General features: G+C 46.6%; 3 protein-coding genes, 1 long non-coding RNA gene and 1 other non-coding gene across 18 annotated transcripts; 2 read left to right on the plus strand and 3 right to left on the minus strand.

Moving 5' to 3' along the window:
• Window positions 1-1025: 1025 nt before the first annotated feature.
• Window positions 1026-83122, minus strand: BEND7 (BEN domain containing 7). Of its 2 annotated transcripts, XM_047067015.1 has the most exons (10): window positions 83058-83122; window positions 80648-80731; window positions 56698-57000; window positions 53297-53419; window positions 49496-49758; window positions 38374-38599; window positions 15606-15725; window positions 6966-7019; window positions 4578-5363; window positions 1026-2064 (listed from the first exon to the last, which is right to left on the minus strand). In XM_047067015.1, exons 1-9 carry the CDS (start codon window positions 83116-83118, stop codon window positions 5350-5352), a joined length of 1248 nt encoding a protein of 415 aa, XP_046922971.1. In that variant the 5' UTR covers window positions 83119-83122; the 3' UTR covers window positions 1026-2064; window positions 4578-5349. The 2 variants fall into 2 exon arrangements, with proteins under 2 accessions (XP_046922971.1, XP_046922970.1); XM_047067014.1 differs by lacking the exons at window positions 1026-2064; window positions 4578-5363 and having other exon boundaries at window positions 5383-7019.
• Window positions 83123-84601: 1479 nt separating this feature from the next.
• LOC124501039 (uncharacterized) lies at window positions 84602-107472 on the plus strand. Its single transcript, XR_006959689.1, has 3 exons — window positions 84602-84750; window positions 104522-104664; window positions 107324-107472. It is a non-coding gene; the product is annotated as an uncharacterized LOC124501039 (long non-coding RNA).
• Window positions 107473-137554: 30082 nt separating this feature from the next.
• PRPF18 (pre-mRNA processing factor 18) lies at window positions 137555-214533 on the plus strand. Of its 13 annotated transcripts, none has more exons than XM_047066804.1 (19): window positions 137555-137740; window positions 154241-154318; window positions 157027-157131; window positions 159475-159588; window positions 165855-166001; window positions 167513-167581; window positions 169496-169636; window positions 169762-169833; window positions 170355-170495; window positions 172117-172272; window positions 185561-186627; window positions 194448-194553; window positions 195456-198250; window positions 199340-199506; window positions 204770-204886; window positions 206801-206892; window positions 210126-210283; window positions 212688-212919; window positions 213946-214533. In XM_047066804.1, the coding sequence occupies exons 1-11, from the start codon at window positions 137675-137677 to the stop codon at window positions 185639-185641; spliced, it is 1170 nt and encodes a 389-aa protein (XP_046922760.1). In that variant the 5' UTR covers window positions 137555-137674; the 3' UTR covers window positions 185642-186627; window positions 194448-194553; window positions 195456-198250; window positions 199340-199506; window positions 204770-204886; window positions 206801-206892; window positions 210126-210283; window positions 212688-212919; window positions 213946-214533. The 13 variants fall into 13 exon arrangements, with proteins under 13 accessions (XP_046922760.1, XP_046922750.1, XP_046922751.1 ...); XM_047066794.1 differs by lacking the exon at window positions 170355-170495 and having other exon boundaries at window positions 137556-137740; window positions 195456-196614; window positions 197958-198250; XM_047066795.1 differs by lacking the exon at window positions 170355-170495 and having other exon boundaries at window positions 137556-137740; window positions 195456-195849; window positions 196063-198250.
• FRMD4A (FERM domain containing 4A) lies at window positions 201257-418335 on the minus strand. The gene is made up of 23 exons (XM_047066791.1): window positions 418274-418335; window positions 389547-389612; window positions 347440-347534; window positions 335058-335150; window positions 323977-324061; window positions 311339-311395; window positions 310403-310425; window positions 298616-298699; window positions 293599-293664; window positions 293272-293329; window positions 288931-289017; window positions 265301-265377; window positions 260030-260168; window positions 253593-253734; window positions 236540-236673; window positions 232679-232801; window positions 229210-229438; window positions 226612-226668; window positions 223944-224181; window positions 222811-222978; window positions 220047-220909; window positions 218264-218360; window positions 201257-201841 (listed from the first exon to the last, which is right to left on the minus strand). The coding sequence occupies exons 2-23, from the start codon at window positions 389610-389612 to the stop codon at window positions 201739-201741; spliced, it is 3084 nt and encodes a 1027-aa protein (XP_046922747.1). The 5' UTR covers window positions 418274-418335; the 3' UTR covers window positions 201257-201738.
• TRNAQ-UUG (transfer RNA glutamine (anticodon UUG)) lies at window positions 290078-290162 on the minus strand. The gene has a single exon. It is a non-coding gene; the product is annotated as a tRNA-Gln (tRNA).
• Window positions 418336-576716: the final 158381 nt, after the last annotated feature.

Raw genomic sequence — 576716 nt, forward strand, 5'->3', positions numbered from 1 at the left:
TCATCATACGATGATGATCATATGATGAATCATTCATATGATGACCATTCAGAGATCAAGACCTCTGAGGGTGCCTCAGTGGTCCCCCAACCCCCGGTCCTCCCAGTTTCTTGGGATGGTCTACACAACCTCTTCCTCTCTTCCCTGCCAGACTGACCCGACACGGCACCTGCCGCCGTGGGTGTTCAGGAAACGGCTGAGGCTGGGCCTGCGGGAGGGGACACGGCTGTGGTCTCCGGGGACAGGACAGCCCCCTTCTGGTGCAGCCTCCTGTGGTACCCCGGGCCCCCTCACGCTGCACTGGAGGGAGCCCTTTAGGGCTGTCAGTTGGATGACGCCCGAACGTGTGGGATCGAGGGCGTCCTGGCCTTTTGGGAGCACCTCACCGCGTGGCCTCCTCACCAGCCGTCCAGTGGCTTTCTCCTGAAGCGGGAACAGCTCAGCCCTTCCCAAGCGAGGCCCCCAGAGAACCGGCAGACCAGCCGAAGGTGTTCCAGGCCAGGGGTGCTCCAGGCAGCGGGGGGGGGGGGGGGGGGGGGCGGCGGCGGGGGGAGGCAGGGAGGGGGGGCGGGCGCCCAGTGAGGAGCAGCGCCCTCCCGTGTTCAGAGAGGGGACTAAAGCAATTACGTTTTACCAGCCACTTTGCATTAAAGAAGATTGATTTGTCCTTCTGATGTGTTGTTTCCATAGAAGCAGGGCTTAACCTTTTAAGTGAAGATTATAAAGCTACCTAATTCATTTAAAATTAGGCTTCAATTCTATCAGCGCTTAATGCTCAAGTGTTACTGTGGGACTTGAGGCAGACAGTGATCTGACTCCCAGGCGGCGCCTGCGACTTTCTCGATTTGAAGCCGCTCTTCCTGATGGCTATCTAGTTTGTTTCTTTATTTTTAAAAAATTAACTTCCTAAGGAGATACAACTTTCTGCGTAAGACCACCGGAGTATTAATAAATACCTTTTAATCAGTGGTTAGCACTGACTCCATAAACACAGGACTGGCACACAGGCACGGAACACAGGCATGTTCAATTAAAGTAATTTATTGTATTCTTCTGGAACGGACATAAAGAGCATCTTGGGAATTGATATCACAACACAACATTATACACCATTTTCACAACTAGCCTTGTGTTGAATTTTTTTTTTAAAGAACATAGTAATTTTAAAAAATCTAAATATTTACATATTAATAAAACATATATACAGAAGATTGAGACATTATCCGTAGATATGGAATTTTTCTTTTTACTAAGAAAGCCTATAAAAAGGATTTCTGAATAAAGTCTGAACAGTAGTCACAGTAAGTAAACACAAACACAATTCGAGTGCACAAAATGGGATTTCACTGGTGCGGTTTTGTGAGTACGTGGCTCCCATCTGTGGACGCACTGCACGTATTTGTGAGCTGAACAATCCCTACTCCTCCTCAAGTATCGAAACCTCCAAGCTGTCGCCCCGTCTTGGAAGGAAGGGCTTTGGAAGGTTCACGATGTATAATTAACAGATCCCACAGTTGTAAGGTAAATGTTTCTACCTGCATTAGCAATGCACTCATCTAACTGTAATAGAGTGGAAAGGTCACTAATTAATCTTTCCAGTTCCCTTGAGCAGTATTTCCTTCCGAGGGGCAGAGGACAAATTCCCAAACCTAAGCTGCAGGAAAACAAGAGCCCTGGTGTGCAGTGTTCCGTTAGGACCGGTCTCAGGGAAGGGGCTGCTCACCGGCCTAAAACGTAAAAGGCTAAAAACCCTGGGATGTGGTGGCAACGGTTTCTCGGGACCTTCCTCCCCGCCTCAGGAATAAGACAGGAGACGCACAGACGGGAGAGGGAGCTGTCTAGCGGTTGGGCTGAGTCCACAAGCCGCACCGAGAAGCAGTGTCGTCACATTTCAGGGACGCCTCCAACCGTCTCCCTCCGGTTGATGAGCTGGTCATCAGTGGACCACCGACTCGGCCCGGGGCCCCCTCCTGGCTCAGGTTCAGTGCGATGGGGGCGCAAATGCCTCGGACAGGGCGCCTCTACAGTAACTCTGAGCTCTCGCCCTCTGACTTGGTTCCAGTGCTAGGCAAAGGTAGGTAACGGTCAGCACAATTTCTCCCCCTCTGCTTTGGCATTTCTACCATCCAAGTTTCTTTCCAGCCAACTATTTGGCCTCTGGGTCAAGTGCTAAAGATTTCACGGGAGTTGGCTTTATACAGTGAATGAGGTCTACACGCAGTGTTTGTGAGGAAAACGGCTTAGAGTCACCATCTTTTTGGAGAAGGGAACCTGGAGGTAAATATTTCTGTACCACAGATACCCACACGGCAAGATAGCGCTTTAGTATAAACCCATATTTTCGTATGTTGATTTCACATGAAGCGGAAGGCAGGTGTACCGGGAAAATGAAGTATGTAATTTTAAGGACATTTGTGGCTGGCTGCCACACCGTGCCAAGACACTGATGGCTCAGTTTAGGCCATCTGTGAAAACAGTTGTTACGTATCATGTTGGTCACTGGTTACTTTGAGTTTCTTGCCTTTTCATTTTTTTTCTAATGTTTATTTTTGAGAGACAGAGCACGAGCAGGGGAGGGGCAGAGAGAGAGAGAGACAGAGAGAGGGAGACCCAGAATCCAAAGCAGGTTCCGGGCTCCGAGCTGTCAGCCCAGAGCCCGACGCGGGGCTCGAACTCACGAACCGTGAGATCATGACCTGAGCCCAAGTCGGACACTTAACCGACTGGGCCACTCAGGTGCCCCGAGCGTCTCGCCTTTTAACTAGTCATTTTGTCACTGTGTTGATACGACCCACACGAAAGGTTTTTCTTCCCTAGGAACTCATAGCTCATTTGCGCTTATTCAGTTACAAGTGGCTATTTTTGGAGGAACTGATGTCACAGATGATTTTGTCTAATAGGGCAGAGCTAGCTTATCTCCCCAATCAACGGTTTCATCTTCCGGGCCGCTGAAGGCCTAATTGACGTTGGCCTTCCCAACTGCTCCCTCAGTGCCGAGAAGAGCTCTTCTCCTGTAGGCTGCGTCTACGCAGTGCACATTAAAATAAATATGCGTCAGAACTCTATATATTCACCTTGAGCTTATGAGGAAAAGAACAGAGAAGAGAGGACTGCCTTTTAGTGAACAATGAACTGACTGGATCATACGCTGGACTTCTGAGAGGGAATGCATGAGTCAACTCTTAAAAACGATTTCTAAAACTCTTAGGGCAAATTGGAGGCTTGATGATCACATACTACAAAGAAAGTAGGTGACAACTTTTCAGGTATGACGGGAAAGATTCACAGAACACCCACACTTGGCAGGAAGTAACCTGAAATGCTACGTGGATCTTTGAGGGAATTCAAACGGGAGAGTCACGTGTGCTCATGGACACTGTCACTAAAAGGGAAGTCTGGGCAGTGACATCTGGCTCTGTGTCTTCCGTGTTTTCTCTCCTGGTGTCAAATACACTACCTACGACACAGACAAGACAACGAAGGTGGGGGGCACTTCTCCAAAGAAGAGCTGCACAGTTTTCTGTGACAGGGCTAGAGGTGAGGGCGCCAGGTGGGGAGAGAACCTGGCCGAGGAAGCCTCCGTTTCTTTTTCTGTTTTTAATGTTTAGTCGCTTTTTGAGAGACAGAGACAGAGCGCGAGCAGGGAAGAGGCAGAGAGAGAGGGAGACACAGCATCCGAAGCAGGCTCCAGGCTCCAGGCTCGGAGCGGTCAGCACAGAGCCCGACGCGGGGCTGGAACTCGGGAACCGTGAGATCGTGACCTGAGCCGAAGTCGGAGGCTTAACTGACGGGGCCACCCAGGCGCCCCGAGGAAGCCTCTGTTTCATATTTAAATCCCTAAGTTCTCAGCCAAGGCTTTAGTTGGTTGTGCTACGCGAGCCGTTTTAGAAATTTGTAATGATGACTTTTACAGGGAAGTCTGTGAATGTGTGTTACTACTGGAGTGTGTCCACATATTGTCCAGGAAGAGACAATGGCTACACAAAATACAGTTTACCTGTAACAGAGACCATGATGCAGCTATTAAGGTAACGTGTATGAAGATGTGTGAAAAATGGAAAATGCTCATTAGGTTAAAAAAAAGAAAAAAAAACCACCCAGAAAAGAAAATTTTATCTGTTTCATCTCCAACTGTGTAAATAAATAAATTTAGAGAAAAGTCTGGGGGAAAACACCCAGTAATGGTCGTCTCTGAGTGGTAAAGTTAATTTCTGTTTTCTTCCTTGTACTTTTGTTACTTCTTTGAAAGTATGTAAAAGACTGCCAATTCGTGACAAACACCGCTGGGCTCGGCCTGGGGGGTGGGGGGCTTGCTCTACCCTATTTCCAAATGAGAAGCCCCCTTTGTAAATTTTAGAAAGCACTGCTTCGATTTCACTTGCTCTTTACTGATTTTTTTTTTTTTTTTTTTTTTTCCCCAACACAAAGTGTTCACCCGTCCCGGGCGCTTTCTCGCGGTTGCCAGAGTGCCCTCCAACACCCGGCCTGCCGCCCGGGACGGGGGGCTCCCCGAGGGCGGGCGTTTGTGCCCAGGACCCAACAGTGCGGGTTCCTGCGAGCTGCTCACACGCACTTACCGGCAGGGGCGTGAGGGCAAAGAAACGAAGAAACTACGTTTTTCCGCTGCAAAAGCCGTAGGCGCTCTTGTAGAAGCTAGACAGACGGAAGGCCGCTTGCCTGTAATGGATGGACGCGAATGTCCCTGGACTGCCTGACTGTCCCCCCTGACCTGCTCAATCCCGGTTCTTGCAAACGCTTAAGGATTTACGCCCCTCTCCCCGCCCCTCCCCAACACACGTGGGTTTGGGAAGAGGAAAAAGACCTTAAAAAGGTAATAAAGGCGTTGTTAGACCTTTAGAAACAGGACCGACCGCTGCCAGCTCAGATCGAGCAGATCAGGAAAGTCTGGCCGGGGAGTCTCACACGTGCAAGAAGGGTGGACTTCACCTCTGGGGCAGCCTCGTTAGGGCACACGCGAGGGAAGGGTCCGAAGTGGCGCTGTGTTCAAAGACGCTGCCCAGACCCGGGGTTTTACTTTAGGGCCCATCAAGACACGCTAGTCTCATCACTGACTCCGGTCATTCATTGAGTTTAAACTGCAGGAGGATTTCGGGCAGACTTAACGACGGACATTCTAACGGTGGAGACAGACACTGGAATGGAATCCTAAAGGGATTAGTACATCCATCAGCTCTTAGGATCTTTAAGAAACATGCGGAGAAAAGCTGGCTTTGGCTTAGGTATGAGAAAGCTATGCGGTGTAATGGCTGGAAGTCGAGAGGCCTGGGCTCCGGCCCAGCCACCAACCAGCTGTGAGACCTTGAGAAAGTCATTTAGTGTTTCGGGGCCTCAGGCTTTTTTACCTGTAAAATAAAAGGACTGGATAAAAAGAAGGGATGGGACTAGATGATCTCTAACGTTCCTTCTTTCTCAGATTCCTTGACATTCTTTTCAGTTCCATGAGGTGGTTCTACCATCCCGTGTTCAATTTCCTCATCTGAAACATCTCTCTGCCTCCATCTTCGGACAGGAAAATGCAAAGGTATTATTTCAAGGGGAATGGTTTTCAAGTGATTATAGTAGTACTTTCAATAACAGCAAAAGTCCAGGGTGTCAGAAGACAGTGAGGACGGGCAGCCCAAATGCCCCGGGGCCAGCGGGGCTGGGGCAGCCAGGGGAGGAAGTCTGCCTCCCGAAATGCACAATTTCGTTACTGGTAGTAATATTTCCTGCATCTGCTGGGAGGGGGCCAGGTGTGATAAGAACAAGGCTAACCCGAGTTGTCCTGACAGACGAGGACACGATGGGAAGGAACAATAGAGATCATGCATTTCAATTATCTTAATTCATAAATGTGGAAACAGAGCCCAACAAGGAGACGGCCGTATATGGGAAGAACTTGATATAAGCAGGTCCTTTTTGCACCAGGCGGCTCATTTCATTTGTTTGTCCATCGATCTGTTGCTTAGCTACGCGGTGACCGAGAAGGTTCTGCATCGTTTGCACGGTTGAGCTTTCTCATCGTTCTGAGGCTCGCTCACCCGGTCTGTCCTACCTGCGAGCTCTGCTTTCCTTGCCATCCCGGGACAAGTGCCATCAAGGAACAGGTGACCTAGCCGAGTTCCTACACAGACTGGCTACTGTACTGAGATTTGCCGAATTTTATTTAAAACTTGCCACCCCAAATCTGGAATTGAGCATTTTCACTTAGAGGGTTTTTTGGGGGTGTCTGGGTTTGGTGGGCAGAGAATCTCCAGGTAGTCTCGTGAGGGCAGTCAATAAAGAGCCCCCACAACTACTGAGGGAATAAATTATCATCTGGCAAACTGATCAGATCCCGTCTCTTGGGCTCTCGGGGAGGAACCAACACAGAGGCAGGAGGCCAAGGTCACAAAGGATACGAACCTGGAATTATGTCTATGGCTTACCATGTTCTATGGCTGATCTGGTTCGGGTTCTAGGAATGTGCACCCGTGCTAGACGGACTGGCTGCTTCAGTCACTCGCTTAAAACACCCGTATTCGTCAGGTGCCCGTTGTAAGGAGAGCAATGACTGACTGCCTCTCAAAACCCTTTTGGGGTGGGGGCAGTGGACGGGGACAGAACGGACATGAATTTCACCACAGAACTGGTGATCCTTGTTCTAAAAAGAAGTATCATTTCCTGTTAAAGTACTTTCAACGGCGGCAGGTTTGGGGAGGCACATGTTGTGACACCAAGGTCTTAGGGCTTGCTGTTCTGAGGTTTTTGAGACTAGGAGACAGGGCGTGAGGCAAAAGGAGCTTTTCATACTCAATGTAAAAATATCTCTGAGCACAAGGCACTGAGAAGCTCTGATTCCTAGGGCCGGGGCCAGGAGCAGTCTGCTCAAGCCTCTGCACCTCTGACGTTACGCACATTTTCAATGCCAGTGTTTTCAGGGGCTGTATTTTCCAGCGGGTGTTGGAAATGGAAATGTGTTTTACCTGTTGGCGGTAGAGAGATGCCGTCCAGTCTCTCATCACCGTCCGCTGCCTCTGCTGGTGGCAAACAGAAAACACAAATCTTGTCAGTTTCGGGGAGCACGTTGATTTTACGGAATACAGTAATACAATTTAAAAATTCCAGTATGCATACGCTCAACTTTCTTTCCCCTTTTCGGCGTCTGTTGGTTCGCGTTACAGATTTTAGTACCATTATTTAAATCAAACATTTTTTTAAGATAATGATAGGAGGTTTGCTCCTGCATTTTTTTTTTTTTTTTTTTTTTTTTTTTTTTTGCTATCTTGTGACCTTATTCTATCAATCATTGACGATTTCAGTTCATTTTCACTTGTTTGCATGGACTTAAAATCTTCGCTCAGAATCCGGGGTGAATTGTTCAAACATGATCATCAAAGGCACAGAGGTCGGTGAATCGCTGTGGCAGAATTTTCCCCGGTCATCCCCAGAACCACCCTAACCATCCCCGCGAGCGAGGCTCAGGAAATCCTGAGAATCAGCCCTTCTTCGGAGATGACTGGAAATTGGCATCAATTTAGTCATAGAGAAAGTCAGAAGGAATAAGTGTATCTTCAAAAGCTTTGTCACGTCTCCGTTTCAAAATGCAAACCTTTGCTCACGTCTGCTGTGTTTTAATCTCCTTAAGGGTTTTCCAAAGGCAGATCCTCAGTCAGAGAAAACCTTCCGCTACATGTAAAAAAGAAAGCGCTCGTTTGTCTCCTGATAACCGATGGGGCCCGTCAGTCTCTCTGGGCAGATGCTGTGGACAGGTCAGAACGTTTCGTTACGGCCAAGTGGAGAATTTCGGCGACTGCTCCCTCCATCCCGGGGCTGGCTTCCTCTCCCGGCCACCTTCCCGCCGCGGCACACGCGCGTGTGGGGCCAGCCACGTGGGGCTGCCCTGTGCCACCGGGCTGTAATGCCGAGTTGGTGGGAAGCGAATACCATGCCCCCGTTTTTATCGCTGTGGCTTTGAACACAATCAGGGGGTCAGAGACGTTCAAAGATTTTGACTCCAGTTCGTTCTCTAACACCTTGTCCTCAGATTGCCGCCCACCATTGTCTGCTGACCTGCTACGTCCACCGCAAAGAAAATGCCCAGCGGAGACACCACAGTCGAGACCAGCTTGGGCTGGAGAAGCGTGTCTACTCTTCCCCTCTAAAATGGTGTTGTAGGTGAATATTTAATAACATAAGACATTCGACTCAAGCGCTAGGACAGATGGAAAAGATTCAACACTTTAAAATAGGCTTATCGATGAAGTACGGGACATACTAAAATGTTAACAGCGTTCCTCTCTGGATGAGTTGTCTAGGATTTTAAAAAGTCTTCAGTAATAATAATAGCAACGACTGCCACCACCGTTTATTAGATGTTTACCGTTTACTGAGCAATTTACGTACATCGCGTCATTTAACTCTTAGAAAACCCTACAAAGGGGTGGGGGGGGGGTTGTTTTTATGCCCATTTGAGCAAATGGAACTGGGACAGAGAGAGGCTAAGAGGCTAAGGTAATCTGGAGCGCCCGGCTGGCTTGGTGGGGCGTGCAACTCTGCTTCTCGGGGTTGTAGGTTCGAGCCCCACGCTGGGTATAGAGATTATGAAAAACAATAAATAAACTTAAAAAAAAAAAAAAGAGAGAGAGAGACTAAGGGAATACAGCCAGTGAGTGACGCCGTCCCGGCTGTGAGTCAGGTCCATGCCTGGGCTCTTAATCTCCCTCTTTGCTGTTAATAATCCAAATGTACGTCCCTATGCATCCCTATGAGCTTTTTTTTTTTTTTTTTAAATCTTCAACTTCTAGTTCATTTTCTACTTCAGTAACTTTCTCTACTTTACACGTAAAATGACTTTCTATGTAGTTATAACAAAGCCCTTCCCTTTGTAACTCCGTTATCCCCACTTTCATAACCCAGGCCTATGCAATTCTGGGCTTTAGCAAAAACAGAACATATGCATCCGAAAAACAGACAAATTATTATATGTAAATTAGTGTATGTTAGCTGCACGCACGGGGCCAAGTGTCACGGATGAAGAACGTGGCTGTGTTACTGAAATTTAATTATAACATCTGTCTGTAACCACAAGCTCACGGTCTTTCTTCCCCGGTGACAGTCAAGTTGTGAAATTTAGAAAAGATTGAGCAAGTCCAATAAAAATTTAATAGCAGTGACAGTTTTACTCTTAGATCTAACACAAATAAAAAATTGTGATTTCAGCTCTGAGGAAATAATGTAATGAAAATGATAAAAATCCACACCGGGAAAGGAATCATTCCAGTTACAGAAAAAAATTATTACATGTGATGGGAGCCCCAAATGAATTTCTCTTTGGGTTTGCACAACAACCTCTCAAATCTGTATGGAGCACTTCTTCCTAGAGGCAGTTTGGGCTTCCTCGAGCACTGAGTTGATTAGCTTGCCCAGTTAGCTTGTCCCTAATTCCAGGAATTGAGCCAAATATGATAAATAAGGTTGAAGCTGTGGGAACATCTATGAGACACTGTTTGTTGTTATCGTTTGGACTGAGTAATCAAGACAAAAAACACGAGAGGGAGCAACGTCATTGATGTCGGCCTCTCCGTTCCTATCAGCCTCAGGAAGGAAAGGCGAGTGGCTCTAGTCTCAATCTGCAAGGGTCCCACTTTGAAGCTGCTTGAGGAGACTTTAGTGTAATAGAATTTGACAAAATCAGGCAATAGAGCCTATGTGGCCGGTCACTGCTGATAGGCTGACATCTGGTCTACCTGGGTCTGTACTTCAGGGCTATTTTTGTCCTCTGGCCACCTCCACCTTCTCAGATGCACAAGGAACCTGCCGAAAAGGCAGAGGAGAAGTGCCAAGGCACCAATCACAAATATCTAGGCAGATCAGTGGTCAGACATGAAAATGTCCCGAATCGAATACGATGATGACCAAAGACCAGGGTGCTCCCGCAGGAAGGGAAGGGTCTACGGTTGGGATCCCGCTGGGCACAGACAGGCACGTGTGTGTGAGATGTGTGTGTCATGTGAATTACTAATATAAATGCTGGATGGTTAAGAAATGTGTTCAGTGGCCAGTCGGTGGGAAAGAGAACCAGGAATGTGGAGGGACGTCCCCACTGTGCGCACGTGTGTTCACTGGGGGGAAGCATGGAAGGGAATGGATTCCAGAGCTCACAGTAATTGGTCTCTGCATCTAGCAGTAGGAAAAACAAAAAAAGGTGTGGTTATGTATAAAAGATAGAGTATGAGGAAACACAGTTGTTTTTAATTTATCAAACACAAATTTATATCAGGATTAACTTTTTTTCCAACCAGCTTTTATACATGGATCTTTCACTCTCTTTGTTAAAAAATGAATGGTATAGTCCGTTAAGAATCCAACTCCTGACTTTGGCTCAGGTCACGACCTCACGGTTCATGAGTTCAAGCCTCGTATCGGGCTCTCTGCTCTCAGCACAGAGCCCGCTTCAGATCCTCTGTCCCCCTCTCTCTGCCCTCCCTTGCTTGTTCTCATTCTCTCTCTCTCAAAATAAATAAACTTTAAAAAAAAAAAAAGTATGGTATAGAAACTATACGTCAAAGAGGTTTCCAGAATACCTCACAAAGAGGAAACAAAATTTAAGCCAAACTTCCCATTTTAGTCATGTGGCCCATTTCCAGCGTTAAAAACAATTCAACTGGGTAAATGTGAAGATCGAGTTAGCTTTACCAAGTGATTCATGAATCAGGCAGCGTCCCCTCCGGCAGGCAGAAGGGAGCTCCAGCAGACTGAAAGGTTTTAGAAGATGGGACAAGGAAGTCATCAAGAGAAAACACGATTATTTCGGGTAAGGCCACCTTCCTCTGGGACAAACAGAAGATTCCTCAATGACCAGTTCAAACTACATTTCTGGAGGAGGTTGAAAGTGCAGTCTGGTGATGTGACCTAGCACAAGAGACTCCATTTTGGGCCTCTCGTTTTCCTTTTAACACCAGGAAGGCTGTTTCTGAGTGTCTGAGACCAGCCTTCCGCGGTGCACTCCATATATACTCAGTATTCTCTCTACTTTCCATGTCTTCTCCCTTCAGAGGTTTCTCTTCAAACTTAGACTTTTCAGGTCCCCTAGGGACTTGTAATCATCTCCTCAGCAAGAGGCACGTGTTCTGGAGCCCAAAGCCCTCTTCCTTTCTCCGAGCTGACCCTGTGGTACCTAACCAGTAGACTCCGTACTCTGGATTTGTACACTTCTTTTCCCTCAAGCTCCCAAGTTGTTCCAGGCATGTTTCACATTCCACCCTGTGGAGCAGGCCGACACCAGGCAGCTTCTGTGGACCCTAGGCAGGGGTGCAGGAATTTGCGAGCCGACCTCCGGCTACAAGTTTGCGGTATCACTGGGACCGGTGTGTGGAAGAACCCAAAGGAAGTCGAGTGGCTGGTTCTTGGGGTACTTTGGCCCTTTTCCTCTCTTTTGGGCTCACGGAGTATTAAATTCAGGTCTCATCACTATGGCAAATTTTTGATTTCTTTCAGGCCTGCCTATTTAGTGTCTTTGTGTCTTAGGCTTCAACCACTTCCCCTGGCAAATCAACAGGTAAACAAAGTTCTTCCGTACCCAAACAGGCAAGATTGCCAAGGCAGATTTTAGGCAACACAAGACCAACTTAATACTTACTAGCAAAGACACCATTCAGGCTTAACAAATGACATTTGATTTGGGATATAAAACTGAGGAGAACACAGCACCCAACATGGCATCAGGGCTCAGTAAGGGGTTAGTTGCTGTGTATCTACTGGGCAGTTATCTTTGTAACACCTGTCATTCAACTGTAAAACAAGGCTTTCACCCCCCCACCCTTTCCTGGAGACTGAAGTCTAAGGAGGCTTACATAATAAAAGGGGGCCTTTGTAAGGCAAGTAAGGCTGAGGCAGCAGACACCTGGAATATGAAGGGAGGAGGGACCCACTAGCAGGAAGTTACTCTTCCTACGTGTTATTCAGTTAATCTACCCTGAGTGAGGTCAGGCCGCCATGACACACGGCTCTGAACCTTTGGGAGAAGAAGGGGGAAGAGAGGAAAGTGGGAGGGGACTAAGGAGGTGGGGTGTGCACAAGGAAATGAGAAAACGGGCTTGAGAAGGGGGAAGGAAGGGACGCCAAGGACTAAGGGACAACATGTAAGTGGTCACAGGCATCCCCAGGAGTCCTAGGGACCATGTCCCTGGGGAAAGAGCTCGGGGATGTTGCCACACTGTGGAATAAATATTTGAATACTTGAATGTCAGGTAAGGTACATATAGAATATTATCCAGGATCTCATGCAACCAGATTGAGCTAAACGTTAAGACCTTTTTGTTGTGGATTATCGTCTCTTCTTTTTCATTGACTGATTCGTTGGCTCATTCAACAAACACTCTTGTGTGTCTGCAATGTGCCACACGCTGTTCTAGACATTTGGGATAGAAACACGACCCCGATGCAGACTCTGCTCCTGAGGGTCTCGTGGTCACTGGAGGAGCCCGGAGTGTCACCCTGGCAGAAGACCAAAGCGCTGTGGCCACCAATGAAGGCTCCAGGAGGAAGTCGCCTTTAAGATCTGTGACAAGAGGAGGTGTTGTTTTCTGGACAGAGGGAAAGCATGAGTGTGAGAGCCCAGCATTTCTCAGAGTAAGGAGGCGCTGGTGAGGTGGGCAGGCACAGGCCTCTGGCAAGAGAAGTGGGGGAGGAGGGTGGGGCTAGCCTGTCAAGGACCCCGCATGCCGTGCTGGAGGGGTTTGTAGAAGGGGTTGTGTTTGGGGAAGACAGGAAGCTAGAAGTGTCTAATCAGGGTTGGGGCACGAAACAGATGTAATTCTCAAAGAATGAAGTCTAGGGTCTTGGGACATGGCCACATCTAGAGCTACACACTGTTGAGTCAGCGATGGTGGGACGGTTCAAGTCCTGGATGAGGCTTTAGAATGAGAACAGCACCAGGAATGGAAAGCGAACCACGTGGTTTAGACCGTGGATTAGACTGAAGGAGAGGGAGGCCGTGGATTAGACGGAAGGCAGTGCAGGAGAACCAGGAGGAGAGGCAAAGACAGGGAAACCCCAGAACCCAAGGGAAGAGACTTTAAGAAGGATGAGATCCGACGGAGTCAAAATCAACATGCAGGTCAAACAGAGTGTTGGTGTAACAGAAGGGGAATCTGATCTCCGTGGTGACTGTAGGAAGAGCATCTGTAGAGGTGCGGGGCCAGAGGACAAAATGCATTGGGTTCTAAACAGGTCGGGGAAGCCAACTCAGGGAATGCAAACCCTTTGGGAGGAAATTTGACCAACACCTTCCGGAGAAAGAGACGGTAGCGGTTTTAAGAAATGGCAGGGATAGGGGCTCCTGGGTGGCTCAGTTGGTTAAGACACTGACCCTTGATTTCGGCTCAGGTCATGATCTCACGGTTTGTGGGGTGGAGCCCCACATCAGGGCCTGAGCTGACAGCAAGGAGCCTGCCTGGGATTCTCTGTCTGCCTCTCTCTCTCTACCCCTCCCACACACGTGCTGTCTCTTAAATAAATAAACATTTAAAACATATTTTAAAAAAAGAAATGGTAGGGTTGAAGGAATAGTTCTGCTTTGTTTTGGGCGGCAGAGGGAAGGAGGGGAGGGCATGAACACTTTTTGAGCATTCCGCGTCAGCTCTGTATTAGTGGCAAAACTTACATTGTCTGATTCTGACACTGAAAACACCCAAGAGGGTAGGTATTAGCCTTGTTATATATATGGAAAGCCTGAGGCTCAGAGAAGGTCCCAGGAATTTGTAAATGGCAGATGGGAGCTGGGAATTCAGACCTGTTCTCCCCAGTGTACCTCGCTGCATTTATTTGCGATGATTTGTAGATTACAAAAAAGAAGGCAGAGAAACGGAGAGAGCTGGGGGAAGGGTGAGGGGATGATTTATCACCCAAGCCCCAAAACCTCTGTGGGTGAAGAGGGCATCAGTAGCAGTTATGCTGGGACAACAGGAGCAGAGGGGGGCCCCCGCCGGGCACAGAGGGGGCACTTGGCCCTCTGACCTGGGACACGAGGAGTCTCCTGGTGCCGCCGAGCACCAATACAGACGTTTTCAGAGGGCACGCTCGTTTTGTTTATGAAGACATTCCTGTATGACAGATCTGGAACCTCATGACAAGTGTGAAGCAGACTTTATTTTTCTGTCTGCGTCGTGAGAGAGACACAGAGGACTGGATGGGTGGAGTGACTTGCCTGAGGTCCGGGGCTGGTAAAGAGCAGAGAGACCGCAGAGCCAGGTCTCTGGACTCCGCTTCACCTTGCTGCCCGCAGGCTACCCAATACGTTTCCACCAATGACAAGAAGCAGTAGTCCACTGCTCTTTATAAAGAGCATCAATTAGTGCAAAAGGAAGCAAACGGTTAAAAAAAAAAAAAGAGGAAGGGAAGATTTTAATTAAAAAAAAAAATCCTCTACAGCTAAATATGTGAAGTCCTGATGGCTACTTTACAGAAGCGAGCTGTAAGGTTTTTCACAGTGAAGATGCACTTGGTCCCTTACGGCCAAGTCTTGCAGCCTCGAGGGCGCTCCCAGCCCGTGCCGGGAGCTCTCCCCCGGGGCGCTCGCTGACTCAGGCCACTCACTGCTCTAGTACATTGTGAGTTCACATAAAGGATCTGGTAGAGACACAGGCCCACGCATCTGTGCTGCTGTTCTCCGGGCCTCTGTACCAGCCAGATGTATGACAGTCCCTGTCTGGAGCCCGTCTCCGAAACTGGGCGTTCTCCAGCTATAGAAACACGGAGGCTCTTAGCAGGCCAGGTGTCCTGAGGTTTGATCAGAATTGTTTGCTGTATTTATTTTTTATTCTGAGAGAAGTATTTTCAGACAGGGGAGGGGGGGAGTGCAGAGAGAGGCAGAGAGAGAATCTCAAGCCGACTCCACACTCGAACTCACGAACTGTGATAATGACCTGAGCTGAAATCAAGAGTCAGACGCTTAACGGACTGAGCCACCCAGGTGCCCCTGATTGCTTATTTTAAAAATAGTATCTAGAGGTTTGTGGCCTCCTAGAGATGATTATTCTTACATGATGGCAAAAAACTGGCCTCGAGGGGATTCTTCACTGGTACATTGGCTGTCATTTGAGGCCTCAAATGACCAAATCCAAATAGTCATAATTCAACTAAAATAATCTCAGAATCCCCAAAGCCAGATTTGAAAAATACACACTTGACTTAATCTGTTTCATGTGGTGTTTCTGATAGGAGGGTTATTGTTATTTTTGTTACCTTAAGCAACTGGTATTTTTTATGAAAGTCATGCAGATCCAAACAAACAAAAGTCAATAGCAAACAGAAGGAAGTCACACAAGAGAGACCCAGCTTCACAGATAAGACACATAAAGCCACAACATAAGATTAGCCATCTTCTTCGTTTATACTGTTAAAATTAAATGGTCTGACAGAATTTTTACTATTTAATCTTCAGGTGAATTTCCAAATTCATTTGCCTAAGACTTTAAAATAGAAACCACAGCACATTAGGTAGAGCTTTTCCTTCAAAAGACAAAAAGACAGTGAAAATACCCTGGAGCAAAGAATCGTATTTTACAACGTCCAAGATTTCAATTGAGGGCTTTGGCAATTATTTTCTCACAGCTTATTCATACCTGAGCCTCTTTTTAACCTTCTTCTGGCCAGTTTAATTTGATCCTGTAGAATCTGTACCCAGTCTCTCGGGCCAGGAAGTTTATCCACATGATTAGCGGTACAGTATTTTTCTGTGAAGACTGAAAGAAAATGTGAAATAGTGTTAAATACTTCAGCAAATAAAAAAACATGCAGATCTGAAATGGGAATATATCCCAAGAATAAAAAAAAAAAAAAAAAAGGGCGTATTTCTAGAAGATGTCAGTTCCGTAGTGCGTGGCTTCAATCCCCACATTACATTCCTTTGGTAAAGACGGAGGTTGGCAGGGGCCCTGCTCATATACAGTGAACTGTGCTTCGGAACGAAACCGGCTATAAAATAGAAGCAGTTCTATGGTACTGCTCTTTCCACCTGCGTATGTGTGTCTTATGGGCAGAGAAGAAAACGCTTCCTATGGGTCCACTGGCCCCATGAAAAAATTCAGCAAATGTATTATTACTGTTGTTAAATCTAATCTCATGCAAGATTACACAGAAAGATGGTGTTCTCGTGGTGATTCCTACTAAATCAGTACTCAATAATAATGCAGTTGTGTCTTTATTTATTTTGAGACAGAGAGAGAGAGAGGGAGGGAGAATCCCAAGCAGGTGCAGAGCCCGGCACGGGGCTTGAACTCACAGTGAGATCATGACCTGAGCCCAAACCAGGAGTCGGGAGTTTAACCGACTGAGCCACCCAGATGCCCCTGTGCAGTGCGTCTTAATGAAAGTCCCCATTTGTACTTTGAGTCAGCCTCTTGCGTGCTGTGCCAGCACCTAGGAGAGCTACCTGGTAAGCACAGGGGGAACTATGGAGAGAATCGTGTGACAGGACGAGAGGGAGACAGGACAATGGCTTTATGAAAGCTACACCGTGTATGGCTGCCCATCTCAGAGCTGCTGTGGACCTTTCTGACTCCCTCTACCCCCGAGCGCCTTCACACCCCATCTTTGCTACCTGCTCTCTGTAAGGACAAGACCTACACTCACATTGCCTTCTTGGTATTTAAAGTACTGGTGGTTTTAAAGCTTTAAAGGTTTCTTTTTAAAAAAGAAATGACCAAGGAAAATGTTGACAGATTCAATTATATAAAGCTAATTTTTTTTAAGTTTATTTATTTTTGAGAGAGAGAGAGAGAGAGAGAGAGAGAGAGAGCAAGCAGGGGAGGGGCAGAGAGAGGGAGACATAAAATCCGAGGCAGGCTCCAGGCTCTGAGCTGTCAGCACAGAGCCCGACGCGGGGCTCAAACTCATGAACTATGAGATCATGGCCTGAGCCCAAGTCAGATGCTCAACTGACTGAGCCACCCAGGTGCCCCAAAACTGTAACATTTCTATTGAATGAAAAAGAAACATTTCCTTGGAACGAGAAAAGCTCGTTGTGCTAAATACGACCAAAAAGGTTCAATATCTACCCCCCGCCCCAAAAGAGTTTGTTCAAATAAAAGAGCAACTTCAAAAGTCTCTACAGATGAACAAAGCGTATCTAGGAAAGATGTTCAGAAAACATATAAACCAAAGAACTGCAAAACACACTTTGTCTCTACTAAATTAGGCTAATAACACTGCTAAAATGGTGGGGACCCGGCACATTCAAACATTGCCGTTGGCATAAATGGCAGAACCCTTCTGGGAAATGAGGTGGTCAATACAGAACGAGGGGCTCGATACCTGAGAATCTTGCTCCTAGGAACTTAGCATCAGGAAATCATTTGAAAGAGGAAGAAGCCCATACACAAGGGTAGCCCATCCAGTCATGGAGGACGTGGTGAAGAGGGGCAGTGGGGGGTCTAGGTCTGGGAGTGGAAGCAGGCAGGGGCTCCCTGCAGGAAGCCACTGCTGTCCTTTGTGTAAGGGCAGTGAGAGTGAAGGCGGCAGGTGACTGGAATGGTATCTAGAACTGGCATTTCTGGGGAATCCTATGACCTGGTAAATATGGGAGCAAGGGAATGTCTGAGGGGCAAGGCAGGCTGGACTGGGTTTGGTTTGGGCCATGCTGATTTGGGGTGTTGGTGGAGAACCCATGGGGGGGGACAGGATTCGGGGAAGGGGTCCAGACAGAAGATACGGGCCTGGGAGGCACATGATTCTTTTTCTTGTTTAATTTTTTTATTCATTTTGAGACTGAGGCAGAGACAGAGCATGAGCTGGGGAGGGGCAGAGAGAGAGGGAGACACAGAATCCAAAGCAGGCTCCAGGCTCCGAGCTGTCAGCACAGAGCCCGACATGGGGCTTGAACCCACAGACCATGAGATCATGACCTGAGCTGAAGTCGGACACTCAGCTGACTGAGCCACCCAGGCGCCCCGGGAGGCACATATTTCTATGTGGTGATTGAGGCAACAAGAACGTCAGCTAGCGAGAACACAGCGACAGAACAGCACTGGGTGGGCCGAGTACAGGGCCAGAGGGAACCCCAGCTGAAAGGAGATGAACGCACAAGCTTGGCTTCTGAGGGCCAAGTCGGGGGAACCGGAAGTGAGGTCTCGTAAAGAAGGGCGAGTGGTGCTAAAGAGGACAACAGACAACCGTCTGAAGTGCAAGAGAGGGTCGGGCAGGGCGGTTCTCGCAGTGTCACGGGAGGCCCTCGAGGGAGCGGCAGGGTGGCCACAGATGGCATTCCAGAAAAACCCGGGTTCCGTGGGGGAAGGAAGAGATGAGGGGTTGGAGGGGAAGCTGGGGGAGGGCTGCAGGCTGGGGAGACACGGGCCTGGTTTACAGGCTGAGGGAAGCAGCCAGGATTCTGGGGAAGGCAGGAGGCAGTCACGGGAACCACGGCTGAGGTGGTGGGGTCCAGAAGTGGAGGCTGTCCTTGAACAGGAAGAAGATGCCCCCTCTGAGCCCGGACGGGATGGGGAATGGGGTAGATTTAGAAGTGGCACAGGCTGGGCCAATCACTCCCGAGACTCAGTGGCTCCACAGTGAGGGGTACGGAGAGCATGGGGAAGGTCCGGAATTGCCTCTGATAAGAAGAAGAATAGGAAGGCAGCCGACTGAGGATGTCAGGACGCCAAGCACAAGAGCAGGCCACGATCCCGTGGCACCTTGCAGCTCCGAGCTGGGTGTGGTACCACCGGATGGCAGGACCGGCCCAGGGTAGGACTCTGCTGGACAGTTCTGGCAGAAGGACAAGGATACAAAGCACTGGAAGAGGTCGGCTGCAATTAATTGCCTCTGCTTTCTTCGCTCCCTGCCTCCCTACACGAATCTGGGAAGGAAGTAAAGCCGGAAAGAGGCTCACACACTTGGAGAAACCTCTGGGGATCGGGGAATGGCCTAGCAGTGGGGTTGGCAAGGAGGTGACAGAGTAAGGGCAGTTGAGAGTGTCAGGCTGGAGTAGAAAGCATCAGCAGCGGAGCTCTGTAGGAGAGCGCTGAGGTGTGGTCACTGTGGACGAGGGCCGGGCATGATGTGGCTGGAAGGCCAGGCGGATCTTTCATGGGCACAGTGAAGCCACTCAAGGTGCCAGCAGGACTTGAGAGCGAGAGGAAGGCGCGTAGCTGTGATAAGAGCCTTGATGGACAGGGTCCACCCCAGCCCCAGCTGTGCGGAGGGAGGGTGATGACTGCGAAGTAGAACTAAGGGTCAGGGGTCGGGGGGAGTATCCCCCAGGCTCCCCAGTACATGGCATGTGATCGTGGGCGAGCAGGTGGTCTCCCCTCGGGAGGGATGCAGGGGACGCGATATCCCCGAGGTAGGTGTGATCTTGAATCTCCTCTGCCAGACTGTAGACCACTTCAAAGGTCTTCATTAATCTGGTCTCCCTCAGAGCACTGACCACAGTGTCCCGTACTGAGCAAGAAGTCAATAAATATTTGATGAACAAGCATATTTTCCAGTTTGGTTTCTAATGGCAGCGATTACAAGAGCTCATGAATTTAGACTAATTGGGGAAGAAACGCCTATCTGCATTAGTAGGAAGTTTTAAATTCATAGAATACAGTTAAAGAAACAAGGTCGTATCACATCCAGATGCCCACAGTAACATTTCCTAACCAGAGAGTTGCCAAAAGGTTCTCGAAGTCCTATTTTAACAAACAGAAGAAAATAATTAATTGCATTTAGCATGCTATTAGTTTATATAAAAATGTGTACCACAAAAATGGTCTTACATATCATCTTACCAGGTAAACATCTCCCTCCCGGTAATATTATTTGTATAATTCATTTCCATAGTAACCCCTCTTTTCTTAGATTGCGAGATCCATGCATCCAAATTAGCACACACTAGAAAGTAGTGGTTCCAAATTGCAAAGTTGATGTGGATTATGCAGAATGACTCCCAGCAACCACATATGTCAATGTCAACAACCAAGTTTAGGAGAACCAAAGGGAAGGCTCTGGAATGTTTTCTCCCATTCCGTGAGGGGCTTCTCAGCAGATCTTTCCAATCTAATCTTGGGCCCAAATACCGTCACCCACTAAAATGGCAACAATTTCTGGCTATTTTTTTTTCTTTTTTCAGTTAAAATTTATCCAGGTACAGGGGTGCCTGGGTGGCTCAGTCGGTTAGGTGTCCGACTTTGGCTCAGGTTGTGATCTCGCGGTTCATGGGTTCAAGCCCCGTGTTGGGCTCTGTGCTGATAGCTCAGAGCCCGGAGCCTGCTTCGGATTCTGTGTGTCCCTCTTTCTCTGTCCCTCCCCCACTAGAGCTCTGTCTGTCTGTCTGTCTCTCTCTCTCAAAAATAATTAAACATTAAAAAATCAAAATTTATCTGGGTACAATAAAAAGAAGCCAGAGAGATCTCTGTCTCCCGGGTCTGTGTCTAAGACCTTTGAAGGCACAGCACTAGGCTTCTCGAAAAATACCTATATAAACAAATATTTCCACTGTGAGCATTACTGACATTCTGTTTTATGGATTACATTCAAACTTAAAAGAGACTTTTAACTTGAATCTGTCTACTGAAGACACAATCCTATACTGTGTAACTTGTGCAGATGAGACCTTAGAACAAGGCCAAAAGATTGTCATTGTATTGATCCGAAAATGCTCAATATGCTATGTGAATAGAGGTATCGAGTAAGCAGAATATATTTTGCTGTCTGAATCTGTAGCGAAAGGTCAAGCTATTATCCTGGTAACAGTTCCATTAGGAGTAATGATGTGAAAAGAGGCATTGCATTAATGCACTGGATTTCCTACTATGTTAATAGTGGGTCATTAAGAATCATAGAACAATTTGCATTCATCCTTAGAATGCAATAGGTACTAAAAAGAAATTTCCCTCTTCTTCCATTCTAATATATTAAGGAGAAGCAAGGGCTAATTTTAAACAAGTCCAAATAATCCCAACAAGCGGACTAAGGCCAACAATTAAACTAAATAAAAGAGTTAAAGCATCTCCGGTGCTTAATATAATTTGAGGTCCCAAGGTACAGAGAGTACGTTAAGTCACTAGGGAAATGACAAATGTTCAATCTGATGTGTACATGAAGAATGGCTTTTCTCATACGCTCGTGTTCATTCGAAGCGTGCCCTTTAATTGTATATAAATAATGAATAAGCTAGTGGTGGCTGAGCAGATCCTTCCCTGGGAACGCGGCATTTAATGTAATCATCAATGAACAGGCGGTATATAGTGTGTCTGAATGTGACATGCTGAGAACAGAGGGGATTGGCCGCGTTCCCCAAACAGCTATCTGTTCACACAATGGTTCCTAGAGGACCCTTAATTTGGATTCTTCTGGCTCCCTTTGCCGGGAGAAACAGAATATGGTTTGGCTTTTTGAAGGAAGTCACTGGATCGCACACTTTGAGAAGCAAGAGGGGACCTACGGAGTTTTAATGTCGCTATGGAGCCTCCTACCTAGGCTACACCTGGCCGGCAGTGAGAGCCCAACCTCTGCTCTGATGACGCAGTTCTAAGTTACGGTCAAACGGACGAGTGGAAATCAAGGTGGACGTCAAGCAAAACTGAAGGCCGGGGCCTCGCAGGCGCCGCCAATCTCCCAGAGCGTGAGAGGGGCCGGGGACAAGGGTGAGAATGAGAGCTCCCTGCAGGAGGGTCCTGGGGCTGGGCCAAGGAGTGGGAGCGCTCGGACCAGCCCTCAGGCGGAGGAGACTAGCTTTCCCTGCAGGCTGTGCACATTCCCCCTGCTCACCTGGGAGCCGCTGGAAGGCCACCGGCACCTTCCGGCACATTCCTCTTTCCTTTACTCTTTATTCTGTGAAGCTTCCCACGAGCTAAGCACTTTACACATCTATCTCATTTAATATTTGCTGTAACCTGATGGTGCAGGTATTTTCAATCCTGCATTATAGACACAATCAAGGTACAGGCAGGTTAAAAAACCGGCCCCAGACCGCACGGCTCATAGGGATTGTTTTGTGCGTAAATTAAAATTTTGTTTTTGCTCTTTCCTTTTTTTTTAAAAATTTTTTAAATGTTTATTCATTTTTGAGAGAGAGAGAGAGACACACACAGAGCATGAGCAGGGGAGGGGCAGAGAGAGAGGGGGAGACACAGAACTCGAAGCAGGCTCCAGGCTCTGGGTTGTCGGCACAGAGCCTGATGTGGGGCTCGAACCCACGACCCGTGAGATCATGGCCTGAGCAGAAGTTGGATGCTTAACCGACTGAGCCACCCAGGCACCCTAAATTATTTAATTTTTACTTTAAAGTTATATATGAGCACACAGATCTTGTAAGAGAGTAACGACTGAATTCTAAATATAAGCAAATCAATAGCTAAGTTCAGGCTTCCCTGCGAATGCTCTGAACGCTGGTCTCGCTTTCATTTGCCCAAAACAGAAGCACAGTGGACAGCAGGGCAGAGGGCCAGGTGGGTTGTGAGATCACCTCCCTTCTAGACCAAAGGGGCCGGCTGGCCTGAAGCAAGGAAGGGAGAAGGAGACTGGGCCTTGGGTAGGATGGGTCTACAGGTATTTTTGGCTTGGAGACTGATGACTCTGGCCCACTAGGACTCTAATAGAGTATCTTTCCTTTGATGATATTATGGTGCTTCATTTACCAAATTCATGGGGACAGCTGAAATCCACAAGTCATGGGCTTGCTACCCGTTCCAAACCCATTGTGATTTATTGAAGTCACAAGAAGTGTAGAAGTTCAGGTACTAGGAGGGAAAGGGAAAGAGCTAGAAGAAGGGCTGGCTGATGGTGTGGGGTGGGCCGATGCTCCATATCTTGGGGCAGGTGTTCCTGGCCTAGGGACTGGCTCTCCGCCGTGCAGGTACAAACTCTGATTTGACCAGACCACCCAGGGGTTCACGCCCGAGAAACCAGCTCACGATAACCAGACCTACAAGGGCCTGATGGATAAGCTATGATGCAGCTAATTAATGTGTAAAGGGGGGAGGGGTTGTCTTTCCAGTATCTGAAGCATTTGATGTCAAAACCCAGTGTTCTCACTTCTTGGAATCAAGATGTTGGAACGAAAAACTATGCAGAAGGTCTGAGTTGAACCAAAGGCAGCTGGATGGTGTGGGGCTGGCCAAGCTCAAGGACGCCTGTGGGAAATGGCCCACCCCAGCCCCCGCTGCCGAACTGGGCAGGGATGTTTCTTTTTTTTTTTAATTTTTTTTTCAACGTTTTTTATTTATTTTTGGGACAGAGAGAGACAGAGCATGAACGGGGGAGGGGCAGAGAGAGAGGGAGACACAGAATCGGAAACAGGCTCCAGGCTCTGAGCCATCAGCCCAGAGCCCGACGCGGGGCTCGAACTCACGGACTGCGAGATCGTGACCTGGCTGAAGTCGGACGCGTAACCAACTGCGCCACCCAGGCGCCCCTGGGCAGGGATGTTTCGTACCTGTGCCCTCCGCAGCACAGCCTGACCACAGCAGCGATGGGCACCTGACCTAAGGCTAAGCTGCAGACTGCACAAAAGGCTGAGCTCCTCAGAACAGCAAACAATGAGAGGATGAGGGCTTTAGCAATAGTAGGCAAAGCCGAGACTCCTGGTGTTGAGTGGCCCCGACACACCTTGCAAACCGGAATTGTGGCAGGGGGGAGGCGACAGAAACCGGGCAGAGGACGCCGGTAAGGAGGAGGACGAAGCCGACTGCAGAGAGAAAGGAGCCAGAGAGAATGAGTGTCACCTGGGAGGAAGGCAGGCAGCGTGCAGGCAGGGTGTTTCTATCCTGCAGGATCACAAAACAGCTTCTTCCTAAGGCAGCGATAGTAACACTGTGTTTTGAGACCAAAAGAGCCTTCCCAAAGAGATCATTTTTTACCCCCTGGAGTAGAGCCTGATTCTTAGCCCACCGTCGATTACACGTGAATGACCACCGAACCCTGCTCTTACGATGACAAATTAGACAACCCAGCAAATTAGTAAAAATATACAGCTAGAAAGAAAACAGAGAATACGGAAAGCAAAGAGGTCTTGAAAGCAGCCAGACAGATAGGACGGTTTATCTATAAAAGAACAACGGACTCGGAGCAGACCCACAACAGCATCAAAATCTGGAAGACGGTGGCAGGTTTTTAAGTTGCCCTGCAGAAACAACCCTCAGTCCAGAACAGATTATCCCCCTAGACTCCACGTCCTTCGATACTGAGGGTGCCACAAAGAAACATCCAGAACAGAAACTGAAATGATACACCACAGAGACCCTCATTCAAAGAATTGCTACAGGCTCTAGCCAAGGAGGAAGAGCTCCAAACACCCACCGGAAGCAGAGGGGAAGGGCGGGAGGGGACACAGGGAGGGAGGACAGGAGCTGTAAGATACTAAGAGCTCACGCAGTGCTAGACGAATGAAAGCTGAGTAGCGCAGGCTCAGAGGCAGACAAAAGACCAAGTGCAAACAGGTAAAGCGTGAGCTCGGTGTACGACTGAGAGGGGTTGACAATTCGTGTGAACAAAGAGGATGAGGTTAAAATGACTGACTGCCCAGGGAGGAAAGCAAATTAAATCCTTCCCTCACGTTTCAGGCAAAAGTAAATTCCAAGTGGATGAAAAAGATCTGAATATAAAAGATAAAACTTGGGCTGGGACAAAGAAGCAGAGAACACCATTCTATTATGGTCGGGAGAGTTTCTTAAAACGGGCACAGAAGAAACCACAAAGCACAGAGTAGTCCATCTGGCTGTTAAATCGAAACTTTGGTGTGACTGAAGAGGTCACACGCAAAGTTTTCACAGGCTAGAAAGTAAGAGAAAACAAACATCTGTAACACAGGCAACCAACAAAAGAATTCATAGAAGTCAATAAGAATACAACAGCCTAATGGAAAAAACAGGCAAAGGACGGACATTCGCAGAGGCAAATAACCAAACGGTAATAAATATGAAATGATGGTCAACCTTATTAATAATCAGGGAATCCACCACTGAGGCGCCATTTGAGACTGGGACAAATTCAAGTTTGTTAACACCACATGTGGGCAAGAACGAGGAAAAATAGCATCTCTTTTACGTTGCTGGTGGATATATAAATGATATGTCACGTCAGAGAGCCATCTGACAACGCTTAATGAGGCTGAAGTTGCTCATACGCTGTGACTCCATTCCGCTCCCTGCGTGTCCCCTGGAGAAACTCCTACATGAGCCACAGGAAACACAAAGGTGACTGTTGCCATAGGCAACTGTGCACAAGAACCACCCTAACTGTCCCTTAGTAGAAAACTGGAGAAAAAAATTGCTTTCTTTGTATGGTTTCGCAGTTAAGATGAAAAAATGAGATTTATAATATACCGAGATGGATAAATCTTGGGGAAAAAAAGGACACAAATTTGCAAAAGTACAGTATGAGGCTGTGTATGTAGGTTCATAAATTCGTAAGACCATAGTCAATGGGATTTCCAGACACACACCTAGGCAATAACGTAGAAAAACATAAATGGGAGAGATTCGCACCAACTTCAGGTTACTTGGAGTGGGAGGAAGACAGACAGGATATAGAAGGCAGAACGTTTTGATTTTTAAAAAAAATAAAGAAGGTGGGTACGAACTAAATATAACATCTGTTTTTAATCTCGGTGGGAAGGTGGAGAGAAAATGAATCTTGGAAAATGTCTTCAACACATTCACGATAAAGAGGAATACTATTATTCCCACTTCTGCTAACGGGGACAAATGCCAGCCTATGAAGGAATCAGAAAGTTTCTCCTAGGACAATGCCGTGACATCAATCCTGACCGGATCTCAATCCACTGCTTCCATCCGCTCTCCCTCACGGTCAGCCGGGAGAAGGCTTCGGCTTGCCTGCCTAAAAGCGTCAGTCCATCACCCCCCAGGTCTCGGCTGAGATGTGACCTTCCCAGGCAAGTCCCCCCCCCCCCCCCCGCCCCGAGTTCGTTAACCCGTGGTTTTCAAAATAACAACGCTTAGCGATCACCGAGACGCCGTGCTCGGCAGGGGCAGAGATCACGGCTGTCTCGTGTGTGGCCGGCACAGGTCAGGCAGCAGTTGGTGACAGAATAAACCTGAGAATCATTTTGCTCTGGTCTGTGACTTAACTTGAAAGAAGTCAAGAATTCCTTCGGTAAACGGCCACAGGTCTTGAGATGACCCTGAGCCCTCGAAGTTCATTTCGGATTTCATTTAACAATGAGATTTAGCACAGTCCGTCAACTAAAGTGCCTAAAAACGAAATCTTTAACTCACACGTGAATAAAGTACAGTGAGGCCAACAATAACGTGTTTATTGATGAAATGAGAATATCCTACTGAATTATCTACGCCAGAGACTGTAGGGCAGTCAGCTGGTCGAGGAGAGCGAAACCTGACCATGCTGACCGTCAAATTGTTGGTCCCCTAGTGCCGATCCCTGTGCGGGGCCGTGATTTTCGGTTGGTTGTTGTAATGGAAAGGGCCCTAGCTATCCAGAAAATTGATTCCCAGTTATATTTATTTAATTCTCTAGGTTTGCTTCTGAGAATCTGGACTAACATGATGGAAGCATAGAATTTCTGAATTTCTGAACTGGGAGAGACTTTAAAAATTAGCCAATCCCCACCTTTTTTTTTTTTTTTTTTCCCCGAGGTCATGTTTCAAGACCTTCACGGCAGAATCAGGAGTAAATCTACACCCACGAGGCTCCTTTTCAGTACCCCCCAACTGGTGGGACTTTGAGGTCTGAGCAATCTTGTTTAATCACAGCGGTTCTCAAAGATTTGAGGCCACGGCAGTCTGGCGGAAAAGAACAATACTCTTGTCTTCCTTTTGCTACAATGGCATCTCTGTCTACAAGAAAGTGCCTTTAGTGGTTTCTCAAATTAAACAAAGTTAATTTTAAATTTACTTCGACTTAAGAGAGCCCTCAGCAGGGCTCATTTATAATACGGCTTGGTGGGAAATATGATTAACACTTTCCCCTGGCTTGCTGCTACAACACATGTTTGTTTAACATGTTTGCTATATTTCAACGGAATAAATTATATCTGCGAGATATTAAGGTCTGGATAATAACAAGTTCTGATGTCATGGTGTTTTACTATTTACTCCCTTTTCTGGGCAAAGAAGAATGTTTCAGAATCACAGATTTATAGAAATGCTACTTGGAAGGCATCTTGGAAATATAGAAGTCACTTATTTTACAGATCAGAGCCGAGAGGATCATCCGTTCAAAGAGTCAGGCAAGTGGCAGAAGGGCCACACGGACACCAGTGCTCCCTCTGCCTGAGCTCGGCCGCTCACAGCGCTTCTGTGTCTGTCCGCTCTGTACAGACACGATGAGGAGAAAGTACGGAGTTCGCCTCTCCGTTTTTAAAGCTTGGGTTCCCTGCAGTAGGAACTTTCAAAGTCACTCCGTGAAGTCCAGAGTTCACGCCCTGAGCAGTAAGGCTGGAAGCTGTACTCACAGTCCTAGAGTCCGTTAGGGCACGTTCCAGAAGTTCAGGTACCATTCTGTCCCTCACTACCACTCAGGGACGGCTGAGGTATGAAGACAAGAGCAAGGAGCTAGGAGGGCAGTGGCAGCGACAGGGTCTCGCCTATGAGGATTCGGTCACCAGATCAACCCACTTGCCACCATCCCTGCCCTCCCCCCCGTGGCTGTCGTGTGGCGGTGTGACCTCAGGGTGACCACACTGGGCGTCAGGACTGGCCCGATGCCTCAGAGCAAGGCTTTTGTTCTCTGTTGTGTTTTAATGGTGACAACTCCCTCCTCATTGAGGTCAGTTATAGGAGAGTTGGGAGCTCATATTTTGAGGCTGTCGAAATAAAAGTTCTCAGAGTTCTCTCTGATACTGTCCTTGAGGCGCCACGGTGCCATGATGCTGAGGGCCAAAAAACCACATGGATGGATAAGCATCCTTAGGTATCAAGAAGTCCTGAGATGGCCAAAGCAGGAAATGGCTTACCAGGCCTGCTTATGGCTTCCATTATTGGGTTTATTCAAATCATGGTCCCGTAATACCATTATTATACTTAACGTTTGGAAGAGAATTACTCTCTGGTGTGAATGGAAGCCTGACCCACTAGTCTCTCCACATTACCTACCGTGGAGGCTGCTCTAGGACATTCAGCAACAATCAAGAGTTTTCAGAGCCTCCCCTGTCCAAACTGGGTTTAATATCCGGGATCACCTTGATGCAATCTGGCCGACTGCTGGGTACCACTCGATTTGTCTGTTGGTGTTTCTTCGCACCTTCAGACTTATATTCTGCCTTCTTTGATTTCAGCTGCCCTCCTCCGAGTCGTCATGGAGAAGCTGTGTCGTTATCCCATCATTCGTGCCCTGTGTCCATCCGATGTAGTGGAGTTATATTTACATTTTTAAGAAGCCACGTTTTTCAGTGAAGAGAAATTGACCGCCTCATTCCTTCTGTCTCTCTTTCCTTTCTTCCTATATTCATTCATCATTAATTATGTGAGTGGCACTGTTTCATGTGACAAGGCATATGCAGAGCAAATACAGAACATGGTCTCTGCCCCACAGGGGCTTACGGTCTTGTTGAGGAGACAAGATGCCCAAACATAAATAGGATGACCGCGTATCCTGATTTGTTCAGGACGGTTCAAAATGCCTGTTTTCCCGGTGAAATGGTTAAGAGGACCATTTTCACTCTCCAAAGTGTCATGGTTTGGGAAACAAATGACCCTGTCATCTTCCACATAAGCCATGAGTAGCAAAGTGAAGGGTTAAGCCTTGGTAACGTGTGCTCTAGGAATGCAGGGAAAACAGAAATCAGTGCAGGCTGGGACCTGGAGAAAATCTCGCGGTAAAGGTCATGCGAGGTGGCTAGACCGTGAAGAGCTGGATTCGTTCAGAGAGAAGGAGCAGAGCATCGCAGACCTGGGAACACAGCGTAACTCACGGTCCACAAGGAGGACGGGATGCGTGAGAAACAGCGCCAGCACTGCGCTGGTCACCTGGTGGGAGGGAGCACTCAGACATGTAGTTGAAAGGAGAGAGAAACCCAGTGATGGCGAGTCTGGAAATGGCCGGAGTTTGCACTTGACGTCATGGGCAAAGAGGGGCTGGGTGGGGAAACGTCAGGAAATTTTGTTTTACAAGGTGTTACTTGGTCACATCCTAATACAGCATGCACTCGAGGGGGAAACGCAGGGCGGGAAGGATATTTACAGAGGTTTTTGCAGAGCGTCAAGGATGAGGTGATGCCCAGCTGGATTAGGAGGGCGTCAGAGAAGCGGAAGACCAGGGGCGAGGGAGCAAGGACAAAAAGAACCGGCAGGGCTGGGTTAGGAGGGGGATTAGCGGCAAAGGCAAAAAGGCACTGATGAGGATTCCGAGCTTTCAGAGGTAGCAAGCAGAATGTAGGCACCTCCGGGGAGTTCTGTTAGAAGCCCTGTGCCACCGTTCAGGCTGTGGGGGTAGGAGGGGCACACGTGACTCTTTCAAAAAAAGGCCAGGCTGGGCCCCAAGCTCTGCGATTGAGCTGGAATGTTTTGCGTGTCTTAGTCCCCACCGTCTCCGGCCTCACTCGCTCCTGACTTCTGTGCACATTTCTAATTAGGAGCGGCCCTCACTGAGCTGCACATGGCTAGGCTAATGGTGTGGGTGGTGAGGAAGAGGTGCGGTGGGAGGTACTTAAGGAATACTGGATTTACTCGGTGATCAAAGGAAGGGGTTGAGGAGGGGAGGCTAAGGTTCTGAGAGATACCAGGAGCCGGCCATAGAGAAGCGTCAGAATCGAACCAAGAGCCAGATGTAGGAAAGACAGAGCCTGGAAACACAGTGTAACGGGAGACCTGAGTGTAGGGGTGCAGCCCCTGGGAAGACTGGGCTGCTTCCAAGAGGCAACACCTCTCTCTTCTAAGGGCGCTTTTAATGGGATAGACACAGCCACGCTTGCTTTTATACAAAGATGTCTTAAAGGCAGGCAAAATCGATGACAGCGCTCGGTTCAATTTTAAGTGAAGGTCGATGGATTTTCAAGGGGTTTTCTTAATGGAAGCTGACTTATTCTTAGTTTTTTTCTTTTCCTTTGTTGGTTTGTTTGTTTTTTGGGTGGGCTTACCATCAGTCCACAATACTGCAGGGACTGTATGCATTCCATGATCATTCGCATATGCACTTCTAGGGCAGAAATTCAAGTGAGTATCAATTCCTGCGTCTCTCAGATTTTTGAGGCACACCTCATATGAGATCGTCAATGACCATTCATGCAACTGAACTGAAACATTTGCCAGATTATGGGCACCAACTATAGGCCCAGGAGAAAAGTGATGAGGACCATAATTTCACCAATTCTGGACTTCTTATGCAATTCTGCCTCCCCACGATGGGAAAGAAAACAGAGATGTGGCATTACATTGTGACGCTGGCGGGAGGGGTGGGGAGGCGTCTGAGATCAGCCAATCTGTTGTGGGATCCACGGAAAAAGGAGATGGGCTCTACAGAAAACACTGCTTTCTATTTCCGGGGCCCTGGCTGGCCCGTACGGTGCCACTGTGCAAACCGGGAAGGCACCCCTTCCTTGCGACATTCTTACTTGAATCTGCCAGAAAACTGTCATAATAAGTACGCAAGTCGACAATGTCAACAACGGGAAGGGGGTCCCCGTAACCCTGTGCAACCCACAATGACACTGGAGTGGCCCTGTTTGTGCTACAGAAACTGATCTCTCTTGACAGGAGGCTGTCTTTGTCAACCCCAGCAGGGGTGTTAAAACACAGGTTTTGTAAGAATTCGGTGACTGGGAGTCAGAGCTGAATCCTTGCAAGTTAACCTACAACTGGTTCCTGCCCATTACGTGAGAGGCTGGATAAAGACCCCAAAAGCCGTGACCTTCTTAACAGATCTCCCCACACCTCTATTTGTGCCTTACGTGGCAAGCAAAAGGATGTGTAATTTTGAGGAGGGTGAGATTCCTTTTTGAGCTTATGGAAGACCAGGGACAAAGCAGGAACAGACTTTTGACTTGCTGTGGCCCCAATCCCCCAAATTCTGCTTCATCAGGTCCGGGATGTTGCCTTCGGAAGCTCAGGAAGAAGCTTCTGCTTGAAACCCCCCTCCCCCCCCCCCACCGGGGGGTAAACTGGCGTTTATCCGGGGCCCATTTCACTGGCGTTTATATTTATATTCACGGAGTTAAATGCTTCCAGGTAAACAGACAGGTTGGTGAGGACTCCAGGCCCATCAACTTGAACAGACTTCAAAGAGTTCTGGAGGCGGAAGGCTTTCACCCATGTTTTATTTAACGTAAACTTCATTAAACCTATTCTGCAGTCAACTTTTTCATCCCTTTGCACGGGACACACTTCCCATCTTGTAAAGTCTGGTTCAGAGTCACCTATTGTGTGAGGCCTTCTCTTCCATGGCTGTCCGTCCTCTGTGCTTTCTCCCTCCATTCAGGAACAGGCACTTTGACGCTCATTTTATTCTGCCTTGGGGGACAGTTCTGTGTGCGTGGCTCACTGTTGACTCGTCTGAAGGTCAGAGGCCATGCCTTACTCAGCCGTAAATCACACGTTCCTGGCTCACAGCGGGTGGGCACCAAGGTGGGGGCCCGTTAACAGAGCTTTCACGCCTGCTGATGATTTCTGCGTTTGCGAGGTCAATGATACTGAGAAGGTTTTAGTTGTTCTCATGACTTATCCAGGCGTGGAGAAGCAGCAAGGACGATGTTTTTTGGTGTCACAATGTTTGGTGAAGAAGCTGGCGAAGTAAGTGCTCTAAACTTGCGGCCCAGGAGACTGGCCGGGAACTTGCCCACAAGGGAGGCCACGCTTTCTTCCAGCCTTTAATAGGGAAAACTATACAGCATTTGTTCTGGGACCCAGATGTTCGAGTCGTGCTGAAGTCTGGAAAGGCCTTTCGCCCGCCTTGGTAAACTAGGCAGTTTTTCAGGGAAGTCCTGGTGAAGTACCACAGGCATGTCTGAAACGAGGACCTTGCACAACACAGCCGGCACGAATAACGTCGAACCCCAGAGGTTTAAAAGGATGAGAGGCATCGACACGCGCTATCGTCTCGCTTGTTCCAGGAGACGAGCGGGGCAGCCTTCAGAAAAAGGGCTGTTCTTAAGGAACAGAGGAAGGAGACGGTTTCCCAGGAGGGCTGTCGTATGTTAGAATCGGCCATCAGCATCAGGAGCTCGATGGTTCAGATTCTCCAAGGGTCGTGTCAAACCATCTGCCTTGTTCAAAGGCAGATTCCTGGGACTACCCTACACCTACTGAATCAGTCTCCGAGGATGGGACCCAGAAATCTGAATTTTGAACCGACACTTCAGGTAATCCTGATGCACACTAAAATACGAGACCCGCCATGGAAGGGGTTGAACGTACAGAGCTCTACACATAGAATGGCTAAGATTCAATACCACCTACTTGTCACGGGGCCTCCATAAAGAGTGGGGAAAAATAATCAACAACTGTGTAAGAGTCACAAAGCTGAGAGACGGGCTGTGTGTGTGAGAGAATTATAGACTTGTTACGTATTATTTTGCTGTTCTACATTATGCAGCGTATCCTGTTTTAAGCTGATCTGATATGTCAAAATACGAACAGATAAATTAACAAACGATGATTTATCTTCCAAAAGGATTCCTGAATTAAAGCATTCATCAGTTGGTTTCAACTGCCAAACAGTGCAGCTAAAATTTAATTTACAGGCAACTTTGAAAAATTACTTACGTGCAGCGTGACTTTCAAGCTCTTTCTTTGTGGTCCTGTATGCTGCAAGAGTCTGAGCTGTGACTCTTTTCCTTGGGGAAGGGATCACACTTCTGTTCTCCTCCCTAGCACGATGGGACCGACGATCACTAGCTTCCGGGGAAGACCTGCCTAGAAGCTGGAGAGTAAATTGAGGTAAAGCTACCCTTTTACCTAGAAATTCACTCTGAATGTGCTTTGCGTACACAGTGACTGACTGAGTCGTTTTAGATGATTAGTATGGTGAGTTTCCTAGGGGAATTTATAAAGAATCCAAAATTCTGCATTTTGAGATGGAAATTTAAAGTTGGGATACCTTTTCTTTTTTCCTCCCAGATACTCTGAAGCAATGGGCTGTGCTAAACAGTGGCTTTGGAGCCAGACGGGCCTGGGGTTAAATCTCGGCCCTATCACTTCCTGTGTATCTTTAAGTTAAGGAAGCTGACTTGACTTCCCACAGCCTCAGTTTCCTCTCGTGTAAATGAAGAGCACATCACCAGCGCTGTTAGGATTCAAGCCCAAGCCGACGTTCCCTCCCTGGTCTTACAGAAAGTTCTCAGGATACACACAACTTACTGTCAAGAAATGAATGATAGAGTGGACATAAATTCTACCCCAACCATATTAATTTACATCCCTGTGAGGTCAAACTGAAAACAGAATGGTGACAACGTACAATAAAAACGGAAGGTGAAAGCATTGTGACAGGACTCACACAGACCCCACAGGTCCCCAGAGTTGCTGGAATAAGACGCGAGCTTTTGGTGGTCGGCTGGGCAGAGCCTCTGAAGGGGTGATGCTGACTGTGGTCGGGCTCTCTAACCCTGTTAGAGGCACAGTTCAGTTTCTGGAGGAGCACCAACCAAGAGCTCCCTTCCTTCGCAGGGAGGTTCTGACCCCTGCGGACCATCGGCGCTGACCACCCTCCAGGGGAGACACAGTTTGGGCTGCACATGGGGGTTGCACGGAGTAAACAAAGTAAACTAAGTAAGCAGTCGACCAGGTCTTTCACTTGACAGGTGCACATAATTTCCTTTGAATGCAAGAAGATTCAAGAATCTAGCAGAGTTGGATAGTAATAAAACTTTCTCAACTAATCACTATGAAGCTGAATTAAAAACCCTAACCCGGGTTCTAAAAACCGCTCCACTGCGGGGCGCCTAGGTGGCTCAGTCAGTTAAGCGTCCAACTTGGGCCTGGGTCATAATCTCGTGGTTCATGGGTTCGAGCTCCACGTCGGGCTCTGGGATGACAACTCGGAGCCTGGAGCCTGCTTGGGATTCTGTGTCTCCCTCTCTTTTTGCGTCCCCCCACCCCCCGCTTTCACTATGTCTCTCTCTCTTTCAAAAATAAGTAAACATTTAAAAAATTATTACAAATTGCTTCACTGCAACTATGTCTTCTGAAAAGCACCAGATCCGAGGATTGTATCAGTGTTCAAATAACTCTAAGGCACACCGCATGGTTTGCTGGCATCTGATATCAAGAATTGGCTGGTCTTGAGCAGGTGTAGCACGAAGTGAGGACAGCATACCTGGGTACTGACCTCCATTCTACATCCTGGTCATGAAATCACTTCTGAATTAAATTCAAGATACTAAACCACCCCTGGCACTAAAATCTAAGACTCCACTTAATAAGATCGTAAGATGCTTCTTTCCAGAGTTAGACTCAAAGTGCTCAGGTGATTGTTTCTCATTAAAGACCCTTTCATCATCAATACCTTGCATCATATTTATAAATGAATTTCTAATGAATTACCAGAAAGTGTTAACTACCATAAAACAGAGGAAAATATGTCAAAAATGTGATCTCTACAAGAGGCTTATGTTTTATTTTCAAGATACTGTCAGGGGGAATATTAATTATCACTACAAAGAGCTTCATTAATAATCCCACAATAAATTCTTCTTCAGCCCATTTCTGTTCTTATTATAAGCGTTTTACAGATTTTCGTTTGTCTCCCCCCCGCCCCCATTGCTGCTTTAACCAACACAGTGACTTCATTTGAAACAAAGTCAGCATCTGCTGTTATTTTTAGTTCTAATATTTTATAAAATTGTCCAGTCTTGTATATTCCGAGTTTCAGGACTTTTGAAACTAATACAGTATTGGTGCACTATCCCCTAAAGGATAGAGGAAGAAAAACAATACTTCATATCTATAAAATTTTGTTAAAGTATGTGGTAGGGGCACCTGGGTGGCTCAGTCGGTTGGGTGTCTGACTCAGGTCGTGATCTCATGGTTCGTGAGCTCGAGTCCCTCATCAGGCTCTGTGCTGACGGCTCAGAGCCTGGAGCCTGCTTCGGATTCTGTGTCTCCCTCTCTCTCTGCCCCTCCCCTGCTCACGCTCTGACTCTCTCTCTAAAACATAAACATTAAAAAAAAATTTTTTTTAAAGTAAGTGGCAGACACCAACGGTAACATGAGTAGCTTTGCTGCTATTGTGTACAAAGAAACCATTTTATCACTTTCCCAGATTACTCAGATTCAAAAGACTTGGGCTGGGGGAAGTAAATTTCCCCTTTCATCTCTACCAATAAGTAGCAAGAAAAACCGGGTAGAGTAACCTTCAATTACTAGCTGCTTTCAAAAACCACTTTATATCGTAATATGTGGGTTAATAAACTTGCAGCTAAAGGAAAAAAATATCAAAGGAATTAAGGAAATTAAGGAAGAAAGTAGCAAAGAATTAAGAGAGTTGTACCCAAATTTATACTGAACTTTGGTTCCCCCCCCCTTTTTTTTTTGCTTTCATTGGCATTTTATTAAAACTGGGAGAAATTTATAACATTTTTGATATCTATCATTTCAGACTGGTTGGGAGAAGACATAAGGATGGGTATTTAGTACCAGAACTATTAGGTCAATGAATTAGGACCAAAGTCAAGATAAAAAATAAAAACGCACCCAACATGTACTGATGGAAACCCTACTATATGTAAAGCTCTCAGTGAAGCACAAAAGGTAATAAAACATATTTAAGATTACAGCTTGTCCTCAAGATGCTTACAAGAAATCATCAGAATAAATCAGGTAAAGATGTTGGCTGACCAGTATAAACAGAATGTCCTTGTTAAGAAAGACAAATCGGATACTATACCCATATTGTGAATAAAGATTTTAGGAAAAAAAAAAAAAAAGAGTGTAGGAATGTATGCAATAAGTTCTGAAGAGTGGGACTATGGAGGCCTTTTAGCTTTCTATACGTTTTTATGGTTTGGATTTTTTACAAGCAAGTACTATTTTTTTACCCAGGGGGAAAGTCTAGATCAAAATATATGTTTATGAGTAAATCCTGCAAGGAAACAAGTGAATATACAATATTTGTTGACTTAAGTTGGTGGCTTATGGCTGGGTTTCTGTCCATTTTAAAGTGTTTTTGTTGTTTCAATAGAATTTTAATGCCAGATTTAATTCAACAAAACAGTGTATGGAAAACTTAAGGTCTTTGATTTGAATAATCTGCTTTATTGAGTATGAGGAGCAGAAGCCTTATTATCCTTTTTTAAAAATGCTTATTTATTTTTGAGAGAAAGAGAAAAAGAGAGAGGGGAGGAATGAGCATGAGCAGGGAAGGGGCAGAGAGAGGGAGGCACAGAATCCAAAGCAGGCTCCAGGCTCTGAGCTGTCAGCACGGAGCCCGATGCAGGTCTCGAACTCACGAACCTCGAGATCATGACCCGAGCCAAAGTCGGTCGCTTAACCGACTGAGCCACCCAGATGGCCCACCTTGTTACCATTTTTATTTCTAGCTAAAGAGTAGGGCTGTGAAGGAAATTAAGGCATGTTCTCTATTTCTCTGTGCAATACACTTTTTCAAACTATTGTATGATGTCCAGTCTCAACTGAAAATGGCAGAAGCAACCCCTATCACTCTACTTGTAATGACATGTTTCATTACCATCTAGTATTAAGGTAACTCCTCTACTGTCATTTCAAATGGGGCACGGTCATTTACAGTTCCCTCATTTCCAAATACTTGCACACTGTTAATACACTGTCCTGAAAAGAAGGAAATTAAAACAATTCCTAGCTACATTTCAATGTGTTTAAAAGCTTCGGCCTAAAAAGCGTCATCAGCCTGACCCTCGTGTTTCTAGAAGGCTCCAAACATATTAAATGGAAATGAGACCCTTCTCAACTTTAGCTGGTCTCAGTTACATCACTGACCATTCTTCAAATTCTGTAATCTTGTTTTTAGTGTCACTTCAGGCTGAATCATCCTTTTCAGAAATGACAGGGATTGTAATGTCTCTGTAGCTTTTCTTATTTCATACAACTCAACTGTCACTTTAAGTGAGAAAACTCTGTTGGAGGATGATAAATTTTCTGTTACTGAAGGCTTACGTCCTTCCGGCCACCAACAAAGGCTGTTTGGTACTTGCTAACTCTGTTTAGAAAAAAATCACAATATTTTGTAAAGTTAATTGTGGGTTTCCAAGTATCCTTAAAGCGCTATTAAATTCATTTACTCATTTTGCAAGATAACAGGAAGCAGAAGTGAGGCAGGAAGGCTCTCTGGGTCCAGTCCCAGCCCACAAGCCACGTGAGGCCGGGACTGAGCAGTAAAGAATCCTTATCAGTGATTCCAGTGTAAATTAAGGCCTGATCCTCAAATTCCACTTTCATGGTAGCTGTGTTCATATTTGAGAATTCATTTACATTAAAAAAAATAACATTTAAATATTTCTATTACCTGAAATTACATTTATCAGAGTCCTATCCACGGACATTTTAAAGTTAAGAAATAGGTCTATGATGTGGAACTGGATGTAAATGAACTCGTACTTGCACCTGCCTGGCTGCTGTGACGCAGTGGAATTCAGGCACCTGTTCATGAGCGCTAAGGGGGGGCGGGGAGACTCATGGTTTTCTCTGCATGTAGCTGGCATGACTGCATACACAACCAGAGGGAGCAGAGCAGGCCAGGGATGTGTGGAGGGACACGGGATCTGCCTTCAGAGTGGGGTCATTGACATTTAAAGTATCTTTAGAAGGGCGCCTCGGTGGCCTAGTCGGTTGAGCATCCAGCTTCAACTCAGGTCATGGTCTTGCGGTTCGTGAGTTCGAGCCCAACATCGGCTCGCTCCTGTCCATGCAGAGTCCGCTTCGGATCCTCTGTCCGCCCCTCCTTCCCTCCCCTGCTCATGCTCTGTCTCTCAAAAATAAATAAAACATTAAAAAAATGTTAATGTTTGTTAAAACTTCCTCACTGAGCCTTATTGGAAAAAAAAAAAATGAAATAAATAAATAAATAAATAAATAGTCTTTACAAGCAATGACCTCATAAAGCAACTTCCAAACTTGGGAGAGAACTGTTTTCAAAAAAGCATCAGAGCCTTATTCTTATTTATAACTAACAATTTAGGTCAAAATCATATTCTGGTGAAGTTCTTAGTTAGAAACTACTACGAAGAAAGATACTTTCATGTTAAGAGACAATGAAGAAAAACACTTCTTTTTGGTTCTGCAGCAGATCAAACTGGCTCTGAAATGATGATTTTTAACAAGCCAACATCACCCTTGAAATACCAAATTCTAGTGATACTTGGGGTGGTGAGTGTCAGAGGTCATACCGGAAAGCCACACCAGTGGGTGAAAACTGCCAAGGGCAAATTCAATTCGCTTCCAGTTAGCTGAGTACAATTTCAGCTGCGTCTTTATGAAAAGAAGGCAAAGCTCAACCAAGAACCCATAAAATGAAATGATGCAGACCAACCTTTTATTGCACCCACAATATTTTGGTCTAGTCCTTTCCGGTTGTCGTTGAGTCCTCTTTTCCTCTTCCCGTTGGGTAAGGAGTTAGCCAAAGTCTTGTCGTCGAAAAACGCACACACCAGCTTTCTAAACAGAAGGCTTCCTGAGCGAGTGTAGTTTGACAATATAGAGTCCAGCTGTGATTTAGGCATGAACACATCAAAGCCTTCAGCAAGTTGCACTTCTGGCTACCAAAAAGAACATAAATATTTCATTAAAAGCAACATTTGAAGCGTGTGCCTTTGGGCATATGTGCAACAGAAGAACATCACTAGCTACTGAAGTGTCCATACCCTGCATACGATATGGTTTTGGCTTTTGTGTGCCAGTATTTGCGACTTATAAAACCAGTGACTAGTTATTACAAAATACGATGCTCTAATTCCAGCATTAAGTCTCTTGGAAAGCAACGGAGAGGAGCACGCTGAAAATGCATTCTTGTCTCCGAAAACAGTCAAGAGAAAGAGGATCATCACAAACTCCTGTAATTGTAGAGCTACACGGGATGGGAGATTTCTGGGTGGAACACCCTCATTTTTTAAGTGAAGGCACTACGGTCCCAAGAGATGGTAACAAATGACTTAAAAATAATTTAAACATGCTCAGTGCATTACACTTTCCAGATTACTTTCCCCAACATTAAATCATTTCATTTGCCTACGGACACAAACATTGGACTGCCCCACAGGCCCATGCCAGTGGTTTCCAGCTGTGGAACTGTATTTTTTTTTTTCCTCCAGTGAAACCTTATGTAAACTAACCCATAAAATAAATAAAAACAATGAGCAGGTGCCCAAGGTAATTCATTTCCACCTCTCACCGCTACTTTTGGGGGGAGAATCTGAAGCTATGTCTCAGAGCGCCACTGGAAAACCGATGCTCTGGTCACACTGCTTCCCCATCAGGGATTTTCCGATTGGGATGTTGAAGCAGAAGACCTGGAAGGCGCCTTTCAACTTGGACTTTAAGTAGTGTGAAATATGCTCAGACAGTAATAATATCTTGTCTGTCAGCACCCGTGGACGCGGATAGCTTGTCTTTTCATTCGGCAGCCCAGCAAACATTTAGAATAAATGCCTTCCCGTGGAGGTGGCCATCCACTCTTTGTCACTGCTATTTATGGGTGTATTTATTATACCGTATAATTAGTTATCAGACTGTGGCCCTTCCTGATGCCTGTAAGTCAGACTCTGTATCGCTCAGGCCTGGCACATCGTAAATACTCGATAAGTTCTTGTCGAATGGGCAGAAGTTCATTAGTCATAATCTAAGCTATTAAGTCATCTGCTGTTGATTATAATGATAACTCTAAAACAGTAACGTGATGAGATGCACTTGGTAAACACTGATTAGGAAAAAAGTCAGAAGAACACCTCATTTGTTCTAAGATGTGTTACAAAAGCTTGTTCTTGGATAACCATACTTAATCACTTTGCAAGCCCGGCACTCCTTTGGATTTTTAAAACCATATTACAAACACGAGGATCCGGGATTAGTTTTTCTCCTGGAGAATAGGAATTATCACTTTTGTTTGGCCTCGTGCTTCCCAGAATGCCTAACACACTACAGTCGGAGTAAAGAGGGTCCAGAGGAGGCTGCAAATGATTCTGATGACGTGGGAGTTTGGGTCCTGCCTTTTCCAAATGCAATTCTCGACTGGATTATCCACCAGGTCGTCTCATTTCTCTGCCTCACTTTGCCTTTCAACTTTTAGTCCCTGGATGCTTGATAAATATCACCGTAAGGGCAGTGGCGTCAGACTGATTGCTGAGTTTTGGGTCTTGGCAGCTGGTAAAAGTGTGTGTGTGTGTGGGGGGGGGGTGTGGCTGGGAGCCAGAGGCTGCACCGCCAACTCCTGGAAAAGAAGCTGTCACACACCTGAGGCTCAATGCAGGTTTGTTGAATGATTCAATGTGGAAATATCACATTGAGAGACTTTTATCATCATAATCTAAGGGGAAGTTTTTATTCATAACCAGAGTTTTGCTCTGCATATCCTATGGCTGGCTGCATTTAGACCTTATTCTAAATGAATTGATCTCAGATTTTTCCTCCGTGCTCCTATGTATCATTTACAAGCCATTTAAAAAAAAAAAAAGAGTCCCAATTTCCTTTACAGAAGCAACTATCTGAGGGGCTAGGGTGGTATTGAAGCTTTCAAATTTTCAGGAGTCCAAAGGGGGAAACACCAACTGAACTTGTTCATCTATCTCTGTTGAACTTGGGAAACCATTCAACAGGTGTTTAAAGCTCAGCCACCTGACCTGAGACTCCCAGAACTTGCCCTTGGGACTCACCCTGGAGGACGTGACCCCGGGTTGAGGAATAGTGACCTGAACTAGCCATCAGGCGAAATGAGCCCTCCTTCTTTCACATACTCAGCCTTGTCTATGAACTGTGTTTCTGGCACTTTCCACACTGCATTTATTTGCTTGGCAGTTTGTGCTTTTCATCAGAATGTGTGCTTGTTTGTATTCACGGTGCCAAATGCCCAGTCACTGCCCAATAGCTATTTGTCAGAATACAGAGTAAACAAAACACTGTGTAAGAATTCACTCAAAATTCATCCATTTGAAAATAATACTGATTTAGAGACCTTTTATCCCAAAACACAGGAAGTGTGGGTGAACGTATGCCTCGGGGTGAGGGGTGGGCATCATCGAGGAGGGGACGGGATAGCATTTTATGAGATGCAGTTACTGTTTCTAGCATTTGCTGCGACTCCTAAAACTAAGTATCTGGAGGTTTCTGTGGAGCCCAGGGATTCACTAACGGATAATAGTATCTTGATTTCTGAGAGGCTGTCCTAATGCAGAAGCTGTCAGCGTGTCCTGGTCCGCTTTCTACTGACGGACAAACATTGTTATTTTGAAGTGTTCTCTCCAGATCAAGGAACGTGAGCTCACCCAGTTATGAGCCTCTTACAAAGGAGTCAGTTTTACCAGTTGAGGCGGTAAGAGCAGCGGCAGGAGCAGAGGTGACTAACCTTTGCCCCCTTCCTGCCTGTCCGGTCCTTTCTCATATGCCACCCAGGTGTCCCTGTTCTGTCCTTTCTCATATGCAGATTTCGTAGCAACAGGTGCTAATGCTGTGTCTTACAAGGTGCCGCAAAGCAGCAAACTAATTGCTTAAAAAGAGAGGGTAGCTTTATTTTCTGAGACATGAAGAAAACTAATCTCAAACTTTCACTATGAAATTTTTTGATCTCCATTTTATAAATACAGTGACAGTGCCTTACTACCACGTAACGATCGACAATGTTGTGCATATATTTTTAAAAACAGGTTAAAACTCCATTGTATCATCGAACCCCTTCTTTTTGTTGACTGGCACTACTTTAAACGAGACCTCTCTGCTTACTAATGATGGCTATGCTAGGAGCCACACTCTTCCAAATGAATTATCATTTTACAAACTAGGCATCCTCTGACAGAATCGCTATTTGACTCCGGCGAAGACAGATGGCTAATACGCTAATTTACGGATTCTGTTGATTCCTGAAGTCATATGATCTTTAAATGATGACATCCAAAGGATGGGGCAGAATTTATGACACTTGGAGGCATCACTTTAAGAGTTAGGAGTCTGAATTCACACTGTAAATTTGGATTTTCGTGGACGTCTTGCTTATTTTCAGGACTGCAGCTACTTAGCATAATAGCCTATCAAATGTTGCATTTTCCTTATCTAGTGGCATCATATCTTGCACTGGGTAAAGTTCTGAAGGCAAAAACTACATGTAGTCATAATGACTCTTGAAAATGTTCACGGACCCGGGCCTGTGGACGTTAACTCTCTTGTTTCTCTTTGCATTTCAGTTGTGGCCTCCCTTTGCTTAGTAGAAGTTGGGGTCAAGCTCTAGTTTGAGTGGGGGAATCCCCTAACCAGGTAAATCAAAAGATTTCCCCCTCAGTCCCTATGAACATATCATGTGATTCCCCTGTCTAATCTAAAGGAAAATATGTAAAACAATTTTAAAAAGATCATGTCAAGTAATCACAGAGGCAACATTTCTGATATAGGCTATTTTACATCAGGTATTAACAATGCCGAATGACAGTAAAACATGTTTATAGCTACATGTGGTCATTGGTTAAAGAAGTAAAAAGAACTGTATGAGTATTCATATTGGACATTAGTCTCAGGTTTTCAACTGAAAAGTAATAAATTACATACAGTAGTTTGTATACTCAACTGGCTAACTAGTTAAGTTTAAGACTGGCTCAAGGGAAAAAAAAAACGTGGATGAAGAGTCAGGATTCTGTGGAATCCTAACTGATTTGGGGCTCAATGCACATAACAGAATTTATAAGACGGCTGAAAGATCATGAGGTTAAGTCTTTCTGCTCGTAATACTTCCGTGTACAATGATCCTTTATTATTGTTTACTATTTACTTTGCAGCACGTCAGATGTATTTCTAGGAAAATGAGCTTTAGTTCACGAGACGAAATTTAAAAAAGCCACCAAAACCCCCTCCTAACTGATTTTATTGTGTTCACAAACACGATCTGCTTCTATTTGAGAAAAACTGAAATCATTTCCTAGAACACAGGTCTGCTCCAGGTAGATTTGGCAGGAAGCACTGTTACTATTTATTAAACGCAATGCCCAGAGCACGGCCAGTGAGCTGGGAACCCATGAGAATACCCTGGATGGGAGGGCAGGCTTGGTCTAGCTGGTCTACCTGGAGCTGAGAATCCGTGTTGATGAGGCTCTACATTGGATGTACTATGAACAGAACTGTACTGTAAGGTAGATGCTCTGTATGAAGTAAAAAATGCTCGGGCAGAAGTTCTATCACAAAGTATGTGTAAGCTACATACTGGCACATATTTAAGGGTGAATCAGATAAAAATTATAGGAAGTCATTAAAGGGCCAATCCTTTGTAGATTTTTTATTTGATAAAATTTTCGTAGAACTAAGTGTTTAATTTTAAAAGACTTTTTTTTTCATGTTTATTTATTTTTGTGAGAAAGAGAGACAGAACAGTAGCAGGGGAGAGGCAGAGAGAGAGGCAGACACAGAATCGGAAGCAGGCTCCAGGCTCTGAACTGTTAGCACAGATCCCGATGTGGGGTTCGAACTCACGAACCATGAGATCATGACCTGAGCCAGAGTCGGACGCTTAGCCAACTGAGCCACCCAGGCGCCCCTCTCTCTCTCTATTTTTAATGTTTATTTCTGAAAGAGAGAGAGAGCAGGGGAGGGGCAGAGAGAGAGGGGGACAGAGGATCTGAAGTGGGTTCTGTGCTGTCAGCACAGAGCCTGACATGGGGCTCAAATTCACGAACCGTGAGATCATGACCAGAGCCGAAGTCAGATGCTTAACTGACCGAGCCACTCAGGCACCCCTAAGCGTTTAATTTTAGAAAATACAACACGATTTGGACCCTCAAAATTTCTCCATGCTCTTGCATAATAAGATAGTGCAAAGTGTTTCAGAGATGTCTTTAAGCTTCTCCTTCCTCGGGCAGTGAATTAACAACTCAGAGCACTACGGCCTGATTTATGCTCAAGATATTTGAGCCCAAATGCGTAAGATGGAAGATCGCGGCCACTACTGTCTGGATTCTTCCACCCAACTCCAGTGAGACTGCTGCTCCGAGAAGATGTCCACCTCTGAGAGCCTGTCCTTGACCCTCCAGGCCGCGGGCAGCTCCTGCTGTTCCCGGCTCCCCTGTGGTCTTCTGACAGCCACTCCTAGAGCCCGTGTCCCAGTACAGTGTCCTCACTGCGTACACGTCTCCCTCCCTAAGCTCCTTGCAGGGCGATGACTCCTGCATTCATCTCGGTGCACCCCGGAAAATGGGGATAACAAGGAACATTTGTTCGCTACTTACCATGTGCCAGGCCCTGGGCTAACATGCATGAAGTGCTTTTTCTCATTTCGTCCTCACCCTATGGAGTGACTATTTTATTATCCCTATTGAGGAGGGGATAGGAGAGTCCCCCTATGACTATTATTATTATTTGCAGATGCAAAAACCAACGCTTGGAGAGGTTAGGTAACTTGTTTAAGGTTATCCAGCCAACTAGTGATGAAGCAAGGATCTGACCCCAAGCAGTCTGTACCGGAACCTACACTCTGAAGCACATGCTGCTTGAAGTTCAATGAGTCAATGAAGGAATAAACAGGTGCTTGCTCGACTGATAGCCTGCTTTACTGTTTCCCAGTGGATTACGTATTTATTGGGCTAAGAAGGTGTTAAGAGAACAGGTTCTGATTTCAGAAGCTACTTCTGTGGAAAGCAACAGTACATTTAATATTAGTTATTTTAAGAAGAATGACATACTCGGGAACCTGGGTGGCTCAGTGGGTTGAGCGTCCAACTTTAGTTCAGGTCATAATCTCCCAGTTCGTGAGTTCGAGCCCCGCATTGGGCTGGCTGCTGTCAGCACAGCGTCTGCTTCAGATCCTCTATCCCCTCTCTCTCTGCCCTCCCTGCCTCTGCTCGTCCTCTCTCAAAAATAAATAAACATTGAAAAAGAAAAAGGAAGAAAAATGACATACTACAAACATCAGTGAACTAATCTTCAGTTGATGGGTCACCATAGATTTATCTTCTGATAACTTCTAAATTTGTGTCATCTAGGATTACTGGGAAATATTCACAGTAATCCTAACAAAGAGAAAAAGGTTTTCTACTCTCAAAAATTGTCATAAATCTGTTTTTAAAAACTGATCAGAGTGTTTCACTAAAGCCAAGAAACAAGCCAAACAAAAAGCAATGACAATGAGACAAGCGTGGGCCGGGTGTATCTACCCAGAAAAAACCAAATCACTATTTCCAACCAAGTCGGAAAGAACAGTGATGGCAAAAACTCCCCAGCCGCCTCGTCCGAGTGCCGGTAGACTACTCGGGTTGTGAACATATGGAGAAAGAAGGGAATACTGGATTTAAATGTGAAATATGGTTCTGGGTTTGGGTTCCCACTTTTGCTTCCGTGTCACTGAGGCCTGGGTTTTTTTTAATGTGCTAGTTTTAAATGGGTCAAACAATCCTGCCCAAAGTGGAAACATTTCTGGCCACTCTCTTTTTTATACTCACTAGTTACCCATGGGTATTTGTTCATTCATATGTACACTTAAGTTTTATTTAACATTATGTTTGTCCCTATAAGGTACTTAGCTAGGACTGCTGAAGTTTAAAAAAAGAACCAATATTTATTGAGGGTTTACGTGGACCAGGACCTATTCTAACTGCTTCACACAGATTACTTCAGTTAACTCCTCCAGCAGACCAGTTCTAGGAGGTTCTTTCTTTCTTTATTATTATTCTCATTTTACGGAGAGAAAAACTGAGGTGAGGGGTTACATGGCTAAGCTTCTGGCTCAGGCAGCCTGACGTCAGAGTTTGCATTCTTCACCATTAACTTCTCCTCCAGAACCTTCCAAGTAAACAGAGTAAACTGCCATGCTCCAACCTTTCAGTTCTCCTCATACAGCCATCATCCTGTGACTGGTTCCTGAGCGTTGGTCACGTGCAGGAACTGAGCTAGACTGGGCGCCCGAGTCTGTCATGCGGTGGATAAGGGCAACTACACGCGCAGGTGTGAGGACCAGCTCACCTTTCTGGCTGTGACCCTGAGCAGGCTACGCAAGCACTTTAGGCCATGGGGTCCTCGTTGACAGCACGAGGACAGTAACGCTGCCTCAGAGGCACATTATTTAGCACAGGGTGACACAGAAATACTATTATCATACGGTCCCTGCCCTGGAGAGACCGGGGTAGACGGAGGGGGAATCACGTGAATAGTTACAAACTAGTTTAGAAGGTTCTACGAAAGAGAACTGCCCAAATTATGTTAGGGCCTGGGGGCTGTGGGAGAGGAAACAGGGGTTAAACTGAAGGGAAGCTTCTGACGAAAGCAGAGTCCTAGGCCTAAAGTTCTGAAAGTTTATTGTGAATATTGTGCTCAAAGCAAATGAAGACGTTTTGTCAGTGGCGGACTAGCTCTCGTGTATTGAGTCCCCGCTACGTGCCAGGCTCTGCGGGAGGGGTTTCTCGCGTGCCCTCCATTGTCTAGTGTGAACGCTTCGCAGGCGATGGTGCAGCTGGTTGTGATAGGAGCTCAGTGTTTTTCCACATCTGAGTAGGGGCGGCCATTATGGCTCGGGTGGTGGGTGGTCTGCCCGCAAGGCCCTGCACGGGCCCTACGTGAATTTGTGTGGCAGCGACACTAAAAGTCACAGTGCAAGGCAGTTAACTTACTACACCGTGAATTAGAATTAATGTGAATGTTTACACATTACAAAGCAACGGGAGCCTAGGTTTTACGTGTCCTTTTCTCGGTGCTTCTAGCTCTAATCTTTCTCCTGTGCTCCAAACATCTAGTGACCGCTTTGCGGTAGCAAACTTGTACTTCCCATCCAGAACTGAAGGCTGCTTCCGCCCTGCCTCAGTTAAAGAAGCTGCCGCCACCCAGCAACGCACCTGGTTTTCCAAGAGAGAAATGTGGGGGGTGTTTTCTGAGCCACCACGTCCTCTGTGTGGGGACTTCCTCAGTGGCCCATTTCTCTTTCTTCAGGCTCACGGCTCATGTAGACCCTCCCATGCCTGACTGACGGTACTTGTCTTCCTTCTGGTCTCTCTGTCTCTACTACCTTCTCTCCATCTATCTATCACCCACAAGGCAGTTCCCCTTTCCACTCTTTAAAGACACAAGTGTGATTAGTCCTCTACCTGAAACTTGCCGTGGCTCCCTAGCACCCACAAGATGAAGGTAGGTCAAGGGCACTGGCATGGCATATTTAGGGCTTTCACTACCTGGCCCCATCCTACCTTTTTATCATCATCGTTGGCAACCGATGCTGGCCAGACAGCTGTTCTAGCAGCACTGGACCACTTGCCCAGTCCTACAGTTTTGGACCTAATCTTCCCACTCCCAATGCTGGGTGTTTCCCAGGGCCCATCTTCAAATACACAAATACAGAGTTTCCATCTGCTCATATATATCCTGTGGTATTACATTTTCTCAAGTCCATTTTAGACAGTAATTCCTACAAGATTATTATATATTTTCTGTTTTCTCCTCTGGACTTCTGCCAAAATTTAAAAGGACCATGGCTAAGAAATAATAAAACACTAGAAGGGCACCTAAATTTGGAGGTCTTTAAATCGATGGTTCCATCACCTGAGGGAGTCGATCCACACACCCTTAACCCCCACAACCCCCCTGGCCTGGCCTGGCCTGGCCTGGCCTGCCCTGCCCTGCCCTGCCCTGCCCAGGGACTTCAGAAGCTAGACTCACTAATGCTGGTGAACACAATCTGTGGACAAAACTTCCTTATCCAATGATGGGATTCACTGCACGGTCCTCTAGGTGTGGTTACACTTTCCATTGAACAGATGAATCAAATGGCCTATCAGTTGGATAATGCAAAGATAATTATCTCTCTGTAGTTTTTGCTTTTAGAAGCATGTTATTCTTCAATCAAAGATAATCAGCACCTAACTGAGTTTTCAGGGACAATTCCAAATGTGCTTTGTTAAACTGAACAGCTCTTGTTAGCAAAAATAATCATGAATGAAAAGCGAATTATTTTTATGGGGCATGAAAACAAAATTATGCTGATATTGGTAAAGATAAGAACAATTCTATTCTACTTCATTAATGTACATATGGCCTTAATCAGATCTTCTTAAACTTATCTCTGAAGTGTATTTGGAGCTTAAAAATAAAGGAGAAAGTTTGGTTATTAGCATTAAATTGACCCATTTAGGAGATGATTTATACAACCCAAATGATTGCTCCTGATATATTAATGTCTATCTGAAAAGAATGCTTACAAAATACAAAAAAATATATATAAGTATTATGAACACTGCTTAAGGTTCAATGTACTTTGTGTTTTAGAATAATTTACCTGTTTCCAAATATGTGATTTACCTGGGTTCTGATACCAGGGCCTTCGCGGCAATAATCATTTGATATAAACAAGTCAGCTGACTGGCCTGGGGTAGAACGTTATCATCATTAATGACTTTTTTAAAGCTAAGTTTCGACTCTAGAAGAACATTTTAACGTGTGTTCAAAGATAAAAAGTTAAAACCCCTTTAACACCAAGGATTGGATAAGTTCAAATGGTTTTCTAGTCTAAAAAAGTCTCCTCCATTTATTAAAGACCCGGTGTGGAAACGTGCTACCAAACTGTCTTTCTGCGATTTGAAAGGGAGGGCTTTTTAAAAAAGAAAATAGCAGTTATTTTTTATTTAAAGTTTAAAAGGTAGGGCCAAACTCCAATCCCATATAGGCCTGTGGGTGTTCTCGGCAGGATTCTCATCCTATGCAATCTGATAATAATAGATCACTCCCTCTCGTTTATTTTAAGAACTCCCCCAACAAGATGGGGTTCGCATCAACGTACGTAGATAAAGATACTGTGAGGAGAGTTTGAGTTTGCAAAGACGGCACGTTCTTAAAGAAATTCGTTTATGGTCACGTGGATACGAAATGGCAAGCCACAGCAAGATGGGTATCTTAGATGTCATCCAACATCTGGGACCGCAACAACTTTCTGGCTAGGATATTAAAATAGAAAAACCTTTGCAGAGCGTTAACCTATCATTACACGGAGTAAATGGCATGGCGGTTACCACCTAATTAGCAGTGTGGTTTGCCTCTATAAAATAGAATTAGCACTCCTGCTCTTTTTTTTATTATTAGTTTGTGTTTCTAGAAAGGTGTGACCTTATCTGTAAGGTTCTGTTCATGTATGCCCATTTACAAAGGATTTAATTATGTTCTTGTAGCTCTCTGCACTGAGGAAATTGAAAACGGCCACTTCAGAATTAAAACTGGTAAAGAAATTAGTGAGCAGGTTATTTACTCCATCACCCTCCTTCTCTCAGCGACAAAGAACGGAAACCCGTTCAAATAAATAAGGTAGAAGATTTTCGGGAGAGGAAATTCTAGGCGAGGAAATGATTAACAGTTGTCCTTTCCTCTTTCCCACGCGTCTTTTTGCAAGTTTCTCTAGTTTTCTGGGCCCGGATGAGTTCAGGGGAAAGTGTATTCATACGGCAAAATCCTGAAAGTTATGTCACATTCGTGTCAGCAGCCAGAAAACATCGACTTACATCTGAGGCCGGCGATTCCAGGACAATGCCGAATCCGAGGACGCGGCTGTCCCCGGGGGACGGGTGCTCGGCCGCCGGGGGACCAGACTGCTCAGAGGCCACGGCTGGCTTCTCGGTTCCCAACACGCCGGCCTTCTGTTTCACGGGCAGAGGCTCGACAGTCTTCGGGGGCACTTTTTTCTTTTTATTTCTCTTGCGCGAGGCAGCGGTTCGCTGGGAGCACATGAGGGAAATGGGGGGTTGTTGTCTGTTTTGGGCTCCAGCTGTGAAGAACAAACAAGAAATGGGCTTCAGACACCTGAGTCTCACTGAGGAAAAGTGATCACCCCTCTGTCTACACGGCCCAGAACACTGAGACCGAAATGGAGTTCAGTCCAGAAGGCAGACCAAAGTCCATCCCCCGTGGGGCCTGTAGGTCACCAAATGATGTCTCTGGAGCACTTTGAAGTTCGACACGCGGAAAAGCAGCTCAGATAAAACTGTGTCCTTGCCGCTGGTGGGCCACACTGACTGCTGCCCCTGTTTCCGTGGAAGAAAGGGCATTCTGAGCTGTAGCAAAACACCTGAGCGTGATTTGACCGGTCGCAGGACATTTTTATATAAGCGGGAATTCAGAACTTGAGGTAAGCCCAACTCAGGAATATTCCGATCGTCCTCCGAGGGAAAGCTCCTCAGCTGTGAGCAGTCTACAGGCACCGCAACTGACCAGGGCTGAGAGATGATGATCATTTATCAAAGAATCAGTCTGGGATGACTAGGAAGCACGTGGGCAAAGGCCCGCTGGTCATTTAGCGGGGCCAGTTGCCCCTTCCTCACGAACCAGTGCCGTCCGCACGCAGCTACCTCCACGGCACCACACTACTGGCTTCTGACCGGGCTCCACGCCATACCTGGGTTTCAGGTAGCTACAAAATAGGAATGATACAATTCTGTGCAAGTCAAAAAGACTAGTAAGATCCAGAAAATCCAGGTGGAGTTCTGGAGATGAAGAGCACTGAGCAAGGACCAAGTACTAGTACTGAACATACACTTAAGGAAACCAAGGATGATAATTCCAGTTTTCACAGATGTACTTTGGCAAGTAGCGTTCGTGAACCACTTAAGAATATTCTGATGGGAAGTGTAATAGAAAAATACGGCATCATTATTTAAATCTTCATGTATCAATATGGCTTACTAAATATGATCATAGGATACGCCTGCCTTTTTACAGAAATAAGCTGAATGGAAACTAAAGATCTTTAAATGCGCATAAATATGGATCATCTCCTATCAGTTTGCAAATAAAGGATATTTATACTTTGAACTTGGTATTTGCATTTCCCAGACTGGCAAGAAATTTATTAGCATCAGAAACTAACTACTTGGGGTGCCTGGCTGGCTGAGTCGGTGGAGGGTGCCACTTCTAAACCCGGGGTTGTAAATTCAAGCCCCACGTTGGGTGTAGAGATTACTTAAAGAAATAAAATAACAAGAAACAAAATACTTGCCTTGCATAGGAGCACTGAAAAGGCTTTTAACCACCTGTACAGTAATTAGTCTAATTCATTGGCGCTTGACCTTGGCTGCATGTTAGAGTCAGCCGGGAGCTTTTAAAAAAAGGCAGTGCCTCGCAGCCTCACCCCAGACTAAGTGAATTGGAATTTGCAGGGGTGGTTCCCCGGCACTGAGTTGTTGTTTTTTTTTTTTTTTTTTTTTTTGAGCTTCTCAAGTGATCCACTGTGCAAGCCTGAGTAGAGAACTTTTCTCTGTTCTCCAGATTTTCACCCAAGGCCAGGCCTCCATGCCCAAGGTTAAATGGACAATGGAAGCAAAATAATAATAATAGTAAGAAGAAGACTCACTATTCTACATTAAAAGTGAAAGTGCTTTTGGTTTAACCCAGGCACTATCTGAGTTTTTCTTCTCCGTTTGCAAGTCTAGACACAGTCTCTTGTATCCAGATCGTATCGCTTCATCTTATTCCTTGCCCTTTCTCCCTAAAGTAAAGGCAAAACTTCCTAAATATAATTTAAGTCTAAGTTTTATAGGCAATAAGTCTTAAGTAAATCTACCCACACTACACAAATTCTTAAGTTTACGGAAATTAAAGAGTAATAGTTTATCCTTTCTGCTATCCTACAGCTCTGGCATTGCTTACCGCCCTCACCTACAGACGTTCAGAAAGGGAAACACAGTGACAAAGTGGCATTTACCTAATAGATTCCAAAAGGGCTTCCGTCGAGGATTTAGATGGTTGCAATTTGCAGTTTGCCATCTCAGTAGTAAGGAGCTTAAGTAACAAAATAAATCATTACGGTTTCATATGCATATTTTCTTAAGTGCTAACACACTCTTCCTCTGAGAAAAGAACCTGTCCATCATGAAGGAACCTTTCTTTCTGAGCTCCTTACTTGGGAGATGGTACCTTCTGCCGGGTCAAGGAGAAGACGGGTTACCGTGGAAGAACAGGGGGAGTTGCATGCTCACTGGCCTGACCAAAATGCTTATTCTTTCCTTGGGCTAAAACCAAATTCAGCACATGAAATTAGATGTTGCTTTTCAGACGGCCTTTTGCAAACCTTACTTTCATGTGCTCTTGGGTGATGGGTGTGCTTAAGTATTAAGCTTTTTATATCAAAACCACATCAATGAATATTCAAATTTTACTAGAATTCACTAAATGGCACCAGGTACGATTTCTGAGCGATGACCTTCCTGAATCTCTTTACAGGGGAGGGGTGGGGATGCTGGTCACATACGACTGTGCTATTACCTGCTCAAGGAGTTTTCCCTCACCAGAGGAGGCCTTCGTGAAATGATTTATTATTTTCCGTACCTGTGACAAAAAAGTTCCGTGCCCCCCGCCCCCATGTGTGGAGATTAGAAACGGCAGCTGCTGTCATGATGCCCCAGCCTTCAAGATGAACGGCTCCTGGTCTCTAGAACAACACCAGAGCCTGGATGGTCCCTTACAGAGCTCATTGCATTTACCAACCCCTTCTATTTTGAAAACAGTCCTGCGAGTTAGGTATTAATGCTCCAGCTACACATGAGAAATCAGAGCGCAGAGAGGTTACACAGCTTCCCGAGGAGAGCTGGGACTCTGACCCCACCCTGCGGACTCACTGTGACAACAAGAGAGGCGTCACGTAAATAAAGAAGACGAGACGTGAGGGGTCCCTGAGCTTCCTCATCCTGAATATTTATCCAGGAGACAAGCCACAGGCGGGAGCTCGGAGTGCTCATGCTCCTAAATGTCTCCGCCAGGAGAGCCCACGCTCCCGAGAGGCCCCCCCCACCCCGCCCCGGCCCTTAGACAACAGTGCGTGGCTTCCCTACTGTCACACAGCAGCCCCAGAAGGGGCGGGACGGGCGTGGGGGTTGCCGACCAGCACACAGCCCCCACACAGAGCACTTCAGGAGGTGAAGGTGAGTCAGCCTCACTTTCTTTCCTGATGTGAACTTCCTTGTCGACTCACAGTAGGGAAGGGACCTGGAGAATGATGCCCACCTTCAAGTACGACTGTTTGAAAATTCAAGTAACTGACACTTGTGAAGTCCTAGGAGACGAGGGCGTGAACGATGTGGAGCACACGTACACCGGCACGTGAGTAGCACGGTTAGCAGTAACAAATCAGCTAGATTTGATAAAGGAAAAATGCGTTGTAGAAAAAGCTGAGAAGACGGACACTTGGAAAAGCATGGCGAGACAGCGAGGCGGGAAGAGCTGACCACCAAAAACAAAACAAACATCCTGACGGAAGATGTCAGATACGCATGACAAATCAGGGGGTTCCACCCGAGGCCCGGTCTCCGTACCTGCTTGAATTTGCATTAATTTCCGCATGGTCCTGAGTTCTTGGAGGATGGCCTGCAACGTTGACTGGCAGTTACAAGTACAGCAGTTTGATCCACCTGACGAATTCACTGCTGGAAGTTCTCCTGAGCATCAAAGAAAAGAATGGCATACTCCGAATGTCAACACCAAAATTATAAAGAGGAAAAAATACTGAGAACATACTGAGGGTTGATGGGGGGGGTGGGAGGGAGGGGAAAGTGGGTGATGGGCACGGAGGAGGGCACCTGCTGGGATGAGCACTGGGTGTTGTATGGAAACCAATTTGAAGATAAATTATTAAAAAAAAAAGAAAAAAAGAAGGCATATTGACAGCATTTTGAAGCATGTAAGGAAAACGTATCCAATAACTGTTACCACCTAAATGCTGGGGTCTGACTTTACCTAAATTATCCAGGCTTCTGCACTGTAAGGTGCCTGGCGGCTCATGGGGCGGGAGGTGGAGTCTGCCTGACCGTGCGCCCACGATGCGCCGTGGGCAGGCCTCCCTAGTGCCAAACCAGTGCATCTCAGGTCACACCCCCATAAAAATTCACTAGAAACACACACTATGTTGCACAGAAACACCAGCTCTGAGAACAAGCCTTCCAAAAAAACACCTGGTCGCTGCATGTTATAAACATTCACCTTAAAAATTAAATGTATCTATGGGGTGCCTGGGATTGAGCAGCCAACTTAAGCTCATTTCATGATCTCATGGTTCACGGGTTCGAGCCCTGCGTCGGGCTCTGTGCTGACAGCTGGGAGCCTGGAGCCTGCTTCTGATTCTGTCTCCCCCTCTCTCTGCCCCTCCCCGCTCGTGCTCTCTCTCTCTCTCAAAAATGAATAAACATTAAAAAAAAAATTAAATGTGTCAAACTATTAAAAATAGTTTTGAAATTTTTTTTTCAACGTTTTTTATTTATTTTTGGGACAGAGAGAGACAGAGCATGAACGGGGGAGGGGCAGAGAGAGAGGGAGACACAGAATCGGAAGCAGGCTCCAGGCTCCGAGCCATCAGCCCAGAGCCTGACGCGGGGCTCGAACTCACGGACCGCGAGATCGTGACCTGGCTGATGTTGGATGCTTAACCGACTGCGCCACCCAGGCGCCCCTAAAAATAGTTTTGTAGTATTAAGCACATTTTCCCAAGTTAGGAACTGTCACCACATTAAAACTGTGAGAGTACTCTCTGGGGGTGGTATGCGTGGGGCAGGGAAAAGCCAGGGGAGCAGGGTGTCTATGGGAGGACGTATTTGAACTTGGTGGGTTATAGGGTGTTGGGCTGCTGGCTGTTCTCCAGCTCAATCTTCATGCACCTTTTTTTCCATTCCCCTATCCTACATTTCCCTCACTTTACTCTCTTTATCTCTGTTTAAATTTAGTTATCTTTTCCTTAATAAAACGATCCTATTTAGGTAAACACAGATTGTCCCATTGTCCTTGGAACACGATGGAACATTTGGAAAGTTGCTCTTTCCGCAGCGTGCCCTCCAGCATCTGTGTCCAATCCGACCACTGTGACTGCTGTCGGAGGTGCAGGGGGAAAGTTCTAAGGCACTGATCCAATTATACCTGTTATCATACACTACAGATAATTTTAATCCCACTGTATGCATTATTTGTGGATGCTGTAAAAAAAAATTCATGGCAAAACCATGGCATACATACGGATAACTTAATGCCTGGAGGAATGCAATTATTTACATCCAAAGTTGTAGCAAACTGAGATGTTACAGCTTTAAAACTGCAAATAATTTCAATGGAATTCTAAGTAGTCACAGTTCTATGTGATGGGTTTCTACTGGAAATAATGCCAACGACAAACGCAAAAATCTATTTTCAAACCAACCTGGGGGAACTTAGGTTTGTAACTTTTAACGTTAATAACATTTTCCAGAGTGAATCCACCATGCCTGCTGTGGACTGGAAAACAGAACGCTGTTCACCCACAACTTACTGATGTGGCGTTTATTTAGCCTCATACACACCTAGGGCTGTTCTGTTTCTCTTACTGTTTCTTCCACGGCAGTCAAATTAGGAGGGCCTTAGAGAATATTCCTAGTCACTATTCTCAGTGCTGTCTTTATCATTTTTAGAGGACAAAACCAACCGTTTCCAGCTTGTTATAAATCATTTTCTAATTTTAAGGAGAACTGACTTTTCATTTTCATGGAGGAGTCTTTCAAGAGCCATGTCCCCTAACCTGGAAGCGTGCCAGCAGGTGAACCTGATCCTGGCTTATGCAATATTGAGAGAAAGAGAAGACGCCATACATCTCTTGGGGTCCCTCATCGGCAGTGTCTCGGGATGGCTTTTTATGCCTGAACTGGTTACTGCAAATTGTGTTAAAAAAAATCAAAACAATTCTCTTCTTCTTGAAGGAATAGCGAACGTGGGAGAAAAATCCTTAACTTTTCAAGGAAACTGAAAATGCGGTCTTGCTTTTTCCTTGTTCTCTTTGCAAAGACGACGGATCTGCGCATCCATACGTTAATTTATGGAGCAAGTAACCAGATGGTAAGTTAACACGTCCAGAAAAATATCAATTCTTTTCCCTTAAGGGAAAAATTGCCATTTTTTCCCCCTGAACAATTAGGAACTTAAATTAAGGAAATGTAACTCTAAAAGGGTAATTTTCAGCCCTAATTGAAGCAAGTCTTACGACATGGATCATCCGGTTCAGTTACTGGGATGTGAGGTTAAAGCAAAGGTATCACTAGTCACTAGGATGCTGGGACAGGTGTCTCCCACCCCCTTCTTCCGACAATGCAGAAAAGCGAATAAAGCAAGAGGATGTATTAATGACATACCGTACGACCAGAAGCTTCTTTTGATGACAAAGTGAGCTCCTTCTGCCCTAATGTTTGTCTTTCATGGCAATAATATCTGTATGTTGGCAAATGGTAGCTTTCACCTCTCAAGGAGCTAAAATCTCTACAAAGAAACCGTCACTTCTAATATAAAGCCTCAGTCTCTCTTATTTCTCAATTCCAGTTTTTACTCTCTTAGTGTAACTCAGCTAAGGCAGGTGACTAGGGGAGGCTTTAATGTACTGAACTCAAAAACCATGCTGAATATTTTGGGACACCTGGGTGGCTCAGTTGGTTAAGCATCTTACTCTTGATTTTGGCTCAGGTCAAGATCCCATGGTTCATGAGATCAAGCCCTGTGTCCAGCTAGCTCTGTGCTGACAGCATGGAGCCTGCTTGGGATTCTCTCTATTCCTCTTCTGCTTCTGCACGCATGCGTGCGTGCTCTCTCTCAAAATAAATACACTTAAATTAAAAAAAAAAACCCACGATGAATATTTAGAAATATAAAACATTTGGACAGCCCTCTCCCCCCACGGCCCCGAGCATTCTCAATGTCTGATAAACCATACCGTTGGAGCTCCCAGTGGTGTGGGGCTGACTCTGGAAGGTTCTAGAGCGGGTGCCATACTGCCCTGAGAACTGCCCGCTGGAGGGTGGTAACTCATTCCACGCTCCACGTGAAGAAGGGTGGAGGCTCTGGGGGGCCTCAGCAGTGGAGTTCAAGCGCGGAGGCCAGACTGAATCCAAATCCTGGGGTTCTTCTTTTAATTTTTCTCCTTCCTTGCCGACACGCTGATAGATCCTCCCAGTGCTGTCATTCAGTAATCTTCTCATTCCTGTAATTTGTTTTTTAATTTCCATGCTTTCGTTTCCTAATGGAAACAGGGCCAAAGAGATCACTGTGCATGAGCAGAAAAAATAATCCACTACTAAAAAAAACCACGCCCCTTCTTTGGAAATGGGAATGATTACTGAGTCCAGATGCAAGCTTCTAGAAACTTAATCTATAAAAATTAAAGGCAAGAAAATGCCTAGCACCATTGGCAGAGGTCACACTCCAGTAAGACACTGTCAGTGGGGGCATCACCTTCAGGCATGACAATGTAGGAGCACAGACACATCCAAGACATGGGAGGAGGGCTTTGTCTTTCTCTGGCCCCGACTCACGGTGGGGAGACACCCCTGGAACTACGTCTCCCTGGACGGACCTGCCCAGACCACTGCCACCTCCACTTTGTAACTACAGGCACAAGAGAACCCCACCTCACCTTTGTTGTTGTTGTTTTTTTCACTGTGGTTAAAAAACACGTAACATAAAATTTACCATCTTAACTGTTTTTAAGGGCACCATTCAGTTAATGCTATTTGCACTGTTGTGCAACAGACCTCCAGAACCTTTACATTAAGTAAGATTCCTTTTCCATAAGGGGATTTTTTTTTTTTTGAACTAAGGTATCTCTGTACTGCACTAGGGGTACTTAATAAATATTATTTAAAGATAACTCTCAAATTATACAGACGTAAAATATTTACTGTAAATAATGACATTACAGGATGTTATTAGGAGCTTTTTTGAACATCTTATCTTACTAAACTGTGCATCAGCTGGTATCTTCACAAAGACCGAGAAAAGGGGATTTTTTTTTTACCTCTAATCTGGGTGTTAAAATAAAAGTCTTATACCGGGATTTTTTTCCCCCTCTAATCTGGGTGTTAAAAGCCTCTCACAGTCACTCTATTAAATGCCTGAAATTTAAACTATGATAAAAAGAAAAGGCTTTTTCTACATTGCTCCTGCAAATAAATACAGCACATTTAATATAAATGATGTTTTAATGCACTCAGCATCGTATAAGCCAGGTTTCTCTGTAGAATTAGTAACTACACAATGAATCTAGGTATTTTTGTGTTGCCTGGTTAGGTATTTAGCTAATTAATGTATGGATACATTACTGACTATAAAGAAACTTTTATATACTGTTTTGAAATAAGTATCCCCAATTTTCAAAAAGGTAATAAAAATATTAATTCTGCCTTTGATATCCAACATGGGTGAACACAGAAATGACACAGATTTCCAAATTTACAGTATTGTTATGTGTTGGTATATGCTTGAGGAGAGGAGAGGAGAAATATTTTCATTTGTAATAAGACTCTTTTCATATCAAACACCTGTGAAAATTACAATACAGAAACACTAAGTGATACTCCAGATTTTATGGGAATGGATGACTAAGCACAATTTAAATAATGCAGAGCCAGCAAAACTTGTGACCTCCTCAGGATGTGCAGGGAGCAGGGTGTGTCTGAAGGGCTCCCAGAGGAATTCGGAAGGAAACGCACAGGCAAACTGGTGTCAGTTTCAGCACCCAAACACGTAACTTTCCTGGCTAGTGAACAGCACCATCTGGGCAAGAAGCTTCTTTCCTGTGGGGTTTTTATCCTCCATTTTCTAGAGCAGGGAAGTCGTGCACGCATCACAGGCTGCAGCACACTGATCGTAGCTGGCAATGCTGGTGGCTGCCACTCCCCTCCCTCCTGGCGCCCGGGCAAGAGCCGCGCCGACTCGGCCGCGTTCTGCCTGGGTCTTGAGTCGGTGCCAGCTTACTTCTCCACACAGACCCTGACACTTGAAGCAAAAGGGATGCTGTCTTTTCAAAGCTTCCACCTCTGCTCTGGAGACGGAGCTCTATGACGATCAAGTGCTGTCTTTAGGGGGAGAAAGAAAGTCACAGGATTCTGGAAGTTTCTAAAAGCAAATCTGCTTTGTTGCAACCTTAGTTTCTCGGTTCTGAAAATTACCAGAAAGAACATACGATTTTGAGTTTCACATACGTTCTATGCTTGTGTGGAGGACCAGAAGCTTATGCCGCAGGGTGAGTCCAGGGGAAGAGGTGAGACTTTAAAGGGTGCCTCTGGGTGTGGGCTGTCCCAGCAAACGTTTAGAAACATGTCTTCCAAAGTCAAAACAAAACCCGACCAAATGACAAATCAGGAGCTGGCAGGGCCCAAGGAGGAAATCACGGTGCTGCGAAGGAGGCCAAGGCAGACCCGACTGACCTCACTCAGGACACGGTGCACGGTGTCCTTCTAAAGCACAGAAGACAGTCAGGTGCAGAAGTCAGAGCTGTAAAAGTCAACGAGAGGACAGTGGAGAGACTGGGGAAGGTGGAGGAAGGGGTGACCTAAGAGGCTTTCAGAGGAGACGGGCTGGGCATCCCTAGAGGACAACCTGACGTGTACAAATGGTCTCAGGGTAACCACTGGGAACTGTCCCTCCTTTGGCCAATGAAGCAGGGAGCAGCCCTGACCATCCCCCCTGGGGAAGAGTCCTGAAGCCTCATTGCACCTGCAGGCGACGATGGGCTTCGGCAGAGAGAGGGGAAACGCTGCCTTGCACGTTGGGGGCGGATGGAGCAGAGGGTCAGAAATGAGACCTGAAGGCCAAACGCAGGGATGGCCTAAGAAGCGGGGTGAGCGCGCATACACTGGGAGGGAGCGGGTGCCCAACACAGGCAAGCGGACGAGCCGGCGGAGGCTCGAGCAGCGGATGCTGCTGTGGTCCAGCGGACAGGCCCGGGCTGGACTCCCCTCAGCTGGACTGACCTGCTGCTTAACAGGAGACAAGTCACCCACGGGCCCCCCGACTTTGGCCTCCTGAATCACAAAAGGAAGGTCTGAAGGGGGACGCACAGCAGCGCCGGGGGGCGATGTGGGATGTTCACAGAGTACCTGATGCCTCTAAGGTCACAAGAACCCTTCTCAGAACCGGCGGGCTTCTTCTGTCCTCACATGGGGCCCACTGTTTTTTGTTCTTTTTTTTTAATTGAGGGGGTGCATGCAGTTCTTTGACTTGAAATGGTGGGAAGTGTATAAGATTGAGATTGGAAGTGTTAGTTGACGTCTACTTGTCCTTCCAGTTGGAATCAGTCAGCATCTTTTCCATGTATAAGGCCGGGAAAAGGAAGCTCCCAGGAGCCACAGGCTAGTTCCAGAGCATGATTCTATAAGGAAATGTGTGCCATTTCCTGATTTCTTTCCAAATCTCTGTCTTTACTTACACTCAACTCCAAGAGGCTGAACGTTTTTAGGAAAGACAAACAAAAAGAAATCTTACTAAAAGGTAAAACAGCCTTAACTGAAATTCTTTTGAGTCTGGACAGGCTGAATTCTATCTTTGGCTAAATTTCAAGACTCTACCAGATCATGTGTCTTTACATAACACATACAGATACATGCACAATATGCACAATAATACATACAGAATAAGTCCTCATACATGAACTCTCTTAACTTGGCCAGAACTCTCTTAACTTGTATATCCTCTTAACTAAGGATATACAACACAGACCATCACGGTCTGGGATGATAAAAGAAAAAGATGGTGATATATAAACATATAGCAAGAGACTGTATGTGAACATGTCAGGTCTATCTAGAAACGTCTTACTACGAAGATTCATGAAACAATCATATCTTTGCCCTACAAATGTACTGGTGTCGATGTAGAGTAGGTATTCCATAAAACTTTTTTTTTTAAGTTTATTTATTTTGAAAGAGTAAGTGCACTGCAGAGGGGCAGAGAGGGAGAGAGAGAGCAGGAGAGAGAGAATCCCAAGCAGGCTCCATGCTGTCAGTGCAGAACCTGGTGTGGGGCTTGATCTCACAAACCATGAGATCATGCATGACCTGAGCCAAGATCAAGAGTAGGACACTCAACTGACTGAGCCACCCCGGCCGGCGCCCCTCCATAAAACTTTAAGTGAATGCAAGAAATGGCTTATCCAAACCAGAATGAATCCGGTAGAATTAAATGTAATATTAAGGTTATAAGCAAACAGCATGTTAATAGAGCGGAGTGAAAAAGTAGAATAAAATTGCTCAACAAGCATTTAGCAAACACCTTATGGGCTCAAGAGGTATAAAGATCATCCGGTACAAATTCAAAGGTAGCCCCTGTCCAAATGTGTCAACGTTTTTTACCCAAATCCCTTTAGATCGATTGGCTGTACTGAAAAATGATCCTGATTTTTCTTGGACTGTTGGCTGACTCCAAACTGTTAACTGTGCACCCCGGGATGCCAGGGCGCAAAGTGCCCTACTATTCGATGACCCTGCTTCCTCCTACAGCTGAAGGCCTTCCCTGAGGGTCCTGCTTTCCCTGTAGCCCCCGGGTGAAAGCTGGTCATTCCCCATTCCCTTGGGGCTGGGGATGGTGGCTCCCCAAAATGTCACGCTTCCGGCCCCAGGAGTAAGCTCACTGTTGTTTGAGTTGATGTCACAGAGCCCTGGCATCTTCCCCCTTCTTCCTGAACAGCAGTTCTGTGTGCCAGGAGTTCAAGCTCTCTGTGGGGAAGGACAGGTGATGGAGCTGAAATGGACACTGAGGTCATCCCATTATGGGCCACACATGCCAGGCGAAGGAAGAATAATTTTACACTGGAGATACTGGGCTATTACTCTGGGCAATTTTAGATTCATTATCTCTTTCAACACAGAGCTATCTATTAGAAAAACAATTCTGGCAAAACTGTGGTGAGCTTTGGTGTGGGGAGAGAAAACCAGTTACGGTGTCGTTGCTAAAGGCTGGGGGAAGGACTGAGGGGGTGCGGCTGGAGAGAGACACTTAAGGAACTTCACCAGACGGACCTGGTGAGGGACTGGATGTGGGGCCAGGGGCGAGGGTGGTGAACAAGAAGGGTGCGTGAAAGACAAAGCCACGGTTTCTGGCTTGGGTGACTGATGGATACTAACACCGGGCAGAGTTAGAGAAAAAGGTTGCTGCGGAGTCAGGTTATAATGAGCCTAGTTCTGACAAAGAAGATCCAGATAATAAGCAGGCAAGCGGGGCTGCAGCCCCGTGGTACATGAAGCTGACCCCAGAACTGTTCTACTACCGGCAGGAGTTGGTCCTCTGGACTGGGTAAGCCCCTGGGGATCACTAACAAGTCAGGGGCTAGAAGGACACCCTATACAGAGATGCCACATTTCCTATCAACCTAGTGTGCAAAGGGTGCAACCCCCCCCCGCCCCCTTTCAACATTAAAAGAACCCTGAGCTCATTTGTTTCCGAGCCAGCAAAGTGGGTCACCCCATCCCTCCTGGGCTCCCTACCACGGGGCAAGCGGCAGTCGCCTTGGTCAGAACTGAGTCACCTCCAACCCACCCTGCCACCCCCCCCCCCCAACATCCAGTCCACCGCCAAGGTGCCACACCCGGTCACGTGCCGCAACAGGGCAGAATCTTCACGAACCGAACCGAGGGGCACTTTTCCCACCGTATTCAGTACCGGTCGACTTTCATTACAGTATCGTGTCCAGTTCTGTACTGTTTTAAAGAGGCCGTCGAGAATCTTTAGGAGATCATGAAAAGTCAACAGGGAAGATTCAAGGGACGAGGACAGGCTACACAAGTTGGGTGTTTCACCGAGAAATAAGTTTATGGTTACTGGGTGACTGGTCTTCACTACTATGGGTTGGTGTGGAGGAGGGACACAGTTCTTCATCCCAGGAGACTGGGCAACCCATGGTCTTAAAGGACCCCCGCAGTCAGTCCGTAAACACCAACAACACAGCAGAGCAGCGTCCGAGAACACGTGCCCCGGCAGTGACAAGAATACTTTTCTCTCTGGGATGACGAAAAAGTTCTGGAAACAGTGGTGGTGGTTGCACGGCATTGAATATACTTACAAAGAAGAATGCTTTCAAGCAATGCTTTGCGTTTTTCAGGTAACGACATGTTAAAGTAGGAAAAAGTTGAGGGCATCGGTTGAGAAATACTAAGGGGCTCAGGCTTTGTACCAGACAGTCTAAACATCTCCTCTCAAATCCTAGTAGAAGCAGCGCGCAGCCATGTCGTAGAAAAGACGCGCCTACCGCCGGCAAGATGACAGCGGTGACAGGAAGAGCAGGAAGGGGGGACAGGGTCCTTCCCGCCAGCGCTACAGCTCTCGACGAACGGGGCTCAGAGTGAAGGAATGTGAAGCAGACTCTGTGCTCTGAAGCCTGAGGTTGGCACCCTCCTCCCAAGGCCATACTGACGTGCAGATGCTATCAAGGTCCCACCTGGCCACCCTCAGGGACAAGAGCCATGTTTACAAGGGACACGCAAGGCTGAGATTCTAACTCAGCAAAAATGGTCTGAAAATGCATTAGTTTATAGAACAGAGCACTGGTTTCCAAGGGCGTCCTTTTCTCTAATGCAACCTTCAGCGAAACCCCAATAAATAAAGCAGGGCAAAGCGTGTGGAGGAGAGTGTGCCAGAACCCACATTCCTGAGCCAGTCCCTGGAGTGCATTCAGGAACTCCAAGGGCAGCACACAACATATTCTAAATGCCACAGAGATGGAAAGAGGCAAAGAGTGGCTACGGAATCATGTAACTGGTTGAATCAAATACTATGATAAGAAGTATCTCAACTGTGTACATGTTGGCACAGGTTCGAGGACCCTGTTAAACTGGAAGTTATAGGTGGAAAATAATTTAGCAGCTCAGTGTATACACGGCATTCTCATTTAAAGGGCAACTGAGTTCCTTTCAAGTCTGTTTAGATAACATCAGGTTCATTCATCCATTCAATAAATATTTATTGTACTACTGAATATGAGACACTGTGTGCGTAAAAAGAGGAAGAGAAGTATAAGCTACAGTCTCTCCCCTTGAGGAGTGCACAGTCCAGCAGTGGAGACATAGGACTGTACAGGCAGTTCTAAGGGTATGATGTCCCTCTGCTGATGAATGGCAGGCTTACCCAGTGCGAACACCTGCTGCCAGGGTGGGAGGCTGGAGCTCTTTCTGTCCAAGGCTGAGCATGTGAGGCCAGGACAAGCACCAAGAGAGAATGCCATGGATCTGAGCTGGAAAATAGGCCTTCAAAGCAAAAAGAGCTTGAGACGCCTATTAAAGGCCAAACGAGCAAAGATACACCAGGAAATGAATCAAGGACTCGAGAGTCAAAATGGGCCATAAAAAAGAATGAGATCGTGCTGTTGGCATCAACACGGATGGACCCAGAGGGTATCATGTTAAGTGAAAGAAGTCAGAGAAAGATAGATAGCATGTGATTTCACTTCTATGTGGAACATATATAACACAAACAAAACTGAAACATACTCTTAAATACATAGAACTGGTGGTTGCCAGAGAGGAGGGGAGTTGGGAGACACAGGCAAAGGGGATTATGAGGTACACACATCCAGGGGCACCTGGGTGGCTCAGTCAGTTAAGCGTCTGGACTTTGGCTCAGGTCATGATCCCTCCGCTGGCGAGTTCGAGCCCTGCATCGCAGAGCCCGCTTTGGATCCTCCTCTCTCTGCCCCTCCCCCACTCTCTCTGTCTTTGTCTCTCTCTCAAAAATAAATCAACATAACGAAAGAGGTACAAACGTCCGGTCATGAAAGTACAGCCTAGGGAACAGAGTCAATAATACTGTCGGGTGACAGATGGGGACTACGCTTACCAGGGTGAACCCTGAGTCACGTACCCAGTTGTCAGCTCGCTATGGTGGTACACCTGAAACTAGCATAATGTTGTATGTCAACCATACTTCAAAAAAATAGAATCCACTGGAAAGCTGTAAAAAATGGGCTGTCAAGCTGCTTCTCAAAGGTGTCCTCAAAGAACACCTACAAGGAGAATAAACACCTACAAGCAGTTCGAGGGCAAAGTCCCCAAGGGAACAATCTTCTTTGATGTCTTCATGTTTTACCTTAAAAAATAAATGCCAGTATTATACTTTGCTCTCCACCCACCAAGATGTGCAGATTCCCGCAGCCCGTGGAACACCACCGGGTCCCAGTTACAGTCTGCAGTTGAAAATGCACTGGCCAGCGGGAGGAGCGGCTGGCCCATTACAGAAGGCAAAGGGCTTAGCTTTTTCAGTCAGGCTTTTGAATGGCCCCAGCTACACTTTCTAGGAGTACATCTATAGTGTCTGTGACTGAACTGACAAAACAGACAAAATCAAGAGGATGTGTGATAAATGCCTTGGACGTTGTGTAAATGACAAGTGTTCAGGAATTGGGAGGAAGAGATTTTTTTAATGTTTATTTCTTTCAGAGAGAGAGAGAGAGAGAATATGAATCTCAAGCAGGTTCCACAACATCATCCCAGAGCCCTATGTGGGGCTTGAACTCACAGACTGCAAAATCATGACGTGAGCCAAAATCAAGAGTCAGACACTTAGCTGACTGAGCCACCCAGGTGCCCTGAAAGGAAGAGATCATTTTAAACTGAGAGGATTATGGCCAGTTTCACGAAGACGGTGAGATGTGAGGTGGTCAGTTAAAGATGACCAGCATTTCCACGGGCACTTTTGGGAAGAGAAAAGAGTTGGAAAAGCATTGAATCAAGTCTAAAGGCAGAGAAAAACACGATGGGCAATGGTAAATAAGCTAACTTGGAGTTAAGGCACTGAGTGGGTAGAGTGAACAACAGAAGGGCCTTGGATGCTTTTACTTTATCCTGCAAATGACAGGAAGTCAACAAAGGTTTTCCATGAAACAGTGATATGTAACAAAGCTGAAGTTCCTCGACCAATTCAAAGAGTGGGCCTGCTTCTTTCTCCCCGAATGTTCTTATATCACGGAAAATAAAATTTTATAATAAATATAACGTGGCTGCCCAACTGAATATTCCTTGGATAAGTAATTGTAGCCATCATGAAGTGAGTAGGTCAGAAGCCACCACTCTAAGCAATGTTCAAGAGTAACTGAGCCAAAGAGTTAAAATCCCAAATACAAGGGAGAGGTCTTGTGAATCAACGAGGAAGACAAATACTAAGAATAAAAAACAAGGCAAAGGACACGAACATGTAATTCACAAGAGAAATAGTTTAAATTCCTTTATCTCCATAATTATTAGTATAATGGAAATTAAATACTGCGAAATTCTTTGTTAATTTGGCAAAGGCTATAGATTCATAAAACCCATTTTTTTGGTGAAGGGATAGAGTTACAGTCACTCTCATATGCTGTTGGTAGGGACCTTTTTCTGGAGGGAAGTTCAGCGATTCAGCTTCCAGGAATTTATCCTACAGAGACATCCCAACAAGTACCAAGGACACAAGTACAAGGCTATTCCCTGCAGCAGCATCCTACTGGTGAAACGCTGGGAACAGTCCAAACATTTATCAATGGAGCACTAGATAAATGAATCATGGCATGTCGGTATAACGAAATTATGGTGTATGTTTACGTATCTGTAAAGAATGAAATGACCCTTTTATAGTCATTTAGAGGTTACATGCCAGACAAACTGTAAACTCATGATGGCTGACATCACGGTGACTGCCTTCACTACTTTACAACTAGGGTCTACTGCCTGCCTCAAACTAGCCACTCGATTCTTGTGGAATAAATGGGGACTCAGTTATGTAAAAAAGTTACAAAGCCTTATATTACATAGCACGATCCCATATTTCTTTCATTGTAATACACACACACACACACACACACACACACCCCTCTATTGTTAACAATGGTTGTTACTGGAGAGTATGAAAGGGACAGGATGCTTTCCTTTTTACTTTATACCTCATTTGCACCTTTATAAATTTTAACTTTAAGAGTGGTTCTGAGGGGCAACGGGGCGGTGCAGTCCGTTAAGCGTCTGCCTCTTGATTTCAGCTCAGGACACGGTCTCACGATTGTGAGATGGAGCCCCTCGCTGGGTTCTGTGCTGGGGGTGGAGCCTGCTTGGAATTCTCTCTCTCTCTCTCTCTCTCTCTCTCTCTCCCTCTCTCTCTGCCCCTCCCCTGCTTTCGCTCGTGCTCTCTCACTCTCTCAAAAAATAAATAAATAAAACTTAAAAAAAAACAAAAAAAATTATTTTTTTTTTGGAAGAAAAAGATGACCTAAAAGAATTATGTACAATCTTCTCCCTGTGGCACTGGACGCAAAAACATCTTCTGTAATGTCACCCAGGAAAGATGAAGTTGGACGGGAACGAGTGATAGATAGGTGGCTAGGGAGAGCAGTGAAAGCAAGTCAAAGGAAAGAGGGTGCTGGGTGTGGTCTGTTTTGCAACCCTTGGTGTACAGGCCTAAGATTACTTTCTGTTGAAGCTCATAGAAGCCGTGCATTTTTTGTTTTTATTTATTTATTTATTTATTTATTTATTTATTTATTTATTTTTTATGTTTTTATTCTTTAAGTTTATTTATTTATTTAAGTAATCTCTATACCTGACGCGGGGTTCCAGCTCATGAGCCCCGAGATCAACAGTCCCGTGCTCTTCCGACTGAGCCGGCCAGGCACCCCAAGCCGTGTGTTTTTTTTAAAAAGTAATTTGGCAGCAGGCAGGGGTAAAAGTGTTACAGCCACCATTTACAGAGCACTCACTATGTACCAGGCCCTCTGGCAAAAGCTCTGCCAATTTTTAATCCTGATAACAAACTAAGAGGTTCAAATGCTGCTGAACACATTCCACCCAGGAGAAAACAGGGACTTTGAGACTGGAGAGTTACACCAGGTGGGTCAGGCTCCAAGGTCCTCGAGCTACTCTCCGGAGGCGCTCAAGGAACGGGCTGACGGGCAGGACGGAGGCCATTCACACACCAGTCCAGCTGCGTGGTATCCAGGAAGTGGTCAGGACACACACTCCGTGCTGTCTGAACCAGCTGGCATCTTAACCACCCAGCTATGTGAACACACGTGGTAGAAACAGTGAAATCACGGCCCCAAACGATCCGCGGATTCCAACTTAGTTGCGCTGTTTCGAACTAATAAGGCTCAGATATTTCTTTTTACTCTGGCAGCATGGTTCACGTGAATCCTGTTAGTTCTACCAAAGCCATATATTAACACTTAGAAGACACGAAGTAAGAATTTATTTACGTTCATGATTCTGTGAAACATATAGCAAAAGTCTTCGAATGCCGGTAATTCACATAGGTAAAACACAAGACTGTAGGTTAAGAGCAGCTCCCATATGCCTCTGGTAGTATAACCAACGTCTTGCCTTCATTCAGCAAGAGAGAGAATGTTCATAACTCACTGCCTGGAAAGAGACGATCCTTCTCGTTATAACTTGAAATGCTGACCCTCTGCTCTCCTGCACAGAAAACTTCTAGAAGAATGCTATACAGAGGTGCAAATCTCCCCTAACCGAGCTGTTAATTTGCATATCTACATCTTGGATCAGCTAAGTATGAACTTGATTAAGTACTCGCTGTATTACATTTCTTCAGCCATTTAAAATTTTTAAATATTCCAAGTTAAGGGTGCCTGGGTGGCTCAGGCGGTTGAGCGTCCGACTCTTGATTTCGGCTCAGGTCATGATCTCATGGTTCGTGGGATTGAGCCCCATGTCAGGGACTGGGATTCTCTCTCTCTCTCTCTCTCTCTCTCTCTCTCTCTGCCCCTCCCCTACTCGTGCTCTCTCTCTCAAAATAAATACATTTAAAAATATATTCCAAGTTAAATATACATGCCATTGTACGGTTTCATCTTCAATGTAAATAGTGTTACTGACAATGAAGAATGGGTCACATTCACAGCACCTTTTTCTTCCAAGGATTTCAGGGAACTCCGATAACTCTGGGTCCAAAAGCACTTAGAGACTGGCAGTCTTTCCTGAGTCAGACTAAAGACAACTCTCTAGGGGTAAGACAAACGCAGCTTAGGTCAATGGGTTCCAAACTTTTTTGACCATAGTTCACAGCAAGAAATATATTTTTCATGACGATTTCACACGCACACACACACACACACATACGTGTACACGTATACTCCATATATAACTAAAAAGTTTCACGAATTTATCCTTCCTGCATGCAATGCACTCTGACATTTTCTTTTCCACTCTGTCTTTGTTATTATTATTATTACCACTATTGCTCATGTGGGTGACAATCTGCTAAATTGATCTCCTGACCCATTTACAGGTCACAACCACTGGTGTGAAAAGCACTGCCTTAAATGTCGAACGTTTTCAGGATGCTGCCCGAACAGCCTTCTCACTCCCCGCACACCTTCTGGGTCCCCCGATCCTCTCTCCTGGCCCCAGTGACCATCTGTATGTGAGGACTCCAGCCCTGATCCCACTTCAGGGCTCCAGACCCGCATACCCAATAGCCCCACTTGCGCATTTCAAAGGCAACCTTAGTATCATGTCCCCAGACTGTATTTAATGATGACCATCCCTGAGCCTTACTAACAGCATCCACCCTGCCGTACAAGCCAGAAAGTTGGGGCTCCTCTCTCTCCTCGCCCTCCCAAAGCCAGTTAATCATAGAGTCCTGATTACTGTGACTTCCAAATCACTTCTGAACCCTCTCATTTCTCTCCACACCCACCGCCTGCCCCCCGCTTCCGTTATCACTTGATGGGGCTACTGCCAAAAGCCTCCAGTGTTGCGCCCCTCCCTCCAAACCCCCTTCACCCCCCAAGCCAGGGCGATCTCCAAACACACAAACCTCATCACGTGACACAGCTCAGTGGAATGCCAACCACCTCCGATGCAGCCCGGCTCTGCATCTGGCCTTCCTTGCCCATTTCTCCACCTTAGCCCTTGCCATGTTCCCTACCCCCCCACCCCCCTTATTCTAAACTGGTGGCTCTTGGGTGTGACTGCATGCACATTAGACAACTTTCTCAAAGGACCAGTGCCCAGGCCTCACTTCAGGACAATTAAATACCAACCCAGCTGGTGGGTGTAATGGAAAGCCAGAGGCCCTCTGCTTTAGCTGGAAGGAAAGTCTGGAAGCACTCACTTCCTGGCCTTCATACCTCCTCAGCCCCATCTCCTACTGAAATGTCATCTCCTCAAGGATCATAGTCCCTAACCCCCCCGGGCCTGGTGAGGCCCCTCTTTATGTTCCCATAGAACCCTTCATCCCCCTGGTCGCTACCTCCTGAGCTTTAAAATCTCTTAGCCTGGCCCTAATGGCTACTCGATAAAGACCTACAAAACAAATACAAGAATTCAGTAAATTCTAAGCATCAGTTATGCCAAGAAGTTGGGATAGGCTGAAAAAACACTACTGACGATGGGTAAGACGTAAACCAAATCTGTGACATCCTGGAAAGAGATTCTCGTTTCCATGGTGTAGGCCTGGCAAACAGAGGCAAACACTTGGTGCCTAAATTCAATCGTGCCTTCTTCTGAAAGCTTTCCCAAAGGCACATATCTCATCCTCGTCGTCTTCCTAGCTCATCAGAGATGATAGGCAGCGACTCATTTCCCCCATTTAGCAAAGAATGAGAGTAAGTTGCTTGCCCACATGACCAAAGTAGACCAGAGGAAGACGAATCAGCTCTGGGCCCATCTGTGTTGCTCAAGGCACCAGGCTCTCTCCTGTAGAGTGGTTAAGGCAAACACACCTGCAACAACTCCTTTCCAACCGTATTTCACACAAGGCTTATTAAGGGACCCATTAAAGTCTTGCTAGTAATTGAAAAAATTATATATGTGCAATGAGAATGAGTTAACGTTAACAGAAGAACCTTAACTTTTGCATCTCCTGACTTTTTAACTTTTAGCTTGTACCTTAACCTTGCATTTTTGTGGGGTTCTTTACATTTTCTCTGGAGGTGTAAAGTCATATTTGAGATATAATTCCATTAGCCATACAAGCAACTTCAGAGGCTATTATGTGGCATCAACTTTTTCTGTAAAAATAAATTGTTAAGGATATTATTCCTGGAACAGAATAAATTCTTGGAATTACTGAGTAACTTATGTACCGTACCACTGTTCCAAGAACACATTACTTATTTTATCATGACAAAGTAAAGTTATTAATCTTCCGGCTTCCATTTCAACAATGAGAAATGCCGTGAGATGTACAGACACCTGCATTACATTTCAGTTCAACTTTATATCATCCATAAACATCTCTGTGTTGGACACCTCATCCAAACAAATGCTCACAGAACACTCCATGTACCATTCGATTTTATGAAACTATAAAAGTTCCTTGCTGTTAATTACAGAGACAAATGTCTCATCACACATTTGGTTACCAGATCGCATAATTAGTTTTCTCCATTAACCTTTCAGATATAAAATTTGATTTCTGAGTAAAAAAACATTGTAAAACCCTTGCAGTTCAAATGGTATAGTATATTTGTACGTGCTTGAAAAAAAATGCAAAACTAAGAAAACAATTTTATGGATTCTTATTTACAAGGATACTCATTGTCTGCAATGCTGAAAGGAAATCTGTCTAAACTTCTTAATGATTTTAAAATATATGATCGAGTATGCATGTAAGAAGCTGTCCTTTGCATAGAAAGGAGGCTCAGAAACCTGGCCGTGAATGGATGTGCTCGCTCTGGGTATGGCGATGTGGCTGGCTGGGTCCACCCCAGCCCCTTGTTTCTGCCCCCCTTCACAAGGGCATCTGGGAGACAGCTGGGGAGGGAAGGGCGTCCAGCCTATAGCAATGCAATCGTTTTTCTCGGCTCAAAGCTAACTGACCCCACAACTGTGGACTGCAGAAGACGATGCTCTAACTCACATGTGTAGGGGGCATTTCTGATGGTCACAATGGCTTGGGGGGGGGGGTTGCTCCTGACATCCATGTACATTTGTGCCGCCCACACTCAGACCTCTTGTAACATGTGGGACAGTCCTGCACAAGAAGACGGTCTCCCCTCAACAGACTGTCCCGCTCACATCAGATGATAACTACACTTTTAACATGTTCCAAGCATGGGACTCCTTCATTTATTCAGAAATAGTTGTTGTGAAATCTACTCCGTGTCAGGTACCGGGCACCAGGAACACGGTAAATGGAGCCTTGCCTGCAGGAATTCAAGATGAGACTTGGGCAATGAAGGCTCAAACAGCCCGGGTGGCAGACACTGTTCCCGGCAGAGCCCAGCAGGGCAGACGCCAGGCCCACGTGCGGCCGTATCCAGAGGTGCCCGCACAGCGCGTTGTTATATGCAAGGCCCTGGAGGCCAGGGGCTAGAATACACACAAAGGCACAGTGGTGCATCCTCTTTCGGGGTTAAACTTGAAGAGAGGGACCTGCCATTAACCTAATAAAAAAGAAAAAAAAAAAACAAATGAAAAATATAGCTTCGATAGCCAGTGCTGACAAATTTTACGCCTGGTATGGGAGGTCCAGTTAGGTACGAAGAAGGATGTGTAAATTTTCACCCTTTGAAGCCAGGGCAGGACTTAGAGGTAAAAGAGTTGGGTAATAAAGTTTCAAAATGGCTGATTCCACCACTTTATTTATTTCTTTAAAAATTTTTTTTAGTGTTTATTTTTGAGAGAGAGAGAGACAGAGCATGAGTGGGAGAGGGGCACAGAGAGAGGGAGACACAGAATCCGAAGCAGGCTCCAGGCTCTGAGCTGTCAGCACAGAGCCCGACGTGGGGCTAAACTCAGAGACTGCAAGATCACGGACACTCAACCGAGTGAGCCACCCAGGCGCCCCCACTTTATTTTGAATTTAAAGTGGACATCTTATTCACTCCCTGAGCATGTACTTATGTGACCATCGTGGGGCTGGGCAGTGGGGACACGGAAATGATTCTCAGGGAGTTTACACCCCAGTGCGGGGAGAGAGAGAGAGAGAGAGAGAGAGAGAGAGAGAGAGAGAGAGAGACACAAGCAAACTGGCTTTGCTGTGATAGCACCCAGCCCTTGATGCTGTGGAAGGAGAGGTGAGGGGAATCAGGGAAGGCTGCCTGGAGGAAGCTGCATCAACTTGGGAGTCTTCAGGGATAAGAGAGAGCCACGGACAGAAGAGGGAGGATGGTCCAAGTGTGAAATTCCAAGCAGAGGAGGTGGTATGTGCAGCCACCCGGGTGACAAAGTGCCTGGCCTCAAAGGCAAGGACAGAATCCTGCTGCACGAACGAAAGTGGTGTGGCATGGCCGAAGCCTGGGAGGTGGAAGGAAAGCCTCAGCTGCGAGCCCAAGGAGGCAGGTGGCAGTTCGTGCAAAGTCTCATCCGTCAGGCCTAGGAGTCTCAGTCCTAACTAGGAAGCCACAGACGGTGAAGAGGTTCAGGCAGGCAGGCCCTGGAGCCGCACGGGGCCCCTGGGCGAATCCCTGCCGGCGTGGGCGTCTGCTCCCTCCTGGCCCACCACCCCCTGCTTCTGCACGCACATTCCAGTCTAGGTGGCGTTCTCTCCAGTAATCTGTGACTTGTAAGAATAACAGAGTTGCTTTGTAAATGTCCTAGGTCTATTTTTAACTTGGAGATGCAAAACACACTGTTCCAAAATCTTTATTTTATCTTATAGATAGCCATGTTATTCTCTTCCAAAAGTAAAAATCCATATTCCCATGGGAACCAGAGAGGCTAAATTGTTAATACGTCTCCTTAGAGTCTGTCCTTCGTGGAGGGTTTTTTGTTTTGTGTTTTTCTTTTTTTTTTTTTAATGATTTGGTCACGATCAGAGTAGGAACAGCAAACCATCAAAACGTATCACGCATTTCGCTCACTCCTGAACCACACCAAGTCTTGATGGGAAACGGAAAGAGGCAACTTTTTCTCAAGACACGGGCCTAGGGGAGCAGGCCCGGCTTGAGTGTTCCCTCATAGCGGGACAAGCCTGTTGCTGAATGCACAGCTTGCTATTTTTCTGAAACTTAGGTCGGTAAACTTGCTTCCCACGGAGCTGGACAACCAGACCTGCCAAAGCCAGTTGATAAACAGGTCAATACTATCTCAAGTGCCTCTAGAAAGCTGTGCCCACGTTAAAGCACAATACCGAGCCAACAGAGCATATACTATTTTTCAGTTATGGTTTTTAACATGTCGCTGGCTTTCCTAGGTGAGGTCCTCTCCTTTTTGGTCTTTTCTAGATGTGAAGGAAAACAAAAAGATTTCAAGTTCTATCTCACACATCAATATCAGAAGTCCCAAGTTTCTGTGCTGCTTTAATGTATGATAAAAGATTCTTCTGGTTAAATGAGGAATATTTTAGTTTGGCACGCTAAATGTCTCCAAAATCTCAACAATGTGGTGTGTGTATATATATTTTAAAGTTTACTTATTTCTTTTGAATAAATAAGAGAGAGAAAGAGAGCATGAGCAAACATGAGCGGAGGAGGGGCAGAGAGAGGGAAAGAGAGAATCCCAAGCAGGATCCCTGCTGTCAGCACAGAGCTCGACTCGGGGCTCGATCTCACAAACCATGAGATCACGACCTGAGCCGATATCAAGAGTCGGATGCTTAACCGACTCTTGGCGCCCCCACAGTGATATATCTTAAAGCAAGTCTTCAGAGTTCTCTACGACATTGTCCAACATACTCACACGTTTAGATACTTGAGTACCTGTCATCTGGGTTCCTATTATGAACACAACACCGTGCTGGGTGCTTCAAAGGATACAAAAAAGAATCCAGGTCACCCTTGCTCTGTCATCTTACAATTTACATGAGGAGAGACAGTGCGAATAAACAACCACAATTCAGTGTGGTAACTGTTCAGGTTTGGGGGCGACAGGGGTGTCTGCAGGTTGACCTGGAGCGCCATAAAGCTGTGTACAAAACAAGTATTAGGCAGTATGTGGCAAATGCTGGATGACGTTATTATTTAGTGCTAAGGTGTTCAGAAGAACAGAACTTCTATTTCAGGAGAAGGGGATAATAAAAATAAGAATACAGCATTTTCTACTCTGAAAAAGTGTTTTATCATATAGGATTTCCAAGACGCTGAAGGGGAGCCTGCTGGGGAAGTCAGGGCCAACATTCCTATTCAACTATGGAAGATAAAGCCTCTCAAGAGTTTCGTGCAAGGTGCTATTAACCGTTAGCCTGAGATTCAAACCAAGGTTTTCTGACTTCAAACCTGACTTCTCTCTATTGTGCTATACGAACTGAGAAGGCCTCCAGGCCTAGGTAATATTGGAATTGGGCTTCAGAAACCGATAGGTGATAGGCTGGTGATAGATGGGGTCTGGAAACGGGCTAACACGTGGGAGGGCCTGGAAGGGAAGGGATGGTGAAGAGCCCACACACAGACAGGGAAAGGCGCCCCAGGAAGTTAATGCTAAGAGACCAGTCTGACGCAGGCCAATGTTTTCAGTAGGAAGAAGAGGGAGAAAAGACTGGAAAGGTGAGCTAGAAGCTAGAAGCAGAGAGCGAACAGCAGAGGGAGGAGGCGAGGGGCCCCGGCTTTCTCAGAGACCACACCGCAGAGCAGAAATACCGCGGGAGCCGGGTCCACGGCCAAGCTCTCGTCTGCGAACTCTCTGACCTTGAGCAAACTGACATTTCCAAAGGCCTGTATTTTTCATTTAAAAATGGAAATAACAATACTTCTCCAGTTTGGGAAAGTGCCCAGCGTACAGCAGATGTTCAACCAACTTTACTTCCTTTCTTCCCAAGCGGGTCCCAGGCTCTGCCCACCCCTCCCTTCTACCGACGGTGCCCCCTCTCATGTCTTGAGCCCCACTCTGTCGGTGGGGGGGGGCGGCGGGGAGAGGATGAGCAGTCACACACTAAGATGAGCCTGTGTGGGCAGAACGGCACAGGTAGGCAGGACCGCAGGCAGCCCCCACGTGGTGAGAGAGGGCAGAGCTGGACATCAGGAACCCGGGTTTTAAAGCACGCTCAACTACTAACTACGGTATAACCTCGCGTGAGTCACTTTCACCCCCGAGCTCGGCTTCCTGTCTGAATGACGGATGGAACACCTGCCTCACACTGTGGTTGTGATGTTGGCTAAATGACCAATCCAAGAGTGTGACGGGCCTGACTGCAGACGCCTCCCGAACTTTAGGCAGCGAGTAGCATCGAAGCGGTCTACCGCTGCGCCTACGGGTACAGAAATACACTCACACGTGCGCTCATATTCAAGGGAGCCGTCGGTGGTCAAGAGCCTCAGAGGCTCTCTCGGCTTTGACTTTGCTTGGATTTGTGAAGCCGTTTGTGCACCTACAGGATAAGGATAAGCAGATATACTTTCAGTGCTGTAGGAAGCCTCAGAAACCACTTTTACGTGGTGGCAAGGGCACCCTAAAAGCTGTGCGGAGTCCCGCAGACGTGGGGCATGTTGCATGGCGCCCTGCGATTACACGCCAAGTTCTTAGCATAGTGCCCTGCGCGCAGCAGCCTCTCCAAAAGTGACACCTGCTGTTATCGGCTCTATTTCTAACCCCAAGAAACACTCAGGTCCGCTGGGCCCTTCATTTTATTTGAGGTTGTTTCTCACTCATGCAACTCTAGCCACAGGTGAGGTGAAACATCGGGGCCCCCCTCCCTGTTGGAAAGAAACAGGACCCGGGTGGGACCCAGGCTGCCCCCCCCCCCCCCGCCATTTCACACATGCACCTGCTCACTTCTCCAGGGAGGAGACTTCCATTGTCGTTAGAGGCTAACTCCCTAACCTGGAAAAGTGGGTAGGGATTGTTGGAGTGTGTCACCTTTGAAAAGACTGGGGACCCTGGTGGGGGCAGCTGTCATCAACAAAGTCACTGAAAAAAGATTTAAAAATTCAGAGATCTCAGGGGCACCTGGGTGGCTCGGTCGGTTAAGTGTCTGACTTGATTTTGGCTCAGGTCATGATCTCACAGTTCATGAGTTTGAGCCCCGTGTCGGGCTCTGTGCTGTGAGCTTGGAATTCTGTCCCTCTCTCTCTGCCCCTCCCCTGCTTGCTCACTCTCTCTCTCTCAAAATAAATAAAATAAACATTTAAAAAATTCAGAGATCTTGAACGTGCTCATCTGGCATGGCTACTATACCCTCTGGTTCATCTTCTGAAAACTGTACGACTTAGTGTCAAAAGGAACAAGAACAACAACAACAACAAAAACAAAAAAACAAAAAAAAAAAACAAAAAAAAACAAAACAAAGAAAGGAACCAGAAGAGGACCAAGAGGGACGGGGCCTGACCCCATAATTGGAGCTCAATAAATATCTGTTGAATGAATAAATGAAAGAGAGTGAACACCTGAAAAACAGACATGTTTCAAATTTATATATTATAATGGTAAATCCAAAAGAAAATCCAATGTAGAAAAAGAGATTTCATTAAATGTTTCCTTTAAAGCTATGAGTAACAAACTCACTGTCTCATTAAAATACTTGCTGAAAGTGCTTTGCTACCAGCTAAGGTCTCCTGATAATCCTTGAATTGTCTGGCCCAACACGACAGAGGGAAAAGATCTTTGGACAGAAGACGTGGGTTTCTGCCAGGTTCCACTATTTATGAGCAAGTCACTTCACTCTGAGCCTCAGTTCCCTCCTCTAGGTAATGGGAGTAAGAACATGTGCCCCAGTGACCTCACAGGACTACTGTAAAAACCACAGGATGACAGATGTGAAAACACTTTTCAAACTACATGTGTGACCTTCACTTAACGTCTGGGTCTTGTGACACTTAGCCCCTTCTTCACCTCCCCTCTGCCTATCCAAATCTTCCCCAAGTTCAAGGTCCAGCCCTTCCAGAGCTCTCCACTTGACCTTGCGTTTGATCCATCCCTTCCAACGGCGCTTTTGCTCATTGCCCTAACGGATCACATCTGCCAATGAATCATCGTTCACACAGAGAGGCATGCGGTGGGGTGTTTCCAGCACATGGAGATGTGCACTGGGATCCCGGCTATGGCACTTGCTACTTGAGAGGCCTCTGGTAGGCTATCAAACACCTAAGTCTCGTGTACAAAACGGATGATAACGACTCTGGCAGATTTGCTGTGAGAAGTAAATGAGAAAATTCATGTGAGGTACTCAACACAATACTGGTGCACGCACAAAGTGTCCAAACTGTTATTATTATTGAATACTGCTCCCTGATGGTGTTCTCCCCAAATGTCTTGGTCCTATCCATTTCCCACCCTGTTCCAGAAAAGTGCTGAGTGCACAGTATTTTCTTAAAAAAGACATCTGTTGGACTGATTAAAACGAGATGCTGTTCCTCTCCAAACAGGTGCTCAAATTTTTATTGTAGGCCCACCGCAGCCAGCTGGGCCACATCAATGTCCACAGGGCAAAATACCCTCGTCTGGCCCTATTATCACATTGATACTGTGTGTGTGAGTCGCAAAGCACTCAGCCAAGCCATTCACACCAGTGAGCTACCCTGCCTCACTCGCGGGCTTCCTTAGTCAACAGCCGGAATATATTCCAAGGAAATAGATTTCATGTGGGAACTCTGCCAAAACTTGGAGCGCTCCCCTTCCCGGAGATATGAACTTTAATCTTGTAGGTGCAGATAGCCCTAGGGATTATACCTACGTCTGAACACAGAAAATCCTACACAGCATCTCGGGGCCACGTTTTAGGACTGCATTATAGGTGAAACAGTTCTTCTGGTGTCCTGCTAACAAACTCCCTTGGGCGTCAGAAACTTCACACAGAAATCTGCACCCTAGCGAGTAGTGTTATGGATAGACTCTAGCAATTTACAAAAACAAACATGATGTAAAGCTATGTTTTGAGAAGAGTACCCACAAACTCCTAATGCCTATGTCTTATAACATCATCAACAACCAAATTCTTAAGTTCATAAGCTGTCGGTAACTATTTCCAATTGCTCTCATTTGCTTTTCCACTTTTTTAAAAAAAATGGATCCAGAGATCACAAAATAAAATTGGTCTTTGGGAGCCATATCACACTTTTCCCAGGATGAGTGAAAGATTGAGAAGTCACCCAGGTACACGTTTCCACTGTTCAAACTTTTGTCTCTTGATGTCTGAGGCCTTCTTGCCCGGTAACTTGGAAAGCTGATCCCCACCCTGGTCTTTCACTGATGTTCTCTTATCTTCCTGGACTCGAGCTGGGAAAAATGAAAGCAGCGATGTCTGCCCCCTTCAAGAGTGTACAGTTTACCGAATTCTGACCACTCGCATCTTCCTCTTCTTCATCCCCCACTTTCTCACACCTAGAATTACTGTTTTCCAAATACACAGCACAAAGGCGGAAAAAGGCCTGTTTTGTTGGACGTTAACTGAACCAAGGACATGATGTTACATTTTGACGATAAATGTAAATTTTCTACTAATAGGCAAATTCCTCATTTCAAATGGCTAAGTCGAGAGGTACTTAGATACAGAATTCCAACCAATAAGGTTAGGGAATGGAAAGTACAGAATTCCAACTCATTAAGTTTAAGGAACTAAAGACAGTACAATCCAAGAATATTCTCCTTCTGGGTCATAGCATTTCACTTGACTATTAACTTTTTGGTTTTTAGTCCTCTTAACAGTGAACAGGTGGTGAGTGTAGTTGCTGGCCTCAGTAATATTCTCCCCTAGGATGGAAAGATCTATGCGCCTTCAGTGGTTGCATATGTAAGACGTGCTGATACTCCCCTCCTATTTTACCTCCATCAAGTATCCATTTGATTTCTCAGTCCTTTGGCAACCCACCCTTTCTCTTCCTCAAAGCAAAAAAAGAGAGATCTCAGTGACAGAATACTACGCCATCTGGCTTTCACGTTGTTCGGCTTTTCAGTACCCCTCACACTGGGTCTGAACAGCAATCCTACTTCCTTCTGCTCTCAATTCTCACCAGAGGTCTGGCAAGTCTGGCCTCGGCTTTTCATCACTCTCGCCCCAACGGTCTCCCATTTTCTGCTCCCTTCTTGTGCAGCACCCGCTCTCAACCTACTTCTGGGGTGGTGAAGGTGTTCGCGATGGGCAAGGCTGAAGCCACAAGCCACCATTTGCTCTCCGCTCTTACTTAAGGGGGACTGCAACTCTTAGTGGCAAAATCTGAAGTTGTTTAATTTTTGGTTCGTGGTCTGCAACTGACAAGCTGCACATGCCAGGTCCTTCACGTAGGGTATCTGTAGCAAACGCTGCACTTGGAAAGATTGGCAATGTTTTGGACTACCTGCTCATTCACCAGGCAGCTACCCTCGTCCGATGGGTCTCACAGGCGCTGCTTTGGCTCCGTTTGACCCTGAGGTGAGCTGGCAATGAGGATGGTAAAGACAAAGCACGGCTAGTCTCTCTGACCAAAAACATTGGTGTGAAATGCCCACAAATCCAGGAAGGGGAGAGCTGGAGCTATCAAGAGGTGGTTGGGCGGACAATCGCACTTTGATGTTCCTTACGCTTTTTTGACTGTAGATTTAATTTAATTTTGTCATGGCAGGATTAGCAACCAGGCCACAGAGGTGAAGGGACATTATAATAAGACAGCATATTAATCCTCTATCCCACCCAAGGCAGAAGCAAAACCAAACAAATAGCGGCTTCCTGGAAATTGAATTTCTGTTATCCAGATGTCAAAGATGTAATACCCCAATTACACAAACTATTGCCAGTGAAGCATGCCCGCGAATATGCAATGGAAATGGGGTGAGCACAGAGCGACAAAACTGCTCAGTCAGCATCTGGCTCTGGGAGTGAGCGATAATTAGCACTGTGTGTAGACACTAATAAACATTTATGTCTGAAATTACAACTTTTAGCAATGTTAATAAGGGATATATTGGCAATCTGTAAAATAAAAGGTCTTGAAAAGAATGTCATACATTAAGCAATGGCAGACATTTCCCGTTCTGGCACAATCTTTTTTTTTTTTTTTTTTTTTTTCCCTTCCCCCTAATTGCAAATGGCCACACTGTTTTGCTGAGAAATTAATTGACATAGGAACCTACCTAAATAAATGGGTTGTGTCTCTTTGGCCTCCCCATTAACATCGTTGCTGAATTCTGAGATCTTATATACCTCATGGTGATAATCTGGGATGAGAAAACAACCAAAAATTATAATTCTAATGGCGAGCAAGATATGAATAAGCAATAAAGACTAGACTCTCGTTATAGAGAAGATGTATAATCTATACTTTAATTTATAAACATAATTTCCAAGAACTCGGTTAGTCACGGAATTCATAGTCTTTAGTAATCCCTAAAACTTTGCTTACTCTGAAAAAGTACGCAAACTTGACCTATTACTTTGACTTTAGAAAACGGCTTTGCTGATCACATAGTCTTCCCAGTAAATTTGGCCCACAGATGCCAATTACCAGGCCTCTTTTCTTTCAAACGACAAGCATGTTTATAAGGAAAAGAAAAACCTTGCCCAATCATAGGCCGGGAGGGCGGGGGTGATTCCAAAATTATCTCCACAACCCATTTTCATGAGTACAGTATATCAACAGCATGCTTTAGGGTAACTCGACACTCTGTTTTCTCAGTTTACCCAGAAAAATACCAGCCTTTAAGCAGCTTACAGGAAAGCACACACGAAAAAACTGATTTGTTATTTCAAACATAGTATAGCTTAGATAAGAAAGCAAGATTCTCATCTTTCACACAAGTGAATCTTTTGCATTCAGCTATGGCACTTTAATATGCAATAGTTTATTTTCTAAAAATGCACCTGCAGAGCAGAGAGAAGAATCAGACCCGTAATTTAAAGAAAGAAAAAAAAAAAAAGGAAAAAGAAAAACTTGCTTCGTCAGGCAAACTTTAAAATACAGTACTTTAAGAGCTTCTTTCTTTTCTACAGAGGCTCCTGTACTTGCCAATGGTCTATTTCTGAAAAGTAGGATCGTCTACGTAAGAAAATAGAGGTTCCTTCTTAAAAGCTATTCCTTTTTTGTTTTGTTTTCTTTGGTGGCCTGAGACCTGACAGGACAAGGTCTACAAAACCACTCTCACTTTTCAGATAGACTAGTTAAGTTCCCTGAGGTCATAAATAAGGAAAGCAGCCTACCTTCCCGAATGAATCAATAGACCAACAGGTCGGTCACATATGGAGATTTTTAAAGTACAAATGACTGAGTAATCAACACGGAAACAGAGGGAAGAGCCAAATATTTTGAATACGTAAAACTATGTCAGGCCTCTTTCATGCAGCAGTATCCAAACTAAATCAGGGAAAACAGGTATGAGGGGATCTTCAAAATGTCTACAATCAAACCATTTTCAGGCTTGCCGAAAACAGGCTTTATTGAATCTACATCATAGGTAGCTCAGCTTAGCTTGAAAAGCTCTGTTACTTGGAATTGCCCTCTAATGTTCATCAGCTCACATGTGACTTCCCCAGGTTGGTCGCCTTGCTCTCTCTACTCTGATGCCAGTGCTCTCTCTACTCTGATGCCAGTGCTAGATAAAACAACAGAGGAAAAAGGGGACAGGTTCTGTGGTTTGCTTTTGACCTCAAGTTGATTCAAAGAAGATTATTTAAGCAAGGTGGTTCTCAACTCAATATCGGGACCCGGGACATTAGGACGAAAAAAGTCACCTGCCTCTAATTTAAGGTGACACAATGCATTTGGATAGACATATTTTTATGTCCGCTCTTAAGTTCTCAGCGTTTTTTAAAAAGTCCTATCAGGAAAATGAAGGCTCTGACAAGTAAATGAACACACACAAGACGACTCAACTTTCCCCTTCCCCCATAAAACATTCCTAAGCCCGAAGACCGCGATGTACACCTGTTAAATCGCCAGGAACCGGCTGGATTTTTTTTTTTTTTAAGGATACTTTTCTGACCGATAAGTGATCTATTCCAAAACACCTTTCCAACCCAAATAACGTCTCTAGAAAAGACGCCGGAGGTCAGCAATTCTCATTTTGGGCTCGTGCACCTCATGAGCTTCTTTCTGGTTCTTAACAGAACCACCACCTTTTTTGCTTCTGTTTGGGGGGAAAAAAAGCAAACCCACAACCATTGGTCGGGATTCGTGTGTGCACGGCCTGACGGAGCGGCAGCTCCCCCACCCCCCAACCTAGCCACAGGAGTGGAATACCAAAGAAGGCTCTCGGCTCCCCAAGTGTCATTGTTTGCTAATTTCCTGATGTGCCCTCCGACTTGTTTACGCTGAATAGCATCCTGCCTCCCCCCGCACAACTTTGCCCGCCGCGCGGCGTGTGCGGCCGCGGCCCCCCCTCCACCGCGGGAGGGGACTCGGGGGTCCCGGAAGCCCGGACCCCCGGAGTGGGACGCGCGGCCGCGGCGCGGGGCGGCGGGCCGGGCGCGGGGCTGTTTACGCGGCGCCAAGTCCTCCCTCCGCCGCCCGCACGCCCCCCGCCCGGCCCGGCGCGGCCCGCCGCTTACCTCGGCTCACCAGTTTGAAGCTCTGGGATTTCCTGCTCCTCTTCCTCTCAGAGAACTCCATGGTGCTGGCAGGAGGCAGGAGGCAGGGGCTGCGGCCGGGGGGCGGCCGGCGGGCGGAGGGAGCGGCGGCCGAGGCGGCGGCGGCGGCGGCGGCGCTGGCTCTTGTCACCCGGCAGCGGGAGCGCCAGGACCAAGGTCCGCGTCTTGAATCCGCAGGGGGAGGCAGAGGCAAGGGAAAAACCACCTCGAGCCCACTCGGGGGCTGCGGCTCGCGGGGTCGGCAGGAGGCGCTTTCCCGGGAGAAGTTGCCCCCGCCTGGCCGCCGCCGCCGCCCGGTCCCCTCAGCACGCCCCCCGACCCCTTCTCATTCCCGGGCTCTGTGCCTCGCGCAGCCGGAGCCGAACTTTCCGTTGGGGAGCGAGTTGGGGGCGGGGAGGGCGCGGCGCGGCGGGCCGGGTGCTGCCGGCGTCCTGCGCGCTGGCCGCGGGCCGGCCTGGGCGCTGCTCCGGACGCGGCGGCGGCGGCGGCGGCGGCGGCGGCGGCGAGCGCGGCCCCGGGGACGCGGCGGGCGGGCCGAGGGCGGCGGCGGCGGCGGCGGCGGGGTGCGAGCCGGGTCGGGGCGCTGACCGCCCCCGCGGGAGGAGGGGCGCCGGGGAGGAGGCGGCGCCGCCGGGACCCCGGGGCCACCTGCTGGTGGAGCGCGGCCGCCGCCATCCCCGGGGGCCCCGGCCGCCGCCACCCACCGGCCTGGCCGCGCGGCGCCCCGAGGAGGAGCCGGAGGCCGCGGCGCAGCGCCCTCGGCCCGGCCGGCCGGCCTTCCCGCGGGGACGGCGGGCCCTGCCTGGCACGGGGGGTCGGGGGGTCGGGGCGCCGCTGTTCGGGGCCCGGCTCTCGGCCCCGAGCTCGTCTGCCTCTCGCCGCCCTCCCCGGGGCCGAGCTTGCTGTACGTGGTGCGGGGTGTCGGGGACCCTCCGGCGAGCCCACTCCTTGCCTTGAGATCCAGGAGGTCGGAGAGCCACACTCATGGGCTCTATGCAAGTTTTAGGAAACACACACACACACACACACACACACACACACACACGGGCACGCACACACACACACACACGCACACACGCACACACAACTTACCCCTCTGCGCTCTGCAAGGAAACGAAGAGATCTGAGAATTTACCGGTGAGAAGAGTACAGGAGAGAGTGAGCTTCAATTCTTTACATCAGTACAAAGGGGTTTGTAGGAAGATCCGGAGTTATATTCAAGGAGACAACTTGGAATGTGGGGCTTGGAGAGGGTGGACGGAGTGAGGGGCGCAACGTCAGTGGGTGCTTGTGTCTCTGCTGACTCTTAGGCAAGGAATGGTCAAGGCAGGTGCAGGGGACTCTGCGACTTGGTGTAATCGTGCCAAAATAATCGACAGCAACAGAATGCTTTTATTACTTTTATATAATCTTCTCTGGGGAGCTAAGAGCACGCCATTTCTTTCTCACAACATCCTTAGGGTGGGAATGCAAGAGAATTTTACACCACGTGGGAATGGCGGTACAGGACTGCGAGCTGATGTCCTTGAAGGTGCCTCACCAAACTGATGGTTCCTAGACCTAAATAAAAAGAGAATAGAGAAATGGACGACCCATCCAGCACCGTGGCAAATTCAGATGGCCCCAAAAGAGTGGAGAGGAGTATGAGAAAAGGGTATGTTGGTAAATATGACAAGTTTCACCCTGGGGTCTCTCTCAGATAAGGAGACAGCCATCTGGGTCCACTCTTATTTAGCTGGGATACACAGAATAGGACAACTTGGAGGAAGGGAGAAGTTGGAGGCAGCTAGCATACACACACCAGGAAACAAAACCAAGGCACAAGGTCATTAATTAAATAGTGGAAGCAGGGCCTGGTACACATTCTGAGGTCTTAGGTGGTATGCATCAAGTGAGGCGGCTGGTTATACCTGGCCAGGTTCAAGGAGAAATGTTCATGCAGTTCACCAAAGTAAACTCTTAAACAGAAGTTCTTAACCTATTTTGGTCACTGCCTCCTTGGAGATTATGTTCAAAGCTCAGGGTCCTTTTCCCAGAGAATATGTGTAGGACAAACAAAATTTTGTGGAGTTTTCTTGGAGTACTTGGACCCATTGGAGCTCCAAAAGGTGGCAAAAGAGGTTAAAGTGATAACAGGGATTAAATCAACTGTGCTATTTGGTTCTCTTCCATTTCCCCCCTCCTCTTTCTTTCTTTACAACAGGCAGTAGGAGCACCTGGGTGCCTGAGTCTGTTAAGTGTCTGACTTTGACTCAGGTCATGATCTCATGGGCTGTGGGTTCAAGCCCCACAGCAGGCTCTGTGCTAACAGCTAGGAGCCTGGAGCCTGCTTCCGATTCTATGTCTCCCTCTCTCTCTGCCCCTCCCCCACTCACACTTTGTCTCTCTCACTCTCAAAGATAGATAAACATTAAAAAAAAGTTAAAAGAAAACAGGCAGTAAACATCTGAAGATGTTTTGAATGTTTCTAAGGAAACAAGCACACCATTTGTTTCCTTTCTTTTTTGTGATGTCTATTATTATTTATAAATTATTAAAAAAATGTTTATGTTCATTTATTTTTGAGAGAAAGAGAACCAGAGTGCAAGCACAGAGTGAAGGAGACAGAGGATCTGAAGCAGGCTCCATGCTGTCAGTGCAGAGCCCGATGAGGGGCTTGAGCCCGCAAACTGTGAGATCATGACCTGAGCTAAAGTCGAACACTTAAACAACTGAGCCACACAGGCGCCCCTGTGAAGTCTAAATGTTAGTCCAAAAGCCACAAGGTTGTGTACTACACTGGTTGAGGAGCTTTTAGGATGCTTCCTGCCTGGGAGCATAAAATGAGATTTTATTATGCTCAAACTGTGGTGAGACCATTGAAAGTGCCACCAAGAAGCAAATCCCTAGGGGAGAGATGAACAACTTTGCATTTTCGGTTAGAACGGAAATATAAATTCCGTTTACTGAAGAACATATTTTTAATCAAGGATGAAATTTTTTAAAGTAATAATGTTTTTAAATAACAATCATTTTCCTTGACCCCTTTCTCCTGGCTCAACAAAGATGGTCTGTGAGTGAGTGGTCTACAGAGGCCAGAGGTCAGACCTGTCCTGTTAACGTCTAGAGAAAATCAATACTTTTTTATTCTTATTCATCACAGGGTGCAAATCACCGTGCTTTACATAGCAAAATGTATATAGGTAAAGATTAACGATGACATTTAATAAAAAAGATTGCTTTAAGCAGTAGGTCGCTGTGTTAGTTTGCTTGAGCTTCAATAACAAAATACAGTTGACTGTGAATCACTATTTATTTTCTCACTGTTCTGAAGATTACAAGTCCCAGATGAAGGTCTGGCAGGCTCGGTTCCTGGTGGGAGCTCTCTTCCTGGCTTGTACACGGCTGCTTTCTCACAGTGTCCTCCCTGTTGCAGAGAGAGAGAGAGAGAGAGAGAGAGAGAATTCTGATCTCTTCCTCTTCTTCTTTTTTTTTTATGTTTATTTTTTTTGAGAGGAAGAGAGAGAGTACAAGCAGGGGAGAGGCAGAGAGAGAGGGAGACAGAGAATCCCAGGCAGGCTCCACGCCACCAGCATGGAGCCAGACTCTGCCTCCAGCTCATGAACTGTGAGATCACGACCTGAGCCGAAATCCAGAGTTGATCACCCAACCAACTGAGCCGCCTGGGCGCCCCTCTTCTTCTTCTTATAAGGACTCTAATCCCATCATTGGTACCCTGTCCTCATGACCTCATCTAAACCTAATTACCTCCCAAAGTCCTGCCCTCTAAGTACCATCATATTGGGGGGTAGGGCTTCGGCCTGTGAATTTGGGAGAACACAATTCAATTCATAGCAGTATCATTTTTGCTTGATTGAATATAGCTTTTGGGTTAGGGTATCCTGGAAAGTCATGTTGGAGATCTGTTAAGGTCCTTTCTCTGCCTCAACGGTACAAAGCCCCCAAACGTTTTAGAACTGCAGGTTTACGTATTATTTAAGGTTCACGGAAAACCAGTAAATGTTCTGTGACTTCATGGAGGCCAAACCTCATATAACCATCCTAAAACTCAGTTGATTATAAAGATTAAACATAGATTATAATCTTTGACAAAGACAGTTTGGCCGGAAAACATTTAAGCAATCTTAATCCTAATTCTTTTTTTTTTTTTTACGTTTTTTTTTTGTTTTTTTGTTTTTGAGACAGAGAGAGACAGAGCATGAATGGGGGAGGGGCAGAGAGAGAGGGAGACACAGAATTGGAAGCAGGCTCCAGGCTCTGAGCCATCAGCCCAGAGCCCGACGCGGGGCTCGAACTCACAGACCGTGAGATCGTGACCTGAGCCGAAGTCGGACGCTTAACTGACTGAGCCACCCAGGCGCCCCCTTAATCCTAATTCTTAAAACCCTTTCGAAAACTCTGTCTTGAGATGAAGATTTCCATCTTTCTTTAGATCCCTGCTGTCCAATAGAAATATAATGCAAGCCTTACATAGAATTTAAAGTTTTCTATTAGCTATATTAAAAATACTAAAACAGGTTAAATTCATTGTAATATATTTTCTTTAACCCAGTGCATTAAAAATAATACCATTTTGACATGTAATCAATATAAACATTAATGAGATATTTTACGTTCTTTTTTTGGTACAAAATTTTGAAAACGGTGTGTATATTATACTTGAAGGGCAGATCAATTCAAATTAGCCAAATTTCAAGTGCTCAATAGCCACATGTGGCTAGTGGCTACCTCACTGGACAGCTCTGATTTAGAGGAACTATGATTTGAACCATGCTATTTATATCCATACAGATGATTGCAACATTGTTTGTTTTATTAATAACTTTCAAAAAAGGAGATAAGCAGGATGGTATTATTGGATTTAAAACTTTATAAATCTTTGCTTGGAGTGTCTGGAATTGAAAATCCTGTCCTAGGTAGATTCTAGAATCTTTCAGGAAGCTTTAATAAAGATAAATATTGACTTTTCAGTTTAATGACAATTCCCCATCAGAAAGGTCATGGAAAGAATGGGCAACCCTGCTTTGGTCCTAATTTATCAATTTGTTTTTGGCCTAACTCATAGTTCCTCTTTCATTTATTTTATGGGTTTTAGTTATTACATTTTATTTTATTCTTTTACTTACTTACTTACTTACTTATTTAATTATTTATTTATTTATTTATTTAGTGCTTTATTTTTGAGAGAGAGAGAGAGACAGAGAGACAGAGAGACAGAGAATCCAATGCAGGCTCCAGACTCTGAGCTGTCAGCACCGAGCCCGATGTGGGGCTTGAACTCGTGAACCGCGAGATCATGACCTGAAGTCAGACGCTTAACCGCCTGAGCCATCCAGGCACCCCTAGTTATTGTATTTTAAAGGAAAGGAAGAAGTATCTCTAAGAGATTACTTAAGTGAAAATGAGATCTTAGAACACTCCACAAATACTACCTTATATTTTTATAGGACTTCTCTTATAGGAGTGCAAAGATATTTATACATTGTCTAATTCTCTGAATTGCTATATGAGGTTGGTAGATACTACTATTCCAATTTTGCAAATGAGGAAAATCCTAAGACTAATTTTTAGTGCAACTTGGGGATGGTATACTGGTTTTCTGACAATCTTGAATGTGATGCATTAACCTTGCTACATTTCTGTCATTTCTTTAAAATAAATATTTAATGTTCTTTTTTTTTGAGATCTAACTTACATGCAGTAAAGAATATAAGTCTGAAGCATACACTTCAATCAGTTTCTTTTATTTTGATATACATCCATGTAAATCCCCTGCCCCAGATTAAGATACAGAACATTTCCGGCCCACCAGCATGCTCCCTGTGGTCCCTCCCAGCAGATAACCCCCACCCCCCGGGAAACCACAGTTCCAAAACCACAGCTCAATTTGTACCTGTTCTTGAACTTCATATAGATGGAATCGTAGTGTATGCTACCTTGGGTCAGGTTTCTTTTGGTCAACTTTACATTTGCGTGATTCATTCATACTGGGTATAGTGGCAGTTCTGTCTTCCATTGCCGTGTATAAACCTACCAGAATATTTTTTTACCCATTCTGTTAATGGATATTCTTGTACATTTTTTTTTCTTTTTTTAACTGAAGGATATTGACGTGCAGTGTTCCATCAGTTTCCGGTGTACAGTATGATGATTTAACAATTCTGTACATTACTCAGTGTGCGTCAAGATAAGTGGGCTCTTAATCCCTTTTATCTGTTTCATCTTTTCCCCGACCCATCCCTCCTCTGGCAGCCACCAATTTGTTCCGTTTTTAAGATTCTGTTCTTTTATTTGTCGCTTTTCCCCCCTCTGTTTTGTTTTAAAATAGTTTTTTTTAAGTGTACTTATTTTGGGAGAGAGAGGTGGGGTGCAGAGAGAGAGAGAGGGAGAGAGAGAATCCCAAGCAGGCTCCACGCTGTCAGCACAGAGCCTGACGTGGAGCTTAATCCCATGACCTGTGAGATCATGACTTGAGTCTAAATCAAGAGTCCATGCTTAACCGGCTGAGCCACCCAGGTGCCCCTGTTTGTTTTGTTTTTTAAATTCCATATATGAGTGAAATTATATGCTATTTGTCTTTCTCTGACTGACTTATTTCACTTAGCATTATACCATCTAGATCCATCTATGTTATTGTAAATGGCAAGATCTCAATTTTTTATGGCCGAGTAATATTCCATTGTATGTCTATACCACATCTTCTTTATCCTTTCGTCTGTGGATGGACACCTGGGTTGCCTCTGTATCTTGGCAGTCGTAAATGCTGCAATGAGCATAGGGGTGCATATGTCCTTTCAAATTATTACTTTCATTTTCTTTGGGTGAATACCCAATAGTGGAATTACTGGATTATATGGTAATTCTATTTTTAATGTTCTGAGGAACCTCCATGCCATTTTCCACACTGCACCAATTTACATTCCCACCAATGGTTCATGAGGGTTCCTTTTTTTCCACATCCTTGCCAACACTTGTCTTTCTTTCTTTCTTTCTTTCTTTCTTTCTTTCTTTCTTTCTTTCTTTCTTTTTCTTCTTCTTCTTCTTCTTCTTCTTCTTCTTCTTCTTCTTCTTCTCCTTCTTCTTCTTCTTCTTTGAGAGAGAGAGAGAGAGAGAGAGAGAGAATCTCAAGCAGACTCCATGTTCAGCATGAACCTGATGCGAGGCTCTGTCCCACAACCCTGGGATCATAACTGGAGCCAAAATCAAGAGTTGGGTGCTCAACCCACTGAGCCACCCAAGCGTCCCACTTCTGTTTTTGATTCTGACCATTCTGACCGGTGTTAAGTGATATCATGTTGTGGTTTTGATTTGCATTTCCCTGATGGTGAGTGATGATGAGCATCTTTTCATGTGTCTGTTGGCCATCTGGATGACTTGTTTGGAAAAATGTCTCTTCAGTTCCTGTGCCCATTTTTAACTTGGATTATTACTATTATTATTATTTGGTGTTGAGTTGTATAAATTCTTCATGTATTTTGGATATTAACCCCTTATTAGATATATCATTTGCAGATATTTTCTCCCATTCAGTATGTTGCTGACTGTTTGATAGATGGTTTCCTTTGCTGTGCAAAAACCTTTTATTTTAGTATAGTACCAATAATTTAATTTTGCTTTTGTTTTCCTTGCCTGGGGAGATCTATCTAGAAAAACATTGCTAAGGCCAATGCCAAAAAGATTACTGCCTATGTTTTCTTCTAGGAGTCTCTGGTCTCAGGTCTCACATTTAGGTCTTTATTCCATTTTGAATTTATTTTGCATATGGTGCAAGAAAGTGGTCCAGTTTCAATCTTTTGTATGTAGCTGTCCGGTTTTCCCAACACCATTTTGTGCAGAGACTGTCTTTTCCTTGTTATATATTCTTCCTTCTTTGTCATAGATTAATTGACCATAAAAGCATGGGTTTGTTTCTGGGCTCTCTGTTCTGTTCTCTTGATCTATGTGTCTGTTTTTATGCCAGTACCTTACAGTTTTGATTATGACAGCTTTGTAGTATTTCTTAAAATCTGGGATTGTGATAACCCAGCTTTGTCCTTAAGATTGCTTTGGCCATTTGAAATCTTTTGTGGTTCCACACAAGTTTTAGTATTATTTGTTCTAATTCTGTGAAAAATGCTATTGGTATTTTGATAGGGATTGCATTGAATCTGTAGATTGCTTTGGGTAACATGGGCATTTGAACTATATTAATTCTTCCCATCCATGAGCATGGACTATCTTTCCATTTGTTTGTGTCATCTGTAGTTTCTTTCATCAGTGTTTTGTAGTTTTCAAAATACAAATCTTTCCTCATTTTTCCTTCATTAAGTTTGTCCCTAGGTATTTTATTCTGTTTGATATAATTATAAATGGAATTATTTTCTTAATTTCTCTTTCTGCTACTTTGTTATTAGTGTATAGAAACAGAACAGATTTTTGTATATCGGTTTTGTATCCTGCAACTATGGAATTTATTTATTGTTTTGAATAGTTTTTTGGTGGAGTCTTTAGGGTTTTATATGTACAGTATAACGTCATCTGCAAATAGTGCTGTTTAACTTCTTCTTTACCAATTCCGATGTCTTTTTATTTCTTTTTCTTGTTTAATTGCTGTGGTTAGGATTTCCAGTACTATGTCGAATAAAAGTGAAGGGAATGGACATTCTTGTCTTGTTCTTTATCTTAAAGGTTTTAATGTTGAGTATGATGTTAGCTGTGAGTTTTTCAAATACGGCCTCAGCATAATGATTCAACGTTCCCTTGAAATCCACTTTTTTGAGCATTTTCATCATAAATGGATGTTGAATTTTGTCAAATTGCTTTTTCCACATCCATAATGATGATCATATGATTTTTGTCCTTCATTTTTTAAAATGTAGAATGTCAGGTTGATTGACTTACACGTACTTAACCATCCTTGCATCCCCAGAATAAATTCCACTTGAACATGGTGAATGATCCTCTTAAAGTATTGTTGAATGTAGTTTGGTAATATTTTGTTGAAGATTTTTGCATCTATGTTCATCAGGGATATTGGCCTATAGTTTTCTTTTTTCTAGTGTCTTTGGATTTGGGTATCAGGGTAATGCTGGCCTTTTATTTTTTTTTAATTTTTTTTTTAAATTTTTTTTTTTCAAAGTTTATTTTACTTTTGGGACAGAGAGAGACAGAGCATGAACGGGGGAGGGGCAGAGAGAGAGGGAGACACAGAATCGGAAACAGGCTCCAGGCTCTGAGCCATCAGCCCAGAGCCTGATGCGGGGCTCGAACTCACGGACCGCGAGATCGTGACCTGGCTGAAGTCGGACGCTTAACCGACTGCGCCACCCAGGCGCCCCAAATGCTGGCCTTTTAGAATGTATTTGGAAGCTTTCCTTCCCCTTCTATTTTTTAGAATAGTTTGAAGAGCATAGGAATTCAGTCTTCTTTAAATTTATCTGTGAAAACAGCTGGTCCTGGACTTTTGTTTCTTGAGAGTTTTGTGGTTACCAGTTCAATTTCATTACTAGTAATTGAGCTATTCAGATTTTTCTATTTCTCCCTTATTCAGTTTTGGAAGATCTTACATCTCTATGTCGCTCGTGTTTTCATTCTCAATGGTCTTAACATCCTTCATTTTTAATGAAGCTAATTTCATAAAACTTTATGTCATGTTTAGATATTATTTTCTATCTGTATAAACTTTTTTTAAACTTGAATTTGTCAGTATATTAATTTCCTGAGGCTGCTGTAAGACATTACAACAAACTTGGTGACTTAACACAGTAGAATTTGGTCTCTCTGGAGGCCAGGAGTTGGGCATCAGTAATTCTGGGCATTGTCAAGGTGTCATCAGGGCTGTGTTCCCTACAGAGTCTCTAGAGGAGAATCTGTTCATTGCCGCTTTCTGTGCCTTTCCTCTTCCAGCTTCTGGAGGCTACTTGCATTCGTTGACTTGTGGCCACATCATTCCCATCTCTGCCTTTGGCTTCACAACCTTTTTTCCTCTGTGTGTGTGAAGTCTCTCTCTACCTCTCTTTTCTAAGGACGCTTATGATGGCATTTAGGGGCCATCCTGATTTTCCAGGATAACTCCCTATCTCCCCTTAATGTAATCATATCTGCAAAGATCCCTTTTTCATATAAGGGTATGTTCACAGGCCTCAAGGGTTTGGACACGGATCTTTTGGAGATCCACCATTCAGTCTCACAGTCAAACTGACTCCAGTGTAACGAAACCCCAAGGTAAGATAGTGACATTATAGGCAAAGTTCTGGCTGGGAGCTGGAAGACTTGAGTGTGACCGCTTGTGCAAAATTTTACTGTCTCTGGGCCTCAGTTTCTTTACCTATGAGAATAATAACATATGCCTTTTCAACTCTACAGAGTTGTCTAGTTGTGGAATTCTGCATGTAAAAGGGTTTTGAGCTATTAAGATTTAGGGTCGTGTAGTATTAATCCGTGTCATACCAGAGGAGACGTGATTCCGTGTCTGGCCCTTGAAATTGCAGTTCTCATATCTGCATCCTCAGAGGTGTCCGGGCTGTGGGCGGAGTTAACCTGGATTCTCTCCCCAAGTTGGAGACAGTGTAGTATCAGAGTTTGGAGTGTATCCTCTGGTTTCAGACTTGCTGCGTTGGAAGCCCAGCCTGATCGCTTCCCCGTGGTACAATCTGGAGCTCTTTGGGGTCTGAAATAATAGAGTACTGTCCCAGCGCTCTATCCAGGCACAATTGAACCTAAAGAATTGTTAAGTAGTGGAAGGAGGTTAGCTACTTAAAGGAGCAAAGGCGTGTAAGGGATCCACAAGGTGCACCCACCACATCTTGGCTGAGGAGAGGGGACAATAAAGGAACTGAGGACCCGGCCGGGAGTCAGTCCTCTCTAGAGAAGCCGCGGGGACCTCGGGAACATGCAGCCCGCTGGTGGGAAAGGACTTTCCAGACGGTAGCGCCATTCTGCAGAAGCAGCTATCTGTGAGGACGGTGTGGCCCCGGGGTACAGCTGCGGACTCGCCCAAAGCTGGCTTCTGGTTTCCCTCGCTGCCTAACAAACACGGAGGGCCAGGGCCTGTCAGGGAGGACCATCCTGGGGCTGCTGCCTAACATTCGGCCAGTCCCAGCTCACAAAGCCGGGCAAAGGAGGGTGGGTCTGGAGCTGAGAAACCAAACATTGATAACCGGCAGTTATTTACTCCCTGACACTGTGTGTTCTTCACCTGGGAGCTGGGGGGGAATCGTTGTGCCCCCCACATAGAATTATTGTAGAAAGTAATGAATTCATGCAGGCGAGCGTTCAGACGAGCGGCTGGCACAGCCTCGGTCAGTTGTTCCTCCTGGATCTTATTTCTCAGGTCCGAGTCATGAGCTGACACGGAGGGACAAAGACGACGCGGCCCCTGGCCTCACAGGGCCTCCCCTTTAGTTTGAGGCTGGTCAGATTTGAGATACTTCCTAGTTTATATTTTAAGGAATAACACTGTCTCAAAGCCTACCTCCCAGAATTTTAAAAACTTCTTCCCATAGTAGAACAATTTTTTTTTTTTTTTTTTTTTTTTTTTTTTTTTTTTTTTTTTTGCTGGAGCTTTTTCAGCAGGGACATATGCGTGCTATTTTTCTGACTCTGTGAATGAAGAAATCGGTGCCAAATCAGCGACTTCCTTGATCCGATACTTAACTGGCTGCTGTGGGTCAGGCAGTGTCCTAGGCACTGGGGATATAGATGCAAACAAGGCACAACCAAAGGTTTCTGTCCGCGTGGAGCTTAGATTGCTAGGTGGGGGCTGGAGGCGACAGGCAGTAAGCAAACTAAATAAAACTACGGCCCAAGTGGTAAACACTCTGGTGAAAATTAAAACCGGGAACAGGGACCAACTCGATTCTTCTTCTCGAGTCTCACTCCTCGAGAGGAATTGTGTGCGTCTGTGGTTTGGTGCCAGTCCCTGGTCCATTCTTCGGTTCCGTATCATTGGTAGAAACTAGAAACCCGAGGAGCCCAGGAAAGCCTGTGCCGGGACAGTTTGGGGTTAAATGTGAGTTGGGTTCTTTGTGCCAATCTTCTCTCCGTACCGAAGACAGGCGCCCTTCTTCGGTCCATTCAGGCTCGTCGTACCGAGTTTCACAAACACTCTGTGGGCAACGAAGCCCTCTCCCTCAGTTCTCTCTTACCTGCCAGGCTGGTGGTGATGATGTCTGGTGAGTTGCTGAACCCCGTCTTTTTCACTTTATGTCTGAATGGCAACATCTCCTTAAATCTGAGTAAGCCCTCTGTGTTAAGTTCTTTTTTTTAGAAAATTTTAACACATTTTTAAAAAGTTTATTTACTTATTTTGAGAGAGAAAGCACGAGTAGGGGAGGGGCAGACAGGGAGGGAGAGAGAGGCCAAGGCAGCATAGAGCCCGCTGCGGGGCTCGAACTCACCAGCTGTGAGATCATGACCTGAGCCAAAATCGAGTCGGACGCTTAACCGACAGAGCCACCCAGGCGCCGCTCTGTGTTAAATCCTTAAAAAAAAAATCTTTTCTCTTTTGAATATTCATGGGAATGGCTGCTCTCCAACCTATGAATTGAAAGTAAAAGTTTTGGACTAATCTCTTCCATTTAATTCCCCCGCCGCAGAGACTTCAGAAACAGGTCTGAAAATTATAGGAACCACAAATTTAAAAAGTGTTAGTTTGATATGTCTGAAATTAATGCTTTAATTTATTCACCACAGAATGTCTTCACACATCGCTGTTTTGTGTAATTTATACCATATACTGTCTACTCAAGTTAATGTGTGAAGCATGGTTAAATTACGCCTAAAAAGGAATATGAAAACTATCTACAATATGGTGACGGGAAAAGGGCCTAAGTAGGAGCAATGGGGCAAAATTTAAATAAGACAAATTGAAATAGAAGCTTCAGAAAAACTGTCAGGTGTCTTAAGATGTGCCTAACTAGAACACGCTCCTCGGAAAAGACTTTAAAACATCCAGAGAAGTCTACTGGGAAAGGGGCAGACAAAGTTCTCGAAAATATTTCTATAGGGAACACGTAACTGTACATATGGCCTAAAAAATGGACTAGATAACCTAATAGGCTTTTGCGTGTCTCGTACCTTCAGCTTTCAGTGTTTGGTTAATCTTGTCAAAGTAGGTTTGGGATAAAGATCAAATGAACAATTGTAGAGAAGAGGGAGATGTATTTTTTCAATATTATTTCATTTGTTCTTTTCACCAAAGTGTATGGCATGCTGACAGGACTGTCATCCATTTTCTTATGGCTAATTTAAGGCTGGTAAAGGGTGCCAGGCCCATAGCTCGGGAGGCCGCCATTTGCCCTACACTCCCCTGACCTTGTGCTCAGCCTCATTCTCTGAGGGAGAGAACCAGAAAGGCAGGATGCTCTCTCTGTGATGTGGTGTTGTTTTGTTTTTGAGGTTAATAATACAATACTAATGAGCATTTTTGAATGTTAGCAATTTGGAGATTGCATTCGTTAATTCCCTGAAACTCCTCCTTATGTGCAAAGCCCTTCTGGGTTTTAGGCTCCGTAGAAAATCAAGATCTCTGGGAGACTGCTCCTGCCTTTAGTGAGAGTACAGTTTGGTAAGCTGCTAAAATGAGAAACAGCTGCTGTCTTTTTCATTTTTTAATGTTTATTTGTCTTTGAGAGAGAGAGAAAGAGAGAGAGAGAGAGAGAGAGAGAGCACGAGCAGGGGAGGGGCAGAGAGAGAGGGAGGTACGGAATCTGAAGCAGGCTCTAGGCTCCGAGCTGTCAGTGCAGAACCGGACGTGGGGCTTGAACTCATGAACCACGAGATCATGACCTGAGCCGGAGTCAGAAGCATAACCTACTGAGCCACCCAGGCTCCTCAAAAGAGCTGCTGTCTTTACATGGGCCATCACTTCTAAAACAGTGAATGCTCAATGGGAAATGGAATTCAGACAGGTGAGTGATGAGGGGCTGGGGAGAAGGGGTGTGCAGGAAGAGATCACCAGGTTGAGTGGGAATAAGTTTATTTCCCCCTGTGATTATTTAATGGCCTTGTTTTTGCTCTCCCATTAATCAAGGTTCTCCAGAGAAACAGAATCGATGGGAGATAGATATAGATATAGATATAGATATAGATATAGATATAGATATAGATATAGATAGATAAAGAGATTCCTTTAGGGAATTGGCTCACATGATTGCAGGTGGTAAGGAGTCCCAAAGTCTGATTCTGCAAGCTTGACACCCAGGAAGGCCAGTGGTGTAGTTCAGTCCGAGTCTGAAGGCTGGAGAACCAGATGGGCTAATGGTGTCCATCTCAGTCCAAGGGCAGGAGGGCACTGATGTCCCAGCTCAGGCAGGCAGGGAGGAAGCAAAAGGGGAGAATTCCTCCTTCCTCTGCCTTTTTGTTTTCTTTGGACCTTGAATGGTTAATGCTCACCCACATTGGGGAGGGTGATCTGCTTTACTGGGGCCACCAACTCACCTGCTAATCTCGTTGCAAACACCCTCACAGATGCACCCAGAAATAACATTTACTTTGAGCTCCCCATGTCCCAGTCAGGTTGACACATAAAATTAACCATCACAACTCTTAAGTCGTATTTCAGCGTAAGTTTTCAGTCGTGAATAGTATAAGTTTTAGACTTCCTTAGAGGAGACACCTGTTGCTGTCTAAGCCTTCACTTGAGCCTCATCCTGTTTCACACACTGAAGGGCTTCTCTCTCCTTGTTACCCTGCTCTGTTCTCCCGGAAGCTCTGCTGTCACATGGGCTGAATCTCCTTGACCCCATCCCCCATGAGTCCCCCACTGTACAGGCACAGGAAGAGGTTCTGTACTCCCCACCTCCTGGGCTGCTGCTGTCTTGAACAAGCACAGACCCAGTCCAGCCTGATGGGGCCAACCAAGGGTCTTTCATTGCCTCTGCAGAATCCTGGATTGTTAAAACTTTGTTAAGAATGCTTGCGTGAGGGGTGCCTAGGTGGCTCAGTTGGTTAAGTATCTGACTCTTGGTTTTGGCTCAGGTCATGATCTCATGGTTTGTAAGTTTGAGCCCTGTGTGGGTCTCTGCACTAACAGTGTGGAATCAGGGTGCCTGGGTGGCTCAGTCGGTTGAGCGTCTGACTTGGGCTCAGGTCACGATCTCACAGTTTGTGAGTTCGAGCCCCATGTCGGGCTCTGTGCTGACAGCTCAGAGCCTGGAGCCTGCTTCGGATTCTGTGTCTCCCTCTGTCTCTGCCCCTTCCCTGCTCATGCTCTGTCTCTCTCTGTCTCTCAAAAATGAATAAACATTAAAAAAAATTTATAACAGTACGGAATCTGCTTGGGATTCTCTCTTTCTCTGTCTCTCTGCCTCTCCCTCCCTCTTGCTCTCTCTCAAATAAATAAATAAATAAATAAATACACAAACATTTTAAAACATTGTGTAAAAAAAAAGAAGAATGCTTGAATGAGATCTGTCTTTTGGGGGAAATGTAGTTTTTAAAAAAGCAAAGCAAGACAAGTAAAATTGGATGTCAGCTATAAAACTTAAGTGATCTGGTACATCTTCTGGTTTCATAATTTGATTGTTAGTAATTAATAATCCATGTAAATACATTATACAACTCTAGTAATTTTTACTAATTTCATTGAAGTCATTGATAATGACATTTTAAATTAGATGTAAATCTATGTATACAATTCTATTAATTTTTACTAATTTGATTGAAGTTGTTTTTAATTACCTTTTAAATAAGATGTAAATATATTCCATGTTTGCTTTGAAAGTAATGACCCACCCCCATGCTGCAATAGTTTCAGTCTCTGAAGAATTAGTCTGAGACTCCTTTTCCTTTTCTTAAGAGGATGAGCAGGACTGAAGGTAGGCACGTGAGAATAAGCCAGTTTAGACAGTGTTTATCACTGAAAGTCTTCACTTTTCGACTCGGTCTACATTAGCGTTTTGCAAGACAAAAACATCATGAGCTTTTGAGCACTTTGGTTGACGCCTACCCTTCACCCCTCAGTTCTCCAGGTCAGCATGGTTCTCTTTTACCATAGTGTCTTTGATCTATTTGTCTTCTCAGTTTGGTAATGCAGATTTCTTTCAGATTTTTAAACAAAAATGTTCCCGCAAGCAATTTGCCTTGAAATTCCCATCTCCCTTCCAGAAACGGAGAAAAGGCTGTGCACTCCTCTGTGCAAGCTGAGCTGACAAATAAATTGTTACCTGGCTACAGCGTCGTGTACGCTGTGAGGACAAGCTGACTTGGTTTCTATGTCTAGTACATCAACAAAACATTTCCAGCTACTTAAGCATCTTACTACTCCAGATTGCCTCTGCCTGATCCTGCTGTTTTCAGAGACTGCCTTTCTTCCTACCCCCCCCCCCCCACCTTTTTTAATATTCTGATGTTTTAGGTACATTTTTAGTGGGCAATTCAAGAGAAAGTGTATACCTAAGAATTCTCATTTTTAAGCCTAAGATAATCACTTGTGGTTGATATTCTCCTCACTGATTGTCCTAAATTAGGGTTACCAGATCTCCAGAGAAAAGTCAAACAGGACCACCCAGTTAAATTTGAACTTCACATAAAGAATGAATACTTTTTTTTTCAAGTGTAAGTATACCCCATACAATATCTGGGACATATTTATACTAAGTAATTATTTGTTCTTTATGTGAAATTCAGACTTAATTCAGTGTACCGTATTAAAATTTTTTTTAACTTATTTTTGAGAGAGAGAGAGACAGAGACAGTGTGAGTAGGGGAGGGGCAGAGAAAGGGAGACACAGAATCTGAAACAGGCTCCAGGCTCTGAGCTGTCAGTACAGAGCCTGACATGGGGCTCAGACTCACAAACCGTGAGATCATGACCCGAGCCGAAATCGGATGCTTAACCGACTGAGCCACCCAGGTGCCCCCGGTGTACTGTATTTTATTTGGCCACCTTATCATACATGGGAATTTCTGCTTTGCAGTTTCTCTACCCTCCAATCCCCAGTGTTTCTTCTGGGGTTCAGAGTCCAAAGAGAGGGAGAGGGAGTAGGGATATAGGAATGGATCCTTGACTTTCATTATCAGGTCTTTGGCAGTTTCTGGGGCTTTCAACTCCCTTTTAAACCTAGAAAAGTGGTACTTAGGTATCAGGTAAAAGGGGAGGGACCCCAGGAATAATGTAGCTCCAGGGATGAGGTAGCTTCTTATGACACTGTTTACGCATCCATTTAAATCAATACCAAGTTGGGGCGCCTGGGTGGCGCAGTCGGTTAAGCGTCCGACTTCAGCCAGGTCACGATCTCGCGGTCCGTGAGTTCGAGCCCCGCGTCAGGCTCTGGGCTGATGGCTCAGAGCCTGGAGCCTGTTTCCGATTCTGCGTCTCCCTCTCTCTCTGCCCCTCCCCCGTTCATGCTCTGTCTCTCTCTGTCCCAAAAATAAATAAACGTTGAAAAAAAAATTTAAAATCAATACCAAGTTATCCAGACCCCAGCGGGCCTGCAGCAGTATATACCAGTGAATATGTGGTCCTTGAACTGTTCATCTAGAGTCTATAGTCAGGTCATGTTGTACTTTATGCTGTCCTGACAGTTTATCTGGTTGAGATCACTCATCACACGACTGCTATTTAGTGAAATGGAATTCTGCTTGTAAGACATTGGTATGACAAGGAAAAAATTCATATTTCAGGATTCACAGCCCCTTCTCCCCTTCCTCACCTTGAAAAAGAGAGTTTTCTTTTTACCTGTGCTGTGTCCCTGGTCCTAGGATTGCACAGGACCAGGTTAATGCATGAGAGAGGGAATCAAATGCAGCCAAGGCCAGTTCATTTGATCTCAGGAAGCAGTACGGTGAGAAAAGAACAGATAGAGAAGATAAGAGTGGTAGGCAGAAAAAGAACAGAGGGGTATGTGTGTGGAAGGGGTCATAGGGGAAAGAGCGAAAAGGGGGGATTTTAGATGGAAAGGAGGTCTGGAGGCAGTGTTCCTGCCCGGCTCTGTGAGATACCAGAGAGGAGAAAGAAAAGATTTTCAGGAAGCTGTGCTGTGTGTTGTAGGATTCGTCACCCTCTTGGCATTTTTTGAGAGACCGTGGTTAATATTATATTTATCTAATGACTCTTACTTTCTCAGAGATTTCCTCTGGATGGGAATTACCCTGAAATACACCTACATGCAACCTAGCTTACGCGATTTACACAACATGAGGCAGAAGGAAAAAGCAGGGCAGTAAGGATCCATTAAATTCCAATCAGATACCTATTTTGGCAGCAAAACTGTAAAACTAGTACCTCACTTATTTCATCATTACAACATTCCCCGGGTAGAGCTAAAACGGGTATTCCCAATAGGAACACTAAAGCATAAATTGACATTGTCTGTTCATGTCTTTATGACGTTATGGATTTTCTCTCTACCTTCCTCCCTTTCCCTCACATAGTTACATACACGTGTGACATGACATACATGTGACATAGGATCGTAAGATAAATATACTTTATTTTTGTCATGCAAGGTAGAAGTTACATTCCAAATTAATGTTTTTTTTTTTCCTCCCAAAGTTGTTGATACGGATGCTACAGTCTTTGCATCTGTGCGTCATTGTCTCAGATTGCATTACATTTGAACATTGCATTGTTCAAAACCATTGGGATCTCCTGTAGTGGCATAACCTTCAGAGTTTTGTCAAGTTACTTCGAATATCTTCAGTGATGGAAAATCTTCATCCTTAACGATGTATTTGACTTCTGGAAACAGCCAAGGATTATTTGGAACATGACTTGATGGATAAAACATGTAATGATAATAGATAACACTTCTGGATAAAAACAAGATAGGAAAATTGATGACGCTTTTCATATAGCTCATAAACTGAAAATAATTATAAAAAATAAGGTATTCTAAGTTATTTTTGAGCAATGGATTGTGTTGAATAAAAGAGTAGTCTACTGAAAAACTATCTCAAAATAATCATTTGTTTGCAACTGTGTTACTTTATTTGTTCATTCATCTATTCATTCAACATTAATTCAGTAGACACGCCATGAGGACCTACCCTATCTTAAATGGTACCTCCGAAAAGAAAACTTTGTTCTTGTCCTCAAAGAACTTCTATTTCTATAGAGAAAAAGATATACAAGCATGATTTTAGTATGCAGATCTTATCTGAAACCTTTGATGGGTTTTAGAATTCAGAATATTTCACATTTTTACAAAGTAAATAGGGTAAGAGGCCAGTCACTATAGCTGTAGAACATTACCCAAAATTTTGTGCCTTAAAACAACAAAAACGTTTGTCTTTCTCATGAATCTACATTTAGATTCATGGCTTGGCATGAATCAAGCCTTGGCATTCAAGGCTTGGCATCAGCTGATCTTTGCTCCATTCAGCCAACAGTGGGGGGCACTTGAGTGCTGAGGACAGGCGTCAACTACCTCCTCATGTCTGATAGTTGATGCTGGTTGGTGGTTAATAATGGCTGGTGGTTGAGACCTTGGCTGGGGTTGTGGGCTAGAACAGTTTCGGGTGGCTTCACTGTGGCTGAGCTTCCTCACAACATGGTGACTGAGTTCAAAGGGCAAGCATTTTGGGGGAGAAGGGAAAATAGGCAGAAGCCATATCACCTTTGATGCCCTAGCCTTGGAAGTCAAGCCATGTCACTTCCACCACTTTTATTCATAAAAGCACTCCCATTTTCAAGGGGGAGTTTTACTTGATAAGTAGTAAAAGTTCTAGAATAACTTCTGGGATGAGAAATGCTGCAGTAGCCATTTTTGGAATGGTGCATATACTCTAGGTGTGTATACCCTGTGTTCCAGACCATTATCAGTGCTGTCTGAGGCTTCACTGTGCGATGAAACCCATGAATAGTTCTGCAACAAAATGAATGAATATTAAAGTGGACTAAACTGAGATTATTTAAAAATTTTTTTCAATGTTTATTTATTTTTGAGAGACAGAGAGTGACAGAGTGTGAGTAGGGAAGGGGCAGAGAGAGAGGGAGACACAGAATTCACAGCAGGCTCCAGGCTCTGAGCTGTCAGCACAGAGCCTGACGTGGGGCTCAAACCCACGAACCGTGAGATCATGACCTGGGCTGAAGTCGGACGCCCAACTGACTGAGCCACCCAGGCACCCCTAAATTGAGATTATAAATATAAATAGTTCAATTCAGGTTCTGTCACCAAATGGGTTTCCAAAAAATATTTCCCTTTTAAGAGATTTCTGGATTTTAGACTTTCTAGTAAGTGGTTTTTGAGTTGTAATATAATTTGTGCTGATGGAGGAGATAGGCATTTACAACACATGTCGAAGAAGAGACTGTAGGAGAACTAGAGGAGTAAGAGATCTTTACAGAACAGGTAACTGAAAGTGGATTCTTTAGGAAGGGTGTTCCAAATCAAAGAAATGCCAACAGAATGGACATCTGAGTGTGGAAAAAAGCAAGATTTAAAAATAGCTAGAATATATACATGAGAGAGTTTTAGGGGCCAGATCAGCAAGAGTCTTGGATGCCATATTACGGAATTTGGATTTTAGCCTGTAGAGACAATATGAAACCAATTAGGGATTGTAAGCAGGAGAGGTACGTGATCATATTTGTCCTTCAGAACAATTATTTTGGTGACAAATAGTAGGTTGAGGGGTATGAGGATCTCGTTCACTCAGGACGCTCTTCAGTAGGCAGCTAGAATTTATGATTGCCTGAAATGAGAGCAAGGAAGAGGGGTGCCTGGGTGGCTCAGTAGGTTAAGCATCCAACTCTTCTTTTTTCTTTTTGGTTTAAATTTATTCTGAGAGAGAGAGACAGAGAGAGCACATGTGTGCAGGGGAGGGGCAGAGAGAGAGGAGAGAGAGAATTCCAAGCAGGCACTATGCTATCAGTGTAGAGCCCAACACAGGGTTTCATCCCACAACTGTGAGATCATGACCTGAGCCAAGATCAAGAGTCAGAGGCTTAACTGACTGAGCCACCCAGGCGCCCCAAGCATCTGACTCTTGATTTCGGCTCAGGTCATGTAATCACAGTTGTGAGACCCTCTTAAGCCCTGCTTAAGATTCTCTCTCTCCCTCTGTCTCTGTCCCTCTCCAGCTCTCTCTCTCTCTCTCAAAAGGAAAAAAAAAAACTTTAAAAAAAGGAGCAAGGGAGAACTGTTGAATTTAGCCGCCATTTCCTTTTGTGCTAGGATCAGAGTTAATCAAGAAAACTGTGATGTGGAGAAGGAGAGGCGTTGTCAGATTGACTCTTTTCTAATTAATTTTTTATCCAAGTAGTGTATATATCTTCTTTACGATGTAAAATAGTACAAGGCATAGAATAAAAACCAATGTGCACGGTACCACATCTCATTACCTCCAGTCTTACTCCTTAAAGGCTACCACTTTCCCCCCTTTAAATGGTTTCTTCTGGGATTTACTTCTATGTTCTAAATAAGGTACTGTGCCTGTGGAAAGTAACAAAATAAACCAATTGAAAATGACTTAAATAATACCACTGATTCTCACAACAGGAAGTCCAGACTGGACAGGCTTCGGACACCATGTTTGCTTCCATCTCAGTTGGCTTCTTCTCATCATGATCACGAGATCAATGCTTCTATTACAACAGTCACATGAAAAAAAATCCAATGTAAGAAGAGGCATTATTCTTCTGGTGAGTCTTTGTGTGTGTGTGTGTGTGTGTGTGTGTGTGTGTGGTCTTGTTTTCGTTTTTGTTTATCAGCAAATAAATTTTTTTCCAGAAGCTCCAAAGCTCTCTGCCCCTCCCGTGCTTTTGGATAATTTGGGTCATATGCCCCGGGTTGGATTATCTTTGGTCGGCTTGGCATTACCACCACCCCTTCTATGGTCTCCTTTGCTTTGGAGAGAAGCCAGGCGCTACATTCCTCTTTATTGTATGGTTCCAGCCTAGAGCGTATTCATGAGAGGCATCCTTGAGACAAAATGATGGAGAGATCATTATTCTTCAGTCAGTTGCAGCCAGAATTGTGAACAGGTGTGATACTCCTAGAGACATTTTTTTTGGGGGGGGGTGGGGATAAGCCACCAATTCCCTGTATTAAAGTCATTTATAGCTAGACTGCAAAGAGGAACTTCTGTTTTCTGGACTGATATGTGACCCTTCCTAAGCATAGCACTGATGCAAGGGAAATGAATTACAGCACTGACATAAGACAAATCAGGATTTAGATATGATTTCAGTATGGAGCACAATGGTAATATGGAGGAAATTTGACTTCTAGTAATGGCAGGGTAGCTTGGTCAGGATAATCTTCCTACAGGCGAGCATGATAGAGTCTGGATGGGAATTTTAAAAACCAACTATCTGAAGACATTCAGCAGGAACTAAAAGCAGGTGGATATTGGAGAGGAGTCTGCCCTTAAAATATGGGAACTACACAAATGTGATTTTTGGCTTTGCAGTTTATGTTCAGAGTTGTTCACCAATCCATTAGGTGGCTCAGAATGAAGTTGTATTACTGAATAATTCAGCTGAATTACTGAATACTAGTGGCAGAGTATAGAATTCAGGACTGGAAGAGCAGCTGGGCAGCTAGAAGGGGAATCCTAGAAAAGAGGAGGTCATGGAGGTGGTACACCCCAAATTTGCATATAAACTCTTCTCAAATTCATGTCCAGCCACTGAAATATGCATCAGTGGGAGAGACCACATAGAGTACAGAGAAAAAGTGACCATTAGGAGCGGGAAGAATTGAGCACAGATTTCAGCTTACACCCAAAACAGAGGAGACAGACCTAGGAGTTTGAGTCTAGCCAATTTAATTCCTTACTAGAAGAAAAATCACACTCTTCTGAGCAATATAACAGAATCACAAATGTCTACAATGTATAATTCTTAATGTCTAGTATACAGTAAAATTGCCCAAATGTACAAAGAGATAGGAAAATATGACCCATATGCAAGAAGAAGGAAAAAACAATCAGAGAAAACCAAACCTTCGGTGGTCCTTAGTAGACAGAAACTTTAAAGCAGCTATTATAGATATGCTCAAAGACTTATAGGAAAACGTAGTCTTAATGAATGAACAGATGGAGAAACAGCAGCAAAATAGAAGGAATGAAAAGCTCCCATTTTACTCTATTTAGGCTGCTGTAACAAAAACACCGTAGACTGAGTGGCTTCAGTAAACATTGATTTCTCACAGTTTTGGAAGTCTGGGAAGTCCAAGATCAAGGCACCAACAGATGTGGTCTCTGGTGACGTTCTGCTAACTGGTTCCTAGGTGGCCATCTTCTCACTGTGTACTCTCATGGCAGAAGGAATAAGGGCACTCTCCGGGGCCTCTTTTACAAGAGGGGCACTAATGGGGGCACTAATCCCATTCACAGAGACTCCACCTCATGACCTCGTTACCTCCCAGAGGCACCACCTCCTAACACCGTCACATTTGGGGTTAAGTTTTCAACATGTGAGTGGGGGGAGAGACACAAACATTCAGTCTACAGCCGACTCAAATGAAAATTCTAGGTGGAAAATAACGGCAACCAAAATGAAACATTTACCAGCTTTCCTTAATGGCATATTGGAGATTGCACAAGAGTCCATGAATTTGAAAGCAGGTAAATGGGAATTATCCAAATTCAAGAAAAGGGAGAAAAGAAGAAATGCGAGTAGATTCTTAGAGAGCCTTAGTTTCTGATATATAAGCAATCTGATACATGTGATTTGGAATACTAGAAGGAACCAAGAGAATAGGGAAGAAAAAATTTGGAAGAAAAAATTTGGAAGAAATAATGGCTGAAAACTTACCGATTTAGTAAAAACACTAATGGGTCTAAGGTGCGTGAACCGCAAGCAGAATAAATACAAAACCAACCAAACAAAAACCAACAAATAACATTAGGCACACGACAGACTGTTGGAATCCAAAGATAAAGAGACAAAAGCCTGGAGGAAAAAAAAAAAGCCTGTGTATCACTTGGAGAGAAACAATAAGACAAATGATGGCAGACTTCTCATCAGAAGCAGCACACCCAGATCACATAAGTGGAAGGATCGCCCCAGTTGAGAGGAGTGTCGTCAGCGGAGTACCTTCAGTTTTCAGCCCCTTTCAAGACTGCCTCAACTGTAGAGCACTGACTCACTTAAGATCTTGCTTTTTCCTGGGAAACCTATAGCCAGCAATTGATCGATCAGTGTCCAAGCTGACCATCTTGGCCCAGTGCAAGACAAATCTGAAGGGCCATTCTTGCTCTAGCTCCCCCGGGGCATCGGTCGAGGCTGTCAGAGGATGTGCATCACAGCTCAGTTTTTCCTTCTGACTACTCTCGCTTCCTTCTCCTTCCTACAGGTTTTGATACCCAGGGGACTCCTTAGGAAGCATTCTGCTGGCTAAATTTCAGCTCAGAGCCTACCTCCTCGGAAACCCAACCCATGACAACAACTGAATAATACCTTTAAGTGCCGAAATAAGTAGAACTGTCAACCCAGCATTCTATATGCCGCAAAATTGTCTTTCAAGAATGAAGAAAAATAAAGATATTTTCAGGCGGACGAACACTAAGAATGTGTATGTTGTGCTATAAGAACGACTGAAGAAATTCTTCCAGTGGGAGATGAATCACACCAGACAATAACCTGGACGCAAGGGCAAGAATGCAAAGCACGGGAAGTAGTAAATATTTGGATGAATATAAGGGAAGGTACACAGTTTCTTCCCTTTTTTTTTTTTTAGATTTTATTTTATTTTTTTTTTAATTTTTTTTTCAACGTTTATTTATTTTTGGGACAGAGAGAGACAGAGCATGAACGGGGGAGGGGCAGAGAGAGAGGGAGACACAGAATCGGAAACAGGCTCCAGGCTCCGAGCCATCAGCCCAGAGCCTGACGCGGGGCTCGAACTCACGGACCGCGAGATCGTGACCTGGTTGAAGTCGGACGCTTAACCGACTGCGCCACCCAGGCGCCCCTAGATTTTATTTTTAAGTAATCTCTATACCCAAAGTGGGGCTCGAACACAAAACCCTGAGATCAAGAGCCGCGTGCTCCACCAACTGAGCCAGCCATACACGTACACATTTTCTTAATTTCTTGAAAAAATCACGTGATTGTACAATACAACCTATAACACTGTATTGGGTTTGTAACATAAATAGATGTAATAGATATGGCAAAAATCTCCCAAAGTTGGGAGAAGGGTAAATAAAACTATAATATTAGAAGGTTGCTGTATCTTATGTGAAGTAGAACAATATAAACTCTAAGTAGCTTGGGATAAGTTAAAGAGGCATATCAAAGGCTTTGGAGTAACCACCAAAATTATGAAAGATATACAGTTAAAAAGCCAACAGAGAAATCAAAATGGAATGCTATAAAGTATTCAGATCACCCAAAAGAAGGCAAGAAGGGAGGAAAAAAGAATGAAGTGGACAAATAGAAAACAAATGGGAAAAATGTATATTAATGATAATGGCGGCTCGTTTTCTTATTGTCAGAGAAGGGAGTTACAAATGTAGAAGCAAGAATGAACCAGTGGTGTTGGAATTACTCATATAAGTAAATACATAAATATGGATATAATATGCGTATGTATGTATATACATACATACCTGTGTTTATGTCCGTGAATCTATTTATGTGGATATCCATAGATATCCGTAGATGCACACAACCATATGATTTCTAGCTGTGACCACTGACAAGGTTTGAAAGCATCAACCAAGAGCATATTTAGAGGTCCAATCTTGATTTCTGAAAACCCTTCTCAATGTAAATGTCTGAATGGCTTTTTGGAGAAGTGACTGACTTGAGGACTGGGGTAGGGAATGTACAGGATAAGCCTGGAACATTTTGTGCCCCAAAGTAAGGAAGTCCCCAAGGAATGATGGGGATCTGTCAAAGGCTGCAGAATCTGGTTTGACTGGGCTCTCACTGGTGAAATCTGGAAGAATATGACTTCAAAGTAAATAATGGTAACAAACTGTAAGCCACTGAATAAAACAAGAATCCATGAGTCCACATCCACTCTAAGTAAATATGTGAATAAATTGCAAGTTAGATGATAAACACACCTACATAGTCTTAAATTACCCCTTGTAAAGCACTTATTGATTACAAAGGGAAAAAGTAACTTGATAGTGGAGAAGCCTGGCAGACACCCTCTTAACCAAATGAGCCAAAACAACATCACTAGTAACAGGACAAATTGAAATCAGAACCACCTTCTAGAACACAATGAGAAGAACACACAAAACATCGCTTCTGTGAGAACTCCTGCCAAAGATTCATAAGCTGAGTCTAATCACAAAGAAACATCAGACAAATTGAAGGACATAGTACAAAATAACTGTTCTGTTCATCTTTAGAATTGTCAAGGTCACGAAAAGACCAAGGAACTATTCCAGATAGAAGGAAACAAAAGAAAAGTGACAAATAAATGCAATGTATTAGCCTGCTCCGGCTCCTTTTGCTATTAAGATTGTTACTAGAGCAATTGGTGAAACTTAAATGAGGTAGAAGGATTAAATGGTAGTAAGGTGTTAATGTTAATTTCCTTGCTTTGATGATGGCGTTGTGATTATGCAGGAGAATATCCTTATCTTTAGGAAATAGACACTAAAGTATTAACAGGATGTTAGCAACTTCTCTCAGCTGGTTTGGGGGGGGTGGAAGTACTTTGCACTGTACCCACAACTTTTCTGTAAGTTTGAGATTGTTTCCAAAATAAACAAATACCCACTCAGGAAGAAAACCCACAAGATATCATTAGAATGGCTAAAATAAATACAAAAGGATGATAGAAATGTCGAGAGCAGGATATGAAGCCACCAGAATGCTCATAAATTGCTAGTGTAATGTAAAATTACAAAATCACTTTGGGAAAGCTTTGGTAGTTTCTTATAAACTTACCCTTCCTTGAAGCTAGCAGCCCGTCTCCTAGGTATGTACCCAAGAGAAATGAAAATGTATGCCCATGTGGATACTTGGATGGGAATACTTACAGCAGCTGTCTTCCTAATAGCCAAAATCTGGAACAAAATATCTATCAGTAGGAAAATGGATTTAAAAATTTTGATTTAGGGGCCCCTGGGTGGCTCAGTCGGTTAAGCATCTGACTTTGGCTCAGGTCATGATCTCACAGTTCAAGTGAGTTCGAGCCCCGCGTTGGGCTCTGTGCTGACAGTGCTCAGCCTGCTTACGATTCTTTCTCTCTGCCTCTCTCTCTCTGCCCCTTCCCCACTTGTACTCTCGCCCTCAAAATAAATAAATTAATTAAAAAAATTTTTTTATATAATCATATAATGTAGTGTTACTCAGTAATCAAAATGTACTATTTAAAAAAAATTTATGTTTACTTTTGAGAGAGAGTGCAAGCAGGGGAGGGGCGGGGGGGGGGGGGGACCAGAGGATCTGAAGTGGGCTCTGCACTGACAGCAGAAAGCCCAATGTGAGGCTCGAACTCATGAACTAGCAGATCTTGACCTGAGCTGAGGTTGGATGCTTAACTGACTTAGCAACATGGGTGCCCAAAAATGTACTATTTATACATGTAACAGTATGGGTCAATTACATAGAACATTATGCTGAGTGAACAAAATTAGAGTACATAATGCATGATTCCATTTATATGAAGTTTTAGAGGAGGGAGAACTAATCTATGATGGAAAAAACTCAGAACAGTTACTGCCTCTGACAGTGCTGGGATTAACTGGTAAGGGATACTGGGGGTATTTCTGGGGTACGTAGATGTTCTACATCTTGATGGAGTGTGGGTTACACAGGTGTATCAGTCTAAACTGTAGACTGTTTACGTAGACAATCCTAAGGAATCCTCAAAAAAAGATAAGAATTTAGCAAGGTTACAATATAATTTATATATATATATATATAATATATATAAATTTAATATACAAAAATAAATTTTAATTTTATATACTAGCAGCAAACAATTGGAAATGAAATTAAAACAAATTTTTTTAAGGTTTATTTATTTTTGAGAGAGAGGAGACAGTGATCAGGAGAGAGGCAGAGAGAGATAGAGAGAGAGGGAGAGAGAGAATCCCAAGCAGGCTCCACACTGTCAGCGCAGAGCCAAAAGCGGGGCTCAAACTTTCGGAATGTGAGATCATGACCCGAGCTGAGATCAAGAGTCGGACACTCAACCGACTCAGCCACCCAGTTGCCCCAGAAATGAAAATTTTAAATTCCATTTTCAGTAATGTCAAATTTAAAACATTTAGGAAGAATTTAGCAAAAGATATCCAAGACGCCTATCCTGGAAACTACAAAATACCTTTGAGAAAAAACAAAAAAAACAAAAATATCTCAAGAAATGCAGGCAGACACCATGCTGAAGAATTGGAAACCCAATATTGCCAATATATTACTCTTCCCCAAATTGATTTCAGTCCCACCAGGCTGTGTGTGTGTGTGTGTGTGTGTGTGTGTGTGTGTGTGTGTGTGTGTAGAAATTGAGTAGCCAATTATATTTAGGTAGAATTGCAAAGGACCTAAGATATTCAAAGCAATCTTGGAAAAGAACATTAGAGGAGATCCTCAGCTAGTGATCATGGGCTGTCCTTTTACCTATAGAAATAAGAGATTTAAAAAATAATTAAAAGTTTAATGTGTATGAATAGGGCTTGTTGTCTTGCGGGCTTCACTTGACAGGCACAAAGTTGTTTTATTGGACAACCACCAAATGCAAATGTTTCTGCACGTTTCTCCAGGAGAATAGGGGTGGGTGAGGGGTACTGGTGTGGTGCAGTGGTGGTTAGTGGCATAAGCTTGGGAGATGACAGCGGGAAAGGGGACCTTGGATGATACCATTTACCGTGCAGACTTTATTGCAAAAATGTTTCAGGGACAGTTCTTCACCGCCTTCCTCTACAATGTTTAGTGTCCGTGTCCAGAGTGTAGGGTAAAACTTCTCACCCTTTCTGTGGGCTGGTAAAGGGTACCCAACTTTTTGAAGTATGGGAGAGACTGTCTACAGACACTTTAATCCCATTGTCACATCCACTTTTTGTCTTATTTGGTGCCTCTACTGTCCAGGCCTTCCCAGGGTTCTTTTAGGTGAATCAGATTGCTTCCTGTTGGCATGCTATTGCCGACAAGCCTGGTTGGGTTTTCTTAAGCTTTCTCCTGTCTGCTAGGAAAATCTCCATTCCACCATCTGTTTTCCATTTTCCAAAATTTCATTGATAATACTTATTTGTTGTTTCCTTCCTTTTCCCTCTCTCTTTCTCTCTCTCTCTCTCTGTCTCTCTTTGTCCCTTTTTGTGGTTTTGCGTTTTTAAATTCTTTACTATCATTTTTGTTTGGTTTCGGGAGTCAGCAGGTAAAAATACTTAATTTGATCTTTAGTTTACCATGAAAAACTGGAAATCCTTCCGTGCTTTCCTAAAAGGTAGTGTGATTTGGAGCTGTAGAAAGTGCAGGGTAGGGTATCACAACTGGAGAGAGAGATCGCAGATGGGGAGAGGAGACAAATACAAAAGATATCTAGATGTCATTTTTTAACCCAGTCCTGTTACTTTATATTCTTGAATCTATAGTCCCAATTAGCATGACTATTTAATCATTCTGCTATGCAAAGGATGTAAAAAAATTTTTTTTTCTGCACAAACCCGTGTGGATTTTTATAAAATAATGTGTTTTACTGCTGCTCAAAAATCAATTCCTCCTTGACAAAATATTAGCAAATCAAATCAAACAATCCATAAAAAATTATACACCACAACCAAGTGGGATTTGTTCCAATTATACAAGGCTAGTTAAACATTTGAAATCAATTAATGTAATCCATCACATCAATAGGCTAAAGAAGAAAAATCATATGATCATATCAATAGTTTCGGAAAAATAAATTGACAAAATCTGACCCTTATTCATGGTATAAACTCTCAAAAAACTAGGAATGGGGGGGAATTTCCTTAAGTTGGTAAAGAAATGTCTATTTAAAAAAACCTACGGTTAACATCATACTTAATGATGAGAAACAAAGTACTTTCCCACTTGATTGGGAACGTGACTGGAATGTACTGTCTCAACACTCCTATTCAACGTCATGCTTGAAGTCATATCTAATGAAATAAGACAAGAAAAGGGGGAAAACATAAACAGACTAAGAAGGAAGAAATAAAATAGTCTTTGTTTGCAGATGACATGACCGTCTTTGTAGAAAATCCCAAAGAATCAACAACAACAAAAAGATACCTTGCAATTGGTCATAGCAAGGTTGCAGGATGCAAGGTTACCTGACAAAAGTCAATTGCCTCTTTATGTACCAGCAACAAGCAAGTGGAATTTAAAATTAAAAACTTAATAGCATTTACATTAACACCAACATTGAGATAGAGACCAAAGCAGATCTAAGTTATGGAGAGATATTCCATGCACATGGGTAGGAAGGCTCAATATGTCAAGAGGTCAATTCTTTCTAACTTGATTTATAGATCGAATGCAATCCTAATCCAAGAATAGAGAGCCCAGAAATAGACCCACACAAAAATAGTCAAGTCCTCTTCCATAAAGGAGCAAAAGGCAACTTAATGGAAAAATAATAGTCTTTTCACCAAATGGTGCTGGAACAGCTGGATATCCACATGCAAAAAAATGAATCTATACAGCTTTCACAAAAAGTAACTCAAAATAAACATAAGCCTGAATATACAAAACTCCTAGAAGATGAAATAGAAAATCTAAGTGACTTTGGTTTTGGTGATGACTTTTCAGATAAAGCATCAAAAGCATGATCCATGAAAGAAAAAACTGATAAGTGGGACTTCATTAAAATTTTAAAAACTTCTGCTCTGCAAAGGACACTGTTCAGAGAATGAAATAATCCAGAAATTGAGAGGAAAATCTTTGCAAAGTATATATCTGATAATGGACTGATATCCACAATATATAAAAAACTCTTAAAAGTCAACAATAAGAAAACAACTCAATTTTTTTTTAATGAACAAAAGATCTGAACAGTCACGTTACCAAAGAAGATATAGAAATGGCCAATGATTATATGAAGAGATGTTCAACATCATATATAGAAAAGAACTGCAAATTAAGACAACAACGAGATACTACTATACATCTGTTAGAATGGCCAAAATCCAAAACACTGACAACACCAAATGCTACTGAGTATGTGGAGCAAGGGGAACTCATTCATTGTTGGGGGGAAAACAAAACGATACGGTGAGTTTGGAAGACAATTTAGCAGCTCTTTTTTGCTTTTTGTTTTTGTTTGCTTGTTTGGTTTGTATTTTTTACAAAACCTTAGCATATGATTCAGCAAGTCATGTTCCTTGGTATTTTCTCAAATGAGTTGAAAATTTACCATTCACACAAAAATCTGCACGCAAATGTTTATAGCAGCTTTATTCAAAATTGCCAAAACTTGGAGGCAAACAAGATGTCCTTCACTGAGGGAATGGATAAATAGACTGTGGTACGTCCAGACAATGGAATATTAGTCAGCGATGAAAAACTCGTGAGCTATCAAGCCATGAAAAGACATGGAGGAAATGTAACTGTATGTTGCCAATCTGAAAGACTGAAAGACTGAAAACTGAAAGAAGCCAGTCTGAAAAAGCTTCACAGTGAGTGATTCCAAACATGCAACAGTCTTGGAAAGGCAAAACTATGGAGAGAACAATACCAGTTGTTTCCAGGGACCAGAAGGTGGGAGGGAGGGAGGAAGAGGTGGAACACAAGGGATTCTTAGGACAGTGAAACTATGATACTGTAACGGTGGATACATGCCATCATACATCTGTCAAAACCCACAGAATATACAACACAAAGTGTGAGCCCGACTGTACATTTGGACTTCAGATAATCATAATGTATCAATATTGGCTCATCAGTTCTGGCAAATGCACTCTACCAATGCAGGATGTTAATAATGGGGGGAAACCGGGTGGGGAAGAGAGGGTATCTAGGAATTGTGTGCAGAGGATATTTAAAAAGCCAAGTCCATGAGGAAAGAGCTGTAGTGACAGAAGGGGTGTCTACACATGTGTGTGGATTCACGGGAGCTCATTTCATCACGCACTTAAGTTCTATATGTTCAACGGCAAGTAAATTTTACCTCGGTAAAAAAAATCAACTCTATATTATTACCTGTTCTTAATTTGGCTGATACAACACTGAAGAGTTTAAAGGAAGCAGGACTCAGCTGTACGTAAGTGTTGTTGACCTTGGAAAGATGCTGCCGTGTCACGAAGAGGTGGAGAATGGCTCTCTCAAATGCATTTCCTTGCGCAGCTAGCCTTTCAGATTAGCTGATATGTAGAGGGAACAATCCTAGCTCCATATTTCATTCTTCCATGGCTTTTTTTTTTTTTGATGCCTGATTATATCTTTTCTTTCCGATTTAGTCCGAGGGGAAATGCCACCTGAGATCTGAGCGCACATATGACAGAAATCCTGGGAGAGAAGCACCGTCGTGAACTTGTTCTTGAAGGAAGTGAGGGGTCTGCATAGGCCGAGAAATTGGGATTCGTGGCAGCAGGAGTGGCCATGATCCAGGGATGAGTGCTAGCGAGCAAGAAAGAGGCAGAGCTGACCGGACTCCGCAAGAGGAGGGTTGTATTTAGGATCCATGAGAAATAAGTACTTAAACATAAGAATGAGAAATTGGGGGCTGGTCACATAATCTTGGAATAATTGGGAGAAGATGCATTTATCTTTCTCCCATACTCAGGAGTTGAGTGGCCTGGATTTGTTTCAGGGGCTGTAACAATTCATCTTAGATCGGCCGGGCCATGGCACCCAGTCGTTTGGTCCAGCACCAGTTTAGAGGTGGTTTTTTCCGTGAGACTAGCATTTAAGTCAGCAGAGTTTTGGGTAAAGCAGGTACCCTCTGTAATGTTTGGGCCTCATGCAATCAGATGAGGGCCTTAAGAGAGACTGGCTGTGGTTCCCCAAATTCTACCTCCAGGCTGCCTTTGCATCGGCTGCAGCATCAGCTCTTCCCGGGGTCCAGCCTGTTGGCCTGCCTGCAGCTTTTGGACTTGCCAGCCTCCATGAGCCATTTCCTGAAAATAAATCTCTCTGTGTATTTATTTAGGCTGCTGTTCTTCTTCTTTGGAGAACCGCTCTGGCCAATACGATGGCTAATAGTCCAGTTCCAGCTCTGAATTCCTCTTGCCTCCTTGCCCTCAACCCAAATCGGCTTCCAGCTAATTCTTTTTTTTAAAAAATTTTTTTTTCAACGTTTATTTATTTTTGGGACAGAGAGAGACAGAGCATGAACGGGGGAGGGGCAGAGAGAGAGGGAGACACAGAATCAGAAACAGGCTCCAAGCTCTGAGCCATCAGCCCAGAGCCTGACGCGGGGCTCGAACTCACGGACCGCGAGATCGTGACCTGGCTGAAGTCGGACGCTTAACCGACTGCGCCACCCAGGCGCCCCGCCTTCCAGCTAATTCTTAATGTGTGGAAAAATAGGCAGTTTATGTTAAGGTGTTGTTGACGTGAAGTGGATAGGGCGTCGTAGTGCCTCTTAAACAACGATAATGCCTTCAGGCCAAAAGAGAGGAGTGCTAAAAGGTTAGCGGGTTGTACCATACATATGCATCGGTTATCTGTACACAGGTATGTGTTTTTACTAATTTGGGTTTTGGTTGGAGTCGCTTTCTGGAGGTCAGTCTCTGCCAGCTGTGGATGGTCGGCACTTGCAACGGCAGGCTAAGTCTTCACAGTCTGGTAATAGATTTTCTCAGTCCACGGGTGGTATGTTAAGAACCCAGGTCCCCTAGTTCCAGACGCAGTCTGCTGCTGTCAACCAGACATCTAATGCGGTGATTCCCCCCGCCCCCCCAAACCTGATTGCCTACAAGCCTGCCTGCTTCTTGCAGACACAGCCTTCCCTACCGTCCCTTACAAGGGCCCGGTTTATACAACTGGGATTCTCCCCTGGTTCCTTGCTTGCACTCTAGTAATCTGGTACTTCTGGAACCATGCCACAAACCAAGACCTATTTGGCTGGGCTCTGATCCCCTGCCCAATGTATGCTGGTTCCTATGCCCCAGAGTGTCTGACACTGCTCACTCCACTAAGTCTTGTTCAACCTGGATAAACTTCTCTTGAACTTTGATTTCTGGTTCCACTTGACTGTGTGTGTTACCACCCCTCGGTGACCATCAGTGCCGTGTCCTTACTGAGGAAGATCTTCTGAGTGGGTCCAACTTTAACTGGACCCAAGTTTTCCTCGCTGCAGTGGACACTGACATGCGTTTAGGGACCCAGTATTGTTCCTGTGTTGATACATCGTGAATCTAGTCCCATCGTCTCCAGTTAATTTCCTGGTTTCTTCTGGTTAGCCTTTGGGGGCCCAACACGCTTCACATTTTGGTCTGTAAAGGGTTATAATACAGTAATCCAATCACACCACATGGAAGGCAGGCAAATACAGATTCTTAAGTAAGAAAGTGACATGATGAAAATGGTATTTTAGGGAATTTAATCTCTTAGCATTACTCAGGATAGATTGGAAGAAGGGAAGACTGGCTAACATGTTAACCTATTAATTGAGGAATGTGATGCTTAAGTGGCATAGAGTGGTAGTGAATATAAGAAGAAGTAAAGAATCTAAACACTCTATGCCAATAAAATTTTATTTGCATAAAGATGTTCACTGCAGAATAATTTATAATAGCAAAAACTTGCAATGACCTAAATATCCAACAGCAGGAAATGATTTGGGCAAATTTTGTTATAGACCGCTTCATGAAATGTTACAAAGCTAACTAAATAAATTGTTAGGAAGGTTATTAATCAAAATGGAAAAGTGCATATGATGAAATATTAAAGCAAAAAAGGCAGGATCCTGGAAATGCAGGGTAGAGCCACTGTGAAAAACAATATGGAGGTTCCTCAAAAAATGAAAAATAGAATTACCAGGGCACCTGGGTGGCTCAGTTGGTTGAGCATCTGACTTTGGCTCAGGTCATGATCTCATGGTTCATAAGTTCGAGCCCTCCATCAGGCTCACTGCTGTCAGCACAGAGCCCACTTTACACTCTCTCTCCCCTTCTCTCTCTCTCTGCCCCTCCCCTGCTCATGCTCTCTCTCTCTCTCAAAAACAAATAAAATATAAAAAAAGAAAAAAAGAAAATTACCATGTGATCCAGCAATTCCACTACTAGGTACTTCCCCTAAGAATCACAAAACACTAATGTGAAAAGGTATTTGTACCTCTATGTTTATTGCATTATTTACAATAGCCAAATTATAGAAGCAGCCCACGCGTCCATCAATAGGTGAATGGATAAAGAAGATGTGGTACGTATACACAATAAATACTACTCAGCTATAAAAAAGAATGAGATCTTGCCATTTGCAGCAGCATGGATGGAGCTAGAAGGTATGATGCTAAGTGAAAGAAGTCAGTCCGAGAAAGACAAATACCATATGATTCCACTCACGTGGAATCTAAGAAACAAAACAAATGAACAACAAAAAAGAGACAAACCAGAGAATGTAGTAGAACAAACTGAGGGTTTCCAGAGGGGAGGTGTGTGGAGGGATGGATGAAAAAAGTGAAGGGGGTTAAGAGCTCCCTTTATGAGGACTGAGTAATGTATAGAATTGTTGAATCAGTCTATCGTACACCTGAAACTAATATAACGTATGTTAATTATGCAGGGTATAAAATATGCACACAATTATTACAAAATCTGAATATGCATATAAAATATGTGTAAAAGTTGTATGAAATGGTAACAATGATTGTGGCAGAGGTGGATTTATGTATGCTTTCATTTTCTGTTTTCTAAATTTCTATAACATGGTTATATTAATTTTAAAGATTCTGGGATTCCAGCTTCCTACTGAGACTAATTCTTTCTCTGATTTAAATGATTCTTTTGACACATTTATTGGTGTTCTCATGTCTCCTACGTCCTGGAATGAGCCTTGAGTGAGGATAAAGCCAGCCACTTTGAAAAAGTCATCATTTCGTTACCAAAAGCAGGTTTGGCCATTGATGAAAAATAAAAACAAAGAAGCAACAACAACAAAAACATCTTTTTCCAGGCACTTCAAGAAATACCTGTTTACTGGAAATAATTGGATTTATATTGATGTCTAGCATAGCTGGGCTTTCTACCTTGAGGCGGTGCTAACTTAGTTGGTAAGATCATGCACTTTGAAGTAAGGCAGAAATGGGTTCAAATTCTAGGTACTCTGCTCATAGCTGTGGGACTGTGGGCAAGTTACATAATCGTGCCATGTCTTCGTTTGCTCAGAGGGTGATGTTACTGACCTTTGGAGATGGGAGGGTTGTTGAAGCAAGGCCAAGTTGAGCCATCACTCAACTTTACAAGTTGCTGCTGAGGGAGAAGGGCCTTGGCCCCTGAATGGATCCTGTAACCCCCACATCCTCCATTCAGGGGAGGTCAGGGCAGGACTGTGCTCAAAAACCTTATGTCTTTTGACACAATGGGCTCTAAAATACCATCTGCATTAATGACTCTCCTGGGACTGTTTGGAAGTCACCATGCTCTAGTGCCCAGATATTCTTAGGCGGCTACAGAATTTATTGAGGATAATAATTTCCAGAGGAGGCTGTGGAGGTGGCACTCTTTGTACACCTTAATGGTCGCAGAGATGAACAGATAAGTGAGTAGTCCACAAATAACCTCTGAATTTATATATAATAGCTCTCTGAACACATCTCCCCTGAATGCCCCCTTTGGTGGTATTTATTGCTTTACCACCACCTCTTCCGGCTATTATCCTGAACCTCTGTGAGCCCAGCTACTGGTCAAATCTATGTCGTAGCTCAGGCTGCTCAGCCTACAGGACACCCTCTAGCATCACAAGGGACATTATAATCAAGGCCATAGTCAATAACTACCAAATAGCAGGTGAGTGATTCAGATGGGAGATGTCCTGCCTGTCCTTCTACTGCCCTCCTCATCTGTCCTTGTCATAGAGTCTGGACCCCTTTGTAATGACAAAGTTCATAACTCTGGTTGCCTCCCATATTCAGTTCCCCTATTTATACATTTCTACCTCCAATTTTAGCACCTGTTCTCTATCCCATAGTCTGAAAGATTCATCCCAGCAATCGTACATGGGCCCCCAAAGAAGTGATTAGTGAGGATGATGTAGAACAGTTCAAGACCTATTCCAAGAGTAGTTTCAACTTTGGCCCAGTAGGAAGGGCTCAGATTGAAGGATGCTCAAAGGATATTCCTACACACCCCAGAGAGCAACTCCATTTCCATCAAGAATACCCAGATGGGCAACTCTGGGCCTATCCTGTTTGATAGGAGGGACCTTTTGGAAGAGATTAACCTGACTTTGTGTCCTTAAACTGGCCAGGCACCCCTAACACATGAGTCCAATTCTCAATGTAAATGAATTCCTACTCTGACGCATTGTGCACAGCTTAGAATGCCAAATATTATTTCATGATTGCAGTCTGCTTGAGGAAAATATTTCTAATGCCTTTGGCTCTTGGTCCCTTGCCCTACCTCCTGTTTATAGGCATATACTTGTCCCTCTGATCTCATGCTTGGCTTATGGGCATGAACTTCTTGTTTCTCTTTACAACAACTTTCACTTACCCTTAGGATTACCTCTGCTTCTACCTCTCTGAGTCAACACTTTGCCTGGCTCAGTCCTCCCCCCATAACACCTGACATTACCGTCTCATGGCAGGTATTTTCACCCTAGCCCTGTTAATAGGAACCGCACATAAGAAATTAACATATCAGTCTACCGCCCTACTGTAAGGACTATAGTTTTATAGCCATTTTCACCCCTTTTACCCTGCAAAGCCCCAATCTAGTAACCCTCAGGGGCAAGATTTATAGAGAGCAGAGTCAGAAACCAGTCAAGTGTGAACACTTTAAGACAGAGTACAGCAAAAAGAAGTGTGAAGAGCAACTAGGAAGCCGTAAATAATATATTCATCTGACTGTCTTGCTCATGGACTCTGATCTCTGCGCTTTGTTACCTATGTTACTTCTCTATCTGTCCCTGACTCTAACCTGTTTCCTCTTGGCTGGATCCATGAATAAGCTCTTGGCTTACCTCTTCTACTTAACATTCCACCTGTCCTCCACCCCGCCTGCCCAGTATGGAATGATTAGGTTCTCCTCCGCCAGCTGCTATATTTTTCATTGTTTTGGGGTCTAGTGTTAATTGAGCACCTCACCAGAACTGACCAGAAGCAATGCTCCTGAGCACCCCAAATCCATCCCATGGACATCAGATACCTTTGAATAGGGTTAATACCCCCAGAGGGAATTTAGAAGACAGGTGGTTAAGTGATAGGGAGAGGGGATGAGGAAGTGGGAAAGGGTAAAAATGCCAGGGAAGAGCTACGGAGGGAGAGGAAGAATAGTAGGGCTGTTCAAGTAACATTTGGGGGCTAAAACGTTTGAAAGAATGAAGACAAATGGGGGTACCTGGGTGGCTCAGTTGCTTAAGCGTCCAACTCTTGATTTCGGTTCAGGTCATGATCTCATCGTTTGTGGGATCGAGCCCTGTGTTAGCCTCTGTGCTGACAGCATGGAGCCTGCTTGGGGTTCTCTCTCTCTCTCTCTCTCTCTCTGCCCCTGTCTGCTTGTGTTCTCTCTCAAAATAAATACATAAACTGGAATTCCATGAGAACAAAAGTAAAGTATGTAGAGGTGAGAGCCGAATACAGGAAAAGAAAATAGGTGTGATAGAGAGGAGGTACATGGCAGGAGTGAGGGCTGCGATGGTGAGATACAGGGCCATTCCAAGGTGAAATGATAAGAGTGGGCAACTAAAACACCTAGCAGAGGACTCCCATTAAAGGGCACTGTCATAGTTCTTCTCTTCAAGAAAGGGATATTCTAAAGTTAGTTTTTTTAGTAATCTCTATACCCAACGTGGGGCTCGAACTCATGACCCCAAGATCAAGAGCCACATGCTCTTCCAACAGAACCAGGCAGGCACCCCAAGAAAGGGATATTCTAAAAGATGGTTTAAATAAGTACAAAAATAACTACAACAAGGCGGACTATTAGCCACAAGAAAAGTACAAATAAAGGGTATGGGGATCCAGAAAAAAGGATGCCATGACAGTCAACACTTAGTGCTATGCCTTGTATGGAGTACGTACTCAACAGAACCGTTGCAGGAGAAAAGCTGACATTGGAAAGGGTACACATGTGCTTTTCAAATTGCATAGCTCATATTTAATTCTTTACTAGTGATTCTCAACATTGGATACACGTAAGAATCCCTTGGGAAACTCTTAGAATGACCAATGTCTGGACCCCACATTCAGAGATTCTGATGTAATGGGTCTGGGGTCAAGCCTGGGCATTAGTGTTTTTCTGAAGCTTCCAGGTGATTCTAATGAGCAGCCAGGATTGAGAAACCTCTAGTATTTGTGTATGTATTTTTCTTTTGAAAGGTTGAGAGGCATAGTATCCAAGGGGAGAAACACAAATTTGGGAAATAGGAAGTACAGATTCTAGATTTAGCATGAGTGCCCATTTATACATCTTGGACAATGTCATCAATACAGTAACAACTCGTATATAAACTCAGGGTAATACATCGTTTCTGTCCCTTGTTTCTCTCAGGAATTTGGAAAATTAAACATGGGGACTTTTTAGTAGGAAGTTACTAAGTAAATACATTTAATCACTACATTTTATCCAGGGAGATGAGCTAAATGGGTGAGAGGCATTAAGGAGGTGAGCATTGGGTGTTATATGTAAGTAATGAATCACTAAATGATTTCTATTCCTGAAATCAGTGTTATACTATATGTTAACTAACTTGGATTTAAATTTGAATAAATAAATAGAAATTAAAAATGAGATATAATTGACAAATAACATCAGTTTCAGGAGTATGTTACTTTGGATAACAAAAACCTATTATGATTAAGAGTCTATTCATCATAATAAATTTATGCATTTTGACATCATCATCTCATTTGTTTCTCTCCAAATCTTTGCCAGTGAAGTATTATTTTTATTTTGCAACTGACTGACCTACAGGCACACCTCCTTATGTGACAAAGCCATTTTCGATTTTTCTTTCTTCAGTCTTAAGTATCTTTTTAAGTCATTGTTGACACTGTATATTTTATGATGAGTCAGTAGTATTGGTTTTAATGTAAAGAGTAAAAACCTCTGGCCCTGTGTTCGATCAATTGCCTAACTGGCAGGAGGACGAAACAGAAATAAATATATTGAGGAAGATCAGTAAGAATCAGGAGGAATTGGCATTTGCTACTGGCCATCGCTAAACGAATTAATAAGACGTAACGAACAGTAGCGAACAAGACACTATTCAGATTTTAGCATCATAACTGCTAAACAAATGTTGAAAGAATGAATAAGCGAATAGGTATGCATTTTCAGATAGGTACGGAGGGGTGCCTCAATCAGTTAAGTATCTGACTCTTGATTTCAGCTCAGGTCATGATTTCACAGTTTGTGAGTTCAAGCCCCACATCGGGCACTGCGTTGGCAGTGAGGAGCCTGTTTGGGATTCTCTCTCTCCTTCTCTTTCTGCCCCTACCTTACTCTTTCTCTCTCTTTCAAAAAAAAATAAAATATTTACGAAAATGACCATAATGGTAACGTAAAAGCATTGAGTACTTACATATGCCTGGCCCTGTTTTTAGCCTTTAATTCTTTTGAACCAACACACCAATTCTTTCAGGTAGGTATTACTATTATTCCCCATTTTCCAGATGAAGAAATTGAAGTCCAGAAGGATTAAGTAATTAAAGTACTGAGCCTCTGTTCCCTAGCCCACTAGCAGCACAGTAACAAGGTCCTTAGTTACTGAATTTCACAGTGCACTTAGCTGACCCCGCTCTTCCTTCAGTAAGCCAGGCCCAAGTCCATTATATCTGTCTTTTCTGTTTGTGATGCCACCTGCTGGAGAGGCGACCTGCTCTTGTTACCTTGCCCGACCACTATCTCTTCCAGCCACTCCTAGTAGTGACTTCCTGTTCCGAAGTCTGTTGGCACCGTTTGCCAGGGTATCCCCCTTGGCCTTAACCGGGGACAGAAATAGGCGGCGACAGGGCTGATGATTCCATACGTGACATGGAGACTCCGGCCCAGGACGTGGCTTCCAGTCTTGATTCTGCCGTGGCTCCCATCTCTGCTGTCTTACCCTTGTCAGCCACAGCAGAACCCTGTGCGTCCGCTGCCCAGCCATTCTGCAGTTTATGGACTCTGTGGAAGCCATCGATTCTGAGGTTCACCATTACAAGAAATTTACCACTAAGAAAAAGAAACACACCCAATTTTAATGGCATGGTGTCAGCAACTGAAAGGTGATGCGTCCCTGTTTCAGAGACGTTAAAATGTGTATATATATTAAAAAAAGAGCATCTTAAAATTGATGAAATACAGCATATAAATGTGTCTTGATAGATTTTTCTAACACTTGGGGGCTGTTTGTAGCCAGCTTTTCTCGTGACCACTGCCATTGCCAACTCGCAATGTTTGTCCCTCCTTTTGGGTGCTGTGGACTGTAGCAGCTATTGTCACAAATAGGGCCTTCCTCCAAATACTGGTGAAGTGTGTATACTTTTGGGTGTGGTGATTCAGACAAGAGAAAGGAATGGTAATGCATGTTAAGTGCGGTCGGAGTGTGGAATATATCAGATGATAGGGAGTTTAGGGAGGTTCTAGAAGTGTGTCTTCTACCTTTTCATGATATGTAGTATTTCCATCTGACCCCCCACCCCCCCGCCTCCAGAAATTTCTTCCTGCCCCTTTGTGTTCAATTGTCAGCCCAAACCCCAGCTCCTGGCAATCACTGATCTGCTTTCTATCGCTATTGTTTTAACTGTTTAAGAATTCATGTGCATGGGCACCTGGGTGGCTCAGTCTGTTAAGCGTCCAACTTCGGCTCAGGTCATGATCTCACAGTTGGTGAGTTTGAGCCCCGCATCCAGCTCTGTGTTGACAGCTCAGAGCCTGGAGTCAGAGCCTTCAGCCTGCTTCCGATTCTGTGTCTCCCTCTCTCTCTGCCCCTCCCACACTCATGCTCTCTCTCCCTCTCAAAAATAAGTAAACATTAAAAAAATTTTTTTTAAATTCATGTGGATGGAATCATGCAGTATTATGGTATTTTGTATCCAGGATATTTCATCTAGCACAATGTTTTATAACTTTTGCATGTTGTTGCTTGTCTTAGCTATTTGTTCCTTTTTTATTGCAGAATAGTACTCCTTTGAATGGATTGTACCACAATTTATTTATCCATTTATTAGTTGGTATACATTTGGGTTCTTTCTCCAGCCGAATGGGGAACCACTTAGTCTTCCACCATTTAATATGATATTAGCTGTAGTTTTTTGTAAATGCTCTTTTTCCAAGTTTGCTGTCTTTTGGCTTTGGGTGTTGGATTTTGTCAAATGCTTTTTTTCTCTTTGTCAATTAAGTCACATGCTTTTTCTTCTTTAGCTGATTGGTATGGTGGATTATATTGATTGACTCCTGGATGTTGAAACACAGCCTTACATAGCACTTCATTAAGGTACGTGATTCTGTTTACACATTGTTGAGTTCCATTTACCAACATTTTGTTAAGGAATTTTGTGTCTGAAGTTTATGAGAGATACTGGTTCATTATTTTCTTTTTCTGTACGGTCTTTGGTTTTGGTATCAGGGGGATGCTGGCCTCATAAAATGAGGTGGGAAGCATTCCTTCCTTTTCCATTTCTGGCAGAAACTGTCCCAAATTTGTGATAATGCTTCTTTAAATATTTGGTAACTTCTCCAGTGAATCTATCAAGGCCTGCAGGTTTCTGCATTTTTATGTCTTGTGTTTTAATTTTCATTCAGTTTGAAATACTTTAAAACATTTTTTTTATGTTTTCATTTTATTTTTGAGAGAGAGACAGAGAGTGAATGGGGAGGGGCAGAGAGAGAGGGAGACATAGAATCTGAAGTGGGCTCCAGGCTCTGAGCTGTCGGCGCGGAGCCTGATGTGGGGCTCGAGCTCACAGACTGTGAGATTGTGACCTGAGGCGAAGTCGGATGCTTAACCAACTGAGCCTCCCCAGTGCCCCTGAAATACTTTCTAATTTCCCTTGTGATTTCTTCTCTGACTCTATGAGTTATTTATAAGTGTGTTTAATTTCCGGTATTTGGGGATTTTGCTAGTTATTTTTCTGTTACTGACTCCTACTTTAGTTTGTTATCAGAAAATATACATTGTATGGTTTTAATTGTTTTGAATTTATTGAGACATGTTTAATGTCCCAGAATATGATCTGTCTTAGTGCATATTCCAAATGGACTTTAAAAGAGCACGTGTATAGGGGTATCTACCTGGCTCTCTTGGTAGAGCATGTGACTCTTGATCTCAGGGCCATGAGTTCAAGCCCCATGTTGGGTGTAGAGCTCACGTGAAAAATTAAATAAAAGAGCATGTATGCATTCTCAAGTTCAGGCTACAGCATTCTCTAAATTTTGATTGGCTCATGTTAGTTGGGTAATGTTCAAGCCTCTTGTATTTGTACTGATTTTCTGTCCACTTATTCTATCAATTACTGATAGTAATATAGGGAAATCTCTACCTATAATTGTTGACTTGTTTACTTTTCAATTCTCACAGTTTTTGCTTATGTATTTTGATGCTATGTTATTAGATACATGTACATTTAGGATTGTATGTCGTCTCAATACTTCAACATCTTTATCATTATAAAATATCCCTCTTTCTCCTTAATAATATTCCCTATTCCAAAGTTTACTTTGTCTGATGTTAATATAGCCATTCCCAATTTCTTTTTATTAGTGGTGGCATGCATGTATCCTTTCACCTTTAACTTATTTGTGTTTTTATACTTAAACTAGGATTCTTGTGGACATCATATAATTGGGCCTTGGGTTTTTTTTTAAGTCCACCTGATAATCTCTACTTTTCAAGTATGCTGTTTAGGCAATTTATATTTAATGCAATTATTGATGTAAATAGTCTGTTGCCTTCCTTTTACTTATTTATTTTCTTTTCAGATTTTCATTTATATTCTAGGTAGATAACATACAATGCAACGTTGGTTTCTGGAGTAGAATTCAGTGATTCATCACTTACATACAGTACCCAGTGCTCATGATAACAAGTGTCCTCCTAATACCCATCACCCACCTAGACCATTCCCCACCTCCCTCCCTCCAGCAACCCTCCGTTTGTTCTCTACCTTTAAGAGTCTCTTGTGGTTTGTTTCCCTCTTTCTTTTTTCTTTTTCTTTCCCCCCCTCCCATATGTTCATCTGTTTTGTTTCTTAAATTCTGCGTATGAGTGAAATCGTATGGTATTTGTCTTTCTCTGACTGACTTGTTTTGTTTAGCATAGTACACTCTAGCTCCATCCATGTCATTGCAAATGGCAAGCGTTCATTCTTTTTGGTGGCTGAGTAATATTTCATTGTATATATATATATATATACCACATCTTCCTTATCCATTCATCAGTCAATGGACATTTGGGTTCTTTCCATAGTTTGGCCATTGTTGATAATGCTACTGTAAACATTGGGGTGCAGGTACCTCTTTGAATCAGCATTTTTGTATCCGTTGGATAAGTACCTAGTAGTGCAATTGCTGGATCGTAGGGTAGCTCTATTTTTAAGTTTCTGACAAACTTCCATACTGTTCTGCAGAGTGGCTGCACCAGTTTGCATTCCCACCAACAGAGCAAGAAGGTTCCCCTTTCTCTGCATCCTCGCCAACACTTGCTGTTTATTGTGTTGTTCATTTTAGCCATTCTGACAGGTGGGAGGTGGTATCTCAACATGGTTTTGATTTATATTTTCCTGATGATGAGTTGAGCATCTTTTCATGTGTCTGTTAGCCTTCGGGATGTCTGCTTTGGAAAAATGTCTATTCATGTCTTCTGCCCATTTCTTAACTGGATAATTTATTTTTGGGGTGTTGAGTTTGATGAGTTCTTTATAGATTTTGGATACTAATCCTTTATCAGATATGTCATTTGCAAATATCTTCTCCCATTCCGTCAGTTGCCTTTTAGGTTTGTTGATTGTTTCCTTCACTGTACAGAAGCTTTTTTTATCTTGATGAGGTCCCCGTAGTTCATTTTTGCTTTTGTTTCTCTGTTGCCTTTTTTTAAAGAGATGTTAAAAAATTAGGAAACATCTTTTATATTTTATCCACATGTTCAGCATTTCTGTACTATTCTTAGTTCTTTTGCTTTATTTTTCTTCCATTTGAAGAACTTCAGCATTTCTTGTAGTGCAGGCTTGCTGATAAATCTTTTCAACATTTTTTTTTTGTCGAAAAATAATCTTTAGTTCATTTCCATTTTTAATAGATACTGTTGCTGAGTGTAGAATTCTAGGCTGGCAGTTTTTTCCTTCAATACTTTAAAAATGTTGTTCCTTTGTCTTCTAGCTTGTGTGATTTCTAACAGGAACTCTGCAGTCATTCTTTTCTTTGCTCTTTATGTAATGACTTCTGGGAGGGCAGCTTTAAAATATTCCTTTATCACTGTGTCTCACTTGATTATGTTGGGCTTTGGTGTGGTTTTCTCCTGGGTTCATGAGCTTCTTGGATCTGTGTGATTTCTAGTCTTCGTCAAATTTAGAAACATTCTGCCCATTGTTTCTTGAAATATCCACCCCCCCCCATGACTTCCTGAGGCCCCAATTACAGATACGCTAGACTGCTTGATATTGTTCTACTGGTCACTCATGCTGTGTATACTTTTTTGTTAATTTAAGATATTGTGTTTTTCATCTCTAGAAGTTCCATTTGGGTCTTGTTTTCTTCCATTTCTCTTTTTATTATGTTTATGTTTTCCTCTGGATTCTTGAGTATCTAGAAGATATTTATAACTGCTGGTTTAGAAGCTCTCCCATTTCATCATCTCTGTCATTTCTAGGTGATCTTATATTGATTGGTTTTTCTCCTGGATATGGATTATGTTTTCTGCATGTCTGGCAATTGTGTTTGGATCTCAGGACGCTGGATTTTTATGCTGTTGGGTGTGGGATTTTGTTGTATTCCTTCAAAAATACAAGCCTTTGATCTGACGGGCAGTTAAGTTACTTAGAATTAGTGTGATCCTTTTGAGGTTTGCTTTTCTGCTGTGTTAGGGTGAATCAAAGCAGTCTTCAGTCTAGGATAATTTAGGCACACAACTTGGGTGATTCCTTTCTGAAGATTTTATTCTGTGTCTGGAAAATGTCCATTCCTGTGTAGACCCTGGGCATTGCATGGCCCACTGCTTTATGGTGGTTCTTACTCAGTCTTGGGAGTTTCATCCAAACATATGCAGAGCAGGGGCACCTGGGTGGCTCAGTTGGTTAAGCGTCTGACTGCGGATTAGGTCATGATCTCCTACTCTGTGAGTTCGAGCCCCACATTGGGATTGGGGCTGACAGCTCAGAGCATGGAGCCTGCTTCGGATTCTGTGTCTCCCTTTCTCTCGGCCCCTCCCCCACTCACACATACTCTCTCTCTAAAAGGAAACATTAAAAAAAAATTTTTTTTTTAAATCCAAACATATGCAGATCAGGATTTGATCTGCCAATGATTTGAAGGGTCCCCTCTGCAGATCTCTCGAGCTCTCCCCCTGGACACTTCTCTCGTCTCTGGTGCTCTGCCCCACAAATGTAGCTTCCTCAATCTGCCAGCACTTTTTCCTGATCTCAGTGAGACAACTTGGCCCTGTTTAGGTTTCCTGTACCTGTGCTGTATCCTGGAAACTGTCTCCAGGTAATAATCCAGGGCTAGGGCTCACCTCATTTGTTTTCCTTCTCTTAGGAATCAGAGCCTGATTGTAGTCTGTTGTCCAATGTCTGAAAAACAGTTTAGTTTACAACTGCTTTTCTAGTTGTTTATGGTGGGACAGCAGTCCCTAGAGCAGTAAGTTCTTCAGGCCCAAAGCAACGATCTCCTACACTTTTTCACCATTTTCGTTACCATTATTGGATACGTCTATTTCCATGTGATCTTTAAGATAATTATCTCCCATTATGAAACCCTGCTCTGTGAAAATTGTAAGTGAAACATGGAATTTATATATTACCTTTCAAAAGTTGACATTGGCGCTGAATTTACAAAGGCAATAGCGAGTTTGCTGGTGTGTTGGTAGGAATCGAACGAGGTCGTTAAATTGCACAGGGAGTCATATTCTACATCCCCATGTGGTCACACACACAGAAGTCAGTTTCACTTAAAAATGTTCTTAAAAAGGGGCACCTGGGTGGCTCAGTTGGTTAAGTGTCTGACTTGATTTCAGCTCAGGTCATGATCTCACCGTTTGTGGGTTCGAGGCCCGCATCAGGCTCTATGCTAACAGCTCAGAGCCTGGAGTCTGCTTCAGATTCTGTGTCTCCCTTTCTCTCTCTGCCCCTCCCCCACTCTCACTCTGTCTCTCTCTCTCAAAAATAAATAAAGATTGAAAAAATTAAAAAAAAAATAACCAATGGTCAAATACAGTTATTCAGATTTGGGTATTCAGATTTGGATATTTGGCAGATGTTTTCTTGCAAATCAACAAAGTGAGCCTGTCGCCTAGAGAAAACAAAGGGCAATATTTGTTGCTAGTGATAAAATATGAGCTTTCAGTAAAAATTAGCATTTTACAATTAGTAAATTGTGTCTGCCACCATGAGCTTAATAGCTTCCCAATAATTAAAAGGCTTTTCTGATGAGATGGAGGGGTGATATTAATGGATATGGTTTAAAAAATATTGTGTAGTAAAGAGTGTCAACATTTGGAAGATTCGCATGAATCAGTGAACTAATATTTTCCAAATGACCAATGCATGATGTTACAAAATTATGCACAACTAAAAGATACATTCAAACTTCAAGATGGGCCAATGGATTTTAATGTAAAGGAGTATGAAAAGTTTATCAATATGGTTTTTGATGAATTCCACACTGCAACTAACTTTTGGAAAACTACCACCTGTCAGGGTGTCTGGGTGGCTCAGTCGGTTAAGCATCTGATTTTGGCTCAGGTCATGACTCGGGGTTCGTGAGCACACTCTGTACCCACAGCTCAGAGCCTGGAGCCTGCTTCACATTCTGTGTCTCCCTCTCCCTCTCTCCGCCCCTCCCCTGCTTGTGCTGTCTCTCTCTCTCTGTCACAAAAATGGATAAACATTAAAACAACAAAAAAAAAGAAAACTACCACTTGTCGTGTTTGGGTGTACCATCAAAGAAGAATGTCCACAATTGTCTGATAAAGACACTCTTCTTGGGGCACCTGGCTGGCTCAGTCAGTAGAGCATGTGTCTCTTGATCCGGAGGTCATGAGTTCAAACCCCACGTTGGGTGTAGAGCTTACTTAAAAAAAATAATAAAGATATTCACGTTTCCACCTACATATCTGTGTGAGAACAGACTTTCTTCATGTAGTTCGAATAAAATAAGATATTATAACAGATTGAATGCAGAAGCAGATATGAGAATCTGGATTTCTTTTTTTACTTAGGACAGAGATCAAAGAGGCTGACACTAAAAAAAAAAAAAAAAGGAGGGGCGCCAGGTGGCTCAGTTGATTGACAGTCTGACTCTTGGTTTTTGGCTCAGGTTGTGATGTCATGGTCGTGGGATCATGCCCTGCTTTGGGCTCCTCCCTGGCGGGCTCCATGCCGGTGTGGAGCCTGCTTGGGATTCTCTCTCTCTCTCTCTCTCTCTCTCTCTCTCTCTCCCCCGCTGCCTCTCCCCTGCTCTCTCTGTCTGTAAAAAAAAAAAAAAGGGATGTACAATAATGTAAAAGATACCATTCTTCACTTTAAATTTTTTGAAAATATTTTTCACAAAATGATTTATATGAATATGTCATCTTTTTCAATGAGTTTTTTTTTCCTGTTTTAATCTCTAGTATGGTATTGATAGTTCTAACTTATGTAAACAAAGCCTTTCTGAGGTCCTCAAGATTTTTTAAGAATAGAGAGGGGCTCTGAGCCAGAAAGTTTGAATTTCTGTTCTTTAAAGATCACATGCAACAGACACATCAGGATCTGGTGCTTTTGAAATTAAAAAAATTTTTTAATTAAAAAAGTTAAAATTAAAAAAATTTTTAAATGTTTTATTTTTTTAATATAATTTATTGTCAAATCGGCTAACATACAGTGTATACAGTGTGCTCTTGGTTTTGGGTGTAGATTCCTGTGGTTCATCCCTTACATACAGCACCCAGGGCTCATCCCAACAAGTGCCCTCCTCAAAATGTTTTTATTTTTGAGAGAGAGAGAGAGAGAGAGAGAGAGAGAGACAGAGCATGAGTGGGGGAGGGGCAGAGAGAAAGGGAGACACAGAATCTGAAACGGGCTCCGGGCCCCGAGCTGTCAGCACAGAGCCCGATGCGGGGCTCGAACCCACGAATGCGAGATCATGACCTGAGCCAAAGTCGGACGCTTAACCGACTGAGCCGCCCCGGCGCCCTGGTCCTAGTGCTTTTTGAATGGGGAATCTATAATCCCCTTTTCTTTCTCTCCGCTGCAATTGCTTATTTCTGTTTTCTACTTTGGGCAGAACAAATTTGGTAGCTTAAGTTTTTGTTGAGAAATCGTATCTTTTGGGTTTTTGGATTTATTACCATTGTGTCGCAGGTGGAATTTCTCATATTTCCTTCAGTGCTTTTTGTATCCTAGGTTAATTCTCCTTTCTTATTCCTGGTCTTGAATTTTTTTTCTCCTCAGCCCTCTATTTCATTTGTTGCCCACACCCCACTAAGGAAACAGTACAAAGAGAATACGCCGGGAGAGCACAGCGGACAAGAAGCAACCAGGAAGAAGGGAAGGGGGCTGACGGGGTGTACGGACTGTGCCCTCTCGTGTGATCTCGGCACAAATTCGAGACAGAGACATCCGTGGGCATTGCCAGTGGGTCTCCCAGCCTGGGCTTCGCAGCGCCGTGGGTATTCGTAGCTCAGTCAGGATCTCAGCCCTTCCTCCTAAACTTTAGCATCCTGAAATTCAGGTTTGCTTGTGTTGCCAGGTTTGGGTCAGGCTCTGGAGTGACTGGCTAACCATATTTATGAAAATGACTCCTGTAAAAACTGGAATGCCGGATTAATAGTCTCCTAACAAATGAACCAAAATACCTGTGCCTACGGATCAATGCATTTCTTTCTTCCGCATACAAGTGTTCGTGGTTTCCTAGAGACTGTTCTTGGAGATGCAGCTGGGAGGGAACGAGCAGCGTTTGGCAGATCTCCTGTGACCCCATCGAGAGCTCTGCAGTGAGAAGGACCCTTTGAGATACTCTAAATTGAGGCAACCGAGCTGGGCCTTGGAATCTCCCGTGTCCGTGGGTTGCTCGGTCTTTGGGTATGGACGCCCTGCTGAGAGGGCCTGGAGCCTTGGCTGAGCCCCATGGCCCCGGGCTGTGCCCGGGAGTGGGCTGTAGCTGTGCGCCCCCTATTTCCAGCAGATGGGCGACAGGTGCCTTGGCCCTGAAGACAGTTTCTGGGTAGAGCACCACAGCACTCACTACAAACACATTGCTTGTAAGATACATCCTGAATTCAGAAATGTGAAATGTGAAGAAAGTGCACCTTTGCAGGGTAGAAATACCGTATAAGGATTCAGTAGTGTTTGTTTGTTTGTTTTGGTATGGAGGAGCAAGCTGGACTTGTGGAAGAATTCTCGTAGAGAATTGGAACTCCAGAGGGTCTCAGGGACTGTTTTCCACTATCTGTAATTCACGGGTCTTTTTGCAAATCTATTTTACTCTTCCTTCTTGATAGCACAGCTTTCTTTGCTAAACCGTTTAGCCACGCCCCTGTAGGACGTGGATGATGGCCCGTACTGTGCTGGTGAATGCTTCAAAATTGTCTCTCTGGAGGAAAAGAAGTGTGCACATGTATTCATGTAATTTTTACTGATCTAGGGGATGCAGAGGACACAGTTTTAGGTAATGATGAGCTATACAGCACTCTTATTGTAAAGCCCATATAACCCGTTGAATCTCAGCGAATGCTTTCATTGATTTCTGTAGAACTCTTGTCTCCCCAGCCAGTCTGTGGGTATAAAGGATGAGCGAGTCTAGCTCTGACATGAATGCTGGTTGATATTTTATTTATTTATTTTTAAATATTTTAATGCTTTTTTGTTGTTGTTTGTTTGTTTTTTGTTTCTGAGTGACAGAGGACAGAGCATGAGCAGGGGAGGGGCAGAGAGAGAGGGAGACCCAGAACCCGAAGCAGGCCCCGGGCTCTGAGCTGTCAGCACAGAGCCCGATGCAGGGCTCGAACCCACAAACCGTGAGATCATGACCTGGGCCAAAGTTGGATGCCCAACCAACTGAGCCACCCAGGCACCCCTAGATTAGGTAGCTTTTTAAAAAGTTACATTCTATCCGTTAGGACAGCAACAAAAAACCCCAGGTCATTCTGATTACTTTGGTATTTCTTCCACCCTTCAGAAATGACAAATAATCTTTTTTTTGGAAGAGTTACTCCACCAGAGCAATAGTCTCATCCATCTTATGTTGGTTTTGACTATCTCTTCCCATAGACAATGACCAGTGTTTCCTTTCTTCCTTTTCTAAGTTTTATTTTATTTATTTTTTTAGTAATACCTACACACAACGTAGGGCTTGAATTCACGACCTCGAGATCGCAGTGCAGAGCTCACAGAAGACACTTATGAAGATTTATGAAGATTTACACAATTATGAAGATTTACACAAATGTTTTTTTGTCCAGTCCTTTGCTTTCTTTTAACGGCATTATTTACAATTTATCATACATAATTTCTAAAGTAGTATGCTAGAAAAATGTGTAATGAATGTCAATAATTAAAATATGACTGCTCGCTGGATATTTTCTACACATTATGGAATTTGTGTCAAATTATGGCATGAAGAAGAAAAGAAGAATCACCAGTGGTTACTCTTGACTGATAACAACCTGACATTTTGATATGTTTCCTGCCACTCATTTTTTTCTAGGTTTATATGCTTTTCTATCCAAAAAGAGACCATATGCTATATTTCTAGTTTTATTAGTTTACTTTTTTTTTTTTACAAAGCATTATATCACAAGCATTCTCATATAAATGAATGTTTTGTGAAACCTGGTTTTTAATGTTCCATATTATTGCATTATATGTGTGAACTACAACTTATTTTTTTTTTAATTTTTTTTCAAAGTTTTTTATTTATTTTTGGGACAGAGAGAGACAGAGCATGAACGGGGGAGGGGCAGAGAGAGAGGGAGACACAGGATCGGAAACAGGTTCCAGGCTCCGAGCCATCAGCCCAGAGCCCGACGCGGGGCTCGAACTCACAGACCGCGAGATCGTGACCTGGCTGAAGTCGGACGCTTAACCGACTGCGCCACCCAGGCGCCCCGAACTACAACTTATTTAACCATTCCCCTGTTTAAGATATTTGGGTTGCTTCTAATATTTCACTTTTTAAATAACTGCCGTTATGGAACGGGATGCATATTCTGAAAATGGACATGTTCTCCCTTAGAGTCTTTTTTTCCCTCTCTATTGAAAATCTTACTTGTCAGGTTTTTAATTTTTTTTCATGTTTATTTATTTATTGTTGAGAGAAAGAGAGACAGAGCATTAGCAGGGGCAGGGCAGAGAGAGAGGGAGACACAGAATCTGAAGCAGGCTCCAGGCTCTGAGCTATCAGCACAGAGCCCCCTGTGGGGCTCGAACCCACAAGCTGTGCGATCATGACCTGAGCCAAAGTCAGACACTTAACTGACTGAGCCAACAGGGCGCCCCAAAAAGCTTACTTGTCAGTTTGCTTGTTCAAGTCCACATCTCTCACTGTTCCATCTCAAGCTTTTATCAGGATGTAGTGCACATGTTTACAGAAACATCAAAATCAGTGAAAGTCTGAAATGTAAAAGCCTGTTTATGGTAGCTAGTTTTTTCTCTGGTTTAACACTTAACTGTCTCCTATTGGCCAGCTAACCCTTTGCTGTTAACTTCCGTTACTGTTACAGTCATCTCTGTCTGTCCTTCATTCAGATTTTTGTATAATAATCCCTAAAACAGTAAAGTGCTAACAAATTATTTGCTTAGTGAATTAAAAGTGACTCAGGAAATAGATATCCATATAAGAGTGTTGTCATGTTTATTAGTTCAAGGACCCTTTTTCTGTAAAATATTTTAAGCTTTTATTTTATTTTTTTTTAATTTTTTTTTCAACGTTTATTTATTTTTGGGACAGAGAGAGACAGAGCATGAACGGGGGAGGGGCAGAGAGAGAGGGAGACACAGAATCGGAAACAGGCTCCAGGCTCCGAGCCATCAGCCCAGAGCCTGACGCGGGTCTCGAACTCCCGGACCGCGAGATCGTGACCTGGCTGAAGTCAGACGCTTAACCGACTGCGCCACCCAGGCGCCCCTATTTTAAGCTTTTAAAAGCCCTAAAAATTAGCCAAGCCTCTTAGGTCAGAGAGTCAGTTAACTTCCTATTGTCGATCTATTTCTGGTAAAACCAACATACACATGTATACAAAACTTTGTAAACTGAACAATTCTCTACTATCTTTGTTTTTATAAATCATCTTACCTAGTATCGATTGATGGAACTGAATGATATTTCTTTCCTTTTTGAGTAGGAAAAACTAACATGTCAAATATTTTCAGTTATGACTTAACTAGAATTTCAAAAACAACTTCAATGGCATAGAACCAAAGATAAATGCTTTGTAAACAATTCTTAGGGTCTTTTTAAATTAAAACCTTATGGGTGCCTGGGTGGCGAGGTCGGTTAAGCATCCAACTTTGGTTCAGGTCATGATCTCACAGTTCGTGGGTTTGAGCCCCGCGTCGGGCTCTGTGCTGACAGCTCAGAGCCTGGAGCCTGCTTCGGATTCTGGGTCTCCCTCTCTCTCTCTGCTCCTCCTCCGCTCACGCTCTGTCTCTCTTTCTCAAAAATAAAAATAAAACATCAAAAAATTATAAACATAAAATTAAAATCTTAGATATAATTTTTCTCCACAATTTAATTTTTCTTCTTGGGTTGGACTTAAAAAACACGCAACTATTTCTGATTACATCTCCAATCATATCACTGAAAATCTTGATTGCTGAACACATGACCATAAAAATGATCTGAGTTAGCTTAGGGTAAATGTTCAATTATGACCAAGGTATGTAAGCAATCTAGAACTGAGGAAGAAGAGACATTTACTTCCAAAACGACTTAAATGGATGTAGTTGCTTAACTTTACAGGAAATTTAACGGTCTGGCAATGAACCCTGCCCCTTTATTCTGTACTTATGAGCTAATTGTATTGTTCAGGTTTTTCCCACTCTAGTGCATTCATATTGGTGAGCAGGTAACTTGGAACTCTGATGTGAACTTCTGGTATAATGAGTAAAGATCTGGCCCTAGTTAACTTAATTTAAGTGTTCTACGAGGAGGCTTTTGCACCTGAACTAGCAGGTACAAGCAGGTGTGATAACTTCTCATTAAAAATGCGCCACGACTCGGGTTTCAGCCCGCTTTCAATTCCATCTACTAGCATAAACGGCAGGCGCGCTTCCGGAGGGCGCCGCCAGGGGGTGCAAATCCAAGCGGCTTCGTCAACAACAGGGGCCCTGGAGCGCTTCCTTCCGTCCTCTCGCTCACCTCAGCTTCCGCCGGAAGCGGTTCCTGTCAGTCGTCCTCCGGCGTTTGAGCTTGTTTGTGTTGGTTCGCGGCGCCTGGCCGAGTGAGGCTCGGACGGAGGAGCTGGAGAGGGAAGCTCGAGCGTAAACCCGGGCGGCGAGATGGACGTTCTGAAATCGGAGATCCTCCGGAAGCGGCAGCTGGTGGAGGACAGGAACCTGCTGGTGGTGAGGATCCTCGGGGGTCGTGGGGCTTTGGCGATCGAAGACGCGTGTGTGTGGGGGGGGGGGGCGGTAAAGGGGTCCTGGTGGGGATGGAGCTTAACGAGAGCCCGCCAGTACCCCGGAGCGGCCCCTTTAGACCCGCCCCTCGACACCTCCCTGGGGTGACTGAGGAAGTGGGGAGTTGCAGCAAGCCCCCCACATTTTGGCAAATTTCCCCCCAGCTGCCCCTTATTCCTCAAAGCTTCCGTATCTGCCCCTTCTGTCCACTCTGATCTGTCCGAGTTCTGCGAACGTGCCCCAGTTCTTGTGCCCAGCTGGAACAGAGAAAGGGCAGGCCCAGAATTATTTAATAAAAATCTTTGACTCCGTCTTGCTACTAAAACCTGGGTTTTTATTACCTTCCCCAGCCTCCTTCTCCCAACGCATAACAAAAGTCTGGTGGCCAGCTCTTCGCCGATGGGACGGCTAAAAGCGATGTGGGCGAGACAGTGGAATAAAGGGAGAACGAGGAAAATTACTTCCTTAATTTGATCTTCGTTGCTTTGTTGCGTAACTGACTAGACCAGCTGTTCTCAAAGCCGTGGGCCTCGAGACCCTTTACACGTTTCCAAATTGTTGACGATCACGAAGGGCTTTTGATTACGTGTTTATCGATGTTTACCGCATTAGAAGTCAAAGCTGAGAAGTTTTTCTTTTTTACTGTAGTTGACATACAAAATTATATTAGTTTCAGGTGTATAACAGATTCGGCAATTACAAACGTTAGGAAATGCCATCGCAGTAAGTGTAGTTAACATCTGTCACCATAAAAAGGTATTCAAATATTGACCAGGGGCGCCTGGGTGGCTCAGTCGGTTGAGCCTTTGACCTTGGCTCAGGTTATGATCTCACAGTTCGTGAGTTCAAGCCCCACATCCCGCTCTGTGCGGACAGCCTGGACCCTGCTTCGCATTCTCTGTCTCCCTCTCTGCCCCTTCCCCGATGTTGTTTTATCTCTCTCTCTCAAAAATATACATTAGAAAATACGATTGACTATATTCCCAGTGCTGTACTTTTTATCTCCATTTCTAATCAGTCTTATAACCGGACGTTTGTATCTCTTAGTCTCCTTCTCTGTGCATCCTCACCGCCTCCGCAATCACCAGTTCTCTGTATTTATTAGTCTCTATTTTGTCTGTTCCTTTTATTTTTTTAGGTTCCACATACAAGTGAGATCATATGGTATTTGTCTTTCTCTAACTTCAACTAATGTAGTACCTTCTAGATCTACCCATGTTGTCACAAATGGCAAGATTGCATTCTTTTTTGATATGCAGCTGTATAATTTTATATAGAATCTGTTGATTTATAGTCCTTATCTTTCTGCATCCTAGTGTCCCACAGTAGTTTTCACATTTTTCACGGCCCCAGTCACAGTAAGAAATTTTTGTATTTTGCTGTGATACGTGTTTGGAAAAAGTTTCATGAAAACGCTTCTTACCTTAACTACATGTGATTTATTTTTTAAATTTTTTTTAAAGTTTACTTTTTTATTTTGAGAGAGAGAAAATCCCAAGCAGGCGCCAGGCTGTCCGCACAGAGCCCAATGTGGGGCTCAAACTCACAAACCGTGAGATCATGACTTGAGCCAAAACCGAGAGTCGGACGCTTAACTGACTGAGCCACCCAGGTGCCCCTAGGTGTGATTCTATCATGTGTTTTATTTTAATTCGTTGTTTGATTAAAAAAAAATACTGGTTGGGGATCTGTGAATTGTTTCCATTACCTTATCTGTTGCTGGAAAACACCTGTCTGTGCTACATTGTTCTTCCAGAAGAGGCGTCTCAGTTTGGTCATTTCAAGTGATGTTGCAGGTTTTTATTGTTAGTCTGATAGTTGAAATAGTAAATGCTTCCTGTGAGTGCCTCTTTGTTAGATTAGAGAAACTCCAAAAAACAGCCTCCTATCACCTGTCCTACATGTCCTGCCTGCTGTGACTACTCAGAGGTAAGCGTAGGCCCTGCGTGGCTCTAATACCCGTGCTTTGGAGTCCTGGTGTTGGTGAGTCTTGATTAATTTTTTTTTTTTTTTTTTTTTAGTATTTATTTACTTTTGAGGGAGACAGAGTGTGAGCAGGGGAGGCGTAGTGCAGAGAGAGAGAGGAAGACAAAGAATCCGAAACAGGCTCCAGGCTCTGAGCTGTCAGCACAGAGCCTGACTCAGGGCTTGAACTCCTGAACCGCGACATCATGACCTGAGCTGAAGGTGGATGCTTAACTGTCCCAGGTGCCTCTGGTGAATCTTGATTTAACACAGAGCTTCATTTATGTGGAAAACACTTTGCAGCAGTTTTAGTTGTAGTTATGAACATGGGCTTTGTGTAGACCTCTGGCTTTGTTCCCCCCCCAATATATTATTGAATGTTTTCTCTATGTGTGACATTATACTCTGCCACAGAGAATTAAAGAAAAAGTAATGCTTGATTCTGTAAGGAACATACATTCAGTTTCACAGAAAATAAGCCACCAGGCAAGATATTCCTCACCTTTTCTCCTGTTAAAATGGATGCAGCACCAGTTAAGACTTGGGTCTGACCTCCCACCTGCACACTGGATCCCAGGTCCTGTTTTTTAGTATCGTGGACCTTAATGTCACGTCCCGTTTCTTCCTGTGCCTTTAGTCTGCTGACTTATTCCCACCAGCACTGAAACATCCTGATGTCTCTTCCATCTTTAAGAAAAAGGTTTTTTTGTTTTTGGGTTTTTTTTTTTTTATAACCAAGCTTCTTAAAATGAATTCTAATTCCTACACTCTTCCTTGACATGATGCAGACTGGTTCCTGCCCCCACAACTATACTGAATCTATTGTAATCAGGGATGGTAGTGCCCTCCACGTTTTCCTGACCTCAGCAGCACGTGACACTTTTGACCCGGCTCCTTTCTACATAAGCCCCTCTGCCTCTCCTCCTGTTGATGATAGTACTCGAAGGATCTTGGACTTAAAAAGGTTACGAATTAGTGGGGCGCCCGGCTGGCTTGGTGGGTGAGGCATGCAGATCTTGGTCTCGGGGATGTGGATTTGAGTCTTAGGTTGGGTGTAGAGATTACTTAACAATAAAATCTTAAAAAACAAACAACCCCCCCCCCCAAAAAAAAAAAACTAGTAATTTCTGTGCTGGTGAAAATCTGTGCCCATTACACCCCAGCCCCAGGTCGTTTCGGCCCTACTGAACCTTTTTGCATTTTTTCACTGCTTTGAACTTGGCTTTATGGTTACTTATCCTTTTCTTTGTAGTAGTTTTCTATAATTCTCTTCAGCTTCTATTTAATGGTCAGTGAGTAGCCTTTGAAGGTGTTTTTTTTTGTTTTTTTTTTTATTTAAAGTGTAGCTCAAAAACAGTGCGGTAGGGGTTTTGCTGTCACGTTGATAGCATCCATATTTTGACATCTTTAGATTCTTTTTCCAACATTTTACTATGAAAATTTTCAAACGTACAGAAAACTCAAAAATAATTGCACAGTAAACACTCATGGCTACCACTAGATTCCACAGTGAAACCTGCATTAACATGTTACTGTATTTGCTTTATCATGTAATTGTCCATTCATCTGACATTGCAGAAACTACTTTAGAGGGCTTGTAGCAGTCAGCTTTTTAGATTCAGTGATAGGCTATTTTAGTAGTTTCTCCACAGTTTGATGAAGGGGCACTCAGAAGCTAAGTATTTATTATTTCAGCCATCACAGATTAACCCTGAAAAGTTGGGACACCGCATGAAGCGACCAAAGATGAGGTAGCTCTTCTGGAACTATATAGACAAGCGTTTTTCAGCTGCAGATGGGGTAATGAAAACAATTTAATGATCTTAATATATTTCACGTTAAGTTGCAGACATTGGTACACTTTACCCCTAAACAATTTGGTGTGCTTATCATTAACCAGAGTTCATTATTTATTCTTTTTGTGTGTATGCACAAATTCATATATTAAGAAATACATGAATCAATGCATTTTGACACGTGCCCATGCCTATGTAATGCCATCTGTATCAAGACACAGAATATTACCTCGTTCCATCTTCCAGTCATGCCCTGGGCCCACAGAAGCCACCACCATTCAGATTTCTTTCCACCATTGGGTAGTCCTTCCTGCTTTAGAACTTCACGTAAGTGGAATCATACTGTGTGCTCTTCTGTGTTCCACTGTCTTTAATCATAACGTTTTGAGTTGTTTGCCTCTTTCTGCTGAATAGTATTCCGTTGTATAAATAGACCCAGTTCCTCTGATGTTGGCACTGGAGCTGTTTCCACGATTTTGCTCTTAAGATGAAAGCAGCTGCGAAACTTCATGTAGAAGTCATGGGTTTTCGTTCCTCTTAGGAAGATGCTGGGGAGTGGGATGGCTAGGTCGTAGAATAATTTAATTTTATTTAATTTTATTTAATACACAGAGTTCTAAACAATTCTGAATCCATTTTTTTGTGTGTGAGATAGAGGTGTGGTTTGCTGCATTCCCGGTGGGTATCCAGTCCCACACCATTTACTGAAAATAAGTTTCCCTTTGGATGGTTGTAGTGTCTTCAGAAATCAAATAATTGTGTTGTGTGGCTCCATTGTGGGTGCTCACTTCTGTTCATGTAAACTCTCTGTTGATCCTTAGGCCAGTGCCACACAGTCTTTTTTTTTTTTTTTTTTTTTAACATTTATTTATTATTGAGAGAGAGACACTGAGCATGAGCAGGGAAGGGGCAGAGAGAGGGGGAGACACAGAATGCGAAGCAGGTTTCAGGCACTGAGCTGTCTTCAAGAGCCTGATGCAGGGCTCCAACTCGCGGACTGTGAGATCATGACCTGAGCTGAAGTCGGACGCTCAACCGACCGAGCCACCCAGGCGCCCCACCCAGGCGTCCTATAGCTTTATGGTGCGTTTTAAGGTCTGGCAAAGTAAAAACTACCATCAATACTACTAGTTTTTCTTTTTCCTTTTTTCCTCCTCCTCTTGTTAGTCTCTGGCTGTGATACTTTATTTTGGAGCAGCTTTATTGAGGTGTAATTGACATACAGTAAACCAGAGTATACAGTTGGGTGCATTTTGACATGAGTATACACCTGTGAAACTTTCACCCCAGTGAAGATAGTAAACATGCCCATCTCACCCCAGAGTTTCTTTTTGCCTTCTGGTCATCCTGCCTTCCTGCCCCTCCCTGCACCCCAAAACCACCCTGCTCACAGGCACCCACTGATCTGCTTTCTCTTACTTTAAATTAGTTGCCATTTTCTAGAGTCTTGCGTGAATGGAATCATTCAGTATGTTTTCGGTCTTCTTTATCTTCTTTCATTCAGCCTAATCTTGAGATTCATTCTTGTGGTTCTGTGTATTGGTACTTAATTATTTTTTACACTGAACAACATTCCACCATTGAATGGGTATACCCGGTTTGTTTATTCATTAAACTATTGGAAGACCTTAGGGTTGTTGGCAGTTTTGGGCTGTTAAAATAGAGCTACTATGAACACTGGTGTATGGGCTTCTATATGGACATAAGCTTTCATTTCTCTTAAGAAAAGGCCAAGGAGTGGGATGGTTGGGTCATGGAGTAGGATGTTTAACTGTTTTTTTTTTTTTAAAGAGGTTCTGTTAGATTGGGTGTTATTTCTTGCATACGGTTTTATAAATTTAATGTTTTATAGTATATATAATTATGAAACATTTCATCTGTGCAAAGCATATTTTTGTGTAGATTTCTGCTTGGGATGTTATCAGTGGTAAAATACAGCCAACAGGGATTCGTTACCACTTCATAGTTCTTTCATTTTGAAAAGCGTTGTCTTTTTTTTTTTCCCCTTTTGATGAGGACTTCTAAGATTTACTTTCATCAATTTTCAAATATATAATACAGTATTTTTATTTGTTTATTTTGAGAGAGAGAGAGAGAGAGTGAGAGTGTGTGAGTGTACAAGTGGGGGAGGGCCAGCGAGAGAGGGAGAGAATCCCAAGCAAGCTCCATGCCACTGATGTGGAGCCTGATGCAGGCTTGAACCCACGAACTGTGAGATCATGACCTAAGCCAAAATCAAGTGTCGGGTGCTTAACTGACTGAGCCACCCAGGCACCCCTATAATACAGTATTATTAACTATAGTCACTATGCTGTACATTATATCTCTTTGAGTTGATTATTTTATAACTGGAAGTTTGTACCTTTTGATTGTCACCCAAGCCCCCTAACCCCTCAACCTCTGCCTCTGTGTACCTATGAGTTTGGTTTATTGTTAAAATTCCTCATATAAATGAGATCATACATTATCTTTCTTCTAACTTCACTTAGTGTAATACCCTTGGGATCCATCCATGTTGTTGTAAAAGTCAAGATTTTATTTTTTATGGCTGAATAATACTACATTTTGTGTGTGTGTGTGTGTGTGTGTGTGTGTGTGAGAGAGAGAGAGAGAGAGAGAGAGAGAGAGATTTTTTAATCTATTCATTTATCGATGGACAAGTTTTTTCCATACCTTGGCTATTGAAAATATTGCTAAAATGAGTATGAGGGTGCATATATCTTTTCAAAACAGTGTTTTAATTTTCTTGGGATAAATACCCAGAAGTGCAGTTGCTGAATGATATGGTGCTTCTCTTTGTAAGTTTTGGAGGAGCCTCCACACCATTTTCCACAGTGGCTGTACCAGTATACGTTCCCGCCAACAGTGCACAAGGGTTCCTTTTTCCCCACATCCTCACCAGCACTTGTCATTTCTTGTCTTTTTTTGATAATAGCATTCTGACAGGTGTGAGGTGCTATCTCCTGGTTTTGGTTTGCATTTCCCTGATGATGAGTGATGTTGATTAGCATTTTTTCATGTATCTGTTGGCCATCTGTACATCTTCTTTGGAAGAATGTCTATTCAGACCCTCTGCTCATTTAAAGTTGGATTATTTCTTTTTATGCTGTTTAGTTGTATGGGTTCGTTGTATATTTTGGATATTAATCCTTTATCATGTATGTGATTTGCAAATATCTTTTATTTCGTGGATTGTCTTTTTGTTGATGGTTTTGTTACTTGGCAGAAGCTTTGTCGTTTGATGTAGTCTCACTTGCTAGTTTCGCTTTTGTTGCCTTTGGTTTTGGAGTCGGACCGAAAAACTCGTCAAGGCCGGTGTTTTCTTCTAGGAGTTTTCTAGGTCTTAAGTTGAACTCTTTAATCCATTTTGAATTACTTTTTGTGTATGGTTTAAGATTGTAGTGTAGGGGCGCCCGGGTGGCGCAGTCGGTTAAGCGTCCGACTTCAGCCAGGTCACGATCTCGCGGTCCGTGAGTTCGAGCCCCGCGTCGGGCTCTGGGCTGATGGCTCGGAGCCTGGAGCCTGTTTCCGATTCTGTGTCTCCCTCTCTCTCTGCCCCTCCCCCGTTCATGCTCTGTCTCTCTCTGTCCCAAAAATAAAAAAATAAAAAAAAACGTTGAAAAAAAAGATTGTAGTGTAAATTCTTTCGCATGTGGCACTCCAGTTTTCCCAGCACCATTTTTTGAACAGAGAACCTTTTCCTGTAAATGTTTGGCTCCCTTGTACATTAATGGGTTTTACATGCATGGATTTATTTCAGGGCTCTCTATTTTGCATTCATCTGTGTGTCTGTTTTTATACTACTCCCATACTGTCTGGATTACTATAGCTTTGTATCATAGTTCTAGATGCAGGTGCTTGATGCCTCCTGCTTTGTTCTTTATCAAAATTATGTTAGCTGTTGGGGTCTTTTGGGGTTCCATACAAAGTTTAGGATTGTTCTATTTTTGTGAAAAATACCGTTGGAATTTTGATAGGGATTGGATTGAATTTATAGATTGCTTTGAATAGTAGGGACATTTTCACAGTACAGGCATACCTTGGAGCTTTTGCGGGTTTTGTTCCAGACCACTGCAATAAAGCAAATATTGGAATAAAGTGAGTCAGATGAGGTTTTTGGTTTCCCAGTGCATATCAAAATTATGTTTGCACTGTACTATTAAGTGTGCAGTAGCATTAGGTCTATGAAAATAAAACAACTTAAAAATATTTTATTGGTAAAATATGCTAACCAGCATCTACACTTTTGGTGAGTTGTAATCACTGATCTCAGATACCATAGCAAAAATAATAAAAATGAAAAAGTTTGAAATATTGCTAGAATTAGCAAAATAGGGCACAGACACAAAGTACACAAATGCCATTGAACAAATGGTGCCAGTAGACTTGCTCAATGGAGGGTTGCCACAGATCTTCAGTTTGTAAAAGATGGAGTATTCGTGAAGTGCAATAAAGTGAAGGTCAGTGAAACGACATATACCTGTAACTAGTTCCTGCAGTCCAGGGGCACGGACCATCTTTGCATTTATTTGTGTCTTCAGTTTCTTTCATCACTGTCTTAAGAGTTTTCAGTGTACAGCTCTTTTATTTACTTCCTTGGTTAAATTTATTCTTAGGTAGTTTATTCATTTTGATGTTGTTGTAAATGGGATTGTTTTCTTAATTCCTCTTTCTCATACTTTGTTATTAGTGCATAGAAACGGCAATTTTTTTTATATATTTTTTTTTTATTTTTTTTTCAACGTTTATTTATTTTTGGGACAGAGAGAGACAGAGCATGAACGGGGGAGGGGCAGAGAGAGAGGGAGACACAGAATCGGAAACAGGCTCCAGGCTCTGAGCCATCAGCCCAGAGCCTGACGCGGGGCTCGAACCCAGGGACCGTGAGATCGTGACCTGGCTGAAGTCGGACGCTTAACCGACTGCGCCACCCAGGCGCCCCGAAACGGCAATTTTTGTACATTGATTTTTGTATCCTGCAGGTTTACTGAATTTATACTGAATTCATTTCTGACATCTTTTTGGTGCAGTCTTTAGGGTTTTCTATGAATAATATGTCATCAGCAAATATTGACGGTTTTACCTCTTCATTTTGGAATTTTCTTGGATGGGTTGCTGTGGCTACGACTTCTAATACTATGTTGAATAAAAATGGTGAGAGTTGACATCCTTGTCTTGTTCCTGACCTTAAAGGAAAAGCTTTCAACTTTTCACCACTGAATATGATGTTACGTGTGGGCTTGTCATATTTGCCCTTTTTATGTTGGTATGTTCCCTCTATACCACTTGGACAGTTTTTATCATAAATGGATGTTGAGTTTTGTCAGATGCTTTTTCTGCATCTTTTGAGATGGTCATAAGATTTTTTCCCTCCATTTTGTTAATGTGGTGTATCACATTGATTTGTGGGCATTGAATGAGCCTTGCATCCCTGAAATAAATCCCACTTGTCATGGTGTATGATTCTTTTAATAAATTGTTGAATTCAGTTCATTAATACTTTGTTGAGATTTTTTTCATCTATATGCATCAGGAATATTAGCCAGTAGTTTTCTTTCCTTGTGGGATCATTGGGTGGTTTTGGTATCAGGGTAATGTTGGCCTTAAAATGAGTTTGGAAATGTTTTCCTGCTCTATTCTTTTTTTTTTTTTTTTTTTTTTTGGAAGTGTTTGTGAAGGATGAGTTCAGTTCTTTGACTGTTTGGTAGGATTCACCAGTGAAGCCATCTTGTCCTGGAGTTTTGTTTTTTGGGAGGACTTGGATTACTGATTCAATCTCCTTACTAGTAATTTGAAATTTTCTATTCCTTCATAATTCAGACTTGGAAAGTTGTAGATTTCTAGGAATTTACCCATTTCTTCTAGGTTGTCCAGTTTGTTGGTGTATAATTATTCATAGTAGTCTCTTAGGATATTTTGTGTTTCTGTGGTATCATTGTAATGTCTCTTCTTTCATTTATGATTTTATTTGTGCACTTTTTTTTTTACTTGATAAATGTAGCTTGAAGGTTTGTCAATTTTCGGGAAAAAAACAAAACAAAACAAAAACCCAAAACCCAAAACAGCTCTTAGTTTAATTGATCTCTTTTTAATCTCAGTTTCATTTATTTTTGCTCTGGTATTTGTTAATTCCTTCCCTCTACAAACTTTGGGCTTCATTTGTTCTTTTTCTCAGTCCTTTTGAGATTTTTCTTGTTTTCTGAGGTAAACATTTATTGATAGGAGTTCCCCTCTTAGAACTACTTTTGCTGCGTCCCATACATTTTGGTAAGTTGTGCTTCGATTTTTATTTATTTGAAGGTGTTTTTTGATTTCTCCTTTGGTTTCATTGACTCATTGTTTGTTCAGTAACATGTTTTCTTTTTGTAATTGATGTCTAGTTTCATATCATAGTGGTTGGAAGAGATGGTTGATGCGATTTCATTCTTAAATTTATCAAGACTTGATTTGTGGCCTTATTCATGCTTTGTCTTGGAGAATGTTCCATGTGCACTTGAGAAGAATGTCTGTTCTGCTTTTTTCTTTCCTTTTTTTAATGTTTATATATTTTTGAAGGTGAAAAAGAGAGAGAGACAGAGCATGAGCAGGGGAGGGGCAGAGAGAGGGAGACACAGCATCCCAAGCAGGCTCCAGGCTCTGGGCTGTCAGCACAGAGCCCGACGTGGGGCTTGAACCCACAAACTGTGAGATCCTGACCTGAGCCTAAGTCTGACACTTAACCCAACTGAGCCACCCAAGCAACCCCCTTCTGCTGCCTTTGGATGGAATATTCTGCATACATCTGTTAAGTCTGTCTATTCTAACATGTCATTTAAGGCATTGTTTCCTTATTATTTTTTTCTATCTGGATGATCTATCCGTTGATGTAGCATTGAGGGATTTTAAGGCTTATTTTCATAATTCACCAAGGTGTTAACCTTGCCACATACTTTGATCTCATGTATAGTATCTTTGCATATTCAGGCTGTATATTTATATTTGTTGGCTTTCCAGTGTGTTTTTTTTACAACTCTTGATGATGTTTCTGTCTCATTTATCTAAACACTAAAGACCTTAATGTGATTGAGGAATGATGATTCTAAATTAATGAAATGCTGACAGTCATGGGTGAATGTTTTAAATTTTGATTTTCCTTTATTAGTGTTGGCAGACATTTCAGGTGGTACATTAGATACGTTTCTGCACTTTAGACCTATGGACCTCAGTTTTATCTTACAGAAAGTACAACTTAGAGTCCAAGAATAACATTTGTAAAGCAGCATGTAGGAATTAGGTTCTGACTTAAAAAGGAGAAGTACTTTTGTATACCCTTTGCAGATTGTCTTTAAAATCAGGTAGAAAGGTTAGGTGCTGGAAAAAAAAAAAAGGTGCTTTAGGAGAGAATCTAAAGAAATTTAACCATCAGTCCATATGCTGTCTTAAAATGTGTACCACCCACTTGTGTTTAGACTTTTGTGTTTGTAGGTCTTTATTCATTCTGTAATGAATTCAACAAACTTAGAGCTTGAGAATTGTGAATACAGTTAGAAAGGAAAGCGGATTTGTGAAATGAATGAACAAGCCCTAAAATCTGATCGTGGCCGCGTTTCTCGATAGCTCTGTAACTTTGGGCAAGTCGTCTAACCCGCCTGAGTTACCTGTAAAGGGGCTGAATCACTGATTCTCAAGTTTTAATGCTGTACAATTTTAATTGTCATCAGTGTGTCCCCAGCACTTTGTATTTCAAAGTGCGTTTTCAGTGTGTTTTATAAAACAGTGTTTTACAGTTAGAGAAGTTTTAGTTGCTCTTTTAAACTCTTCTGTTTTACTAAATACAAGGTATATAAAGATGACATTTGAAACATGGTAGGGAACCTTTTGTTTTAGACACCCTTTGATGTCATGAAATAAAGGGTCATGTAGTACAAAGCAAAATATTTTTATTTTTCTCATTATAATTCTAAAATGCAAAGCAAATTTAACAATTTAATCATTAATAATTCATTCAAATGATTCAAAATTCCAAACCTACTGAAGAGTACAATAGTTTCCTTCTAACCCGTCTCCAGGCCGCCCAATTCCCCTCCTCCGCAGCAGCTAACAGTTAATGCATGTGAAACACGTGGAAAAGGATCCAAGTGGGTGTATAGTCTTTCTTCCTCTTCTTAAATATAATGTAGCATAGTAGATCTACTCTTCTGCACTTGATTTTTTTCATTTATCACAATATAAAATCAACTTAATGTTTAAAACTTGTTTAACAGAACTTGACAAAATTTTGAAATAGTAAAGGGAGAAACTGCCGTTACTAAAATGGAAGATGCTGGAAATAAAATCATTAGGGACAGTAATGCCTTAATATGTTTTAATAAATTGAAAAATCTAAGTGAAGTGACTAAAAGATAATATTAAAAATACAAGAATTAGAAAATCTGAACAAACGAGTAAATGAGGAAGAAATAAGCAAAGTCATCTGACAGCCAAGAGGGTAGCTATTGAAGGAGGAGTTAGCAGTTGAACTGAAGACTGCCTAAGATCAGTCGCAGAAGATTCTTTGCATTTGCACTGTGGACATTGTTGATGACGTCAGGATTTTTCACTGGAGCAGTAAGAACGGAGGCCAAGTTGTGGCAGGGCCACAAAGAGAACTGGAAGTGAGGACGTGGGTACAGAGGAGAGAAAACATGTTCGTGTAGTTCTGTTGTAAATGACGCTTAGCATCCTACCTCGTGCAGAGCAAGGAATATTTACAGTTGGAGTCTTGAGCGTATTTAAGTGGTAATGGCCAGGAGCCTGGTACAGAGGGAAAAGGTGCAGATGCTGAAGAGAAAATAGTAATGGGTGATGAGAAGTCCCTGAGGAAGGTGGGAGGAATTGAGAAGTGGGGTGCAGGTGGAAGGGACTGGCCTTAGGCAGGAGGAAGACTTCCTCTTTGCCTCCTTAGGGAAGAAAGGCATGGTGCTGGGCGGACTTCCTGTTCCATGGCTTCCGTCTTCTCTGTAACAGAGTGGCTTAGTCATTTGCTGAAAATAAGGGGAGAGAGGATGGGAGAAGAGGTTTAAGCGAGGGGAGAATATGTACTGGTCAGTGTAGAGAATATATTGGAGAAAAAAACTAAATAGATCGGTGGGTGGCATTGAGGCCCAAGTGGTTTCCCAGTATTGCCCAGCACCCTGGGTGCAGGCATGGAGAAGGCCAGCAAGGGGGTTCTCCTAGGCCCCGGATTGTCACTTCTTGATATCAGGACCCCTTTGTGTACTTAACTATTGGCTCCGGAGAGCTTTTTGTTTACGTAGGATATGTTTATTGATAATTACTCTCTTAGAAATTAAAACTCGGTAATTTAAAAATATATTCTGTTTACTTGTATTTCATACGATGATTAGCCCATGTGTGTTAACATAAATGTTTGTGTGAAAACTGTATTGCGAAACAAAGAAATTTAACGAGAAGATTGACGTTATTTTAAAGTTTTGCAATTCTGTTTAATCCCTGGCATATTAGAAGGCAGTTGAGTTGTCCCGTTTCTCCATTCAGCCTGTTGTGACGTGTTGTTTTTGTTCAAGTATATGAAGAAACTTCATCCTCAAACAGGTATTTGGAAAAGGTGTAGTATTTTAATAGCCTTTCAGATAATTGTGGATATTCTTTGATGCTGTACCAAAACTACACAAATGGTAAGTTTCTTAAAGATTAGAGTTTGGATTCTGATCCATATCAGTGAACTTTTTTTCTGTTTTTAAGATTTTATTTTTAAATAATCTCTACACCCAAGTTGGGGCTTGAAGTTAGAACCCTGAGATCAAGAGTTGCACACTCCTCTAATGAGCCAGCCAGGTGCCCATCAATGAACTTTTTTGTATATTACAATCTATTGATCTGTTTTCCAGATCTTTTCTGAACTATTCTGCTTGTAGATCTTTTGCCTATGCATAATCTTGAAACTTGTTGATTTTGTACTGTCATGGTTTGCTGAGCTACATAGGTCTTCTACATGTTATGTTCTTGAAATGATACATATCACCGCTGATTGACCAGAAAAGCCTTTTAGCATTGGGAAACCATCAAGTTCACAGTGATGGCTGCAAGTTTACCACCATTCTGATCTTTGCTTGAAGGATGGAATTTTATCATTGGCAACAAATATTATTCTTTTCCTTTCAGTAATGGGCTTGCTTTCTTCGGTTTTGAGAAAATGTCTGCCAAATAGCAGAACTGCTTGTATGTTTGATTTCATCCTACCAAATATAAAAAGATAATAATACTCAGGGGTTGAGATTTAGTGGAATTGTACTGTATCGTGATACTGAAGAGGAGTGCCTGGCTGGCTCAGTTGGTGGAGCATGGAACTCTTGGGGTTGTGAATTCGAGCCCCATGTTGGGTGGAGAGCTTACTTAAAAATAAAATCTTTTTTTAAAAAAGTTTCTGAATCGACACTGGTGTTTTTATTTTTTCTGTATGTGCTTGCTGGGAAGAAGACAGTGAACTCTGAGATGTAAATAAAAATAACTTTTATTTATGCTGAGGTTCCAGTGGCTTTCTTCACCTTGGCTTTTGTACCATCAGTGAAAGTGAAAGTGTGAGCACAGTGAAAATGGAGCACATAACCTCTTAGTATTATTACGATAATGTGTTTGACCTTTTAGAACCCCTGACAAGGTCTTTAGGACCCCTAGAGGTCCATGAACTACCTTTGGACAATTGATACTCTAGGCTAAGATTTCGTTGGGTATAGTCAATGGAATTGAGATGTGGTAGTAAAAGATACTGTAAAGATTGGACCACAGACAGGCTTGGAGAGTCCTTTACTTCTTCTGAGAGGATACGAGTATGTGCTTGTCAACTTGTTTACGTGACATATGACAGTTAATGCTACGTGGTCATAAGAAACAATTGATGCTGAGATAAGATTTGGGGAGTGAAGAACTGTAGCTTGCAATACTGGATCCGTTCAAAGACTTTAAGGACTGAGTTCTAGTTGTGCGTGTTACTTACAAGGCTCAGTAAGTTGTGGGGATGTCACCTGCCCTTTCCAACTCTCTGTTCTCTCACCTCTAAACTGGGATTAGTATTATTTTGCTCCCACCTTTCTCAGGGTAGCTTTGATGTTTGGATGATGCAATCAGTTCCTTACCCCAGGTCATAACCTTCAGCTTTGCATCTGTAAAGCTGTTCGTTTGTGGTGGATGAGTCAGTAAATGTTCGTTGAGTTAATGAACTTTAACAAAACTGTTGATCCTGAGGATTCTAAACATACACAAAAATGGAATTATAGGATGAACCTCCATCTATCCTTGTCTCGTGCTCTTTTATAAACAAGATAGGATCACACCCAACAAAATTACATTTGGGTCCTTAATACCATTAATATCCTCTCACTTTCAGATGTTCCCAGTTCAATTAGAATATGTACATAGACATTTTTACAGTTGGTTTGTTCAAATCAGATCCACACAGAATCCACTTGCTTGTTAACTTTGTTAACTACGACTCTTGGTTTCTTTTAATCAAGAACATTTTCATTCTCCCCCATTTTTTATGCCAGTAACTTGTTAGAAAAACTGGCTACCTTGATAAACGTCCCAGTATTTGCTTCCCAGTGATGGTGTTTCGCTTATTTCCCTATTCCCTACGTTTGTAATAAACTGGAAATTAGACCTAAATGGTTAGATTCACTTGCAGCTTTTTGGCAAGAATACTTAGTAGATGTGCTGTATACTTCCTGTGTCTATCACAGGGGAGACACACAATGTTTTCCTGATGCCAGGCTTGATCAGGGCATTCAAGTGTAGCAGTCTAATCTGCCCGTTGTTCACCATGAACCTTTCTTGTCATGGTCCTGGCATCCATGATCATGGCCGGAGTGAATGAGCTTGGGAACTATGAGGTACTGAAATACATGTATGGAGGTACCACTGAGGTACCCTTATAATTACTACTAATAAAGTAGGGCAGTATCTTTATTTGAGCTAAGTCATTACTGGAATAATATCCAAATGGCACAACTGTAGACGGAACAACGTCCAAATTAGGGAATGTAGATTTAACAGCAAGAATGATTTTGTATATAGTATAGAAAGAACTTTTTTTTTTCTCCTACAGACTTAGAGCTGGTCTCATAACATTGAATCATATAAAACAAATAACTTTAAACGATCTTGCTAATTGCTAATAAAGACTCTCACACCATTTTATGTCTAGATTAAGAATTAATATGATTTTAAGAATTGATCAGTACAAATATAATTAATTGGTACAGAAAGATTCCAAGTGACAAAAAGATTTTGGACACACCCTAGGAGCTCTCTGGGTAATAGCAGTTAAGATGTCAGATAACAGTTAACCATAATCTTTGATTGTTTCTGTTGGAAGAAAATAATTAAAGCATCCTGTTTTTTGTAGTTCCTAATGAATTCATTTGTAGAAATTATCATTGAACCTAAACATTGGGGAATTAAATGAAAACAACGTGAACATTTGGAAAATATTGTTGGTTTCTTCTCTTTGCTGGATATGCCTGTTAAAATTATACTGCAAGAGAAAGACTTCATATTTAGAGCAGATAGAAGACAGATGGCATGTCGAGGGATTCAGTATAATATACCCGGCTTTACCGTGCTCTTGATAAACTCAAGTGTTGGTAGGTTGTCTACGGAACATGAAATTTTACCCAGGGACCTATTAACGTACTTCTCTCTTCAATAGGAAAATAAAAAGTATTTCAAGCGTAGTGAACTTGCCAAAAAAGAAGAGGAAGCGTATTTTGAAAGATGTGGCTACAAGGTAGGGCTCTCTCTTTTGTGTTAAGTCGTTTATTTCTGAGTTTAAATTTGTATAGCTGTTGTTAAAGTGACAAAATTATTGATCTCTGTTCAATTTATCAATGTTATACGTTAGCCTATAAATGAGAAGCCATCGGGAGAGGTAGGAGCTTTTTTCTTTTTTCTTTCTTTTTTTTTTAAATCTTGAATTCAGGCAAATACATGCATGCCTTCTGGCTTGGAATGGTTTGGCTTTTGTGGACAGCATGAAGTGGCTTGAGATCAAAGCTTGAATTTTGTTTCTTTGAATTTTTTGGGTCTGATTCTGCCTCATCTTCATCTCCACCAACCACCAGCTCCTCCCCCCACCTCTCCCAATAAAAGTCCATTTTAAAGGGTTTCAAAACATTTTACTCATTCGACCACAACCGAGGTGGTAGCACCTTGTGGTATTTCCCCACTTTCACTGGAATATTTTAAGCCATTGTTTTTATGTTTGCATTGTTAATAGTTCCTTTTGGCCCCAAGTACCTCTGCCTGAGGCAGAATGCCATGTAACACTGTGCTTTTGTGTGATAAGGTCTAGTGTGTAGAGAATGTATAGAAATATTAGAAACGAATGAGTGGCCTGGAAGACTATTTTAGAGGCATGACTCAAAGTGTCCTTGAGGTTACCCTTTATTATCCTATCCAACTCTTCTCCTAGTTGAATAACATATTGGGGTTTTTATTGGGAGGGGTTAAATGTTATGAGGTGAAGTTGATGTTTAAATCGTTTTAAAAGAAGACTGTATCTAGTTTAATACTTTCTTAAACAAGACCGAGAAATTGTGTTGAAATACTTGTGCCAAATCCTAAATTTGACAGTAACTTTTTGCTTGTGAACCATGTGTATAATATAATACTCTTGTGCATGTAATGGGGAAAGTCTGGAGATCAATTGATCTGGCATAGCATTTCTAAAAGGAAGCATGAGGAATGCGAATGGTATGTATATGCATTTGGTTTTATTTCGTAGTGTGGGCAGGGGGCAGGTATTGGAAATGTAGTTTTATGTTTCTGATGGATGTCTAAAATACAAAAGTTTGCATTTTTATTTTGATATTTTCCATAAATGTATTGATTTCATTCGCTTTTAGCTTAGGAAAAATAAAATACATTTTATGTAAATAGCCAGCGAATGGATACCAGGACAGAAGAATTCTCATCTTTTCTTGTCCATTGTTGTCTAACTCACACTTGGTCTGGAATGCGAATCGTTTACCATGGATTTAGTCTGCTGACTTGTTGCTTTCCCAGATGCCTAAATTTGAACCTTTTCAACGTTTTGGTCAAGTAGGAAAAGAATTAAAACCAGGCGGTTTTGCTTTGTTTACATTGCTTCAGTTATAGGTCAGTACTTTTTTGCTTCTGTAGAGAAAAGCACTAAAGCAGAGGAACTACCGTAGAGACACTGCTGGTGGCATTGGGTCCAGCGGACAGAACGTAACTGGCATTCTGTAATTAAGAGTGCTTGTCATCCCGAGAGTTTTGGAGAAATGCCTGTTTTTATGCTTAAAGAGAAAGCACAGGCTTTTCTTTCTAAATCGTGTTTAATATTTCCTTTTTGGTAGTAATGAAAATGCAGCATGTATCACTTCCATTCTCTTATGAAAACTAGGTTCCATTTTTAAGGCTTGATGCCGATTTCGTTTGTGAAAATACAGGAGTTGATTTTTGTACCTCAGTTTTCTGTCAGCACTGTTAACATTAACATAACAGTTAGCCATGAACTATAGAATCAGAAATGATATCATTTTTAACCATTATAGCCTTCTTAATGGAATGTGAGTATTTCTTTAATGTTGGCCTTCTATTTTTTATTTTTTTTTTTAATCTTTTGGCATTTGAAATTAGTCCTATGATCAGGTGGGAAACCATGTTCCAGTATCTTTTTACAGACTACACCTTGGGGCTTACGAATTGTTGAACTTAATTTTCCTAAACTGTGAGCTGGACAGCAGACTCAATACGTGAAAAGATCCCTCCCTCCCCACCCCGTAGGTTCATACATACAAGAATGTCCATTCTTGGGAGCAGGGGTGCGGGGGTGGGGTATGAGTAGAAAGGTGCTGTTGTGCTGTTATTTCCCCCCAAGGTTCAGAGCTCGGTCTGTTGGCAAATTGTGTGTAGCTTTGGGAGTATTTCCACACGTCCAGCAGTGGTCTCGGTGCTCTTGGAATCCTCCCTTTCAAAAAGGAGGGTAGGAAAAAGCAGGAGCTTGAGGCTTCACAGATTTCTTAGAAAACACTTTTTTGTTTGTTTGTTTATTTCATTAAAACCCAAAACAAGGATCAAACAACCCTATGAGGTGGTTTTCTCAAAGAGGAGAAGCAAGTTGATGGTTTTTAAGAAAAGAGTTTAACTTGTTTCGAGTCTAGGGAGAAACGAGCCTAAATTTCAGCCCTTGTAAGTTTTAGATTTTGGAAATCATTATACATCTGTCGCTTTTCAGTAGCAAGAGTGCTGTCTCCTTGTGTGTGTGCTTGCTGGCTGTGTCCCTGAGACGGCGAAGTTTGATGAGTTCTCAAATGCAGGCACATTTATTAGGATTTCCTCAGTGGAACATTTAGAAAACCTCCAGTATTTAAAACCTGTTTATTTCCATGAGCAGTTAATGCATAGAATGATCAGTACTAGCTGTATTATACTGTAAAAGCTGAATTTGATTTCTTTTGGCTATTAATATAGATACAGCCAAAAGAGGAGAACCAGAAACCATTAACTTCTTCGAATCCTGTGTTAGAACTTGAACTTGCAGAGGAAAAGTTACCCATGACTCTTTCTAGGCAAGAGGTAAGTTTATGTATGAGTGTTTCATGAAAAAAAGAAAAACCTCCAGAGCATTTGCATTTATTTTCATTTCTTTCCAGTAAGTTTTATGTCATTATTGCCTACATAACGTGACCTACTGGATTAAAGTACTGTGCAGTATTCATGAAGTTCTAAATCTTTGCTTTTCTTGTTATTCTTGAACTTTTAAAAGAATATATGTTTCTAAACTTTAGAAACTAAACACCTTGTTCTAAATAAGTGTATACATTCTAAGTAACTATACTTAAGTCACTTGTCTAAATTATTTTACTTTATTTATTTTTAGTTTTTTAAATGTTTATTTATTTGGAGAGAGGGGAGGAGAGTGCAAGCAGGAGAGGAACAGAGAGAAAGGGAGAGAGAGACTCCCAGCCTGCGCTAATGGTGCAGAGCCTGACGTGGGGCTCGATCTCATGAGCCATGAGATCATGACCTAAGCCGAAATCAGGAGTCAGGCACTTAACTGACTGAGCCACCCAGGCACCCCTAAATTGTTTTAAAAATACTGTTTTATAACTTTCTCTGAATATGTCTTAATAGGTCAAAACACAGAGATCTGTATAATTTTTTAGGACTACATAATTTCCCACAATATTTTTAAAGCCAATTATTCTTTTAAAAACCAAATAGTAATGGTCCTTCAGATTGCTTTAGCACATCCCTCTTAGAAATCATACTAAGATGAGCATCCTTCTACAGATGGCATTGCGTGCATGCTAACGTATGGTTATTTCTTTTGGAAGATTTGTGAGAAGCATGGTTTCTGCAGTCTGTTGAGTAAAGACTGAACGTTTCTACGACTTGGGGTACATAGGACCGCCAGGCTCTGTAGACAGGTTATGCAACTTTGTGCTCTCAGCTACTGTGCTTTTTAGACTCTAGTCAGAACCAACTGTTCTTTTTCTTAAAAAGCCAAAAACAACAACAAAAAAATCTCAAGAAAGTCATGTGACATAAAGAATTCAAACTATATAGAGCGATACAAAACAAAAATGAACTATGAACAAAAGGAAACTTACAGAGGAAAGGATGATCTGACTCTAAAAGCTGTCATGTGAAAATTAGGTGAAAGGAACTTGGAATACCTAGCCCCAAGAGAAGAACATTGGGGACATAAAAGAAAAAAAATCCATCGACAGTAGCTGTAATTTTGGAAAAGAATTTAGTGTTCTTGTGGTTGCATAAAGTAGAACTAAGGCATATTGGTAGAATTCTGAGGGAGGGAGGTTTTAGTTTATTTTGAGAAGTAAAACATATGTGAAAGTATGTGTCCAAAATTGGGACGGCCTGTTTCATGACGAGGTGTGATCCCTGGCATTTGTCCGACGGGCCTGGCAGAGGTGTTTTGGAAGTCATGTCTGCCTTGATTGGAGATAGCGTTGGATGGCCTCTTAAGCATCTTTTTTTTTTTTTTTTAATTTTTTTTAATGTTTATTTATTTTTGAGACAGAGAGAGAGCATGAACGGGGGAGGGTCAGAGAGAGAGGGAGACACAGAATCCGAAGCAGGCTCCAGGCTCTGAGCTGTCAGCATAGAGCCCGATGCAGGGCTCGAACTCACGGACCGCGAGATCGTGACCTGAGCCGAAGTCGGCCGCTTAACCGACTGAGCCACCCAGGCGCCCCTTAAGCATCTTTTTAATACGAAGCTTTGGTTAATTCAGTGGGAGCCCTACCAATGGTTTCTGTGCCACTATTTATGTTTCCCGATAAAATTCTTTCTTGTTACTTGGGAACAATTTTGGATCAACCTTTATTTTTCACAATTAAAATTTATTTTTTTCTTATGAGATACAACATGGATCCAAAAGTGTATAAAACATGAGTGTGCAATATAATGGGTGATGACAAAACAAAACCCAGGTAACGGTCACCCAGGTCAAGAAACAGTATTTCCAGCCCCTCAAAAGCCTTACTGGTGCCCCGCCCTGATCCTAACTCCCATCTCTTCTGAGGGTAAGTTTTTGGTTTTTAATGTGGCATTACAGTGCTGAGTCCAGGCTCTGGTCAGTGAGTTCTTGGATGACTCTAGACTTTATTTTCCTTCTGTATTTAAAAGTTACCACTCCCTCCCATCTTCATGCTTTTCTCATGTATTCTGTTATCCAGATGGAGCCTTTGCCGAAACAGCCAAAGTACGCAAAACACGTTAGAGATTTTCAGATGTGACAGTAACTCACTAGATCCGTTCACGGAAAATTGAAGAAAAAATAAGGACAACTGACTTTGTATTTCAATTTTGAAATAATGTATTTGGTAACCTAAAGGAGGAATTATTATTACTAAAAACATAGGGATTACTATTATTACTGATTTTTTTTACTAGGTTATCAGAAGATTGAGAGAAAGAGGAGAACCAATCAGACTATTTGGAGAAACTGATTATGATGCATTTCAGCGTTTAAGAAAAATAGAGATCCTCACACCAGAAGTTAACAAGGTAAGAAGTCAGGACAAAACTCGGAGAATATCACTGTACCACATAAACTAGAATAGTACGGGGTTTGAGCACTTGCGTTGTTCTAGGCAAAAATGGAACAATCAAGTTGCCAGATTACTGCTGCTGAAGTAAATCTTTAACGTTTAATTTTTAAAAAAGCACCCATCTAATTTAATTATAAGCACCTATCTCAATTAACGGCACCTATCTTAAGCATACAGTTCAGTGCATTTTGACGAATTCTTTTAAGCATGTAACCACCACCCTTATGAAGATGCACAGTGTTTTTCTCACACAGGAAAGTCACCTAGTGCCCCTTCTTAGCCAGTCCTCCTATTTCATCTCCTCCATGTGCGCACAACCACCTTTGAAAATTCTGTCACAGTAGGTTAATTTTGCTTGTTCGAGTATGTCATGTAGATGGAGTCATGAGAGCATGTCTAGCTTCTTACGCTGAGGATAGTTTTTAGATTCGTCGTTGTTACTGCAGAAATCAGTAGTTTTTCATTGGTGATGATCTTCATTTGTCTGAATATACCACCATTTGTGTCCAAATTCGGGCTATTAAGAATAAAACTGCTCTGACTCGTCTTTTTTTTTTTTTTTTTTTGAGAGAAAGCACGCTTGCGCGCCCAAGTGGGGGAGGGGCATAGACAGAAAAAGAGAGCATCCCAGGCAGGCTCAGCGCTGAGCAGTGTGGGGCTCAATCCCATGAACTGACATCATGACCTGAGCCGAGATCAAAAGTCGGACACTTACTCAACTGAGCCACCCAGGCACCTGCACAAGTCTTTTTTGGGTCTGTGTTATTTCTCCTGAGTAAATAAAGGTTACATCTCTTGGTAAATACCTGAAGTAGAAGGGCTGAATAGTAAGAGTAAATGTATGATTAAGTTCTTTAGAAATGCCAAGTATTTCCAAATGTCCTCAAGCCTTTTTTATTGTAAGTGTTTTAAATTGTAACCATTCTCTTGTAGGTGTAGTAGTATTTCAGTATTTAACTGTGGTTCTATTTATAGCTCCCTGGTAACTAAAGGTAATGAACATCTTTTCATAGACTTACAGCCCGTATATTTCTCTGTGCAGTATGTGTAAAAATCTTTTGTTCATGTTTTAATTAGGTTGCTGGCCTTCTTATTTTTGAATTCTAGGAGTTCTTTATATATTCCTGAATACAAGTCCTTTGTCAGATATACAGATACATGTTTTATGACTATTTTCTGCTAGTTTTTGGCTTACCTATTCTCTTCATGGTGTCTTTTGATGGGCAGAAGTTTCAAATTTTGATGGAATCCACTTCTTTTTTATGGTTGCTGCTTTTGGTGTTTTGCTTAAGAAATATTTGCCTATCCCACGGTTTTGGAGAGATATGCTTCTGTATTTTGTCTAAAAGGTTAATAGTGTTAGCTTTTACACATAGGGCTCTGATAAGCATATGGTTTGTCTTGGTGAATATTCCATGGACTTTTGAAAAGAGTGCATTTTATACGCTGGGTAAATGTCAGTTACCCAATGGTAGTATTGTTCAGCTCTTCTGTGGCCTTACTAACTAATCTGCTCTGTCAGTTACTGAGGGATAGCTGGGGTGACCTATGGCTATGTAACAGATCACCCCAAAACTTAGTAGCTTCCAACAGTTTATTATTGTAAAATCTTTCTCGGTCCTATATGACTAACAAACCATCCTGAAACTTAGTAACTTAATTAATGATATCTCACAATTCTGTAGTTTGGGGGTACACTGGGCAGTTATTTGCTTGTGTTCTTGCATGGGGTTGCAGTCAGATGAGGGCCGACTGTGGTCATGTGAAGGATCCCCTGGACTGACCTCCCAACTACATGGTATCTTAAAGGTCCTTCCATGTGGTAGGATGTGTCCAGATTTCTTTCCTTTTTAAGGCTGAGTAATACTGTGTTGCGTGTATGGATCCCATTGTTTTTATCCATTCGGCTACAGTGGACATTTGAGTTGTTTCTACCTTTTGAGTTGTTTCTCACTTTTGGCAGTGAATACTGCTGCTGGCTTTGAACATAGGTTTACAAATACCTGTTCAGGTTCCTGCTTTCACTTCTGTGTACATACCCAGATGTGGGATTGGTGGATTATGTAGCGATTCTGTGTTTAACTTTTTTCTTTTCAAGCATAAATGAATTTAAAAAATTTTCTTCAGTTGTGTTTAATGTTCACAACAATCTTTTTAAAATTTTCAGTCCTTTTGAAAACCTTAACTTAGGGGCACCTGGGTGACTCAGTTGGCTGAGCATCCAACTCTTGATTCTGGCTCAGGTCATGATCCCAGGGTCGTGGGATCGAGCCCCGCCCGCATCAGGCTCCATGCTGAGTGTGGAGCTGGCTTGACATTCTCTGTCCCTCTGTCCCTCTCCCCTCTTCTTGTCCGTATGTGCACCTTCTGTCTCTAAAACAAAAGCTTAAAGTCTTAGACTGGTTTTTGTGATGCTTCATTTCACCAATATTTATTTCTCTTCTATATCCAGAGTCTCCTTCCTTGTTTGAAGATAGTATTAAAATATTAATGTGAAGTATGAAATTATTATGTGATTTAATTTTTCTACTAGTCATACTTAATTACTTGAAAATTTTTCTAGTTATTAGTATTTATTACAACCTGCCGTATTAAAAAGTTTTTTTTTTTAGGGGCGCCTGGGTGGCGCAGTCGGTTGAGCGTCCGACTTCAGCCAGGTCACGATGTCGCGGTCCGCGAGTTCGAGCCCCGCGTCAGGCTCTGGGCTAACGGCTCGGAGCCTGGAGCCTGTTTCCGATTCTGTGTCTCCCTCTCTCTCTGCCCCTCCCCCGTTCATGCTCTGTCTCTCTCTGTCCCAAAAATAAATAAACGTTGAAAAAAAAATTTTTTTTTTTAAGTTTTTTTTTAAAATGTTTATTCTGAGAGAGTGAGCACGAGCAGGGGAGGGGAGGGGCAGAGAGAGAGAGAGGAAGAGAGAGAGAATCCCAAGCATGCTCTGTGATGATGGCGGGGCTTGAATTCACAAACCATGAGATTATGACCTGAGCCGAAAACAAGAGTTGGACGCTTAACTCTCTGAGCCACGCAGGGTGTCCCCAACCTGTTGTATTTTAATCTTGCTCAAGCTTGTCCCAGATGCTACAGAGTTTATCAGTACATTTTTTAAAACAAATTGAGGTATGATGGATGTATTAGTTTCAGGTATACAGCTTAGTGATTTGATATTTGTGTATATTGTAAAATGATCACCGCAGTGAGTCTGGTTAATATCTGTCACCATACATAGTTAAAAATGTTTTTCTTGTGTTGAGGACTTTTAAGCTCTACTCTTGACAACTTTTAAATATGCAATACCAGGGGCCCCTGGGTGGCTCAGTCGGTTAAGCGTCTGACTTTGGCTCAGGTCATGGGCTCACAGTTCTTGAGTTCGATACCCATATCGGACTCTGTGCTGACATCTCGGAGCCTACTTTGGATCCTCCGTCTTCCTTTCTCTCTGCCCTTCTCCTGCTCCTGCTCTTTCTCTCTCAAACATAAGTAAACCATTTAAATATGCAGTGTGGTATTAACTGTAGTCCCTGTGCTGTGGCACCACATCCTCGTGCACTAACTGGAAGACTATTTTAAGCTGATAACAACTTAAGTGTGATTGAATTTTAAAGCTTTACATTTTTACTACTGTCTGCCACATGTTAGGTTTTTTGATGTCATATTTTACATGTTCTTACCTTGTAAATCCTTTAATTCTTGTAGTTACAGTTTTTACTGCTTTTGTCTTGAAATCTTCCTACTAGCTTTGTAAAGTGATCTACTACCTTTATAATACATATATTTACCTATTTCAGTGAGATTTATACTTTCGTTTGGTGTTACTAATTAGCACTCTTTACTGCTTAAAGAAGGCCCCTTAACATTCCTTGTAGGGCTGGTCCAGAGATGATGAACTTCTTTAGTTTTGCTTGTCTGCAAGACTCTTTCTGCAATTCTGAATGATAACTTCCTGGTAGAGTATTCTTGTTTGGAAGTTTTTCCTTCTGGCACTTCGAATATATCGTGCCGTCCCCTTTGTTCTGCAAACCTGCTAAAAAATCTGCCGATAGTCTTATGGGGGTTCCTTTATACACAACAGGTGGTTTTTCTTTTGCTGCTTTTAACATTCTCTCCTTGCCTTTCTTTACCTTTTGACATTTTAATTAGAATGTGTCTTGGCGTGGGTACGTGTCACTTTCTGAGGTTCTCGCCATACCATTTTCCACAGCAGCTGCACCGTTTTACATTTCCAGCCACGAAGGGTTCCGTCGTTCTACATCCTGGCCAGTACTTAATACTTACTGTTACTTTTGATCATAGCCATTCTGTCGGGTTGAAGTGTTATTTTACTGTGGTTTTGATTCGCATTTCCCTAATGAGTAGCAATGTTAAACATCTTTTTGTTTGCTTATTGACCTTCTGTGTGTGGTCTTCTTTTTTAATTTATTTTTATTTTTTTGGATGTAGTCTTCTATTTAAGACCTTTGCCCATTTTTAATGAGGTAGGGTTTGTTGTTGTTAAATTGTATGAGTTCTTGATATATTTTGGATATTAGTCATCATATTAGTAATTTACAAGTACTTCTCCCGTTCCATGGGTTATCTTTTCACTCTGGTGATAGTATCTTTGCAGAAAAGTTTTCATGTTTGATGAAGTCCAGTGTACCTATTTATTTTTTTTTTTTTGGCCTGTGCTTTTGGTGTTGTATCCAAGGGATGATTGCCAAATCCAGTATCATGAAGCTTTTCCCATGTGTTGTCTTATAAGAGTTTTACAGTTTTAACTATTATGTTTATGTCTTGGATCCATTTGTGTGTGTGTGTTTTAAGAGTTTTATCATTTTTTTAAAAATTTTAACTTGTTTTATTTTTTAAAATTTGCATCCAAATTAGTTAGCATATAGTGCAACAATGATTTCAGGAGTAGATTCCTTAGTGCCCCTTACCCGTTTAGCCCCCCCCCCCCCAAGCCCCTCCCATAACCCTTAGTTCTCCATATTTATGAATCTCTTCTGTTTTGTTCCCCTCCCTGTTTTTATATTATTTTTGTTTCCCTTCCCTTATGTTCCTCTGTTTTGTCTCTTAAAGTCCTCATAGGAGTGAAGTCATGATTTTTGTCTTTCTCTAATATCACTTAGTATAATACCCTCCAGTTCCATCCATGTAGTTGTAAATGGCAAGATTTCATTCTTTTTGGTTGCCGAGTAATATTCCATTGTACATATATGTAAACACACCCACACACCCCACATCTTTATCCATTCATCCATCGATGGACATTGGGCTCTTTCCATACTTTGGCTGTTGTCGATAGTGCTACTATAAAATTGGGGTGCATGTATCCCTTTGAAACAGCACACCTGTATCCCTTGGATAAATGCCTAATAGTGCAATTGCTGGGTCGTAGGGTAGTTCTATTTTTAGTTTTCTGAGGAACTTCCATACTGTTTTCCAGAGTGGCTGCACCAGCTTGCATTCCCATCTTTGATCCGTTTTGAGTTAATTTTTTTTTAATGTTTACTTTTGAGAGAGACAGAGTGTGAATGGGGGAGGACAGAGAGAAAAGGAGACACAGAATCTGAAGCAGGCTCCAGGCTCTGCGCTGTCAGCACAGAGCCCAACACAGGGCTCGAACTCACGAACCATGGGATTGTGACCTGAGCTGAAGTGAGACGCTTAACTTACTGAGACACCCCGGGCTCTCCTTTTTTGAATTTTGATGTGTGGTGTAAGGTATTGGGTCCAGCTTTAAGGCTTCTGTTTTTATCAAGTGGTCACAAACTGGATGTGAATAGAATGTGGAATTTGCTGATTTATTAGAAACCTAGTAAAAGCCCAGGATATAGATGAGATACTAGTTGACATTGCTGAATGTTACAGGAATTCAGAATAGTTGTGGTAAGGCTAGACATTTTAAGTCAACTGGAAAAATGGGTTGAGGACTCACTTTCATTAGACCTCACTAGAAAATTAAAGCATTTGTGAGTATTCTCATTTGCATTTGTCACACATACACTTTATTTTTCTGACCAGAGGAGCTGTTGTACATACATTCTTTCAAATTTAAATATGTTCATGATAATTAACTTCGGACACCGATGATGGCTGTGTAATAAATTGAAATCTTACTTGAGTCCCTAATTTTACTAAGCTCTTAACTACTTGTGGAGGAAGAAAATGACTTGGACTTAGTGAAAAATCAAAAGTGAAATATCAGATTTCATAGGAGGTGTAATTTTTCACCCTTCTCAGGGATTGAGAAATGATCTGAAAGCAGCTTTGGATAAGATCGACCAGCAATACCTCAATGAGCTTGTTGGTGGCCAGGAACCTGGAGAGGAAGACACACAGAATGACTTGAAAGTTCATGAAGAAAACACCACAATCGAGGAGTTAGAGGTAATCTCTACGCCCACCTGTCTTCATTCCCTGGCATACCTTCCATTCCCTGGAGAAGATTCCTGAGGTCGTCGGGTTCCTCACTTCGGAGCACAAAGGCCCGTTTGAAATTTCATGCTTTTACTTATCACTCCCTTTTTCCTCAATGTCCACTCACATTATCCTACTTGCTGCCTTCAAAAGTAATCATTTGGCTATGTTTGACACGCATCCTTGTATCTGTTGGTGGTCTTGTAAAGCCAGTAGTGTTTTGTATGCTTGTGTTTTGAATACTCATAAATGATACTATACTGTGAAACTAATTTTTTTTTACTCTTCTTTTTCCACTTAGAACTGTTTTTAAGATCCACCCTTGATGTTGCACGTATATCTAAACCTTTGAATTAACTGCTGTGTAGCATTTCGTACTCGGTGGCATTCACTGCCTTGTACTTTTTGCTTCCTCCTGAGAGCTGGCTTGCTCCAGCTCCCTAGTACCACAGACAGCTTTGTGAGGAGCAGTCTTGGACATACCCCTGTGGACTCAGAGGCAGGGTTGCTGGGTTAGAAATGTTTCACTTGTCCAGTACTGTCGGGCTGCTCCCTAGAACGCCCGTACCGGTCTATACCCGCATCAGCAGTGTGTGCGTGCCCTTTGTTCCCACATCCCTGCCAGCACTTGGCAGTATCTTGCTTTCTCATTTTTTGCCACTGTGATGAATATGGTGTGATACGTGTAGTCTTAATTAAAAAGCAGTGTTGTACTATCTAAATATCTAGCTCAAGCTAAAATTATGGCTTAGTTTAAAGCTTTAACTGCTTAATAAAACACAAACTGTTATTTTTCTGTTTCCTTTCACTCTTGGCTGCACTCTGCATGAGTAAGATCATAGTTCTGGTAATTGTGCCCTGTCTTTCTCCCCCTCACTTATCTATGCACCCTAAATCTGACGGAAAAAATTAGTGTGAGTAACCAGTTCTGAGCTTGTTTTTTTTCTGAAATAGCTTTATTATGATAATCACTTATTATACAGCTTACCCATCTAAAATGTTCGGTTCACTGATTTTTAGTATATTCGCAGGTTGATGGAACCATCATCACAATCTAATTCTAGAACATTGTTTTCCTAAAAAGAAATCTCCGTTCCATTAGTAGTCAGTCCTCAAAGCCCCATCTTTTGTCTTTTCGTTCATAAAAGATGACCTACTCTCTCTAAATTTAAATGGCAAGGTGTATTTTCTTTTTCGTTTTTTTAAGTTTATTTTGAGAGTGTGTGTGTGTGCACCAGAGGGGCGGAGAGAGAGAATCCCAAGCGGCACAGAGCCTGACACAGGGCTCGATCTCACGAACCATGAGATCATGATCTGAGCCGAAAGCAAGTTTTGTTTTTTATCTAGAAATTCCTTAGTTGTTTTTTTTTTTTTTTAAACAGCAGGTAGTTTCTGTAATAAAGATCCGTGTTCAACTCACGTTGATAACATATTCCGTCGTTGCTCTTTACGAATGACCGGAAGCATTCTGTTTTCTGCAGGCATTGGGAGAGTCTTTAGGAAAAGGGGATGATCATAAAGACATGGACATCATTACCAAATTCCTTAAGGTACGTGTTTTTGGGCTACGAAGGAAGGACGTGTGGGTTGGTTACGAACTGTTCTTTAATTTTTGGACCATATTTAAGGGTCAAGGACTGGAGAGGGAATCCCTCGTTAAACGTGTTTTGTATGTACCTGGTTTCCAACACTGCCGTGCACTTGGGTAGAGAGGTTAGTCTGAGGGGATGTACGTGTACTTTCACTGTGGCACTTTAAAACTGACTTATCGTAAACACACAGAAAAGAATCACAGCGGTGGAACGAACGAGAAGTCCGGGGAGTTTAAAATTTTTTAAAACACTCCAGGAGGGAGTGCAGTGAGGGGCTTGTTCCAGAAGCTCTTAGAGTGGTGATGGCAGTAAGGAGAGGAAGGAGGTGGGAAGACCTTGGCAGTGGAAAAAAAAGCAAACACATCAGCAGCCTTTCAGAGACTGCTCGTTTTCTCAGTTCTGCAGATAGCTGCGTATTCCCGCTATGGTTAGCTCCATCCGTCTCTGGCCGTGGGATTTCTTGCTTTCCTGGGGTAGGTAGAGTGTGTGCGAATGTCAGATTCATTTTAGCACTTATTCACAAACTATGTTCATGCCAAGAGATTTAAACACGAGAAGTGCTTTTACTTGTGTTTACTGTTTAAATACAGTGTATTAGTCATCAGGATTCTCAGTCTGTTGAGATGGCATGGAATTAGATAGGGCTTGGGAGCTGTCGTGAGCTGGAATTTCCTCTTGGAGTGACCACCTCTCCTCTCCGGACAGAGGATGAGCATAGGTGATGCCCCTGGGGTGGTAGGTCTTCCTCCACCTTCCCTGGTTATCTGCCTCTAGAAAGGGTGCTCTTTGCATTTAAACCCAAGGGGCACTAGGTCTACTTTCCAGGGCTGGGAGAGGGGAGGGGGGATGAGTCATAGTTGATTTGTTTTCTTTTTCCTTCCTTCTCCTTCAGTCAGGTGATTTAGTGGGAATATCTAATTGAATCTCCTCTTTCCTGCAAAAGTAGAAAGTCCAAACAGAGGCATACCCCATGTTATAGTGCTTGGCTTTATTGGGCTTTGCAGATAATGCGTTTTGGCTTGTTGATTTATTTTACAAATTGATGGGTCTGTGACAGCTGTGCTTCGAGCCAGTGTACTGGCCTCATTTTTTCCCAGGAGCGTTTGTTTACTTTGTGTCTCTGTGTCACATTTTGGTGATGCTTGCAATCTTTCAAACTTTTTCATTATTACATTTGTGATGGTGAATCGTGATCAGTGATTAGGATGTGAAAGCACAGATGATGGTTAGCATGTTTTAGCAATAAAGTATGTTTAAATGAAGCTACATACATTGTTTTTTAGACATAATGCTGTTGTACGCTTAAGAGACTACATTATAGTGTGAACAGAACTTCTATATGCACTAGAAAACTAAAAAAATTCTTTGGGCTCTTGCGATATCTGCTTTATTAATGCGATGGTCTGCAACCAAACCCGCGGTATCTCTGGGATGTGCCTGTGCTGCACCAACATATTTGGAAGATTGATTAAGTATCATAGCACATATGCCATTATGGCAAATAAGTCTCGGTGGGTTCAATTTTATGTAATAGAAATACGAGTAAAAGTTTATTTCTGTCGAAATATTTCTGTGAGATATGATAGTTTTTTTTTTTTTTGAGAGAAATTATTGTTGAACTAGGAATATATATAATACACACACACACACACAGAGAACAGGGAAGTTTGTGACTTGCCAGAGGCACTGCAAAACATACGTGACACAATAAACAGAAATAATTCATTAATTAAACGGTAATTGATGATATTTTAATTAGTCAAGAAATATACTCTAAAGATGGTAATATGTTGTTCCGTATTTTAGAGAACATTTAAACTTTTTGAACCACTGGGTGGCATCGTAGTCTAAATTTGCCCATTCTTTCGACAGTTTCTCCTTGGTGTTTGGGCTAAAGAACTGAATGCCAGAGAAGATTACGTGAAGCGCAGTGTGCAGGGTAAACTGAACAGTGCCACTCAAAAACAGACTGAGTCCTATCTCAGACCCCTTTTCAGAAAGCTTCGGAAAAGGGTAAGGTTCCTTGGAAGATGCTTCTATTAACTGATTTTTAAAAAAACAATCTGTAAAGAGTAAATGCAATCTTGAACTATACACAGTAGCTTCCAAAAATAGTGATGATGTTTTTTCTTTTCCAGAATCTTCCTGCTGATATTAAAGAATCCATAACAGATATTATTAAGTTCATGTTGCAGAGAGAATACGTAAAGGTACGTTACCATGCTGTGCATCAAAATCACGCACGGTATGAGCCTGTCTAGGTTGTGTGTGTGGATTATGTTTATTTAGCGTGGGAGTATTTTACAAAGGAGCTTTAAGAGTAAATGTGAGTAAACGTGAAATGAATTAGTAGTGACAAAATCTTTTATTCTCTAATGTATTGTCAGCTTTATTTTTAGACATTGATAATAAACTTTCTGACTACACTGGTTTTTTAGTCATTTTTAAGGTAGGTGTAAAGATTCTTCGGAGCATGAACTGGATATAGGCAGTGTTCATTTCATGAATGGGATTGGATTTCAAAGATTGTTCAAGATTATGGCTTGGAACAAATTTTCCCATAGAAACAATGTTATGTAGATTAGTTTCCCAGGCCAGCTATAAAAGCCTACTTAATCCGTAATATAGCTAAAGTATTGTACTAATGATACAATGGAATTTAACCACCCTTTATACTTCTATGAGAAAATGTTCCAAGTAAGGCCGCCAGAATTCATCTCTCCCATTTCAGAACAGCAACAATAGCAGACCCCTTGTTAGGGACGACTTTGCCCCTTGTCCCGGTGTCTTTCCTCCTGAATGGGCTCTAGGAGGTGGCGACAGGGAGAAAGCGCTCTTGTGGCCCGGAGTTCCTGGAGCCGACTTCAGAAAGGCAAGTGGAAGGCCGTCAGCTGGCAGAGGGGAGCACAGAGAGAGCGGCCTGCTGTACCAGTAGCGGGGATTGGATGAGTGCCCCCGCATCTGGGCCATAAGCAGAGTCTGAAGCGGAAGCTTCTCGTGGCGGTGCCTCCTGAGTGTGGGAGTAGGGAGTTTCAGCGTGACGGTTCCAGCGGCTGTTCCAGAGCAGTAGGTGGGGCTCTGCCAGAGAAGTGGGGACGACCGGGCTTACCCCCGTGCTCTGACTGTCTCTTCCCAAACACAGGGCCGGCTGGCACCTGTGTACTCCTTCTGTTGGAGAGCCAGCTGGTTTTATCGAAGGAAATGTTTTTGGGTTTTATGTCTATCAATTTTATTCTTGGATAGTTTCTGTTAGTTGCATGTGCTTACTAAGGACAGTTGCCTTGGAATGGGTAGATGAGGTCACCATCACTGCGGGAAGAAACCACTTGTCTACTAGTGAGCGTGCCTTCCCTCTGGTTACTTTTTGCATTTGCATATTTGAGAATCAGGTGAAAGTTCATTTTGCGTACAGTGCAGAAGAACCAAGAAACTTGAATAACCTATTTGGACAATTTTCTTTAGAAATTTGGGGTAACTAAATACTGGAAATTCTATCAGTTAATACCCAGTGTTAAAATTTGTACAATTCAGAATCAGTGATAGAAGTATGTAATGGGCTTTTAAAAATTAAGCTTTCTAAAACTACTGAGTAGAGCAAATTCAAATTTAGGGTAGAAAATGAACTTCTAGTTAGTCTGTTGGTAGGCTAATTTTTTTTTTTTTTTAAATCAGCTCTACATATCATACACATAGGCATTGGATTTTTAAAATTAGAATATCTTTGAGACCTGACTGGTAAGCGTCTCTGAAACCCTCGGGGTCTTGTAGAATTTCCTTGATTTCTCTTTTGGTTTTCTCCTTTTTTTCCCCTCACAGGTAGCTGGGCTTGGTTTAGAAAAAGAGCCATTTGTCTTCGTTGGTTTCTGTCTTTACGTTTTGTAGCTTTTATTTTAAGGTTCTTGGCAGGTGGGAGGTTCTCAGGGGCCAAAGTGAAACGATCTCATCCTTAAACTATTCGACTCGAGGGTTAGTATTTAATCTCTGTTTATACATCTGCTGTGGACCCTGTGTGATAGTCCCAGCTCACGGAGCCCCCGCTGCTTTCAGAGGTCTGTGCTGCTGTGCAGGGAGTGGATACAGTTGCGGGTTGGATTATGAAAAACCACTTAACCTCCATCTTCTTTGTGACCACCTGTGGAGAAGACTGGGTCTAAAGGTGACTCAAACTGGAGTTGGTGTCAGTGCATCAAAAAACCTACCTGGTAATTCCAGATCTGAAATGTATTAATTTCCAGTGCACAAAGGTTGCAAAGTCATGTTTGTCTTTTTACTCACAGGATTAGCTTTGGTTTCTGTTTTTCCAGGACATTTGTGGCCCTGGGAAGGGCAATCGGTCACCTCATATTTGAATTTCTTTTGTTTGAATAATGGGAATGGTAATACTTTCAACATGCTCAGGACATGGATGAAGATTATGTCATAAAGGGCTGTGAAATACTTTAAAAATATGGACCAACCCAGTATTTTTGCTTTTCTGATCTCTTTCTTTTTAGGCTAATGATGCTTATCTTCAGATGGCCATTGGAAATGCCCCTTGGCCCATAGGGGTCACTATGGTTGGTATCCATGCCAGAACTGGTAGAGAAAAGATCTTTTCTAAGCACGTTGCACATGTTTTAAACGATGAAACACAGCGGAAATATATTCAGGTAAGCAGTTGGGAGGGAATGAAATTGCTCTGGAGGTTAACATGCTCCGATTCTCAAATCGTAAATTTTGAGAGCAGGAGAAGAATTCTAGCAAATTGGACATAGCACGATAGGACACAAGTCCGCTTTTCCTGAGTACTTGTATTTAAGACCTCTTCACTGCATAAAATGGAGCCCTTGTAAGTTTCATACATAACGCAAGGCAGGGTGAGGGGTTGTACTTTAATTACCATAGCACTGAAATAATGCTACTTCATTTGGTTTTGGGAGTTTAGTGAAGAAGGACAAATTTAGACTGTTTAGCAGTAAATCTCATTTTGTCACTTCCCAGCTAGATTTAACATCTACAGGGTTAAAAAGAAGGAATGAATAGTAAAAATTTGGGCTTAATCAATGTAATTATTTGTCAGTAACATTTAGACAGAAACAGGTCTCAAATGTTGATAGTTTATTTTCGTACAGTCCTATATGCCTCATATAAACTTGTTTGCATTATTGTTGGGCAAAACTTTTTTTCTTAGTGGGGAAAAAAGTCAACTGTTACGCAGCTTTTGCCAAATTGTCAAAAGTCCCAGATTGTGTCTGTATAATGACTTATGCCGGATGTTACTTTTGAAGCTTGAAGATGATACTGGGGAAGTTCACTTAAAATGTAAAATCCACTTAAAATGCTTAGCGTGCTTTCAGATTTTGTGCCAGGGAACAATTATTACCATATTCATGAATTATCTTGCTATGTGATTTCAGTTCCAAGTGCTAAAGATTAACTTGTGTGTCATGCTTTATGCCTTATTCATACATATTAGCATTTTCAAATAGGAGTTCAACTGACTCCCTAATATGAATTGTAGAATTTATAGAGTCCAAAAATAACTTGTTGAAATTCAAAGACCTTTCCATTTTTTAATAATAACCAGTGACTGTATTGAAGGCAGAAAGCTTTTATTTGGGGGGGAAAAGTCATTTGGCTTTAACAATAAAAAAATTTCCAGTTGTTAAATGTGTTAATTGTGTTCAACTGTACCATAGCCAGAGCCATAGTGTGTGTAACTACATAAATTGTCTCAAAGGCAGTATTTTGTTTCTCAGCAGTGGTGTCATTTCTACTTCCCCACAAACTGATTTTCTCCCTAAAATCCATCTAGTAGTTTTTAAGATTTCTGATTTATTTTTGGAAGCTATATAAGGACCTTTTTGCCTTCCTTTGGTCTTCGTTTTTAATTGTTCCATTCCCATTTAAAAAATACTCCTTTTTTTCCCCAAGATGATTAGGGAAAATTGGTAAGCATACTGAGAACTTCAGGAAGGTGTCTGACTTAAACCCAATAATATTGTTGTGGACAGATGTAAATATGGTAACACAGTCAGGTGCATTCCTACCTAGCTGGCTGAGTGTGGGAAGCCGTGGAGCACTGAATAGGTCCGCGTCTGTTGGGTGGATGCTGGCGAGATGTCACTGGGTCTTAGTCACCTCAAACCGTCCTGTTAAACATTCCAACGACTGGTTCGGTTGACTGTACCGAGAGGTTTACTTATTGGATTTATGGACGGCAAGAAACAAGAAAGAGTAGGGTGTGCGTTAAGGTGGAGAAGATGTTGGCGTTCCAGAAGTTCTTGAAAGACCGAAGAAAAGAGCAGAGGCTAAAAAAATAGTATTTAAAAAGGATGACCATAAAAAAATCTGGATCCAATGACCTAGTTGCTTGAGTATACAATCTGAGCAATGTATACGAGAAGGGATTGGGGAATTTAGTAGGCTGTACGTGCAATTGAACGAGTAGTATAATATGACTGCTACAAAGTGTAATGAGAGCTTGTATTTCATCATTAGACATAATGTAGCGTAGGTTCCAGAAGTCAAGAACATAGTTCTCTGTTATATACCCGATCTAGAACAGTACCTCACTCGTGGGTGCTCAGTAAATATTTGCTGAATGAATACCATATGGGACAAGAGATGTGAAAATGTTCCTTTTTTACTCCTTGAAGGAGACCGTTGGAGGGGATCTGAGCACAAGAGCTGTGGATAATAGAGGAGCTCTCTGGTGGGAGGGGGAGTAAACTTGGCCTGTAGTTTAGGACCGGGTAAGGTATAGGAAGGAAGGAGGAGCTTTCTAATGAGTGTAAGGAAACAATAGTTCTCTTTTTATTGAGCTTTTATTTTGAAATAATTACAGATAGACTCACAAGAAGTTGCAAAAAATAGTACAGAGAAGCTTTTTAACAGGCACAGTTGCCCTGAGACAGGAGTAGGGCCACTGGGAAGATGTGAGGGAGATCCCTACCACTTGATGTTTGCAAGCATCAAGTTAACTCTTGCTCTTTTTTCCCTAATGTTTATTCATTTTTTTTAAGTTTATTTACTTTAAGAGAGAGCGAGCAAGCAGGGGAGGAGCAGAGAGAGAGAGAGCGCGGGAGAGAGAGAGAGAGAGAGAGAGAGAGAGAGAGAATCCCAAGCAGGCTCCACACTGTCAGTGCAGAGCCCAGTGTGGGGCTTGGGTCCATGAACCCTGAGGTCATGACCTGAGCTGAAACCAGGAGTCAGATGCTTAATGGACTGAGCCACCCAGGTGCCCCAAATGTTTATTTTTGAGAGAGAGAATAACTGGGGGAGGGGCAAAGAGAGAGGGGGACAGAGCATTCGACGCGGGCTCTGCCCTGATAGCAGTGAGCCCAATGCGGGGCTTGAATTCACAGACCATGAGATTGTGACCTGAGCTGACGTTGGTCACTCGACTGAGCCACCCAGGCACCCCAGCTCTTGCCCTTGTTGGCCCTTTGATGTCTTTGATTCTTCTCTGTCATTTCCCTTGAGGCCACTGCTTAAACCTAAGGTTGCAAACCCTTATGCCCATGACAGGTAGTAAGTGAGCTGAGTGTTAAACACCTGACCCTCTGACATTTGTTCTCCTACTTTTCATACGGACACAGATAGAAGCATTGTTTCATTTTGTCTCGACTCTGACACGACAGGGGACAGTGCAAGCTAGTGTGAGGTGTCAGCCGATGCTCGCCCCCGGTGCCGCTGGAGTCCCTTCAACTCACGGTTCCCTTGTAGGAATATGGGTCAGTGTTCCATCTTCCTCTCTTTTTAATTAATTTTTTATATGTGCCAATGATCTTATTTTTTTCCAAGATATTGTGTGCTTCTATTTTTTAAAATATTGGCACCAAATTTAAAAAGTTAGCATTGTGTTTGGACAAACAAAAATGCTGATTTTTGATGTCTTAAAATAAACCTATGGTGGTAAACAGCTCGAGGCCAAAGAATGCTGCCCGTCCCCCCAACCCCCAGTGGCGGAGTTTTATGAAATTCTTGATTGTGATGAGCTGAGTGGTTTGCTAAGCTGTCTTTTGAATCTCCCTCCTTGTTACTTTGGTGTTGAGGTGGGGTTGATTTAGAATATCTTTTTTTTTTTTTAATGGACTATCCTTAAAAAAGGGATACATTAAGTATATTAAAGTCAGGGGTTGACAAACTTCATCTTAAAAGATAATAAATATTTTAGGCTTTGCATTTCCTAGGTCTCCATTGGAACTGTTGAACCCTGCAGGCTATAGTGGGAAAGAAACGGGTGGCCTGCGGACCGTAGTTTGCTGACCTCTGGTGACTACCTAGCCCAGACTATTCTATGTTAAGGTATTTGCTGAGTAGGTAATTGTGGAAGTCATTTAATAGGGTCAGTGTTTCTTTTTAAACTGAGCTATGATAAACCTAAATGTGTGAGGTGTACCAAACTTAATTGTACAGTCCAGTGATTCCTGATATATGTAATTTTTTTTATCTACATAGGAGAACAAGGTGGAGATACAGAATGTTTCTAGTGGGACCCCAAAAGTTTGTTCATGCCTTTTCCCAGCCCAAATTCTCTTCCCATCAGAAGTGACCATTTTTCGGACTTGTGTTAGTATCGGTTAACTTTGCCTGTTTTTGGACATCATGTAATGGAATCTTGGATGTATGGAAAAATTATTTTTGTATTTAGACATCCCGGTGAGAAATATGTGTGTTAGGAAGTATGGTTGAAAACCATTCAGGAGGCTATTTTATAGTACTGGGATTTCATCTTTGGGTTTTCTGCAAACCTCTATAGAATTTAAACTGCGAAAGTTGTTTGAAGTGTTCTCTTGCTCACAAAAATTACACACACCACAGGGAGGGTGTTTTCACCGTGCAGATCAAAGAAAAGTTGTATAGTTTATTAGCTGGTCTCAAATCTGAGGTTAGATTCAAATTGGTGGTAGTAACTTTAAGAACTTTGTTCTGCCAAATGCAGATGTAACCTTTGGCCCAGATTTGAGTAAAGCTTCTTGTATACAGATTATAGGAGGCTCTTGGTTATTTAGAGACCTTATAATTCAGTCATTTAAAGACCTCTCTTGAAAAGGTTCATATCTTGGGCATGCTTGTCCGTGAAGAAGAGAAGGAAGAAAGGCTGAAATTGTCATCAGGCGGCTCTTCTCTGCAGGCTCACTTGCCATGTTTCTTCGCCTTGGCCTGTGGCCCGGAAACCTGGCTTTTGTCAGTGACATTGACAGTCTCCCTTGCTTTTTGGCTTCCGTTGGGTTGGTAGTGAGAGAGGCTCGAAGGCATTTTGTAGGTGGGAGAAGAACAGGTCAGAAGTATTGATGTCCCTGGCTTCCTCCCTGTGGGGTCAGTGAGGGCTGATGGCATCCCCTCCCCAAGGCCATGTCTTCTCTCAGGAGGCCATCCCCATACAGTTACTTCTGGGTTTCGGTAGCTACAGTCCTTCTTGCCCCTTCAGAGCACAGGCTGGCTACAGCTTCCCGGTAGTGCTGGTTCGGGGACACTCTGCTGTCTCTTGTTGGGCCCAAGTCTTGCCCACGCCTTTGCAAAATTGTTGGAATTACTGCCATCACATGTTCAAGTTTGATCGTGCTCTTTGTTTCCTGATGATAGTGTCCCGAATACATGTAGATTAATTGATCTGTGTACTGTATTATAACACAGATTTCTTTGGTGATTAGATGATGAAGGAATAATAACTCCTTCCAAATACTTTTCATGAGGTTTCACTGTTATGAAAGGCAAATGTCCTGTAATCTTCTCTGGTGAGTTGTTGTCAGTAATCCAGATTAGTAAATTCCCTAGTAAAGACATCATGTCAACATTTTCTGTCAATTAGTTCAATCTGTATTTCAGGTTCTGGGTATGTTTCGCCTACACTAGGATTTACCAGATTTACTTGTTCATGGAATATTTGTAAATTTATAATCATGTGTTGCCGAAAATGGTATAGCAGAAACTTGCATTACTGCACTGAGTGGCACAACTTGATCTGTATGTCGAATATACAGTATCACGGTTAGCTGCTAAACATTCCCTTTGCGTCCCTATGCAAATTATACGTCACACTTGTGGGCCGTGTGGCTTCATGCTACCTCCTGGTGTTCTTGGCTGTGCTAAACCGTTTCTTAAAGGCAAGTTATCTCATGATAACAAACTGTTTACCCATGTAGTACTCTCTGCTGTATTACATTTTTAGAGAAAAATATGGCTAGCATTTATCAATCATACACATCACCTTTTAATATCATGGAATGCCAGTGTTCAGTAGAAACACATTTTGGGGAATGCTGATCTAAGCTGTGTGTGTTTCGTTTCAACTGGCAGCTTCACTGATAACAAATATTTAACTTGGGGTATTACATCATCTGTTTCTTAACTACATGCATGAAAAAAAGTCAGATTGCCTCGTCCCCTGAAAGCCTGGTAATCAAATAAAGGAAATCTTTGCCCAAAGCGGTCCTTTGGTATAAATTTTCACCTAACTTAGCTAAGCGGGCAAATGCTGTTTTCAGAATGGGATTATCACTGGTCATTGTACTTTGTTGTTACTGTCTGTGAAATGATGAATGAGCCTGTGAACTGGAAATACGTTCTCTTCCAGAAAAGAAGCATCCAGACAGGTGAGAAAGAGAGCAGCTCTGTTCTTACTGTAAACTCTAAAGGCACAGTGAGTCAGTCCCAGGTTACCACTTGTCTCTAAAGTTCCATTGAGTTCTGCAGATACTGGAAATTTTTATACTTTTAGCACTTGCAGTGGGACTTTTCATCATCCCAAGTAGTGAGATCCAGATGAGTTACTTAAAAGGCTAGCATGAGTTATTTAGATGAATGCAATTTTAATGGTGTTCTTGTGTGAAAAGAATTCCAGTAAACAGTTTTTGAAGGATTGGTTTTTTCATGCTTAACTGTGGGTGTTACTTGAAATTGTAGAGATTAACTTTTAATCATTAAGTACACATTTTTTTAACATCACACTTGAGGTCAAATGAGTATTCCTTCAGTCCGAAGTCAGGATTCGTTTTTAACTTAATTTTCTCATGTAAATTCATTCCTTTATTAGAACTTGGGCAGTTCGTTGCTAGAATTTTAAGTAGCTAGGTGGAAAATGGCACTCATCCCTTACTCTTGACATTCTCGTGCTGTATCACTAAATGGATCTGTGCTTTCATTTTCAAGGCTTTGTTCTTATAGTGTAGAATAGTGACAGGGACAGAAATAATTTCATGAAGTGTCTTCTCTGCACATCGTACAAAGATTACTTAAAAGCAACGACATTAAGTCCTAGTAACTAATGAGAGTTTGTAAAAGAAAAGGCAAATCCAGCTAAAGAATTGTGATTGTGGTTTGGTTTGGTTTTAGAAAATTATTATTTTCTGCAATAAAAAAATTGCTAATTTTTTAGTGGATGCACATTGATATAATAATCGTTCATTGATTTGTCTGGGTGTAAACTTTCATTTTGCAGGATTCATATCCTGTATCACATGCAGGTACTCCACACTGTACCTATATTGGGTGTGTGTGTGTGTGTGTGTGTGTGTGTGTGTGTGTATATATATATATATATATATATATATTTAATGTTTTATTTCGTTTTGAGAGAGAGTATGAATGAGCGGGGGAGGGGCAGAGAGAGAGGGGACAGAGAATCTGAAGCAGGCTCTGTGTTGACAGCAGCAAGCCTGATATGGGGCTCGAACTCACAAACTGTGAGATCTTGACCCGAGCTGGAGTTGGACCCACAACAGACTGAGCCTCCCAGATGCCTCTATATTTGATATTTTTATACTTTATCTATAATATTCTATAATGCTTTAATTAGATTTTTTAAACATTGTGAAATATACATAAAATTTACCATATTAATCACTTATAAGTGTACAGTCCATTAATTTGTGTAGATATTTTCCTAGAAACATACTGATTTAAAAAAAACCAGTTTGGTTGAATTTGTTTGGGGGGGGAGTTATTAAGGAGCCATTAATACAAACTCTGTAGAATGTGGAAAGGTCAAGATGTGGGGCTGTTTGGCACTTCTAAAAGTCCAGTCTATGGGATGGAGCTAAAAACGAGGAATAGTGGCTGAGAATTAGAATATGTAATCCAGAGGTTCCTTCTGCCTTACCCACGTGGGCCCTACTGCCCTTCTCCTCTAGCAGAAGACAAGTTAACCTTGTGAGGGATTTGTACTATTCAGGAAGGTTGACCTGCCATGGTGAAAACAGGATGCTGAAGTGAAAGCCTCTGTATTAACAGATGAGACATGTAGTTCCTCCTCTCCCTGGGTTCCTGTGATGCTGGAAGCCTGCTCAGGAATTTAGAGGATTCTTCTCTGTGAACTGACTCAAGAGAACAGAGAAAATACTAACATTTAGTATTTCTCCAGTGACAAAATGAGATTGCTGCCGTATTGTACCCACATGAAGTTCTGTTCTTGACCAGCCCTGCCCATTCAGGGACTTTCCCTTAGCTCTCCAGTGCCTTGTTCATAAATACAAATGTTTACCAAGGACCTTCAGACCTTTAGAGAAAGTTTACAGTGTGAAAGAGACCAAATTAGAAAACACATAGAAACACATAGAAAAAAAGGAATTCAGAGATAGAGCTGTAGTATAAAGAACAGGAAAAAACAAAAACAAAAACAAAAACCCTTCAATTAAAAGCTTAATTAATATCTTTAGGTAAGGCTGTAACCATGAAGTAAGATTATGCCACAAAGAAAAGTCAGAATCAGAATGACCTCTTAGAAATCAAACATTACAGCAGAAATGTAAAAGTTAAAAGAGAAGGATAAGAGAACGAGGGAATCAGTCTAGAGGATCACACTATTCAGATTCCAGGAAAAAGTGAACAGAGAAATTCAGAGAAATCTGAGTAATAGCAAATGAATAGGAAAGATCTCCCATCAAGGCCTAACACAGTAAAACCCTGGAAGGCTAACGATAATGAAAAGACTTTAAATGCTTCTGGAGAAAAGAAACAGGTGGTTTACAAAGATTCGGGAATTAAAAAGCTGTTGCCCTTCTCATTAGCAGTACTGGAAGCTGCGAGACCATGAAACAATACCTGGGTAACAGAAGGAAAATAATTTTCAACTCAGTCATATTCCTGTCTAAACTGGCAATTAAGTGTGAAGATAGGCTAAAGAAATTTTCAGACGAGTCTCAGAATGTTTTAAAAATGTGACCTCTCAAATACCCTTCCTTGGAATCATTATAACTAACATTTATTTAGTACCTACTGTGTGCTTCACTTCACTTGAGAGCAATAATATGAGGTTGATGGGATAATTTCTGTTTTACAAGTGGGGAAACGGGGCCATGGAGAAGTTAGTTCCCAAGGCCACACAGCTAGTAAGTGTTGGAGTTCGGATTTGAACGTGGGTAATCCTCACTCCACTGTGTTGGATTGCCTCTACTTGAGGATGTGCTCCACCAAGATGAGGGAGGGAGATAAAAAAGACCCAGGAAACCAGATCCAGCACAGGATTGGGGTTGGAAGGAACTGCCCGGGTGAAGGGGACGGCATGCTCTAGGATGGTCACAGTGCAAAGAGATCTGGAATTCATTTGTTCTAGGTTGGAACACCTAGAGGGCTCCAGGAGAAAAATGGAACAGATGCATTACCTGTTGTGTTCAGTCGTTTTGAGTGTAGTTTCACTGTGGAAGAGTGAAATGGTGATACCTACATAAACAAGCAAAAAGATAGGGAAAGATATGAAAGGACACACTGTCATAGTATACTCTGTGGCTCTGCTTTGAACAACATTTGGGTAGACATCTGCAGTAAATCCTGAATATTGCATTCACTAGTAATTGTATTTGGGGAAGATAGGAAAGAGAAATTGTGTGTGTGTGTGTGTGTGTGTGTGTGTGTCTGTCTGTCTGTGAGGGGCCAGTGGGCGTGGTTTAAGGATTAACCGTCCAGACAGAAAAAGTCAAGCACTGTCAGTATAGTGTTTAGAAAGATGGCAGTAAATACCGAAACAAACACTTAAGAGATTTGAAATGATTATCTCTGGGGTGCTGGAATGGGGGATTGGAAAGGGTGAGGCAGAGGACTGCCATTATTTAAGTAATATGTGACTTTAAGAAAATAATGATATATATACAAAACAAGGAGTTACTGCTTAGTCCATATCCTGTGTGTTGGCAAACCTTGATGGTTCTACATTCACAGTGTATCTGCAGTCTGTTCCCTTCTCACCACCGTCACTGCTGCCACCTGGGGTCGGCCACCGACGTCTCTTGTTTGGATTATTGCAGCGTCTCCTGCCTGGGCTCGGAGCTCCTACCCTTGCCCTTCCCCTTTTTTTCCTTTTAAGATTTTATTTTTAAGTAACCTCTACACCCAACACAAGGCTCGAACTCACGACCCTGAGATCAAGAGCTGCGTGCTCCACTGACTGAGCCAGCGAGGCGCCCCGTATCTTTGCCCCTCCTCAGTATCTGCACAGCACCCAGAGTGATCCATTAAAGTATGAATCGGATTATGGTGCTGTCTTGCCCATAGCTCTGCAGTGGTTCCCCGGTTCATATGGAGTTAAAGCCAGAGTCCTTCTGGCCACACCCCATATGCACACACGCCTCTTCCCTGCTTTGTTTTCCTCCAGAGCATTTATCATAATCTCACATGAGGTGGTTTACATATTCGTTTTGTTTCTTGTCTGCGTTCCCTCATCGGAATATAATCTCAATGTGTGGGATTTTTTTCTGCTTTGTTCCCTGTGTTCTCTCAGCCTGGAACAGTGCTTGGCACCCTGTCGGTACTGAAAAAAGATTTATTAAATATATGTATTGCTTACATGGAAATAAAAATGATATTTAATAGCACCAGTTTTTAAGAAGCTCTTTGCAGTAAGCTAAAGTAAGCAGCTCATTGTCTTACTGGCTTAAGCATCCTCAGGTAATTTGAAACCGAAATCCTGAGGGATCTGGTTGAAAAGATTTGTTTCCATTTGGAAAATAACCATATGCTGTCCTGACATTACACCCCTTTAAAAATCTGTGCCGCATCCTATCAATCCTTATTGCAAAAATGTAATGTTTCGTGGTAACTATTTATGACTCACACTGTTGAATTTCACAACCTTGTGGCAGCTAAGATTTCAGACAGGATACTGGTATTTATTTTTAAGTCCTAGAATCTGTTTAGTGGGGTTAAATAAGCATCACAAATATCTTCTGTAAGGAGCAAACAGCCAAGTTTCCATTTCTGACAAGAAAAACTACCTCCAGCAGTCCTAACACCAGTCTGCCTTTCATTTGCTCGTAATAATTCTTGCCATGTTTCGTGGCTGACTGAGACTATTTGGATTTCATCAGGGTGTTCTTTCTTAGCCTTCTCTCTTCTCACCTATTTGTTCGGAAAAGTTAAGATGCCAGATTAGTGCCATCACATCTATTTCCATGGCTACAAATCACAATTCTGCATACACATGATGAGAATTCCCAGCAGGAGAAGCTGGACTGTGAGAGGGAATGGTCTTTATCCTAAAGCAAATACCTGGTTAGCACAGGGGACAACGATGAGAAGACGTAAACGCGGAGCAGAGCGAATCACATGGTCTGTCTGTGCACCGCCTGCAGGTGCCGTCTTGGATATTGGCTGAAAGATACCTTCCAGACTCCTGGTTTTTAAGTCCCAGAATGTGGACGCTCTTTGAATCTACAGAAGGACCTTGAGTAAAATGTTTGAAAATCATGATTCTCTGATGTTGCGTCTGATCTATTATAGTTCAGTTCATAGAAGGGAGTTACATTGATTGGTGTTGTCTAGTTACTGTGGCCCTGAAGAGATTTTGCAGGGACTTTTTGTTGTTATTGCTTGTTTCGCTTTGCTTTTGGTGATGTCCCTGAGCTTGAACTTTGTTTGCATACTTACGTGATTACAGAGTAGGAGTTCTAAATGCTTGATGTTTTAGAGCCCTCTTACATCACCGTACGTTTCTAGGCACTGTTTTGCCCTTTCTCCTCAGACTGCCAGGGACGCCCTGTTGTGATTGTGTTGTGTAATGATAGCCACACATTGCTTTTCCTGCTAGCCATGAAGCCCTGTCTCGTTGTGAGAGCTGATGATATTTCATCATGTCATTTTGAGGAAAGAAAATGAATCCTGAGAGAACACTAGTTAAGTATCAGGCAGTGTGCTGTATACACTTCCATATTCAGTATCGATAGAGCTCTGACCATAGTCTGCCTATGGCCTGTGATAGGATCTCATCGTTCTTGTTAGTGTGGTAGGAACTGGGTGGTTTCGGTTCTTGTGAACCTAGGGTGAGAAACCTTAACATAATTTGTGCCAAAAGTTGCCTTGTGAGTCATTAAAATTAAGCACTGCTATTCTTGGTGGTGGTGGTTTATATATAGAACTCAATAAAACATTGGACAGATCACCTCCTTGTAAGCAAGGAAGTTTATAGACTGGTAGGTGAAAGAGTTAATAGGATTCATCGCTGGTTTGCAGAGCTCTTCCCGGAATTGTTCCGGACACTGGAGAGGTCTATCGTGGCATGTTGCAGGTTTCTGTTCTTGTCCCTCTGCTGTGTGTGAACTTGGGTCATGACTTAGTGATTGCTCAGTGGTGGATGAGAAAGCTAAGAGGAATGACTAAAAACCAGTTGCCAGCCAAGGATGTTGAAAGATCACAGATTGAAGGATGAGCTGAAAGAGACCAAATCAGTTTTAATAGTGACAGTTCTTGTCATCCATTTAAAGTCACTGCAGAGTTACTGGCTGGTTGAGAACTGGCCTAACTGCAGAAGAGATAGAAGGCACTTGAAATTTGTGAGGTCCTGGCAATTCTGTGTATCGTAGTTGCCTGAAGAGAATCAAAGCATGGTAGCCGATGCCAGAACAGGGTCAGTGCAGGAGTACCTCTGCTGAATTCCGAAGGATCGGCCGAGTCACGTGTGGGATTTGTATTCTGTTTTTTCGATGATATTAGAATGTTTTTATCGGCGTGCCTGCATAGGTCGGTTGGTTGAGTGTCTGACTCTTGGTTTCAGGTCGGGTCATGACCTCAGGGTCATGGGATCGAGCCCCATGTTGGGCTCCGTGCTGTGTGTGGAGACTGCTTAAGGTTCTCTCTCCCTCTCCCTTTCTCCCTCTCCCTCTCTTCCTCCCCCACTTCTCACTCTCTCTCAAAAAAAAAAAATCTTAAATGCTTTTATCATGTAATATTTGGTATACACAAAAGAATACATGTAATACATAAGTTATGAAATAAATAATATCTAAAGGCCTTATTCCTAGCTTAAGAACTAGATCGTTGACTCTGTTTCCCTCCTCTACCCCAGAAGTAATTGTTACCCTGAATTTGTTTGTTGTTGCCTTGCTTTTTCAAAAGTAATTCCACCACACTCTGTGTATATTTATAAGCAGTACCTTTTGTTTAACAGTTTTTCAGTTTCATTAAAATGACATACTTACGTAGATTTGCCGCTTGCTTTTCATATTCAACGTTGTTTCTAAGGTGTATGTGTATCAGTTGTTCTCAACCAGAATCCCTCATCGACATAGTTCCCTCAGGCAGCACAGAAGATGACTTGTGACTGTTTTCTCATTTGTCACAAGGAATGTACATACGCAGGACTTGTTAGATACAAAGGAGAGCTGCTGTCTCAGTACGTACAGTGGGTGCTTGAGCTGGGCTTACCTCTGCGGTGGAACCTGCTGGAGTTCTGGCTAGTTCATTTTTACATGTTCCTTTGGTGGCCACACTAGACCATATTCACACATTCTCCTCTTGCGGACATTTGGGTTTCCAGTGCTCTGTTGTTACTACGAGCAGGTCTGTTGTGAAGGTGTTGTGCTTCTCTTGGATGCACGTGAGCAAACATTTCTCTGCGTGTGCATCTGAGTGGTCTTGCTGGGGGCTGCTACACTGGAGTGGAGACTCTGGTAAACCATTGAGTACTGAGAAGGGCAATTAAGAATGCTAGTTCATAACCAGTCCTTATTTTCCTTATTTGCTTAGGGTTTGAAGAGGTTAATGACCATCTGCCAGAAGCACTTCCCTACAGATCCATCAAAATGTGTGGAGTACAATGCGCTGTGAAATCTGTGTGTGGCGTATAAGTGACGAGAAACCGAAGCGAGCATGGGACGGACTTCTGGAATTACCAACAGGAATGAGGGGAGAAGAAAAAAGGAGTTTCTTGAGTTTGAGTTCTACCTAATGCAGTCCTCTTGGTTTTAAGAAACAGCGTTGGCTCTCATATCACATCTGGCTGCAAACTGATTTTTGTGTCATTTACTTTAATCAAAAAATTAAGTTTCTGAAGACTTTTCCTCGTAATTTAAATGTGTAGACAACTGTCACAGAAGGGGGCTTAAAATGACTTTTTCCCTCTAAACCTGAGAGTTGGCAGGTGATTATAAAGGAACATTTGAGGATGGACTTAATTATTTCTGTAAAATATGGTAATTTTCACATTGTCTTTTATGGAGTATTTATAAAAGATATTTTTATATATTTCAATGAAAATATGGAACCATTTAATGAAACTTTATAGTCCTTAAATGTTGCTGAACTTTTGCCATCTTGCAGTAGAATTTGAATGTAAATGTTATCACTGTGGAGTGTTGTTTTCTGGCATTTCAAGGCTTTTGCCTCGTAAGGAGTGTAAATCTTAATGTTCGTCATCACTTGGGACAGATAGAATTAATAGGAAATAGAAGTTTGAAAAAGATGGTATCCCAACAGGAGTTTAAATTACATAAACCCAGTGCATCAAGGTTCAAGGTGGGGAAATGGATTGTCAAGCCAGCCAAGGATGGGGACATTTTGATGCCACTGGTTCTTCCCAGAATAGGCCTGCCTGCCCGTGTCGCCGTCCCCGGGCCCGCGGAGGACTGCGGCTCCCAGCTGCCAGCTGCCCGGCAGAGGAGCGGGATTCCGGGACCCTTGTTACTGCCCGAGTCCTAGGTCACGGGTCTGATTTTCCTCAGATGAGGACTTCTGAAGCTCACGGTGTCCTACCCAGATCATGGTGACGAATGGCTATGCCCGGGAAGTCGAGAGGACTCCGTTCCCGGAGGAAGGTGGGTGAGCGGAATACACCTGACTTGGTGGAGTGGCGCCATCGGACGGCAGCCAGGCGGGGGCTCCCAAGCCACAACTTCCAAGCTGGAGATTCCAGCGCTCCGCCCCCCGAGCGCGCCACCGTGGGCGAGTAACTTCATGTCCTCAGCCTCATTTTCCCTGTCTGCAGTGGTAGTTACTAAGCGTAGTATACATCTTGGAGCGCCGTTGTGTTAAAGTGAAATAAAATGCTTAGCGCACTGCCTGGCGAATGAGACCTCCGTGAATATTGGTCGTTGCGTCCTGGTCGTTAGCGTGTAGCCAGAGTAGCTTTGGCGAGGCCTGCGTTGAGAGGCCGCGCGTGCTCACAGAAGGGTGGCGGCAGTAACGGTGGTGGTAGCAGCAGCAGCCTTCGTAGCGGACACGTTCGTTAAGGCTCTGTGGCTTAGGCCTCCGTCCGGGCTCGGGACCGCGCCCACCTTCCGCGAGTGCTCAGTTGAAAAGGGGGGAGGATGCGGTAGGAGCCAGGGTCAGCGGAGCAGTAGAAGCGTGTAGATGCACACAGAGGCGCGGTCCCCTCCTCTGGCCCCTTTGGGAAGGCTTGAAAGCCACTCCTGGTCGCCGGTGTATAGCCGTGCCTATCTGATCGTGTCTGCTGTATTTTTGCACAGGGGGGCTGAAGCCCACTGCCCTGATTGAATCAGGCTTACTCCCTACCCCGCTCCCCACTTTGGAAACCATTTCTTACGATCAAATTAATTAGAACTTACGGGAGCTTACTCTAGAGCAGATGACAGACAGACTCTCAGAACATAGGACGCTAGTCTAGACTTCAGTTGTATCGTGTTGGGTAGGGCCTGTTGATAAATAGTGTTGCATGAACACTCCCCAGATTACTTTTCTTTATTCACGTCAGGCCACAGCACGGTAGTCCGTTAATTTAACGTTGTCTTCCCATTTGCTGTTAACATTTCCACATAAGGAAGAAACTGTATTATGTGACACCAGTACCTTCTAAAATTGATCAGTATGGGTAGAAGGCTTGAAAAAAAAATGGTGACATTCTACAGTCCCGTGAATATTAACCATTTTGGGCTTGGGTAGAGGGAAGCAGGTTCATAGAAAAGTTTTCCATTTCCCTGAAATTAAAGGTCTTCTGTTAAGTGCAAATAATCATGTGGCTCTATAGAATAGTGACCTCCCGCATTCTCCAAATCATGAAGGTTTTAGTTCAGATACTACATATTCTGGTTTTAGCTGTTTTTAAAACGATAAAGGCATCCTTTAAAAATCAATCATAGTCCTGAAGTAACTGTTCTTTCCCTTTCCTCATTATTGCCAGCCTAGATTCCTGTCAAAGGAGTTCTGTGTCTCTGGATTCAAATTTAATAAAATGCTGGCTTTCTCTCAGAAGTATTACTGCGTTTCTTGGGAATGTTCTTGCCAACTGTAAAGACCAAGCAGTGTTTTTCAGCATTGCAACACAGAGCCTGTGGCAGTCGGGAAGGCAGGGCTCTGCTTTCGGTCTTTGGGGAAAGTTAGGAAAATAAAGTTGAGGCCAAACATGATTGAGAGAGAATGAGGATGGTCCAGATCTCCAGAGAAGAAGGGGGAGGCCCCAAGAGACCAGGGCTAACGAAGGCAGCTGTCCCTGGTCACAGAGCTTAGGGATTTGCTGCAGGCTCTGAACTCAGTGGGAATTTGGAGGAATAGGAAATAGGATTGATGGCAGGGCTTCTTAGCGTTAAGTGCTTCCTTCTGGTGACTTCTGGACCTGCTCTCACACTTCAGGTTGCCTTGGGTTTTGACCTCAGTAAATACTTTAGAAATACAACTGTCTTTTTATTTGAAAGAAAGGAATAATTTATTCTGAGAGGAAGCAGCTTAGAAAAGACCACAGCAAAGTGTTTCGGAGTCTTTGGTAGATTCGAATTTGGGGATTCCTATCGCTGGCCCCTTTTCAGCCACACAGTCACCCCTCTTAATGCTTCTTAACATAGAAGGTGGAAGGTGGGAGAACTTCGGGGGGCAGTTCGAGTGAAAGGGGAGCGTTAAGTTTCAGTGCGGCTGTTTCCTTTGAATCTTGAAGATGTGCCTCCCCGGGGATACTCCCATGAAGCCCCTCGCGGACTAGAAATGCACGGTATGGAATCATACCGCGAGTCTTGAACTATAAGCACTTTCTCACGGCATATTTATGTAAGAGTTTCCAGCTGTCCAGAGCGTCAGGAGCCAGCTTCGGTCCCCCGAGGGTCGCTATGGGAACACTGTTATGGCAACTGGTTTTCATCACAGACTCCGCAGCTCGATTGGCTGAATTATAACCACACGCCAGTACTTCGATGGTTAACGGTGTCCTTAAAGTCTTTTGAAATTTAAAAATAAGTTCTGGTGGTGGAGAATATCCAGGGGGACTGCAGTGCGGCTGGCGGCAGCCATGTGGTGTGAGCTGACCCATTCAAGATTTCGGAGCCATGCTCGTTAAAAAAAAAAAATGTTTTTTACATTTACCAAAACAGTCTACTATAAAAGCTTTGATGACTTACTTATTTTTCCCCATTGTGAACTCCAGGGTCCTTTGTACAGCTTGCTTGAACTAATAATCCATCGTGATTACTCTATTGAAGCAGGCCACTTGGTTTTGTGGAGTCTCTCCTCCCCACTTTCAGGCACCAGCTTTGAAATAATAGCCTTCTCGGCTTTTCCTCACAGCATTCAGGCTTGGCACGAACTTTCACCGTGGAGAGCAGCTAAGAAGTTTGGAGCTTCTTTTCGAGTATTGTCAGTGACCCTGATCAGAAGCGTTCACCAAGCTTCTGCCGGCAGTGGGCGAGTGTCATTCGCACAGCCCGCCCCCCTCCGCCTCCCCCTCCCCCCCGCCCCCTCCCCCACTCGCCCTCACCACCCCCCCCCCCCGCCCCCGTGCCTTTCTGAACTCCCAGGTTGACAGCTTGCCCAAACCAAAGTGCCTTTCCTCTCCAACTGCTCTTCCTTAAGCGCTTGGGAGAAATTGCCAACCATTAGCGTTGCAGTCTGAGCCTGTCTTAGAGTTTCTGTCGTCCTGTGAGGTAGGACAGTTAAAACTTGGAACTTTCCCGACCACCACTCAGAGTAAACCGTGCAAGCACATAGGTACCTAAATGCATATATAATTGAAACAAAAGCACTTACAGAGTCTTCTCTTGTATTTCTTTTAAAAACATGGTGGTGGTGACCCTAAACTGGTTGACAAACCCATGAATAATGCCTTGTGACTGGCAGTTTGAAAACCACTGATTAAAAGGAAGTATCACTTAAGGAAGAAAATGAGCTGGCAGATGAATTCAGAGCAAAGGGACTCTAATTTTAAAAAGTGTTTTAACCCAGAACTGCTCATGTACAGATAATTTGGATTTAAGAGCATAGTTATGCTGGTTTAACATAATAACAATACATTATTAAACATATTTAGGAAAATTTTTAAAAAGTTTTTTAAATATGGAGGTGTAGAGATCACACTCTGCGTTCGAGGTTAATGTGAAGCATAGAAAATTTAGAACCTTTTAAATGCTAAATCCTTCTGAAGCGGTAATTCTTAGATTTCAAATGAAGAGTCTGTCCACCAAGGGGAGAAAAACCACAACACCGCGTGTGATTGCAGTGTGGATAGACGACCACCTTGTGCTGGCTGTCAGTTGTGTAAAGCAAGGTTAAACAAGGTATAAAATAACTGAGAACCCAGAGGTGGGGTTGGGGTAGAGAAAGATACAGAGTCTAGTATGCATCAAATATCTGTTGAGGGTTTGCTTTGGCCCTTTATTTATTTTTAATTGAAATTCAAGTTAGTTCACGTACAGTGTAGTATTGGTTTCTGGAAGAGAACCCAGTGATCCATCACTTACCTATAAAACCCAGTGCTCATCCCGACAAGTGCCCTCCTCTTAATCCCCATCACCCATTTAGCCCATCCTCCCACCCACCTCCCCTCCAGCAACCCTCAGGTCGTTCTCTGTATTTAAGAGTCTCTTAGGGTTTGCCTCCCTCTTCTGTTTTTATCTTATTTTTCCTTCCCTTCCCCTGTGTTTATCTGTTTTGTTTCTTAAATTCCACATGTGAGTGAAATCATATGATGATTTGTCTTTCACTGACTACTTTCGCTTAGTGTAATACCATCTAGTTCCATCCACATTACAAATGGCGAGATTTCATTCTTTTTTTTTTTATTTTTTATTTTTTTCAACGTTTATTTTATTTTTGGGACAGAGAGAGACAGAGCATGAACGGGGGAGGGGCAGAGAGAGAGGGAGACACAGAATCGGAAACAGGCTCCAGGCTCCGAGCCATCAGCCCAGAGCCCGACGCGGGGCTCGAACTCACGGACCGTGAGATCGTGACCTGGCTGAAGTCGGACGCTTAACCAACTGCGCCACCCAGGCGCCCCAAGATTTCATTCTTTTTGATCACTGAGTAATATTCCTGTGTGTGTGTGTGTGTGTGTGTGTGTGTATAGAACACATCTTTTTCCATTCACCAGTCAATGGACATTTGAGCTCTTTCCATATTTTGGTTATTTTATTTATTTAAGTTTATTTTGAGAGAGACAGTGTGAGTGGGGGAGGGGAAGAGAGAGAGAGAGAGAGAGAGAGAGAGAGAATCTCCAGCAGGCTCTGTATCTCAGCATGGAGCCTGACTTGGGGCTTGAACTCAGGAAAGTAGGATCATGAACTGAGCTGAAACCAAGAGTCAGATGCTTAACTGAGCCACCCAGGTGCCCCTTGGCTATTGCTGATAGCACTGCTCTAAACATTGGGGTGCATGTGCCCCTTCAAATTAGCATTTTTGTATCCCTTGGATAAATTCCTAGTAGTGCAGTTGCTCGGTTGTAGGGTAGGTGTATTTTTAACTTCTTGAGGAACCTCCATACAGCTTTCCAGAGCAGCTGCACCAGTTTGCATTCCCACCAATAGTGCAAAAGGGTTCCCCTTTCTCCACATCCCCACCAACATCTGTTGTTTCCTCGATCGTTAATTTTAGCCATTGTGACAGGTGTGAGGTGGTATCTCGCTGTGGTTTTGATTTGTATTTCCCTGATGAGGAGTGACATTAAGCATCTTTTCATGTGCCTGTTGGCCGTCTGGATGTCTTCTTTGGAAAAGTGTCTGTTCATATCTTCTGTCCCTTTCTTCACTGGATTATTTGTTTTTTGGGTGTTGAGTTTGATAAGTTCTTGATAGATTTTGGATACTAACCCTTTATCTGATATGTCATTTGCAAATATCTTCTCCTAATCTGTTGGTTGCCTTTTAGTTTTATTGATTGTTTCCTTTGCTGCTCAGCCCTTTAAAGATTATTTCCCTAGACTCAGGGCTAGATTGCATTTCTTTTCATGTAAATTTTTAAGCAAAGTATAACACAGAGAAAAAGGTACAAATCAAGAGAGTACCATATCATGGTAAGTCTTTCAATGTGAGCATCTCCCAAAATAATTAGCACCTAAGTCAGGAAAGATTATGTTATTAACACCCTAGAAATATCATGCCCCCTTCTAGTCCCAACCATGGTCCTAGCGTCTCACATCATTACAGCAAAACAAAACAAAACAAAACAACCCTCTACTGCTACATAATATACATACCTTAAAATTTAAAGTATATGGTGGATTTAGAATGTTCAGAGGTGTGGGACCATCACTAATCTAAGTTCAGAACACTCCGTCAGCCCCAGAAGAAACTCTATACCCATTAGCAGTCACTCCCCACATTGGTTAGTTTTGTCTGTTTGTTAATTTGCTCATCTATAAATGGACTCAGTATATTTGACTTACTTTATGTTTGATTTCTCTCTCTCTCTTTTTTTTTTTAATATTTTTTTTTTTAATTAAAAAAATTTTTTTTTTCAACGTTTATTTTTATTTTTGGGACAGAGAGAGACAGAGCATGAACGGGGGAGGGGCAGAGAGAGAGGGAGACACAGAATCGGAAACAGGCTCCAGGCTCTGAGCCATCAGCCCAGAGCCCGACGCGGGGCTCGAACTCCCGGACCGCGAGATCGTGACCTGGCTGAAGTCGGACGCTTAACCGACTGCGCCACCCAGACGCCCCTTTAATATTTGAGAGACGCAGCATGTGTGTGAGCTGAGGAGGGGAAGAGAGAGAGGGTGAGAGAGGATCCCAAGCAGTCTCCATGATGTCAGTGTTCAGTCCGATGTGGGGCTCGATCCCACAGACTGTGAGATCAGGACCTGAGCTGAAATCAAGAGTTTGATGCTTGGGGCGCTGGGGTGGCTCAGTGGGTTAAGTGTCCGACTTTCGCTTCGGTCATGATTTTGTGGTTCGTGGGTTCGAGCCCTGTGTCGGGTTCAGTGCTGACAGCTCAGAGCCTGGAGCCTGCTTTGGATTCCGTGTCTCCCTCTCTCGTGCGCGCGCTCTCTCTCTCTCTCTCTCTCAAAAATAAATTGAAATAGGAGTTGGATGCTTAACCAGCTGAGCCAGCCAGGTGCCCCTGTTTGTGACAGTTTCTAATCCTCATTCTCATTGTGTATGGTTCTGGTTTGTTCATTCTCATTGCTGCATCCCATGATTTATCTATTTTACTGTTGTTAGACATTTGAGTTGGTTCTAATTGTATGAATGTTGGGTATGCATCTTTTGGTGAATATGGGTATACACCACGGTGTGAAATGTCTGGGACATATGTACATACTCAGTTGTACAGGATACTGTCAAGGAATTTTCCAAAGGACTTGCACCCTTGACACTCCCACGAGCAGGATTTGAAAGTTCCAGGTCCTCCACATCCTGGCTACACATGATATATCCTGTCATTCTTGTTTTAGCCCTTCTGGTGGATGAAAATGGTATTGTATTGTGGCTTTAATTTGCATTTCCCTGATGACAGATAAAGCTGAGCATCATTTTTACGTGCTTACTGGCCATTTGGATATTCTCTTTTGTGAAGTTTCCATTCAAGATTTTACTTTTGTCCATTTCTTCTATTGAACTGCCTGCCTTTTTCTTACTGATTTCCATTTCTTTGTTCTGGCTATGAGTCCTTTGCTAGATATACGTGTTAGAAATACTTCTCCCACTCTGTGGCTTGCCTCTGTGCTAGGTTACTTTTTATGCGAAGGGGAAATAATTTTATAACTAGCTCAGATGTTAACATAATCTTTGTTGGCTGTCTTTGCCAGATTTTATATAAATCATATGTGTCATTCTTCTTGCAATTTTTTCTCTTGATGGATGATGTCATCATATTGGTGTGCCTGAAGAGTATAGGATTTGAGAGAGAGGAAATCTAGTGAGTTTTTGTATTTTTGTTAAACTTTAGTTTTATTAGGTTATTACCTAAGACTTGGCTATTTTCTTTTCCTTTGCTGTGCAAGTTAAGATGCGTCTACGTGTGGTGTAGACACTGCGGGTTGCTTACCCTGCTTTCATTCTCCTCTCTCTGCTAATAGAAGCTTCATTTGTTCAGAGCTGCAGTGTGCATAATTAAAGCTACTTGCTGATTTATGACTCTTTGAAATTAGGGTTGGTTATGTGACATGTTCTGCCAGTAGCCCATGTAGGAGAGGTCTGTTGGGTGGGAATTCCAGGAAAGCTGTTGCTTTTCTAAGAGAAAGGAACAGACTTGGCCGGCAGACATCTTCTGCCCGTCCTGTATTCCTTTCTGGAAAGTGCTCCTGAGTCTCCGAGGCTTTGCCACTGTCCTGCAATCATGACGATGAGAGATAGGTGCTAAAGATAGCAGAGTTGGTCGTGGGTGGTGTCGTGGGGTCAATGTATAAGCCTTGGGCTGCTTTCTTAGGTTGTCCAGAGAAAGACCGATAGGAGATGGAGATCTACTTATATTTACGCAGGCTGAAAAGTTCCATGATTTGCTGTCTGCAGCTAGAGACCTGGGAGAGCTGATGGTAGAAATTCCAGCCTGAGTCCAAACGCTTGAGACCCTGGAAAGCCAATGGTGTAAGTTCTAGTCTGACGAAAGGAGAAGACCAATACCCTAGTTCAACAAGTGGGGCTGAGAGAGGGAGCATGTGTGAGCATGCTCCCCATGCCTTCAACTGATTGGACAAGGCCCACCCACACTGCGAGGAGCCATCTGCTTTACTCAGTCCAGTGATTCAGACATTAATCTCCTCCAGAATAATGTGGGTTTTTTCCCCCCAAGTTTATTTATTTTGAGAGACAGCGCACGTGCTAGAGGGGCAGAGAGAGAGAGGGAGACAGAGAATCCCAAGGCGAGCGTGGAGCCTGAGGAGGGGCTCAAAGTCACGAAACCATGAGATAATGACCTGAGCTGAAACCAAGAGTCAGACACTTAACTGACTGAGCCACCCAGGTGCCTGCATCCAGAATAATGTTGAACCAGACATCTGGGCACCCTGTGTACCAGCCACGTTGACACAGTTACGCATCACAGCGGTCTTCCTCGTGGCCTCTTGTTTTATGAGAGGAGTATGGGGTAATTCCCCGGTTCAGGGTGTTCCCACATATGTTGCTGAATTCAGCCCCTAAGAAATACAGACGTTACTCAGATTTCTTGGCTTACAAAATCAAGACTTGTGGCAGGTATGTGACGGTGCTCTAGGGGTGCGCCTGTCTGAGCTGCAGTAAGGTGGGGCTTTGCCACATCCTGCCAAGACAGAAATGCACCCGCGTTCCTGTGCGTGAGTCTGTGGATGTGGGCCCCCGGTCATCTCAGCTGCAGAGAAGCCCTTCATCCAACTGATGTTAAAGGCAGTTTAGAGAGAGCACCGGGTGCTGGAGACCCAGAGGAGTGCTTCTGGCCCGGAGGGGCAATTCTGTCACCCGGCTTATTAGACGGAAGCATCTAGCTCTGGTCTCTCTCTGGTGTTTATCCCCAGGTCTTTGTTAGAGTAACAAACGGCTTTGAGAGGGAAAAGTCCTAAATACTTGTTACTGATGTGAAAGATACTTGAGAAGGTATGTGCTTGTGACTTCGTTATTTGCGGCAAAATCAGCTTTGATTCCCATTATGAGTCTGGGACTCACATTATGCCCACGTGGGCCTAAAAGGTACTTGTGGCTTTTTGTCCTTTATACAGTTTTTTAATAATTTTTTTTAATGTTTATTTTTGAGAGAGACAGAGCATGAGCAGGGCCACCTAATTGCTGAAGGAGGAATGGTTCCGTTCGGCAGTCTTCCACGCTTGGAGAACCAGCACTCGGAGATCACGGCATCGTAGGCTTGTGCCGCCTCTTCTGGGGCCTGAATCCCGGCTCTGCGGGTCCCGCCAGGTGCCTGGGGCACCCACTGGGTCCTCTCCTTGAAGGGTTGACTCCCTGCTCCACAGGGCACCTCCTTCATGCTTCTAGGTCTTAACCTTCCCCCGCCTTTGTTTCCCTGCCCTGAGTGGTAGCTACCACTGACCGAGCCTGCTTTCTTATTAGCACTTGCTAGTGTGTTCTAGAATGTACTTTTTATTTTCTCCCTCCGTCCACTCACCATAGAATAGAAATCTCTGCGGGCCAGGGATTCCACACCTCTGGTTTGCTGCAGACGTGAGGTGAGAAGGAATGAGCGGATGGTCCTCCAGGGGTGATTGCAAGACTTTTGGATGATCCCAAGATTTTTGCCCGAGCCTTGGACGGTTGGAGTTGCCTGTGGCTGAGCCGAAGAAGGAGACGGTGGAGCAGGTTTGGAGGGGGAAGGTAGGAGCGTGAGTTCTGGCCATGCTAGCATGTTAGATCATCTCCAGGTGGAGACGTTGACAGGAAGATGTCCAAGCTCGGGGACACGGGGATAAACACAGGTGTCGTCAGCCCCTACATGACACTTAAAACCGTGAGAGCAGAGGCCAGCTACCGGAAGAGTGGGGGACGGTGAAGGGGAGAGAATAGAGCCGGGACGGGCCGATGTTGGGGCGCCAGGGAGATGAAAACTACCGAGGAGGTTGGAAACAGGAGCCCCGACTGACTGCCGTGAGCAGGAAAACCCGGGAGGATGCCATGTGCTGGCATTCCAGAGAAGGACGCGAGGGGACCCACTGTGTCATGTAGCCGGTAAGTCATGTAGGATGAAAACAGAGAATTAACTGTTGTATTTGGCACTGTTGGAGCCGTCCTTGACCTCGGCAGGAATTTACCGTTGCATTTGGGACTGTAGGGAGTCGTCCTTGACCTCAACAGGAATGGTTTTGGTTGAATGGGGGAAATAGAAGGTTGATGGCAGCGGGTTTCATAGAAAACGGATGAACGAATGAAAGTCCAAAGGAACTCACTTGGTTGTAGGGATAATAGTTGATGGAGAGAAAAATGGGTTTCTGATTAAAAAAGATCTTGGTGCAACTGTAAATGTATGAGTTGTGTCAACTCACCGGTCAGTCTCCTGCGTTGCAAGCCAGGCCTTTCAGGTCCTATCTGAAGAGGCAGTGGCTGGCTGGGGGAGGCTTCGCGCCAGGCCGAGAGAGGGAGCAGGGTTTCCCCCCTTCTCTGCCGCGTCTTCCGCCGGCCGGCCCCTCGGACCAGGCCGGCAGGGAGATCCCGTTAGACACACCTCGATTTCTCCTCTTCCTTCCGTCTGCTTACTGCTGGGCTACCTCGTTTCCCCTCGCGCAGTGCTTGTGTGCCTGTGTCTCATCTGTGTGCGTGTGAGCTGGAGAAGAGCTGGATTCCTCCCCGACGTGCAGCGAAGGGCCTCTGCTCGCCCTCACCGGCGGTTCTCCGACGCTCGCTTTAGAGAGAATCTTAGGCGTGAGCTTTTTTGAACTGGCATTTTGGGAGGAAGCGGCCACAGCCCTGGCTATTTTTAATGCTTTCTACTGGGATTTGTGGATGTTTGTGTTCTAGTAACCAACATAATAGCTGTTTGGAATTGCTTTGTTAGCACTGTGAAAGGGGAGTGTGCGCGCGTGTGGTGTAAAAGGTGGGGAGAAGCAGGAAAAGAAATGTTCAAGTCCTGTCTTCCTGCGTGCCAGTTGCTTTCGTGGGATGGTCAGAGCTGAATGACGAGATGCTGAATTTATTTCCTGAGCCGTGACCTGTGTACATGTAAAAGACTTACAGAATATCTCCGTTTGTTTGTTTGACGTTAGTGATGATTATCTTGAGATACAGAGGCCCTGGTTGCCTTCCCAAGGAAAGGCTTAGGAAGTGTAAAATGTCCTCATGGGCTCGCCTCCGACGTGCTTCATTCACCTCCTCTGGGGATTGTTTTCATTTCTGGCAGGCGTTAGCTCGCTCTGGTGGCAAATGCTTCAGCAAGAGCTTTCCGTCCAGGGGGTGTTCTTGGCCTCCGGGCTTAGCGTCTCCTGCTGGTGAAGAGACGCACATCGGGTCAGGGGACCAGGGATGCAAGGGCAGTGCGGTCTCTACGAAAGTCAGCCAGTTGCCATTTTGTCCTTCAGCAGGGGGCTGGCTCCTTGCGCCTGCGGGCCCGACTGGCTGCTGCCTCGGTGACGTGATGTAGATGGTGGTGACAGAGCGAGAGCTGTGGTGTGAGTGCAGGGCCAACAGCAGTGCTGGTAAAGAGCCCGAGCATCCTGCCTGCCTCCCCGATGGGTCCTGTGCCTCCTCCACAGACCCAGGGACCACAGAGAGACTAAGGATGGCCCAAAGCCCGGATTGCCTCGGCGTTGGTTCCGCCATTCTGTGGGGACAGGACCCAGGCCCGGCACATGCTGCGTATGGGTAACTACTTGTAAGGAACAGTGAGACACATGCTCATGTAGCCAGAGACTGACATCTAACGTCTAATCCTTTTTGGTGGTAGGAGCACATCATTGAGAATACGTCGTCTTTGTATAATTAACAAGGCAATTAGAGAAAGGGAGACTTAGCCTCTACGACACAAACTGAGCTCTTCTGTATCTAGCAAGACCGTGAGGGTATCAGCTTTAGATTGACTTAAAAAAAAAAAAAAAACCGAGGAGGACAAAGGCACCTGAATTACAGACTTCCGGAGCCTGTTGAAGCACGGACCGCTTAGAAACAAAATCTCCGAGAGGCAGCCAAGATCTTTTCATTTTGAAAATGCTTTAATAAGTGTTGACAACACTGTTTTGCAAAATGTAAAGGTACTATACAAATTCTTAATACAAAAAGAATAAATTAAAAGCAGATTTCTTTTTAATTCTGCAACTTTGTCTACAACATACATCCTTTTCATTGATTACAGTTGAACAGAATCCAGTAAAATCATTTTACATGCTCTACAGTCAGTTTCAGGAGCAACCTAATCCTTTCTCCCCATTATTAAACTAGAGTCCATTTTACACAACGTGTAATAAACTATTGACATTAATGTATATGTAAAACTTTACACCTAGTTAACTAAGCAGTAACTGGTCATCTGATAGCACCTGGAGGGGGGTTTGCTATATTTAGAACTAACACTGAATGAAAACAAATCGGAATTTTAACAGTTTCAACACTCACTGCATATAATAAAACAAAACAAAACAAAAAAATCCACCTGTCTCACAACAAAGTCTGATGTAGGTGTTCCCAACAGTCTTCAGGCTAAACAGGCAATTTCTTACACGTATCCCAAGAATCCAGTAGGGGCTTATATCAGACCAGGGGCTTTATATTCCATCTTACTTTGTTTTTAAAGAAATCGGGATCTGGGAAGAGCTTGCAAGTGCTTGTACAAAACAGCTATTGTTTCCCACCACACTGGTCATGAATCATGTCGGTCTCAAAGGACTAACAGTATGTACATTTTGTAGTAACTGAACGCAGCTCAACAGTAAAACCTGTTTGACTTAATCTCCGTCTTTACTACCAGACTGTAATGGTGTTTGTCTGAACTGGATTTCCCTCCCACCCCGTTCCTCGCTGCCTCCTGAATCCAAAACCCAAGCGTTGCGGAAGAATTTTCGTCTCTCATTCCTCGTAAACCCAACTGGGCTCAAAGCGTGATCCGATGGACGTCAGACCAGATTTGAAACTACGGTACGTGCTGGTCACCCCGCAGCCACGTAACCTTGTCACCTCCTCGGTTTCTCTCTTGACTTGCCCTGCTGCACACAGTTCAGTTTGATTATCTGTGTGTCACTGGAGAGAAAGAAAGATGGCCCGGTGCAGAATATTCTGAATGGGGAAGGAAGAAAACCTGCGGGCTGTAGCTGTGATTGATCATCAAAATAAGGGCAACGAAAACCCCATCCCCTCCCTCCCCACGATCACTTCATGGCATTGGAACCAGTTTTGTTTCTCCTGCAGGGTTTCCCCAGAGGTTTTGTGAGGATGTCCCTTTCTCCAGCTGTTATCACCTCAGAGCTGGTGTGCACGGAGAGGGGACACCAGGCCCTCAGTTGCCCAGAGCGGTCCCAGCCTCAGTGGGACCCCACAGTGCTTTCCAAGCTACAGCAGAAGGAGAGCACTGCCACTGAATTCATTGTAGTGTCCATCCTACCCTCCTGGTCTGGTAGAGTCTCTCGTTACTCTCGGATTACACATACATAAAAAAAACAAAGATTTTTCTTTTTACGCTAAAGCTAACTGTGGTTCTGTTTGCCCAAAAATTACCCCACCCCGGCTCCTGTCCCTGGCTGTCAAAATGCCTTTGCAATAGGAAGTCATTACAAGTGAGAAAAAGCGCCCCCTCCCCCGCCCCCCCCCCCCACCTGTGCCAGTAAGCACAGCGTACCCCCTCTGTGGAGACCGTGTTTGTGCCATTTGGAATAACCCAACGAAGAGTGTGCGCTCATCATTATAAAAGTATTTTTGAGGCCTTTGAAGATAGATGGCTTTCCGGTTGTGTATTAAGCAGAGCTCAAAACACATGTAAACGTGCAGCTCCCACACACCTTTTCTCTCTCTTCTTTCTTCCTCTCTTGGTGTCTGCAGACGAATGCGGGTACATCAAGGTAGCTGACGAGGCTGTAGGCGTACGGGCCCTCTGGGAGCCGGGACTTTCTCCCCCCCCACCCCTGCTCCGCCTAAGAGACACGGGATAAAAATCTAAGGGCATAGTTGGGTTCTTTGAATAAGTGACACATTGGTAGCCGGGTGCCGAGAGAAGTCGAAGTCGGGTCTGAGCTCTTTGTCACACAAGTGCTAACAAATAGAAAATGAGCCACAACGGTCAGAACACTCGAATGGATGGCCATGTGCTTTTCCCTTGGTTTCCCGTAAAAAAGAAAAACGTAACACCTTGTGCAAAACAGGACACGCTTTTACTGGTGGTTTTAATGAGAGAGAAGCGCTTGGCGATCACCACCTTCCATTTCCTACAGATCCCAAAAGAAAAGCAGCTTTGTGTGGTGGGTCGGACGGGAAGCCCCGCCCCCCTCCCCCCCTCCCCCCCTCCCCCCCTCCCGCACAGACCAGGCGGACCTGCTCCTCCCCGTCCACACTCCCAGGGATCTGGGGCCGCAGCTGGGTTAGCTCTCCGGGCTCTGGCCTGAGACAGTGGGTGGGACGGTGGGAGAGAGGGACAGAGAGGGGGAAACCATTTACGTGTGGTGGGCTTGCACTTGTGATGAGTAGGAGCCGTTGAGAATTTAAAAGGTTTCACTGCAGAAAGAATGTCTTCCCCTTGGCCCCTTTTTTGTTTTTTTATTTTTAATTTTTTTTTTTTTTTTTAAATCTTTGGCAGCATAGAACTGATTGTGATCCTCGGATGCATCTCTGACATGTTAAGCTTCCTTTTTCATTCTCCCCCTCCCCCGACAGCCACTCCCCCCTCCCCCCTCCCCCCCCCGGGACTATTTCAAGTGTCAACGGAGTCCCATATTCCCCCGCGCGAGCGAGCGAGGCATCCTCTTCACCGAGTGCAGGCCGACCATAGCTTCATCGTCTTTCTGGATCACCCTGTACTCGAGTCCCCTTTCCTGTTCTCTTCCAATGCCACCTGTCCACAGGAGTTTGATGTCTGTTACCTTCCCTGATGGCTCCCGGCCTGGGGGCTGTCACGGCAGGGGGAAGCCACCAAGGTGCCGTTGAGGATTGGCGCCTGGCTCTCCGTGGGCGAGAGAGCCAGAGGACACACAGTGGGACCGGAACCTTCCAGAATGTCTCCTCAGTCAGGTTTTTGAGGGTGAAGGGAATGCGGAGACGGGAGAAAAAAAGTGCTGAGGGCCGAAGCTGGTGCAGGGTGACAGTGCGTCTGGGTAAGGCAAATGAGAGGCAGTGAGGTGATCTCTGAATGGCGTTGAGGCGGTCAGATTGAGGCCGGCTGGCTCACACGAGGGTCCCGGGCTTGGCTTTTTCCTGCCCGTACCACTGGACGTCGGCTAGTTCTGGATAGAGGGAGGAATCCAGGAAACAGCTATCAGCGTAGCTCCTGCAGGGAAGGCAAGGAGAAGGGGGTGGTTAGGGGAGAGCGAAGTTCAGGAGTTCGTGCTCAGTTCGGCGGGGGCTGAGCCTGATGGGTAGTCCTCCCTGTGCATGAGGAACTGGGCCTAACTGGTGCCGAGTATGGACGAGGTGCTCACAAATGGGGGAAAAAATGCACACCGAGGAGACCGAAGCCTTGAACGCCCGTGATGGAGCAAAACGGAGCAGTGGTTCTGAAACTGGGCTGCGTGCCAGCATCACCTGGGAACTCTCAAGGGTACTCCCGTTCGGGTCCTGCCCTCAAGATGCCGGTTTAGCGGGTCTAGGGGCGAGCCTGCGCCGTGGGAGCTTCCAAAGCTCCCCAGAGCTGGATTCCACGGGATTCTTCCTCCCGCAGCACAGCTGATTCGGTTCTGCTCCAGGAGGCCTCAGGCGTAACCATGGGTTTTTATTCTATCAGAGAAGCACGTTCAAAATGTCAGGCTTCCCGATCGTGAAACACGTGGTATTTTGAAAGTGGTTTAAACAGTCTTTGAATCAGTGCTCTTTACTTTTTATTTTCAGAGAGAGACCATGCAAGCGGGGGAAGGGCAGAGACACAGAATCCCAAACAGGCTCCGTCCTGCCAGCGCAGGGCCCGACGCTGGGCTCGATCCTGTCCTCCCAACGGGGAGATCATGACCTGAGCTGAAACCAAGCATTGGACGCCTGACCGACTGAGCCACCCAGGCGTTCCCCATCGGTGCTGTTTAAGTAACATGCATTGTTTTCTGATTATCAAAATGCATGGAAAACACATAGTCAACTAAACTGAAAACAAAACTCTTCTTAAAAAGTTGTCATGTAGGTTGAGAAGTAATTTTTACATATAGTTACACAGATGGACTAAAGCCGACAATCATTTCTAGGAAAAATAGCCCCTCTCTCATCCCAAACTGGCTCCTTCGGGGCAAGATAAAGGTCAAACTTCACGTCCATGAACATGGCCAAGGGGTAGCATTGCTAGGCAGGTGCCCAGAGGCTGGCTCAGCGACTGGGAACAGCCCCTGCAGCCTGAGAAGGTGAAGGCCTCTACTCAACCCCCACCCCCCACCCCCCCCCCCCCCGCCCACCCGCCCAGTGCTGGCTGGCACGGCTCAACTCTACTCGGTTCAGAAACGGCACAAAGGGGCCTGGTGTTGCCTGTGTGCTCTTTCCTTTTTCTTAGCGTAACTCGTAGTACCTTCTGGGATGTTTGTACGGACTCCTACAGGGATGGAACTGTGGGCCTTGACCCTCCAGCTGCTGAAGCCACATTCCTGTGAATGATGTTGGTCTGTGATGCCCGGTTAGTAGCTCTGTGTTTTTACTGCTGGATCTTCGGGGTTGACACCCCATCTTGGGGTAGAAATCTCTCTTTGGAAACACCACGAGGATTCCGCATATGTGGCGGAAGCTGATTTCCTCCCCTGCTGCTGGTGCTGCTTTATGGGCGGGGATGTGTGAAGAGACCCTAATCCAACACGGTGCAGGGAGCAGTGAGTTTAAAGAGCAGCCCCATGAGCCAGTTTGTAAGAACCAACAGTTGAACCCGTTTTTCTGTTCAATTCGCTGACCTCTCTAGGAACAAAGAGCTGAAGGCATTGCGGATTTTGTAAATGTTTCTCATCGGGCTTTTGAAACACTGAAAGGGGCACCTGGGTGGCTCAGTGGGTTAAGCATTCGACTCTGGATTTCGGCTCAGGTCGTGACCTCATGGTTTGAGAGACAGGGTCCTGAGGAGGGCTGTAGGGAGCCTGCTTGGGATTCTCTCCCTCCCTCTCCCCTGCTCTCTCTCAAAAGAAACCAACTTAAAAAAAAACACAAAACCATGAAAGTTGGAAAACTCCAAGCATCTGTGGCTCACTGTGGCCTTTAAAGCCTGAAATACAGTGGGGTTAATGCCGCTTTCAGAAGCAAAAGTGCCATCCAGGCCCTTAGGATGCCGGCCACGGAGATCTGTTCCGATATTTAAGCGGTAAAGGCCTAACTCGATCGCACCCATCCTGCAAACTCCCTCTCCAAGCTGACAACACTGACTCTTGCCATGGTGCCTGAGGGACTGAGAAAGTGTTTCTGGGAAAAGGTGGCCCACAGGGGGCATATAGTGTTTTTGGGGGACGGTCCCTCCCTAACATTCGTCCTGGTGGTGCCCTCCACTCTCCCCAGGGTGGGCAAGCGGGCCAAGTCGAATCTACCCACCAGTGTCACTGGTTCAAAGCAGGGCAGAGGCCCAAGCCAGGCCACGTGGCCCTCACACCCGGAGGATGGGCTTCCTCCTGAGAAGGCAGTTCTTGGTGGGAGCAGGAAGCAGAAGGGGAGCTAGAGAACCAGAAAGCTCCAGCTCCCTGTTGCCCAGAAGCACGAGACAGGCATGAGCCTGTAAAATGCATCCGTTTCTAGAAGAACAGCTGGATCCAAACTGTGTTTCTGGAAGTCGGAATAAATTCAGGTTACCTGCTCAGCCAGCTGGAGAGAAGACATTTGCCTTAATCCTAAGGAGCCTCCCCCCTAGCTTTTTGCTCCTGGCAGGAATGACCTCCCTGAAGTTTGCACGTCAAAGAACTGGGCTTCGGGATAGTTCCAGGAGGAGACCAGACAGAGCATTTCCATCTCAAAGACACAGGGGAAGAAGGCAAGTTTCTCCAAGAAGGATTTTGTTTCTTAAATCCTGATCTTTTAAAATATCTGCAAAGCTTTTGGAGATGAATAGGGGGGTTTGGGGATTGGTAAGAAATGGGGTGGGCTGGGAACTGCTTCCAGAGCTGTGTTACTGTTCCTGTAGAGCCTGGGTTTGTAAGACGGGGGACGCTTGTCTGTAGTTCCTCAAGGAGTGTGGTTGCAACTTGACCGAATAAAGTCAACAAGCTTTAAAATTTTAAATGTAAAATTTACTCAGTTGAATTTTGTTTGACAGTTTGGTGGCGGCCGCGGGATGCAAAGAGGACTTCAGCCAGCTTCAGGGACGAGAAACAGAGACCTGGTACCTGCAAACCCCTTGAGTTCTCTTTGTCACCATCTCTGGGGGCCCTGGGTAAGTACCTCTCGGTTTCGAGCTCTGCCCTCTTGGCCTTAAGCTCCCCATCGAATCGGCTGCCCAGTCCAGCGGTAACATTCGGTTTGGACTCCCAGGAGGCGCCGGGCGAGTCCTCAGCCCTTGCTCACTCTGCGACCCCAGTCCAGGGCCTAGCTGCTCAGCCTGAGCTGGTAGCTGGTTCCACCTGGAACCTGAGTCCCCAGCCCTCGGCTAGCCCGCGGCGCCCACCGTTGACGTGCGCTCGCTCAGTCCACAGTTGTGTGCTGGGGACCACGGGTGGTGCGCACGTCAGGCCTTGTCCCGGCCAGTGCGCAGTATCCTCTCCTTGCTCACTGCGGGTCTGTGAGTGTGCACACGAGGTAAAGGAATAATAAATCTGTTGTTAATGGGCAGCTCAGAAACCAGAGCTGGAAAGTCGGTGGGCACCTAAAAGCTGTTAGAGCGTGTGGCCACCCAACTCGATGACCGTTATAAGCTGGTTACGGAATGGCCTAGATGGACACTAGGTCACCCGCCAACCTCAAGAAAATTTCCACCCAGTGAGGTACACGGTGGAACACCGCAAGATTCCCAGCCCAGCGGTACGTCCCTCTTAACTGTCAACTTGTCTCTGACAAACCTAAGGCTTAGGCGACGAAATGAGATCCTCCGGTTCCAAAGAATTGAGTGTGCCCCCTGCCGGCACAACTGCTTTTATGTCTAAGAAGTAGGTCCCAGAAGCTGTACGTGACTACAAAGACGGCAAGATGTTCATAAAGCAAGCTAGAATCACCAGGGCTGTTGTGTGAAAGGATTTCAGCCTAAAATGAAACCGGAAGAAATGAAACGGAGAAGCTCATGCCTGTGTCCTCAGGAGAAGGGAACTGAAAACTGGACCGATTTCCTGGAAGGGCCTGATTTACCGGAGACTGAGACTTCTCTCCGGCATAGTGAACATCTGCCCGGAATGGCTCCTGTCCTCAAGCCAGTGAACTTACTGTTGGACCACAGACGCTGCCAGGAGGGACCGCCTTCTCCAAAGTACAAGACCACTGTGTAAGGATAAGGCGCGGACAGACGAGCAAGTTTCACAGCAGCTCACTTGCCACCCACGAGACGATTCCGTGCAACAAGGGACACCAGGTCATAGGTCAGACAAGTAGGGCAAAGGCTGTCCTCCGTGAAGAGGACGTTTCCCACGAAAGGCACACTGTCAAACAAAACCCAAGTCCGCACCCTAAGTATTCGGTGCTCTTGGGGAAGACTCTCAAAATGGGATCCCAGGCATCTCAATGCTCTAAGGGTGACCCTCACCCCAAAACTCCAATGGTTTTATGCTAAAAAAAAAAGTTACGATCTCTCAAGCACACAGACCGGCAGTATTGAAGACAACTTGGAATTGCAGTGGTCATTACAAGGAATGTGCCAGTTAGACAAGTTCCCTCATTTAAGAAGTGCACTTGAATGCAAGGGTTCCCAAATGAAACAGACAGAACGGGTTACCTATTTCAGTCAGCATGCAGAAGCCTCCAGAAGGCTTCAAGATCCCCAAACTGCTTCATTGAAAGATTGATTGCAAAAGGGTAATGAAAAGTTAAAGACCCAAGAGGTACCTAAAATGAGACCATATGACTGCTGGGACTCCTGGAACTCCCCTTTATCCTCCTCTATACCCGAGTACTCATAGTATTAATCCTCTGTCTGAATGGTCTTCCCACCCGGAAGAGACATGACCACACTCACACCAATGTGTCAAAGGAGAGCCCCCATACAGGCCTCTCACAGGATTGACGGGATTCTGAGGGATTCTCTTGTAACCACTACCAGTCATTCCTGGAGCAGCTAAGGGGAAACTAAAATTAAAGGGACCCCTTGTCAAGTTCTGGCAGATGCACAAGTTACACTCTGTACTTTGAACCCCACTTGCTCCAGAGCTTACAGATGGGAATCCTGGAAAAAGAAGGGCAAGAATCCTTACCTGCGTTTGCTCTCCCAAGTTACTGTGGCCCACTCAAGAGAGGAAGGTAAGATTTCACGTCCCTTCCTTCCCAATTCCAGACCCACAGCTTACTGACCCTTTCCCTCCCTGGGGCAATTGGTGCCTTCCTGTGTCCTGGGGGCTTGGCTTGGCAACCATCACGTTGGGAACCCCAGCGTGTGGCCAGGCAGAAATGCCGGTTGAACTCCGTTTCCGGTTGGGGTTCCAATGCTTACTGCCAGTGCTTGGGAATGGGCTGTCTTTGTTCTGGTCATCTTTGGGAGTGGCTCTAGATCTCGAGAGTAGTGTTCTTTGTGCCCTCTCTGAGGACACCTTGTGTGTCCATGGCGTTGTTCCATACTACCAGGAATATTTACGGTTTGAGCTCAAACCTGACAAGATACGATTTTAAGCAGCTCTATGATCAGAAGTTGGCCAAATTGAAAGCGCATAGTCACCATCAGAGCCTAATGGCAACTTCTTTGGGAACTTTCTCCTCTAGGCCAAAATTAAACTATGTACCCAGAGGTAAAGAAAAACATTCTGAAGCATTACTAGAACAAGCCAGAGACAAAGGTGTAAATGTAGAACATTATGAATCGTTGAATTTCCATCCTAGTTGAAGATCTCCTTGATAGAAAGAAGCAAACCAAAGATAATGTAGCTGGATGGGTGGGTTGGCCTGTGTTGCAACCCAATTTCCTGAGGAATTAAAAACAGGGGTCCCTGTCTTAGAACAAATCAAGTCTTGATCAGAACAAAGGTAGCTGTAGTAGCAATGCAAATCCCACTTACCATTTTTACCAATTTCCAAACCTTCTCCATTCATTTCAGAAGGCCTACAGGTATTTTAAGAGATCTGGATTTAAGAAACAAAACTCTTCTTGGGAATGTTCTACTTGCAGGAACTTCGTTGATAGGTCCTCTCTTTGAAATGCAAACTTCAGGGAGGTCATTTGTATCAGACAGGGGTTGGGGTGGGGGGTGGAAAGGCTATTTGGAACTTAGGCCAATGAACATCTTAAATGTCTTCGCTACAGATGCTTTGGCTGTCTGAGCAGGTAACCTGAAATTATTCCAACTGTTCTGTTAGTAATGAATGAGTTTTGCATGATCATACTTGTCTCGTGGCTAAAATTTAAAACAAAAGCGATTAGGATCTCTATCCATCTATGTGTCTAGGGATCGATGTTGTAAATGCGTGACATTTTTCTGGCTCTGGGCGGTATTGCTAAACTTGTAAAAGAGTTTTAATTAATTTGCTTAAAGAGAAGTACTTATTAAATGGTGTATTCTAAAACTGTCACAAATAGAAAAACAACACACATATTTTTCAAGTTCGTGTGACCTAGGATAAATCCTCAGTAAATAAAGGCTCAGGTTTGTAGGTAATTAAAATAGTAATGTCTTCAGAGTTATCAGCATTAAATATAATGTAGGAAACAACTTTTATTCTACGCGTGTTTACTAGTTATTTAAATTCGTGTCATCTCTGTTACAAAATGTGTTAGCCAGAAAGATAAGATGTTGGCCAGCTGTTTAAGGTCTTGAGAAATTTTCATGACTAACATAAACATAATCGTTAAGAACAAGTGAACAGATACATATTGGTCACAGTCTAGATGTTTTTCACTGAGTAGAAGCTTTTTTTGTCAACAAACTGCCAGTTTTGTAGCAAAAAAATTATATGTAGACATCATCCCTACATGTGGCACGTCCCCCTGTTTTGCACAGTGACCTTGGAAGTCATTTTCCTGGCCACCTAGTCCTTTCTCCACCTCAGAGGCGCCTTTGCCGTATCGTCCTCAACCTCCGGGACTAGTAGAAAAGACTAACAACATCATTCAAACCCCATTAGGAAAATTCTGTGCCACTTGGAAATTTTCCTGGAACAAGGTGCAGTCACTGGCCCTTTTGAGTCTAAAGATTGATGTGACTCTTACTGCTTCCCCCCACCCTCCTGTGCCTTGGAGGACTCGTAGTCCACTAAACCTCTGAACTGCCTTTCTGCTCGGAAGGGACTACATGACCATAGCCAAAAGTCTGCCCAGTTACTGGCCTCAAACGTGGGCCTCTGTACGAGTCCTTCTCAGAGCTGACGGAACTCAGGGCTTTTCTGGGAACCTGCTACCTATTACTCTATTAAACAGCCAATGGGAAACTAAAATTGAAATTTATGGAAAGCCTTGCCCTGTTCTGGTAGCCACCAGGGCTGTACGCTCCGCTTGCTTTGGAGGACCCTGCAGGGGAGGTCCTGGTGAAGTGGCAGAAGCGGGAAAAGGGTGGGGATCCTCACCAGAGGCACCTTTCCTCAGTCTCTGCTGTGCCCATTTGAGAGACGACTGTGAAATTTCATATTCCCTTCCTTGCCTTATCTAGACCTATTACTCCCCAGGGAGTAATTCCTTTTGGCCGTCTTTGGGAATGGCCGTGCATCTCAAGAGGGGAGTATGCTTTGCACCCTCTTTGCGGATGCCTTTGCATCCATGGGGTTCATACTGCCAGAAATATTGAGTGTCCCACCTGAAACGGGCCAGGACATAGGAAAGGATTCGTAAAATAGCTCTGTGGTCAGATGTTGGTTACCTTGGAAGCTGACATTCACAGCCTGACAGAAACTTTCTTTTAGATCTTCCCCCCAGACTAAATGGAACTACGTACCCAGAGGGAAAGAAGAAGATCACAAAGATCAGCAGCTCTAAATTAGTAGAAACCTAATGATTTCCATCTTAGAGAAAGATCTCCCTGAGATAAAGAAGCTGAATATAACATAACAGGATGGGTGGGTGAGACTGTGAGGTCACTCAGGCTGCAACTCAATTCTGAGAAATTAAAAACTGTTGTCTTGGGGTGCCTGGGTGGCTCAGATTGTTAAGTGTCTGACTACTGATTTTGGCGCAGGTCACGATCTCACAGTTGGTGAGTTCAAGCCCCACGCTGGACTCTGTGCTGATGGCATGGAGCCTGGCTGGGATTCTCTGTCTCTCTCTGTCCCTCCCTACTCGTGCTCTCCCTCAAAAATAAATAAATGTTAAAAACAAACACCTGTTGTCTTGCAACTCAAGTCTTTGCAAGAACAGAAATGTAGCAATTCAAATGGAAGCAATTCAAAGCCCACCTATCATTTTTACCAATCCCCAAACCTCCCCTTAGCCATCTCAAAAAGGCTTGTGGGTATTGTAAAATTCTGGCCTTAGGGTAACAATATTCCTTCTTCACCGAACTTGTGTTCTTTCTCTGTGCCGTAGAGATGGAAGTGTTATGTTTGGTTTTCTCTAGGAATCAAAGTTGTTCTCATCAGAAGGGAAAAACTGTGGGAGAGTGGTGTTCTCCAAGGTGGAAAATGTTGTCTTCACAAGTATCAGTGAAAAGTTGAAGTCCCCTTGACTCACCCTTTTACCAGAAGCATGATGTGAATGTGATCCTCTTATAAATGGGTGAGTTTTACAGTATTTCACCTGTCTCGTGGCTAAAAATTTCACACACAAGTTCTAAGATCTTTGTATCTGTGTCCATGATCTTGTAAGTGTATGTGTGCCTGTGATACACGTGGGATCTTCTCTGCCTCTGGATGGTACTGACAAAATGAATTGGTCAAGAGCTCTATTTATTTGGCTCAAAGACAAACAAGGGCTATACAGATGATGGACACTGTAAGAAGAATAAACGCTAGCCCCAATGTTTCTCAAGTTCACGTGGTCTAGGGTAATCTTCGGGAAATGAAAGCTAATTTCAGTTGCTTAGTTTCATTACAATAGGCATGTCTTTAGAATTACCAGTGTGAAATACAATACTCCTTTACTTCCTAGGTTAACTAAAAGTCAAATAAGCTCATGTTGTCTATTACGGAATTGGCCACAAAAAGATCATTTAAGATGACAGCTGTCTAATGCTCATGAGATGTTAGGAGTAATCTAAAAATTAAGAACAAGAAAATAAACAGAAGGATGATAAAGGTTCATAAATGAACTTTTCAACAATAGTTATGCTTATGGGTCAGTCTGCTTAGGAAATAGTCTCCAGGGGTCGCCAGGTGGCTCAGTTGGTTGAGCGTGTGACACATGATTTTGGCTCAGGTCGTGATCTCACTGTCGTGAGATGGAGTCCTGTGTCGGGCTCCGTTCCAGGCGCAGATCCTGCTGGAGATTCTCACTTTCTCCCTCCGCCCCTCTCCCCTGTGCTCTCTTTCTCTCTCAAGTTTGCAAAATCTTTTTTAGTCACTTGAAGCCTGAAAATTTTATAGTGAGCTAAGTTAAGGATGGACTTTCACTGACTCATTTCCAAATAAAATACTAAAGTGTTCATTACTGGACACAGATTTATCCACTTTTCACTTCCTTTTACAGAGGCCATAAAGATATTTGGGCCTATTAGTACACCTGTTTGAGGCCATATGGAAAAGTTTACTATGAAGAAGAATTTACTTCTAGAAATCATGAAGTGTATTTATAAGTTTGCAAATCTACAGAACGTTAGTGTAAGAGACCATTCACGATTGCTCATAGTTTTTACTAGAAATGAAGAATTCTAAGGGTTAAGAATTCTCATCAATATATGTAATTAAAATTACTTATAAATAATAAAAAGAAACAAGTGTGGATGAAAAGTAGGCAAGTGAAGCAAAATGGTTGCTCTTAGCCAACTTGACCACATTCTCAAATTACTTCCCAAGATTCTTTTTTCTACAAGCCACCTACCAACTTTTTGTTCCATGGAACAAAATCTGAACGGATCTAAAAAACTGGTAGGTGGTTTGTGGAAAAGGAATCTTGCGAAGGGAATTTGGTATGTGGTCAAGTTGGCTAAGATGGGAATGGATTTAAGTTTTTTAATGAGGGTTTTTTTTTTAAATGTTAATTTTTGAGAGGGAGAGAGACAGAGTGCAAGTGGGGGAGGGGCAGAGAGAGAGACACACACACACAGAATCCGCAGCAGGCTCCAAGCTGTCAGCACAGAGCGTGATGCGGGGCTTGAACTCCTGAACCGCGAGATCATGACCTGAGCTGAAGTCAGACACTTAACTGACCCAGCCACCCCCGTGCCCCAATGCGTTTTATCATCCAAAGCCCGCAGGTGCAAAAACAGAATTTGGTTTTCTCTTGAAAGGACTAAGTCTTCTTGGACATTTGGTCTGATTTTGATAAGCAACTGTAAAAGATTTACCTTTCAAGTAATCGGCCTGGACAGCCAAGATTTTGTGTTGTAGCAAAATAATTTATCGTGCTTCATGTGGTCTTTATGAAGTCGTCCATTCCATAAGAAAACCCAGTCTTCTCACTAGTAAAAGAGCTAAGTTTTGTTCACAACTCTGTCACTTTGTCTATTTGCCTTTATCTACCTAACCAAAGTGACAGGATGTTAATGAAGTATTCTTTCATAATGATCTGTGATCCTATTTAGTCCTGTGTTCAAACCTGTTGATATTTAGACAGTTTCTCGTAACCAGATTCTCAAGGGTGTCTTCCTGACCTTAAGGTAACTTTGAGATTTCCCTAGAAATTTGAGATTTTCCTAGAGTGTCCCTGGGAAATCCCAAAGGATTTATCTCTCACCTTAAAAAAAGATGCTATACTAATTAGGTTTATTTGTTGTGTTAAACTACATGGGAAGCATTGTCAAATACGTGATAAAAACCTTATTAGATTATTTGTATGGATCATGTTATTAGTATAAACAGTCTAAAATTGTATGAAGTGTCTAGAAATCTGATATGTCCTGGTATTATAATATTCAGACATCTAGTCATTATCTTTAAATTGTGTGTATCACAGAAGTAACCAGATTTCCTCAATTCCGTTATAGTGAACTACAACCAGAACTTTAGCATTTTGTCATTTACAGACCCTTGATTGTTTTACTCTGATGATTCTGCAAAACTGAAACGCATGGAAAGAACCCTACCAAGAACTCTGGACCGCTGACATTCCTGCCAAATTAGAAGGTGTTGAACCCGGGATGCCTATGTCACAACTGAGGAAGGCTCCATCTGACCTTGGGTCCGGTACAAAAGCCGGAGACCTCAAGCTCAAGTGGGCCAGCAAGAGAGGTCGACTGCTTCTTCCCAAGATGGGGGGTAAGAAAGTTTCTTTCCTCGTTCGCTTTCTGATCACCTTTTACCTAAGTCTTACTCCCTGAAGGGTCTTCAAGATTTTGTCCACCATTTTCCTTGCCCCGCCCTGAAAAGGTAATGCGCTTGTTCACATAGCTCAGGCCACTGCAGAGAGAAAGGTGATCTAACCTCCAAAAGACTGCATTTCCCATGGTGCTTGTGATCCCATAGTTCTGCCCGTCACAAACTTCTGCCTCATTCCCACTGCTTCGGTTTCTCCGGGCCAAACCCAGCCCCTTCTCCGTCATGTCACAGTCCCCGGTTAAGAACCTCTGACCCAGGGGACTTGGCATCCAGGCTCTATCCAAAGACAGGGACACAAGGGAAGGGTAACCAAAGAAAACCACCTGTGGGGTCTACAGCCCCTCAAGTCTTACTGGCCTCCATGGTGGTGCTCTTGGGAGTCCCAAGCCTTAAATAGGAATTAGCATGAAGGATTCATATTCAAAGTTTGCTTCCCTGACAGAAGCCCTAGACAGGAGTAAGTGCAAATGAGGCTACAATTAGGAACCTCTCCTGCACTCCTGAAGATGTTGCAGAATCCGTTGCTAAAGCAATAGCCACCTACCAGTGATTCCTAGGATAGATGCTTCTGGGGGAGCTGACACGCGGCTACACCAGATCACTACACAAGCCAGCTGACTTAAGAAAGCGACTCCTTCAGTGGGGTCTTCCTTTGGTTTGGGTCTTGGGGACCACGGCTCCAAAGTGCACTTGAGGGGCGCCTGGGGGGGGCTCCGTTGGTTAAGTGTCCGACTTCTGCTGGGGTCACGATCTCACAGTCTGTGAGTTCGAGCCCCACGTCGGGCTCTGTGCCGACAGCTCAGAGTCTGCTTCGGATTCTGTGTCCTGCTCTCTCTCTCCCCCACTCACGTGCACTCTCTCTCAAAAATAAACGTTAAAAACATTTTTTTAAATGCGCACTCCAGACAGTGGGCACGATCCTGCTATAATGACAGTCGTCTCTCTACCTTTTTTTTTCCTCAAAAGGTTTCAATCCATGTTCGCAGCCATTAACCACCTAGCAAATAATCCCCCTAAGAACAGAACTTCAGAAAAGGAACAAAGAGAATGACCAACGGAAAGAACGAACCTGATGTCATGACCCGTGAATACCACACAGACATTTGGCAAAAGACCACAAGAACACCGGAGCTTTAGAGGGAAGCGGCCCTCATGCCTTAAGTTGTGATCCCATCCCTCAGGCTGAGAATCGGATCAAAAGGAAGGACATGTTGAAAACAAGAAAATAGGCCCCAAATGGAGTCACTCACGCTAAGGTCCACGTCACAGAACAGACTTCACCGAACTTCGGCTCCCTCAGAAGTGGAGTCTTAAACCAGTCGGTCAGGAATCCGCTGACCAGTTAGGGCATCTGCCTGACAGACCCCTGCCATTCCCTAAAGGAAAGTGACTTGGCCATATCCAACCGATTTTTGTCTAGTGGAGCCTCCTTGTTCCCTCTCCCTCCTGGCTATAAAAGTCTCATTTTGCCTAGTTCCTCTGAGCTCCTTTCTTCTGCTAGACAAGAGGCTGCTTCATTCATAAATTGGTGAATAAAGCCAACAGAATCTTTCAGATTGCCTCAGCGGAATGTTGTTTGCTTTCTTTTTTTTTTTTTTTTTTTTTTTTTTTTTTTTCAACGTTTATTTATTTTTGGGACAGAGAGAGACAGAGCATGAACGGGCGAGGGGCAGAGAGAGAGGGAGACACAGAATCGGAAACCAGGCTCCAGGCTCTGAGCCATCAGCCCAGAGCCCGACGCGGGGCTCGAACTCACGGACCGCGAGATCGTGACCTGGCTGAAGTCGGACGCTTAACCGACTGCGCCACCCAGGCGCCCCTGTTGTTTGCTTTCTTAACACCATCTCCCTCTCCAAGGCTGAGCCCCTGTTTTCCTAATTCCCTATCTGCCACCTCGGAACTGTTCCTTACCTCATCCTACCTTACCTTTTAGGTGGAAGTCTGGTTCCTTATCTACAGCAACACGGTGGTTACCAAACAAAGGCCCTGCTTGTTCGTGCATCTGTGTTTTTGCCCATGCAATGGCCCTTTCTCCAGGTCCCTCCACCCCAGGCCGTGGAGGTGGAGGCCTGGTTCAAGAGGTATGGCCCTGGAGCCAGGGTCCTCCCCTCCCCTTGGAACTCTGGTCTCCAGCATGGTTCCTGGAACATAGGATTTTAATTTTCTGGTTACATAAGCTTACAACTTTTTATCCACTTCTGAATGGTATCCTTATCTTTTTAGTTGACCTTTGCAATGCTATTTAAATTTCAACATCTTGTCTGCCAGTTAGATTCTGGTCCCTGGTAACCAGACCCAGACAAGGTAGCACGGGTTTTAATGGCCACCATGGCAGTGCTGTGCAAATTGGAATGTGCCTTGGATTGACCAGGGGTCTCGTTGAAATGCAGACTCAAATTCAGTAGGCCCAGGAGTCCAGATTTCCAACGAGCTCCCAAGTAGTGAGGACGGTGATGCTTATCTAGGGACATTTTGGACAGCAGGCCATGTGGCCGAGTATACATCTGTCCCTCAGGAATGCAGGATGAAAACAGGGGTGACGTGCAGGTGACTGGATCAACTCAGTCTGGTTTAGGTGCTTTGCCGTGTAAACTGTAGGACGCTCCTCTTTTCCTGGACATTGACCATGACACCAGTAAAAGCTTCTGCAAATATCTGCGTACACAGAGTCTGGGAAGGGCTACGACGCACAGGGGGGTCTTTTCTGGGAAGTAGCAGTGGGAATATCTAACATCTCGTGTCAAAACATATAAACATAGAGTTCCCCAGGTATCTAGAAATAAGACATAAGAATAACGCCTTCCACAGCATTCAGAAGCTGCTTCTGGAAATTACGATGCGGACAAGGGCGACACATGCAGCACATGTGAGATCACACACTCGTGAGCAGCGGGGGGGGGGGAGAGGGGGAGGGCGGGGAGAACCGAACACCCCCTTACGATACCTCTAGTCATCAGTGCTTTGGTGAGTTGGAGACTCAGACCCATCCATAATGGGTGAGTTTTCTGTTGCTTCTCTGAACAAAGGAAAGCAGAAGAAGGAAGAGAAGAGAGGTCATGTTAAAGAGAGGAACTGACACAGACATGATTAGCTTATTAATACATTGCAAAGATCAGTCGACTATACACCCAAGCGTTAGTGACAAATAACAGAACTCACGCAGAACTTTCAAGCCCCAAGAGTGACTCAAAGGCCTCCTCTTTGGTTTTGTTCGGAAGGCGGGCTTTGGCACTTTGTACCCATTTCTCCTTTTCCTGTCACATCACAGAGAACAGTTGCTGGTTGTCGATGACCGTCCACCTCCTCAATCTGATAACCGTTTACTTCAAGGACCCTCCAACAGCTTGGTTTCCAATTTGTCCAGCCTCCTCACTAGCTCTTTGTGGTGGAACACAGGCGGGTTTCAAGGCCAGCTCAAGGGCGTTCACTCCTTTCAGGCCTGCCCTCCCGCAAATAACAGTCATATAATCAGATTAGAGGAGACTGGGCAGGATTCAGAAAACGTGGACCATCGCGACAAAGACCCTGAAATGGGAAGTTCCTTATTTGGGAGAAATGGCTGGGCCACTGGAGATACCAAGATACACAAGGTCTGGCGTACTTTCTCCTATGAATTTAATCTCCGTGCCACTCTCGGGCCTGAGGCCTTGCAGTAGCTGCCCGACCACGCGTGATGGACCTGACCTGTGGTTGGTATGGGAGGGAGGGTCATAACGACCTGTAATAAGGACGGAGAGGGTAGCTGCCGCCCCAAAGACCAAGAAATGGGAGTGGACACAGATCACTGTGGTTGGGACTATGGGTTCTCCTGACTCAAAAGGAGGAAGAGGCATCATGGGCTATAGTTGAGGGGCTGTCAGACTTGAGCAGACATCAGAATCCCCTGGAGGCCTCGTTAAAACACAATGCCCTGCCCACCCACCCCCCACCTTGTCTCATTTAGTAAGTCACGGATGGGCCGGAGCGTCTGCATTTGTAACAAAATCCCAAACCACACAGGCTCGAGCTGCCGGTCCGAGGGCAGCACTCTCAGAACCACTGGCCGGTGGAAGAGGACAGGACTCCGGAGGCCAGAGAACGCAGCTTCGTTCAGCTGTGGGACTCCGGGCAGAGCACCTACTCTCTCTAAGCCTCATCGATACAACTAAGAGATCGGCTCTTTCCCTCGCAAGGTTGCAGTGAAGAATATATGAAACTTATAAATGTCAGAAAAAGCTCCCAGCCTTTGAGTACACCGCAGGCACTCAACACACATCAGCTCCCCTTTCCCTTCTGTCAAATACTAAGGCCCTGTAAAGCCTGGTTTAAAGTCACCCCGGAGAAATTTACAGAGACAAAAACGTCTGCCAGGCACGGGAGCCCGAATGCAGCCAGTGGAGCCCATTCTGGTCCTGTTGTCCTATGATTCAACTCCCAGACGGCCGTCAACTTTTCCCAGGCTTCCCCACGGGCCCTCCAGCAAACTAGAAACTGAACAGAGCCCCATCAAGGGATCCCTCACCCCTTGACCCAGCGGGCGCAGACAGAACCTAAGAGCCAGTCCGAGGGGACGTGTGAGGACCAACAGAAGAGGCAGGGATCGTGAGGAAAGCGATTTACGTGTATCTGCTGGACGTCAGGGGTCAGAACGTCTAACCGTCCACGAGACTAGAATGCTCTATGCCTACGCTGGCAGCTATAAAAGGAACGGAATTTTGGTTTCATTACTTTGCTGTGCGTCACTTCTGAAAGATCTCAGGGAACCTGCACCTGATCCCCTTGGTTTGTGGGTTAAGAGCAAGCAGCTGGAGCCAGGACAGAGAAGGGCTCGGAGCCTCAGGCCCTTTTCCTTCAGATGCGTCCTGATTCTAAGGTGGGGGCAGGGCGAGAAGCAAGAGTAGCTCAAGTCCCCTCTCCCCTTCCTGCCCCGCCCCCTGAAGTCCGCCTCATAGAATCTGAACACAAATCAAACGCCGCGTGGAATTCTGCCCAAAGGAGTGCCGTTTGACTCCCGGCACCCACCTTCCCCACGTTCCTGGGACCACCGCCAGGGTGAAAAGAGAGCCCAGAGAACTGGCCCGTCTACACGGACAGGGACGGAAAGGAGCCAGGTGGGAGGTAACAGCGTTCACGCAGCTGCTTTGGGAAGGAAGGGGTTTCCCAGGAACAAACGCTCACGTTTTTGGTGGGTACACCCTTCTGGCAACGAGGATCTTGTGTTTAGGACATCCTTCCTAACTGATGAGGAAAGCTGACGTTCTAGAGGCTGGAAGAAGGGGGCAGAAGGTCTGAACAGGGGACTCACCCAGTCTGCCAGGTTAGGATGTGGTGGGGACTGCTTGGGGGCGTCACTCCAATTTCACTCGACGGCGTTGAGCTTCTCTGGCTTTGAGGTAAGGCAGCTGCGGAGGGGTGATGCAGAAAAGGGGGGGTCAGACAGCTCCAGTGAAGGAGCTTCTTTCCAGAGATGCTGGGTATGACCCCGTGGCAGGGTCACAGTGGGGGCGATCCCCTCCCCCACCGACTTTTGGCCAATTCGGTCTTCTCCAAAGTATCTTTCTCATTAAACTTCAGATACAGCTTCTTAGACCTTCGAAATACGTTTAGAACTTCTAAAATATGCTCTCAAAGAGTTACCTCATCACCAGGCAAGTGCTACAGTTTTGACAGAAGGGAAACACTCCTGGTTCCTTGTTCCTGTCAGACCGCTAGTGCTTTGAACAGTTACAGAGGCTCATGTTTTTTAAATGATGCGAGCAACGCACTCATTCGTTCTTTCTCCAAACCCTCCTGCGAAGTCCCGGGCGAGTTTCACTGGGCTTATTTTATAGATGAAGGAGGAACACGGAGAAGGTTCTAGGACCTCCAAGTCCATGGTTTCTTTCATGATTGCCTGAGTCACTTTTGTTCTCCTCTCTGGAACCTGTCATTTGGCCAATGTGCCGCCATAATAAACGAATGAGTCACTGGGGACACGGGGCATAGAATGCGGGAGCCGTGAGGCCTGGTGCACCCAGGCAGCCGGCCGGTCCCTCCTCTTTGTCCCATTCATTCCAAGGCCCAAGAATCCCCTCCTGTTCCCCAAAGGTGAACCCCATTTTCTGTCCTTCCCGATCTTTATCCTCACTTAACTCTTTCCCATCACAAGTCAGGTCCTGACTTGGAATCCCTTCTGTGTGCTGATCACTCTCATTTTATTCCTCTATTTTAAAAAATCATTTTATTATGTCTCAGCTGCCTCCCTTTTCTTTCCCTGTAGTCTGTCTAAGCAGAGCCTCCTGCCTGCACGCCCCCCCCCCGCCCGCCCCGGCCCACGTGTGCTGCGAGCCCCGCGGTCACTGCTGAGCACTGGGGGTGGCTGTCACCGCTGTTCTTTCCCAGAGAAGCTACTAGCTTCTGAAGCAAAGGGTGGTGTTTTCCGTTTTTACTTTTTTATGTTTGGCACTGCTCAATGCTCTGAGTACAAGGAAAAAAGCCTAATTATGAAAGCTTTAAAGGTGTAGTATCGAGGTACTGAAAGCACTTTATAAAAACTCTTTTGGTCACCTCCTAACATCCCTGACATGGGAACCCAGGAGCAGTTGGGACTTTAACCCCCCCTTCCCCCCTCCCCCCCACCAGTCGGTCCCACCCAGGGGACACGGCCCAGTTCCAAGGCTCCAGGACGCAAGGCCATGCCTGGAACAAGTGTCCCCCTGGAAGGGGCCACTCGGGTCTGTAACGTACTAGTGTCTCTTCACCAGGGTAAAGGTGCAGCTTTGACTGGAACAAACCCCGAGCCACGTCGGCACGGGGCTTCTCTGATGTCTGTCCTTACAAGGAGCGGCCGGAGGGAGGGTTCGCATCTCTACCTAGGATGCTGAACCCGGGGCGACTTGGCCCAGCCCGCTGGGGAGGGTCGGAGGCGCTGCCTCCTCCTCCCCACCGGCTCTGAGATCTCTGTCCCCCAAAGCCAGGGGTGGGACGGGAGCGCGTGAAGGAGAGGGGACCCGAAGGCCCCCAGTCTCAGCCATCTGACAGCCCAGGTTTCTGGAACTAACGATCTCAGAATGTCCGGAGCCCCCCCCCCTCCCCCCCGCCCCGCTCACCTGACGTGGCCTTGCACATCTGGGGCATCCTGGTGACCCTGCTGTGCGCCACGAAGGTGCTCTGGGAGGAGGTGCTGTACTGGGAGCCGCTGTCCGAGGAGGTGGAGCTGGTGTGCGACAGGCGGCTGTGCTCCTTGTGCGAGGCCGTGGAGCGCTGGTACCACAGGCGCAGCTCGTCCGAGACGGCGGCGCGGCCCGCGCCCTTGTCGTGGGCGCCCTCGCGGCCCAGCGACGGAGTCCGCAGGATCTGCGAGCGCGACGGCGTCAGGCGGCCCGCGTCGCCCTCGTCGCCGCCGCGCCAGCTCTCCCGGAACAGGCCGCCCGCCGTGTACGAGTTGGACGTCTTGAACTGCGCCTTGACGCTGTAGTGGCCCTCCTGGTCGCTCTCCAGGCTGCGCACCACCACGGGCGTGGCGCCGCCCTCGATGTACAGCGGGTACTCCTTGATGCGGTACTGCGAGCTGGGCTGGCTCTGGCTGTGCAGGTAGACGCCGTGCGCGCCGCCGCCGCGCGCCGCCAGGTTGGGCATGCTGCCCGAGTTCGCGGCGCCCAGCGCGCCCGCCGCCCGCTGCCGCTGCCGCTGCCGCGCGCGCGCCTTCGACGGCGAGTCCTCGGCCAGCGTGGAGTAGTTGGCGTTCATCTGCGCCGGGTAGTAGTGCTCCGAGCTCGAGTGGCTGGTGCAGGAGGAGCAGTCGTCCATGGGGTCGGAGCCGTTGCTGCTACGAGTCCGCGGGGTGTAGAAGTCGGGGCTCCCCGTGTCGTTCTCCGAGCCCAGGAGCTTGCCCTGGGACTCCAAGCTGGAGCTCCGGTGCCTAAAGTGCAGGGCGAGGCTGTGCAGCCGCGTGGGGCTGAGGTCCACCGACCTGCGGGGAGACGGCGGGCGGGCGGGTGGGTGGGGGTGCCCCGGGGAGGGGCGCCTGGGGGGACGGGGTGGGCGCAGGCTCTGCGCTCGTGGGACCCAGGCAAGGACAGAACCCGCCGTCCAGAGCCGCGGGCGAACCGCACCGAGGAGAGCTGGGCGGGAGCAGGGTGGCCCTGGGAGTCCCGCCGGGCGAAGCCAAGGGGCCGGAGGGACCGCAGATCCCCCGACTGGATGCTCGAGTATGCGCGGGGGCGGGACAGCGGACGGCACCCACAGAAAGGTGGCCTCTGGAAAGGCACCCTAATAGCCTGGCTTTTTTTTTTTTTAAACGGCGCAAAACGCTTCTATAGATGCAAAGAGAACCAGGAGAATCCGTGCCATCAGATGAAATGCCTACTCTTTGAAGAGCAAGAGAAAGGCCGACTTAGCGCACTTCACAGGGTTCAACCAGATACTGTTAGGAAACCCACGTAGGTTCCCATCCGCCCGGAACAGCTAACACTTAAACCTGACGGCTGCACACACTCCTCATGCCACTACTTTGTCTATGATCCACTCTGCTTATAGTCCACACTGTAAACATCCATCAGTGTCACAGGGGTGGACAATGTTAGGACACATGTCACATTCAGGGCGGCCAAGCACAGGAGGAGGTGAGTTCCTGTTCTGCCACTCAGGGTAGAACGTGAAGTCCCCACCGAGCGGCTCTTCGGGGCTCAGGCCTCACTTTCCTCTCCACGGTCTCGGTCATCTGCTCCGGCCGTTCTAGCCCCCCGGGGGACATGCTAAGTGCAGGCCTGGCCCTGGGGCTCTGACCTTGCTCTTCTCGGATGTATCCTCAGAACTGGCTACCCCATCCATTCAGGTCTCTATGCAAATGTCACCTTATTAGAGAGAACTGCCCTGATGCTTTCACTTAACGGTCACTCTTGCCTTTCACTATGTAGCCCCCTGTCCATTTTTCTTAGTGCGTATCACCACGGGACAGACCTTTTTCTTTCTTGCCACTCTCCCCTACTAAAACGTCAGTCCGTTGAGAGCTGGAGTGTGGTTTCTTTCGTTCACTGTTCTGTCCCTACGGTTGTACCTCGTGCATACAGGCAAGTGACAAGTATGCTACCTGAAAGAATGAATCAGTCTTGCCCGGCGAGCTCCAACTTACCCTATACAAACCCATCCTTGGAGCCACAGTCCCTACGCAATCAGTGCGTATGCAAATCCCTACGCAATCTGATCAAATCAAATGATGGCTTTGGTTGTGCCTCTTTTCAGAAAATGCAGGAGTGAGTCACACTTCACTTCTGCCAGTTCCTTTTCCTCTTCAATGAATTTACACCCTGAGACATTAAAAAGTCCAGGCCTCAGCGGGAAGACACATGAAGACTAGAGAATAAATGTCACCCCCTATCAGTGCAAGGTCGTTCCGTTTCCAGCATGTTCCCTGCTGATCTGGATAGCCTCTCCTGCCTCCATTTTGATTAGGAAAGCTCCCTCCGTGAGGCGTCTGGATGCCTCAGTCGGTAGAGCATGTGGCTCTCCGTCTCGGGGTCGTGAGTTCGAGCCCCACTTTCGGTGTAGAGATTGCTTAAATAAACAAACTTTAAAAAAATTAAAAAAGAGAGGAAACTCCCTCCATGCCCACTGTTTCCAGAAGCCTGGAGATTTCCCAGGTGACTCCCGGATGTAGACCCTGGGATACGAACGGGTCTCGTAGCTAACGGGGGCTCACCGCTGCCGTCCCGGATTCTTCTTCCCGCTTTGCATTAACGAGAACCTACCTCACTGGTTCCGGCCTGACCCCAGTTTACCGGTTCTTTGGGCCAGTTTGGGGGGCATTGCCCAGGTTAACAAAGGGAGGTCTGGTCTAGGGACGGAGGTGGCCCAAAGGCCTGGTACACTCACCTCGTGGAATGAACATAGTGGGGACTCCGGACCCGCAGGTCTGGTGTGGACGGCATGCTGGACTGGGAGTTCCAGTGAGGGAGGCTGCGGATGGGGCTGTTCTGGAGGGAGCTACTGCCCCCGCCTGCTTCTGCACAGCTGCCCGTGCTGGGGAATCGCTTGTGACTGCTGCAAACCAGAGGATGCCAGGCTGGTCACGGCCACACACGACCGCACCTCTTCCCGGGGAGCTGCCCGGCCACGGACCCCAGCCTTGGTGTCGGGAAAGCTCGCCTGGGTCTGCCCCCCCGCCCCAGATTCCTATTCTGGCTCTCAGCCTTCGCCCCAGTTGTGGGGGGGGGGTCCTCGGCCCCGACCTGCACCACAGTGTGAAACCAAGACCCTAGTGGGGGCGCCTGGCTGGCTCAGTCAGAAGAGCATGCGACTCTTGATCTCAGGGTTGTGAGTTCAAGCCCCCCGGTGGATGGAGAGATTACTTAGAAAATAAAAATCTTCAAAAAAAGAAAAAAAAAAAAAAGAAAGAAACCCTCATCAGCCTTGTGCATAACAGGCAGTGGACTGTTCTGTGAAGTTCCTGCCCTCAACCACAGTTTCTGTTTTCCAGCGGACAAATATTTACCTGTCTGGACAGCCACTGGGAGCTTTAAAGGGTGTAATTAAAGGAAATGAGAAAAACAGAGAAACAGACCAAAATGCCTTCCAAAAATCTCTCTGCAGTATCAGCTGAGTAATGAGCTGATAATGCACGGCTAAGATTACAGCTGTCTGGCCCTGGAATCCTGTTGGATGATGCTGTAGGGTTCTGAACCACTTTGCGATTCCTGGGAGTAGACCCTCTCTTGCCTTTTCAGAAGGGCACTGCCTAAGCCTCCCTCGTTAATTTCCGTGTCATTTCACAACATTAAGACCATCTGCCAAGACACTGTGAGCCCCAAACCCCCATTCCCTTTTGCACGACCGATCTGCACCTTGACAGGGTCAGCAGCAGAGGGCGCTGCGAGCGCAGCACTGTTTTAAGGCCGCCCCAGGAGGGAGGGAATAAGCTGGTGCGGATTCTGAAACTTGTGGGTGCTATTTGGGACAGCTCTTTGTTTTTTCCCACAAGCTCATGTGATCTCCCCGACCCAGCTCACCTGGAATGGCCGTGGGAGGAACGTTTCTTGACTTTCTCGTAAGGCTCATCTAAAGAGGACTCACTCCACATTTTGGGCTTTATGGGGGATTTGTCGTAGTCGCTGCCGTGATAGTGCATCTGCCGGAGTCCCTCCAGGGACTGGGGAGGAGGGGGCCTGTTGTGTGACGGTGGTCGAGGAGGGAGTCCCTTGTGAGGAGACTGTAAGGGGGACAGTGTGCTGGTGACCTGAGAGTCTTCTGCACAGAGATGGAGAGAGACGAACTGAGCAAAGGTCCCTCCCACCGACCCAGACAGATCCTCCCACCCCCACCCACAGCCGCCCCCCCCTCTGCAATCCAGACAGGCGTCCGCTCAATGACCACATTCCACCCCCGCCCCCCACAATCCAGACAGGCGTCCGTCCAGGCAACGAGCGTACCCCACGGCTTCCCCAGTTGCCGAGACAAGTCAAACCAGAATGAACCAAACCTAAACTTCAAGCAGCAGCCTTCAATGGGGAGAGAAGTTTTCACTTTTGATTAGCTACAGATGGAGTAAAGCCTGAGTGCCAATAAATCCCAACAGCAAATGATTGCTTCATACCAAAGAGCAAAACATAGTCATTAACATGTTGTAAAGTTTTCATTCAATAGACCTTAAGCGTCTAATTTGGTCTGGGGGAGTTTCAGCTCCAGGAGGGTTCTGTTGTGTTTGCTTCTATCACCTCAGTGCCTGGAATGATGCTCAATAAATACTTGTTAGGAAAAAAAAAATGAAAGTTATGTATGTTGCGCATCATTATCTGTTGGCAGTTCTAGGGATCTACTCTCTCTGCTTTTCTTTGATTCCAGGCTGAGTGGGGAATGTGGTCTGAAAGCCCTTAGGAAGACTCTGGAACTTCCTATGCACGGAGGGGTCAGGATGAAAATCCTGTGTGAGAGCTAGTCAACCGTCAGGGTTCCGAGTGGGCAAGGCTGGGAGAGAGACGAGGCAGGGGTTAAGGAAGATAATCAGGGTGAACAACTGGGGGGGTGAGGGAACAGCAGTGAGCAGGGGGGGAGGGGGGGAAAAGTCAGTGCTCATTGTGAAGGCAAAGGGCCGGGTCTGAAGGGAAAAAATACACAGAAGCAAACCCCAAAAGCTCCAACCACCTTTCACTTGGCCCCGCAGTCCATTTACAATTCATATTCTTATCCAAAGCCTAATTCTCCATCCCCCAACCTTGAAACCCAGCATCTATTATGCGCCCGCCCCTCAAATCAGTAAAGCAAAGAGCCCCTAGGAGGGGCAAGCCTGCAATGGTCCAACTGAGGCGATGATGCCCCTTAGGGGGTCTGGAACACAGGAGGAAACGAGTCGCCATCCATGCACCCACGTTAGCCAACAACAACACGTACCTCCCCCAACTCTTGTCTTACAAAGGAATCTCGCTCAATTGTTGTTCCCTCATCTGGAGAGACTGAAGTCCACAGAGGCCAAAACCAGGGCCGGATCGCTCGTACTCAAAGCCCCTCTCCCTGCTCCCCCACAGCCTGGCTTCCTCCCCACCCGCAGAACTATGCTGAGGACAAAAATATTATGACCTGATTGCTAACAGCAGGGCCAAGACCATTGGGTAAATAACCTGCCAGCCTTTCCCCACATCAATAGCGATTATTTTCATCCTTGCAATTCCCATCATGACTATGTGTCGGGCAGACCTTTTAAGGTTTTCTGTCTCAACAGCCACTCAGCACTGCCCACCTGAGGTTTTCCTAAATGGCAGAAAAATTAACTGCCACTTAATAGATTTCCATATCGTCAATGTCCTCGCCTCCCAAGTTTTGATTTAAACCCACAGGAACATTCTCAGAGATGGTCCCATGCCTCGAATTCTTTCTACCCCTGTGTGTGGTGGTGGTGTGGGCGTGGAGGATGAGTTCTGTTTTTCTAAGAATTTCCCAAGAAAATATCCTGATAACCGCTGGGTTTTCAGAGGTCAATGGTGAACAGGAAGACAATTTCAAGGCCTGACCAGGAATCTAAAGGGACATCTTCTCTTTGGTTTTCAAGATTTCTCAGGAAGGTATGGAAGGTTTTTCTTCCTGCTACTCCCAGGCTTTCCTAGTGAGCTTCAATCTTAGACTTGTGATCCAACCAAAGACCATGTCTTTCCTCCAGAAACTATGAATACTCAAAAGGAAACTGCACATGGTGTTTAGTTAAAACTGTGGGGCGCCTGGGTGGCTCTGTTGGTCAAGCATTCAACTTCGGCTCAGTCATCATCTCACGGTTCTGTGAGTTCCAGCCCCGCATCAGGCTCTCTGCTGTCAGCGTGGAGCCCGCTTCGGATGCTGTCTCCCTCTCTCTGCGCTTCCCTACCTCGTGCACGCATGTTCGCTCTCAAAAATAGACACTAAAAAAATTTTTTTTAATGCGGTTTTGGCAACTATAAAACAGAGAACACCGTTCATGGACCTCACCTCCTACCTCTGGGCCATGGGAAACACCGAAGTTCCTACAGACCCGAGCTGACGCGGTGCCCACCTACCCCCAAGTGGGTGAGTGCTGTGAACCAGGGACTGGCAGGGCACCCCGCTATCACCTCAGCCTGGCTCTGGTCTTCCCACCGGGCTGTGCCAGACTGCATACAGCTTAATCCCCGTTAATCCGTGTCCGAGTTCTGAAGCAGGAAACGGACAACCTACCATCCTCTAGCACAAGGGCATCTGAGAGGGAGCTGTCTTCACTGGCAATATTTCCATCTGAGAAGAGAAAGAGCAAGAGTCTATGAGTTCAGCCCACCCTTAGACAAAGACCTACTTGTAAAAATCATACGTCTGGGACCGTCCCACATCCTCCTCTTTCTAACCAGAAAGAACACACGGAGTACAATCAAAATGCTGTTTGGCATTTCCTTTGACAGTCCCTGGGGTGGGTCATTAGCTCATCCCTCGCTCCTGACACCGCGATGTGCCAGTCTTTGTGTATCTGCACTCTTGTTTCACTGGACCCTGCCGTGCCGAGCAGCTTAATATCCAGGATAAAGGCTGCCCGGCCTGGTCAAGCCACATCGTTGTCCCGGCCCGATCTCAGGGCATGTTCCAACCCAACCAAAGGCAGTGAACTGCTATGTATTTGGTACGCGCGAAACTAGCTAAGGACTTGGCTTTGGTCTTGTGGCAATAAATGTCTTCTCCGTAAACTTCTTAAGTCGTTAGTGGTGAACGCAGGCTGCTAACTATAGCTTCTATCTCTCCAAAGCTTATTTTTATAGATACTAGTTAACCATGAGAACGTGCCCAAGGGGGAGCCAGTAAAATAGGCCTCCCCTCTTAACATCTAGGGAAACTGAGGCCACCGAGGGGGAGTGGTTTGTCTGGAGTTGCTCTGTTCAAAACGAGCAAAGGTCCCAATCTGAAGTTCCAAGTTTAGTGTTTTAGCTCTTGAAATAAAACACCAGGGGTGCCTGTGTGGCTCAGTCAATTAAACGTCTGAGTTTGGCTCAGGTCATGATCTCACGGTTCGTGGGTTTGAGCCCCGGGTCAAGCTCTGTGCTGACGGCTCGGAGCCTGGAGCCTGCTTCCGATTCTGTGTCTCCCTCTTTCCCTGCCCCTCCCCCACTCATGCTCTGCCTCTCTTGCTCTCGGAAAATGTTAAAACAAAAACAAAAACAAAAACAAAAACAAAAAGAAAAGAAATAAAACACCAGACTAAGGAACTAAGAAGAACTGTAATTATTCCTCTAATTCAAGTGTGGCAGAAACATTTTGAGGCGGTGGCAAAATAAAGTATATTCTTGAGCACTTAAAAACAATAGCTGCAAATTTGCATGGGACCGTGTGCCGCTGGGACAGATACTTGTTTAAATATGAATTCTGTTGTCAGCGCTCACAGAACCGCCTGGGCCGGGCAGGCCGGGAACCAGGCTCTTCTGGGGCCGACCAGTGACGGGTCTGTCCCTGTGGTACCCCTCCCAAACTTGGCTCTGGCGACCGTGCTGGAGGTTTCTGCAGAGCTGGGCCTCCCCAAGGAGGTCTCACAGAGGCCTCAGACGGAGAAAGGCTGGCTGACTGCAGCTCTGTTAAGACGTGGGCAAGCAAGTGACAAAGTCTTGGCCAAGGCCAACAGGGCAGGATGGGGAAAGATGGTTATTCCAAATTTCCTAGAAGAAAGGATTTTTTTTTTTTTTTAACGGTCTCTTGTTTTTCTAAACTACGAAGTTATTTTATTTGTATTGTTTGGTGGGATGGGGGCAACTGGGGGGCAGAGGCCCTGGTAGAGCCTTGCTTCCCTCGTTTGCCCACATTTTAAGGTGACACAATTGTGCTCTACGTATGTTATAAGTACATATGATTTATACGTATGTAATTGTGGTAAAATATACACGCCGTAAAATGTACTGTTTTAACCGTTTTTAGCTGAACAGGTCAGTGCTGTTAAGTATATTTACACTACTGTGCAACCATCACCATCCCTTGAACTTTTTCATTTTTCCTAACAAAACCTGTACCCATGAAACACTAACTCCCCATTCCGCCTCCCCCTCCAGCCCCTGGTCACCTCTATCCCACTTTCTATCTTCCCGAAGAAGTATTTGCAACATGCGTGAACCATGAAGGAGTATCTGACGTAGGTTTCAAAGAGTTTGCTGACATAGGAAAGAAGGATTAAAACAGTTTGGGGGACTCGACGGCCGTGGGTGGATTCGGGGGGGTTTCTTTCTAGCATTTGCCAAATGTAATCACCCGAGCTTCTAAACCCTCCTGACCAGGAGTCGTGACCTCAGGACTCTAGACAATCAGAGTGGGGTGGCCCAGTCCTCCCGGGGTTCGGCTTTGGGACAGGGGGCCCTTGGAGACAGCCCGTCTGTGGAGGACACAGGCTCGGCGGGGGTGCTGGCTCGCAGCGGACCCCAGCCACCCTCTCTCCTTCCAGACACGGGCAGGGTGATCAGGTCCCCGAGGACATCAGAACCTGGGCAGGCACGGTTGGCTGAGCCTAGCTCCCGGTGAGGGCCGATGAGAGCATGTAGCTCATGGCTGCTGGCTCTCCCAGGGCACAGCGGACAGGGATCCGGACAGCTCGGTTTGTGGGATCCTCTGGTGTGGACCTGAACACGCTGTGTTGTTCCTATCTGGTTACCGGGCCTTATGAGCTTCACTTTCTGGACCAAAAATAAGGCACGGGGGGTTAAACAGCTTGCGCAGGTCATGCAGGGAGCCAGCTGTGGACCCGCTCTCGGGGCTGGTGCTGGTGCCAGTGTCCAGGGGCCCCTGTGGGGAGCGGGCTTAGTTAGCACTGACCGGCGATGATCAGCGAAGCCCTCTGCGTGGGTTTCTTCCCAGACTTGATGCGGTTCTCGTTGATGGCATTCTCGATCTCCTGCAGCTTCCTCAGTGCGTTCAGGTAAGAGGTTTTCCTTTGTTTCTTCAGTTTTTTGCTGACGTTGGGGTCACTGGCGAGGCGGCGGGCGGCCTCTGTAATCTGGGATTGAATGGCAAATTCCCGTTCCAGGCGTTCCAGCTCGGCCTCCTGTGGGAGGGAGACACGGGCTTACACTCGGTGGGACGCGGGGCAGGGGGACACCGCCTCCCCACCCCTGCCCCAGGGCCAGCGAGCCCTACTCTTTGGGAGACACGCATCCGAGGAAATCAGCAAGGCCCGGGGCCTAGCCCCAACCTCGCCTGACCCTGCAATGGCCCTTCTCCTAAAACCTCTGGCAGCTAGTGCCCGGGGCACCCCCACTTTCGAGACTCTTGGCTCCCGTTACCTTTAGGAGACAAGTGTCGGTCTCTCCACTGGTGGCATCATTGAGAAGCAGATTCCCCTGCCGCAGGCGGGGGGCCACCTGCCTCGGTTACCACCATCCCCACTGCAAGGTTCGTGGACACCAAGCCCTCGTGGAAATTCGGAGCCTGTCTGGTTGGCGCTTCTCACCATCCCGGGCAGGGGGTGCGGTGGGTTCACCGACAGGAGCTCACACGTGTGTGACTCCCCATCCTCGCACTCGTGCCCTCTGTCTCTCGTATTTTGAGCCCTCTGTGCTGGGACGTACCCCGCTCACCGGGATCTCTCTCGGAAGCCCTTCGTGCCAGCTCCGGCCGTGCCCACACCTGCTTGTTCTCAGCAGCTCTGGGCTGGGAGGCGCGGACAGGGGGGCGCAGCAGCCCTGCTTCGGGGCGCTCTCCTTCCTCCCCTGGGGCACCTCCCTCCGGCCTGCCGGCTGTGGCTGCCAGAAAACAGCCTGGCGGACGCAGCGGCTGAACGGGGATGGCGTGCCCCCCGCCGCCTCTCCGCTGCTCGGCAGAGGGGTGTTCAAGTACCTGCCCGCGAGGCCCGGGGAGGCCACCCGTGCATCCTGCCCCAGGCGATCCGCAGCCTTGCAAAAACGTGACAGGAAGCGACCTAATCACGTGGGAACCCATCACCACGTCTGTCGGGATGGACAGATCTCTCCAGCTCAGGGCCGGATAAAAAAGGCTCGCCTGTGGGAGGCACGCACCAGGCCGACAGCCTCCATCCATCCAACACAGAACTCTTAGCCGGATTCATTTCCTGTTGAGGGGAGTGGGGCCCAGGAGGGAGGAGGAGGTGAAGATTACACAGAACTGTTCAGGAGATTGATAAACTCCTTCCGGTTCCTTCCAGGGCTGGCTGCACTTGTTCCCCGGAGGGAGAAGAATATGGAAATGGATTCCCGCCCGGGGTCTTGAAACAAACAAGTCACCGAGGACAAAGGCTGCTCTGTGCGGGTAACTCCTGCTAGCAGCTGCTCCCGGGTGGTTAGGAGAGCCCTGGCCCGAGACCGCCCCAGTGTGGGAGCCCAGGACGCGCTCTCGCCCCTTCAGCAGAGACGAGCACAGAGCCGCGGGGCTGCCTGTCCAGATGGCAGCCTGCTGTGTGAACGGGGAGCCAAGTGCGTGGCTGCCTGCTGCGTGAATGGGGAAGCCAAGTATGTTCCCAGGAGAGACAGAGGCAGGACGGAGCTGGGGGTGGGAGAGCTCTTCGCTTCCTAGAATAGCTCTGTGCATGTTCGTGCCAACTTGGGGGTCCTTCCTTTCACTCAGTCTGGACTGATCTATGCAGGGACAGGGAAGGAAGACAGGGCTGCACATGAGCTTCTCAGGAAAGGACAGTCCTCTCTTCCTGGACAGTGTGAGGGAGCCGCTGGTGAGAAGGCCCTCGGGGCTGCGGGAAGAACAACGGTGCACTCGCGAAGGTGGGGTCTGCTCTTGTAAGTTTAGTGCCAGGCGTCTGTCCGGCCTAAGGGCATGGCAGTTCCTCAGGCAATCCTGCCGACAGCCGGGTTTGAAAAACGCCCAACCGGGTGGTCTCCTGAATCCCACCCACCCTCACCCCCCACCTCGTCCTGACCCCGAGCCATGCATCCCCGCTGTTTCCTCTCTGCTCAGCAACTCTTGGCCGCTGAGCGCGATTAAGCAGGTGTTAAGTAGCAAGTTAAGTGTTTCTCAGGCTCAGAGATGTAAGGATTGGGAAGTTTATCTTCTGGAAGAGCAGCTTGTGATGTGGATGAAGCTTCTGAGGTGTCTACCAGTCCCCCCGGGGACCCGCCAGTGCCAATCTCAGACTGATCCCCTGCTGGCGGCTGCAGGGCACTTGTGTCCCCTTGGGATTCACCCTCACACTCACCCACCGCGGGTGTGACACAAGAATGTGAGCTCCCCCCGATCACTTTTTAGAGTCTGTGCATGGAAACACATACATGGCATTCCCTCCTCCATTGGCTTTGATGCCTGTCCTTTTAAGCCCTCTGTTCAAGAGCATTTTCATCAGTAGCTTCATTCAGAATAAATCTGGAAAGACATTTCCTGGACATGGCCTTGAGGCCTAAAGGTTTGCCTGGCCTTGAATCTCTCTTGGTCTGAGGCTGGATAGCTTATTAACCGGAGGGAGACCCAAGACTCTCCCCCCGCCCCCCTCCCCAGTCCTGACCTCTCCAGCCCCAGCCCCCCACCAACATTTAGTGCCAAAGAGGATGAAAAAGCAAAGCTTCAGTGGGTCCCCTAAAAGTAGACGAGTGACATTAGGAGGGCCCAGCATCTTGCTGAAAGTCTGGTAGCACTTTTCGCAGCAACGTGAAGTTAAGGCCATCGAGGGCAGACCCTGCTGTCTTTCCCCCCGACAACGGGGTGCCTGCACCCGTTTGCTTCTCTGGTGGTTTTCTTCCACATTGTGCTGGGCTCCCAGTAACAAAGGGTCGGGAGGTCCTTAAAAAGACAGGCCCAAGTGTGTGCTGCTGGGATGTTCTCCCAAGCTTAACGTAGCCACTTGTGACAGGCCTATCATGTTCCACACACAACTTCCACAGAAATCAAAATGCTTACTGAGAAGTCCGCGTGGTGCCCTGTCTTCCTTACCTGTCCCTGCATAGATCAGTCCAGAATCAGTGAAAGGAAGTACCCCCGAGTTGGCACGAACATGCACAGAGCTATTCTAGGAAGGAAGAGCTCTCCCGTCCCCAGCTCCGTCCTGCCTCTGTCTCCCCTGGGAGCACACCTGGCTTCCCTGTGCACACAGCAGGCAGCCACGCACTTGGCTCCCCGTTCACAGAGGAGCAAGGTAACTAATCCCAGGGAGGGGAGCCCCTCACTGACTAACCAGCTAGCTTAAAAGGTGAGATACCCCGGAGCAAAAGGGAAAAGGCATCTGGCATCAGGGAGAATGAAGAAACGGTTACAGAAAGTCTGGAAGCCCTAACACGTGGGACAAATATGGCTGATGTGGCAGAATCCAACAACATCAAGGACACACCTCTCCTTTGGGCAGGATTTTCTGTTCATCCAGTTTGAAGGCCGTCCCGATTCTTCTGCGAACGATGGGTGGTTCCTCCCCCGGGTCCAAGGGATACTCAATGGGCAGTTTGCCTGTCAACTCCTGCGTACGTGCAAGAGCAGGAGAGAGAAGAGAAATCAGAGGAAGGCACGCGCTTGAGTTCCAGGATGCACGTGTGCACACACACGTACACTTTGGTGCATAGATTCCGTGCACATATTCGAAACAGTCGCCTTTAGTGACGCACCTAAGAGCTCCTGAAACGCAATTTCATGTCTCAGAAAAACTGTAGGAACAGTCCTTTCTTTACAGAACCGATGTGTTTTGGGGCGCCTGGGTGGCTCAGTCGGTTGAGCATCCAACTCTTGATTTTGGCTCAGGTCATGATCCCAGCGTCATGGGCTCAAGACCAGCTTCAGGCTGTGCATTGGGATTCTCTCTCTCCCCCCCACCCCCCACCTCTGGCCCTCCCCCGCTCGCACTTTCTCTAAAAAAAAACCCAAAAAAACAAAAAACCCCAAAACAAACCCAAACAAACCAAAACCAAAACCAAAAAATCAATAGAAATGGATTTCTAGAGTTTCAATAGAAACTGAAACTTTAATCTATGTTACTGTCAAGGGCATTAAAAAAGATCTGTTGTGTGTTCTCAGCTCTAGAAATCTAACTGTGTGAGTATGAGGACACTGAATTTAGTTGACAGATCACCACAGTGACAATGATCCTGGCTGACGCTGAGGTCTGTGGATGATTCAGGATTAGAACTAGGCTCCATTGTAGGGATGACGTCTGGGAATAAAGATCAGATTTGAGTCAGTGGCTACTCCACTGGTAGAGCCAGGGCATCAACAGCACGGGGTCACTTCCAGGGACCAAGGGAACGTGGGACGGCCACTGTGCATCTCCACTGCACAGGGTCCGCTTCCAGGCAAAGCCCAGCCCCGGGTTGCCAGTCGTCAGTCCATGTCTACAGGGCACAGAGACTCCAGGGGCCACTCTGATAAGAAGAGCTCGGCTGTCCGTCTGCACAAAGAGCTTTTGTGCAGGCAGCCCAGTACGAGCGGCCGGTGGGTGGGACAGCTCCACACGTGGGACCCCAGGTGTTGACCCACCTTTTTTTTTTTTAATTTTTAAATAATGTTTCTTTTGAGAGAGGGACCACGAGCAGGGGACGGGCAGAGAGAGAGGGAGACACAGAATATGAATCAGGCCCCAGGCTCTGAGATGTTGGCACAGAGCCCGACGCGGGGCCTGGACCCACAAACCATGAGATCATGACCTGAGCCGAAGTCGGACGCTCAACCGACTGAGCCGCCCAGGCGTCTGGACCCACTTTCTATAGGAGGACTGATCTGGCCTTTCCCCACCGCTATATGTGTGTGTGCATACATTGGAGTGTATGTGTGTGCACTGGGTGTGTGTGTACTGGTGTGTGTGTGCACTAGGCTGTGGATGTGGATGCACTGGGGTGTGTGTGCGACTAGGGTGTGTGTGCGTGTGTGTGTGAATGTATAAGCACAGGCAGCTCCCTCTCCTGGGTCTCTTTCCTTCTGTGTTCAGGCGACCAGGAAATGAACTCTTGGACTTTTAACTCCTCACTGTAAGCATTTCACAACATAATGGCCAACTACTGAGTATGAAATGCTCTGCAATTTTCTTCCCGGTTTTCTAAAACAGGGAACATGGTTCAAATGTCTCCAAAGTAGTTTTGTGTTTATTCTGCAACACTTTTATCTGCTTCCCTAAAAGCCTGCCTGTAAATAACACAATACACTGGGGGTTTTATATTCTTAGGACTTTCGTTTTTTTACCTCGAAACTTAGAAAAAGGAGGGGAATGTGATTTAACCTGGCCATTTGACTTAGAACCCCAAAGTGTCTGTGGTTTTGCACCAAACTGGATTCAAAAATGAGGCTACTGGTTTCCCACCATCCCCTTGAAGGCGTTTGAGTCAAGCCCTTCTTTCTCCATGACTCGTCTGATTTCACATGGAACCAGACCCGCACGGGGCAGGGGCGCTTTCACGAGCTGAGCTCTCGTGGAGGGGTGGTCGGCCTGGTTCCTTCTGCTCTTACGTTGCTCACATCCTGCCGCACTGCACGGCATTCGGGCCGCCTGGCGCCCCAGCGGACAAACGGGGCTCCTCGAGAGGGAGCTGAGGGCGTGTGGTGCGTGTGACACAGACAAAGAGCGGGGCAGTTACTGAGAAAGTTCTCCCGCCCCTTCGCTGCGGGGGAGTCGGGAGACTAGCTGAGCAAGCACAGAAGCAATCTGTTTCCTGAGAGGTTATTTCTTCCACCCAACTTGTTTGCTGGTGTCGACACTCTGAGAAGCGGGAGCTCGGTTTCCCTCATTTTGCTTTTATTTTAAGAGAGACAGTGAGACCTTTATAATGCATGCTAACCTTGCCCTGACAGGCTTCTCCAATTTTCGGATGCTGATTCCCTGCTGGGTTTAGGGACGTTTCCTTTACTAAAAACAAAACAAGGCTTTACAAATTATTAAATGCAGACAGACACCCAAGCCCATATTTTTTCATTGCTTTCAGCACAGTCTCTATAAAAAGGTTGCTAATGCTAAGACTATCAGGGAGCAGATCCTCTGGCCGGGCCGGCTGCTTTCCAAAGCTTTGCAGTGCATTTGTGCTCATGTGGGTCGGCTTCGAGCAGGCTCGGGTTTAAATCAAGCCAGCGCGCAATTAAGCCAAGATGAAAAGTAATGCGATCTCATTCTATAGCCCCTTGTTTCACTCTTCCTGCGACAAGGCACTGGGGCTGGGAGGGGAGGGGAGGACACTCGTCAGCTCAGGAACCTCTTTTGCTTCCCATTCCGAACTGTTTCACCAACAGAGCTCTTTGTATAAGGTTAAGCCGAGCACGGTCGCCCTCCCCAGGGTGCCCGCATCCATGTGTGTGCGTACGCAACCCCCCCCCCCGCCCCGCACAGTAATGAATTAAACAACCAACTTTTCTGGGGTGCCCGGGTGGCTCAGTTGGGTAAGCGTTCGACTTCGGCTCAGGTCATGATCTCACGGCTCGTGGGTTCGAGCTCTGTGTCAGGCTCTGTGCTGACAGCTCGAAGCCCGGAGCCTGCTTCGGATCCTGGGTCTCCCTCTCTCTGCCCCCTCCCCAACTCGTGCTCTCTCTCTCTCAAAAATAAATAAATGTTAAACAAATACAGACAGTGGGGGGGGGGGGCGAGGCACAGGGCCAAAATCCCAAGGAAACTCGAGCCTGGTGTATAGAGGCTTGAGGAAGCATTGCTTTCCGTACAATTTAAAAATCTCACCAGGCTAAGACTTCATTTAAAGAAAAAGTGAAAGAAACACCAGATCATGAGTTTTAAAGGGGATCGTATATCAAGTGAAACCTTGGTTTCCTTGCTGATCTCCACCGAGGTCTCTCAATAGGATTTCCCAAGATAAATGTGAAATATAATCAAGACAAACAAGCACCACCATGGCCATAAACTCAGGCACAAAAATTTTAGTTACATGGTGGCAAGCCAGTCTCTCCATTGAGGGAGTATCACAGGAGGAGACGCCTTATAAACTATGGTGCACCGAGTACTTATACGGGACTGCCATTACGGTCATTTGGGTTCCAGTGGGGGTCCCCTTTAGGATTCGGGCAGAGCCACTTATTAATTGCTGTCCTAGTGGTTCATTAAGGCCCACTCCTGTTCGTCACAGAGCACTGGCGGGGCTGTGAGTGTCCCACATCTGTGGACCAGGAGAGGTCCCGCCTCCCTCTTATGCTGTCCGTGTGATCCCCAGCTTTGCCTTTTCTAACTATGCGAGGACAGAGGAGGACACACACGCACAAAACGTGAACTGCTTACAGCTTCTCGAAGGCAGAGCTTTTTCAGTTCCTCCAGCCGCTGGCGGAGAGTTTCTTCCAGAGCTTCCTGCCTGGACTTCAAGGCGGCCAGCATGTCTTTCTTGGCCGACTGAGAGCTATCGGATTCCTGAGAACCTGTCAATAAACAGTGGGGTTAGTAGAGCAGCGGAAGGGGGAGACACATCTGGACCGCGGAGAACCTCCCTGGAGCCCATACTGGGGAGGTGGGTCTCGCCCAGGAATCATGGGAGGGGGACATAAAACAGGTGTTGCCGAGTCCCAGGTGCGAGGAGCCAATTCTTGGCCCTCAGTGGAGTTTACAGCTGCCCAGAGGACTGGCAGGGAAATTTACACCCCTGAAAAAGAAGTTTGTCTTTCTTGATTACCTCAAGATATGTGGTATATACCTGTCTTAATTCGCTAGCGTGTTCTGATAGCCTTTACACAGTGAAGGGGGAAGTTCAGTCCAAGCCAGTCATTTGAATGCACACCTTTAATTTCCTTTTTTCCCTTTAAAAAGTTCAAAGAGGCTGCATGTTTCTCATAAAAAACTTGAAAATCGAGACATGCACAAAAGTAGTCTGTAAGTAAGTCCCCCAGAGATAACCACCGTTACGCTTTTTTTCTTTTGACCTTTTTATCTCAGTGCATAGCTTTCAAGAATAAAATTTGATTTTCATTATACATTTTTTAACGTAATACTGGATCACGAGCACCATCCCTCCTGATGAAAGTTATACGTATTTTACCACGCAGGGTGGAAGTATCTGCGTGACGATTCAAGCAGCAGACAGCTAGATAGGAAATCTTGGTGGAAGGCAAACTGTGAACCAAACTCGAAAGGAAAATAAGCTAGAATGCCAACTGGAGGAATGTAGGTTGGACCAAAAAAACACTTTCCGGGCCACAGTCTTTGCATTCTGAAGCGGGTTTCCAGCAGTGAAGCTATTCTGCATTTCTACCTTGGTGGGTTCCAACAAGGCCCACCGACGCCCTGGGAATGGAGAAGCTCGTAATTACTTTGCTTCTCATGCCCACAGAGACGGACAGGTGTTATCAGGTATGCGCTCCAGGGGCTTGGATGACGATGCCATTTGCGAGAGCATCAAACAACGCCGAATACCTAGGGGTAAGTCTAGTGAAAGATGTGCGAGATCTCTACAGTGAAACTCTACCCTGCAGAGGAACGATGAAGAGGTCTACCATGGTCATGGATTGGAAGCCTGATGTAAAGATGTCAGTGCTCCAGGAATTAAACAAGACAATCTTTGCAATCCCAGTAAAAGTTCCAGCGGGATTTTCTGGGGAGAGGTGGGTAGGGATTGTATTTCCATATGGAACATTTCGGGATAATTCAGCGATCAGATGACAGATGTGAGAACAATGCAACTGAAATCGCTAGACTCAACTGTTCTCTTCCAAGGGTAAAGAAAGCATCTCAGAATCCTAAGTCTAGAAAGGTCTTTCATGCCTTTGTGTCACAAAGCTCTGCTATACTCACATCATCCTTCTAAATACACTATTCTACACTTTCTTACTTAGTCTTTCAGCAAGAAACCCCATTTTTACCCCCTCAGTTACCCCTCAGTTACCATGCAGGTAGATTCCTATAACCCTAATACTCAAAAAGTCTTATGGCTAAGTACATTTTGACTCCAACTTGGGCTTTTTACTTTTCTCCTCCACCCCATCTTAGCTTGAAATAGAGACGATCTCTCACGGCAGGAATGTACCACCTTTATGCCTCCACAGTAGCTAATAAATATGAGCTGGAACAAACACACACATAAATGTCATCAGCCATAAACTTGGATGCTATAATTAAAGTGCAGTTCAGCCTGGTAAAGAGAACTCGTACCTGTGAGCACCTAGAAGTTATAGAACCTGCCTTCCAAACTTTCAATAATTTTTGCAGCTCTTCCCCAGTTTCGTCATGCTCAGCTGCAGGACTCCAAGTTCAATCGGAAACCCAAACAAAGAGCCTTGAATCTTACTAAGGCTCCCATTTCCTCATGGTTGTCAGACATTAAGCTGTTACACTCACGCAACACATCGCTGGGACAATACCGCAGTCTCCCCTTCTGATACGGCTCGGGTTTTGTTACCTCTGTAGGTCAATTACCCTGCGCTCGTCAGTACTCAGCTACCTCTAGGGTACACCCACCCAAGGAAGCACAGCTCAGTCACCCGGCATCTTAATCTGGTTCTCCTGGCGACAGTCACCAATCAAAATGGAAGACACAGGGACACCTAATGGGCTTCCCTCTGCTCCATCATCTAAGGCGTTAGTAACGACGTGAAGTAAAGGTTGGGAAGAAGTCAGACTTCAGATTAAAAAAAAAACAGGCCTGGGGCGTCTGGGTGGCTCAGTCGGTTAAGCATCTGACTTCGGCTCAGGTCGTGATCTCACAGTTCATGGGTTTGAGCCCCGCTTCAGGCTCTGTGCTGACAGCTCAGAGCCTGGAGCCTGCCTCGGATTCTGTGTCTCCCTCTCTCTCTGCCCCTCCCCGGCTCACGCTCTGTCTCTGTCTCTCGAGAATAAATAAATGTAAAAAATAAATTAAAAAAACAGGCCTGGGGAAACCTGGACCCAATTAGATTAAAGGATTTCTAGCTCCAGTGAAAAATTCACTGTTTTCCCTTTCACCCCTGCCTAACCCCTCGATAGGAAATGATGATTTATTAAGTCTGAGGATTCAGTGTGTCCAAGGATGGCAGAAATCACAGGAACGTTGGACTCTGGGAGTCCAACATCCAACATGTTTGGATGATCTGGTCTCTCAGCTTTGGTGCTGAATTATAGGGCTCATTAGCGCCACTTAAATTATTATTATTTATTATAATTAGTCCAAATACCAAACCCACATAAGAGAGAGTGGATGGCTCAAGAGGCCCTTATCTTTATCTGAAACCACCAACACTGGCTGGCTCTGTTTCCTGCCTTTTTTCTGAAAATTGCCTTATGAGGACTATACCAAGTAAAAGTTTTACAAAGTAACTGAGCTGGCCCTGGACTGGCCATGAAGATTTTTTTTTTAGCGGTAACTGGATGGTGAGTAGACAGTAAAACAGATCTGGCTTTGATGGGCTCTAAACCACGCATGAGTTGTGCGACCTTGGGCAAATGACCCGCCCTCCTTAATCTGTTGCAAAGACTAAACGAGACCACGCACATACAGCACTTATCACTGTGCCTGGAAAAGGTAAGTCCTCAAGATCTCGGGTAGATTTAACAGGAGTGAAACACACAGTAGAACTAGAAAGAAAGAGACCATTGAAACTACCTCCTCCTTCTTGCTCAAGAAAAGACCTCACTCTGCAATTCAGCATACAAAGGCAGTATTTTCAAACTGTTTCTTGAGCCCCTGAGTCTGCAAATTATGCTTCTGGAGCCACTGCACATGGGGGTGGGAACAAGGTCAAGGAGATTCCGGGGTTCAGGGGCCCCACTCCAGGCTCCTTGGGCCAGGGAGTTCTGTATTTATCTGTTTTATGCATTTGAAAAGAGGCTCCCAGGGCATGTTTCTTTAAAGGAAACCCTTGGGGAAGGGTTCTGAGCCTGTGGGGCTGTTACCCGGAACCAGGCAAACATGGCCACCACAAGATGAAGTGGCCAAGTGCCCAGCGGCAAGGGTACCCAAGTAACAGTACCACAGAGGGAAGCTCAGGGGCATCAGGAGAAGGAGCCCCAGGTCTCTGTGATGCCGAGGGGCTTCTTACCCCCTCCACAGGTGCCCTTGGGCATTCCCTGTCATGGGGGACACATACGAGGGAGGCCAGCAAGAGAGCCTCGAGTGGGCTGGGATTCACGAATTCACTCTTACTCTCCTCAAGTGACAGAGAATGACTCTGGAAGAAAGGAAGAAATTCAATCAGGGAAGGGCCTCGGGAGGTCAACGGGAGTCTTACAACAGAAAGGTTCATGAATAAAGAATGATTCTAGATGGAGAAATCATTGACCTGATGAAAGATACAGAAGTTCTCTGTTGCTATGATTTACCCATTGCTGGTTATCTGAACACCTATACGTCTTTGCAAATGGATCACTCTGAGGTTGCTAGTTTCGCCTTTTGGAAGCTATAAAGAAGTAAAGCTGCTATCTTTCAGAGGAGCAGTGATGGACAAGGAAGGACCTGGGTTTCCATCACGTGTCTGCTATGAAATGGTGTCAGACCTCGGGGTCACTAACTTCTTGGAGCCCTCATGTCCCCATCCAGAAGATGACCAACTAACCAACCTCCAAGATGGCTCCAAACACGGGGAATTTATTACTTAACAAACAGCTTACTTAAGTACCTCCCTCTTGTCTCCTTCAGTCCTTTCCTCAATTGTCACAAAAGTAACCTTACACACAGTGTCAACCTCCCTCCTCTTGACCAGCCCCACCTCCGGATAAGACAAACACTAGGCCAACTCTGGTCCCACGCTCAGTTACTGGAAGGGAACGTCCAATTATCAACCAGCACTGAAAGGGCCGGGTTACCTCTCCATCTTATCGACAGACCAAAGCACACGTGTGTAAGTCTGGATGCTAAAAAAGCAGTTACTCTGAGCCATCTTTGGGATCAACGAAGCAGGAGGGTGGTTGGAACCATCCGAGAAGAGCAAGGTTTCAGACTTTATGGGTCGGCAAAACAGTAGCCAAGTGCCACTTGGAAAGGGCTGTCCACACACATGATGAATCCGTACGGGAGCAAAAAAGAAAGCGGCGGCGATGGGAGTGTGTTTTGAAAGAGACAAGTAATTCGTTAACACCCGGTTGTCCAAAGTTTGAAGCAGCACCACGCTTCTGGAAGGGGTGAGGTGAATATTCTTCAGAAAACACACCCAGAAGACAGAAGTAGAAGAAGACGCAAGTCTACAAACCAGTGGGTGAGTCAGCAGGTCTGGGCTTGTGTCCCAGCTCTGCGACGCACTAGCCGCCGGGCCTTGGCAACGTGACACAAGGCCTCTCAGCCTCCGATTCCTCCCCTAAGATACAGGAACGGAAAGGGGACCTTCTTCACAAGTTGGGGGGAACCAATGAGAGAATGCCTCAGACATGCTGAGAGAGCTTAGAACACAACAGATGTTACATGAGCATTAGTTTTTGTACTCAACAGTGTTCCTGGCCTTCATGGGGAGTTGGCACGCCAATTGGACAAGAGGAAGGCTAGTTAGCGGGTAGGCAAGAGGCGGGCAAGGCTGGTGGGAGGCAGGTACTACCACTGCCCTGTCCATCAGGACACTGGGAGGGTGGGGGTGAGGGGTGGGGAGGGAACCAGGGAGGGAGTGGCTTTTCACAGACTCCTGACAGAAGTTTCCCCTGTGCTACGGTTCACACAACCCTCACCAAAACACCATCCCTGTTTTCGCAGAAGAGGTCACTAGGACGTAGGGAGGCAGGGCTGGGATTCCAGCTGGGTGGCTCTGTTTGGTCCGCCTCACACCCGCAAGGAAACGGTAGGGGCGCAGGAACTTTCTGTCTCGGTCACTGCTGGGCTGCTGCAGTAGGAGAACCGTGTGGTGCGCAATCATATCTGCCTTTCACCCCTAGACTCTTTCCACATCCCGCGTGGAGTAAAACGCAGGCCGCAGGAAGGGGGAGAAGGAGCCGAGGGGTTCTTCGGGTGAGCCACTGAAGAACACGCATCGGTGAGCAAGGCGGGGGTGGTGGTGGAGGAGACAGGTGATTCGACGTCACCTGAGGCCCGACCCTCAGAGAGCACGGGGTGGGGTGGGTGGTGAAAAGCTGCCTATGAGGAAGAGGCCGGAGATCAGCAAGGCCACCTGAAGGAGAGAGGGAACAGCATACGGGAGGGAGCCCTCACCTCAGGGCCAACTGGGTAATCCACCCAGGAAGCTATCACCTCCAGTCTAATCGGCTGAAATGCTCTCTGTGCTCCATTGCCAGCCAATCAGATCAGCGCCCCAGGAAGCCTTCCTGGTTACTGCTGTCAACTGTATGTTTGCAGGAGACTGGACTGAAAACACAATCTTTCGGGTTGGGCTATTTATTATTTTTTTTTATTTTGTTTGTTTTTTTTTTTTTTTTTACGTTTGTTTACTTTTGATAGAGACAGAGCACAAGTGGGGGAGGGGCAGAGAGAGAAGGAGACCCAGGATCCGAAGCAGGCTCCAGGCTCCGAGCTGTCAGCCCAGAGCCCGACGCGGGGCTCGAGCTCCAAAACCGCGAGATCATGACCTGAGTCCAAGCCGGATGCTTAACACACTGAGCCACCCAGGCGCCCCTTGGCTCTTTACTATTATGTTTCAACCTGAATCCAAAGAATTTTGATAGAAACAGGTCACTAATAATTTAGGGATTAATTTAGGTGGGGGAAGAGGGAAACCCCGGACCTCACAGAGGACCATTCCTATCCATCCAGCCACAGCCAGAGAACCTGCCTGATGCGTTCAAGGCCAGAAAGTCGCTTTTGGTGCCTATCTGGGAATCTTCTGAGGGCGTTACTGATACCATGGGACCAGCGCCGCAGATGTTCCCGGCAGAGATGTGGTAAAAACCTGTCCCACGGCTCTGGAGGAACAGCCTCCTCACTTTCTTACTTTCCAGCCGGGGGACACCTCACCCGGTGGGCAGCCAGTTGCCTGGGGCAGGATGTGGGGGTGGGGAACACCAGCTCCCCTCCAGCCGGCAAACACATGCACGGATATCCTCGTTCAGCTGCGATGGAGAATTTGCTCCAATCTTTCCAAAGACCCTGGGCCGCTCGGCAGCGGATGTGAGTAACCATCCCCTGAAGAACACATTGTCAGGAACTGTGGCTCATCTCTTTTTTACACAGATGGGATCCTGACTAAGAGCCCCCCGATCTCGGGAGACAGAAGGGGTGCTTTCCTCTTTGAAAAGAGGGGAAATTTGAAACAGTCCCCCCAGGAAGAAAGAAATCTGTTATCCTAAAAGGAAGGGAAGGAAAGGACAATCTGTCTTGTTTCAGTCTTCAAGGAAAAAGAAAATGAAGAAGCGTATTCCCAGCCGATCTGTTAAAAGCTGCAAGGCAAAGTTTTGGCTGACACCTCGAGAACAAATATGAGGGAGAGGTCTCAACTCTTCCTCGTGATGAACAGACAGGCATCTTCCTTAGGAGTCCTCAGTTAGGAGTTCCTGACACAAAAGATGTCCTGAGAGGCCATGGGAAATGCTGTCACACTGCGGATTTTTCGGGTTAAACGTGTGATCTCTGGAGACCATCTCCAAGAATTAAAGGGGGTTTTTAATGTGAAAAACATATGCCTGGACAACTTCTCATCGGGCTCAGCAATTATAAGTCCACCTGAACGAGTAGTGGAATGGAAGCACCTGGGTGGCGGGTAGGGATCTCTGCGACAGTTTTACCGTGTGGCCGTTTCACTGCTCAGGGGCACTTTCGACAATGGGTGGAGAGGACAAATATAACGGGGGGTGGGGAGGGCTGAATAGTTGACTATAAAAATTAGCAGCAGTATCTAATAAAAATATTGAGTTCGATATCCATTTCAAACTACTGTTTATGGGTAACTCACATGGTTCCCCCTTTCTCTTATATTGTGAAATGAGGGGCTTGATCTTTCCAGCTCCCAGACTCTAATTCCGCGGCGGCATCGAAAGCGCTGGGCTGAATGGGAACACAGCGATGCCTATGAGGGACCACAGGGGTATTTATTTTCCAGTGTTTAAAATTTCAGCGCTGGACAGGAGCCTGCTTAGGTTATACGTGCTTACTCCGCTCGGGTTCTCTTTACTCTTTACTATTCTTTTGGTACTAATACCCAAGGGCAGAAAGAGATCACTGTAAATGACTTACTCAGGCTCTTTTCCCCTAACAGGCGGGCAGAAAGGGACCACCGGTCTCCCTCCTTTCTCAGCTTTGACTCCGGCCCATCCCGCTCAAGCAAAGCCCAGACCCAGCCATCCCACAGGACAGGTGTCACCCCTCACTGGTTGCCCGGTCCGGCGTGAGCACACCCTGGCAGAACCCCAGCCCTCTGGCAGGGCCTGTGCGGCTGTGCCCGCCTGCAGAGCACGGAGGTTATGGCCCAAATTAAAGCCCCTGGAATCCTCCAAAAGGAGGCAGGGAGCTGCTACCAGAGAACTTTAAGAGGCTGGAGAGAGACACAGGGAGGAAACAGAGTGAGAGCAAGAAAGAAAGGAAAACAAACAAGAAAAAAAAAAAACCCACACAAACCAAAAGACAATGTGATTTGTACCGGCGCGAGGCAATGTGTGTTGACCTGAATACAGCCGTGACCGTAAAGCTGGCTGACGCCTATCAGATCAGCTCTCTGTAGGGAGAGATGTCAGATAGCTGGCATCCTCATTGTTACATTAGTTATTAATAAACTTCCTGACAATGGAAGGAAGTGCCAACACTCAGAGAATGAGAATGTGAGAACGGGTGAGTAATGCCTGTGGACGGATCCCAGGCAAAGCGAGGGCCCCGCGCTTCGCACACGTTTTCCCCCAGAACGGCGAGTGTCAGAGCTGGGGCGTGATCGCAGGCGGCAGGGTTTGCCCCGGTGCTGTTTGTTTAAACCAAAGATCCCTCACCACATGCTTCGCAATCCTGCTGATCACAACGACAAAGAGGACTCAACTGCCAACTCATTAATCACCCAGCCCGGCTCCTATTTATAGACACAGCACATCCTTTTGTTTTGTAGCAAACGCGCGGCTTATGCCCCTGGATTTTCAGTCAAGAAGCCAGTGCCAGTCTCCTTGTTTCATCTCAGAGGGGACACACAGTACCATCTTTTTGTCCGGGTGGTTAACGAGACAAGCCACATGGGCCTGCAGAACACAAGGTATTTCCCAAGCTGTGCACCATTTTCTTTAAAAAGGCTGAGAGTCGTCCGAGCGGCTCTGTCAGTTAAGCATCTGACTTCCGATCAGGTCATGATCTCACGGTTCATGAGTTCAAGCCCCACGTTAGGCTCTGTGCTGACAGCTCAGAACCTGGAGCCTGTTTGGGATGCTGTGTCTCCCTCTCTCTCTCTGTGCCTCCCCCACTCACACTCTGTCCCCCTCTCAAAAATAAATAAATACTAAAAAAAAAACAAACTTTTTTTAAAGGCTGAGAGCACGGGGTGCCTGGGTGGCTCAACTGGTTGAACGTCTGACTTCATCTCAGGACATGAGCTCACGGTTTGTGAGTTCGAGCCCCATGTTGGGATCTGTGGTGACAGCTCAGAGCCTGGAACCTGCTTCAGATTCTGGGTCTCCTTCTCACTCTGCCCCTCCCCCACCTTGTGCACAGCATACCCTCTCTCTTTCTCTCTTTCTCAAAAAAAAAAAAAAAGGTTGAGGGCAAAACCAGGTCTCCCTTAGCCCCTACATGCCCCACTGACATCAGAATTGTTCCGTTCTGGCAAGTCGTCCCAACAATGCTTAGGACAAGCCTACGCGCTCTCCCACTTTTGGACGAGCTATGGAAAGGCTGTGCGTGTTCAGCTACCAGGACAAGTACAGCTGTTGTTTTCTTTGTTTTTTGTTTGGTTATTACATGTTCTGTCCCTCTCCAATCTTTTCTGAGATACCAAGAAATGGGGGAAGGGAAGAGAGGAACAAACCCCTTTGAAGTCCCGCAAAAAAGATGCCAGGTGCTTTTTTTTTTTTTTGAACGCTGAAAACATCATAACCGAGTGGTTTGAATTCATAGTTGTCCTCTGTAACTCTGTCTGAGCCTCTGCAAACGAGTTACCTGAGGCACCAATGAGCAAAAGCAATGGAGGAGACGTGTTGGCGAATCTGGAGGGAACCCGCAGGCTCCCCCAGGACGGAGTGAAGAGTGCCCACAGCAGTCAGGCAGGGGGTTTACGCAGCGTCCAGCCACGCACGGTGTGTGACGAGGCCAAGATGGCACCCGGCTCGTGGAGGGCAGGGGGAGCGGGTCTGTCGGCCTGGCTTGGCAGCCTGAGCTGCCTCGACATCCCTTCTTGCAGGGGGACTCTGCGAAGACCTCACCATCTCTCAGCTGATGTATTCTGGGGACAAGGGTCCTCACATCCTTTTTGAGCCTGGTCCCCAGGGCCTTTCCGCAAATGAATTTGGGATATGGGTTCTATAACCTTCCTACAGTGTGAACTGCATTCGGTGTCCTAACACGTATATTCCTTTTTTTTTTTTTTTATTTTTTTTTTCAACGTTTTTATTTATTTTTGGGACAGAGAGAGACAGAGCATGAATTGGGGAGGGGCAGAGAGAGAGGGAGACACAGAATCGGAAACAGGCTCCAGGCTCTGAGCCATCAGCCCAGAGCCTGACGCGGGGCTCGAACTCACAGACCGCGAGATCGTGACCTGGCTGAAGTCGGACGCTTAACCGACTGCGCCACCCAGGCGCCCCAACACGTATATTCCTTTTATTCCAACACAGGTCTTGCCTCCTGGGCTTGGATGGTTCACTACCTCTAAGGGTCTCTCCTGGGGACAGGGGCCTATAGATCTTATGTGAGAGAGTCCTATGTATCATCACTGAAGAATTTGGGGTGGGGGGCTTAGCACTAAGCCTTAATAAATCATTTCAACTACGTGGACCTTTTTTTTTTTAATGCTAGCCCTGTGGCTCAGGGCATTAGCAAATGTAGACTTCCAACTTCTTTAATAAATAGCAACGACATGGCTTTGTTTCTTTAGCAACTCATACCTCAGATGCCAAGTACTGGACGTCAGTAATTTTAAAGGTATTTACATGCCTTTAAATAGGAAAACAGCCTTCAAAGTTACTAACAGCTTGGAAATATTTTCTCTGTTGACATCAATAAACAGTATGAAACAGTTTGAGGAGAGGGGCTCTAGCTTTCTAAGTGTTGTGCATTGCACCAAGCAAGGTTTGGGAGCTAAAGAAAGAGCTCATCCCACAACAATATTACAGTGTTACGAGGGTCAGCTACACCCCAATTTGGGCACAGATAAGGGTGAAACAGTGGATAGAAGACAGCAAGGATGAACGATATTTGACAAATTTAATCTCTCAAGGTCTGAGGCCAGTAGATAAAGTGATACAGTACATTCCAAAGGAGAGTATCAGTGGCGGGTATGTGACAGTTCTAGGCAAGGCCCAAGAAACCATGAGCTCCAGGAACACAGATGATCCTAGGGGCGCCTGGGTGGCTCAGTCGGTTAAACATCTGACTTCGGCACAGGTCACGATCTCAAAGTTCATGGGTTTGAGCCCCGTGTCAGGCTCTGTGCTGACAGCTCAGAGCCTGGAGCCTGCTTCGGATTCTGTGTCTCCCCCGCTCTCTGCCCCTCCCCCGCTCACGTGCAGTCTCCCCAAAATGAATAAACATTAAAAAAATTTTTTAAAAAAGGAACATAGATGATCCTTAAAATGGACCACGTGCAAGATTTTTACTACTATTTTTCAGATTTTAATTTCAATAATCCTATACCACTGACATTGGTTTTGGCAAGGATTTTTTGGATCTAATGCCAAAATCAAAGGTACCCGAAGTAAAAATGAACAAGGGGGATTACAGCAAACTAAAAAGCTTTTGCACAGTAAAGGAAACCATCAACACAACAAAAAGGCAACCTCCTGAATGGGGGAAGATATTTGCAAGTCATATAACTGATAAGGGATTAATATCCAAAATACATAAAGAACTCCTACAACTCACCAGCAAAGAACCCACACAACCCAATTCACAAATGGGCAGAGGATCGGAACACACATTTTCCCAAAGACATGCAAATGGCCGACAAACACATGAAAAGATACTCAATGTCGCTCGTCACACGCCAGGGAATGCAAATCAAAACCACAGTGAGAAACCACCTCACACCTGTCACAACGGCCAGAGTCAAAAAGACAAGAAACAACCAGTGTTGGCAACTGTGGAAAAAAAGGAACTCTCATGCACTGTTGGTGGCAATGCCAACGGGTGCAGTCACTGTGGGGAACAGTATGGAGGTTCTTCCAAAATTTAAAAATAGAGCTACCATATGATCCGGTAATCCCAGTACTGGGTATTTATCTGGAGAGAATGAAAACACTAACTCAAAAAGACAGACCTATCCCTACATCCACGGCAGCGTTATTTACAACAAAATATGGCAACAACCCATCCATGAAGGGATCAAGAAGATGTGGCATATCCGTACAATGGAATATTATTCAGCCTTTAAAAACGAAATCTCACCTTTTTGGGATAACCCAGATGGACCTTGAGGGCACTGAGTTAGGTGGAGTATGTCAGAGAAACAAGTATCGTATAATCTCACTTATATGTGGAACTTAAAAAAAAAAAAAAAAACAACACAAAAAACCCAGAACTGAATCTCATAGATACAGAGAGCAGATTGGTGGTTGACAGAGGCTGGGGTTCAGAAGGTACGTGTTTCTAGTTACAAGTCAAGGAAATGTAATGTTACATTTTTTTTTGAATCGTGTTTGGAGTACCTACTGGATGTCAGGCCCTGAGCTAGAAGTAGAAAAAAGGATTTTCAAATGAGGACTCAGTTCTCAAAATGTTTTTAAGGAATATTTATTAGAGCCCCCTTTTTTTTTTTTTTTTTTTTTAAAGCAGGAGGCAATAGGTGAAGGAGGGAAACTAATTGATCAAATGGGATACTGGATTAGACACATTGTATTTTCTAAATGAGAAGTAGAATGTAGTGTCTGGCAAGTGTAATAAAAAGAGTGTTTAAAATCAGGGCTGCCCTACAGGAGCAAGGCCCCATCCATCTGGGGGAACACATTTCTTTTTTTTTTTTTTTTTTAATTTTTTTTTTTAACGTTTATTTATTTTTGGGACAGAGAGAGACAGAGCATGAATGGGGGAGGGGCAGAGAGAGAGGGAGACACAGAATCGGAAACAGGCTCCAGGCTCCGAGCCATCAGCCCAGAGCCTGACCCGGGGCTCGAACCCATGAACCATGAGATCATGACCTGAGTTGAGACCAAGACTCAGATACTTAACCGACTGAGCCACCCAGGCGCCCTCCGGCTGTGGAGTTTTCTAAGCCAAGGGCTGGACGCCCTCACTGTGGGGGACGGGAAACACCCCCTTCCAGGTGGGGCTGCCGAGGGCTGGTCTCAGCTGAGGGCATCTGTTCCCGCACAAGACAGAGGGGCAGCGACCAGCACCCCCAGGGGGAAATGATGACCAGATCTGTGGACACCAGAAATTCCCTTTAACTCATGGCCTATATTCTTTCCTTTTTGGAGTCTCTCCTCCACTGTCTTCTTAAGTCACGGGAGGGAGGTGTCCCCACGGACCCTCAGCCTCAGCATGACATCAAGCACACTTCTTCAGGCTCCGGCTGGCAGGGCTGGGCAGAGTTTGACGCACTGCCTGATCTGGTCCTGGGGCACGGCTCATAACTCCCGGTCTCATCCTCTCCCACCTTCCCCTCGCACAGCGGTGTGGCAGAGGGCGGGCAGGGAAAGGGCAGAGGAGTCAGTGCCCGCGAACAGAGTCCCTCTGCAAGTGGGGAGGGCGAGGTCTTTGCATCAGGAGCTCCCAAGTAGACTCCCTGACATGAAGTTATCACACATTTGAAAGTCACTTTTGTATCTTGGGGTAAAGATGCTTTATTTGCTACTGTACTATTTTGTTCTATTATGCTGGTGGCAGGGACACAGCTGAACTGCTTTCTCATCTGCAAAATCTGGATCTCATCTGCTGATGACGGAGTGATGTCAGTTCTACGTCAGGAGATTTGGGGCTCCCGGGCACAACCTGATCTGTGGCTGCGGTTACGTTACCGCCGTGGTGCCCCCACAGGCTCACAGATATGAGCGGCCAGAGAAGACGGCCCAAGACACAGGTCCGAGAGCGGGGATACCTGGGTTCTGTGTTCCAAAGCCATACCGTCACCTCAGGCTTCTATCTCTTCTTCAGCAGGAAGAGTGGCTCTCAACGTGTGGTCCCCAGACCAGCCGCATCGGCATCTCTTAGGGATTTGTTAAAAATACAAATTCTCAGGCTCACCCCCGACCTACAGAATCAGACACCCTGGGACTGGAGCTCAGCTATCTGTGTTTGAACTGCCCTCCACGTGGTTCTGATGTGCGTCGAAGTTTAAGAACTGAGCTGGAAGAATCCACTGTCCTTCTGGATAGAACCGTGCCAAATTCGCACAGTACCCGGCTTTCCAAATGGCTAAGAAACCACAGCAGGGATGCACACCTCACGAAGCCTGAGGGATGGGTGGGGCTCATCTGTGGCTGGATGAGGACGACCGTGGGCAGATAAATCCAGGCTCAAAGCAGAGACTCTGGATTTTACCAGGGGTTAGAAGGGTCTAGAGCACAAACACAGGAGCTGACTATGGCTCTGCCCTTTGCCACTCAGCAGGGGATTGAGAGTGGCCATAATTTGAGATGTGGGTCTTAGGTTTTGTAGGACCTCCTCTTAGATACAAGACAGCAGCATTTTCTCCAGCTTTCACTGTAAAGCTGAAGGCCTCAGAAATTATCGTCATTTGCCTCACTGTACTGCTGAAAACATTTAGAAGAATCTGAGGCAGGGAGGGGTTTATGGTAAACCTACGGTCGCAGAAGTAGAGCCAGGCTTTGTGGGGCATGAATCTTATATAATTTTAGTGGATTTACGGAAAATAATGCAATTATTTACAACAGCCGAGATGTGGAAGAACCTAGGTGCCCACTAATAGAGGACACTTAGGATTGATAATAGAGACGATGTGGGGTGTGTGTGTGTGTGTGTGTGTGTACATCACACAACAGACACACACACAATGGAATATTACTCAGCCATAAAAAAGAATGAGATCTTGCCATTTACAACAACATGGATGGACCTAGGTATTATAGTAAGTGAAAGAAATCAGACAGAGAAAGACAAATACTGTATGATTTCACTTCTTCATGGAATCTACCAAACAAACGAATAAACAAACAACAAGCAGAAATAGACTGAGGGTGCCGGGTGGCTCAGTCAGTTAAGCCTCTGACATCAGCTCAGGTCACGATCTCATGTCTGTGAGTCTGAGCCCCTCGTCTGGCTCTGGGCTGACAGCTCAGAGCCTGGAACCTGCTTTGGATTCTGTGTCTCCCTCTCTCTCTGCCCCTCCCCCACTTGTGCTCTGTCTCTCTCTCAAAAATAAATGAACATTACAAAAAAAAAAAGAAAGAAAGAAACAGACCCATTAATACAGAGAACTGGTGATTGTCAGAGGGGAGGGGGAAGGGCGAAATGGGAGAAGGAGGGTGGGAGACACAGGCTCCCAGGGATGGAATGAGTAAGTCACAGGGAAGAAAGGTACAGCTTAGAGAATACAGTCAGTGACACCTTAACAGAGCTGCATGGTGACAGCTGGTAGCTACACTTGAGGTGAGCACCAGAGATGGTGAAATCGCCACGTTACATACCTGAAACTAACATAACACTTACGTGGACTGCACTTCAAGATAAAAAAAAAAAGAATGCAAAACGTACTATGTTCACAAAACCACATGCCATGAGGACACGTGGCTGGGCCCTCCCAAACCCTCTGAAAGGCCTGGCCAGCGCGGGCCCCCGAGCTGAAGCTCCATCAGCCCCTCAGTAAACGGGCCTCTCGGTCCGGGAGGGGCACATCCTCCCCCTGGTCCTCCGGGTCGAGGCTCTGACTGGACTCTGCCGGCCTGGAGGCTGCCCAGACCCCTTCAGCTTCTTGCCCTCCTCCGTTTCCTCTTACTGCTGTTGTGTGCAGTCCTCAGGGCTGTGGAAACACCCTGGTGAACCAAGGAGTTGGTTCTTAGAAGGACATCGCTTTTCACGGCTCATTCTTATTTGTTTCTCTCTGAGACTATCTTCACTTCCAGTCTTTTACAACCCTGGAAGCACCAGGTGCAAAGACAACGAAATAAGGACAGGGGAAGGTATAGTAAAGGGGAACTGTGACGAGGGGGAGAAGAATCTAGACAAAGCTGATGGAGGGAGGAGCCGAGATGTGGGCAGGCAGGATGCCTCTGTGAACCCATGAGCTCCGGCTGGCGTCCCCATCAGCAGGGTTCCGAGGAAGCAAGAGCAGCAGAGAAGTTATGGCTGAGTGTGACGGAGGGACAGCAGTACTGGGCACGGTGGGGGGGGGGGGGCAGGGGGCGGGCTTGGTAAACAGCATCAGTGGGGGTGGGCATCAAAGAGAGAGAGATGCACTAGAACAGAGGTGACACTAGGGACGCAATATTTACAGACAACTCCTAGAATGTTAGGGCAGGAAGAAATCTTAAAGGAAAAAAAAAAGGAAGGAAGAAAGAAAGAAAAAATGACTCTGGAGGATGAGGGAGGGGAAAGACTTGTTGCTTTCCTTCAAGGCTCCAAGGCAAGAGTACACTGTCCCCAAGAACAATCAGGCTTTGATCCTGTGGCCTGGGGAGTGACCTGCATTCAACGTCTCCGAACAATGACCCCCTCCCTCCCGCTTCCTGCGCTCAGCAAACCTCCGCCTCTTCCTGTCACCGCGGCCAACGGCGTCCCTACTCTGGCCACCAGCCGGTCCGAATTCACACGCAGAGCCAGTCTGTCCCTCTCGCATCCAATGACAAAATGACTTGCCCAGGGCTCTTAGAAACACACTTGGAATCAGACCCTGGGACTCTCAGTTGCAAAAGGTGCTCGACACTACGTGGCATTCTGTGACAGCAAGACTCTCCGAAGGCCTGGAGTTTCTGGCCTTCCAGAGTCCTGAGGAGTTCGCCTGAGAGCAGGATGGAGGGTCGCTCAGCACCACCAGCCTGCCTTCAGCCCCCCTCCTTGGTAGAATTCTCCTTTAAGGGCACACAAGCGCGCCCCACCCCGTCCTTGGACTTGACACTCCTGACCGTCGGCCATCGGCATTCAGAAGGCTCTGGAGGGTGCCCAAGAGGCTTCTGCGGCCGACGGTCCTTCCCACGCTGCCTGGTTCTGCTGCTTCGGATCTCCCCCCACCCTCTGGCACTCTGGGCGGTTTTCTCAGATTCCCGTTTGGCTCAAAACCTCGGTCTCACAACCGGAGCCAGCTCCCGGGGAGCCTGCCAAGCTGCCTCCACCGCGGCTGCCACTGGCCGGCCTCGCCCGGAGCCTCGCTGGGCTGGGCGCCGCGCTTGGGCGAGCCTCCTCCACGCTCCCCGCGAGGCCCTGCCGTACCTGATGACAGGAGGCTCCCGCTGCTGCCGCTGATGATCTTCCCTTTGCTCCCCATGTTGGCCAGCTTGGAGGTCTTCAGCGTGCCGGTCTCGGTCAGGTCGATGGCGATCTCGCTCAGGCTGCGCGCGGCATGGATTTTAGACTAGAATGGAAAAGACAACCGGGCTGTGAAGAGGCGTTCTCCTCTGGTGGAGAACGGCTACCGCTCGCCGGCTTCGGGTCCCGAAAGGTAGCACAGGGACTCGTTTCCTGGCTTCCAGCATTCTTAACGTTTGTGTTCCTCGGCCCCATCCCCGACCACTGACGCTCCCCACGTGAGGTGGCTCTAGAGCGCACACGAGGGATGACGTTTCCCAAGCTCTGTCTTCCACGGGCTGTGCCGTGCAGTGCCTACTGCAGGGGCCTTGACGCCACACAGACCCGGTCAGACTCCTGTGCGGGGAACGTTCCTTAATCTCACCAAACCTCTTTATTCCCAGCTTATACAATGGGACGAACACCTCCCGCCTTTGCAGGTTCTGTTAGGGGCAAAGGACAGCAGGCACATGAAGGCCGCCTGAGGCCGTGCCCTGGAACCCAGCTCTCGATAAAAGAGTACTGACTTCATTCTGTGTTTATTTAAAAAAAAATTCCTTTTTACATTTATTTTTGAGAAACAGAGTGAGACAAAGTGTGAGCAGGGGAGGGGCAGAGAGAGAGGGAGACACAGAATCGGAAGCAGGCTCCGGGCTCCCAGCTGTCGGCACAGAGCCCGACGCGGGGCTCAAACCCACGAACCACGAGATACCTAACTCTCCTCTCCAAAGTCTAGATTTTAGTTAACACTCCACTCCACTGTGCTTATTAATTGGCCCGACTTGGCTGAATGTAACAGGTTGGAATAATTAGAAGAGAAGTCTGTAATCCTAATTACATTCCTAAAAGTAACTGTTTTTCATTTAAACTGCCTTTTTTAGCTACTGCCTGCGGTCAGTGAAAATGGGGTGTGCATTTTCTACACGTGTTTGATCTTTTTTTTTCCTTCTTCAGGAAATCAGTTGTTGTGATAGTACGTCAGGCAACATGCTTTACTCACAGCACGAGCCTAACAAAAACAGTATCAATGCTGGGAGAACCCATACGTGTGCTGAGGTTTCTTTCCACGGCCGTCGGCTACAGCACGTAAGCCGATGGTTTTCGAACTCGGTCTGGAACTTGGTTTTTCGGTCACTTAACGTGCATTTGCCCAACCACCCCTCCGTGTGAGACCAAGTCTGTCCCCCAACAGGAGAAGCCAGCAGAGGCAGAAGTGGGGGCCGTGGAGGGGTCGGTAGATATCCTCCATTCTTCCTTATTGACATTCTCTACCCGAGTCCCCTGCGCTGTCCAGCAAAGGCTATCACCCCGTGCCTTCGCCCTTCCTCTGGCCTCCACACTGATGTGGACGCTGACGTCCGTGCCTTCCAAGAGCTGAGCGCTTTCCTCTTGTTTGAAGAGGAGAGTCTGAGGGACCAAGGAAACGCAGGAGTCTTGCTGTTTGCCAGCTATGAAGCATCAGCCCATCGGTCCTTCCTTGACTGAGGTCTCCTTTCTGACCTCAACTCTCGTCCCCGCATTCAGAACCAGGCCACCTCCCTCAGGTCAGGGCCTCCTTGCTGATGACCTAATCGCGGCCACCAGGACCCCGCAGTGCTCCGGCTTGCAGCAGAAGCAGGAAGCACCTTTCACTTCACATGGACAAGGCAGGCATGTTCACAGGGTGTATTTGGTTGAGCTTTACCCTCTGAGCAAGCCGAGGAAGCACACCCATCACCGTCTTTAGCAGCCCTCTCCACGAACGCCCACGCTTTAATAAAAAGAGCCGAGGACGCTTGCAGTTACGTAATGACTCACGGAGACGCGGACCAAGTCAGCATGATGCGAAGGGGCCCAGAGTCTCAAGTCAGAAAGATCTGGACTGGAATCTTGGCCCTGGCCAGGTAACCATTGTTTGACCATGATCTTCAACCTGGCTGAGGCTCAGATCCCTGTTTATAAAATGAAGCTCTTAAAACCCATGTGGTGGAGTTGTGATAAGGACTCAATTAGATAATACACATAAAGGCCACTGGAATGGAAATAGGAATGGGATACAAATCATGTCCTGGAGGCAATTTGCTAAATGAGGGGAGATCGATGGCTCAACCTGGGATTTGGGGGATCTCATTAACCTCATGCCAGACCTATCCCCACCCACTTCCAATCCTGCCACTGATCAGTGTCAGAGGCAAAAACCAAAATATGGAAAAGGGAGCAACAGATATCCTTTCCCAAGGGAGATCAGATTCTTAGAAACTTTAGGAAATTATTGGCTTCTCTCTGAATGGAAATATCACAATGACTCAACAGACCCAGTGGAGAGAGCACACACTAAGAGGAATGAGTACGGATTGGGAGATTGTATTCTGGCAAAGTCAAGTCTTTGGGACATCCCAGAAGAGCCTCCAAAATTCTGGACATCCTACTTTGGGGGCCTTGCCCCACCAAGTTTTATTACTGATATCCCACGAGCGAGGTTTAATGGTCCCCTACCAAGCTTTCACCCTGCTTTTGATCTAGATGGAATGAAGAACAGAGGACAGATTAGAAAAAAAAACAAAACTCTTGGGGCACCTGGGTGGCTCAGTCGGTTAAGCATCCGACTTCGGCTCAGGTCATGATCTCGCGGTCCGTGAGTTCGAGCCCCGCGTGGGGGCTCTGTGCTGACCGCTCAGAGCCTGGAGCCTGGAGCCTGTTTCAGATTCTGTGTCTCCCTGTCTCTCTGACCCTCCCCCGTTCATGCTGTCTCTCCCTGTCTCAAAAATAAATAAATGTTGGGGCGCCTGGGTGGCTCGGTTGGTTAAGCGTCCGACTTCGGTTCGGGTCATGATCTCAAGGTCTGTGAGTTCAAGCCCCGCATCAGGCTCTGTGCTGGCCACTCAGAGCCTGGAGCCTGTTTCGGATTCTGTGTCTCCCTCTCTCTCTCTGCTCCTCCCCTCTTCATGCTCTGTCTCTCTCTGTCTCAAAAATAAATAAACGTCAAAAAAAATTTTTTTTTAATGTTAAAAAAAAAGAAAAAAAAAAAAAGAAAAAAAACCCAATGACTGAGGAGGAGGAACCGTGTCTGGACTAGAGGGCCACTTGATGAGTCCCTGCTTGGAGTTCAGAGGCATAGGGTCTAATGTTTACGCTCCACAATCTGAACTTTCAAGTATCTTCCTCTGATATCTACAAGACAGTCCTCGGCTCTGGGCTTCAGAGGTTGCCAGGATCCAGAAAGGACAACATTCCTCATCTTGGGGGTCGGCACACAGAAGTTACCAGGTGTGGCTGGTCCCTGTACAGCCTCTCATTCTGAATGAGCCGCATGAAACCAAGCAACACGGGCTCTTTCTGCTCCGTCTCTGGAGATGGAGGGAGCATGTGTGTGTGGGCACGTGCGAGAGATGTTCTTACATGATTTGCACAAGGATCCTGGAAGAAGAAAATACCAGCACCAGGGAAGAACCGGAGACTTCTTGGCCACCCTCCCCTGCTGACTCAAACCACTAGACCACGCTTGTCTCCGGGGCTGATAAGCATCACTTGGGAGGCCTGGGCTTTGCAGAAGCACTTCGGAGAAAGGATTGGCTGGCCTGGCCCGACTCACTAGGGTGTGAAGCAATGGCCAGCGTGCCAGCCAACACAGGCTGCTCAGAAATATTTGGAAACTCGTCCCAGGCGTGTCAGCCGTCACTCACCGGAGATCGTTCTGCCCACCGGAGACGCATCACATCACCCTTGTACAGAGAACGGCATTCCAGAAATGAAAGGTGGTGTAATTCCGGAGGGGAATTTTATCATCTCTGATTTAATCTGGGAAACTTTTAGAGAATTTAACCTTTACACAAGTGTTGGCCAGGGGATACTGTGTTGGATTAACGATGATAATGATAAAAATACCGATTCCAAAAGCGGTTTCACACACATTGTGTCATGGGCCAATCAATAATTTCCGTGAGTAATTTCCTTCCTTGTTCTCTCATCGGGGAGGCAAAGCAGGTACAGTGAGACACTTGCCTAGGGCCAGAGATCTGGAAATGGAGTCCCTGGACCTCCTTGTGGAGTTTATTCCTCACCTGCCACTGTGGGTTGAGGACTTGGTTCCTACGAGAAACGGGAGGGCTCTAGAGCATCTGTGAGCAAGCAGAGCTGACTGGGGGGAAAGTTCTCCCGCTCCCGGGCCAACGTGTACTTCCTTCCGTCCCCCAGGGGTCACTGAGATGGACAGCTGAAATTCCCCTATTGCGTGGGCACCTGGTTTGGCCTTTCAAAGGATACTTGCTGCTAATAAGTGAACTTTGAGACTAACTTTTTCCAGTTTACTTGTTGCTTCAGAGGGCTGACCTGTTAGCCTGGCAAAGAAGTCTTCTCCAACTACAGTGGAAGACCATCTTTGACAGGGGGAATGAAGAACCCTAAGAACCGGCCTCTTGGGGCACCTCGTGGAGGGGGGTTCAGTTGTTTAAGCGTCTGACTCTTGATTTCAGCTCAGGTCATGATCTCTCCATTCGGGGGATCGAGCCCCATGCCGGGTTCTGTACTGACTGTGCAGAGCCTGCTTGGGATTCTCTCTCTGCCCCTTCCCTGCTCAGGTGTGCACTCCCTCTCTCTCAAAATAAACAAACATTAAAAAAAGAAAAAAGAAAAAAAAAAAAAGAACCTGCTTCTTGAGTTACTCAAGAGACCCTCAATGCAAAAAACCAGCACAGGGTAGAACAGCTCAAACAGCTAATGTACTAACCTCAGGGTGAAATACACTTTGTCTTTTCTCCTTTCAAAATTGTGCCACTGGTGTGTGTGGGGGGTCTGCCCCCAAGAGGTATCAGTGGTGCGGTTCAGGAGGGTTGCCAAGGTCTCCACCCCTCACCACCCATTCCCGAACAACGCAGAGGATGGAATCAATGTTTTAAGGTTCTGACCTCTAACTCTTGCAACCAGAGGGCATAATGCGGACACCCACCCACTGTCTCAAGCTAAAGCATGAGTCAAAATGCTTTGGCCCGGTTTCTTTTGATCTAATTGGGCTTCAAATCCCTGTGCCAATGTCCATCATCACCAGGAAAGCTGTGGAATGCTCCCATTATGCCTAACAACAACAAAAAACACTCTACTCTGTGCCCATTCACCCCAGAAAATGACCAAAAAAGGGGTCAGGAAGACTTCGCAGAGGAGAAAAACGTGTTATGAAGGACACAGTGACAGCCTGGCAGGAAGGGCCCTGATTTGAAACTGATTTATGAGCTGAGAGATTGTTTCCTTTTCTCCTATTTTCTTACTATCTTTCTCCTCCCTCCCACTTGGCCCCAGGTCTCTCCGGCTACTCCTCCGCCCATGCCAGGGAAAGAACAACGCCACCCAGACAGGAAGTAAGACAAGAGGAAGCTGTAAGGATCCAAGAGGGCTCCGATCTGCTGAATCTTGGGCCCAGTAAGGCCAGAGTCCGGCCACCTCCACACCCACGGAGGACCCACATGATGGGACAAAACGTCCCAGGGGCCAAGGCTGGATCTCCCTCGATAGTTCTGCATCGCCTCTGCCAAGCCAGCAGGGTTCTGGAAAGGGGCAAGACCCGTCTAGATGGGGCTCTTGACCAGAGGGCTAATGAAGGAGAATGGCTTGTGGAGGGAAGGCAAGGCAGCATGGCAGGCAGAGGCGGTAGAGGAAGAGGGGGCCGAGTGTTGATAGAAGCTGTGTGTGAACCAAGGAGACGTCACTCTCCCACCCGCCAGAAAATGCACCTGTGTGTCCGCACTGGGGCTGGGTCAAACCTCCCTCGGAGGATGGCTGTTTACCAAGGCCTGAGGCTCTAGGTCTACTTTAGGGAAATGGCTGGGTGGTTTTTTTTTTTTAATGTTTCCAGTTCTTTTTTTTTTTTTTTTTTTTTTTTTTTTTTTTTTAAAGGAACTGGCAGTTGGAAAAGCCTGGAGGGTTTTCACAGCAATTATCCTAAACAGTTAGATGGTGTCTATTAATTGCAAACGGGTTGCTTTTTTTTTTTTTTTTCTCTCTCTCTCAAAAAGGAAACAATATGCCACTGTTGAAACACCATAAAGGGCTTGACAGCTGGTTCCTAGGAGAGGTTTCTGAAGTTCGAAAGCACGCTTGGAATTCCTCAAAAGGGCCCTACCTGGCTGCAGTAAAGGGCCAGAGCCCCTGACCACGGCACGGGACGTACCCTCTGGAAGAGCCTGTCTCCTTCCTCCCTCCTGTAACTCTGCAAGGCAGGTCTGTACCTGTGCACCTCTGGGGGCGGGGGACACGGTGCCGCCCCCACCCGTCGAATTCCTGAGCCCTAAATTAGGAGACCCAGACTCAGGCCCTAGTGCAACCCTCAGGCAAGCTTCCCTCTTGGTAGAAAGGCCTGGTCTTTGCAAAGTGCCTCCCAGTCCCTGACTTACCTTACTCTGCTTTCTGTCCAGATAGAACTGGTGCTGGCTAATGGCCATAGCCCAGATGGACTTGATCAATGCTGGACATGCATACCATGTATGTACCGCGATGCCACTGTGTCCAAACGTCCTCCTGGTCACTGAAGCCCTGTGACAGCAAGAATCAGAAGGTTCAGGCATGTTTATGATGAGGGACTCCGCTGATCCATCGACAGCTTTTACCAAGAACCCCGTGGGAACTAAACGCCCTGGCATAAAGGGGACATATGAACACACATGCCAGCATGTACACACACACACACACACACACACACACACACACACACACACACACACTTAGGAAACTACATAGCAAAGTCCAGCTTTTCAATGTAATCAAAATTGTATATATATAAGGTGTACAACAGGATTTGATATACACAGTGAAATGATTCCTACGGTCAAGCTAATGATCATTCTTCACATAGTTGTGTCACAAGAGCACTGGAGATCTACTCTTAGCTCACATCCAATATTCAGTGCACATCATTAACTACAGTCCTCGTGCTCTACTTTCGATCTGTAGGCTTATTCGTCCTACCCAACTGCAGCTTTGTACCTCTGACCGACACTCCCTACTTCCTCCCTTCCCTGGCCCAGGTAACCACCCTTCCAGTCTATGCTTCCACTTTTTTTTTTTTTTTAATGTTTATTCATGTTTGAGAGAGAGAGCATGAGCAGGGGTAAAGCAGAGAAGAGAGAGGACAGAGGATCTGAAGCGGGCTCTGCACGGATAGCAGCGAGCCTGACAAAGGGCTCGAACTCACGAACCGTGAGATCAGGACCTGAGCTCAAGTGGGACATTCAACCCACTGAGCCACCCAGGAGCCCCTACTATTTGACTTTTGGGATTCCACATATTCGTGAGATCACCCAGTTCTTTCCTTTCTGTGTCTGGCTTATTTCACTTGAACATCATGTCCTCCAGGTATATCCACATTGTTGCAAATGGCAGGGCTCCATTCTTTCCCGTGGCTGAATAATATTCCGTTGTATTTATACACACACCACAATTTCTGTATCCTTTCATCCCTCAATGAACACTTAGGTTATGTCCATATTTTGGCTATCACGAATAATGCTAATCTTTTGATTTACTGGCTCCTTAGGGTTCAGAATCCATTCAAGCTTCTGTCTTGTCTGGGATAAGATGGGTCATTCTAGGTCACTGGATGGTCCTTTTTGAGCTTCAGCTCTTGGCATTGGGCCAAGACAAACTTCAGGAACAGGAAGAGCCTTTGACAATGTCCTTTAGTAAACAGCAGGCAATGCTGCCTATGGTGAAGGATAAGTCAATTCTGTTCTAATCACCACCACCACAGGCCACAGCCTGTGGGAAGTCCCGAAGGAGTCCAGACTTCTTACACTGCTCTAACTCCGTGTTCCTTGAGAGAGTGGTTATCAATCTCAAATTTATTCACAGGGCAGACAGGGTATACAGAATCAGGAGAGGGAAGGCAGAATGGAGTCGAGCCAATCTTCTCCACTACCCCCCCTCCACACACGTTTACGTACGAGATAGGGCCTATCTGTGTATGGAGTAGACAGAGGCAATTAGACTTTAAAAATAAAACACGAGGGGCGCATGGATGGCTTAGTCGGTTAAGCGTCCAATTTGGGCTCAGGTCATGATCTCACGGTTCGTAAGTTCGAGTCCCCCCACCAGGCTCTCTGCTGTCAACACAGAGCCAGTTTTGGATCCTCTGTCCCCCTCTCTCCCTGCCCCTCCCCTGCGCTCTCTTTCTCTCTCAAAATAAACACTAAAAAAACCAAACCAAAACAAAATAAAAGTGGGAAACATGGGTCCCAAAGGAATTCACATCAATGGTGTAGGGAGGAAAAAAAAAAAGGGGGTTATAGGATGCTTTCAGTGAAGTGTGTCCCTTAGGCAGATGGTTTGGCAAATGAAATCTGGGAACATGTGTTTGCATGCACGTGTGTGGGTGGGTGTGTGCAAGGCAAGGTGCTGGGGTGGGGCCTGGGGTTCCCCACGTGAACATAAGAAAAAAGCGTGTTCTCAAGTTTAAGGTGTCTAATTTGGAAGATTTTCCCTGCAAGACAATTTAGAGCTGCTCCCATCATGGAAAAGGAGCTGGTGGCAGAGTGGGGAGGAATGCCCCACAGATCCCTGTAGAAACAAGAAGAAACCATGATGGGAACCTTCCACTTCGGCTTCTATGCCAGTGGCTGCTCCTGGGACCCAGTACGATCCTTTCTCCCAGAAAAGCGGAGTTAGAAAGGACGAGGGACTGGAGGCATGCCTGAGTGCAAGCACGAGAGTCGCAGGGGCCAAATGCTCGTGTGTTTCAGGGAAGGCAGGGGAGGCAGGGTCCAGGAGGCTCGCCAGGTCTGGGAGGTGCTGTACAAAGAGCGCATCAGACCCGGAGTTTTCTCCTGCTCCATTATTAACATATCTCTTCTCCGCATCTCTCCCTTCAGGCTCTTCCCACCACACTGACTTTTCTGTTTTGCCTAAACCTTAGAAACGGAATATTTGCCAAGAACCAGAGAACCAACGTGGGTATCGAGCTGGGGGTGCGTGTCTGGGAGCACACGTCATGCGTCCTCTTCTGTGGTCCATGCTGGGCCCATCGACTCAGGACGCGCCCTCTGCCTGGGGTGATTCCCGGTCCCTGTCTGGGCCCCACCCTCTTCACCGCAGGATTCTTTTCCTTACTCGCCATCCCAACCCTTCACCTCTGGCTCCCTTCCTGGCTGCGACCGCCTCAATGCAGAGTCCATCAGACTCCTGTTCCCTGCTCCAAATACCTGTGGCAACAGCAGCGGGCGAGGCATTTAAGATAAGGAGCGCCCTGTGGGCCCTGGGAAGACCATTTGCTGTCCTAGGAGGCAGGAGGCGGCCGAGAGCCTTGGCTCTGCCATGAAACCCAGTAGCTAACAACCCACGGCAATCCCCTAGGTTTGCACCGGTGTCCATCTGGAAAAGGGGTCCTTAAAGCTGCAGTCAGCTTGGGTTTCCAACTCTGACATCAGCGTAGACACCTCCCTGGCCACCCCCTCCCTGCCTGCCTCTAGGGTGGAGGACGGCTGTTTCTCTCCGGGACAGGGGATCACACTCCTGCTTCCAATGCCTCCCTTCCCTCCTCTCTCTTAAGAACCTGAGAGGTTCAGCTCAGAACCTCTCCTGACCAGGCTGGCTTCGCCACTCTCAGTATTTAGGGCCTGTGCCATTCAGCACTCAATTGCCAGTATTTTGTATAGAGCCGAGTGGTAACGCCTGGGAGTCTCAGAGCCAGACTCCCCGGGTTCAAGTCCTTCCTCCACCACTTACCGGCTTTTTGTAACCTGGACCAGGTTATTTTGTTTCTTTTGTGCCTCAGTTTACCACAGGTACAACAGGAAACTAGCAATACCCATCTCCTGGGTTTACAGTGAGGACACTACGAGATAATGTGTCCAAGTCTTTAGAACAGTGCCTGCCCATAAACAAGAAATATCCAGTTCTCTTGCCTTTCTCCCCAGCCGTGCTAACCTTTCTGGACACTGCCTCAGGGCCAAGGACCTCTTTCTGTAGCCCAGAATGTCTGAAACAGGCTAAAAGCCCATGATAATTATGTATGAGGTTTGGACCCTTTGCCTTATCTTGGGCCTTAGGAAGGGGAGGGGAATTTAGTATTGTATCACGGACAGGGTGACAGACAGGGAAAACACACACGCACAGATGTGTCCGAGGTGCGTGAGTTAGCAAAATTCCCAACAGAGGACAGGCATGGACAGTGTGCACAGCCCCTTAGATGACCCAGTCCCTAGTTTTCGTCCTGTCGGACAGCCCCTCTCTGCATGGGACCCATTGTGGCAACATTCGGTTCACTCTTTTCAGACACAGAAGGGTGAGGAGGGAGAGAACCTAAGACTGGTCTGATACAGTTCACTCGGAAAAGCAGCAGCGAGTTCCTTCTTGGCGGGAGGCCTGTTCTCAGCGTCTGTCCCTCCCCCACGTGGCCTGCTCGGCAGAGGCAGGGTCCGGGGGACACTTCGCATCACCTGACTGTGCAGACTGGCTAAGATGTTCTCCATCTGCTGGTCTTGTGGAGAAGGTGGGGGCATGGGCTGAGCTGCTTCCCTCCGAGAGAGTGGCTGCTTCAGGCAGATTACACGGTGGGGGCGGAGAGGCATGTTCCCCCTGCTGGGTTATCGCTGGTGGCAGGGGCTGAGACACAGCACAAGCTCAGCCCTCTGACTTGGGTGTGTGGGGGGGGAGGGGGTGGCAGCGTCTCGTTCTGAGAACTGTCTGGGCGCAAAGTGGCCTGTTTCGGGTGCTCAGAAGCCATGTGCGAGTGGAGCCGGGGCCAACTCCTCTTCAGCTGGCCAAGGCTGGGGTAGCTATCGCTGGTGCCCAAAAGCCCAGTTTGCACCTTTACAGAGTCTGACCTTTCCACCGTCTTCCTGGAGACCCCTTCTTGTAAACCCATCTTGGGACCTATTAAAAGCAATTTATCCTTGGGTGTCAGGCCTGTTTTGGGGGAATTCGGGGCTGCCTCGAAGTCCAGCGCTGCCAGCAGACAAAGAGAGGAAGAGCGGCCGGTACGTGCTGCCCGAGAACCTTCCACGCAGGGGCTTGCTGCATTCCAAACGGGGACCCTATTGTTTGGCATCTGACTTTGAGAGCACTGATTTTTCTCCACTGGTGCTCCCTGGGACACAACGTGGGGTGGGGAGAAACAGAACTGTGTTTCTTTCACATCCACCCACCACACTGACACCCTGAAACCACAGCTCGTGGAGTGAGTTAACACAGCTCCCTTGGGTACAAATCCCTTTTGGTGCTATCTTCCCAGAAACACTCTCAGAAGCTCTGAACGAGCCATCCATCCCCTCTTCCTTCGGCAAGACCTCTCTAGAAGGACCCAGCCCACTGCCCCGTGTAATGTCGTGCGGGTTACCGAGTGTCACCCACCTTCCCTAAAACTCCCCGGCACGAGCAGGGACAACTCCGCACGTATGCACACCGCACACGTGCAGCCAGGTGCCACGACCACCCAACTGCCAATTTCTCTCACGCGTGCGCACGCACACCCAACGCACACTCGAATCCACCGCATCCCTCAACACGTTGAGCACAAAACAAAGCTTCGCTGTCAGCTGTGACGATACTCCCCGCGGTCAACCGTCCCCTCCCCCCCCTCCCCCAAACGAACAATGACAGCTCAAAAATCGTCAGGTCAATAACACGCCGGGTGGACCACGCGCTCCCGGAAGGAAAGGACTCTTCTAGCTTACCTGCGGGGGTCATGAACTTCCACGGAAAACTTCTTTTCTCTGAAATACAGGTTTTCCAACTGCCTCCATTGGAAGATCTGGACAGAAAACAATGCGGTTTACGTTCAGAAGCGGTTGGCTCCGGGCGGGCGGTAGTCCTCGCTTTGCTGAACTTCTACAGCTGGCAGCTTCCTTATCAACGCTGAGACCACACAGTTTGCACCTCCTCCGTCTCTTGCTACACACCCCCGCACGCGCGCGCGCACGCACGCGCGCGCACACACACACACACACACACACAGAGGCTGCTCTCCAAATTCAAAAGCGGTTAACGTGGGTGTGGATTTTCCTGCAGGTTTCTCAACGGGAACAAAACAAGTTCTTTTCAAGTTGTTCCCCTCTGCTTTGCCCTTTGTTGCGGGATCCACGACCCTTCCGGCGCCGCAGACTTTTCCCTCCACGGGGAGGGGGGCCGAGCGCGAGCGCTGGGAGGGAGGGCTGCGGAGGGAGAGCAGGGGAGCTCTCACAGGGGAGCGGGGGCCATCTGCGCGCGGCGCCGAGCTGAGCCCTCTCCCTCCAGTGCTGAAATGGGAAGGCGGTCAAATTCCCAGCCTCCCATCGGGACTCCACTTCCTGCCCACTAATGTGTAAGAGCTCGGACTCGCCCTGGTGAGTCGGCTCCGGGAAGCTTCTCTGCGAAGGGCGGGGGCCGCTGGAACCTTATTTCAGGGGTAGGCGACTCGACTCGAGATAAGGAGAAGAGCCTGTCAAGCCCCTGCTTCTTCGCGCGGCACAAAGAAACTCCAGAGTCCCGCCGCCGGCGGGAGGCCACGGCCAAGGGAGAGGCCAAGTACAGTTAGGGCAGTTTTGAAAAGTGGGAGGGAGAGAGCGCCGCCGCTGCCCTCAGGCCCTGGCGGGCACGACTCCGACTCCTTCCACCGGAGAGGAGGGGGCCCTGTTAACTAAGCAGCGGACTACAGGGTCTGGGAGTAATTAGGGCAGCACCGTTCTGGAAGGCGTTCCTTTCATCAGGAGAAAAAGTGAACGGTGGACCGCGTCACAAGAGGTTAAAGTTACGCGCACACGCATTTATATTTGCGTTATTTATGCTTACATTCGATGCCTCTACTGCAGCTGCTTCTATACATTTAGAAGTTGAGGGGATTTTGCCCACAGAAGGGTAGGTCAGGAACCCTGGGAGTGGCTGATTCCTCCCTGGGGTCGTCCCTTTGCCCAGTGCATGGAGGCCTAGGTTTTTTAGGTCTCACCTTCCACCTAGCGTCCTCTGAGTCTGGGCCGGGGCTCCTGATGCTTCCTGACCTGCTCACATTTTCTCCTCCTTAAAAATGTGACAGCAATTTCCCAGGGCTCCCTCAGCCCTGCCTCCCCAGACCCAGACATGCCAGCTAGTCAGGGCTTGGCCAAAGGACTCCACCCCTTTGTCAGACTGGGCTGGGAAAAAAAAAAAAAAAAAGGTCTCTAGAACGGCCGCATTCTTTTCTCTCCACGACCTGCACTGCCGAACTGTACCATTATTTTGTGTGCACAACAGGGAGGAGGGCCTCTCCTCTTACTACTCTTTGGTCCACAGCTCAAAGAACATTTCGCTCTGAAGCCCAAGGAGAACCGTACTTCTTTTTCCTTTAGCGTCAGTTCAAGCGAGTAGAGAGACATTTCAAGGAAAGCAAGTGACCCAGAGCCCTACCTTGGCTCAGACGGCTTTGCGTGAGGTCACAGAGGAAAAGGCACCCGAGTAGAGCCCATTATCCAAGTCACAGATCTGAGTCTCGCTCTGCTATCGGATGCTCTGCTAACAAGCTCGGCGAAACACCTGAAGTTCCTCTCCGCCCACCCTCCCCCTGCCTTCCCGTTGTTCGACATTTATAGACATACCGCCTGAGCTTAGCCAGAGGATTCAAAAGCACCAGAACTCACAGATCCCGGACACGGACCTCCTGATCTGGAGCTAGTACACAGGACAAAGTGGCCAGGCATACACGCCTGGGGTCTGAGTGCATCTGTATGCATACGGGGGCCCCTACGTCCAAGCCGTCTGACCCTACGCAAATGACAGCATTTCCTTTAGCCTCAGTTTCCCCGTCTGTAAAATGGCCATAATCCCCCTCTAAGGTAGAGACAACAGATCCTTGGCACGGTGTGGGCACAAAGTGCTCCGAGAACTTAGACCTTAGTGAGATTCCCTCAGTGCTCTTACTTCTCCCGACTCCTGGCAAGTAACAGAGAATAACCAAGATAATTTTTTTCTTAAATTTCCTAACTCCAGAGCTGACACGGGGGCGTCAGGAAATAAAATGTGGTTATTCACATGCTGGAAATCTTTGAGGAAGTGTACAGAATTCTCCCCCGTCCCCTTCTCTCATCCCTCTCCTCTGAAAACTGGGGCGGATGACAGGGCGGTTCGCTAAGGGGGACCCCGACCCCTGCACTGCACCCACCTTGGCCACGGCTGGCTTCATGCGTGCGTGATACGCGCGCAGAAGGGCCCTGTGCTTGATGTGACATTCTGCTCAGTCTCACTAGATTTTGATCAAGGGGCCCTGCAGATCGTATCGCTGGTCCCAGTCTTGAGTCCTGGCTGGTGCTCGGGCCACAGGCTCTGTCCTGGACAGCCCTTGGAGGCAACGTGCCCACCGTGCATCGGACGGGCAGACCTCCAGGGGCTTTCTCCTCTTGGTCAAGAGAAAAGAAAGCAAACTTGGTGCTTTTGAACACCCTACCCAGCCCTTTCAGTTGAAGCCCCTTTCCACTGGGTGGTAAACCCCAGAGCCGATGCTTGGAGGCTCTGGTTCCCTCCTCACTCCCACTCCTTGAGAAGCAGAAGGCAAACAGAGCCTCCCCAGAGAGGCTTCCAGACACTGCTGTTGCGGAGGGCCTTGCCTCTGTCCATGTTGCCAACTGGCCCAAACGTAACCCTCTGGGCTTGGATGGGGTCCCTCTGTCCCCCTGCTCCTGGCACTGACCCTGGTAGCCTAGCCCCAGCATCTCTCTAGGATGCTGGACACTTGTAGACATCTCCTAACAGGGGGCAGAGCAGAAGTTTTCCCTCAGGTCGGCTCTAAGCAGAGAGTGTGTTTGCAAACGAAACTCTGGGAAGGGAGGGTGAGAGGGAGTTGAATGAATGCAGCTTTTTTTTTTAGGACCCAATCGCACTGGGACACTAGCAGGGTCCCGGGAACCGAAAAGGAGGTGCTCGTGTGGGAAGACGAGCCCGGACTTTTTCGTCTCATGCACGGCACACGGGAAGGGTGGGGCGCCAGGGTATGAGGGCAGCTAAACGTCTCCCCTGTGCATTCAGGCAGATGCTGGCCACTAGGGCCTACATGGCTTGCTGTAAATGCACCGTCCCTTCGGGGAGGGCTGGGCGTTTCTGGCCCCAGGCCCCTGTGCCCCGCAGCTTCGAGGCCAGCCTGCTAAACCCTCTACGCTAAGGCTCCCCGAGTACCAGCAGCAAGCAGACAGAAGATGCTCGACCTTGCCTCCTCTTTGTCAACAGGGTGCACCGGACTCCGATGTGCTGGTTTTGGAGGCAGCCCCAGATCGTCAGTGTCACTTCAGGAGAGCCTCTCTGGCTTGGTGCAGCCATCTTAACCCAGCTACCAGTGACAGCTGTCGATGTGCTTTGCAAATCCACATAAAGACGCGTCACACACACGGGACGATCATTACGGCTTGGCTAGTTCCCTTAGGGTTTTGCAGGACTTCTACGGCCAATTAGGCCCACGCAGCTAATTAAAAGCTAGCATGCTGGTTTATCAATAATCAAAGGATTTATAAATTAATACATATTAAATCAAGGCCTCTCTAAGGTACCTCATCTGGGCATCTTTCAAGTTCTACAAACATGCCTTCTTTGATCTTTTAGCATTCCCCAAGAAGAATGAGCCCGAAACTTACTTCTTGGGGAAAGGGAGGCCCAGAGAAATTAGGGGAACTGCCTCAGGCCACACAGCAAGTCAGTGAGGGAACCAGAAACCCGAGTCAAGGGCACCTGGCCCATTACTCTGTGCTCCTTTCCACACGGACCCACCAATTAGCGGGAAGAGCTTTTACTCACTAATGGCTGGTTAACTTTATGAGAATTATTTTTACAAATGAGCAGCGACGTCACTGTAAGGAGAAAGTACAAAACCAAATCTTTCTAGTTCTACACAATGGCTTTTCGTTTCCTTTCTGCTGTAAACGATAACAAGTATTACTTCTTTCTCCTCTTAGAGACCCGGATTCTTCTGGTTTTCTGTACAGCGATGCCTCAGTGCTTTGAGGCTTCCAAGTAAGGACTAACCAACGACAAGAAGCATGATTAAGAACAGCATCAATAGGGGCGCCTGGGTGGCGCAGTCGGTTAAGCGTCCGACTTCAGCCAGGTCACGATCTCGCGGTCCGTGAGTTCGAGCCCCGTGTCGGGCTCTGGGCTGATGGCTCAGAGCCTGGAGCCTGTTTCCGATTCTGTGTCTCCCTCTCTCTCTGCCCCTCCCCCGTTCATGCTCTGTCTCTCTCTGTCCCAAAAAAAAAAAAAAAAAAAAGAACAGCATCAATAACGGGGCTTGTCCTGAAAACCAGAACTTAGAAAAACGGTCCAGAAGTGGTCGGAGACAGGATCTATCACCACGGTGGGGAAACGTGGCTGGTACTACATGTGGACTGGCCGATTTTGAGCCAGACATGGGATTCCCAAGTGACCATGGGTCCTCCATGTCTACTTTCTGGACCTCGCTATTGTAATGGGGGAAACAGGAGATGGGAAACATTAACGGAGAGCAAACACGAGTGGCTAATAAATAACTGTGTTTGAGCAAGAGGTTGCACTATACACACTTAATGAGCCAACCTGGGTAGCTGGATCCTATTAGCTGGTCTGAGGGATTCCCACATCCTGTGTATCGCTGAAGGTCAAGGCAGAGAAGGGCTAATGTCCGCCCCCATGCCATGTTCCTTGTGAGTGGGGGAAGGTACGGTGGGGACACGTGTTCACTGAGTGCCGGAACAGCACACGGGGTGGTGGGCAAGCTCTTGGAATGATGCGGAAATAAAGGCCGAACAGGAAGCTCGCTTTAGTGGCTCTGATTCTTGACGAGGACTTCAGGGAGCCTATCTTCCTCCTGTCCCTGAGGCTGAGTCACCAAGCCTCATCATGACCTCTGAGTAACTTCCTGCTGCTTCTGGGGGGCGGGGGGTGGGTAATATACAGAATCCCAGCAGCCATCTGGTCCAGGCTCCTGCTTCCACAGACAGAGCAAACCCCGTGGAGAGAGATTAGGGGATTGGCAGAGGTTAAATAAGTAACTGATGTTGGGACCCATCCCGTGACTGGGCTGTCCTAGGGTCTTTCTAACCTACCACGAAGGCCTGACGATGAGCGAGAACAAATTGTTGCAAAGCCAATGGGTAAGGGAAGGACTGCTTCTTTTTTTTTTTTTTTTAATTTTTTTTTTTCAACGTTTATTTATTTTTGGGACAGAGAGAGACAGAGCATGAACGGGGGAGGGGCAGAGAGAGAAGGAGACACAGAATCGGAAAGAGGCTCCAGGCTCTGAGCCATCAGCCCAGAGCCCGACGCGGGGCTCGAACTCATAGACTGTGAGATCGTGACCTGGCTGAAGTCGGACGCTTAACCGACTGTGCCACCCAGGCGCCCCAGGACTGCTTCTTTAAGGCCCCTGGCAACCTCAAGATCCTGTATGCTTTCCAAACACCAGCAAAGAGTGCTCTTATAAAAAGAATTAGACTCATAGCCAGGAATAATCTCCAAGCTCAGAATGAAACATACGAATTAGAAAACTCACTTCCTTGTTTCATTTCTGCAGTGTTCACCTTCTAGAAACAGGGCTGTCACTCCCAACTTCGTGGGTTGACACCATATGCCAGGATTTATTTTTTTTCTACCAGCAGTTGCATAAGCATTCAATGTATTTTACTTGATGCTTAAGGAAGAAAGAAGCAAGTCCCTGGGGCTGTGGGTCACATCTAATCCCTACCCCCTTTCCCATCTTTCAAACAGTGGGGTCGACTTTGTTTCGGTTCATCACTTTTAGGGGCAGGGGCTCTGGCTTGGAAGTCAAGAGGCCTCGGTGATCATCTGGACTCTATATACCCCCCGGTATCTCAGGCTCCTTTTCCGTAAAAGGAGGCGTGTATGCGCACGCAGGGGCATTCCTACATCCTTAGGCATGTGTTGAAGGCCAGCACTGGAAATCCAAGGAGTGTCAGTCATCCTGCCCCTTGTTGGAGTTTAAAAATATAATTGCTGGTCTTAAACACTTCCTACTTCTAGGAGACCATCCAGAATAATACTGATTAAAAGAATGGTTTTCAAAGCCACATGGTCCACCCCTTACTGGTTGCACATTCCGCCAGTGTAATTTCTTTGGGTCTTAGTTTTCTCATCTTTCAAATACTATGACTAACAAGCTTTTTTTTTTTTTCCCCCATAGAGCTATTGTATTAGTAGATACAAAGTGCTTAAAATGGTGCCCAGCACATGGCACTCAAAAAATAGCAGCTATCATGATGTGCTCTCCCCTCCACCATTTACACACCAGGACACCTATTAGCCCCAAGTACAGGTTACATAGTTTTTCAAAAAATATGGCTACTATGGTACCATGGGCATTCTTAACAATGTTTTCTCTTACTTGGATTTTCCCCAATGCAAGCGTAAGCCTAACCTGGGCTCTTGTTCATTGCATTTCAGTTGATGTTGGCTGTTCCCTCAGGGCTCCTTGGCTCCAATTATTAACCAGCCAATTCCCACCCAGGTCCACTGCAATTCTGACCAGAGTCAGCGTTGACCGTTCACCTGCTACAATCTCTCATCTCCCAACATTAACCCTGGGAAGAAAGCATCCTACTATAATACCGCTCAGTATTACACTGAATGGGCTATGCTGGGAAGCAAATCAGACCCCCCAAAATAGGCAAGCCACGTTCACAGATAATCAGCTTACCAAGTAAGAGGAGTACGTCCTTTGTTACCTGCACCGAAGGAAGGCTCCCTGGCATCTATCTTCTCCCCAAAGGGCCACATACCCAGCCAGGAAAACAATGGCTAATTTTTCTCAGCAGCCAGACCTAATGGAATCAAGATGTTGCTCCGGCTGGCTGCCCACTCCTTGCTGTCAGACTACACAAGCTCTAAATTGATTTGGTTAATTCAGCGACAGATGCTCAGAGCACCAGGCCTTGACCCTTTAATGGATGACCTCTCTTTAACCCATCAGAAACCTCTTAGCTTCCTTTGGCTTCAGAATCATCACTTGGGCAAAAGAGATAGAGGGTCAAGAAGTACTTCACAGGCCCAGAGAAACAGGCCACTTTTACTCCCTCCCTCCCTCCCCCCACCCCCACCGGACTTCATTTCCTTTTATTGTTCTCCCTGGAGGGCATCTCTATTTTCTTGCGGGGACTTTGGTCTTTCTTACAGAAAGCTCTTACCACGAAGTATGGCAAATGTAGGAACTTTAAAGAGAAGCTGAAAGGGTCTTTCCCTTGTCCTTGACCTCCTGAGGTAAGCTCCTCCCTCCTCAGAGTGCCTCTGGGGAATGCACAAAGGTTAGTCCTGAATGGAGAAGCTGGCCAGGCCAGCTATCTGGGTCTAGCTTTGCCTTTTTCTTTTTCTTTTTTTAAAGTAGTGAACACTGTGGTCCAGTTTTGTGCAGCTCGACCTTGCGGGCTCCAGGCTTTCCTTTACAGAAACCTTCAAGGCTCAGGGTGGGGGTCGGATGGGAGGTTGGATTAAATAGGAGGTGGAGATTCAGGAGCACATCTGTCCCAGTGAGCCCAGGGTGATCTGTCGAAGTGCTGAATTACCATACTGCATACCCGAAACTAATACTCCATTGTGCTACCTGCAATTAAAATGAAAACTCAAAAAAAGTGAAACAACCTTCAAGGCTCCTCACACCTGCCATGACTTACGTCCATGGGATGCTTCGCAGAGGGAACTAATTGGAGACATTTGGCACATCTGGAGGGAAAATTAGGATGGGCCGTTTTCACCCGGAATGGCAAGGATTTCCCTCTTTGGACCGCTGTGAAGGGTTTTTGTTTGGATTACCTTGGAGAGCAGACTTTGGGGGAAAACCTGTATTTTTCATTTTGGGGGTGGGGGAGGGGAAGGGTGGCAGTTATCCATCCTTTATGGCCGGTGGCCCTGTCCAGGGGCACAGCATCACCGTAATACCTCGTTTCTCTGGTGGAGGCCATCCGACTCCGAGGAAGACGAGGACAGGATGGTGAACAGGTTGGCAAGCAGCTCTCCATAGAAAAACAGGTACAGACTCCTCGCTAAAACCTGGTTTAATCAAGCTTAAAACAAAACAAAAAAACCTAACAGGACAATCCTCTACCGTAAAAAAAACAAAAGAGGTTAGTAAGGCAGCAAGGGTTCCTTGGGAATAATTACTTAAGACCAGCTTGTGTAGACTTTTAAACACCTAGTGCCTCAAGAATTGGCCGGTCCCCTGGGAGCAAGGTCTCCTGTGCTTTCTGTGGGTGCCATGGGAGAGGCCGGCCCCTGCTGCTAGGACCTCAGGTGTGAGCTCCGGGCGCTCCCGGCTCGAAGGGTCTTAGAGCTGCGGCCGATGGGCACCGGACCAGGGGGCCGGCAGCCTGCTTCTCAAGCCAGGCTGCAGCAGAGAATACTTGTGGTCTTGCTGGCTGCCCTTGCAGGGGGGGACGGCAGCCAGCAGAGGTGGGGAGGCCGGGACTGCCCCACTTCAGACTGTCTGCTGGGGGGTCCGGCCCCTTCCCTGGGCGGCCATCCCTGCAGCTGGGGCCCCGCTGGACTTTGGGGACCTCTCCCTCTGGATCTTCCTGCTGGAGAGGTTTTGTTTCCGTGCCACACAGTTCCTTCCCAGAAAGAAGGGGGAAGAGAGGATGTTTCCAGAAGGACTGGTCCTATTTACAACTCTGCTTTTCTACCCTCTTCCTTGATTGGACAGGTCAGTTTGGACAACTGTAAATTTGGGGGAGTGAGGGTGGGGAGAGGAGGAAACCCATACTTGGACTCAGAAGCTTGCTGTAATCCAGGCTTTCTTCCCAGAGCTCTCCCCACCCCCAGCCTGGGCTAGTTCCCCCGGACATCCACATACGTACTTCTGCCAAGGCAATGACCATCCTGTACTTCAACTGTTTTTTTTTTTTTTCCCCGCTTCAAGGTCCTCCCTACCAGACTAGGAGCCTCCTGAAGTTACTTTCCTGGCACCTACAGCAATTCCCAGGGGGGGTACTAGGCACTCAACAATGATCTGCTGAGAAAAGAGCTTAGGAAGTAGGCATTATGGCAGCCAAGTTCAGAGAGGTTAAGTCACTTTCTTGAAGTCACACAGGTGATCAATGATGGGAGCTGGTATCTGAATGCTTACCCACCGCACAAAATTCAGTCAACGTCCACATCGTGAAGAACCCCGGCGGGGGTTAACGAGTAAATCTCTCAGCTGCAAGGGATATGGCAACAGGGAAGTGGTAGTGAGGGCCAGCCCAAGAGCCACAGCCTTCTGGCAGCCATGGTCTGAACTAAACTCTATCCCACAGGGAACGGGGTTGGGGGTGGGGGGGGAGTCTATGGTCCCAAGCTGGAATTCTCCAGACCTGGAGGGACTCCCACAGCTCCTTCTGCCTACAAAGGGCCTCAGCTGGCTTCAGGCTCTTCGGGAGGCTTCACGCGAGGCAGGGCTCACACGGAGCCCCAGGGAGCCGGGGGTGAGGGCCTCGCCACGCGGTTCTTTGTGGCTGGGCCGGCATTGGGTGTTCCACAGGCTCACAGTTTCAGGAAGGTGAGGTTAACCTGGGTTTCCCCTTAGAATCATGCTCGTTCACAAAGACAAAATCTCCCCGAGCTCCCTCATGTGTGCCTGGCTCAGCACAAACCGCCTGGTAGGTTTCCCAAGACAAAAACACGGTGACTGGAGCCGACAAGCAGGGTTTCCCAGCCTAACGCTTCCTGCTTCGGAGAAAGAAAAGGTGTCCAGACCAGCCAGTGCTGTACCACGGCCCGCAGCACCCCAGCGACGGCACTCCTGATGTCCAGTGACTGTTAGCTTTGTGACTCTTTTTGGTCCAAGAGACAAAAATAAAAATAAAAATAAAAATAAATAAATCAAGGGACGGTCCAGATGGAAAGAACTTTTTATGCTTTTCATCTTCCCAACAACAAACCTGCGCCGTGAAAAGCGCCGGGGCCTCCTGCCTCCCTTCCCCTTGCTTATTATAAAGGGCTCACTCTCACCGGAACGCTCAAACCCTTCCTTACAGGAGCGACGTACTTATCCTTGTGGCCACTGCACACGTCCACGTAGAGACAGCCTCACAACTGGTAGTACCACACAAGCTAATATTCAGCTGTTTTTATTCATGTCGCAGCTACTTATGGGGTATCTACTGTGTGTCAGGCACTGTGCTAAGCAGCAGATCTAGGTACGTAGGTATATAAGAGAATCCATACATTTTTGTGGGGGGGGGGCAGGCAGGCAACTACCTAAGAAAACCATGCAGTTAGGAAGTCAAAGGAAAACAGGTTCCAAGGACAAACAGAAGATAGGACATGGGTTGCCACCGTCGATAAGGTGGTTGGGGAAAGCATTGCTGAAGGGACAGCTGAGTCTTTTCAGGAGGAAACTGGGGGCAAAGCCATACACCTTATGAGGGAATAGAGCAGATGCGAAGACCCACAGGCACCACTTGCGGGTGGGGGTTTGCTAAATGAATGCAGGAAATGTTGAAGGAAGCCTCAGAAGACAATGGGATAGTCTTCAGCCAAAGAGGAACAAAGTCCCGATTCAGGCGACAACAGGCATGGCCTTGGCCAACCTTCTAAGTGGATGAAGCCAGACTCCAAGAACACAGATTCTAGGATTCTACTCACATGAAATGTCTGGAAGAGGCAAATCCAGAGACCGAAAGCAGGCTGAGGGTGCCCGGGGCTTGGGGGAAGAGATGGGCAGCCACCGAGAGCTCCCCGGGGGTTCGCCCGTGCTCCTGACTGGCAAATCTTCGCCTGGGTTAACCGTGAATCACAAGACGCTCTTTAGTTACAATTAACTACTTGAAAGGAGCCATTGCTTGAAAGGAGCCAGGCATCCAGGATAAAAGCCCCCTCAACACACCCCCCTAGTGGTGTTCCTTCACCCTATAAAGCATCCCTCACCCGTTGGAAGGTCCTCTGACCAGGCCCCTCCCCTCGGATCTGCTGTGTTGGCCTCTACGTATGATACCTGATCTCCCCTTGCCCGACAGCTCTGGGTGGAGGCATCTCCGGGGGAATGTTCTCCTCCGCTGCTGGGTGACCTGTAGCCTTTCCCGGAGCGGGCTGGTGAAAAATCTGGTCAGTGATCTGTTTTTTTTATGGGTTTTCACACCCCACAGCTGCAAGCATAAAGTCAAGGCTGTACTTAAAGATCTACATGTGTGCACGCACGTAGGGGCAATTCTCTCAGCTGGGGCCCCTAATGCCTATCACCGCGAAGGGCTGGGTTTTGGTTTCCAGGCGAACAAGAGGCCTGGAGAGACGGGCATCCACAGCCCCTTTGGCTCTTTGCCCTCCTAATAAAAGGCCCGAACAGGAACATTCAGCACAAGGAGGCTAAGTCTGCTGTCGTCCGGGGGGAGTCCATGGGCCACATCTGATGGCAGGAAATACTTCCCAGAACGATTACAGGAATTGGTGAGGAGACTCGTAAAGCCTCATGTAGCCGTCAGAAACACCTGCTGGTGATGCTGGAAAGAACTGGGTGGTTAAATGGTCCAGGATTTCACTGGCCAGGGCTCTCTGGAGTCTCCCCAACTTGGCTCAACACAAGTTTGTGATGAACTGTGCTCTGTGGGCAGAACCGTGTACGGAATATGAAAGTGGAAACATTGGCTGAGACCAATGGGTAGTAAGCAGACCACCCAGGAAAAGAGGCCAAAAAACGGGTAAAGAACAGACTCGACGGGCCAGCACACGCCTTGCTTTGCTGCGACAGACCTGGTCGGTCTGATGTCATGGTGTGACTGCTCACGAGGGCCGTCTTCCACTGTCTGAAGCATCCTGGTTTTGATACTAAAACCCCATGGTCACAGAAATACAAATACTCGATGATTCTACTTCCACGAAGTTCCCAGAGCCGTCCAACTCACAGAAACACGAAGTAGAACCCTGGGTCCCAGGGGCTGGGGGTGAGGGGGGAGCGTGTGCACGTGCAGGTGGTTGTTTAGGGGGGGGGGGGACAGAGTTTCAGGCGTGAAAAAGTTCTGGAGATTGGCTGTACAACCATGTGGATATACTTAATACCAACAAACTGGACACGTACGAATGGTTCCGGTGGTAAATTCTATGTGTATTTTATCGCAGTTAAAACAATTAAAAAAATTTTAAGCCTCATAGTTGAGATAACCCCCAAACCCCTCACCCTCAATTGGGGTATAAAATGTCTGGCAAGGTGGAAACTGAGGGAGGATTTTAGGGGGAGAGAGAGGTGTTGTGAGCCTCCCCCCTACCTGGGGAGGGAAGTGGAGGGTGCCTGCAGCAAACTTACTGGAGACCGTGCTCACTAGGGTCGCCGGGAGAACTTGACGGGAGCCCCCTCAAGTTGGGGGAACCCCAAACTGCTGACTGGCTCCTTCCTGCTCAAGAAATCAAAACGACGAGGAGCAGGATGGCCAGGTGAGCGGGAGAGGGGAGAAGATTTAACTTGAAGTCAGGTTTGGAGCTTTGGGTATTAGGACCCTAATTACTTCATAGAGTTAATTTTGCTATTCAACGTGACCGTGAGACTTTGTATTTATTTATTTCTTGGGAGTGATCAGACAAGTTACAGGACTCTCCCGGTTTTTTTTTTTTTTTAATTTTTTTTTTTTTCAACGTTTATTTATTTTTGGGACAGAGAGAGACAGAGCATGAACGGGGGAGGGGCAGAGAGAGAGGGAGACACAGAATCGGAAACAGGCTCCAGGCTCCGAGCCATCAGCCCAGAGCCCGACGCGGGGCTCGAACTCACAGACCGCGAGATCGTGACCTGGCTGAAGTCGGACGCTTAACCGACTGCGCCACCCAGGCGCCCCTCTCCCGGTTTTTATCTAGGGAAGAAACCCATATTTATTTATTTATTTATTTATTTATTTATTTATTTATTTATTTATTTATTTATTATTTTTATTAAAAATTTTTTAATGTCTATTTATTTTTAACAGAGAGAGAGACAGAACGTGAGTTGGGGAGGGGCAGAGACAGAGGGAGACACAGAATCTGAAGCAGGCTTCAGGCTCCGAGCTGTCAGCACAGAGCCCGACACAGGGCTCAAACTCGTCAACTACGAGATCATGACCTGAACTGAAGTCGAATTGTTAACCAACTGAGCCAGCCAGGCGCCCCGGGAAGGACCCGTTTTTAGAAAACCGTGTGAGATAACAGAGATCGGCCTTTTGAGACCCAGGCGGTCAACGTTCTTGTTAGACTAGCAAAGTCTTTGGGTTTGAAGCCAGAGAAACCAAATCTGTTCCCAAGTCACTACTGGATCATGGCTCCTTTTGGGGTGGGTGGGGTTACCGGATGCCCCTCTGCAGAGGTCTGGGGTCCGACAACAGTGTTTCGTTTTAATTTGCTTCTTCAAGCTGCATCCAAGGTCAGTGGGGCTCCCTGAATAATGGGAATCTGTGACTTATTTAGAAGCCGGTCAGCCTCAAGGGGACTCTGGCCTGTCTAGCTGGGCGTTTATTTGCGTGTTTTAAATACCTAATGGTTGTGTTTGACCCCTCCTCTCCATGCCATCAACCTGGCGGTTGATATGGCCTCCCTTGTGCTGTCACACATGCCCGCCCGCTTCAGGAGGACAAGAAGCCTGAGACCAGGCACTGCTGTGGGAAGTAACTGAGCCCTAGGAGAACTCACGCATCACAAAAGGGACAGGCGTGTCACGGAGAGAGAACAGCTCATCTCATCAGGTCCACCTCAGGCTCTGTCTAAACCGGACAACAGTCAAAGACAGCTAGGGGTTCACCTGCTTAGAAATGGGCGCTTTCAGCACCTCGGTAGCTCAGTCCGCTTAGCGTCCGACTTCGGCTCAGGTCATGATCTCACAGCTTGTTGGTTCAAGCCCCCCATTGGGCTCTGTGCTGCCAGCTCAGAGCCTGGAGCCTGCTCCCGATTCCGTGTCTCCTCTGTCTGCCCCTCCCGTGCTCATGTTCGGTGTCTCTCTCTCTCTGTCTCTTTCTCTCTCAAAAATAAATAAACATTAAAAAAAAATTTTTTTAAATGGACATTTTCTCCCTCTACCACTTTTTTGAGCAGATGTTCTTTTCCGTTTCTCCTTTTATTAGGTGCTCCTTTGGGGCTTTACAATGAGGGTGCCTCTGGTTTCACTCTCCTTAACCGTTCTAGGTTGTCTCCACCTCAAGAGTCCTGATCGTCTGTATCAACTGCCTTGCTGCTGAGGCAACGGAGGCCCAGGGAAATGACTTGTGGTGCAGTGCTGGAATCAGGACTGAGGAGGGGTCATGACCATCAGACCAGATATCTTACCACTACAGATAAAGGTAGAAGGTGGGCACAGGAACGTGGCACCAAAGGGTCAGGCCAGGCCTGGAGGCTAATCCCTGAAACCAGTACCCCAGGGACCATTTGGGTGGGATCTTCAGGGCCAAGTGCGCCCCCCTCCAAGAGGTACCTCCAAGCAGATCACCCCAGGAGAGATTTGCACCTGCGTCTCCTAAAGGAATAACTACATTGCTCTCCTTCTGCCCCTCTGCAGAGAAACTGCTCTCCCGTGACAGCTTCTGTCTGAGGATTATCCACCTGGATGGCACAGTGCTTTTATCTTCTGCTCCCGGACCTCCTCCTCTTCAAAAGCGACAGTCTGACGGCAGCGTGAATCTTGTGGGGACAGTTTTAACAAGAATGCCACAAGATACAGATTGGTGTCCTTGGCGTTTTGGATAACTCAGGACGAGGTTCCAGAACGGCCTTCACGGCACTTGTGGGAACGGAAGGACCTTGGGTTCCCAGATCCTACGACCAAGAAAAAAAAATCCGTCCTCTTAACAAAGAGATGCTGTTTTCTCTTCCCAGCAATTCTGGCTCTCCTGCTCAGCATAAAAGAGACGAACGATATTCGTATGTCAAGGGCAACAGCGTTTTGAGACAGAAAATAAAACTCTGAGATGGAAACGTTCAAGATGGAGAAAATCACACGAGGGCTCCTGGTTCCGAGTCTCCATCTCACGGACATAGAAAGAGAGGCGCACGGCGAATGGGTGGCCACACAGCTTCCCCGAAAATGCTGGGAGTGAGTGAATTAATAGCATCCACATTCTTTGTTGGTGGAGATTCTGAGATTTGCTGTGGATCACCGGCTTACAAAGATTTTTTTTTTTTTTTTTTGAAATGGAGCTGCCCCAGGGGGGAGTTTGACTTTAACTCTGACGAGACTATCTTCACAACTAACCACGAGGTAGAATCACAAAGAAAGTTCCCTGTGACCTGTCTGTGGAGCAGTAGTCTGCAAACCACGTGCGGCATCCGAACCTCTTGAGGGCTTGTGAAAACAACGCGAGTCCCAACCTCTGAGGGTCTGAGTCCCCACGTCTCCAGTGGACACGTGGAGTGTGCATTTTGATCATGTCCCCAGGTGATGTGGATGCTGCTCTGAGAACCATGCCGTAAAAGCTACAGGGCTGGGGTGCCTGGAGCGCAGTGGGTTAAGCGTCCGACTTCGGCTCAGGTCATGATCTCGCAGTTCATGAGTTCGAGCCCCGTGTCGGGCTCTGTGCTGACCGTGCAGAGCCTGCTTGGGATTCTGGCTCTCTCCTCTCTCTCTGCCCCTCTCCCGTTCATACACACTCTCTCTCAAAAATAAATATTAAGAAAAAAAAAAAAAAGCCATGGTGCCATACGGAGCGGCCTCTCCCTCTGGGACTGTAGAACTTACCCCCTCTCCCGGAATCGCCCTCCGCGGTGGGGAGCCACCTCGCCCAAGTCCAGGAGCCCTTCTCTGTGGGTCACCTACATCTAGTGATTGGTGGATACTGGGGCTTAGCCTCCGCCCCCGGTCCCCTGGTGAGGGCTCTGATGGCTCCTCCCCAAGCTACAGAGCTTCCTCCCACTGCCTCCTAGCTCAGCTCCCCTCTCTGCGTGCTCCTTCCCCTTCCTCACCGGCCTTAATCCTGGAAGTACTTCCTGCAGATTCTCCCCTGCTTCCCAGGGGTTTGATGTGCCACCTCCTTCAGGGAACGTCGCCTCCTTGGAGAGACCACTCCTGACCATCCATTCCTCCACTCTTCCTTGCTCTGACTTCTTGTCTTCCTAGAACTGAATACTCTGATGCCGTATATTGTAGACAGACTTAACACCATCTCCTCACCCTCTTCCCCGCTGGGCTGTAAGCTCCGTGAGAGCGGGGCCTCTTTGGTTCGCTGTGACATGTGTAGGGCCCAGAGCAGTGCCTGGCCCACAAGAGGCACCTCTCAAAGGGGGACCATTTTTGGGGGAGGATTTCAGATTTCACACCCTCTACCGACGTTCTAAAGCGTGGTGCTTTCTGGTGACTGCAATTCTTGTACAGGAGGAGAGCCTGGGATTCCCATTCCAGACAGAGAATTCAGCCACACCCGGTAATGGTGCTTTGGGAACAGGACGTCTCGTACTGATGTTCTGGGAAGGGCATCTCAACTTTCTTACACTGTAATTGCTTTCTTTCCCCCTTTTCCTTGGGGACTTAAAGATGTTAACTCATCCCCACCCCCATTTCCCCTCGCAGGCCCCTCTTGCTGACCCGTGGCCGGCGTCTGTCACCCACAGCCCCTGCACCCTTCTGGGTCTGCATGGAGGGAGATCTGTGGACTGGAGGGGGGCAACCGGCGGGGGCCCTATGACCCAACAGTGTGAAAGAGCAAAGGCGGCAAAATGCTAAGAACGCTCAGTGCATCAAGTGGGGTTCTCCCTCCACCCACCCTGCCCCGGGGGCGGTGCACAGGGTGTGGTTTCCAAGAGGGATCCTGACAGTGGAATGAGGGAGGTGCCCACCCAGGGCCTGCCAAGGCAGAGGGCTCAGCAGCCCGACAACGAGTCAAGTGCATCCAAACAGCAGCGGAACAGTAAGTCGGCAGGGCACTTAATGGAGTGCTTGGTATTGAATAATTGAAGCCGGCTGACTCCGCTGGGACGCAGTTCATAGTTAATGGAATATTTCCTGTAAATATTATTTTCTCTTCCTGTCTCATCATCAAAAATCTTTACTAATCTGGGGAGGTGACAGTAATGCATCAATTCCCTGAGCTAAAGCCCCTGCTTCCGAAATGCTCTCGGGAACCACAGGAAGCTACACGCCTGCCCAGGGGGACAGGGGGCAGACCACTGACTCCGGTTCCTTCTCCTAATGTCTCAGAGGGGACCCCGCAGTGCTCCTAATTGTGCGTCTAAGTGTACATAAAGGCGCCCCTAATTGCATATCAAATAAATAAGTAAATGCTGTCTGCTGAATATGTAATAAGGAGCTCACTGGCATTCCTCCCCGGGGTGGGGGGGGGTGGATTTCAGTAGATGGGGGCTGGCCAGTGGGCTGCAGCCATACAGGATGATTAACAGATATTGCAGACTCTTTCTAGGGAGGTTTCTGGAGTCACGTGTTTCGTACTCTTTGTCCCCTAACGCTTACAGCCTCAGCCCTCAGGAGGGATCACTTGCACCTTCTTGGCGCCCCATTCGGAAAGCCTTTTCTCCTGTAATTTACGACGGCTTCTGATGCTTCCACGGGGCCAGAGCGTCCACAGGTCTTCAGAGTGCAAACTGCAGCGGTGTGGCAGTTCCTGAGTGGCTCAGTGTGGCCCTGGTGGGAACAGAGTCCTGAGCGTGGGATCACGTCCCAACACCTCTGGTCCTCACGCTTCAGGGAAGGGACACATTGTCCCAGAGCTCCAGCTTTCGGACTTTCTCGGCTTTGCTCTAAGGAATGCAAGGTCCTCCTCTAAAAGAGAGAACCCTATGTGACAGGTTTCATCCAGCCTGAGCATCTGTGCCCGGCGTGATGCTGCTTCTGCCAGTGTTAATAACCAATGCCTCCTCAAATCTGTCGTTTCATTTTCATTCCAACGTTCCCAAGGAGGAAAGAGGAAAACCTCTTGCCTGTGCCGGTGCAGGTGTCTGAAAGCCACGGGGCAGCTGACCCGCGGCGCGGCACATCACCACCCACAGTCCCTTTGCGCCGCTGGAACTCAGCTCACGTCTCTTTGGCCATAAATGCAAACTAAGATGAAGCTCGAGATTCACCCCGGGTGCCCCAGTGCCAAGCCGACAAGGTTGCATTATTCCCCGAGGCCGGCAGGATGGCCACTTCGGAAATCGAGAACCTCTTACTTAGGCCAGGCAGGGCTCCCCTCGCACACAAGCACGAGCACGCCACCACGGGATGTGGTAGCTAGGAGAAAATGGGATAGCATCATCTCGGCAGCTGCAAGATTTTATTTTCCGACTGCCGGGACCCTCCTTCCCCTCTTCTCGCCAGTGCCGAACCCACAAAGTCAGACGCGTGGACGCTGCTGCTCCCGAACTCGCGGGCTACGTTCTCAACTGTGCGCACAAGCTGTCCAACCACAGCGGCGGAAGCAAGACAGGTGAGCTGAGGGAGCCGAGAGGGAGGTTGCAAAGTGTGACACGGTATTTTAGTAAAAACATCTCGGGGTTCAGGAGTGGGGAGGCAGACCCAGGGTGAGAGGGAACTTGCCAGTGGGTGAACGGGAGGAAAGGAAGGATTTGATGAGAGCTGGTGGCAGGATATTTAAGAGCTTCTAACGGGGGCGCCTGAGTGGCTCAGACTGTTAAATGTCCGACCCATGATTTTGGCTCAGGTCACGATCTCAAGGTTTGTGGGTTCGAGCCCTGCACTGGGCTCTGTGCTGACACTGCAGAGCCTGCCTGGAATTCTCTGCCTCCCTCTCTCTCTCTGCCCTTCCCTACTCATGCTCTCTCTTTCAAAAATAAACATTAAAAAAAATGGGGCGCCTGGGTGGCTCAGTCGGTTGAGTGTCCGACTTCAGCTCAGGTCACGATCTCACGGTCCGTGAGTTCGAGCCCCGCGTCAGGCTCTGGGCTGACAGCTCAGAGCCTGGAGCCTGCTTCCGATTCTGTGTCTCCCTCTCTCTCTGCCCCTCCCCCGTTCATGCTTTGTCTCTGTCTCAAAAATAAATAAACATTAAAAAAAAAATTAAAAAAAAAACCAAACTCATATATGCAAGCAAGGGTCCATGTTCTGGGGCACGTGAATGAATTATAAATTTCTATTTTGATTTAGTTCCATTTTGATTTTTTTGAGCTTTTTTTGGGGAGGTGCACACGTAGTTCTAAAACATTTCTGAAGTTGGCCTTGAGCTTCTGAACGTAGACAAAAGCCAAAACACGGTTTTCGGGTGTCCCCACGTGTCTACCTCTTCCCGACACGTGTGCCCGGAGGACAAAGAAGCTGGTTTTCTTCCGACAAACAGCAGCAGCTTCTTCTGCAAGCTGGAGCCCATCTGTTTAGAAAGTGCGGGGAGCAGGTAGGAGCGTGTGACTAGGCAAGGACCGAAACGTTCTCTCTACTCCACCTGGGAGGTAACCCGTGCTTCACATCCCCCAAAGCCACCGGGGCTTCAGAGTGCCAACCAGAATGGCAAAGTGCACCCAACCAGGCACACCCTGGAACAAGCCAGGGTCCTGCCCATCTCTGGGCAGCAATCAGCTAGGGCTCGCGGCCTTTTAATTTTTTTTTTTGGTGGATCATATGGAAACGCTTGAGTGGATTCTCGCAGGACGGCTGCTGAGCGCCTCTGGCTGTGCTGATGCAGAGCCCGGGATGCCTCCAGGCCCTCCAGGGGAAAGGCAGCAGGCTCACCCCGTCACTGCCTCTACTTGAATGCTGGCTTCCAGAATGCTGGTTCCATGTGACCCGGCTGCTGGAACTGGGTCAGAGTGTCAGGCAGGGCCTCTGCCTGGGCTGAAGCTACAGCCGGTGCTGCAGAAGGGCCTCCAGATGAGGGGGGGGGGGGTTCCTGAGTGGCGCTGGGGGCCCACCGCGGTGGTGCTGCGCCTGGCCCCCGAAAAAGAGTAGCGGTGCTGCTGGAGGGCCGCCCTCGCGGGGAGCTGGCCCAGCCTGGCACCTGTGCCTCGGGGCACCGCAGCTCACTGCCTCACTGCCAGATACACCTGCGGAGCCAGGCCGACCGTCCCCAAGCTCGGAAAGGAAGCCCAGATGGCCGTGCTGGTCCTCAACTCCAGCTGCACGTAGGACCGGTCTGCGAGGCCTTCTAGATGGGCAACGGGAGGGTCAGAGGCGGGGGGCAGTGCAACAGGGTGACTGTGGCCCATGCATGTTCAGACAGTTTCGTGTCAGTTTCCAGTATTCGACTGAGACCAAGAATCACGGGCCTGGAGCCCTGGAGACAGACTCTGGGCACTTGACGCCTGCCCCTGCTGCCGGGCCCCAACCACGGCTCCGGCTTGGGTCAGGTTTCCCTGCAGACCTCACCCCACATCTTTGCAGATACGGACGCTCGTCAGGCTAACGAAACGCGGGCCTCTCTTCCTGTCACGGGCCTTGCAGAGGCCCGTTCTTATTTCACGTTCAGACTGCACATTAACATCTTAGAGAGGGCTCCCCAAATCACGTAAGGTTCGGGTCCCACCTCCGTCTCACAGGGAAGGTCACGCATGGTTGGGGAACGGAGGTCTGCTCACAGCGTGCCAAGGGTCTGTCCCTTTCCTCTGCCCGTTCGGTCTCTGGGTCAGTTATGCTTGGGAAATTCCTGACACTCTGGAGCTCCAACCGAACCCCCAGCAGCACCCCAGATGTGCCATCACGCCTCCAACTCTGCACGTCCCACACTGCCCTCCTTACATCCTCTCACACGCCCCGCTCTGGCTGGGACCCATCTCGGATTCCCCTGCTCCGACCGCCACCCTCGCGCCTCCTACAACTGGTCAGTCCCACCTACCTTCTCACCATCTCTTGTGTCCCCCTCTCCATCCCTGTGACTGAAGCCAGGCCTGAGCCCCCCCGCCAGCTCTGGCCCAGGCTCCTGCGAAGATGCCCCGGTTTGCGACTCCGGTCCTGATTTTCTGCAGCCCCTCGTGCACACGCTACCAGAGCGATGCTTCTAAGACAGCGAGACTCCTATACGGCCTGACTCCTTTAATGCCCTCACCGACCCTCTCTTCGAGCACTTGGGGACACCAACGGCGCAATTATCACCCGCCTTGCTCCCTGAGGGGCCCGGCCAGGCCTTGGACGCATGACAAACCTCAGCACCGTCCCCTCTGCTGGGCACAGAGCAAGTACGCAACAAACGTTTTTCTGAGCGAATGAATGGTGCGCGGGGACTCCGATGGCTTGGCTTGCCCTTCAATTAGTAGGAGACTCAAGAATCCCAACTCCGTCCTCAGAGGCCACGGAAGCATCAGTCGTTTCCAATAACAACTCAGTCTGAGTACAGCCAATACCCTGAATAAATTTACCGACCCTTTAACATTTTTCTTTGGCTAACCTGCATAACACATGAGAGTAAATTCTCTCATTCAATGGCTGATCACCGCCCGCCCTCCCCCCACCCCGCCCCCATGGCATGTACTTCTCCTGATCCTGAAGCCTGCTGCACAGTCCGACAGGGATAGTTACAATTTACGGAGCGTCTGGGACATGGTGGGTGCACCAGGGACACTGTGCCCCGATCTGTCAAGTGCTATCCCATTAATTCCGCAATCTTCATGAGTATCTCAATTAGAGAAATAAAGCAGGCGTAAGCATATTAATAAATTAAAACCTGAACGCCGATGAATGCTCGTGAGCCTGTCTTTCCGACGCGCACAGGGAAAGCAGAATTCAACTGCTGCATTTTGACAAATCCTGGTCACTCTCTGCGGTGCACATTGGCCTGGATCTTCCACCAGCGTAGGTGATCAAAGGCCCGAGGGATCGTGACCAGGGTTTTGTCCAAGGATCTAGGAGGGTTCATGGCTCTTGTGAGCAGGAGAAAAAGGCCAGGCAGGTTGAAAGGAGAGGACGAGGGATGTCAAAAGAGAGAGGGAGGGAAAAGTGAATGCAAGAAGAAAAAAAAAACAAAGAAGCTTACAAAAGGCCATGTGGAAAAGGGGCAGAGGGAAAACAGGAAGAAACAGACAGTGTGGAAGAAGCACAGACCCCGTGACTGAGGAAAACGGAGAGTAAAAATAACTCAGGGTCTAATTCATGCCTTGCAGTGTTTAAGGAGAAACCCAAGAGGTTTTGGATTTAGCCACGAAACAGTGTGCCCCTGGACAGGCAGGTTCCTACTGAATTGTCCCCGAGGGAGAAGTCCCCCCTCACTGGCTCGTGATCTTTTCTTTGAACTTGACTGACTTACTGATCAATTGAGTGAAAATCCTCCCCAGCATGGGGCCATTTTTTTTTTTCCCTATCATTTTAATAAAGAAGCTGGCTAAGGGCAGATGTTCAGCGGACAGTCTACGATAAGCTCGGATACGTAGTATGGATTTCAGTCCTGTTCGTGGATAAAGAAGCTTGGAAAGCAATCTGGAATGACATAATGGACCAATACTGCTTTCTCCCTCCTAAAGCAAGTGTGGTTTTGATAGACTTTTAATATGTATTTCGGGGTTTGAACTGCAAACCGTCTCTCCATTATTCTCTGCCAGACGATCTGAATGACAGCTCTGGCCCAGAGATATTTTTCCATTATAATTTTTCAATTTGTTCTGGTCTGAAAAATGTGTGTAAATGAAAACAGAGAAAATTCAAGCACTGTGCCCCTTTCAAACACTCTGGTTTGTATTTACAATGACTCTGCAGACCCTGTCCTGCTTCCCTTGTTTTTTGGCAGATGACCTTATTTTTTCCAGATTTCTGATCACTTCTAATATGCCTTAAAATATTTACTGGATTTGCAGGAATGCCTCTAACTCTTCCTTATTTTTCACCCCGTTTTGACCTACAATTTCTTCTTTTAGCTCCCCAGCATCCAAAACAAAACAAAACAAAACAAAAAACAAAACAAAACAAAACAAAGCAAGGGGCGTCTGGGTGGCTCAGTCGGTTAAATGTCCGACCAGCTCAGGTCATGATCCCACGGCTCGTGAGCTTGAGCCCTGCATCAGGCTCTGTGCTGACAGCTCAGAGCCTGGGGCCTGCTTCACATTCTGTGTCTCCTTCTCTCTCTGCCCCTCCCCTGCTCATGCTCTTTCTTTCTTTCTCAAAAATAAACATTAAAATGTTTAAAACAAACAAAACAAAACAAAAAACACAAAGAAACACATAAAGCAGCTTTGTAAAAGCTCAGATTGGCCTCAAGATTGAAGAGAGGTGTTCTCTCCCTTTCCCAAGTACACGAAACCCCCGCCCTCCCCCCCCACTAGGAAATTAACAAATAGGACAGTCCTTCAAAGCCCTTTTGCCAATCTGCTTTGGGAGAGCTGGGCCAGTCTCCTTACCTTAAATAATTATAACAGCTCAGGTTTCCCTAGTGACCGGGAAAAAAAATATTTACCCGGGAACTCAGACTGGATTACTGTGGAGTAATTTGTATACACTCCAATTAGCTGGGGATTGGTAAACCTGGAGGCCCTGAGGCTGCATCGTGTAATATTTTTACTCACTTCTCTCTGAGAGCCGGACACCCACAGAGGAGACCATGCTTACCTTCCTCGGCTTCACTTTATCATGGTAGTCATACTGGAAGATTCCTTTGTAGCTCAGTCCCAGCCACCACGGTATCCCCTGCTTGTCCTAGGACATCGAAAGGAGTATGGGTAAATACAGGGCCAGAGAACACACACAGGGACGGAGAGAAGGCCTCTGGGCTCGTCCGATGACAAAGGAAAACGTAAATCCCTTGAGATGGATGGAGCCCACCTCCTACTTTTCACTTAACAGATGTGCCCCCTCATCAGACTGTGCTCAGTTATGTGAACCAGTGCCCTGGAGCATGCCCTGGGGTGGGGACCCAGCTCTGTTCCCAGCCAGCAGCACACTGCGGTGCTTCCCCCTTTATGAGTAGGTAGCGAAGGCTTGTTCTTTGTCCTCCTTGTAAGGCTTTGGGTTTCAAGAGAATCCGAGAGATGAGCATTCTCATAAAACGACCTTCTGAGCAGAGAAATGGTCATCGACTGTCACAGCTAGAAGGGACCATGAACACCATGGAAGGGGACTCCTCTAAAAAACTTTTTTTTTTTTTTTTAAGATTTAATTGTTTTTAGAGAAGTCTGAGGTTCACAGCAAAATGGAGAGGTAAGTACAGAGGTTCCCCATACCCTCCCACCCCCCCACATGCAGAACCTCCCCCACTGTCAACCTCCCCCACCAGAGGGGAACATTCATTACACCTTGATGAACCTACACGGATACATCATGGTTACCCAAAGTCCAGAGTTTACATTAGAGTTCATTCTTGGTGGTGAACTCTGTAAGTGTGGACAAATGCACAATGATGTGTATCTACCATGATGATAATATACAGAGTGGTAGGCTCACCGCCCTAAAAATGCTCTGTACTGCCTCTTCACCCCTTCTTCTCCCCCCTCCCAGGTTCTGGAAGCCAGTTTTGCCTCTTCCAGAATGTCATCTAGTTGGAATCATACAGTATGTAGCCTTCGGCTTGGCTTCTTGCACTCGGTAACACGCATTTAAGATTCCTCCAATTTAAATTAAAAAAATTGTTTATTTTTGAGAGAGAGAGAGAGAGAGCGCGCGAGCGAAAGAGAAAGAGACAGACAGTGGGGAGTGGGGGCAGAGAGAGAAGGAGACACAGAATCCGAAGGGGGCTCCAGGCTCTGAGCTGTCAGCACAGAGCCCGACGCGGGGCTCGAACCCACGGACCGTGAGATCACGACCTGAGCCAAAGTCGGATGCTCAACCGACTGAGCCACCCAGGCACCCCAAGATTCCTCCAATTTTAACGACCAAGAATTCAAAGCAAACGGTTGGTCCTGCTCTACTCAGGGCCCGCCCCCCAGCCCTCCAGCAGACCAATGGCAGTGCAGGGTGGGCGGGGGCCACCCTGCAGTCCTGCTCCCCTTAAGAGATCAGCTGGATTGTGTGACTCGTGCCATCTTGGACAAAGTAGCAAAATCAAGGCCCAGACCTTCTGGGAACCGAATCAGAAACACCAAGCCCCTCTGCTCACTCCTTTAATAGAGATCCCTTGCCACCAGATTGTAAAGTGTGATCCTACATCCAAGGAGGAGGGGTCTGAGCTGTTAACTAAAGGTCCCGAAAGCTAGGAGCTGACACAGGGCATCCCCAGCAGCCTTCCCCTAGATTTGTCCTAACTGCCGCACCTGCGAATAACCGCGGACCCCCCCCCCCCCATTGTCTCGACAACTCGAAATTGGCTTCATGGTTTTTAAATCCTCACGAGTTATTTGAAGGTAAGCACAAAGATAAAAGGGCAGAGAAACACGTTTTGAATTTTTAGAAGTTTCAGGGTATGTAATTTCCTAAGACAGTCCTTTAAAGGTATAAAAAGCTCTGTCCCTGGAAAGTGTCTGTGTGTCCTACATCAGTCTCTGAGAGCGACACAGGAGGGGACTCAGTGCCACCACAGCTTTGGGTGTCACCACACCAGAGAATACGGCAGCTGTGAAATCGGGAGGCCACTGACTGGCGGGGCTCGATACAGTCGTTTGGGCTTGCGTGGGTACGTGTGCTCTGTCTCCACCTGAGGAGGAGAGCCCTGGCTTCAGCCTGGAGGTCCCAAGAGGCCAACACACAAGCACTTCCGGCACTCTGGAAATCACCAGGTCTGTTTCTGGTCTCTCGCAAACTGCAGAAAAGCACGTTCCTGAAGTTTTATTGTAAGGCAGAAAGCATATATGTATCAGAGGCTCCCTTACTGTCAAACTCCAGGGCTGACGAAGAGATGGGACACGGGTTTACGCAAGTAAAAGACTGGATGACGTCCCTGCGCAGAGACATCCACTCTATCCATGACAATCTCTCTCGGCAGTGTAACATCTGTCTTCCAACAGATGTCTGTCTGTCCACCAGACAGTCTTCCAACAGACTTTCGTCAGGGGGGCCGGAGGGGTGAATTTCAGAATCTCTATTTTCAGTATGAGCGATGGAGGTGAGCTCAAATTATGAACACACAGCAGATGAGAGAGCCTAGTCCAGGGGATTTCTTGTCCCTATTCTTGGGCACAGCCCCCTTTGCTGCACGTCCCCACAGAATATTCCCACAACGGAGAGGAGTTTCTAGGAAATGCGTAACAACTATTGTTGGATCCCAAGATTTCCTTTATGGCAACCAGATGGTGAAGGGGATGTAGACTCTACAACCCTCACTGGCTGTGTGTGGAATGCTGGCAGCCAGTGCGGGGAATTTTGAGCCTCAGGTCATATCATAAAGTGTCCAATTTCCCTTGGGGGAGCCGACTGCCTGCTGACTTCAATGGGCACATCTCAAGGTGCCACCTCATAGAGAGCTGGTCTCCACAGTGGATTCACCTTCCTCGAGTGGGACAGGAGACGCTAAAAAGGCCAGGGAATACTCCTCATGACAGACTTACAGCTCAGGCTTGAGAACTTCTGGGCAGGAATGGCTGGGACGGTTCTAAGAGTTCCATGAATGATGGAGAAGAGGGATTAAGGCTTCCCTCGGTGGGGAGAGCTTTGGTAGGACATCAGGAAGAATTTAACCATTTCAGGCTTTAAAAGATCCTGAGCTGACAGTCGGTGAAGCATCTGACTTGGGCCCACATCATAATCTCACAGTTCGTGAGTGGGAGCCCCGCGTCGGGCTCTGTGCTGACAGCTCGGAGCCTGGGGCCTGCTTCGGATTCTGTGTCTCCCTCTCTCTCTGCTCCTCCCCCGCGCTCTCTCTGTGTCTCTCAAACATAAATAAACATTAAAAAAAAGACCTCAGCTGAGCTGCTGGGTAGGACTGGGGTTCCCGCGTGTGCCTCATAACCAGGCTCCGCAAATACAGTTCCAACATTCATTACCATCACGGAAGGGGGACATGCAACTACCCAATTTAATTCTCAATAAACACTTATTTAGTCAATATTTACCGAGTATCTACTATGTGCCAGGCACTTACAGGGCTCCAGGAATGAAAAAAGGAATGCAACACACTGTCCTGGCCATGAGAAGGCTGCACTTTAGTGGAAGATACAGGCAACGAAACATACAAAGTGCTGTGCGAGCCGCAATGAGTGACACAAAGATAAACGTAGCAGAGAGTACGTTCTAGTCCAAGGGAATTAAAAATACAGCTGGATGGAAACACGGGGAGAGAAACTGGTAAACGGGCAAGGGAATCTCAGGTTGGCTGGTTGAACTGTCTAGCATTCAGAAATGTTTTCATTTCAGCTGGACTTTGGGCAAGGACTTAATCTTTCCATGTTGGGGTCAATTAAAGAAGGGAAATTATCCTGTCTCATCACAGATAAGGGCACACGGGCATGTCATTATCTATTATTTCAAGGAAGGGATCCCAGTCTGGAGCATTACGGTAAAACCAAGAAAAATTGAGCATAGGGTTCATGTTCCATGAGACTTGCCATCACAACATTTAAGAAGACACATCTTGTCTTCTTAAACAGCCATGTACTTAATTTGTCAGCCTCTAATGCCGGACCTCCTCCTCCAAAATTGCCTGTGTGGCATTTGACCACCAAGAAAAACACTGCTGATTCTGCTTAAGGTTTTTGTTCTCCACAGTTCACTGCCTTCAGAGGGAATCGTCCTACTGAGAGGCTCTGCGGTCCTGACGTCCCAGGATTCTTCTGAGAATCAAAGGAAGAAGGGACTCATTATACCCACTTTACATAAGAGAACATGAGTTTTGGAAAGTGACTGCATCAAGTCTTCCGACGTGGGGGGAATGTTCCAGCGCCCCAACCCTCCTCAGCACACAATCATCTCGAGCAAGTCCTCTATCATGCCTATCCGTCCCCACCCCCCAAAATCTTCAGTAAGATTAAAAAGGAAAAACTGAGAAGTGTTTCTGTTTTTTTTTAGGGCAGGCTTGGTACTTACTTTCACTGCATAATAGTGAACCCCGTAGGTTGGGAGAGACTCCACGATGCTCATGTAGCTGGGAAGAGAAAACACACACACACACACACACACACACACACACACAGGTGGTTATTCGGCAGGTCTGGAATCAGAGACATATTTATGTGTGCGCGTGTGTGCGTGACAAAGCTCTCAGAGTGATTATTTACCTGAAAATTGAAACTGAACCCTCGTCGCCCCCCCCCGGGAGTTATGTGTCTTTGCGAACAGAACTGAACAACCCTGCCACATGCTATATGAACACACACAAACACAGCCTCGTGGGCACTGGGAGAGGCCACTTACTTTACAATTGCTTGACCTCTGGTCTGGCCGTTCAGTTTCTTGTAGTGCTCAATGACTCGGTCCTCACTAGAATTGCAACACAAAGATGGTGTTACATACGGTCCCTAGGTCAACGGTCAGCACCCTGCTGACGGAGAACCTTCTTCCGAACCTGAGCAACGTCCTGAGAAGTTCCAAGGAGCCAACAGCTCCTGGAGAAAGGATTTGTCCTGAAGTGGCATTTCTGAACTCAGCCTAAGTGAGGTGTTTTGGGCTACAGCTTTACTTGGGGTCAGCTCCCTGCAAGAAATGCTACCATGGCAGATGAGGAAGAGGCAGTGAGCATGTGTCTCCCTGGAGAGGGACACAGAGCCGGGGACAAGAAGAGGCCGGCTGGCTGGGGGTCAGGGGGGGCGCTGTGGCAGAATGCCCGCATCTTCCTCGATCCTTCCTGGATCCTGTCTGCACACGGCCTCACAGGGGAGGGCAGGCGCTGACCTCAACAGAATGCCCACGTCTTCCCTATCACGAATTAGTGGTCAGCGTTGAGGGCTCCCAAGGAGGATGGAAAGTTCTGGAATTTGGGCCTGGCTAACACAATCCATGAGGCAATCCAAGGCCCAGAGACGCCCTGGGAAACAATGAGGCAGCTACCAGAAGTGAGATGGGAACGCCACGATGTCCTGAAATCTCAGCTCTAAAACAGCAAGAGACTGGCTTGTGCCTTGGGAGACACCCGCCAGCCAAACCCCTCTTTGACAGGGTGGGGGGCACGAAGGGACTCTCTGAGAAGGGACTCTGGTGCCCAGACAGCCATGGCGGCTGAAGCACAGAGCCAACCTGGGGAGTCACAGGGAAAGCACATCCCACCTGCAGAGGAGTCAAGTCCAAAAGACCCGGCCTCCGTGACCTGGCCACACCGCCAGGAGCCTCATTCCTCCACCTTCTCCCCACCCCTTTCTCACCCCAGGCCCGTGGGCTTCGTGACAGGAGGCAGTGAGGGAGGGATGAACCCTCAAGACCTCCTTGGTTGGCCTTCGTTATTTATTATGAATTTGGTATTCCAGAGTTCATCTAAAACCTTATTTGCCAACGTCTTGTTTTTTTTCTTTAGGGAAAAAAGAAAGGCCATTTCTGAGGGCCATGTGTTCTGTATGTTCAGTAACTACCACGTGGGGGTAATTTATTGACTTTCCGATCGCTCTCTGAATCTTCAACGGCTGTCTCTTCATTTTAGTATTCCGAAATCTGGTGTACGTGAAGATTACCTGACTTGACAAGAAAGCACTTTTCTAAACACCCCGAACAGGAACTGGCTAGCTCCAAGGAGGCTTCCTTTGGCTGGAGAGTCGTTTCGGTGGTTCCTGGACACCTGTTCGGAGAGGGGCAGATGCCCCTTTCTCCTCGGCTCCCAGACAACCCCTCCGCTTTGAGTGTGACAGAGCCCTTCTCCTGAGCGAAGTCTCCAGCAGCGTCGTGTTCGGGCTGGGCCCCCCGCCTCACCAGACCTTCAGAGCGAGACCTTCAGGGTCTGCTCTTCTCTCTCCCTGCCCACCCCCTCAATCAGCGGCTGGGCTGGGTGTGTTTCCTAGCACAGGGTTTCGAATTTTGTGAGGTCAACCTGTGGATCGCAGCTCAGGGGCGACAGGAGCCAATTTCCTTCCCAGTTTGGGGAGAGAAGGTCCCCGGGCGGCGAAGGCGAGATAAAAATCAACGTAGGGCTGTAGCTGCGAACACAGTCGAGGCTCAGACAAACACTGGTTAAAGTCAGAAACGCCGTCAGGCAGCTGTTCAGCTGTTTGCCAACTAGATGGCTTCTCAGGGCTTGACAGCTGCAGGAATCTGCCGCCCCTCGTTTCTCTGTACCTCCTGATGACCCAGGCCATCTGTGAGACCGCGGTATGCAGCTTCTCCTTCCCCAGCTCTCCCCGCTCTGAAACACCATGGACCCAGCACGCGCCATGCTGACTGAGAACCCACTCTGCTCCCTGCCCCCCCTCCTCCTTCCTCTGGAATTTACAGATAGCCCAAGTGCACTGAGCTCTGTGGACAGTTTCCCAGCTACCCCGGATCTCTGGTAGGGAGTTATCGATGGGATAACTGTAAAAAAGGCACCAGCCACAGAATCCCGAAACACTATTTGGAGGACACTGTGTTACATAAAGGAGGAAGACAGATGATTCCGGCCGACTGTGCCTAGCCACGTCATTCTGGGAGATCATCTCTCTGCAGGCAGCGGCCCAGAAAACCCACGGGGATGGAGATATGGTTCCCTGTCTTGCAGGAGCCATCGCCTGCACTGGTCAGTGATTTTGGAGTAAAGATAGATGCCCCTGCATACCCTGTAGGGGTGGTTCGGCCGGCGGGGTGGTGCCCAGCATTTGCAAGCGAGGCCCTTGAGAGAATCCAGGTCAGGGCCCTGCTACTGCTCTGTTCTATGGCCCTGGGCACGTAATTCTAACCGTCTGCGTCACCTGTCCCCCGAAAGGGAAATCCCATGGAATAGAAGTCCAAGCTGGTTACACGCTTGGGGAAAATTAGCAGAAAGCATTACTGCACGATTACTCAGCATTATGATGTACCTTTCACTACATGCTAATTGCATTATGTGACTTCTTACTTCTGCTCTTGCTTACAGTCTGGATCTAGTAGGTATGGTTAATTCCGCTTTATGGGTGGGAAATTGAGGCGGCAGAGAAGTAACTGAAGCTTCCCGTGCTATTCAGAGACATGGCTGGGATTCTAAACCCCACAGCTTTGCTCTCTAAGCTGTGATGCCTTTCCCGACTAGTGTGGACGGGCTCCCTATGGCTTAGTCCAGCCTAAGGGTTGTCTGCCGCGTCCGTGAAGTCTAGCGAGAGCGGGAGAGCCTGGAAGAAGGGCAAATATCCGTCGCCCTTCAGGGACGATCAGGGCAACACGAGGCTGTGGGCAACCTGACAGACTGTGGTGTCAGAGCGAGTGAAAGTCTCTTCCACCGACAAGGGGTCATGGTTAATCGTAGAGACGCGTGATGATGCTGTGGCCGAGGAAAGTCTACGAACACGCAAGTCTGTCCTGTCTCCGGTCTACGAAGCACGAATAGCATTTATCCCTTCCTGAAGTCTTTGCTTTTTAGAAATCCAAATGAGTAGGTTGGAATATAGAGACCGACTTCAACCGGCCAACTGCAGTGAATAAGGCATTTTTTCGGCAATGCACCAACAAGATGGGCCATGCGGCTGGCATGTCTGTGCATAGGCTGGGCTGTGCTCCCTGAGGGCACCTGTTTCAAAAATCTCACTTCCTCCGTTCCGTGTCTTCCCCGTGAGTACACACAGGGGCACGGGTGCCACTGGGTCCAAGTGAGGCCCAGGGAAAGCGCTGGCCGGGCCCCAGAGATTGGAGGGGTGTCGGTAAAGACGAAGCTGTTCATATGAACACAAAAGACGAGAGCGACATGAAGGAAGACATTTCTGTATTAGAAGTAACATGTGAGCGTGGAACAGACTGTGGAGATCACGAAAGAGAGAAAGAGAGAGAGACACACACACACAGACTGGGAAGGAGCTGGTAAGCATAGGGTGTACATGCCGGGAAACAAATGAATGAGGAGGTCGCTGAGGGATGGTTTAGATTAAAAGCAACTCTGACCCCAGAAAACCCAGCCCCCCCCCGCCTGGCAAATTCATCCCCTTCGTGCAGGAACTACTGGTCTCCAGAACTATATTCTCGTGTCTCTAACTCTTTCACCATTGGTATCCCCAATGCGAACAGCTGGTGGGGGAGGGGGACACGGACGATGAGGCCCAGGGGACACGGGGGACCGGGCAGAGGGCAGCACGGCTCCATGAGTGAGGGGACAGGAGCGTCATCTGTTGGTGTGCACAGGTGCAGGCCGTCAAGCTGGCAGCGTGGGAGCGGACACACGCATGGGTGAGTCTGCAGGTGAGACAGATTCTGTCCCTGGGGGGGCAGGTTAGGATTCTATAAAGCCACCAGGTATCCACCTCTATGTTTGTGCAGGACGTGTGGCAAAAAACCAGCTCAGAGAGACGAGATGGTGGGGGACGGGGGGTGCCAGCACCCCGGGGGCAGGGGGGCTCTCTGCCCCTGGGACTCAGCGTCTCATTTCTGCTCCCGCTGCCCCATCACTTGGTCTCTTGAGGAGAAACGACCTGTGGCCCAGAGTTGAACCCGCTAATGCCGTGTGCATCACCACCCGCCCCAACCCAGCCATTGGAATCTCTGGAAGCCACCTGAATAACTGAGCCACTAGTGTGCTGCCTGCAAAAGTGTCCAGATGAGACGAAATGTTAGCAATCCAGACGTTGCACAAAGCAGATTCAAGAGGTGTTTACAAGCGTCGCATGTTACAGTTTATCAGGACTGACCTGCGACTTTTGTTTTACTATTACTACTTTTGTTGTTGTTGTTAATAAAAGCACTCATTGCTTGTTGCAAAGGACTCAGAAGGAACACGAGGGCCATGGCAGTGCACTCCTCCTGGGTCGGTGGTGAGGGCCACCCGGGGACACAGGCCCCACCCGATCGTGACCAGAACCACAATCCAGGACCCTTTCGCGCGCCTGTTTTGTTCGGAATCAGTAATCCGGGGCCTGACGGATGAACTAGGGTGTAATGTTCCATGGCGGCCAAATCAGGAGATAAGAAATATTGTGGGAAAATCAAAGAATCAATCTCTCTCTTCTGCAAATGAAAAAAAAAAAAAACCCGCAGTTCTCCCACATCTCCAAACCTCACACATCCTGTCATCAAATGACAGGGATTCCAGAATGAAACTCGAGCAGCACATGAAAGGGTCTCCAAGGAGGCAAAGCATCCAAAGTGAAATTTTAGACGTTTTTTTTTTTTTTCTTAAGAGAAAGAAAATAGAAAATGGCAAACCATGCCACTTAAATACATGCTGAAAACGGTTTGGCCAAGACCTAAGCCGCTTCTACAAGTTGGAGTGGGGCCGGCTGGGTCCTGGTGCCCCGGCCCCTAGTGCCCCGGGAGGGCTCGCTCCTGATGGGTGTGCCGAGGGGGTGCAGCTTACCAGTAGGCCAGGGAGGGGTGCTCCTTCAGGGCTTGAGTGGGGAGCGCCGGCAGCTTCTTTAAGTCACTCCTCACCACCTCATTGCTGGAAGACAGGGAGGGCACACAGACAATGCCAAGGAATGGTTCACCCTCCGAGAAAACCACCGCACTGTGTGATCTGCCCCGCCCCGGCGGCCTCAGCCGAGACCCCACATCTGTTCCCTTTTAATGAAAACTGGACGGGGGACGGGGGGTAGGAAGGGGTGCTCCCTTTTAATTGATTGATTTAATATAGAGGAAAGAGAACACACGAGGTGCAGAGCCCAGAAGGCCTCTCCTCTGGGGCACAGAACAGGACAGGGCATCGGGCTCACAGATGGCCCGTATGTGGAGCGGGGCACGCGCCCAGGGCCCCTGAGCAGCACAAATCTGGGAAGAGAAGGGTCAACAGTGTCTGTGGGAGAAGCTCCTGGGGTCCCATCACGGGCTCTGGGGGCCCCAACGGGCAACCTGACTGCTTCTCCTTGAGAGCTGTTTCCTTCAAGAACACACAATGCTGGTTTTCTCTGCTCGGATCATCTGCACACTGGAGACTGTTGTCCAAAATATGAGAAAAAAAAAAACCTTCTGCTTTTGGGCCACCTGGGTGGCTCAGTTGGTTAAGCATCAGGCTTTGGCTCGGGTCACGATTGCACAGTTCTTGAGTTCAAGCCCCAGCATCGGCTCGCTGCTGTCCGTGCGGAGTTGGCTTCAGATCCTCTGTCTCCCTCTCTCTCTGCCCCTCCCCTGCTCGTTTCTCTCTCCCTCTCTCCAAAATAAATAAAGATAAAAGAAAGAAAGAAAGAAAGAAAGAAAGAAAGAAAGAAAGAAAGAAAGAAAGAAAGAAAGAAAGAAGGAAAAGAAAGAAATGACTCTTGCTTTTGACAAGACCTGGAAATGACTCCAAGAGTGGGAAGTGGATTATCTGGTCCTAGACGCAGGTCCCGGCACCAGAAATTCTGTTCCCCGCCCCCCCCTCCCCCCAGCTCCCATGTTGTCAGGTTAGAAGGGCACTTAAAACTCCCCTAGTTGTAACCAGGCTTCTTCAGAGGCTTGACTCCTCTCTGCACCCTCAACAGACCTGCATCCCCGCTGGGCCAGGGCACTGGGGTCTGCACGCACTCTTCACCTCCAGAGGCAATTTCTGGCCTCCTCCTTGGGATAGCTTTGGCCTTTAAAGCGGCTCACGGCCCCTGCCCCGCTGGCAAGGGCTCACCCCGCGGAGCCTGCCTCGGTCCACAGTTCTAACCAAGGCCACAGTAGCAGCTTCTGTGCTCCTCGCACAGAGCAAGGCAGATGCTGGCCCCTGGGAGGCTGAGCGATAACATCAAGACAGCAAGGAGATAGGAGCTCAGGAAGTACATGTGAAGGAAGGACAGAAGGGCAGCACAGTCACAGATGGGGAGCTCCTGAGGCAGCTGGACAGCAGACACCCCGACATCCACGCCGCAGACTGGAGGATGTGCCCTTTGGGAGAACCCACCCTCCCGGAAATGCTGCCCCGGGCAACGGATCACAGCGGCTACCCTTTGCATACCAAGTGCCAGTGGGCAAACCGTTCCAGGACTTTCGGTTCGGTTCATTTACGTGGTGACAGAGAAACACACGGGGGGGGGGGGGGGACTGGGTGGGGACACAGCTGCTCTCAGGGTGCTTTCCAAGTGGACTGAGAAATGGTGTCAGTGGTGTTTCTGCACAGCCGACCAGAAGAACAGCTCAACGTGTTACCATATGATGCAACAAATCCAAGTACTACAGCAGCTGTCACCTACGTGGTTAGGCAAGGATTTATCAATTAATGGTTAAAAAGTTGAAGGTATTTGGGGAGCCCCTGCTAGACAGGGGAAAACAGTGTAGGGGGCTCCAAAAAAGATAAGGCACAGTCATTATCCAAGAGGCGCTCGCGAGTTAGCGGGGCGGCGTGAGCGCGAACAGAAATGTAACTGATTAAGGGCCGTAGTCGATCACGTTGATTCAAACAACGCATTCGATAGCTCAGAGGAAAGAGAGCCCCTGTGAGCTCTGGTGGAAGCAACAGCTTTGGGGAAGGGCCTGGGTGGAGAAAAGAAATAGGAGTATCATTTTCATGGAGTTCACACGTAGCCAGTAGGCAACGGCCAGCCACCGGGGGTTTTCAAATGGGTGAGCCCCCTGTGTTTGGGAAAATTCAGTTCCCAAGCAGGGTTTGGAATTTTTACTCGCATCCTATTAAGGCATCGTTCAAGCAAATATTCAGTTCACCGAACACCTGAGAGCCCGCGGGGATGAATTTCTGGATCTCACCTCCCCTGTTTCACCACAGGCACCCTGAGAACAGGGCTTCGATTCACTGATCATCAGCGGCACCTTACCTATCAAAAGCTACTCACTCTTGTGGGATGAACTTGTGCTGGCAGAAGCCGCGGGGGGAGCAAATTCAGCTGAAGCTGGAGTTTGGGTTTTCTCACACTCATCACATTTGGAGTATATTTGGGGAAGGAGGAAGGTAAAGGAGGAAGGGATCGTCTTACGCACCAAACACTAGTTTGTTGGCAAACAAGTTTCCCCGATGACCATCGCAGGCTTGATTTCCTGGCGGGAGCCTGCCGTGGCTTCTCCAGCTCTCCCCCAGGGCATGGTCACACGGACAAATACAACAAGAAATCACGAAGGCGTGAAGCCCATCCAAATCCATTACATTCTGGAAGGGATCCATGGCTCTTAATCCTTCCCACAGGACAGCTATGTAGAAATGTTTTATTTGCCTTTCTGCCGTCTGTAAACATCTGTGCTAACTTAGAGGTGGTCAGCCCAGCGAAATGATCTGGCCCCACTCTGTGGCCGCGTATCGGACGGCTGCCCTGATGGCAGACCTGGTCGCTGCATCTCCAGAGGCGTGGGAAGCTACGACCTAACGAACGTCCTAGAAGTCCCCAGTTTCCTCTTTCAGGGTCATCGACTCAGACATTTCCCCCCAGAGTTCAGTGCACTTGATAAATGCCGATGTATAAGACAGCCTAAAATGGTTCATGTTCCATTTTTAGAAAAAGAAAAAAGGCCCCTTGGAGAGTCATTTGCTACACTGCGCATCAACCCAAAGTCTTCTCATTTTTAACATTCACCAGATTTTATTCCAAACTTTTGGGAAGTGGACTCTCAGTGTTGCTCTGGTCTTTGATTTAGGGGGATTTTTGAGATGATGTGTCTCTTTCCTACCACCTACACTGCTTATCATATCTGGGACGTTCAAATGATCTACTAAGAACACATTCTAAGATTTCTAGCAATATATCAAACAAGAAATTTGCTGCAAATAACAGCAACAACAGATTTAACCAAGACACCATAAAGCGAAGGAAGCAAAAATCAAATTTGATCAGAGGATTAGCAAAATCCACATGGGTTTGTTTCCCTTTAAAAAAACGAGGAAACACTTTTTCAGAAGATTCTCCTTAGGTTCAATGAGATGTCCATAATTTGCAGGACAAATCTGGGACACAGAGAAAATGCTTAGTGCGGCAGAATTCTTCCTGAACCCAGTGGTTTCGATGCACACGGCACTAAAACACAAAAGAGCGCTAAGCCCAGAAAGTCAAACCAGCGTAACAAGGAGGATTGTCCTGCAATTCAGGCAAGGCAACGTGATGCCTTTTCACTAACACTAATGCCTCCGTGTTTTAAAAGGCTATCGTGAAGGTCAAGTTCCCCAGGGAGAGGGATTTCCTAAGTAAAAGAGCCCTACAGGTCCTCATTATCCGTAATTCCCAAATCCAAAAAGCTCTAAGAAACAGACATTTCTGTAACACCCTTGGTGGCAATCCTCACCTTTTTATAGGAGGCAACATTGGACCTTTCTCTGTCCCACTTGGTGCAAATATCCATGTTCTGGTGCAGGCACAGTAAGAGGTTAGGTTCCAGGACAGTGCCCCAGACACTATCACGGTGTTCAGGAACACCCTGAATTGTCCCCGTCTAAAATCTACAAATTTCAGAATTCAGAAACATCACCGACACCCTAAAGTTTCAGACCCACACTGTGGATCTGTACGACTTTATTCAATGGTACAATGAATCTAGAAAACTCTAAGATTAATAAGGCAAGTTGTATATTTTTTTCTTCTTTACTGATCTTTAAAAACCACGCAGGGAACAATTTCCTTCCTTTTCCTTCCTCCCTGTTTGTTTGTTTGTTTGAACCAAGTTTAAGTCCTGGTTACAACAAAGAAAATGAGGTGCTTGCCTATTTTCTCCCAATCACATGCTTTTTTTAGAAGTGTGTAGGGAGGGCTGGAAAAGCTCGTAGCTGGGATGTTGCCTGTAACACTTCTATCGTTGTGTGAACATTTGCAGACACTGGCAACCTGAGGACCCGCTGAGACTTCTCCAGCATGGGATTCTGGATTCTGGGTCTGGATCACGGAGAAACAGGCTACGCTCCATGGAGGGGGAACATTGCCAACATTTACGAATTGTGTGCCTTCATTTTCTGATGCTAACTACCAATTTATCTGAGTACAGATTTCTTTCTTGACGAGTGAGTCTGGCTTCCTAGGGTGATGCAAAACGTTTTGTGAGTTTCTAACATAGTTGGGAACTTGCAAAATTCGAAACAAGTTTTTAAACATTTTAGAAGTCTACAATCGAAGACAGTAATTACACGCAAATGAAACAAGCAGCAGCAACTGATTAACTTTCTACATCTCCCTTAGACTGGGAATCTTAATTTTGAAAAACTGACATAGTGTTATAGCCACGAGCCTTTCCGCTATTCACTAGGTCAACTCGAAATACCATATTGCTATTAAATAAATGCTTCACAAAAGAGGCAGCTGTCATAATACAAAATCTCCTCCTTACTTTATAGCTAAACGATTCCCACAGGACTTGAAGGATATCGTCCTACAAAATCCCCTGTCTGAATATTTTCCTATGCTCAGAAAATGTGAATTACACACTTGAAAAGCTCAGGAAAATGGAATTTTGTGCATAAAACAAAGATTTCTGTAACAATTTATAACTTTTCCACTTGAACATTTTGTTTCAAATTTTCACAGATTTTGTTCCTTTTCAAAAGGTCTTGCGGGCGTGAAATATTCCAGCTGCTTCTCGCTCAAAGTCCTTTCTTAAATCATGGGAAAACCATCACATACCCCTTCTCTCTCTCTCTCTCCCTCTCTCTTTTTGTGTGTGAAATAACATACGAGAATTACATACATTTAAATTATTCCCACAAAAACTCTCCTTTGGGCTGACAGATGTGTTTTAAGCTTAACAGAGGACTTTTCTACTAAGTTTCCAACAGGGACATTCGCAATTTGGGGTTTTAAAGATACAATTCAAACTGGTAAAGATACCAGTTCTATGCTAAACGTTCACTATTCCAAACCCCACTGTCTGAGTATTTCTTACTCTACCTAAGACTCTCAGCAAATCTATTTTGCTTACTATACGATCACCGCCAACTAGTTTTTTTCGAGACACCAATTAAAAAGTTGTAGGAAACAGGGCACCCTGGGTGGCTCAGTCGGTTAAGTGTCTGACTCTTGGTTTCGGCTCAGGTCATGATCTCACAGTTTCATGAGTTCGAGCCCCACATCGGGCTCTGCACTGGGCAGTATGGAGCCTGCTTGAGATTGTCTCTCTGCCCCTCCCTCCCTCACTCCATTTCAAAAAGCATTAGATAATAATAATAATTATTATTATTTTAAGAGATAGAATTAGAAACCTGCAGGTTGATAAATCAGGACACAGCAAAATTTCTTACATACCACTGGAACTCCGCTGGGCTAATACTCTCTCACTTGGACCTGTGTTTAAGTTTGTGCAGATGTCATATAAACTGAACCCTAAGTACTCAATCACAGCGTCGCTTCTTTTTCTGTGGCCGCTGTGTTTATTTTGGAACAGACAGAGCCTGCAGATGGAGGTTTTCCTTCCCCTGCCTCTCAGGCACATGACAGTCTCTGAACAGGTAAGCACCACGTGGCCCATGGACCTTTACATGAAATGCTCTTAACATCAGTCTTTTTCAGGTGCTGTTTGCTTACTGGTCCTGAGAAATGTTTTGCTGGTAGAATCCTGTTTTAATGATTAGCGTCAGTGCATCCGGTCCTCTATAACAAAGATATTTCCAGGGCCCAAGGGACGGCCCAGAGTAACAGAGCTTTACTGATCTGGTTTCAATTAAATCCTGTTAACAAAAAAATTCTATAGAACAGATGTTTTCTACTGGTCCCTGTTAATGTTTGGATGGTTCTTTATACCAAAGGTAGTGTGACTCAGGCATTTATGTGTGCTGTTTGGCATAAAACATTTTTTTTTTAAATCAGTTCACTGATTTGGCAAAAAGTTTAAAATGATCTTTTCCCCCTCTTTTGGTGGCACCCTTCTGAGAGTATCAAAAGGGTTGACAGAAAGTAAAGTGTGAGGTGATTCTCAACATCAGGAAGAGAGACTGGCTATGAGGGTTTTCAGTTAAGGTCCCCTTAGAGAAAAAAAACGAAAAATCAAGTTCTTGTGTACAATGTAGCAATAAGTCTTCTGTGACATTAATACGTAACTAGGGCGCCTGGGAGGCTCGGTCGGCGAAGCGTCCAACTTTGACTCAGGTCATGATCGCAACAGCTTGTGAGTTCGAGCCCCGCGTCGGGCTCTGTGCTGACAGCTCCGAGCCCAGAGCCTGCTTCGGATTCTGCGTCTCCCTCTCTCTCTGCCCCTTCCCCACTTGCACTCTGTCTCTGTCTCTCTCTCAAAACTAAATAACACATTAAAAAAAATTAAATTACAATGTAACCATACAATTTGGATATCCTGTTCAGTTGATTAAATGAGGTGTTCCTGCACTGACCTTTTCGAGGAAGAGAATCTTACTTTTTTCTATAATAACCCAAGGCTTTTCCCTTTAAATTTTTAAAATAGGAAATGTCAGTGTTCAGCACTCAAGCCACTGCAGTGTTTCTGATGCATAAAGTATGGATAAATCACGGAAAACGTGTGTTAGCTGACGAGTGTCCAGGAGGGACGATCAAATGAGAACTTTGTTTTTAAACCGTGTTGATCCTTTTCAACCTAATATTTGCCTCTAGAGCTGGCAAGGATAGCAGGCCTTAGGCTATTCGATTGTTTTTAAACAGAAATGCCAACTCTACATTTCCTGATTGTGGAAGGACATCCATTTTTGTACACACAAAGACACCAGGAAGTGAAGAACGATTATCGTGCTGTGCTAAGGAAAATAATACAAGTGAGAAAATATTATTTTTCGATAAGGCTATTTCCCAAACCTTTAATGAGGGCTCACAAATCTGTCCCCAATATGTTAGACTATGATGACATAGATTTCTTCCTGCCCCGGACAATACTTCTTATTGATCTCTATGTACCCCAGCCATTTCTTCTCAGCAACGCTCAACCCGACATCTCATGGTAAAGTCCAAGAAGATAAAGTGAGCATTTCCATTCACAGGAAAGAAAAGGGGAGCTTGGTAAGAATAAGCCTCCAGGGGTCTGCTGGGCAAGACTGAGTCCAAAATCAGAAACAGAAGAGCCTGGGAGGGGCAGGAGGAAGAAGAATTATGATTCCGTGTTGTCCGTATACTGCTTTCCTTCTGGTAAAGTACATTAGCACTTTTGACTTCTCCCTTGTCATTATACTTCAAGGAAACTGCTCCCATAATTTTTAGATGTGTAATATTCATTCCACTGAAATGTAGTTGTGTATGTTTCCTGACACGTAAATCTACAGAATAGTCACATCTAGAGCAAAACAGCCTTTCAGGAAGTTCAGTTTGGTACCCTCTGGCTATGAAAAGGTTACTTTGTCTTTTGTGGGCGACCATTAGTTAAAAAGGTTCTTTAATCCTCTAGATTCTAGAATATCCTAGACTTAAGCCCTGGACCATGCCGCAGTGTTCTTCTGTGCGATCGAAGCGGACCTCTCATTTTATTGATGCTGTTCAGCAAAACATATTCTATTGACGGGTATGTATACAAGTCAAAGCCTTTCAGTTAAATGTAATGCACAGAACTTAATGCACAGTCCTGCATGAATTATTATTAATAGACTGAACGTAACTCTACAATACTAAACTTCTCAGACTAGGACACCTAAAACGCCTAATGTTCAGCCACCAAACTAAATGTGCTCAACGTTAATGCTTTGGGGATTTCCCTGGGTATAGATGGGAAAAGGCACCAACAAGGAATTTAGAATGACCTTCTCTTATTCCAAAACGCCAGGCCACTCTTGCACACAGACCGTGGGCCTGCTGCAGATGACAGGTGTTGATCAGGGCACCGCACGGAACAGATCACCTCCACCTTCCGCGACGGGAGGTCTACCCTGGCACACAGAGTGACCTTTGGGATAAGGTGTCTGACCTCTCCCTCCCGTGAAGGCTGTTTCTCTCCCCAGACAGCTGGGGACAAACAAACTGAGAGGCAGCACTTTGACAAATGAAGCTAAACCAGGATCCTTTGTTTCTCTGAGCCCCATGAGCTAGCATTCCACAGGCTCATTAAGGGACCATGAATTACTGGGAGGCCAGGCCTACAACTTCCTCCTCCCTGGCAATCCCTGAGGCCAAACGTTCCCAGGATCTGTGGGGTCAGACGACTTCACAGTTCACGTTCCATCCTGTCAGGGTACTCTCAAAAATAAATAATATCTACAGCGGAGTTCGGGGCTGGTCAAAGAAAAGGGGGGAAGAGTATCTTTGGAGAATCGATTGCACCTGGGGTTGTTAAACTATTTTTCAAGGGATCGGAAGTCTTTGTAAGATATAAAGCTGCATTTATCAAAACCCCCAAATTCCAATACCAAATGAAGGGCATAAAAAAGTAACAACTGCAAAAAACCCCCCAAAAAACAAAACAACAACAACAAAAAAAGCCAAACATAGTTTCTATATCCTCAAAATGTTTCATTCAACAGATTCACTGAATGGTTACTGGCCACCTATGATGTTTAAGGTCTCCTGCTAAGGCTGTAAAAAAGCCTTAGTTAAAAAAAAAAATTGACTACCTCTGCTTTATAGCAAGAACTTGGGAAGCCTAAACACAAGGGGCCTGGAGGTCTCCTTATGCAAATATTCAAACTGGGCTGAAGGGACTAATTTTAGAATCAGGGGTAAGCACACTGCAACCCACCAGCCCTCTGCTGGTTTTTGTATGGCCCATGAGCTAAGAATGGCTTTTATATTCTTTGAATGGTTAGAAAACAAACAATTCAAAAGAACAGTATATCAGGATACAAGAAAATGTATACAAGATTCAAATTTCCAAGTCTATAAATAAAGTTTTATTGGAACACTGCTATACTCCTGTATTTACCTGTTGTCTATGGCTCCTTTTGCACTTACAAAGGGAGAGCTGAGTAATTACAGCAGAGACTCTATGGCCTGCAAAACCCAAGATTAGTTACCATCTGGCCCTTTACAGAAAATGTTGGCTTACCCCCCCTTTTTTTTTTTAACATTTACTTATTTTTGAGAGACAGAGAGAGACAAAGCATGAACAGGGGAGGGGCAGAGAGAGAGGGAGACACAGAATCCAAAGCAGGCTCCAGGCTCTGAGCAGTCAGCACAGAGCCCGACGCGGGGCTTGAACCCACAAACCGTGAGATCATGACCTGAGCTGAAGTCAGACGCTTAACTGACTGAGCCATCCAGGCACCCCAAACTGACCCTTGTTTTATTTTATTTTTTTTTTTTTATTTTTTTTTTCAACGTTTATTTATTTTTGGGACAGAGAGAGACAGAGCATGAACGGGGGAGGGGCAGAGAGAGAGGGAGACACAGAATCGGAAACAGGCTCCATCCAGGCTCTGAGCTGTCAGCCCAGAGCCCAACGCGGGGCTCGAACTCACGGACCGCGAGATCGTGACCTGGCTGAAGTCGGACGCTTAACCGACTGCGCCACCCAGGCGCCCCAACTGACCCTTGTTTTAAATCATAAACTACGTTTTTTGCTTTTGCTGAGATATCGGAATGAGAACATACACCTCAGGCTTTGTTACAAAGCTTTAGATATGCACATGGAGACCAAAGAGAAAACAGCGAAGGCTTCACAAACCAGGCCGCATGAACTTGACAAATCTAGACAAGTACAGGTAAGGCACTAACTGAAGTAGTTTAGATCAAATCTGCCAAAGCATGAGAAAACATACAAGTCCCATCATGGACTAGAGTCAGGATTTGTGTTTCTTTAAAAAAAATTTTTTTAATGTTTATCTATATTTGAGAGAGAGAGAGAGAGAGAGAGAGAGAGCGAGCGACCAGGGGAGGGGCATAGAGAGGGAGACACAGAATCTGAAGCAGGCTCCAGGCTCCGAGCTGTCAGCACAGAGCCCAGCGCGGGGCTCGAGCTCACGGACCATGAGATCATGACCTGAGCCGAAGGTGGATGGATACTTAACCAACTGAGCCACTCAGGCACCCCAGATGTTAGAATCTTCTAATAACGATTTAAAAACAAACAAAAAAATTGTAATGTTTATTTATTTTTGAAAGAGAGAGAGAGAGAGACAGAATGCAAGCAGGGGAGGGGCAAAGAGAGAGGGAGATACAGAATCCAAAGCAGGGTCCAGGCTCTGAGCTGTCAGCATAGAGCCCGACGCGGAGCTCGAACTCACAAACCGTGAGACCATGACCTGAGCCGAAGTCGGACGCTCAACTGACTGAGCCACCCAGGCGCCCCAGTGTTTCTTAATTTTAATACCAATTTTGCGTATTTCCTATTGATGAGTCAGAATGCTATGCCCAGACACTGTTTTCTTGTACATTTAGACCTTGATTCTAAAATATGGGCTATCCCAGACATCTCTCGGGGAGTTCAAGAAAGCAGAATGCCTGGAATAATGTCTGTCTTTGAGCAGACAGTCCGTTGGTGGATGTCTACAACTCCCTACTCTGAGGGCTCCACTAACGATCATGAGAAAATGAGAGGCGATTCAATCACGCTGGTCAATGGGCAAAAGCTTCAGGAAATGAACGGCACTGAGAAGCTGGCAGTTCCACAAGTTAATAACCAGTGCACAGTGTCCCCGGTGGTTAAGTGTTTACATTCTCTCCAATGGAATATCTAGAGAGGGAAGAAAAGTAGAAGTGGGGAACCGAGATACTTTCAGGAAGGAAATCTCCCTATGGGATAGCATTTCATCCTTTGGAGGAGCAGGAGACTAAAACGGAGAGAGAGAAAAAATGTCCACGTTGCGGGATAATCTAAAGCCCTGTTCACACCAGAGTGGTGGCTTCAGGCTCTAGGTTCCAGCTGACAAACCTCACTAGTGGCCATGTGTGACAGTGGGTGCTGGTCTCTGCTTTAGTGATCTCTAGGCTTTTCATTTAGTACAGAACATCCTCCTTGCTGTTACTATGTTTCCTCTGCCCGATACGTCTGTTTCAATTGACAAGTTGAGAGGTGGCTCTCGTCATTAATATATATATATATTTTTAATTTTTTAAATAATTTTGTTTAACATTTATTTACTTTTGAGAGAGAGACAGAGCATCAGCAGGGGAGGGGCAGAGAGAGAGAGGGAGACACAGAATCCGAAACAGGCTCCAGGCTCCGAGCTGTCAGCACAGAGCCCGACACCGGGCTCGAACTCACGAACCGCAAAATCATGACCTGAGCCGAAGTCGGCCACCCAACCGACTGAGCCATCCAGGCACTCCTCGTTAATATCTAACATTAAAGCACTGCCCTCCTACAAAGTATAGAAAGAATAGTTTCTTTTAATAAAGATTAACAGAGCACAGTAAGAAAACAAATCCTTTTGTAAACTCACCTAGAAAAATCTCCCTTTGCCTCCTGTAGAAGAAAAAATTCAACGTCAATGAAACATTCCTGTACCGTGTTCCAGACTTTTAAATACATTCCACCGTCATGACCACTCCTCTACTGAGTAAGCTCAGCTTACTACTGCTGCTGTCCTATCTGCTATAGGAAGACAATGGGGCAAGGACCATGCATTTGCCACATGAATATGAGACACAAAATTAAACTTTAGAAAGTTATATATAAAGAAAGTGATTCATAACAACAAAATGCAAGTTTCTACCTCTGGACCCTGGTCTACCTTCTTCTGGATTGAGGATTCCGGATCTGAACATGTGTCTGGGTAGAAATGCTTAGTGTCTTATGTTACTTGTTTTGTATTGTGGGCTCTTTCCTGGTCATCCTAAGAAGGGGCCGTGGAACCTTCAAGGAATCTTGAATATAACAGTTGTTTAAGAAATCTTTGTGGAAGAAATAAATGAATGCCGTCCTTCTAATTCATCTTGCCAGCATTACTAAAACTGTCATTGCTGCCGATTTTCATTAACACCTCTTTTACCCATAAGTGAAAGGCCTGTCCGTTCCTTGTCTTTCCATAGGATGTGCAATGATTCTCTTGGCAGTTAAATCTTGCTATTTACTGGGCTTTCTCCAGAGTGGGGGAGGGCACTAACCCTGAAGAAAAGGGAGTTACTGAACGATCCTTGTTTCCCCCAGGCTCAAGTGATACACACAATTTTCCTTTGCAGAGAGACCCTGTCTTAAAATTCTGGAAGGCCAGAAGCCTCTATTGACTGCCATGGTGTAGCTCCTTCCTATTAGTGTCATAAATAATTAAGATGACAAATAGGTAGTGAATATGGCAGCCTGCTGGGTGTGCTCAATCTTACTCCCGTCTCTACTGCGTATGGCTCTGGGACAGCCAGATGAGGACAGGACAACTCACCTGTAAAATATAGGAGGCTAATTCAAACACCACTTCACTGTCAACATCGATCAGCTCCTAGAGGGACAAACCAAAAAGAAAGGTAAGTTTGGTCCTTTAACAGGATTTCTTTAGGACATCTCCTAAAAAAAGACCCGCTCTCTTTTTTCTCAGCTGTTTCCCAGAATCTCAAACGCTCAGAGAATATCTCTGTGCCGAATTACTTGGCCCTAAATGATTCCCGACATTCTATTCGCAGCTTTTAGCCAGAGGCGGACCCCAGTGGTCCTGGATCTCCCCAGTCACCTCAAAGCTTTAAATCTTGATGAGAAATTAGGGAAATGTTACAAATCTGTGAATCTGATTCATCAGTGGCATAAGGTTACTTGATAACCAATGGTGATTTCTTGGTGAACTTGACTTTGGGACCAGGAGTAAGGCTTTATGGAAAAGAAAAAAGTCATAATGGGATTGTGACTCTTTAAATTAAAGTTAGATAAAAATTAAAAATACAGTTTCTCATTACAATGCCCTCATTGCTTTTATGCACTCAACAGTTCGATGCAGCGGCTGGCTACCATGGGGTCAGAGCAGGTACGGACCACTTTTGTCCTTGTAGAAAGTTCTACTGGCCAGCACTGCCACAGAGTCTAAGTTTAAAAACGCTTCTTTCCTTTTACTTCTTCCCCTCAATATTTAATCATGATCTAAGGATATGGTCTTAAAAGGGTATAAACCTGTCCTTGGTTTTTGAAAAAAAAATCTCATATATGTATTTTTCAATATGCATATAGTTCATATCCATTTTCTAAGCAGCTTTTTGAGGTGTAACTGATACACAGAAAAAACTGCACATTTAGTGCACACAATTTGATGACGTTGGACGTACGCAAACGTTGTGACACCATCACTATGGTCAAGGTAATAAACATCCGTCGTCTCCAAGCCCAGTCCTCTCTGCTTTCACTGAGAACAGAAATCCAGAAATGTCAAGGGACTCTCCCCAAGTCACAAGGCCTTAGTGGCCGTGAGGAGACCAGAAACAATCCCCCAACCTCTTGTCCGGCAAGGGACCTCCCTGAGTGCGTGAGTGCCCCTGAGTCAACAGGGACTCAGGAGGTATCAGCTGGTGCTTGTCAGAATGGCTACCATTAAAAAGACAAGAAATAGCACGTGTTGGAGAGCAGGTGGAGAAGAGGGAACCCTCGTGCACTGGGGGTGGGGGGGGTGAGCATAAACTGGTACAGCCACTGTGGAAAACAGAATGAAGGTTCCTCAAAAATTTAAAAATAGAACTATCGCAGATCATGTGATCCAGAAATTCCACTTCTGGCGACGCGTCCAAGGGAAATGAAACCAACTCAAAAAGATGTCTGCATGCCTTGTTCGCTGCAACAGCCAGTTCTAAACATGGACACAGCCTGTGTCCATCAATGGGTGAATGGATAAAGAAAACGTTGTATAAGCACTGGGCATTGTACGTAAGTGATGAATCACTAAGTTCTGCCCTTGAAACCAGTGTTACACTATATGTTAACTAACTAGAAATTTATTTTATTTATTTACTAACTAGAATTTAAATAAAATTTTGAAAAAAAAAGTGTGGTGTGTGTGTGTGTGTGTGTGTGTGTGTGTGTAATGGAGTATTACTCAGCCATAAAAAAGAATGAAATCTTGCCATTTGTCACAATATAGATAGATCTTGAGGGCATTATGCTAAGTGAGGTAAGTCAGACAGAGAAAGACAAGTACTGAATGATAGTGCTGATACACAGAATGTAAAAGAAAGAAAGAAAATTCAAATTTGTAGATACAGAGAACAGACTGGTTGTTGCCGGCGGTGGAGGGGGGGGAAAGGTGAAAGGGGCCAAAAAGTAAAAGCTTTCAGTTTATAAATAAGTTCTGAGGATATAATGTACAGCATTGTGACTATAGTCATTGTAGATTTGAAGGTTGCTAAGAGGTATAGTTACTGTATATTTGAAGGTTGCTAAGAGAAGCAGATCTTGGAACTTCTCAACACAAGGAAATAAATGTCTATGTGGACGGACGGTAATGTACAAATATCGAGCCATTATGTTGTACACGTGAAACTAATACAATATTATGTGTCAATTACATTTCGACTAAAAAAAGTAAGGACTCGGTGTCAGCCAACATATTCTTGGAACCATATCTATCACTGAAGTTAGCCAAAACTAGAGTTATTTTTCACTCGAATTATAAACCGAACTCTGATTCATGGATTTTCTAATGAGTTTCTTTTGTGGTCCACAACTGGACCCTGGAATTCAAAACAATGCGCTCGAGCAAGCCTGTATCTTTCGAGGGAGGGATATCATTTGGGCTCTTTCAAAAGGCTTAGTGATTTCAAAGACGGATAATAATATTTGCCACCGAACGACCTTACAAGTGTGGGCTAAGAGAACCAAGGAGACCATATGGAAGGATCGGGCACAATAATTCTTTATGCTTAACCAGCTGAGAGAGCTTTACGGCCGCTGTAATTGATATAGACTGTCAGGGTCGGGATACAGAGGAATGTGTGGAATTGCCGTTCTGGGATTACCAGATCCCATCAGAATGTAAATCATTCAACAATGTACAAATGATTTAACAGAAACACTGTCCAGGGTTTCCACGGCGGACCGCTTCCACATGCGCTACGTTCCTTTCCATTCCCACCGACTGACTTCCTGCACGCTCACGGGCGCTGGCCCCCGCACGCTCTGTGTGCTCTCCTGTCAAACATTTACACCCGTGTTGCAGCTAATGGTCGATGGTGGGCTAATCGTTAACATTCGAGGAGAGGCTTATCTAGCGTGCGACTCAAAACCAGCCATCAGGAACAGCCCTTTTAAGTGTGAACACAAGCTTTTAGTTCATGATGTGACTCATCCGCTAAATGAAAATGTACCTGTAGGGGGAAGAAGGGTAGAGAAGGCAGAGGAAGGTCTTTCTTTGGCAATCCAGAGGTGCGATCTTTCTGCTCACGCAGAGAAAATACACTGAATGAGACCACAGAGAGGGCAGGTGAAAACCACACACTCTCCTGGGGTGCAGGGTTTTCCCTAGAAGAGGACGACAGGGGAAAGGAGGAGGGCACCTGCTTCACCTACTACTGAATAACGTGTCCGGCTTTCTCTGATCTTTTGAAGAATGCCCCGGAAAGACAAAACGCAACCGCCCGCAGGTGTGCGCGTGTGTGCTCAGAGCAGGGTTGGGGAGGATGGCCCGCTTCCTCCCACTCCGCATTGTTTTATCCCAGGTGACTCAGGAGCTCAAGGAAGAGGCCCGGGGTCATGTATCAGCAGCGTCACGGTTAACAATATTCTCAGAAAGATTTCCATCTGTGGGTCTCCAAGAGTTCCAAGTAAATAGCCCCACGAGAACCCCGGGCGGCAGGTGTGAGGTTCTCCAAAAGTGCCGAGAACTGGAGGACCTCTTCACGACCCCCGTGCTCCAAGGGACTTGGTGGGGGTCTTTACACAACCCTGGATCTTAACGAAAAGCATTCCTCCGTCGTCGGCAATGACAGAAATTCCAACTTTCGCGTGAGATTAATACGCTCGATATAACAGAAAACGTGACTAACAACCATATGGTAGGCTGATAAGATTTCAGGGAGGACGATCCATTGCCAGGTCCATCCAGAACAATCTGCAGGGCTCGCCCACCACTACCACCTCTCTCCTCACCACAAAATGACTGAGGAGTTTGGTTCTTGCCACCCTCCTTAAGATCACTTCTACTCTCACTAGAAAGTTCCAGGTTCTAGTTCCAACCCCCCACCCCCATCAGCTCTGGGACACTGAATAAATCACTGGATCTCCTCCCGTTTCGTTTTCCTCCGTAGAAGGGGGCTAATGACTTCTTTTCCAATTATTTTACTGAGTTTGGTGAGGAAATGGAGGGTGATTTAGAAACCCTAAGACACACTGCAAATATCCTGTCTTCTGTAGGATTTATTGGGGCTCACTGGTGCTTACAATCTGACCCCCACAACGTTGCCTCTGTGCTTCAGCGTTGTTCGGCATTCACGGGAATCTTTAGTAAGACGTATTTTTCTAACGAGGAGAGAACATTATGCAAACGTGTCTCCATGTGTGTGTCTATCACCCAAGTGGTCCCGATGCCACATCCGGCCTCCCTGTGCCTGTGTAAGCACCCGGGCTCATTGCACAACTCATAATGGCTGCATGATGACGCCCCAGGCAAACAGGGGCTGGGGTGCAGGAAGGGACTGACGTGGTCTTGCACAACCGTCTTCCTTAGCCCTTTGCCAGTTTTTCATCAGTCAAGTTCCCTCCTGTTTGGCTAATGACCCACTGGCGTATGGGCCATTCATGCTGGGCCACCGTGCTCTGACTCTGTGGCACAGTGATTCCTTCTGCTTCTGGCCCGTGTCGTGACCCTGGGGAGACTGTCTCTTAGAGGTCACGAGAACCACCAAGATGGTGAGCCAGAGTGAAATTTGTCACTAGAAATGAAAACGAAAAGTCCCTCTCTGTCCTTCTTTCCTTCCACCCCCTGTCATAGGAACACACACACTAAACCTACCATCATCAAGTGAAAAGACAAGGAAGGGCTGGGATTCTGTAACTCTGAGACTAATACTTATGTTGCTTCCTTTGTCCTGTGGGGCCTGACTGCGGGCTTTGTTTCTCTCATCTTCAGACAAGACAATACGATCTGTTCATTAGCAAAGCTCTTTGAAGATCTTGGATAAAGACCACTTACTTCAATTTCAACAAGAGTGATGGTGTTTAGCCCTACATAGCAAAGGCACCCCAAGGATGATTATTTAAATTTTAATAATTTGTGAAGCTCCCAGACCTATGTGGACGGCTCAGAGAAGAAGGCGGGGCAAGACCAGCAGCCCACATAAAGCAGCAATTTTAAGTTTCTTTAGACATGATCCGCTCTCATTGGGTACATGTAGGCATCAGACTTGACCATTTCACAGGAGCTATGCAAATCCTTGCTCCCTGGGATTGGAAAGTAACTGATGAAAAACAATTTACTGAGCATTGTGTATGTGCCTAGTTTAGTGACAGTCATGGAAGGTGACCATAAAAACTCACTCTGAAGAATGCTCGTGCCAATTTGTCCTCCAGCCCAAAGAGTCCCACTGCAGCCCACCTTTAGATACAGATGATGGGTTGCTTCTTTGGCGATCACTGGCGGACAAGATAAGGGTTGAGAACAAGCACTTCGGTGTGACAATCATATTTAAGAGTGGATAGTGGGGCGCCTGGGTGGCGCAGTTAAGCGTCCGACTTCAGCCAGGTCACGATCTCGCGGTCTGGGAGTTCGAGCCCCGCGTCAGGCTCTGGGCTGATGGCTCAGAGCCTGGAGCCTGTTTCCGATTCTGTGTCTCCCTCTCTCTGTGACCCTCCCCCGTTCATGCTCTGTCTCTCTCTGTCCCAAAAATAAATAAACGTTGAAAAAAAAAATTAAAAAAAAAAAAAAAGAGTGGATAGTCAATCCCGTATTATCAATCGGAATCCTTCTTTTTTAAAAATTAAGAAAGACACTGACATGTTGTGTCCTAGCACTTGTGGCCGGCAAGACTTTCAAAAATTATTGTGGTGATGACCTCTTGACAGCAATTTCCCTTCAGCAGCGGAGAGAAGGCAGGATTCTACCCTGCAGCCTGAAGGCGGGGCAAAAGCTGAGATCAGAATCCGCATCCACCCCATCACTCCCATTGGGTATGACAAGTCCACTGTCTCCCATGGGGCTGGTCGATGGGCCTCTTCGGTTTGGCAGAGGAAGCCACATCCAAAGAGAGACAAGACTGGAAAGAAAGCTTGGCAGGAGAGCTCTGCTTTCCTGCGTGATTTTCCAGGCAACACACAACATCAAGGGTAGACTTCCCATGGGAGTTTTCCACAAAAAAAGGCACACATTTATAAGTCAGTGTTATCTATCCCCTGGTCATAAATTTCCTTTCCATCATCCACCTGTAATCGTGGCGACTTAAAACACATGAGAAATGCTGTTGAAGCATGTGGCTATGTGGGGTGTCAGTGACCCCCACTCTGTACCTCCTCCTGTTCCCCTTAAAGTTCACAATTAGAACCCTGCTCCCTCATGACCATATTTTAATCCTCTGCTACTTGGATTGATTCTGACTGTATTTTCCTGCCATTTTTGTAGAAAATAGGGGGACCGTAAAGTGCAAAGCAAAAGGAAGTGAGAGAGAAACCCACAGGGTCAGGCCGTCGGCCTCCCGGTGAAGAAAGAGTGGAAGGCAGGAAGGTGGGGCTCCTAATTTGGGGAAAATGACAAACAGAACAAAACAAAACAAAACACCTTTCCTCACTTTTCTGCTATTAAAGAGATCAGAGGTTTGTTCTCTGGAGAAGACGCACAGGAAGCTGGAATGAGGTCCACCCAAAGTGCCAGGATTAGAAGGGAATCTGTACCCCAACTGGAGGTGTTTTCTCCCCGATCCTGGAGGTGGGGGACACACCCAGGCAGGAAGTGGAGGACCAGACAGGAAGTAGAGACCAGACAGGAAGTAGAGGATGAGCACTCAGACAGGAAGTGGGAAGATTCTCCCCTGGAGAGAATAAGGAGCCACGAGAAAGGTCATCCAAACGTTGCCATTCAGGCTTCCTACTCAAAGAACCAGTCTGCCACTGGATCACTCCACAGGGACATCCACCAGCAGACCACCTCCACCTGGGTGCCTCACTCTTACCTACAGATGGACGGACCACGACCAACAGTCAACTGAAGAAAGTCTCCAATATGAAAGACAGAGACCAAAATAAATACATGGGGGGGCGGGCGGGGGGGGGAAGAACTAAAAAGAAACAGAAATGTCACAGAATGTGCATAATTGACGTTGAAACAAAAGGAGTTCAAAAACAGTAAAGGATAATATAATTAAAATATATATATACATAAAGATCAAATAATATGAAGTCTTAGAAACATAGTATCAAAAGTTAAAAAGCCAAAAGAGGCTCAAGATAATACTGATCAAATCTTCTAGAAAGTAGAATAAAAAGACAGAGATGGAAAATAAGAGCTGCAAGGTATCAAAGCAGGAGGCTTTGCCCAGCATCTAATTAGCAAGAGTTCCACAAGGAGAGCACAGAGAAAAGAGGAGACACCATCAAAAAAATAATACAGCAAAATCTCCCAGAATTAAAGAATACCAGTCTCCAGACTAGAAGTGCCCATTGAATACACAGCATCGTGGATTTACAAGGACCCATTTCAGGGCATGACATCCTAAAATTTCGGAGGAAGAGGAATAAAGAGGCAATCCTAAAAGATACCATTGGTGATGGTGGGAGAGGGAGAGGGTCCACATACAACGTATAGCACAGCAGACTTCCCCAGAGCAAACTCTGAAGCAACACCTTTGATATTCTGAGAGATGTGTTCATTTCCATACCCACTCAAACTATCTGTCAGATATAACAGTAGAAGAGAGACTTTCTCAAATACGGAAGGACCCAAACACTGTACTTCCTATATGCACTTTCCCCGGATTTACTGGAGGAGGTTCTCCAGTGAAACAGTGGCATAAAAGACAACACAGGAAGACTTGGGATCCAGGAAACAGAGGACCCACTCCAGAGCTGAGTGGCGAACAGACAGGATGGGTAAGGGGGTCCTGTGCTGGGGGCTGTGGATGAGGCCAGGTCCAGACTGGAGTCAGAGGATGGAAGGTGACAGGGAGGTCCCAGGAAGCAACGGCAAAAACCCAACTCAAGAGAGGAATGGATGAATCACCCAAAGTGCTTAGAAATTAATGTGGGCATGCATCGGGAATCCGGAGGAGCTCTTGGGAAAAAAATGATGGGTACATAGAAACTAAACAAGTAACAGCAAGGCAGTTATTACCTTTAGGTAAGACAAGTGGTTGTCTAAAAAAGGGAATCACAACCATAGAATGCTACCTGGATTAGTCATAATAATGTAATGCTAACGGCTGTAGCTTTTACCCAGAACTGTGCTTACCGCCATTTTGGGAAAATGGGGAATGAGAAAGTGTGGGTGGTTGTATACGACACCTTAATCTTCACCTGTCCCAATTGGAATTCAATAAATCCAAAATGGATAAATCAAGGAATAATGCCTCGTGCCAACTTACTTAGACATAGGCAAAAAAACAGAAGGAACGGCTAAAACTGTTGAAGGTGGTGGGCTTTTTTTCATAATAAGTCTCTTATTTAAAGCCATTCAAAGCCAGTGGGTTGGGCGTCCGACTTCAGCTCAGGTCATGACCTCACGGTTTGTGGGTTCGAGCCCCGCGTCGGGCTCTGTGCTGACAGCTCAGAGCCTGGAGCCTGTTTCAGATTCTGTGTCTCCCTCTCTCTCTGCCCCTCCCCTGCTCGTGCTCTATCTGTCTCTGTCTCTCAAAAATAAATAAACGTTAAAAAAAATTTTAAAGCCACTTGACTTTAAATTTTTTTTTTAACATTTTTTATTTCTTGAGAGACAGAGACAGAATGCGAGTGGGGGAGGGGCAGAGAGAGAAAGAGAGAGAGAGAGAGGACAGAATCCAAGGCAGGCTCCAGGTTTATTTATCTGAACAATTCAGATTTCTGGTACCCTGCAGGGATCATTCCCTAAGAAACAGGGAGGGAGGTAATACCAATCTTGCGCTGGGTAAACCGAAGCCCCCGTCTATCAGCATCGCACTGTGTCTATCAGCATCTGGCACCGCCCTCCGGGCTTCTCCAGGCCTCCAAAGTGCCAGAGGCGGCGTCGAGGGGCACACAGGAACTCTCAGCCGAGATGAACGACCCGCGTCTGGGTTCAAGTGAACAGTGCTATCACAGTGGGAGCTAGCTCATCACGTGCCTGGCCCAGTGCTAACCAACTACACTCCCGCTTCGTCTGGCTTCGGCTTCCCAGCAAGGGGGTGGGTCGGGGCCTTTAATGTCCTTGTTCAACCAAAGAGGAGATATTCAGCCTGGGGACGCCACAGAAGGCGCGCACGTTCACTGCATTCACTGCGGGGCACAGCTAGGACGGGAACCCAGGCGTGCGGGGCTCAGATCGCAACTCCCAATGACACTCCGTGCGGGGCCTTCCCCCCGCGTTTGCATAGTTACAAGTGTGCAAAACTGGCCGTCCTGTCTGTTCCATCACTTCTGGTCCTTGGTCCTTGAGTAAGTCGCTTAACCTCCCGGACATCAGTTTCTTTCTCTGGAAAGCTAAAGATTCTGGGTCTATCTCACCCAGGACGCTCACACAAGATGATATGTGTGAACATTTCAAATAAGCCCGAAGTGGGGGCGCCTGGGTGGCTCAGTCGGTTAAGCGTGTGACTGGCTCAGGTCATGATCTCACGGTTCGTGGGTTCGAGCCCTGCGACGGGTGCTGTGCTGACAGCTCGGAGCCTGGAGCCTGCCTCGGATTCTGTGTCTCCCTCCCTCTCTGCCCCTCCCCTGTTCATGCTCTGTCTCTGTCTCAAGAATAAATAAACATTAAAAAAAAAAAAATAAGCCCGAAGTGCCAATTTCTGCAAACGAAAATATTATTTCTGATGGATGGGAGGGAGACAGGCGGTCTTATGACCCTACTTGGTCTCTGATAGAAACTTCAGGGAAGCCAGGCTCCAGTCCGGATCCTGAGAAGAGACAGCTGGGGTTCTGGATGGCAGAGAGCCGCCCAGGCGATAGGCTGGGGAACGCTGTGGGTGCCTTGGCCCCAAACGTGGCTGCACTGTTACCCCCACCTGAAGAACCTGGGGATTTGGTCTCTTGTTCTATTTTCCATTGATCCCAGAGTCTTCGAGCAGCATGGTATTCATAAGCACTGCAGCCTTCCGCTCCAGCTAAGCATCTCTATCTGGACTGAATGGAACACCTCCGAGAGAGAAACTTGCTCACCTTTACCCAGGTGTCTGTACAAGCACGGTCTGGGGCCAATTTTCCCGCCGGGTTGAACTGAGGAAATCAGTTCCGGGGACTGGTGCTTCCAGACATTCACTGCCCCAGGGTGCCACCTGGTGGACGATGCTCAACTTTTTATTCCTGAACTTTCTCCAAGGGCCTTCAAGTTCATTAAACAAAAACCCTCAGAGACTCTCTCAGTCTGTAAGCTACCTGAGGCCGGTATTATCATTTCCACGCTTCAGTGAGAAAACGGGCTTAGAGAAAGGAAGGAATTTGCAAGTTCCTGGACCTGCGGTTACTGTCTTTTTCCTCCATTCGGCGAAACCCCCAAATACTGCAGTCCGAGCGGTCTGGGCCAGTTTAAGTCCTGGCTCAGCAACTGTCACCAAGTGAGGTCCTTTCACACGACTGAATTTGATCCTTACCAGGCCCTCCATCACTGTGGACACCTGCATTTAGAGGGACTATTCTGTGCAACGAACGTGCTGACGTATTTCTAGAAGAAAAACGGATGGCTGATACACCAATCCAACTTGTGTGTGTGTGCGTGTGTCTGTGTGTGTGTGTGTTTTAATGTTCAGCGAGTTGTTGCAATCCCCCCAGACAGGGTTTGGTTAGACATGAAAACACAGGCGGTAGGATCTCCTCAGACTTCTCTGAGGACGGCCACTGAGCACTTTACGGTGAGTGCACTTAGCTTTGAAGTTCTCTGTGGCTGCCAGGGCATTCTCCACTCTCGGGAGAGCCTGCCCTCTGGGGCTCAGGGCAGCCCAGCGGTTGGGCCCCACGATCTGGAGTCAGGCTGCCAGCTTTGGGCCCCCCAGCCAATGTTGCCATTTGGCAGATACGCGACCTCGGGCGAATCTCCTAACTTCCCTGTGCCTCACCTTCCTCACAGGGAAAACCTGGATAGAAAGTAGTATTCGCCTCAAAGTGTTGTGAAGGTTCAGCCGCACAACTTCCAGAAAGCCCTCAGCACCCAGAATGCCACGGTGCGATATTCTTAAATATCAGCTTTCTCTGTGGTGGTTAATGAGCTGGCCTGAGGTGGTGCCCTGAAGGCTTCCTTCATGAGCACCAGTGTGGGTGTTCAAATACGTTCTCCCAGGAGAGGCTCTCAAGGTGTTCTGCAAGCCTCCTTCCCGAGGGAGGGGGTGTGTGCTAGAAATGTGTGTGGGCATTTTGGGTTATCCAATGAAAGGAAACACTACAAGCATGTGAACTTGATGCAGGGCGAGGGACTGTCTTACCCAATTAAGAACTGTCTCCTGACTGGCGCCCGGGTGGCTCAGTTGGTTAAGCATCCGACTTCGGCTCAAGTCATGATCTCACGGTTCGTGGGTTCGAGCCCTGCATTGGGCTCCGTGCTGACAGCTCGGAGCCCGGAGCCCACTTCGGATTCTGTGTCTCCCCCTCTCTCTCTGCCCCTCCCCCGCTCATGCTCTGTCTCTCTCAAGAACAAATAAACTTAAAAAAAAAATTAGAAAACAATATTACAAAGAAAGAATTGTCCCTTGAATAGCCATGTTTCTAAAGAAGATGTACAAATGGCCAACGAGCATCTGAAAAGATGCTCAGCATCTTTAGGGAATCATTAGGGAAATGCAAATCAAAATCACAATGAGATACTGGCTAACACCCAGCAGGGTGGCTATTATTAAAACCCCCCCCACAAAATAACAAGTGTTGGTGAGGAAGTGGAGAAACTGGGACCTTTATGCACCGTCGGTGGGAGTACAAATGGTGCCGTCACTGTGGAAAACAATATGGCAGCTCCTCAAAAAATGAAACGTACAATGACCGTGTGGATCCAGCAGTTCCACTTTTGGGTACAAACCCGAAAAAACTAAAAGCAGGGACTTGAAGAGATATTTACAGGCCCACGTTCACAGCAGCATTAAACACAATAGCCCAAAGGTGTAAGCAACCCAAGTGTCCATTGACGGATGAATGGATAAACAATATGTGGTCTATACGTACAACGGAATATTATTCAGCCTTAGAAAGAAAAGGAATTCTGACCTGTACTATAACGTGGATAAACCTTGAGGTCCTACTGCTGAATGAAATGCACCAGTCACAGAAGAACAAACACTACAGGATCCTCTTATGTGACGTCCCTAGAGTAGTCTAATTCATAGAGACAGAAAGTAGGATGGTGATGGCCAGGGGCTGGGGGGATGGGTAGATCAGGGAGTGAGCGTTTAGTGGGGACGGTGTGTCAGTTTTGCAAGATGCAAAGAGTTCTGGAGACGGATGGAGGCGATGGTTGCACGGCACTGTAAGTGGACTTAATATCACTGAACTGTATACTTACCAGTAATTACAACGATAAATTTTATGTGTATTTTAGCATCCTTAAAAAAAAATCTGTCCAGCCTAAAGTGCCGATTGATGCAAACTGCATCACTGAGAGATGTTGCAAGAACATCTAAAAATGGTCAATATGCATGCATTTGGTTATAAGCAGCCCACTCATCCTTTGGAGACCGATCTGCACGGACCCTGTGCATCTGCCCTCCCCGTCCACGTCTCCCCTTTGTCTCAGTTGCCAGGTTGAGGGACGAAGGCACACCTCCAAGGAGCCAAAGAGTGACAGGATCCAGACGAGTCCCGTTATTAAACAGATAGTATTACTTTCATGACGTTCTCATTTATTTATACTAATTCACTTATAAATTACGTCTACTAATCAATACAATCACATCGGGGCAGCGACTTGGGATTGCCAGCTCCAAACGCTACTCTCAGATTTCAGGGGAAAGCTGAATGGGAAGAAAAAGTTCTTACCTTGTAGATACAGGACTTAGCATTCAGGAAGAAGAGCTCAATGGTGGCATTATCCTTTAGGTACGAGATGCTTTCTATGTAGAACCTGAAAGACAAGACTGCAAGTGAACCACAGAAGCAGCAACTGAGATCGACTGTTTTCTGAGCTACAGGATTGGATGTGAGGACCAGAACTCCCAATCCCTATGGAAAAGAAAAAGGTGTGATCAGTTTTCCCATGGTTCCTTTCTGAAAGAAAGCAGAGTGTTTCAAGCCCCCTTCTAGCACATTAGGACAGCTATGTCTGCCAACCTTCACCATGGTTCAAGGACCGGGGACAGCCATCAGCTTCCGAGAGTACGGATTAAATCTGACCGTCTACTTTCTTTTTCCTGACCTGCTTTCCAATTTTTTTTTCCCAATTTTTAAGATAATATTGTTTGTTTTCAGGGCACCTGGGTGGCTCAGTCAGTTGAGCATCTGACTCTTGATTTCGGTTCAGGTCATGATCCCAGGGTCATGGGACTGAGCTCTGCATCGGGCTCCACACTGAGCGTGGAACTGCTTATAATTCTCTCTCTCTCCCTCTACCCGCCTGCCCCTCTCCCCTCCGTGCGATCTCTCTCTGTCTAAAATAATTTTTAAAAATCAATTAAAAAATATTATTTGTTTTCAATATATTATTTTTTTGTGCTAATCATTGTTGAGTTGGATTTATTAAAGATAATTTCTTCTGCTCAGTTGAAGAAGGGGGGCCCTACTTCTCTCTGAAATGGTTACACTATGTCTCCCCAAAGGCGGTGAGGTGTGGTTTGATTTCTGCGTATCCCGAGAGCTGAGGCAAGTGTTGGGAACACTCTGATATTAATGCACATTAAGCCAAATGAGATTGAATTTTTATCCAGATGAAGCTTACAGATTTTTTTCACGATGAAACATACTGAAATTATTTATACGTTTACTACACCTTTACACATCGACTTTGGAGTGCATTAAATTACTTAATTAGATAAGGCACTTGTATTTGTCTCAGGACCAGCTGCGTGCAGGGAATAGCTGTTGTGGTCACAGAGGCGGGGGACAGAATGCAGAGCCTTGCAGGGGAACAGGCCCCGCGTGGGGGTGACCGCTCCTGTGGGGCACTGGATCCTTGCCTCCTGGAAACAGGGGCTACCCCGAGATGGCAGAAGGCAAAAGGAGAAGACAAGTGCTATGTTCGAGAACAGCATTACAATGTGATGGAAAGAAACCTGGGGAGGAAATCAAGAGACCAGTGACCTGGGCCCAGCACTGTAGGATTTAGGGCAGATCCCATAATCTCTCTGGGCTTCTGTGTTCCAGACTGTGGTGGAAGACAGCAGGACCCAGTCAGTGGTTCTCCACCCAAGAAGTCTACCGCGGTCAGATGCTGGAAACTCCTCCAGATTCCCACAACAGCCAAAAGAACAAACCAACACCGTACGAGGCAAACAAAACCCATCCCTAGGCAAGGACGAGCCCACAGCCCACCAGTTGGCAACCTCTTATCTGTAGACTAATAATGCCTTCTACCATTTTTCCAACACGTGCAGAGGCTGCCATGATTAACACCAGGCCGATCACTTTGGTTTGTGAGTGATTCCAGAGTAACTTCTGATATTAGCGGATACGTTCAATCAGTATTAACACGATGATCACCAAGTGAGAGTCTATAAAATGTTTGGAGATGACAGTATGGCCCCCACTCTTGCAAAGCCTGGGAATGGGTAGGCTGGCGGGTCTCTACCACCTGCTCCCTCCCTGAAAGAAAAAAAAAAAAGAAGAAGAAGAGGAAAAAAAAGAAAAAAAAAAAAAAAGAAAGCACCTTGCCTCCTGCTTTTGGAGCAGGTATTTGAGGTCATGGAGGTCTCGGCAAAGGGTCTGCTGCGGCCTGGGAGGAAGGCAAACTTTCGCTTCTCCACTAGCAGAGACTTGAAATGAAGCAGCAAACTCTAAGTCTTTTCTTAAATTCTATTTTATTTTATTTTATTTATTTTTATTTTTTATTTCAGAGAGAGAGCACATGTGTGCAAGCAGGGGAGAGGGGCAGAGGGAGAGACAGACAGAATCCCAAGCAGGCTCCACAGTGAGCACAGAGCCCGATGTGGGGGCTCGATCCCACGACCCCCGGGTCATGACTGGAGCCGACATCAAGAGTCTGGGCGTTCAACTGATTGAGCCACTCAGGCGTCCCACAAACTCTATGTCTTAAAGCAAAATAAGTTAAATTTGATTTAATAAAAAAAAAAATCCACATTTGTTGTGAAGGGTCAACAGCAAAATTAGAAGAAAGGAAGGAAGGAAGGAAGGAAGGAAAGGGAGAGGGGAGGAAGGGAGGGAGGCCAATTTGCAGGCATGGCACGTTACAGAAGAATCTTGTTTTGTTCAAGCTACCCACTCTCACCCCAGAAAGCACCGCCCTCCACACCCCAACCCACCCCTGCTCCCTTCTGCCCTCACTCCAGAACACCTTGTTTTCAGGGACTCCGCAGACGCCCTCGGGGAAGGGCTCCACCTCTGCTCGTGGTGCTGATGCAGGCCATACTTTTCTGTTCCCTCGGGCGTCTTCTTTCTAGGCTACTACTGCCTCCCAGAGAGCCAGGCCCCAGTCCCACTCGTTTTTTTTTTTGCATCTCCGGCACTAATACAGCGCCTGGCACACACACACAGGGGCTTAGTAAGTAAGTGTGGGCCAAAGACCCTGCTTTCAAGTTCACTTCTCCCCACTCGCAGATGAGTGGAGTTTCCAGGACGGGACAGTGAGCTGGGCAATGAACAATGAAGGCCCTCAGAAATAACCAATTCCTGGGCCTCCGGAAATCCACCCCCCACCCCCGGGGGGCACTGACATTCCACCCCAGGCCTTGCCCCTCTGCCCTTTGCTCACTGACAACATGGGAAGTTGTACAAGCAAGCTGCTGATCACCTTGAATCTTAAAGTCAGAACAACAGCAGAGGTTTCTTGAGTCTGACAGTGAGTGACCTCAGACCTGCCGTAATAATTGTGAGTCTAAATCTATGGGGTCTGAAAGAACGTAATTTCCGACAAAATGCCTTATGTCTTTATTGCTTTTGTTTTAATTCTTGAGAACTAAGGAGTGAAGACATTCACTAACTGCCCCCCTCACCCCGACAATTTTCTCCTCAAGAGTGTATGAGAAAAACACAACGCTCCCCCCCCCCACCCCGCTCTCTCTAGCAACGGAAAGTGGAGAGGAGAGGGCCAATCCTGTTCTCTGCGACAGCATTCGTTTGCGCCGAGTTCTCCGCTGTCTGGCTGTACAAGGGGCAGGAAGGCAGAGGAAATAACGATATACTCTGAGATGAGGAAAATAAACCACCTCCTCTTGACAGAAACTGGAAAGCAGCTTCCTGTTAACCTTTATCACCGAGAAACAGCCTGGAAAGCACTGTGAGCCCCGGGCCTGTCATATTATTATTCTGTAACCCTGGATATTTGACTCATCCTGAACTTGCCATCTGTGCTAGGGAAGCCTTGCGAGTCAAAATGCCCAGAGAAAAACAGACCTCGGACATCTCAATCCAGGCTCAGGGCAAACTGTGGGAGCACAGGGAGAAGAAACTTCTGGGGAAGCAGGAAACACTGACGGTTTGGGATTTTTTTTTTTTAAACCAGTTCTGTTCCTTTTGATTTTCAGGAGAGATCCTCCTTTCTGGCAGTAGGTGGCGATATTGCATTTCTTTAAATACCAGTGCGGGGAATTGGGGCGGGGGGGGGGGGGGGGCGGTGTTTCCTTCAAGACTTGGTTCACAAAGAAAATTCCGGGTCTCTGGGTAAACCTAGGGAACTGAAGGCTTCCTTATAGATTTGACAGGGTCTCCGCAGACAATTCCAAGCCTGGCTCTGTATTAACCATAGGTTTTTGGTGCTCAGACTTCTGGGGCCTTGGTGGCTCTGGAGGGACAGCCCCTCCCGGGGTTGACCGGTTCCTAGAGATGCGAACTCACCTTTCAGACCAATCCGCGCTCACACCCCAGGGCACTAAGCTCCTGCCCTAATCACCCCAGGGCCAGGGCCAGACAACTCTGGACAGCCCCCAGGCCCCAAAGCCCACTGAAATTATTCCAAGTAGCCAGTGCTAAACCTGCTTACCCTGCCTCACCCATTCCTTCCTGGAGAAACCACAAAACAAAGGCTCTTGCCCACACCCCCCCCACTCCCTCTGCCTCCTGACCAGCGCTGGCTCTCCCTGTGCGGCCCTGCAGTCCTGTCTGGTGTGGCCTGCTCCCCCTCTTGGGAACTGTGAACAGCAAACTATCTTTCCAATGGCCGTCTTCCTTCCTCTACCCCTGATGTGCCGGCCTCACTGTATCTGAGTAATAATAAAACTTACACATGAAAACGTGTTCTTCAGCACATTTAGCAGTACTGAATCTTAGGTCTTTTTTTTTGAGTCAAAGGGCCAACCTTTGATGAGTCTGTTCCCCGAATTCCGTAAGCAACGTCACACCCAACCTGGCCCAGAAGATGCCGACCTGAGCTGTTTCATCAGAGGGTCTGAACTAGGATAAATGTGTGCTATGCTATTCTGTGTTTGGGCATACACAATAATCAAGAGGTTCTGAAGCCTTGGGGAGTCTTGTCCCCTTTAACATGTGGACGCCTCAGACCGTGGCGGCTTGAATGGGGTCCAACCACAGGATCTCAGTCAGGTTTCCTCCTCCCCCCCCCCCCCCCCAGCTCCTCCTCTTCCTTCTCACATCCTCCCTTTGGCACTTGGGAATCACCGAATATTTACAGCAAGTGTTAGTTAAATGGACCACTGATTTCATTTCATTTCCTAACGCACACACAAATGTCACATTTGGAATGCTGACTTTTAGTAGCAAAAAGGAGCGATCACAATGAAAAGGATAATTGATACTGTTGTGGGTTTCTGGGGCCAAATATCTCTGATATTTAGGATCTGAACAGGTCTAAAATCTCAACTGGGGCGGGGAGGGAGGGGGGCGCTTCCTTAAAGACCTGATCTAGCAAGTTCTGCTTAGCAGGCACCTCATTTTAGATCCATACCATCATTGTTACTATGGTGACAAGAAACAGGAGTTGCTTGTCTCAACCAGCCAGGAAAGACACCAACCATCAGGCCATAAACTTGGCTGTAAAATCCCCTCTCCCAGATTCAAGCTTCCTGGGATCGTCTCTCTCTCTCTCTCTCTCTCTCTCTCTCTCTCTCTCTCTCTCTCTTTTGTGCTCAGTTCAGTTTATTGTTTGTGAAACTCGGTTTGAGGAGACAAACCTAATCTCGGTTTATTTTCCTACAAACAGCGTGGGTGATCGGAGTTGCAGGGACGCTAGGGTGAAGAATACACAACTAAAAAAAAACAGCCCAGACACGGAGTAATCATTCTGAGCACAAACGTGTTCCCACAAAAATACAGGGAGATTTCCTTGGGTGTGTAGGGATATTTTTCCTATAACTTTTCTTGGCCTATTTCTTAAGCTTGCCTGGTGAACACGGTCAGAGGCTCATTGTTCTCAAATCTGCGGAGCTTGTCTCATGGTCCTAACCACTGGTCTGTAGTTGAATGTTGAATATGACATTGCTGACATTGTTGAATGACGGCAGCATGATAACGGGAGGCCAGGAAAATTCTGAGTAGGGAGTCAGATGAGAATTCTGGAAAGATATTCAGTGGTAATGCATAGGAGACTGGAAGGGGCCGCCACCAGGAGAGGTTTAGTGGTGGGTATGAGACCTATTTAAGACAAAGAAGTGAGAGGAATTTGTGAATAAAGGAAGGCAAGGACGCCGGTGAGAGTGAGGAGTTTCCCGCCGGGTGTTGGTGAAGCCAATTACACAGATGAGGAGGTGCCACGGACAGAAGAGTGAGTTTGGGGTCACACAGATGAAGACGTCATCGATTCAGGCAGAGGAGCACCCATGGAATCTGGGGCCTAGACACCTCCCAGTGACCATGGCGGTGGGAGCCACCAGCCGAGAAGCCAGTGGACGTGGAGACAGCAGACAAGGGCAGACCCATCCTTCCGGACCTTTGCTGTGGACAGGAGTGGAAGTAAGGGGGCCGTAGTTGACGGAGGATGCGAGTCAGGGAGGGTATTTTGTCAGGGGCAAGAGTCAAGGTCATGGGAAGGGGCCAGAACTGGAGCACATGCGGACCTGCCGGCCTCGGATGCTGGGATAAGGGTCCGTCTTCCTCCGAGGCGGTGCGCGTGCGGGAGCATGTCCGCAGTGGGTGAGGAAAGAGACCGCAAAGATGGCGGATACAAGTAAGTAAGGGAGCAGGAAGTCGACGAAGCTCCCTTGGGCCGGCTTTTGTTTCCTCCACAAAATCACAGGCCAAGTCACCTTCTTAGAGCCAAGGGGTGAGGGGGAGCTTCTGGTTTGGAGTCTGTGGCAAGAAGAAAAGCCATAGAGGGCAACGTAGAGGGCCCTGCGCAGGCACAAGTGACAGAAACAGTGCCGGTCTGTGTGAGGCTGGTCACAAGCAATCTTGCACCAACTTGCAGTTGTGTGGTCCCCCTCCCCAGACCACACTCAGCAGCTCAGGGGTAGAGATAAAAGACACATGGGATTGAACTGATCCCCACCCCCCCCACTGCTTCGTGCGTGTGTGTGCATGTGCACACGAGGGCGTGCGTGCGTGTATGTGCGTGTGTGTGTGTGTGCGCACGTGACCAGCAGCAAAGGGAGGTCCCGGGCGAGGGAGAGGTTGCAGTGGTGCATAACAGGGTTTGGGCTGAACTGGCAGGGATGAGGACAGGCAGGGCGGCGAGGGCCTGGGCATGTGGGGAAATCGCTGTGCAGGTGCACGAGGGGAGGGGCTTGTCTGCTTCGCTCATCACTCTACCCTCAGCTCCTAAGCAGCGCCCACGACAGCGTCAGTGCCGGGTGGGCATCCGTGCCCCAGTAACTGAACCCACTGCCAACGGTCGGCGTGCGGCACGGCATCCCCAAGGGGGGAAGCTTACTCCCTCTCCGCAGCTGGAATGAGAGTGGGTTTTGGCCCTCCTGGCCCCACAGCAATGCGGCTCAGGGTGCCACTGGGACTGTGGCGTCCTCTTTACAGGGGAGGAAAGAGCACAGTGCAGGACAGAACGCCTTCCCCCGGGAGCTTGCCCTGGTGAGCAAATGGCAGGAGTTTCTCAAGCGGGACGAAGGGCACACATCTCAGCTTCGGCAAACTCCTGTTCTACCGGCTACGATGCCCCTTCCTCCGTCAATGTGGAGATTCCAGCCCACCACCAACCCGCTACTGGCCGACGTCCTCCCGTCACCCTGCCACGGACACTCGGGAGTTCAGCAGGGCTAGATCCGCAATGTCAGGGCTGCTCTCTGCGCCCTCTCACCCAGTGGGGGTGCGTCCAGCTCGGACGCCATCTGTGCAGATGGAACCTGGTTCCGAAGCCCCAGCCAAGTGTGGAACGCGAGGTGGACCAAGGTCATTGATCCTGACCCCGGGGCCGGTGGCCCTGATAGACTCTCTGATAAGCAATCACGGAGTTGCTTCTCCCGTGTGGAGAGACAGGCAGCGTGGTGTGTGTGTGGGGGGGGGGAGGGCCCCAGGTTTGGAGTCAGACCTAAGTGCACAGAGCTGATAACTGACCAGCCATGTTGGGAGGGAGAATCAGCATGTTGAACCCTACCTCCCCGTCTTTAGGAGTAATAACACTCATGGGCTGTGAAGATGTACCATCATCTGGAATAACGCATAGGTGTTTAATAACGGACACTTCCCCTCCCTCTGACCTTTTTCCTTCTTAGGTAATTATTAAGGCTCAGAAGCCCCGGTGATCAGCACTCCTGGCGATCTGATGGAGGAGGACAAGGGTCGAGGTCCTTTCTAGGCTAAATCGCGGGTCAATGAAGGCGGATTCTTAGTCCTCTGTCCTGCCATTCTGAGACCCTATAGCAGCAGGATACCAGCTTCAGGCCCTGCCAGGAGGACATGCTCAGAGGATGAAGCAGAATTCTCTGAGTTCAAATTCACGTTATTTAATCCATTCGGGTCTCAGTTTTCACAATCGGTTGAACGGAGGTGATAATTCCGCCCTTTCTCTCACAGATGTTTTAAATATGCATTACAGCAAAAGGACATATAATTGCCAAATAATAAGCCATGCTGGGATGGCGGCCCAAACTGAGATCCCCAGTGGTGCAGGGTTAATATTTCCACTGGATGAATTCCTAAATCTTGGCTTACTTTTCCGTGGTCTTTTATTGGGTGCTTTTATTTTTTTCCATGAAGGCTGACGGAAGACGTATTCTAGAGATGTAATCAATAGATGTTTAAACAAAAGGAGAAAGGCCAGGAGTGGCTGGAGAGATCACTCGCAGGCATGCACGCGTACTGACGTGTACTGACGGCTGGGGCTCTAGCGGGCGCACTCTTGTTGAGAAAGGTCAGTGCGGGCACACAGGGAAATCGCCCAGCTGGACATGAGCCCCTTTATGGACTCTGGCATAGTCCAAGGTCTGAGTCTTTTATGAGGATAATTTTTCATATCACTCCTTTGGAGAAGATAGCCTGTGGGCACCCCTGGAAAGGCACCGAGTCCTAAGCTGGGAATCCTTCCCAGGCATCCAAGTATAAATGCGCAATTCACCTGCAGGAGGGAACCCCGCCTCCTCTCTTGGAGGAAACAGACTGTTGGTGTTTTGCTGCTATGTTGCTGAGCTAGCGGAAAAGTGGGGCCTCCGGATAGCGGGGTCTGGGAGCCAGGATCTTCTGGGACTGGTGCCAAGGTGACAGCCACCCCAGGAGGTGGCTGCAATAGTTTGAGCGACAGGCAATGGGGGACTCCGTTTGGGTAATAAAGAGGAGAGGACAGGATGGGGGACGGAAGCAGCAGCGGGGGATTAACGCACAGAAGAATTTGAGGAACAGGAGAGACTTCAAGGTTAAAGCCTATAGGACTGAATGGAAGACGATGTCACAGCTGCGAGGCACCACGGAAGGCCTGGGGAGGTCAAGATGATGAGTTTGGCTTTGGACCTGCTGAGTTTGAAGCCCTCGGGTGGCCAAGAAGTACCTGGACATAGACAGCGGAGGCTCTCCACAAAGAGCAGCTTTTGTGCTGAGCCGCAGAAGGAGCTCAGCTTGTGGGCAGCGTTCTGCTGGGGGTCTGCCCCTAAATGGGGACTTGGAGAGCTTTTTCCCGGGAGTGTTCTGCCAGGTGCCTGCTGCGGTCAAGTAGGAAAATGGGTCCATTCTTGGTTCTCCGTAGGGTTAGCACAGAATCTACCTCCATGGCTCTCCTGTGTGCAGCTGGTTTCACAGACAGAAGTCAGCCTGGAGAGCCCAGGTATCCTCAGTGACAAACGTGTCACTTGGGCAATCTCATGGCGCCCCAAGCTCTCCTCCAAGGATCAGTTCCCCAAACCCACCGATAACTCAGCTCATGACAGACCCTTCCAAAAAAGAGCTAATATGCAACCAGCCCAGGATTCTCTCTTCCTGGTTAATGTTGGGGAAAAGCGGCGGGAAGGAGGAGACATCCTGATATATGGCCAGGGTACTCACCCACCTTTGATTACAGGTGAATCAAACGCTTAAATTCAACTGAGCTTTGCCTGATGCTGCCTCCCCTTTTGGTGGCACTGTTACTGTTACTCTTCCATTTATCTGAGAAAATGTGGGCCACCATCAAATAGACTGTGACATCAAAAGCACGCCCACCAGTAATGGAAACGGCCAAGATTTGCTGTGATATGTTTGCAGCTATTAAACAAATGAAAAGGGCATTAAACCCAAGTTTAAATGTGCTCCCCCTGCTGAGGTAAAGATACATATTCCCGCCTGTTAAACGGGCCCTTTAACTCTTATTTAGGCTCTCCGATGCCTTCTGCAGTATCGGGAGAGCTATGTCTGAAAGGGCATCCCTGACCATGCTCTTGAGGAAGAACTGAAGCGTGAACCATTTGTGTCCTGCTCTTGAACTTCTGTGAACGTATTTTATAAGAATGGGGTAGATGTACTGGGCAGGAGTGTTAAGTATTCACTGGAAGATGGAGACATTCGAGATTAAATGCCTCTCGCATTTAATTGATTATACGCAATGAAGGTTCTGCACAGAAACTGCCTGGTGGCTCCAAGGACTGGGTGCTCCTGCTGGATTTGGACGTTCAGATCCCGGCTCTGCCCTTGAACCTGTGACAAGGTCCCCTCTCTGACTTGCCAAAACCTTCTGCAAATGAAGGTGAGAAGTTCAGCTGACCTCCTAAGACATTTGCAAATGTTGGGGTGCCCGGAAGGCTTGGTCAGTTAAGCGTCCTACTTCAACTCAGGTCATGATCTCACTGTTCGTGGGTTCAAGTCCTGCATCGGGTGAGCTCAAGCCCCACTTCGGGGGAGCATGAGCCCTGCTTCTCTCTCTCTCTCTCTCTCTCTCTCTCTCTCTGCTCTCTCTGCCCCTCGTGGGATTCTCTTTCCCTCTCTCTCTTCGGCCTTGCTCATCTGTGCCTTCTCTGTCTCTCTCAAAAAAAGACATTTGCAAATGTTAACCATGAGAAGCAAATCATATTCTCTGCAGTCCCCAAATAAAACTTACAATAGATTAGCGAACAGAAAATGCCCATTGTTTCTGGTAATTTATCAGGCCATATCTTCCCTTCCCGGGGAAGGCACTGAGCGGCTACATTTCAACTATTCCTACTTGGGATAAACTAGGCAAGTTTCAAGAGGCCAGGTGCCACATGTGATAAAAGGAAAGAAGAGACAGACATTTGTGATGTCGCTCCAAATGACTACCGCCAAAAACAATAATAATCTAAAGGTGTGTTCTTATAGGAGGCTCAGTTTTGTTTAAGATATATGCCCCCTCCTCCACAAAAAAAAGCAAAAGAAAAAAAAGGCTCTTATCTTCATTCCACACAAGCATCCTAGCACAAGAGCACAAACACGTGTGTTCGTGCACAGACACTGACATGCCTTGGACACTCGTGCTCTGTGGTCACGTCTCCTGGGAATGCAGCTATACCGGGACCTCTGTCGTTGGCAATGGACCAGGACTTGATTCCCCTTTCTTGCAACCATGTTGCCCTCCCAGACTTTTCTGGACAAAGAAAAAAAGAAGCAAAAGGTTGGGGATGAACACCCACCTGACACAGAAGTACAAAACCACTGGTCCCGACTTTTTGGGGAAGTCGTGTTCCAATACTCTTCGATCTAGTTGAAGCCAGTTTAAGTGTCCCCTGAGGAGGAGAGAGACAAAGTGGTTAGGACTTTGGAGTCTGCAGAAACTTCTTGTGACATAGGTGTGTGTGCCTTAGAACGGCCAGATCACAGATCAATGCACACCTTCACCTCCCTCCCAAGTTTTCAATATTTGGAGAACCTTCAGGAATTATCTGGGAAGTACTGAGTCAGCGGCAGATACTGTGTGACATGAAGGAGGGGAATGGCAATCAGAAAGTCGGGGTTCACGATCGGCTATCCATTTCCTCGCTGGTGCTGAAATGAAGATGTAATCATTCTCTCTCTCTCTCTCTCTTTCGTTCTGAATTCCCTTATGTAACACCACCACACTCCTCAGTGCTTTCTTTCCCGAAGGACTCAAAACCCACTTTAGAAAACATGAGCAAACTTCACAATATCTTGCTAGAAGTAGAACGGGGTGAGAAGTGAATCACAGACCATTTCTTTAAAAATGAGGGGCGCCTGGGTGGCTCAGTGAGTTAAGCCTCTGACTCTCGGTTTCGGTGCAGGTCATGATCTAGTGGTTTCACGTTCAAGCCCCACGTTGGGCTCTGTGCTGACAGCACGGAGCCTGCTTGGGATTCTCTTTCCCTCTCTCTCTGCCTCTCCCCTGCTCACGCTGTCTCTGTCTCTCCAAAAATTATTAAATAAGCTTTAAAAAGAAATGAAACTTACACCCACCGTGACATTCTGATCCTAGGTATTTACCTGAGAAAAAGGAAAGCTATACCCACGCCAAGACCTTCACAGACAGATGCACAGACACTTTACGTGCAACAGCTCAAAACTGGGAATAACCCAAATGTAAGCCAACAGGGGAATGAGCATCACATAGTTACAGAACGGAATACTCTGCCCCAATAAAGACAGTGAGCTATTGACATACAGCAGCATGGATGAATCTCAAAATAATGATGCTGGGTGGAAGAAGCCACATAAAAGGATTTTATGTCTTTATAAAACTCCAGGAGGTGCAAACCGATCTCCAGTGACAGACGGTGCATCGCTGGTTGCCCGGGAGGTGGGAGGGAGGGCTCTTAGGGGGGCAAGAGGAAACTTTTGGGAATGACGGACATGTTCACTATCTTGATGTGATGGTTTCATGGGTGCAGCCACATGTCAAAACTTATCAAACTGTACTCTTTAACGTGTGTTTATTGCATGTCAATTATACCTCGTTAAAGCCATTTTAAACAGCGAACCACAGAGACATCTGATGACACACAAATGGAGTCGCTTGTGTACTTCTTCCTTCTCTCTCTCTCTCCCTTTCGTCTTCCTTTTTGTAAATATTAATTAATCACCTTCTCTGAAAAAGAGACTGCAGATGCAGCAGTGAACCAAATAGACATGATCCCTATTCCCCTCATGATTATATTCTCGTAGGGAGACAGACAACCGCTATTCCAATTAATTGCAGAATTACTAATCGGGATGGTATTAGGACCCAACACCTACGGTACAAGGATCATGAGTAACGAGAACATGTAAGGACCTGATGGAGTCTGGGATCTTAGAAGCATTGCCTGGCGTTTCAGTGAGATTTGAAAAACAGTAAGACTCAACTTAGCGAAGCGAAGGGGAATCATGTTCCAAGCAGTGCGGCCAGCACGTGCAAAGGCCCTGAGGTGGGAACAAATCTGACGTGTTGGGGTCCTGTGAGGAGAAAGGGATGAGGGAAGGGCCTGGGAGGCCCCGCTGAGGACAGTGGGCTTTGCAGAGTGAGGCAAAGCCACAGAGCACGTATGAGCAGAGGGGTCCACCTTTTCCTCCTTTTCCTCCCCTCTCATGACCCAATCTCAGTGTACCAGCCTGGAGGACAGCGCCCTATAATCACAGTTACTCAGGAAGCTCGTGTTGAATAGACCCAACTGATGCACAAAACCTCCTCAAGTGCCTGATGCTGTGGAACACGTTTATGATACACGCGCATGTGTGAAAGGCTGGACTCACTCCGTGGATAAAGTGAGACAAACGTTGCCTGACTCAGGGCATTAAAATGTTCGCTCTTCCAAGCTTCTGCTTGCTTCCAACAAATGCAAGGCGGGCAACACGCCAGAGGTTTCCACCTCCACTTGAAGACTTCATTCAGGCTGCACCTTTTGCACAAAATCCCTCTCTCAATGAAGCCCATGGCCGTGGCTCGAGAGAGGGCATTTGAATCTGCTTCTGAAGAGCGTCCACCTGGGGACCTCTGGCTCTTTTCCCTCCTAAGGATCTCCACCTAGAAAAACATTTTCTTTTTTTCCCATTACCTTTACCTTTCGGTTTTGGTTACTCTTCTCTGAGTAAGGGCAGAAAATAATGGGGGGGGGGAGTTTCCGAAACCAAATGACTGGATCGACTTCTTCCAGAAAGGTGGAATAAATTCCCATCCGACTAGAACGTGGGATCTGGAAACAGAAGGCCTGGGTGCCAAGGTCATACCTGAGATGCAGATAATGCCCCACGGGGTCATGTTGTTTCAAACCTCCGTGACTTAGCTCATATTGCTTCCTCTGTAGAATGTCCTTCCCCTCCTTCCTCACCAAGTGAAGGCTGACCCACCCTTCAAGACCCAGCCTTCCTGTGTCCTCCCCCCGAAAACCTTCCTTGACCCACCTTCCCACACCACACACCAGCCTGAGCTGAACTCCCCTCTGGAGCACCCATCCTGGGCATACAAGCTGCTGTATTTTCCACACCCCACGGAACTTTCTCTGAGTATGCTGTCTCCCAATAGGCCTTTTACATCTGAAAAACAGAGACCTACCTCATAAGGTAGAAATGTGTGTGTGATCAGTAGAAGATGTTAACACAAATATTACCCCTAATAATTGGTTCATAAGTTACAGCCACTCTCTTCCTGCCTCTGAAAGTGTCTAAAATCTCCCAGAATCTTCTCTTTAGGCTCAGTCTCCTGCAAACATGCTATATGCATGCTCTATACTATGACTCTCATCATGCTGTTTCTCCTCATTGGAATAGTCTCTCCATCCTCATTATCCAAACACTAGCCACTGTTCAAGGCTGAGTTCTGGTCTTTCAGAGAAGTCTCCCTTCGTTGCTTCAATCTGGGGTTTCTTTCAAACTTCTCCAGGGTTCTGTTCATGTCATCTACAAAGCATTCAGCACACTCTTATGCAATTATGTAAAATATATAAACCTTACCTCTAAGGGGTAAGTTTTCAACCCTTAAAAAAAAAGTCATCCCCACCACCTAGCACAGTGCCTGACAAGTATTAGGTGCTCAAAGGCAGGTGCTCCTCGATGGGATGACTGCCACCGAAATGGGTTTGTGCCTGCAACTCAGTTTACGAAGGTGACCTAGAGGCAACGCAGAGGTCAACGCCGCTGAAAACCAAGCTGAATGTTATCCAGAGCTCCCCTGGCAATGAGAGGCACACCAGGCCACGCAGGGCCACGGGGGGGAGGCCCCCTTGTTGGTTACGAGGCAGACAAGGAATAAGGAGAACTCAGAGTCTTACTGGGGTTTCCATGGGAAAGGCAAGACAGGGCAGGCAGAATGGCTTCGGGTTGGCTGGTTTCAATGATCCTGGCAGGCTCTGAGGCATCGGGGCTGTCCCCAGCCGTCTGGTCCCGGGCCCTGAACTAATTAAGGACAGGGGCAGTCCTGGCTCGGCGTGCGAGAGTTCTATAAAGAAGCTGGTTCACAGGGCTGGGCTCTGGGTCACAGGGGAGGTGCCAACAGCTTTGGCTGTTTGGCTCTGGAACGTATGGATGCCAAACTAGCAGAGAATCTGAGAAAAATGAGAAGAGCGATCCACCCGCCGCCTAGGCAGAGTTAAATTTTAATCTCTTGCCTGACAACAATCTGTGATCGAGGGTCTGGCAGGAGCCATCTTTTTAAACAAGGACCCTCACAAGACCAATCCACAGCCCAGCCCAATGGCTCAACATTACTGACCACATAGGCTGCCGGGGATTCAACTTGGGTCTCAGGGGGAATGAAGGATTCACCCGGTGAAGAGCCCCCAAGTGGGGACGCCGTCCATGAGGAGACACAGACGCGGGTGTTACTTGGATACGACTCTTGAGGCTGCTACCTGCCCTTCTTCATCTGTGTTAAGAGAAGACAACTGAGGAAGAGATTCCCTCTCTAATTTCATTCCTCCCATTACATTTTTTTAAGTTTATTTATTTTGAACAAGAGAGCAAGTGCACAAGGCGGGGGGCGGGGGGGGAGAGGGAGAGAGAGAGAATCCCAAGCGGGCTCTGTGCTGAGCGCATGGGGCCCCGGATAGGGGGCTTGAACTCACAAACCATGAGATCGTGACCTGAGCCCAAACCAAGAGTCAAGACACTTAACTGACTGAGCCACCCAGGCGGCCTCACATTAAATATTTTTTTAAAGAATGGCGGTTTATTTAATTGGAAATTCCTTTCTTTGCAGCCATATATTGATTTCGCAGTTACCAAGCAATTAAATAGCTAGAAAGTAAGAAAACGGTCAGGAAGCAGAGAGAACGAGAAGGCCAGAATCCACCCAAATTGAATAGTCAGCCTCTGAGGAAAAATGAACTCCTTTTCTCCATTTCTTCTACTTGAACTCCTCAACCCACAACTGAGGGATGTGTGGTCTGACGCACATACATGCGGAGTTCTGATAACCACGGACAGGTGGAGGTCCCCGCACCCGGAGCCCTGGGACCCTAGGTGGAAGAAAGCCGGCCCACTCCATTCTAAGGGACTGCAAAAATCTCCTCACTGCAAGCTGCTTACAAAGGCAAGACTAAAGGGACAGGTGACTCACCCAAGGTCCCTTATGATAACTGCCTGATATCTGGGCAGAAGCTAAAAGACGGATTAAAACGTAAACTGGAAACTCCAGGCCGCCATTTTGGGTTTGTGAACATATTTTCTGCTCTCGTATTTGGTTCAAAGTCACATCTGCTACAGCCACCAGTACCAAGGACTCCTCACCGTGCAGGACGTTTCACTGCCTAGGTGACACCCCACTGTCTTGGCACCAAATCCCTTCCTCAAATATTTCTTTTCTCTTGAAGTCAGGGCGGGATGGGGAACAAATAGGTCAAAGGACCATTTTCTCTATTCAGTTTAATTAAGAGATGTCTGATAGCTTGGTTTTCATTATTCCCATTGATTTTTCATTTGAGAATGCGCATCAGAGCATTTACCAATAACAAAGCAAAAAAATAAAAAAATAAAATGCCCAGCAGACACTCAGAGTATTTATGTTACTGCTTGGCTGATAACTATCTTTAAAGCTGAGCAAGATAACACTCATTTGGTTTATGGTGGCAGAAGGTCAAACCGTTGGGTCAGTAATAAATATGCAATGGCTTCCGGGCAACGGAAATTGGGTGCATTCATTTAACACACTGCTCTTAGCTTCTACATATAATACAAATGGATTTTTGGTAGGAGGGTCGACACCTTCAATAGAGATGGCCCTAAGGAGGGCTTTGCTTATAGAGTGCTACTGGAGGGTGGAGGTGTGTGAAAAGTCCGTCTGAGCTGATGGCCTTTTGGACCCCCAGGAAGAACAATATGCTGTGTCTTTGGGAGGTCTTTATCGTAGACAGGTCATTTCCCATGGGATGAGCTTCCAAAGAAGGCCAACGGCAAGAGCATGAAATTCTTACAGACCTCACTGGATGGGGGGGAGTGGGCAGAGCTCTCTTCAAACGGAAGAATGTTGAGCTAGTTCGTATCCTTTGTCAGAAATATGTGTTCTCATCGAGGACAGCTCAGGGCGAATGGTTTAGCTAGAACTCTCAAGCAGTGGTCTTCAAGTGTGTGAGTGAGTGAGTGTGTGTGTGTGTGTGTGTGTGTGTGTGTGTGTGAGAGAGAGAGAGAGAGAGAGAGAGAGAGACAGAAATTAAGATGCGCATCAAGAAAAACAGATGAGTAAATAATGAGCTGTTCAGTCCCTGACTTTATGGCTTTGATCTTTTTTTTTATTTACGGAGGAAGTGTTTGCTATACTATGTTCTCTTAAGTCTGTTCCAAATTTTCTTTTGTAGCACCTCCTACATTATATGTGATGATTTACCTCCTAAACTAAAAATACAAGCCCTACAAGAGGTCAAGGCTAGTCATTTCTGTATTTCCAGTGCTTAACAGTGGATGCTAAACAAACACTGGTTAAAGAACGACTACGTCAGCGTCACATATGCCCCATCGATCAATATGGTTGTCGGTGGGAGACTGTCATCCACGTATAGACTATTGCTCCTGCCCTAAACAGTCTCCGCAGTTGAATTCACTGTTCGCCTACCTCCAGGATCTGAGCTCCACCACAGAGCTCACACTGGGAATGAAAAGGTCGGGAGGAAGCATGGATCCCTAAGTCCTCCTCAGATCGCCCCGTTCTTTTTTATTTAACTCAGCTGCACACAGGAAGCGTTCTAAAGCCCTTCTCTGGTCACTAAATAGAAGGTAGTGTGGTTTGCCATATGTCTGATGTCCACATGGGCTATCGCCACGGTAGTGATGAGTGCTGAATGCAGGTTCCCAGGAGGAGCAGTTACGACCCAAGCACAGAAGTCCTGGCACTGATTTTTCTCCCCAGTCTCCTGGGACAGAGCATTTAATGAATGGGAATTTGCAAACCTATTTGTAAAATTACTTTCCCAGAGCTGTATCTTCCTGCAATTGGAAAGCTGCTTTCCTGCTTTTTATGATTATTTTATTTAGAAAGAGAGAGACAGAGACAGAGAACAAGTTGGGGAGGGGCAGAGAGAGAGAGAGAGAGAGAGGGAGACACAGAATCCGAAGCAGGCTCCAGGCTCTGGGCTATCAGCACAGACCCTGATGTGGGGCTCGAACTCGTGAACCGCGAGATCATGACCCGAGCTGCAGCTGGACGCCTAACCTTGACTGAGCCACCCAGGCGTCCCCTCTATTTTACAATTGTAGATAAGCTTGAGAGCGAATGCTCATCAGCTAGACCCTTCTCAGATGCCTCCGCCAATGCCAGTAACAACAGTAAGAACTCAAGGACACCGCAGAGCACAGGAGTCTCCCCACTGTCCCAGCACTGAGACCACTGATGCATTTCCATGCATTTCCATGCATTTCCATGCATTTCGCTTTAGACCTAAATTATTTGGGCAAATCAGACTCTGCAAATAGTACCAATCAGTGATGTGATCAATTGAAACATAGCATGTTGTTAAAAAAAAAAATCCTTAATTGGTTCTTATGCTAGGATTCTGGCTTCATGGTGTCTGTGAACCCTCTAAAATTTAAGCATAAATTATTATGTGTATAAACTTTGGTGGAGGCAATGGAATGTAACTTGTTAACAAATTTCAAAGGGGGTCTGTGATTAAATAAGAGGCTGAGAACTAGTCATTTTCTTAATTGGTATGTGAAAATACATTCTAGCCGTACCTGCCTTTTAAAATGTGCAATGATGACTAAAAACATGTTTCCTTCCCCTTCAGCTTTCTAAATACTACCTCAAGGTTTTCAGGACACGAACACTCATTTACTGCATCTGACACACCATTCTTAATATTTATCAGAGGAGATTCAAATTAAAATTTAAATATACTCTGACAATCATTCCTTCAGCTTGGGTTATGCTTGACCATTTCTGTGAAAGAGGCTAAAAGTTGTTTTTTAAAATATAGTATCATTGTTTTTGTAAGTATGCACTGTCCTCACTGTGGGGCTTGAACTCACGAACCCGAGATCATGAGTCACAGGCTCTAACTACCGAGCCAGCCAGGCATCCCTAGGATAAAAGTTATTTGGAGCTTTTGATGATGGGATCCTCTGTCACCAATTTACAATGTAAAAGTTAACCAAAAAAATTAAATACTTGGGTAGTAAAGGATGTTGGCATATGTCCAAAATCACAGAATTGCACGCGTGAAATATATACAGTTCTTTGTATATCAATTATACCTCAACAAGACTATTTTTCTATAAAAAGGAACCCAAACAGAGGAAACAAAATGCTGATGGAAAACAGATCAGATAACTAAAAACACGGCTTTACTGATTTAAATTATGTAACCCAGAACCACGGGCTCTGAAAGCAAAAACAAAACACCAAACAAAACTTGGGTGTTAAAACAGCAAGGAAATAAGTCAAAAATAAAACGTATAAAGAACATTCCTGAAATGACGGTGCCAATGACTGATAAATGAACATTTCAGTTATACCGTACGTGCTCATGGAAACACTACATCTGAATGAGTTTATTCTTTTTTTTTTTTTTTTTCCAACGTTTATTTTTTTATTTTTGGGACAGAGAGAGACAGAGCATGAACGGGGTAGGGGCAGAGAGAGAGGGAGACACAGAATCGGAAACAGGCTCCAGGCTCCGAGCCATCAGCCCAGAGCCTGACGCGGGGCTCGAACTCACGGACCGCGAGATCGTGACCTGGCTGAAGTCGGACGCTTAACCGACTGCGCCACCCAGGCGCCCCTGAATGAGTTTATTCTTAAACGTTAGGTTTCCCGAGTCTCCCCGGGACGGAGAGAGCCTGTAATTGTGTAGGTCCCTGGCGTGTGTCATGACATAATTGGTCATAGGTGGCCCCAGATATTCAAAGTGTGAGTGAACTCGGCTTCTCTTCTTGGATAATAGGAGGAAGCAGAGAAAATTCACACCAACTTTCCTGTCTTTCTAGAACAGCGGTTTTCAAACTTGGCAACTTTCAATCATCAATGGCAGAGCTTTGAAAGATCTTGATGCTCAGGCCACAGCCGGACCAATTAAATCAGAATATGGGGTGGGGGGCCAGGCACCGGGATTTTATAAAATGTCCTGTTAGGTGCCAGTGTGCAGTTAAAGCTGAGAACTGTGACTCTAGCAAAGCATAATTATTTTAAGACCAAATTGAGGCTGGGCTCTGAGGTTGTTTCAGAATGTTTTAGAGGCTGCCAAAATGTCATTGTTTGGATCACCAGCATTCAGGCCATTTACAGATGACCATGGATAACTCTCTGTAATAGTCATTAAAAAATAAAAGGTGTGTTGGGGGCGGGGGAGGCGCGCCTGGGTGGCTCAGTCGGTTAAGCAACTGACTCTTGATCTCAGGTCTTGAACTCGGGGTCGTGAGTTCAAGCCCCACATTAGGCTCCATCCTGGGTGTGGAGCCTACTTAAAATTAATGAACAACAAACAAATAAATAAATAGTAAAATAAAATAAAAGGGGACTAAATGCAATTGGGTCCTGGAACAGAAAGAAAAAAGGGCATTGGTGCAAACTGGTAAAATTTAAATGAAGTCTATAGTTTAGTACCAATAACAATAGTATACTAGCACCAATGGTAATCTCTTCGTTTTGAGAAATGTAACACAGTTGGTAAGCTATTCACATTTGGGGAAGCTGGGTGAAGGGTATACAGGAACTCTGTGCTAACTTTGCCAACTCTTGTGAGCCTAATTCTTTCAAAATAAAAAAGTTAGAGTTGGATTAGAAGAGGACAAGGTGAAGCTAGTACTAACACTGCACAAGTGCGGATTAGCTGACAATATTAAATATCTGTTGGCACAAAGTCGTGCCCTGTGGACTTAGGCACCTCATTAAAGGATACAACTTATGGTGTGAGAAAAGCTTAGAGAAACTTCCAATCTCCTGTCTTCATTTTGCTTTTATGTAGCTCTTCTCCAGCCCCATCCTGATCCTACAAAATGTCATCAGCAGCAGTTAATGTTAAAGGGCTCAGGGGCAACATATGACCTACAAGTCGTCTACCGTAAGGAATCATGATAGGGCCCGTGGTACCTTGCACTGGGTACAGAACTTTATGGCCCATAAGCACTTTCCAAATGTTAGTCTTGCCGGGTTTGCATTAGGAAATATGCAAACCCACGGAGTATACCATGGGCTGTAATAAAAGATAAAACTTCAATTTCATTTTGTTATAAGAGACACGGTGTGCACCTGCATAAATCTTTCTCACGCACACACACACACACACACGTGTGCACACACACACACTCCACATCAGAGTACACACCCACAATTCAGACACACACTTTATTAAAGAGCCTGTGTTAGTCTGGAAGCGCCCAGAATGAAGCATACGACCTCATATGACCACCAACGAGGCCGGGTCTCAGCCACAGGCGCTACGTTCTGATGGTAGCTGACCTCTTTCCTACCAGGAAAAAGGACAAAAGTTCCGATAATGAATGAGGACATCAGCCGCCATCTGTTGGCCCCAGGTGTTGCCAGGCCACAGCTGACTATGCCCTGAGTCATGGCTATTCTTTTGTTTCTGTCTCCTTGTCCCGGTCCCTCGGGGGCCCCTGTTCTTGATTTTCATGGGGCCCCTGGCACTGGCCGACTCCCAGTGAGTCAGGCCCACCTGGCAGCCGCGGTCCTCACCCACCGAGCTCCCGCCAGCTGCCTCCCACTCCTACACTCGCTGGATGGGCCCTCCTACCCGGCCTCGGGTGAAGGGGATGGTGACAGCTACGCTCTGCCTTGCCCATGCCAGAGGATGGCTCACATCCTCCCCAGGACTGCCTCCGATCCCATCACTCAAGGGGAGCAGGACGCTTTCTGCCAGCCTGGCCTCACACTTACACACACAGGGGCACACTCACGCTTTCCTGGCCAGCCCAGAGAACCAGGAACACGAAGTCCCACAACAGACGGGCCGTCTGATGGGCCAAGTGCACTGCCCTGTTGGCTCCCACTGTCCTTTCGGCACCGCGCGGCTTCGTGCTGTCCTCTCTCTCGGGAGGAGGGTGACTTTCTACCTTCCTTCCAGCCCATGCTGCTCAGGCAGTGATGTGCAACATTCAACAGGAGTATCTCCTCCTCGTTGGCCTGGCACGACATGCTCATTCTATGATTCTTGTTTATTCAAAAGGGAAGTCTAATTGGGACTCATGGAGAGTTCACGGATGTTTTAACAAGAGTAAACATACTTGGGCGACGTGAACAATGGGATATGATTAATTGGAACTTCTGGTTTCCTTCTAATTAGTGAAATGCATGAAAAGCAATTTAGAGGGTTTCACAGTGATTCTCCGGAAAAGGGGCAGAAAACATCTGCATTTGTGAAAGTGGACGCTCTCGGTGTGTATTTGTTTTAAAGGATTTGTTTTCTTACCGGGCTGGCTCCTTCCCACCAGAGCCCTCCAGCTCCCAGCCGTGCTTACTGGTCCTACTTCCAGGCCCAGTGATCATTCTAGACCAGGACTAACACTCCGGCTTTCCTTCCTGCTCAGTTCCCTACGGGCTCCAGGAGACAGGCTGACCTGGCTCCGCCCGGCTTTCCTGAGGACCGTGTGGCTCTGCTCCCCACGCCTGCAACCTGCTCACACCTCTGCCTGAAATGCTGCCAGTGTGGAAGACAAATGTTCCAGTTCAGTCCAAGATGGTCCTAGTTTATGTGCCCTTTGACTCATGCTGTCCGATTCAGGTAATAAATCAGATGGCCAGCTCCTGAGGCTAAATGTACCCATGTGCAGATACAGCTGATGACCTATGCTCATCCCAATGTGGACGCCTCCTGTCCCGGCTTCTGAACTTGTCTGGCCTTGATGGCACCATCTGGATTGGTGGGGCCTGGCCTTCTCTGTACTGTCTTGTCCAGTGACTCACCTAACCCTTATCTGCCAGTATTCTAGGAAATCATCTCTGTAATTCCAAATATTCGGAGGAGAGTGTGTGTGTGTGTGTGTGTGTGTGTGTGTACACAAAGGGTCTTTGAAGAAGATCATGAACCATTTCCTTTTTTGCATCTTCTCTAGGAATCTGTGCCGGCACTCTCTTTTGCAAAGAGTACATTAAGAAGGAAATTGAAATTTTAGTAAAGATATTTCTTACTTGTGTTGCAAAATGCCACTTCACAGAGCCAAATTGAAAACCACTGAAAACAAATGTACTTCTCACCAGAGGGATGATACGAATTTTCGATTTTTATATTCGACTTCAGCCGAGACAGTGAAACCGCACAGATACTTTTCATTTGAATTTATCATCAAATTCATTTCCTGTTATTGTTACTCTAACACTGGAGAGAAAATATTTAATTTCCAGAAGTTTTCATTTAACTTTAATAGGAAACAAACCCATTCGAATCCCCTTTAGAAAAAATACACAATTCAGTTCTGAACACGAACCTGCTTGACTGTGAGAACTAGTTTACCTAATAATTTTATATTAGCATCACCCTAATTATATCCTTTGGCCGTTCCAGGCATGATCACAAGGTCTTTGAAATTTGGATGATGAACTTGGACTGACCCCATACCGCGGGACCCAAGTGGCCGGCAAGCAGATTCCGCTGTTGACAGCTGGGACTTTCCCTGTAGGATCCGAGGGCTCGGGGTAGCACTTACGTCTCATCTGTGAAGGCTATTCCAAAGTATTCCTTTTCCTTCAGGTTGAAGTGCGATGCCACGAGGTCCAGCAGCTCCTTGGCCAAAAGCTTGGGCTGGAGGGAGAATGAGATGGAAAAGGGACGAGTGAGTAGAGGTGACTCATCCTCAGACACACAATCTCAGGTTGATGTAATTTTTTAAAAGGAATGTCTCAAAGCTCAAGGACATCAATGCAAGTGATTTTTTTAATGTTTTATTTATTTTTGAGAGAGAGAGAGAGAGAGAGAGACAGAGCATGGGAAGGGGCAGAGGGAGAAGGAGACTGAACCTGAAGCAGGCTCCAGGCTCCAAGCTGTCAGCACAGAGCTGGATGCAGGGCTCAAACTCACAGACCGTAACATCATGACCTGAGCCGAAGTTGGATGCTCAACCGACTGAGCCACCCAGGCGCCTCTATGCTCCACGATTTTATTTATTTTTTATTTAAAAAAATTTTTTTTAATGTTTATTCATTTTTGAGAGACAGAGAGAGACAGAGCATGAGTGGGGAAGGGGCAGAGAGAGAGGGAGACCCAGAATCCAAAGCAGGCTCCAGGCTCTGAGCTGTCTGCACAGAGCCCAACGTGGGTCTCAAACTCGTGGACTGCGAGATCATGACCTGAGCTGAAGTCGGACGCTCAACCGACTGAGCCACCCAGGCGCCCCTATGCTCCACAGTCTTAAATCCAAACAATAAAAGTACCTCCCTCCAGGAATGTTAAAATTAAGGTCAAAGAACCTGGGGAGTAGAATTGAAGAAAAATTACGAACTCACCCTCCAGCTGCCTTTCCAAAGGAGAAGTCTTTAGATGAGAGTGTTTTTTTATCATAAACTCTTTTTTAAACATCTCTGTCAACTGGGGCTCCTGGGTGATTCAGTCGATTAAGCACCGACTCTTGGTTTCAGGTCAGGTCATGACCTCACAGTTTCTGAGTTCGAGCTTTGCATCCGGCTCTGCGCTGACAGCACGGAGCCTGCTTGGGGTTCTCTCTCCCCCCCTCTCTGCCCCTTCCCCTGCTTGGTACCTCTCTCTCAAATAAATAAACATTTTAACAAGTTTAAAAAAACAAATAAACATCTCTGCCAATCCAAAAGAGCATGCCAGAACTTTTGGCATGAAAATACTGTAGACGCTGTATGGTCATTACATCGTACCCCTTGGTCAACTGTGGTCGAGATGACCTCAGAGCGCCAGGCTGTGAGGTGGGGGCAGAGGAGGGAAAGGCCGTCTGAAGGAGACATGGGGCTAATGGGAGTAGTTATTTCTAAATCAGCTTCCAGATCAGGTATCTGCAAAGCCATGGTCCTTCTGACAATTACTGCACTCCAACCATACATGCTGGGTCTCCAATCAGAGTGAAACCAAAGATGCCAGAAGAGAAAACCTTGTGTTTTTTCCTTTGTGTGTATACACGTGTGGGCATTAATGCCCATCGATACACCTTCCCGAGTATACTTCCCACTCTACTGGTTACTTGGCTGAGTTTCTCTGTTAGGAGATGCACAAGGGACATGTCAATCAAGAGTCACCTGACAGTTTCAGCTCTTATTTCACTTTTTAAAGAAAGTTTATTTTGAAAGAGAGAGGGAGAAGGGGGAGGGTGGGGCAGAGAGAGAATGACAGACAGAATCCCAAGCAGGCTGCATCAGCGCAGAGCCTGACATGGACCCTCATCCCACAAACAGCGAGATCACGACCTGAGCCAAAATCAAGAGTCGGACACCTAACCGACTGAGCCACCCAAGCGCCTTCTTGTCTCACTTTTTGAGTGTTGCTATGAACTGTACCAAATTCATATGTGGAAGTTCTAATTCCCACTGGGGTGGTATTTGGGGGTGGCCCCTCTGGGAGGGTAACTAGGGTTAGATGAAGTCATGAGGGTGGGATGGTCATGAATGGGATCAGAGACCTCATGAGAAGAGACATCAGAGAGATTGCTCTCGCTCTCCCTCCCCACCACGTGAGGACACAGGGCCAAGGCGGCCGAGGCGGCCGTCTACAAGCCACGAAGAGAGCCCTCATGAGAACTCAACCAGGTTGGCACCCTGGTCTCGAACTTCCAGCCTCCAGAGTGTGAGAAAATAAATTTCTGTTGTTTAAGCTCCCCCAGTCTGTGATGTTTTGTTACGGCAGCCCAAACTGACGAATACAGATACACTTCCTTTAATTCGGCAAACGTACTGACCATCTCACATGAGCCAGGCACTAACCAATCCTGCAGGGCACAGAGAAATAAGTAGCACGCAGCACCTGCCGATAAGGAGTGCCTACCAGGGGCACAGAGTATGAGCTGCTGTGCATTTCAAAGAGCCAAAGCAGATGGTTTCCCTTTGCTGTCTCCCTCCTGGGCTCACAGGGTGGCAGCCTGTGGGCCTCGGTGACCATCAATTTACCGACGAAAGAGCCTGGGAATGACAGGGCTCGTGAAGGTACAGGCTGTTGCCAGCACCAGGGGTCCCCGACCACCCAGATACAGAGCATGTGATGCACAGGCCATGCCTGAATTTGGAAGATATTACGGCGGATTTTTATTTTATTTTTTTTTTAATTTTTTTTTTCAACGTTTATTTATTTTTGGGACAGAGAGAGACAGAGCATGAACGGGGGAGGGGCAGAGAGAGAGGGAGACACAGAATCGGAAACAGGCTCCAGGCTCCGAGCCATCAGCCCAGAGCCTGATGCGGGGCTCGAACTCACGGACCGCGAGATCGTGACCTGGCTGAAGTCGGACGCTTAACCGACTGCGCCACCCAGGCGCCCCACGGCGGATTTTTAAATTGCTGGGCGCCATACTTTATCTGTCCAAATGACTGCCATTCCTTTCAAAGCAGTCACGGGATTTCTATGACGCCTGCTAATGCTCACAACATTTTTGATAATCTTTCAGGATGCCTGTGAAGCCCGTGTCACATATGCAAAAGCATCCTGACTGGTGAGAAATCTCTTTGCACTCAGAATGGATCCAAGTTTTTTCTAAGTGGCAAAAGTCACTTAAAGTCAATTGTTGTAAGTGGGACAGAGGTGGGGGAGGTGAGCACGCTGGGTCACACTGATCTTACAATATGGGGTGATTATTGTGGGTTCTTGGGGGTTATGGGGAGGTTTCTGGCCCAAACTTGGAAATGACAGGAGTAGTAGTTCCTTCCCTTTGAGAGTTAAACGTTAAAGCCAACATCTCAACGGAATTGATCAGAGACACGGAAACTTACCCAGGAAGCGAAAGAATTACTCTCAGGGCTGGTATAGTTTTTTCTAGAACATGATTAAGCGTAGTAATCGTTCTATGGAAGGGGCGGGGTGAGTGGAAGGTGTGTGTGGGGAGGGGAATGCAGGGGGAAGGAAACGTGGTCTTAGCCGACAGGCCTTGAACATTGAGGCCCCGGAAGTAAGGCCGTTTACGTGGCGGACGTGGAGGCCTGGAGTTACTCTAGCTGACCATATGAAATGCTCATCCATGTAACTCTCCTTCTAACGCCACTCCTTCTGAAGAATTCACTGAGGCAATGCTGAGTCCTAGATATGGTGCTGAGTAACTCTCCCATATGACCGCCTTACCATCTGGCATAAGAGTCTATCATTCCTTTTGCCAATGGAGATCCTGAGACTTGGAGAGATCAGGCAGGCCGTCCTGGGTCTCACAGCAAAGCCAGGATTCCAGACAAAGTCAGGCCAGACTCAAGGGCCACGTGCATCACGTCTCTGCCATCTTGCCTCTGCTGACTCAGTTCTTGGGTGAGAAGTCAAAGGCCCCTGTGCCCTGAGGGCGCTGTGTGGGTGAGGGTGATATCACTCACCTGAAGCCAGTACACTCACACTATGGATTTACACGTCGGTACTTTGAACTCGGGTAATGTGAATCTTCCCCCGAGGATGAACCATCATGTTTCTGAGAGCTTAAGAATGGACTTCACATGCTGAGGAAATCACCAGAGTAATGGATGCCATTCTAGGAGCCTCGTGACGGACTTGTGGCTGCTCTGTGGTGACACAGCCCTGTGATTTACCCTGTAACCACAACCCTGTCCACAGTAAGAAAACCAATTTTCTCGGCGAATCGTAAACTGAAGGCAACCACAAGGCTCTGAGCTCTAGCCGCACCGCCAGGATAACCTCTATCACCTCCAACTACCTCTTTTAATAATCTTTTTTTTTTTTATTTTTATTTTTTTATTTTTGAGACAGAGAGAGACAGAGCATGAACAGGGGAGGGGCAGAGAGAGAGGGAGACACAGAATCGGAAGCAGGCTCCAGGCTCTGAGCCATCAGCCCAGAGCCCGACACGGGGCTCGAACTCACGGACCGTGAGATCGTGACCTGAGCTGAAGTCGGCCGCCTAACAGACTGAGCCACCCAGGTGCCCCCAACTACCTCTTTTAAAGAACCGTATGCATATCTTGCTTAAAAAGTGAAAAGGGTGAGTCCTGTTACTTTTATACAAAGGCTATCAGAGGTCCTATGTGCCATGCTCCATGAAAAGCCTAAATTTATTATCCACAGTTTACGAGGAGGGAAATAAAGGCACTGAAGGGGAAGATAACAGATCCCAGAAGATGCGGAGGTGACAGCTCCTGAATCTGAGGCTCCTGTGGAAGCCACACTCTCTTCCTCCGCTGTCACGGTGACCGGCGACACGGGCCGGTGAGAAGGAAGACTCCGGCCCCACGGGCCTGATGGATGAGTAGTGTGAGCGGGAAACAAACCGCACCGTTAAGCCCCTGTGACGTCTGGGGCTGTGTGTCATCCCAGCATAACCCGGCCTACCCTGATTGATTCAGGCAGCGTATCAATTACTCTCTAATTCTCTGTATGGTTGGTTTAAAAACCACTTAAGGCTTCAGCTCTGTGATTTCCTGATCTTGCAACCTGAGACAATATCCCACCTCGACACCATGATGATTAATGTGCTACATGGTTCCGAACATTTCTTAAACTCGTTTAGAGAAAGTTGCTCAGTAAGCACAAAGCTTTGGGCCATGATGTACTTGGAAGGGATGTTTACAGAAGCCTTGCTGATTGCACTTTGCTGGTTACTTGCGCTGTAAACATTCGTGGGGCTTTGCAGGGGCCAGGCGGGGAGCGAAGACAGAAAGGCAGCCGGTGGCCCAGTCGAGCCCTACAGGACATACCGGGCAAGCTGTGCGCATGTCAGGTCAGAAGCCGGCCGCTCTGGGTCACTGGGGTGTCCTGGCCTGATGAGGTCAGTGCATTTAAGTCTGGCTTCCTCCCAGTCTGTAATTAACTATGCTCACTCGAGAGCTTCCCCCTTTGCATTTTCATTTTTTCCTCAGGTTCTTTTTTCATTTGTCCTTCTACGTTTTTATTCCTCCTTATGCATGACAAATGGAACCTCTTTGTAAATGTCCCTCTCAAAATGTGCTGCCTGATGGAGCTGCTCATGATGTTAGCAAGATGGCCTTTCTGGGGCTTAGAAGCCTGGGTTTCGGTCACATTCTTCAGGGGAAAGGGCAGGGTAGCTCTTTGGCATTGTGGTCTCACTCTGCCACCCCGATCTGAGTTCCGCAGGGCTCTGGACTATTCCGGTGGCAAATGTGCTCAGACCCGGCACACGGGGGCTTCCAGAATGAGCCCTGCCTAATGACTGGTCCGCCTTCCAACGTGGGACACGATCAAAGAACACTTCCTGCGGATGCAGGGCTCTGAAGTGCTGTAGGCATGTCCCCAAGACGATGATCCTTCCAGGTGACCTCTGTGAGCCACCCTGGCACAACCCAGAGAGAGGAATTGGATGATCGGTGGTACCCTGTCTCCTCTCCGATTTTCCCCACAATATTTCACCATCGCTCACATATTATACTGTCTCTTTAAACTCAACACGACTACATCCCAGACAGATGCTCGCGGACAAACTATAATCTCTCTGAGCGTATCTTCATCTCTAAAATCACCAGCAAGATCCAGGAACTGGATTCCTGCCCTAAAACATTCACCTTGATGCCATTATTAAAAGTAGTTTGTTTCTTCTCTAAAAAAAAACCACCCAACCTTCTCGAGGTCTATCCACCTATTCTGCAAAGCTTTACAGCCATTCTGTACCCCCACCTTGATCTCTCAAATCCAGTCAGTTTCTAAGTTACCTAACCTCTCTGTGCCTCAGTTTCCTCAGCTGCAAAATGGGGATGGTGACTGTACCCACGTCCCAGGACTGTTCTGATTAAATGAATTCACTTCGATCTACACAAAGTACATAGGCAGTGCCTGGCACCAAGTGAGTGTCCTATATGTTCATTATTATTTCAGACCCTCATTACCTCACCTATGAATTATTATAATAACCTTCTAAATGGTGTCAGTTGCTGAATGCCAGCCTGGTATTTCAGGCCACCCTTTGACTCTAGATGCAATTTATCTATGCAAACTCACTCTACCCAGTTCCCTATAAAAGAACTCACTTCTGTTCAATCTTTTTGTATTGGTGTAAGGGAAACGCCAATCTCATTTTGACTTCCTAAACTTTTGCCCACACCATCCTCTCTCCTCCCCCTCCCCATGTAAATTTATCCTGTTCAAGGCCCACTTCTTCCAGGAGGCCCTCCCTGACCACACCACCGCCAAATGGTCTCTTTTCCCTCCGGATTTCTGTAACATTTGCCAGGCGTACCTCAATCACCCTTGGCACGCAGGCTCTCGTGCTGCGGTGAATTTAATGTAATTTGAAAACTTGCCAATTGTGGGAGAATACTCATAAAACCCACCATCTTCACAACTTGTAGGTATCCAGCTCAATACTGTGAAGCATAACGAGCAGGTGAACATATTGGACACGTACAATATATCAGGCATACTGTTACACAACCCACCTCCACAACATCTTCCTCTCGCAAACAGAAACTCTGTTCCCATTAAACAACAACTCCCCACCCCTCCTCCCCTAGCCCCTTGCAACCACCATTCTGTTTTCCATTGCTACCGTCTGACTGCTCTAGGTTCCTCATATAGGGGTGATTGTACGGTATTTATCCTTTTGTGCCTGGCTTTTCTTCCTTAGCATAATATCCTCAAGGTTCATCCCTGTTACAGCAGGTGGCAGAATATCCTTCCTTCTCAAGGCGAAGTAACATTCCACTGTACGGAGAGGCCACGTTGTGCTTATCCATTCACGTGTTGATGGACACTTGGGCTGCCTCCATGTTTTGGCTGTTGTCAATAACGCCGTGTGAACACAGTGGATTTTGTGTGACGGGATTTGTTGCACCCTATAACGGGCAGAAGGGTGGCCCGCAAAAGGTACGCCCGCCCCCTAACCTCTGGGAACGTGTATTACCCTACATCCCAAAAGATGTCACTCGCGAGAGGGAAAGTTTATCCTGGATTATCCAGGTGACCCTGAATGAATGACATGGATCCTTCTAGGGCAGAGGCAGAGGGAGTTCTGACACAGGGACACACACACCATAGAAGGTCACGTGGAGAAGGCAAGACTGGAGTGACAAAGCCACGTGTCAAGGAAGGCTGGAAACCACCAGCAGGTTGGAGACGCAAGGAACGGGTTTTCCCCTCAAGCCTCTGGAGGAAGGCACAGCCTGGCCAACAGACTGACTTCAGCTCTGCCTTCCAGAACTGCAAGAGAACATGTCCCTGTAATTTTTTCCCTGAAGTTTGCTTATTTTGAGCGAGCGCGCACGAGTGGGGGAGGGACACACAGAGCGGGAGGGAGAGTGTGTTTCTGTAATTTGTTTTCGAGTTCGTTTAGTTTGAGAGGGAGAATCCCAAGCAGGCACTGTGTTGTCGAGCCCAGCACAGGGCTCGAACTCCAGAACAGTGAGATCATGACCTGAGGCAAAATCAGGAGTTGAACTCTCAACCGACCGAGCCACCCAGATGCCTGCTTCTCCGATTTTAAGCCACCGAGTTTGTGGGTGGTTTGTGATGGCAGCCTTAAGAAACTAACACGCATGCTCGGACTGAAACCCCAAAAATCTGGTATCCCCCATAGTGCCTGACATACAGTTCCCGACAGCAGGAAACTCTACCCCGGGTAGCTGGTTGAGGCTTGAGTAAAAGGGATCTTTGATTAGTGTCTGAGTTCTCTCTTCATAATAGTGTTGACTTTCCAGGCAAGGAAGCCATCCCACAAGTCCAGGTGGGGAAGCCTCTGTCTCAGAGCCTGGGTCAGTCAATGGCACAGTTTCCACTCAGGGGACTCTCCCCTCAAGCCCTTGCCTGTCATGGGGCATCGCATAGATCCTAAATCAAGGGAATTGCCACTTCTGAATTAATTGCATTAAGAAGAAGGAAAACATCACACGGCTCCCATCTGTGCCTGGGGGGCAACCAAGGCCGTAGGGCCCCAAGACTGACCCCTCCCTTGCTTTCCTCCCCAAGGCCATTTAGGACAATCCACTTCTCGTGCTGTGTGCACAGGGACCACTGGGTGGCCGGCAGCATTGCCGGCCGGGCCCCCATGAAACAGCGATTCCCTGCCCGGCAGTGGCCATGGTTGGGCAGGCGGCAGAAGGTGCGGGAAGAAACGCAGTCACTCTGCCTTTTCTTTCCAAGTTCTCTGGAAACCTAGAGGGAGGGAGGGGTGCAGAAGGGCGGCTCCAAACACAGAGGTCTGAGTGTGCAGCCTCTTTGAAGCCCTGCCTGTTACTGTGTTTCCCCAGCAGCTGGGAGCCTGTCTCTTGCCCTCCCCCTGCCCCTGGGGGCTCTGTAATAAGCAGGGCCAGTGCTCATCGGCTGCCCATTATTCCTGGGGAGGGGGCGCCGGTGACGGAGAGAAAGAATGGGGTCATTCTGCACGGGGACAAGGGTCTGGCGGCCCTCCCCTTCCCGGCCACCCTCTAGATGCTCCGGCTGATTAGCTGGGGAGGCCGGCTTCCTTCCTGCCCTCTGAGCATGGCCCTGGGGTCTGTGACGGGGGCAAATGGAGGCCACCTCCTCTCTGCAGGCTGATGTGAAGAAGCATGGGTTCGGGGGCTTTCCAGGCCCGTGGGATAGGTAGCAGGGGTCCCGAAGTTAAGTTGGTCCTGCCAGGGAGAGCATCTCTATGGAGAGGTCCCCATCCGGCCAGAGGACCCGAGACAAACCGCCGTATTTGCAGCTGAGGAATGGCCGGCAGCGGCCACGGCCACCATTAGGCGCTTCTGTTTACGGGTGTGGCCCCTGTCCCACAGCTGTACTAGGTGCTTTACACAAACTGATGGGTCAGCCCTCACCAGAAGCCTGGGGAGAGCATGCCTGATGCAGGAGGGAGCTGGGGGGGGGGGGGGAGTTGCAGAAGTAACTAGCAAACACACACCAGGGACTGGCAGATCTTAGCTGAACAGCAAGATCACCCTGGAATGCTCGATCCTATAAAGAGTCGGGCAGACCAAGCAGCCACTTAACTTCCAGGGGAGGAAACGAAGGCACAGCGGGTGCGGACCTACAAGGACGAGGGAGGTCCCTTAACTGCCAGCACAGGTAGGGCTGGGGTCCGAGCACCCACCGCAGCCTCTGGGCCCTTCTCTGGTTCTGTGTAAGCAGGGACCATGCGGGTTGTTTGAGGAAGGGCCACGAAGTTCCGGAGCAGGAAGCACAAAAGTGACAAGGGGTGTCCCGGCAGGCAGAAGGCGGTCATTTGCACACATTCTGCTAAGGTCCAGGTTTCCTGGCCTCTCCCCGGCTCTCCGTCCTGCTGCTCCCCACCCCCTACCCTGTTCGTCAGCACCATCATTTTCTGCAGGCCGCCTCCTGCTGGGTTCTGGGCTGCAAGCTGCACTTATATCGTCCAATTCAATCTTCAAAACAATCCTGCGGTGGTTTCTGAATGAGGACACAGGGGGCTTGTGAGTGTTAGCATGCCCAAGGTCATAACCCCCCCAAGGGCAACAGGGCATAGGAAAGGCGTGAGTCTGGGAGCGACTCCAAAGCTTTGGCTTTAAAGACTGGGTACAGATCCAGCAAGTAACATAAACAGTGCAATCAGGAGGGGACTGAAGCTGCTTTTTCTAGATGCAGTAGGATTTTGCCTGACCGTAAGTTCCTGGAGGGCAGGGATCAGGTTTTAGGAAATATCACAGCCCTGCAACCTAGCACCGTGCCTGACACACAGCAGGTGCCTAATAAAGGTTTCTCACCGGCAGACTGGGATACACTAAAGAGTCCCGTAGCTGAGTGTTACAGCAGCCTCGCAGGGAAGCAGACCACAGGCCAGGATGACACCCACCAGCTCTCTCAAGCACAGGACCGCCGGGCAGAGACTGTGTGTGGCTGTGCTGAGTGACGTGGGGCCAGATGCCACGTGCTCGGATGCGACAGAGTCGCCCGGTTTCGACAGGATGCCACGACGCGTACTTTGGCAACGTGACTCGTAAGCCCAAGAAGAGATGTGTCGTGTCTGTACTCCTCACCCCTATTTCAGTGCACCTCTTCCTCCTACGGACTTACTCCCTGACACCAGCTACGGTCACAATCTCACAACCGGCTCCTTGAATGGCTTCCCTCCCCCTCCTCCCCGTCCTCTCTCCTGCCGACAGACTTTGCCATTTAGCCTAGAGACGGGGACTCCCGGGGACAGCCCTTTTGGGTTCCTGTGCAATTCCTGAAGACTATTCTTTCTACTACGCTATTGGAGCCCCTTGTTCTCTTCCTCTTATTTCCACATGGCTTCTTCCCACATTTTGCTAAGATACAGCTTGATCTCAGGTTCAGAAAAGTTGGGGTTGGTATCAGCCTGGGACGCAGAGATTTTCTCATCCGTGCATTTGAATGATGCCCAATGGGAAGGCTTTGACAGGCGTACATAATTACTGCTCCTCCAGAAATGCAAAGTGCTTTTGCCAGCCGGCTGGGGAGCCTGCTTTATTCAGGATCTGCCCCCCCTGGGACCCTGGGCGGGCGGGCAGGTGTTCATTAGGGAGAGCCTGCTGATTAACACAGTAGCCCCCAGACGCCAGCCCGCTCACGGCAATGTCACAAGGACACTTCCACCCTTGCAGGGTGGCTCTCCTCGGCAGCCTCTTTGCATTAATGAAATAATAACTGTTTCGCTGAGGCGAAAGCACAGACACACAACAGTCAACGAGGCTCCATCGGATAAGGCTGCCAAGTCAATTCTGAGATATTTCTAGCAAAGATGGGGACGCTGAGGTTCTTGGGATTCAAGCTTCCCCTTCCACAGGCATCATGCCTACCACTTCTCATTTGCTCCTGTAAAAAAAAACCCAAAAAAACAAACAAAAAAAACCTGCTCTGCAACCCCATTATAACCCTGTCTGGTCCTCCAGTGAGTAATACATCACGATTTCGGATGTGAACTGCTCATACACTCACTGGGAGCTGAAGTGTGTTTTCCAGGATCAAACCGGAAGATTAGTTCCTTTTCCAGTCGGCGAAACGGCCCCAGGACCCATTCAAACTGGAGGTCTTCAAGGCTTGGCACGTTGACCCCATTCTCTTTGCTTGGTGTTCAGGGAAGAGTCGAGAAGAACACTGTTCAAGAGCATCTTGAAACTGCATCTTTGAAATGGGCTCTGTGTGGAACGTACAGGGGCCACGATGCTTCGGGCCAGCCTCAGTCATTCCCTCCGTCAATTTTATGGTCAGCGGCAGCTAGGAGCTCTTAGGAGCGTCACTTGCAAAGGCACCGTGTGGCCACAGAGCAGAGAGCAGTAGCAAAGGTGGAGCCATTTGCACGGATCGGTAGGTTGATCTGCTAACCTTTCCAGTGTAATGCAGAGAAGAGGCGTCCTCTGCCTGGAGCGTGGCTGGTGTTCAGACGATGTGGCCTGCCTTCTAGTGTGACAGTGGTGGGAGTGGGGAGTTCGTGAGGGTGTAAGGTTCACGTGTTCCTTTGTGAAACCTGAGCCGTGGACTTAGAGTCAGACCACAGGGCTCGGAAAGACAATTCTACCTGGTGTGTATGCTGCTCAACCTTTACTGTTGCTTTGAGACCCTGGGACAACAATATCGAGGCTTGGAGTTGTTGTGAGAATCAATACCGGATCATTCATACGGTGCCTGGTGCGTGGAAGGTGCTCGATAAAAGTAGGCTCCCCTTTTCTCCTTCGATCAGTAACTGAATCCCCATAAAAATCACGGAGCCTCTCACTGCTTTGCCAAGGACCCACTCTGATCACAGTCTCAACCCTCTCTGGATTGAGCCGTCATATCCTCTATCTCAGGAGCCACGGCTGGACCGTCACTACGCAGTGAGGAGAACAGAAAGCAGACGACATCCCTTGGAATTCAACTTCTTTGGGCAGACTTGCCCTCAACAGCATGCCTTCTCCGCTCCCGGGGTCTGCTCAGTAACAGCCCCCGCCTCCATGCACTGGAGGACCTTACCTGCTCACACCTGTCCCTGCCTCTCGCCCCTTCGGTTACCAGCCTCCCCGAGCCTCCTCCCTGTGGATCCTTCCCCCGTTTCTCCTGCAAACTGCTGGCAGGTACATGCTGGGGAGATACACCGCGCTCTGCTGGGGACGTCATTTCCAGTATGATTAGAAAGGCACTCTCCCTGGGTGGGGTCGGAGTGACGGAGACATGCAGCTACCGGTGTCCCGGGAGGCGAAGGAGGGAAGATCAACTTTGCTGAAAAATATTTATTCCCGAAGAGCGGTTTCATTAAAGTCGGACGGGCAACGGTGCCAAAGGCCCCGCCCCCCCTCCCCTCGTCATGCTAATTAAGCGGATGAGAACAGACGATGTGCCGCAGGGTCCAGAGAAAAAGTGTGCGTTCGTAATATCCTCCTTCTCGGATCAAAAATATTATCTTATTATTTGCCACTCCCGCCCCCGACCACTTCCAGATTTGGAGGAGGCTTATAACATTTTAAATGGCCTAAAATAGGGGGATTAAGAACATATTGTAAGACAGAGGCCACGGGAGGATCGGGCACGGGAGATAAACTAATTCCTGCCACCGTCCCAGACTGTATGTACCAGGCTACGCAGGGCAAGTTCGTTAGCAGGCTGAGGGGGCAGGCTAAGTGCACGCACCCTCCCTTTCCTGGAAGGTGCATCAGAGAAGGAACCTGTCGTACGATTCCATGCGTGAGGGCCAGGAGGTAACGTGTCTTCTACCCAGTTTCCAGGAACGAAAGAGACGTAGCTCATGTGAGATGCTTCATACGCTAGCCCCTGACAAAGCCCAGGACGCAGACGCTAGGCACCATTTTTGCTGCTTGGAGCAGACGTTAAGACCGTTTCTCAAAGCCGGACGGTACATTCTGGGGAGCGGTCTTAGACATTTTCCTAAGAGAACGTGGCCAGAAATTTTGGAGGCCATATTTTATTAGGTTTTAAACCCACGCTTATGTCAGACGTGAGCAGTCTGGCATGGACATTCTGTCTCGATTCTACAGCCAAGCCACACAAGAACGGCGAAGTCAGTCCCAATTCAGGCAAAGCAAAACAGCCTCCTGCAGACCGATAAGACGAGAGGAAGGAATCACGTTCAAAAAAATCACATTCAAAAAAGCGAAAGCAGGTGAACGGAGCCAAGTGCCCTTGGATCTGAGCGGGATGGACCGGAGGGGCTGGCAGTCGGCCAGGAATGGCCTGGGTCCACCCTTCCTCTTGGGCGGGGCTACAGGCACGCCCCGAGGAGATGGCCCAGGGGAGGCCCCACCACCGGAAGGGTAGGTGGGAGAGCGGGAGGGAGAAGGGGGTCTCTCTGCCCCCAGCAGCTTTCTGCTCTTTACGTCCGGGCTCACCCCTGCACATCCGCTCACACAGCCTCCATGCCTCTTCTGCTTTCTCCACGACCCAAACCGCCTCTCATTCGGGACCCTGCGCGGTGACCCCTGTGCAGACAGCCGCCTTCAGCTCACCCCCCGTCTGGTGCCTGTCTGGTGCCCTGGCATCTCCGCGGCTGGTGCAACTCGCGGAGGTACACACGCCTCTTCGTGACGCACTTGCCCCACGACATTCTCATTGTTGTTCACAGTCTCTTCCTTTCCAAGAATGACCACACCTTGGGAGCAAGAACGGTGTCGTATGTTCATTTCTATTACGTTTGGCCCAAGTGGGCAGTGGACGGAGTTCATGTGGTTCATCCATCCATGGATGGATTCAAGAATCCATTGGGGTGCCTGGGTGGCTTGATCGGTTAAGCGTCCGACTTCGGCTCAGGTCATGATCTCACTGTTTGTGAGTTCAAGCCCCGCGTCGGGCTCTGTGCTGACGGCTCAGAGCCTGGAGCCTGTTTCCGATTCTGTGCCTCCCTCTCTCTCTGCCCTTCCCCTGTTCATGCTCTGTCTCTCTCTGTCTCTCAAAAATAAACAAATGTAAAAAAAAAAAATACAGAGGATAGATGATATATTTTTTAAAAAATACAGTCATGGGGCGCTTGGGTGGCTCAGTTGGTTCAGCGTCCAACTTCGGCTCAGATCATGATCTCATGGCTCATGGGTTTGAGCCCTGAGTCGGGCTCTGTGCTGACCACTCAGAGCCTGGAGCCTGTTTCAGATTCTGTGTCTCCCTCTCTCTCTGCCCCTCCCCTGTTCATGCTCTGTCTCTCTCTGTCTCAAAAATAAACGTTAAAAAATTTTTTTTTTAAAAAAAGAAAAAAGAACCCATGAATGAGTGAACAGTGAGGCAGGGATACAGGGTTCCAGCGACAGAAGTCTTCAGACTGATAAAAAAACCAGCATTCCCCTGGGCTCTATTCCCAGGTCAACGCCCCCTCAATCGCCACAGAGGCTTGGGTGAGCTTATCTCTTCTCCTGGTTCTAATGCCCACCAAATTCAAGTGCATGCCAAAGTCAGGGGCACCAACAATTGCTGGGGTCTCTACTAGTTCATGAGGGCTCTTCCAGAGAAGGTCCAGCTTAGGGACCTGCCAGCCCCAAGCACCCTTTCTAAGTAGAGCTCAGCAAATGGGGGAGGTCTGGCAGAGGGAATGAAGAAAGCCAGGACGAAGGCGCGCATCCCAGCCTGATTTTGTCACCTGCCTGTCTCTTCATGTCAAAATCGTTTCATCAAAGTAAGTCAGCGGCCTGGCAGGGCCATCTGCAACGTCTCACTTGAAGACTGCTGTGAGATGATGCACGTGTGGGGCGGGGGACCCTCTGACCCCTCCCGTCGCTGGTGTCTGGGCCCAGCACTGGCTCCTCTGGGGTTCTGCCCGTGCACCCCTCCAGCTCGTCCTCACATTCTCCTTCCCAGAGCACAGTCAATACACTTTACGTTCATAATAGCTTGTCAGTCCAGAGAGAGAGAAATCATCACAGGCTGTGACCCCGTAGCGACAAGTGTCACTGGTTGCTAGGCAGGGTGCCCTCTGGGCAGGGAGCTGTCACTCCTGGACCCCCTTTCCTTCACTTCTAGGAGGGAAGGGTCAGACGACGGCCCAGGTCACCAGCACAAAGGAGATTTTGTTGTCTGTGCTGCTGCCTTTCAAAGCCTCCCTGAAAGTCTCCACCGAAGAAATCAAGGATTCAACTTGGCAGCAGTAGGAGGTGGAAAAAAAAGATAATGCAAATATAACATATCTTCCTCCCAGAGCCTCTCTAAAGTCATGTTGTAGTCGAATGAGTCCAGGGTTGAGAGCAGGGTTTCAGGAGCTTGTCCCGACTCTGCTGGCCACGTAATTCCGTGGTTCGAAGAGCAGAGGGTTTGGGATACGCAGGTGGCTTCCCACTTCTGCATTTCACCTATTCCTGTCCCTGCAGGACCAGCATGAGGCTCTGCATGAACACAACCCCAACTGTTCCATCTAACGCCTTATAAGAGGCCAGAAGGAGAGTCTCACCCCGTGAGTTCATGTTCAGGGTCGTACGGAGTACGAGTGTGCGCGTATGTGCACGTGTGCATGCACGCTTGACCTCGGTATCATGACTTTTCATTTTTAAAAATTAATCCAGACCTACATCCTTCCACATGACATGTCTCAGCTGGACACAAACGCAGGAGAAACCCTCGTGTTCAGTCTCTGCCGGGTTTTTAGACAGACATGATTTCTCTGTCCCTCAGTAGAGCTCCCCTGGACGACACTGGCCCCACGAGCTGCCAGCTGGAGTCCTGGGCATCGACCGGGGCCTTACGGACCCAGGATCACCCAGGTTAATACTCAAGAGGGGACTGGGGTCAGACACCTGGATTGGAATCGTGGCTTGTGAACTGTTGTGGGATCGCGGCCAAGTGGCTTAATTTCTCAGCTTTTAGCTTCCTTTCTGTAGAATGGGTTTAACATCACTGGTCTTACGAATGTTGTAAAGTTGGAGACGACAGTATGTGCCAAAGGTCAGTCAGTCCTCGACACGTGGTTATGACAGAATGCCTGCTAACTTCTCTCTGCAGTTCTCCTGCCACACCCCAACTTCTGTCAACATCTCATCTCAGGTTAGCCTCCTTTCGGTAGGAGCTGTCATGCCCAGGAAACACATGGGTGTTCACCAGGGCTGAGGTACATGGGAGGGTCCCCGCGTCTGCATGGATGCACAGAATTCACCAAGCCCACTATCAGGACCTTCCTGGCTGAGCCCGAGAGAAGTCTCCTCTTGGTTCATAATCTCCAAGACTTTCACTTCCTCGGAGAGTGGAAGGAAAAATAAAACAGAGCAAAAGCAAAAACAAAGCCTTGCCCTGATTTACATCTAGTGCAGGTGAGGGGAACCAGTTCTCCCACTCGGCTGCCTGCACGGCGAGCCGGGACCCTGCACTCCCTCCCTGCACACTTTCGACGGCTCCCTTTGGGGATACATCCCAGGCAGGCCTTTCAAACTACTTGATTAAAATGCCCTCAAGGGCTCTCCATCGTACTCCCCAAATCTGTCCCCCAAACAGAACCTGGTGCTTTGTTCACAGTTGGAGGCTCCAGAACGGGAAGCAGGAGGTGTGGGCAGAAATGTCACCTGGGATGTTGTTCTAAATTAGACATTTCCAGCCCCGGCTGCACATGAGGCCCTCCGGGGAAGCCTGAAAAGCCAGAGCCACCTGAGCCCCACCCGAGAGGCTGACTGACTGGGTCTAGGAGGAGCCCAGGAACCAGCTGATTCTTATGTGCAACTGGGATTGTGATTCTCAGGGCAGAAACACTGAGTCGGGGGCGGGAGCTGATCTGTGGTGTTATCCGAATTCTGACACCTTTCAGTTTATAGGCTGCCTTCACATATATGCTCCCCTGATGCGGTGGTAGTGTCCGTGGAGCACCTGCTGTGTGCTGGGCAGTTTGCGACAGGAGCTCACAGGCAAGCGGTCCCCAGCTCCCAACACTTGTGGGGCCCCCGCCACAGGCCGCGTGATTGAGAGCCCCGATTCCGGAGCTTTGGGGCCTCAGGCAAGTTCAATGAACCTCACTGATAAATAACAGCACTATTCATCCTCCTGTCATGACGGTCAAGAGCCTGATAACGGGTAAAGCCTTAGAAGGGCATCTGGCATCTAATACAGTCATCAGAAGTGCTCGGTGATAAACACATTATTGCAGTTAATCTCAACAACCCCAAGAGACAAGCACTATGGTTACTGTTATTCCTATAGCAAAGGTCACATGGCCATCACGTGGTACCTGGGGCTTCAAACCCAGGCAGGCAAAGTCTAGATCCCACGCATCTAACCATGAGGCCAGAGCTCCGCACTTCTGGTGCTATTTGTGGGGAAGAAGTAATTAAGCAAAACCCAAAGAACCACCCACTACGTGTAACACAATGTGTTAGGGCTATCACAGAAGCAGGCCTGACATAATTCAACAAAGGCTGGTTGGGTGAACGATAACGTACTATAGGTGTGTAGGGCCCACACAGGAGGGGCCTACAAGGGAAGAAAATGGACCCCTGAGCCCTATCACAGGTTGGGATTTGATTCTACAGGTTTAGGGGCACGACACGATCAGATGTGATCACTACAATTATGAGGAACTGAACAAAAACAGAACTGTCCCAGAGACTGAGGCACCACGGCTAGACGGATCACCCCAGATCACAGAGCCAGCGAGGGGCAGAGTCCAAGTTCAAACCTGGCAGAAAGACTGCTGAGCCGTCTCAAGCACAGTATGATACCGCTTCCTGTCGGTGGGGAATGTTTAAGACATCTTTACTTCCATTCCAACGAGAAGCTGTAATTTAATGCCCTGGGGGGTACCCCCAAATGCCCTAGCAATCTATCTCAGCGACCAGTAGGCCGGGTGGTATGCCATGGCCAAGGTCTGAGGTTCCAGCTGGTAGAACATTCCAGAAAGCCAGAGGGCACTGCCCTAAGCAGAACCCACGAAGAATCCGTTGTGCTTTCTGGAGGGAGAGGAAGCATGAACAGAGGAAGCAGAGAAGGGAGAAGCTTCTGACCCCAACTTTCCTGACCTCCCCTGTTCTAGAAGCTCCTCCTGGCCACTCTGCTTTCCTGGGAGTTGGTTCAACCACAGGAGAGGCAGGGCTCTCCTGTGGATCTCCTGTCTTTCTCCAGGGAGCACCCTCAGGGCAGATGGCTGATCTGGCCACTCTCGGGGGCAGGTCTGGAGGAAAGATGGTCCGAACACCAACCACAGGGCCTCAGAGCCTCTGGGGAACCACCACCTCCTGTTCTGTTTTTGAGTATTAAGAGGGCCAGAGAATGTGACTCGGGGTCGCTCTTTAAGCCTATTATTAGTGCTTAGGAAAGCGTGTTTCACAGGTGGTATTAAGCTCCGCTTTCTTTCTTCTTTCCCCTGAAGAGGCGGTGATATGAAATTCTTCGGAGAGAATTAACACACACCCCAAGAATTCCCTCACCGAGAAGGCTGGGACTACCCAAATGCTTTCCAAGAAGCCCGTGAACTCTTTCTGTTTTTATTGAGGTAACACATACCACAAAATCTAGCATCTTGACCATTTTTAAGTGTCGGGTACATCCACAATGTCATGCAACCAATCTCCAGAACTCTTTTCATTCAGTGACAACGAAACTCTGTACGTATTAGACAAGCGGTCAAGTATATTTGAAGGAAAATTAAACCTGCGTTGTTTTAAAACTGGGGGGGGGGGTGGTGGTAAGGTCTAAAGAAGGGGGGGTGAAGCAGGCACACCTGGAGGTCGTTTTCCATACCGTTAATTCAGAATTCTATCATTTGTTCCTTTTCTACTGCCTCATCCTTCACGCCAACATTTCACAGCCACAACGTAGTAAAAACGTAAGAAAGAAAGATTCTCAATAAACATGAAAGTCCAGTTGTGCAGAAAACACACTAATTCCCGCCAAGAATCTGACCTTCAGGGTCTGACTTTCTTTGTAGCCCATGATACGTTAGGAACAACGGATTCCCTTATTTTATGCTGTTGAAACTGAACCCGAAAACGAAAATCCCATTTCCTCCTGGCCTGAACCAGTGTCACTTGAAGCAGCATACCTTGCTAGTTCTTTGTGCATACCAGACTCTTTCAATGTTTTTTAAAATTTATTTTTGAGAGAGTGCAAGTGGGGGAGGGGCAGAGAGAGAGGGGGACGGAGGATCTGAAGCGGGCTCTGCGCTGACAGCTGAGAGCTCGATGTGGGGCTTGAACTCATGAACCGCGAGATCATGACCTGAGCTGAAGTCGGGCACTCAACCAACTGAGCCACCCACGGGCCCTGTTTGTCTTTCAATTTTAATTTTTTTTTAATGTTTATTTTTGAGACAGAGAGAGACAGAGCATGAGCACAGGAGGGGCAGAGAGAGAGGGAGACACAGAATCCGAAGCAGGCTCCAGGCTCTGAGCTGTCAGCACAGAGCCCGATGTGGGGCTTGAACTCACAAACCGCGAGATCATGACCTGAGTCAAAACCAAGAGTTGGACGCTTAACAGACTGAGCCACCCAGGCACCCCTGTCTTTCAATTTTAATTGACACAGACCTGGGCAGAAGATCTGACTCTCAGTTTACTTTTACCCATTTCTCTGTGAATAGATCACAACCCTGACAGTCGAACGGCAAGCCACAGGAGCAAATTTAGAGAATCTGCACAGAGTGAGATGCCAGGACCCGTAACAGAAAGGGTACATGGCATGAGGCTAAGGTTATATACATGACTTGGCTGACATCTGTCAACAAAACAACAGAAACTGAACAAAGCTCTAAGGACTTTTCGTGCATCGCGCTCAATTCATGAAGAAGGACGTCCAAGCTCTCCAACGTGGGGCATAACCTTTTAGGATTGGATTTCAGACAACGGCCTTTGTGTGTCAGAGGCACGAATAAGGCGGGTCTGTCTGGAATAAAAGTTTCATAACTCAACATTTTAAAAGTAACAGAACCTTGGTGGGGCGCCTGGGTGGCTCAGTCGGTCACACGTCCAACTCTTGATTTCTGCTCAGGTCATCATCTCAGGCTTCTGTGATTGAGCCCTGCGTTAGGCTCTGTGCTGAATGTGGGGCCTGCTTGGGATTCTCTCCCTCTCGCTCTGCCCCTCCCCCCTCCTCAAAACAAAACCCAACTAACAGAACCTTGGTAATTTTTATTTTTTTTTCTTGTCTGTACACCTGGACGGCACGAGTGGGGACAGGTGGAGGGATCCAGTAAACAGCAGCTCAGATTCTTGCACTGACATTTGCTCTCATGTCCACCCCCCAACACCCCCCTACCCCCCACCCCCACCCCTCACTGTCTGTGCTCTCCTTCAGCCTTTATTTTAGGTTTGGTTCCTGCTGAAATGCCCCAATCCTAGGACTCTTCCTGCCTGTCTTCCTGGCTCAGCGCCAATGAAGAAGTGAAACCCTCCCCTGTGCTGAGTGTGTTCTAGAACCCAGATTCCAAGTGAGCAATGGTTCACTCCTCACCTCTGAGTCCCCACACACTTCTCAAGACCAGGCCAGTGCCCCGTGTCCCATTCATGACCCAGAACACCCTGGCTCAGAGTCTGGGGGTAAAGGTGTGAACGAAAAAAAAAAAAAAAAAGGCTTCCCTTTCCTTCACAGAGCCCCTAAAAATTCCTAACGTGGTTTCCAAAGAGTCTACGAGCAGCCTGTGACAGAATGCTGGCCCAGCCATCCAGGGACTGCACTGTGGGGGCTGGGGCCAACAGCTGCATCAAGAAGGGCTACTGGGGCACCCGGGGGGGGGGGCGCTCAGCGGTTAAGCAGCCGACTTCGGCTTGGGTCACGACCTCACGGTGAGTTCGAGCCCCACGTCGGGCTCTGGACTGCCAGCTCAGAGCCTGGAGCCTGCCTCGAATTCTGTGTCTCCCTCTCTCTCTGCCCCTCTCCTGCTCCCGTTCTCTCTCTCTCTCTCTCAAAAATAAATGAAGATGAAAAAAAAATTAAAAAAAAAAAAAAAAAGAAGGGCTACTGAGTGCCTGTGGGTGTTGGGTGGGCCCAGGGGAGACATACCTGTTGGCTGTCGTTCCAAGAATGTATACGTATGTCAAAATAGTCAGATTATGCCCTTTAAGTATGTGCATTTTGATACATGTTCCCTTATGCCTCAATAAAGCCGTTAAAGATACTTACAGACCTCACTTTTAAACAGAAAGATGGTACACGATTCATGGTAAAAGTTAACCACGGTGAACAGTCCCTCCCCCAGGCCCGACCTCCAAGCCCCCGGTTCTAGGGATTTTTCGGCCAGATGCTCGGACCCAAACACGGGCCCTGGGTGCTTACACGTCAAACCCAACGCGGACGCACATCAGGAGGAAGTTCTCCTCACTGCGGATGTGGAAGCCGGACTGAAAAACACCAAGCGTTGAGGTCACAGAGCCAACTGTCTGAAGAAACCAGTCTCCGGACGCAAATTAGTTTAGTCTTCCTTAAAATACAACTCTGCCTGCAGACGTGAGCTCAATCCGCTGTCCTCGTCTCCAGCAAGAAAAATGGGGAGCTATCAAACCCCTTGCCCCTGAGGCTCCTTTCAGCTCCTCCAAGTATTCAGTTTTGAGGAGTCAGAGGGTACCAGAATTTGAAAGCTCGACACGGAAAAGAAAACTTCTGGAAAGACGGACTTCATCCCCCAGGGCATACAGAAGACTGAACTGATGTGCCTGAAATTTCTGGTCCGGAGAACAGTCTTCAGGGTTACAAAGAACATCACCAGAGTTGGGCCACAGGAGGTGAACGGGGACTAGAGACGGGCCCAAGTTAACGCACGACATACTTGCAGGAAGGCTATTAAGGGGAGGAGGGGGGTTTCAATGAGCTCCAGGGAGAGCCAAATGGCTTTTTAAACCGACAGGGTTAACATTTCTCCTCTCGACTACACAGACCTCACTCTTACCTCTCAAATTCTTGCCTGCTCAGCTTTTTTTCCTTAGTCCCACTTTGGCAAAGGGACTCACAGGCAATCAGATCTTTTTTTGTGATGGCCATGTGCACAGAGCACCGACAGTCACAGCATGGTCTGTCTCAGACCAAAGAGTCAGGCTGCAAGGAGGCCTGAGGTGGAGGTCATCGGAACGAACTCAAAAGAAACATACGGTCTCTCTCTTGTCCAAAGGCACTCACTCGGCACGGCAGCAAATATAATGAGTGAGAGCAGGGCTCTGGTGCCAGACGAGCCATTCCTCCCTTCCTGAAGCTGTGTGACCTTCAGCAATTTGCTTAACTCTTTGTGACTCAGTTTCCCCAACACTGGAACAGAGATCAGAACAGCTGTCCCTGGGGCGCCTGGGTGGCACGGTCGGTTGAGCGTCCGACCTTGGCTCCGGTCATGATCTCACGGTTCGTGAGTCTAAGCCCCACATCGGGCTCTCTGCTGTCAGGGTGGAGCCCGCTTTGGATCCTCTGTTTCCCCCCTCTCACTCTCTCTGCCCCTCCCCTGCTCGTTCTCTCTCTCTCAAACAAAAACTTAAAGAAAAAAAAAAAAGAATAGTTGTTCCCAGAGTTGTGATAAAGAATCAGTAAAAACACACAAGTGTATCTAGTAGTGTGCCTGGCATATAAACACGCACAATGTTATATACAGTTACATACTCTATATATTGTTATTATTTTTATTTATTGATTCAACGACGGGCTGGCACTACACAGCTCAGTAGAAAATTAAGAATTCTTCTTTAAGGAACGGGTCTTGTATTTCTTATATATAAGGCCTTATATTTTATATTTCTTGGAGGGAAACGCTTATGACATTCACCTGACATTTTCGTGGCCCTGTCTTCCTAAAGGGTTCAAAACAGCTTTTTGTCATTTCCTTGATCTTGATAGCTTCTGGGGAAGGGAAAAAAGGTAGTAGAGAAGTCAACATTTTTTTTTTTTTTTTTGGTGGGGAAAACTGAGGCAGGGAAAGGCCAAGAGTCTTGTCCAATTTTTTTTTTCTTAATGTTTTTTTATTTATTTTTGAGACAGAGAGAGAGCATGAGCAGGGAAGGGGCAGAGAGAGAGGGAGACACAGAATCGGAAGCAGGCTCCAGGCTCTGAGCCATCAGCACAGAGCCCGATGCGGGGCTCAAACTCACAGACTGTGAGATCATGACCTGAGCCGAAGTTGGACGCTCAACCGACTGAGCCACCCAGGCGCCCCCCAAGGGTCTTGTTCAGTGCATCACATCAGCACCTGCTGACGCTGAGACAGGACAGATGTAGCATTTCCCAGCACGTTAGACACAAAGTCCTGGGAAGACCAGCTAACCACCAGCCTCCACAGGCAAATGTGCCCATATCTCAGACGGGAAGGCACTGTAAGGCATTTCTCATACTTACAGACACAGAACCCTCTCCTCACAGAGAACTTCTGGGCCTCGTGTTCCATGGAGCCCATCTTTGGGAATGCCAGTTCAGGGAATGGTTTCCTCATGAGGGTGGGCTTTTGAAAGGACCATCCAAAGTTAGAAATACAAGTCTAGACCAACCAACCTGCCTCCTTTCTCTCTCCCTTAATATGGTCACTGAGCTAGAAAGAAACTTCTCTGGAAGCACACTGGGTTGAGCCCAGCAGGGACCAAGGGCCCTGACACTCGGATTCTGGAGTCCCAACTGGGCTCTGAATCACCGCTTCCCCATGTCGCACACCAAGAATCCAAGAATCCCAGCCAAGATTCTTGACCTTGTGTAATGAAACTGTTCAGAGATTTCCACAGATCAGAATGCCAGCAGTGGGGAATGTGGACAGTTACAAAGGATCAGAGGGTCACGTTTTCAGCCACAGGGCTTTGTCCAACAGTAGGTCAAAACGGGCAGCTTCTGACTTTTTATCTTCTTGGGCAATGTTCTTCAGTGTCACCCCCGACATTGGCATAACATACACGTTCACCTACCTGGTGCTCCCACTCTGACACTGTAACCCTGCGTTTGCCAGTAACACGCGTTGAGTGTGGCGCGACCGTAACTTCCCGCCGTCTTCCCTTCAAAACCGCACCCTACCCTCTTCCGCTAGGTGTCCACGGCAATCGATGGGACTCTGGTCACAGAGCCGCCGGGCGTCTTCCGTCCGCTTCCTCACTCTCCACTCTGCCTCATTGTGTGACAACACCAGAGCGGTCACGAATTTGTCTCCAGCCTCCACAATAACCCACCGAGGGAGCACCTTTAAAGAGGGGGTGGACGAGGAAAGCAGACTGCAGGCCGCCAGAACTCATCCTTTCTGTGAAAGACAGGGCGGGACCCCACTCTTGAAACCATCAGGGGAAACCTCTCTGAATTGCAGGGTACCATTGTGGTCTGCTCTCCTAAACCCCTCTCTTCCTGCTTCGCTCCCTGGTTTGTCGTGCTGTTTCCTCTCTGAATTGTTTTCTGCATATCTGATGGTACTGGGATGATATTCTCCACGTTATAGTCTTCACGTCTTCCGGGGGATGGAGACAGTGTCTATTTTCCTTACTACACCGTCCAAAATACTGACCCTGCCCATGACACCGAATGAAGCCATCTACCGACGTAACACATAAACACAACGATTAACGTAGGTAACTTTAGGGCCCGACTGCAAGAAAACAGCCCTAAAGACATTTTGAGGAGAGGTCACCACGTTATGTAGTTATCCATCTGGACAGGAGACTAAGGAAATTATAGTCCTGAGGAAATACCTTTTAAATGACCCTCCTCCGAGGTAATCTCAGCCACCAGGCTTCCTGTCCTAAAATGCCCACAGAGATGAATCTGAGGAAGTCTGTAGATGTAGTCGAAAAGCTCTAAGGTTTGCAGTGAGGTCCCAGATAATCTGGCTTTGGGCACAGTTAGCAGTCTTCTCTTTTCTTTGTCCTTTAAGCGAATAGAACACGGGGGTCAAGATTAAGGTACGTGTGCTTTCCCAGATGGCAGTGTCAAAGCGGCTGGCTCAACGCTCATCAGACCCAGGCCATCACGGCTCCCGGCATACGGTGCCCCGGCCCGCAAGGGGGAGGACGGGAAGGGAGGCGCAGGAGCAATCGCACATGTTTTACAGTGACTGAGATCAGGAAGTAGCAGACACAGTCACCAGAGCAATGGGTCAGGTCCCAGCTGGCATGGGCTGAGCCAGCTCCGACTCCCTCTGGGAAACGCCCAGCCTGAGAACAAGAACCAGCAAGAGAGAACCAGCCTCATGAAACATTCCCTTCGCAGGGACAAACCAGGGTTTCGTCCCAGGCACGACACCAGGGTGTCCCTGTAGGAATGATGACATCAGGCCTGCTGTAGCCCCTCAGGACGGCTGTGGTGGGCAGCTGTCCACACTCCACGGCGTTCATGCCTCACAACTGCCCTTCGAAGAAAGAATCATCACCTTTTATTTTCTTTTTACTTACTTCCCTAAAAAAAAAAAAAATTTGGATTCCAAGGCTTAAAGAGGTCAAAATCACCATTTTGAACTGAATTCTGTCTCCCAGATTTCTATGTTGAAGCCCTCATCCTCAATGTTGATTGTCTTTAAAGAGGTGAATTACATTTAAATGAGATCGTAAGGGTGGGGCCCTAATCCAGCAGGAATGGGGTCCTTATAAGAAGAGGAAGTAACATGGGACACCTGGGTGGCTCAGTGGGTTCAGAGTCCGACTTCGGCTCAGGTCATGATCTCACGGTTCATGGGTTTGAGCCCTGCGTCAGGCTCTGCCCTGACAGCTCAGAGCCTGGAGCCTGCTTCACATTCTGTGTGTGTGTCTCTCTCTCTCTCTCTCTCTCTCTCTGTCCCGCCCCTGCTCACAGACTGTCTGTCTTTCTCTCTCAAAAATAAACATTAAAAAAAGAAAAGGAAGAGACAGCAAGGATGCACTCACACAGAGAAAACGCCATGTGAGGAAAAACAAAGATGGCCATCTGCAAGCCAAGGAGAGAGATCTTAGGAAAAACCAATCCTGCCTCCAGAGCTGGGAAAAAATAAATTCCTATCATTTAAGGCACCCAACCTATAGGTATTTCATTATGGCAGCCTCAGCAACTAACAGAGTTACACAGTGAAAAAGTGTTCTGCTGCCAAAGTTCATGGGTGGGGCAGTAGAGACTTCATACCTTAACTATGTCTTGTTTCGACGGTCTCAGAACAAGCCTTCAGATTGTGGATGCCGGCCGTGTTAACTATTTTATTCCTGATTCCTGGGAGGTAGACTCTATATCCTTGGAATTTCCCCCAGTAATGGGAGTGTCTTTGATATTCATGAGCTCCTGGATCACACCTGACTTTATGCTAGTGAGATGACTCAGACTGGGGCTAGTCACCCCCTAGAGACTGGGTTCAATCACATGGCCAATGATTCAGCCAACTATGTTTATGTAACTGTTGGTGGGACAGTAAAGCCACTGTGGAAAACAGCATGGAGGTGCCTCCAAAAATTAAAAATTGAACTCCTGTCTGATCCAGCAATCCCATTCCTGAGTACATACCCAAAAGAAATGAAAACAGGGTATTTTTTTTTTTATTTTTTTTTTCAACGTTTATTTATTTTTGGGAGAGAGAGAGACAGAGCATGAACGGGGGAGGGGCAGAGAGAGAGAGGGAGACACAGAATCGGAAACAGGCTCTAGGCTCTGAGCCATCAGCCCAGAGCCCGACGCGGGGCTCAAACTCACGGACCGCAAGATCGTGACCTGGCTGAAGTCGGACGCTTAACCGACTGCGCCACCCAGGCGCCCCGAAAACAGGGTATTAAAGAAGTATCTGCACTACCATGTTTATGACAGCAGTATTCACAATAACTAAGACATGGAAACAACCTAAGTGTTGGTCAATGGATGAACGGATAAAGAAGATGTTTATATATGCAATAAAATAGGACTCAGTTGTGAATAAGTAGGAAATCCGGCCATTTGCAATAGTGTGGGTAGATCTTGAGGGCATTATGCTAAGAAAAGCCAGACAAAGACAAATATTGTATGTTCTCACTTTCATGGAGAGTCTAAAAAAAGCCAAATTCATAGACAGTAGAATAGTGGTGAACAGAAGCTGCAGAGTAGGGGTCCTGGGGAAGATGTTGTTAAAAGATAACAACTTACAACCAGAAGATGAGTAAGTTCTGGGCAATCTAATATACAGCATGATGACTAGAGTAAATAATATTGTATTATATGCTTCAAAAATCTACTGCTAAGTGCGTGGACCCTAAATATTCTCATCAGACACACAAAAAGGACATGGTAAGTCTGTGATGTGACAGACGTGTTAGGTAACATTACAGTGGTCATCGTACTGCAATTATGTAAGTCTATCAAATCAATACCTTGTATACCTTAGACTTACACAGTGTTGTATGCCAACTATATTTCAGTAAAAAAAAAATGCCTAGTAATGAAACCCTAATTTAAAACTCTGTATATTGAGGCTCGGTGGAGCTTCCTGGTTGGTAAGCACATCGATGTGCCAGGAGGGTGGTGCATCCATGGGGAGAGAGCACGGATGCTGTGCATTTGGGACCCTTCCAGACCTCACTCACCCTTCGTGTCTCCTCAGTGGTGGGTCTGGGTTTGTACTCTTTATGCCAAAACTGCATAACCATAACGATCATGCTTTCCTGAGTTTTGTGAGTCAGTCTAGTGAATTATCAAACTGGGGGTGGGGGGGTCACGAGAACTCCCAAACTTGCAGCCAGCTGGTCAGAAGTGCAGGGAGCGTGGGGATCCTTGAACTTGCAGCTGGCCCCTGGAGAGAGGGCATCTCGTTGGGAATGTGCGGTCTGTGCTAAAGCTGCACCCCATCCACTCATATCCATTCCCTGGCATGTGGTGCTGTGTCGCCTTGAGATTTCACAACCAAAGGCTTTGGCTATCATTGTGCAGTTGAACATATGTAAACAGGGGTGTTTGGAGGCCAATGGGCAACGAACCCAAAGGTCGGCTGAATTTCAGGAATTCAAATAACCACCCCAAGAAGAATCCTCAGTGAGCCTATGCCTCATTCCTATGTTCCTCCTTCTCTTTTTCTGAGTATCAGCTAGTTCAATACCATTGGATTCACTGAAAAATAATTTGGCTGTTCCTTCGGTCACAAGTAAGTGAGGACAGAGGCCGTAAATGGAAGAAAGGAGGAGTTTTAATCTGATAGCTATTCATTCATTTGTTCCTCTGTTCAACGTTGGTCAACTTTCCGACGAAAGCAGCCACCACTTATGGAGCACCCATGACGAGGGTACATTTCTCATTACAGTCCTGCTAGGTAGTTATTATAATTCCCATTTTAGCAATGAGAAAGCTGAAATTGATACAGGTAAATATTTTCTAAGGCCGCATACCATCCATATGAGAAAAGAGAGCCAGGATTTCAACCTGGATCTGATTTTATCCAAAGTATGAGCTTTATCACATTGCTGCCTCCTAAGCCCCTGTACAAACTGTCCGTAAGTCAGTGGTACAACACAAAACATAAGATTCATACATGTAAACTTTTCATAAATTTAAATGTATCCTATCTAAAAGACTGTTTTTTTACATTCTGCTTTCCCATTCTTTTTTTTTTTTTTAAACGTTTATTTTTGAGACAGAGAGAGATAGAGCACGAACGGACAGGGGCAGAGAGAGGGGGAGACACAGAATCTGAAACAGGCTTCGGGCTCTGAGCTGTCAGCACAGAGCCCGATGCGGGGCTCGAACTCACAGACCATGAGATCATGACCTGAGCCGAAGTCGGACGCTTAACCGACTGAGCCACCCAGGTGCCCCTCCCATTCTTTTTGGTGTGTGTGTGTGTGTGTGTGTGTGTTTATCTATACCAGTGAAGGTAAAAGCAGTGTGTGATATTTTTTAATACCCTTATTTGGCAAAAAAACAACCTTCCAGCCCTACTTTTCCTTTATCTTTAAAGTTTCTGATCCCTTAAATGCCAAAGTCAGCGGACTACTGCATCACAGGGGCCCTAGCTGTGAGCCACAGAGGAAAGCTCCAGAAAATGAGTCTCAATATTACTGCCTCAGGGGCACCTGGGTGGTTCAGTCGGTTGAGCATCTGACTTCGGCTCAGGTCACGATCCCGCGGTTCGTGAGTTCGAGCCCCGTGTCAGGCTCTGTGCTGACGGCTCAGAGCCTGGAACTTGGCTTCAGATCCCGTGTCTCCCTTTCTGCCCGTGCCCCTCCCCACCTTGTGCTCTGTCTCTGTCTCTCCAAAATGAATAAATGTTAAAAAAAAAAGAAAAAACTAAAAAAGAAAAAAACACCGCCTTAAAATACAGTGTGCTGGGAAAGCTCCAGGGGCTGACCACAGTGGATCAGATTCTGGCTCTGTTCGCGGTGGAGCCTGAGAAGTTGTCTTTCTAACATGTTCTTGACGGATGCTGATGCTGCCAATCCGGGACCACACTGGGAGAGTCACTGAGTTAATTAAGCCAATCACATGAATCCAACCCCTGCCATCAGTGACTGGTCCAGGCGGCAGAATGAACCAACTGTGGTCTGGGGTGAAACACGGAACTGAGGGACAGGGAAGGCCATCTGGGAAGGTTCTTCCCCCATGAGGAAAAGAGTTAATGAGAAGAGCAACACCCTTTCCTGCTTTCCAACACTGTTGTCTACAGATGCGGCAGCCAGTCCGTGACCCGCGTAACCATGGCTGGGCGGGACGCAAATCGAGGAGCCTGCAGATTTTCCCCAGAAGTGACTGCATTTAACTTTACTGCACTCACCCAAAGTGAAGATGAATGGGATGATTAGGATTTTTCTTCATGCTTTTTTTTTTTTTAATGTTTATTTATTTTTGAGAGCCAGAGCATGAGCAGGGGAGGTGCCTAGAGAGAGGGGAGACACAGAATCGGAAGCAGGCTCCAGGCTCTGAGCGGTCAGCACAGAGCCCAACGTGGGGCTCGAACCCACAGACCGCGAGATCATGATCTGAGCCGAAGTCAAACCCTTAACTGACTGAGCCATCCAGGCGCCCCTCTTCATGCTTAGGGGTACAATTTGGAGAGGACACTGCTGCTGACCTAGGGTTACGTGGCAGTGCTATTCCATAATATTTACACACTGTGAGTGTGTGTGCACACGCAAGTGTGTAGGTGCATATGTATCTGACAGAGCCAACCAAATGCTGAAGGCATTCTGATATGACAGTGTTCACTAGTACAGATACCGTTTTATTAATCATCAAAAGGGGGGTGATGGGGCGCCTGGGTGGCTCATTGGGTTGAGCATCAGATTCTTGGTTTTGGCTCAGGTCGTGATCTCAGGGTTCGTGAGTGTGAGTCCAGACCCTGCATTGGACTCTGTGCTGACGGTGTGGAGCCTGCTTGCGATTCGCTCACCCTCTCTCCCTGCCTCTCCCCCGCTCGTGCCTCTTCTCTCTCTCTCCCTCTCTCTCTCTCAAAACAAATAAACGTTAAAAAAAAAAAAAGGCAGGTGAGAAGGCAGTGGTTTCCCCATATCTCTCTGGCTCTTGCAGACATGTGGTGAAATGATATGGAAAATCGAGGTAATCTGCAGGATCCGGGCAGTTCTAACATACCTTTGTATAAGTGCAATGATATTTTCTGTTATTTTATAAATCACGAACGCTATTGTAAGGAAGGAAGGCTACAGTGAAGGAAGGCTAACAAAAGATTTTTATAATACCGACACATGGCTCACTTTAATGTTGTAATACATCTTAGGCTCTATCAACAATTTAAAATTGAAAGAATCATTGTCCTGATCTATTGCCTCCCTCAAAGGACTCTGCCTGGGATTTTGAAATCTCCTTCCCTTCAAGAAGAAAATGCTGACCCGTTTTGAACTGACAGTCAGGCATTTCCGGAGCCATAAGGTCCGCCCAAGTATCATCAAAGGCTGCTCGGATCCAGCAGTGGGGAGGGGACGTGTTCTTCTGAGCCTCGCAGAGCCGCCCCGAATACATCTAAATGCCCCAAGGCATCCATCTCACTGTGCACTCCAAAATCTGGCTAGCAGGCCACAATCCCTGTAAAGGATACAACGCCCAATGGGGAAGCAAGAATTAATATGTGAACTTGTGAGCAGCTGAGTTTGTCAGTAATGCGCTGGGAAACCAATCACTAACTTGTTTACAAAGGAAAGGATTTGCCCTCTGGTTTTACCTTCCCACGTATCACGGCCAATATGATCCATCCGTATATGATTGTGCTTCAGCGTCATTTTAAGGTAAAGCTCAAGGATAGGGTCACTTCTAAGATACTGGGCTGCAACCATCAAAAACATTTTTTTCTGTCTTCTGTCCAAGAATGGTAAGTGATTAGCATGCTTTGACATAATCGGAGGTCCAAACCGAATTCACGGAGCTAGATGGTTATCTGTACTCTGCATGAATGCACGTCCATATATACCCTGCCTGCCCTCATCTGACCTTGTCGTGAGTTACGTGTGACATTGGAAGGATCAACACTGCTAACCAGTGTTTATGAAAACATCAGGGAATGATGTGCAGGGGAGCCTGGAAGATGGAGCAGTTAAGACATCTGATAGACGGTCAACCCATCGCGGTCACGTAAACTTGCACTGAACACTACAAATACACCACAGAGCCCTGCACAGAGTCGTAATGAACACCAAAGTATTAGGAATAACAACACAGGAAATTCTGCAGCGTTTCCCCAAAAGGCTGAGGTGGTCAATGTTCCCATTTTACCGATGAGCTAGCAGAGGCACGTGGCTTGTCCAGGTGACCATAGCGACTAAGTGGTCTAGCCTGGGCACCTGTTGCCAGGCTCACACAGTGCCTATGAGGTGCCAGGAAGTCTTCTAAGCATTTTTACATGTTCTAATCTTTGATTCCCAACCACAACGCTAGGATACCAACAGGATCAATTTGCAGATCCCCTTACAGCAGGAAGACTGAAGGCCATTATCCTTCCCAGGTCACAGATAAAGAAACTGAAGTTCACAGAGGTTGTGCAATAGGCCAAGGTTATGGAGCTCCTGAGATGTGGAGTCAGGAACCTCACGGCCTGGGCCGAGTTTGAATTTTGGTCAGGACGTGAAGCCTGGCCGTCCGGCTCCAAAGCCTGTGCTCCCAAAGCACTGAACCGGCTCTTCCTTGGAGTCACAGGGCCTGACTTTGAGTCAGATCTCTACCGTTCACTAGCTGTGCCACTTAGAACAAGTTACTTAACTTCTCTGTGCCTACATTTCTTCATCTGCAAAATGAGAACGGTGACAGTCACCCTCCTCCTTGAGTCGTGAAGGGGACTACGAGCTGATGACTCAGCATACATAAAGCACTGAGAACAGAGTCTGGTATAGAAAGAAAGTGCTCAACTAGCTAATGTGATGATTAATCACTAAGCTATGAAGTTTCTCCTAGCATTCGAAAGATGTTTATGTAATTAAAATTTGATTTACACTTAACTGTTCAGGAATGCATTCATTTGCATAAAGCCCAAAGAAGAGTTCTATTTTCCGTCATCTGCTTTCTACCTAGAAGAGTGGTTTCCAAGCCCTGAAGGGTCTATGGACACCCCTTGGGTCAGTCACTATAAGAGACGATGGACAGCAGGTGGGATGCAGACCTTCTCCACCTATACGGACTGGACGGAGGATTCTGCAAGTAAGAGACGTTTGCGAACCACCGGTTTTAAGGACTACTGTGGGGTCATGTGGTTGCTTCTGTCTACACCCATGGTTCTAATTCCACACAATTGTAAAATTCAGGACGCCCGCTCTGCTGGGCAGAGACTTGCAACTATGACCCCCTAGGGCACACCCAGAGAGGGGGCAGCGGGGGGCAGAACCACACTGTCCACGACTTTAATATACTGCCCTTGTAGGAAGGACACGTCCGATTACGGAAGGCTGGCAGGGGCCAACAGAGGAATTCAAACAGAATGAACGGATGGCTTTTGAGCCACCAGAAAGAGCAGATCTGGGCTCCTTAACGAGGGAGGACAGAGTGCGGCTGGTACAGGTGCACCAGGAGGCGGCTGTCCCCAGTACAGGAGGTAGCCCCTTTCGGGAAGAGGAACCCCCAACCCCGGGTTTGTAAAAAGTCCTACGGCCTGAATCATATCTTGCCTCTAGACTTGACCTCATGCCCCAAGGGGAGGCGCTCGGATCTCCACAGCACAGTAGCAGATGAACAACTGAGGTTTACCAAATGAGCAAGTATTTGAACTGAGCAATGTGCCAAACACCAATCTGTGAGTTATGGATGAAAAACAAAAAACACCCAGATTTGCTAATTCCCAGATTCCTGTGACGGCATCGCTTCCAGATGGCCGGTTTTCTCGTTGGTGCCACACAGTTCTGAGGGGTGTGTGCACATATGCGTGTTTTTATGTGTGTCTTCCCCGCCCCCTGCAAACAAAACCACTCCCATTTTGCTGAGCTGCATTGTGTGGTAAGTTTGTTTCAATCCACCCCCCAACTTCCGCCCCACCCTTCTTATCCCTCGGGAGCCGAGAGGCAAAACTAGGAGCCCAGGGTGGACAAGCTATCTCCTGAGGTTCCTTATCTGCCTACACTCCAACTGGGCTACTTTGCAGAATACGTGGAAAATGATTTTGTAAAGGGATCGAGGAAAACAAAGAAAATAACTCGGCAGTGACACCAAAGCAAAAACAAGAAATCAACTTTCTGGAGGGTCATTCCTGGAAGGCATGGAGAAGCACTGCCTTCCTCTCCCTTTCCTTATTCTCCATCCCATTTGGGGTGAACCACAGGAAACTGTCCTTTGTGTAGAACAAAGTCGGCCCCAAATCGGCCATTTCAAACGGTTCCCGCGAACACTTTTTAAACCTGGTTGAAATTAGCATCAAGGGAGAATGGGGGTGGGGGTGTTGGAGGAAGTGGGGGAGGGGAGCAAAGGGGTTGTTGCCTGGCAACCAGAGCCTGGACCCCGACAGCCCCAGACGACCTCTTCTTACCCTGTGCCTGGCCGAGCTGTCTGGTCCAGGAGCCGCGTGCGCCTGAGTGTTGGGGGCGGGGTCCCCGGATGATTGCATCAATCTGCCCGATCCTGACACTCCTCCCTCCATCACTGCCCCTCAGGGAGACGGGAGATTCTCTTTTGTTCTCAACCCGAGCCCAGCTCACCAGTTTCTCAGTTATTGCCCAGAGGGAGACTCTTAGCTGGGTGTGTCCCCCAAGGGTATGTTTTACGGGCTATTTCATCCTCCGTGCAATGAAATGAACTTCTGATTACATGCAGACTCAGCCTTGCGGTCTCTGCCTCTCGTCTATACCTTAACATCAATTTGCTTCATCATGTGCCTTTAAAATGTTACCTATTACCAGCCACCCCCCCGGGGGCTGGAAACACATCTGTTTGGCTCATTTGGTAGAGTACCCCGTTCTGCAAAGACGAGACTAATAAATGAGGATGGCAATCGTGGTGAAGTGTGAGGTCAGCCAAAGCTGTGCTGATCGACACCCTTCTGGCTCTTTTTTTTTTTTTTTTTTTTTTGAGGTGGCCTGGTGGTCTGGGAGGTCCCGGACAGAAGGTTTCTAACACTGAGGCCCTCAGTCGGCTTGCAGCTCCTGCACATGGCTTCCCACTCCTGGCTGAGACCATACCTCCTGGTGAATTCGGCCCAGACAGGAGCAGATGGCACGCCGCTTCATGCTTCAGTGCACGGGCCAGCAAGCAAATCGGACCACCCTCCTCAGCTGAGCAGATATGGATTCAACTCTCTATTTTTTCTCCCTTCTCTTGGCAACACGTGCTTTGGGGGAATTCCTGGTTTGCTTGGTAGAAAACCGTCCCTTGCATTTTTTTTTTTTTAACAGAAGAACATCCTTAACCACAGACGGAGCTGAGAATGCAGTGTGAGGGTGTGTACGTGGGGGTGTGCACACACGTAGAGAACCCAAGTCTGTCTGTCTGTTCTTTGCAGCACTAGTAGGGTACCAGACGTTGTATGGTTTGTTTTTTTTTTTTAAGCTCATTATAGGCCGGGAAATTTCCTTTACCCTCTATGCTGCTTTATTCAGGGCCCATATTAACTTACTCAACTTCTAAGCGGGAATATCACCAGCGTGACTTGTCAGGAGAAAAATGATGAGAAGGTTTAATCCACTGCTGCTTGTCCCTTCCACACCTGATACCCCGAGGCTGATGCCTGATGTGGAAATCCTGGACTACATGTGTCACACGCTCAGATCTCCACCAGACAGACTAGGAACTTAGCTCACAGAAACGAAACGACCCGGGGAAGCCCATCTTCGGTTCTAGTCTTGGGATGGGGGCTGAAGCCTTTAATTCTAGTTGTTTCCACACTTGATCTTAGGCAAAAGGCCGAGAAGCGATAATTCCAGTTGTTTCTGATGCCGGTGCTGGGGGCCAGCATAGCGGCCACATTACAGGTGAACTATACCGTGTCCCAGGTCTGTATTATGCAGACTTCTCACAGCGCAATGAAATGAAAACAGGATGTAGCATCAGAAGAGCTGTGCTCAAGCTGTACGCATGACTACATGATCTCAAGTGAATTAATTAACCTTCCTGAATTTGTTTCCTTATTAGCTGAGTTTGTGCCGGCTTCACACAGTCAGCATAGGGGCGCCTGGGTGGCTTGGTCGGTTAAGTGTCTGACTTCAGCTCAGGTCATGATCTCGCCGTTCCTGAGTTCGAGCCCCATGTCTCCCTCTCTCTCTGCCCCTCCCCCACTGACACTCTATCTCTCTCTCTCAAAAATAAACATTAAAAAAATCAATACACAGTCAATATAAAAATTAAGTGAGATGTGCCCCAGTGATACCCCAAAAGGAACTGTAAAATGTGCTCATTCCTGGGGAGGACATCCAGTATGAAATCTGGGCAGCCCTAAACAATTTGATTGTGCCCACAATCTTCTCTCTAATGATCTTCTCTCTATCCTTTAGCGGTACCCTGTCCAACAGAAATGCCATGTCAGCCACAAATGTGAGCCAGTATGAAATAAGATTTTTTTAGGAGTCCTATTAAACAAGGTTTGATTAACTTTAATTACATGTTTTCTCTAACCCAATTAAGATACCCCCAAGTAGTTCATTTTTTTTTAATGTTTATTTATTTTTGAGAGAGAGAGCGCGCACGCGCGCACACACACACACACACACACACACACGCGTGTGCGCGCGCAAGTGGGGGAGGGGCAGAGAGAGAGGGAGACACAGAATCCAAAGCAGAGTCCAGGCTCCGAGCTGTCAGCACAGAGCCTGACGTGGGGCTCAAACCCATGAACCGTGAGATCGTGACCTGAGCTGAAGTCAGATGCTTCACCGAATGAGCCACCCAGGCGCCCCCCAAATAGTTCATTTTCAACATGGAATCATCAATATAAAAACCATTAATAAGATTTTTTCGCTTTTTTCCTTTGGTTTCCACACGAAGCCTTCCAAATCTGGTGTGTATTTTACACCACATCTCGGTTTGGGCCGCCCACATTTCGAACACTGCATTTCACTACACAGCACAGCTTTAGATCCTTCCTGATGTTTCTGTCCCACCAGCTTTCTCAGAACTGGGGACACCGTGTAATGTACAACCAGAGCCCAGCTACTATCTTTCATTCTCCTGGAAAAAAAAAAAAAAAAGAAAAACAACAACGGGCTCCACTTCTCAGAGTCACAGGACACTCTGTTCCTCTATTTTAACAGAAGTGGATGGTCAGCAAAGTGCCGCCCAAGGCTCCCGAGAGACTGGGTCAGAGGGAGAGACACGGCAATCCTGGAATGCCGCCTGACATCCCGGGGCAGCTTCCTGAACAGAACACAAAGAGGGGTTCACGGCGGCAGGGTCGTGGGGCTGGAGAGGAATCCGATTCGTAAAGCTCTACCATCCGAGGGAAGAATTGCAGCCAACAGAGCATAACTTCGACTCGTCTACAGAGCCGGGCACAGCCCAGAGACAAGTACGAGGCACGTGTCTGTTGTTCTTGTCCCGGCCTGCCTTCCTGTAGAACAGGCAGCCGCGTCATGTCCTAAGCCTCAGGAGAACCTAATAAGGCACGGCCACACCTCAGCCATTCCAATCTAGTGAAAATCTATTCTATTTTTAAGAAACGCAAGAGAAAGAATCCGGAATCTTCCTTATTAACCGCTTCCAGTCCCCCAACTATTGACCCTCACTGTCAGGAAATTCTCCTGGGTCTTATTTAAATGATTCTCGCTAAGGCTAAAGCACAGTTCCCTTTCTTTGCTTTCAAAATGCTCCCCTACCTAGGCAGAATAAAAAAATGAAGAAAGTAATTTTAAAGGAATAACCACCTGGAGATAGGATTTGAGAAAGTTACTTTAACACAAAACACTCGTGACGCCCTCTTATCTGGCCACAGAAGGATCAGGAAGAGGCCGACAGACATACTTGAGGGCGGCCTCCCTCATTCTGACGCAGGCTTTTCCGACTACATTTCTAACTGGTTGAAACAATTTTGGCTGACAGAGCAAATGACAGGGTCTCCAGGTGGGACGGTAGGGTGATCTGGCTGGAAACCTGTCACACAACGACGACCAACGTTGGAGGCTTGGCTTTGTCTCTTGAAAACCCACGTCATCGTTCCGGCTGTCCTTAAGTGGAATTTAAGGACTCACGGAGTCACACGGTAATGCTGTGGGGGCCGCTGGACGTGGGTTTCAAGATGCACCTTTCAAACATTAAATCCTAGCGTGTGCACTCCGGACCTCTGCCCTTTCGCCTGTACGGGTACTGAGGGATTTACTCAGGGCAATCAGGGATTTGGCAGCACAGATTCTGCTCAGTAATCCCAAAAGGGCTTTATTTTTTTTTTTTTTTTGACGTTTTATTTATTTTTGAGACAGAGACAGAGCATGAACGGGGGAGGGGCAGAGAGAGGGAGACACAGAATCGGAAGCAGGCTCCAGGCTCCGAGCCGTCAGCACAGAGCCCGACGCGGGGCTCGAACTCACGGACTGTGAGATCATGACCTGAGCCGAAGTCGGACGCTCAACCGACTGAGCCACCCAGGCGCCCCCCAAAAGGGCTTTAGAAGAAGCATTAAATGTTGGGATTATGGCCATTTTGTTATAACCCAAAGAAGGGAAATGCTATTGTCACAGGGGCCAGGTCCCCACCACTGCAGGAAATGATCTGTGAGGGTGCCCGGTTATCAGAATCCTCCTGGTCGGACGCAGGTCTTGTTCGTTGTTGGTTCCACGTCGTTTAACGCTTCTCTCGTGCCGTCGAAGTTCTGTGAGATGTAGCCTTCGTGCGTCTCTAACTCTAACAGCGGCTGAAAAACCAGACCTCCCATCTCTGCCGCTACCTACTGATTTTATTCGACCAGCCGCTCTTGTGTAAACCTGCACATGCTTCCCCGTGGGGGATAAACATTTCCCCCACACCTGCCTCTCCATCTAACAGACCCTGGAGGGTACATGTCGTCGGCAACACTCGCCCCTCCCCAGCCCCGCAACTCCAGGTCACAAGACTGAGCAGGGCCATTTCCTCATCTGAGCCTTGTCACAAACACTCTGAAACTGGTCTTCAAACCAACAACACCAAACCCTTCGGCCCTCAATGTACTTGGGTGACTGAAGTATAAAGGAACCTGCAAGGGTGTCACTCTGTGGAGTTAGCAATATCAAAAAGAGAATTATGGGATCCAAGCGTTTTATTCTACCAAAAACTTAGCGTGGGTCCAAACGAACTCAACAATACGGGATTCCCTTTAGAAAGGATTTTGTCAAAAGAACATAACCCTGAGCAAAAGAACTTTGTGGAAGAGAAAGAAAAGTCATATTTAACTTGGTGTTTGCCCACTGTCTTTTTTTTTTTTTTTTATGTATAGTTTTTTTTGTGTGTGCTAAACTAAATCCTCTGCCAAGCCATTGGTTCCATGCCAAAAAGTCCTTTGGGGAAATAATACCAGGGCATTTTAGGATTAGCCCATTCTTTCATTCCACAAGGATCTGTTCAGTGGCATTTCTGCCGGGTGCTGGGGATACACAGCGATCTTGACACGGTCTCAGCCCTCAAACTGTGGGCGGCTCTGGGCAACAGAGTAAACAGGCAGTGACCGCGAGCTGTGACACGGAATTGTGGCAGTGCTCGAAGAGGGGACCCACAGGGGAGGAGACACAGCCAAGAACAAGACTTGGGGGGGGGGCAGGGGGTAGGGCCAAGAGGTTGGGGGAAAAGTATCTTCTAAGCCGTGAACTGGAGGCTTAACAGAAACCAGCAGGGCACAGGGGTGCGGGCGTGGGAGGGAGAGTTCTAGCAAGAGGAAGTAACGTGTGACGTGTGTTCCCAAGGGGACGGGCAGAGTGTGACTTCTCACCATCTGGATTGTGAAGGGCTCAGGATGGCCCTTCCTAAACTGTGCACAGCAGTAACTAAATATCTTTTCTGTGACTCAAGTTCACTTCCAGTGCCCTGGTTTACATCCTCCCAGGGCAAGCTGGCCAACAGATCATAACTTCACTGCCACTTGAGGCCTCATTTCCTGTTTCAGACAGTGGCTGTTTTCCACACCTCTACACGCTGATTTAAAAAAAAAAAAAAAGCATCTAAAAAACACAAGGCCACTCCCCTACAAATTCTTCATGCTGATTCTTAACAGTTGAAAGCTCCAAATACTTCGTTAGTGATTTTGCTAACAGAGGAGATCTAACTCACTTTACACTTCCTGTATGCTGGCTCACCTCACCCCCCACATCTAAACCACAAGTCTGACTCTTAATAAGGCCATAAATCTTGGAATCTAGCCTAGGACATAATCCCAAACACGGGACAGCTCTATACACACGGGTAAATTAATGACGGCATTTGCCGGTAACAGCGGAAAAACCATAAAACAAACAGAAAACCTTAAACGTACCCAAATGAGTGAATGGTTAGATAATGATGGTATATCCATTTCTGGAATTTCTGTTAATATTAACAAAGATGAAAACTTATAGCAACCTGGAAAATGCCAGTGAAAGACGTTAGGTGGAAAAATAAAATATACAGAACTACACACACAATGATGACAACCTTGCAAGAAATAGAACTACAAAAAATGCTGGAAAGGAATTTGCTGAAATGAGACTAATAGGGGAATTAGTGTGCGGTGATTATGAGCTTTTTCCTATTTTCTATGTTTCCTACATTGCGTTTGTAATGCCTTTATAATTTAAATCTAATTAAAAGTATTAATTCCTTGGGGCGTCGGAGTGGCTCAGTTGGTTGAGTGTCCTACTTCGGCTCAGGTCATGATCTCACAGCTTGTGGGTTCGAGCCCCGTGTCAGGCTCTGTGCTGACAGCTCAGAGCCTGGAGCCTGCTTCGGATTCTGTCTCCATCTCTCTGCCCCTCCCCCAGTCGCGCTCTGTCTCAGTCTCTCAAAATTGAATAAACGTTAAAAAAAAAAAACAGTATTAGGGGCACCTGAGTGGCTCAGTCGGTCAAGTGTCCGACTTCAGCTCAGGTCATGATCTCATAGTTCACGGGTTCAAGTCCCGCATGGAGCTCTGTGCTGACAGCTCAGAGCCTGGAGCCTGCTTCGGATTCTGTGTCTCCCTCTCTCTCTGCCCCTCCCCTGCTCACATTCTGTCTGTCTCTCTCTTTCTCTCAAAAATAAATACCAAAAAAAAATTTTTTTTTAAGCATTAATTCTTTTAAGTTAGCAACCGGAACATTTCCAAATCCAAGCGGGATGTACGAGAGAGCATGAGGTAAGGGTATTTGTATGGGAATCTTCCATTGCAACAGAACCAGTTCCCGCAGTGGAAGAGAGCATGCAGGCACCATTTCAACGTACTGACGGACTACAGCTTATTTGGCAAAACGTTCCGGGTAATGAGGAGCACTGCCCTGAGAGTCTGACAGACATCTGAGAATGTCGAGTGCATACAGTGATAAAAGTTGGGAGTCGAACAACAGATGTAAGTTCTTTAAATCAAGTTGGGCAGCTTCACGAGTCTTTAGGGTTCTCAGTGAAACAGTGATTTTTTTTTTTTTCAACAGTAAGCTTAACAAGACCGGGGTCTCTGATTCTAATACTGCTCTGACTTCTCGGACCCTGATGTGTGCTCAGTTTGGAGATGGAGTGATTGATTTCCTGCGGGTCAAGGGACACGTAGATGTTCCAGGGTGATGTGATGTTGACCCACGGGAGGGAGGTGACTTGGCCCTTGGAGGGAAGACAGAGCCAGGAGAATGCTTCTCTTCCCCAACACTTACAAAAGCTTAACTCGAAAACAGCCAATGGTTCCCTATCCCTCTCTGAGCAGGGAAGACGACCAAATCTGTTTTAGCAGCAGCGAGACCTATTTGTGTTATATTACAGCAAACTCCTTCAAGTACAAACAGCTAATGGCAGTTGTGGAATTTCCTTTTCTAGAGACGTGCAACAGGAGGTCAGATATACATCTGGTCTTGAATGCCTGAGGCGCGGTGTACAAAGAAACAGAACGAACGAAAACAGCACTCACACACAAAAATACCCCGGTGCGCCATCCCTCTCTCAGACACTCTGAGATACGGATTTAAAACCCGTTTATAAATGGATGACGGGCATCTGGGGCGCCTGGGTGGCTCAGTTGGTTGAGCGTCCGACTTCGGCTCAGGTCATGATCTCGCGGTTCGTGAGTTCACCCCGCGTCGGGCTCTGTGCTGACAGCTGGGGGCCCGGAGCCTGTTTCGGATCCTGTGTCTCCCTCTCTCTGACCCTCCCCCGTTCATGCTCTGTCTCTCTCTGTCTCAAAAATAAATAAACGTTAAAAAAATTTTTTTTTAAAAAACAAAAAAACAAATGGGTGACGGGCATCGAGGAGGGCACTCATTACGATGAGCACTGGGTGTCGCATATAAGTGACGAACCACGGGAATCTCGTCCCGAAGCCAAGAGCACACTGTACATGCTGTGTGTTAGCTAACGTGACAATAAATTGTGTTAAAACTAAAATAAAACCCGTTTACATATTCCCCCACCCATCGGCTGAATCGGAGACTGAACCACATCAGCCCCGGAAGAAGTTCAGAACGTTGGCCAAGAGCCACTTACCTGTACTAAGAGTTCCAGCTTCCTGTCATCCAGAAGATGTACTTGACATCGACGGCCCTCCGTCATCTACGAAGAAAGACAAACGATGGTCACTGAGAGTCTAACAGCCTGACAGATGGTTAACAGGCGCCCTATGCTGGACCACACCAGGCACAGCGCTCTGGGCCAATCGTGCAGAAGTGGCAGGAGGGGTTCCTTCCTTCCTTCCCTCCTTCCTTTAAAATCACTCAGGGAGGGGCGCCTGGGTGGCGCAGTCGGTTGGGCGTCCGACTTCAGCCGGGTCACGATCTCACGGTCCGTGGGTTCGAGCCCCGCGTCGGGCTCTGGGCTGACGGCTCAGAGCCTGGAGCCTGTTTCCGATTCTGCGTCTCCCTCTCTCTCTGCCCCTCCCCCGTTCATGCTCTGTCTCTCTCTGTCCCCAAAAAAATAAATAAACGTTGAAAAAAAAATAAAAAAATAAAATCACTCAGGGAGCACTTTCTATGTGCCAGGCACTATCCTGGGAGCTGGGTGTCCAAGAGCACCCAAGACAAGGTCCCTGCCCTCATGGAGCTTACATTCTTACGGGGGAGATATAAAATAAATTAGCAAATACATTCATAACCTGATACCAGGTGGTGAGAAGTGTTCCGGGCTTTAATCATTCTTCCGTTCAGTAATTGTATCACCACGCATCAGGGGCAGATTTCAGTATCCCGTCTCTGCCACCTCTCCTGTCCCCCCGACAGTCCCCCTTACCGAGCACACGGGAGCAGACGACCACCCCGCGCGCAACTGCCTTTGATGCCTGTGAAGCTTCTTTCTCCACAGGATAATCGTTTAGTACCCTAGTCCCTACACTGCTTTCACCTGTGATAGAAGAACGTGGGAGGCTAAATGCTCACAGCTAAGCCTGACCCCCGACCCTTGTGCCTTATCACCACCGGCCCTGTAACAGAAAGAGCATCCAGGCAAGCAAGAGGAGACCCACGCCGGGTCCTGGCCCCCCGGGTCCATTCGTCTCTGCAGCCCCGTCTCATATACAAAAGCGACTGGGCTGGTACCAATGGAGTGCCACCAGAGCTTTAATAACTGGCTTTCTGGAAGGAAGAAGCCTTAATTTGTAGCATCTGCTAGAGCCCTGGCATCCCTCTCAAAGGAAATCCTTTGAAGAATGAGGCTCCTTCTAGATGTCAGCGGGCCACCGCTCTAACCAAAACTTATCTCTCTGCACTCCAGATATCTTCACGGTGTCTGATCTCCAGTTACTGTCCACACGACAACACGGATGGTATTTCCCACACACGCAATAGACTTAAATAATTCCAGGAGCACGGATGGTAGTGAAGTCTGGTCAAATAACAGGAAACTTCCCATCCATTAGTGACGGGTTTTGAGTATTTATTACCATTGTTTTTAATATAACATACTTGACTCTAAATTTATATAATTTAATGTCAATAATGGCTCTATGTTTTACCCCTGGCACACAGAATTCCCGGAAACGTACCTACTGGCTGTTACAATGGGTAAGAGCAAGTTCCAACACCGCTGTCTGGACCAGAAGACCCAGAAGGGTCCTTCCAAGCCCTCGTATTTGTACAGGACTCTGCAGCCCCCGCTGAAGCCACCTTCTTTTTGCCCAGTGAGCAGCCGCTTCATGCAGACCCAAGGGCAGGCTTGGCCTTATCTCCCTGCACAGCTATCGTGGTCCCTTCTCAAGAGTGCTTTCTCCAGGAAAGATGGGAGAGATAGCATCTTCTGGCTCAACAGGGATTATTCTCTAACCATCAGCATGTCCCAAACTCGTTTGTACTCCCATGAGAAAAGTCTCCTTCGCCAGAAGGAGGGTGACTTCCTCACCCACCAAGCTACCATCCAGTCAGATTCCCTTAGTTATGGGATCTTAACCAAAACAACAGGCTCTGCCTGCATGGGGCCCAAATAAAGTCTCTCAAATGGGAGTTACAGTAATGACTCAGCAGTCCCCAGCTCTTAGAAAAATCATCACGAGAAATTTCACACGCCCATAAGCACTCCAACAGAGGTTAAAGGACGGTACAAACAGAGGAGAACTTCAGTCCAGAGGTTTGCCATTTTGCACATAAAAGCCAAAGCAGGCAGCCATGGGCATGAGGTGGCTCTGTGAAAAGTCCTTATTCGTTCTTGGAACTCTTAACCTTAGGTGTTAATCGCCTTAAAAGGAGAATGGGCTCCAATCCCATTAGAAACCACTAACTGCACACAGTAGGCATCCCAGCTGACTGACTTCATTTAAAAAAACCCATTAGCTTCAAAAAATAGACAAATGGGACTACATCATAATAAAAAGCCTCTGCCCGGCAAAGGAAACCATCAACCAAATGAAAAGTCAACCTGCTGAATGGAAGACAATTACTTGCCAGTCACATATCTGGCAAGGTGTTAATATATAAAGAACTCTTAGGACTCAGCAGCAAAACTGCAAACAATCCTATTATAAAATGGGCAGACGGTCTGAAGGGGCATTTTTCCAAAGAAGACCTGCACATGGCCAGCAGACACATGGTAAGATGCCCAACATCACTCATCGTCAGGGAAACACAAAATCACAACCACAGTGAGATACCCCTCACACCTGTTAGAGTGACTAGTATCAAAAAGACAAGAAACAACAAGTGTTGATGACAATGTAGAGAAGAGGGAACCTTCCTGGATGGCTGGTGGGAACGCAGGCTGGTGCAGCCCCTGTGGAAAACGGTATGGAGGTTCCTCAAAAAATTAAAGATAGAACTACCCCACGATAGAGTCATTCCACTTCTGGGTATTTATCCAGAGAAGATGAGAACACGAATTCGAGAAGATAAATGTATCCCCCTTTTCCCTGCATCATTATTTACAGCAAAGAAGGCACAGAAGCAACCTACATGTCCACTGGTGGATAAATGGATAAAGAACATGTGGTACGTATATTCAGCGGAGTATCGTTCAGCTAGAAGAAAGAAGGAAATCTTGCCATTTGTGACAATACGGATGGACATTGAGGGCATCAGGCTAAGTGAAATAAGTCGGAGAAAGACAAATGACCTCGCTTATATATGGAATTTACACAAACAAACAAACAACAAAAAAAGAAAAAAACAAATTCATGAACACAGAAAACCTACTGGTAGTTGTAGAGCTGGGGGGGAGGGGTGTCAGGAGGTTGGGGGGAATTGGTGAAGTGGGTCCAAACGTCAAAAGGTACAAAGTCCCAGCAATTCAGTTCTTTTTTTTTTTTTTTTAATTTTTTTTTCAACGTTTATTTATTTTTGGGACAGAGAGAGACAGAGCATGAACGGGGGAGGGGCAGAGAGAGAGGGAGACACAGAATCAGAAACAGGCTCCAGGCTCTGAGCCATCAGCCCAGAGCCTGACGCGGGGCTCGAACTCACAGACCGCGAGATCGTGACCTGGCTGAAGTCGGACGCTTAACCGACTGCGCCACCCAGGCGCCCCCCAGCAATTCAGTTCTTAATAGAAAGAACCCAACGTTAACACAGAGGAGGTTCAAGGAAGAAAAAGTGCACAACCATCCAGGACATTATTTTGAAATTCCTTTAAAGACATCATAGGCTTCAGAAAATTCTCTGAAGGGTGGGGGACACAGGAGAATTTTTATAAAGGAAACCTGCCTGTCCCTATAGAACCTTCAGAACACAAAGTGTTTTTTTAATGGTTATTTATTTTTCAGAGAGAGAAAGAGAGAGCAGGGGAGGGGCAGAGGGATAGGGAGACAGAGAATCCCAAGCAGGCCCCTTGCTGTCAACACCGAGCCCGATGTGGGGGCTCGAACTCATAAACTGTGAGATCATGACTTGAGCTGAAACCAAGAGTCAGATGCTCAGCCAACTGAGCTAGCCAGATGTCCCTAAAACACAACGTTTGGAGCTTTGTTTCATCATAAAAGCTAAGGACACAAACACGTTCTTGACTTACTTATCCACATTTCAACAAAATTGATACAAACAAAGGGAAACTGGAATCGCCAAGATATCAAATAAAGGTGTTTTTTGTTTGTTTTCTTTCTTGTTTTTTAGAGAGAGAGAGAAAGCACAAGCATGGGAGAGGTGCAAAGGGAAAGGGAGGGAGAGAATCTTCAGTAGGTTCCACGCACAGCACGGAGCCCCACGAGGGGCTCGATCCCACAACCCTGGGATCATGACCTGAAAAGAAATCAAGACTCAGATGCTCAACTGATTGAGCCACCCAGGCTCCCCTCAAATGAAGGTTTAATTGCAACACCAAAGAGGCCGTATATCATTTTCTCAGAATTATTTCGAAGCACGCAAAGTGTGACGTGACACTGAGCTCACACCCACACATAAAAGTTTTACTGTGCGGCTCTCATTTTCATCTGAAAGATCAAATCCTCGTTCCGTTAAAGAATCTCACCTTATCTGCTCAGCAGTTGAAGGAATTAACTCTCCCTGGAGAGGTGACGCTCTACTGAATTTTTCCAAATTCATTCTTCTCTTCCAAAGAGCCTCCGTTTTCAGGCCTGGGGAATTTATGACCACGCACCCTGTGTTACCAGGGAATTTATACGCTGTCTCCCTTTGGGAAGGCAAAATGTCCCTGGGCGGTAGGGGCAGGGGGGGGGAACGCAGCCCAGAGAACTGAGTCCAAACAGAAACCCAACTTTGAATCATCATGGTTTTGAAAGTATGCCTGTCTTTTGATGGCACTGATGGGGCTTTTTTTTTTTTTTTTTTTTTTTTCCCTCAAAAGGGGGACGGTTTGTTGTTCCGGACTGAAGGAAGACGGGCCCGTCCTGCTCTCATCAGTTCAGAAAAGGTTCACCATCCTGGGCGTGTGCGAGAAAGAGTGGACATCTGCAGCTTTGTCTGCCTTGCCAGGCCTACTCAAGTTTTCTTTTGAAACTGAACAATTGTAAAATAATAGTGCTTTGCTTGTTTTCATTTTCAGCTGCTCAGACACAATTGGGAGCCTTGGCGTCCCTCTCAGAGGAAATCCTTTCGGAGAACACGGCTTCTTGTAGATGTCAGCTGGCCGTTACCCCAACATAAATCGTCTTGCCACAAATACAATTCTACACCAAACAGAGGCCTGCCAAATGCACCGTGATGCTCAAGGATATATAGAAAAGCTTTACTTTGGAAGCCGGTGTCCACGCTGTTGATCCAACTCCGCGGTTAAGACCCACACGGAATCAGGGAGACTGTGCATAAACAGAGACGTGCATTTACGATGCCAGCTTAGGTGAGCAGAGCCGAAAATGAAACAGTATGTGTAGTTTAAAGGCAGCCTATAAAATCATCGCGCGTGTGGACAGGAATCGGGAGGCCAACATAAAAATAGTTGGTGTGCTAGGGTAATAGGCTTACGGGCAGTTTCCTCCCAAACCATCCAAATATGATTGACTTTTTTTTTTTTTTCAGTTAAAACAAATGTAAAAACAAGAAACGTTATCTAGAAAAACAAAATCACGGTGTTTGAGGTCAGCCAGAGGAAATGGATCCTGAGAAGCTTCTTTCTCAACGAATCGGTTCTAGATTGCCTGTGTTTTTTTAACGTGTCGAATCACATTCATGAGTTTACAAATGAGAATTGTAATGGTCACACGGGTGGGTCGGAATACTGAAGACGAACAACCCAATACATCCTCTCTCTGCAGGTGGAATTTAAAAAAATGGCGACCAGAAGTTACTAGGCTTCGCATTATGACTCTTTTCTCTACACATCACCTTTCCCTTTCCCATCACCTCTCCCTCCTCCCTCTCCTGTTTTTGTCCCTTGCCACATAATTTATGCACTATGGTACACACGAACGGAGGAAGCGCTCTGAAGAAATAACCCGAGTTCGGGGCTCAGTCGGTTGAGCGTCGGACTTGGGCTCAGGTCACGATCTCGCAGTCCATGAGTTCGAGCCCCGCGTCGGGCTCTGTGCTGAGCGCTCAGGGCCTGGAGCCTGTTTCCGATTCTGTGTCTCCCTCTTTCTCTACCTCTCCCCCACTCATGCTCTCTTAATGTCTCAAAAATAAACATTAAAAAATAATTAAAGAAATAGCCCGAGTTCCACTGTTTATGACATTTTCACAGAAACCTAATGCAGGTGTACAAATGGTTACAGGGGTCACTGATTCGGAGCTTGGAAACGCACGTGGCTTTCAAAAATAAAAACTAAAAAGCATTTCATTAGCACGTGTGACCATTACATTTCCTGAGGCACATTTATAGCGAGACTGTGATCCTGAGGCGCCCGGCAGTGGGGTGAGGGCAGGGTGGGCACAGGGGAGGGGAGGCGGCATTCACAGCCGGCAAAAATACCTTTGAACCTTGCTTCCACACGCCCACTTGGTTGGTCTCTGGGCCCAGTAAGTTATCGTGTTGCGACTCCTATTCGTTTTAGAGACAGTGACTTTCTCAGGCAATAAAATGAGAAATATTAAAGAATCAGGGCGCCTGGGTGGCTCAGTTAAGCCTCCGACTTTGGCTCAGGTCATGATCTCACAGTTCGTGGGTTCGAGCCCCATGTCGGTCTCTGCTGACAGCTCAGAGCCTGGAGCCTGCTTCCGATTCTGTGTCTCCCTCTCTCTCTGCCCCTCCCCTGCTCATGCTCTGTCTCACTCTTTCTCAAAATGAATAAACATTTAAAAAAAAAAAGAAATATTAAAGACTCACTAGGATTGTATAAAGTGAAGAATTCACATTTCCAAAACATCTTCATTTAGGAAAGTTATCAATACTCCTCCCCCCTCCAAAATCCTGAAATCCTATCCTTTAAAATTTTATCATCATGTAGAAAATTCGGATTTCAAAAGCATGCAAGCCAAGGCCCCAACAGAGACAAGCCTCCTGTCCTAGCCTGGTCCGTTAGACCACAGAGCATCCCAAGGCTGCCACATGGGGGGGTGTGCTACCCAACACCTCACAATCCGCCCTTTGACCTGGGCCCGTCTGTGGCTCAGAAGGAAATTCCAGAGACATGACTACAATGTCCCAGCACAACTCACTGTTGGAGCGTCTGCTCTTGGGGTCAGCTCCACACGTCACATCCCTCCCTCGTTCTTCTGAGAGCTTCCTCTCGGACTGACGAAGCCCCAGCGACCCGGCTCAGGTGCCAGAAAGTCACAGGCTCACAAAATCTCAACGATCCCAACACTGTCACCTCCAAGAGACGAACGAAGTCGATACTTTCACGGCGGCCTCGAGAAACGCAGCTCACCGCGAACACGCAGACAGAAAGGACTTCAGGCAAATTAAAATTTGTGGGAAATATGCATACATTTGCTGATGCTCACACCTAACCTGTAGCATGGAAATGCCAGAGACAATAAATTGTTATAATGTAATATTATAATATCAAAACAGGCCTGGGGAGCCTCTGCCCATAATCTTTAAAGATTAAGGGTATTTTGCCCAGCTTTATCATCCATAATCTCCTCTCCCCCATCTCAAACCTACCTTTTCTGTCTTTACGTGACATCATATTAAAATAACACAGCAGTGGAAGGAGACACAAGGTGACAAACACCAGAAGTCTGATTCAGAGAGAATGACCTTGTCCCTGTTTTGCCCCCTGTCCTCTGGCAAACTGTTTCACCTCCGCCTTGACCACAAGGTGGACCAAAGAGAAAGACACACACAGGCGTGTCCTTGAGACTCTTGGCTGCAGAATCCAGTTGTAACCTCTAAAACCCAGATGAAAGTGATTAGCGAGGGGCTCTATTACAAACAAATTCACATGGCGATGCGACGGATTATGAAAGCTGAACTAGCCTTGCATTCTTCAAAGCTCAACCTCCCACACGTTTGCATTTGATGAGGGCACAAGCTGGTCCAATGCTTTACCAGAGGACATCTGTAAAGCATGCTTTTTAAGAGTCTTTTTTTTTTTCTTTAACGTTTATTTATTTTGAGAGAGAGAGCAAGCACGAGTGGGGCAGGGGCAGAGGGAGAGCAGAGAGGGTCTGAAGCAGGCTCTAAGTCGACAGCACAGAGCCTGACGTGGGGCTCGAACTCATGAACCGTGAGATCATGACCTGAGCCGAAGTCAGACACTTAACCGACTGAGCCCCAGGCGTCCCTGTAAAGCCTGTTTTAAGGCCACAGTTGCTCAGATCCTGCTTCTGCCTTCAGCAAAAGGAACGGGGTTTTCTCCGCGGGAAAACAAGTCACGGTGCTGTGGGTGCGCTTAGGGCTTGAGGGCAGCACAGGGCCGCTCGCTGCTCTGGGGTAGACGGTGCTAACCGGGACTCTGCCACCCAGAGGACCAGCGTCGCGTGTGATGGAGCCACAAGTCCTACAGGACAAGCCATCCCCATTCTCCCCAGGTGGTGCTGCAGGGCAGAGGCTCAGGAAGCACTAATGTTCTCTGGGTCTGACGTTTAGAAGACGAGGAAGTGGACCCAGACAGTTAAGCAGTGAGGGCAGACAGGAAGCTCCACTGCTGGGCTTGGTGATCCCGGTGAAGAGGAACTCTGACCCAGAGTGAAGCTGTGGGCTGTGGAGAAGGAGGGAGGGAGGAGGGAAGGAGGGAAGGAAGGAGGGAGGAGGGAAGGAGGGAGGGAGGGAGGGAGGAGAGAAAGAGGGAGGAGGGAAGGAGGGGGGAGGGAGAGGGAGGAGGAAAGGAGGGAGGGAAAGAGGGAGGAGGGGAGGAGGGAGGGAAGGAAGGGGGAGGGAAAGAGAGAGGAGGGAAGGAGGGAGGAGGGAGAGAGGGAGAGAGGGAGGAGGGAAGAAGGGAGGGAAAGAGGGAAGAGGGGAGGAGGGAGGGAAGGAGGGGGGAGGGAAAGAGGAAGGAGGGAAGGAGGGAGGAGGGAAGGGAGAGGGAAGGAGGGGGGAGGGAGAGAGGGAGGAGGGAAGAAGGGAGGCAAAGAAGGAGGGGGGAGGAGGGAGGGAAGGAGGGGGGAGGGAAAGGAGGGAGGGAAAGAGGGAGCAGGAGAGGAGGGAGGGAAGGAGGGGGAAGGGAAGGAGGGACAAGGGAAGGAGGGACGAGGGAAGGGGGAGGGAAGGAGGGGGGAGGGAGAGAGGGAGGAGGGAAGAAGGGAGGCAAAGAGGGAGGGGGGAGGAGGGAGGGAAGGAGGGGGGAGGGAAAGGAGGGAGGGAGGGAGGGAGGAGAGAAAGAGGGAGGAGGGAAGGAGGGGGGAGGGAGAGAGGGAGGAGGAAAGGAGGGAGGGAAAGAGGGAGGAGGGGAGGAGGGAGGGAAGGAGGGGGGAGGGAAAGGAGGGAGGGAAAGAGGGAGGAGGGGAGGAGGGAGGGAAAGAGGAAGGAGGGAAGGAGGGAGGGAAGGAAGGGGGAGGGAAAGAGAGAGGAGGGAAGGAGGGAGGAGGGAGAGAGGGAGAGAGGGAGGAGGGAAGAAGGGAGGGAAAGAGGGAAGAGGGGAGGAGGGAGGGAAGGAGGGGGGAGGGAAAGAGGAAGGAGGGAAGGAGGGAGGGAAGGAGGGAGGGGGGAGGAGGGAGGGAAGGAGGGGAAAGGGAAGGAGGGACAAGGGAAGGAGGGACGAGGGAAGGGGGAGGGAAGGAGGGGGGAGGGAGAGAGGGAGGAGGGAAGAAGGGAGGCAAAGAGGGAGGGGGGAGGAGGGAGGGAAGGAGGAGGGAGGGAAAGGAGGGAGGGAAAGAGGGAGGAGGGGAGGAGGGAGGGAAGGAGGGGGAAGGGAAGGAGGGACGAGGGAAGGAGGGACGAGGGAAGGAGGGAGGAGGGAAGGAGGGAGGGAAGGGGGGAGGAGGAAAAGAGGGAGGAGGGAAGGGGGAGGGAGGGAGGAGGGAAGCAAGGGAAGAGGGAAGGGTACTCTTTCCACCTTCCAACAAAACACTGCAATTGGAGGACAAGCTATTGACATGGAGGCCGGTACGTCGCAGACTTGGAAAGACAAGGTCCTGTCGGCGCGACCGACGGGCCAGAGCGGGACAGACCATCCCCCTCGTCTGTCTGAGGCCAACCCCTCTGATAGACGGTCAGGAGGAGACGGACACCGGGAGCCCGGAATGCACGGGCCCCGCGGTTAGGCCCTGCACTGCAGGTCCCCAGCTGGCGAGCAGGGCGGAAAGCTGGCTTCGGTTACCTTCGGCGCAGGAGAGGCGTCCGGCGCCCCGGAGGGCAGCAGACCTTTCTGTGTTCCCCTCCCACCGATGCCTCGAGAGCGGTAAGCGGACTGTCTGCAGGCTGGTGCTTTCTGCCAGACCCAGGGTCCCGGACGCCCCGCGCACACACGGAGACTTGATCCTACCCGCCCTGGGCTGTGTGATTACTGCCATTCCTATTAGTATTTGGAGAGGGGGCGGGAAGAGTCCAGAGCCTACTCCCGACAGAGGATAGGAGCTGGGGGTCCCGGGCTGAGCCAGCTGCCAAGACACCGCGATGACAAAGAGCCACGGTCACACTTCTTACCAGTGACCCCTGGCTGGAGGGAGAGACGGACATTGGCTTTTGCTCATTCTTCCAGACCCAGCTCTGCGGACGCTCGTGCTTTCCCCTCGCCCGCCCCGTCCGGCCGCTGCCCCAGGCCTGAGGCACCGTGTCCCCCCCCCCCGTCGCCCTGCCCGGTCAGCTCCCCGGGGCTCACGGAGGACGGGAGGCTGGCTCGGAGCCTGACTGCGTGGCTTTGTGCTTTATGCCGGCTTCACCACAGGCGAGCCGGGGGTGACCCGCTGCGTGTCACTGAACCAGCCCGTGTCTCATTCCCTCGACGTGACTGAGACAGTCATGGTGCCACCCCCGAGGGGCTGCTGTGAGGAATAACTAAGTTAATGCAGGTCATTCCTAACGCTTGGGGCGTAGGAGGCTCTCCATCAGTATGGCCTTTAGAAGTTTCCAGTAGGGAAATGCGAGACCTCTCCGAGCAGGACACAGTGAACCTCCCCACCCAACTCCAGGATGGCCCAGGTGAGGCTGAGGCTTTCTGTCCACTCACACAAGAAGTTTGATACTCGGCAGGGTGGGTTAGGATACTGGCGTGGACAGCTGTCCCCTGCGCTGAGCAGAGCTCTGTGGCGGCCCTGGCTATATGTGGAGGGGACACTTCATCCAGCCAGGGGCCCTGGATGGCCAGTCCTTCTCCCCAGCGGAAGCATCTCCCACAGCCATCCTGCGCTAGGTGGCAGTCGCCAACGGGAGAGCTGACATGAGGAACTCTGGAGCTGGCCTAAAAAAGGACGTCCGGGAAAGTCAGCACACGACACGTGCATCAGTACTGGCTGGACAACACATACCGCCAGGCCGCAGTCTGCAGCGTTCACGGAGGAGACGAAGGTTCTTGCACCTGTTCCTCTGGGCAGGTGCGGGGTGTTATTCTTACGCACCATTCCCAGCACAGGTGTCCATACAGACGTCCTCTCTATGCGGCCGAGCGAGGTATTAACCCCGAAGAGACAAAAGATGCAAAGAAGCAGTAAGAACCTACCTACCCAGCTAACATCCCACCGTAAGTTAAGGACAGACGCCAAGAAAATCACAGGTGTTCTGTGTCATGTTGCATTTGGCTCTTGTATCTTAGTGGTGGAGTCTTGGGGTAGAATGGAGATGCTTCTCCCAAAGCAAGAGTCAAATAACTATACTTCTTTCACTTTGATGACCGTACTTAGAATCTTTCCAGTAGAAAAGGAGGGCTGAGGAGTCAGACAGGGACCCCAGACACGAGGAAAACACTTTTTAAAAGTTCGGAAAAACAACAACGAAAAGGTTGACTCTGTGGAGCTAAAAGGATGTAGAATGGAGACTTAACAAGTAACAATTTCATGACATAATAAAAATGAAATTGGAGTGGGGCGCCTGGGTGGCTCAGTCGGTTAAGCGTCCGACTTCAGCTCAAGTCACAATCTCGCGGTCTGTGAGTTCAAGCCCCGTGTCGGGCTCTGGGCTGATGGCTCAGAGCCTGGAGCCTGCTTCCGATTCTGTGTCTCCCTCTCTCTCTGCCCCTCCCCCGTTCATGCTCTGCCTCTCTCTGTCTCAAAAAATAAATAAACGTTAAAAAAAAAATTAAAAAAAAAATGAAATTGGAGGAAAGCGTGAAGACGGAGACATCCAAAGAACACAACGTATCCACAAAGAGAACTCCCGAGATTTGGGTACAACATATACAATGTGTCAAGGGGGCGCAGGGCAACTTTATATCCTGTACAAACAGGAGGAATATTTTCAGTGCGTCACAAACGGACAGAGGCGGAGAACCCAAGTTGACATGTGAAAGAAGGAAAGCCTAAGAACAATCAAAGTGCCTTCAAAGATACGTTGAAAGCAAGACGAGGGGGGAAAGTAGTGTTTTCATTGTCTGCAGCCAATGGATTTTTGTTCCAAGACGAGCCGCTGAACGACTTACTACCCAGTTCTGGGTTCGTTTCAACCTTCTCAAGCAAGGAGGGAAATGGTGGGGCTAGCTAATACAACATAAACTAATTGCACCTCTGGCCCTGAAATAAATTCCACATGGTTCATAAAGGTAATGTTAAAAATAGGTGATTTATTTACGAAGGCTTTCTGAGCATGAAAGCAATGCGTGAGCTCCAAGGGAAAAACGTATATATTAGACTAAAATACGTCATTTAAAAAAAGAGAAGTAATTTTACTTTGCAAACACCCTGAGCAAAAGAAAAAGCAACCGCAATGGGGCACCTGGGTGACTCGGTCGGTTAAGCGTCCGACTTCGGCTCAGGTCACGATCTCACGGTTCGTGGGTTCGAGCCCCGCGACGGGCTCTGTGCTGAAAGCTTGGAGCCTGGATCCTGCTTCTGATTCTGTGTCTCCCTCTCTCTCTGCCCCAACCCTGCTCACGCTGTCTCTCTCTGTCTCTCAAAAATAAATAAATGTAAAAGAAAGCAAGAAAGAAAGAGAGAGAGAAAGAAAGAAAAAGCCAACTGCAAACTTTGGGGAGAGGGTGATGGCAACTATAATGAGGGGTTAATATATTAAAGATAAAATTATTTCATTAGTAGATAATTACAACGTAATGCGAAGGTTACTAGTACCCTATGGGAAAGAAAATTAAGCTGCCCATGGCTAAAGAGTTCATATGCTATGGCTGGGTAATTTCTCTTCTAAAGAGATGTGTCTCCTTCTCCAGGAAGCTGGAGAGTGATCTAGTGACCCATGCTCATGAGATAAGAGAGGCAGGGTTAAAGGGTGATGTGGGATAATGTCTACCACAGCTTGCGTTCATTTAGCCAGTGTTTATGGTTCAGAATTATGTGCAGGGCATCTTATTAGATATATAATGATGCACACGATTTTGTTCCTATGTTTATTGAGCTTCCCTGTCCCACGAGGAAATAGCGAAGTTCACCGGTGAGTACGGTGTAATCTGTGTGACAACAGGGTGGGCGTCAGATGTTCTGGGCACAGGTTGGGAGGGACCGTCACTCCCATCTGAGGGGGACTGGGCAATACTCAGGTGAGCAAGTAACATGTGAGCAACGGGACGTCCGGCAGAGGCAGCCTGATGTCAGGAGGCCTGGAATGGGAGAGAAGGGGGTGCATTCTGGAAACGTGGACTGTGCAGAAGAGGTGAAAGCAGAGTGGTGGGTGGACAGGGAGAGAGGAGAGAGGAGAAAGCCATTTATTTATGCTGACAAAAGGGAGGAGCAACCACATCCTCAATGGCCTGAGGGTGGCTCCATCACTGATGAAATGGTAAGGAGCCCCTGAACATCGTGTTCAAATCGATTTAACCCTAACTGACGCAGAAATGAGGGAATCCGCAGTGTTGAGGCTCAGTGCCGCAGAAGATACACACGCGCTTGGAAAACGGTAAGGAAGTACTAGGTATCGGCTGCCTTTCTCAATATCTGCATCATCCCCCCATGACTTACAACCGGACGAAGAAAGTGTGCTGACCAAATTTACAGCTGACAGGGAGGTGTAGATGGTACCTTCAAAATCTAGGGCGCCTGGGTGGCGCAGTCGGTTAAGCGTCCGACTTCAGCCAGGTCACGATCTCGCGGTCTGTGAGTTCGAGCCCCGCGTCAGGCTCTGGGCTGATGGCTCAGAGCCTGGAGCCTGTTTCCGATTCTGTGTCTCCCTCTCTCTCTCTGCCCCTCCCCCGTTCATGCTCTGTCTCTCTCTGTCCCAAAAATGAATAAAAAAAAAAAACGTTGAAAAAAAAATTCAAAATCTAAAACAGCTGGGATCGCATCATTCACAGTTTGGGGGTCTGATTCTCAGTTCACATGCTAGAAGCACAGCATCCTGAGTAATGGAATTAGACCCTCCCACACGCCACCACGGTTAAGCCATTTCTGGGAACCTACGTTCATTGTGGGCGCCATATTTTACATGGGAAACGAAGGAAAGCAGAGCAAGGCAAAGAATAGTAACCAGATTGGGTAAAGATCTGGAAATGAGGTCTTCTCAGGAAAACTAAATGCCAGCCTACACGACAAAGATCCTAGTGGAAAGGCTGCACTATAATCTATGGCCCAGGCCAAGACATGGTAGTGAGGGAAGAGGGAGGGTGTCGATTCCATGGAGACAACAGGTATAAATTCGGGGCGCCTGGGGGGGCTCCGTCGGTTAAGTGTCCGACTTCGGCTCAGGTCATGATCTCCTGGTTCATAAGTTTGAGCCCCACACTGGGCCCTGTGCAGACAGCTCAGAGCCTGGAGCCTGCTTCAGATTCTGTCTCCCTCTCTCTCTGCCCCTCCCCCACTCACGCTTTGTCTCTCTCTCTCTCTCTCTCTGAAAAATGAAGAAACCCTAAAAAAAAAGAAAAAACACAAAACCAGGTATAAATTCAACGGGGCATGCCTGGATGTAGGGACTTGCTAATTCAATGATTTCATGCTAATATGATGATTAAATTTAATGATTTAGTAAGGAGCCTGAAGAACTTTGCTTGGGTGGGCAGAAATGGAATCAACGAGCAGAAAAGTTCCAGAAGACACATCTGAATTCAACAGAAGGGAGAACTTTCAAACAGACCGTCACTGCTCAAAATGGAATGGGTGGCCCCGTCATCACCGCATGTGATCAGGAAGGGGCCGGAAGACCTTTAGCCAGGGACATTGTAGAAAGGATTACTGACCTCCGGCGAGGGGGGGGGGGTGGGGGGGGGGAGGTGGGACAGAAACACCCTAAGGTGTGTCACGGGTACCTGTGCACACCTACAGACAAGAATTTAACAAGAAATTTCGTTCCGATAACTCATGTATTATAACACTTCCTGCCACAATATTACATTCGATGAACCAAATATTGGCAACATCCACTCCCTGCTTCACGAGGTTTTTGAAAAACCACACTACCACCGACCGGCAGGCACAAACACACTCTGCTTTTTTTTCCTACCCATGTCCTTCGTGCAAACGTGCAGGCCAATGTCCTGTGTTTAAAATACAAGGCTGTGTGCAGTGGCTACACGCCTGGTTTTGTATCCATGCACTTGGTGACCAAGAACTTCAACGACGTTTTCTTGGTAACAGGATGAATTTGCCTATATGCTCTAACGTCTAATTCAGTCTGTCATTTTAAATTACAGATTTTTTTTTCCCCCAATTTTTCCTTATTGTGATTATACTGTGATTAGCGGGATGAGACAACACGATTTACAACTATGGGTCTTACGAATCACATTTTTACCGTACGCATTCTGTTGACATTAAAATGATATACGTGTGTGTGTGACTGACACAGAATGACAAGACTGTCCGAACAGGCGCTCAGAACCTATTTTTACACGAATTCCTAAACGTATATTCACACAACATATATCCTTACGTATTTCAAGGGCAACCCCAAAATACAGGTACTATACAACTTACTCTGCCTTCAGTGAGACCGGTTTTGATTTGCCTGTTCTGTAGACACAGAGCCCAGAACCCAGGCTGAGGAATACACGCACTCTTTGTAGCGCGTATGAGCTATAGGGCCACGTGTCAAATCCCCGTGGCCATCACGGGTAGCTGGGGCGTCTTGCCACACAATTTGGAGGCGGGTTTTCCTTCGCTTAAACAATGCCCTTTGTTAATGACAGGCAAGCTCTCCGTTATCCCCGGGGATGTAGGGGACGGAAGCGCGATTTGGAGACCACCTGTAAGACACTGCAATTCTATTCTTAGGTCTTTGGAATTCCCCTCTTAGGGGACTCTTGCGGCACAGGGGGAGAAGGCCACCTAAGAAAGGGACATGGCCACCTGCTTTCACAGAACCTGCAGGGGACACGAAGCAGCCACTTGAGCGCCTGTTATGCTTGAGTCCAGGGGCCCAGGGCTCAGATGTCAAGTCCTCCGGGCTTGGAAGGAAGCATTCCAGCCCAACAGCTGGCCCTTTTGAGATTCATGCTCAGATCAGACCAAAATTGCAGGAGCATCGCAGCAGATCACATTGAAAGGCCGTGGATGACCCCGTCTGGAAAGCCACAGTCCCGCGGGGGGGGGGGGGGTGTCCCAGCTCCCGGAGATAACAGCAAGCCTTCATCACCACCCCCCCACACACCCCCCTGCCTGCCCAGATGCCCCAATAAAGAGCTGAGTGAGGGGAGAGCTGAGGAGCTCTGCTTGCATTCAGGGAAGTTTTTGCAGCTACCTTTGACATCTCGACCGGGCAGGCGATCCGGACTGGAGGCTGCGGCCTGGATATTTACATAACGGACTTGTCTGGAAAGGACTGTGCTGGAGACGCCTGGCAGAGACTCCTCACACTCGCTCGAGCTGCACTGGCGGCTCCCTTCCTCCGTTCATCTTGTCAGAGGTGTCAACACTGCCTGGCTGCCCCACGAACCACCCCAGACCCCGCTGGAGACCTGCTCGTGGGGCTCCTCATTCTGCTGCCCCAGCACCGTGCACAGGACAAGTTTCCAGAACCACTGCACTTCTTCCCCATTTAAAACTGGGGGTGGGCGTAAGGCCGGGAAAGGAAGGGAAGGGAAGGGGAGGGCGGGGGGAGGGAGGGAGGGAGAGGATTCCAAAACCAAAGAGGAATTCCGCACCCCCCCCCTTCCTTTTCACCCACGGTCCCACAAGTCTCTCAGTGGAAAAGCTGTCACAGGAAATGCAAGGCCTTAAAATGCAATGGCCGTCTGGCAAATGGTAGATCTAAAAATATCCAGGGTGCATATCGTTAGTGAGTAGTTACAGAAGTGAAGACGTTATGTGTATCTGCTAGTCAAATCAAAAGTTCTAATTGGACACAGAAACAATTTCTCAAGGCTTTCGGCAGGAGGTAATTATTGTGTTGACTACCCACAGAAAATAAGGACGGAGCCGAGCCCGCTGTTTGGGCGGCTTCCACGAGAGAAGGAACGAGGGACATGTCTTCTGCCTGTATCACAACGGATCAAAAGAGGGCAGGACTCCTGATCGTTCCTCTTTCCTGATTTAGCCAGCAGTCCCGGTAGGTCAAGTGGCCTACATACGTCATTTCAAACCCTCTGGACCCCAAACTTGAGTGTACTTTCAGCAAACACTTTAGAAAAGGCCTTGAAATGAGCTTGTCATTGGAGAACTGTGTAGGGAGTCGGATGCTACATCAGAACAAATACAGGAGGCAGGGGGAGCGATTACATCTCAGATCCTTCACACTTCCTAGCATGGAGCTTTAAACACACAAGAGTCTCAGTAAACGTGACTGACTGGAAGCAGGGAATTACAATTCTGGATCATGGAGATGGCTTCGTATGACAAAACTTATCAAACAAGGGGGGGGGGGCACAGTCGGTTAAGCACCCGACTCTTGATTTCGGTTCAGACCAGGATCTCATGGATCATGGGATCGAGCCCCACACTGGGCTCCAAGCTGACAGCACAGAGCCTGCTTGGGATTCTCTCTCTCTCTGCCCCTTCTCCGCTTGTGCATACACACACTCTCTCTCTGTCAAAATAAATTTAAAAAGTTAAAAAAGATGGGGCACCTGGGTGGCTCAGTCGGTTAAGCATCTGACTTCGGCTCAGGTCATGATACCGCGGTTCATGAGTTCGAGCCCCGCGTCGGGCTCTGGGCTGACCGCTCGGAGCCTGGAGCCTGCTTCGGATTCTGTGTCTCCCTCGCTCTCTGCCTCTCCCTTGCTCATGCTCTGTCTCTGTCTCTCTCTTCCAAAAATAAATAAACATTAAAACTTAAAAAACAGAAAAACAAAAAACAAAAACAAAACCTTACCCAATAGGACCCTTTAAATGTGTGTTTATTGTATGCCCGTGGCCCATCAATAAATGTGATTACAGTGTGAGGGTTAGAGATACTCCTCTCACACATCAAAAAAGAGACCCTCAGGAGGACGTGGAGAATTCCAGCTGAAGCAACGCACCATAACAGAGTTCTTCACACCTTAAGGAATTACTTCATTTTTCAGAACTTATATTCTTTTCTTTTGAAGTTTGGTGCTTATGGTTTTTCCTCAGATCTCGTGTTATTCAGGACTGAGGCCTGGCATCATCTCACATCATCTCTAGGTGGCTGAGCCCCACGTCACCGGGCTTCCTCCTTCCGCAGGCTTATCTAGGATTCTGTATAAACCTGCCCACTCAACGTCGCCGTGTGGCGATCTGGAAGGCACCTCAAACTCCGCGTGTGCCAAACAGGACTGCTGACCTATCCTCCTCCCCGACCCACCCCCATCCACGGCTTTCCCCTGTCACATACCAGCAACTCCAGCACCAAGCTCTGCTCCTTGGGCCCCAGAAGTGGACTTCTGTCTTGCATCCCACATCCCACCCCCAACCCACCAGAAAATGTCGTTGGTTCTCTCTAAAATACCCAGACACTGAACACTTCATCATCATTTATCACCTGCCCGATTCTTGTAACTGCCACTCATCTGGCACCTCCCGTGTCACCTCTGCTTGGCCTCGCAGTCTGGTCCCCACACAGCACCATAAAACTATCCCTGTGCAGCCCCGGTGGGGCCGCGGTGCTCCCCAGATCTGCACTCTCCGATGCCCCCCTGCCCCGGGTCGGAAGCTTTTGAGGCCCCACGTGATTCCGACTCTGTGCCCCCCTCACTCAGTCTGCTCTTCAACAGTCATCTCCTTACTGTTCCCTCCGTGTCACTCTTTCCTCTCGGGGCCTTTGACGAGCTCCCACACCTGCCTGGAATGCCTCCCTCAGACACTCCCGTGGCTCCAGAACTATAGGAAAGAAATGTCTGTAGTTCATAAGCCGCCCAGTCTACGGTATTTTTCTGGCAGCCCAACCAGACTGAAACAGTGCGTGAGAGTCAGCGTAAGAACAGAAGTTCTGCCAAGGAGCTTCCAGGCGGTTAAGCATCCATCTGGCTTCGGCTCAGGTCGTGATCTCACGGTTTGTGAGTTCGAGCCCCGCATCGGGCTCTGTGCTGATGGCTCAGAGCCTGGAGCCTGCTTCCGATTCTGTGTCTCCCTCTCTCTCTGCCCCTCCTCAGCTCACGCTCTCTTTCTCAAAAATAAATACGCATTGGGGCACCCGGGTGGCTCAGTTGGTTGAGCGTCCGACTTCGGCTCAGGTCACGATCTCACGGTCCGTGAGTTCGAGCCCCGCATCGGGCTCTGTGCTGATGGCTCAGAGCCTGGAGCCTGCTTCCGATTCTGTGTCTCCCTCTCTCTCTGCCACTCCTCAGCTCACGCTCTCTTTCTCAAAAATAAATACGCATTGGGGCACCCGGGTGGCTCAGTTGGTTGAGCGTCCGACTTCGGCTCAGGTCACGATCTCACGGTCCGTGAGTTCGAGCCCCGCATCGGGCTCTGTGCTGATGGCTCAGAGCCTGGAGCCTGCTTCCGATTCTGTGTCTCCCTCTCTCTCTGCCCCTTCCCTGCTCATGCTCTGTCTCTCTCTCTCTGTCTCAAAAATAAATAAAAACATTAGAAAAAAAATCAAAAAAAATACGCATAAAAAAAAAAAAAGAACCGAAGTTTAAGGAACAAGGAGCTTCCAGGCTGTGGCGGGTCCTTCTGGTCCATGTGAAGCCCTGTGGTTTAAAGGAAATGCAGGCGGGAGGGGGCAACAAGGGTGGGGAGGTGATGTGTGGGTGCTGCAGACACAGGCACACATGCACCAAGCTAGGAAGGTGGGGAAGGGGTATGCTGTGACGATCTTGTGATAACCCAGGAACAAAAGGGGAGACGCTGAACTACAAGTGGGCACCTCACCCCAAAAGAATCTGGGGAGGAAACAGCTGAGCAAGGCGCTGGAGAAACTTACTGTTAAAGGCTTGAAGAGCTTAATACTAGTAATGCATCAAAGAGGAAGAGTGAGGCAGACTAGTGACTCATTTATCACAGGACAATGGTTGCCGAACCTCGGAGGAGGAGGCAGAGACCGGTGGTCCAACAACCACCGGTAAGAGGGGAAACTGAGCAAGGCCTTCGCGAACTCTGGAAGCTCCTTTAAGGAGTCAGATTTAGGGGAAATTGATCAACAGCCAAAGGGAGAATCAGCGTCTCAGTGAGGGTCTCAGGACAAGGGCAGGAGCAAGTGCCGTGTGCTGTTTGCCTCCTCGCTTACTCATCAGCAGGGAAACGGCAGGGACATAAGTGTCCTCGCTCCCGTCCACCTGTGCTACATGCAAATAAGCACGTGGGCTCAAACACCGACTTTTCTCTATTTCCGTTCGACAAATGAAAACAATAGTATAAAACTGACAGTTTAGGGGCGCCTGGGTGGCTCAGTCGGTTAAGCATCCAACTTCGGCTCAGGTCATGATCTCACGGTTCATGAGTTCAAGCCCCACGTCAGGCTCTGTGCTGACAGCTCGGAGCCTGGAGCCTGCTTCGGATTCTCTGTCTCCCTCTCTCTCTGGCCCTCCCCTACTTGCTGTCTCTCTCTCTCTCTACCTCTCAACATTAAATAAACATTAAAAACAATTTTTAAAAAAAAAACCTTAGAGTTTACGGGATTTTTCAGTCGGGTTTTGTCAGTTCCCTGAGTGTGGTCAGTTATGGTGGCAAGAAGAAAAGAAGAGTCTAGCTGTATAAGAAACAAAACAAAACACTATGGTTTTGGATATTATTCTTTGAGTATTTGGATATCCCTCCCAAGTTCGAAGTTCTAGATCTCTGTGTCTAAAGAGGCACAAGGGGCGCCCGGGTGGCGCAGTCGGTTAAGCGGCCGACTTCGGCTCAGGTCACGATCTCGCGGTCCGGGAGTTCGAGCCCCGCGTCGGGCTCTGGGCTGATGGCTCAGAGCCTGAAGCCTGTTTCCAATTCTGTGTCTCCCTCTCTCTCTGCCCCTCCCCCGTTCATGCTGTTTCTCTCTGTCCTAAAAATAAATAAACGTTGAAAAAAAAAATTTAAAGAGGCACAAAACCTCTATCGACTAAGTTACAACCTTAGGAACACGATGGCCGACACACTAAATTGTGGTGGGTTACAGAATCCCTATTTTCCACCACAAAGAAAGAAGGAACCACAAACAAACGCCAGCCTCTGTTTTCTGGCTCACTCCACCTTGTCCAGGCAAACTATTCCCATAAGCTGTCCCTGAGGGTTCACCTAAAATACATCCTTGTCCTGGATCTGGCTATAATGTTCTATAAACATCTCCAGAAGATGGACCATCTCTCGTTCTGATTTATTTTATTTAACACCAAGAAGGTTATTAAGTGCTTAAATAATTTCTGATGGGTATTATGCAAATTGGTATGTTGATTTCTCAGGCTACCCAGGAACTCCCCGTATTTGCAGAGTCCCGGGGTTGTGGGTGCCGAGAGAAAAACTCCCACCAGCATCTAGGACACCTCAGGTTCTAGGCTTCTTTCTGCCATTAACGCCCTGCATTCATTACCTGAGTGCTACATCAATAAGTAAACAGCAGCTGAAAATCCTCCTAATTAGTGGCAATGAACGGGAAGTAATCAAAGAACGTCACACAGTGATCCGGATTTTTGCCTTTGTTGTGTAGAAAAAGACGGCATTACCACCGACTGACATCACCTTTGTAATTCTTGTTTTGATTCTCCTAGTTTTCTTTCTCAAGATAAAAGCCCTTTCGGATCATTTTTGAAAACTGAAGAATTCAAATCCGCTCTCTGTTTTTTGGTGTAAAGGAAGAATCATCCCTCTTCTCTTCCCCCCCCCCCAACCAACCCTCACCATATTAACTGTTCCAGGACCTTCCAGTGATACAAGCAAGTCAAACTGGGGCGGGGGCAGGGCGAACAGGGGGAAGGATACAAAGACAAAATCACTTCTCTTAAGAGAGTCATATTTTTGTGCTAGTCGTTTCATAGATACTGTTTCACGGGTTCCTCTGAATGTAACTTTTCTTGTCAGTAAGAAAACTGCAGCTCAGAGAGACTCAGTCATTCACCCAAGGCCTCATGGCTAGCAGGTGGCAGAAACAGAAGTCATAGCCACGCTGGATAACGCCACGGTTCCTCTCTCTGGCCACCATGCCTCCGTGCATCGTCTAAATCCTTGTCAGGCGATGGGGCCTCTAGTCTTAGCACTGTAACTGAGGCCTTCGCAGGGTCCCTGAGTATCTGGAAACATCTCCTCATCTGTTAAAGTAATCGATATGCCCCTTCTCATTCCTAGAACTCCATCTCTCTGAAATCTTTGACCTGACTGATAAGCCCCAAATCTCACACGTGCGTGGTTCACAGCCTGCCCTGAACATTCAGGGTGACGTCAGCCCCTGCTGGGTTGCAGGGTTCGAGGCCTCTGCCCTCAGGCCGGGACCTACAGGCTACATCTGCGGTACTGGTCACTCTGTAGTTACTCTGTTACAAAACACTCAACCATCCCAATAAAAGGGGATTGAGAATGCAGAACACTGCTCTCCACTGTGTTCAGCTCCACTCTGGTTCTTGTCCTTACCCTCCCCTCTCTTCTGCGCATGCGCGCTCTCTCTGTCTCTGAGCCACAGAGAAATGAGTATCTGATACTTGGGGGGGAGGGGGCATCCAGTGCGAGCGGAGAGATGGGTAAGTGAGCACTGCATTCCCCAGCTCGGTCTGTAGGTACACTGCCCAGCTCCAGATGGTTCCACACTATTTGGTTTCCTAGTTTGGGTTTGTTGCATCTATATACTTGTTCACAGGCATGTGGTGAGAGCATAATTGTGCATTTTATGGTTATGAATGGCACAGCCTGGCAAGGCTCCGACCATCATTTCCATTCGCTGTCATGCATTATCAATCTAATTCCCCATTACACGCTTTTTTTTTCATGCATTCCTCATACAGCAAGGACAAAGAAAGGCGAAAGCCGTGTAAAGGAGACTGAGTCACCAGAACAGGCTAGTTTTGATGGAAACTATGGAGTTATAGCCTGAGGTTTGGGGGGGAGAGCTTCTGGCTCATTTGAAGTGAAAATTATCATTAAAAGGTTTAGGGTTTTGCATCAGTACCAAGACTTTTGGCCCTAAGGTTGGCAAGGCATTACCAACTGTGAAAGAGGGGCCACACCACGGCGCAGACTAAGACAAGGTTAGACACAGGATGACCCAACAGGGTACATTTCACTTTAGACCAGTGGGCTTTCTAGGTTTCTAAGGATGCCTAACTGTCTCCACGTGGGAGCACAGTATGATAAATTCCCTCAGTGATTTACTTACTCCAGGAGGACCCACTGAGTGCCCATGATGATCAGGGACTTAAACGCCATGAGCATATGTGAACATAAAGTATACAGTAACCATGGACAGGCAAATGACTACTAATGAGAGGGAAGCCAGAAAACACGTGTGAATGTTGTCAGAGTTCAGGGGGACGAGTGTGCATGCACAGATAATCTCGACCGCGGACTAGTTTCTTCTTGTACTGCATCATGGAACGGCCAGAGTTTAAAACAAAAAACCAGAAACCACCACAGATAGAGACCTGCCTGCCTAACACGCTAGATCCTAGATAACGCACGTCCAAATGAGACTTAGCTCTGCCTGTATGTACTCATGCAGTTCCAAACGGGGCTACCACCTTGATTTTTATTTGGTTATTTTCCTTGATTATCATTTGGTAGTAACGAGGCCACTGAGCTGAACCAGATCCCCTATTCCTTTATATTCTTCACATTCTTTCCAATAACCACGGTCTTTATTCTTGGTAGTCATTTCCATCTTCAAAGAGGAGAGCATTTCTCTTTGGGGGAAAATACCTAATTTCCACTGATACAATTAAGAACTGAACACACACACACACACACACACACACACACACACACACTCCCTCTCTAGCACCCCAAATAGGCATTAGTGCAGTTCATTCAAAGAGGCCACCGCTCTGCTCATGTGAGAGGACGAGAGGCATAATGATGGGTATTTTTTTTTTTCAACGTTTATTTATTTTTGGGACAGAGAGAGACAGAGCATGAACGGGGGAGGGGCAGAGAGAGAGGGAGACACAGAATCGGAAACAGGCTCCAGGCTCTGAGCCATCAGCCCAGAGCCCGACGCGGGGCTCGAACTCACGGACCGCGAGATCGTGACCCGGCTGAAGTCGGACGCCTAACCGACTGCGCCACCCAGGCGCCCCTGATGGGTATTTTTAAGATGGTGCTTTTAGTGGTGGAACCGACTGCCATAAATGTAAGGGTGTGGTTGAATCACTCCTTATAAGAGAAAGACACGCTGATCTCTCGGGACAGAGGAAAGGGTGGGAAATGATGGATTTAGGGAACCAGAAGGAAACTGCTGGGGACAGAATGTTTGATAAGCCGGATTTATGCTGATTCAAAACCTTCTTGGAGGACAGAGTAGTGAAACCAGCAACTCTGCATGTGCAGCAGGGGAACCTGAAGCCCAGAGCTCCAACAGCTACTGAACCAGCCTCTGAGATCAGAGGTCTTGGGAAAAACAGAAACAGAAAATACCAGCAGGGTACTGGGGTCTGATTAGGGCTCAAGAGAACACCACCAAGTAAAAGACTCAAATCCCACCGTTCCCCCGAGAGTGGCCAGGTTTCCCCGATTCAAGTCTCTGCTTGTGCTTATTGTAGGACAAGTTCAAGTACCTCTGTATCCTGTGCAAGCAGTGGAATGATGCGGTTACTTTCTCTCACTTCAACTCCAACGTCCCCTTGTGTTCCATTCGTTACATTTCAGAGGGAAATGGAAATGGGCGGCAAAGAATCGGAAGCGGGAGGGTGGAGTAAAGGGAGACCCACAGCGTCCCGGGGAGGTCGCGACGGAATGGGAGCCTGCAGCATCTTTGGCTCAAGGGGAATCCAGTTTTTGGAAGTCAGACTGAATAACCATTGGAAGATCTTTATCCCAAGGGCTTATGTCCCTGTGAGGTCTCAGAAACCACTTCTCATCGAGGTGCTGGGATCTTTCGCCATGCACAAACCTAAAGAGAGAATTTCTGCCACAATTTTTATTGACACATTGGGTGACCTCTAAGAGGTAAAAGATGGGAATGAGGGGCGCCTGGGTGGCGCAGTCGGTTAAGCGTCCGACTTCAGCCAGGTCACGATCTCGCGGTCCGTGAGTTCGAGCCCCGCGTCGGGCTCTGTGCTGACTGCTCAGAGCCTGGAGCCTGTTTCCGATTCTGTGTCTCCCTCTCTCTCTGCCCCTCCCCCGTTCATGCTCTGTCTCTCTCTGTCGCAAAAATAAATAAACGTTGAAAAAAAAAATTTAAAAAAAAAAAAAAAAAGATGGGAATGAAAGCCATCCCTGAATCCAGACTTATCCATTCTGATACTGTACACAGAGTGAATTAAGATAACTTCAAGAGCTATTTAACTATGATCAGGTCTATTTCTCATTTTGACCTATTAAACTAGAAATGCTCCAGAAGCCGCACTGTTCCTTCTGATTTGTTTATAGAGAGCACGAGCAGGGGAGGGGGAGAGAGAAAGGGGGAGAGAGAGACAACCCCAAGCAGGCTCTGAACTGTCCGCGCAGAGCCCAACGCAGGGCTCGAACCCACAAACTGTGAGATCATGGCCTGAGCCGAAATCGAGAGTCAGATGCTCAACCGACTGAGCCACCCCAGGCGCCCCTGTACTGTTCCTTCTTTTAAAATAAATAAATGAGGGGCGCCTGGGTGGCTCAGTCGGTTGAGCGTCCGACTTCAGCCAGGTCACGATCTCGCGGTCCGGGAGTTCGAGCCCCGCGTCAGGCTCTGTGCTGACAGCTCAGAGCCTGGAGCCTGCTTCGGATTCTGTGTCTCCCTCTCTCTCTGACCCTCCCCCATTCATGCTGTCTCTCTCTGTCTCAAAAATAAATAAACATCAAAAAAAATTTTTTAAATAAAATAAAATAAATAAATGATAAGTATTTACGTACGCAAAATTGTCTAAGAACAAAGCTTTAGGTTGGAAAGTGCCCCCTCGCTTTTTCAGTCATTCAGTGTGTCAGGCTAAACGCAACCCTTAGAACAGATAAGCACACAGCACGTGAGTAGAAGTGGAAGTAAGTGTTCTACTTACTCACCCACACACGCGCGTCAAGAACGAGAACACAAGTTGGAACGCAGATGCAGGGAAGTCCAGAGTGATCTCCGTGAAGGAGGTCTCACCCGCCCCACACTTACTAAAGCCACGGGTCCCCGACAGGTCCCCTCAGTGCAAGGTTTCCTGGACCCTTCTTCTATCTCATCACAGACCAGCCACACCTTCCCCTCCACTCAGCCAGGCTGCCGAGAGAGCCCCTTCCCGCACAAACGATGGCACGCCCACTCATCTATCCAGCCTTTTCCCAAGTTCCAGAACCCAGGCAAGGACTCATTCCTCTTGGCTTTTTCTTCGACCTGAGGCTGTAACCTTGCTGTTCCCCCCACACCGAGCACTGTACACGTCTGCCGTGCATGCCTCGCGGGTTATGAAATCAGCGACTCCCTGAACCTCAAGGGGTCTCAGTTTCCCAACGACAGGATAATGCTAATGGCACCAGCCACCTGCCAGGCCATCAGGGGATTTGGCAATAGCACCTACACATGACAAAGAGGCCCCGTACCATAAATAACAAGCCTTATTAATAAAATTAGTTCAAGACGAGTGCCAAAGAGAAGACGGCAACAGCAGCGGCTGATAACACACGCTTGGTCAGAACAAAAGAGGGTGCAGGGATTTTCTGATCCTCACTTCTACAAACTGTGCTTCCCTCTGACACAAGAGGAACTGAAACTGTCTTTCTCTTTCTTTTCTAAAGGGTTACTCCGCCCACACAACTTTTTGCCCTCAGGTGAAACTTCTTTCCAAGTTCTCAGGGTGCAAACATTCTGTTCACGGGCAGGACAGTATACTATTGATTTCAAAGCATGTCCAAATATTGCTTCCAACTAAATTGACTGTAGTGGTTTAACCTCTACATATGGATTCCAATCTATTTGTTGCATGACCCTCATTTCCGCTGTGCCTTCAATAAATCCAGGTTTCATTTGCGGCAGAATGGTTCCGTCGGCCAACAGAAGTGGCTCATCCCCTGATCACTCTGGGTTGCAGGAGATGCGTGGCACCTGGAGACTCAAAATCGGATTTCTGCTGATCCGAAGGTTTGGGCTACTGGCCGGGGCCAAATCAGACTCCACAGAAATGGGGTCAAATGCTACGAAGGAACACGAAGTGATGCAAAGACCAGAAACAAAACAGTGAAGCGTGCGTGGGTCCTCCCTGTCTCCCTAACGCCCACTTTGTCGTACGTTTTCAAGATGGCACACAGAGCTAAGTGCCAGTGAATATGAGGCATTTTTTTGCATCCCATCCCTGAGGTGCTTCCCCGGGGTCGGCCGCGGCTTCCCTGGATGAGGTCAGAAGTTCGCTCCTGGCTCTCCGGCTGGGAAAGCACAAGGCTTGGATGCTGAGCAGGGAGGACTGTGCAAGCGGCTGCCTAAAGCCCAATCAGGTGAACGCAGATCAAGTCGGCCTGACCAGGTGTCTAAAAATACCTCGGTGACCCTCCAACACCGAAGAGGCCGTCACCGCGGAAGAGCTCAGGTTTAGAAAAGTGCCTGTCTGAGGTGCTCTGAGAATCCCTTTCACGAGAAGCTGCGAGGACTCAAAGGGAAAGAAGCCAGCGCAGCGGTAGTGGCCTCTGTTGGGATGTTCCATTCATAGGGGAGAAAGCGCCTCATCCATTCATGGTGGGGTCAGGGAGTCCTTCACCGGCGTCGGGTCGCCGTTCTCAGCAAGCTGAGTTTCCGGCAGCCTGGCATGGCCGCATCATTCAGAACGAGTGTCTATTAGGAAACCACCGCCAGAGCTATTATTAGAAGGGCCATCCCTCGGAAATTTTGCAGAATTTGCTTGAATCTGCTGAGCGGTTACTCTGCTAACGAGCTCCTGGAGAAAGGCACCGAGTTCCTGCTCACACAGGGGCAGCCCACACCGCTTTCAAAGCGCAGGACTGGTTCACCTCTCCCAAACGCGACAGGGACCAACGTCCGGGCATCTGTCTGCACCACCGAGGCAATGCCGTTTGGTCGTTTGTAAATGACCGCGTCCTAAAGAAGGTTTCCTCCAGTTCTCCTCCCCCTTTCTCTATGCATCAAACTTGCTGCAGCCATTTGGAATGGAAAAGGGCAGTCAATTTCAGCACGATCATCTGCCCGCCTCCTGCCACCCTCGGGCACCCCAAGCACAGGACTCCCCTGTCACTTCCATAAAAACGGTGTTTCTTTAAAAAAAAAAAAAAATCCCACCCAGGTCTGCTTACAGCAACGTCCTTTCCTTTCTCCCCGGGTAAATTCAGACAGCGTAAGGTGGAGATGCCGGAGAAAGTGTATGGGGGGAGGGGGCCGGCAGCAGCAGGGAGTGTGGTAGGTGCCGCACGTGGGGTGTGCATTGAAAAAAATGTCACATCCGCGACCTCAGAGACTCCACGCTCCCAGGGAAGAAGTGTCATGTCCCTTTCACCGGCCCCAGCATTTAAAAAGGGACACCGAAGCGCTGCAGAATCCCTCCCGGCAGTCGCGGCTGGGAAACAAAGACACGTTACCTTTTATTTGCTGCGCTTCGCCCGGAGCCCAGGAACTCGAGGTTTGCAGCGGCGGATCCACCGGAACCGGCGTCCCATTCGCCCCGGGTGCGCAGGCCCGTGGCCTAGCCGGCGGCATCCGCGCCCGGCGCCTCCGCCTCCTCCGCGGCGCCCGCAGCCGCCCCGCCGGGTCCCGGCGCGCCCCCGCCGCCCCCGCCGCCGCCTCCGCCCCGGCCCCCGCCGCCCCGCCCCCGCCGCGGGTCCGCCGTCAGCCCATCGCCCGCTCGCGCCTCTCGCGCCGAGCCTGGCCGCGCGCCAGGGCGCACCGCCGCCGGCCCGCCCCCCGCCCGCGCCCGGCCCGCCGCATGCTGCGGGGCGCCCTGCCCGCCTCCACGCCCCGCGCCACGCCCCCCACGGCCCCCACCCCTGCGCGCTGCCCCCCCCCCCCCGCCCCGGCGCGGCCGGCGAGGGCAGGCGGGCCGCGGGGAGGTGCGGAGGGCGGGCCCCGGCGAGTCCCGCGCCGCCCGCGCCCGGACAACAATGAGCGCCCGCGCCCCTGCGCTCGCCCCGGGAGCCGGCCGAGCCCCGCGTCCCCTCGCCGCTGCGCCCGCGGCCGGGACGAAGTTAGGTCCCGAATGCGGCCGCAACCCGGGAGAGGCCGTGCGGAGCCAGGCGTGCGAGAGGCAGCGCAGGGATGCCGAAACGGAGGGCCCCCCGCCTCCCGGACAAACCCCAGCAGATCCACCGCGGGAAGCCCCCTCCTACCCTGGGAGCCGCCGGCGGAGGCCACCTGGGCCGAACTGGGCTGAAGGTGCGGCGCTTAGCCCTCCGCGTCGTCCAATTGTTATCTCCCTCAACTCTTTGGAAATGGAAGTTGCTGCGAGATAACCTCGTCTTGGGGGCTATTGTCAAGGATTCGCAACAATTACCAGGGAAAGGGAGACCTGCATTTCAAGAGACCTGGGGGAGGGAAACGGGCTGGCGCGTTGTCTTTCCAAAAAAAGAGAAACAAACTCAGGGAATATCCCTACCGAGAACAATAACTCAGTTCACATTATATGTCTAAATGTTTACTGCTTCAGCAGCTCAATTTGCCCTAGACACATTTTTTTCACGAATTGTCAAAACATGGTTTGATTATAAAATAAAGGGAGAGGCAGACAAGAGCACCCGATTATTGTGGGTGGGAAAGCCAGCTCGTCTCAGGGGTAAAATCTTTCTCTAGAACTCAGTCATTGCTTGAAATCCCAACATCTCTCCCTGCCTCCCTCCCTCCCTCCATCCTTCCATCCATTGATCCATCCATCCATCCATCCCTCCCTCCTTCCCTCCATCCATCCACCCCCAGCCTCTGTCCATCCATCCCTCCCTCCTTCAAGGGAGAGATTGCTTCCCTTCCCACCATCACTGAAGGACCTGTTAGATCTGGCACCATTATTTCCATGATAGCAGCAGGAGCAAAGACTTAAACATTCGAAATAAAAAGAAACATTGCATGTTCCATCATCCCAATAATTGAAAGTTAAGTCTCTCCAGACACAGTTCATAGATTCTCTAAAGATCTCAGGCGAGAATTTCTGGCAGTTTGGGAGGTGTTGACTTCGGCCAACAGAAGGGAATCTCTGTATGCAGGTAGCATTGGAGAAAAAGGTGAGCCTGTGATAAAGAATACCTAACTTGTTTCAGCCTGTTGTGGTCACATCTCCTGACCGAGGGACTTGACTTGATCTTCTGAATCTGAGTCAGGGGAGGCCATATTTGAACGGGATGTTTCTGTACTTTGGGAGTCTTTGAAGACGGTTTTAATGCAAAGCCCAATTCTTTCATAATGCAGTTGGCACTCTCAGAGGGAAAGCTATTTCTCTGGAAGAGTATTTCCAGCGCTGGTCTGTTTTGACTGCACCGGCTAGTGAACGGATGACAGAGGAGGTGTTCAGACCCTTCTCTTGGGGTATTTGGTTCCCATCCTTAGAAAGAGTCGTTGGATTGTTTCTACCTGATGCTTTTCCACCTGGGCCAGGGGAGTTGTTAATATATCCTGAACTGCACTCGTCTCTGGCAAATCCTCTTTCCCCGTCTTAACTACAGAACTTCCCTCCTCCCAGCACAAGCCAGAAACAGGGAGCGAGGGGTCTTTAACTCCTTTCTTTCTCTCCTTCCTTACCTTCAAGTTATCACTAAGCCTGCCCTCATAAATGGCTTTGGAAAGGTCCTTGAGAGCAGCCCTCGTCTGACTTGTTCCAACAATGCCTGGTGATGTTAATCTTTGCCAAATGCATAACCCCGGGCCCAGCCTCATCGGTCCCGTCGCCTTTCACTGGGAGGTCTCTGTAGCCTCCTTCCTGACTGGCCCGCCCTCTTGTCCCTCAAATGTGTTCTCCACACCAGCTCAACTCCCCCTAGAACTCGGATCTGATCACAGGACTTCTTTGCTTCAGCCCGTTCAGGGCTTCCCTGGTTCTTAGGGATAGAGTCTACACTTCTTCAGATGGCCAGAATGTCGCGAGCACCGGGCCCTCCTGATCCATCCGGCCGTATCTCTCGCCACCAGACCCCACCAGGGGCCATCTCACCCTCTACCCTCAGCTACGTAACCCTCCTGCACATACCCTCTGTTCCAGATTCTCCCTCATTCCCTTGTTACCTGGCAACCAGTGACCTCCAAAACATCTCAGATCAGGTCATAATCTCTGTGAATAAGCATGTCGGTGGCTTCTCATTGCTACCGAAACCATCACGTTATCACGTTATTCTCCTGCCCCCGCCCCACCCTGTGCTTTGCCACACAGGGCCACATTTCTGCCCTTGAAAGATTCTTCTTTTTTATTTATTTATTTTGAAAGAGAGAGAGTGTGTGAGTGGGGGAGGGCCAGACAGAGGGGGAGAGAGAGAATCCCAAGCAGGCTCTGTGCTGTTAGCATGGATCTGGACATGGGGCTTGAACCCATGAACCGGGAGATCACGGCCTGAGCCGAAACCAAGAGTGGGACGCTTAACCGAGCAAACCACTCAAGCGCCCCTACTCCTGGAAGATTCTTTCTTCCCTTGGCTTTTGCATTTCTTGTTCCTTCTGCCGGAAATACTCCTCCACTCTCCCAGCCCCACTCTTTGCATAGCTGGCTCCTTGCCATCCTTCAGGTTTTAGTTCAAATGCTGCTGCCTCCTAGATAACCTTTTCTGATCACCACCCACCCCACCGCCCCGCCCACCCGCACTGGACCCACCAGGTAGCCTTTGTATCATTATTCTGTTTATTTTCTTCTCAGCACTTAACCACAATGTGTAGAGAGAGCCCTGTGTTAAGAGCTCAGACTGCCTGGGCTTGGATCTTGCCTTGGCCACCTGCTAGCTGTGTAGCCTCAGGCAAGTTTCATAACCTCTCTGTGCCTATTTTCTCATCTATGAAATGAGGATAATAAAGGTTGTTCTGAGCATCAAATGAATCAATGTCTGTAAAACACCTAGGACAGGGTCTGACTGTTTAAGCATAAGCCCCGGGAGGCTCTTCGTGTGTTTTATTCTCAGTCTGGATCTCTTTACCCACCATGCCTTATATGTTTGGGGCCCAGACTAAGAATGGATACACATTTAGGGAAGAAAACTTTTATTTGAAGAATTTAAGTCCCCAGAGAAACAGGCCATGGTAAAACTTGATGAATGAGATAAAATTCAAACTTAAATCATCTGGAAGTTAATGGCAATGTGAAGGTAACGTATCCTCTGTTTCACCAGTGGTGATCCTTGGAGTTGATGGATGACCAGCTTTGCCAGTCAGAATTCCGTAATGGTTTGTTTTCCAAAGCGCGGCTGATGCCGCCACCAAGAATTCAGGCAGTTACTTGCAAAGGCATAAAGAATCAAAGGATCTTTGCAAAGTGTTGAGGCATCAGCCAGCCCTAACATGCAGTCTTGATGAAAGAATACAGTGTTTCCATTTTCAGCCTGAGTTTAATACTTTTTGAAGAGTCTAATTTGAAAAGAAGAAAAAGAAACGTGGCTGGCTGGTTTCTGGACATTTGCTTTTGTGTTTCCTTTCACTGCTGGAGAAGATTCAGAAAGAAGGAGAAATAACATTTCCTGTTGTCCCTCCGGAGGGCAAGCAGGATTTTGCGACTTGAATATCTGGGGTTCCCCTTGCCTCTTAAACAGAGTTAGGGAGGCTCATTTTGAAAAGAGCCAACTTCTCCAAGAGCGGAGAGGTGCTCCAAGGCTTGGAAATGGGGGGTGGAGATGGGTGGTATTACCCCCAGAAGAGGGAAAGGAGTGACATCTGTATGTATGGAGAGGCCCGTGCAATGTCTATGTAGTGCCTCAAGAGGGCGCCAGACATCTGACGGGGCAGCAATGTGGACAATGGGTGGGGGTACTAAGTTCTAAGAGGTGCATCTTTGGCACAGTAAAGGGTCTTGGGGTTTGGCCCGCCGGAGGGATGGAGCCTTTGGTTTTAAAATGGACCTTTAAAATGGATCTGTGGCAACTATGTTGGATTGATAAACAAGAGACCCTTTCCTGGTTTAAGGTACAACGTGAGCTGGGGAGAGGAGAGGAGTGAATTCCTGCCACCGACGTGAGTGGGGGATGTAGTCAGATTTCATCGGGTTTAGAGAAGTAAATTAATGTGATGTTTTTTATGCCCAACGTTGCAGAGCAAAAATTAAAGCTGCTACATGAGTGAAAAGGACCAGGTTCTTAACTCTGGGATCTGAAGTCACAGCTTTCCTAAACAAGTTCTGGGCAGTATGCAGGCCATTAGCAGAAGGTTCTTCAGCTAGCATCTTGGCCGGACTACCACTACTGGCGAAGAAAGATGGCCCCCACCCCTACCTTTGTGTAACTGCCTCGCTGGGGACAAACACCAAGTGTCTGAGTCCGAGAGTGGGTCTCAGCCTGAGTTACGTAATCCCTTCCAGGAACATGGATAGCCCTGGGCTCCAGCTTCAAAGGCCCACTGGGACCTTGAATGAGTCTCTTAACTCTTTGGTGCCCGTTTCTTCACCTTTACAACAGGCCTCACGATATCTATCTCCAGCCTTATGAAGAGTATGGGTTCGACACATGCTGAGGATTTTCAAAACCATACAACTGATAACGCTATCTTACATTATTACAAATACGTACTCTGTGCCAGGCACAGTGCCATGAACTTTCCAAACATTCATAAATTTGATCATCCCAAGATTCCTATGAGGTGAAAGTTATTTTTATTCCCCTTCTACAGATGAGGCACCTGGGGGGTTAAAAAGGTTAAGTAACTTGCTTAACAGCTCTGTTAATCAGATTTCAACCCAAAGTCATCCTTTTGTGGCTCAGAGCCCTTATCTTTCATGTTTAACTCCCACCTATATATTGGAGATCGCAATGAACAAGGCCACCAGCTTACTTTACATACACTATTAATTATGGATTGAATCACAGTCGGAGCTGGATGGCACCTGGAAATGAGGGTAGTATGTACCTCTACATTAGTTCCTAACCTGCCCCATATGGACCAAGACTTGCATTTCATTTGTATATTTCCAGAGAATAGCACTGGTGTCTTTTCCTTTCCTACTCCAACCAGACTTTAAGGATAAAGCAAGACCCCTCTGGGGCAGGTTAAAGTGCTTGACTGATTAAAAAAAATTTTTTTACTGCTTTTTTTTTTTTTTTTTTTTTTTTTTTTTTACTGCTTATTTATTTTTGAGAGAGACAGAGTACAAATGGGGGAGGGACAGAGAGAGACAGACAGAATCTGAAGCAGGCTCCGGGCTCCGAGCTGTCAGCACAGAGCCCGATGCTGGGCTCGAACCTGTGAACCATGAGATCATGACCTGAGCCGAAGTTGGACACTTAACCAACTGAGCCACCCAGGCACCCCAAAATGCTTGACTGACTTTAAGGGAACCCTGTTTTATTTTTATATCCAATCCTTTTTTCTCCTCCATCCCAGGTCAATTAAAGGCCAATTCTGAACCACTTCAATCCAAAGGAATTCCATCTCCTCTCATGGCTTTGACAACAAGTACTGAAAACCATGTTTCCCTGGGGGACACGAAGACATCATCTACTGGCTGTGTTTTATTTCGTTATTTTTTTTTTAAATAGCGATACCATTTTTAATAGCTATGTTTTATAATCTTGTTATGTTCTCATTACATTAGATTATTGCTTATTATTTTTTTCCTGGTTGGGAAACATGGTTTTGACTGCCTTAACTCATGGCAACAAAAACCCAGGGCAATTCTCTCTAAAACACGGACGAGAATCAATCAAAACATCACAAGCTAATTATTGTAATTGTGAAGTCCTGGGAGCAACTGTATTGCAGTGAGTGCCACAGTATAAACCCGGTATACATTAGCAGAAGGCTCAAGTAGATAGGTTAGTTCTCTCGCCAAACCCTTTCTGTGTATTTACTCAGAAATGCGTATTAATAACCACAGTTATCACTTCGTTGGCACATACCAAGCCCCAGAACTGATTATGCGCTTTACATGTAACTCATTTAATCTTCTCACAGTCCCTATGAGGTTGGTACTATTGTCAACCCCATTTAGGACAAAGGAAATTAAGGCACAGACAGGTTTTATAACCCACCTCAGATCCCGCACCTGATAAGTAGGACACAGTCTCCTGACTTGACAGTTGGCGTATTTAACTCTCACTCATCTCAACCTGCTAATGGTCAGGTCCTTGGAGACGTCGGATTCCTTCTGGTGCCTGAAGCTAGTGTCCGTCAGCTGGAACTCAATCCTTGTAATCTATTGTCATAATAACGAGGCCCATTGCCTCATCACAAAGGGTAGTCAGGACAGAAATATTTGTGAGATTGAATGGGAAAAAAGTTCAGCACACGTTGTGTGTTCAGTCGTAACTTCTAATAGCATGGTGGCTTCTGTGCAGGTGACATCAATCAATCAACCTCTCAGGCAAGCAATAAGAACGTATTGAAATGATGAGTTGGTGTGGGAGGAAGAGGCCCGGGATTTATGAGAACACAGGCCCCCGTGTCCCAGGGAGAAGAAGGCAAGTTGGTTTCTTAGAGTTGGGATGGGGCTGGAGGCGGTCATGCTGGTGATATGATGATTTCTTCTGCCACCGAAACCAAATCTGACCTGCCCCCAAATTAGCAGGGCAGAGAATCGTCAGAATTCACGTTATGAATTTGGGGAGTTCAGTGTAGCAAATTTCTAGAGTTCTGGCTCACCAAATAGAAACCAAGTAGAAGCTGGTTAGGCTATTTGTTGAAATGAGGATTGGACACACTCAACTAGATTCGATACACATAAAGAGAGAAATTTGTCTGGAAAACAAAGAAAGGCTGACAATGCCTATACATAGAGAGCATTGAAAGCTATGGAAATTGATGGGATCATCTAGGAAGATTGTCCAGGAAAGTGGGGAAAGAAGAGGGCCCTGGACCCAGCTCTGAGACAGTGGTTCTCAGACTTACGCCGGCATCGGGATCACCTGGATGCTTTGTCTCAGTTTCCCCCCAGAGTTTCGGATTTATATGCCTGTGTAGGGGGGGTGGGGATGTAAGTATTTGCATTTCTAACGCATTCCCGGGTTGTTAATTCTGCTGGTCAGCTGAATGGATACCACTATTCCATTTGGGCCTTGACTTTGCTCCATACTCTTCAGGCTCTCTAGCCCCAGGGTCTTTGCACTTCCCTCGGCCTGGAATGCACCTCCCCAGATATCAGGAGGAATTAAACCAGCATCTTTTTCAGATCCTTGCTCAAATGTTACCTTATTAGTGAGATCTTTCCTGACCATCTTTTCTTTTCAGTAGAGAGGAATAGAAGAAGTTTTTGTTTTTTATAACTGTATCGCTCACTTATTTTCTAATTTATATTTTAATGTTTATTTATTTTGGAGAAAGAGAGATAAAGCATGAGCAGGGGAGGGCAGAGAGAGGGAGACACAGAATCTGAAGGCGGCTCCAGGCTCTGAGCTGTCAGCACGGAGTCTGGTGTGGGTCTGGAACCCACGAACCATGAGATCATGACCTGAGCCGATGTCCGACAGTTACCTGATGGAGCCACCCAGGAGCCCCTCACTCAATTCTTTAAATGCTCCAAATGACGGTGATCTATGCCCATCTTCCTTAAAAACAACCACTCCTCCCATCGGCCCTCCTGCTCCTGCCCCTCCCCCTGATCCCTTCCCTGTTATATTTTTCTCTATTGTCCTTATCACCTTCTAACAAGAGTATATACAACTTATTCATCTGCAATGCTTTGTTTATTACCTGACCCTCCCAGGAGACCAGGGATTTACGTCTGTTTTGTTTATTGCTGACTCTTCTGAGCCTAGAACAGTCCCTGGCCCATATTAAATGCTCAATAAACATTCATTGAATGAATGAATAAAATGAATGAATGAACATTCTCAGACGTGGAATTGTGGATGTAAGAATTTAGTTCTGACGGATACCCTTCCTAACTGGTTACCTCCCTAATCAAACTGGAATTGTTCCATTCTGAAAAAATCTGCTTGCGCACCAGGGGTAAAACACCAGGGGTACAGCTCCTGACTTGGTATGTCTTCATCGTAGGCACTGGTTGGGGCTGGGACGCGGGAGGCCACCTCCCTGTCTTCCTTTCGCTGACCACCCCCTCCTGCCTGTGCAGCCCCCCCACTCACTCTCCCCTGCTCGCCACGTCCCACCAGCTGAGAAGCACTTGCTCAAGTCCCCGTTTTGGTCCTGCTGCACCTGTGCACAGAAGGCCTCCCTCCCCTCCCTTCACCTGCCACCCCTCAGTCTTGCACACTCGCTTTGCAGGGAGCCTTCGCCGAGGCCCCGCTCCCTTGCCCCAGGAGAGCCTACTTGTATCTGCGCATACATAACACTTCATCATCTACATTTCTGCACATGCCTGTGTTTGTCACCCTGCTGGGGATTCTTCACAGGTAGACATCACGGCAATGCTGTCTCCGTTTTTGTTTCACGAACTGTATTTCACTCCAGGTCGCCTACATGTATTAATCTGAACAGGGTGTGTTTAATTTTGCTTTATCGCTTTCCTTTGGCCAAGCATTGTGATAATTGCCCAATAGGTTTTTATAATTAAATCCACCCTGCTAATCTAAAAAACAGGAGAGGAGCCTGTGATGGTAGAAAACAGCGTTTGACCGGTGTGGATCAGCGATTCCGTATCGTTGTCTTCCTCAAGGCGGCCTAAATGACGGCCAGTCTGAAACCGTAAGTAGGCTCGGCCTCCCACACGTGAGCCCGGGGCCAACGTCCAAGCCCAGCTTTTGTGGAACACCTGTGATATGTTCTAAAGATCCCTGTGTCTGTGGAGGCCTAATAAAAACACTAATCCAGCACATGTCATTTCTCTCTTACGATGGTTGTCCTTCCATCTCTCCTTTGAGTGTCCACTCAGTCTAAATTGCTCTCGTGTTGGCTGGTGGAAGCCCAACGCTCTTCCTTTATACTCTTTGACCCTCTGGGGGGTGGGGGGGGTGGGGATGTGTTCTTCAGAAGATCTCCCAGGTCTTTGCCCCATTCCTACTGCTTTCCGCCCCTCAAAATTCCAAAACAAAGCAAATAAACATTATGGTCTGAACAGCTGATCCTGAGGAGGATGTCTGAGGACGATTTTGGTCTTAAGGGGGGTACAAGCGAGGAGACACGGTGGAGAGAAAGGAAAGTATCTTTTGGATCTTCAGAGAATGCCCCCCTGGGCCCTTTACCCAGAAAATTCTCTTGTGGCGCCTGGGTGGCTCAGTCGGTTAAGCGTCCGACTTCGGCTCAGGTCATGATCTCGCGATGCGCGGGTTCGAGCCCCGCGTCGGGCTCTGGGCTGACGGCTCGGAGCCTGGAGCCTGCTTTGGATTCTGTGTCTCCCTCTCTCTCTACTCCCCACCCCCCCCGACTTGTGCTCTCTCTCTCTCGCTCTCTCAAAAATAAACATAAAAAATTAAAAAAAAAAAAATTCCCTCGCACACGGTTATCACCTCACCTGGGACCAGCTGCCCATCCTTGCCATTACTGTCATCCCCGCTCTCGTTTACTGAGTGGCGCCGGGCACGTCACACACGTCCTCTACAGTCCTTGCGGTAACACGGCAGAGTGGGTATTGTTAAATCCCATTGTACAGAGCCAGAACTCGAGGCTCGGAAACATTGAGTAACTTGCCGGAAGCCCACACCCAGAAAGAGGCAGATGTGAATCTGAGTCTGTCTCCAAGGCCTCCAGTGTGTTCTGTCCACTGAGGCTTAATTTCGAGCAAAAGCAGAAACTGCTCATTGAAGGGCTCCCAGGAAGAAGTGTCTCGGGACTGCTTTCTGGAGGGGTGGATGGATGGAGGGGAGGAAGGAAAGGGAAGCAGGAAGCACCGACGACAACATTCAGCAATGTGACATTTTGCCGATCGCCACGCCGCGCCGACCCTGGCCATCAAAATCGTCCGCACCCAAGCAGAGCTCTGCAGGCGCATGGAGGTATTCGTTCTCCAGTGGGACCAAGTCCAATGATGGGGCATAACTGAGTCACTGTCGGCTCCCGGTTTGCCAACCCGACATGACCCTTGGTATGTACTTTTACAACAGCTACGTAAGGAATCTATTGTCACCATGATCCTTGTGGTTCATACAATCACGTCTCCGATTCTGCTCCCCATCCCGGTAGGGCTTGGAACAGGTCAGTTTGAGTCTTTGGGCAGGGGCTTCCTTATCTGTCCACCTAGCAAGCTGGGACTGGAGTTCTGATCTACTTTCCCACCCAAAGATGCTGAGAGCAGCAGGGTTGGGGTTAGGAGTGTAGACTGTGGCACTACACGGCGTGGATTTGAACCGCAAATCGACAACTTACTAGTGGTGTGGCCTTAGGCTAACGAGTTCTAAACTCTCAGGTTCCCCCTCATAGGTCTGCTACGAAGGTCGCACTGCATAATGTATGTGAAATTTTCGGCACAGAGCATGTGTTTAATAAAACGTATGCTATTAGTATTCTTACTTGCTTTCTCTGCGTCATCTAAGAGCACGAAATCTGGCAGCTTTCGTGTCTGTATAACGCCCCTTTGCCCACCACGTTAGATGTTGATTCTTGGTTTGAGCCCTCTACCTAAGTGTGGTGAGCTTTAATGAGATCCCAGGTGAGCTAAGCCCTGTAAATAAATCAGAGGAAATGTTCTTGCCCTAAATAACTGTGTCCTGAATTCCATTCCTTTCCTCTGGGTACCCTGCGTGCCCTCTCCTGGTAGAGTGTTCACCTTGCTCATCTGTGACTAACCTAAGAAGGATTCAAGTTCATTTCGGTGGCCCGCAACTTTGGTCACCTACTGAGGGTATATGGTTTGCTTTAAATGGATGCCCGTAGGAATGATGACCGGTCACAGCATTTACTCCTGGAGCAACCTACCATTTCGTCCTCAGATGTGGGGAATAGCATATCAACACCCACATGTGAACTTCTGGCTCCTTCTGCCTGCTCAGACCCTTGAAGCCCCAGGTCACCCAGCAACGCCGAAGTGACACAGAGCCTCCCCAATTTTATTTGCGTCTTAGGAATCTAAATTCAATTTCATTTTATGTAAGAAGAATTTCGTAAGCTTGTTCGATCTCCAGTTCAATGGCAAGTCCAGTGGGGGTTCCAGATTAGACCAAAACAAAATGCCCTGCCCGGTCCCTCCTGGAACACTTTCAGTGCCTGCCTGGCTGTGGTCTTACTCGTTATTCACAGTAACGCTCTGAGGGTCCTAGGCTTCTGGAAGCACTTTGGCTGCACGGATGAGGAAACAGGTGCTCAGGAGCTCCTGGCCAGCCTCAGGGCTCCCAATGAATTTGTGGGACATCTAGCTTCTCACACTAGATAATGAGCACAGCACATCAGTATTTGTCACCTACCGGCACCTGCACAAGGTTGTTGCTAGATCATATATTGAAACGCTCATAAGTTACCTCCTACTCTACTGAGTTCCTCATAATACAAAGGTACCTGGAATTCTTTTTCTTTGGATTTTGCTGTCCTTCTTCAGAAAGTATGTTAAATAATAAAACACAGGAGCATTCAGGAAAGTGCAGAAAATGTATTAGAGTACTGAATAACTACCAGTAAGACTGAACATTTGGCCCTCTGTGCTTTAGCTTTTCTATTTTTTTATTGAGATATAATTGATGTATAACATTGTGTAGGTTGGGGGTGTACAATGTGTTGATTTGATACAACAAATCATTTTATATATTTTTGTATTTTTTATATTTGTATTTATATATTTTTATATTTTTGCAATTGGATTACCACCGTAACTCCTCTATCGTGTCACATAATTATTATTATTTTTGTGGTGAAAATAGTTGAGATCTAGTCTCTTAGCAACTTTGAAATTTATAATACGATATTGTTGACTGTAATCACTATGCCGTGTCTTAGATCTCCAGAACTTACTTGCTTACGAATTGCAAGTTGGAACCCTCTTCTCCTACCTGCCAGACTCTGATAATCACCCGTCCACTCGGTTTTTATGAGTTTGGGTTCTTTAGATTCCAGGTATAAGAGATATCATACAGTATTTGTCTTTATCCGATTTATCTCACTTAGCATAATGCCCTCAAGGTCCACCCACGTTGTTCCAAATGCAGACTGACTTTCCTACTGAAAGAGAGGGAAGGGGAGAAGGGGGGAGGGAGGAAGGGAAGGAGAGAGGGAGAGAGAAAGCCACACCTCTCAATTTTTCTCTTTCCCTCCCCAGAGGCTGAGGCTCTCCTAAAGCTGCTGTATATCATTCCGCGATTGGTTTGTCCTTTGATGGTGAAATGAATGCAGCCATGAACAGTATATACTATTCTGTGTGTCTTCAAACCTTACAGAAATGCAACCAAACAGATTTATTCTTTCACAGCTTATTTTTCATGCAACATAATGTTTTTGAGATTTATCAACATTGACACATTTAGATTTAGTCCATCCATTTGACTCTATTGTACAAATATAGACCACAAATTACTTCTCTCTCTCTTCCTGAGGAGCAAACTACTAAGAGCTCACTGTTACAGTGGGCCAGGACCTTCACTCTTGCTGTTTCTTCTGCCTCACACGGTTGCTTCCCAGTTACTCATTCAACAACATCCTCACAGTGAACTCCCTCATTCCTTCAGAGTTTTATCCAACGATCACTAGGATTGCCAGAGAAAATACGGGACATCCAGTTAAATTTGAACTTCAGGTAAACAGTGAGTAAGTGTGTGTGATATAAGAAACGTCCCGAATATTGTATGGGGCATGCTTATTATGCTTAAAGAAAATTCACTCATTATCTGAAATTCAAGTTTAAGGAGGGGGTGTGTGTGTGTCTTGTATTTTTATTTGCTGAATCAAGCAGCCCCAATTGTCATGAGGCTGTCTCTGTCCGTCCCATTAATGTTTTTAATCCCCTCCCAGTGCTTCCTAATCTCTTTGTTTTATTTTTCCCCATAGCACTTATCACCAATTTTCCTGCCATATGTTTTCCTCACTTAGTTGGCTTAGTTCACATCCTCCTCCTCTAGAACAGAAGCCCCCCTGAAGGTAGAGTTTTTGTTTGTTTTGCCCTCTGTTGTATCTGTCGTCCCTAGACTAGTACATAGGACCCAGTATATGCTCAGTGAATATCTGCTGGACGATGGATAAATGAAAGAATCCAAAGATCACGTACATCACCTTAGCACCTGTCTGAGAACTTCTGTAGGGTAAACACTCGGGAATGGTATTGCTTTTGTAGGGGAGGGGTCTTTACCAGGTATTGCCAAACAACTCTTCAAAGCGATGGAAACTAATTTTCATTCCCATCACCAATGTATCAAAATCCCCATTTCCCCCGTGTTCTCTTGCTTGCTACCTCTCTCTCCCTCTCCCTCTCTCTTTGAAAACCCAGTATTTTTAATTTTGTAGCAGTAGTTAAAAACCAGCGTGGGAACATAAAATACCCACCAGTGAATTATAGCTAGTTGAGTTCATAACAGTAATCGTTCATCTGAAAGGTGTCAGATGTCCTTAGGTGCTTATTTAAAAGATGGGTTAGTTGCGGGGCACCTGAATGGCCCGGTCGGTTGGGTGTCTGACTTCAACTCAGGTCATGATCTCACGGTTTGTGGGTTCAAGCCCTGCATCGGGCTCTGTCCTGACAGCTCAGAGCCTGGAGCCTGCTTTGGATTCTGTGTCTCCCTCTCTCTCTCTGCCCCTCCCCCACTCTTACTCTGTGTCTCTCTCCTTCGAAAATAAATAAATATCAAAAATTTTTTTTCAAGATGGGTTACTTATTGTGGATGTGAAAACACTCCTAAACCCTGGTATCTCTCGTGTAAGGAAAACAAAAATTGCACAAACCCATCACTACTGCAGTGACATTGAAAAGCCCATTATACAAATTTTGAAGGAAAACCACCTTAGGGTTATTATTTTTCAACTAAAAAGGAGGAAGTCTTGGCCAGTACTAAGCAAAGCTATGAATGTTTTTTCCTGCACATGGTTAAGATTCCTTCTACAAAAAGGAAGTTCTACAAGTGAATGCAAAGAGTTGATGGGGAACAATAAGCCTTTTGTAATTGTAAATTCGTTTCCTGTTATGAAAGCCATCAAGATGAGGGTAAAATAAAGAAGAATACACTCATCTTCACTGAAAGCCTTAGGTAGCCAAGAATTTAAGAGATTGACTACTGGACCAGAGACACTCCCATCTGCAAGAAGATGCATTTTTTTTGACACCTCCATATGCCGAAGGCTAAAAATCGCTCCATAGTTTGGTAGCATCCCAGGGAATCGTTAGGGATTATGCTGGCGTAGCACGTAAAGCAGGTGAGAAATTGTTGCTCTTTCTATACCCACATATGTATGCACATCCGTGTCCTCAAAATGCTAAGGCACCAAAACAAAGAAGGGAAACTCTCTGGACCCGGAAACTGACAGCTTTAGTTTTCTTCACTTTTCTTTAACACAGTTCATTTTTCCAAAATGGATAGGCACAATTTAAATACTTCCCATTTTCGATTTTCCTGTACTTTTTTCCTGATGGTAAATAATTTAAATTCAGCAAATAGAGCCTTTACATCCTGGAAAGGAATGCAGAATTTTTAAGGAATGTGAGACAAGCAATGAGACTAGAAAGAAGCATCCTTCAATAACCAGTGTTGTTGAGAACGGGGAGAAATCGGAACCCTCGCACGTTGCTGGTGGGAACGTAAAATGGTGCGGCTACTTTGGAAAACAGTCTGATATATCCCCAGTGTGAATCAAAGAGTGACCATATGACTCACTCTTAGGTGTGTATCCAAGAGAAATGAAAACATACATCACACAAAAACTTGCCTGTGAACGTTCACAGCAACATTAGTCATAATAGGCAAAAGTGGAAATAACCTAAATGTCCCTCAACTGGTGAATGGATGGATAAACAAAATGTGGTCCATCCATACTGTGGAATATTATTCAGCCATTGGAAGGAATTAAGGACTGGACAGCTACACGTGAAAGAATGAAAACTGGACCACCTTCTCACACCATACACAAAATAACTCAATTTTTTTTTTAATGTTTATTTATTTTTGGGACAGAGAGAGACAGAGCATGAACGGGGGAGGGGCAGAGAGAGAAGGAGACACAGAATCGGAAGCAGGCTCCAGGCTCCGAGCCATCAGCCCAGAGCCCGACGCGGGGCTCGAACTCACGAACCGTGAGATCGTGACCTGAGCCGAAGTCGGATGCTCAACCGACTGAGCCACCCAGGCGCCCCCACAAAATAACTCAAAATGGTTTAAAGACCCAATGTGACACCTGAAACCATAAAACTCCTAAAAGAAAACATAGGCAGTAATCTCTCGTACATCAGCCTTTGCAACATATTTACAGATCTATGGCCTCAGACAAGAGAAATGCAAGTTGTTGCACAATGAAGGAAACAATCAGCAAAACAAAAAGGCAACCTACCGAATGGGAAAAGACATTTGCAAATGATAGATCTGATAAGGGGTTAGCATATGTATGTGCGTATGTATGTATATAAACTTACACAACTCAACACCAAGAAAACAATCTGATTATAAGATGGGCAGACTATCTGAATCGATGTTTTTTCAAAGAAGACATAAAGATGGCCAACAGACACAGGAAACAATGCCCGACATCACTAAATTATCAGGGAAATGCAAATCAAAACCACAATGAGATGTCACCTCACACCTGTCAGAATGGCTCCTATAAGAAAGACAAGAAATAACTAGGGTTGGCAAGGATGTGGAGAAAATGGAAACTTTGTCCACCATTGTAGATTGGTGTAGCCACTATGGGAAACAGGTTCCTTAAAAAAACTAAAAAGAGAGATACAATAGTATCTAGTAATTCCAATACTGGGTGTTTATCCAAAGAAAAGGAAAGCACTAATTCAAAAAGATACATACCTCCTTGTGTTTATGGCAGCATTATTTACAAGAGCCAAGATGCGGAAGCAGCCCGTGTCCATCAGTTGACGAATGGCCGAAGATGTGGCGTGCACACACACACACACACACACACACACACACTGGAATATTACTCAGCCACAAAAAAAAGAATGAAATCTTGCCATTTGCAACAACATGGATGGACCTAGAAGGTATTATGCTAAATGAAATAAGCCAGTCAGAGAAAGATACTCTCTGATTTTACTTACATGTTGAATCTAAAAAGCAAGTGAACAAATAGACAGATATACACCCCCCAAAATAAGCAGACTCTTAAATTTTTTTTAAGTTTATTTGGAAAGAGAGAGAAAGAGAGAGCATGCGGGTCAACAGGGAAGGGACAGAGAGAGGGAGGGAGAGAATCCCAAGCAGGCTCTATGCTGTCATCACAAGGCCTGATGTGGAACTCAGTACCACAGACCGTGAGATCATGACCTGAACTGAAACCAAGAATCAGACACTTAACTGACTGAGCCTCCCAGGAGCCCCCCATTTTTTTTTCTAAAAATTTTTCCCCCAAAACTAAGCATACTCTTACATAGAAAAAAACTGGTGGTTGCCAGAGGGGAAATGGGTAGGGAGGACGGCCAAAATAGATAAAAGGATTAAGGAGTACATACTTTCAGTTATAAAATAAGTGACAGAGATGAAAAGGACAACAATGGGCATAGAGTCAACACTATTGTAATAACATCGTGTGGTGAGAGCGACTACACTTAACGGCGATCACTGAATAATATACAAAATTGTCGAATCAGCGTGTTGTACACCTGAAACTAATATAACATTGTATGTTAATTTTATTTCAATAAAAAAATAAAGTAAGGACAAAAGGGCAAAAAAAAAAAAAAGGAATTAAGGACTGATCTATGATACAGCACGGATGAGCCTTGAACACATTATGCTGAATGAAAGAAATTGGTTACAAAAGATGACGTATTATAGGATTCCATTTGTGCGAAATGTCTGAAATAGATAAATCTACCTATAAAGAAAATAAACTAGTGGTTGCTGAGGGTTAAGGTGATGGGGCTATCGTGGGGTGGGGAGGGTGATACTTAAAGGCTACAGGGTTTCTTTTTGGGAACGACAACAATGTTCTGAAACTGATGATGGTGACGGTTGCATTATTCTTTGAGTATACTAAAAATCGCTGAATTGCACACCTTCATGGGTGAATCACAAGGTGTGTGAATAATAAGCATTCTGGGGGCTCCTGAGTGGCTCAGTTGGTTCAGTGCCCAACTTCGGCTCAGGTCATGATCTCACGGTTTGCGAGTTTGAGCCCCGTGTTGGGCTCTGTGCTGACAGCTCAGAGCCTGGAGCCTGCTTTTGATTCTGTATTTCCCTCTCTCTGTCTGTACCTCCCCAGCTCATCCCCCGCCCCCTCTCAAAAATAAATAAATAAACTTAAAAAAAAAAACAACCCAAAAAACATCCCGACTGTTCCCAGGCTCTGGTTCATGTCTTTGGTCTTCTCTGCCTTTAGGATCATTGGTACTGGAGGATTCTATTATCCTAACAAAAAGTCTGGATACAATCTTCTCAAGTACACGATCCCCGTTCCTTCACCTAACAAACATTTACTGAGATCTTACCAGCCAGACACTATTTTTATTTTAATTTAATTTTCATTTCCTTAATGTTTATTTCTGAAAGAGAGAGAGACAGAACATGAGCGGGAGAGGGGCAGAGAGAGAGGGAGACACAGAATCGGAAGCAGGCTCCAGGCTCTGAGCCGTCAGCCCGGAGCCCGACACGGGGCTCGAACCCACGAAGCACGAAATCATGACCTGAGCCGAAGTCTGATGCTCAACCGACTGAGCCACCAGGGGACAGACACTATTTTTAGGACTATGGATAGAGTTAGTGAACAAAACAGATCCCCCCAAATTCTCTGTATGCGTGCAGCTGAGTTTTGACAACAGGCTTAGCGGGAGCCTAAAATGTCATGTGGTGGACCCCAAAGCTGCGCGATATTAGCATACAAAATAAATCACAGTGTTCTTGACAAGGGTGTTCACGGGACTGATACATTCAGAACATAAATGAATTGCTGTGTTCAGTTCCACGGGCTATGTTTTAAGATGAATGTTTGCAAATTTCACCATGTCAAGAGGAGAGCCATCAGGACGGAGAAGCCCTCAGGGTCAACTTCACTGGTTGAAGGGGTGGTGACGTTTGGTCCCAGAAGGGACAGCTCCAGGAGAAGAAAGGTGGGTGGGAGGCAGCTTCCTGGAGGGCAGTTCTCGGGGAGGTCCTGTGTGTTGAGGGCTGAGGCGGGGACAGACTTTACGGTGACCCTAGGGACGACTCAGCATTGCTAATCCAGGGGATGGCTTCCTCATGAGTGGCGGGCAAGTGTCCTGCCACCGGAAGGGTCCCTGCAGAGGCTGGGCACCCTCTGTGAACAGGAGTGGTAGGACACCCTGCCCCGGGACGGGGGTCGCTGGACTCCTGACATCCCTCTGGACCTTGGAGTCTGGGAGTAAGACCCCAGCAACCAAGAGCTCCGGCTGGGTGGCTGGCTCGGGCACTGGGGGTTCCCAGCACTAGGAATTTGTATTCAACATTGTCCGAACCTGAGCACCGCTGAAGCATGGACTTTAAGAGGTAACCCGTATCTGGAATGGTGCCGGCTGCAAGTAAACTAGAAACGCAAATCTCTCCAAAACAGAAGCGTGTGCCCACCCTCTGTGGCTGCCTGACCGGCTTGGCCCATTTATACGTGAGCCCCGGGCTCCTTGATGAAGCTCTATCCCGTCCCCCTCCTCCTGTGGACTCTTTCGGGAAGCCCGTCCCCGCTCTGCCCTCTGAACTGCCTACTCCAATCTGCCTGGTCACCACTGGTGACCGTTCGCTCTGGTTTTCTTTTCTGCCTTCTCTCTTGGGTTTCCGGACAGTGCCTCACTGTTCCTTTGGCTCCACACCTGCTCCTGGGGGGCAGCTCTGCCCACCCCACTCTGGGTTTTGTGGCTCGTAGCCCAAGTCAAGGCCTTCATGCCCCCGAGGGAAGGGCCAGTGGAGGTGCATTTGGCCCCTACTAGCCCCATAATAGTGTCATCTATGGACACTAAGTGCCAGACACAAAACGGTTTATAGCTCATTTAGTCCCGATAGTGACATTTCTGAGCGGGTCTTATGCCCATTTTACAGAAGAGGAACCTGAGGTTCAAAGGCTAAGTAACTTGCTCACTCCTTCCATGAGCAGAGGACTAGAATCCTATCCTCCATCTGCTTCCCAAATCCCCACTTTTCTCCAGTTTTGAGTCAGCACCTTAGGAAAACGATACCAGATTTTCAGTAAATGTTTGTTGACTATTCTTTTTTGTCCACTTGCTTGTCCTTAGGAGACGAAGAAAAACCTATTCCCCTCATTTTCAAACAACGGTAACAACAACAACAACAAAAACCAGGCCATGATCTCACGGCTTTTACGTAAACAGTGGATGAGCACGTTTAACCTGAAAGCTCTGTGCTTGACAGATCTACTTGGAGGTTTTACACTTGGATAAACTCTAGGTAGGGAAAAAAAAGTGGTCTCTGTGGGCTTACTGGCATTTTGGCTCTCAGAACTTAATTTATGAACGAAACTAAAAAAGTTTCTGGGATAGCAGGGGTGGCTCGTACTTCCTGATGCGGACTCGGATCGCCAGGATGCAGCTTCAGTGTGACGACTAACACGTCGGGCGATGGCCGAGTTGACAAGCGTATACAGCACCAGACGCGGCAGGGACAGCAGCTCCCAGCTAGTGCGTCGTGCAAGATTTATTGATTTTATTATATTTTAAAATTTAATTGAATGTTTTATTTCAGAGAGAGAGAGAGAGAGAGTGCACAAGCAAGGGAGGGTGGCAGAGGGAGAGGGAGAGAATCCCAAGCAGGCTCAATGCTCAGCATGGAACCCAACACGGGGCTCGATCCCATGACCCTGGGATCATGACCCAAGTTGCAAGTAAAAGTCTGAGGCTCAGCCATCTGAGCCACCCAGGCGCCCCTGAAGATTTATAAGTACAGGACGGGGGAGGAGGGTTATGCCCAGATTGTGGGGAGAGTTTTCAGTTTTATCCAACTCTGTTCTCTTGTTGTATATTAATACTCTTTACAGATTTCCTTTAATGATATTCCCCCTAGGGAGAAAACAAACCGAACCCAGAAACTGTAAATGTCAAATTCTGTGAAACAGCATCTCTGAGGAGTACACAAACACCCCGTTGCAGGCTTCCTTATCCCCCTCGGCCAGGAGTAACGGGGACGGACACTCTGTCCACATGGCCGGGCGGAGAGGATGAGAGAGATCCCAGCCAGTGCCAGACAACGCTGCTCACTGCGCAGATGGTTAAGTTCTTCCGTCCCTCAGTTTTATCATCAATGTAGTGGGCACTCGGGAGATCTCACAGGGCTGCAGACACGTTCAAATCAGGTCCGTGTGTGGGGGTCCATAGTGAACTCTAACACATCGCAAAAAGTGGTTCCTATGACTCTAGTCAACAGAGCCTTTCCAATGGGGGGAATTCAGCTGCCATGCTCTTAAAAAGGAGATCTCTTGTGTAAAATTGCCCACAACATGTTCTTTTACCCATCACGGGTTTGTTTCTCTTCTTTGTACTTCTCACTTCCTAACACGACGTGTATTTTCCTTATTCGCCCATTGGCTGTTTCCCCACATTAGGTGATTTCCACGAAGACATGGTTTTTGTCTGCTTTGTTCTCTGTTGTATCCCAGAGCCTTGAACAATGCCTGGCACGTATGAGGCTCAATACATTCTTGTTGAATGAATGAAGGTCAGATTATATTTCTAGTCTAAATAACCCCTACGCCATCCCCCAGCTCTGATATCACGAATAAGCTGTCACAAGATGATAGTTTTAGGAACTTGAGCTTTGGAAGTAGGATTTAAGAGTGGTTTAGTCATCTCTTTTTTTTACTCACTTAAATCGCTTTAAAAAAAATATTTTATTAGTTTTTTAAGTAATCTCTATACCCAACGTGGGGCTCAGACCGACAACCCCGAGATCAAGAGTCTGACTGAGTCAGCCAGGTGCCCCTACTTAACTGATCTGGGGGTAGACAATGAAGGAACCATGCTAAGTGCGGGTCATGAATAATAATCAAGAATACTGTAAAAGAAAGCAAAATGGGTTTTGTAAAAAAAAAAAAGATTTCAAATACATGTTGAGATGACATTTTCCCCCTAATTCCCAGGGATCATTCTATATGATGTCTTTACAGCCCATTTATAGACATCTTTGCATTTAGCGGCTTCTTTTTAGATTTGAGAGGTTTTAATTCCAGAGTGACAGCTGGTTGGATGCTGAGGGGAAGATACTATATTCTCTGGTCTTTTCCATACTCGCTTCTAAAATAGGGCAATTACTGTAGCTATATGGTTTAAAAGATAACCCTAGTGTGTGTGGTTGAGGTGCAAGAAAGACCCTCAGCAGAAAGGGTTAAAAAGAAAATCCCTGGTCTAATGTGATGACTTTTTTTGTTTATTTATTTCAAGACAGAGAGCATGTGCGTGCATGCACGAAGGGGAGGGGCAGAGAGAGAATCCCAAGCAGGTTCCGCGCTGTCTGCTAGAGCCGGACATGGGGTTCCATCTCACACACGGTTCCATCTCACACACGGTGAGATCATGACCTGAGCCCAAATAGGAGTCGGACACTTAACCAACTGAGCCACCCAGGCGCCCCTAATGTGCTGCCTTTTAAGTGGACCAGTTGTCTGTGACTTTGTGTATCCTGCAGCTGGGTGTGGGAAGATGTTCATTCATCATTGTACTAATGACTTAATAAGTAACTAGACGCCTGTATTTTCCAATTGTATGCCCCACTTTATTTCTGGGCAGTGATGGAACGAACGGTTTGAAAGGAAGGGTCCAAGAGGGAAAGAAAACTTAGAAATAGCTCAGAACTTTTAGAAACATGTTTGTGGTACACATATTTCAAAGAATAACACATTACCACTGGATTTAGAGTATGGAAAATACTCACAACGACACATCGACGCATGAAAAAAAGCGCCAAAGACGTTTAAAAAAAGTCACAATTCAGCGGAAGAAGACCTGTTTTGAAATCCCAGATAATTTTTTAAAACTTTGGATCGAAACTCTGCTCGTACATGAACATCCGGCCTGACTTATAAAACACGATAGGGACCATGAAAGAAGCCAATGAAGACTCTAGAAACTTCCCCCCACTGTCCCACGTCTGTCCTCTCTCTCTCTGAGAGGGAGCAGGATTTGTGAAGCAGTAAAGAGTCCGCACCAACTGAAGAAAGCCTTCAAGACTTAAAGCAACTACACAATTTTACCAAATCTTTATGAAACCACTTAGATGAAGACAAAAGACAATCAGGCCTGTTAGCATTTCTCTAACACTCGGGGATTTTCGTGATGGAAGCAAAACTGTAGCCATTGCCAGAATGCGATCCCTTCCGTCCAAACGTTCAGGCATCGTTAGGACAATCCCTGCAATGCTTGTCCTCAAGGCTAAGGTGAGGTTTCATGCCTGCAAAGCCTCCCTCATACCCTGCCCCCCCCCAACCCACTCCTGCCTGACTCTTTAGAGAGCATTGAACTCTTTCATCCAGAATGCAGACCTTCAAGGTGATTATAGGATTTCTTTACAGGACAGAGGAATCTACAATACAATATATCCTCTGGTTGCATCACATTTGAACACATTCTCAGAACATGAATTTTAATAGCGTAGATGTGTATTGAAAAACCACCATACCTAAGAATTTCCCTCACATTCGGGGGGAAGTCAGAAATTCAACCTTGGGTTCTCCCATGAGAGCATTCTATTTCAGCCAAGTGCCCTTCATTATCATTCCAAAGTTTTGTTCTGTTTTGGTTTGGTTTGGTTTTTTTTTTGCACTTTTTTTTTTTTTTGTGGGAGCCTGGGAGCCCACTTTTATATTCAATGCATAGCTCTCTTCTGATCTTTTTAATCCCCCTGGAGCTTTTAGAATGGGACCAGGTAAGTACAGGTGCTTTAATAGCAGAGCAGTAAAGAACGTTTGATAAGTTCTTATATGGGCTGAACTGTGTATCCCCCCTCCCTCCGCCCCTCACCCCATTTGTGTACTGAAGCTCGAGCCCTCAAGGTGTCAGTTTTAGGAGGTGGCGCCTTTGGGAGGAGATTAGGTTTAGGTGAGGTCATGAAGGCAGGACCCCCATGATGGGATTAGCGTCCTTATGAGAAGAGACATCAGAGCTGTCTCTGCCTTATGAGGACATAGAAAGAAGGCAGCCACCTGGAAACCAGGAGACCAACAAAGTCTGCCAGCACCTTGATCTCTGACTTCCCCACCTCCAGACCTGTGAGAATAAATGTCCAGTGTTTAATCCACCGATTCTGTGGCATTTTGTTGTAGTAGCTCCCACTGGGTAAGACAGTGACAATTCATCTGTCTACCTCTGATGCTGGTGATATGCATAGAACAAACAAGGTACCACGAAAGCAAGCAGGTGGGTCTTTAAGATCAAGGTCAGTCCAGGGGCTCCTGGGTGGCTCAGTCAGTTAAGTGTCTGTTGGTTTCTGCTCAGGTCGTGATCTCACAGTTTCGTGAGTTCGAGCCCCGCATCAGGCTCTGTGCTGACGGTGTGGAGCCTGCTTGGGATTCTCTGTCTCCCTCTCTCTCTCTCTGTCCCTCCCCGACCTGAGCTGGCTCTATGTCTCTCAAAAATAAATAAACTTGGGGCGCCTGGGTGGCGCAGTCGGTTAAGCGTCCGACTTCAGCCAGGTCACGATCTCGCGGTCCGTGAGTTCGAGCCCCGCGTCAGGCTCTGGGCTGATGGCTCAGAGCCTGGAGCCTGTTTCCGATTCTGTGTCTCCCTCTCTCTCTGCCCCTCCCCCGTTCATGCTCTGTCTCTCTCTGTCCCAAAAATAAATAAACGTTGAAAAAAAAATTAAAAAAAAAAAAAAACTTAAAACAACAACAAAAAAGATCGATGTCACCCGTGTATTATAACGAATATTAAAGAATCTTACAAAGCCAGAAAATGTGTTTGTGTCTAGGTGGTCTAACCCTTTTATTTAATAGAAGAAAATAAATCGCAGAGAGTGTAAGTGACTTGCATTGTGTCACACACAAGTTAGTACAAGGGGTACAGAGACGGTTGCCTATTTTGTGGGATGAGAGAAGATCACTTTCTATCCATAAGGTAAGAATGCTCTGCTTGGAAAATAGAAAGCCCTCATTTTCCTCCTACATAGACTCAAAGTAGTGAGGACGATTCCTGTTTTATTACTCTAATGACGAGTTCCCACGAAATCGCCAAAATACGAGACGCAATTAGAATCACCCGAGGCCAGGTAAAAATTATTTAGAAACCAACAAGTTCAGTGCTTTGTAATTTTTTTCTCCTCTCTCTGGGACATAGTAGACCTGAATCATTACAATGAGACATGTGACAGAAACGTTGACTATTTCTGTCATGTCTATTTATGACTTCTTCAAACTACAGTATTTGTCAGCAATAAATAGACTGTATTCAAACAGCAGGACTGATTTGCTATTCAGTATTAAAACCAACTGTGAGTAGTTCATTCTTTGGTTAAATTATGCTCGTGAAAAGTGAGAAAATGGGAGGAAAGAAATGCACTCCATCTATAATGGCGACCTAGGGTAACCACGAATTTTCTCGAGAGAAATAACAGGAAATAAATGCCTTGGGCACAAAATAAATAGCCTGGTGTAAGGCTCTAGAGTGGGAGGTCAACTGGAGTGAAGATTTCCAGGGGCAGTTTTATGAAAAATGTCCACCTGTTTGAATTTTGAAGGTGATATTTAACCAAATCAGGGCTTCGCTTTCACCTCGGAGGAGATGAGACGTACATGTTAACAGATGGAAATAGACATAAATACAGTGCACATGTAAATACACGGCTTTCTTCTTCGGGCATTAGCAAAGCCCAAGGCCAAGTTAAAATCTGAAGGAACTCAATGCACCCAGCCGCCAGACAGGTGTTCCTGAATGTGGACGTTCTGCTCCCAAACTATCGGTACCATGGCTACAGATTTGGGCTCTGCGGGCTGGCCAGGCCCTAATTCTGAGGAAAGAGAAGATGCTCGCACGCGCACACTCACGCACACACACAAACTCAGACACACACATGCATGCAAATCCAGACCAGGTGTGTTAGTTCCACATCACACACCCCATGGCGTGCTTTGGATCTCATCAGCCAACGTCCCAACCTGCTTAGACTGTAAGAATGTATTTTCTTTTCACTAAAGCAAGTATATCACACCTCATACTGAGTTCAAGGTCTGCTAAAAATCAGATTTTTTTTTTTTTTTTTGCCATCTGAACTGCTGTACAGGTAGATCTTGTCCATCTTATGCATAAGCAGCTGATTTTGAATTTATTTCATCTTATAGGCACTAACTGGTCCTGAAAGAGTTCTCCGGAATTCATTGATTTTAAAGAAATTGTATTCACAAGGAAGGCTTTGCAGTGGGCACTGCCATTTAGCTGGGTTGTCAGAGGGAAGAAATGTTTTTATTCATTTATTTTTAAAAAATGTTTATTTATATTTAAGAGAGATGGTGCACGAGCGGGGGAGGGGCAGAGAGAGAGGGAGACACAGAATCTGAAACAGGCTCCAGGCTCTGAGCTGTCAGCACAGAGCCCGATGCAGGGCTCGAACCCATGAACCACGAGATCATGACCTGAGCCGAGGTCAGACGCTCAACCGACTTAGCCACCCAGGCGCCCCAAGAAGAAATGTTTTTAGATCTGGATTCTATTATTTTCCCTGCTTTGTATTCTTCGCAAGTCTAAGGAACATGCTTTCTGTTTGGGCCAGTCAGGAAATGACTGAAAACAACTTGGGATTCTCGTCCAGGCAGCCATCACAGCAACCCTATAAAATCATGACCAGATCAGGGGCGCCTGGGTGGCTCAGTCGGTTAAGCATCTGACTTTGGCTCAGGTCATGATCTCGTGGTCTGTGAGTTTGACCCCCACGTTGGGCTCTGTGCTGACAGCTAGGAGCCTGGAGCCTGCTTCGGATTTTGTGTCTCCCTCTCTCTCTCTGCCCCTCCCCACTCATGCTTCCTCTCTCTCTCTCTCTCTCTCTGTCAAAAATAAATAAACATTAAAAAAAATCAAATAAATGAATAAAAATAAATAAACATTAAAACCATAATCAGATCATATTATGCCACAGTTCAAATCCCTCCAAGACTTCCCAGCTAATGAAGAGGGAAATCCGAAGTGCATACACCAGCCTAAATACAAATACCAGCATTCGGAATACCTTCTCCGGACTCTGGTGCCTCTCTCCCCACTTTCCTCTCTCTCTGTCCCTTCCTTCCAGGCACTAGACTAGCTATGCTCCCACCTCCAGGCCATCACCTTCCATTACCTCTGCCTGGAACTCTCTTCCCCAAACATAGCTCTTGGGTAACATAGGACTTCTCTCAGAGGAGAGATTCTTGATGGCCCAGTGTAAATAAAATTCCTTCCCCAGCCTTTACTCTCTATCCCCCTAGACTGCCTTTGTTTTCTTTATGGCATTACCCATCATCTGACACAATATTGATTTATTTTCTATCTACCCGGGGCCCTTTCCAAATGGAACTTCAGGAGAGAGTACAGGCATGTTTTGTTCTCTGCTTTATCCCCGGTGTTCTAGGAGCATCCAGAATGGACTGGGTTGTCAAGAGCCATTTATTAAGAGAATGACTTAGGGGCGCCTGGGTGGCGCAGTCGGTTAAGCGTCCGACTTCAGCCAGGTCACAATCTCGCGGTCCGGGAGTTCGAGCCCCGCGTCGGGCTCTGGGCTGATGGCTCAGAGCCTGGAGCCTGTTTCCGATTCTGTGTCTCCCTCTCTCTCTCTGGCCCTCCCCTGTTCATGCTCTGTCTCTCTCTGTCCCAAAAATAAATAAACGTTGAAAAAAAAAAACTAAAAAAAAAAAATTATCATCCTGGGGCGCCTGGGTGGCGCAGTCGGTTAAGCGTCCGACTTCAGCCAGGTCACGATCTCGCGGTGAGTTCGAGCCCCGCGTCAGGCTCTGGGCTGACGGCTCAGAGCCTGGAGCCTGTTTCCGATTCTGTGTCTCCCTCTCTCTCTCTGCCCCTCCCCCATTCATTCTCTGTCTCTCTCTGTCCCCAAAATAAATAAACGTTGAAAAAAAAAATTAAAAAAAAAAAAAAAAGAATGACTTAATAGGGAACGCAGGGAACGCAGTGGGAGTATTTCTTCAGGGGACACAGGCTGCCTGGTGAGCAACTGGCAAGGCTCTGTGGCCACTTGGAGAGATGGCTGGGGTGGCTGGGACCGACCTCATCACTGGTCAGGATTTAGAGTCAGCCACTGCGCCAGTGATGGGGCTTGGATGGGACCACTGGGCTAAGAGAGAGAGAGAGAGAGAAGTACAGACACCACATGAAGAATTTCTTCTAATGGCAATTTTTACAGTCAGTCAGAAGCAGTTGTATGTTTACTTTTGTTCATAACTCAATCTCATTGATCTGATCGCTTCCCACTCTTGTTTATTCAGACCATTTTCCTGGAAAGTTAATTTGAACAAGAGGAAGAATGTCAATGTTTTGTTTTGTTTTTTTTTTTAGCTTTTAGCTTCTCTGTCTTTATTCAAACACATTTTCAGTGCGGTATAATGAAATGGTCCATTGTCATGAAACGTTTGTGTGTGTGTGTTTGTTTGTTCATAGAAAGGTTTCCTTTACCTCATGCTACAGAGATCTGAAAACCATGGTAATGGAATATATTCAGTTTTGATCTGTTTCTGCTTTTGGTATTGGACATTAACTGGGAATTATGTGAAGAAAAGACCAGAGGAGAAAGTGAGGCTGTATATTGGGAAATGTTGAACCTGCACGGGCACATTGTGAACACAGATCCCCAGGGAGCCAGGGAAAACCCCCTTCTTGAGGTCACGTGCAGCCAGACTGGTCCAGATACTTGAGATTTTACTGTCGGGAATAATGCTGTGTGGACCCCTTAGGACGCAGGGAAAGGGTGGGGTGAATGTGATCTAATAGGCAGCTCCTTTTCGTGATGGGTCTTCATTAATGCCAAGGCAATACCCAAAGCACTTCTAGTCCACAGGAAATTAAAAGAACAAAAAAAGGCAACACAATGGCAGTGGCAAAAATCAGCCAGCAATCCCGAAGTGAAAGGTAAAGATCAGAAGCCTGAATATTTGTAGGTTTCTTAGTGTGTCTCTTCCAAACACCATCGTAAAGCACGGTATTTCCTCTGTGGCCCACCGATCGCTGCTGACTGCAGCAGGAAGAGGGGAGGTCTGTCTCGCTCAGAGCCCACTGAGTGTCCTCATCTACTTCGGCAGTTTCCTTACATGGGCAAGTGGGAAAAATGTGCTCAGTGTCAGAATGTACAAGGACACACAGAATGAAGGGAATAAAGACGCCCAGAGGCACCACCACTGATGCTTTTGGAGCGGAGAAATAAATAGCTGCCCCAGGGTCACTCCGGGAATTTCTATCTTGATTCCCACTTACTGGGTCTTCCGCCTTTCCAAAGAAGGTAACTTGGTAAAATTATCCCAAGTCCAGAGTGCAACATACATCTCTAAGATTTCTATTTAGATTTAAGCCCAATGTCAATGTTTTCCTCCCAGCGTATAAAAACCATCTACTCGGAAAGACCAAGTGGAAAATTTTCCTAGAACTTGGACATCTTAGCCCATTCAGGACTAACACAGGGTAATAACAGGATATCACAGACTGAGTGGCTTACGAACAACAGAAACTTACTTCTCACAGTTCTGGAGACTACAAGTCCAAGATCAGGCTACCCGCATAGTTGGGTCCTGGTGAGACCCATCTTCCGGGACTGCAGGCAGCCAACTTCTCGCTGCGCCCTCACAAGGCAGAAGGGGCTGGGAACTTCCTGGGGTCCCTTTTTTTTTTTTTTTTTTTTATTTTTTTTATTTTTTTTATTTTTTTTAAATTTTTTTTTTCCAACATTTATTTATTTTTAAGACAGAGAGAGACAGAGCATGAACGGGGGAGGGGCAGAGAGAGAGGGAGACACAGAATCGGAAACAGGCTCCAGGCTCTGAGCCATCAGCCCAGAGCCCGACGCGGGGCTCGAACTCACGGACCGCGAGATCGTGACCTGGCTGAAGTCGGACGCTTAACCGACTGCGCCACCCAGGCGCCCCATCCTGGGGTCCCTTTGATGAGGGCACTAATCCTGTTCACAAGGGTTCCCCCCCTTATGACCTAACACCTCCCCCAAACCCCGCCTTCTAGTACCATCACTCTGGGAACCTAGGTTTCCATGTAAGAATTTTGAGGGAAACTCGAACATTCAGACCATAACACTAACCTTACCCTAAATTTGTGTCTGCCCGTGACTTTCCGCTTGAATTTTTACAGCATACTGAATCATATGCTGGTATCCGAGTTTTCTCCTATCACTCAAAAAGTAAAAACTTTCGGGGCGCCTGGGTGGCGCAGTCGGTTAAGCGTCCGACTTCAGCCAGGTCACGATCTCGCAGTCCGGGAGTTCGAGCCCCGCGTCGGGCTCTGGGCTGATGGCTCGGAGCCTGGAGCCTGTTTCTGATTCTGTGTCTCCCTCTCTGTCTGCCCCTCCCCCGTTCATGCTCTGTCTCTCTCTGTCCCAAAAATAAATAAACGTTAAAAAAAAAAAAATTAAAAAAAAAAAAAAAAAAAAAGTAAAAACTTTGAATCTCGGTGGGGTTCAGTTGGGTTCTTCTTTTTATCTCCTCTACGGGGAACAGCGACATAATTTAAACACAGCCAAGAAATGTCCTCCGCAGCAGGAAAGGATCAGGAAGAGAGAGTGTAGTTATTTCCATTTGGCGGTCTTCTTTTAAAAGTGAAGGTAACACGATCATAATGCAGAGACTATAAATTCTATCCATGTGGCCAGATTGTCAGTACAAAAAAGAAGCCTGTAATTTCATAACAACATATGGAAAGTGAACACCATTTCATCTTTAAATTTGAAAGTAGTTGGCGGTGCTTGAAATTCAAGAAACTTAAGTCCTTTGGGAACATGTGCGTTAAGGCGGAGATCCTAAGAGATGAAACTCATTTTTTTTTTTTTTTTTTTTTTTTTGCCTGGCATCATTTTTAGAGTCCATTTTAAGAATTCGACTGAATTTTATTCGGGATTTAAAATTATCGCTCAGTGATCTATTTTAAAAAGTAGAAGTTCAGCTGGAAGGAGAAGGAGGGTTATACTTAACATATACAAGTACGGCTTTCACAAGTAAGCTGCTTTCACAACTGAGTTTTTCTCTTCTACTTAGAGGGGAAAAAAAATCTTGAACTGTGAATTCTAATCAATGAAAATCAAACTATCTGTCCAAGTACTGGAATTGGCGTTTCTATCTTGGGTCGAGGCAGATGATCTAAATGCCCCCCCCCCATTTTTTTTTTAACTTGTGGAATTAAAAAAATGAAGACTGTTCCTAGAACATTAGCAGTGTTTTTGTTTGTTTTTTGTTTTTTTGTTTTTGTTTTTCTTAGTGGCTCCAATTCATTTGTTTTTACGTTCAGTGATAAATGGGGATTGTATATTCCCCTGAATACGCTGTTCTGTGATTTCCCCAGTGCTGAGGCTGGCCAAGGCCACCCTGAGGCCATGTTGGAGTCCTCAGAGGGGGGACTTCTGGGGAGGACGCACCATCACTGTTCAGTCCACCCAGGCGTGAAGAGCTAACCGGACACTCAGCCGGCACCGAGGGGGTACAAGTCATGAAGGACTTTGTCCACTGTCCCTTCCTCCTGCCTTTTCAGACACGTGCCACAAAATGACGAGAGGCTGTAGGGCCACTCGCAGGAACGGCGCACGGAAGTTTTAATCGAGCCTCTGGTTTGTTCCAAACGTGATCGAGCACTCGGTGGCAGGTTAGAAATTGGTCCGAGAGCAGCTGGCCCTGCCTGGGCTCCTTCTCTTCCTTTTGCCGCTTGACGTACAACATGTCGATTGGCCGTGATCATACAGTGACAGTGACGGCCCACGCTTTACGGTTTGTCCAGTTTTGTTCTCTTCCATTCGGAAGGATCAGCAGCCGGTCTGACGGACTTCCTCACGCGTTCTCCACGACGGGCTCTTGCCGAAGACCATCCCTAGCTCCGGGGACAGGCGTCCACCCTGGAGGCCCTTGGGGGGAGCCTGCCCACGTCTGCGGTCGCCCGGTCACAGGAGTGATGCCCCTTCAAGGTTTGCACAGGCCAAGTCTGGAGGGAAGAAGTGTCACTTCCTGAGTGAAGAGCACTTGATGAACGTGAAAACTGCAGTCTCCTTTGGAAGGGGAGCCTGGGACAGGTGACATAACAGCTGGCACTTAGCCTGCTTCTGCCGCCTCAACGAAGAGAGGGGAGAAGAGCAGAGCTCCCCCAAGCTGGAGGATATGGGCGCTACGGCATTCACTCCCAAGTGGGAATTTACACAAACCTTTTATAACCTTTAATATTTAAATTGGCTGTAAGGTTCAGGGCGCCTGGGTGACTCAGTCGGCTAAGCGTCCAACTTCGGCTCAGGTCATGATCTCACGGTTCGTGGGTTCCAGCCCCGCGCCGGGCTCTGTGCGGACGGCTCGGAGCCTGGAGCCTGCTTTGGATTCTGTGTCTCCCTCTCTCCCTGCCCCTCCCCTGCTCGTGTTCTGTCTCTCTGTCTCTCTCAAAAATAAAGAAACAATAAAGAAAAAAATTTTTTAAATACATAAATTGGCAGTAAGGTTTAGGACAGTGGCAAGATCCGGGGTCAGCCTTTGCAGGTTTGAGTCTTGGCCATGCTACATACTGGCTGTATGATGGGACAAATTAAGTTAAATACTCTGTGCCTTGGTTTTCTCATCTATTAAATGGGGACAACATCTACCTCATGAGGCTGTCGTGAGGATTCCATGAGATATTCCATGAAAACCACACAGACCAGAGCCTGGTACCTAATAAGCCTGCAATGCATAGTAGCCATAATGACTATAATTACTACTATTCCATGCCAGGACGTACAGGGGGAATTAATCCGTTTTGGGTTTTTTTTCCCCCCAAGACAAATATTTTGAATACCTGGGAAGAAGAGTTTCGCAAGACAGTGAAGCATCTCAGACCTAGTAAGAAGACGGGGAGGACTTGAGACATCAAGCACAGAACTACATGATGATGGAGGCCTTCCAGCTGAAATTCCAGGAGGCTAAGTCGGGTGGCCAAGGGGCCACCTCCGGTACTCATTCTAGCCTGCCTCAATCAAAGACAGGCCACCGGATCTTGGGCAGCGCTGGCTGAGAACTGTAATAAAGAGGTGCTGAGTGACAAGAGCGTAGGCTTCTGCCACGATCCGACTGTTCCGTTAAGTGTCGGATAATGCTGGTCTATGCTAGATAAGCCACAGGGGTCACTTGTCCGATGTGAGCCTTCCAAAGAATGAGAAGAGGAAGCCAGCTGGTGCCCGTAGAGGCTGGTGAAGCCGCCTGTGGATTGTTTTTCAGCGAGGGACGGTGTTTCCTATGGGGTACAAGACGATTCTCTCTAATCTACTCTACAATCCAGGCACAAGCAAAGAGATGCACTGCCAGACGTTTCCAAAAGGGCTGGGGGGGAAGAGGCAGCTAAGGGGACTGCAGCTTTAGGGGATAATGCTGTTTGAGCGAAAGAACACTTAACTAGAGACGTCACAGTGCAGAGTTAATAATAAGGAAAATGGGCCCTTTGATTGCCACAGAACCCCAGAGCTGTAGTCCTCACCTGAATAATACGGTCCTGGGAAGCCCTTCTAAAATTTTTACCTTGGACCCAAGGTGTGATGGGGCCTTGCAGAGGTCAGCGGGGAGAGGGGGTTCATCGACGTGTTGCCAGCAAAGGGGGCTGACTCTGGGCAGGCTGGGGAGTGGCTCCGGCCCCACGGTTCAATCACAGCCAAGGCAGGACCAGAATCCGGAGCACTTGACCTCACACTCCGGGACTTTCATACAACCTCTTGTCTCCACGTGGCCCTTCAGGACCAGGATGGCTCCAGCCAACTGCGAGCCTCATCCCAGGACTGACCAAATCCATTCTCCCTCCCCACTTCTGTGCATCATTGCACCCTTAGGATCCTTGATGATGACCTTGCTTACTGATTAATTCCTCCGCCCCCCTCACGTTTCAGAGCCTAGACTTTGCCACATGGTTCCCTGGGGGTGTTGGTGGGGACGGTCCTTTTCCTGTGCTTCTAAAGTCCCCATCATGCCTCCATCACCACACATCTCTCACCTGATGTAACTGCCTATGCTTGAGGGAGAAAAAAAAAAAAAAAAGCAGTGACACAGAAACATAAAGACCCAGAGTCAAGAAACCATGAGGCAAACCCTTGTGCACCGTTGGTAGGGATGCAAATTGGCACAGCCACTATGGAAAACGGTATGGAGAGTCTTCAAAAAATTACAAATAGACCTATTTGTAGATCAAGCTATTCCACTTCTAGGTATTTATTCAAAGAAAAGGAAAACGCTGACTAAAATAGATATCTGCACCCCCCTGATTCACCGAAGCATTATTTGCAACAGCCAAGATATGGAAACTACCTGAATGTCCACTGACATATGAAAGGATAAAGAAAATGTGGTATATGTGGTGAGGGGTGTTCGCCAGACTCATTGTGGTGGTTATTCTGCAATATATACAGATTGGAATCATTACGTTGTATACCTGAAACTGACATGCTGTATGTCAATTCTATCTCGGCTTAAAAAATGAGGCAAATGGCCTCTTCTCCCCGTAGAACTGTAGACATGTGGTCCCTAACTCAAACTAGATTGCCCCTTTGGAAAACCTTTTTGGTGGGTTTCCCCCAACAAACTCTAAGTTTGGTAAAAGCACCAACCTGGTCCCTCTCCTGTTGCCTTTGGTTTTTTTCCTGGGCACACAGAAGGTGCTCAGTACATGTTTGTTCACTGCAAGTTGAATGAAGACATTCATTACAACTAATAAGAATCGATCCTGTCCTCCTTACATCTTCTCTTCTTCAAGTTAAACATCTCTATTTTTTCTGATCCTCGTGGTTTCCAGAAACTTCATCACCTGAAAGCCTCTTCCAGGCAAACTACAGGTTCTTAAAGCTTTGCTGAACTGGTGGCTCTGTCTCATTCATCCCTCCTGTGAGCTGGTTGGTCCCCGTGTTTCTAGGAACAAGGCTTAAGATTGCATTGGCTCCCTTAACTGTTGGGTATCACTTTTGGCTCATCTGAACATATATTCATCCAAGCCCACCATGTATTTTTAGAAAGGACTGCTCTAAAGAACTTACAGCCTATCTGAAGAAATTAAGAACAACACATAAAATGGTAGTGGCATACATATTGCAATACTAAAAAAAAAAAAAGTAATTGATTTTATTTGCTGTAATTAAAAAACCATTTTGACTACATTTAGAAGAGCGAGGGGCTTCTAAATCATACACATCCTACAAGTCATACTCCAGACATAACTGGGAGGCACTAATGCAGAGCACAGGAACCAGATGTTCCCCTATTTTTTAAAGTCAGATGATTTCTGAAAGTCTGATTGGTCCACATTTAAATTTTTAAACCCTTCCAGGTTTTCAATGTAAGGAGAAGTTTTGTTGTTGGCTGATATTTTCATTTATCATGGCCAATGTATGTTGCCTGTCTCCTGTGTCTGTTTCCCTGGTGGCACTCGGGGCCCGGGTAGAAAGGATCTGGCATCCCCAAGGACCTGGGCAACAGATGAGGTGGTGAAGGAGGGGGAGGCAGGTGGAGAAGCAGATGGGGAGGAGAAGCTCATTTCTGTGGACCATGAGGCAAGCCCAACCCTGGGAGTAACTGAGCAAAATATAGAAACATCACCAGTGCAACTGTGTGGGGAAATACTGCATCCTTGACAGCTCGATAACTATTATGCAGAAAATAGCAACAGTCAGAATCATCCAGGGTTGTAAAGAGACATTGAAAACCGTTATGAATGAAGATCTAAAAAGACGTGATCAAAAAAAGCACTATAGGATTTGGCAAGCACCTGTATGTGAGGTTAATTAAATTTTCACACTTTGGAAAAAATATAGGAGTTTTATGCCTGAAAACCATTGACGATGACAAAATCGAGGGAGGTGAGAAATGTCAAAGGGGGCCCGAGGAAGGCTGGGAAGAGCTTAGTTTGAGGGATGCATTTATTTTATTTTAGTATATCTAAATCTAATGACTGCTACAACAAGGAACAGATTCTAGCAGGGTGTAGAGATCTAGTTTCTAATCGTGTTAGCCAGCAGAAAGAATAGAGAGAACTTACTTGTTTCAACATGAGGACATCAGAATTTGGAGAAAAGTCTGAATTCTTTCCCTCCACAAAGATGCAGGGGGCCACTTGATTCATTTAATTGCTGGATAAACAGGATTTATTTTGGGGCGCCTGGGTGGCGCAGTCGGTTAAGCGTCCGACTTCAGCCAGGTCACGATCTCGCGGTCCGTGAGTTCGAGCCCCGCGTCGGGCTCTGGGCTGATGGCTCAGAGCCTGGAGCCTGTTTCCAATTCTGTGTCTCCCTCTCTCTCTGCCCCTCCCCCGTTCATGCTCTGTCTCTCTCTGTCCCAAAAATAAAATAAATGTTGAAAAAAAAAATTAAAAAAAAACAGGATTTATTTTATAGCTGGAACAACAGGGTTTTAAAAGTGTCCCTGCCAGCCGCTTTAAAACTTTTTTTTTTTTAATTGGAGACGTTGACTGTTCTTTAATGTGCATTGACCAACGACAGAGGGAAATACACTTTGTGGGCAATCCCACTTATATCTGTGTCGGTAAATACTGACGCTTCCTTGGAGTAAATGCTTCCCACTATACTCTTGCTGAAATAAAACAGTCAGCCGCTTTGCTGTCAATACTTGGAGAACATTAAAAAAATTTTTTTTTAATGTGTATTTATTTTTGAGAGAGAGAGAGACAGAGCGTGAGTGGGGGAGGAGCAGAGAGAGAGGGAGACGCAGAGAATCTGAAGCAGGCTCCAGGCTCTGAGCCGTCAGCACAGAGCCTGACGTGGGGCTCGAACTCACAGACCATGAGATCATGACCTGAGCCGACGTGGGGCTTGAACCCACAAACCGGGAGATCATGACCTGAGCCGAAGTTAAGACGCTTACCCGACTGAGCCACCCAGGTGCCTCTATACTTACAGAACATTTTTACATCACATCAGCTTAGAATGTTAAATAGTAGTTCTGTTTCCTTCCAGGTAAACCAAAAGTGGACCACGGGACAATGAACTTCTAAGAAATTTACTGTGAGGTTCTGAGGAAATTGAAGACCAGAAGGGATGCCTGGCAATCGATGATATTCAAGAAAATCCCAGGGTGATCCACAAACAGGGTGCTAAGTAGAATAGTTTTATATAAAGTGTGCCATATTTTGGGGTCGCCTGGGTGGCTCAGTTGTCGTTAGGCTTCGCTCACGATCTCACGGTTAGTGAGTTCGAGTCCTGTGTGGGGGTCTGCCCTCGCAGTGTGGGGCCTGCTTTGGATTCTCTGTCTCCCTCTGCCTCTGCCCCTCCCCTGCTTGCACTCTCTCTCTCAAAAATAAACAAAATAAACATTAAAAAAAAAGTGCCATATTTTGTACAGAATGGGTAGAAGCCAGTTTATCATCTCTGATATTTATCTTCCAGTGGTGAGGCAGAGCAAGGTCCAGTCAGTGGACACGAGTGACTGGGAGCCCTCCCAGCTACCCTTCCCTGTCCCACCAGGAGCTATATTGCCATCCTGCCGCGGATCTCCTGGTTGGTGATTCTCACACCAGCCACAGCTGCTTAGCTACTGCTGTCCTTCTTACAGACCAGAAACTGAGGCTCAGGAAGGACCGCAAGGTCCCTAGAGGTATGCATCTTTTCAGTGGAAAAAACACGACTCGAGCCCAAGTCTGTCTGCCGCTGGGATCCACATGCTTCCCCTGGTACCAGGTTGTTCTGACGAAGACGTTTCCCTCTTCTCTGTCCCTGTGACCCACCATGGAAGATTTGTGCGAATGAGGGGAAATGTGTTCGCACAAGAAGTAGTTCCTGAGACTCTCCTTTGTTCAAGCCACCGGGTCAGATGTGAACAAAACATAAGGAGATGGCTGTAATTCCTTTCCTGAAGGTGCTACACACAAGTAACTATAAGGCAGGCGCACACATCCACCCAGGAAAGCGTCATGGAGGGATCAGCGTACGAGCCTAGTGGAAAGTCAAGAGTTTTGGGATTCCTTAGTTCAGGCAGGACAGTAGTCACCATTTGAAATCACCAAGGGGTGGTGGGATGGCAATAAGGGCCCAGAGCTAGAGTCTGAGGCCCCAGTGGGGTTCATTGGGTAGACTGGGCTGGCTCTCCCTTGCAAGTGAGGGGATGAGCCCAAGACACACGGGTTGCTTTGAATCCCAAAGATCTAAGAGTCTACGTTCTACTTTGAATAACAAAAAAGAACCTTTCTCATGTTGCTATGCTTTCATCACTTAAGCAGCACGCTCGTGTGTTAACGAAGCTTTTTCGCTGAAATGAATTGTTTTGACGTTGCTTTGTGCTGTATCTGATCCATTTAATAAACACTGCCGAGGTCCCTGTCGCCAATGACGAGACAGGCACCGACAGCATTTTTGGCGGGACCAGCGGAAGGAGGCCTTGGTTCTCAGCGAGGGGGGAAGACTCCTGCCAGCAAAAGAGAAGCTGAAAAAGCCCTCCAGGGGTGATACGTTTGCAAACCTTTTGGCAACTAACCCCCCTCACTCTTTGGAAAGCATCAAATGCCTGCCATTCCCAGAAGCGACACGGTCTTTGGAGAGAGGAAAGAATAACACTCATTTTGATAACGGCAGACCTCAGGCGGGTTGTAAAGGAGTTCCTCCTCTGATTGCAGAGGAGCTTCCAGCAAGATCTGAAACAACTGACCCCGTGGAGAATGCACGAAGTGAAGCAGAAAGGGAAGAGGTAAAACAATAGTTGGCCGATACACTGAAGGACAACGTCACGTTCACCCTTTCAACAATGAAAGCCAACACTACGACCCCTCTCCCACAATCCAGTGCCGAGCCTTTCAATGTCCTGCTTGTATTTAGGGTGTTGTTCCTTTACTTGTGGTCACGGACAAGGCGGTGGCTTTGAGGTTTAGACCTGCTTGGAGTTGACCAGCAAACTGTCAGGCTCTTTTACACTCAATGCTGCTTTTTGGTTAAGTGCGGTAGCGATATTCATGGTCTCGTGTGAGCCATATCCCAAGGCCCTATGGGCATCGGTGTTCGTAAATTAATATTTATGATGAAGATTAATAAAACGGGATGGGAAAAAAGGGGACTCAAAATTAAAATTTAAAAAGCTCTTCAATCTGTGAATCCATTTCCAGTGAAAGGGAAGGCTCGAACAAAGGAGAGTCTAAGGAACTGCTTCTTGTGCAAACAGGGCCACGCGTGTTCTGGAACATTTATCAGTAGGCAAATCTCTTAATTGCAACCATTATATTACGTTATGAACGATCCACTAATCTCTCAATTTTATTCTCCACTGTTGTCCATTTAAGCACATTCTTTTTTTCCCCCTTATATGCCTCGTTTGTCAGTTAAAGAAGGAAAAAAAGCCTCTTGTGAACTAATTTCCTTTTCCTTCATAGTCTTGTCTACTCACACGAGTTTCTATTAAATGAGAAAGAAACCAAACAAAAAGTTTGAAAACAGACTTTAAGGAAATTCCATTCTGTTTACCTGTCCCTGCCTCAGCCACCCGCTTCAGAAGGCCTTCTAATCTAATTTTTAAAGATTTTCAGAGCAGCACTGAATATATGTCGTCAGCAACTACCCTCCGTATTAGCAGGTTTTCCTTGTGTTCAAAAATCACTCCTGTTGTGGTTTTAAGGTACCACTTTTTGCTCTGTTCCTAGAAAGTCTCAACAAATGAGGGGCGCCTGGGTGGCTCAGTTGGTGAAGCATCTGACTCATGATTTCAGCTCAAGTCATGATCTCAAGTCAAGCCCCTTATTGGGCACTGTGCTGACAATACAGAGCTTGCTGGGATTCTCTCTCTCTCTCTCTCTCTCTCTCTCTCCCTCTCTAGCTCTTCCTCCCCTGCTCGTGCGTGCTCTCTCTCAAAATAAATAAACTTTAAGAAAAACTAACAAAAAAAAGAAAGTCTCAATAAATCATGATAACATATTCAGACGGCATGAGTTTAGGTTAAGTCTTGGCCAAGTTTTGTACTGGCTGCAGCGGAGTTAACAGTGACTCTCAACAGGGAGTGTGTGGGGGAGAGGCAAGATATTGCCCTTCCCCTCTAGGGGACATCTGGCAAAATCTAGAGACTTAAAAACATTTTTTTAAATATTTACTTATTTTGGAGAGAGACAGAGAGAGAGACACACACACACAGAATCCGAAGCAGGCTCCAGGCTCTGAGCTGTCAGCACAGAGCCCAACGTGGGGCTTGAACCCGCAAACCGTGAGAGAGAGGCGCCCCTCTGGAGACATTTCTAATTTCTACAACTTGACAGGGGCTATGGCATCTGGTGGGTAAGAGCCAGTGGCCCTGTTTGCTCCTAACAGCCTCTGCCACAAGGAAGGATCCCGACCAAAATGCCCATAGTGCCAGGATTGAGAAACCGCGGTGGTAGCCCGTGCGAGAAGGCAAGCCCCCTGGAACAGCTGTGGGGAATTCAACCCCAGTGTGGACTGTATGGTTCCAATTGTTCAGAGTCTCATGGGATTAATCAATGTAGAGTGAGATTAGGGAGAGCAACTACCCTGGAGATCACTGGAGATTTTGAAAATTATTAACCACATGATTTGAGTTACATTTTGGACTTATTTTCTATTTTATCATGAGATTACAACCTGATTCGTCTCTATTTTTCATCAGGTAAAAGCTGTAATTCATTATCTGGGAATTCAAATTTTTCGGGAACCATTTTGGCTTGGCCAGCTTAACTGTCAGCCTTTTGATAGGTTTCCCCGGCATAATGAGTGTGATTTATCTCTAATACAAACTTCTGGCTGGTTAGTCCCTGGCTCTGACTTTAGAAATGGCCACATTTGGGGCGAGTTGTACTTTCCCAACATTAATGTGGGAGAGCGTGAATGTTTTTTTTTCCTCTCCAGAAAAATGCCTATGTGTCAAATGTCAACAGTATAAAAGTATTCCTAATTTCATAGCAGGCATGACTAAATACAGAATGGAACACAACTCCGAGGGCTTTGTGGAGTCAAGAACAACAAGAATAATCTATGGGGGCTGCAAAGTGACCGTCTTGCCTGACAACTTCCAAATGTGCACATGTCTTTGCAACAGGATGGCCACGAGGGAAGCCGATATAGAGCCCATGTTCAATCAGATTTCCCATCTGGGCAGCAAAAAGCTTCTCCCATCTCATCATCTTGGTTGGGAAAGAAGGTCCAATGTCCCTGACAGTGAGTTGAAGTACTTTGTAAATTGTAGAGGGTAACACGCTTGTTCCGATTCACCAACGTGTTAATTTCCAAAGCGTGAAATAAAAAGCAAACAAGGCAGCTCTTTGACTGAAATAAATATGGGAAAGCGACCTGATCCCTGCTGAAGTCCTGTCCACTGCAAGCCATTCGGCCCGATGAGTTAGAAACAGAGAGATGTTACTACCACTCCTGTTTGCTTGATGAAACTAAAGGAGTTTGTGCAATAGCCTTCCTTCCCTGGAGAGTCTGACACTGTTTCACTCAGAGCTGTGTCAATTGAGGCCAAGGTCATGGGTGGACTCCTCCCATGGGCAGCCAGCTTCTTCAAGTCCTGTGACCAAAGCCAGCCCTCCCAGCCTTCCCTAGATGTCCATTTAAGAATATTGCAAACTGCTGTCGTTGGAAGGGGCAAGAATGTGGGATCACTCCTACTGGTCCATTTCCAAGAATTGGCGTCCTTCAGGGTAACATTGATTTCACAGTCAAAAGATAGGAGTCTTTAAATTTAACATGGTGCCATATATGTCATCATGTCTTGTTCCACTAAAAAAAATTATGTCCTTGTGTTAAAATTAGATTTCTGTGAAATGTCCATTTATTGGCCTGGGAACATTTCTCTTTCTCAGTCTTGATGCCGTGGGTCTGGAGGAGGAAGGGCTCAATCTCTGCCTCTTCACACTGTATCAACTCTCTGATCCGGTGGATAAGAGGGACTGAGGGATGGAGGGTGACGTGAGCAGTGATGGGAACAGAATGTAGACAGGGGAAGGGTCCGACAGGTGCCATGGGAGAAGAGAGTCCTGAGGGGGACTATCCATTTTGCCTCCCCAAGAGCCTGACCTGGGTACCTTATCCACAGACTCATGGAAGGTTATAGCTCAGGGCAGCTGTGGGCCACAGTGGTTAAGTGTGTCAATGATTACACAGCCAGTCAGTGGCCAAGTTGTGATTGGTCCTCTATTCTACACCGCCACTGACTACAAAATGAGGGAGCAAGATGGACCCACGGGTACGATGGAGAAGGAGACCAAAGACTTGAAATTCCAGTGTCCAAGAACCGTGGGATTCGAAGGAGCCCAATTTTATTGAATACAGAGTATGGATGGAAAAGGAAACATATAGCCTTGCTTTCTCAAAAAAAAAAAAAATGGCATACTAAGGATACGAAGGCTCGAAAACCAAAACAAAATTAAACTATAGGATGAGGGAAGAATTTCAGGTGATGGACTCTTGACAGGTTATCTAGGGGAGCTTCTCTGTTACCTAGAAGCTCAAGTTGGTAGAACTGTAGCAAAGATTTGTGGCCGTCCTTTGAGGGAAGGTGTCCACAACCTCCTCATGGCTCCCGGAATAGAGTGCGCCTTCTTCTAATATACTGGTAGGATCAGTTTTTCCCTGGCCTGGAATCTCCCTGTTTCTGAGAGGTTCCCACATGAGGCGGACCAATGGTGATGCCAATAAAGGGTTGAAGTCTTCCAGAGCCATGACTCTAGCTTGCCGCTCAAGGGGGTCCCCTGTAGACACCAGACCCTGTTCCAGGCCCACCAGAAACCCTGTACTCAAGATAGAGACCAGAGAGGTCACGGGAAGGCCAGGCGGGGGCCCAGCTTGCCCAGTACGCACCCTTAGCTCGCTGCTCAGGTGAGCTGTCCGTGGAGACTGCAGAGCAAAAGGCAGGGGCCTGGGATCTCCAGGCCAACAGTGTGACCTCCGTTCTGGGTGGTGCTAAATTTTCATCATGACATCTCTGTGATGGAGGAACCCTATCCTCTCTGATGTGTGTGTGTGGCCCTCTCCGAAAACTGCTCCGTGACAGGGGAAATGATTCAGAAAGTTTCTGATGTGGCCACAAATGAAACTGGGAAAGGCTCATTAAAGGCACTAATGAGTTGTCCCTTTCGTTCCCGGGGCTCTCTTGACTCCTCTGACACCGTTGTTGCAAAGCTGGAGCCCTGCGCTCCTCGCGGGAAAGCAGATTCATTCTACGAACTCTGTGAACAAAGGTAGCATTCTAGTCTGAAGGGCAAGTCCATCCCGAAGGCACCTGAAAAAAGATCATGGAGCTAAGGCTACTGAGACTTCGCAGGGATGGCTGAGAGCTGGCCTGGATTTCTGTTATTAGAAGAGTGGACAGTGGACAGTGCCTGTGTCCCCCGCCCCCCAAATTCATACGTTAAAACCTAATCCCCAAGGTGATCATGGTGTTGGAGGTGGGGCCTTTGGGGGCTGATTAGGTCATGAGGGTGGAATCCTCCAGAATGGGATTAGGACTGTTATGGAAGAGATCCCAGAGAGCCTCCGTGGGCCTTCCACTGCGTGAGGACCCAGAAAGAAGTGTTCTATGAGCCAGGAAGGTGGCTCTCACCAGACATTAAATCGAATCCACAGACATCTTGATCTTGGACTTCCCGGCCTCCAGAAGTGTGAGAAGTAAGTTTCTGTTGTTAGTAAGCTACTCAGGCTATGGTATTTGGTTATAGCAGCTCGAACGGACCAAGACATATGGTATGAATGTTTCTGACCAAGATGCCTAGAAAAGGTGTGAATGAATAGTTTCACACCAATTTTACGAAGATCTCTAAATTTCGTGCAAAAACTACCTTCTTCCCAGATGGCAAAGAAGTGGTTAAGAAAGCTGTGTCTCCTGCTCTTCTCTTCCTTGAAAGAAACAAGATGTGTTGTGGTTTATGTCATAAAATATCTGATCATACCGGGAGGGGGGGTGGTGAATTTCATGAATTGTAAAAGGCTGTTCAGTCATTCTAAAACTATGGGTTATATGTTTCATATGGAAAATTTCTCTAATACTTATTAATAACTGCGCTTTTTTTCACATGGCAAAACGTCCGTAAGAAGGGCACAAAAGCCAACCATCACTCTTGATCAATATAATTTGGTGGGAAATGGACCTACGTCAAAAGTAATGTTTTATGCATAACCATAAATCCAATTATTTGCATTCTTTTTGGAGAATACAAAAGCCGACCATCCGTGTTTAAAAATGCCTGATACGGAAGGAGGTTGGCATTTCTGGGTTAAACCACCATTGGAAGTCTACCTCAGAATGGGCTGGAGCAGGAGGTCCTGCTAAGGTGGGAAGAAAGCACATTCCCTCTGGCAGTGAGGGGGTCTGGTCATCAATGACTTGGGCCATACGTGAGAACTCACCTAAAGACAATAAAACGAAAGAGAACTAAAGAGCTGGAGAGACCCGAAGAGGCTATCCGTCCAGGACCTCCCTTCAGTCAGGTGAGCGTTGAAACCACTAGGGTGGTCTGTTTATTCTTGGGGATCTTTTATGGGATGGGACCACACACCCCTTAGGGTCTTGACAGAGCGTGATGCTATTTGGTCTGCCTAATGTTCAAGGTGTTTTCCCCAGCATTAGACAGAAAACCCCTACTGAGATATGGGTATCCCCATATGCCTAGTGAGGGGGGCTGGGGAGGCCCCAGGCTGTGCGTGCTAACACCAAACTTAGAACCAACAGGCAAGGTGCAGAGTGAGGTAGATAAGGGAGTAAAAGAAAGCTATTTCTCAGGTGGGTCTGGTGAAAACTGACAAGCCCATCTCTCAAATACTTTCTCTTCAATAAAATGTTTATCTGTTGCCTTGGGATGATGAGGTCTGTGTGGTTAGTTTCCTCTCAAACGTAGATCCGGCTGCTTGATTTGGCCAGACCATTTTTTTGTTTGTTTTTTAAAAGCACTGGTGAATTTTTAATAGGTTTCTTTCTTCTCTTTCCCTCCTACAGCAGACCTGGGAAAGGAGCTTAAAACCAGAATGCTATCAAATCCTTTACGAAACATTTGGGGCTAATTACCCTTGCTGGAAGTCTCAGGATTTTTTTTTTTTTCATTGCCCCTCCCCTTTCATTTTAATGGAACCCAGTTCAAGTCTCATAAATGCTTAAATATGTAGTCGTAAAGTTTGAGCTGTCTCACGGGCACCGCTGTCTGCAAATCTTCCAGGCAGGGCTCTGCGGAGGTTCAAATTTGAACCGGTTTCCGCCTCTCCGACAGTGCGTTATATACACTGAGCCGGGAGACTCGACATGCTCCGTGTGACACGTCATTTCATGAAGGTCTCCCCACTCCATAGCTAGGGTCGCCCCTGGAAGTCTCGCCCCTCCCCCCAACATTTAAACAGGGAGGGGAACTGTGCATTTGGCTGTCGTTTCCCACCCCCCCCCCCCCCCGCCTTATCCAGTTCTATCACCAGTAACTAGATCTTTCCTTGCTCATTATTTCTTTGCTCATTATTTCCTTGCTCATTACTCCAGGTTTTGAGAAAGAAGCCAGACCAGGCCAGGGTCAGACATTCCAGGTTCCCCTTTATCTGGCTGAAACCAAAGCCATAAATCACACAGCCTCTAGGATTTACCTTCTCCTCTCTCAGAGCAACAGTGCTAAGTGATTAAAGGGGGTGAAAAGCAGGACTGCCGGGTGCAGATCATTTTGGGCCCCACAACTGTGAGTTGGGACGGAACAGGGCCAGAGAAAGGATCCGATGTACTCCTAACTCTGTTTGCTTCTAACCCTGCCTAAGCCAGCATGCCTGACCATGGAGGTGGGGTGGGGGGCGGGGTGGGGAGAATGGAGGAGGGGTGGCCAGGGAAATCACAGGCCCACAAATCCTTCCTAAACCTCAGAGGTATAAGAACAAACTTTCTAGGTGGGCCCTTCCCTGAATGCAGAAGACCGTATCTGATGCGCTGAAGGTCTGAGCCTGGAACCGGGCAGATGACGTGTGCTGGTTACCCAGAATCCCCTGCTCTCTCTTGTCAGGAGTCAGGGGTTGGGGTGGTTCTCAGGAGAGGAAAGTGGTTTTCTAACCACAGCAAAGATTTCAGGGTGCTCCTGTGTAATGGTCACTTGTTTATGTACCTCATGTAATTGTCCTAATCACACAGATGTGTCTGTCACTCACCGAATGCATTTTCAGGTCTGTCGTGTCACTCTACAAACTCTAGCGGCTGCTCATTCACTTCTGAGTGGTGCTTAACTGTGGGAATTGGATCCGAACTTTCTTTTTTCTCGTCTTTTCTTTCACACCCTCCAACTTCCACTTCTCTTCTCTTATACCCTCCTCCCAGTCAGGCAGTAAAAGTAATCAGTGGGTTAAAAATCAGCAGGGATAGCCTGTCGTGGTTATAGGTAAAGGGCTACGGCAAGCAAAACTCTGGAGATAATAAACACAACGTACAATGCTGAGAGTGAACCCTAAGGTGAACTGTGGACTTTGGGGGATCGTGGTGTGCCGCGTGCCTTGACCTTTGGGAACAGATGTACCATCTGGTGGGGATGTCAATGACGAGAAGGGCAGAGGTATATGGGATATCTCTGTAGCTTCCTCTCAATTTTGTGGTGAACCTAAAAGTGCTCTAAAAAGATAAAGCCTTCCAAAAATTGCACATGGAAGGACCGGCCAAGTAGATGATCTGCCAAACGAGCGGTGTGTTTAGTCAGTCATTGTGTCCATCTTGGCACTTTGGGTCTGTTCAGGATTTTCAGAAATGCCTCCCTGGGTAGTTTATTCTTCATGCCATTGAGGGTCAACAAGGGTAACTCTGGACTGGCCTTTTTAAGTAGTCAGGCCTGTGCACATGCACTCAGGTGCAAGGTACTTATGAGAATGTTCCGGGGCTTTCTCGTTACCGTGCAACCAAATATCATTCCCATTGAATGGCCTTGTCACAGACCAACGCTGTCTGGTGATGCAGTTAAAATGTCATTCTTCAAACCTGTTTTATACATTGGGAGTTTAGCATATGATTCCACATTAAAAAAAAAAAAATAAGAGTGTTTGGCTGCTAAAATGCTTGGCCCTGAAATAGGCAGACAGGAATCGCTAAAGGTACTAATACTTGACCAGACAAGGGGGATAACCAGTGATGGGTGAGACAAACTGAAGGTGAGAGCAGTAGGATGAATGTGGGAGAAGGAGTTTGGGGCAAAATGAGCAGGTAGTTCAAAGGTACAGGCTGAGGGAAAAAGGTCTGAACAAGATGGCAGGCGGTGGAGATGGGGAGAAGGTACCAGCAGAATTGATAAGCCTATGGAAAGAGACGATTTTTAAAAGTTAAGACACAGGGGCATCTGGTGGCTCGGTTGGTTAAGCGTCCAACTCTTGGTTTTGGCTCAGATCATGGTCTCACGGTTCATGGGTTTGAGCCCCACGTGGGGCTCTGTACTGACAGAGAGGAGCCTGCTTGAGATTCTCTCTCTCTCCCCCCCTCTCTCTGCCCCTTCCCTGCTTGTGCTCTTTTTCTCTCTTCCAAAATAAACAAACTTAAAAAAAAAAGTTGAAATACAAAGAATTTATTTGATCAAACACCTTAGGACATTTGCCATAGATGCACACCCTAAAGTATGGCTATTTGCCGGGCATTGGGAACTGGAATTTGCTCATTTTTAGGACTAGTTAAATCTTACATTGAAGAAATACAATCCTAAACCTGGAATCAAATGATCTCCCATCGCTATGTAGCCACTCTCAAAGGCCTTTCGAGTTCCAGATCGATTAACTCAGGAAAGGCAGGTCTGCCACGGGGCCCAGGGTAAAAGCTGTTGGCCCTGGTACGGGGCAGGTTATGAGAAGAGCTATTATATGCTCTAAATGAGAGGCTTTCTGCTTGTATTTTCTAAAACTTAATTTTTTTAGGTACGGGTTTGCTTACTTACGCAGCAATTCCGCTCACATGGGAATTAGCATATGACCTCAAGTTGAGTTTTCTTTGTGCGCTCATCCGTCTGGTTTGGAAAATGCAGCATGGGTCCTAGGAGCTCACATCTAGGGGCTAGACTCAATCAAAAGGAACTCTGTGAATATTTTGTGGTTGCTGCTTCACAAAATGAGGACCAGAAACGATGCTGCCAAGATTTCTCAAAGCTTCAAACATACTTCAATTTTCTAAGGCCTTTAAGGATATACAAAGCAATTTCACAAACTTGCAATTCTCACACCAACCCTATTAGATAGATTGCACAAATCTCTATTTTGTAGATAAGGACGCTGAGGCCCAGCGTTGGGTAAGTGACAGCTAACAAATGTTACCAAGCTGATAACTAAACCGAGGTGCGATACTGTGATTTATAACAAGAAATGTATATTTGGCTTTCGTCCCTGTTCCTGGCACAGGGCTCCTAAAACCGTAGGCATTTCCTAAGTGGAAAAAGTGGGAAAAGGTGTCTCTCGCTCTTCATAACAAACCTTTTCCAATCACATCTGACTTTACGTTAATGGAGTGACTTTTGGAAAGTCCCTAAGGTTGGGGGCAGTAGCCAAGAGAACCAACCATGTGATTACGGGGGAGAAACTTCCCAGGCTCGCCCCCATCCCTCCAGGGCCAGAAGAGAAGCTGGAGGTTGCAATCAGTCTCCGATGGCCAGTGATTTAATCAACACGCCTCCGTAATGAAACCTCCCTGAAAACACCCAAAATGTTTTGAGAGCTTCGGGTTGGTGAACACGTGGGGATTCGGGGAGAATGGTGTACCCAGAGAGTAGGGACACCCTCTCCCCTTTCCCCATGCCTCGCCCTATTGCTATCCAGCTGTCCCTGAGTTATATCCTTTTATAAAAAAAAAAAAAAATTTTAATGTTTATTTATTTTTGAGAGAGAAAGAGACAGAGCACGAGTGGGGGAGGGGCAGAGACAGAGAGGGAGACACAGAATCCAAAGCAGGCTCCAGGCCCCGAGCTGTCAGCACAGAGCCCGACGCGGGGCTCAAACTTGGGAACGGTGAGATCATGACCTGAGCCGAAGCTGGACGCTCAACCGACTGAGCCACCCAGGCGCCCTGAGTTACATCCGTTTATAGTAAGCCAGTGATCTACGAAGTGAAACGTTTCTCTGAGTTCTGTGAGCTGCTCTAGCAGATTAGTGGAACCTGAGGAGGGGCTGCCGGGAACCTCTGATCTGCAGCCGGTCGGTCAGAAGCAGAGGTGACTGTCGCGACTGGAAGCTGACTTCTGAAGCAGGGGTGAGGGGTGGTCTCGTAGGACTGAGCCTTCAACCTGTGGGATCTGACACTATCTCCAGGCAGACAACTCAGAACCAGCGAAACTGTCACTCAGCTGGTGGCACAGATTTGCTTCGCGTGTCACACACCTGGTATCAGAAGGGCAGCAGTGTAGACCCACTGAGGGCAGAGGAGAAACCCGAGTGCTTTCCTTTCACACCAGATTTTCCGACTCCAGGCTGCACCCTATAAACCACTGAGGTTTCTGGGCGTTTTGTTTCAGAAGCGACGGCTGCAGAGTGCTGACATCCACATCTGGGTGTTTTTCTCTGTGGCGTGTGTGAAATAAGATGGCAGTCAGTCTCCGTACCATCAAGAGTCAACCCTCCCCGTGATAGATCGCGGCCTCTCAGACAACGTTCCTTTAATGAGCGGTGGTGTTGACTTTGCAACGTGCAGGCCATTTCCCCAGGAAAATCTTCGGGGTGGATGCCGTGTGACCTTATCCTATGTGAGGAATTCTCCTCCTCCCACAGCTGGTCCTGTGGAGGTGGAAAACATGCACACGCCCTAAAATCTTTTCCCCGATGAGTGGCTTTGGGGGAATGCTGAATTCCCAGGCAGGCGGAGACAGAAGAGAAAGGGACACTTGCCGTCGTGGTTCTGGCTAACTTTGACTGATGTTTCAGTGTGATGTTATTTCTGGCATCATTTTGATTAGTGACTCAAAGACTGGTTTTTAACTTGGGGAGAGACTGTTTCTTAATACATTGCATTTCTGTCTTCTCTTACCTCCTTCGCTACAATTCAGCTAATTCAGTGCTGGGTTTACCTAGTGCTGGGGGGGATAGGAGAACAGGTAAGATCTGCTCTTTCCACTTGAGAGGGCTACAGGAGGAGCTATAAGACATTATGTAAATAATGCCATTCCAAGACAGAATAATAACGATAAGAGAATTGCCGAAGGATGTAGGAATTTAACATTTCATGGAGAAATCTACCTTACCATCTACTCTTTCTTCTACTCTCCCCTTTGCTCACCACCCTCTAGCCTTGCTGTTTTCTTCCTAGAGCAGGGCACGTTTGTTTCTGCCTCAGGACCTTTGCACTTGCTCTTTCCTCTGCACCCTGTCCTTCCTCTAAAACTTTGCTTGCCTCATTCTTTTTCATCGTTTGGGTCTCAGCTCAGATGTCCTTATGTCAGGAAGTCCCTCCTGATGACCTTATCTTACTTATTTGTTTGGTTATTGTCTCTCTTTCCAATAGAATGGAAATGCCCATATATATTTGGGCGTTGTGAATAAACTCTGCTGGTAAACATGCTGAGATTCAAGACATATTGAGATTCAAAGGCGGTACAGTTAGCCCTTGAACAATGCAGAAGTTAGGGGTGCCAACCTCTCACACAGTCAAAAATCCATGTATAACTCTGGACTCCCCCAAAACTTTACCAATAGCCTACCGTTGACTGGAAGGCTTACTGATAACATAAACAGTCGATTAACACCTATTCTGTGTGTCACCTGTATTATCTACTGTATTCTTACAACGAAATAAAGCTACAGAAAAGAAAATGTTAAGAAAATCATAAGACAGAGAAAATACATTGAGAGTACTGTATTCCTTGAAAAAAAAAAAATCCACACGTTAAACTGACCCCTGCAGTTCAAATTCATGTTACTCAAGGGTTAACTGGATACAGAGAGAAGAGAACAAGACTGAGAGTGGAACTTGGGGTTTATCATTTAGGGTGGAATGAGGAGCAAAAGAAACCAGCAAGGGAAGCTGAGAAGGGAGAAGAGTAGGACAGCACAGGGAGAGAGAGGCCAAGGGTGCTGGGCGCCTCCGAGTGGGAGGCTGATCAAAGCTAGAGAGACACGGAGGAGGTTGGGAAAGCGGGATCGGCTGTGACAGGTGAGTGGCCACTGGTGGCTTCTGAGGGAAGCGGGGGCAGTAGGGCAGAGGCCAAGATCATGAGGACTTACGGAAGGGGGCGGTGCAGATGCTCCAGGGATAGACATTACACCTGCCCATTGGCGGGCAAGGAGGAAGAGAGTTACTGTACCACCTTGGGGCTGCAACAGCTTGTGACAGCTTGCTTTGGGGATAGATGGGAAGGTTGGAGCTTGAGGGCAGGCCCAGAGGAAACCTCAGAGGGGAAACACAACGAAGAGAGCAGCGGGAGTTTCTACAGAGAAAACTGCCAGGAGATGTGGGAGAAGGAGGGGCGGAGGGCCTGGAGGAAGGGTCAGGGCCAGGCTGGGGTGGGGGGGCTGGTCAACAAGAACACTGAAGATGGCCAGGAATTGTGACCTAAAATCTTGCAGAGAAGTGGTAGGTGAGACTTTTCCCTTTGAGTTTCCAAGTGTGGGAATTCTTTTCTTAAGGTGTTCTTTAAGATTTTTCACCTTGAATTAGAAGTGCCTTGTTTCAGGGCCAATTAAATCTGGTTTAACGAACATCTCCAAGATGAAGGAAACGTGATTTTTCCCCACAACATATATGGCTTTTCACCCCCTCTTTGTTTTTATTTTTTATTTCTTTTATTTTGCAGGTAACATATGCTCATTGTCAAAAGTAAAATTGGAGGGCACTTGGGTGGCTCAGTTGGTTGAGCGCCTGACTCTTGACTTCAGCTCAGGTCATGATCATAGGGTTGTGGGATCAAGCCCCACATCCGGCTCTGGGCTGGGCATGGAATCTGCTTCGGATTCTCTGTCTCTCTCTCTCTCTCTGTCTCTCCCGCTGCCCCTCCCCTGCTGGCATGTATGTGCCCACCTGCACTCTCTCTCTCTCTTAAAAAAAAGAGCAAAATTGGAAAACACACAAAAGTGAAAGGATCTGTATTTTGGGGCGCCTGGGGGGCTCAGTCGGTTGAGCGTCCAACTTCGGCTCAGGTCACGATCTTACGGTCCGTGAGTTCGAGCCCCGCGTTGGGCTCTGCGCTGACAGCTCGGAGCCTGGAGCCTGCTTTGGGTTCTGTGTCTCCCCCTTTCTCCTCTCCTCCCCCACTCATGCTCTGTCACTCTCTCTCAAAAGTAAATAAACATTAAAAAAAAATGTACCTGTATTTCTACTGCCCAGAAATAACTGCTCTAATACAGCATGGTGGCGAAGGGCATGAGTTCCAGAAGCACCTGCCATGCATGGCTCAAATCTGGCTCTGTCACTTTCTGCTGAGGGACAGTTGCAAATTACATGAACTGTAAAGCTTCAGTGCCTTCCCGCGTAAGATAGAAATGATGGTAACAGTCCCTGCCCTCCCTGCCCAGTAGGGCTCTTGTGAAGATTATGTATAATGTCTCCAGAACAAAGTGGAGACATTTGTACCTCCAAAGTGTCCACTTGGGTGATAATGGCACCTTCCACCTGACTCTTTGAACATGCAGATGTTCTGTCCCTCGTGGAGGGGGGTTGCTTTATCTGAGTACTTACGTATCCTGCTTTTGTTCCCACTTGCCGTTACCTCGTGAACACCCTCCCGTAACATTTCCAACATTTCCTCTGTTATCCTAAGGGGAGCCACGGCACGATGCCCCCCGGGATCGAAAGACCTGCTTGCTGTCATGACCTGGCCGTATCAACTGTTTCCACCCTTTGTAAAATTGAAGAACTCTGCCCATCATAATCACACGAGCTCACTTTACAGAGAATCATCACAGGGCAGCGGCCGGCCCTCATGCTTTCTACACATAAACAAAAGAGAAGCAGAACGAATGACCCGGCACCGTGCCAGGATGTCATGGAAGAAACAGCCCCAGTTGTGCCCCGTGTACTGTTCTCCACCCAGGTCTGCCGCTTCTTTTCTGCTTTGGGCTGTGTTTGCACAGCAAACAATAAAAGGAGAGTCCCCTTTCTAATCCGAGTTTCCGACAGGGCTCAGTGGCGTTGGCGGTTCGAGTCACGGGGAAGGGACGTAGCACGAGCGATATGGCCCCAGAACTACCGCAGCCCTTCTGGACGCTGGCTTCGCCGTCTCAGGGCGACATTTCCTCAACCCCACCTGCTGGCAGCCGACGGGACTGTTGGGGTCAGCAGCAAAGCCCCTCCACGGTAGCACCTGGAGTATACATCACAGACCTGCAGGCTTCCGTCTAAACCCTGCGCTGACCCCTCTCAGAGAGCCTGCGTGACACGCCGGGTCTGCATACAAACCTGACCCCGTCGTACCCCTTTTAATTCGCGATCCTTCGGGCCATTGGTAGGCTAGAAAAAATCAGCCAATTGTCTTTGAAAGCAATTTGCATGTTCTTCTAATAAAGGACATGGGCTTTAATTCTTTGAGCCACGGACACAATTTTCTTTCTCGGACAGACCCCATTTATCAAGTGCCACAGGATCGTAACAAAGCATACATCATATTCAATCGTGTGAGGTAGTCCTCCAACCCTGTTTTAATAATTCTGCTCTTAAACGCCATTTAACGGGGGATCGATCCATCGTACTCTTTTTTTTTTTTTTTCAACGTGTATTTATTTTTGGGACAGAGAGAGACAGAGCATGAACGGGGGAGGGGCAGAGAGAGAGGGAGACACAGCATCAGAAACAGGCTCCAGGCTCTGAGCCATCAGCACAGAGCCCGACGCGGGGCTCGAACTCACAGACCGCGAGATCGTGACCTGGCTGAAGTCGGACGCCCAACCGACTGCGCCACCCAGGCGCCCTCCATCGTACTCTTAACCCAAGTTACGGAGGTATAAATGCACAGAGAAGGATCTGAAGGCTGGTGAGGCTGACATTACAGCCGGGGTGGAGAAGGTTCTCTCCGGCTCAACTTCTCTGCGTTGTGCAGATGAGTGCTGTTACCAGCCCGCGGGTGTTTGCACAGGGCGAGGAGCTAACCCTTGAAATCTGGGGTTGCGGCCCCTTCCTTGGTTCGAAAAACATTGCAATGCCAGAGGTGGTGCCCGATTTGCCAACGTGGAGCCCGTGCCCTGCCGGGGCCTACGTTGTTCTGGAATTTCTAGCATATTAAAGGGCCCATAGAGAAACTGAGTTCCATATGTGGAGATACCCAGCCCTCCGGAAAAGCACAGGGGAGGGGAAGGAGGGGGTTGGGTCATGACGGCGGCTCAGGGGATGGTGGTGTGGTCGTGGATTGGCCAGTAGTCAGTGCCAGGTGGGGGAGAAGGACATTGTTCTCACACATGCGCGCAGAACGTTTCTCTCTTTGCCAGGCTCCCCCCACTCTTGGTTTGAAACTGGTAATGCGTGTGAAACATATCAAGGTGGTTTGTAGTTAAGCGCTTTCAAATTCCTGTCCAAAGCTGCTGCACAGGGCCTTCCAAGCAAGGCCACATTTTCAGGAGTGCTTAATGATGAATGAAGAACTGGTAATAACCTGCTACCGTTTACTGAGCACCTTGTATGTGCTCTACACTGTGCCGAGTGCTTTGGGTAGGCTATCTTATTCTCAAAACAGTCGTATCAGACAGGGATTTTCAACCCGCTTCCATTTTATAGGAGAGGAAACTGAGGCTCAGGACGACTAAACAGCTTGCCAGATTCATGCAACAGGTGCATGGCGGACCTGTATTTGGTGGAGACATGTAATGTGACCCTGGGTCAGTCTGATCCCGAAGTCCCTGCTCATCTCAGATGCGCCGTGATGCTGATCTAAAATTACCAGCCGCTCGCCCCATGTCCCTTGCAGTGTTATTTACAACAGCCAAGGCGTGAAAACAATCTGATTGGCCATCAATGGATAAACGAATAAAGAAGTCCTCGTATACACACACAACGGAATATTATGCAACCATAAAAAAGAAGGAAGTCTTGCCTCTTTTGACAACGCGGATGGACGCCGAGAGCATCATGCTAAGTGACATAGGTCAGACAGAGAAAGACACGTGCTGTATGATCTCGCTTATATGAGGAACCAAAACCAAACCACACAAAAAGCAAACTCATAGAAAAACAGTTCAGACTTGCGGTTACCAGAGGCAGCGGGTAGGGGGCGGGGGAATTGGAGGAAGATGGCCAAAAGGTACAAACTTCCAGTTATAAGATGAATCAGTCCTGGAGATTTAGTGTACAACCTGAGGACTACAGCTAACACTGCTATATGGTATATAGAAAAGTGGTTAAGAGAATAAATCCCAAGAAGGAAAAAACATTTTTTTCCTTCCTTCTCCTCTCTTCCCTTCCTTCCTCCCTTCCTTCTCTCTCCTCTCCTCTCCTCACCTTGCCTCGCCTCGCCTTGCCTCACCTCGTCTCCCCTCCCCTCCCCTCCCCTCTCCTCTCCTCTCCCTTTCTTCTCCTTCTTTTTCCTTCCTTCCTTCCTTCCTGCCTGCCTGCCTGCTTTGTGCTTCCTTCCTTCTTTCGTATCTGTGAGATGATGGATATTAACCAAACTTACTGTGGGAATCCTCTCACAATATATAGAAGTCAAATCACGATGGTGTACATCGTAAACTGATACAGTGCTGTATGTTAATTATATCTCAATAAAACGGGGAAAAAATAAAATTCCTGGCTAGGAAAAAGAAAATAATTGTGAATGTATGACTATGTACTTTTCCCAGCGGCGCAGAAAATTGTGAACTGATTTGGCAGTGAGTTTTAAGACGGACATGAATTTGTGACGAGCCTGAGCAACTTGGAGAACAGCACAGGGTCGGATGACAAAAAAAAAACAAGCGAACTCCTCCCGAGTCTTGGCCCTCGGCGCATGCCTGGGAGGGGCAGAAAACAGGAGATCTTGAGCATTTTTGGAAACTGAGATTCACCAAGAGTTCTACATTCGGTTGTGATCCTCCCTCCCGCCTGCACACTGGGCACCTCCTCCGGGCCTGAGAACTGAGTGCGTGTCCAGAACATTCTTGTTCAATCGCTGACTTGGAAAGTTGTGAAGAGTCAGCAGACCCTGAACCAGAGGGTAACCCAGACAGTTTGTAAACGACAAGAGCAGCCCTCTGGAGCGGAGGGCTCTGACTCTGTGCAGATGTGTGTGTGCAAAGGCAAGTCTGTCTTGAAGCTGAAAGATCAAACAAAGAAGCAGGTAACTGTGACAGGCCCTATTGCCCCACTATTGATGGTTATGGATCCTACCGCTGCTTTTCGGTTTCTACTTTCTCACAAGCAGAGTCCAAAGAAAAAGGAGGTTGTGCAAGCCCATCTTTGCTGGGAACGCACAGTGTCTCCTTTGGAGAATCTAGCTGAGAATTGGGAAACCCTGGTGTTATTTCTGGCTGCAATATTAATTCATAGGTTTGAGAAAAGTATGAGCTTTTCTCTGCTTTCAGTTCCACATTCCATTCATTCCTATTTGCCCCCCTTCCCACCCCCACCCCTACTACAAGCCACTGAGAAGGTTGATCATATATGGTAACTGTGGATACATTGTATATTTCCTTCCCTTGCTTGCACCGTTTTCCTGTTTGGAAACCCTCCCCTAAACTGCAGCCAGATACATCCTGTCTTTTCTTCACCTTCCTCCTTGAATCCTGCTCTGAGCCCCTCTGAAATCCAACAATGTGTGCCCTTTGACCTTCTCGTGGCCTCTTTTGCCTCTTGCCACGCATTGCCAGTTACCTCTTCCCCGCTTGCCCAACCGATTTACCCAGTTGCAAGTTGCAGCAAATATCTTATCCTACTCTTTTGTGTCTCTCCCTCAATCTCAGCACACCGAGGGCATGGGACTCAATGCACGTTTGTGGATTGAAACGTAAAACAGCAATGTTAACAGCGCCTTTTATTGAATGCTCATTGCCCACCAGAACAAGGCTAAGAGCTGTCCGATGCAATTTGTCCCTCATTACAACATTTTGGGGTCTTGTTTATGCTTACTTTACAGGGGAGGGAACTGAAGTTCATTAACTAGTTAATGACCACAGAACTAACTGGTGGCTGAACTGAGATTCAGCCCTGGAGCTGTAGGGTCCCATTAGCGGTCCACTACCTTGCCGCCAGCCCCGTCAAGAAATACTTGATTGACCGAAACAATGATACAATGTGAATCTGTGATTCACAGGGCCCTGGAAATAGTAAGCAGGCAACTAAAACGGAAGGAAGAAAGAGACAATGTGAGGTTCCCTGCAAAGAGCGCTACAGGCAGCAGACTCTCATACCGGATCCACGTGTAGACCACACTGCCGAGTGCTTCACACCCCGAACTCTGAACTCAAACTGCCTGCGTTTAAATCTTGGCCCCACAACTCCCCAGCTGCTTGACCTTGATTCTGACTTGAAGCTTCCTCGTGCATCTCATTGGACAATAATGGTACCTCCCTCGCTTGGTTGCCTTGAGGATTCGACATAGATACGTGAGACGTGCACCTCTAAATCAATGTCAACTATCATCACCAAGAACCTCTTAGACCGAGCAATAGAATCTAAGCGTAAAGGTGGAAGTTGGGTATTTCACAGGGATTTTTGGAGGCGGGGGTGGTGGGAAAGAACTGTTTTTATCCTTCAATCCCTAACACCACAAAGAAACTGCAGACAGGTACTTTTATTTATTTTTTTTTTTAATTTTTTTTTCAATGTTTATTTATTTTTGGGACAGAGAGAGACAGAGCACGAACGGGCGAGGGGCAGAGAGAGAGGGAGACACAGAATCGGAAACAGGCTCCAGGCTCCGAGCCATCAGCCCAGAGCCTGACGCGGGGCTCGAACTCACGGACCGCGAGATCGTGACCTGGCTGAAGTCGGACGCTTAACCGACTGCGCCACCCAGGCGCCCCATGCAGACAGGTACTTTTAGAAGAGAGAGAAAGGCAACCCCCAAAAACTGCCGCTGCCATGCCGACCGGAAATTCGTCACGACGGAGGTCAGGGTCGACACTGAAACGGCGGCGAGGGACAAAGGTGGGCACGAGGAAGGACCTCCTGCTGGAACGTGGTTGACACTGTGTATGTGAACTGGTGTTTTTTATAATTACTAAACCCAGTGATGGAGAGAGAGCCGGTGCAAATCTGGTCACGAGCTAGGTGACCTTGGACTGGGTGACCTAAGCTCCATTTCTTATCTGTGAAATGTGGTCATCAGAGCGGCCACCTCACGGGATCCTTGGGAGAATTAATGTGTACGTAAAGGACTTGGAACCAAAGAAACACCTTTAATTTAGTTTACTTTTTATAGTTGTAACCAGTCTAGACAAGTAGTTCCCTCGGGTGGTTAGGATATAGCCTTGGCAGAGCCAAGGGCTTGCTCTAGACTACCTTAACAAGATTCCCTAGCATCCCAGGTATTTTACTTCCTAGAGTGGATTAAATATGGGAATTTTATTAGACAGCTTTGGCTGGAATTCTCCGAATCCCCTCTCGGCAACTTCCTCCCTGCGATGGTCTAATGAGGTCTATCAAAATTCAGAAGCTGTGACTTTTTTTTTTTTTTCTTTTAAGATCTGATGTGACCAGGTGATATGCTCTGAACACCCTGCAGAGAGAGACCTTTTAGAGGAAGGCCGGCTTGCGTGGCAATAGCTGAGCCCATTTTTCCAAGGCTTTACCTAAGGCTTCATGGGCGTGGGAGGCCAACCAAATATAACATCAGTTGCTTCAAGGAGGCCACACCAACCTCATCCATGTCCCCATTCCGACCCCACCCCCCCCCCCCCCCCCCCCCCGGCACACAGCGAGAGCTGGCATTTTGTGCCCTGTGTGCTGGCATGCCTGGATCAGAGCCCTCAAAAGAGGTATCAGCTGCAATTTGCCCCCTGGGTGGAATACAGCAAGCATTTCCTCTTGCTCAGAAAATGCTTGGGGGTGCCCTGAGCTCTTGGCCAAGAGAGAAAACAAACAGCAGGTTATTTGGCCCAGACCAGTAGACGCTGTGGAAAAGCCACAGCGGCTGCCCCAGAACAGGGAAATCACAACCATAATGCTCCCTTAGGGAAACACAAACAAAGCCGAGTGGGGTGGGAGACGGCAGCCCCTGAGCTTAGATCCAGGCTCCCCAGGGAGGAGAGAACAGAGGCCCCTTCAGATTCCTAGGAACCACTACCCTGTGACTTCCATTCAGCTCCAAGTCCCCAGCAGCATCTGCTACCTAAAACACCAAACTGCCTCCTTATAAGCTTGGGTTGCATCAGCTTGTTTATTTCCTAACAGAACTGTCTGTCAAAAGACTTCCTTTAACTTCCCCTGGAAACATAAAGGAAACTCACGAACAACTATCCTAAACATACTTCGGAAATCGAGGATTTTGTTTTCCTTCTTCAAAAAATTAAGAAAGATTGTCTTACATCCCTACTCACTTCTCAGACGAGATGATACGAAATGATGGGATATCTTTAATTTTGCTTTTATTGTGTAGGAGATGAAAACACTGATAATAATGGTTGAATATTTATTGAGCTCTTACAATTTATCAGGCAGGGTCTAAGTATTTTATATGTAATGTCTCATTCAGGAGTTTTTATTTCTGTTTTATAGAGGGGAGTTGGTCTGAAAATTGGGACTTAAAGCCTAATTCACTGACTCCAGGGGACATGCCCTTCACCCAGGCTAAACTGACCCTCTGTGATAGGTGGGCCAGTTGCCCACCCACCTGTTCTTGCCAGTATCCCTGTTGGGGAGGTCATGTGACTGTTCCGGCCAACGGGATGCGAATACAAGGGAAGACCACCATTGCCACATCTGACGCACAAAAAAGCGTGATGGGAGTTTCCCTTCTCCGTCTTCTTCTGGCAAATGAATAGACCACTGGGCTGCTAGAGGAGGTCAAAGTCACAAGATGACCCTGAGTGATCCCATGGAAGGCTGTCTACCAACCAGAACATTGTCGGACTTACTGTGAGTGAGAAATAAATTTCTGTCATGTTAAGTCCCTTAGGTTTCCAAGGCATCTGTTGCAGAAGCCCAAGTTACTTTCACTGATGTGCCCTATGATAAAAACGAATCGGTTGTTCACAGTTAAAAGTTATTGTTAGTGGAAGAACGGCCACATAGTTCTAAAGGGTATGTTTTCTCTCAATCTGCAGGGTGTGCTATCGTATCAAGGAAATTCTCCTCTAACTACATGATAGGGACCATGTACCCTGTTTCCATCTTCCAAAGGGAGTCGGCATGACATGAAAATGATCAGATTGCACAATCATTTACTGGGAACCCATCTGGTGTGGGAATGAGCTCATACCCTTGAGAAAGAAGCAAATTTCCAGCTGAGGCTGGTTGGTGAGGCTCCCCAAATAGGCCAGCTGGTTTTCAGAAGGTCCAGGGGTGGGGCAGGACAACGCTTAGTGAAAAGCATCCAGGGACCACACAGGTCCAGCAGCACAGTCACCCCGATTGTAAATGATAATAAAACACGTTGCACTTATTAAATAAGGGCACGTGATCGTTAAGCATCACAAATCCAGTTTCCTTGTCCTCCTGTCTGCTGCAGCAACTCTGGGTCAGTAGGTAATGTGATTCCTGCACATGCCTAGTGTGATTTCCCCCTCTTACCCCTTTGCCTTGTTAACCCCACTTGTCTCCAAGATCTCTGCTCACGTGTTGCCTCTTCAAGAACACTTCCTGAACAACTGAGAACAGCCAAGTTCCCCTGTGGTGTACCCTCTTAGACCACCAGGTACCTTGTCCTCAAAGCGTTGACCCATGATTGTAAATTCACGTGAGTTTGTATAATTATTGTATTAGCACTAGTGGAGGAATGAATGTCAGATCTCCACCGTTGGAACGTAACCTTTATAAGAATACGGAGTCATGTTTGGTTTTTTTCACCATCCCGTCTCCAGAACACAGCCAATACTTAACGCATAGTACGTGCTCGCTCATTATTTGTTAGAGGAATGAGCAGACACATCAGTGAATGAGCGAATCTGTACTTAATTATTAGGGAAGCTGAGGCAAACATACGCCATACCCAGAATCACTGTAAAAGCTAGAAATGTAACTCGGAATACCAACCGACTCTGTTGAAGAGACTACTCAGAATCAACCCGAATTTGCATAGCAGGGCATCGCCCCAGAGCAAACATCTAGCATCGCTTCTGAGATCCTTCCCTACGGGAGGCCAGCCACAAGCTTCCCTGGGCCTTACTTATAAGCCTTACTTATGACACCTCCCAGTGGTGTGGAGAATCAAAAAGAAGGGAGAGCATTTGAAAGTACTGGGTAAGGGGCACCCAGGTGGTTCAGTTGGTTAAGCATCCGACTTATCATGAGATCAGGTCATGATCTCATGATTCGTGAGTTCGAGCCCTGCATTGGGCTCTGGGCTGACAGCTCAGAGCCTGGAGCCTGCTTCAAATGCTATGTCTCCCTCTCTCTCTGCTCCTCCTCTGCTCATGCTCTGTCTCTCTCTCTCCTTCAAAAATAAATAAAAACATTAAAACAATTTTTTTGAAAGTACTGGGTAAACTATAAAAAGATAAGCTTGTGTAGTTTTCTTGAAGTTAAGAAGTGTGAGCAATTCTCTCTCCATTGATGAGATCTTGAAAAGATACCAGTTTGGGAAGAATAGGACATTGTGAGGATGTTAGGCAAAAACTCTCCATATAGTTCAATGTCATTTTTTTTTTCATGGCAATGGCAGAGAAATTAGATCCCCCATGGACCCCATCAGCCCCAAACCCAAGAGACACACAAACAAATGTACGATTCAAGGGAAAACAGGCTACTCCCCATTCAGTGGGATTACTATCTGCAGACCTTACCTAAGTAGGATTTAGGAGCTCCTCCAAAGGGAGTCTGAGATTGGTCCAAAGCTGAAATTCTGAGTTGATTTCCACAGAGCTTTGAAAGTAGATTCGCATGTGTTAGAAGGAACTGACCCAAAGGGAGACATGCTTGATGTTATAACCGACAGCTTTTTAAACCTCCAAAGTATTACTTTCTTACTGGAACCAAAGAAAATGCCTTCCAGGACGATGAAAACACACCCCATGTCAGACTCAAAAAATATTTTAAGAACAAAGTAAAAACTGAGCTCTTACATTCTTTGCAAACACTGTCCACATCAAAGAAGCATTGGAAAACGCAAGAAAGGGAGTTTTGCTCCTGGTCTGATTGCAAAGACGTGCTTCCGTGTCCATATAAGAACGAACCGTTGCAAAAGACGGGGTGCGTGACATTCAAGCACCGGTGGAAATGCAAACACGCCATCCTTTACTGACAAGACACCAGCCAAAGAGTGGCAGAAAAGGTTAAAACACACAAATGTGCAGATCTGACAAAAGTTAGGAAGGCGTATGATAAATTAGCTAATTGTTCTTCTTGGTGCGAGCCTTTTTTTTTTTTTCCTCCTTTACCCATAACACATGTTATAGATCACTGGAGGAAAGGCTAAGCCCCACGCCATATGTAGGCATTAAATAATACAAAGGGCACAGCCCTTTGAAAACATACATTGCCATAACACAATGATGAAAGGGGAAAAGCAAAAATAGCAAATTGAGAATCAAAGCCTCACTTTCCACATGTGGAAACGTTTGCTGGAATCATGGCAAGATCCACTGGCCCCAGATTGGTTGTATTAGTTGTTTCAGAAGATACGAATGAATCACTGGAACCCCAATCTCATTTTAGAGGACTTGCTCGTCATTAGGAGAATGTAGCACTGACATCACTATAACTAATCATGCAGACAGATGACAAAGTAGAACCTTCAAACTGTTCCATTTCTAGAACCTCTCAGCTTCAGAAACACAATCTGTCCTAGGAAGAAAACACAGGAACCTCTCTCTCTGACCACTAGTGCTATCCTAGGATGGTAGGGCCCTCGCATGGATTAGCTCGCTAACCACGGTGTGTGTGTATGTGTGTGTGGGTGTGTGTCCGGAGCCTTGTGGCCCCGGCTCCCAGCCACAAAGAGCTGGGGGGCGGTGGGGGGTGGGGAGATGGAACTGGAACATGTAATTTAAAAAGGACTCTTCCCCGATTCCTGGCACTTGGGTGGTCACTAGAGCCACTCGTCCCTATTTCCTCCCAGAAGCAGTGGTGCTGGGTGAACACGGATGATGTGAAAACCACGGAACAGACCACACTTCTCGCAGGAAGGTGGGAATGTGCCCTGGGCCATTTTCCTAGTCCTGCTTTCTCTGACACAGCTTCTATCCCCAAATCAGGAGGACCAGGTATGTTGCCGCTTTTGTGCTTTGTTCGGCGGGCCTTAGAAAATAAAAAGCAGAAACAGAGCTGACAGCCGTCATGAAGGGTGCAGTTTCTGCAAATAGACCAAAAATAAAAAGATAAAAACATTTCTAAAAACCGATGACATCCAACTTAGAAAAATAAAATCACAATCTAAAACAGGCTCACATATGCCTTGCATATGTGATCCACATCTCTGGGGCCAGAAGCAATTTATGGCATGGTAATAATTCAGGTTGTTGGTCTTATTTATTTTATTTTTCCTATAATTCATACTGCACGACCAGGGGGGAATGGGAGGTGGCTGGGAGGGCACAGAAGGGCATTCGTCGTGAAGCTTAAACTCCAGGGCTCTTCACTTCCTGGGGTCTCTCCCAGGTCACCAGGACTATTCCTAGCAATATGTGCACACGCCCGTCTTTGCACAAGCAAGCTATTTTCACCGTCACCAGTTATGACTCATGGCTCTTTCCACACTCATTTCTAGCTATGAAAAGATAGAGGTGAGAGGTACCGGTGTAGAAATGGATTCCGGCCAGGTTCCTGACCCCTGGGTGCCGACGCCTTGTGTTGTCCACATCAGTCCAGAGAGAGACCTTGTGTGGATGTTACTACATGTTACAGCACTTGGCTACGAGGTATGTGAACTCCGTCCACACGGGAGAAATAATATTTAAAATGCTAGAAGTCAGGAGTGGCTGGGTGGCTCAGTCGGTTGAGCGTCCAACGCTTGATCTCCTCTCAGGTCATGATCCGAGGGTCATGAGATGAAGCCCCGTGTGGGGCTCCTCACTGAGTGTGGAGCCTGCTTAAGATTGTGTCTCTCCCTCTCCCCATGGGTGCTCTCTTTCTCAAAAAACAAAACAACAACACACAAACGAAAAATGCTAGGAGACAGAAGCTAGTCTGTGGAGAAACCTTCCGACCATCAGACCGGTAAAATTATAAGTGAAGAGTTAGTTTCTCATAACCCCTAATAAAAGTGGAAGATGTCCCCCCCGGCAGGAGTATGTTCATACTATACAATATACACAATTACAAAAGCATCCTATAATTTTTTTTTCCTTATCAGAAGAAGTAGAAGATAATCGAATTTTCCCACCATTCCTGTGTTTCGAGGGCACACGCGTGTGCTTTTACTATAAGCAACAAGGATGTTTGGTAACAGATCCTATGGAAAGGAAGCTTGGCAGAAGGCTTTCCAAATTTGACGGCTGTCCGAAAAACTTGCACGCTATTTCCCACGATGAGTTATGGCCCAGAAAGAAACCTTTCTAACCCAACAGTGATGAAGGGACCCGTTGTGATCAGCCGTGCTGGAGGAAGACAGAGTTACTGCCTCGTGAAAAAGAGATCAAAGACTGGGCAGTCCGAAGGTGCAGGGCAAAGAAGGAAGACAGAGAGGTGTCAGGCAGTTCGTTAGTGGACGTGCCATTTCTCTGGATTTCGTGATAGTTATGGTATTTGCCAGCTCTCCAACATTTGTCATGTGCTGTGATTTTCCTTTCTTCGGCTCGGGTCACCATCTCACGGTGTGTGGGTTCGAGCCCCACATCTGGCTCCCCGCTGACAGTGTGGAGCCTGCTTGGGAGCTCTCTCTCCCTCGCTCTCTGCCCCTCCCCGCTCGCTCTCTCTGTCTCTCTCAAAATAAATAAACTTAAAAAAATTTTTTTTAGTAAAAAAGAAAAGAAAAGAAAAGAAAAGAAAAGAAAAGAAAAGAAACGGAAATCTTCCCAGTTGAATCTAAAGGTCACTCAGAGATTGACAGCCATCACTGTAGCCAATGGGGAGACTGTGAGCCATGAAACCATGGCCATGAAACAATAGAAAAAAATATATATATATATATTGGTCTCCACGCCCGGTTCCTGCCATAGACCTCCTAAAACCCTTGTAATTTTCCTAAGCGATTAGAGTGCAAGGAACATCTTCTGATCTAATAGTTGGTCTTTGACCCTGGTTCCTGACACAGAGCTCCTAAATCCGTTGGAATTTCCTGGGTGGTAGCAGCCGTCTTTTGTTTTAATGAGGCGCCTCTGGGTGGGCTCCCGGATGGGGGCTGGTCACCAGAAAGACCAAGCCATAAATAGAAGCTTGGAATTTTTGGCCCCACCCTCCGTCCTCCCGGAAGGGGAGAGGGGCTGGAAATGGCGTTGATACTTGATCATGCCTTCATGATGAAGCCATAAAAGTCCCTGAAGTACTGGGTTCAGAGAGCTTCCAGGCTGGCGAACACAGCTAGCTGCCGGGAAGGTGGTACAACCCAAACTCCAAGGGGACAGGAGCCCAGGATCCTCCCAGATCCCGCCCTGCGTTATCTCTTCATCTGGCTGTCCATCTATATCCTTTGTCACGTCCTTTCTCATGTAATAAACGGGTAAACGTAAGAAGTGTTTCTCGGAGTTCTGTGAGCTGTTCTAGCAATGATGGCGTCCAAGAATGGGGTCAGGGGAACCTCTGATTTGTAGCCGAGTGGGACAGAAGTCGTGGGTAACGGGGGACCTACTACTCGCGACTGATGTCTCATGGGGGGGAGCTCTTGTGGGTCTGAGCTCCTAACCTGGGGCACCTGTGCTCCAGTCTGCACCCCAGTTGCTTGGTGTGGAAAACCCCACACCTGATGCCCGAAGTGCCCTGAGTGTGGAAGCAGTGTGTGAATAGAGGAGAACACGTAGTTTTCCCCGGTTAACTAAACAAAACATACGGGAATGGCCATTAGTCACCCCTTATCCTTAATACATAAAGGCACTCGTGATGAATTTTTCCAAGATAAAGACCAGAAGGAATACAGTATATTGAAAAACAGTCTGTCCCCCTCGTACATGCTTTCGTGTGTACCCCTCCCTTCCGCAAACGTGCTCTCACTCAATCCGGGCACCGTTTGAACTGTCACCCCCTCTCTATACGCGGGAAGCAAAGGCTAGGACACAGACAAGGTTTTCTGGTAATGCCTTCCCTGACCAAAGTTAGTTTCTCCCTTCTCTTCCCTTGAAGACTCTACTAGTCGAAATGCAATTATTTGCTTTCTCAACTCTTCCCCAGGAGACTGTGAGCTCTCGAGGAGATGCCAGTCTTTGGTGTTAAATGTCCCTTCAAGCCAATCCTGCTTGCCAGCGTGAGTGGGGGTTGGGAGCAGGTAAAGCCGCCAGGGGACGGCAAGTCCGCTCTGGAACTACTCAGACCATCCCTGGTCCGGCCAGCCGCTTTCGGCTTTGGGCAGCCCTCCCCCTCACCTTGGCCCCGCAGGCTGCGGACTGGCCAACTTGGCCCTCCGGGGGTCAGTGAACTGGTTTAGGCCGGCATTTCTGGCTCTCCCCTTAGCGGCGGCTTCCCGGCTGCACCTGTGGGCACTACCTGCCGGCCGTGGACAAGGCCGTGCGGGCTACAGGCGTCTGCCCCTGGGCCGACCAGCCCGGCTCAGCCAGAGACAGGGGGCGAGCAGGAGAGGGCCAGAGAGAGAGGGAGACAGAGAATCCGAAGCAGGCTCCGGGCTCTGAGCTGTCAGCACAGAGCTCGACGTGGGGCTCGAACCCACAAACTACGAGATCACGGCCTGAGCTGAAGTTGGACGCTTTACTGACTGAGCCACCCAGGCGCCCCGAGAGTCTTAGTTTTTATGTAACTCGATGAGACACAAGAGAAGACAGACAAGAGGTAAAGTGGGAGATGGAGGTGGGGAACCAGGACCCCCAAACTCACGTGCAATCAGAGCAACAACTAAGAAGACGGAACTTTCCTGACTCGGGAATTCTACCAAACGCCAACCAGGGGTTCAGGAAAAGCTTCAAATGGGCAAACCACCCACGTGACTGCTTCCGGGAGGCTTTTCCCAGCCTTCTTTCAGATTCACAACTCATCATTTGGAAATGCCACATACATTTCTCAGATTGCTGTCAGATTCGCTCTCAAGTTTCTTTCATGATCTATTACAGATAGATTTGCCGCCTGTAGTAAAACTCCGGGTGTGGGCCCTTCAAACACAAGCATTCTGGAAAAAGACCTCATTTCTGCCTGAACCGTCTTCAGACCGTTGGCCAACGGGGTGATGAAGAACCAAGGGTGAGAATCCTGGAGGGCTGTGTCCCCTCTGTGAAGTCAACACAGGGCTCCTGGGCACGTCTTGCAAGGAGATGTCCCTTCAGTGAGTCCAGACATTCCATGAGGGGGGTGGGGGAGGGGTGGCCACCCGGCCCTGCACTGCTTGGCCGTTGCAGCTCATTAAGGGATTATATGCCCCAAGTGACACCTAAAAATACAAAGGCCAGCTGTGTGTCCTTGGTGCCGAGGGGTGTGATGAGCCAGCTGACAGAGACAGCAAAGCCACTCAAGTCGGCTTAGTGAGGGAAACTACGTTTTGAAAACCGTCAACGGAGGAAGAGCTCGTGTATCACTGCCTTTTCGAGAAACAGTCAGGGGAAGAGCTCCCCCTTGCCACTCTGCCTTTGCGCCCCCTCCCCCCCACCCCCCCCCCCCGTGGGTCTGTGTCCTTCCTCCCAGTCTGGGCTGAGGAAGTCCCCGTAGCAAGTGGGGACTTTGGCTTAATGGCACCAGTCTGGGTGGACAGATGAGGAAAGCAGGCCCTGTCATCTCCCTGTGAAGGGCTCTGCACCTCTGGCCAGTGGACTCAGAGGGCCACCCTCCTGCAGAAGACACTCTGTCTTGAGAAAAAGAGGCTGTTTATGGATGTCTGACTCTGGAAGCTGCTGGGGAAGCCACCACAGGGCGGGGAGGTGAGGACAGAGACTCAGTACCGTTCCTCAGTGTTCTTCCCTCCTTGCCTCCTGTCCCACGGCCACATGCTCCCTACCAGCTGGTCACCACCCCCAACACCCAGATGCACACACGTACACACACACAGACATACACACAGACACACACACAGAGATACACATCTTTTGAGAAAAACAGCATCTCTTGGGTAAGAGGAACATGAACTCATGGAAAGGGCATTCTTGTCTTTACAGCCGGAAAAACCTTGCTTTAAATCACAGGATTCTGCGGGTGCCTGGGCGGCTCAGTAGGTTAAGCATCCGACTCTTGGTTTCGGCTCAGATCGTTGTCTCACGGATCATGAGATTGAGCCCCAGGTCGGGTTCTGCGCTGACCGTGCAGGGCCTGCTTGGGATTCTCTCTGCCCCTTCCTTTCTCTCTCTCTCTCTTGCTCTCTTTCTCTCTCTCTCAAAATAAATACATCAATAAACTTTAAAATAAACTTAAAAAAAATCACAGGACTCTGTCATCTACTAACAGTAACCTCTGAATTTCAATAACCTCATCTCAAAATGGTGACCGAAGTACCAACTACATCAGGCTGTTTGGAAAACTGAACCGCTTACGAAGCACCTCACGGTGCCTGGCTTCTGGAAGATGGTGTTCCATTAATGTTAGCCGCGCCCCCATTATTACAACACACTTTACGGTCCTAAAAACGTGACAGCAGCTTATACCCCTTCCCCACCATCCCCCACTGATTTCTTTGGTTGCAAAGAAACGTGAGAGGAGCTTCTGGTCCCACCTGGTAGACGGCCCTGGAGATGCACCATGGCTTCAGCATCAGCTGCAGGACCCGAAGGTGTCCCCCTCGACACGTCCTCAGCGCTTGGGAAGTCAGGCCCCGAACCAGACGGCCCCGGCTACATAGCAGGTCCTCTGAGCCAAGCGGCCCTCCAGCCATGCCAGCCCCAGGCCCCGCCTTTACCCCTCTGGTCCCAGGCCCCCACATCCAGGGCTGTGTTCTTTTAGCAAAGCAAAGTTCAAATGTCACCGAGATTTAATCAGGCAAGGGAAAAATGCAGTCAAAATAACTCTTGCTTCCTCTGCCCCAATCTCCTCTCCTCCTACCTTCCCTCTACCCTCACTAATCTGCAGGGACTGTTTTCCCTCAAGGATTAGCAAATGGCTCATAAATCGAAACGTTTTCTCCCTGGCTCTGGGAACTCACCAGGGACAAGGTAAAAATAGGCCTCACCCTGCAGATAATCGCACGCCATCCCTCCCTGTCCGTGGGCTGCTGGGGACGTAGAGCCAGGTTTGGGGGCAGGTCGAACCAGAAAGTAGGGAACGGCGTAAGCCCAGAGTCATCCCCGTGCTCTGGTGGTTTCGAGATTCCGTCCAGGGTGAGAAGCAGAGAAGCAAAGGAGAAAGAGCTCGGGTCTCCCCTGCCAACATTCCCAAGGCATTCCATCTATTCCCTTAACTCTTTAAAACTCAGAGAACCAAAGAGCGTCTGCGTTGGCGAAGCAAAACGTCCAGTTTTACATCAACACCGGAGAGATTGCGCTTTCTGTGGGCACTTGGCAAAAACCCAGGCATTTTCTTTGGCAATTTCCCAAGTTTACATTAGGATTAAAAGGGCTGTAAGAAAACTTATCTATCAGATTTAATATCAACATCTGTGATTTTGGAGGAAAGTAGATAAAGGAGGCAAAGTCAACATATCTCATTTCTCCCCGTAACGGGTCATTTTCTGCCAACGTTCTTGCGACACTACCACACGTTGGATAAGCCCTACGAAGACCCTAGCCGGAGGAAAGGCATCCACTTAAACAGGGTACAGCTACTTGCCATGTTGATTAAGCTTTTGAGTTTGGATCATTTTTAACCTTGTTTCAGAAGGACATCTGTACCCTAATTCAATAGGTTATAGGCCAAAAGGTGAGATCCAAAGTGGGGAGGGCAGACAAGGTGTAGGGGAAGACTGAGTCACAACACAAGAAAAGGGGCATGTTTAGTCTTGACACAATTTTGATTGCATGGCCCCGAAGAACCGTGGTGGCCACCAAGGCACATTTTCCTCCTGTACATTCTTTCCATTGATTAACTGATTGATTATCTTGTCTCTTTAATTCAAAACTTAAATGTCGTCAGAAAAGTAGTCAAGCTCAGCTCACTAACCTACTGGACCATCCTGGAGTCGGACGTACTTGAGTTTGAGTTTGGCCCTACCGCTTACTGTGTGACCTTAGACAAGTTAATTAACTTCTCTGACTTATTTCTTTATCCGTAAGATGAGCATCATACTGAGCCCACGGGGTTGTTGTGAGGATTAAATGAGATGATATACTTAGAGTGGATAACACAGGCTGTGGCATGAAGCTGATTTTAATTTTTTTTTTTTTTTTTAGCACTTACCATGATCACGTAAATCAAGGACACACCTAGCCCTGATCATACGAACCTCTTGTGATCATTTCAAAGTTGGTGTTTGTCTAAATCATCTTCTCTTAATCCCTTTTCCTTTGGCTAGGGATAGATGCATTCATTCATTCATTTAATTAATACATGAAGACCATTTTCATTTAAACTCTTCTTTGATGAGTTTCATCATCTTCCTACGAGTAATGGTTCTAGGGTACAACATTATGCATGATTTGATTCCTGTATTTTTAAGAAAATTTTTTAAGCCTATCTATTGTTGAGACAGGAAGAAACAGAGCATGAGTGGGGGAGGGGCAGAGAGAGAGAGGGAGACACAATCCAAAGCAGGCTCCAGGCTCCGAGCTGTCAGCACAGAGCCCGACGTGGGGCTCGAACTCACAGACTGTGAGATCATGACCTGACCTGAAGTCAGACGCTTAACCGACTGAGCCACCCAGGCGCCCCTCATTCCTGTGTATTATTCCTTCATTTTCACATACCCCGTCGTCAAACGTGAGGGGATACTGACTAAGGAATCTTGTTTTTCTACCAACAGTCCATCCGCAGAGATTGTTTTATTGAGAGAGAGAGGGAGAGAGAGAGAAAGGGAGGAAGAAAGAAAAAGAAAGAGAAAAAAAAGCAAAACTAAAAATCAAATAGTATGTGGAAAATGATTGCTCCATTAACATTAGTTAACCACCTTGGAATTCTCAAGAAAAAACAAAGGCAAACGACATCATAGTTAGCGTTTGCCTGTCCCTAAGCTCATACTCTCCATCCTCTGGGGGTTTTGGCTGTGAACCAGGCTCTTATCCAAAGCATGTAATTACGGAATAGATAGGGACAGTTTTAAAGGCACTGTTTTGCTCTGTGATTAAACAATGCGACTTTAAACATTTTTTTCAAGTTAAATATATATTTAGCTTATGGTCTGGGAATCTTTGAAGTACAAAGGTGCCATAATGAGCTTTTAAAAACATGCCTGGATAAAAACATATTAATGCCTGAGAACGGCGAGACTTAAACTGGCCTGAAATCTTTCTCACTCAGAGGACGGAGATGTCCTCTGTGGAGCCTGGTAATTTCAGCAGATGTGCTGGTGGGGGACACTGATGACCCCTTTCGCTGGCCTGGTGTCTTCAGCTGTATCTGCTTCTGCCCTAGACTCGAGGTCGATAATTCAGACTTTGACAGGCAGCTTCCCCAACGGCCTCTGAGAGGCTGCGCGGGCAAATAGCACCGTTGCCATTGACCGCGGAGCCCCGTGCTTTTAAAAGGATTTCGAACGAATGCTCAGAGCAATTAGATACAAATGTGTCTGCCTCTGTGTGCATGTCTGTGTGTCCACGTGTGTATGTATATCTGTGTGTCCTTCTGTTTGTGTGCCTGTGCGTGCATCTGGAGCAGAAAATTGTAGTGCAGCGGGTGGCAGTCACCTGCCCAGACCACATGAATATCGTGACGGACCAGGGACATGACCTCAGGGCTCACCAGTCAAAAGAGGAAACTGCGTTTGTCCTGCTGACTCCACCTCTTTTTAACCACGTTCTTTATTCTTTCTTTGAAAATAATAGAAAGTCGGGGTTTCCTGGGCAGTTTACCACTTAGACAGTTACTCACAGAACTTTAAAGAACGATCGCTCAGTGTCGTGGTGGGTGTGTGTCTACGGGGTGAGGAACAGCATCTGAGATCCCAGGAAGATGTCATTAAGAGCGACTACAGAATCACCCCTCCTTTCAGGAGACTTTTTGCTAATGTTTGGGGTGGAAAGAGTCTGAGGATTGAGTCAGTTGGCAGGATTGGGTTAGCTGCTGAGTGTTGGCCTCTTGTATGCCCTTGGGGGACATCACAAGCGAAAGCCAAAGTCTTGGTCCTGTGGTTCCATATTTGGGAAGGGACCGAGGCTGGAAGCTCTAAATCAGGTGCTGACCGTGGGAAGGAGGCGGGCGTGGTGAAGCCGGAAGTTCCCGTCCAGGGCGAAGGCAGGAGGGGCAGGTGGGGCCCTTGCACCACACACGGGGCCACCGCAGGGCACTGACCTCGATGTCTCCCCCACCCCTCCCAGCTGCTCCCACCTGGTTCAGCCGTTCATCACTATCCCTGCGTCCAGGAGTTTCCGTCCCTGCTTTCAGACTCTCGTTCGCTGTATTCGCAAAGACGGAGGAATTCTTTGCAAAGCAATAAATGCCTTTGCCTGACTCTAGAGATATTTTCGGACCCAATTACCGCCTTGAGAAGAACTCGGAAAAACTCTAAGTTGAAAGTGATATGCGGCACAATTAGGAACAAAATCCGCAAACACGTTAGAGATACAGGAACTTGCGTGCACACGGAGAAACATAACTATAGCAGCCCAAGAAATGTATTCAGAAATGAATTCTAATGGAACCCGTCTTAATTATTCAGTGATTATTTGCTGACACCTATTTTAGAAAATGTCAGCCGTCGGATTGACCGGAGAAGTCCAACGCTCTGTGTCAGGTCAAAGTCAGCTGCTGGGAGGCACAGACACCACTTTTTAAAAAGATTATCTTGGAAGCATTTTGTTGTATCTTACTGACAGAATTTGAAGGTCAAGGGTAGTTTCTCCCACATCAAACCCGGTCCAGTGGAGCTCCAATACGAAGACATTTCAACCAGAATTAAGGCCTTACTCCAAGCAGATCCGTTCTCTTGGAAGAGCAAGGATCAATGCACAACGGACTCCAAAGTGAACCTGAGAAGGTGCTGGAAAATAAGGTTTTTTGTAATTTAATTTATTCTTAAGTTTATTTATTTTGAAAGAGACAGAGACGGCGTGACTGGGGGAGGGGCAGAGAGGGAGGGAGAGAGAGAGAGCGCGGAGCCTGCCGTGGGGCTTGGACCCAGGAAGCCGCGAGATCTTGACCTGAGCCAGAACCGTGAGTCAGACGCTTGACCGACAGAGCCACCCAGGTGCCCCAGGAGGTGTTGGAAAATAAACGAGTCTGCAACAGTGAGGGGGAAGCTGGGGTATGTTCAGACACACTCATCCACCATTCTTCCAGGTTGCACAGAAAGCCGATTTTCTTTTGGGTTTTGCAATTAACATTTCTGTGCCACGTGTGGGCCATTTCAGTTCTCCGCTACTAGCTGGCATTTTAATTCTCCGTTCGCCTCCTGGCTTCCAACACGGGACTCAAACTTAGGCTTAAATTTGTTGCACGTTTTGTCTTTCCTTCCACCAAATGCTTTTGTTATTAAATCCCCATGTGTAAACCGAAATACTGGTCTGGGGCAGAGCTTTATTCTGTAAATGAAGGCGGCCCCTACTTCTTTGTTGGTATTCTTAAAAAACACGACACTTCGTTAAGATGTAATTTATGTCCACACTCGCCACCCGTGTAAGCTGTACAACTCAATGGGTTTTTTTTTTAGCGTATTCCCAGGGCCGTGCAACCATCGCCACCCTCGAATTTTAGAACTTTCTCATCACCCCAAAACGAAAGCCGGTACCCATGAGCTAGCACTACCACTCCTCACTCCTCCCTCCCATCCCCAGCCTCTTCCCGAAAATGTTCTAGAAGCGCGATCTCTGCGACCGGCTTCTTTCACTTAGCGTAATGCATTCAAGGTTCATTCACGCTGAAGCACGTTCCACAGTTCCCTTCTTTCTCTTGGTGAATACAGTTCCATCGTCCAGACAGCTCACACACATTTTATTCGTCCATTCACCCACGGCGGTGGGGGGGCATTTCTGTTGTTCCCACTTGTGTGCTATTGGGCACACAGAGCACTGTGGACACTCACGCACATGTGTCCGTGGAGATGTATGTTTTTCGGTTCTCTCGGGCAGACACCCTAGGCGTGGAATTGCGGGATCATATGGCAACTCTGTGCGTAACCTTCCGAGGAACCGCCAAGCTGTTTTCAACAGTGGCCGCACCATCTTGCATTCCTTCCAGCGGTGCTGGAAGGCTCTAGTGTTTCCACATCCTCACCAACCATCTTGCTGCCTGTCTTTGTGACTAGATCCAACCTAGTGGGTATGAGGTGGTCATGTTCTTGCTTTCCTAATCACATTCTGTGACATGCCTTTGAGTGCAGGTAGGGCAGCAGCACGTGGGAAGGGTGTCTCCCAGGGGCTGGCTGCCAGCACCCCTGACCGAGCCCGCAGAGGGACTCTGGGGAAACGGGGGCGGAGGACACCAGAAAGCCCAGAATTTCCTCCTCCTTCTGAGACCGCTCCCTCCACCTTGCCTTCCTTCCGATCCTGACCCTCTCACGCCCACCATCGGGGCGAAAGTCCAAGCCCTATTGGATGTTCCCATTTGTCTCTCTCTCATCCCAGCGCCAGCTCTTTGGGAAAAGGATATTTAGAAATAGCACTTGTATGGTTAAGAGAGTGGGCGATGTGCTAAACCCAAACCCAAACAATGTTTTGAAATCGAGGGGTGTTTCAGGGCCGCTCGCTAACATATTTGATCCCATATTTGGGTCTGGAAGATGTCCCAGCTCTGACAAAGAGTCATCGCTGCATCATTCCTCAACCTGAGAACCCAAGAGGCCCATTTATATAAAAGCGAGGGACCTCGCCCCGTTCATTTGGGAGAATAATTTTTTTTAAAAAAACTCTTGGCCGTGTGTATAAAAATATTTTGCGTCCCTGGGAAAGTAGAAGGGAGACAGGAGCTGCCCTCTGGCTCAGGCACTTCCAGAGCAGTATGCCAAGAGCTATGTTTAGAATACTCCCCTTCACGCTCCACCAACCATTCTACAAGTGGTCTTGAGGCCCGAAAAGTGATGTCATCCCATCAATTACTGTGGTCATGAAAGCAAGTTCTCATATACATGCCAGGCCCCCAACAGAAATACAATCAGGGCCGTCTGAATTCCATCAGTCCAGGCCCTGAATGAGAAATGAAATGCTCTCAGCTCCTCTTTTCTTGATCTCTTATTATTTGGTTTCCATGAACTTAGTGGCCAAGGATGATTTTTGAGCATATATTTTGCAAGCATGTGTTTATGAGATCATGGCTTTCTGGGAACAAAACAAAACAAAACAAGACAACAGATGCTTTGCTTTGCTTAGGAGTCAAGAACCACTCGGAAGAACACAGGTTTGGGGCCGGTCGGGGGTGAAGTTATAAGGTTGGGGATCCTGGTCCCACAAAAAGGAGGGTGTGCCTGCTTGAGAACCACTTCTGCGTCCTCTCACAGAGGAAGACGTGTTAATTCTCATAGGACGTTTGTTGACAGATCATCAACACTTTCCCTCCACGTGGGAACAGGGAAGACACTAGAAAACTTGTGTCTAGAGGTGTGAAGAGGTTGGAGGATGAGCGAGCAGGGAGGAAGTTAACTAGACACAAAGGAAGGCAAGTAAAACTGATTAAGAGGTAAACCAGGGTAAGAACACTTAGTTTTTACCTAGGGCTTACATTCATCCTAGCCCTTGACACAACTGTGGCTATTGCATTGTTTATAATACTGCGTTACTTATATTAGGAGCTTTTTAAGAAAATGTGTTGTTCATTTCCAGTAAAGTCCATTTCCTCTCTAAAATTCCTTCTCATTTGGCAATCTTTTTAGAAAGTCGTTAGCACTTGAACTTAATACAAATGTAATGACTATGGAATGAATGAAAACGTGTATTTTAGAGAAAAGCGTGGGCTTGTGGCTTTTCCTGCTGCTCTTGGGTGACATGCCTTCCTAAAGTCTACCCGGTAGATGAAGTTCCCTGACAGGAAGTTCTGTTATGCTTGTCGTGGCTTCTCAAGGAGCAGGCATATCGGGGCACGCCTCCGTCCCCTTTCTTACTCAGTAATGAAGACATGACACACTACGACAAAGGCAATGCGGGAGGCTTGATGAATGGGAATGAAATGGTCTTCCTAATGTAGGTGGGGTCAATGCAGCTCTTGTGGGTCAGAGGCAATTTTGGTGAGCTAACGACTTTGGGAAGCCATTTTGAAGGCTACATTTTTCTCTCACTTCCTTAGAATGCTTTTCTCCGGTGGGGGGCGGGGAGGGGAGTGGGGACAAGAAAGCAGAGATGCAAAAGATTTCTGGCAATGCCAAGAACCCAGCTGGGAGACTGTCTGCTGACCACCACATTGTCCCAACCCCAGTGCTCTGTGTCATCAGTATCACTGAGTCCGGAGGTCAGGACTTCAACAAGCCTAGAGCTACGCCTCATTCTAGAGACCATATTCTAACACGACGGTGGCAGAAAATCCCTTTTATACCAGTCCATCCCATTTGCTACAGTTAACAAAAGTTCTCTCACGGAAAAGCATCCATAACAATGACAGAAAATCCCCAAATGCGTAAAACAAAGCAAAAAGCAACCATGAGTTCTTTACTTGAGTTGGTCAGTGGGGACTGGATTAATCCATCCATTCGACTTTGGTATTACACATTCCAAGGGAGCCAAAAGGCAAATCCTTTGATATACATTCAAAGTTAGGCCTGTTTTAGGATAATAAACTTATCACGTGGTAAGTTGCCTACACTACCATGGAAGAATTTAATAGTCTACTTTTCTCGTTAAGATCTCTTAGAGATAAAAGTGTTCACTTGGAGGGCTACTTTCTGGAACCATTTAAAGCAGCCTGACTATAGGCAGCACGATCTTTTCTTCCTCTGTGGCTGACCGAGGAGAGTAGAGGTGGGTTAGGAATTAGCAACAGGAAAACTTGGGAAAAACTAAGAGCTATACTGGGGATGTTTGAGGTCTAGCCTAATCATGGCTAGGAAATCAGGACAGTGGTCACAGATAGAGTCATCCAGGATTTAATCAAAATGTCTGTGAATAATGAATCCAGGGTTGGAGTGGACCAGGAGGCCAGAAACTACACGGAGAGAGAGCAAACCAAAAGATAGGCAGCAAGGCAAGCCGGCGGGTGTGTGGGGGGCGTGGCTCATGGCTGGATGGAACACTGAAGGAGAGCAAAGCAGGCCGGACCCATCCCGCCAATCTTGGACCGTCTAAGGGCAATATTTACTGAACCCAGAGCTCGGGGTGACCCTGAATTTTGCGTAAGAGTTCCTTTTCCTCCCTCAGCAAGCCTCCAATTGGTGAACCAGGGAAGCCGCCGGCGAAAAGAAACGGAACGCCTTTTAACGATTCAAGAGAAGAAATGTAACTACACCCACGCAGGCCATGAAAGCATCTGAAAATCTGTAAGGAAAACCAGCGTAGACGTCATTGTTTGGTTTGTCATGAACACTATAACGCGATGAATTTTTTTTTTTTCCTCCTTTTCAAAAAGAAAAACTCTTGGTGCGTTAGAATTTGGGGTAAATTTCCACTAGAGAAGAAGGGAATTGGATCCGGGTATCGGTTATTCCCCGCCTCCCCAATGCAGAAACAGAGGTGATCATTTAAGATTCAGCTGGGAGGGGACGTGCGAGAGCTCAGCGCCTTCTGTTAGTGTCTCTTAATAAACCCAAGACAACAGCCTCATTGTACGGCAGCTGGGACCGGGCTTCTCGTTAATTAAGCACCGGTAACGGGCAGGTCTGAGCTCTCCTTGGTGAGTCTGACCACAATTAAGGGGCCTGAGGCACTCTCTCTGGGGAGCACTCCACGTCCTCCACCAGAACTCAGCACGGAGCTCAAAACGCAAAGACCAGAGCCGCCGGCGGGGCAGAGGTTTTGTGAAACTGAACATGTGTTCAGAGCGCAGGCCCCGGCTGATAACCCCCTCCTCACTTCCGGTGTGATGCATGGAAGCATTTACCTGTGGGGTTTCACACCGCCCAGCCTCCACATCTCAGACATTTATTGATCGTTTTATTATGGTATCGTATTATTATGGTCAAATGGGGCTCCTTCCATTTTGCAAAACTAACCCCCTGCACCCTTTAAACGCCGACTCTCCCTTCTTCCCACCCCCAGCTCCTGGCACCCACCATTCCACTTGCTCTCCCTGAATTTGCTCTGGGTGCCTCATATGAGCGGAGACACAGTATTTGTCTTTTCATGTTGGGCTGATTTCGCTTAGCCTAGTGTCTTCAAGGTTCACTCCTGTTGTAGCAAGTGTCAGAACTTGCTTCCTTTTTTTTTTTTTTTAAAGTTTATTTATTTTGAGAGAGAGAGAGAGAGAGAGAGAGAGTGAGTGAGCAGGGGAGGGGCAGAGAGAGAAAGAGAGAGAGTATCCCAAGCAGGCTCTACACTATCAGCACCAACCACCCCACCCCACCCTGTGGGGCTCCAACTCACAAACTGTGGGATCAAGACCTGAGCAGAGATTAAGAGTTGGATGCTGAACCCACTGAGCCATGCACGTGCCCCAGAATTTGCCTCCTTTTTAAGGCTGAACAACATGCCACTGTATGGACAGGCCACGTTTTGTTTATCTGTTCATCCGTCGATGGACATGATGGTTGTTTCCACCTTTTGGTTGTTCTGAAATAGTGCTTCTGTGAACACGGGTGTGCAAACACGTGACTGAGTTTCTGCTTTCGTTTCTTTTTTTTTTATATTTAAAAAAAAAAATTTTTTTTTTCAACGTTTATTTATTTTTGGGACAGAGAGAGACAGAGCATGAACGGGGGAGGGGCAGAGAGAGAGAGGGAGACACAGAATCGGAAACAGACTCCAGGCTCCGAGCCATCAGCCCAGAGCCTGATGCGGGGCTCGAACTCACGGACCGCGAGATCGTGACCTGGCTGAAGTCGGACGCTTAACCGACTGCGCCACCCAGGCGCCCCTCTGCTTTCGTTTCTTTTGGGTGTTTACCCAGAAGTGGAATGGCTGGGTCATGTGGTGATTCTATGTTCGTTTTTTGAGGAACTGTCATTCCATTCCATGCTAATGTTACCCTTTTTCCTTTTTCTTTTTCTCTCTTTTTTTAATTTCAGAGAGAGGGAGCGAGCGAGCGCGAGTAGGGGAGACGGGCAGAGGGAGAGAGAGAGAATCCCAAGCAGGCTCCACGCTCAGTGCAGAGCCCGACGTGGGGCTCTATCTCAAGACCATGACCTGGGCGGAAATCAAGAGTCGGACGCTTAACTGACCAGGCCACCCGGGCGCCGCCCCCCATACTAATCTTTTCCACTTACTGCTTCTGCCCTGTCCAGTTCCTAGGCAGGAACTTTCCTGAGGCAGGCCAGGAGTTTGCCCACAGACAGACGCCCAGCTGCTGACATCTAGGGTTTGTTTGTCCCGGTGAATCCTGCTCGTTAGGTGGCCCTGGGGTAAACCTACGCTTCTCTGCACGCGGAGCCTCGGCTAGCCCTGACATTTACAGCGTCGGCTGGGCTTGTATCCTCATTCCTGGGCTGGACCTAGGGCCCAGCTCTGAAGTCTAGCCCGTGTCATTTGGTGCTAAGGCACCTTGCATGGCCCTCACAGTTCTCCCCTCCTGGACACACAGCTCTGGCCACTCTCCCTGTCGTGGCCCATGGGGCCTTACGTGGACAGGCAGGCAGGTTCCCCTGCTGACGGCTGGGGACAGGGAAGGAGATCAGGAATGGTTGGTACGTGCTGAGCAAACCACACTGGTCTCGGGTGTTTGGGGGTGAGTGGCTACAGGCTGCTTGAGGCTGTGGCCACATATAAATTACCCTGAACCTAGGTTAGTGGGTGTGAGGTAGGGTCAGGCATTAGGGCGTGGAAAGCTACCAGACAGTGAGCCATCAGGACCCTTCCTGAGTTGAAGAAGGGCCCCCAACTGGGAGCAGGGTTAGGACGGGCAAGACAGGGCGTTAGGACCCCAGCGCTAGCAGCTTCCAGTGTTTGTGGGAAAGCAGAGGCAAGTCAGGGTCAAGGGCATGAACCCACGGGTTTGGTCCCGGGGGTTAGGAAGAAATAACCCCGACCCGGGTACGTGTGGGTCCCTGGCACCCCCTAAGCCCTCGGAGCCAGGCTTCAGAGCCAGTAGACTCTGCCCCCCGGGGCAGGTTGGCTCCTGGCACTCCGCCAGTCACCATCAGTGCCGCTTGAGGAGCGAAGGGTGGCAGTTTTCACAGCTGTAGCTGGGGTGGGGGGCTCGAGAGGAGGCATGTGACGGGATGCTGCCCACCGGCTCTCAGTGAAGCCCCTCCCCAGCCCCATGGTGCCCATGGATGACAGCGAAGCCACCGGGGGCTTTGGACATCTCCGTTGCCTGGCATGGCGACTTTGCAGATCCTATAGACTGCAGGCGCCCCTTCCCGGGGAATCAGCATTTCAGCTGAGTTAACGCCCTCTCCTACCCGTCCCTCCTTTCCCACTAGCTAACAACGGTGGTCAACCCTAGATGCTCGTTAAGAGTCACCAGGGAAGCTGTTAGGCAATGTTTTTACTTGGGCCCCACCCTTAAGGATTCCATTTTTAGCAGTCTGGGGGAGGGACTTGGTATTGCTATTTTTAAAAAAGCATGCCAGGGGTTCTAACTCCCAGCCGGCTCTGAGGTCTCTGTCCTGCAGACACGAGTGCCTTTGGTCATGCAGTTACTGGCTCTCACATGTTAGCCCGCATCAGAATGACCCAGAGGGTTTGTTAAAACACAGATCTCGGGAACTCACCCCGGTTTTTGACTTCAGTAGATGGGGTTAAGGCCTGAGCATCTCTGTTTGTTTCTTTGTTTCTTTCCTTCTTTTCTTTTTTTAACTTTTTAAATGTTTGTTTATTTTTGAGAGACAGAGCATGAGCAGGGGAGGGGCAGAGAGAGAGGGAGACACAGAATCGGAAACCGGCTTCAGGCTCTGAGCTGTCAGCCCAGGGCCCCACGGGGGGCTTGAACCCCTGGACCGGGAGATCATGCCCTGAACCGAAGTTGGACGCTTAATCGTCGAAGCCCCCCAGGTTCCCCTGGGCGCCTGCATTTCTAACAGAGTCGCTGGTAAGGCTGCGACCACACTTGGAGAGCCACTCATCTAGGCCTGCAACGGCCCTCAATTCTCACATTTACGGTGCTTGAGCGAAACGGAGGGTAGGTGTGCAAGTCACTGTGTCGACTGTTTACGTCTGCATTCTCCCGCAGCCTCTTCAAAAGCCCTGTACTCGCCTCCAACCCTTGCGGGAAGGAACATTCCCGTGGAACAGCCGGTCCCTGGCAGGGGCTCATAAATGACCTTTTCCCCACACACGATGGAAAATCAACACTTAAAGACCGTCCACCCAACTACTCCTCTCCCATCCTTCCCTGAAAGAATAATGAAATAGTTAAAAGAAATGTTTTGGTAAAAGAAATAGAATTTTTCCTCCCATCCTGAGGACCGCGTACTGACTCGAAAAGCCCGGGTATTAGGAACGCGTGTTTGTTTCTAAATTAAAAGGATTTCTTAGCGATGTGATCTTTTCAGTACTTGGGTTCCCCAAAGGCAGGGATGAAGCAGCCATACTGAGACCCTGAATCACTCGCTCCTTTGTCCTTGTGGCTGGGAGGCCAGAACGTTCAGAGGTTATGATCTGCAGTCAACAAAGAGCATTTCGACTCTTGTTTTAGAAATGAGTGAGTCATATTCGGGTCATTGTCTTGTCTATTTCTTGTCCATCTGCCCTCTCTCTCCACCCTCCCCTGCCCGCGAGGAAACCGGAGGCGACATGCCTGATCTTCTCTATCTCAAAGCACAAACAACACAAATGTTGCTGATCTCGGAACCCGACTTCCTGTGAAGGAGGATATCCTACAATTTAATCGAGCAAGATTTCTAAGCAAAGCAGAAAGTCAAACGATTTCAGAGTTTGCTTCCCACCTACAATTAACGAGGCTACAGCTGTAAAGGAAGAGGGAAAATAATTAAATCACTCCAAGGCAGGAACACTCGATATCATCTGTGGCTAAAAAAGAAACACTTGAGGGGCGCCTGGGTGGCGCAGTCGGTTGGGCGTCCGACTTCAGCCAGGTCACGATCTCGCGGTCCGTGAGTTCGAGCCCCGCGTCAGGCTCTGGGCGGATGGCTCGGAGCCTGGAGCCTGTTTCGATTCTGTGTCTCCCTCTCTCTCTGCCCCTCCCCCGTTCATGCTCTGTCTCTCTCTGTCCCAAAAATAAATAAAAAAAAGTTGAAAAAAAAAAAAAGAAACACTTGATTTTTTTTTTTAAGGAGCTCTAAATTTAATAGAAAGCAAACATTGAGATATGATAGAAAATGAAAAATATCCAATCAGACAATAGATAAAGGCTGGTGTCTCAGGCCTACTTACTTTTATTTACTACTTGTACAAAACAGAGAGGGGAGTGAATTACTCTCTTTCCGACCTAAAGGCCATGATCTGCCTTCCATCTGTGCAGAGGGCTTTTTTGGGATCACGCACAACCCAGAAACGTTCCCTCTTGGTCATGCGAGGGTTACAGATTTTTTAAGACCTAAGACTGTCTCAGGTCTGTAGGGCTTCCAAATTTGGCAAATGTGAGATTCTCATCGCGGACTCTTTGACCTTGGGAGGATGTTAAGGAAGGAGAGACTATTTCAGAGGGGATTGTGTTTTAAGTGTCCACCATGTACGAGGAAGGAATGCTTTTTGGCAAGGGACATCTCAACACGCTTATGTTCCTTCCTTTGTCTCTTACAACCTCCTGCACCGGGAGAATTTCATTTCCTGTTGAGCAGGCTGGACACTCGCTGATCTTGCCCACGTGTTTGTACCAAATGGTCATGGCAAAGGTAATAGATAGGCATGGGAACAGTTAAGGAGACAGACAGGTGATAGATGACACCTGAAATAAAGAAGAGAAAGGAGAATAATCTATGTCCGTGCGCATCGATTAAGACACTTGAGAATCTTGTTACTCAAAGTGTCCTGCATGGAGCGTGTTAGAAATGCAGATTCTCAGGCCCTGCCCCAGACCTGCAGGATGGGAATCTGCGTGTGGCAAGATTCCCAGGTAATCCCTCATATGCTGAAGTGTGAGAAGCCCTGCCTTAGAACACAAGAGCCTAGAACTGAGCACAGTGGGTAGAAACGTCGGAAATAGGTTAACATTGCTCTGGTGAGGCAGGGTGAGGGATCTAAGTCTCCCCCCGTGCCCTGGTGGCACCTCCCCCCACCCCACCTCTGGGCGGAGGCTGCTTCTGCCTCTCTGGGGGCGGCAAAGACTCCCAGGGTGGTTACCCTAACCCCTACTGGCTTAGAGAGCACAGACCCCCACTTAGAGTCTTCTGGACATGTGAGCCCTGGCATATTATGGGTGCTTAAGCCATATCAGAGGATCATAAACAACTGATTTAAAATGTGTTTAAATGTTTATTTACTTTTGAGAGAGAGAGAGATTGATAGAGTGTGAGCAGGGGAGGGGCAGAGAGAGAGAGAGAGAGGGAGACACAGAATCCGAAGCAGGCTCCAGGCTCCAAGCTGTCAGCACAGAGCCCGATGCGGGGCTCGAACTCACGAACCCTGAGACCATGACCTGAGCCAAAGTTGGACGCTCAACCGACTGAGCCACCCAGGCGCCCCAACAACTGATTTTAAAGCAAGATTATGTGCAGAAGTTGAGCTCCAAAAATTCCACAGGAGGACCCAGGGGGAGAAATCAAGGAAAGCAGGGGGATGAGCAAACCTAATATGAGAGGGAGACAAGAAAGAAAAGGACAGAAAAATGAAAGTGTCTTCTATAGTTAGGACTGCCGCATGAAAATACAGGACACCCAGTTACATTTGAATTTCAGGCAAACAACATGAGACATACTTAAAGAACAATTGGTTGAAATTCAGACTGAACAGAGCATCCTGTATTTTCATTTGCCGAAATCTGGTAATCCTGGTTCCTCCCTCAAGGACACTTTTCTCAGCAGCTTGGTCCCCAAGAGTCTCCGTCTAGTTTAGACCCCCCAGTCGGATTTCCTCATCAGAGATTTCTGGATTCGAATCCCGGATCTGCCACTGCTGGCTGTGTGACCCTGGGCCAATGTTTTCATCTCTCTGTTCTGTTCTCCTCTTCTGTGAAATGGGTGTTCACATGAACACCTGCTCATTGCAGAAATACCCTTTACATCGTTGTCTATGAGGTCAAAGTCTCCTGGGTCTCAGCAACTTTCTGTCTGACTTTGCTCCTAGTCATTTTCTTGGAGACCTGAGATCGAGGTGGAGAGGTAGGTGAGGGTGAGGATCATGTACGTAGTGCCTGGAAACCCATAGAAGGAGGCGCTCTCCCCTCCTTCCCCAGGGGCCTGGCCGGCGCGTCTATCCGGTCAGTGCATTTCCTTCCTCTGGTTCCCAGAGGGCCGTGTCTGGGGATGTGCTGGGGAAGGAGGGAGGAGAATGTGTCACTTGATATTTGCTCCTTGACCCCGGCTGACCCGCTTAATTCACTGCAGAATGGAAGGAAGGACACTTGGCCTTAAATCTGAGCAATCAGGGAGCGAGACCTTGCTTCCTCGACACTTAGCCGAGCAACGGGAGATCCGGCAGCCTAGCAAAGCAGACAACCCCCAGAGCAGGAACATCTTCTATCTCAAGGGCAGAGATTCTCAGGATCCCAGCATTTGGGCATGTGTTCTTTCTTCCTCTCAGAGTGAACCTGACCCACCAGTGAAACCTGGTTGTCTCTCAGCTTTTATTACCATCTTTCTTCCCGTGAACTGCAAGATCCGAGACTAGATTCTGGTAAATGAGTGTCCTTAAACGTGAAACAAAACAAGAAAGTCAAGGTACGTGGAAACGCATGGGGCTCAAAATTCCCCCGGAGGAGATCCTAGAGCCAGGTTCTGCGGTAGATTAGGACTCTGAATCCCTAATGGAATCGAACAATTATCCCGAAACTGCTATCCGAATGCTGTGGTTTCCCTAAAGCAGCGTTCTTGGCTTTACTATTCTTCCTGGCACGGACCCATCGCCTGTAGCAGCGAATCTTTCCCAGGAAGCTATTGTTATTTGTGCATCTGATAGTTTACAGTGGAGCGCACTGACAGCAAAATTTAGAAAGAGAAAGAAAAAAGAGGTGTAGGGTGAAAAGGACAAACACAGAGGCTTCCAACATCCTGGTGGGAACGGCAAAGCAGAAACTGCCTCTTTTTTGGCCCTTCGCACAGGGAGTTAGCACTCCAGAGAAAAGCCATTGTCAGGCGCAGCCGTGGCTCGTAGGGAAGGGTGGGCATCAGACACGGAGACTCCCAGTGGGAACTCGCACCTTCTGACCCTCCACGGGGGATACCCATCTATAGCTTATTCTCTGTTCTCCCCAAGAACACCCCTTCAACTGCCACCAAGGGGGTGCGTGAAGTCACCATGTACACACAACTCACAATGGGGTGAAATGGATCAGCTCTGTTTTGTCAGGGCTGAACGTTCCGAGTGAATTCGCTCCCTTCTGGGAAAAAGAGCTGCCTTGTTCAGAGCATGATGTTCCCATGTCTCAGCTTACCTTTAAAGCATTTCTCATACACCTGTGGGGATCATTAGTTCTGCCAAGGGAAGGGGAGTAGCAGACTTTGTTCTATTTTTCACTCTCAGTGGACTGTGTTTCCATTGTGTTGGTTTCCCTTTGAGAAAGGAACACAAACAGGAGGGAAACTTCCAGGATTCTATGCTGCTTGGCGGGGGCGAACAATAGAGGCATGTAAATAAAGACACGGAACATAGGAGTAAACTAGGAAATGAAGAATAATATAGAATAGGAAAAAAAAAAACCCCAAAGAACTGCTTAAAAGGATGCGGTCAAGGGGAGAAGGCATCTGGAATGAGCTACCCCATTGGGTTACCTGGCAGCAAAAGTGAAAAAGGTAAGCACAGTGAGTCATACACATACTACTTGTCATCTCCTAAGAGGAATGAACAGGGTAGAATTTATATGGGGGATCCTGAAAAACATAAGGAACGGTATCTTTATTTAAAACAAAATTTTTTCAATGTTTACTTATTTTTGAGAGAGAGAGGGAGGTGCAGAGAGGGAGACACAGGATCTGAAGCAAGCTCCAGGCTCCGAGCCCGACGTGGGGCTCAAACTCATGAGCTGTGAGATCACGACCTGAGCCAAAGTCAGCCGCCCAACTGACTGAGCCACCCAGGAGCCCCAGGAACAGTATCTTTAACTGTCATTTTGAAAAAGGCTTAGAAGCATTTTCTCCCATGTTTCTTTTGTTGGCTTTCTGATCAAGGTAGTCCCTTGGCCCCGTCGCCCTGTGCCCAGGCATGCTGTTGGCTTTCTGATCAAGGTGGTCCCTTGGCCCCGTCGCCCTGTGCCCAGGCATGCTGTTGGCTTTCTGATCAAGGTGGTCCCTTGGCCCCGTCGCCCTGTGCCCAGGCATGCTGTTGGCTTTCTGATCAAGGTGGTCCCTTGGCCCCGTCGCCCTGTGCCCAGGCATGCTGTTGGCTTTCTGATCAAGGTGGTCCCTTGGCCCTGTCGCCCTGTGCCCAGGCACACCACAGCTATAGAAGGGCTACCTGCAGCTCCTGCTTAGCTAGTGTCTGCTTTCAATCTACATCTCTAATTTCTCTGGTCTCCATCTGACGGCTTCATTCCAACATTTCCCAGCTCAAACACTTTCAGACGCGTGCCCCATTAACCTGTCTGTGGGGCTCGTTTCAGAGACCACGGCCACCAGCAAACTCTCTTATCTGGCTCTGACTTTATATTCTGTAACTCCCGGCCACTCTACTCCCATCTCCTGCCTGAGACCCACGTCATCGCTTGGCCCGGGTTCAGGCCCAGAATGGGTTGCTGCTGATCTAAAAAAGAGGATGCAAACATCAGTCCTCAGTAAAGATGAATTAAATCTGAACTCAAAATATTCTCTGCAGGGACACCTGGTGGCTCAGTCAGTTGAGCGTCCAACTCTTGATTTCAGCTCAGGCCATGATCCCAGGGTCGTGGGATTGAGCCCCCGTGTCGGGCTCTGTGCTGAATGTGGAGGCTGCTTGGGATTCTCTCTCTCTCCCTCTGACCCTCCCTAACTCACTCTCACACGTACACATTCTCTGTCTCTCAAAAAATACTCTCTGCAGGCAGTTGAGAAAATGTGGTCTGGGTGTATTGATCTTTGATTATTTAACTTCCTAAAGATATAGCATAGAGGAATTAAAGTAATGAATAGCTAACATGTACATTGATCTGTGTCTCCTGCGCATCGGATGTCCCTGGGAAGCCTTTGGCCTGGTGCTAGAAGGCAGTCAGTTCCCTTGCCATTTCAGGGAAGAGGCAGAAATACAGATATTCTGAGATTAAAATGAAAGAGACACATCTCTGCTGCAAACAGGACAAGGGAGGGTGCTCTTCAGAAGGGACAGGGACAAGGTGTGACCTGTATCCTCCCCCAGCTGGAGCCCTCTTCCACCTGGGAAGATCAAGGCTTCCAATGGAAAGAGCCAATGCTTTCATCAGGAAAGGGGCTGTGACTCCGTTCAGGCTCTTGCTCGAGGACTTGGCCGAGACCCCAGAATTCCCTTCCATCGAGCATGAAAGAGGTGATTTAGAATGAAAAGGTTTGAGTTGGGCTGTTCCCAGTCAACCACCTTGATCATAAAAGAAGCTCACTTTGGTTCTCATGTGGCTGGTTCTGAGCGGGACCATAGACCGCTGGTCCATAAATAGGAGTTAGCAGCAAACTGTGCCTCTCGGTGGTGGAGTGATTGCTTCGTTGGATGAAATTGTTCGACCTGGTTCGCTTTAACGTGGGGGAACATCTACCAAAAGCAGAAGAACGTGGCTGATGCTCAGCTGACCTCTCAGGCAATAACTGAACTATAGCTTCCGTTGTTTTCAAGTTCTGTTCCCTGTGCCGGGCACTAAAATTATTGCTCTCAGCAAAGAGGAGGCTGTCTTCCTACTTCCTGTAGCTGGAGACAGGCATTCGGTTTATTGAAATGCTTTTTAGAATTTGCATTTAACCTGTCAAGAGTTTCTTCTCTTTTTTCTTTTTTCTTTTTTAAAGGAATTCCGATTTAGCAGTAGGACTATGATGCCAGCTGGAAGGCCTGACGATCTATTCCAAGATTAATTAATTTTTTTTTTTTTGTATTGAGATGTCTCCTTTTTATGAAATTGAAGACTGGGGAGAGAGAATGCATAGATATGTAGGTTGGGGTGGCACTCATCTTATTGGAGAAATCGAAAACTGGCATCTTGTGGGCCAAATGTAGGCCGCAAATGTGCTTCGTTTGGCATGCATTGTTTCTCTTTAAGCTTGGCTTGGTTGCCAGCATATGAAAATTGAGATATTTCAGGGGCGTGTGGGTGGCTCAGTTGGTTAAGCCTCTGACTCTTGATCTCGGCTCAGGTCATGATCTTTCCGTTCATGAAACTCAGCCCTGTGTCCGTTCTGCACTGACAGTGTGGAGCCTGTTTGGGATTCTCTCTCTCTCTCTCTCTCTCTCTCTCTCTCTCTTTCTCTCTCTCTCTCTGCCCTTCCCCTGTTCTCCCTCTCTGTCTCAAAATAAATAAATAAACTTTCTTTAAAAATTGAGATATTTTATCTCTCTCTCTCTCTCTCTCTCGCACACACACACACACACACACACACACACACACACACTCTCCCTTGCTTAGAAGAAAACTGCATAAAGATTTTTATGGAAAGGTCAGAAGATACAGGACCAGCAACCCCAGTTTCCCCAAGCAGAGCTACGTAACACTGGCCCCATTTGCTAGGGCACAACTTTCCTTGTTGTGCTACATTTATTCGCCTGCCCAGCTGGTATCTGCATTTGCCTGGATGGGGCCTTATTTTAGAGGACAGTGGATGTGAAAGAGGCATTCCAGGATTAACGGAAGGATTACGTCCCAAGGGTACCATCAGAAATAGACACTGGCTGTTGAAAATAACCACTCTCTGATTGGTGAGTCTCAGAATGGACAGGAAAAGTCTTGGCCTGTGCATTACACATGTTTCTCTCATGCCACCTTAAGGCCATTTCACTGAAGGAAAAAAGGAAGCCACAAGGTCTCAAAGATACTTCCATTTGCTGTTCGGCATGTTGGTTCAGTACTGTCCAGAGGGGACCGCAGAACACACATCTAAAAGGACGGTTTTAGAAGTAAAGGGCAGTTAAGATGCTCTGAGAATGGACTCTGTGATTGAACCAAATGCCACAGGACATTGGTATCGTCCCCTGGAGGTGAAGTTGAATGGGATTGCACATGGCCTGGGGAGCCTGGCTTCTGCCCTGTGGGCACTGGTCCTTGGGAGACTGTTGTTGAAGGCAATCGTGTGAGTATATCGCTCTGTGCTGCTGGGTTCAAATCACTGAGTGTTTTCAGGAGATTTTTTTTTTTCCTTTGTAGCTCCTCTCCCTGAACGCTCCGCTATTTGAAAACTCAGAGCTGGGGCACAGCAGGATGAAGGGCTCGCTCTCCTTCAGTACTAGGTTGACATCTTAACAACAGGGGTACTGGGACCTGGTACCCACATTGCTGCCTACATGGAGGGACTTGGCCACGCAATGCAGCCCTGTGAAAGCAGGGGTGTTACTGCACGTGTCCGGGGAAAGCATGCTCAGGGCCCCTGGCAACTGAGTTTATCCACACCCAGGCCCACCAGTTCCGCTCCGGAAACAAAACAGCCTTATTCACCACCATCAGCCGAGAACAGTGGGAGGGACCCACCACATGTCTGCTGCAAAAACCGTTCTTTCACTCGTTCAAATTGGATGTGCCTCCTAGAAAGGGAGAATGGGAGGGATGGGGAAGGGGACTCTATGTGGGGACTGGGTGAACACTCATGGGATCTGCATGAAGGACTATGTGCAGATGGCTAGTGGCTGTTACTTTCCTTCGAGCCAACCGGGAGATAAGAGTACGATTTTCTTCTACGAGGACACCGCGAAAACTCAGTGAAATAGAACCCTGGTGTCAGAGACATGATTTCTGCCAGTTCAGTTCAGATCCATTTGCTTTATACAGACCGGGTCTGAGGCCCTAAATTCAGAGTTCATATGAGAACTTGCTCATTCCGGCCATTTGGTGGCTGGCTCGACCCTGAACTATACTTTCTAAATATATTCTGGGACTTGGCTGGGTTATGAGGCCCCGACACATGATTACATCAATCCATGGCTTGTAAAAAAAAAAAATTTCCGAGGCAAAGCAAAACAACAGAAAAGAAGTTTTCTTCGGCTAGATCCCAGGGAAGCTAAAACTTTGAGGTAGAGGGGCAAGCTTTTTTTAAAAAAAATTTTTTTTTCAATGTTTATTTATTTTTTGGGACAGAGAGAGAAAGAGCATGAACGGGGGAGGGGCAGAGAGAGAGGGAGACACAGAATCGGAAACAGGCTCCAGGCTCTGAGCCATCAGCCCAGAGCCTGACGCGGGGCTCGAACTCACGGACCACGAGATCGTGACCTGGCTGAAGTCGGACGCTTAACCGACTGCGCCACCCAGGCGCCCCTAGAGGGGCAAGCTTTTGACACAGGTGACCAACAAAAGATATTGAAATTTTTCACCTTCTTTTTTTTTTTTTGGCAAGACAAGCTGTAAGGGACAAGCACAGCTCCCCTTTCCTGATACAGTGGTTTAAGCGGGGGGAGGGGACGTCAAGTAGGAACACTGTGTTTCTAGGGTGCCACCAGGAGGAAGATTCACTACTGGCCTTGGCTGTCATAATTTTCACCTCATTATTTCCCCATCATGGTCTCTACCTGCTGTGTCCAGGATTGACCTTTGGTTGAGCAAAAATTGTCCTAAGAATCTCTCTTTTTCCTGTCTGCATTATTTTTCCCTTTCCTAGGCTGCGTTCTCCTCTCTTCCTCACTGGCGCCTATATTTCTGGAAAACGATCTGCAGTTTCTCCCCCTGTAGTCCGTAATTATGTGCCCCAGAGGTTCAGATTCAGTATGACTGGGGTGGAGACCGCGCATCTGTGATTTAGAGAACACCCAGCAATTCTGATGCGGGCCGTTTGCACCCAAGATTTTTTTTTTTTTTTTAGAATTTTTTTTTTTCAACGTTTATTTATTTTTGGGACAGAGAGAGACAGAGCATGAACGGGGGAGGGGCAGAGAGAGAGGGAGACACAGAATCGGAAACAGGCTCCAGGCTCTGAGCCATCAGCCCAGAGCCCGACGCGGGGCTCGAACTCACGGACCGCGAGATCGTGACCTGGCTGAAGTCGGACGCTTAACCGACTGCGCCACCCAGGCGCCCCTGCACCCAAGATTTTTGATAACAGTGCAGCCAGATGACGTCCTAGCCCTTATCTTCCTTGGCTATCAGCAGCAGTGGGCAGCCCCACTTTCCCTTCTGAGAATTTCTCTTCAATTCTCTTTCTACATCACTGGCTGCTCCTTCCTAGTCTTCTTTGCTTGGAACTGACTTCTAAACTTCAGAGTGGCCACGGGTCCAGTCCTTGGACGTTTCCCAGGTTTTAGCTACTGGTTCTGTGACTTGAAACACCATCCACCAGTGGATGTTTTTCTAGAAGAAAAAGAAGCCCAGATGTGTAGTGTTTGCTGATTTTCCTGGTGCAGTTTTCCCACTAGGGACTCCTCTCAAGCTGCCACATGTCACCACATGTCACCACTGCCTGGAGAGGTGGGAAGAGACGTGGGCACAATCAGCACTCAAGAGCCTGGACAAGCCAGCCTCAGGGCGCCTGGTTTACCTCTGTAGCCCGGAGCTCTCACTTGCCCATGAAACTTATATTCTTTTTTTTTTTAATTTTTTTTTTCAACGTTTATTTATTTTTGGGACAGAGAGAGACAGAGCATGAACGGGGGAGGGGCAGAGAGAGAGGGAGACACAGAATCGGAAACAGGCTCCAGGCTCCGAGCTGTCAGCCCAGAGCCTGACGCGGGGCTCGAACTCATGGACCGCGAGATTGTGACCTGGCTGAAGTCGGACGCTTAACCAACTGCGCCACCCAGGCGCCCCGAAACTTATATTCTTAATGTCTTCCATTTGAATGTGAATCATCTCAAGTTCACCTCATCCAAAGGGAGCTCTCAGGTCTCCCTCACCTCTGCTGTCACTCCCATTCAGCCCCTTGGCAATGTCTCCAACATTAGGGTCAACTCCAGGCTACAGCTGCTCAGGGGTCAGTCTTGACCCCTGTCTTCTTTCCTCACTCTCTCCCTGATCCATCAGCCAATCCTGACAGCCCTACCTTCCACGTAAATCCAGAATCCGTTCATTTCTTATTGCTCATCACCGGCAGAGTATCTTCTGGTCTAAACCATCACCATTTCTTGTCAGGATTATTGCACTACTGCCCTAATGAGCCACCCAGTTCTCTATCAGCCTACTATTCCTTCAAGACATACCAGCTAGTGTCATTCTTTGGTCCCCAAACCACTGGTCTTCTTCTGCTACACTCAGAGTAAAACCCCCAAGTCCTTATCATGGCCCACACAGTCCTCTGTCACCGGGGCTCCTAACACTTCCTGACCACGGCTCTGTTCCAGGTACCCTCTCCCCTCACTCTGCTCCGGCTCCTGCTGTCCCCTGACCCCCAGCCTTACTAGTTTCCTAGCCCATCAAGGATGCCCTGGCATTCACATCTTGTGTTACTGGTGGTTTCTCTCACCAGGCACATTCCTTCCCCAGAGGGCTCTATGGCTCACCTCCTTTCTCCCGCATGTCTCTTCTCAAACATCTTCACTGAGAGCCACAGCACATAAAAATGCAGCACCCCCATCTCCCCTCACTTTTTATACTGCTCTATTTTCTCTTAGAAGACTTCACATCACTTACGAGACTTTGCTATATTCCCTGGGTCTAGACCTCTGCCTGGCACGTAATAGGTACTAAATAAAAATCTGTGGAATTAATAAACAGTGGGTCAGATCCTAGGCATTCCATTCCTTGGGGTATTTGGATTTTGAGACTGATTTGATTGACCTCGGACCGAATTTTCCAGAAATGATCAATATACTTTTAAGACTTATTGGTTCTCCTGATTCATGTTCCAATAGAGGTAATAGAGAGGAACCCTTTGGAAGCATTATCCATGTGGAAATGTGACCTTGGCATTTTTTAGAAAAGTCAGCAAGCACTAGAAGAAAATGATCGGAGGCGTATTTATGGACTATCTCAAAATACTCATCTACAGATTCTGACTGGGAAGGGAAAGGGCCTGCCCACACACTCAAAAGGGTTAATCGTGTAGTAGAATTTCAGTAAGTTTTTCCTGAGCAAGTTCTCTCCCAAGAAGGACTAGCATCCTAAAATAAGTCACCTATTAGGGCTAACAATGACACAAATGTTCATCTGCATAACAAAGGCAGGCACTTTGCAACCCTATCCTTTGGGTGACAATTCTATTTGATTCAAGGTCTGAGTGTTTGACCGTGAAGACATTCTTTTTATGTCACAGTCATTCAATTAATGTTTATTTGTCCAATATACACGCCAGGCACTGTTCTAGGTTCTGGAGCTTAGTAGAAAAACTGACCAAGTCCTTTGAAGCAGTTAGCTATTGAGCCACCAGAAAGGAAAAGAAAAGAAAAGAAAAGAAAAGAAAAGAAAAGAAAAGAAAAGAAAAGAAAAGAAAAGAAAAGAAAAGAAAAGATCCACAGATGTGGCTTCTCCACTCCCAGGTAAGAAAACAAAGACCCAGGGCCATAACTTCTTCCCCATTGTTTTATACACATGAGATAACAGTGTTCTCAGAGGTGCATTGATGAATCAATACAAATAAAAGCTCACTGTTTGTAACTGTGTGTTCCAAGAAGCTCTTATGTCACACAGGGGGAGAGTATTCGCTTTGCTAGTGCAATTTGTAAGAGATCTGTTTTCAAAACACCTACAGAAAGTGTTCTGAGATTACATGATTGATTTTGTGGACATAGCTGCAATACAGCAGGTTGGAAAACTCGGAGGGGGCTTTGTCTGTGCTCCAGTGGTGGGGGGAGTTCTGCAGGGCTAGTTGGATGGGGTGTTTCTGATCTCTAAATTGTCTGGAAGTCCTGCATGAACCCAGCCACTGTGACTTTAGAAGGTTGTGTTTAATTACCCAGAAAGTGGCCTCAAAGTGCTGAGTGCTGCCCAAGATGTCCCAGCAATATGGACCCAACTCGCAAAGGGTTTAAATGATTTTTTTTCCCCGTTGAGAATAGCACTTTTGAGTAAAAATCCAACACAATCAACTCTATTATTTTTTTTCACATGAAGACACCAGAAAGCATAGAAACTAGCTAACTTCCTTAAGCTCCACCTTACTCGGACGACCTGTGTTGTCCATAATCTTACTTCAATGTGGCTGTACATTAGAATTTCCTGGGGCTTAAATTCCGATGCCCTGACCCCTCTCTAGAGATTCTGATAAGCGCTGATCTGGGGGACAGCCTGGGCATTGGGACTTTTTAAAGCTCCTCGGAAGCTTCCCATGTGAAACCAAGGTTGAAAAGTTCCGTTTTAGGATGAGTCATGGCACTTGACCCACGACATCGGGGAGAGAGAGTCCTGAGAAAGAGTCAGGACTTGGAGGCATGCGGTCTAGAGAGAGAAACCATCGCTTGGTTTCACGTTCAGCTGGATAATGCCATTTGGTGTAAGATGAAGCTCCTGGGGGTCCCGACCATTTGTATCAAGGTTTCCTGTCCTGTTTTCCACACTAGCCCAAGGAATAAAACCTCCAGATTGGTACCAGGAAGGACAGCCTTTCCACGGTGCGAGCTCATTCTGGCCAAGACGTGAAGTCATGGGTTTAACTGGACATAAGCAACTATAAGAAATAAAATACACGTCAGTTCACCAAGTTTGGGTCACTTAAAATGGCACGGGACTAGCCAATATGGGGAAAATGGCCTTTAACGCGGCCTGTGAACCAGAGCATTGGAGTCCCTGAGAGGCCATGTTCTTCTCCAAAGAGGGATGTATTTATAGAAAGAACAAAACCTTTATGCAGGATGGGGGGTTGGATAATAATATGTGTGAATACACTGATGTGTCTGAACAGTTTCTTGGCTGTCTGCTTTCAATGGTAATAAATATCCACTAAAAGCCGTCTGCTATATGTGTTTCTGGTAAAGTCTCGCACTTCCCTGCATGAATACATTCAGAATGTAAGCACCACACGCTGGACTATAGACACTCTGTTGTATTCTGAATTCTTAAGTTATGCAGCTTAGCAGCTGTGATAATGTAATGGTTTGCAAAATAATAGACTGGCAATACGTCAACCTGAAATAACACATCAAATAATGAATAATGTGGGTGCGAAGAGGTTTAATTTATACCGTGTTAAAAATACTGCTCCAGAAATATCACACCATTTCAGTCTTTCCGAGCCAAAAAAAAAAAATCCTTTTACTTAAATATTCAAATAATTGTGGTAGAAGAGAATGCTTTCTTGTTTCTTCCCCACCCCCCCCCCACCAATAAAAATGTCAAATTTACATTACTCTGCGAAGAGACATGCGAGATGAGTCTGGTCAGTTGTTCACACACACGCTTTGTTCTACTCTTAGAGTTTAGAGCATTTGTCTCCCTAGTTTGTGTCAACATATAAGAGTGAACACACTTCCCATCAGCAATAATTGGGCTTGGGGTAACTTCATGTGTAAAAGGAGGCTGTTTCTGTTTACATCTTAATTCTTCTCTTCCTCCCAAATTTTCTCACTGAGGGAAGTTTATAAGAGCTTTCAGATTTCATTTATTTGCTCATCTAGTGAATATCACACTTGTTTTGTGCACCAGAGGCCAAGATGTGCTCCCTGCGTCAGGGAGCTCATCATCTTGTGGAGATTTGACATCATGGAAATAAGATGGAAACAGGGGCATCCAATGCAGTGTGATCTGGGGTGCTATGAGGAAAATGCAGAGGGCTGGGGGAGCCCAAAGCCAAGAGTACTTATTCAGACTTGGGGAAGGGGCAGGGTTTCTGAAAAGCCTTCCTAAGGGTGTTACTTTTAGACCGAAGGATATGACTTGGAAGTTAAGGAGGTAGAGGGAGGAGGGAGGCAGTGTGTGTCAGGCAGACCAAAGCATGTGCAAAGGCCCTGAGGCAAGGGAGCTCATGGTAGTTGGGGGAACCATAGAGATGTTCAGTGTGGTTGGAGTCTAACATGCTCAGGGTAAATTAGGGGAAGAGCTGAGGCTGGGGAGGGCGGTGGGGTCCTAACCATGAAGGCCTTGTCATTACATTGAGGCATTTATCTAAGTACTTATCTTGAAGTAGGGAACCACTTAAGGGTTTTAAGTAAACCAGTGACTTGACCAAGCCTATGTTTTAGAAAGATCACACTGCTGTAACACAGAACACGGACTTCGGGGGCATAAGAATGGCAACTGTTTGAAAGTGAAAGATGACAGTGGCCTGAGCCCAGGGAAGGGAAGTGGCAGGGAGGGTGCCTGGATTCTGCTCCGGGTGTCTTGGTAGCCGGTGGACTGGAGGGGGAGCAGGATTGTAAGATGACCAATTCCATTTTGGACATGTTGAATTTGAGGTGTTGAGACATCCAGGAGAACAGAGATGTCCACTCCTTCTCAGGATATGTGGGGCTGAGCGGTAGAGAAGATAAATCAATGGGAAGGTGAGCATCCGTAATAAATGCACACCCTGAGACAGCTCGGGCCCGGCCACAGAAAGCTTTAGCCGACTTATTCTTGGGGTTTGGAACTAGAAGGAAAGGTAATCTCTGACATGAAACCATTTTCTCATAGTGTAGGGTCATAGTAGGTTCATAAAAACATTGTCCCCTCTCCAAGGCAAACCTCCAGGAGAAAGGTCCACATCTGCTGTTCCCTTCACTCATTTACATGCGACACTCTTAACACTCATTAGAATTTTCCGTGAAGTTCATTTTTACCTCTGGAGTCACAACATCCGGCTCTGGAAGGAAGAGGCCCTATAGAGGGATACGGGCTTGTACAAGTTTAGGTACTTGGTGTTTGCATGCAGCGAATTGGAAACATTCTGTTTTCTATGTGTCTTGCATAAAATTGGGAGTCCAGGGCAAGTTATCACCAGGAAATACTGTCTGTCTTGGCTTTATTGAGTGACTATCCTTAAAGGACTTCTCCAGATAATAGCGAGGTGTGCCCAAGACTGTGTGTGTGTGCAAAGGCCACCAGTTATTAAAAATACAAGCCACTGTTCCTCCACTCAAAGATAAGCAAACTTTAAAAATACCCTATCATTGGGGTATGATTTCATGGTCCGTGAGTTGGAGCCCCACATTGGGCTCTCTGCTGTCAGCTTAAAATTTTTTTTTTAATGTTTATTTATTTTTGAGACAGAGAGAGACAGAGCATGAACGGGGGAGGTTCAGAGAGGGGGAGACACAGAATCCGAAGAAGGCTCCAGGCTCTGAGCTGTCAGCACAGAGCCCGACGCGGGGCTTGAACTCACGGACCGTGAGATCGCGACCTGAGCCAAAGTCGGACGCTTCACCGACTGAGCCACCCAGGCGCCCCATCTGCTGTCAGCTTAGAGCCTGCTTGGGATCCTCTGTCTCCCTCTCTCTCTGCCCCTCCCCCTCTGGTTCTCTCGCTCTCAAAATAAATAAACTTAAAAAAAATACCCTATCATTAATGATGGCTTTCTATATGTGAGGTTATTGTGTTAGGTCCTTACATAAGGAAATTATCTGTAATCCTTAATAACTGCCCTCAAGGGTGGATACTGCAGATGTAGAAACTAAGAATGTGGAGAAAGCCTGGTCACACGGCCAAGGTCACACAATTAGCAACAGATGAGGCTCTCAGTTTTGGGGACTGTGTGACTGCCAGCCCTGCCCTTTCACCCCACCTGGCTGCTTCCAGTAGCACCTAATTTGTCTTCATTTCTTGTTTTGTAGCTAAATTAGTGCCCTGTGACGTCAAAGCTTGTAACTATTTTGTTTATATAAACCCGGATCCCAAATCTCCCCTGTCTTACCAAGCAAAGCATCTTGTATTTCTGATGTTTTTCCTGCCCTGCCTAGCACGGTGATGGGCTCCTGGCCCGAGTGAGTGCTTTGGAAATCAGGATTTGATGAATGTCTAGATAGCACAGTTCAAAGGTGCATTTTGTTTTCCAAAAAAATGTTTCCTGTTGGAAAACAGGAGCAACTGTGTAATTGTGCGTACAGCCGGCCCCGGGGATCACGAACTATTCTCCCTGCCTGAGTCTTCTATATTCCCTTTCATGCAAAGTACTGGTGACAGGTTGGTGATCACCCTTTGCTCAGGGCCAGGCTGCAATGTTGAGGCTCCCCCAGAGAGCAAAGGTAAAGGGACGAGAACCCAATGGCAGGGACAGAAAGAAGATACTGCGTCCCTAGACATGGGACCTACTCTGTGGTTGGTTGACTGTATGTTCCTGGGCAGAAGATTAAACCTCTCTGCGTCATGGCTTCCCTGCTCCTACAGGACAAGGGCAATGACCCCCATTCTCTGTGTCTCCCCAGCAACTCAGGATCACACTACGAAGTAACGAATATAAAAATGCACTGGAGTAAAGACGGTACAGACTTGCGAGGCCTTAAGATCATTACGCATCACAAGACAATGGAAACCCACCTGAATGCCTGTCACCCTCTAGGCTGCTGGTAGACCTGGGAAAGGTGCTGTTGCTTTTAAGTCAAGGCGTCCCCTGAAAAGAGTGCTGGTCCCCAGTGTCTGCCCTTAACAGCAGATGCCATTTCTCACTTTTCCTGCCCTCCTTTTACATAAATGTTTGACTCCGATTCTGAAAATGATCATAAAGCCGACAACAGGGTAAAACGTCCAGTTGGAATTCACACATTCACCATACATTGCGATCAGTGTCATTCTCCCTTACAGGGGAGGGTGACACGGGGGGGCTCATAAGGAGTGCAAGGGCTCTCTTCCTGTGAGCCATGGTGTCCCGGCCCCGTTTCTTCACATCTAGCAACCAAGACGAATAGGCTACCTGATGGTCCGGTGAGGTGTCTGCTTCTCCTACGGGCCCAGCAGCTTGCAGATCTAAGATCGCGTCACTGGTATGGGCCCACAAGTGGAAAATAGGTCTGTGTGTTTTGAATGTAAGTATGTACCAACACATATGACCATGTTTTATGTATGATGCTATGTTCATAGTCTGTCGGTCTTTCTTAAATTGGTAAACAGTGAATAACAGAAGTGGTAACTACATACGTTCGGATTTATTAACCACCCATGATCTATCAAGCATCCGTCTGGAGATTCTAATGGTTAAATAGAAGTTACCAGGTTACTATGGATTTTTTTTTGTGCCCATGCCCAGATAACTCTCTCCTTACTGTGACCAGGTTCTACAACTCCAGCGTGTACAATTCGCATTTCTAAATGATTAGTTGTGAACAGAACATCTTACATCAACTTATCGTAAAAGTCAAAATATTTTCCACAGAACCTAAAATCATATTCAGTATAAGCCGTAAGTATTAGTCTTAGGTTCTAGAGCTATTGGGATAGAAGGGAGCATACAGGAGGCACTGACTGTATATTAGCTGGTGACTCTGTTATTGAGCACAAGAGATATGTCTCAAAATAAAGACCTACACACAACCAGAATAGGAAGTGAAGGGTTTTTTTTCATCAGTACTCAAATGGCAGAAAGAACGCAACTCATCACAAGTCAGGAAATCAAGTCCACCTGAAAGTCTAGATAGACACTCATATATTTTTTTAACACTTCAACTGCGTTTCCCTTAAATGAAAAAAGAAAATCACTGAGTTGTAAGCATTCCAGCCAGAACAAGTTCCTCGAATTCAACCCTGTTCCCCTTCGTAAGATACAGCAGGTTGCTTATCTCTCAAGAGAGCTTTTGTGATGCTATTTGCCTTATGGCTTTTCCACTGCACTTTAGTCTAGGACATCTAAGTAGACTCCTCAGCTCATGGAGAGGAATGCCATGATTCCAACAGGAGCTTCTGGGTTTCCAAAACCCACAAAGCATTCCACCCCCTGCGGGGATGTAGGCATTTTGTCCCTGCACCGAGCCCAACATCCCGAGGACAGCTAGCTTTGCGTTAACCTTAGTCATCCCCCACACTGCATTAGTCACTCCAAAGAAGGACAAATCCTTATTATTTTACAGGATCATCTCTGCCAGGGGCTACCATAAAGTAAGCATGTTTCAGAAAATTAACAGAGTAGTTTTGAGCCGAAACCCGTAGTATTAAAAAAAAAATCCAAAATGATGGTGAGGTATTTGAAACAACAACAACACGACAGAGGACGGTTTGCATCAATGGGGGTGGGGGGCATAATTCAAACCCTCCAGGCATCAAAGCTCCTTAACATCATCAGCGCCTCCTTTGAAGACTCCGTCACCCCACAGAGGAAATTTGCAGCTGTGCGACTAATGGATCTGTTTGTAGCCCCTGCTCTTCTCCCCAGGAGCTCACTTCTTCTCTCCCCATCCCAAAGGGCAGTCAGTCCCCACCCCATCTCTTTCCCTCCTATCTCATCTCTGACAGCACCTCCCCCCCCCCATACACAGCATAGATTTACTGCAAATTTCTCATCAGTTATCTGTTAAGAAAAAAATTTACACATCATAGAGTGTTCTACCTTCCCAGGAATTCAGAATTCTCAGGAAAACAGGGCTACCAGAAGGGATGTTGTGTACAATGCAAACAAACATCTCCCTTTCTTTGGAGCAACTGCTCGATGCAAAACAAGCCGCCCGCCACGTTGCTTACCCTCTCCACGCTGCGTCTTCTCAGAGATCCATACGGAATTTTCAGTAAAAGTCTTTGAGATCTATTCGGAGCCACTGCAGCCTGAACCACCATGGTGTTGGAGCCGTGTGAGCAAGTGTGTGTGTGTGTGTGTGTGTGTGTGTGTGTGTGTGTGTGTGTGAGTGTGTGTGCTCCCAGCAAAGTGAGAGACAAGGCTTCCTCAAAACTAAGTTATGGTCTCCTGGAGGTTTCCCAAATATCAAATAACCAAAAGAGTTTTTTCTTTCGACTGTATGAGTCAAGATGTGGTTCGTAGGGAGGCGGGGGGATGGGGGAGCAGAAAAATAGCCCAAGTTCTGTAACTTCAGCCTGCCTTCAGCAGTGCGGGTTTAGCTGCCTCTTGTCTGTCCCTGCCTGTCAGTCCCCTCGGTGAGACTGCATGTCCCAGAAGTTGGCAAGCGACGCCTCTGGGGAGAGTGATCCAGAAACGTCAACTTTGCTTCTCGTGGCTACGGACGGTAACCAGGTCAGTGGTCTAATCAAAGCTCCATCAGACGTAGTATTCATTCTATCACGTGACTCCAAAGCCCCTCGGCTGTACAGTAGGTCACATGCTCCCCTTAAAAAGACTATTTGGAATATCACCATCTGGTGCGGAGATTAATGTGAAATCCTGCATTCTGATTTCACTCTTTTCCGAGCACAGGAAAAATGTTTGCAGACCAGTGACATAACGCACTGGGGACTTGGGGAATCCCTCTTCACAGTCGTAAATTACACATATGACCCTGAGCATCAGATGTGCATATCTGGTTTTTCTCTCTCGCTTTCCAATGCATAGAAAATAAACGTGGGAGTGCAATTAATTATATATGTGGATGTAGTCCGCAAAGATAGAGTGTGAGCGAAGGAAAAAATGTTGGTATCATATGGTTCCGATGAATCAAATCAAATACACCAGACAGACTCGCATTTGGCACGTCTTCGTTTAAATGTTTGTGTCAAAGGACATTTATTTTTACGCATGCCAGTTAACATGAAGCAGTTAGGTTTGATTTTACAAGGCTCTGAAAAGGACTAGATTCAGATTCATCCCTCATATTTCCTATTCTTTTCTGATAACAGCGTATGATTCCAGATCAGACAGCCCTATGAAGGACGGTACACGTGATCTAAGATGTTAACTTTTCTGTAGTATTTTGTAATTGATATATTCTTCATCTATGGCTACCTCTCTCTGCTCCCTGCCCCCCCCCCCCAAATCTGCTTATTTCTCCAGCAGAGAAAATTAACGATAAATAAAAACAAGTCAGGGGCTTCCTGAATTGGAGGTATTTTTGTTTTCTTGCTGTTAATGTATTTCTACATCCACTGGTCCTCTCTGTGCTGGGTTTTAAGAAAGGGATGCCATTTCCTTTGTAGTAATCCATGCTTTTTGGTGTTAGCCTGATATCAGTTACGTGCTTTGGGATCTGGCTTTTATTTATTCTCTGCAGGCCAGTTTATTGCAAACCATGGAAAAGAAAGTTCTGTTTATTCAAAGACTCTAATAGGAAGTGGGGTGGGGTGCAAGGCGAAGAAGCAAAGGTTTACACTGCTGGAAAATGAACCAGGAAAGCCTCTCCGAGGTGGGTGCCGGTGGGGGCGGGGTGGGACCGACGGAAGCAGGGCCTGGTCACCCAGTGCAGACACGCATTAAGAGGCAGTTAAAGAAAGCATCAAGTTGATGTGGGAAATTCCAAATATACAACAATCGGGCTTTGTTCGTAATGGGTTCCATATGTGCATCGGGGAGCCAGGGAAAGGGTGAGAGAGAAGGCGAGCGAGGAGGAGAGACGGGAAGGAAGTTACTCAGCCCGGCTTGCGGAGCGGCCTCTGCAAGGAGGTGGTTCAGATTTACCTTTTTCCCTCTTTCTCACCTCCTTCCTGCACTGCCTGGTTTCAAACCTGGCTTCAAACTATCTGGGGATGGAAATAAATCCGGAATGGTATCCAATCATTTGGCCAAAGGCATCGGTTTCCTTGATAAAACCACACTGGACGACGTAAGGGTTTTGAATGAAGGACAGGCACACTTTCAAAAACACTTATCTGTCCAGAGTCCCGGGATGTCTTCCTTCCAGCGCAGTTTGAGTGGGGGGCCAGGGAAGGGGGGGGGGGCGGGGGGTGGCGCTGGATCAGAACAGCTGAGAGAGAAGTCACTGTCTCTCTCCTGACCCAGGCCGGGGTGAAGCCCCTGGGAGCTCAATTTATTTATATTTGACTAAATGCAACTTCCTGTTTCCCAGGGGTATTAATGAGTGTTTCGCTGATGAGTTAAGGCCTCATGGCATAGTTCAGATCATAAAGGACACTTTGATGAGCTAAGTGCAAATAAAACAAAAACATATGCATTTGATTAAGGTTAAAATACATATAGAAGAGAATGTTAATGGAAACAAAAATAACCCTGAGCCAGACTCCCACACATTTGAGCCCCATAGGCTCTACCCCCCAGGGGGGCGAGGTGCAGGATCCTTTCCCATATCAGCCCCAGGGCCTTCTCCCAGCTAATGGGGATGAGGAGGTGTCTCCGGAGCTTTCCCCAGCTCCCACAGAGTAACTAGCCACCTTCACAGACAGATCTGAAGGCTCTCAAAGTTCAGCTTGTCCAAAAATACAAGCTGATAGTTTTGCTGTGGGGAGTTAAGATTTATACATTTAGAACTAACTGCTGAGACGAAAGCATTATATTCAGAAAGCCATTGTTAAAACACAAATATGTTTCCCAGGAAGGATGTGCACTCATACCTTTGCAGATAGGACCACTTTAGGAGGGGTGAGGGGAACTCACATTTACTGAGTGCCTAGCCTAGGTTACCCAAGGCTATCTCGATGGCAGAAATGAGTTTCATGGTCCATATTTCACAGGTGATGAAACTGGGGCTCAGAGAGGTTTGATAACTTAACCAATGTAACGCAGCTAGAACTGTCAGATACAAGATGAAACCAGAGTCAAGCTGTTTCGTATCAGGGCCTGACTTGATCCATTACACTCTCACATAACACGAGGACTCTATTAGGTGACAGCAGGTTGGAAATTCAAAAAGGAGATATATCCATGGGACCCAAGAGAGATAAGGGAAAATTCCCTGTCTTTGAAAAAGAGAGAATTTAGGGGCACCTGGGTGGCTCAGTTGGTGAAGCCTCTGACTTCGGCTCAGGTCATGATCTTGTGGTTCGTGGGTTCGAGCCCCGCATTGGGCTCGCTGTAGTTAGAGCAGAGCCTGCTTCAGATCCTCTGTCCCCCTCTCTGCCCCTCCCATGCACGCACTCTCTTTCTCTCTCTCTCTCTCCCCCTCAAAAGTAAATAAACATTAAAAAAAGAAAGAGAGAGAATTTAAGTACAGGAAATCGCATTTGAAGGAGCAGTTCTCGAGTCTCTGGTCCCTTGGTGAGCAGCAAGGAGAAGCACAGAAGCTCACAGGGGCTGTGCAGGTAGCCCAGTGGGAGCCAACACAGTCCCCGGCCTGGGGGTAAAGGGACGAGCCAGATTACCAGCACCCAGGGCCAGGGTCACCTTGCAGAGGCTGGAACCCTGTGGACCCACTGGGTGAGACCTGATCACTGCCGGAGCCACGGGCCAAGGTGGAGTAGGGAAGGCCCTGGTCCTCCCCTCCTCCGTTCCAGCCTACCCTCCCCAGCCTCCATGCGCTGATGTCAGTTGACAGGGAGCCTTGGAAACAGCCATAGGGGTGGGGGACGGAAAGAGAAGGAAGAGATCCGAGGGTAAACCAGGATCGGCACTGAGACCAGAGACGGGGGACGAAAGGACTGGGACATGGTGAATAAGGAGTAACTAAAAGAAAACAGAAAAGCAAGGGGAGAACGTTTGGAATAGCACACGACTTGGAGAAAGCACATTTTTGCCAGGATGGCGGGCACGGAGTTTCCCCGCACATCCGGGGCACAGGGTGATGGCCCATGGGACAGATGGGGAGGATGCCATGGGGGTGCGGTGTCAGTGCGGGGACATGGGGTGGAGAAGACACACTTCTAGAGCCTCTGAAGCCCCTGCTTTGGATGCCTCTTGGAGCAGAGCACTGAAGGCGGGTGGAGTGGGGTTTTGTTTGTTTATTTTGAACACTTCCTTCCTCATCTCAGTGAGAATTGTTTACATTCAAACTCTGGAATGAAAATGCATGGGGATCGATTGAACCATATTTCTGGAAAATCAATGGTCTTGACGCACCGACGTAAGATGTATCAGATCAAATGGGTGTTCTTGGTCACCGATAGCAGGGGGGTGAACGGAGGGCGGGGGGCTTGGGGATAACGGCCTGTCGGAGAGAAAGCATTCGACAACACGGAGATAGTGGGAGGCAGCCGTGGAAGAGGGGAGACTCCACCGGCTGGGTGTGCGCGTGGGCGCCATGGCCACTCACGGATCAGCCCAGCGGCCATGGGGGAGGGGCAGAGAACAAGAGGGAGGCCAGGGAAAGAGGAGATCTTAAACGACTAAGTGGAAGAAACACGTCACTTACACCAGGGAACCGCAGCGTGAAGGAGGCAGGGTCTTCAAAGACCCCACCAGGGACTCCGTCCACAGGACAAGAGCTGGGTTTAGAGGCCAGGCCAGTCCCACAGAGAGACTACGGATGCAGTAGAGGCAGCTCGGTGAGCAGGGCTCGTGCGGAGGGACAGGGACGAGGAACCCACGGTAGCCCTGAGCCGGGAGAGGGAACACTGGCTTTGAATGAAGTTTGGGGTTAATCCCTGTCGTGCAAACCAGGTGGGAGGATAACCGGGATGAGACTGAGCCAAAGACACACACGAAGAATTCCTCAGCAATCTGGAACATTCCTGGAGCCGGGGTGAGGGGAGTTTGGGAGGGAAGCCCTGTCTTTCTTCAACGCTCCGTCACCATTCCCGTTAGCTCCTGACTCAGCCAACCTGGGTCATTCATGTCACGTCTTATTAGAGTAAGCTATGGCTGAGGTGACACGAACAGAAGTGCTACCCACATCCATAATTTTCTGTTTGAAAAGAGGCCAGAATTTAGGCCAAATATGAAACCTAATATCCCCAAGAGCAGGAGGAAGATACCAAGCAACACAGTTATCACCAGACCTCAAAGGGCCAAGGCCGGCGAGACTATTCACAGGTCACACAGGGAGGATGGTTGAGGGGCCTCTTGGTTTTAATGCAGGTTTGGCCTGATGCAGGACACTATTGGCAGTGTCCATTTTTGGACAGTCTCTTCTTCCTCGTGTGGCATCTGGAGGAAACTGTAGGGACAATTGTAGCCAGGGGGGTGGGCAGATAAAATTTTCTTTGCTTCTTGCCTTTCCCTCCTTCCCTCCCTTCTTCCTTCCTTCCTCCTTCCTTCTTCCTTCCTCCTTCCTTCTTCCTTCCTTCCTTCCTTCCTTCCTTCCTTCCTTCCTTCCTTCCAACCTCCCTCCCTCCCTTCCTTCCTTTCTTCCTTCCTTCCTTCCTTCCTTCCTTCCTTCCTTCCTTCCTTCCTTCCTTCCCCTCTGTCTCTCTCCTCCCTCCTTCCCTCCCTCCTTCCTTCCCCTCTGTCTCTCTCCTCCCTCCTTCCCTCCCTCCTTCCTTCCCCTCTGTCTCTCTCTAACTTCCCTTGCCTATTTAGGCTACATTCTGGGCTTTATTGAATAGTCTGCCTCCATGACCAGCCAGGCAAAGAAAATAAAAGGAATTTGAACCGAATTGTTCAGTTTGGCTCCTAATTAGTGTTGCTGGTAGAGGTCTGGTGGGCCGGGATGAGTCTACTAATTGCTTCTGATATGACATTGTCTGTGCTCTGCTTGTATTCCACGCCAAGCTCTACGATATTAGCTTTGCCCCCGTCTAAACCAATTTTTAAAACATCCTTCTACTGCTTACACTGCATCATTCATTCAGCACTTATTTTACTGAGGGTCTAATAGAATAATGGCAACCCCGTTTCAAGGCACAGTCTGCTGCAGGCACCATTCTAAAAGCTTTTAGATGTATTAATTCTTTAATTCTCGTAACGTCTTGTCAAATGGGCACTTTGCCTTTTCCCTACATGAAGATGAAGACACTGAGGCCCAGAGACATGAAGTCACCTGGCCCAGGTCACACCGAAAGAGGCTTCGGGGTTCATTAACTGCTGGACTCTGCTAGATGCCTGCTATGGATCAGGTGCTGCTCCAAGAAGGGAGGACACAAGGGAACTTCTGCTTTCTGGAAGCATTTGTTTTTGTTCCTCATGCTTAGTTCCCACCTGTGATGAGGTATGCATAGTGAAACCTGGAAGTTTGCTGAAGAGCTACCCAATAGGATAAAATGCAATCTGTCCAAGTTCTTTGGAAATGGTACACACACACACACACACACACACAATTTCCACTCTCACTTTGGTACACTGTTTCCTGTTGCTTCAACATAACAGCCTTCCTGGATCTCACCATCTACCTCTCTGCCTCTTCATACATATTCTCCTAGGACATACATGTTTCATCCATCTGAATTCCTTAAAGGTCACACAGCTTAGCCACATATACTGGGTGGTAAAGAGGCTTGTTTTTAGACCTTGGAGAATGCCCTGTTCGGTAGGTTTCATCAGGGTAACTAGGAGTAGAGAATTAATTTGCCCAGAAGAAGACCCCCCCCAACCCCATTCCCCATCAACTCAAAAATACACATCCGGTCACAAAGGAACCCAGACCTTACATTCTTCCAGGGTAGGGGAGAAAATACAGCATTTGCTGCTTGGAAACCTCATGTGCTAACCAGGGATCCGAGAATCTCACTCAATCTTGATGGCAATGATCAAGCTGTAGGGACTGTCAAGTAGAAAATACGAACGGCCTGTGCGGAGGATTAGTCTAGATTCTGTCTTAGCACCCTTTGCTTCATGGGCACCAAATGCCAGCTCATCAGCCTGCTGGCGGGATCATTCAACTCTTCACCCAGAGAAGGAGGGAGGAGGCAGAGATCCAGCCTGCAAGCAGCAGACGAATTTCATTCCTCCACATAAAAGTCCTTCACATCTGCCCTGGATATGATTTGCCCCCATCAGAGCTCCACTTGCCCTTCCCAGCATGAGGCTAAGTCAGGCAATCAATGGCTGTAGCCTGGGATAATGGCTATTCTGCATGGTGGTAATGGCTTATTGCATGTGCTATTCGAAGTGATGTCATGTCCAGGTCCCGAAGAATCGATAAGATTGCCAGGATGCCTGTGTGATTAATCGGGTAATAAGCTGACCCGTGTGGGGCTGGCTGTGTGGATTGGCTTGCGAGACCGTTTTGCAAAGCTCTTTTTCATGGGCTATCCATCCACGTGGATGGATTTTGATAACTAGCATTGATTTGCCATTTTTATGAAGTGCCGTTTGCACAGGGTAAACTGTGTAATTGCACCCAGAATGGCAAAATAAATAATGTTCTTATCTATGGTATTGACGACCCAGGATTAGCTGAATATATATAGCACACCTCTAAACAGAGTCAATGGATGTTGGCTTTTGACTTTTACGAGGCGCAGCTCTCAAATTTCAGGTGTCTTAGATAAGCATTGGGTGGCAAATGATCAACTTTTAAATCTGCTACTAATTTCCATGCTACCTTTTTTTCCAGGAGAAGTTTAACATGATTTTCTTTAATAGGAGAATGGTTACCTTGTTTTAAGTAATCCCGCTGGTGTTGCAAAGGACGGTGGCTTTCTTTGGGGCCGTCAGATTGCTTTCTGTCCTGTGCCCAGGACAGTGTCACTCCCAAGGGCAGGTGCCCAATTGCCCATGGTTCTCTGGGATAACCCACCTGGTCTGTATTTTACCAACGTGGGAAAGGAAAGCACTTGATCTGTTTAAAGATGGGTGCTGAGAAACCTCCCATCATAAGAATAGGGTTTATCTTGAGCGTGTCCTAGATGGTTCCTAACATCCCATAGGTCAAAATGCAAAAGGGATACACAGTAGACGATCAAGGCCAGAATGGGCAAAATACCTACCATGGACACGTGCTAAGATGTGAACGAAGATGCATAGGGGACTCTCACTGTTACTGTACTTGGCGTACTCCATTCTCTTTGAATTCTAAACCTTGATAGCACGAATGCAGATAATAGACGTGTGAAAATTAAGTGACATAGTGGAATCACGTGTGGGAATAAAGGCGGTAAGAAATGACAGTAGAGCTGGATTCTGACATGCAGATTATAGAAAAATATATTTTAGAACTTATCCGTGAGCAACAGGAGTCATTACAAGCTACTTCTTGCAAGGAAGTGACACCATCTAGCCTGAACTTCTTGAGCTTGAGTGGTAAAGGCTGAGTGGTAGGATGGAGAGCCCAGGTGTATCAGAAGCCAAGAGAACAGTTGCAAGGTTATTGCCATCGTCCAAGTGAGAGGGGATGGAGCCCAGAACCAGGACAGCAGTGCGAGGCTGAATACAAGATACTGGGGAAAGATAAATGGTAGAGGGAGGCATACAGTGATCCTCTATCATGATGGAGTAGAGGAAGGATGGTCCTATTAGCCAAGTACCCAGAAGGAGGACCAGGTTTGGGGAGATGATAATGAGTAGTTCTGGACACACAGAGCTCCTGGTGACCGAACATTTTGACCTGGAACGTAAGAGGGGAGTCGAACCTAGAAATGTTGCTTTGGATTTCAACTGCAGACAAATAACCACTAGTCAAGTTATTGGTTAAGTGTGAGGGCAGGCATTCAAGAACACAAAATTTCCTTCTTCTCACACACCTCTTCTCAAGAGTTTACTGGAAGATAGTCTCCAGTAAAAGAAAGTTAAGCCTGCAAGGGGGCGGGGGTGGTATTTGAATTCCAAGTAAAGGAGAATGAATCCTAGGAGAGCTGACAGAGGGGTTTCTCAGAATAATGAAAAGAGGAGCCCCAAGAACACAGTCATGCTAGGGACTCAGAGAGGGGCTCGCCCAAGAGGTGCAGGAGCATGGAGGAGCCCCGGAAGGAGGTCTCAAAAAAAAAAACAAAACGCATGGATTGAGTATCTGATGAGTGCACCAAATTGAGAGATACAAAGCTCCTTAAAGATTAAAGATCTTAGAGAAAAATGACTAATAGGTGCACAGAAAATCAAGCAAACAATGAAACAAGGCAATTACTGCCACCTGGAAAAACAGAAAGTTGTAAAATCCAGGAGATGTGATCATAATACACACCATTTCTCCAGTGTAAACAATACATTGGCCATCGTAATAAAACTGAATTTTGATTTAAACCGTGGTATAGATATATTGGTAAAGGTGGACGGAGAGAGATAAGTATTTGTAGGGATGTGGAGGAAGCTTTCAAGTAAGTTAAAGCCTCATCTTACAAAGGATGTCCCTGGGGAGAGGACCCGGAGATGGGGAGAAAGGGTCTGAAGCCTGGTGTTTTTCTTTATAAGCCTTCTAGTCCCTCTTCACCTTCACCTTTAAAATGTTATGAACATTGCCATGCACATGTATCATTTTGATAAAAATGAGAACTGAATTGTAAACAGAGGAGCAACGTTCCGGGCAGTGTGAACAGATAAGGACTGGGAGCAGTGGGTGGCATTATGGGGTCACTGATGGCCTTGAGAAAGTGTGTGCAGCTCGCTGGCAGCAGAAGGGAGAGCTGGAGCCGCCTGGCCTCCTTCTGGATGGACAGATTCGAGTCTTGATACTGGGTTATTTGATCTGACAAGTAATGTTTCAGGAGACCTGCTTGATTTCCTCCGTTTTCCTTTCCTTCGGTGTACGTTTCAGAGCTCTTGGTCTATGGATCTGCTATGGAAATGGCTACTGAATGAGAAGCCTCCAAACCACCTTGAAAAGAACCTTAAATCCTTCGAAACAAGATGAGGACACATGGACGAAAGGAAGGAAGACAAATACGTCAGTAAGGGCATTGCCACCAATTCTGGAGATTCTCCTGGAGAGGCATTCATGCACTTTGACTGGACCTTCTGTGTTCTTCACTTTGCTGTGATATTGTCTGTGTGTGTTTGCATGAATACACTCATGTACACACTCATGTATGTTATTTCCTCTCGTGAACCCAACAGCACTGTAGCGGCTACAGGAGCCCCAGAGTGGTGACAACTAATTATGAAACACCAGGTCTGATATGTCCCTTTTATCGTATCTTGCAGAAGCCTTGCATTCCCACAAAATCCCCCAGTGGCCCTTTGTAATCCTGGAAAGGAAGTGTCAATCTGGAAACAGCTGTTCTTCAGATAGTGGGATGACATCCCGATGAGCATACTATGAGCAACAGAGGAAACCTAAGGCTGATGGGACTGTGAAGCAAATATTTTTTCTAGACAATTAGACTCACATGAGAAAGCCTATATTCCTTAGCAGTGCTGAGAGGAGAGTCAGTGACCTATGAATGACAAGTCCTCAAGCCCTATGGGATGTTGGACACTTTTCTCTGGTTCTCTCCTGGGAGGTGGTTCTGGAAAGGCAGCCCAGAGTCACCTTGCTCAGAGGCCCTACCCAGGAAAACCCTGCTGGAAAGCAGAAGAAGCCTGTCCCCAGGGCTCCACGCCCCTGTTGGCTGCAGAGCTCAGGACCGGATACCTCTTGCCATTTTGGAAGAAGTCAGGAGAAATGGCCACAGATTGATGAAGTCAAGGCCAGGAGTAAATGCTGTGCTTCCACAGAACCAAAACCCCTGATAATTCCAGGGAGAGTGTTGGGTGGGAGTAGTAAGAGTGAACATAGGAGTAAAGAAACAGAAAATGACTTATTGCACTTTGGGGATTGAAACAGATGCCTTTATAGGGGAAGGCAAAGGGAAGATGCGGATTAACCCATGAGCACCTCCTTTGCATCAGGCATGGCCCTGGGCACTTGCTCTAAATTACCTCTTTGAGATCTTCACTAAGATCCTGTAAGCTGGGTAGAATTAGCTACATTTTATTGATAAGGAAATCAAAGCTCAGAAAGATTAAATGCTTGCCAGCCTGCTGACAGTCACACAAGTAGGAAGTGGTGCTGAGCTGGGACTGAGACCCAAGCTCATGCAACTTTAAAGCTCATTTTCAATATTCTCTAGGGATGTATAAATGGAAATACATCAGAGGATCCTGTCCTTCTTAACAAGGCTTGCCCTCAGGAGAAACTTTTTTTTTTTTTCCAAGTTTATTTATTTTTGGGACAGAGAGAGACAGAGCATGAACGGGGGAGGGGAAGAGAGAGAGGGAGACACAGAATCGGAAACAGGCTCCAGGCTCCGAGCCATCAGCCCAGAGCCTGACGCGGGGCTCGAACTCACGGACCGCGAGATCGTGACCTGGCTGAAGTCTGACGCCTAACCTACTGCGCTACCCAGGCGCCCCATGGAGAAACTATTTTATGAAAGCCTAAACAATGGGGAAGGGAAGCCTTCCTGGGGAGCCTACTGGGGAAGGGAAATACACAACTGCAGCCGGCGCTAGGTTTCCAAGTGAGGGAAGGAAAAAGCCCAACTTCAGCCCCTCCACCTATCCTGTCTCACCTAGGGGAGGAAAAAAAACTTGAAAAACACTGGTGAAGATGAAGTCCCGAAGGCTCACTAAAAGACTGAGAACGAGCAAAGGACTATACAATGCCTCTCCTCCCATACCTTACCACCACATTACTAAAGGCCTATTTCCCATAGTTCCTTTCATACAATACATCATTTCCACCTTGAAATTACAAGGCATACTAAAAGGCAAAAAAAAAAAAAAAAACAATTTGAAGAGACTGAACAGGCATGAAAAACAGAGTGAGATATGGCCAGAATTTGAATTATTAGACCAGGAACTAAAAAAAAGTCAACTAAAATTTATATCCTAAGGGCTTTAATGGAAAAAGTTGGCAATATGGAAGAACAGATGGAAATGAAAACAGAGAGATGGGAATTCTAAGGATTCAAAAGAAATTCTAGAGATCAGGAACTGTGAGAGAAAAGAAGAGTGACTTGATAGGTTTACTAGTATACTGGACACAGATGAAGAAAGAATCTCTGAGCTTGATGATAAGAACATAGTAACAAATAGAGTTAAATGTTAATCTAACAATATCAATGATCACTTTAAATGTCAATAGTCCAAATATACAGCTTAAAAGACAGATATTATCAGAGTGGATCAAAACGCAGGACCAAACTATATGTTTTCTGTAAGAAACCCAAAGACACATATAGGTAGAAAGCAAAGGGATGGAGAAAGGTATACTACGCTAATACTAATCAAAAGAAAGTAGGAATAGCTATATTAATTTCAGACTCAGCAGACTTCAAGTAAAACTATCAGGAATAAAGGGGGTATTACATAATGATAAATGGGCCAATTCTCCAAGAAGACATAACAATTCTTAACATATATGCTCCTAATAACAGAGTGTCACAATATGTGAGACAAAAACTGATAGAACTGCAAGAAGAAAAAGATAAAGCTATTAGTATAGCTGGACATGTCAATATTGTCCTGTCAGAAATGGACAGATCCGGCAGGCCCAAATTCAGTAAGGACAAAGTTGAACTCAACAACACCATCAAGCAACTGAATATGATGGACATCTATAGACTATTTCATCCAACAAAAGCACAATACATATTCTTCTCAAGCTCACATGGATCTTTCACCAAGATAAACCATTTCCTGGGACATAAAACACATCTTAACAAATTTAAAAGATTAAAAGTCATATGATGTCTTCTCTTCGACCACAATGGAATTAAACTAGAAATCAATAACAAAAAAGATAGATTATACTTGAATATTAAACACCATAGTTCTAAATAACACATGGATCGCATAAGAAATCTAAAAAGAAATTTTTAAAAGTTTTTTGAACTAAATGAAACTGAAAACACAGCTTATCAAAATTTGTGGAGTGCAGTGAAAGAAGTTCTCAGTGGGAAATTTATAGCATTAAATGCATAAATCTAAGAAATCTAAAAATCAGTAATACAAGCTTCCCATTAAGGAATGTAGAAAAAAGAAGAGCAAATTGAATCTAAAGTAAGCAGAAGGAAAAAAAATAAAAATTAGAGCAAAAATCAATGAAAGTAAAAACAGGATATTAATAGCGAAAGTCAATAAAATCAAAAGCTGTCCTTTGAAAAGATCAATAAAAGCAATAAATGTTTAGCTAGGATAATTTAAAAAAAGAGAGAAGACACAAATTACTACTATCAGATGTGAAAGAGGAGACATCCTTTGGACATTAAAAAGATAATAAATGAACACTATGAACAACTCTGTGCCCATAAATTTGATAACCCAAATGAAACGGATCCATTCCTTGAAAGACAATCTGCCAAAACTCACATAAGAAGAAACAGAACCAATAATTGATAACTTTGCAAAACAGAAAGCCTTAGGCTTCTGTACAGGTACAATGCTAAACTCTGTGAAACATTTATGGAAGAAATTATACTAATCTTCCACAATATTTTCCAGAAGACAGAAGTAAGTACTTCCTAATTCATTTTATGAGGTCAGCATTGCTCTAATATCAAAACCAGACAAACACATTACTAGGAAACTACAGACTGATATATGTCATGAACACAGATGCAAAAAATCTCAACAAAATATTAGCAAATTGAGTACAATGTATAAAAAGGATAAAAAGTGAGATTTGTTCCAGGTATACAAGGTTGTTTCAACATTAAAAATCAACTAATGAAACAAAAATGCAATGAAAAAAATCCTAAAGAAGAAAACTCACACAATCATATCAATAGATGTAGAGAAAATATTTGACAAAATCCAACACCCATTCATGATAAAAGCTCTCAATAATCTAGGAAATAGAGAACTTTCCCAACTTAAGGATATCCTCAAAAAGCCTTCAGCTAAACACCATACTTAATGGTGAGAAACTTGGGAGTTTCCCCATTAAGATCAGGAACAAGGCAACGATGTCTTTCTCATCATTGCTTTCCGATACCATATTGGGATCCTAGTTAATGCAATAAGACAAGAAAAAGAAATAAAATGTATATAGATTGAGAAAGAACATACAACATATAAAGCTGTCTTGGTTCACAGATGACATGATTGTTAATATAGAAAATCTGAAAAAATTAACAAAAATACTCCTGGAACTAATAAGTGATTATAGAAAGGTTATATAATACAAGGTTAATATACAAAAGTCAGTTGCTTTCCTATATACGGCATTGAACAAGTGCAATTTGAAATTAAAAATATGTTACCATTTACATTAGCACTCCCAAAGTGAACTATTTAGGTATAGAAAGTTCTAACAAAATATGCACAAAATCTATATGAGGAACATGAGAAAACTTTGATGAAAGATATCAAAGAAGATCCAAATAATTGGAGAAAAATTCCATGTCCATGGATGGGAAGACTTGATATTATCTAAATGTCAGTTTTTCTCAAATTTGTCTATAGATTAACACAATCTCAGTCAAAATCCCAGCAAGTTATTTTGTAGATATGAACAAACTGATTCTGAAGCTTATATGGAGAGGCGAAAGATCCAGATTAATTAATTCAATATTGATGGTAAAAAAGTTGGAGAAAGCTGATACCACTCAACTTCTAAGACTTACTATAAAGCTACTTTAATTAAGACAGTATGATACTGGTGCAAGAATAGATAAATAGATCAATGAAACAGAATACAGAGCCCAGAAACAAACCTACATAAATAAAATAAACTGATCTTTGGCAAAGGAGAAAAGGTAGTACAATGGAGAAAAACAATCTTTCAAACAATCAGTTCTGGAACAACTGAACATTCACATGCCAAAAAAAAAAAAAAAAGAATCTAGACATCAGACTTGATTAACTCAAAATGGATTGCAGACTTAAATGTAAAACACAAAACAATAAAACTCCTACAAGATCTAGATGACCTTGGATGTGGTGATACCTTTTTAGACATAACACCAAGGCAAGATCCATGAAAGACATAATTGATGAGCTGGACTTCATGGAAATGAAAAACTACTCTGCAAAGAACTGCCAGGAGAATGAGAAGAGCCATAGACTGGGAGAAAATATTTGTAAAAGATGTATCTGACAGGTGACAGATATCCCAGAGAGACAAAGAACTCTTAAAACTCAGCGATGAGGAAACAAACAACCGGCTTAAAAAGTGGACCAAAGACCTTAACACACACCTCACCAAAGAAGATATACAGATGGAAAGTAAGCGTATGAAAAAGATGTTCATGTGATATGTCATTGAGCGATGGCAAGTTAAGACAACAATGAAATACCACTACACATCTATTAGAATGGCCCAAATCCAAAACACTGATGACACCAAATGCTGGCAAGGATACGGAGCAACGGGAGCGCTTGTTAATTGCCGATGGGAAGGCAAAATAGCATAACCACTTTGGAAGATACTTTGGTCATTTCTTGCAAAACTAAACACTTACCATACAATCCAGGAATTGAACTCCTTGGTGTTTACTCAAATGAATTGAAACCTATGTCCACACAAAAACCTACACACAGATGTTTATAGCCATTTATTCCTAATTGCTAAAACTTGGAAGCAACCAAGATATCTTCAGTAGGTTAATGAATAAATAAACGTTGGCACATCCAAACAACAGCCTATTATTAAGCACTAAAAAGAAATGAGCTATCAGGCCACGAGAAGGCTCGGAGGAAACTTACATGCATATCGTTAAATGAAAGAAACCAATCTGAAAAGGCCACATACTGTATGAGCCTAATTATATGGAATTCTGGAAAAGGCAAAATAGGAAAGGAGACAGTAAAGAGATCAGTGGTTGCCAGGCAGGAGGGAGGGGGGAGGGATCAATGGAGCAAAGTGGATTTCTAGGGCAGTGAAGCCATCTTACATGATTCTGCAATGGTGGATACATGTCACATATTAGTCACCCATAGTCAACCCATAGAATCTATAGCACCAATAGTGAACCATAGTGTAAACTACTGAGTGACAATGATGTGTCAGTATAGGTTCCTTGATGGTGATAAACATATCGCTGTAGTGTGGGACGTTGTGAGTGTGTGGGAACCGGAGTACAGGGGAAATCTCTTTACTTTCTGCTCAATTTTGCTGTGAACCTCAAATTAGTCTGAACAATATTTTTCAGCAAGTAATAAAATAGAGTATACAGAGACTGATCTGGAGATAATAGTGGTAGGATGAACTGGAGGGAAATAATAGATATAGGAGAATAATTAGATGGTTAGTCCAAGCGAGAGGTACTAAGGACCTAAACTGGGCCCATGAAATTAAGGGTTGTATTTACAGAAAAGGGTGGAGTATGTGATCCCATTCCCTTCTAGGGGAGAGTATATCTAGGAACGCACAAACAAGATTATTGGAAGTAATTGGAAAAGTGTGTGTGTGTTGGGGGGAGGGGCAGCTAAGGACAGAAAGGGACTACATTAACGACTTGGTGGTATTTAAATAAAACAACTTCTTGATTAATTTTTCCCTGAGGTGACCAAGCTCACACTCACCCTTTGGTATGCCACACACAGACTACCCCCCAGACAAGACCCTACAGCCACCACCATGGCAGACCATGGTGGTTGGGCAGAGGGTATCAGCTGGCAAAGAAACTTCCCATCCTGCGGCTCAGTCTCTATGTATACTTCAGAAAATAGCGATGCTGGCCATGAACCTCCCGTCACTGGAAATCCAGGAGGTCGCTCTCCTTTCTTGACACATTCCCCCTGAAGGCATAACTTCCTGATCCTCTAGTCAGAATGAATGCGAGGTATTGGGACCCCAGTATCCAGCCTGCAAAGGGTGATTCCCTTCGGGAATCCTGCCAGTATAATGTTGCCTCAATTAGATGACAGATTATAAATTAATAAAGAAAAGAAACCCCAGACTCTCACGTCTGCCAAAACACACCATTCCCTGTGAGGTTCCTGAAAGGGACTTAGTGATGTATAGTGAAAGGGCCAACCCCCCACAGCCTTTTCCAGATTCGAGACACAGACTGGCTGGTCCTCAAAATGTACCACCACCGCCTTTCCCAGGGGAGCGCCAGTGTTGTTCTTGGAAGGAGAACACTTTTCTTTCAGCTGTATTACCCCCTGCATGCTTCACACAGTCTGTAGCTCCCTACACCCCCATCAGTAATACAAAACAGACCTATCACCAACAGAAAACCCCGAGAAAAGAGTAAGAATGACCGTGGTTGGTTTGGGGTAGAAATGATGTTTAGGTTGCTACGGATGATGGGGGCTTTCAAAGATTGTGTTTCTAAAACCATCACAGGAATAGAAGTATCCTTGTCAGCTGCTGCTGCTTTAAAAAACCAGCCACTCAAACAGCCTTATCCCATAAAATCAATTCCTGAGGAAGTCTTAGTAACCTAATCCCTAGGAGAGTGGACAAGACCGAGACACCGGTGCTCTGTACAGAGTGATGTTTTCTCTCTCTCCCACCCTCTGCACGCTCCATGGGAAAAATACAGTATGTTGAGCCCACCCTCTCCTTTGTTTTCTGGAATGATCACTTCACTTCACAAACACATCTAAGTCTCCCCGGGAGTACCTACTGTGGCTGCTTCTGTCTCTTTTGGCAGGTGTTTTCTATTCCTTCAACCCATTCATTCAGACGTCTGGACATTACTTGTTCTGAGAAGCCATTTCTCCGCTATGTCATCCATACAGACCATTCCGCGCCACTCAGGCATTTAGCCACTTTATGGTTTTCTTCCCCCGAGGCACACGAGCGAGAAATAAAGATGCTGTGTGAGAACTGGACAACTGTGGAATAGAATCCTATTCAGCAAAAGGGACAGAGTCGTAAAGACACTGGGGGTGGCAGAGGAGGACCCATTGTGCGGAATAAATGAAAGCCTTTACTTACAAACACATCCATGAGCAGGTGCTCCAGCGTCACTTCAAAGTCTTCCAGTTTGGCGGCTAGAGTCATAACGAATGCTCCGATTTGCGCTCAGGCCTCGGGGGTGGCCCCAACCTGCACACTCCTCAGCTCAGAAAACACGGCCGGTGTCAAATTTAGGCACAGGCGGAATGGGCACTAGTGGGACGCGGAACAGAGCATCGCAGACCGCGCCGATGCAGCTCTGTAGCCAGAGATCTTTAAGGGTTAAAAAGAAAAAAATCTGCACTAATGGCACTAGGGGACCACCCTGGGTGCAAAGTGATGTCACCAGGTAAAGAATCCAGCCACCGCCTGCTCTTCGCAAGCTTCCTGGTCTGAGGTGCTGCGTGAAACCCCAAAAATGGGCGAAAGAGAAGGCGCCGGGGGGATGATGCCAGGCAGCAGCGAGAGAATGGAGGAAGCCGTCTGACTCTGATATTTATAGGGCCACATGTTTTTGACTCTAGCCCATTTCTCAGTTCATTTCTGACCTTTCATAAATGGCCAAGCACACTGGAGTGTATTGTAGAGCGGGGGCAGTGGGTCCCACAGAAGTTGGCTGTGACCAATGCTGGGGCAATTCACACAGACACGCCATCAATAGTTCTTTGTGAAAAACCCATCAGACCTTGTTCTGTACACGACGACAGAAAAGCACATAGTCTTGTGAAAAACAAGGAAACGAAAGTTGTGGGGGTACTAAATTTTTCCTCAGAATATTATTAGATCCTTACACTCTCCCCCGTCCTCGGTCCTCCCCACCCCCTTTCTTGCAAGAGTAGATAAACATCAAGGAAAAAAATTTAATCTCTTGTGTCAACTCCTCAAGCTTCTGCCAGTAAAGAACATCCACTATATCTTGCAAATGTCATTTCTCCATTTTGGCCTTCAAAGTCTGACATTTTTTTTTTTCTTGCCTAAAAGATTTTAACATTGTGGTAAAACACACATAATGTAAAATTCACCATCTTCACTGCATTTATGTGTAAAGTTCGGTACTGTTAAGTACATTCACATTGCTGCAGGACCAATCTCCGATCTCATCTTACAAAACTGAAACTCTGTGCCCATTAGACAAATCGCCGTCACCCCCCTTCTTCCCAGCCCCTGGCATCCACCATTCCATTTTCCATCTCTATGGATTTGACTACTCTCGGTACCTCATATAAGTGAGATTATACAGTACGGAGTTTGTACCCAGTCCTTTTGTGTCTGGCTTCTTTCACTTAGCATGTCTTCAAGGTTCATCTATGTTGTAGCCTATGTAAGAATTTCTTTCCCTTATAAGGCTGAAATCTTATATCCTAAGAAAGACTCCTGGTTTGGACAATTTTTCAGGCCTGGGAAAATCTCTCAGGAACACTTGGCTGTCAAGTCTTTAGTGGCCATTCCTGCTGTGACGTCCTAACCCAGACAGCCTTGGTCTGCAAGTGAGTTCTGTCCTGTTCCCTAAACAAGCCGAATGATCCATGGAGAGTCTAGTCTCTGACTCCACACAGAATGTGACCACTTAACAGTCAATCCTGATGGCAGAGAAGAGGGTGCCCCGGGTGAAGTTGAGGAATTACAAGAAGTCTCTGCTCTACAATAAAACTTTCCCCACTTTCTGTCGGCAGAGCTCTGGTCTCAAGTGGGAACAATCGAAACTCTCCAATTTAGTATCTTTCCATGAATTTCCATTTCCCCAAAGGAGATACAGACCCCCTTGAGTCAGCATTTAACATTTAAACAAAGCAACCACAAAGTAAAGGACAAAGGAAAAAAGTTGATAAAAAACATCATACTATTTCTAAAGCGGATTTGGAATCTGTCGGTAGTTTAGCTTGACAGTCGGTCATAAATTGTACGTAAATGTTCTCTGAGTTACGGTTTCAATTCTGTTTTGGGGTCTCTCATGGAGGAATTCGAGTGGCTTCATGACAGGCATCTCTGTTTAGGCAACGGCACCAGGGAGGGGGAGGCAATGCTGTGATGAATGGCTCCAATAGCCAAGAATGTACAGAAAATATATTTCCCGGATGGGTGAACTCGTATTCACAGAACTTCCTATCAGCTAATGTGTTTACCATGTCTGCAACTGGTACAGCGAGTAGAGCAACCAATGTCAGCAACAAAGACTCAGCACAAGCTCACTTCTTGCCATGGAGCTGCCATCTTTTGTTAAAACTATGGCCGTCCGGAAGATACTAAAAAAGGCTAGGTGCCTTCTCTCACCAGGTGAGAGCACTGGGCAAACAATCAGCTATATGACCAGGAGACCATCGGGGAAGACAGGTGTAGACATACGTGCAGTGTGGTCTGGTCTCCCAGCAATCACAGGAGAGCTTTCAAGGTCAGGTTTTCTGTAGCCTCCCTCTTTATGAATGGAATTTGGGCAAAGTGTTTCAAATATCTGGAATTTTGTAAAAGGTATACTTGCTTTTTTCATTAATTTTCTTCCTGGCATGGACAAGGGATCAACCAATGGAGAGCAGTCAATGTTTTTCACTCAAGGCAGGCAGTCTCCCAGCCCCAGTGGATGAGTTTACGTGTTTTTTAAGGAGCAGGCAGTGGCTTCTCAAGAATATAAACAGCAGACTTCAGGGACAAGAAGCTGTGCTTAATTTGAGCCGTGTGAGTGGTTAGTATTCTTGAACGAGGGCTCTGAGGAGGATTTGTTGAGAATACCCTGATTTTAGGAACAAATCACTTTCACAGTTTCAAAGAGGAGAAATTGACCAAAAGGGAGTTAGCATGAAGAGAATAAGGAAATCGGTATCGGGTTGTGGATATCACCCGTAAGAGACAATTATTATGAGTTCCAGCATTAGTGGATGATATCAGCCATGTGGGGTAGGTGGGTACTCTAGACACAGAGGACCACACCACTCTTCAGGTGGGTGGGCCGGGGGACTGTTCATATGGTGCTATAAGGCAAGTTCACTAGTGTCAATGCTTATGAGAAGCTGGTGAAGGATGGCTTTGGTGCCTGAAGGGGAGATTTTTTTGAAGCAACTATAGTCTCTCTATATAAGATGTATTTTGTTAATGATGGAGTTTTACTGATGCTAATATCAACTCTGAACATTTATGTGTTCATTTATTCATGCATCCTTTCTACAAACACTTAATCAGGACCAGGGCCAGAGAGTGGGGTGATGAGTGCTAGTGCTGGTGGGAAGATAAAGACACAGTTCTCTCTTCAAGACCTTAGAGTCTTGAGAAGACACGGCGAGATGTGCTGGCGTAATTCTATACTATTCTTTTCTGAGACTATGAGAGAAGAGTATACTTCCTTGTCAGGTGCACTTATTCTGGGACTTGGATGTGCAGGAGAGCTTGGTGATAAAGGGAGAAAAGACAGTGTCACCCCCACCCTATGGGAAAGGCAAGGGCAAGAATAAGTGAGGTGTAGAGTACCCCTTCAGATGGATTTATAGCAATAAGTGGCAGAGGCATGGCCGGGGGCAGTGATGGATGCTAGGGGTCTGAGCCCAAAGACCGAATTGCATTTGACAAGGTGGCAACCAAGATGTCAAGATTCTCAATACAGGATTATGACACCATCCCACAGACATGCCTTGGATGGTACAAATCTCATTTGGAAAAAAAAAATACCTTGAGCAGTTGATCAAAGCTTCTTGGCCACCTGAGAAGGACCTGACATGCACCACTGTCCTGGGGCTCCCCAAGTGAGAACAAGGAGTCAGCAATACACCTGATATGGGAGGCAAATGCTAGAATTTGTTCTGCCACTTGAATAAAAACATCGGTGCATAGGGTTGTAAATTTCGAGTTTCTTTCAGTTTGAATCTTCAGTGACCATCTTCTTCTCCCCTGTCTATGAAACGCCCCCCCCCCCCCCAGCAGGGCTCAACATTTTGGTGATAGAAGTCAATAAAGGGAAAGTTTTTGGAAAGTGGGAATTTGGCCGAATTCCTCGTACAGTCATGTAGATAGGCACCCCTCAGACTCCCCAGGGGAGCTGTGGGCAAACCATCTTTCTAGAGAGTACCGTGTTTTCTGCAGCCCTGAAAACAAATTGTCTACTTCAAAAGCATGAGTCTTTATGGAGGCGAGCGCTGTGGTTCAACCAGATCACAGTCCAATTCATATCAAACAATCTATTACATACAATGACGAGCAAGCCCAAGGCAATAGGTAATTGAACAGGCAAAAATGTTTTTCCGGGAAGGTCCCTCTCTCCACCCTAGAGCAATGATTTTCTATTCAGTAAAACCATTTCATTTAAAGGTCAGGCACAAAGGAGTAGATCAGACCCCCATCTGGTTGATCAGAATTGGTCACTGAGATAACCTAGACACCATTTTAGTGCCTCGACTGGTGAATCTAAGCAGAAATTTGGTCCAACAATGAATTAATTACTAAGATTTTTTTAAAAGCAAAACCACGGGCTTTTATTTTGATCACTCAATTATGTCCCCCAGTTTCTAGGGCAAAAAAACCCCGACAATATGTGTAAATGTGACTCATATCAATGTCTTATCGATGTACTTCTATGTCAAGCTTCTGCCTCACCTTACAACCAGAAAAAGAGGATTTTTAAAGAGATTATGCTTGTTTAAGTAAACGAGACTCTCTTGATGGCCCTACAGACAGCTGCCTGCCTCGGTCTAGTTATAAAGGCTCGCCTGTCTGCTCGAGCTGTCTCTCGGAGGACAGACGTGTTAATTTAAAGGTTTGTCTCTATAGGGCCCCTGGCAGGCTGGCACAGCAGTGGCACAGGGCAATGGTATCAGCAGACCACGCTCTCAGGGTCCGTTCATCCTTCCCGTGTTGGCGTCAGACGGTTAACACAACCAACCTTGTCTTCCCCGTTCACAATGCATTTTCGATTTTGACAGCCTGACAAGTACAAAGGCTCTATTCCTCTACATCTGTCTCCCCCCCCCCCCCCCGCCCAACCCCAATCTGCCCGTCTCCCCCCGCCCGCATCCCCTGCCTGGTCACAACGATGAATTTGAAGACTTTCAAAACGAACAGGCAGTGAAATTCGTGTCAGGCACATGCAGGAGTGCCTTGGGTTTATGATGCAGAGAAACACATAATGACTCGCTTGATCGCTCAGTCTCGCCACCTGTCACTTGCTCTACAACTTGGAGTAACAGAAGCTTGAGGAGGTTCCGAAATCAGCACCAGTGGGGCACATCGGGGAGACGCCAAAGCAACCCCCTCAGCTCTTCCATCTGTGTTTTCTCAGCCACCTCACTTTCTGGAGTTCAGAGGCAGTTTTGGAGACACAGATCTTTACCACATTCTCCCAAATCTTTTATGGATGTTTTCAATGACCCTTTCTCCTCTGTAAAAGTTGCACAGGATTTAAAGACTTCCATGCCTTCCATGCATTCCTTGTCTGGAATGAGAAGCTGTGAGCACAGGGACCATGAGATATTAGTTGCTAGGACTGAGTGTTTATGTCCTCCCCAAACTCACAGCTCTCTCCCCAGAGAGCTCCCTCGCCCCTTCCTTCCGCCATATGAGGTCAGAGCTAGAAGAAGGTTGTCTATAAACCAAGAAGTGAGAAGACTATGGAGCAGGAAATGGGTCCTCACTAGAGGCTGAACTGGCCAGCGCCTTGACCTCGGACATCCTCTAGAAGCCTCTAGAACCATGAGAAGTAAATTTCTGTTGCTCAGAAGCTACGAGTCTGTGGTATATTGTTAAAGCCGCCTGAACACACGAAGACAGATACCGTTACAGATATTACATGAATGAGAAGTTGGCTCGGTTATGTCATTGCCCGAACAAGTGAGTCTGCTGGTGGTAAGAGAATATCCCAGGGAGAACTACTGTCCATTTTAAGTAACTCTGACTTGGACTGGGTTTTCTCTCCCCAAAAGCCTTTCTTGTGTTGCCCTAGAATGATGAATGACTCTTAATGCTTTCAGTCAATGGCCTTTTGTTATGACTCTTGTATAATGTCCCTTACTGCCCTCGAATGAAATCATGGATACTATAACCTACCTACACATGTTATTTAAAAAATACCAACGCAACTCTGCTATGTAAACAAGCAATAGGATGAAAGTAATCGATAAAGAAAGAACACAGAGCACTACACGTAAATGTCTTTGTATGATGCCACTACTCCAGGAAACGTGGTGAACGTACTCACTGGGGATTCAACAGACCCAAACCCAAACTGACATCAGCCTGCTCCCCGAGATGTCGGTGTGGTGGTCTGCCTCCCACCACCTCCCCGCCCTCGTCTGTTGTTGGAGGACAGCCTCCCTGGGCTTGACAGTGATAACAGGAGAGAGGAGAAATCTGGAAGTAAGGAAACGCAGCTGTGTGTGTTTGAGCAGAAGAGAATAGTGTCTGGGATTCATGCACATTCTGATCAGTCTTCGTAACTTAGCAGCCTCTCATTCCAGACCAACTCAAGAGTGACTTGAGCGGCCGTGATTGCTACCAGACAGGCCTGGAATGGAGCTGAATGTCTCCTCGTCTCCAGCATATTCTTGAGATATTATGTCCCCGATTAGCAGGAGCTATCTAGTGTAACTTGAACATTTTTCCATTTGGACCCTGGGGCTCTCCATTGCGGACAGGCCAAGGGTCTATGGCACTTGGGCTTGACTTTGCATTTTTACTTTTCCCAGGTGCTCATCAGAATCCACCTGCTGTATTGTGCATGACCTGACCTTACTCAAGCCGCAGAGGAAACGGGCACTCAGCCAGCTGTGGCAGGCTAGCATCACGCAAGTGAGGCTCTCTGGGAGTTCATAGGTCATCAGAATCCGGAGAGGCTGGCTCCTGGCCGGACTCCATCCGTCCTTTGGCAGGACCCTGTGTTTTCCACACATCATCTCCAGAACTTGGAAGAGCGTTCCTGGTACAGCTGGTCAAGGAATGGCAATGACAGGATGGCCGTTGACCTTGTACTCTCATGCGATTAATATAGTCCCATCACGGAGAGAAACGAAGCTTCCACAAAACAAGACAAATATTTTTGTTAGAGGTACTCGGAAGGGGATGGATGCTGGGCTTTGGGTGGCCTCTACCCACACTCCACAGCTCTAATCAAGGTTAGCTAGGGTGCTGACCCAGACAAGAGAAGGAGGTAAAATGACCTGAATTTATCTCTCAATGGCAGGACCGCTCCAGAGACCAGGCTCTGACATCCTCACTCAGGCACCCTTGAAGAGAAGAGGGTTTGTTTCTTTGCGGGTTCTCTGACATTTCTGCAAAAACTAAAGTTCCTGGGGTGATTTCGTAATAGGGAGATGAGCTGGCTAAGGCAGGTGGATGGAGGAACTCTTCACCGATCTTCCTGAGCCTCAGAAAGGAGTCCAAAACATCCAGGTGTCTTAGAGTCTACTTCTCTTCTGAATCCCATTTCATGCTACACTGTGCACTGATAAGAGTGGAGTGAACTCTTTTCCTAAAAATGGTATGGGGAAAAGCCCACGGGTCACATCAAGACAACAAGGCATTAAAGTATGGAAACTTGAGTAGCAGTTGCTCTGTTGAGTAAACTGTGTATTAACTATGATACATAAATATGAAAATTTCCACTTGCTACACAACTTGTCCCAAGTTAGTAGGGCTGCCTCCATAATTAATATTGCTTCTGTCACTTTTTACATGAGGACCTTTGGCTTAAGATGGAGAGTGAATGACCTAAGAGCTTATCCCATTGGATAAGCCAGGATTTGCTGTAACTAGGTTTCCATGTGGCTAACAGCAGGCTGGCTGGTTGAAACTGGAAGTAAGAGGCACAGTGAGGACAGGGAGGTATTCTCAATGTCAAGTCTGTACTTCTTCCTGCACAGGGAGGCTGTCCCAGCACAGCTGAGGCAGGAGTGACACTGGGGTCCCCAGTCTCTATACTTTAGGATCTCAGCCTCTTTGGCTCAGTTTCCGCATGGGTCCAATTCCAGGCAGGGACTAGACAAAGGTTTCTAGATGTTGGGCATTATGGAACAGTACAATTTGCACATCAAGTTAAATATTGGGAGGACCAAGCTAGGGTTGTCAATATACTAAGTTGGGGCATTAAACAATAAAAAAAAAGTAACAAAAACAAGCCAATTATTTTAGTGGGTTAAGTGTTGACTCTTGATTTCTGCTCAGGTCATGATCTCATGGATCATGAGTTTGAGCCCCACACCGGGCTCTGTGTTGTCAATGCGGAGCCTGCTTGGGATTCTCTCTCTCCCACTCTCTCTGCCCCCCCCCCCACTTGTGCACATGCCCGCATGTGCACGTGCACAAGCTCTCTTTCTCTCTCTCAAAATAAATAAATGTTAAAAAAATCCCAAGCCAATTATCATCTGCTGTCAACATGATTATATTAAAGAAAAGACATTTCAACACACAGCAAAAATGGAAGAGATATCATCTCAAATTTTAAAATGGAAGTCAGCTGGGTGTCTGTTGTCTGTGTGTATTTTCTGCTGTGCCACAGGGACTTTATTTCAGGCCTGTGCAGATCAGGGACTGGAGCCTGGAACCACAGAAGGGGAGGGTCCTCAGCTGCAATTCAACTCTATGCCTGTCATTTTATCCCTAGTTTTCAGGGTATTCTCACTACTACTTGCCACTAAAACAGACCGAAGACACTCAGGAATGAGCTGATGGTGAATCACGGGAGACAGAACCATGTGACTTACCCCTCCCCAACTCTCTTACCATTGAGAATAACACCGGGGAGGCAGATGGGAAAGCCTAAATGAACACTCTGCCTTCACTCTGAGAGGGGTGGAGAAGGGATGAAGCCAGACCAAGGGAGAGGAGAGTAATGCTTATTTCACTTCTTGATTAATACACATCCTTCCTTGCAGGCTTATTCTGGAACCAGCAAGGTTCTCTGGGAGCTACAAGCCTCACCTTGATGAAGACTTTTCTCTAAGCAAGCGCCTGAGAAGGAGCAACCTGGTTTCTGTCTACAGAACGAGACCCTCTTTTTGGAAACTCGTTTTGTTAGTGGTTTTGAATAGGTAGTATACGCAGATGATACAACATTACAAACTAACAGGCGAGTACCGATAAATAGTCTCTTTTATACCTCTGACTGATGGCCACTCAGTTCCTACTAGAGGCAACCACCTTTATTATTTCTGGAGATGTTCCAATCAGATTCAGGCACAAAATATTACCATTTGGGTATGTGATATGTATATATGTAATAAATACCACAAATATTCACAACTGTAAATAGTACTTCATTGTCTGGAAGGTTTCATTTAACCTATTCCCTATTGATGGGTATTTGAATGGTTGCTAAGGCAACGCGAACATGCAGTTTGCCCACATGCCAACATATTTGTAAGATAGACTTCTAGAAGTGGAATTGCTGGCTTGAAGGTCATATACATTTTTTATAAAACCGATACCGTAAATTTTATTCTCTATAGAGTTTGTACCAATTTATATTCCCACGAAATAGAGAGTGCCTGATTCCTGACACCCTCAGCCACAGGGGTGACGTGAATCTTGTGAAAAACGGCATCACATTTTATTTCAACTTAAAATCTCCGTTAGTAAGTGAAAATATTGTTCACACCAATGCCCTAATACTAATTCCCTGTTTTAAACCAAGGCTTCATCGATCCAAATGGGTCCAGCTGTGTCTCATAAACATTCCAGTAATGGGCATACACTAACGATTAGCAACAAGATGTTCGACCCATCTACCCACTGAAGTCCACATTCAAAGGCAATTTAAGAGAATCTCTATTAATGGTTCCCTTATGCATCTCTGGATTACATACCCCAAAACACACCTGTTAGGATGAATGAAAATTAAAACCACACTAAGCAAGAACAAAGGGTAATTCATCCAAATAGTCCTCTTCGGCCTTGAGAAGGGATATCAAAGCAGTGGAAAGGTTGAATCTTGACAGACTTTGGACCATGACACCTGATCAGATGTGGACTGTACAAAATTCATATCAGTTGTCAGCCACTCAATTTCAAATCTACCAAACTCTGAAGCTAATCTCACAGAGGATCAGCAGTGGAGGCAATAAAGGTCCTCAGAATTTCCACTGTGTGCCAAGATATACGAGCGTCACCACCTCGAAGCATGGCTGCAGGTTGCCCGTGACTTTGTTGCGCAGACTTGTTACCCGTGACTTTTATTGGCAAGGCTCATCCTACTGCCTCGCTAAATTTATGATGGGCCTCTATTTTACTCCGTCACTAATCTCTGTTTAGGTTTCCACTTACTCTCAAGGTTATGAGCTGTGTTTGGACAGAACGATAATAATACTGACCTTCAGGATACCATTTCTTGAGCATTTTTGAAAGGGGCAGTGTAGACACCACTGATTTCTTGGATATGTAAGAAATCATTCGAGAATAGAGGCCAACAAACAAACAAAATAGTTAATTTAATTCATTTAACTTCATTTAAGCACATTCAATATTTACCAACCTTGTTTTCTATTGAATTTGCATTGAGGCTGTTGCGATTTTGGTCATAATACTGCAAGCACTGAGCTATTAATCCTGTGGCTGGAAATGTGTAGACTCCTGAATCGTTAGGCTACTTTATAGAATATGACCTGCACTCAGACCACTTACTTCTCTTGTTGTTTAATAATATCCTTTTTCTCACAAGGGGGTCGAAATTGTGCATATGACAGGTGAAGCAGGTCTTTCACAATTAAGAATTTGCATTTCTAATTTCTTTTTTTTTTTTTTAAGTTTTTTTAAATGTCTGTTGAGAGACAGAGCGTGAACAGGGGAGGGGCAGAGAGAGAGGGAGACACAGAATCCGAAGTAGGCTTCGGGCTCTGAGCCATGAGCACAGAGCCCGACGCAGGGCTTGAACTCACAAACCGCAAGATCGTGACCTGAGCTGAAGTTGGATGCTTAACTGACTGAGCCACCCAGGCGCCCCCGCATTTCTAATTTCTAAGTAAGATGTTACTGCTTGCTCCCTTGCTTATCTATCATCTATTATCTGTGTATCTCCTTCCCTCCCTATCACTCATCTAGTCTCTGCACCAGGCACTATTTCAAATGCCTTACAGATATGAACTTATTTAATTCCTACAGTAGCCTCACCAGGTAGCTATCATTTTTCCGTCCCATTTCACAGATGGGGAAAATCAGGAACAGAGCGGTTAAGTCACTCAGTCACAGTCACGCAGCAGTTCAGTGGTGCAGTCTGGACGTGAGCTCAAGTCTCCTGGCCCCAGAATCCATGATACGACCATACACTGGGCCTGTGTGTGTACGATATTTTAGATTTGTGAGCAATCGCATGTCCCCTGTCACTGAGGGAAAATCATTCTTCTATTGAACGAAACAGAGAGAGCTCTCGTCAGGAAGCAGAGCTGGTTAAAAAGTGTGTGTGGTAGGGGGCGGGTTTACTGGAAAATATCTGGTTCCCATTTACAAGATGCTCTTAAGAGCTTCTCCATTGTGTCATGGAGAGATTCAATAATGGTACCAAAGGAATTTAGTTGAAGTGAGTGTTGGAGCAAAGAACATACAGTGATGTAATTCTTGAAGTTGGGGGAGGAGTGTAACATTCATGTGAGACTGGGGTCAAGGGAACAGCCTCCGGGCCTTGGCCTCAGTTGGCCTGTCTGCCGAAGGCCAGCGCGGATCCAGTGGCCCGGGGTCCAGATATTCTATCTCCAGGTCCCTGATCTTGCTTTCATCCTTGGTTAAGAGGACCGTGGACTCCTCAGACACCACACATGAACTCAGGCATCTCCTTTCACTCTCCGCAAATGTGCGTCTTCCCAGGCACTGACTGAGGTCAGCGGGAGACGGAGTTCAGCCCTGCGGCGGTCACAACGTTCCGTCTTCCTCGTGCAGGTGTTTCCTGTAAGGAGGTGCTGACGGGAAGGTGGCTGATGCAGAAATGCCCAGAGTTGAGGGGGCAGGAATGGCAAGGTGTCTTACCAACAAGCCTGTAGAAACACGCTTCTCTGGGCTTCGAAGAAGCATGCACCAGGCATTCAGAGTGGAATCACTGTTTTGCTTCCTCTTAATTAAAAGAATTATATGACTCCCTTGCGAAGAAGCAAAATGACTTATTTTATCATAATTAAGCTTTTCGAACAGCAACTTGCAGTGCTTTGAAAAAGTCATGGCGTCTGTGGAGTTATACTCGATTCCTTTTTTTGTTTTGTTTTGTTTTCATGCTGAAATTGGGCAATTAGAACACTTCTTCTTTCTCCAAATGAAACAGAGCTCTTTCTGTCCTTCAAATTCTTCAGAGCCTAACAGCTTCCTTACGACGGTTTCCAAAAAGCCTTTCTTCCTTTGACATTCTTCGAGAAGCCCTGCTGTGTTGCGGCACTTCCAAAATTGCAACATTTTATTTACAGATTAAAGTTCCATCCTTACAATTTGGACTAATTCAAAGTCCTTCTGTCTGTTTATCAATTAGTTTTCTGCACCCCAAGGGAAACAGCATAGTGTTCACACCTGAGCTATTTTGTTAAACAAGACGTAAAATTAGGAACATTTGCAAATAAGTTCCATATCTAGGCATGCACGCAAAAGAAACGTGTCCACGTGGGCACCAAAAGCTATGCCCAGGGATTTTCACAACAGTATTACCCATAATTGCTCCAGAATGAAAACAATCCAGATGCCCATCAGAGGCCGAAGAGAAAAATACATAGTTTATTCACGTCAAAGAATCATATACTGGAATAAAATATGTCAATAAAAATGAATTAACCTCCGTTGCATTCAAGAACATGGGTAAATCTTTTATTTTTGAGTGACGGAAGCTAGACACAAAATGGTACGCATAGTGTGGCTATATTTACATAGAGTTCGAAAGCACTGAAAATCTTAAATGTATAGAGACAGGATAAGACTCGGAAAACCTTTATTGATTGATTGATTGATTGATTTTTGTATTTATATGTGTATTTATTTATTAATTATTACGTTTATTTATTAATTTTGAGAGAGACACACAGAGACCGTGTGAGCATGAGGTAGAGAGAGAGAGGGAGAGAGAGAGAATTCCAGATAGGATCTGCACTGTCAACGCAGAGCCCAATGTGGGGCTTTGGCTCATGAAACCAAGATCATGATCCGAGCTGAAACTAAGAGTCGGATGCTCAACTGAATGAACCACTCAGGCACCCCTTTTTATTTATTTTTTAAAAGTTTATTTATTTATTTTGAGAGAGCAGAGGGGCAGAGAGAGAAGGAGAGAGAGAATCCTAAGCAGGCTCCACACTGTTGGTGCAGAGCCCCATGTGAGGCTCAACCCCATGAACTGTGAGCTCACAACCTGATCTGAAACCAAGTGTCAGAGGCTTGGCTGACTGAGCCACCCACGTGCCCCAGAAAAGTTTTTTAAAAAGGATACTTCTACTTGCAATGTGTTACCATGTTATCTATGTATTAAAAAGAATGTTTTCTTTTTTTTTTTTAATTTTTTTTTCAACGTTTATTTATTTGTGGGACAGAGAGAGACAGAGCATGAACGGGGGAGGGGCAGAGAGAGAGGGAGACACAGAATCGGAAACAGGCTCCAGGCTCCGAGCCATCAGCCCAGAGCCTGACGCGGGGCTCGAACCCACGGACCGCGAGATCATGACCTGGCTGAAGTCGGACGCTCAACCGACTGCGCCACCCAGGCGCCCCAAAAAGAATGTTTTCTTAAAAAAAATTTTTTTTAATGTTTACTTATTTTTGAGAGAGAGAGTGTGCACAGAGGGAAGGGGCAGAGAGAGAGGGAGACAGAATCCGAAGCAGGCTCCAGGCTCTGAGCTGTCATCACAGAGCCTGATGCGGGGCTCAAACTCAAGGTGAGATCATAACCTGAGCCAAAGTCAAGAGTCAGACGCCCAACCAACTGAGCCACCCAGGCGCCCCTATTCCATGTTATTTTGCGAAGAAATTCTAAAATTTGCTGTGCTGTGGGGATATAAAGCTAATACTCAAAGGAATTGCCCTAGAACGTACATTTATCTTTTGGCAAAGGCTTAAATCACCAGCTTTATCCACACAACTATTTTTTCCTTTCCTCTTCCACCTCAGTTCCTGCCCACTGGCTTCCTGAAGTCTCCCATTGTCTCCTGCATCCCTGTCTTCCTGTCTGAGGTGCAGTCGAGCTGTTCTCCCAGTTCCGTCATCTGCCTTCCCTACATGTCCCCTCACCACCTGGGATTTTACCCACTCTGATGACAGTTTCTCTACCTCTTTCTGCTGCGTCGTTCCTAAATCCCCACTCCTCACTCTAACTCCTGTCCAGCCCTCCAGCCTTGAACACCCAGCTGCCTGGACAGCCACAGATGGCTACATCTTTTGCCAGAATTACCCAATAAAACATAACATCTAACTAATTTCTCACTCAACTGCCTGAGGCTTTCTGCCTGGTTATTTGGGTTGATGGTACCACCACTCACTCAGGTCCCCAGTCCCCCATCTCTGGGTCGCCTCGAACTTCCCTCCTCCCCATTTCCAATAGGTCACCCAACCAAACCATCTCCAGTCTCCGTCTCCAGTGTTGTTACCATCTTGGGCCTTCGTGGTTTCATCGGCTGCGTTGGGCTCCTCACTGATCTCACTATCACAAGTCTCTTCCCATGCTAATTCTTCCTACTTTTGGCTACTTGACTGTGTCGAGTCGTGTCCCCCCTCAAGTTCATGTCCACCAGGTTCCCGTGAATGTGACCTCATTTGGAGACAGAGTCATTACAGACGTGTGTCAAGTCAAAATCATCCCGTAGTAGGGCGAGCCCTAAATCCAATACCATTGGTGTCCTTATTAGAAGAAGCAAATTTGACAGGGAGACATTGTCACACTTGAGAAGGCAGAGACAGAGATTGGAGTGGTGTGTCCAAGCTCAGGAATACTGAACATTGCCAACAAACAGCAGCCACAAGAGAGGCACACGACAGATTTCCCCCAAGAGCCTTCAGAGGGAGCCCGGCCTTGCCGACACCCGGATTTCAGAGACCTCCAGTCTCCACAAGTGTCGGAGGATAAATTTGTGTTGTCTGAAGCCACCCAGTTAGGTACTTTGTTGTGACGGTCTTAGTAAAGAAATAAAGCCGCCACCGCAGCCTTCATAAAATACTGCTTTTAACCACGATACATCTCTGTTCCAGGATTTTCAATGCCTCCCTCGTGTGTACTAGGTTAATTTAAGTGATTAATCTAGGTTAATTTAAGTGATGCCTTTACCAGTCAGTCCTGCCGTTATAACTTCATGTGAGTTCTGCTACAGAATCTGGTAGCCTCCTCTCTTCCCAGCACCCACCTGCCTTTTCCACGCCATGTGCACAACATCTGATGGGACTTCTCCCTTTGACTTCCTCCTGTAGAAATTGTGCTACTTTTTCAAGGCATTCAAATGTCACAGTCTTCATAAAGCATTCCTCAGCGAGGTGTGTGTATTCCCTCTTTTTAAAAAATTTATTTATTTTGAGAGAGAGAAAGAGAGAGAGAATATGCATGAGTGTGAGCAGGGGCGAGGCAGAGAGAGAGGGAGAGAGAGAATCCCAAGCAGGCTCCATGCTATCAGTGCAGAGCCCGATATAGGGCTCGATCCCACAAACCATGAGATCGTAACCTGAGCTGAAACCAAGAGTCAGACACTTAACCGACTGAGCCACCCAGGGGCCCCTGTTCCCTTTGTTAACATCCACAGTTAGCATCTCTGTTATATACAGATTGCATTTTGCTTGTCTTATGGTGATTCCTGTATTTTAAACAAATGTATTATGAAATGTTTATGGCATAAATATAAAAAAATGCTATTTAGCTAATTGGATCGCTGAAACATACTTTCAAGTTCACTAACCGAATACTGTACATCTTTTGGATCACTAGCTCTGACATATCCTGGCATGCACACAAATTATGATTCACTTCCCTTGACACATTTGTTGAAATAATTAAAATATTTGCTTAAGACACAATCAGACTTTACGATCTCTACTGCTCTATAGTCATTGCACTGATTGGGAGTTGTAACACTTTCCTCCGCATAAAACAGTGGGGTGAAAGCTTGTGAATGGACTACAGAGGCACTATTTTCTTCTTCTCTGTTTGGCTAAAGGAATGTTTTGAGCCTATTATTTTTTATAATGTTTCTTTATTTTTGAGAGAGAGACAGAGCATGAGTAGGGGAGGGGCAGAGAGACAGGGAGACCCAGAATCCGAAGCGGGCTCCAGGTTCTGAGCTGTCAGCACAGAGCCCAATGTGGGGCTTGAACTCAGAGACAGTGAGATCATGACCTGAGCCAAAGTCAGACTCTTAACCAACTGTGCCACCCAGGCGCTCCTTAACATACTATTAAAAAGACACAGGGCACCTGTTGGGATGAGCGCTGAGTGTTGTATGGAAACCAATTTGACAATAAATTTCATATTAAAAAAAATAAAAGTAACAACAAAAAATAAAAATGAAAAGACACAGGGAAACATACAGAGCTGTTTTGCAACCTTTTTGAAAAAAATGTTTTCCCAGATCAATGGAGTCCAAAGGGCTTAATTTTTAAGAAAACACAAGGCAGAACTATTCTACTACTTGTTAATGCCAAGGTGGAGGTCATTTTCAGCCTTACTGGTTTCTCTGGTGATCTTATTCCTGGCCCCCTGGCCTTTCTGATTCCTGACTTGAGAGAGGTAATCATTTCTCTTTGCTCAGGGCCACGATCAGGCCCTGACCTTCGTGCTCACAGCTAGAATGCTTTAATGAACGGGATTTCAGTATCCTGCCTGGTTTTGCCCCAGAGCAGCCTGAACACTGGGGAAGGGGGTGATTTTGTGGCTGCCCTAATGAGGGAAATCCCACAAAGTGGTAACTGCCACTGTCGTGAAGCACATTCATCAGGGTTGCCTGCTGGAGATTATCTGGAGAAGGGAAAGAGCGATGTCTTCATAGACTGTGGAGTTACATCCTGGGACTAGGCTATCCATATTCCTTCCAATTTGTCAAGAGATGTAGTGGTTGGACTTCCATCTCCAACATCACTCTCAGAATATTGTGGGACAACCATCTGTGAGGCATAGTGATGTCTTGATATGAACAGAATTTTGATGACTTACATTAACATTTTAATTCCATTAAATAGGATCCATTGAGTAGGGAATAGATTCTTCATGGTGGAACTGTGTCATTGCAAATTGTTTTGTTTCGGCTTCTTCATCCTTTGCAATCTTGTTTTTATTGTTGTCCTTGCCTCGTGGAAACAATGGGAAGAAGAGCTCCTTAGTTCATTGGGAGGGCAGATTGCCCACAGATGCTGATGCGCTTTGGCTGTGGTAGACCAGCATCTCACAGTGAAGTCCCCAAGCGGTATCACTGTCTTGGAGGTAAAAGAAGTTCTTTATATGCTCATCTACTGGCTATTTTTCTTGTCGTTTGATGGGAATGTAACGTTTACCCTCAAGGAGCTCTGTAAGAATTGGTCTTTGTGGAGATTTCTGGAGTGGCAGCTAAATGGGTCTGCAGGATGCAAAAGGTCCAGACTTGGCACACTGCAGACCACACCAGAAGTTGGCCCAGAGCTAGACATCCCATCCATCCAGGACAAAGGGGCAAGTTGTCTTCTGGAGCCCAAGCCCGAGGTGACTCACATGGCACTGGCTTTGCAAATAGTTGGGAAGGAAAGAGGATCTTAAAGCTAGAGTCACACTGTAACCACTGCCGGGGTCTAAGATTGACCACTTGAAGGCTTTTGGAGCATCTCCCTTTCAAGATTGTTGATTCAATGTTGGTCATCTTTCAGGGATCTTTCCCTTGAGAAGCCTTGGCTTCAAGAGGACTGGGAAGCCTCAAAGACTGTAAATAAAATGTGGGTCAATACAAGTACAGGAAAGAAAGAGTTTGAATTTCAGCCTTTCAAACTGGAGCATGGCCAGCTTCAGTCATTTCAGATGCCAGACAGTCAAGGGGGTTGATGTGAACTCTGCATCATCTTTCAGACTCAGTCTTTAATCAGCTGATTATCAGTTCATGGGGAAGTGAATTTTTTTTTAATTTTTTAATGTTTATTTAATTTTGAGAGAGATAGAGAGATAGAGCATGAGTGGGAGAGGGGCAGAGAGAGGGAGACAGAGAATCTGAAGCAGGCTCCAGGCTCTGAGCTGACAGCTCAGAGCCTGATGTGGGGCTTGAACTCCCAAACTGGGAGAGCATGACCTGAGCCAAAGTCGGATGTTCAACCAACTGAGCCACTCAGGTGCCCCAGCGGGGAGATGAATTTAAACACTCTTGTCTACTCCTCTCCTGGCTGTGCCCTGAAAACCTAAAGAAGAACCCTGCTGTGTTAGTGCCTAACAACACAGAAAGCAAAACTGACTATAACATGAAACGTGAAACTTTAGGGATGAAAAGTACTTTCCGTCTTAGAAATGTCCCCTTTGAGGAATTTCCACGTCTAAGAAGTACAGGGGAATGTGGTTCTGGGCTTTTAATACCAGTGAGTGGCAAGGTAGCTGCATGAACTTGGAAGAGGCTCTAGAGTGATGCAAAACAGTTAGAAATGGGGCATTGCTGCCTCCCCACTGTGGGGCCCGTGGCAGACCCCTGAAGTCAACCCTCAGCTTCCTTCTCCACCAGTGAGGACAACAGTAGACACCACATAGAGCTGTTTTGACCACTTAATGAAAAATGTATAAGGCATTTAGCACACAGTCTACCACATAGTCACTCTATAAACGATAGACATTATTTCTGTTTTCTTTCTCACTAAGATCCTGAGATAATGGGAAGGAGGGAAGTAGAGATCTCACAGAAGAGGAGGAAGTTAGGGGAAACTGAGGAAGAGGGTATGGGTGGACACGAGTCAGTAGCCCATGGCCTTGGATCGGTATAAAGAATGAACCTGCCTACCAAGATATGACTAGGATGGCTGCCGCTTCCCTGAAAGTCCCAGCCAGCTCCAGGACTGGAAAGCTCCCTGTAGACATTCAAGCCAGAGACAGCATGGCTGGGACTGGAATGGATTTGGATGGTGAAGCACGAACTTGGGACAGTGTGGCTGGTGAGCTTTGAGACCGCCTTATTCCTGGCGTTTGCCTCTTAATAGCACAATCCTCCCATTTTGCATGACTGGCTTTTTGGGAAACTCCCCACTTATTACATTATGGCAGAGTTTTACAGTGATAACAACAAGAGTAATTTTTGTTCACAGAACGGGACTCTCTGGTTGTTATGAAGACAAAAATATTTCTCTCCTTCTGGCCCTGTGTCACCAGCTAGACCCCAAGACCTGAGTTTTACTGCTCACCTGCTTGGACCCACCAGCCTTTGTCCCACAATTTCCCTTAAGCTCTCTTTTCCAGCCTGTCTCCTAACTTGGGCAAAGGACCCTCTGGGTATAATATCCCATGATGGAAATTGAAACTACCCCTCGAGCAATAACAACTGCCCAACTCTCATGGCCCAGACCACCCCAGACCAGCTTGAGCTAACCCCCTGACTCACACCTGCATGATGGACCATGGAGTGACCTCTGGAATGACTGACAATTACCTTTACCTCATTAGACACTAAAATCTCTGCCCAAGGAAGAGCACAAACCTCACTTACATAACATACAATGTATGTATAGGCATGTTTCCATAAGGCGCATGCATGATCTTAGACCTGCCTGTACATATGATGCAAATCTTCCCTATTTGAGTAGTCCTCCTGACTCTGAAGAGAAGGAATGCATTCACCCTTGCTCAAGGAGTCACAGCTTTGGAAGTTATTCCCCGTGATTTCCATATTTGCTGCAAATAAAGTTTCCTTTGTGTCACAACTCACCTCATAGAGTTTCTATCTTTGGCTCACTAAAGGAGCAAACTCACATTAGTTCGGTTACACCTGCATATTTCCATTCAGTGTACCTCCACTTTTTCAAGTACGCTCAGACAGGTGACAGGAGCTGACCTGAACAACAAAATCCTTTCCTCCAAGAATGTGGAAACCCCCCTTCTGCTTCAAAAAGCAGATGACCATGGCTCCCAGGGTTTACATGGGGGAACGACCGGGGGCTCACAGAATCCTGTGAAAAGAAGCTGGTCTCTCTGAGAAAGAAGTGTTTGTCTTGCCCAGGGCTGCATTCCTGATGGACTGATGTGCTGGTTTAATTTGTACCTGAGACCTTTCTCGTACTTCTTTCAAGTACAGAAGTTCAAAGATAGTAAATGGAGCAGTTAAGCTGTTTAGAATCACAGATGTGCACTGGAGAGTTTGGGGTGAGGAGATAACTATCCTTATAAGTAAGCAGTTTATGGTGAAGTGTGTAGTTTCACACGGGACAGAGTCTTCAAACTAAGTTGAGGACAGGAAGTGGAAGAAACGTGCTGGCAAGCATTCTAGAACTTTAAGAACCAAAGGTGGACTCTGGCCTTTTACAACTAGATCCCCCAGTGTGGTTGTTGGAGCATTACGAAGAGGTCAAACTATTTCCTTCCACTCCTCATAATTCGTAGTGGTTTAAATCTTTTTTCCTCTCAGGTTTCCTTCGAGGTTGTTGGATTTATATTTTTCCTTTTTTTTTTTTTTTTAAGTTGGGCCTTGTTGGAGCATCTGGATGGCTCCGTCGGCTAGGCATCCAACTCTTGATTTTGGCTCAGGTCATGGTCTCACGGTTCATGGGCTAGAGTCCTGCATCCAGCTGGGTGCTGATAGCATGGAGCCTGCTTGTGATTCTCTCTCTCTCTCTCTCTCTGCTCCTCCCCAATCTGCATGTGTGCACACATGCACTCTCTCTCTCAAAAAAATAAAATAAACTTAAAAAAAATAAATTAAGTTGGGCCTCATGGTGCAATGATTTTGTCAAACACAAGGACGTATTTTGCTCTTGTGCGTTGGCCATGGTTTCACAGTTGTCCTTCCATATGCTCAGCACACCTCTGTGTAGCCCAGATTCTCATGCCAACAAGGGTTTACTGAGCACCTACTATATGGAGACAAAAGAGTCCTGGTTTTATTTTTTTTAATGTCTATTATTTATTTTTTCAGAGAGAGAGAGAGAGAATGAGCAGAGAAGGGGCAGACAGAGAGGGAGACAGAATCCGAAGCAGGCTCCAGGCTCTGAGCTGTCAGCACAGAGCCTGATATGGGCCTTGAACTCATGAGCCCTGAGATCATGACCTGAGCCAAAGTCTGAGGCTTAACCGACTGAGCCATGCAGGTGCCACCAAAGAGTCCTGGTTTTGAGCATAGGCTTTGTCTTCACCACTTACAAACTGCCTAGTGTCAGGCACCACATTACAATTCCTCTCTGCCTCAGTTTTCTCACCCGTAAAGTGGAATTAAGGGTATGCATCCCACCGAGTTGCGGTGAAGATGAGATGAATTAATGCACGTAAAACACTCAGAACATGTATCAAAGGCACATTCAGCAGAAAGTGCTATCATGGACTGACGTGCCCTTGTGCCAGGCGCTGCTGCCCTGAGCACTTAACTTATTCATAAGTTATGAATTAACTTATTTAATTCCTCCAAGAGCCCTGTGAGGCGGGTACTATCCTACTCTTTTATGGATGATGAAACTAAGGCTCAGACATTTGACACACTAACAGAAATGATCAAAGTATCGTCAGGGACATAAGAAAATATAAATTAGTATTGTGGTATAATAAAAAGATAAATATTTGGTTTTAGTCCTTGCTTCCTGACACAGAGCTTCTAAGACCTTTGTACTCTTTTGTATGCTGACGAAATGATTCACTGGGGAGGAAGGTCTGAGGACCCTGCAGCTAAAGGAAGGGGCTGATCTCCTGAAAGTTCAAGCCCCACTAGAAGGGATGGAACTTTAAGCCCTGCCCCCTGACCTCTGGGGAGGGGAGACGGGCTGAAGATTGAGTTCAGTCACCAAGGTGAGTGATTTAGTTGCAATCATGGCTACATAATGAAACCTTGCTAAACAGTTCAACAGTGGGGTTCCGTGAGCTTCTGGGCTGGCCAACACCTCCAGGTGCTGGGTGGGTACCGACCTGTATTCTCTCTCTCCCAAGCCTTACACTATGCACCTCTTCCATTTGGCTGTTCTTGAGTTACATCCTTTGTAATAAACCAGTAGACATGGCAAAGTGTTTTTCTGAGTTCTATGAGTTGTTGTAGCAAATTATCGAACTTGAGGAGGGCATCATATGACCCCTTGGTTTACAGCCAGTTGGGCAGAAATATGGAAGGCCTGGGGCCCGTGACTGGTACCTGAGGTGAGGGCCGTCTATGGGACTGAGGACTTTAACTTGTGGGATCTGACACTAACTCCAGGTAGTTAGTGGCAGAATTGAATGGAGTTTTTGGACACCTAGCTGGTGTTTGAGAATCAAGAGTTGAGAAGTATTGGTCTGACTCAAAGGTCTTGTGTCCAGGTGTCCTCTCTTTCTCTCTTTTTATTTTTATTTATTTTTTTACTGTTTATTTATTTTTGAGAGAGAGAGAGAGAGAGCGAGAGAGAGCACAAGCCGGGGAGGGGTAGAGAGAGAAGGAGACACAGAATCCACCTGAAGGAGGCTCTAGACTCGGAGCCGTCAGCACAGAGCCCGACGCGGGGCTCGAACTCACAGACCGCAAGATCGTGGCCTGAGCCGAAGTTGGATGCTCAACCGACTGAGCCACCCAGGCGCCCCTCTTGTTCTCTTTTTGACCTGAATCTTCATCTGTCCCACTCTGGAAGGATTCTCCTTGCTGAACATCACACACCCATCCTTATCTCTGCAGTCCCATGACCAGGTCACATGTGCCTACCCGGTGGCCGTATTATCTCAACTGTGTCTTGTGTGTCCCTGTGAGGACTCAGCCCTATCTGAACACGTTTGGGAGGATCCACAGCGTAGCCCTGCCCGGTGTCCCTGAGTGGGTACCTCTTGCCACCAGCTCTAGAGAAGGAGAGAGTCAAGTGCCACACAAGATTGAGGTCTAGCATTGGGAGGGTGGGCCAAGTGTGAGGATAGCAAGTCTGCTGCTCAGCCTGCCCTGGTGCCTCTATCCCAAAGACTCCTGCGTGGGTCCCAGAGTGGGAAGCGGGGAATGAAAGAGAGTCAGAACTCAAAAGGCAGTTTTCCTCAAACCTCCTTGGTTGACACCAGCCTGGGGATCAGCCAGAGAGGTTTTCTCACAGCGGGGCTTGGCACTGTGGGAGGGGAGTGGCACCAAAACTTTCAGTGGATGCACGGGGGGTGTGGGTTGGCACAGGGCAGCGGCAGCTTGGTGGAGCCTCGGCGGCCTTGGCAATCCAATTTCTCCAGGGTGAGGGCCCAGAGCAGGGCAGGAAGGAAAGAGTCGCCAGGTAGTTGCCGAGAGAAACATTTCACTTGCACATTGACTAGTGCCTCCCACCCGAGTCATGTCCTTGGGACTTCAGAATAAGAGCTTATTTGGAAATAGAGTTGTTACAGATGTATTTAGTTAAGATGAGGTCACGCTAGGGTGAGCCCTTAATCCAACATGGCTGGTGTCCCTGTAAGAAGAGAAGAAGAGGCTCAGAGACAGACACGCAGAGGGCAACAGGCCACGTGATGATGGCGGTTGAGACTGGAGAGATCTACAAACCAAGGAGCACCGAGCATTTCCGGTCACCATCAGGGGCTCGGAGGGAGGGAGGCACGGGACAGACTCTCCCTCAGAGCCACCGGAAAGAACCATGATGACACCTTGGGTTTGGACTTCCAGGCTTCAGAACCATGAGAGAGACAGTTCCTCTGTTTTAAGCCACCCACCCCGTGGGGATTTGTCACGACAGCCTTCGGAAACTAATACGCACAACTGAAACCTCTTCCTGGCCACTCCCGAAGTACATGGGGGAAACGTTTTGAAGGATTCCTGTAGAGACTGTGGGGCAGGAACCACATGAAGACTGTTTTTGGATTCTTTGATTTTTGGTTTCTCTCTCAGGCCAATAACAGCTATGAGGGAAAGGAGGTCACGTAACTCTCTCTCTCTCCACGGTGGCAAACAGAGACCCACGACCACTGATAGCAGAGTATGGCTGAGGAGCTGCATTCAAGGAGGACCAGATCACTGTGAGTAATTCTGGACCTGCCTGAGTGACACCCTGTGGAATGTGAGGATCTTGGGGCCAAGACTATGCGGGAAGCACCTTGCACAGCCTGGAAATCATGTAAATCATATGGCTTTGTTATCAGCAGAGCTCAGCCCTGCGAATCTCCCCCCGGCTGGAAATTGGAATGCTCTTCTTTTCCATGTCCCTTATGTCCCTAAAATTGTACTTCAAATGTACCTTTCCCACGATCCTCAGCTTACTATCCTCATCCAACACAGGCAAGTCCTTTCTTCTAGTTAGTCTTAGTGTCTTAGTCTCTTCCAGTCTTAATCTTAGTCTCTTTCAGTTGTTATAACACAAACACAATAGACTGGGTGGCTTAAAACAAGAGAAAATTATTGCACAGCTCTGGAGGCAGGGAAGTCTGAGATCAGGGTGCCAGGATGACAGTTCCAGCGAGGGCTCTCATCCAGATGCAGCCTTCTCCTTAGATCTTTGCATGGCAGAGAGAAGACGGGAAGCCAGTGCTCTTGTGGCTCATGAGGGCACCAACCCCCTTCATAAGGGAGATACCCTCATGACCTCATTTAGCCCCAATTCCCTCCCAAAGGCCCTACCTCCTAATCCCATCATATTGGGGGGTAGAATTTCAGCATATGAATTCGGGGGGGGACATAGCATTCAGTCTTTGAGTGCTTACTTTTAAGTTGTTGGTTTTTCACCCCCACAGCCTAGGATTCACCACCTTTGAATTCTAAGCTAGGTTACACATGCTTTTGATACCCAAATTATTACGCAATCAGCCTGCCTCCATCAAAAAGACCGCTGCTGTTTGTGAGCACTTCCTGAAGCACAGGTCTTCAGTTTGCTCTGGGGCAAATGGCTCTGGTCCCTAGGCTTTGGCCCTTCTATCAACTGCTATGCTCCTGCCATCTCCTCTGTTCCTGGTGGCCCTGGAGAAATGGTCTCTCCTGGTCTGGCCACTGCTACCCTAATTCTAGCTTTGAGACAGGGGACGCTGCTCTCTCTTGCCTGTATAACTCTGTCCTAAGAATGGAGACACGCCTTGCCCTAATTTCCCAAACCACAACTGAGACAAAGCTTAAACTCCTGTAAGGTCTTGTTGAAGATTCAGCAACAGCCCAAAGAAAGACTTAAAATTGCTCTACAAGTGTAGACCCATCCTGGAGTCGGCTACACAGCCAGCATCCCACCCAGGGTCTGGATAGTCTTCAACGCGTGAGGGAGGCTGCCCAGTTCTCTCCAGGCTTCATTGTCCGGAAAAACGACCTTCTTGGATCCCATGAGAGGGAGTATTTCCCTCTAACCGTCATCTCAAAGTCCACTTGGCTGCGTCTTCAATTTCTGCCTCTTCCCAGGAAGGTAAGGAGCAAGAGTACTGGTTGACTCCGGAGAAAAACTCACCTCCGGCCACAAAAGTACCATCTGATCCTCTGTCCCCAGCAAGTCAACCACGCTCACTTTGCTAATAAATGAATTAATACATCAGTGCTCCATTTTCTTCCAAGGAAGATGCGAGAAACTCAAGTTATCAGGTTGCATCATGAATAGGCATTAGTGGCCCTGTTCTTGGCAGATGCAATGTTTATCTTGAGGTCTGTATGATCTGCGTTCCCATCTAGATAATAAGATTTTCTAAGAATCTTAGAGATTCTCTAATAGAGAGAAAGGGCTGTATTCCCTTTCTCCTGACTTTCCTATCCCCTCCATCCCTATGCTGTTCCAGCCACACCCACACCCACACCCAAGACCTAAAATCCTGAATTGTGTATACACAGCAGGCACTCAATGATCCCCAGATTATTCGCTTTGTCACAAAGCTTCTGATACAACAACTGAAGGATTAAAAAGACTGTAAATAATGCCTGCTTTCATTCTGAAGAGACTTGTTCCTTTCAGCTTTTACATGCCAAACCCATTAGTTTCTTTTAAATGGAAAAAATAAAAATTAAAAATATTTTATCCCAGCATTTCTGCAGTACCAGTCTCTGTCCCAATTACCAATTCCCCAGACCTCCCCCCCCAACCCCCCCACCCCCTGCCGTGTGCATGGCGTCACTAATTCAGGATTGGCTTTCGAAGCTGCTACTCACACATCATACACCCTATCCAAACCCACATTCCCTGGGAGACCTCCCCACCATCTGCGGCCCTTTCATTCAGCCACAAATACTCATGCATTTCACATGCAAGCTAAGCTCTTGGCTGCTGCTTCTTTGTCTCCTCTAGGGAGAGAAAAGAACTTGTGTTCTTGCCTTCCTGAGCCCTTGCTTTCTGCCCCTCATGCACTCAACAGAGAAAGAAAAGGTGTCGTGTAGGGGATATTTGGGAAAACAGTCAACAGTTCCCAACCTTTCCCCAAGTAGCAAGTGAGTTTTTTTATGGTTCTACGTAGCCCTGCCAGCTCTGGCAGTTGATGTTTCGTCACAAAACCTGGAAGCCATAGGTAGACTGACACATTCTGCCTCTCTTTGGGCTTGCCATATTGGAGAAGCAGCAGACAATAGAGACCTAAGAATCTTCTTCAGTCAGGCTTAGGGGAAGAGGCCTCAAAGCGCTTTGCAATTAATGCATTTTGCTTTGGAGTCCGTGGAAGTTGCGCAATGTACTATTATCCATACGGACCCTAGACTCCTAGGTTATTTGCCTCTCAGATGAGGCAACATAAGCAGAAAACATACTGGTGCTTTACTTTTCAGATTCCAAGGAGTACAGTGAAGTTCTTAATTAAATGAAAGCAATGAAAGAGAGTTTGGTTTTTGCTTTTGTTTTTTTCCTCCTCAGCATCATCTGAATATAGTATCTTCCTCACATGTCATCTCCACCTTCAAGCTGGATTTACGAGACTATGTCATGTTGACAAGCATGAGAAAATAATAAATGTCAGGCTCTGGGGTTATTTGGTACGATTTCTTTAATTTGAGAAATTTCAAGGAAAGGGAGACATGAATCAAACAAGACAAAAGACAAGGTATGTGGTCTTGTCTGAAACAAGGCAAGTTTGAAACCAAAGGACCCCTTTCCCACTGTGTTTATTTATACTCTTGCTCTCATTTGACGCATTAAAGTTTTTAGAATTCAAGTCAAGCTCCCTTGACTGTGTCGGTTTGCTTGATAGTTTATTAAAAAAATAAACTCACCCAGAAATAAAAGAGTATTTGATCACGGAAGTACTATCTAGTTACAAATGAAACGATCTGTTCACCTTTGTTTAGGTCTTAAGTTAAGCTCAGCATAAATGGGTGTATTTTCTGGTTCCATTGATGGATGGAAGAGAAGACAAATGAGCTTGGTTGAAGGGAGAGGTAGGGTAGGTTCCTCTTTCCAAACACACCCTGTCCCCAAATGCTAGCTTCTTCTTCTTCTTTTCTCAAGCCCCAGGGATGAGAAAGACAGATTTGGCTATGTTCATACTGAATTCACCCATCACATAGAATTCACTGGCTTAGGGTCAATCTGATGTGTGAACTTAACATACATTTTGCTCTTTTTAAAGGACAAATTGCACATAGATGAATGCAGTTTGAAATGCACGCTTTGAAATCTTCATTTCTCATCTTAAGAATCTTTTCCCCGTTTATCATTTATGTTCCATTGTCGAACTGGATCAATAAAACATTGGCAGAAAAAGAAGAGTCTGAGTGAGAAAACATGCAAAGAGTAATTTTTTTTTTTTGACATTCTATGTTGCTATTCATATCCAGGACTTTCCATTTCCTATAGCATAGTTGAAACTGGAGGGAAAAAATGATTACATTTCCTCAAAAGGATAAATATAGACATCCACTGTTGACTGAGAACCCAATCTAGGTGAGCATCGCATAGTTTCTCTTGGTCCTTTCTCTATGCCCCACATGACCAGAAGGGTACAGCCTGGCTGGAAAATGGCAGACCTCTCAGCATGATGGTCTTCAAGGACAGCATGCAGCCTTTTGGTGAAGCCACTTGCCACAGAGCTCTCTGCAAATGCAGAGTCTCCACAGACCGGCCTGGCGGCGCACATTTATACCCGCCCACCAGCTAAGCCACAGATCCAAACGCAACGTGCAGCGCTCAGAGGCCACATGTGGAGTTTGAGATTGCCATCATCATGTATAATGCCTACCCTCGCTTTAGAAGGTGGGTGGGAGCAGTGGAAAAAATGCCCCGGTCAAACTAAAAATATTTCTTGTAGTCAAGGCAATAATGATGGATTTGGATATAATTGAGGAGGAAGCAAAAACCAAAATGCAATGCATATCAACTTTCCGATCATTATGGTTAAAAAAACAATGAAAAAGCGAAGAGCTTATTTCAAATCATATCAGGACAGAAAGAGCAAACCTGGTCGAAATATAATTATGTTTTCTGAAAGTCATTGCAGAGTCTGATGTTTGTGTGTAGATGAAACCATGTGGCTATTGTTTCGTCTAGAATTCCAATGCACTACTCCAAAACAACAATGAGAAGCTAGAGGCGGAATTTCTTGGAAGCTATCCCCCTCTTTATTCAGTTGGGTGGGTCAAGAATGGAAGGTCCCCACGAGCACCCCAAAATTGTTTTCCATCCTTAGTCTATTGTCAGGATCTGAAACGGTCTGAGATCCAGTGAGGATATCCCATGGATACTAAAAATAGCTTTAACGTATTTTGCACTTACTACGAGTCAGGCACCACCCTAAAGACTTTATATGTATCAATCTGTTTAATAGTTACAGCAACTCTAGGCATGGTGAGGTTAAGTTAGTAGCCCAAGTTTACCCAATTGGTAAGTGTTGGGAGAAGGATTCCAACCTACGCAGAGTGGTTCCAAAGTCTATACCTTTAACCCTATGATCCCCTCCCTCCAAGTTTAAGCATTATTATGCCCTCCCTCTGTGCCAGACTCTCAGCATTTTGCATGAATTCACTCAACTATGACATCAATTCTATGAGAATAGGTACTATTATTATTATCCTATTTTGCACAAGAGAAAACTGAGGCAATGGGACTTACCCAAGTCTTGTGCTCAAGGTCCTATGAGGTCACAGCTTTTTATAAGTGGACAACTTGGGAATCAAACCAATCACTCTTGGTCTAGGACCTGTACTTTTCAGTAATAGGCGTGTGCAGGATTATAGACAAACGCTGGGTCTAATTCATCTCTGTCTCTACTTTCAACCACAACCAAGGTGCTTTTACTGGTTATGAAAAAAAACCAGTAAATGTTGGTTGAATGATTCATTAAAAATTTTTTTTTAATCTTTATTTTTGAGAGCGAGAGACAGAGTGTGAGCGGGGGAGGAATAGAGAGAGAGGGCGACACAGAATCGGAAGCAGGCTCCTGGCTCTGAGCTGTGAGCACAGTACAACGCGGGGCTCCAACTCATGAACCATGAGATTATGAGCTGAGCCGAAGTCGGACGCTCAAGTGACTGAGCCACACAGGCATCCCCGAATGCTTCATTTTAAATACTGGTGTATACAAATAGTTTTCGTGTGGGAATTAGCATGTTATAAAGATGGCATTCTCCAGTTAGTGGGGAGAAGATGAATTACTTACTCAATGTTTGCTGGGACAGATGGCTAGCCACTTAAAAGAAGAAATAGTAAAAGAAAACACAGGTTAATGTGTTTTGATCTTTGAGTCGGCATGGACTTCCAAGCTTAATAACAAAGCCAGAAACCATAAAGGAAAACTTGATAAATTTGACTACGTAAAAATTAAAATTCTGTATGGCAAAATTCACTGTAAATAATGTTAATAAGCAGATAGCCAATTAGTAGAACAATTAGCAGCATCGAAGATTCTAATGCACAGGACTTACTTTTCCTAATGTACCCAGAGCACTACAAACCAAGAGGAAAAAACATCTGAACAAAAGGCAGAAGATATAATCAGGCAGTTTCATAAAAGATCCCAAAACAGCCAGTAAATATACGAGGAGACGTTCAATAAGCAGATAAATTAATATAAAAACAAAGTATCTTTTTTTATGTATTATCAGATTGACAAAAGGCGGAAAACCAGGCACTGATGGTGACAATATAGTGGATAAAATCTTTCCAGAGACTATGCTGTCAGTATCCTCCTTATCCCTAGACTTTTCTTAGCTAACACATTAGGTGTCCAGCCAATTCTGACTATGGGATACAAGAGGGGATGTGCTCGGAGCTGCTGGGACACAGTGTCCTTGTGATAAAAAGGGATGTACAGGAGGAAATACTCCACTTTTTCATACCGGTATTGTCGTGTGATGCCTGGAACTCTGATGCCATTTTGTAACCATGAGGGATAAGCTTGAGAACTGGGCCAATACATTGAAGGTACCAGATGAACGAGACGGAAAAATTGTATTGTGGTGACATTGCCGAGTTATTCTCTTACCCCTAGAATGTCCCAACTGCCAAACTTGGTGTCAGGTAACTTACTCAGTTCCTTATGTTTTTACTTCTTTAATTGGCTCTCCTACATTTTGTAACTGAAAGAATCCTGATAAAATGAATCTTGTCTACATGCTTTGAACCCAAACTGTAATTTCTAGATCTTCATCCCAAAGCATCACTAGACAAGTACAAAGAGATGTACATACAACATTCTATAAGCAATGAGAAACTCAGAAACCACTTAAATGCCCTTCAAAGAGAAACTAGTTAAATACACAATTAAATAGCTCACTTTTACACAGCCAAAAAAAAGATGATGTGGATCTGTATTTACATACAATGTTATTGGAGACATATTATTCAGGGGGAAAATCAGGTTACAAAAGAGCATATATTGGGAAGATACCATTTATTTAAGATAATGTGTATCTGATTAAGGAGATGTGTAGAAGGATATTCACCAAACTGAGGGTGACGGTAGGGTTGTTAAGCCATAGAGGCATAGAAAATGACTCTCCCAGAGCAAACACAGGCAGAGTCTGATAGACCAATGCTGCTGGGAAAGTGAGTGTCAGCCATTGGACTTCAAGTATTTTTTACCAATGGCAAGGCTGTCTCTAAGATGGGGGGGGGGGGCGTAGCGGGGGGTGGGGGATAAGAATAAGGCATTGTAATTGTGGCCAAGGAACTTCAAATATTTCTGGTCTCACTGGCAAGGCTTCCTCTTGTGAGATGGTGCGTCCATCAAAGCAGGTGTCCTCTGTTTCTGTTCGGGTGCCTTCAGCCGCAAGTCACAGAATCCTCAACTCTAAGTAGTGAGGAAATGATTGTCTCGCCTAACTCAAGTCCTGCGTCAGAGTGCACTTGCGGTGTGACTGACTCATCAGAGACCCAGCGTTCTTCATCTTTCTTCTCTGCTGTCCGCAGTGCGGGCTTCCTGCTCAGCGTGGAGGCAAGAAAGACGCCATCCAGAGGAAGAAGGGAGGCAAGTCCTCCTCCAGCATCCCAGTAGAGTTCCCTCTTATCCCATTAGCCACATTCCCTCTGCTGCACTGGGACTAAGCTGCTTACGATAAGGGTAATGTTGCTCTAGCCCATCTACATCTTCCATCAGAACTGAGGTTGGTTTGGCTTTTCCTGGGTGGCGGGTACCTGAACAGGATGTTAAGAAAAATGTAGGGCAGGTATTTGGGTTATGGGTGGGCACTCTACAGTGTCCACTAACTCATTGCCGTGGTCCTTAGTTTCTTTCTCCAGCTTCCTTGTTTTAATCCCCAGTGGTTTTGTCTACGGGGGCATGATGTGCTGATCTTTCAGGCATCGCATGTTTCCTGTTTCTTGGAAAGTGCTTCTTACGATAACTTTAATTATAAAGTGCTTCTTATGATAACTTTAATTAATTACATATAACTTCTTTTGATAACTTACGTCTTAGTTATTATTTAATGAAGCACTTACCATGTGCCAGACACGATTTTAAGAGCTTCACACATAAGAAGGAGAGAACGTACTTATTTGGCAGATGTACTTGTTTTTGAACTTATTTTTCCATTCCAAGTAATCAATCTAAAATTATAAAAATGCAGGGGCGTCTGGGTGGCTCAGTCGGTTAAGCATCCGACCTCGGCTCAGGTCATGAGCTTGCGGTTCATGAGTTCGAGCCCGGCAATAGGCACTGGGCTGACAGCTCAGAGCCTGGAGCCTGTTTCGGATTCTGTGTCTCCCTCTCTCTGCCCCTCCCCCACTCATGCTCTGTCTGTCTCTCTCTCAAAAATGAATGTTAAAAAAATAAAAATAAATAAAATTATAAAAATGCATTAAAATTAACAGCACCTTGGTGCCCACCTCAGGCTCCTGGGTGCTGTGATTATCGTGTGCTTATGTCTCCAGCCTCATTTACTCTGGGAATTGACAAAAGTCAATCTCTGACTCTTCAAAGCAGAGGCAAGATCCAGATGCTTCTTCTGGCTTTAGTCCTGATTTGCCTCATCAAACTGAGTCAGAGATTCACTATGTTATTTATAAAGTTATTCTTTCAACGACACTGTTAGGTTGATTACATTATCTTGGGAGATTTTACAGATATGGCAACTGAGGCTCAGAAAGTTCTAGTAACATATCCAAAATTAAAGATAACAAAAGCCAAAATTCTTTCCGCTAGGCTCCTTTTTCTCTAAAAAAAAAAAAAAAAAAAGGCTTATGTTATATGCTTTAATTGCATATCCTTAATTTAGCAGTAAACTCCTTAACTGTTCTTTTGAAACTTACCAGGCTTCAACCAAATGCTGAGCAGGTAGTTATATCTTAATAATTACCTGGCCATTATCCAGTCGAACTAGGGTAAACAGGGGATCGCCGCTTTAAACCACACAATCTTGTGTGTGAATTGAGCTGACTCCCAGCTGGGATGCATTCTCCTGCCGGTGCATTCCAAACGACTTAGAATTTCCTATCTGTCTCAGTACAAAAGACACTATAGTCAAAACACGAGAAGTAAGTCTACTTGCTATATATGTGTCATTGAAAAATTGCCCCACAGGTTTTTAGCTCACTAAAACAATTAAGAATCATTAAGAATCAGAAATAGAAATTGTACAGCTTCCACAGGACTTTGGGGGGAAACGAGTGATTCGAAAGCTTAAGATCAGCAGTGTATCAACCAGGGATTTGAAAAATCAAGTCATGTTCTTTCTGCTGCTTAAGTCAATACGAGGGGTAAAGATTTTGCAATCAGAGGCTCACTGGCAATTTTGCTGGGAAGTGTTCAACAATGGAATGCCACTTAATCCCTCCAGCTGGATAGGAGTGGTGGCCCAACAGTACTGAGTGTGTCTTCCTCATAAAATATGACTCAGAAGCATTCACAGAGCTGAGATATTGAGGCCCTAAAAATAGCTTATTTTTATATTGGTGTTTTCCCTCACTACAGCCCCCGGGAAAGAATGCAAGTGTTCACAGTTCCACTTTCCCTTTCATAGTGCTTGTAAATTACGTGCCGTGTCGGCCACTTGCAGCCTTCCCAGAAATCCTTATTGTAAAACAGCGTCCTGTGAAGGCTGCCATCTGAGTGCCTAATTCCTGCACCCGACATTGCCATGGCCACCGGAGGGGAAGGCTTTGCTTTTAGCCTTTGGAAAACAATAAATGCTTCTTCTCGGGAAACTATGATTGCTTCTGCATGAACTTTTAAAGGCACTTTCCTGATGCCCGTCACTGTGGTGCTCTGATGAACTTCAGAGATCAGGATATTACGCTTTTTTTTTTTTTTTTGAACACCAAAGAAATGGATCATTCACGGGCAGAGCGGCTGAGGCAATTTTAGATGGCAAAACTGTGTTGATAATAACATATGGTAATGAAGCCACCACACATTTGCCTGATACCATACCGTTTTTTTTTTTTTTAGGTTTGTTTATTTATTTTGAGAGAGACAAAGACAATGCATGTGGGGGAGGGGTGTAGAGAGAGGGAGAAAGAAAGAGAGAGAGAGAATCCCTCGGCGGGACTCGAACCCACCAAACCGTGAGATCATGAGCCAAAACCAAGAGTCAGATGCTTAGCCACACCATTTCTAAGCATTTTCATAGCACTGCCTAATTTCAGGGGTAGAGAGAGTGTGCTCAGCCCTAGCCTCATGATTTTGGCTCATAGGGTCCTTGCTCACACGCATCACTGATTCATTGTTTATTTTTTTTATTGATGTTCTACCAATAGCAGAAGGAGGCACATGGAGAATAGTGGCCTTGCCTTATTCAGTTGAACTTCATTTTTCTAGTTCACATTTGAAGTACTGTCTGAGTGGAGACCTCTGTGCAGCCTCTATCTCCATTTCCCACTGAAATATGTAAGTCACAGAAAATAAGAACTCCCTCAAGTACCCCAAGAAGAAACATGAAGAAACAGAATCTGGAAGAAATTTCCACTATCAGAAAGGCTGTTGGAATTAAGATAAACTAAACAGTAGCCTAGCCACGCTTACTTTTATGAAATGAAGAAGCCCTACCCCCATGAAAAAAAGATAGGAACACATCATTCCTCCTTATTTGCATGTCCCCCTGGCTCAGACTCAGGGCCTGGATGGAGCATGAAAAGGACTAGAGTACTCTCTTCTACATGGAATAATTTAAAGGTGACCAGAGTCCTAGCCCTTAATTGTCCCTAACATAATTATACTGGCATAAGCATCCTAGGACTTCTAGGAAATAACAAAGGCAGAAATGTGAAGTGGAAGGAATGTGGGACACGTGTGTACGTGTTGAGGGAGGTTGGGACAGGGACAGAGACTGGTGACAGTTCAGTGCCTTCTGGGAGGTGTCGCCTTTGGACACGAAGCATGATGGGTGGAGACTGGTAGACATACATAAGGAGAGAATGTTCAGAAATACCGTACCGATTCAGAGTTGCAGAGACCCGGGCAACTGAGGAGGAGACCCAACTTGGTACAGGAGAGCTCCATTAGGAATTGGGTGGGATTTCTTGCACCTCAAACTGCTGCTCTTATTGGAGATCAGAATGGGGGACTGGCCTCCCTGCAAGGACAGTTGAGCCAAAGCCACATACCTCCTCCGCTGAAGGCAACTGGGGAACCACCTGTGTGCTCAGGGTATGGGTAAGTGCGTGTCTATTTCCTGAGCGCCTTAAGATCAGGAAACTGGCTGGTTGTAGCTCAGGTAGGCACTTGGTATCTGGTAAAGAAACAGGAGAAGGCTCTGGATCTGGAGATAGAGGATGAGTAAAGAGGACAAAAATTACACGTATGTGTGTCAGAAGTGTAGAGAGAACAGATACGAAAAGCGCACAGAAGTACAATAGGGAGCAACCACCATCTGAGGGATTCAGAGGTACAGCCTGTGTCTGTGTGCTGCACGCTGAAGTCATGCCAAAAAAGCTCACAAAAGACTAAGAAGAACAAAGTATATTGGCGAATGACACAGAATCCACAATGACAACTAGTGTGAAGAAAGTTTATGTAGTAAATAACCCAGCATAAAAATACATAAAGCAAAAACCATTGAAAATACGAAGAGAAATTGGGAGAAACAGGATTGTTGTTGTTATAAGACACTTAAATGCACATCTTTCAGCCTATGATCAAATAGGCAAAACCAAATAATACCATGGAAGGATGCTGACGATCATAGAGCAGTACAAACAGATGTACATCTAACCTCCTATCCTTCAGGGAATTAACCTGGGAATTAACTAATTAATTAATTAACCAGGGGATTAATTCTTTTCAGGAGCCCATACAAAAACGTGTGATATAGTAAATCACATAGAAAATCTCAGTACATCTCTCATGGAAGTTCGTACATTTTTAAACAATAATCACCAGGAGAGGGTAGAAAAAGAAAAACTAAAACTCTATAAAACAAGACAGAAAGAACAAAAGCTAACCATGGGAAAATCAGCCTGTTTATGAAAGCAGAAATAGGAAGTAACACAAATGTATCAGCTCCCTGGCCCGCTGCCTTATTAGTAACATCGGCATGAACACACGCCCACGTGTATAGACACAGAGTCAACTCACTACTAGTCATAGTGGTAGCGGGGCTGGGGCCAGTTCTAGGTATCAAAACTCATAACTAACAAAGCAAGATTTAACTTGTACTGGGAAAGTTTCCTTCCACTACAAATATGCCCCGACCAGGTGTCATTTCATCTGAAATTCTACCATTAGAAACTCACTCTAATACATTAAGCAATGTGCTTTCTAGGATCGTCTTTCAGAGAGGAGGTACTGAATGTAGTCATTAACACCCCAGCAGGAGTTTCAGGTATTATAAAGTGTACTTTTTCCACGTTCGGGCCCCAGGGAGGAGTGAAGTTTCTGCTGGTGTCAGTGGAAGGAACCGCGTGTCATTTCCCTGATGGTTTTTCCCCGGTTGATTGTAGGCCAACTATCTGAGCGAAATGTTTGAGAGAGCGAACCGGTTATGATCAAGAACAAATAATACATATCAGATCTCCAATATTTATTTGTTTTCCTGTGATTTATCATTCAAGTGTGATACAGAAAAATGTAGTTCAACAAAAATTTGATTAATTCGAATACGTTTATAGTTTTACATATCCATACATTTATATACAATCTAGTACATTTCTGTATTACTGTATCTTATTCATTATGTGTATATTGAGAGCTGACTTTGAGCTGTGCTAAGTAGCTGTACTTGGAGTTCTTAATCTTGGGATCTAAAAATGGTTACGGAGGGTGGGAGGGGGCTTGTCCTTTCTTTACCATTGAAAATTGAAAAGAATTACATGGTACAGAAACAAAAATACCTTACATTTGATATCACTTCCATATGTGTGAGTTCAAAATTCTCACACACACATTGTCATAGCCTGCTGGGTAGCAGCTGAACTCAGGATTTTTACATATTAGAATGTTAATTTTATCAGGGCTAATTGAAATTATTTCCTGGATTCCCCCCACCCCTCCCAGGATAAGCGAGACGAAGGAAGCTGTCTTATTTACTCTGTTCTCCCTCTTAAAAATATCCCGAATGATTTGTGGGTATATTAGTCTCTCATGTCAATGCGCTAGGCTTTTGTTCTCTGTCTATTGTCGCTGTTTCCAATTACCTCCCCCCGCCCCAACCTCTACTCCCACTCCCTATTCCTGCCTCCAGGGTAGTAGGAAAGTAGATTTGCTGATTTGCTTTTCAGTACTGTTGGGGAAATGTCATTTGCTCACTCTGTTATATTCTCAGAGTGTTAGGTAGTTTGGCTAAGTCAATGTTGAACTTAGGTCATGTGAGTTTTATTCCTTGGTCTGCTACTAATTCACATGGTAAGAGACTGTAAGTTATTGAACTGCCATGCCTTGGTATGTGCTGCTATGAAATTAAGATAAGATTGCAAAAACCATTGGCCGTGGTACCTGTAATTCAAATGACTGATCTCTATTAGTGTAATGGGTTCTCTGGGGCACAAGTGCTTAGTTTAGAGACGACTCCCTGAAGTTCTCTGCAAAAGCTCGTGTGCATATATGTGTTTTCTTGGGAGAGAGTTCTTAAATTTCCTCAGGGTTCAGGAGAGCCTGTGTGCCTTGGAACCTTGGGGCAGCTGTTCAAAAACACTGGTCTTGGGAGCCATGAAGAATTTTCATTGGCCCGTGATGAAATGTGAAAAATAAGAACAGGTGTAAGGGAGTTTCCACATAGCTAAAAATGTATTCGATGTTAAAAATTGCCTTTCATTTTAAAGGCATGTATTTTCTAATTTGTTGGTGTTTAACACTATTGTTATGGTCATGTTAATGTAGGGTAGCCCCCCCCCGGCCCCCACCGCCACCTGTGCCCCAGTGACTTCCCTTGGCAAAATTTAAATTAGCTTCAAAAAACTTTTTAATATTTTCATGGCCCATGAAACCGAATATTTGGGAATTACAGATTTTAGAGAGGATTGTCCTGGCCCTTTGTTTTCCCTTCTAACTTTTGCTGTCTATCTTTGACTCCTTTGAGAATAATCTTAATCAAGTATCACTGGATTGCCTCTAGGGCGAGACTGTTCAATACCAATCGACAGTCATCAGCCTTGCGGGACAAACAGGTCTTCATCTTAGATGTTATTGAAGGGTGACTCTCACGCACAACACAGTTCATCTGGACGTTTCTTGCCCTCACTTCTCATGTCGAGCTGAACTGCTCAGTTTCTTTCCCTCAGCTCTGGGAACTCCCCTCGGCATTCCGCACCTGCTTCTGAGCATGGGGCCGCGTCCCACACTTTGCTCCTCCCTGGAGAACCTCCACCTTGGCCAGACCCCCAGGATGGGCGAGCCAGCATCCACCTCCTTTCTATCACCTCCTCCCCCAAGCAACCTTCCTGGAATTTTGGAAGATAAAATCCATCTTGCAACAGAAGTTCCAGTTCAAAGAAGTGAGACTTGAAAGTGACAGCTATAAACTACATTCCTCATTCTTAATCTCTCATTTTATTTGTTCCCTGCCCCCCCCCCCACCTCCAGTCTCTATCTTCTACCAACATTTTGTTAACATTATAGAAGAGCGGCTCATTGGAGAAGAATGGGATGAAAGCACAACATGTGGTCAAAGAAGGAACGTCTTGAAGAGAGGCAGAGAAGTGAAGATCCGGTCTTCAGTATAAGCAAGAATGGACCTGGTAACAGAGTGCTATCCATGTGATGTTTCCGAAGCACCGGACGACTCGTCTACCCCAGGGCTCTGAAGTGCCTTTGAACTGCTATCCCTGTTGTAGTGCTGTATCTGGGTTCATTCACTTATTCAACAACTGTCTATTGAATGCCTGCTGTGTACTAGACACTGCGAGGCACTGAGGATGCCACAATGAACAAATGCAGATATGGTTTCTGCAAACATGGGCAGCTCGTACTGATACTGAATCTGCAGGATTAGGGAGCAGGGTACGCTTTAAGATCAATGAGTTAGATGCACTGCCCAAGGAAGTTTCCTCCCCTTCTTAAAAGGAAGTGCAAGGATTCCAGACCAAGAGTGATGCATCTAATCGAAGGCAACTGAAGAGTTGCAAGACAAGATCCATACCAGTGAATCTTTAGTAATTATTCTCTAGAAAAAAGGCATAGGCTAAGGTCACCGACGTACCAGAGCAAATACTCCTTTCTAAGGAAAGGATCCCCGGACATTTGTGCCTTCCTCAGTTTCTTGATGTGCCTTTCTGCTGCTCCCTGTGGCCATTCCACAGGTGAGAACATTTAGACCTCAGGTTCTCAGAAGGCAGTCAAGGGCAAATATAAATCCAGGGCTGATTTAGTGCCCCCTGAAACATGTGTACTCCATGCCACATTCAGAAAGGAAACCAACTCTCTAAGAGACCAAAATTACATCAAGCTGGCATCTGAGTTGGCTGGGGAGGAAGTCTATTTAATGCAGATGACCTTTAAACAAAGTTCATATTAACACTGGCCACTGTGTAAATCCTGCTTTTTTAGCTGAAAGTTAAGTTCACCCTTCATACATCACGCCCATGTTACCAAAACACAGAAGAAAACTTTGGTTTAGGACAAATTACACGAAACATATTTCAATGGAAAAATTTTCTTTGTAAATGATCCAGTAGTTTTCTATTATCAGAGGAAACAAAATGTAACACCCAAGTTATTACTGCCCCTAAACTCTGTTGTTAGGAGGTAAGATGACTGGAACTTGGGTGCCCTTGGTGCCTTAGGATATGGGTGGTAATGGGGCGGAGAAGATGACCAAACACATGTGTGGGGAGATTAGCACTTCTTCAAGCACTGAGTGAAGGAGGGTAAGACTGGGTGAGAGCACCGAGAGATGGGGACACTGGGGTACCAGGTCCAGGGAGAGTACCAGGAGATGATGGATACTGGGGTGGACACTGGATGGGTCCACTGGGAGCTGGTGGCTGGGGTGAGAGGAAGAGGGGGGAAAAAGGGTGCCGGGAAGAACTCCTCTCCCAAGCAAGGCTGCTTCTCTTAGTTTTGTGGCTTTGCCACAAAGCACAAAAGACTGTGACCAACATCTAATAACTTCTAAATAAAAGCGGATGTTTACACCTGAAATTCTACCCATCAGACACTGGCTTATGCCAACAACTTCCTCCACAAAATAAAAATTCTCTTGGGAAGTTCTGAGTCAACTGACCATTCATTCTCTACAATGAATGTTTAATAAGACTAATTTCTTTGGGATATCTAGTTGAGACCAGCTGAACAACAAGAGTATGATGGTCAAGTAGATAAGAAGAGGCAAGGCAATTTGGGTTAAGGAGATACTGGGCCTTGGGAAGTCAGACGTACAGGATAATGTCCACAGAGTGCCCAGTGAAGGAGGCACTAGGAAGAACGAGCCAAATATAATAACTGTGGCTATGTAATTTTTGGCATCGTGTAGAATTCACATAACCCTAACTCTTCTAAGTTGTAAGCATTCTTTGGAAAATGAAAACTCTCAAATATTTTTAAGATTTAAATTCTGTGAGTTGAAGTCACCTCTGGTTTTCTAAAGCCGAGTATACTCTGAGCCTCGGTACTGTTACCCCATCCTGCAATCATCCACATTTGCTGTCCCAGATCTGCGAAGCTCTAATTTTCGGCAAGAAGTAGGCGTTTGAC

This window comes from Lynx rufus, unplaced genomic scaffold (genome assembly GCF_022079265.1).
Source record: "Lynx rufus isolate CCGP_SWC_20201006 ecotype Redwood Valley unplaced genomic scaffold, mLynRuf1.p SCAF_7, whole genome shotgun sequence".
Lineage (NCBI taxonomy): Eukaryota > Metazoa > Chordata > Mammalia > Carnivora > Felidae > Lynx > Lynx rufus.

Excerpts from the sequence above, each read along its gene's own strand:
- BEND7 (XM_047067014.1), bottom strand. The coding sequence starts at position 83,118 with ATGGAGTTCTCTGAGAGGAAGAGGAGCAGGAAATCCCAGAGCTTCAAA. Across the intron at positions 80,732-83,057 it reads CTTCAAACTGGTGAGCCGAG|ATTATCACCATGAGGTATAT; the intron begins GTAAGCGGCGGG and ends TTCTCATCCCAG. Across the intron at positions 53,420-56,697 it reads CACCACTGGGAGCTCCAACG|GAGAACTTCCAGCAGTGAAT; the intron begins GTATGGTTTATC and ends TTTGATGCTCAG.
- PRPF18 (XM_047066804.1), top strand. The coding sequence starts at position 137,675 with ATGGACGTTCTGAAATCGGAGATCCTCCGGAAGCGGCAGCTGGTGGAG. Across the intron at positions 159,589-165,854 it reads TCACACCAGAAGTTAACAAG|GGATTGAGAAATGATCTGAA; the intron begins GTAAGAAGTCAG and ends CACCCTTCTCAG. Across the intron at positions 169,834-170,354 it reads TGCAGAGAGAATACGTAAAG|AACAGCAACAATAGCAGACC; the intron begins GTACGTTACCAT and ends CTCCCATTTCAG.
- FRMD4A (XM_047066791.1), bottom strand. The coding sequence starts at position 389,612 with ATGACGGAGGGCCGTCGATGTCAAGTACATCTTCTGGATGACAGGAAG. Across the intron at positions 310,426-311,338 it reads TAGCCTCCTATATTTTACAG|GAGGCAAAGGGAGATTTTTC; the intron begins GTGAGTTGTCCT and ends TTTCTTCTACAG. Across the intron at positions 222,979-223,943 it reads TCCTCCCACGGCCATTCCAG|CAGTCACAAGCGATTCCCCA; the intron begins GTGAGCTGGGTC and ends TCTGGTTTGCAG.